At 43.7% G+C, this 576,716-nt stretch overlaps 1 protein-coding gene across 1 annotated transcript; it reads right to left on the bottom strand.

Annotated features, from left to right (window-relative positions):
• Positions 1 to 131,561: 131,561 nt before the first annotated feature.
• On the bottom strand, positions 131,562 to 548,882 carry EPHB1 (EPH receptor B1). The gene is made up of 16 exons (XM_069727937.1): positions 548,363 to 548,882; positions 369,210 to 369,274; positions 314,766 to 315,447; positions 215,664 to 215,819; positions 199,790 to 200,125; positions 189,076 to 189,200; positions 186,028 to 186,190; positions 177,956 to 178,064; positions 176,767 to 176,831; positions 158,029 to 158,151; positions 157,483 to 157,730; positions 148,145 to 148,360; positions 144,567 to 144,716; positions 134,468 to 134,661; positions 133,970 to 134,125; positions 131,562 to 132,742 (listed from the first exon to the last, which is right to left on the bottom strand). Exons 1-16 carry the CDS (start codon positions 548,418 to 548,420, stop codon positions 132,634 to 132,636), a joined length of 2,955 nt encoding a protein of 984 aa, XP_069584038.1. The 5' UTR covers positions 548,421 to 548,882; the 3' UTR covers positions 131,562 to 132,633.
• Between the last annotated feature and the right edge of the window lie 27,834 nt (positions 548,883 to 576,716).

The following is a 576,716-nucleotide window of genomic DNA, read 5'->3' as shown; positions in this document are numbered from 1 at the left end:
TCAGAGAAGGATGCCACATTATACACTTCACAGAAAAGTGTAAAGCAACTGAAAATATGTCTTATATTCTAGGTTCTTCAAAGTAGCCACCTTTTGCTTTGATGACTGCTTTGCACACTCTTGGCATTCTCTTGATGAGCTTCAAGAGGTAGTCACCGGAAATGGTTTTCCAATAATCTTGAAGGAGTTCCCAGAGATGCTTAGCACTTGTTGGCCCTTTTGCCTTCACTCTGCGGTCCAGCTCACCCCAAACCATCTCGATTGGGTTCTGGTCTGGTGACTGTGGAAACCAGGTCATCTGGCGTAGCACCCCATCACTCTCCTTGGTCAAACAGCCCTTACACAGCCTGGAGGTGTGTTTGGGATCATTGTCCTATTGAAAAATAAGTGATGGTCCAACTAAACGCAAACCGGATAGAATAGCATGCCTCTGCAAGATGCTGTGGTAGCCATGCTGGTTCAGTATGCCTTCAATTTTGAATAAATCCCCAACAGTATCACCAGCAAAGCACCCCACACCATCACACCTCCTCCTCGATGCTTCACGGTGGGAACCAGGCATGTAGAGTCCATCTGTTCACCTTTTCTGCGTCACACAAAGACACGGCGGTTGGAACCAAAGATCTCAAATTTGGACTCATCAGACCAAAGCACAGATTTCCACTGGTCTAATGTCAATTCCTTGTGTTCTTTAGCCCAAAGAAGTCTCTTCTGCTTGTTGCCTGTTCTTAGTAGCAGTTTCCTAGCAGCTATTTTACCATGAAGGCCTGCTGCACAAAGTCTCCTTTTAATAGTTATTATAGAGATGTGTCTGCTGCTAGAACTCTGTGTGGCATTGACCTGGTCTCTAATCTGAGCTGCTGTTAGCCTGCGATTTCTGAGGCTGGTGACTCGGATAAACTTATCCTCAGAAGCAGAGGTGACTCTTGGTCTTCCTTTCCTGGGGCGGTCATCATGTGAGCCAGTTTCTTTGTAGCGCTTGATGGTTTTTGCCACTGCACTTGGGGACACTTTCAAAGTTTTCCCAATTTTTCGGACTGACTAACCTTCATTTCTTAAAAAGTGTCCGTGGTTAAGCGGACCTTCCCAGTCACAGCGTTGGTCAGGGCATGGATGATGTTATGAGACACATGCTTGTGTAAGGTGGGGACAGCATACCTAGAGAAATAGTGACGGCTGTGGACTGAGGGATGGCTGCCGAAAAGGTTCCATCTCCACAAGCCTAAACGGCAACATTTCCAAGGCAAGCAATCTGGAAATGTGTTCGTTTAATATTGTAGCATGTGTGTGGGTGGCTGCATATTTACGCTTGCGTTCCATGGACTGGGGTAGTGACAACTGAATGCTGCACTGGAAAAAATATGTGGACATGGTTGATGACGGTTGGTTGCAAGTGTGCAATGACAGGTGCACTGTGGGTGTTATCTGCTCCTCTATCATAGAGAGGGGATTGAAGTGCACTTAGAACAGATGAAAAGGCAGTGGTGTCACCTGTTTTTGGTCTCTGGTGTTCAGCTCAAGTAGTTGGGTGTTTTGCTTGCATGTGCCTAAGCATTCTGGCAGTGGTCAGGCAGGTAGTTGTGCTGCCCATGCTGAGGCTGACATGGCAGAGGTTGCAAATGGCTTTTTTGGGGTTAAAAGTGTCATACTTGGGAACATCTAACCTGTGGCCTGGCAACTTCACCCGTGTTGGTGCTCTGGGGAGCAGTTGCCACCTTTTTTCTCTGGCCACCCCACTGCCTCTTCCTACCTGTTGTGGTGCTGCGTATCCCTTCCCATGTGTGATGCTGTCCTCGCTCTGCATGTCACATTCCCAGGTTGGGTCAGTCAACCACATCATTTTGCATTTCCGCACCCTGGTCCTTCTCCTGACTTGCTGACATAACAACACCACTTGTTGGCAATTGTGTCTCATCATCAGCCAGCTCTTGCGACAGTAATTGCATTTTCCCACCGCCACCTTCTTGTGAGCATGGCTGCTCAAATATTTGGGCATCGCTACATGTGATCTCCTCATGTCCTGCTTGATACAGACGGGCAGGGCAAGAGACCAAAATCTATAAATGGAAATGAGAACAGCTCTTCGGGGTGTCCAAGTGTGGGATCACTTGTCTCCGGGCACTCAGCATGGTGGGAAGAAGCAGGATCAGGGTGAGGATTATGTGGTCCAAAATCACTGCTACTGAGACTGCACTGTGTAGAAGACCGGGTGGTGCTGGCAAAGTGACTGTCATTATCTGCTATCCATCCAACAATCTTTTCACACTGGTCTGGCTTCAAGAGTGATGTTCCATACCCACCTACAAACTGGGTCAGGAATTTAGAGCGACATGATATGTGTGTTTGTTGTGCTCCCGCGACAAGCACAATTTCAGCTTGCCCATGGCCTCAGCCTCTGTACTCACCATCAGCATCACGTCCACTTCCATGTCTCTTACCACGCTCTTTGCCCATTTTAAATTACGTATACTATATCTCAGTTGAGAAAACGATGCAATATTACAATGGCAGGAAAATTTGCCCACTTTAGATGGACATCTTAAACTGAAAAGTGAAAGTGTTGATGATGGTACATGCAGATGGCTTGAACATGGGGAAGGTGCTTGTTGCTGGAGCACAAGCACCACACCCATCCATGACTCATACACTACAGTTCAAAAGTTTTCCATGAAAACTCATACTTTTATTAATCAAATAAGTTGCCAAATTAATTTAAAATCTAGTCCAAACAAGGTTCAAAAAAAGATTTTTATTTGAAATAATAATTTTCTCCTTCAATCTTTGCTTTCTTCAAAGAATGCTCCCTTTGCAGTAATTACAGTATTGCAGACCTTTGGCATTCTAGCAGTTAATTTGCAATCTGAAGAAATTTTACCCCATGCTTCTAGAAGCCCCTCCTACAAGTTGGTTTGGCTTTATGGGCACTTTTTTGTGTACCATACGGTAAGCTGCTCCCACAACAGCTCAATGGGGTTGAGATCTGGTGACTGCGCTGGCCACTCCATTACAGATAGAATACCAGCTGCCTGCTTCTTCCCTCAATAGATCTTGTGTAATTTGGAGGTGTGCTTTGGGTCATTGTCTTGTTGTAGGAAGAAATTGGCTCCAATCAAGTGCTGTCCACAGGGTATGGCATGGCGTTGCAAAATGGAGTGACAGATGGCGTCAGGCACTCTTCCAGCATCTTTTCACTTGTTCTGCATTTCACAAAGGTTCTTCTGTGTGATCCAAACACTTCAAACTTGGATTTGTCTGTCCATAACATTTTTTCCTATCTTCCTCTGTCCAATGTCTGTGTTCTTTTGCCCATATTAATCTTTTCCTTTTATTAGTCAGTCTCAGATACGGCTTTTTCTTTGCCACTCTGCCCTGAAGGCCAGCATCCTGGAGTCGCCTCTTCACTGTAGACGTTGACACTGGTGTTTTGCGTGTACTATTTAATTAAGCTGTCAGTTGAGGACCTGTGAGGCATTGATTTCTGAAATTATAGACTCTAATGTACTTGTCTTGTTGCTTATTTGTGTAGCAGGGCCTCCCACTTCTCTTTCAACTCTGGTTAGAGCCTGTTTGTGCTTTTCCTCTGAAGGGAGTAGTACACACCGTTGTAGGAAATCTTCAGTTTCTTTGCAATTTCTTGCATGGAATAGCCTTCATTTCTAAGAACAAGAATAGACTGTCGAGTTTCACATGAAAGTTCTTTTTTTCTGGTCATTTTGAGAGTTTAATGGAACCAACAAATGTAAGGCTCCAGATCTGCAACTAGCTCAAAGGAATGTCAGGTTTATAGGTTCTCTAATCAGCCAAACTGTTTTCAGCTGTGCTAACATACTTGCACAAGGGTTTTCAAGGGTATTCTAACCATCCATTAGCCTTCTTACACAGTTAGCAAACACAAAGTACTATAAGATCACTGGAGTGATGATTGTTGGAAATTAGCCTCTAGACACCTACATACAGCTAAAATAGTCATTTACCACATTAACAATGTATAGAGTGTATTTCTGAATCATTTAATGTTAGCTTCTTTGGAAAAAACTGTGCCTTTCTTTCAAAAATAAGGCAATTTCTAAGTGACCCTAAACTTTTGAATGGTAGTGTAGGTTCCTGTCACATTTTGCAGGAAGGCAGGGGACACCACTTCTGAAGTCCCACCAGTTAGGACAGGTTGTCAGTTGGATAGCAGACAAAGCTCCAACATGATTGCCAGCACTACCCAGTCTTCCACAGTGTCTAGTCTCACCAGCTAAGAGTCTGGTTCACTGTTGAAACGCAGGAGACAAGAGATCACACACTAGGACAATCTGAGGAGCTCTTTACATTATCATTTCTTGATAGTGGCCTCTCACCCTGCATGTTGCAAGAGGGACAGGAGGGCAAGCTGTTTAGTGATGCACATAACAAATGAAGCCATGGTGACAAAAAGATAATTGGTGGGGAAAGGCACATTTTATCTAAGGAGGTAGATGATAATGAGACAGTTGCCAATAACTCAGGTTGTTCTGAAGTCACAAAGGCAGGAGGACCAGGGTGCGGCAATGGAAGATGAGGTGGTGGATGACTAAGTCATTGACCCAACCTGGGAAACTGACATGGAAAGCAGTGGAAAGCAGTGCTGGAGAGCAGTGCTGAGGTGAGAGATCAGCAGCACCGAAACAGGCATGAAGAGGCAGTGGGGTGACCAGAAGGAGAAGACGGGCAGCTGTTCAGCAGAGCACCAACATTTATGAATTTCTCCATCAAAGAGTTAGGTGTTCCCCAGTCTGGGACTTTTTTAAACAGAGTTCTGAGACAAAAAATGGTCATTTGCAACTTGTGTCATGACAATGGGAAATGGGCACTGACATGGCGTACCTTGACCAGAAGCTCTGGCAAATTTGGGTAGCTTTTCGGAAACTGCTGTACTACCAAGTTGAGCACATGAGCCAAGCATGGTATGTGTGTGAGCTTGCCAAGCTTCACAACCGCCACTAAGTTACGGCCATTATCACACAAGACCATGTCTGGTTGTAGGTTCAATGGTGAGAGCCACAGATCTCAGGTCTGTTCTTTTAGTCCTTTCATTAACTCTGCCACAGTGTGCAGTTTGTCTCCTAGACAAATTAGCTTCAGCAGAGCCTGTTGCCGTTTTGCTGAGGCAATGGCGCAGAGATTCCAGCTTCTTGCTGATGTGATTGACATGCTCTGAGAGATGAGAAGTAGAAGGAGGGGGTACAGGAACTGGTGTATCAAGTGGAAGAAACCTTGATAGTAGGGCCAACAATTCTCGGCGTCGGTATCACATGCACCATGTCGGGTTGGGACTGGACCTATGCCTCCTCAATGTTCACCCAGTGTGTCATCAGAAAAATGTAGTGTCCCTGTCCGCAAGCGCTGGTCCACATGTCGATCGCTAAGTGGACAATCCCAGTAAGTGCGTTCGTATGTGCACGGGTGATGTCCATAGGACATGTGCTGGTACAAGAAGGGGATACCACACCAGGAGAAATGGTGACGGCTGGGGACCAAGTTTCCAAGTTTAAATGGAAACATTTTCACGGCAAGCAGCCTGGAAATGTGCCCGTTTAGAGTTTTGGGTCTGCTGGGTGGGTGGCTGGGAATTTTTTTGTTCCAGGGTTTGGGGTAGGGACTAAATGCTGTGCTAGAACAAGGATTTGGAAGTGCCTGATGATGACTCAGAATGTAGAAGGACAGGTGTAGCGTGGGAGGCATCTGCGCCAATGTCATGGACAGTGGATTGGCAAACACCTACACACGAGGTCAAAATTGCTGGTACCTCTCTTTTAATGACAGAAAAACCCACAATGGTCACAGAAATAACTTGAATCTGACAAAAGTACCGTATTTTCCAGCGTATAAGACGACTGGGCGTATAAGACGACCCCCCAACTTTTCCAGTTAAAATATAAAATCTTCTTAAAAGTTGGGGGTCTTCTTATATGCCATGTGTCGTCTTATAGGGCCGGTGACTAATGTGCCTTTTAGGGGGGAGTGCTCCCAATGACGAAGAGGGGGCGTCTCACAGGAAAGTGTGAGTGGAGTATCCCCCTATTACCTCATTGTAGCAGAGTGGGGTCTCTGTGCTGGGGAGCGGCGGTGGCTGCTCCTCTTTGTGCCGCATGGGTGCTCTGTGCTGTGGGGCAGCAGCATACCTTCATGCAGTGTCGGGGCTCTGTGCTGTGGGGTGGCGTATCTTCGTGCAACGTCAGGACTCCTCTGGTATTTCCTCAAAGCCCGGAGACACCGGCAGCTCCATTGCTGTGATGCGGTGGCCTTCGGGAAAATGGCCGCTGGGGGCGGCGCATGCTCAGATTCAGATCTCGTCTCCCGAGATCTCGGGACGAGATCTGAATCTGAGCATGCGCCGCCCCCAGCCACCATTTTCCTGGAGGCCACCGCATCGCAGCAATGGAGCTGCCGGTGCCTCCGGGCTTTGAGGAATTGCCGGAGGAGCCCCGACTCTGCACGAAGATACGCCACCCCACAGCACAGAGCACCCACGCAGCACAAAGAGGAGCCACCGCTGCTCACCAGCACAGAAACCCCACGCTGCCACAATAATGATAATACTAATCTTTATTTTTATATAGCGCTAACATATTCCACAGTGCTTTACAGTTTTGCACACATTATCATCACTGTCCCCGATGGGGCTCACAATCTAGAATCCCTATCAGTATGTCTTTGGAATGTGGGAGGAAACCGGAGTGCCCGGAGGAAACCCACGCAAACAACATACAAACTCTCTGCAGATGTTGTCCAAGGTGAGATTAGAACCAAGGACCCAGCACTGCAAGGCTGCAGTGCTAACCACTGCGCCACCGTGCTGCCCGATAATAGGGGAATACTCCGCTCACGCTTTCCTGTGAGACGCCCCCTCTCTTCGTCATCGGGACCACTCCCCCCCCACCCACCATATATACATTGGTCTGCACCCAGCGTACAAGACGACACCCGGCGTATAAGACGACCCACGACTTTTAAGATTTTCAGGGGTTAAAAAGTCGTCTTATACGCCGGAATATACGGTAATAACAAATAAAAGATCTATGAAAATAAACAAATGAAAGTCAAATATTTATAGTCCTATTTAAATATTGAAAACATACCTTCTGACACAGAACATAGCAATGGGGTCTATTTAGCGCTAGCATTTATTTTTGTAAGAAGTGGTGGTCTATTTTTATGAATGGCCCAAAATAAATACTGTGACATACCATTGGTCAAAATTATAAGAAAAAAAAGTTTGTCCCCTATTAAGAAAATTAAAAAGGTGACATTATAAAAAATATATCAACACCATTATACCAAAAATACCAAACTGACTGTGCCTGATTATTGGTGCTCGAAATGGCCAGGTCATTAATTACATGAAGGTCCGTCAGTTAACAAGACTTTCTTTCCCTGCATACATTAACTTTGCAGGGAAAGTAACACTTTGTACTTTTCTTCTAGTTTTGCCATTTTTTGAGGCATCAGAATTCTACTTATAATTAATTCTCTTCTCTCCAGTCCCAGAGTGAACTTGCCTCATGATTAATTCATTTTTATGCTCCGGACATCTTAGTTCAGTATTGAAGACCTCTACCCACTGACCTTCTGACAAATTCATTTTCTCTATTCTGCCATTGGCCAGTCACAGTCATTACTGGAGCACATTAAAAGAGCACTATAAAGACGGATAACGCATAATGATTTGCTAGTCTTCATTTAACCATTATATTTAAATAGATGCACCTGACATCTGTCTGATGGCTAAGGTAAAGTCAAAGTAAGATGCTTATTTATGAATTACAGAATTATAGCACCCCTTACTCGTTTTGACTTAATTTGTGGACATATCTTCTGTATGTTACATGTATCTATTTATATGGCTTTATATTATAGTAAATACTACTAAACCTTAGATCATTACATACAATGAAGAATTGAAGAGCCTCACATTCCCTTCATATTCCTATAGCAGTTTAGCTACAAATGCACAGAGGGCCTGGACACTGGCCTAACAAGATCTGACAAGGCAAAAACCATTATCACCCCGTTCACTTCATCACACACTACTGACAAATATTGCAATGACTCTTTCACTGAAATGATTTAATGACTTTAGTTTTACTGTAATGTAAAAATAATGGAAAATGGAAACTGTTACAGGAGGTAGTGTTTGCTGTGGATAACACCCTGTAATCACCTACGGTATAATAGGTAAACAGATGATAGATAGATAGATAGATAGATAGATAGATAGATAGATAGATAGATAGATAGATAGATAGATAGATAGAAGTGATGAGCGAGCATGCTCGGCACTGCTGGTTACTTGATCGAGCATTAAGGTACTTGGGCCAAGTATCGAGGGTGCTCGAAAACAATGCTCGAGTCCCTGTCTTGCATGTTTCGCGGCTGTTAGACAGACAATCAACATGCAAGGATTGCCTGCCATACACAGTAATGTAGTAGCAATGTTGGCTACTGGCATTACTGTGATTGGCCGGCCACATTGAGTCGTCGGGCTTATCTGTGGAAAAAAGTGTCGGCCAGCAGCGCTAACCTGACAGACGTCACCACCGGTCACAGACATTGCTGGCTATCGCGAAGCACTGTGAGATCCAGCAGTGTGTGTTGTTGTGATGCCCTCTCTGAACGGGGCTCCACATGCTGGAATTATGGATGGGGCTCATTGTGACACATCGATGTGGATTACGGTGGATCTATTGGACTACGACAGATCAGCATGGGATTTTTGGGGGGATTCATGTGTGTGTGTTTATTGATTTTTACATACTGAGTTAGTAATGGGAGTGCCTAACTGACACCTCTGTTACTAACCCAGGGCTTGGTGTAAGCGCTAGCTGCTGACATCAATCCCTGATCCTATAACCCCGATTGCCACCACACCAGGCCAATCAGAAAGAGCTGAGACAATAACCATGGACCTTCCCAGCCTCAAAATATCAGCCCATAGGTGTCTGCTTTTCAACAATAGGTGTGTCCCCACAGCTATTTTTTATTTATTTATTTTTTTATTCCTAGAAAGCTTCTGGATTTCTGCCATCTATTTTTTCTATCTCTCTGTACCTATCTATCAGATATCGCTACCTATGCTATCTATCTATCTATCTATCTATCTATCTATCTATCTATCTATCTATCTATCTATCTACAGTATCTAAGCTATTATCTATTTTCTAGATATACCTCTATCTATCTGTTTAATAATCCCTCTCTACTTTTTTTTTCAACTTTTTCAACTTTAAACAGCACTCATTGCTGTACAAAAACACAGGTAAAAAATCAAAAACATGGTGAAAATGCAACGTGTGCACACAGCTGGGAGACTTTAAAGTTACTGGAAGGGATTACTGGAAGTCATCTGAAGGGGTTAAACAATTTTACAGCCAGGATCCTGCTAATGCAGCTGTCCTCCTGACTGTAAAATCTAGGGAATGAATGGACTACAGGTGATCGTAGCATTGTAGACTTGCGGTGCTTCGCCCCCTGCTGGCATAAACTCATATGAACTCTAGCGTGAGAAAATGTTCAGAAAAATTCCCACGCTAGAGTTCATATGAATTTATACCAGAAGGGGGCGCAGCTCCGCAAGTCTAAGATGCTACGTTCCCCTGGTTTCAATTCATTTCCAAGTTTTTACAGCCAAGAGCACAGCTGCATTAGCAGGCTCCTGGCTGTAAATTATTTAAACCCCGTCAGATGGATTTACAGCTTGGGACGTGACTGAGCACTGGAAAGGTATGGGATATTGTTGCTTTTTTCTTTTTTTTCTTTTACAGAAGGAGGGTCTTCAGGTGGATTAAGTGTATAATAAAGATTTTACAACCCCTTATGTGTTTTTATTTCAATAAAATACTTTATTCTTATTGTGTGTGTGTATTATTAACCCTTTAATATTATGGGATTAATAATGGATAGGTGTCTTATTGACATCACTCCATTATTAACCAGGCTTAATGTCATCTTACAATAGCAAGGTGACATCAACCCTTTATTACCCCTTATCCCACCGCTACAGGGAGTGAGAAGAGAGAGGCTAAGTGCCAGAATAGGCGCATCTTACAGATGTGCCTTTTCTGGGGTGGCTGGGGGCAGATGTTTTTAGCCTGGGGGGCCAATAACCATGGTCCCTCTCTAGGCTATTAATATCTGCCCTCAGTCACTGGTGTGGCACCCCTAGGGGTATTTGCCACAAAAATAGTTACTGACAGTAAGTACAAATACTAAAATAGCAAGACTGCACTACCACCTCCGGCCAGAAGGGGGAGCTCCAGAGACTCCCCTTGATCCATTCTGGTCTGAGAGAAGAAATGGCAGTTGGGCCAAGGAGCTGATGGTGAGAGGTCATACAGTTGAATCTCTAACAGCCCTGTGACTGTTACCAGGCCTAAATCACCGGCCTGAGGAGAAGAGGGATAGAGAAAAAGGACATTGTGAGAACCGGGTAGCATTAATCACTACCCAGAACAGGCGCAAAGACGGATACCGGATCCGTGGCTGTATTCATTATATATAATACAGCAACCGGAAAGACGTGAGGTGATATCAGCTTCACTAGGGTCGGATGCAGCAACAGACACAGAGTTCAGCGGTACTCCCAGAGGGGGTAAACCGATAAAAGGACTCGGGTTGCCCGTCGAACCAGGACCCGGAGGGGACAGATTGGGCCGGCAGCCAGTTCACATACAGCAGCAGGGCCACACAGAAATTGCGCACAATAAGAGGCGAAGACCCCGGCAGGGTCAAAGTAACTCAGAGTTCCCATACAGACTCCGGTGACAGGACTGGTTGTAAATCCTTTTATGTCAAAGTAAACTGGTTAAACCTTTCAGTGCCTCAGTCTTTCATTTGGACAATAGCCATCTATCCAGGATCAGGATCGTCACCGCTGGGAGAACCTGCTGCTGATCAAGTAAGTGCCTGTCCCCTCATGATACTCCTTACACTGTGCATTGCCTGAGGCCACAGCACCGGGTCAAGCCACCCGTGACATCCCCCTCAAGAGACAGACTCCATTGGTCCGGTGCTGGGTATCCCGGTCTCCTGGGCGTCACAATTGGCGTCACGAACAGGATCTAGCCAGCCCGTATACCGGGTATTGTGTGCCGTGATTGGAGCCCAAAACTGTGAAAACTGGGATGAAAAATCTTGAAAATTGACTTTATTAAAGAAAAATCCATTCCCCATTGAAAACTATTGAAAGTGACTTTTCCCCATTGGTTATAATGGAGTAAAGATGGCCGCCATCCCCTGAGGTAATCACTTCATAACCGTTAGGCACGAGACTGTTAATTGAGCTACGCCATCACCTGAGCCCCAGTCTAACTGAAAAACTTCAGAATCCGCCATTACAGAGCGCGGTGGGTGGGAGCAGCAGGGGGCGTGTCATTGTGGGCGGCACCAAGCTGAGCGCTCTGACATCAGAGCAAGGGGAAAATCGATCCTGCTGCACAGCGGAACGAATCTACACTATCCCGACGGAAGCGGAGGACCGGAAGGGTCCGGATTAACTAAGGGGGCACAGTATGTCGCAGCACGGAGACGCCGCAGCACTCGGCAACGCTAATGCAGCTGAAAGACAGAGTGTCAATAGAGAGTCTGGCAGCGCAGCGGTGCAAGGAGTGGCGCCCATCATGCCGGTGCTGATGCCATATACCCCGGGTGGCCCATGGCTTCCAATGTATGAAGGTGAGCCTAATACCCTTGACGATTTCAGAGAAAAGATGCTGGCCCATTTTGACATGTTCCCTGTGGGTGAAGTTCAGCGTGTTAGTCTCCTGATGATGCAGTTAAGTGGCCATGCTAAGCGAGAAGTCACAGCATGGGCAGCTGATCTAAAAGGCACTGTTGAACGCATATTTGCTGGATTAAAAGCTACATTTGAAACCACGGCCAGCAGCAAAGCTAAAATACGATTCTTTAGTTGCAAACAAAAAGCTAATGAGGGCGTGAGAGACTTTGCCTTAAACCTGCAGGAAGCCCTTAAATCACTTACACTGGCTGAACCCATTTTTAACACCGGAGCGGATAAACTGCTAAGAGATCAATTTATTGAGGGACTCTACACCCCTTCTCACCGGGGGCATGTGAGCATGCTTGTTTTTAAGAACCCTGAATTGACATTTGCCCAATTAAAGGAGAGCGCTATACGTCTCCAGCTGGCAGAGGCACCTCGGGATCAGGATCCTGCGCAACCCATGGCAGAGGCACCTCAACAACAGGGAGTGCCAGTGACATCAGCTATGTCTGGGGCCATTGCTAAGCCCCTGGGGCCCAGTACTAATGAGGCTCTTCAACAAAAGCTTGACTCTTTAGCTGATGTTGTTGCTTCAATGGCTAAAACCATGCAGGAGATGAGAGGACACAAGATGGAGTTGGCAAACTGTAGAGAGGATGTTCCATGGATGAGACCCCGGAGATACCCGACATGGAGAGGACGACCCCGCGACCGCTACCAACCGGATGGACAGCCCATTTGCCGCCGTTGCCAGCAGCCGGGCCACTTTGCACGAGATTGTGATTTAAACGGGAATCCCCTGGGAATGCGGGCCGCTTCGCAGGAATGAACTTTCAAGGCCCAACACCCTGGCATGACAGGTACATCGGAGGACGACCCATTATCCCTATCGTGCTGGACGGAATTCCCCTCAACGCTTTGCTGGACACAGGTTCCCAGATTTCATCTATACCGTATATCTTTTATAAGAGGTACTGGGCTGATGCAGATATTGATAAAGGGCCCTCTGATGTTGAACTAGATATATGGGCCAGTAATGGTAAGTTGGTACCGAAACTAGGATTCAGGGAGATGACCATAAAGATTGGTAAAGTAGAACTGAAGAAACAGGGTATAATTGTTGTTGATGTTGACCAGCGGAACTGTGAACCAACTGTATTGATAGGAATGAATGTGTTAGAGAACTGCTTTTCCGAAGTCATTTCTGTCTTACAGCAAATTGCTGAAACTGCCCAATCCTGCCAGCAGAGAGTTCTCCGGAGGGAAATAAAAGTATTGATGTTAAGGCAACAGGTAGAAGTTGCAGGTGGAGAAATCGGCAGTGTGAGGGTAAGTGATCCAACGTCTATTGTAATCCCACCAAAAACAGAAATGCTGGTATGGTGTAGAGCAGCCATTGGTACTAAGGGACGAGATTATCAAGCCTTAATAGAACCAGTGTACACCGACAGCAGGCCCACTATACTCACAGCACGAGGGATAGTCGAGGTACACCGGGGACGAGTGCCGGTACGACTTTTGAACTGTGGAGAGGAAGAGGTCACTTTGCCAAGGTATGCTACAATGGCAAAGCTATATACTGTTGACAACAATGCCATCACAACCATTGAGCCCTTAGAACCAACCTGTCAGGTGGAAGGCAATGGCTCAGATGGAGAAATGGAGGATTGGTGCCAACAGCTACACGTGGGCATAAATTCAACACCTACCCATCAAAAACAAGGGGTGTATAGGCTAGTGACGGAATATGAACAAGTCTTCAGAAAACACCCATTGGACTTCGGACGGATAGAAGGGGTAGAACACACAATCCCCACAGGTGACCATCCCCCAATAAAAGAAAGATATAGACCCATACCGCCCGCTCACTATCAATGTGCAAAAGATATGCTGAGGGAAATGAAACAGGCCGGTGTAATAAGAGACAGCTGTAGCCCCTGGGCGGCCCCTCTAGTGATTGTCAAAAAAAAGGATGGAACCATGAGAATGTGCGTAGACTACCGGAAGATTAATAACATCACCCATAAAGACGCCTACCCCTTGCCTAGGATAGAAGAGTCCTTAACTGCTTTGAAATCTGCTAATTATTTTTCCACCTTAGACTTAACAAGCGGGTATCTCACCGGGACATGATTATACAGATCCACCAAGTCAGGCAATTTCTCTGGCCATTGATTCCTTTCTGTCTCAGGTAAAGTCTTTAGTAGGTCTATTACAATATGGTTCATCTTCTCGCATAAGCCGTTTGTTTGTGGATGATAGGCCGTCGTCCGGATCTTTTTGCAACCATACATATTACAGAATTCTCTGAAGATCTCTGATTCAAAGGCTGTACCTTGGTCGGTGAGAACCTGTTCCGGATATCCATGGGGTCTACAAAAGTACGTTTGGAATGCTTTGGCTGCTGTTTTTGCTGTCAGATCTTTTACGGGTACTACTACCAAGAAACGTGAATAATGGTCCACGATGGTCAAGGCATAGACATAGCCGGACCGGCTTGGTGTCAACTTCACGTGGTCCATGGCTACAAGTTCAAGTGGTTGTTTGGTGATTATGGGCTGCAGTGGTGCTCTTTGGTTCTTTTGATCGTTTCTTCTGAGGTTACACGGGCCACAATTTCTGCACCACTGTTCGATTGATTTTCTCATCCCGACCCAATAAAATCTTTCTCTTAGAAGTACTTCTAACTTTTTCCAACCGAAGTGACCAGCACCATTATGGTAAGCTTCGAGGACCATCTTCACATCTTGTTTAGGCACAATAATCTGCCAAACCAATTCATGTGTTTTCGGATTGGTGTATCTTCTACAGAGCTTCCCTTGATACAGGAACATTTTGCCTCTCTCTTTCCAGAGTTGATGCGTCTCTTCTGGGGCATCCTCATAGGGATATGCACTTTGCTCAGTCAACAGTTCCTTCACCAACTTCACAGCCGGATTGCTGTCTTGGGTGTCAGCCCATCTATGGTGTGCTAACGGATTAAAATTCACCTCTTGTTGTTTCTGATAGGTACTTGACTGATGATGTTTTGCCTTGGGACGATGGAAGGCTGGTAGTTCAATTTCTTCAAGCTCCCCCGTTTCCTCTTTTACATCTCTCAAGTGTGGCATCCAGGATAGGGCATCGGCATTTCCATTCTTGCGACCTGCTCGATACTTGATTATGAAGTTGTAATTAGATAACCGGGCTATCCATCGCTGTTCTAACGCACCTAATTTGGCTGTGTCCAGGTGGGTCAACGGATTGTTGTCAGTATAGACAATAAATTCTGCAGCGGCCAGATAGTGTTTGAAACGCTCCGTCACAGCCCAAACTACTGCCAGTAGTTCCAATTTGAAGGAGCTGTAATTTTCTGAATTTCTTTCAGTAGGCCGGAGCTTTCTACTTGCAAAGGCGATGACTTTCTCCCGACCTTCTTGCTTTTGTGACAGCACCGCTCCTAGTCCCACATTACTGGCATCGGTGTAGAGGATGAAAGGTTTATGGTAATCTGGGTATGCCAGAACCTCTTCTCCGGTTAGTGCCTTCTTTAGTTGTTCAAAGGAGTCTTCCCTTTCGTCGTTCCACTGAAAAGGAGGGTTTCGGTTTGAAGGTTTCTTCGTCTGCCCTACCAAGGTGTCTTGCAAGGGTGCTGCCAACTTGGTAAATCCTTTTATAAATCTGCGATAGTAACCCATCAATCCCAGGAATTGTCTCACTTCTTTTGCGCTGGTAGGTCTTGGCCAATCCCTTATGGCGCTTATTTTCTCGGGATCTGGTGCTACTCCCTCCGAACTCACGATGTGTCCCAGGTACTGTACCTTTGGCTTGAGAAGGTGACATTTGGATGGCTTGACTTTCATGCCATACCTGGATAAGGCTTCGAACACTTCTGCCAGGTCTATTAAGTGTTGTTCGTAAGTCTTTGAGTAGACGATCACATCATCTAGGTACAGGAGGACGGTCTCGAAGTTCTTGTGTCCGAGGCAGCATTCCATCAGCCGCTGGAAGGTACCGGATGCGTTGCAGAGTCCGAACGGCATGCGATTAAATTCACATAGACCCATTGGTGTGGTGAATGCCGTCTTTTCCTTATCTCTCTCAGCCACAGGGACTTGCCAACTCCATAGTCGTGGAATTATCTTTAGCAGAGCGGGCAGATACTACATCCGCAGTAGACAGTAGTACACCACATGAAGAGACACCGCTATTACGTAGATCACAGCGTAGTACCCAGGGTCAATTACCGGCCAGGTATGCAGATTACCAACTATAAAGCTCATAATGTGAATTGTATATATGTTATGCCGTATATAGTTAAACAGAAAATGTAGTATAGTCATTGCTATCAGTCTGCAACGTTTAAGCCCAGTGCCTACAGAGACTTGTCTGTATGAACTTATTGCATATTCTTGAACTTTTTATCAGCCCGGAGGCACTAAATCAAAGCTCCGGAAAGACTGCTTTTTGAACTTTGCTTTTTGCTCTTTTTGAACTTTCTTTAGACTTTATATTGATAACTCCGTTGGAAAAATGGAACTAAATTCCTGGACACTAAGTACAGTGCCGTTCCTAATACCTTCAAGGATAGAACTGTATTAATGGACGCTATTTGAAGTGACTTTTTACAGAACTCTATTTTTGTTTCCTTGAGTGGTTTTTGTAACTTTTCATTTTTAAGACTCTGTACATATTAATTGTTATTTCAAAATATTATTGTCCCACAGTCCCGGAGTACTGTTCTTAACTAAGGGGGAATGTGGCACCCCTAGGGGTATTTGCCACAAAAATAGTTACTGACAGTAAGTACAAATACTAAAATAGCAAGACTGCACTACCACCTCCAGCCAGAAGGGGGAGCTCCAGAGACTCCCCTTGATCCATTCTGGTCTGAGAGAAGAAATGGCAGTTGGGCCAAGGAGCTGATGGTGAGAGGTCATACAGTTGAATCTCTAACAGCCCTGTGACTGTTACCAGGCCTAAATCACCGGCCTGAGGAGAAGAGGGATAGAGAAAAAGGACATTGTGAGAACCGGGTAGCATTAATCACTACCCAGAACAGGCGCAAAGACGGATACCGGATCCGTGGCTGTATTCATTATATATAATACAGCAACCGGAAAAACGTGAGGTGATATCAGCTTCACTAGGGTCGGATGCAGCAACAGACACAGAGTTCAGCGGTACTCCCAGAGGGGGTAAACCGATAAAAGGACTCGGGTTGCCCGTCGAACCAGGACCCGGAGGGGAGAGATTGGGCCGGCAGCCAGTTCACATACAGCAGCAGGGCCACACAGAAATTGCGCACAATAAGAGGCGAAGACCCCGGCAGGGTCAAAGTAACTCAGAGTTCCCATACAGACTCCGGTGACAGGACTGGTTGTAAATCCTTTTATGTCAAAGTAAACTGGTTAAACGTTTCAGTGCCTCAGTCTTTCATTTGGACAATAGCCATCTATCCAGGATCAGGATCGTCACCGCTGGGAGAACCTGCTGCTGATCAAGTAAGTGCCTGTCCCCTCATGATACCCCTTACACTGTGCATTGCCTGAGGCCACAGCACCGGGTCAAGCCACCCGTGACATCCCCCTCAAGAGACAGACTCCATTGGTCCGGTGCTGGGTATCCCGGTCTCCTGGGCGTCACACTGGCTTTCCCACTATGACGGAGAAAATTGCGCGGGAGCGCACACCAGTTTTTTCCGTGAATTAACCCTTTATTTTAACAGCTAGAGCCCCCAAATTTTGCACACAGACTCTGCTAACATTATTAGTGAGGAATATGTAAAAAAAGGGATATGAAATAGTTTACTGTATGTAAACCATGTCTCATATCCTGTTGGGTAATTGAATAACCAGCTTTTCTGCTATCTAGTGTGGTATTAAGTATAAATATATATATATTTATATATATGTCTCAATGACATATATATATATATATATATTTATATATATATATATATATATGTATATATATATATATATATATATATATATATATACAGTGGGGCAAAAAAGTATTTAGTCAGTCAGCAATAGTGCAAGTTCCACCACTTAAAAAGATGAGAGGCGTCTATAATTTACATCATAGGTAGACCTCAACTATGGGAGACAAACTGAGAAAAAAAAATCCAGAAAATCACATTGTCTTTTTTTTTTACATTTTATTTGCATATTATGGCGGAAAATAAGTATTTGGTCAGAAACAAAATTTCATCTCAATACTTTGTAATATATCCTTTGTTGGCAATGACAAAGGTCAAACGTTTTCTGTAAGTCTTCACAAGGTTGCCACACACTGTTGTTGGTATGTTGGCCCATTCCTCCATGCAGATCTCCTCTAGAGCAGTGATGTTTTTGGCTTTTCGCTTGGCAACACGGACTTTCAACTACCTCCAAAGGTTATCTATAGGGTTGAGATCTGGAGACTGGCTAGGCCACTCCAGGACCTTGAAATGCTTCTTAAGAAGCCACTCCTTCGTTGCCCTGGCGGTGTGCTTTGGATCATTGTCATGTTGAAAGACCCAGCCACATTTCATCTTCAATGCCCTTGCTGATGGAAGGAGGTTTGCACTCAAAATCTCACGATACATGGCCCCATTCATTCTTTCATGTACCCGGATCAGTCGTCCTGGCCCCTTTGCAGAGAAACAGCCCCAAAGCATGATGTTTCCACCACCATGCTTTACAGTAGGTATGGTGTTTGATGGATGCAACTCAGTATTCTTTTTCCTCCAAACACGACAAGTTGTGTTTCTACCAAACAGTTCCAGTTTGGTTTCATCAGACCATAGGACATTCTCCCAAAACTCCTCTGGATCATCCAAATGCTCTCTAGCAAACTTCAGACGGGCCCGGACATGTACTGGCTTAAGCAGTGGGACACATCTGGCACTGCAGGATCTGAGTCCATGGTGGCGTAGGGTGTTACTTATGGTAGGCCTTGTTACATTGGTCCCAGCTCTCTGCAGTTCATTCACTAGGTCCCCCCGCGTGGTTCTGGGATTTTTGCTCACCGTTCTTGTGATCATTCTGACCCCACGGGGTGGGATGTTGCGTGGAGCCCCAGATCGAGGGAGATTATCAGTGGTCTTGTATGTCTTCCATTTTCTAATTATTGCTCCCACTGTTGATTTCTTCACTCCAAGCTGGTTGGCTATTGCAGATTCAGTCTTCCCAGCCTGGTGCAGGGCTACAATTTTGTTTCTGGTGTCCTTTGACAGCTCTTTGGTCTTCACCATAGTGGAGTTTGGAGTCAGACTGTTTGAGGGTGTGCACAGGTGTCTTTTTATACTGATAACAAGTTTAAACAGTTGCCATTACTACAGGTAATGAGTGGAGGAAAGAGGAGACTCTTAAAGAAGAAGTTACAGGTCTGTGAGAGCCAGAAATCTTGATTGTTTGTTTCTGACCAAATACTTATTTTCCACCATAATATGCAAAAAAAAATGATAAAAAAACAGACAATGTGATTTTCTGGATTTTTTTTCTCAGTTTGTCTCCCATAGTTGAGGTCTACCTATGATGTAAATTACAGACGCCTCTCATCTTTTTAAGTGGTGGAACTTGCACTATTGCTGACTGACTAAATACTTTTTTGCCCCACTGTATATATATATATATTATTTAATATTATTATAGTGCCATTTATTCCATGGCGCTTCACATGTGAGGAGGGGTATACATAATAAAAACAGGTACAATAATCTTGAACAATACACGTCACAACTGGTACAGGAGGAGAGAGGACCCTGCACGCGAGGGCTCACAATCTACAAGGGATGGGTGAGGATACAGTAGGTGAGGATAGAGCTAGTCGTGCAGTGGTTTGGTCGATCGGTGGTTACTGCAGGTTGTAGACTTGCCAGAAGAGGTAGGTCTTCAGGTTCTTTTTGAAGGTTTCGATGGTAGGTGAGAGTCTGATATGCTGTGGTATAGAGTTCCAGAGTAGGGCTGATGCGTGAGAGAAATCTTGTATGCGATTGTGGGAAGAGGAGATAAGAGGGGAGTAGAGAAGGAGATCTTGTGAGGATCGGAGGTTGCATGCAGGAAAGTACCGGGAGATGAGGTCACAGATGTATGGAGGAGACAGGTTGTGAATGGCTTTGTATGTCATGATTAGGCTTTTGTACTGGAGTCTCTGGGTAATGGGGAGCCAGTGAAGGGATTGACAGAGGGGAGAGGCCGGTAATATACTGTATATATATATATATATATATATGTGTACATTACAGACCAAAACTTTGGACACACCTTCTCATTTAAAGATTTTTCTATATTTTCATGACTATGAAAATTGTACATTCACACTGAAGGCAGCAAAACTATGAATTAACACATGTGGAATTATATAATTAACAAAAAAAGTGTGAAACGACTGAAATTATGTCTTATATTTTAGGTTCTTCAAAGTAGCCATCTTTTGCTTTGATGACTGCTTTGCACACTCTTGGCATTCTCTTGATGAGCTTCAAGAGGTAGTCACCAGGAATGGTCTTCCAACAATCTTGAAGGAGTTCTCAGAGATGCTTAGCACTTGTTTGTCCTTTTCCCTTCACTCTGTGGTCAGGGTTCAGGTCTGGTGACTGTGGAGGCCAGGTCATCTGGCGTAGCACCACATCACTCTCCTTCTTAGTCAAATAGCCCTTACACAGCCTGGAGGTGTGTTTGGGGTCATTGTCCTGTTGAAAAATAAATGATGGTCCAACTAAACACAAACCGGATGGAATAGCATGCCGCTGCAAGATGCTGTGGTGGCCATGCTGGTTCAGTATGCCTTCAATTTTTTATAAATCCCCAACAGTGTCACCAGTAAAGCACCCCCACACCATTACACCTCCTCCTCCATGCTTCACGGTGGGAACCAGGCATGTAGAGTCCATCCGTTCACTTTTTCTGCTTCGCACAAAGACAGGGTGGTTGGAACCAAAGATCTTAAATTCGGACTCATCAGACCAAAGCACAGATTTCCACTGGTCTAATGTCCATTCCTTTTGTTCTTTAGCCCAAACAAGTCTCTTCTGCTTGTTGCCTGTCCTTAGCAGTGGTTTCCTAGCAGCTATTTTACCATGAAGGCCTGCTGCACAAAGTCTCCTCTTAACATTTGTTGCAGATATGGGTCTGCTGCTAGAACTCTGTGTGGCATTGACCAGGTCTCTAATCTGAGCTGCTGTTAACCTGCGATTTCTGAGGCTGGTGACTCGGATAAACGTATCCTCAGAAGCAGAGGTGACTCTTGGTCTTCCTTTCCTGGGGCGGTCCTCATGTGATCCAGTTTCTTTGCAGAGCTTGATGATTTGTGCCACTGCATTTGGGGACACATTCAAAGTTTTCCCAATTTTTCAGACTGACTGACCATAATTTTTCTTAAAGTAATGATGGCCACTCGTTTTTCTTTACTTAGCTGCTTTTTTCTTGCCATAGAATTTGTTTTTACAGTCTATTCAGTAGGACTATCAGCTGTGTATCCACCAGACTTCTGCTCAACACAACTGATGGTCTCAACCCCATTGATAAGGCAAGAAATCCCACTTATTAAACCTGACAGGGCACACCTGTGAATTGAAAACCATTCCCTGTGACTACCTCTTGAAGCTCATCAAGAGAATGCCAAGAGTGTGCAAAACAGTCATCAAAGCAAAAGGTGGCTACTTTGAAGAACCTAGAATATAAGACATAATTTCAGTTGTTTCACGCTTTTTTTTGCTAAGTATATAATTTCACATGTGTTAATTCATAGTTTTGATACCTTCAGTGTGAATGTACAATTTTCATAATCATGAAAATACAGAAAAATCTTTAAATGAAAAGGCGTGTCCAAACTTTTGGTCTGTACTGTATGTATATATATATATATATATATATATATACCTATACTATGTGTAGATATTTATTTGATCTATTCCATTCTAACCTGTCAGTGTGGTTTTACTGTACACTGCACTGAATTGCCGGCTTTTCTTTTGAACCCCAGGGCGTATTTCTCGCAAGTCACACTGATGGTCCGTGTGTAATCCGTATTTTTCTCGCCCCCATAGACTTACATAGGCGGATTTTTTGCGCAATACGCTGACAAACGCAGCATACTGCTATTTTGTCAGCCTGTAAAATACAGCTGAGAAATATACGGCAGATATGAGCTGCCCCATTGAGAATCATTGGTCCGTGTGCAATGCGTAGTTTTTGCGCCTCTCATACGTCCGTAAAACTCTCTAGTGTGACGCCGGCCTTACTGGGCTAGTAATAGTGGTGTCTGACAGACACTTCTCCATTACTAACCCCATGGGTTGATGCCAGCTGTGGTTTTTGCCCAATCTCAGCTGTAATCAACCCCACATCCCATTACCCTTATTGCCACCACACCAGGGAAATCAGGAAGAGCTGAGACAGGGATCCAGAATTGGCGAATCTAATGTGATGTGTCAGTTCTGTGGCGGCTGGGGGCTGGTATTTTCAGGCTGGGAAGGTTCAATAACCATGGACCTTACCAGCCTGATCACTCGGGAACACAATTTTTTAAGAGTTAGGTCAGACAACTGTTCTTAATTAATTTTTGGATGCTGAATCCAGAAATGATCTCAGTTTTTCTCTATCACATCAAGTTTTTGAACTATAGGATTTTTGTCTTCTCAAAACTATGTAAACTACTGTACCTAAAAAGTGTTGTTGTTTTTTTAAATAGTACAAATATGAAGAAAAAATGAAATATATAAGAAATAGGCATGACAAAGTTGTGACTACTCTTACAAGTTGCCACGTAGCTCTATATGAGTCGAATTGTAATCAGATAACAAGTCTTATTACAGATATCAGTGCAATTGTGCTTCTCTGGCAGGTAAGTTGTGTAGGAAAAACTTGACGTGCTAGAAAAAAACTGACTACATTTTTGGAATCAGCATGCCAATTTTAGTATAAATCAGCTCAAAAACCTAACTCAACAGAAAATGTTTTTCAAATTGTTCCCCTGTGATCAGTCCACAGACGTCTGCTCTGTCTTTGCTGGATATTAAAAATAGGCTTTTCTCCACATCATTTCTTTAAATTATTTATTTATTGCTAGAAACGACAGGGACATATGGTGAAATATGGCATTTTTTTCTCTTCTCTTTTTTTATTTTGACTTTATATACACGTAATTATAAAGGAAGGATTATTTCTTAACCTTTTTCCGGTAAAAATCATTTTATTTTCGGTTTTGTATGTTTTATTGTTAGTCCTTACAAGTGGCGTAATACTCTGACAACATTGTTCCCAGCAGTGACCTGGGAGCCAGAGATGTGTCCAGGGGTCTTACCCAGGCTGTTCCCATTTAATTTTCAGCGGTGATTCCATCCACTTCAATGACTTTGCGGTTCCCTGAAATCTCCTGGTAGCGTCTGCCAGAAAAATGTTCGAATTTACCATTGACTTGGCACTGTCACTTTCTCAAAATAAATTGAGTAAAATACCTTGCAAAATCCCTGAACTCCCCTGATTCTGACTCTCTTTGCTGTATTGCCCTGCCTAACTTCATTGCAGAGAAATTCTCACTTCTTTCTTCTGGAGCCCACAATGGGAAATCTCTGCTTGCAAGTTCAACAGGGTGTTTTTTCAGAGTCTACTTTGGGGCGTGCACTTTCACGCCTACTTCCCAGACACTACCAATCAAAGCTAGGCAGCATCTGAGACTTATAGACTGTGCTGCGATTGGTGGTGTCTGAAATCGAGAGGTAAAAGCGTACATGCCTAGAGAAGACTATGAGGAAACGCCCTCTTGGAGTGCAAGCAGAGATTTCACAGAGTGCACTTCAAAAGAAACAAATGTGAATATCTCTGAAATGCAGTAAAGCAGTGCGAAATGGAAAAGAGCAATAGAATCAGGAGAGCTCAGGGATTTTTACAACGTATTTAGCACAATTTTTTTTGAGTGACAGGTCCTCTTTAAGCTCATAAATACAACAGTATTCAACTTCAACAATTTCGCTCCCATTAGCAACTACAAGCAGGAGATTTGGAGCTTTGTTCCAGAAAAATAAAGACTTGTGTTAAAGGTGAAAGTTCATTTTAATTTTCTTTTATGCATTGTTTGATTATTCAGTTAAGTATTATGGCGGCACTTAAATAAAGCATTGTAGGATGAGCTACTGCCGGTGTTTTGTGGCAATTTATTTTTTGCTTTGCATGAGAGAAAACCTGCAATTATGACATTTTAACAGGCTGAATAGATGTAAAATGCGGTAAGACTTTCATAAACTCTGCTTTATTTACAGCATTTTCCACATTAATAGATCTTTGGTTGATGCACAGCCACCTGCTCCATTAGACGAGTGTGTTGTAAGTCGATCGGAAAGTGTTTTGACCTTCTGTGGCCTTGAGCATTTTCATAAGTATGTCAGTGATATTTGTTTGTGGTTAGACCATAGCGTAAGTGCTGGCCTGGCTATTATGTTTCGATAAGATGTGTAAATGGAACTGTTGATCACCTTCACTCCTAACAGAAGGTAAATAATTGGAGCGAGGAACATACATTAATACTGTACATATATAGTCTATCACTTAAGGCAAAAGATGTGGCCGTTCATCTCTGCACTTTTTCTCGTTCTTACAAGAGGATTGCATGAGGATTGCACGCTTTTTCAAACTCAATGTGGACAAATCTGAACTCTTCATCTTTCCTCCAGCTCATAGATCTTCCATACCTGACCTATCTATTGAAATTAACGACATTACGCTTTCCCCGTACTGGAAGTCCGCTGCCTCGGAGTAACCCTTGACATTTCCCAGTCCTTCAAACCGCACATCCAAGCTCTTTCCACCTCCTGTCGCCTCCTGCTCAAAAATATCTCCAGAATCCGTCCTTTCCTCAACCGTCAATTTACTAAAATGCTTGTGCATGCCCTCATCATCTCCCGCTTTGACTACTGCAACATCCTTTTCTGTGGCCTCCCTGCTAACACCCTTGCACCTCTCCAGTCCATCCTTAACTCTGCTGCCCAACTAATTCATCTCTTTCCTCACTACTCCTCTGCTACCCCCCTCTGCAAATCTCTTCACTGGCTCCCATTCCCTCAGCGTATCCAGTTCAAATTACTAATACTAACCTGCAAAGCCATCCATAACCTGTCTCCTCCATATATTTCTGAACTAATCTCCTCATATCTTCCCTCACGTAATCTCCGGTCCTCCCAAGACCTCCTTCTCTCCTCCACACTTATTCACTCCTCATCCAACCGCCTCCAAGACTTCTCCCGAATATCCCCCATCCTCTGGAGTTCTTTGCCCCAACACGTCCGACTATCAACCACATTCGGATCCTTCAGACGGAACCTGAAAACCCATCTCTTCAGGAAAGCCTACAGCCTGCACTGACCCTGCTGCCTCCTCACTAACACCGGTGCTCCTGCAACCCCTCAATCTACTATCTCCTTCCCCACCATCCTGTAGAGTGTAAGCCTGCAAGGGCAGGGTCCTCGCCCCTCTGTATCAGTCTGTCATTGTTAGTTTGCTTACTGTAAGTGATATCTGTAATTTGTATGTAACCCCTTCTCACGTACAGCACCATGGAATCAGTGGTGCTATATAAATAAATAATAATAATAAGACAAATAATAATGAGAATAGAAATTCATGACATAGCACCACTTCTGTCAACAGGCTCTGTCTGGTATTGCAGTTCACTTCTAGTGTCTGCATTACATGAATTGCAGTATTAATAAATCATGCTAGTCACAAAAGCTGCACTGGCCACCTTCGTCCATATTTCTTACTAAATAATATTAGACATATTTTATTTTCTGTTTTTCTCTAGTTGTGATTTTTTTTATCTTATCAAAAGGACAATAGGAGCAGCAGTGCAGAGATATGAAAGATTATAAGTGCCAGATTAACAGATACCATTAATTTTATTAAACTGTAGTAATACAAAGATCCCTGCTCATGTGGAAAAATCACACTTGGAAAAATCACAAAAATAAATGGGTTTTACATCCTGCTGTACCTGCAAGTTGTTTTTTTTTTTCACCAAAAATGCTGAAAAAACTGATGGCAACATTTTTGCAGCTACTTTTTTGCACTTACGCAGTTTTCCAATTCAGTCTAGATGAAACATAGACAACATACTGTGTACTCCAGTTTTCCATCCTAGTTTCATCCGTTTTCAGCCAGTAAAGTGTTTAGAGTCAATTGATTAAAAAAAAGTTCATACAGTCTGCTTGCCCCAGTGAAAAAACAAAAACACAAGAGAAAAAACGCACATGCATCTAGGATGACACCTGAGAAATAAAATCAGTTCGCTTCTCTCTAATTGTAGAATGAAGGTGCAGTATCAATACTCACAGCTAATGCAAAACAAATCCTGAAAAAACAATGGTAAAATTGCTGATTTTTTCCAAATCTCTCCCAAATTAATAATTTAGAACATTTTATGCACCTCTTTAAAAAATTAATAGCTTGACAAAGAACAATCCATCATACGACTATGTCAGCTGAAAAATAAAAACATTTTCATTTGAAATGTAGAAACTAAGCATCTGTAGCGTCAAAATCCCAAAATATTTGTATTATTCATTTGATTTTTCTTATTGAATTAGGGTTTATTTTTTCGAACTTTTTTTTGTTAGTGTCATTCTACTGTAGATACAATATGGCCGCCAACTCATCATTTGAGGGCTTCATAAGTGACTTTCCTTTTTCCACAGTCAAAAATGGCCGTTTTTCCTGTCTTAAGCTATTTTTTTTTCAGATTTTTTTGCCCCAAAAGTTGTGCCATCAGTCTGCCATACTCAGAAATACACCAGGCGAAGACTGGCGGAAAATTCAGCCAAATTGTGTGACTTTTGTTAAAAGTCGCAATTGACGAATCAGCCAAAAACATCTGGATTTGATAAACTCTAATTGGAAAGTGTAAAACAAAAGTGTTGGCACCCTTGAAATTGTTCTAGGAAAATGCAGTATTTCTCCCAGAAAATTATTTCAATTGCACGTTTTTTTATAGACATGTTTATTTCTTTTGTGTGTATTGCAACAACACAAAAACATGAGAAAAAAATGCAATTTGTACATAATTTTACGCAAAAATGTTGGCACACTCAACTTAATATTTGGCTTCACACCCTTTGGAATAAATAATTGTAATCAATCGCTTCCTATAACCATCAACAAGCCTTCTACACCTCTCAGCTGGGATTATGGACAGCTCTTGTTTTGCAAACTGCTCCAGGTCTCTCATATTTGAAGAGTTTTATGTGCTAGCTATATATCTATTTTTGCCTATGAGCATTAGATCAATCTATGATTTTGGAGGTGCTGTAGGGGATTGACCTTGTTCTAGAGCAGCGTTCCCCAAGTCCGGTCCTCAAGAGCCACCAACAGGTCATGTTTTCAGGATTTCCTTAGTATTGTGCAGGTGATGGAATTATTGCCTGTGCAGGTGATGAAATTTTCACCTGTGCAATACTTCCTCAGTCGTGGACAATTTTTTAATAAACTTCAAGGTTGACCTGTGATTTTCTGCAAGTTTTAAATTTTGGACCCCTGTGTACTTGAGTTTGATATCCCTGCACTGTATATAACAAGAAAGCATGCTACAGTATACACTAGGGGATTGTGCTATACATAATAAGACTACATTCTAGTGATGAGCGAGTGTCCTCGTTACTCGAGTTTTCTGAGCATGCTCGGGTGTTCTCCAAGTATCTTGGGCGTGCTCGTAGATTATGTTTGAGTCACCGCAGCTGCATGATTTGCGGCAGCTAGACAGCCTGAATACATGTGGGGATTCCCTAACAAACAGGCAATTCCTGCATGTGTTCAGGTTGTCTAGCTGCCGCAAATCATGCAGCTGTGGGGACACAAACATAATCTACGAGCACGCCCAAGATACTTGGAGAACACCCTCGGAAAACTCTAGCAATGAGAACACTCGCTCATCACTACTACATTCTTTTATATGTTTGAAGTGTTGGTTTGCTGCCTGATGTTTTTCTTGGATACCACACAGACCAACTGGCTTTGTCCTATTCTGATCCTCAAAATCGGGCCAGAACAGGACATTCTCTGAGTCTCATGGGTCTCATTCTCGGATCTGCAATTTTCACGGAATAGTGAATGGGTCTATGAAAGTCTATGTGCCATCTGATAAAAAATGTAGCAGCACACGGACATTTCACATGAATGTGAGAATGTAGCCAAAGGAATGGGTTTTTAACAAATAGAATTATTCCAAGTCACACAGTGCAGATACAGAATAAATATCTATGTCCAGTGACCGCTGACGCCTCATCTGATTAGAGTTGTTTCTTCTCCATCTGGTCAGACCTTCATGGCGACATCTCCCAGCCACATGTATTATTACACTGATCACTGCAACTCTAAAAATACCAAGGTCACATACATTTCCCCCCTGAATAAAAAGTCCTCCACACTGCTCCCCTAAATATGAATTAATATTTTTACTAGTTATGTACAATTCAAAATATAAATTGATAAGTCAGCAATGTGTTAAGTGTAATATAATATAAATTAATTAGACTCTGTGACTCCACATTTTTTTAAGAATTTGTGCACACATTGCATTTTTGATGTTTTTCTTTTTCTGCATGGATTTGTTCACGAAAATATATAATGTTTTACAGGTCCAGCAAAGTGAATCAGATTCCTTAACTCTCATGCGCATGTTGATTATTTTTTATTGCAGATTTAAATCGGTAGCATGTTAATTCTTGCAGCGTTTTTACAGCTTATTTCACCTATACTAATGGGTGGGGGAAAAGAAGCAACAAAAACACATCAAAAGCACGTATTTTACGCATTGTTTTTTCTGCCAACACATCAGGACTTGCAGCATAATTCAATAATCTCTGATATCCTCAGAGTTATTTGAGGGACGGGAGAAGACGTTATCAGAGTCTTATAATGAATTGGAGGGTGAGGGAGGATGCCATCAGGTACTTAGCATCCCCCTCCACCTCCTAATTCATTATAAGTCTCTAATAGCGAATTCTTCCACCCCCCAATTCATTATAAATTCATACATAACTCTCCCCATTCCTGATGGGGCCCTGTAGGTTTGGATTTCCTTTTCCCTTAATAATAAAGACCTTCATTTATAAACTGCATTTTGTGTTTACTTGTGTTATCTTCGTCTAATTAGATTTATTTGGTGATGTGAAACATTTAAGTGTGACAAACATGCAAAAGAATAGGAAATCAGGAAGGGGCAAACACTTTTTCACACAACTGAACACTTCGAAGATGTATAGTCTCAGCCTTAATGAATAGTACAAAATAAATAAAATACATTTTGTAATATATCTTATCAGAGTAATATGCAACTTTCTCAACTGAAGAGCCTTTTATGAGAGAAGATCAGGGTGAGAGAACCATCAGATGGTGACATTAACCTTTGCTACAGCTGTCTAGTAAGTAATTATCTCACCCCACAGCTGGATTCACAGTTACACTTCTCAGTGCTGTTATATATAATACTCCATGCTGCGGCTTCTTATGAATGTGTGCAACATAGAGACAGACCTTATGTTAGATATTCTCAACTCAGAGACAAATGAAAATTGGCAGAAAGGAAAACTGGTTAAAAAAATGTGGAATACAGGTAATATAAAATACCAATAAAAAGTGTTATTCATCATGGACACACATGACTTTGGAATTAGCCTATCCTCATGTAAACCTAAGAACACCAATTACCCCACCCCTTATCTAATTAAATGAATACATCGCCAAAATGCTGCAGTGCACCGACTCAACGTTACCGAGCTGAATACTCCCCATACCAAATGACTTCTGTAAGGACATTGATCCACATGGGAGTCACCCATTCCTGTACTGGTGGGCCACCGTCCTTCCGTGCAATCAACCTCTTTCCAAGACCCCCTCCCTTTTTGCCAACTGCTGTGACAAAATTAACAAACCCCCTAGCAAACCTAAAAAGAACCAAGATTTTTGGTAGGTGGGTGGTATGGTATGGCTGCAAAGGCCACCAATGGAGAATGGACATCTTCTTAGTGACCTTTCTGCATATACACCCTGATGAGACCGTCATACCCACCAATTAGGTAAACCTTAAAACTCCTCTATCCCTAATCTCCTCCCTCAAAATTTGTGTATTTTCACTTTTAAAGGGAACCCGTCAAGCCATGGGGTTAATATAGGGTTAATCTGCAAGTTAATAGCTCTCATTAGTGCACAGATACCTATCAGTCAGTGCCAGGGTGCAGTTACAGCCACCACTTACTATATATGTGTTTTTTTTACTGAAGCCTCCCCAGTAACGCCTCTGTGACTGAAAGCTCAAGGCTGCCGGAAGGAAAACAATTCATTTCCACCCAGTTGCCAGGCTTTCAGTGCGGCAGCCTGTCAAATTTAGAACGGTATTCACCCCATACCTGCATATCTGATAATAGTGTTTTTTTTAGCATGACAGGTTCCATTTAAATAATATTTGAAGGGTCACAATCTCTGCCTATCGTAACTTTTTTTTCACCAAGCCACTTAATTATTACTTTTGCCTTGTGACATGGTCTCCATCATGCTGGAGAAGGCATTAAACATCACCAAATTGCTCCTCGATGGTTGGAAGAAGCTGCTCTTTGTGGATGTTTAGATCCTATTCTTTATTCATGGCAGTGCTTTTAGGCAAAATTGTGAGTGATACCAGTCCATGGATGAAAGGCAACCCCACACATGAATGGTCTCTAGATCCGTGACGAATTCTGAGTGTAAACACCATTGGTTAACCATAATGAACAGAACCTACCGGAATACTGATCATCCACATGCCAAAGCAAAAATCACGAAGGTCTTGCCTTGGATTTCTGCATGGGATTCTCTAACAAAACAGCATCGGATTTTTTTTTGCCACAATTAAACAAATATGTGACCAACAAGTTTTTAAAATGAAGCTTCACTATGAGCCGTCATTGAAGCAATGATGGCAGGAACCACAGATAATAAAGAACGGATTAATTTATCACATATGTTCCTTTCTAGAACCTGTGAGCTTCAATGTCACAACACACCAATCTTATTAATGACAGTGTTAGAAGTCATTAGTCATAATAGACGTGTCAGTGTCCTCTCCTAATTACAGCCTTACAGGAGGCGATCCACACAGTGTAGCACAGGCTATACATAACTATGTTAGATTACAAGGAAAAATCTATGAAGACATATATATATATATATATATATATATATATATATACATGTGTGTTTGTGATTTTAGGAATGTTCTACGTGTAATAAGTGGTGAAATATCCATGCTTAATAAAGCATGTTTCTGTCTTCCTTTGCACCAGAAATTTCTGCCGCACAGCCTGTGAGATCAACACAGTCCCATATGCTTCATTCTTCAGAAAGCTGGGAGAATGTAATTAGGTGCAGGACGTGCCTATGAATGTAAGCAGCTGTTTTCGTTTCATGTACCGTAGCACATATCTACATAATTGGAGTATGTTCTTCTAATTATTGCTAAGCCACAGCTGGAGGGAAGGCCGTGCACACTGATAGGAAAGATGTAATAGCAGAATTGTACAATTACATCTAACATTGACCATTGGTCATACCCCTTAATCAATTGCCACGGCTGCTGATATGGACCACAAAGAAGAAGGTCCTAGCTGCAGTTCTAGACATTGATTGAAAACTAGACTCGTTTCGTTTGACTCATAGACGGGGCAGAGTATATCTGATCTGGAGTCTAGTTTTTTTGTTGTGGTAGTTTTTCTTCTATAAAGCTATGTGCACACAACATTTTTGAACTTCGACAAATCCAACAAGTTTTTCAACTAGAAGATGTTTCTGGAAACTGGTGTTTTTTTTTCTCCTAAAGTGACCATAGTGTTGTTTCTTCGCTCATTTCCTGAACATTTTTCAGATGGTTATGGCAGCCGTTGATTTTTCAAGGTTGTTCCTATTGTTTTCGAGACCCATTTTTTAAAGTTTTTTTTTTCCAGTTGTTTTATACACTCAACTGAACAAATAAGATTAAGTTGTTTTTTAAACAGAAGATCCAGCTTTTTTTGAGCTTTCCCAATGACTTGTATCATAATGCACAGAGGGAAAATGCCTGAAGAATGGTCAGCTTACTTGTATTAACTAGTTGGAATTTTTAGAAACCTGAAGCACTTAAAAGTAGAGATGGGCTAACCCGAACAGTAAAGTTCGGCATCCGTACTCACCACATACTGTCCAGGCACGGACACCGAACATGGACTTCACCAGGAAGTCTGTGTTACTGTTCAGGTTCGGCTGCCTGAACAACGGGAGTTAATCATGCTGTCATGTGCATGACACAGCGGCAAACACTGCCTCTGATCGGCGGTTAAATCATCCCCGCCAGTCAGAGAGCCGCAGTTCCCACACTGTCAATTGACAGCATGAGGCCACAGCTGTGATCGAAAGTATAAAGTTTTCCTCCGGTCACTGGTGTCAGCACATGGGACTACAGCTCTCATCATGCAAATAACAGCGAGAGCAGGAGCAGCTGATGGGAGTATTTATTAGTGTAATGGAGGCCAGGGTGGTAGTCATGACGAGGGGATTCTGTACTTCCATTGCACCCTGGCATCCTGCTGCATTAATAAACTGTTCTTTCTCTATTGTGCTGTGTTTGCAATGGATTTCATCCACCTGTGGGTCATCATTCTCCTCAGACTGCAAAGTTGTCTCAGCAACACGCAATTACTCTCAAAGTCCTGATCCATTTTCAACAGAACTTTACTTAATTTCTTCAGCTTCATTGCAGACACCATCCAACAGTCCTCACAAGTCACAGATGTTCCATCTTCTAAGCTGTCCCTGGTCTTCCTTAACAACACATCATCTGGTACCGCGATCTCCATTCCCGCAGTTTTCTGGATTGCCGGTCTAGCTGCTCCCCGGTGCTCCCCGTCCACTTTCCCCTTCCTTGGGCAAAATTACAGGATTACGCTTCTAATCCTTGTCAGACCGTAGGTCCCGGACGTCACGGGAGTTTCCAAAGGCCTAACTGCTGACCACTTCAACTGCCCAGATCACACCTGTCACGAAGTCGGACGTGTCACCTTTCGAATCTTTAGAACAATGCTCCTCACAGACTCGTTCCTCTCACAACCTGACAGCTTTGCTCAACTCTACTAACTGAAGTTACCTCGAGGAGACACTCTTCCCACCTCTACACTGGCCCCGCCCCCTGTCACAACTATGGCTGAAACCAGTTCTTATCTCAATCTAATCTCCTACTCTACAGTGCCCCCAGTGTTCTAACCCACAACTACACTGCCATAACCCTCACCAATGCTGACCTACCACTGCCATTGACTGACCCTATTTTTGTCCTTAACACACAAATATCAGAAGTGTGTCAGCCATTATTATATTATACAGTGTCAGCTATCATATATTAGACAGAGCACACAGTAAACACAAAACATACCCGGTTTCATTAGGTAGGCATGTACAGAAATGCAGGGCCCAAACCAGCCACCTGCACACCTCCTTATATTAGCCAGCTCCTGCGCTGTAAATAAATAATTAAAAACAAACTGGTGTGGGTTCCCTTGTATTTTTGATACACAGCCAGACAAATCTCACAGCTGGGGGCTGCAACCCTCAGCTGTCAGCTTCAACAATGCTGGTTATCAAGAATAGAGGGGTCCTCATGCCATATTGTTTCATTATTTAAATAAATAATTTTTAAAAACAGCATGGGGTCCCCCATTTTTTACAATCAGCCTAGCTAAAGTAGACTGCTGGGGGCTGGTACTCTCAGGCTGGTAGGGGCCATGGATATTGGCCTCCCAACCTAAAAATAGCAGCCCGCAGCTCCCCAGAAAAGGCACATTTATTCAGTTCTTGCCCGACTCTTCCCACTTGCCCCGTAGTGGTGGCAAGTGGGGTTCATATTTGTGGGGATGATGTCACCTTTGTATTGTCAGGTGACATCAAGCCCACAGCTTAGTAATGGAGAGGTATCTATAAGACACCTATCCATTACTAATCCTATAGTTATAAGCTAAAGACACAGCAAAAATAAAGTGCTTTATCTAATATATAAAGCTGAATGTGTGTGTGTGTGTGTGTGTATGTGTGTGTGTATGTCTGGGATTGGCATTTGCACCGTCGCAGCTACAGCCACAAAATTTTGCACAGTCACACGTCTGGAACCCGAGAGTGTCATAGGCTATGTTGTGAGGCAAAATTTTAACCCCGCGCGTTCCAATTCACCAAACAATTTTGCCCCTATCTACATAATGGGGAAAAAAGTGAAAGGAAAAGTGTTGGAGGCGTCGCAGCTACAGCCACAAAATTTTGCACAGTCACACGTCTGGACCCTGAGAGCATCATAGGCTACGTTGTGAGGTGAAATTTTAACCCCGCGCTTTCCAATTCACCAAACAATTTTGCCCCTATCTACATAATGGGGAAAAAGTGAAATGAAAAGTGTTGGAGGCGTCGCAGCTACAGCCACAAAATTTTGCACAGTCACACGTCTGGACCCTGAGAGCGTCATAGGCTATGTTGTGAGGTGAAATTTTAACTCCGCGCTTTTCAATTCACCAAACTATTTTTCCCCTATCTACATAATGGGGAAAAGTGAAAGGAAAAGTGTTGGAGGCAAATTGACAGCTGCCAGATGTGAACAAGGGGGACTTAAAGAGTGAGAGCGATGGCACCAAAGAGTATATACCGTACAGTTGTTAAGGTGGGACCCCGACATGGGATACTCATCACACACGGGGATATGAACACACACACAAAATGCGCCACACACTACCACGTGCTTGAACACATATACCACCCTCAGCACACATTTCACCACACATACACCAACCTCGCCACATAAAAGTCGAAACACAAAAGTCGCCGCTCAAAACTCACCACGCGCAAAACTCGCCACATGCAAAAAATAGGCTCACGCTAAACTCGCCACAAGTGCAAAGCTCACCTCATGGAAAACTCGCCACAAGCAAAACTTGCACATGCGAAAAAATTGCCACATGCACAAAATTTGCAACACATGCAAAAGTTGCCTCACACAAAACTTGCACATACTCAAAAGGCACCAGACATAAAACTCGCCACGTGCAAAACTCGCCATGCGCAAAACTTGCTGCACACAACTTGCTACACTAACCTGTCACATGCAACTCGACACACAAAAAGTTGCTACACGCATGTTGCCACACAAAACTCATCTCACAAAAGTCGCTACATGCATGTCGCCACACACAACTCAACACACACAACTTGACAAACGAAACTCGCCCTAAAACACACACAAGTCTGGTATTAGCCTTCAAAAATAAAAATCTGATTAATAAGCAGACAAACTACAAGAGCAACAAATGTACCATATAGGAAATACGGCAGCTGTCAGTCACATGACCTGTCTATTATGTGTATGTGTGAGCTAATATATACTGCCAGGGGGAGGGCTTCCTATTGGCTGGGGATTTATCAGGCTGCCAATTTATCTTACAAATACTGAGGTAGAAATACTGAGCAAATAACGTGTTAACGAGGTCTAATACAGGAGATCACACAGGTATATACTATATACAGGGGAGATGACACACAGATATATACTATATACAGGAGAGATGACACACAGGTATATACTATATAAAGGAAGAGATGACATACAGGTACATACTATATACAGGAGGAGATGACATATAGGTATATACTATATACAGGAGGAGATGACACACAGGTATATACTATATACAGGAGCAGATTACCTACAGGTATATACTATATACAGGAGGAGATGACATACAGGTATATGCTATATATAGAAGATGACATACAGGTATATACTATATACAGGAGGAGATGACACACAGATATATACTATATACAGGGGAGATGACACACAGGTATATACTATATACAGGAGGAGATGACATACAGGTATATACTATATATAGAAGGAGATGACATACAGGTATATATTATATATAGGAGGAGATAACATACAGGTATATACTATATATAGGAGGAGATGACATACAGGTATATACTATATATAGGAGGAGATGACATACAGGTATATACTATATACAGGGGAGATGACACACAGCAGGTATTTACTATATACAGGGGAGATGACATACAGGTATATACTATATACAGGAGATGACATACACATACAGGTGTATACTATATATAAGGGAGATGACAAACATGTATATACTGAGGTGAAAATGAGAGGTGTGAGGTGAAAATGAAAATGTGTGAGTGCAAAATGAGAGGAGTGAGGGAAAACAGTGTAGTGATCGGAAAATGACAGATGTGAGGTCGAAATGACAAGTGTTAGGCGGGAATGAGAGGAGTGAGGGAGAAAATGAGAGGTGTGAAGGAGAAAATGAGAGATGTGAGTGGGAAAATTAAAGATGTGATTGGGAAAATGAGAGGCGTGATGGGAAAATAAGAGAAGTGACGTGCTATAATTAACCACAGATATTTACTATGCCCAGGCAACGCCGGGCTCTTCAGCTAGTTAGAAATAAAACAAAACACAATTTTAATTTGTAATTTAATAATAACAGTTATACTCAACAGTCGCCTAATTCCACTGAATCCCTCGTTCTCCTGTAATAAAACTAAAATAAAAAACAACCATATCCCTCACCTTTCAGTCTTTCTGTCCCACTCTGTAATCCATGTCTGGGGAAAAACAGTTTTCAACCTGGTCGGTGCCAAGATGCGACCATCCAGGCTAAGAACCACTGGTGAATTAGCTGCTGCGATAGCAGCGTCAGTGATTTTCGCTGACGTCCCAGAGGCTGTATTCCCATCCAGGCTGAACTGCAGTGAACTCGGTAAGATCCCCGTTAGCACTGTGAGAAAAACTCTCAGCGGAAGGGTGAGGTTCTATAATGTGCACTATCTTGTGATATTTTGCTGGGACTGTTCTACATGTTATCTGCCTGTTTTGTGGTTCAATAAAGCATTGCCACACTCTTGTACCCTCACTCTGTGTTGTCTGAGTAGTGTTATGCCCACGTTAAAGGGAAAGCTGGCATTCGGCAGGATGATCCCTGGTCCATTCAGTTATGGCTAGTGGAGTGGGGTCGCCTGCCAGCCCTTCGAATCTCCACATGAAGTACTTTTTATATTGTAATGTGATATAATGTATTATGGTAATGAAGTGCATAAAGCTTTAGAGCATAATGTGAATATAGCAAAGAGAAAAACTTGAGACAGAATAGGATACAGAACAGGTTAGCATGTAGATAGGAATTGGTTAAGGTTGGGATTAACCCAGTGGTGATAAGAAGGGGGGCACATCATGGTTAGAGGGAGTTCAGTGTCAGCCAATGAAGTGTGGAGAGAGTTCAGGTGCTGTGGGTTCCTAGGGACAACATGGGCAAATGTTCAGGGCAGTGAGAGGCCAAATGGAGATCCCTAATTTATATTCCAACAGCATCTGGAGCCTAGTGCTCGGGCCAGGTATCATAGAGTGGGCCTGGTCTTCCTACATCAAGGTGTTGGTGGACATGGAGTTACATGAGATTCTGGTAACTGGTCTCTGGTGCACAGCGGTAATAGACAACAAATCCCTGGGGCTGATGGAATCAGTGGGCTTGGGACTCGGAGTAGTCCTGAATGAACGTGTGGCAGAATAGAAGAAGAGTAGAGCTAAGGAGGAGAGAAGTGTGAATTGCTGTGCCCTATCCCACCTGTACCCACCTAATGAACTTGGACTGTTTAGAAACAGTTTGACTGTTGCAAAGAACCTGGTGCCCCTTGTATTGTGGGCATCGGCTCCTAAGCATGGAAGCCTGGAGACAGCTGAGGGCTGCGGCCTGGAAGTGAGGGTGATGCACCCCCCACTCTACAGCACTCTAGGACTGGGACACCCATTGTCTGCCGAGTGCCGTAGAGCAACCAGACAGCAGCTCCGCCGCGACTACCGCTCAACAGCACTTTACACCTAGATTATACTGCATAGAAGCAACAACTAAAAAGAAAACCTACAGAAGAAACAAGTAAACTGAAAGCAATAAAGACATAGTGTCTGTCGTACTTTCCTAATTTCTGATTCTCTTCCAAATGCATCTGGTTGCAGCATTTTTGCCCCCCAAACAAGTCACTGTGTAAAGGCACCATTAGACTTTAATCAACATTTTTGTGCATTTTTTTCTGGCTTGCAGAAAACATAATTCTTTACAAGTATTTTAATAATCTTTTTTTTTTCTCAAAAAAATACGTATGGGAATACATATGAGAACCAACACAAGTAAGAGCATAAAATTAAACACACCAGTAGCGCTTCAGTAACTCTGAATCCTGCAGCGGATACAAATACAGTGCCACCCCTCTGTATTAGTAGCTATAAACAAATATATATAAACAATCCGCGCTGGGTTCTGTAGTTTTATGACCCCTAAGTCCCTCCAAAGCGCTAAGCGCTGTTGTATAGCTCTCGGTTCTCTGCCTCTGCAGGACCTTGCGTGACGTCACGGTCATGTGATTGCTCATGTGACTTGCTATGGATAGCGCCGTGGACCCACGACAGCTTAGTCGCTGTTAGTAGTGGGCGAGCACAGGGCTGGTTGCCGCCGGCCGGGGCACTGCCTGGAGCCCGCTCACGGGAAAGCGAAAGAAGAAATAAACTCCACTGAAGCCGCACTCTTCCACATTTGGACTTGTATAAAGATTGACTAAAGGGAACTGAGGACCTTACCGTTTATACTGCACCAGGTAAAAATCTAAAGTTCTTCTAACGGACAGTTAACATCGCTCAGAACCTCTTTTGTTATTTGTACAATGTTGTGCTCCATGGCGGAGCTATTTTAAACAAACACAAATTTATTTTTAAATAGTTTGTAAAGCCATATAAAAGGTGCAAACACTCATAGCTTTTTTTTTCTTTTTTGGAGGGACTTAGGGGTCATAAAACTACAGAACCCAGCACGGATTGTTTATTATACAAGTAAGAGCATGATGCATTCAGAAAAAAAACTCTAACAAGCTGCAATAAATACCGTGTTATACTTTCCTATTGGTTTACAGAAAAGAAAAATTTGTTGCAAAAAAATGAAGACAAATAAAGGGTTGAAAAAATGATTTTTGATCTTTTAGGAATGTATTCAACTTGTTCAACTTTATATCTTTTCTTGTTTCCCAAAGTGGACTTGAAGCAGCAATCATATGAATACTTCTATATTGCTTTCAAAGCACCATTGCCTGTCAATATTAGGCCCCATTCACACATTCTGTATGGGGTCAGTACTGTATTTTACATCAGTATTTGCAAACCAGAACCTGGAGTGGAACAATCAGAGGAAAAGTATACAGCTGTGTGAAAATGTGTCTGCCCCTTCCTGATTTTCTATTATTTAACACACTTAAATGTTTCATATAACCAAACCAATCTAAGTATTAGACAAAGATAACAAAAGTGAACACAATATGCAGTTTTTAAATGAAGGTCATTATTATTAAGGGAAAAAGAAATCCAAACCTGCAGGGTCTTGTGTGAAAAAGTGATTGCCCCTAAACCTAATAACTGGCTGGACCACCCTTAGCAGCAACAACTACAATCAAGCATTTGCAATAACTGGCCTTCAGTCTTTTACAACATTCTGGAGGAATTTTGGCCCACTCATCTTTGCAGAATTGCTGTAATTCAGCCATATTGGAGGGTTTCCGAGCATGAACCGACTTTTTAAGTTCATGCCACAGTATCTTAATCGGATTAAGGTCATCATGACTTTCACTAGGCCACTCCAAAGACTTAATTTTGTTTTTCTTAAGCCATTCAGAGGTGGACTTGCTGTTTTGGTGTGTTTTGGATCATTGTCCTGTTGCATAACCCAAGGGCACTTCAACATGAGGTCACAGAGAGATGGATGGACATTCTCCTTCAGTAGGTTTTGATAGACAGCAGAATTCATGGTTCCATTTACCACAGCAGTCTTTCAGGTCCTGAAGCAGCAAAACATCTCCAGAACATCACAGTACCACCACAAAATGTTACTGTTGGTATGATGTTTCTTTTCTGAAAGCATGTGTTACTTCTAAGCCAGATGTCATAGGACATACACCTTCCAAAAAGTTGAATTTTTGTATCGTCAGTCCATAGATTATACTCCAAAAATTCTTGAGGATCACCAAGATGTTTTCTGACAAAACTGAGATGAGTCTTTATGTTCTTATTGCTCAGCAGTGGTTTTCATCTTGGAAGTCTGCCATGCAGGCCATTTTGCTCAGTCTTTTTCATGTGGTGGATTCAAGAATACTGACCTTAACTGAGGCAAGTGAGTCCTGCAGTTCTTCGGATGCTGTTGTGGGGTCTTTTGTGCCCTCTTGGATGAATTGTCGCTGTGCTCTTGGAGTAATTTTGGTCGGCCGGCCACTCCTGAGAAGGTTCCCCACTGTTCCATGTTTTTGTTATTTGTGGATAATTTCTCTCACTGTTGTTCGTTTGAGTCCCAAAACTTGAGAAATGGCTTTTCCAGACTGAGAGATCTCAATTACTTAGTTTATCATTTGTTCCAGAATATCTTTTGATAACGTCATAATTTGTGGCTTTTGAGGATCTTTTGATCTGCTTCATTTTGTAAGGCAGGTCCTATTTAAGTGATATCTTGATTGAAAATAGGTGTGGCAGGAATCAAATGTGGCTAGGTAATTTGATATGATAAACCACAGTTAATTTATGTTTTAAGAGGGCAATGACTTTTTCCCACAGTGCACTGTAGATTTGAATTTCTTTTTCCTTTAATAATAAAGGCCTTCATTTGAAATCTGCATTTTGTGTTTACTTGTGCTATCCTTTTCTAATATTTAAATTTGTTTAATGATCTGAAACATTTAAGCATGACAAACATGCAAAATAATAGGAAATCAGGAAGGGGCAAACACTTTTTCACGCAACTGTAATAGAAACACGTCACCACTTCTGCATTTTTCACCTACTCCTGGTTTTGGCTTACAAATACTGACATAAAATACTAATCAAATACTGAACGTGTGAATGGGGCGTTACACTGACATCAACCTTCTGGCTCATTCACATGTCAGTTTTTCATGTATCAGTGCTGTTTTCCTCACGGATAGCACCTGTACCTATAACACACTATGGGGCTGTTACATGTCCGATTTTTTTTCTCAGAACCGAGTGGGCCGTGCAAAATCACAGAGACATATCTGATATTGATCCAAGTGTCAGATCAAAATTAGACAATACAACTCTAAGGGGCCAGGAAAAAATCTGACAGCCTTCAGATGCCATCCGTGTGCGGTCTGTTTTTCACTGCCTGATAGAAGAAGGTGGAGAAACTTCTATTTTTTCATCAGTGTAAAAAATGTATTAAACTTTGACTAAACTCTGATAAAGCTCTAATCTTTCTGCTGTCAGGTTCACTTTAAGATATTTTTTAGAGGTTTTTTAAAGCGTTTTGTGCAGCTTTTTAATTGGACAGGGCCTAGTTTGGTGCAGTTTCACATCTGGAGACATTTCAGAGAAGTGACATGCCCTTTCCATTTTCCCACCAGTTTTTTCAAAACCTTAAAGGGACTCTGTCACCTGAATTTGGCGGGACTGGTTTTGGGTCATATGGGCGGAGTTTTCGGGTGTTTGATTCACCCTTTCCTTACCTGCTGGCTGCATGCTGGCTGCAATATTGGATTGAAGTTCATTCTCTGTCCTCCGTAGTACACGCCTGCGCAAGGCAAGATTGCTTTGCGCAGGCGTGTACTATGGAGGACAGAGAATGAACTTCAATCCAATATTGCAGCCAGCATGCAGCCAGCAGGTAAGGAAAGGGTGAATCAAACACCCGAAAACTCCGCCCATATGACCCAAAACCAGTCCCGCCAAATTCAGGTGACAGGTTCCCTTTAAGTGAAAGAAAATTGGCTACTAGGACAACCAGTTAAAGTGTTTGGCCCTGATAAAATAATAAAGCTAAGGCCAGAGTCACACTACCGTATAATACGAATGAGTGCCATGCGATAAAAAAATTGCATAGCACTCGGACCAATGTTAATCTATATGGCAGCTGTCATCATTCGTTGTTTTCTCGGCCGTATTATACATGTGAGACAAATGGCAGCATGCTGCGATTTGCACCGTATATCGGCCGAGAATCTCCAATGAAAGTCTAAGGGTGCGAGAAAAACTTGCATACCACATGGGCCATCAATGTGACTTGTGAGAATTACGCACTGGAGTCCTTTAGAAAAGCCGACAATTCAGTGCGGTGTACAGTAAAATCACACTGACAGCTTACAATAGAATAGATAAAATAAATGTCTACACATAGTATAGGTACAGTATATATTTATATATGTCATTGGCATATATATATATATATATATATATATATATATACATACAGTCATGGCCAAAAGTATTGACACCCCTGCAATTCTGTCAGATAATACTCAGTTTCTTCCTGAAAATGATTGCAATCACAAATTCTTTGGTATTATTATCTTCATTTAATTTGTCTTAAATGAAAAAACACAAAACAGAATGAAGCAAAAAGCAAAACATTGATCATTTCACACAAAACTCCAAAAATGGGCCAGACAAAAGTATTGGCACCCTCGGCCTAATACTTGGTTGCACAACCTTTAGCCAAAATAACTGCGACCAAACGCTTCTGGTAACCATCAATGAGTTTCTTACAATGCTCTGCTGGAATTTTAGACCATTCTTCTTTGGCAAACTGCTCCAGGTCCCTGATATTTGAAGGGTGTCTTCTCCAAACTGCCATTTTCAGATCTCTCCACAGGTGTTCTATGGGATTCAGGTCTGGACTCATTGCTGGCCACCTTAGAAGTCTCCAATGCTTTCTCTCAAACCATTTTCTAGTGCTTTTTGAAGTGTTTTTTGGGTCATTGTCCTGCTGGAAGACCCATTACCTCTGAGGGAGACCCAGCTTTCTCACACTGGGCCCTACATTATGCTGCAAAATTTGTTGGTAGTCTTCAGACTTCATAATGCCATGCACACGGTCAAGCAGTCCAGTGCCAGAGGCAGCAAAGCAACCCCAAAACATCAGGGAACCTCCGCCATGTTTGACTGTAGGGACCGTGTTCTTTTCTTTGAATGCCTCTTTTTTTCTCCTGTAAACTCTATGTTGATGCCTTTGCCCAAAAAGCTCTACTTTTGTCTCATCTGACCAGAGAACATTCTTCTAAAACGTTTTAGGCTTTTCAGGTAAGTTGTGGCAAACTCCAGCCTGGCTTTTTTATGTCTCGGGGTAAGAAGTGGGGTCTTCCTGGGACTCCTACCAAACAGTCGCTTTTCATTCAGATGCCGACGGATAGTACGGGTTGACACTGCTGTACCCTCGGACTGCAGGGCAGCTGGAACAGGTTTGGATGTTAGTCGAGGTTCTTTATACAACATCCACACAATCTTGCATTGAAATCTCTTGTCAATTTTTTCTTTTCCGTCCACATCTTAGGGAGGTTAGCCACAGTGCCATGGGCTTTAAACTTCTTGATGACACTGCGCACGGTAGACACAGGAACATTCAGGTCTTTGGAGATGGACTTGTAGCCTTGAGATTGCTGATGCTTCCTCACAATTTGGTTTCTCAAGTCCTCAGACAGTTCTTTGGTCTTCTTTCTTTTCTCCATGCTCAATGTGGTACACACAAGGACACAGGACAGAGGTTGAGTCAACTTTAATCCATGTCAACTGGCTGCAAGTGTGATTTAGTTATTGCCAACACCTGTTAGGTGCCACCGGTAAGTTACAGGTGCTGTTAATTACACAAATTAGAGAAGCATCACATCATTTTTCGAACTGGGCCAATACTTTTGTCCACCCCTTTTTTATGTTTGGTGTGGAATTATATCCAATTTGGCTTTAGGACAATTCTTTTTGTGTTTTTTCATTTAAGACAAATTAAATGAAGATAATAATACCAAAGAATTTGTGTTTGCAATCATTTTAAGGAAGAAAATGAGTATTATCTGACAGAATTGCATGGGTGTCAATACTTTTGGCCATGACTGTATATATCTCTATATTTCATAGAGAGTTAGATAGCAAAATAGCCGATAATTCAATTGTCGGGTTCTGTAAAATCATTGCAGGACCCGACAGGATATGAGACATGGTTTACATACAGTAAACCATTGCAGAACAGTTAGATTTTTATATGTCCCTCAATAATAATGTTAGTAGTGTGTGTGTGTGTGTGTGTGTGTGTGTGTGTGTGTGTGTGTGTGTGTGTGTGTGTGTGTGTGTGTGTGTGTGTGTGTGTGTAAAATTTGGGAGTTGTAGGTGTTAAATTAAAGAATTCACTGAAAAAATTGGCGTTGGCTCCCGCGCAATTTTCTTAGCCAGAGAGGGAAAGCCAGTGACTGAGGGCAGATATTAATAGCCTAGAGAGGTATCATGGTTATTGCCCCCCCCCTGGCTAAAAATATCTGCCACTAGCCACCCCAGAAAAGGCACATCTGTATGATGCATCTATACTGGCACTTAGCCTCTGTCTTCCCACTGCCCTGTGGCATTGGCATATGGGGTAATAAGGGGTTAATGTAACCTGGCTATTGTAAGGTGACACTAAGCCTGGTTAATAATGGAGAGGTATCAATAAGACACCTATCCATTATTAATCTAATAGTCTTAAAGGGTTAAAAGTAAACTCACACATTAAGAATAAAGTCTTTTAATGAAATCATGAAACACACAGGTTTAACATCTTTATTGTATGCTCAATCCAAGCAAAGCCCTGGTTCATCTGTAGAACATTCCAAAATAGAAAAGCAACAATATCCCATACCTGTCTGCCGTACAGTCATATCCCACGCAGTAATCCATATCTGGAGGCATTTACATTTTACAACCAGGAGAGGTGCTAATGCGGCCGCTCCCGGCTGTAAACGATTGGGGAATGAATGAAATGCAGGGAACGGAGCTTTTTGGACTAGCGGTGCCACCACCGAAGTTGCGCCCCCGGCAGGATAAGCTCAAATGAACTCTTCAGCCTGGGAAAATGCTAGCTGATGGCACACGGATGCTTAGATGAGAGAAAATTGCATCCGCGCACTGAACACGGATGACATATGGATCACTGTTCAGGGAACATTTCTGTGATTCTCATCCGTGTAAAAATGACCGATTTTTTTTTTCTACGTTGTGTGTGACACCAGCCTTATACTCACCTTCCGTTCCGGCGCCATTTTCACAGTGGTGGCACTGGCTTTCCAGTGGCTTTGGCGCTGTTCTTGTGACAAGTGATGCTGGTGCCCAATCTGGCAATATTACAATGCCACTAGTCCAAACTGTTAATCTATCAGGAGTGCTGCTGCCCCCAGCAAGCAAGAAACCGAGAGACAGAGGAACATTGTGTTCACGATGGTTGATGATGAGAACAACCTTTTAGTGCAGGTTAGCAATCCATCATAATGCACCTTGACATATCAGTTATCATATTCTTATATATATTTTTATATACCACGCAAAACAGCCGCAAATTAAGCAACTGTGTGGCCGTGCATTTAGGAATTGTGCCATTAATTAAAGTACAAACTCAAAAAAGGGGCTCTTTGTTGTCTCCTTGCGTTGATACGATAACTGAGTTCTAAGCTTTCACTTTCTCCACTGTTAGCTGTACATGTTTATTGCTTTTATGATAATTATTGTTGTGCTTTTGACTTGTATTATATTACATCTTTGTTCACCAAGTGTCCTTGGATAAGGCATGTAACGTGACGGCGTTCTATAGAAAGATGTTATTTTCAAGACGCATTGTACACATGAAGTCTATGCAATGTATTAATTAGTGGAGCTTTCTCTTTGTCTTTACATGGCTTGCTCTTTTGAGATCTTCTACTTTCTATGAACAGTGTCATTTTCACCCTGTATCTGCAGCGCTAAGGAGAGACATACTTATTTTCATGCATTGGTCTCGGCACACAATGGCACTTACCGTTTCCCATCTCAGCACACAATGGCACTTGTCATTTCCCATCTCGGCACACAATGACACTTACAATTTCCCCATTTTCCATCTCGGCACACAATGACACTTACCATTTCCCCATTTCCCATCTCGGCGCACAATGACACCATTTCCCCATTTTCCATCTCAGCACACAATGGCACTTACCATTTCCCATCTCGGCACACAATGGCACTTACCATTTCCCATCTCAGCACACAGTGGCACTTGTCATTTCCCATCTCGGCACACAATGACACTTACCATTTCCCCATTTCCCATCTCGGCACACAATGACACCATTTCCCAATTTTCTATCTCAGCACACAATGGCACTTACCATTTCCCATCTCGGCACACAATGACACTTACTATTTCCCCATTTTCCATCTCGGCGCACAATGGCACTTACCATTTCCCCATTTCCCATCTCTGCACACAATGGCACTTGTCATTTCCCATCTCGGCACACAATGACACTTACGATTTCCCCATTTTCCATCTCGGCGCACAATGACACTTACCATTTCCCCATTTCCCATCTCGGCACACAATGACACCATTTCCCCATTTTCCATCTCAGCACACAATGGCACTTACCATTTCCCATCTCGGCACATAATGGCACTTACCATTTCCCATCTTGGCACACAATGACATTTACCATTTCCCCATTTCCCATCTCTGCACACAATGGCACTTACCATTTCCCATCTCGGCATACAATGGCACTTGCCATTCCCATCTCGGCACACGATGACACTTACCATTTCCCCATTTCCCATCTCAGCACACAATTACACTTACCATTTCCCCATTTTCCATCTCGGCGCACAATGGCACTTACCATTTCCCCGTTTCCCATCTCTGCACACAATGGCACTTGTCATTTCCCATCTTGGCACACAATGACACTTACGATTTCCCCATTTTCCATCTCGGCGCACAATGACACTTACCATTTCCCCATTTCCCATCTCGGCACACAATGACACCATTTCCCCATTTTCCATCGCAGCACACAATGGCACTTACCATTTCCCCGTTTCCCATCTCTGCACACAATGGCACTTGTCATTTCCCATCTCGGCACACAATGACACTTACGATTTCCCCATTTTCCATCTCGGCGCACAATGACACTTACCATTTCCCCATTTCTCATCTCGGCACACAATGACACTATTTCCCCATTTTCCATCTCAGCACACAATGGCACTCACCATTTCCCATCTCGGCTTACAATGGCGCTTGCCATTCCCATCTCGGCACACAATGACACTTACCATTTCCCCATTTCCCATCTCGGCACACAATGACACTTACCATTTCCCCATTTCCCATCTCAACACACAATGGTACTTACCATTTCCCCATTTCTCATCTCGGCACACAATGGCACTTACCATTTCCCATCTCGGCACACAATGGCACTTACCATTTCCCATCTCAGCACACAGTGGCACTTGTCATTTTCCATCTCAGCACACAATGACACTTACCATTTCCCCATTTCCCATCATGGCACACAATGGTACTTACCATTTCCCATCTCGGCACACAATGGCACTTACCATTTCCCATCTTGGCACACAATGACATTTACCATTTTCCCATTTCCCATCTCTGCACACAATGGCACTTACCATTTCCCATCTCGGCATACAATGGCACTTGCCATTCCCATCTCGGCACACGATGACACTTACCATTTCCCCATTTCCCATCTCGGCACACGATGACACTTACCATTTCCCCATTTCTTATCTCGGCACACAATGGCACTTACCACTTCCCATCTCAGCACACAGTGGCACTTGTCATTTCCCATCTCGGCACACAATGACACTTACCATTTCCCCATTTCCCATCTCGGCACACAATGACACCATTTCCCAATTTTCTATCTCAGCACACAATGGCACTTACCATTTCCCATCTCGGCACACAATGGCACTTACCATTTCCCATCATGGCACACAATGACACTTACTATTTCCCCATTTTCCATCTCGGCGCACAATGGCACTTACCATTTCCCCATTTCCCATCTCTGCACACAATGGCACTTGTCATTTCCCATCTCGGCACACAATGACACTTACGATTTCCCCATTTTTCATCTCGGCGCACAATGACACTTACCATTTCCCCATTTCCCATCTCGGCACACAATCACACCATTTCCCTATTTTCCATCTCAGCACACAATGGCACTTACCATTTCCCATCTCGGCACATAATGGCACTTACCATTTCCCATCTCTGCACACAATTACACTTACCATTTCCCCATTTTCCATATCGGCGCACAATGGCATTTACCATTTCCCCATTTCCCATCTTTGCACACAATGGCACTTGTCATTTCCCATCTTGGCACACAATGACACTTACCATTTCCCCATTTTCCATCTCGGCGCACAATGGCAATTACCATTTCCCATTTCTGAAACATTTAAGCATGACAAACATGCAAAATAATAGGAAATCAGGAAGGGGCAAACACTTTTTCACGCAACTGTAATAGAAACACGTCACCACTTCTGCATTTTTCACCTACTCCTGGTTTTGGCTTACAAATACTGACATAAAATACTACTTAAATACTGAACGTGTGAATGGGGCGTTACACTGACATCAACCTTCGGGCTCATTCACATGTCAGTTTTTCATGTATCAGTGCTGTTTTCCTCACGGATAGCACCTGTACCTATAACACACTATGGGGCTGTTACATGTCAGATTTTTTTTCCTCAGAACCGAGTGGGCCGTGCAAAATCACAGAGACATATCTGATATTGATCCAAGTGTCAGATCAAAATTAGGCAATACAACTCTAAGGGGCCAGGAAAAAATCTGACAGCCTTCAGATGCCATCCGTCTGCTGTCTGTTTTTCACTGCCTGATAGAAGAAGGTGGAGAAACTTCTATTTTTTCATCAGTGTAAAAAACTTATTAAACTTTGACTAAACTCTAAAAGCTCTAATCTTTCTGCTGTCAGGTTCACTTTAAGATATTTTTAAAGAGATTTTTTAAAGCGTTTTGTGCAGCTTTTTAATTGGACAGGGCCTAGTTTGGTGCAGTTTCCCATCTGGAGACATTTCAGAGAAGTGACATGCCCTTTCCATTTTCCCACCAGTTTTTTCAAAACCTCAAGTGAAAAAAAATTGGCTACTAGGACAACCAGTTAAAGTGTTTGGCCCTGATAAAATAATAAAGCTAAGGCCAGAGTCACACTACCGTATAATACGAATGAGTGCCATGCGATAAAAAAAATTGCATAGCACTCGGACCAATGTTAATCTATATGGCAGCTGTCATCATTCGTTGTTTTCTCGGCCGTATTATACATGCGAGAGAAATCGCAGCATGCTGCAATTTGCACCGTATATCGGCCGAGAATCTCCAATGAAAGTCTAAGGGTGCGAGAAAAACTTGCATACCACATGGGCCATCAGTGTGACTTGTGAGAATTACGCACTGGAGTCCTTTAGAAAAGCCGACAATTCAGTGCGGTGTACAGTAAAATCACACTGACAGCTTACAATAGAATAGATAAAATAAATGTCTACACATAGTATAGGTACAGTATATATTTATATATGTCATTGGCATATATATATATATATATATATCTTTATATTTCATAGAGCGTTAGATAGCAAAATAGCCGATAATTCAATTGTCGGGTTCTGTAAAATCATTGCAGGACCCGACAGGATATGAGACATGGTTTACATGCAGTAAACCATTGCAGAACGGTTAGATTTTTATATGTCCCTCACTAATATTGTTAGTAGAGTGTGTGTGTAAATTTTGGGGGCTGTAGGTGTTAGATTAAAGAATTCACTGAAAAAATTGGCGTTGGCTCCCGCGCAATTTTCTTAGCCAGAGAGGGAAAGCCAGTGACTGAGGGCAGATATTAATAGCCTAGAGAGGTATCATGGTTATTGCCCCCCCCCTGGCTAAAAACATCTGCCACTAGCCACCCCAGAAAAGGCACATCTGTATGATGCATCTATACTGGCACTTAGCCTCTGTCTTCCCACTGCCCTGTGGCATTGGCATATGGGGTAATAAGGGGTTAATGTAACCTGGCTATTGTAAGGTGACACTAAGCCTGGTTAATAATGGAGAGGTATCAATAAGACACCTATCCATTATTAATCTAATAGTCTTAAAGGGTTAAAAGTAAACTCACACATTAAGAATAAAGTCTTTTAATGAAATCATGAAACACACAGGTTTAACATCTTTATTGTATGCTCAATCCAAGCAAAGCCCTGGTTCATCTGTAGAACATTCCAAAATAGAAAAGCAACAATATCCCATACCTGTCTGCCGTACAGTCATATCCCACGCAGTAATCCATATCTGGAGGCATTTACATTTTACAACCAGGAGAGGTGCTAATGCGGCCGCTCCCGGCTGTAAACGATTGGGGAATGAATGAAATGCAGGGAACGGAGCTTTTTGGACTAGCGGTGCCACCACCGAAGTTGCGCCCCCGGCAGGATAAGCTCAAATGAACTCTTCAGCCTGGGAAAATGCTAGCTGATGGCACACGGATGCTTAGATGAGAGAAAATTGCATCCGCGCACTGAACACGGATGACATATGGATCACTGTTCAGGGAACATTTCTGTGATTCTCATCCGTGTAAAAAGGACCGATTTTTTTTTCTACGTTGTGTGTGACACCAGCCTCTTACTCACCTTCCGTTCCGGCACCATTTTCACAGTGGTGGCACTGGCTTTCCAGTGGCTTTGGCGCTGTTCTTGTGACAAGTGATGTTGGTGCCCAATCTGGCAATATTACAATGCCACTAGTCCAAACTGTTAATCTATCAGGAGTGCAGCTGCCCCCAGCAAGCAAGAAACCGAGAGACAGAGGAACATTGTGTTCATGATGGTTGATGATGAGAACAACCTTTTAGTGCAGGTTAGCAATCCATCATAATGCACCTTGACATATCAGTTATCATATTCTTATATATATTTTTATATACCACGCAAAACAGCCGCAAATTAAGCAACTGTGTGGCCGTGTATTTAGGAATCATGCCATTAATTAAAGTACAAACTCAAAAAAGAGGCTCTTTGTTGTCTCCTTGCGTTGATACGATAACTGAGTTCTAAGCTTTCACTTTCTCCACTGATAGCTGTACATGTGTATTGCTTTTATGATAATTATTGTTGTGCTTTTGACTTGTATTATATTACATCTTTGTTCACCAAGTGTCCTTGGATATGGCATGTAACGTGACGGCGTTCTATAGAAAGATGTTATTTTCAAGACGCATTGTACACATGAAGTCTATGCAATGTATGAATTAGTGGAGCTTTTTCTTTGTCTTTACATGGCTTGCTCTTTTGAGATCTACTTTCTATGAACAGTGTCATTTCACCCCTGCGCTAAGGAGAGACATACTTGTTTTCATGCATTGGTCTCGGCACACAATGGCACTTACCATTTCCCATCTCAGCACACAATGGCACTTGTCATTTCCCCATTTCCCATCTCGGCACACAATGACACCATTTCCCCATTTTCCATCTCAGCACACAATGGCACTTACCATTTCCCATCTCGGCACACAATGGCACTTACCATTTCCCATCTCGGCACACAATGGCACTTAGCATTTCACATCTCAGCACACAGTGTCACTTGTTATTTCCCATCCTGGCACACAATGGCACTTACCATTTCCCCAGTTCCCATCATGGCAAACAATGGCACTTACCATTTCCCATCTCGGCACACAATGGCACTTACCATTTCTCATCTCGGCATACAATGGCACTTACCATTTCTCATTTCGGCATACAATGGCACTTGCCGTTCCCATCTCGGCACACAATGACACTTACCATTTCCCCATTTCCCATCTCTGCACACAATGGCACTTACCATTTCTCATCTCGGCATACAATGGCACTTACCATTTCTCATTTCGGCATACAATGGCACTTGCCGTTCCCATCTCGGCACACAATGACACTTACCATTTCCCCATTTCCCATCTCGGCACACAATGGTACTTACCATTTCCCCATTTCTCATCTCGGCACACAATGGCACTTACCATTTCCCATCTCGGCACACAATGGCACTTACCATTTCCCATCTCGGCACACAATGACACTTACCATTTCCCCATTTTCCATCTCGGCGCACAATGGCACTTACCATTTCCCCATTTCCCATCTCGACGCACAATGGTACTTACCATTTCCCCATTTCTCATCTCGGCACACAATTTCCCATCTCGGCACACAATGGTACTTACCATTTCCCCATTTCCCATCTCGACACACAATGGTACTTACCCTTTCCCCATTTCTCATATCGGCACACAATGGCACTTGCCATTTCCCATCTCGGCACACAATGGCACTTACCATTTCCCCATTTTCCATCTCAGCACACAATGGCACTTGCCATTTCCCATCTCGACACACAATGGTACTTACCATTTCCCCATCTCTCATCTCGGCACACAATGGCACTTGCCATTTCCCATCTCGGCACACAATGGCACTTACCATTTCCCCATTTCCCATCTCGACACACAATGGTACTTACCATTTCCCCATTTCTCATCTCGGCACACACTGGCACTTGCCATTTCCCATCTCGGCACACAATGGTACTTACCATTTCCCCATTTCTCATCTCGGCACACAATGGCACTTGCCATTTCCCATCTCGGCACACAATGGCACATACCATTTCCCCATTTCTCTGTTTATATACTGAACCAACAAAGAAAAGACAATTGATTTAGCAATGTGTGATTTATTTCATTTTTATTGAATGCAATTTAGACTTTTTTCTTCTTTTTTTATACAATATCTTTTTCCCTTCTTTGAAATTACAAACTTTTACAAACTTTAACATTTTGAACATAGGTAACAAATCTCCTCAGTGGGTTTATTGTACAATGCAGGAACTTACAGAAATATACAGCTATATGGTGTCACGGAAGCCAAGTTGAAGTAACAGGGCAGAGAGCGGGCGTTGAACACCAATCCATTTCTTGGGGATAGACACTTATTTCTGCACTTCTGCACCATTAGGTGACATCAGCCGGTCAAGTGATCACTGGGCTGGGCTCTGGAAGGAAAAAAATATTATAATTATTAACTCAGATTTTGACTACACCATGATGAATTTGTAATTTAACTAGTAAGATATCTGGAAATAGCTCTCGTGTCATCATAACCATTACTTTACAGCATCTTGTATGTACCACACCAATTAAAAAATAAGGTTGGGACGCTGTGTACAATGTAAAGAAAGTAAGAATGCAATAATTTGGAAATCTCTTCTAGCTATATTTTATTCAGTTCAGAACATAGAACTCATCAGATGATGTAAGTTAGATAATTTTTCCACTTCATTTGAAAATATTAACTTAGAGCTAGTGGGTCCCCTTATAGGGCTTTTTTATAAATACGTTTTTTTAAGTTCTCAGGCTAGCTCAATTATAGGCTGCAGTGGTCTGTAGTCATGATGAGGTCCACGCTGCAGTAGAGGCCTCACTTTTACATTTTTAACCACGGCAAGCCTGGAAACGTTAAAAAAAAAAGGCACAACCCTTTAAGGTAAATTATATATATACAAAACGGTACCGCGCTTGGGTTGCTACAATACCTCCCCTGATAACAGGGGCGTAATAGCCTCCTATAAGACTGGTGGACACAGCCCCGGGAATCGCGCTGTGGATAGGGCGCTGCACTAATATGCGCCAGACATGCATATTAGTGCAGCGCCCTATCCACAGCGCGATTCTCGGGGCTGCGGTTGCAGCACGACACACGTGTCCACCAGTCTTATAGGAGGCTATTACGCCCCTGTTATCAGGGGAGGTATTGTAGCAACCCAAGCGCGGTACCGTTTTGTATATATATAGTTTTGACCTTTACAGAAAGCGGCACAGGTTCTGTTTGGCTACCAGCAGCTGGGTTGTTATAGAGGTTATCCCCACTGTTTGTAGTGGGTTCAGGTGTTGAGCGCCGTTGACAGTTTGTTTTTTACCTTTAAGGTAAATTACCCAATGCATATTGATATATTGTAGCTTGGATAAATCCCAATCACTGGTCCATAAAGTTTCATATACATTTTTTGGTAGAGATTTTTGCTTATTTTCTTATTTTTAGATTTTTTTTCCTTCTTTGTTTTCAGCAGTTTTGCTGTATTTTTAATTACAGGTGCATCTCAGAAAATTAGAATATCATCAAAAAGTTAATTTATTTCAGTTCTTCAATGCAAAAAGTGAAACTCATATATTATATAGTCATTACAAACAGAGTGATGTATTTCGATTGTTTATTTATGTTAATGTTGATGATTTTTGTATTGAAGAACTGAAATAAATTAACTTTTTGATGATTTTCTAATTTTCTGAGATGCACCTGTATGTACCAGATTTACTACTGTACCTAAAAGGCGTCCAAATTCTGTAGAATTGAGTACTACAGATTGTAATGGTTATGGACATTTTGCCCCTCACTAGACAATTTTACAAAGTGTTCTACAAACACCTTGGGTGTCAGGTCCGAGCATTTCTACATGAACAGTTTCCTGGAAAGTGGATTGGTCATCGTGGGCCAGTTGAATGGCCATCAAGGTCTCCCGGTCTGACCCCCTTAGACTTTTATCTTTGGGGTTATCTGAAGGCAATTGCCTATGAACCTGAAGACCTACCCCTTTCGGCAAGCCTACAACCTGCAGTAACCACCAATCAACCAAACCACTGCACGACCAGCTCTATCCTCACCTACTGTATCCTCACCCATCCATTGTAGATTGTGAGCCCTCATGGGCAGGGCCCTCTCTCCAACTGTACCAGTTGTGACTTGTATTGTTCAAGATTATTGTACCTGTTTTTATTATGTATACCCCTCCTCACATGTAAAGCGCCATGGAATAAATGGCGCTATAATAATAAATAATAATAATAATGCCAGGGGTCTCAAACTGCATTCCTCGAGGGCCGCAAACCATGCGTGTTTTCAAGATTTCCTTAGCATTGCACAAGGTGCTGTAATAATTATGTGTGTAGGTGATTAAATTATCACCTGTGCTGTACAAGGAAATCCTGAAAACATGACCTGTTTGCAGCCCTTGAGGAATGCAGTTTGAGACCTCTGGTCTATGCTATGAAGATACGAGATGTGCAGCATCTGAAACAACGGATACTGGAAGCCTGTGTTAGCATTTCTTCTACGGTGTTGCTATCAGTGTGTCAACAGTGGGAGAAGAGGGTTGCATTGACAAACCAGCACAATGGGCAGCACTTTGAACACATTTTATAAGTGGTCATAAACTTGTAAATAACTCACAAAAGAATAAAGTTATGTTAAAACCAAGCACACTATTGTTTTTATTGTGAAATTCTCAATAAGTTTCATCTGTCACATGACCCTCTTCCCATTGAATAAAATTAAGTTGGATCCAAAATGACCGACTTCAAAAAGGCCCACTTGGTCACCACCTGTTAGGGGTCAAGTTCCCACCTCTGCACAGGGGGAATCTCGAGCCATCTCCACTGTGGTCTCCCATTCTTCTCTATCCACAGTGGAGCCTGCTCAGCAGAGACGTCGGTCCCAGCATCTGGCTCAGCTTGATACTGTGCGGATGGTTTCTGCTGCTTTCCCAGGCTCAGCCATTATAGCCAGTACTGGTCAGCGGCGAGCAGACGTCTCTGGTAGAGTTGAGCGACCTTGACCTTTTTAGAGTCGAGCCGGGTTTCGCGAAACCCGACTATCTCAAAAGTCGGGTCGAGTGAAATCGGCCGATTATGACGTAAAGTCGGGATCGACCGAAACACGAAACCCAATGCAAGTCAATGGGGCAGCATAGTCGGCAGTGAGTGGGGACCAGGAAAACACCTAGAGTGCCCATTTTAATGTCAAAACCATCCATTCTTCTTAATGAAGCTTGTCAAGCGTAATTTACCTTATAATAATTGGAAGGCATTTGAAATTGGGGGTCATTTGGCTAAAGTTGTGTGGGGTAGGGCTGGTTCAAGTAATTAGTGGGCCCAGGAAATCTGGACCACGTCACGGCAGTGGAGCAGGGAGAGGTAAGTATTTCAACTTTGCAAGTGCTGTGATCCTGAGCAAGCAGGGGGGGCCCACTTGTTGGCATTGGCACTGGCACAGGGCCCCTCAAAGTACAGCGGTGTGTTTGCACGGCGGGGGCGCCTCCCACCGGCAGCAACACTTTTGCGTACTATGAGAGGCCCTGTGCCAGTGACGTCGCCAACTAGTATTCCTCCCCCCACCTGATGAAGGAACCTGCACTTTCATCTGCACCTTCCTCTTTGTCCCCGTGTAAGGTGGTATGGTATGCGGGAAGAGCAACCTGACTTTCAGCAGGGTCACAATGTTGTTGTGTAGCATGCACGGGGAATGTTGCATTATGGGTCAATGTACCAGCAGACTCATCTATCACTGGCTGGGCAATGGGCACGATGAAGTGGAAACACAGATATAGGCCCAAAGAATAAAGTGGGCTAAATGCAGTTCAAAATTGGTAACACAGGAATAACCAGGGGGCATTGCAGTGGAGGACAACTGGAATGAGAGGCTAACACAGAGAGTAGGGCCAAATCAGTAAGTAGTCGAAATGCAGTTCAAAATTGGCAACCGTAGTAAACAGGCGGCACAGCTTTGTTCAGTGGAGGAGAACAGCAAGGAGTGGCAGACACCGATAGTAGGCCCCAACCCAACTAGTAGGCCAAATGCAGTCTAACATTAACAACTACTTAACGAGAGCCTGAAAATGGAATTTCAGGACAGGAAACCAGGAGAACAGCAAGGAGTGGCAGACACCGATAGTAGGCCCCAAACCAATAGTACGCCAAATGCAGTTGTTCCATTTAACCACAATTTAATGAGAGCCTGAAGATAGAAGCTCAGGAAAGGCAACCTGGGGAACACCTTGGAGTGTAACACCCCATCTCTCTCCACCCCATACCCATTTTGTAGGCCTAATGCAGTGTACTTTTCTACAACTACTAAACGAGAGTCGGAAGACCGAAGCAATGGCAAGGAAACCTGGGGAACACCTTGGAGTGTAACACACCATCTCTCTCCACCCCATACCCAATTTGTAGGCCTAATGCAGTGTAGTTTCCAAGAACTACTAAACGAGAGCCGGAAGATCGAAGCTCAGGAAAGGCAACCTGGGGAACACCTTGGAGTGTAACACACCATCTCTCTCCACCCCATACCCATTTTGTAGGCCTAATGCAGTGTACTTTTCTACAACTACTAAACGAGAGTCGGAAGACCGAAGCAATGGCAAGGAAACCTGGGGAACACCTTGGAGTGTAACACACCATCTCTCTCCACCCCATACCCAATTTGTAGGCCTAATGCAGTGTAGTTTCCAAGAACTACTAAACGAGAGCCGGAAGATCGAAGCTCAGGAAAGGCAACCTGGGGAACACCTTGGAGTGTAACACACCATCTCTCTCCACCCCATACCCATTTTGTAGGCCTAATGCAGTGTACTTTTCTACAACTACTAAACGAGAGTTGGAAGACCGAAGCAATGGCAAGGAAACCTGGGGAACACCTTGGAGTGTAACACACCATCTCTCTCCACCCCATACCCAATTTGAAGGCCTAATGCAGTGTAGTTTCCAAGAACTACTAAACGAGAGCCGGAAGATCGAAGCTCAGGAAAGGCAACCTGGGGAACACCTTGGAGTGGAACACACCATCTCTCTACACCCCATACCCAATTTGAAGGCCTAATGCAGCGTAGTTTCCAACAACTACTAAACGAGAGCCGGAAGATCGAAGCTCAGGAAAGGCAACCTGGGGAACACCTTGGAGTGTAACACAACGTCTCTCTACACCACGGAAGGGCTGATTCTTAGGAAGGAAGGCTGTTGGAAATAAGCATTGCGCGTCCGAGGGTGATTATATTCTTATTAGGTATATACTCACCCTCGGACGCGCCCTGCTTCTTTATTTGGAATGAATGTTTATTTGCAATGTGGTGTTGACTTTCTCTATTATTTTGGTAATTAATGATTTTATTATTTTCATTGTTTTGCATCTTCTCGGCAATAATATAAAGAAGACAAGACAGGACAACACTCGGTGGATGCCATATGTGTGTTTTCAATTTAAAAAACCTTTCAGTTAACTACTTGCAGGAGAAAGTAATTGTAGCTGGTGGCCATTTTTAGTACTGTACCAGATTTTAGTTGTGTGTTTGTTTTTAATGTTAAAATGTCTGCATTTGATATCTCTCCAGTATTTTCTTTTTTGTAAGCAAAATACTTATTTTTATATTTTCTGATGTTGGTTCCAGGGGTACACGGGCAGCAGTGCCCTGGTCAGTGTAGTAGTAGTTGAAAGAATGGACCGCAGACAGGCATCGAAGGCCTAAAATAAAAAAATTGGGCTGGCTGTAGGCAATTTTAAATTGGTTCCAGGGGTACACGGGCAGCAGTGGTGTGGTCAGTGGAGGCCTAGTGGAAGGAGTGACCGCAGACAGGCATCGAAGGCCTAAAATAATAACACATGGCTGTAGGCAATTTTAAATTGGTTCCAGGGGTACACGGGCAGCAGTGGTGTGGTCAGTGGAGGCCTAGTGGAAGGAGTGACCGCAGACAGGCATCGAAGGCCTAAAATAATAACACATGGCTGTAGGCAATTTTAAATTGGTTCCAGGGGTACACGGGCAGCAGTGCCCTGGTCAGTGTAGTAGTAGTTGAAAGAATGGACCCGCAGACAGGCATCGAAGGCCTAAAATAATAACACATGGCTGTAGGCAATTTTAAATTGGTTCCAGGGGTACACGGACAGCAGTGGTGTGGTCAGTGGAGGCCTAGTGGAAGGAGTGACCGCAGACAGGCATCGAAGGCCTAAAATAATAACACATGGCTGTAGGCAATTTTAAATTGGTTCCAGGGGTACACGGGCAGCAGTGGTGGGGTCAGTGGAGGCCTAGTGGAAGGAGTGACCGCAGACAGGCATCGAAGGCCTAAAATAATAACACATGGCTGTAGGCAATTTTAAATTGGTTCCAGGGGTACACGGGCAGCAGTGACCTGGTCAGTGTAGTAGTAGTTGAAAGAATGGACCGCAGACAGGCATCGAAGGCCTAAAATAAAAAAATTGGGCTGGCTGTAGGCAATTTTAAATTGGTTCCAGGGGTACACGGGCAGCAGTGGTGTGGTCAGTGGAGGCCTAGTGGAAGGAGTGACCGCAGACAGGCATCGAAGGCCTAAAATAATAACACATGGCTGTAGGCAATTTTAAATTGGTTCCAGGGGTACACGGGCAGCAGTGCCCTGGTCAGTGTAGTAGTAGTTGAAAGAATGGACCGCAGACAGGCATCGAAGGCCTAAAATAATAACACATGGCTGTAGGCAATTTTAAATTGGTTCCAGGGGTACACGGACAGCAGTGGTGTGGTCAGTGGAGGCCTAGTGGAAGGAGTGACCGCAGACAGGCATCGAAGGCCTAAAATAATAACACATGGCTGTAGGCAATTTTAAATTGGTTCCAGGGGTACACGGGCAGCAGTGGTGTGGTCAGTGGAGGCCTAGTGGAAGGAGTGACCGCAGACAGGCATCGAAGGCCTAAAATAATAACACATGGCTGTAGGCAATTTTAAATTGGTTCCAGGGGTACACGGGCAGCAGTGGTGTGGTCAGTGGAGGCCTAGTGGAAGGAGTGACCGCAGACAGGCATCGAAGGCCTAAAATAATAACACATGGCTGTAGGCAATTTTAAATTGGTTCCAGGGGTACACGGGCAGCAGTGGTGTGGTCAGTGGAGGCCTAGTGGAAGGAGTGACCGCAGACAGGCATCGAAGGCCTAAAATAATAACACATGGCTGTAGGCAATTTTAAATTGGTTCCAGGGGTACACGGGCAGCAGTGGTGTGGTCAGTGGAGGCCTAGTGGAAGGAGTGACCGCAGACAGGCATCGAAGGCCTAAAATAATAACACATGGCTGTAGGCAATTTTAAATTGGTTCCAGGGGTACACGGGCAGCAGTGACCTGGTCAGTGTAGTAGTAGTTGAAAGAATGGACCGCAGACAGGCATCGAAGGCCTAAAATAAAAAAATTGGGCTGGCTGTAGGCAATTTTAAATTGGTTCCAGGGGTACACGGGCAGCAGTGGTGTGGTCAGTGGAGGCCTAGTGGAAGGAGTGACCGCAGACAGGCATCGAAGGCCTAAAATAATAACACATGGCTGTAGGCAATTTTAAATTGGTTCCAGGGGTACACGGACAGCAGTGGTGTGGTCAGTGGAGGCCTAGTGGAAGGAGTGACCGCAGACAGGCATCGAAGGCCTAAAATAATAACACATGGCTGTAGGCAATTTTAAATTGGTTCCAGGGGTACACGGGCAGCAGTGGTGTGGTCAGTGGAGGCCTAGTGGAAGGAGTGACCGCAGACAGGCATCGAAGGCCTAAAATAATAACACATGGCTGTAGGCAATTTTAAATTGGTTCCAGGGGTACACGGGCAGCAGTGGTGTGGTCAGTGGAGGCCTAGTGGAAGGAGTGACCGCAGACAGGCATCGAAGGCCTAAAATAATAACACATGGCTGTAGGCAATTTTAAATTGGTTCCAGGGGTACACGGGCAGCAGTGGTGTGGTCAGTGGAGGCCTAGTGGAAGGAGTGACCGCAGACAGGCATCGAAGGCCTAAAATAATAACACATGGCTGTAGGCAATTTTAAATTGGTTCCAGGGGTACACGGGCAGCAGTGGTGTGGTCAGTGGAGGCCTAGTGGAAGGAGTGACCGCAGACAGGCATCGAAGGCCTAAAATAATAACACATGGCTGTAGGCAATTTTAAATTGGTTCCAGGGGTACACGGGCAGCAGTGACCTGGTCAGTGTAGTAGTAGTTGAAAGAATGGACCGCAGACAGGCATCGAAGGCCTAAAATAAAAAAATTGGGCTGGCTGTAGGCAATTTTAAATTGGTTCCAGGGGTACACGGGCAGCAGTGGTGTGGTCAGTGGAGGCCTAGTGGAAGGAGTGACCGCAGACAGGCATCGAAGGCCTAAAATAATAACACATGGCTGTAGGCAATTTAAAATTGGTTCCAGGGGTACACGGGCAGCAGTGGTGTGGTCAGTGGAGGCCTAGTGGAAGGAGTGACCACAGACAGGCATCGAAGGCCTAAAATAATAAAATTGGGCTGGCTGTAGGCAATTTTAAATTGGTTCCAGGGGTACACGGGCAGCAGTGGTGTGGTCAGTGGAGGCCTAGTGGAAGGAGTGACCGCAGACAGGCATCGAAGGCCTAAAATAATAACACATGGCTGTAGGCAATTTTAAATTGGTTCCAGGGGTACACGGGCAGCAGTGCCCTGGTCAGTGTAGTAGTAGTTGAAAGAATGGACCGCAGACAGGCATCGAAGGCCTAAAATAAAAAAATTGGGCTGGCTGTAGGCAATTTTAAATTGGTTCCAGGGGTACACTGGCAGCAGTGGTGTGGTCAGTGGAGGCCTAGTGGAAGGAGTGACCGCAGACAGGCATCGAAGGCCTAAAATAATAACACATGGCTGTAGGCAATTTTAAATTGGTTCCAGGGGTACACGGGCAGCAGTGGTGTGGTCAGTGGAGGCCTAGTGGAAGGAGTGACCACAGACAGGCATCGAAGGCCTAAAATAATAAAATTGGGCTGGCTGTAGGCAATTTTAAATTGGTTCCAGGGGTACACGGGCAGCAGTGGTGTGGTCAGTGGAGGCCTAGTGGAAGGAGTGACCGCAGACAGGCATCGAAGGCGTAAAATAATAACACATGGCTGTAGGCAATTTTAAATTGGTTCCAGGGGTACACGGGCAGCAGTGCCCTGGTCAGTGTAGTAGTAGTTGAAAGAATGGACCGCAGACAGGCATCGAAGGCCTAAAATAAAAAAATTGGGCTGGCTGTAGGCAATTTTAAATTGGTTCCAGGGGTACACTGGCAGCAGTGGTGTGGTCAGTGGAGGCCTAGTGGAAGGAGTGACCGCAGACAGGCATCGAAGGCCTAAAATAATAACACATGGCTGTAGGCAATTTTAAATTGGTTCCAGGGGTACACGGGCAGCAGTGCCCTGGTCAGTGTAGTAGTAGTTGAAAGAATGGACCGCAGACAGGCATCGAAGGCCTAAAATAAAAAAATTGGGCTGGCTGTAGGCAATTTTAAATTGGTTCCAGGGGTACACTGGCAGCAGTGGTGTGGTCAGTAGAGGCCTAGTGGAAGGAGTGACCGCAGACAGGCATCGAAGGCCTAAAATAATAACACATGGCTGTAGGCAATTTTAAATTGGTTCCAGGGGTACACGGGCAGCAGTGGTGTGGTCAGTGGAGGCCTATTGGAAGGAGTGACCACAGACAGGCATCGAAGGCCTAACATAACAAAAATGTCAATACAATGGTATTGTCAGTGGCAGGCATTGAAGGATGTCAGCGCATAGACTAAACATTGGTGGAGCTGTGAGATAATTTTGCAAGTGGTAGAGCACTGTTTGAGCTGGGGTGGGGGGAAACTGTCTTGTGGCCGGCGGTACAGGCCCAGGGCCCCTCATATTACAACAGTGTGTCTGACGTTGGGTGCGCACCACCACCGCCAGAGACACTTTATTGTACTAGGAGGGACCCAGTGGCAGTGCCGTCGACCAAAAGCGGGCTCACCCACCTCTTCAGACAAACTGCACTCTCACGGGTGCTGTCGCCAAGTGTCGATACCACGGCCCCGTGTGGGGAGTTTGGCCATTTAGTGAGGTGTAAACATGTCGTATGCTGGACAATCAGGTGCTGAAAATTACGAGATTGGAAAAGGCATTCAGAATAGTCCACAGGCAAGACCTTTTCATAGGAAAGCTAGGTGTCAGCCGGGCAAGGTGGGGCAAAAGATTTCGAAATCCAGTTGTGGTTCATTTTAATGAAGGTTAGATCATCTACATTTTGGGTAGCCAGACGAGTCCTTTTTTCTGTTAGTATTGAACCTGCAGCACTGAATACTCTTTCTGATAGGACACTAGCTGCCGGGCAAGCAAGCTCCTGCAATGCATATTCTGCCAATTCTGGCCAGGTGTCTAATTTTGATGCCCAGTAATCAAATGGGAATGACGGTTGAGGGAGAACATCGATAAGGGATGAAAAATAGTTTGTAACCATACTGGACAAATGTTGTCTCCTGTCACTTTGAATTGATGCTGCAGTACCTGTCCTGTCTGCGGTCATAGCAAAATCACTCCACAACCTGGTCAGAAAACCCCTCTGGCCAACGCCACTTCTGATTTCTGCCCCTCTAACTCCTCTGGTCTGCTGGCCCCTGCAGCTCGTGTGAGAACGATCACGGGCGCTGTGTGCAGGGAATGCCAGAAGCAAACGGTCAACAAGAGTTGATTGTTTGGTTGCTAATATTAGTTCCAAGTTCTCATGTGGCATTATATTTTGCAATTTGCCTTTATAGCGAGGATCAAGGAGGCAGGCCAACCAGTAATCGTCATCATTCATCATTTTAGTTATGCGTGTGTCCCTTTTGAGGATACGTAAGGCATAATCCGCCATGTGGGCCAAAGTTCCAGTTCTCAAATCTGCGGTTGTGCTTGGTTGAGGGGCAGTTTCAGGCAAATCCACGTCACTTGTGTCCCTCAAAAAACCAGAACCCGGCCTTGCCGCGCCACCAATTTCCAGTGGCCCCGGAAAAGCTTCCTCATTAAAAATATAATCATCCCCATCATCCTCCTCGTCCTCCTCCTCCTCTTCGCCCGCTACCTCGTCCTGTACACTGCCCTGGCCAGACAATGGCTGACTGTCATAAAGGCTTTCCTCTTCCTCAGCTGCAGACGCCTGATCCTTTATGTGCGTCAAACTTTGCATCAGCAGACGCATTAGGGGGATGCTCATGCTTATTATGGCGTTGTCTGCACTAACCAGCCGTGTGCATTCCTCAAAACACTGAAGGACTTGACACATGTCTTGAATCTTCGACCACTGCACACCTGACAACTCCATGTCTGCCATCCTACTGCCTGCCCGTGTATGTGTATCCTCCCACAAAAACATAACAGCCCGCCTCTGTTCACACAGTCTCTGAAGCATGTGCAGTGTTGAGTTCCACCTTGTTGCAATGTCTATGATTAGGCGATGCTGGGGAAGGTTCAAAGAACGCTGATAGGTCTGCATACGGCTGGAGTGTACGGGCGAACGGCGGATATGTGAGCAAAGTCCACGCACTTTGAGGAGCAGGTCGGATAACCCCGGATAACTTTTCAGGAAGCACTGCACCACCAGGTTTAAGGTGTGAGCCAGGCAAGGAATGTGTTTCAGTTGGGAAAGGGAGATGGCAGCTATGAAATTCCTTCCGTTATCACTCACTACCTTGCCTGCCTCAAGATCTACAGTGCCCAGCCACGACTGCGTTTCTTTGTGCAAGAACTTGGACAGAACTTCCGCGGTGTGTCTGTTGTCGCCCAAACACTTCATAGCCAATACAGCCTGCTGACGTTTGCCAGTAGCTGCCCCATAATGGGAGACCTGGTGTGCAACAGTGGCAGCTGCGGATGGAGTGGTTGTGCGACTGCGGTCTGTGGACGAGCTCTCGCTTCTGCAGGAGGACGAAGAGGAGGAGGAGGGGGTGCGAACGGCTACAGCCAATTGTTTCCTAGACCGTGGGCTAGGCAGAACTGTCCCAAACTTGCTGTCCCCTGTGGACCCTGCATCCACCACATTTACCCAGTGTGCCGTGATGGACACGTAACATCCCTGGCCATGCCTACTGGTCCATGCATCTGTTGTCAGGTGCACCTTTGTGCTCACAGATTGCCTGAGTGCATGGACGATGCGCTCTTTAACATGCTGGTGGAGGGCTGGGATGGCTTTTCTGGAAAAAAAGTGTCGACTGGGTAGCTCGTAGCGTGGTACAGCGTAGTCCATCAGGGCTTTGAAAGCTTCGCTTTCAACTAACCGGTAGGGCATCATCTCTAACGAGATTAGTCTAGCTATGTGTGCGTTCAAACCCTGTGTACGCGGATGCAAGGCTAAGTACTTCCTTTTTCTAACCATAGTCTCATGTAGGGTGAGCTGGACTGGAGAGCTGGAGATCGTGGAACTAGCGGGGGTGCCGGTGGACATGGCAGACTGAGAGACGGTGGGAGATGGTATTGTTGCCACCGGTGCCCTAGATGCAGTGTTTCCTACTACGAAACTGGTGATTCCCTGACCCTGACGGCTTTGGCCTGGCAAAGAAACCTGCACAGATACTGCAGGTGGTGCGGAAAATGGTGGCCCTACACTGCCGGAAGGGATGTTGCGTTGCTGACTAGCTTCATTGGCCGAGGGTGCTACAACCTTAAGGGACGTTTGGTAGTTAGTCCAGGCTTGCAAATGCATGGTGGTTAAATGTTAAATGCATGCAACTTGTATTGAGACTTTTCAGATTCTGTCCTCTGCTTAAGGTAGTTGAACATTTTTGACAGATGACTTTGCGCTGATCAATTGGATGTTGTTTAAAAAAATGCCAGACTGCACTCTTTCTAGCATCGGATACCTTTTCAGGCATTGCAGACTGAGCTTTAACCGGATGGCCACGCTGTCCTCCAACAGGTTTTAGCTTTGCCACGCGTTTTGGGCAAGATACGGGCCCGGCAGATGGAACCTGTTGCGATGTTGATGCCTGCTGCGGCCCCTCCTCCTCCGCTTCAGAACTGCTGCCGCCTGCACCCTGTTCCCCCAATGGCTGCCAAGGGTCAAGAACTGGGTCATCTATTACCTCTTCTTGTAGCTCGTGTGCAACTTCGTCTGTGTCACCGTGTCGGTCGGTGGTATAGCGTTCGTGATGGGGCAACATAGTCTCATCAGGGTCTGATTCTTGATCAGCACCCTGCGAGGGCAATGTTGTGGTCTGAGTCAAAGGACCAGGATAGTAGTCTGGCTGTGGCTGTGCATCAGTGCACTCCATGTCAGATTCAACTTGTAATGGGCATGGACTGTTAACTGCTTCACTTTCTAAGCCAGGGACGGTATGTGTAAAGAGCTCCATGGAGTAACCCGTTGTGTCGCCTGCTGCATTCTTCTCTGTTGTTGTTTTTGCTGAAGAGGACAAGGAAGCGACTTGTCCCTGACCGTGAACATCCACTAACGACGCGCTGCTTTGACATTTACCAGTTTCACGAGAGGAGGCAAAAGAGCTAGAGGCTGAGTCAGCAAGATAAGCCAAAACTTGCTCTTGCTGCTCCGGCTTTAAAAGCGGTTTTCCTACTCCCAGAAAAGGGAGCGTTCGAGGCCTTGTGTAGCCAGACGACGAACCTGGCTCCACAGCTCCAGACTTAGGTGCAATATTTTTTTTCCCACGACCAGCTGATGCTCCACCACTACCACTACCCTCATTACCAGCTGACAATGAACGCCCCCAGCCACGACCTCTTCCACCAGACTTCCTCATTGTTTTAAAAACGTTACCAAACGAACGGTATTTGTTGCTGTCACACAACTTACACGGTGAGCTATAACTTCAGTATGATTTAGCTACCCCTTTACAGGTGGGTGAGACCACAACGAAAATCAGCCACAATGTTACACACTCTGTTGTTGTTGGCAACAAATGAGATGGCACACACGCAGGACTGTCACTGAAGCGCAAATGTAAATATTTATCTCCCACTGATTTGTGTTTGTTTTTTTTAACCCCTTTACCCCCAAGGGTGGTTTGCACGTTAATGACCAGGCCAATTTTTACAATTCTGACCACTGTCCCTTTATGAGGTTATAACTCCGAAACGCTTCAACGGATCCTGGTGATTCTGACATTGTTTTCTCGTGACATATTGTACTTCATGATAGTGGTAAAATTTCTTTGATAGTACCTGCGTTTATTTGTGAAAAAAACGGAAATTTGGCGAAAATTTTGAAAATTTCGCAATTTTCAAACTTTGAATTTTTATGCAATTAAATCACAGAGATATGTCACACAAAATACTTAATAAGTAACATTTCCCACATGTCTCCTTTACATCAGCATAATTTTGGAACCAATTTTTTTTTTTGTTAGGGAGTTATAAGGGTTAAAAGTTGACCAGCAATTTCTCATTTTTACAACACCATTTTTTTTTAGGGACCACGTCTCATTTGAAGTCATTTTGAGGGGTCTATATGATAGAAAATGCCCAAGTGTGACACCATTCTAAAAACTGCACCCCTCAAGGTGCTCAAAACCACATTCAAGAAGTTTATTAACCCTTCAGGTGTTTAATAGGAATTTTTGGAATGTTTAAATAAAAATGAACATTTAACTTTTTTACACAAAAAATTTACTTCAGCTCCAATTTGTTTTATTTTACCAAGGGTAACAGGAGAAATTGGACCCAAAAAGTTGTTGTCCAATTTGTCCTGAGTACGCTGATACCCCATATGTGGCAGTAAACCACTGTTTGGGCGCATGGGAGAGCTCGGAAGGGAAGGAGCGCTATTTGACTTTTCAATGCAAAATTGACAGGAATTGAGATGGGACGCCATGTTGCGTTTGGAGAGCCACTGATGTGCCTAAACATTGAAACCCCCCACAAGTGACACCATTTTGGAAAGTAGACCCCCTAAGGAACTTATCTGGATGTGTGGTGAGCACTTTGACCCACCAAGTGCTTCACAGAAGTTTATAATGCAGAACCGTAAAAATAAAAAATCATATTTTTTCACAAAAATTATATTTTTGCCCCCAATTTTTTATTTTTCCAAGGGTAAGAGAAGAAATTGGACCTCAAAAGTTGTTGTCCAATTTGTCCCGAGTACGCTGATACCCCATATGTGGCAGTAAACCACTGTTTGGGCGCATGGGAGAGCTCGGAAGGGAAGGAGCGCCGTTTGACTTTTCAATGCAAAATTGACAGGAATTGAGATGGGACGCCATGTTGCGTTTGGAGAGCCACTGATGTGCCTAAACATTGAAACCCCCCACAAGTGACACCATTTTGGAAAGTAGACCCCCTAAGGAACTTATCTGGATGTGTGGTGAGCACTTTGACCCACCAAGGGCTTCACAGAAGTTTATAATGCAGAGCCATAAAAATAAAACAAAATTTTTTTCCCACAAAAATAATTTTTTAGCCCCCAGTTTTGTATTTTCCCTAGGGTAACAGGAGAAATTGGACCCCAAAAGTTGTTGTCCAATTTGTCCTGAGTACGCTGATACCCCATATGTGGGGGGGAACCACCGTTTGGGCGCATGGGAGGGTTCGGAAGGGAAGGAGCGCCATTTGGAATGCAGACTTAGATGGAATGGTCTGCAGGCGTCACATTGCGTTTGCAGAGCCCCTAATGTACCTAAACAGTAGAAACCCCCCACAAGTGACACCATTTTGGAAAGTAGACCCCCTAAGGAACTCATCTTGATGTGTTATGAGAGCTTTGAACCCCCAAGTATTTCACTACAGTTTATAACGCAGAGCCATGCAAATAAAAAATATTTTTTTTTCCACAAAAATTATATTTTAGCCCCCAGTTTTGTATTTTTCCAAGGTTAGCAGGAGAAATTGGACCCTAAATGTTGTTGTCCAATTTGTCCTGAGTACGCTGATACCCGATATGTTGGGGGGAACCACCGTTTGGGCGCATGGGAGGGCTCGGAAGGGAAGGAGCATCATTTGGAATGCAGACTTAGATGGATTGGTCTGCAGGCGTCACATTGCGTTTGCAGAGCCCCTAATGTACCTAAACAGTAGAAACCCCCCACAAGTGACCCCATATTGGAAACTAGACCCCTCAATGAACTTATCTAGATGTGTTGTGAGAACTTTGAACCCCCAAGTGTTTCACTACAGTTTATAACGCAGAGCCGTGAAAATAAAAAATCTTTTTGTTTTCCCACAAAAATTATTTTTTAGCCCCCAGTTTTGTATTTTCCCAAGGGTAACAGGAGAAATTGGTCCACAAAAGTTGTTGTCCAATTTGTCCTGAGTACGCTGATACCCCATATGTTGGGGTAAACCCCTGTTTGGGCACACAGGAGAGCTCGGAAGGGAAGGAGCACTGTTTTACTTTTTCAACGCAGAATTGGCTGGAATTGAGATCGGACGCCATGTCGTGTTTGGAGAGCCCCTGATGTGCCGAAACAGTGGAAACCCCCCAATTATAACTGAAACCCTAATCTAAACACACCCCTAACCCTAATTCCAGCGGTAACCCTAACCACACCTCTAACCCTGACACACCCCTAACCCTAATCCCAACCCTATTCCCAACTGTAAATGTAATCTAAACCCTAACCCTAACTTTAGCCCCAACCCTAACTGTAGCCCCAACCCTAACCCTAACCCTAGCCCTAACCCTAGCCCTAACCCTAGCCCTAACCCTAACCCTAGCCCTAACCCTAGCACTAACCCTAACCCTAGCCCTAACCCTAGCCCTAACCCTAGCCCTAACCCTAACCCTAGCCCTAACCCTAGCCCTAACCCTAGCCCTAACCCTAACCCTAACCCTAGCCCTAACCCTAGCCCTAACCCTAGCCCTAACCCTAGCCCTAACCCTAACCCTAGCCCTAGCCCTAACCCTAGCCCTAACCCTAGCCCTAACCCTAGCCCTAACCCTAGCCCTAACCCTAACCCTAACCCTAATCCTAGCCCTAACCCTAGCCCTAATGGGAAAATGGAAATAAATACATTTTTTTTTATTTATCCCTAACTAAGGGGGTGATGAAGGGGGGTTTGATTTACTTTTATAGCGAGTTTTTTAGCGGATTTTTATGATTGGCAGCCGTCACACACTGAAAGACCCTTTTTATTGCAAAAAATATTTTTTGCAATACCACATTTTGAGAGCTATAATTTTTCCATATTTTGGTCCACAGAGTCATGTGAGGTCTTGTTTTTTGCGGGACGAGTTGACGTTTTTATTGAAAACATTTTTGGGCACGTGACATTTTTTTATCGCTTTTTATTCCGATTTTTGTGAGGAAGAATGACCAAAAGCCAGCTATTCATGAATTTCTATTGGGGGAGGCGTTTATACCGTTCCGCGTTTGGTAAAATTGATAAATCAGTTTTATTCTTCGGGTCAGTACGATTACAGCGATACCTCATTTATATCATTTTTTTATGGTTTGGTGCTTTTATACGATAAAAACTATTTTACAGAAAAAATAATTATTTTTGCATCGCTTTATTCTCAGGACTATAACTTTTTTATTTTTTTGCTGATGATGCTGTATGGTGGCTCTTTTTTTGCGGGACAATATGACGCTTTCAGCGGTACCATGGTTATTTATATCTGTCCTTTTGATCGCGTGTTATTCCACTTTTTGTTCGGCGGTATGATAATAAAGCGTTGTTTTTTGCCTCGTTTTTTTTTTTTTTTTCTTACGGTGTTTACTGAAGGGGTTAACTAGTGGGACAGTTTTATAGGTCGGGTCGTTACGGACGCGGCGATACTAAATATGTGTACTTTTATTGGGTTTTTTTTTTATTTAGATGAAGAAATGTATTTATGGGAATAATATTTTTTTTTTTTTTTCATTATTTTGGAATATTTTTTTTTTTTTTTTTTACACATTTGGAAAATTTTTTTTTTACTTTTTTACTTTGTCCCAGGGGGGGACATCACAGATCAGTGATCTGACAGTTTGCACAGCACTCTGTCAGATCACTGATCTGACATGCAGCGCTGCAGCTTTCACAGTGCCTGCTCTAAGCAGGATCTGTGAAGCCACCTCCCTCCCTGCAGGACCCGGATCCGCGGCCATCTTGGATCCGGGGCTCGAGCAGGGAGGGAGGTGAGGAGACCCTCGCAGCAACGCGATCACATCGCGTTGCTGCGGGGGGCTCAGGGAAGCCCGCAGGGAGCCCCCTCCCTGCGCGGTGCTTCCCTGCACCGCCGGCACATCGCGATCATCTTTGATCGCGGTGTGCCAGGGGTTAATGTGCCGGGGGCGGTCCGTGACCGCTCCTGGCACATAGTGCCGGATGTCAGCTGCGATAAGCAGCTGACACCCGGCCGCGATCGGCCGCGCTCCCCCCGTGAGCGCGGCCGATCGGCTATGACGTACTATCCCGTCCAGGGTCAGATAAGCCCAGGGCACCTCGACGGGATAGTACGTCTAAGGTCACAGAGGGGTTAAAAGGGAGACTTCAGAAAAAAAAAAAATTAAAAAAAAATTATTTTTTACAGAAGAATTTATAAAACAAATAAAATTAAATGATTGTTTCAGGGAGAATTTAGGAAAAAAAAAAAAAAAAAGGCTTTGTAGGGCCCACTGAGTGAGAGAGGACGCACACAGGAGTCAGGAGTGGCACACAAGCCCAGAGGCCAATATTAATCTCCCACCGATTGATTTAGTTATTTTTTTTGGTAGATTTTGGAACCCAAATCAAGCAAAAAAATTAATAGGCTTTCTATGGCCCACAATTGGGGAAAGAGAGATGGCACACCCAGGAGTCAAGACTGGCACACAAGCAGAAGGGGCAATATGAATCTCCCACAGATTTTTTTTTTTTTTTTTTTTTTCAGGGAGACTTGAGAGAAAAAAAAATACAAAAAAAATGTTTTTTTTCAGGAATAATTTAGAAACCAAAGAAAATAAAAAGATTGTTTCAGGGAGAATTTAGAAAACAAATAAAACAAAAAATAGGCTTTCTAGGGCCCACTGAGTGACAGATGACGCACACAGGAGTCAGGAGTGGCACACAAGCCCAGAGGCCAATATTAATCTCCCACTGATTGATTTAGTTATTTTTTTTGGTAGATTTTGGAACCCAAATCAAGCAAAAAAATTTATAGGCTTTCTATGGCCCACAATTGGGGAGAGAGAGAGAGATGGCACACCCAGGAGTCAAGACTGGCACACAAGCAGAAGGGGCAATATGAATCTCCCACAGATTTTTTTTTTTTTTTTTTTTTTCAGGGAGACTTGAGAGAAAAAAAAATACAAAAAAAATGATTTTTTTCAGGAATAATTTAGAAACCAAAGAAAATAAAATGATTGTTTCAGGGAGAATTTAGAAAACAAATAAAACAAAAAATAGGCTTTCTAGGGCCCACTGAGTGACAGATGACGCACACAGGAGTCAGGAGTGGCACACAAGCCCAGAGGCCAATATTAATCTCCCACTGATTGATTTAGTGATTTTTTTTGGTAGATTTTTGAACCCAAATCAAGCAAAAAAATGTATAGGCTTTCTATGGCCCACAATTGGGGAGAGAGAGAGAGATGGCACACCCAGGAGTCAAGACTGGCACACAAGCAGAAAGGGCAATATGAATCTCCCACAGATTTTTTTTTTTTTTTTTCAGGGAGACTTGAGAGAAAAAAAAATACAAAAAAAATGATTTTTTTCAGGAATAATTTAGAAACCAAAGAAAATAAAATGATTGTTTCAAGGAGAATTTAGAAACAAAAAATAGGCTTTCTAGGGCCCACTGAGTGACAGATGACGCACACAGGAGTCAGGAGTGGCACACAAGCCCAGAGGCCAATATTAATCTCCCACTGATTGATTTAGTGATTTTTTTTGGTAGATTTTGGAACCCAAATCAAGCAAAAAAATGTATAGGCTTTATATGGCCCACAATTGGGGAGAGAGAGAGAGATGGCACACCCAGGAGTCAAGACTGGCACACAAGCAGAAGGGGCAATATGAATCTCCCACAGATTTTTTTTTTTTTTTTTTCAGGGAGACTTGAGAGAAAAAAAAATACAAAAAAAATGATTTTTTTCAGGAATAATTTAGAAACCAAAGAAAATAAAATGATTGTTTCAGGGAGAATTTAGAAAACAAATAAAACAAAAAATAGGCTTTCTAGGGCCCACTGAGTGACAGATGACGCACACTGGAGTCAGGAGTGGCACACAAGCCCAGAGGCCAATATTAATCTCCCACTGATTGATTTAGTGATTTTTTTTGGTAGATTTTGGAACCCAAATCAAGCAAAAAAATTAATAGGCTTTCTATGGCCCACAATTGGGGAGAGAGAGAGAGATGGCACACCCAGGAGTCAAGACTGGCACACAAGCAGAAGGGGCAATATGAATCTCCCACAGATTTTTTTTTTTTTTTTTCAGGGAGACTTGAGAGAAAAAAAAATACAAAAAAAATGATTTTTTTCAGGAATAATTTAGAAACCAAAGAAAATAAAATGATTGTTTCAGGGAGAATTTAGAAAACAAATAAAACAAAAAATAGGCTTTCTAGGGCCCACTGAGTGACAGATGACGCACACAGGAGTCAGGAGTGGCACACAAGCCCAGAGGCCAATATTAATCTCCCACTGATTGAATTAGTGATTTTTTTTGGTAGATTTTGGAACCCAAATCAAGCAAAAAAATTAATAGGCTTTCTATGGCCCACTATTTGTGAGAGAGATGGCACGCTCAGGACTGGCACACAAGCCCAGAGGCCAATATTAATCTCCCATTTTTTTTTTTTTCCAGGGAAAATTTATAAACCCAATAAAAAAAATAATAATAAATAGGCTTTCTATGGCCCACTATCTGAGAGAGAGAGATGGCACGCTTAGGACTGGCACACAAGCCCAAAGCCCAATATTAATCTCCCACTGATTGATTTAATGATTTTTTCAGGTAGAATTTAGAACCCAAATCAAGCAAAAAAATTAATAGGCTTTCTATGGCCCACTGAGTGAGAGATGGCACACACAGGAGTAAGGAGTGGCACACAAGCCCTGAGGCCAATATTTTTCTCCCACTGATTGATTGATTGATTTTTTCAGGTAGAATTAGGAACCCAAATCAACCCAAAAAATAAATAGGCTTTCTAGAACTAGAAGCTTGGGCTGATAAATGGCAAATGAGCTTTAATGGGGATAAATGTAAGGTCATGCACTTGGGTAGAAGTAATAAGATGTATAATTATGTGCTTAATTCTAAAACTCTGGGCAAAACCGTCAATGAAAAAGACCTGGGTGTATGGGTGGATGACAAACTTAAATTCAGTGGCCAGTGTCAGGCAGCTGCTACAAGGGCAAATAAAATAATGGGATGCATTAAAAGAGGCATAGATGCTCATGAGGAGAATATAATTTTACCTCTATACAAGTCACTAGTTCGACCACACTTAGAATACTGTGCACAGTTCTGGTCTCCGGTGTATAAGAAAGACATAGCTGAACTGGAGCGGGTGCAGAGAAGAGCGACCAAGGTTATTAGAGGACTGGGGGGTCTGCAATACCAAGATAGGTTATTACACTTGGGGCTATTTAGTTTGGAAAAACGAAGACTAAGGGGTGATCTCATTTTAATGTATAAATATATGAGGGGACAGTACAAAGACTTTTCTGATGATCTTTTTAATCATAGACCTGAAACAGGGACAAGGGGGCATCCTCTGCGGTTGGAGGAAAAAAGGTTTAAGCATAATAACAGACACGGATTCTTTACTGTAAGAGCAGTGAGACTATGGAACTCTCTGCCGTGTGATGTTGTAATGAGTGATTCATTACTTAAATTTAAGAGGGGACTGGATACCTTTCTGGAAAAGTATAATGTTACAGGGTATATACACTAGATTCCTTGATAGGGTGTTGATCCAGGGAACTAGTCTGATTGCCGTATGTGGAGTCGGGAAGGAATTTTTTTCCCCAATGTGGAGCTTACTCTTTGCACATGGGTTTTTTTTGCCTTCCTCTGGATCAACATGTTAGGGCATGTTAGGTTAGGCTATGGGTTGAACTAGATGGACATATAGTCTTCCTTCAACCTTAATAACTATGTAACTATGTAACTATGGCCCACTATTTGTGAGAGAGATGGCACGCTCAGGACTGGCACACAAGCCCAGAGGCCAATATTAATCTCCCACTTTTTTTTTTTTCCAGGGAAAATTTATAAACCCAATAAAAAAATAATAATAAATAGGCTTTCTATGGCCCACTATCTGAGAGAGAGAGATGGCACGCTTAGGACTGGCACACAAGCCCAAAGGCCAATATTAATCTCCCACTGATTGATTGATTGATTTTTTCAGGTAGAATTATGAACCCAAATCAACCAAAAAAATAAATAGGCTTTCTATGGCCCACTATTTGTGAGAGAGATGGCACGCTCAGGACTGGCACACAAGCCCAGAGGCCAATATTAATCTCCCACTTTTTTTTTTTTCCAGGGAAAATTTATAAACCCAATAAAATAATAAAAAAATAGGCTTTCTATGGCCCACTATCTGAGAGAGAGAGAGATGGCACGCTTAGGACTGGCACACAAGCCCAAAGGCCAATATTAATCTCCCACTGATTGATTTATTGATTTTTTCAGGTAGAATTTAGAACCCAAATCAAGCAAAAAAATTAATAGGCTTTCTATGGCCCACTGAGTGAGAGATGGCACACACAGGTGTAAGGAGTGGCACACAAGCCCTGAGGCCAATATTTTTCTCCCACTGATTGATGTTGTGATTTTTTCTGGTAGATTTTGGAACCCAAATCAAGCAAAAAAATAAATAGGCTTACTATGGCCCACTGAGTGAGAGATGACACAGACAGAGATGGCACTCTAGCAGAAATGTCAATCTTAATCTCCCACAAAAAAAAAAAAGGAACTGTCCTTCAATTACTATCTCCCTGCAGTAATCTCAGCCAGGTATGGCAGGCAGCAATAAGGAGTGGACTGATGCACAAATTAAATAAAAAGTGTGGACAAACAAACAAGATAGCTGTGCAGAAAGGAAGGAACAAGAGGATTTGTGCTTTGAAAAAAGCAGTTGGTTTGCACAGCGGCGTACACACAGCAATGCAGCTATCAGGGAGCCTTCTAGGGCAGCCCAATGAGCTACAGCGCTGAGGAAAAAAAAAAAAAAGGAGCTTCCACTGTCCCTGCACACCGAAGGTGGTGTTGGGCAGTGGAAATCGCTACAGCACAAGCGGTTTTGTGGTTAATGGACCCTGCCTAACGCTATCCCTGCTTCTGACGAAGCGGCAGCAACCTCTCCCTAAGCTCAGATCAGCAGCAGTAAGATGGCGGTCGGCGGGAACGCCCCTTTATAGCCCCTGTGACGCCGCAGACAGCAAGCCAATCACTGCAATGCCCTTCTCTAAGATGGTGGGGACCAGGACCTATGTCATCACGCTGCCCACACTCTGCGTTTACCTTCATTGGCTGAGAAATGGCGCTTTTCACGTCATTGAAACGCGACTTTGGCGCGAAAGTCGCGTACCGCATGGCCGACCACGCACAGGGGTCGGATCGGGTTTCATGAAACTCGACTTCGCCCAAAAGTCGGCGACTTTTGAAAATGTTCGACCCGTTTCGCTCAACCCTGGTCTCTGGCACTAAGTCCTGCTTTTTCCCTTCTGAGCATGCCCAAGGTAAAACCTCTCATTGGAGGTCAGGGGACACATGCTCAGGTACTGCTGCAGCTCCCATTGGTCGTTCAGGAAGGTCCTGAAGATGCTGCAGCTATAAAAGGTTTGCATGGCCGCACGGACATGCGCTAGTATCACTTCATGTTATGAGCTTGCTATTTGTGGTCGCACCTGTATGTGGATAGGGTTTGGCTGAAATAAGCCCCTAGAATACTGGCGGAGGAGTTTGTATGTATGCTTCTTTGTGTGCGTGACCAATGACTGCCATCAGCTCAGCAGTTAGCTGAGTTCCTCTGTGATGCTAACAGGGCACAGCATGTTCTTTTCAGTGCGACTCGGTGAAGTAACTGAGTTCACTTATACCGCCATATAGTGCCGTCATCTTCTAGCAGCAGGTTCTCTCCTGCACAGTGGACCCCGGGCTGCGAACGCACCAATTATAACATCTATATTAACTCGGTGCATTCCGCCAGTCCTTACACCACCCATCTTGAAAAGTTTTCCCCCATATTCTAATGTGCCACAAACAGGAAGTTGATATCACCAACCATTCCCATTTTATTTAGGTGTATCCATATAAATGGCCCACCCTGTAGATTGTATCGGGTTTGTTTTCTATGTGTAAAAAGAAATCACGGGTAGAACACATATGTGAAACACACATGTCTGAATGAGGCTTTAAGATGTATTTAGACCCAATGAGAATCAGTAATCTAACATTCATAAGAAGGCCCGCTCCCGACTACCGGCTCATATAATCTCGCTGATGAAGATGTGGCAAACGAGTAAAGCGGTTATTAGTCGGTGACTGGAATGTTTATGCAGTAATAAAAATCATCATTATCGTCAGCACAATGTCCTGTGTAAAAAGAGGAATGTGCTGCCGATAACATGATCCTAAATGGGGACTTGTAGGTAATCAAGAAGCACAAAGGGACTTGTGGATAATAAATCGGCACTTGTCAACGGAGAGGAAACTGGCCCACCTAAATGCACTAGAACTACCGGAGGGGTCATTTTGACCCTTTTGCTATTTCTTTTTCCTATAATTTCTAAAATTTTAACAAATGAGTTCTGAGTTTTTGTGACTTTTATTTATTCATTGTAGTGTATATTTTAGGACACAAAAATGAATTGAAACTTTTTCAGGGGCCCGGATTTTACAATTCATACCTATAAGTACTGAAGGGGTCAATTTGACCCCATACATAAAAGTAGTAGTAGGCAAGTCTCCTAATAACAAATACATATGAGACTACTCTGATGAAGAATGGTGACTCTTACAATTTACCAAGGTAAGCCAAATAAGAATGTAATTTTGCTCAGTAGACTTCACCCAGATGTAGCAGTTGGAAACGACAAGAAAATAAAACGGAAACGGTACAATTTTACAATAAAACAAAGGTTGGAGTGGACACAGTAGACCAGATGGCTCGAAAGTACACTACAAAATCTGGAAGCCGCCAATGGCCTGTTCAGGTGTTTTGTAATGTACGGTACTTGATTTAGCAGCTATAAACGCAACTATACTCTATAAAACAGCAACTGGGAGTAAAATTAGCAAACAGGAGATCATCTACCCTGATCATCTACCCTGTATGCACACATGGATTTTTCCTCTCTGAACCCTGTTCACACAGGTTATATACAGATGATCAGGTTTTTAAATACATCAGATAGGGATTGCATACATTAGTTAGGACTGCTCTGATATGGGTATACCGTGAAGATTGGTAGAGCAGCTTAGTATACATTTTTTGCAAAAAACGTATCAACCAAATACCCTGTTTTTTACATCTTTTACTAGCACTTGCGGATTACTGCGATTTTTTTCAAACTGAGTGTTTTTGGTTTTACTATTCTCTTTTGTGTCTTCAGATGGCTCGAAAGTACACCACAAAATCTGGAAGCCGCCAATGGCCTGTTCAGGTGTTTTGTAATGTACGGTACTTGATTTAGCAGCTATAAACGGAACTATACTCTATAAAACAGCAACTGGGAGTAAAATTAGCAAACAGGAGATCATTCTTCAGCTTCATGCTATGACCATGTAAAGGAAAATGCGTGCTGTACTTGATCTTAACACTGTTCCTACTAAGTTAAAAATAAAAGTTCTTTAATTTGTTGTCAACAAAAAAGTTATTTTTACTCCAGAGTCAGTACTTTTGAATGGGGGTCAAAATGACCCCTAGTGGTAGTTATAGTTATAGGTATTATGAAAGCTGCGGTAGTTCTAGTGTTTTAATGTACCTGCATTTTTGTTTCTGGTTTCATAGAATCATAGGATGTTAGAGTTGGATGGTACTTCCAGGGTCATCGTGTCCAACCCCCTGCTCACTGCAGAATTCACTAAACCATCTCAGATGTCTGTCCAGCCTCTGTTTGAAGACTTCCATTGAAGGAGAACTCACCACCTCTCATGGCAGCCAGTTCCACTCGTTGATCACCCTCCCTGTCAAAAAGTTTTTTGTAATATCTAATCTGTATCTTCTCCCTTTCAGTTTCATCCTCTTGCTTCTAGTCTTTTTTTGTGCAAATGAGGATAAGGATGATCCCTCTGCACTGTGACAACCCTTCAGATATTTCAGATATTTGTAGACAAATTGTGCTTTAACACTATGATTTATTTATTTCTTATATTCCTCTTGGATAGGAGAATGAGGGTCATAGTCCACTCAGCCAATGTAGATAGCAAGAAACTGGGGAATAATGATGGTAAAATCATTGGTTTATTCTCCACACGTTTCCTCAGGAAAACCACAGTAGTAGAAGAACTTTGAAAAGCGTAGAGAATAAACCCCTTGATCATACCATCATTGTTCCCCAGTTTCTTCATATCCACATCGGCAGTGCGGACTAATCATTGATAGCTGAGACCGAATTCCCGTTCTGAGGGTCCTACATCAGCTGATTCATACTGATTCCTTTGTTATGGGTTAACACAACCCCAATAGGTGAACAGTTCCTAAAATCATCTAATATCTTATTTCTCCCTTGGATAAATCTCTATTGTGCTTAGTATCCCTCTTTCTTTAATATTCCCCTTGGAAATATGATCTGTACTGTCAAAATCACAACAAAAAAGGGAAAAAAATTTACACTACCTAAAAATGCTGCAAATTAGAAAAAAAAAGCAAAAAAGAAACTGAACTGAAAAAAGAGACATGACACGTAACTCGGGGTAGGTATTGTAATTAATATTTCCCTTGTGACGCCCACCAAACATCTTAACCTTTTGATTTTTGGGAATGCAAAGAATGTGTCTAAAAGACCAAATATTAAATCAGTTTCTCCAGTGCTGTGTCTATGCCTCTGGTCTTTGCGTTATGTGTCCTACAGACTGTATCACGTGACCACTGCAGCCAATCACTGCTCTCAGCAGTCTCATGCCGCACATACAAAAATCTTTGTTCAGGACAGTGATTGGCTGCAGTGGTCTCAATGTTTTTTACTGGAACATAATCGTCGCAGAAAAGTGAGTAAAGACCAGAGGAGGCCTATCTTTTGATATGTCCCGTCAGTGCATGTGAAGTTCTAGGATGGTGCAATGTCTGACATATTTATATTTCTTTACCCACCAGCTAACCTTTCGCCCCATGAATCCCAGGTGTGCCTCACTCTGCTGAGATATATTTAATACTGCGACAGAAACAGAACGCGTTGTATACCCAGGTTGTTATTATGTTAATTGCTGTGAAATGAGTTTATATTTATATGTCTATGCAATCATATGCAGGCACACGGCGAGCAGAGAGAAGAGGCTGCGGGGTGGGCGGGGGTGTTCTCCTAGATTTAGACCGAGAGTGTGAGAAATCCTGAAATATTCTCTAGATTAGCAGACAAGTGGTAGACAGATGTGTTACCATTATTCTGAGCAATCCAGGGATCCTGAGACATAAAGGATGTGACACTGCACTGTGTCATAAAGCAGGAGAAACAGATAAGAAGGGACGAGCATCAAGAAATGAGCCACCTCCTAATGGTAAAGTAGGAAGATAGTTGTGATGGAGATTTCAGTTATCGTGTACTGGAGCAATTACATCTGAAAGCTGCGTGAGGTAAAACATGCATATGATTGACAGGTTGTTGAAAAGTAACCGTCATTTCATTTTTATCTTTTCATACACGAGGAGCTAAGAAACTTTGTAATACATCTTATCACAGAAATTTGCTTCATTCTCCTCCTGAACAGATCTTTCATTCTGCAAATACTCAAATTACGGGTAAATCATTTTCCCATCACTGAGATAGGGGACAACAGTTGGTGCTCATAAAGTTCTATGGAGAACTGGTCATTTCAGAAGAATGTGCAATACAATTTCTATATCTGTCTCTGTCTTCCGTCTGCCTTCCATAGAATTTTAAAAGCACCAATGTCATCTCTAGAGATGAGCGGATCGAGCAGCGGAGGATCGAGTTCAAGTTGCATTCCCTGAAATTCTTGGTTTCACGCAAATTAGAACACTCTGCGATTAGATTTGCCGTTCACCAAAAAAAAACTTATCCAACACTATTTTCCAAACTGCTGAAGCATCAGAGTACAGATAAAGGTAATTTTGCATAGCTGCTACAGGTTCCCCATAATGCCCTGCAGCTATGACATCTAGCGGATTATCAGACCTTGCACAGTGGTGGTCAGTACCTGGGTCTACTAAGATCTTCGGTACCTAGTGGAGAATAGCAGAATTATTTTCCATCTCCAGAGTCACTTGGTAAGGGGGCAGGCAGACGGCCATATTTCTCGTGAGAGGATCATAAGGCAGTGCACACACTGGCACGAAACCTGTCCTGGCCTGAGCTGGAGAGAGAGTGATGTATTTTTATGCACCTGTCACAGGTCAGGAGAGCTGAGGGTCACTTGGAGGATTCCTCGCATGAGAAATATGGCGGTCTGTCTGTCCCCTAAGTCTCTCTCCTTTGTAGAGTGTAGGCTCTTATGGTCAGCGGATTCTTCCTCTCCTGTAGAGTGTAAGCTCTTATAGTGAGAAAGGTCCTCTCTCTCCTCTTATGGTCAGCGTGATCTTCTCTCTCCTGTAGAGTGTAACCTCTTTTGGTCAGTGGGATCTTCTCTCTCCTGTAGAGTGTAAGCTCTTATGGTCAGTGGGATCTTCTCTCTCGCCTGTAGAGTGTAAGCTCTTATGGTCAGCATGGTCCTCCCTTTCCTGTAGAATGTAAGCTCTTATGGTCACTTGGATCTTCTCTCTCCTGCAGAGTGTAAGCTCTTATGGTCAGCGGGGTCCTCCCTCACCTGTAGATTGTAAGCTATTATGGTCAGCGGGGTCCTCTCTCTCTCCTGCAGAGTGTAAGCTTTTATGGTCAGTGGGATCTTCTCTCTCCTGTAGATTGTAAGCTATTATGATCAGCGGGGTCCTCCCTCTCCTGAAGAGTGTAAGCTCTTATGGTCAGCGGGATCTTCTCCTGTAGAGTGTAAGCTCCAATGGTCAACGGGATCTTCTCACTCCTGTAGAGTATAAGCTCTTAAGGTCAGGGGGGTCCTCCCTCTCCTGTAGATTGTAAGATCTTATGGTCAGCGGGTCCTCCCTCTCCTGTAGAGTGTAAGCTCTTATGGTCAGCGGGTCCTCCCTCTCCTGTAGAGTGTAAGCTCTTATGGTCCGTGGGTCCTCCCTCTCCTGTAGAGTGTAAGCTCTTATGGTCAACAGTGTCCTCTCTCTCATGTAGAGTGTAAGCTCTAATGGTAAGCGGTGTCCTCCCTCTCCTGTAGAGTGTAAGCTTTTATGTTCAGTGGGATCTTCTCTCTCCGGCAGAGTGTAAGATCTTATGGTCAGCGGGATATTTTCTCTACTGGAGACTAGAGTGTAACCTCTTATGGTCAGCAGGATCTTCTCTCTCCTGTAGAGTGTAACCTCTTATGGTCAGCAGGATCTTCTCTCTCCTGTAGAGTGTAAGCTGTCACAGTGAGCAAGGTTCTCTCTCCAACCCACAGGAATTTTGCGACCAATTACAAGCTTTCTAATATTGGTGCAAATTAATTAATCAATTTTTTGGGGAAAATTTGACAATGTTAGCAAATTCAAATTTCAAAATATCCACTCATCTCTAATCATTTCCTATCTCAGTAATTGGGAAATCTGTTTTCATTGAAAACTGATTTACCCATGACGATCAGTCCTGAAGGAGAAAGAAGCAGATTTCTTTGAAGATATACAGTATTACACAGTTGCTTATTTTTATGTGTACTATTAATTTATGAAATACAAATTAAAATCACAGTTACTCATTAATGCTCAACTTTGTTGTAGGATGTTTTGCTGTGGGAAAGGGAAATAGAGCAGCTTCACCCCTTGTAAACAGGAATGTCCTGCACTAATGAAAGTATATATGTGATGTAGGGCAGAGTTGTCCATGCTGTGGAGTGATGAGGCAGTGATACAAGCAAGTTCAAAAACAAAACATATTTAATGTCCAAAAACTCACAGAGTGCACAGCACGCTGTATCCTCCGGATTGCAGCCAGGAAAACAGTAGACTGTCCGGGACCAGTTGCCATGAGCGTCCACACTGCGTCCTCCACTGACCCTGTGTTGCCTCACACAGGGAGTGTTCTGCAGACAACTGCTCTGTCTGCTTCCAAGACCAAAACAGACACACCCCTTCCCTATACTACATGGCTTTTAATCAGTCTCTGTTTCCACATTGTAATCAGAGCTACACCTGTGACTGCAATACCCCCTCCTGGCCTCACTACGCCTCCGTGAGTATTCTGGAGAGCACAAACAGCGCCCCTTAGCTGTAACAAGGGTAACTGCCACACAGTGAGTATCCATTAAAATTTGAGTGTCCTCAGTGGTTGATACCTTTTAATGGCTAACTGAAAAGATGGGAACAAATTGCAAGCTTTCGAGACTACTCAGGTATTTAGATCTCTGCATCATGCCTGATGAAGAGACCTGAGTAGTAGTGTTGAGCGATACCGTCTGATACTTGAAAGTATCGGTATCGGATAGTATCGGCCGATACCCGAAAAATATCGGATATCGCCGATACCGATATCCGATACCAATGCAAGTCAATGGGACATCAAGTATCGGAAGGTATTCTCATGGTTCCCAGGGTCTGAAGGAGAGGAAACTCTCCTTCAGGCCCTGGGATCCATAGGGATGTGTAAAATAAAGAATTAAAATAAAAAATATTGATATATTTACCTCTCCGGCGGCCCCTGAACTCAGCGCGGGTAACCGGCAGGCTTCTTTGTTCAAAATCAGCACTTTTAGTACCTGAGAATCACGTCCCGGCTTCTGATTGGTCGCGGGCCGCCCATGTGACCGCCACGCGACCAATCACAAGCCGTGACGTAATTCGCAGGTCCTTAACGCGCTCATTTTTTAAAAATGAGCGCGGTAATGACTTTCAAAGACGTAGCGGCTTGTGATTGGTCGCGGCCATGCGACCAATCACAAGCCGCGACGTCACCGCAAGCTATTAACGCGCTCATTTTTAAAAATGAGCGCGTTAATGACATTCAAAGACGTAGCGGCTTGTGATTGGTCGCGTGGCCGCGACCAATCACAAGCCGCTACGTCTTTGAAAGCCATTAACGCGCTCATTTTTAAAAATGAGCGCGTTAATAGCTTGCGGTGACGTCGCGGCTTGTGATTGGTCGCGGCCACGCGACCAATCACAAGCCGCTACGTCTTTGAAAGTCATTAACGCGCTCATTTTTAAAAATGAGCGCGTTAATAGCTTGCGGTGACATCGCGGCTTGTGATTGGTCGCGTGGCGGTCACATGGGCGGCCCGCGACCAATCAGAAGCCGGGACGTGATTCTCAGGTCCTAAAAGCGCTGATTTTGAACAACGAAGCCTGCCGGTTACCCGCGCTGAGTCCAGGGGCCGCCGGAGAGGTAAATATATCAATATTTTTTATTTTAATTCTTTATTTTACACATCTCTATGTATCCGATACCCGATACCACAAAAGTATCGGATCTCGGTATCGGAATTCCGATACCGCAAGTATCGGCCGATACCCGATACTTGCGGTATCGGAATGCTCAACACTACTGAGTAGTCTAGAAAGTTTTCTATCTAGAAGATAACACAATACAAAGACATCTATTTTTGCTGGATCCACTTACTAGTCCTTTTTTGCGGAAAAAATGCCAGTATAAGAGAATTCTTACTCAGAACCTGGACAAAGAACTGCTATTATGGTATATAGCTAAAACTGTTAAAATCAAGGAATCCTTAAAATGATTCTCAGACAGAAGTTTTGTTTAAAACATTAATTGTATTGAAATGTTCCATATTAAAATGATTCCCTCAGTAATAGTGATGGAATGGTAGAAAATTGAGAACAAAGAATAGTTTTAGATACATATAGACCTTTCCAGCTCAGCTGCATCTATACATTTTGATCTGTTCAAAATACTCATGTGATCCTACGTCTTACTAGTAATCAGTCTATTACATTCTGTCCTGTATAGAGAGGGAAATCTATGACTTTGCATAAACTACAGCATGACGTCATCACCTTAAAATACTTCTGGCCTCTTTTCAGATTCCTCCTCACCTCACTGCACTCTCCTTGTTTGCCGTATATGCTAAAAAGAGCTGACAATATAATTTTCATCTAATATATAAAAGCAGTAATACAGTAGGTGAGTCACTACATTTAATAGCTGCAGTTATAAACCTCATGACTTTCACTGAGTGTGTTGTTTGTATTTTCTCGATTATATCCTATAAGATGCAGTTTCAGCTTGCTCCCCCTGCCTCCTGCTTGCCAGTGAGTAATATTATCACAATATAGTCACAGGTAAGAGGCACAGGATGCAAGATGGGACTTTCACCAAGAGTGCTATGCAAGTTCTCCATCATATCCTATAAGGTGCAGTTTCAGCTTGTTTCTCCTGTTTGCAGGGAGTAACTTATCACAAGAGGCACAGGATACAGGATGGGACTTTCACTAAGTGTGCTGTGTGCAATTTTGCCATCATATCCTATAAGGTGCAGTTTGAGCTTGCTCCGCCTGCCTCTTGCTTGATAGGGAGTAACTTATCACAAGTAAGGGGCACAGGATACTGAATGGAGCTACATTACATAATGTACACTGAGACTGAAATGTGAAGGGGGCTGCAGTTCTGTGCCATTGATTTATCACAACTGCCTTTAGATAGGATTCAGAGTATGGCGGGTGCAGTGAGATCAGGCACTGTTCGCTCAAATCATAAATACATCTATAATGTTTTTCTTTTTTACAGAGTCTGTGTACTGCTGCCTATTTGTGGGGTCTATCTCATCTGACACCTACCAATCAGTCAGAACACCACTCTGAAGTGTGCAGTTTCTATATCAGCTGTGCGTAACGGGGGCAATGGGGCAATAGTATCTCTATAGGTTCGTCCATTACTTTTTAAGAGTAGTGGAGAAACCCATAGACTGACTACTGAGCCTGTATACCTCTATGTGCATGTAGCTGAACACTTCAGAGTGGTGTTTTTTGACTGGTCGGTGAGAGTCTCAGGACACGTTAGTCCCAAATTAATTAGCAGAACTATATAGCCTTTAGAATATATTTAAAAAAATGTTCAAATATCAGATACACTTTAATGATAACTTATGCTGTAATATATTGTCAGAAAATATATCTAAAGTGCTTCTTTAAGGTCAGTTTATACGTGTCCCCCACAATGGAAATGCAATCTTTTTGTGAGCACCGTATCATCCACTGCAGAAATTTACTTGCCAATGACAAGATATGATGTTAAAAGATGTTCATAGTTGGCGCACTGAATCTTTTTCACTGTCAGGTGTACGATGAGATAGCCAGGCTGCCAGTTCCTCAGCCTCTCTTGAATATGTGAACGTAAGAACCTTTAGATTTGTAGTAAAGGCAGAATACACCTGTTTCTCTAATGATGGCATGCCCAGTTATGGAGGTTACTCATGACTGCCATGTAATAAAAGTCAAGTTAGGCCTGTTACAGAAGATTACTTTTCTCTCTTGACAACTGAATGTTCAATTTTGCAACCTTAACGTTTCTTGCAGCTGATATTTTCCCATTATTACACCACAGTCAAACAAGCTTACTAATTGCCATGAAGGGATGAGCAAGTATCTGAGCTTGTATGGGATGAACTGCTGCTCCTCGATATTCTTCTACTGTGAAGCAGATGGTGGAGGGAAAGCCCAATTAACTGCCAGTTCAGAAGGAACTATAAGAATGAGAAGACACTGCAGAGATAGGGTTACAGAGAAGACACTAAGAAATAAATGAGGAAGAGGTAACGGATCTCCAACAAGTGACAAGCCGTGTGTGGTCAAATCAGACGGAAGGAACGACATTCCTCATGTCAAACATCCATAAAGACCGGAGCACCAATGGGGCTGATCACAGATGTAAAGAGCAACCTAACCTAGGTCAATGAATGTCAGACAGTGAAGAGTATAATATAATAAATAGGTTGCTATCAACATCAAGTCTTCAGAAGACAAGCACCTGACTCTACTTATACCAGACCACCTTGGCTCTAAATGGCACCTGGCTACTGACCAACTTTGTCATTCATCTCAATGTACAATAACAAATTGTATTGTGGTATCGTGTTAGCCAGAAAAATCGATGTGAATACTTTTCTGCCCAAAGATGACAAAAGTATTCTAGGAGTGATACCTTTATTGGCTAACCAGAAAATAATATGTTTGCAAGCTTTCAGAGCACATTGGTTCCTTCTTCAGGCAAGATTACAAATAGATTAATAAGAAAATAGCACAACATTTAAGGAATACTACAGTAGGACATTTGTTCAGGGGGTGGGAGGTGTGATGAGTCCATAGATAAGCCAAGGTAATCAAATTAGGCATTTTCTTACAAATGGAGAGGTAATGGAAATGATGTTCTTAGTTATCTGGAGTATGTCAGGTGGAGGTGTGAATTGTATCCATGTAGTGACTCATAAATCCAGGTGTTAAATTGAGTCCAAGTGTCAAAGAATTGAACATCTTCATTAGTTTGAATTCCCAAATTTTTCTTTCTCTGTCATCCTTAAAATGACCTTTTAGTATTAAGACTTTTAAGTCTGTCATACTGTGTCCAGGTCCAGAGAAATGTTTTCCCACAGGTGTGTCCACTTCATTCCGGATTGTGTGTCTGTGTAGGTTCATCCTAGTTTGTAGTCTTTGCATGGTTTCCCCTATATAGATACTTCCAGGGCACCTCGTACATTGTATCATGTACACCACGTTGGAGGATGTACATGAAAAGGAGCCCATGACCTTATAGTCCTGATTTATGTTTGGTACACAGACTATATTTGTTGGTAATATGTGAGAACAAGTTTTGCATTATTTATTGTTACAGGGGAATGTGCCTGTCACTGATGGTGATGAGAGGACACTTCTGACAAGTAGATTCCTTAAGTTAGGGGGCTGTTTATAGGAGAGAAGTGGTAATTCTGGGAATATGTCTTTCAATTTGTGGTCTCTGTGGAATATGGGTTGGAGATCAGCACCAATTTTCCTTGGGATGCTCATGTGGGGGTTGTATGTGACCACAAGAGGCACCCTGTTGTTATCCTCTCTTTGTAATCCAGGAGGCTGTTTCTTGGGATCCTTGTAGCCCTGTGGATCTGTTCATCTATTACCAGTGGATGGTATCCTTGTTGTAGGAATGTATTCCTCAGTGATCACAGCTGTAGTTCCCTGTCTTTGCTGTCTGAACAGATCCAAATATACCTCAGATACCTTACCTTGATTGTAGATGATGGATTTTTTGTATGTCTTGGATGAAAGCTGTTCTGTCTAAGATATGCCCGACATCCTGTGGGCTTATGGTAAATTGATGTTTGTATGGCGTTATCCTTGATGTATATGGTCGTGTCCAGAAAATGTATTTGGGTCTTTGAAAAGTTGAGGGTGAGCTTGATGGTTGGGTGGTTCTTGTTGTTATTGTGGAAGGTGAGTAGATCATCTTTTGAGCCTGTCCAGATTATTAGCAGATCATAAATATAGCGGAAGTATGCAAGAGGTTTATGTCATTCATCTCAAAAATTTCAGTATCGTGGTGGGTTGACATGGAGAAAAGGCGCGTAGGCAAAGTCACAGAAGAGGTTGGCCACAAACATTAGAAAACTTGGCTTCTCAATAAGCAGAGCTTCTCTCTACTTACTGGACCCAACAGTTGTTACCAGGTTTAGAGACGTAGGCACATACCAGGCAGGGGATGAGCCGTTTAGCTACGGACTTCCCCAACTCACAAGCCACTGCTTATAGAGCTTAGCTTTCAATGTATAAATCCTAAATTAAAGGCTGTGTTAATCCCAAGCCCCTTTCCATCCATAAAGCCCCTGAAACTCCACAGCAACACATTTTTTTAATTCAAATTTACATGGCCCCATCTTTGTTATTTAAAGGAATACTGTGAAATCTCAATCATTACATCTGGAAAAGTTATATAATATTTCAACATATTTTGGGTATTTGCACATGGAGTTTTTCTGAGGTGGTCAAAAGCGACAAGTATTCTTGTGAAAACCATGTCAGAAAACTCAAAGTTGTTGAGGAGTTGTGAGAGTTTGTGGAGGATTTGGGGAGTTTCCCTCAGTTTTTGCTCCAAAATCTACTGAAAAAAATCTGTTTGCATATATTCTTTGGGAGTGTATGCACAGGGTAGGGTCTTTTAAACTCTGACGAAAAATTGCTACCAGAAAAGGACTACATTTAAAAAAAAAATCACAGAAACCACCATCTGAGTGCATTTAAATACTAATCAACCATCCCCTGCAAGAATTGGTAGGTTTGTGAGTGTTTGCTTGCATCTGTGTTTTACACCTGTGCTGCCTTTATCATGGAGTCTCCTGCATCCTGCATTCGTAATCTGACCTGGTGTTGGTAAGGTTGTTCTTTTGAATTTTTGTACTTTTCTGGTAGCCAGTTTTAATTTTAGTGTTAGGATTCGCAAGGTGGAGGACCCTTGATGTGGATCACAAGCTTGCATATTTTGGCCAAAATATTGACCAATACCTCATTTAATGTATTTATTATTCATCTTTTTATTGCACTTTTTCCATTTTTTGCAGGATGCAGCCAGGTCTTTCAGTTTTGGTTAGGTGAATTGGGGCATCTGTCTTGTGGGGTGCACTTATACAGTGCTGGGCAGCCTGCCTGATCTAATAGTCTCGGCATTATCAATAGGCTGTAAGCCAGACACTATGCATGACACGTATCTGTGTGACTGTCATCCTATGCAAGCTTCATCTGAGTGCATTTTAATATCACATAGCCGCCCCCTCAATGAATGGGTAGGTTTGTTAGTGGCTGTTTGCATCAGTGTTTTGCACCAGTGCTGCACCCGTCTTTATCATGGGGTCTGCTCAGGGCCGGACTGGCCATCGGGCATTTCTGGCAAATGCCAGAAGGACCGGTCCTTGTAATGGGCCGCTAGACAAATCGCCCCCTCCGCATTGTCAGTGGGAGATGCAGAGTTCACTTCAACAGCCAGCACGTCAGGCGGCATTTGCTTGCCTTGCGCACTTGATCATGCCGCACTAGAAAGGAGGAAGTGGGTGGTCTGATGCCCTGAGACCTTATCATTAGCGCTGCAGTGAGGTAACATAGAACAGGATGGGGGCCGCGCTGTGCTGTGCTGCGGCCATGCCTCCCACTGCAGCTTGTGATCAGACCGCCCACTTCTTCCTGTCTAGTGCGGGGATAGGGCATGAAAGTATTTATACTGAAGATGTCCCTGATGGCATTGACAGAACATAGGGAGACTGCAGCAGTAAGTTTCTGTGTATTTTGGGATGGAGGACGGGTAGCTGCCTGCCCACGGTGCCACTGGTTGGGTGGGGGTGCAAACATTTTTCTATACACTGATTTTTTTTTTTCTGCTCCGGGTTCAGCCATTCAAAAAAGGGGCGTGCCATGCTGGAGAAGAACACTGGCCAATGAGCATCAGATTGATAGAAGAGCTGATTGGCCAGTGCTCCTGTCCCCCTGCATTGGGCGCCTCTGAGGGAGAGAGCCTGCAATCAAGCTGCAAGGTCAGGAATATCTACCTGTGTGTGCTCCCAGGGACAGATAGAGAAGCAGCTCAATTCCCCATGGTCACATCTCCTGCTCTGGTCCACAGCCCGACAGAGAAGGAGAGAGTGGGGGAGGTGCTGGGAAAGTGCTTGCTGTGAGCAGAAGGAGCTGCACATGTATAGTGGCCTCTCCTGCAGCACAGAGTGTGTGGGTGGGTGGTATCTGTAGTGTGTGTGTGTGTGTGTGTGTGTGTGGTATCTGTAGTGTGTCTGGTATCTGTAGTGTGTGTGTGTGGTATCTGTAGTGTGTGTGTGGTATCTGTAGTGTGTGTGTTGTATCTGTAGTGTGTGTGTGTGTGTGTGTGTGGTATCTGTAGTGTGTGTGTGGTATCTGTAGTGTGTGTGTGTAGTATCTGTAGTGTGTGTGGTATCTGTAGTGTGGGTGGGTGGTATCTGTAGTGTGTGGTATCTGTAGTGTGTGTGTGTGGTATCTGTAGTGTGGGTGGTATCTGTAGTGTGAGTGGGTGGTATCTGTAGTGTGTGTGTGGTATCTGTAGTGTGGGTGGTATCTGTAGTGTGTGTGTGGTATCTGTAGTGTGTGTGTGTGGTATCTGTAGTGTGCGTGTGGTATCTGTAGTGTGTGTGTGGTATCTGTAGTGTGGGTGGGTGGTATCTGTAGTGTGCGTGTGGTATCTGTAGTGTGTGTGGTATCTGTAGTGTGGGTGGGTGGTATCTGTAGTGTGTGTGTGGTATCTGTAGTGTGTGTGTGTGGTATCTGTAGTGTGTGTGGTATCTGTAGTGTGTGTGTGGTATCTGTAGTGTGGGTGGTATCTGTAGTGTGTGTGTGGTATCTGTAGTGTGTGTGGTATCTGTAGTGTGTGTGGTATCTGTAGTGTGTGTGTGGTATCTGTAGTGTGTGTGGTATCTGTAGTGTGTGTGTGTGTGTATGTGTGGTATCTGTATCTGTGGTTTCTGTGACTTTTTTTTTCTTTTAAACTCTGAATCCAAGCAGGAAAGTGGCATTTTTTTTCTAAACTGCCTTTTGCCTCATTTTTTACAGTTGTTTCCTGAGTGTTTCTTCAACAGTTTTGGCTGCCGACATTTTTTTAGGGTTTTCCCATGGTTTTTGTTATTTTTTAGGCTATGTGCACATGACACCTTTTAAACTTACAGTGGCTTGTGAAAGTATTCACCACTTTCCCCCTCCCTGACTACTTACCTATTTTATTATATTACAACCTGTGTTTAATTATTTTTGTAATCCGATTTGCGTGTGATGCATCAGCACTAAATATTCTAAGTTGGTGAAGGGAAGTGAGAAAAATATAGGTGTAAATTAAATTTAAGGGATCAAATAGCAAAAAACTCATATACATTTGTATTCACACCTTTTGTTATGAAGTCTCTAAAAATTTCTGGTGCAACCAATTACCTTCATAAGTCACATGTTTAGTGACAGGAAGTCCACCTGTGTGCAATCTAAGTGTCACATGGTCTGTCAGTATACACACACCTATTCTGAAAGGCCACAGAGGCAGAAACACCATTAACCCCTTTCTGCCATTAGACGTACTATTGCGTCCATGTGGGGTGGGCTTTACTTCCCAAGGACGCAATAGTACGTCATATGCGATCGGCAGCGCTCACGGGGGGAGCGCCGCCGATCGCGGCCGGGTGTCAGCTGTTTATCGCAGCTGACATCCGGCACTATGTGCCAGGAGCGGTCACGGACCGCCCCCGGCACATTAACCCCCGGCACACCGCGATCAAAGATGATCGCGATGTGCCGGCGGTACAGGGAAGCACCGCGCAGGGAGGGGGCTCCCTGCGGGCTTCCCTGAGCCCCCCGCAGCAACGCGATGTGATCGCGTTGCTGCGAGGGTCTCACCTCCCTCCCTGCTCCCTCCAGCCCTGGATCCAAGATGGCCGCGGATCCGGGTCCTGCAGGGAGGGAGGTGGCTTCACAGAGCCTGCTCAGAGCAGGCACTGTGAAGCAGCCTGCACTCCTATCAGATCAGTGATCTGACAGAGTGCTGTGCAAACTGTCAGATCACTGATCTGTGATGTCCCCCCCTGGGACAAAGTAAAAAAGTAAAAAAAAAAAATTTCAAATGTGTAAAAAAAGATAAAAAAAAATATTCCAAAATAATGAAAAAAAAAATAAAAATATTATTCCCATAAATACATTTCATTATCTAAATAAAAAAAAACAAACAATAAAAGTACACATATTTAGTATCGCCGCGTCCGTAACGGCCCGACCTATAAAACTGGCCCACTAGTTAACCCCTTCAGTAAACACCGTAAGAAAAAAAAAAAAAAAACGAGGCAAAAAACAACGCTTTACTATCATACCGCCGAACAAAAAGTGGAATAACACGCGATCAAAAAGACAGATATAACTAACCATGGTACCGCTGAAAACGTCATCTTGTCCCGCAAAAAACGAGCTGCCATACAGCATCATCAGCAAAAAAATAAAAAAGTTATAGTCCTGAGAATAAAGCGATGCAAAAATAATTATTTTTTCTATAAAATAGTTTTTATAGTATAAAAGCGCCAAAACATAAAAAAATGATATAAATGAGGTGTCGCTGTAATCGTACTGACCCGAAGAATAAAACTGCTTCATCAATTTTACCAAACGCAGAACGGTATAAACGCCTCCCCCAAAAGAAATTCATGAATAGCTGGTTTTTGGTCATTCTGCCTCACAAAAATCGGAATAAAAAGCGATCAAAAAATGTCACGTGCCCGAAAATGTTACCAATAAAAACATCAACTCGTCCCGCAAAAACCAAGACCTCACATGACTCTGTGGACCAGAATATAGAAAAATTATAGCTCTCAAAATGTGGTAACGCAAAAAATATTTTTTGCAATAAAAAGCGTCTTTCAGTGTGTGACGGCTGCCAATCATAAAAATCCGCTAAAAAACCCGCTATAAAAGTAAATCAAACCCCCCTTCATCACCCCCTTAGTTAGGGAAAAATTAAAAAAATGTATTTATTTCCATTTTCCCATTAGGGCTAGGGTTAGAGTTAGGGCTAGGGTTAGGGCTAGGGTTAGGGCTAGGGTTAGGGCTAGGGTTAGGGTTAGGGCTAGGGTTAGGGCTAGGGTTAGGGCTAGGGTTAGGGCTAGGGTTAGGGTTAGGGCTAGGGTTAGGGTTAGGGCTAGGGTTAGGGTTAGGGTTAGGGCTAGGGTTAGGGCTAGGGTTAGGGCTAGGGTTAGGGCTAGGGCTAGGGTTAGGGTTAGGGTTAGGGCTAGGGTTAAGATTAGGGTTAGGGCTAGGGTTAGGGCTAGGGCTACAGTTTGGGTTGGGGCTAAAGTTACAGTTAGGGTTTAGATTACATTTACGGTTGGGTATAGGGTTGGGATTAGGGTTAGGGGTGTGTCAGGGTTAGAGGTGTGGTTAGGGTTACTGTTGGGATTAGGGTTAGGGATGTGTTTGGATTAGGGTTTCAGTTATAATTGGGGGGTTTCCACTGTTTAGGCACATCAGGGGCTCTCCAAACGCGACATGGCATCCGATCTCAATTCCAGCCAATTCTGCGTTGAAAAAGTAAAACAGTGCTTCTTCCCTTCCGAGCTCTCCCGTGTGCCCAAACAGGGGTTTACCCCAACATATGGGGTATCAGCGTACTCAGGACAAATAGGACAACAACTTTTGGGGTCCAATTTCTCCTGTTACCCTTGGGAAAATACAAAACTCGGGGCTAAAACATATTTTTTGTGGGAAAAAAAAAGATTTTTTATTTTCACGGCTCTGCGTTATAAACTGTAGTAAAACACTTGGGGGTTCAAAGTTCTCACAACACATCTAGATTAGTTCCCTGGGGGGTCTAGTTTCCAATATGGGGTCACTTCTGGGGGGTTTCTACTGTTTAGGTACATTAGGGGTTCTACAAACGCAATGTGACGTCTGCAGACCATTCCATCTAAGTCTGCATTCCAAATGGCGCTCCTTCCCTTCCGAGCTCTGCCATGCGCTCAAACGGTGGTTTCCCCCAACATACGGGGTATCAGCGTACTCAGGACAAATTGGACAACAACTTTTGGGGTCGAATTTCTCCTCTTACCCTCGGGAAAATACAAAACTGGGGGCTAAAAAATAATTTTGGGGGGAAAGATTTTTTTTTTTAATTTTCACGGCTCTGCGTTACAAACTGTAGTGAAACACTTGGGGGTTCAAAGCTAACACAACACATCTAGATGAGTTCCTTAGGGGGTCTAGTTTCCAAAATGGTGTCACTTGTGGGAGGTTTCTACTGTTTAGGTACATTAGGGGCTCTGCAAATGCAATGTGACACCTGCAGACCATTCCATCTAAGTCCTCATTCCAAATGGAGCTCCTTCCCTTCCGAGCCCTCCCATGCGCCCAAACAGTGGTTCCCCCCCACATATGGGGTATCAGCGCACTCAGGACAAATTGGACAACAAATGGTGGGGTAGAATTTCTCCTGTTACCCTCGGGAAAATACAAAACTGGGGGCTAAAAAATAATTTTTGTGGGAAAAAATTTTTGTTTTATTTTTACGGCTCTCCATTATAAACTTCTGTGAAGCCCTTGGTGGGTCAAAGCGCTCAGCACACATCTAGATCAGTTCCTAAGGGGGTCTACTTTCCAAAATGGTGTCACTTGTGGGGGGTTTCTACTGTTTAGGTACATTAGGGGCTCTGCAAACGCAATGTGACACCTGCAGACCATTCCATCTAAGTCTGCATTCAAATGGCACTCCTTCCCTTCTGAGCCCTCCCATGTGCCCAAACAGTGGTTCCCCCCACATATGGTGTATCATCGCACTCAGGACAAATTGGGCAACAAATTTTGGGGTCCAATTTCTCCTGTTACCCTCAGGAAAATACAAAACTGGGGGCTAAAAAAATAATTTTTGTGGGAAAAAAATTTTGTTTTATTTTTACGGCTCTGCATTATAAACTTCTGTGAAGCAGTTGGTGGGTCAAAGTGCTCACCACACCTCTAGATAAGTTCCTTAGGGGGTCTACTTTCCAAAATGGTGTCATTTGTGGGGGGTTTCAATGTTTAGGCACATCAGTGGCTCTTCAAACGCAACATGGCGTCCCATCTCAATTCCTGTCAATTTTGCTTTGAAAAGTCAAACGGCGCTCCTTCCCTTCCGAGCTCTCCCATCCACCCAAACAGTGGTTTACCCCCACATATGGGGTATCAGCATACTCAGGACAAATTGTACAACAACTTTTGGGGTCCAATTTCTTCTCTTACCCTTGGGAAAATAAAAAATTGGGGGCAAAAAGATAATTTTTGTGAAAAAATATGATTTTTTATTTTTACGGTTCTACATTATAAACTTCTGTGAAGCACTTGGTGGGTCAAAGTGCTCACCACACCTCTAGATAAGTTCCTTAGGGGGTCTACTTTCCAAAATGGTGTCACTTGTGGGGGGTTTCAATGTTTAGGCACATCAGTGGCTCTTCAAACGCAACATGAGGTCCCATCTCAATTCCTGTCAATTTTGCATTGAAAAGTCAAACGGCGCTCCTTCCCTTCCGAGCTCTCCCATCCGCCCAAACAGTGGTTTACCCCCACATATGGGCTATCAGCGTACTCAGGACAAATTGTACAACAACTTTTGGGGTCCAATTTCTTCTCTTACCCTTGGGAAAATAAAACAAATTGGAGCTGAATTAAATTTTTTGTGAAAAAAAGTTAAATGTTCATTTTTATTTAAACATTCAAAAAATTCCTGTGAAGCACCAGAAGGGTTAATAAACTTCTTGAATATGGTTTTGAGCACCTTGAGGGGTGTAGTTTTTAGAATGGTGTCACACTTGGGTATTTTCTATCATATAGACCCCTCAAAATGACTTCAAATGAGATGTGGTCCCTAAAATAAAATGGTGTTGTAGAAATGAGAAATTGCTGGTCAACTTTTAACCCTTATAACTCCCTAACAAAAAAAAATTTTGTTTCCAAAATTGTGCTGATGTAAAGTAGACATGTGGGAAATGTTATTTATTAAGTATTTTGTGTGACATATCTCTGTGATTTAATTGCATAAAAATTCAAAGTTGGAAAATTGCGAAATTTTCATAATTTTCGCCAAATTTCCGTTTTTTTCACAAATAAACGCAGGTACTATCAAATAATTTTTACCATTGTCATGAAGTACAATATGTCACGAGAAAACAATGTCAGAATCACCAGGATCCATTGAAGCGTTCCAGAGTTATAACCTCATAAAGGGACAGTGGTCAGAATTGTAAAAATTGGCCCGGTCATTAACGTGCAAACCACCCTTGGGGGTAAAGGGGTTAAGCAAGAGGCACCACGAACCAAACAACACCATGAAGACAAGGAGATCTCCAAACATATCAGGGAAAATTGTTGAGAAGTACAAGTCAGGGTTGGATTATAAAAAAGAATATTTCAATCTCTGACAATCACCAGATCACCATCAAATAAATTGTCATCCAATGGAAAGAACATGGTACCACAACAAACCTAAGAGAGGGCCACCCACCAAAACTCTCAGTCCAGACAAGGAGGGAATTAATCAGAGAGGCAGCACTGACACCAAAAGTAACCTAACCCTGAAGGAGCTGCACAGTTCCCAAGCAGATATTGAAGTATCTTTCCATACGACCAAATAAACCGTACATGCCACAGAGGTGACCTTTATGGAACAGTGGGCAGAAAAAAGCCTTTACTTACCCACAAAAATTGTAAGGTTCATTTTGTGTTTTTCCCAAATGTATGGAGGAAGGTGCTGTGATCAGATGAGATCAAAATTGAGCTTTTTGGCCACCGAGGTCAGCGCTATGTCTAGCACCAAATCAACACAGCTCATCACCCCAACAACACCATTCCCAAAGTGAAACAAGATGGTGGCAGCATCATGCTGTTGGGATGTTTTTCATCAGCAAAGACAAGAAAAATTGTCCGAGTCGAAAGGAAGATGAATTGTGCAAAATACAGAAATATTCTCAAGCAAAACCTGTTTCAGTCTGTCAGTGATTGAGACTTGGATGAAAGTTCACCTTCCAACAAGACAATAACCTAAAGCATACTGCTAAAACAACACTCAAGTGATTTAAGCGAAAATGTGCAGATGTTTTCTAGTGGCCTAGTCAAAGCTCAGACGTTAATCCAATTGAGAACCTGTGGTCAGACTTGAAGATTACTTTTCACCAAAGGAAACAATCTAACTTAAAGGAGCTGGAGCAGTTTTTCCTGCAAAAATCCCAACTGAACTGTAATTACTGCAAAAGGAGGCTCTGCAAAGTACTGAGATTAAAGGGAACCTGTCGCCCCCAAAATCGAAGGTGAGCTAAGCCCACCAGCATCAGGGGCTTATCTACAGCATTATGTAATGCTGTAGATAAGCCCCCGATGTATCCTGAAAGATGAAAAAAAAATTGAGCTTTTTGGCCACCGAGGTCAGCGCTATGTCTGGCACCAAATCAACACAGCTCATCACCCCAACAACACCATTCCCAAAGTGAAACATGATGGTGGCAGCATCATGCTGTTGGGATGTTTTTCATCAGCAGAGACAAGGAAAATTGTCCGAGTCGAAAGGAAGATGAATTGTGCAAAATACAGAAATATTCTCGAGCAAAACCTGTTTCAGTCTGTCAGTGATTGAGTCTTGGACGAAAGTTCACCTTCCAACAAGACAATAACCTACAGCATACTGCTAAAAACACTCAAGTGATTTAAGCGAAAATGTGCAGATGTTTTCTAGTGGCCTAGTCAAAGCTCAAACGTTAATCCAATTGAGAACCTGTGGTCAGACTTGAAGATTACTTTTCACCAAAGGAAACAATCTAAAGGTACCGTCACACTAAGCGACGCTGCAGCGATACCGACAACGATCCGGATCGCTGCAGCGTCTGTTGTGAATTCTGTGGCAGAGCTCCCTCCTGTAGTCACAAGTGGTACTTCGGCTGATTCTCTCTATGAGCTTCCGTTGGTGGAGGAAAGTGGTACTGCGGCTTCTGAGTTTCCTTCCTCAGGTGATGTGGTGAAGTCGTTAGGTGCTGCTCTATTTAACTCCACCTAGTGCTTTGATCCTGGCCTCCAGTCAATGTTCTAGTATTGGACTTGCTTCCTCCTGGATCGTTCCTGTGGCCTGCTTCTCTGCATAGCTAAGTTGCTCTTGTGTTATTTTTGTTTGCTGTTTTTTCTGTCCAGCTTGTTTATTTGGTTTTTCTTGCTTGCTGGAAGCTCTGGGATGCAGAGGGTGTACCTCCGTGCCGTTAGTCGGTATGGAGGGTCTTTTTGCCCCCTTTGCGTGGTTGTTTGTAGGGTTTTGTGTTGAAAGCAAAGTAACCTTTCCTATCCTCGCTCTGTTCAGAAAGTCAGGCCTCACTTTGCTAAATCTATTTCATCTCTACGTTTGTCTTTTCATCTTAACTCACAGTCATTATATGTGGGGGGCTGCCTTTTCCTTTGGGGTATTTCTCTGAGGCAAGGTAGGCTTATTTTCTATCTTCAGGCTAGCTAGTTTCTCAGGCTGTGCCGAGTTGCATAGTGAGCGTTAGGCGCAATCCACGGCTGCCTCTAGTGTGGTTGGAGAGGATTAGGGATTGCGGTCAGCAGAGTTCCCACGTCTCAGAGCTCGTTCTATGTTTTTGGGTTATTGTCAGGTCACTCTATGTGCTCTGACTTCTATGTCCATTGTGGTACTGAATTACCTAATCATAACAGTACTGGAGGCCCAAAGTACTAATGATTCTCAATAGAGGGAAAAAAGAAGTTCTGAGACCATTTTTTTTTCTCTGCACTGTGTTTTGCCTTTTTTTTCCCCTAGACATTTGGGTGGTTCAGGACACAGGTGTAGCGATGGACATTAAAGGTCTGTCTTCATGTGTGGATCAGCTCACGGCAAGAGTACAAAATATTCAAGACTTTGTGGTTCAGAATTCTATGTTAGAACCAAGAATTCCTATTCCTGATTTGTTTTTTGGAGATAGAACTAAATTTCTGAGTTTCAAAAATAATTGTAAACTATTTCTGGCTTTGAAACCTCGCTCCTCTGGTGACCCAGTTCAACAAGTCAGGATCATTATTTCTTTTTTACGTGGCGACCCTCAGGACTGGGCATTTTCTCTTGCGCCAGGAGATCCTGCATTATGTAATATTGATGCGTTTTTCCTGGCGCTCAGATTGCTGTACGATGAACTAATTCAGTGGATCAGGCAGAAAAAAATTTACTGACTCTGTGTCAGGGTCAGGATGAGATAGAGGTATATTGTCAGAAATTTAGAAAGTGGTCCGTGCTCACTCAATGGAATGAAGGTGCGCCCGCAGCTATTTTCAGAAAGGGTCTCTCTGAAGCCCTTAAGGATGTCATGGTGGGATTTCCTATGCCTGCTGGTCTGAATGAGTCTATGTCTTTGGCCATTCAGATCGGCCGATGCTTGCGTGAGCGTAAATCTGTGCACCATTTGGCGGTATTATCTGAGCATAAACCTGAGCCTATGCAGTGTGATAGGACTTTGACCAGAGTTAAACGGCAAGAACACAGACGTCAGAATGGGCTGTGTTTCTACTGTGGTGATTCCACTCATGCTATCTCTGATTGTCCTAAGTGCACTAAGCGGTTCGCTAGGTCTGCCACCATTGGTACGGTACAGTCAAAATTTCTTTTGTCCGTTACCTTGATCTGCTCTTTGTCATCTTATTCTGTAATGGCATTTGTGGATTCAGGCGCTGCCCTGAATTTGATGGACTTGGAGTATGCTAGGCGTTGTGGGTTTTTCTTGGAGCCCTTGCAGTGTCCTATTCCATTGAGAGGAATTGATGCTACGCCTTTGGCCAAGAATAAGCCTCAGTATTGGACCCAGCTGACCATGTGCATGGCTCCTGCACATCAGGAGGTTATTCGCTTTCTGGTGTTGCATAATCTGCATGATGTGGTCGTGTTGGGGTTGCCATGGCTACAAGTCCACAATCCAGTATTAGATTGGAAATCCATGTCTGTGTCCAGCTGGGGTTGTCAGGGGGTACATGGTGATGTCCAATTTCTGTCTATTTCGTCATCCACCCCTTCTGAGGTCCCAGAATTCTTGTCTGATTACCGGGATGTATTTGATGAGCCCAAGTCCGATACCCTACCTCCGCATAGGGATTGTGATTGTGCTATCGATTTGATTCCTGGTAGTAAATTCCCAAAAGGTCGACTGTTTAATTTATCTGTGCCTGAGCACGCCGCTATGCGGAGTTACGTGAAGGAGTCCTTGGAGAAGGGGCATATTCGCTCGTCATCGTCGCCATTGGGAGCGGGGTTCTTTTTTGTGGCCAAGAAGGATGGTTCGCTGAGACCTTGTATAGATTACCGCCTTCTAAATAAGATCACGGTTAAATTTCAGTACCCCTTGCCGCTGTTATCTGATTTGTTTGCTCGGATTAAGGGGGCTAGTTGGTTCACCAAGATAGATCTTCGTGGTGCATATAATCTTGTGCGTATTAAGCGAGGCGATGAATGGAAAACTGCATTTAATACGCCTGAGGGCCATTTTGAGTACCTAGTAATGCCATTCGGACTTGCCAATGCTCCATCAGTGTTTCAGTCCTTTATGCATGACATCTTCCGAGAGTACCTGGATAAATTCCTGATTGTATACTTGGATGATATTTTGGTCTTCTCGGATGATTGGGAGTCTCATGTGAAGCAGGCCAGAACGGTGTTTCAGGTCCTGCGTGCTAATTCTTTGTTTGTGAAGGGATCAAAGTGTCTCTTTGGTGTTCAGAAGGTTTCATTTTTGGGGTTCATTTTTTCCCCTTCTACTATCGAGATGGACCCTGTTAAGGTCCAGGCCATCCATGATTGGACTCAGCCGACATCTCTGAAAAGTCTGCAAAAGTTCCTGGGCTTTGCTAATTTTTATCGTCGATTCATCTGCAATTTTTCTAGTATTGCTAAACCATTGACCGATTTGACCAAGAAGGGTGCTGATGTGGTCAATTGGTCTTCTGCTGCTGTGGAAGCTTTTCAAGAGTTGAAGCGTCGTTTTTCTTCTGCCCCTGTGTTGTGTCAGCCAGATGTTTCGCTTCCATTCCAGGTCGAGGTTGATGCTTCTGAGATTGGAGCGGGGGCTGTTTTGTCGCAGAGAAGTTCTGATTGCTCGGTGATGAAACCATGCGCCTTCTTTTCCAGGAAGTTTTCGCCTGCTGAGCGAAATTATGATGTTGGCAATCGAGAGTTGCTGGCCATGAAGTGGGCATTCGAGGAGTGGCGTCATTGGCTTGAGGGAGCTAAGCATCGCGTGGTGGTCTTGACTGATCATAAGAACTTGATTTATCTCGAGTCTGCCAAGCGGTTGAATCCTAGACAGGCTCGTTGGTCGCTGTTTTTCGCCCATTTTGACTTTGTGATTTCGTACCTTCCGGGCTCTAAAAATGTGAAGGCGGATGCCCTGTCTAGGAGTTTTGTACCCGACACTCCGGGTTTGTCTGAGCCGGCGGGTATTCTCAAAGAAGGAGTAATTGTGTCTGCCATCTCCCCTGATTTGCGGCGGGTGCGGCAAAAATTTCAGGCTAATAAACCTGATCGTTGCCCAGCGGAGAAACTGTTTGTCCCTGATAGGTGGACCAATAAAGTTATCTCTGAGGTTCATTGTTCGGTGTTGGCTGGTCATCCTGGAATCTTTGGTACCAGAGAGTTAGTGGCTAGATCCTTTTGGTGGCCATCTCTGTCGCGGGATGTGCATTCTTTTGTGCAGTCCTGTGGGATTTGTGCTCGGGCTAAGCCCTGCTGTTCTCGTGCCAGTGGGTTGCTTTTGCCCTTGCCGGTCCCGAAGAGGCCTTGGACTCATATCTCTATGGATTTTATTTCAGATCTTCCCGTCTCTCAAAAAATGTCAGTCATTTTTGGGTAGTTTGTGATCGCTTCTCTAAGATGGTCCATTTGGTACCCTTGTCTAAATTGCCTTCCTCCTCTGATTTGGTGCCATTGTTCTTCCAGTATGTGGTTCGTTTACATGGCATTCCAGAGAATATCGTTTCTGACAGAGGTTCCCAGTTTGTTTCGAGGTTTTGGCGAGCCTTTTGTGCAAGGATGGGCATTGACTTGTCTTTTTCCTCGGCTTTCCATCCTCAGACTAATGGCCAGACCGAACGAACCAATCAGACCTTGGAAACATATCTGAGATGCTTTGTTTCTGCTGATCAGGATGACTGGGTGTCCTTTTTGCCTTTGGCTGAGTTCGCCCTTAATAATCGGGCCAGCTCGGCTACCTTGGTTTCGCCGTTTTTCTGCAACTCTGGGTTCCATCCTCGTTTCTCTTCAGGGCAGGTTGAGTCTTCGGACTGTCCTGGTGTGGATACTGTGGTGGACAGGTTGCAGCAGATCTGGACTCAGGTAGTGGACAATTTGACCTTGTCCCAGGAGAAGGCTCAACGTTTCGCTAATCGCAGACGCCGTGTGGGTCCCCGACTTCGTGTTGGGGATTTGGTTTGGTTGTCTTCTCGTCATATTCCTATGAAGGTTTCCTCTCCTAAGTTTAAACCTCGTTTCATTGGTCCGTATAGGATTTCTGAGGTTCTTAATCCTGTGTCTTTTCGTTTGACCCTTCCAGATTCTTTTTCCATCCATAACGTATTCCATAGGTCATTGTTGCGGAGATACGTGGCACCTATGGTTCCATCTGTTGATCCTCCTGCCCCGGTTTTGGTGGAGGGGGAGTTGGAGTATATTGTGGAGAAGATTTTGGATTCTCGTGTTTCAAGACGGAAACTCCAGTATCTGGTTAAGTGGAAGGGTTATGCTTAGGAAGATAATTCCTGGGTCTTTGCCTCTGATGTCCATGCTCCCGATCTTGTTCGTGCCTTTCATATGGCTCATCCTGGTCGTCCTGGGGGCTCTGGTGAGGGTTCGGTGACCCCTCCTCAAGGGGGGGGGTACTGTTGTGAATTCTGTGGCAGAGCTCCCTCCTGTGGTCACAAGTGGTACTTCGGCTGATTCTCTCTACGAGCTTCCGTTGGTGGAGGAAAGTGGTACTGCGGCTTCTGAGTTTCCTTCCTCAGGTGATGTGGTGAAGTCGTTAGGTGCTGCTCTATTTAACTCCACCTAGTGCTTTGATCCTGGCCTCCAGTCAATGTTCTAGTATTGGACTTGCTTCCTCCTGGATCGTTCCTGTGGCCTGCTGCTCTGCATAGCTAAGTTGCTCTTGTGTTATTTTTGTTTGCTGTTTTTTCTGTCCAGCTTGTTTATTTGGTTTTTCTTGCTTGCTGGAAGCTCTGGGACGCAGAGGGTGTACCTCCGTGCCGTTAGTCGGTACGGAGGATCTTTTTGCCCCCTTTGCGTGGTTGTTTGTAGGGTTTTGTGTTGACCGCAAAGTTACCTTTCCTATCCTCGCTCTGTTCAGAAAGGCGGGCCTCACTTTGCTAAATCTATTCCATCTCTACGTTTGTCTTTTCATCTTAACTCACAGTCATTATATGTGGGGGGCTGCCTTTTCCTTTGGGGTATTTCTCTGAGGCAAGGTAGGCTTATTTTCTATCTTCAGGCTAGCTAGTTTCTCAGGCTGTGCCGAGTTGCATAGGGAGCGTTAGGCGCAATCCACGGCTGCCTCTAGTGTGGTTGGAGAGGATTAGTGTTATGAAAGGCAATTCAGTACTACAATGGACATAGCGGTCCGAGCACATACAGTGATCTGACAATAACCCAAAATCATAGAACGAGCTCTGAGACGTGGGAACTCTGCAGACCGCAATCCCTAATCCTCTCCAAACAACACTAGAGGCAGCCGTGGATTGCGCCTAACTCTGCCTATGCAACTCGGCACAGCCTGAGAAACTAACTAGCCTGAAGATAGAAAATAAGCCTACCTTGCCTCAGAGAAATACCCCAAAGGAAAAGGCAGCCCCCCACATATAATGACTGTGAGTTAAGATGAAAAGACAACAGTAGAGATGAAATAGATTCAGCAAAGTGAGGCCCGACTTTCTTAACAGATCGAGGATAGAAAAGGTAACTTTGCGGTCTACACAAAACCTAAAGAAAACCACGCAAAGGGGGCAAAAAGACCCTCCGTACCGAACTAACGGCACGGAGGTACACCCTTTGCGTCCCAGAGCTTCCAGCAACAAATTAGACAAGCTGGACAGAAAAGATAGCAAACAAATAGCAAAGAAGAACTTAGCTATGCAGAGCAGCAGGCCACAGGAAAGATCCAGGGAAAAGCAAGTCCAACACTGGAACATTGACAGGAAGCCAGGATCAAAGCATTAGGTGGAGTTAAGTAGAGAATCACCTAACGACCTCTCCAGATCACCTGAGGGAGGAAACTCAGAAGCCGCAGTACCACTTCCCTCCACCAACAGAAGCTCACAGAGAGAATCAGCCGAAGTACCACTTGTGACCACAGGAGGGAGCTCTGCCACAGAATTCACAACAGTACCCCCCCCTTGAGGAGGGGTCACCGAACCCTCACCAGAGCCCCCAGGCCGACCAGGATGAGCCACATGAAAGGCACGAACAAGATCGGGAGCATGGACATCAGAGGCAAAAACCCAGGAATTATCTTCCTGAGCATAACCCTTCCATTTAACCAGATACTGGAGTTTCCGTCTAGAAACACGAGAATCCAAAATCTTCTCCACAATATACTCCAATTCCCCCTCCACCAAAACCGGGGCAGGAGGATCAACAGATGGAACCATAGGTGCCACGTATCTCCGCAACAATGACCTATGGAATACGTTATGTATGGAAAAAGAATCTGGAAGGGTCAGACGAAAAGACACAGGATTAAGAACCTCAGAAATCCTATACGGACCAATGAAACGAGGTTTAAACTTAGGAGAGGAAACCTTCATAGGAATATGACGAGAAGAGAACCAAACCAGATCCCCAACACGAAGTCGGGGACCCACACGGCGTCTGCGATTAGCGAAACGTTGAGCCTTCTCCTGGGACAAGGTCAAATTGTCCACTACCTGAGTCCAGATCTGCTGCAACCTATCCACCACAGAATCCACACCAGGACAGTCCGAAGACTCAACCTGTCCTGAAGAGAAACGAGGATGGAACCCAGAATTGCAAAAAAATGGAGAAACCAAGGTAGCCGAGCTGGCCCGATTATTAAGGGCGAACTCAGCCAACGGCAAAAAGGACACCCAATCATCCTGGTCTGCAGAAACAAAACATCTCAGATATGTTTCCAAGGTCTGATTGGTTCGTTCGGTCTGGCCATTAGTCTGAGGATGGAAAGCCGAGGAAAAGGATAGGTCAATGCCCATCCTACCACAAAAGGCTCGCCAAAACCTTGAAACAAACTGGGAACCTCTGTCAGAAACAATATTCTCAGGAATGCCATGCAACCGAACCACATGCTGAAAGAACAAAGGTACCAAATCAGAGGAGGAAGGCAATTTAGCCAAGGGCACCAGATGGACCATTTTAGAAAAGCGATCACAGACCACCCAAATGACTGACATCTTTTGAGAAACGGGAAGGTCAGAAATGAAATCCATCGAAATATGTGTCCAAGGCCTCTTTGGGACCGGCAAGGGCAAAAGCAACCCACCGGCACGAGAACAGCAGGGCTTAGCCTGAGCACAAATCCCACAGGACTGCACAAAAACACGCACATCCCGCGACAGAGACGGCCACCAAAAGGATCTAGCCACCAACTCTCTGGTACCAAAGATTCCAGGATGACCAGCCAACACCGAACAATGAACCTCAGAGATAACTTTATTGGTCCACCTATCAGGGACAAACAGTCTCTCCGCTGGACAACGATCAGGTTTATTGGCCTGAAATTTTTGCAGCACCCGCCGCAAATCAGGGGAGATGGCAGACACAATTACTCCTTCCTTGAGGATACCCGCCGACTCAGACAAACCCGGAGAGTCGGGCACAAAACTCCTAGACAGAGCATCCGCCTTCACATTTTTAGAGCCCGGAAGGTACGAAATCACAAAGTCAAAACGGGCAAAAAACAGCGACCAACGAGCCTGTCTAGGATTCAACCACTTAGCAGACTCAAGATACGTCAAGTTCTTATGATCAGTCAATACCACCACGCGATGCTTAGCTCCTTCAAGCCAATGACGCCACTCCTCGAATGCCCACTTCATGGCCAGCAACTCTCGATTGCCCACATCATAATTTTGCTCAGCAGGCGAAAACTTCCTGGAAAAAAAAGCGCATGGTTTCATCACTGAGCAATCAGAACCTCTCTGCGACAAAACAGCCCCTGCTCCAATCTCAGAAGCATCAACCTCGACCTGGAACGGAAGAGAAACATCTGGTTGACACAACACAGGGGCAGAAGAAAAACGACGCTTCAAGTCTTGAAAAGCTTCCACAGCAGCAGAAGACCAATTGACCAAATCAGCACCCTTCTTGGTCAAATCGGTCAATGGTTTGGCAGTACTAGAAAAATTGCAGATGAAGCGATGATAAAAATTAGCAAAGCCCAGGAACTTTTGCAGACTTTTCAGAGATGTCGGCTGAGTCCAATCATGGATGGCTTGGACCTTAACAGGATCCATCTCGATAGTAGAAGGGGAAAAGATGAACCCCAAAAATGAAACCTTCTGAACCCCAAAGAGACACTTTGATCCCTTCACAAACAAAGAATTAGCACGCAGGACCTGAAAAACTGTTCTGACCTGCTTCACATGAGACTCCCAATCATCCGAGAAGATCAAAATGTCATCCAAGTACACAATCAGGAATTTATATAGGTACTCTCGGAAGATGTCATGCATAAAGGACTGAAACACTGATGGAGCATTGGCAAGTCCGAATGGCATCACTAGATACTCAAAATAACCCTCGGGCGTATTAAATGCAGTTTTCCATTCATCTCCTCGCCTGATTCGCACCAGATTATACGCACCACGAAGATCTATCTTGGTGAACCAACTAGCCCCCTTAATCCGAGCAAACAAATCAGATAACAATGGCAAAGGGTACTGAAATTTAACCGTGATCTTATTTAGAAGGCGGTAATCTATACAAGGTCTCAGCGAACCATCCTTCTTGGCTACAAAAAAGAACCCTGCTTCTAATGGTGACGATGACGGGCGAATATGCCCCTTCTCCAGGAATTCCTTCACATAACTGCGCATAGCGGCGTGCTCAGGCACGGATAAATTAAACAGTCGACCTTTTGGGAATTTACTACCAGGAATCAAATCGATAGCACAATCACAATCCCTATGCGGAGGTAGGGCATCGGACATCCCGGTAATCAGACAAGAACTCTGGAACCTCAGAAGGGGTGGATGACGAAATTGACAGAAATGGAACATCACCATGTACCCCCTGACAACCCCAGCTGGACACCGACATGGATTTCCAATCTAATACTGGATTATGGGCTTGTAGCCATGGCAACCCCAACACGACCACATCATGCAGATTATGCAACACCAGAAAGCGAATAACCTCCTGATGTGCAGGAGCCATGCACATGGTCAGCTGGGTCCAGTATTGAGGTTTATTCTTGGCCAAAGGCGTGGCATCAATTCCTCTCAATGGAATAGGACACTGCAAGGCCTCTAAGAGAAACCCACAACGCTTAGCATACTCCAAGTCCATCAAATTCAGGGCAGCGCCTGAATCCACAAATGCCATGACAGAATACGATGACAAAGAGCAGATCAAGGTAACGGACAGAAGAAATTTTGACTGTACCGTACCAATGGTGGCAGACCTAGCGAACCGCTTAGTGCGCTTAGGACAATCAGAGATAGCATGAGTGGAATCACCACAGTAGAAACACAGCCCATTCAGACGTCTGTGTTCTTGCCGTTTAACTCTGGTCAAAGTCCTATCGCACTGCATAGGCTCAGGTTTAAGCACGGGTAATACCGCCAAATGGTGCACAGATTTACGCTCACGCAAGCGTCGACCGATCTGAATAGCCAAAGACATAGACTCATTCAAACCAGCAGGCATAGGAAATCCCACCATGACATCCTTAAGGGCTTCAGAGAGACCCTTTCTGAACATAGCTGCCAGCGCAGATTCATTCCATTGAGTGAGCACGGACCACTTTCTAAATTTCTGACAATATACCTCTATCTCATCCTGACCCTGACAAAGAGCCAGCAAATTTTTCTCTGCCTGATCCACTGAATTAGGTTCATCGTACAGCAATCCGAGCGCCAGGAAAAACGCATCGATATTACTCAATGCAGGATCTCCTGGCGCAAGAGAAAATGCCCAGTCCTGAGGGTCGCCGCGCAAAAAAAGAAATAACAATCAAAACCTGTTGAACTAGATCACCAGAGGAGCGAGGTTTCAAGGCCAGAAATAATTTACAATTATCTTTGAAACTCAGAAACTTAGTTCTACCTCCAAAAAACAAATCAGGAATAGGAATTCTTGGTTCCAACATAGCTTTCTGATCAATAGTGTCTTGAATCTTTTGTACTCTTGCCGAGAGCTGATCCACAAATGAAGACAGACTTCTAATGTCCATCGCTACACCTGTGTACTGAACCACCCAAATGTCTAGGGGAAAAAAAAGGCAAAACACAGTGCAAAGAAAAAAAAATGGTCTCAGAACTTCTTTTTTCCCTCTATTGAGAATCATTAGTACTTTTGGCTTCCTGTACTGTTATGAAAGGCAATTCAGTACTACAATGGACATAGCGGTCCGAGCACATACAGTGATCTGACAATAACCCAAAATCATAGAACGAGCTCTGACTTCTATGTCCATTGTGGTACTGAATTACCTAATCATAACAAGCGTCGCTGTTTGGTCGCTGGAGAGCTGTCACACAGACAGCTCTCCAACGACCAACTATGCCGGTAACCAGGGTAAACATCGGGTTACTAAGCCCAGGGCCGCGCTTAGCAACCCGATGTTTACCCTGGTTACCAGCGTAAAAGTAAAAACAAAACAAACACTACATACTTACCTTCCTCTGTCTGTCCCCGGCGCTCTGCTTCTCTGCACTGACTGTGTGCACAGCGGCCGGAAAGCACAGCGGTGACGTCACCGCTCTGCTTCCGGCCGCTGTGCTTACACAGGGCAGAGAAGCACAGCGCCGGGGACAGTCAGCGGAAGGTAAGTATGTAGTGTTTGTTTTGTTTTTACTTTTACGCTGGTAACCAGGGTAAACATCGGGTTACTAAGCGCGGCCCTGGGCTTAGTAACCCGATGTTTACCCTGGTTACCAGCGAAGACATCGCTGAATCGGCGTCACACACGCCGATTCAGCGATGTCAGCAGGAAGTCCAGCGACGAAATAAAGTGCTGGACTTTCTGCAGAGACCAACGACATCACAGCAGGATTCTGATCGCTGCTGTGTGTCAAACTGAACGATATCGCTAGCCAGGACGCTGCAACGTCACGGATCACTAGTGACATCGTTTAGTGTGATGGTACCTTAACTTTAAGGAGCTGGAGCAGTTTTTCCTGCAAAAATCCCAGTGGCAAGATGTGAACTGTAATTGCTCTGCAAAGTACTGGGTTTAAAGGGAACCTGTCGCCCCCAAAATCGAAGGTGAGCTAAGCCCACCAGCATCAGGGGCATATCTACAGCATTATTATTATTATTATTATTATTATTATTATTTATTGTTATAGCGCCATTTATTCCATGGCGCTTTACATGTGAGGAGGGGTAAACATAATAAAAACAAGTACAATAATCTTAAACAATACAAGTCATAACTGGTACAGGAGGAATGAGGACCCTGCCCGCGAAGGCTCACAATCTACAAGGGATGGGTGAGAATACAGTAGGTGAGGGTAGAGCTGGTCATGCAGCGGTTTGGTCGATCGGTGGTAACTGCAGGTTGTAGGCTTGTCTGAAGAGGTGGGTCTTCAGGTTCTTTTTGAAGGTTTCGATGGTAGGCGAGAGTCTGATGTGTTGTGGTAGAGGGTTCCAGAGTAGGGGTGATACGCGAGAGAAATCTTGTATACGATTGTGGGAAGAGGAGATAAGGGGGCAGTAGAGTAGGAGATCTTGTGAGGATCGGAGGTTGCGGGTAGGTAAGTACCGGGAGACGAGGTCGCAGATGTATGGAGGAGACAGGTTGTGGATGGCTTTGTACGTCATGGTTAGGGTTTTGTAGTGGAGTCTCTGGGCAATGGGGAGCCAGTGGAGGGATTGACAGAGGGGAGAGGCCGGGGAATAGTGGGGGGACAGGTGGATTAGTCGGGCAGCAGAGTTTAGAATAGATTGGAGGGGTGCGAGAGTGTTAGAGGGGAGGCCACAGAGCAGGAGGTTGCAGTAGTCAAGGCGAGAGATGATGAGGGCATGGACTAGGGTTTTTGCAGATTTATGGTTGAGGAATGAACGGATTCGTGAAATATTTTTGATTTGAAGTCGGCAGGAAGTGGAAAGGGCTTGAATATGGGGTTTGAAGGAGAGATCAGCGTCAAGGATTACCCCGAGGCAGCGAGCTTGTGGGACTGGGGAGAGTGGGCAGCCATTTACTGTAATGGATAGGTTCGTTGGGGGGGTCGCGTGACATGGGGGAAAGATGATGAATTCTGTTTTGTTCATGTTAAGTTTCAGAAATCTAGCAGAGAAGGATGAAATAGTGGACAGACATTGAGGGATTCTGGTTAGAAGGGAGGAGATATCTGGTCCAGAGATGTAGATCTGTGTGTCGTCAGCATAGAGGTGATACTGAAAGCCATGAGATTCTATGAGCTGTCCCAGGCCAAAGGTGTAAATGGAGAAGAGCAAGGGCCCAAGGACTGCACCTTGTGGGTCTCCGACAGATAGGTGAGGAGGTGGTGTGCGAGTGGGAGACGCTGAATGTCCGGTCTGTTAGGTATGATGATGATGTATCCTGAAAGATGAGAAAAAGAGGTTAGATTATACTCACCCGGGGGGGGGGGTCCCGGTATGATGAGGGTCGTGGTCCGGGGCCTCCCATCTTCTTACGATGACCTCCTGTTCTTGTATTCACGCTGTGGCTCTGGCGCAGGGGTAGTTTGTCTGCCCTGTTGAGGGCAGAGCAAAGTACTGCAGTGCGCGGGTGCCGGACCTCTCTGACCTTTCCCGGCACCTGCACACTGCAGTACTTTGCTCTGTCCTCAACAGGGCAGACAAAGTACGTCTGCGCAGAAGCCGCAGCGTGGCTACAAGAAGAGGACATCATCGTAAGAAGATGGGAGGCCCCGGACCGGACCGCGATTCCTATCGGACCGGACCACAGCGGGACCGCCCCTGGGTGAGTATAATCTAACCTCTTTTTCTCATCTTTCAGGATACATCAGGGCTTATCTACCGCATTCCAGAATGCAATAGATAAGCCCCTGATGCTGGTGGGCTTAGCTCACCTTCGATTTTGGGGGTGACAGGTTCCCTTTAAGGGGTAAATAGCTATGCATTTATTCACTTATTTTGTCCTATTTGTTGTTTGCTTCACAATAAAAAGATAACCAAATGTTCACAGTTGTAGGCATGTTCTTTTCATGAACTGATGGAAACCCTAAAAAAAACAATGAAATTCCAGGTTGTGAGGTTGGAAAACATGAAAAATGCCAAAGGGGATGAATACGTTCACAGCCACTGTCGGCAAACCAGTTGATACGTCTCAGAAAACTGCTGTTTTTTTGCCAGAAGTGTTTTCTTTTTGGTCATTTCCCCAGCGTATTTCCAACAGTTTTATTTTATCACAGGGTATTTTGGAGTTTTTTCCCATGGTTTTTGTGAAATCTTTTTTATTGTCTTTTTTTCCAGTTGTTGTACTTTTTAATTACATGGAATAATGAAGAAACTTTTTTATTTAATTTTTTTTATGCAAAAATGATGACAAAAAGCACCAAATGACATCGGGTAGCTTCTGTCTTCTTATGAGCCTGCTCATTGATTTTTATTGTAACTTATAGAGCATCTTCCAAGCAGACAGTGCCAGAAGAATACACAGGTCACTTCTTTTAACCACTTGGTGATTTTAGAAACCATAAATGTGTATGCATTCCTTCATTCTTTAGGAATTTTGTGGCAGTACGCAGAGTGGAGTCGGCATGAAAAAGTTATCGTGTGCATAGATCCAAACAAAGACTGCAATTGTATGCACCAATTGAATTGATTTTGGGGTATAATGCACCAATAAAACCTCTTAATAACAAATCTTGGGTTGCTCTATCGACAGAAATAGGCACCTTCATCTGGATTTGCGCTATTCATTCAAAAGTATACCATATTTCTTAATAAACACGTTGGTGACCTCATCCCCTCTATGTTTATTTTGCTTATTTGCAACAAAAGTCGTTAAGTCTAATTATGGCCATTAAATGGGAACCTTCATTATTTACTACCATGGGATGTAAAAATGGTCTTTTCATGGACACGCAAATGCATGGCTCTCTTTGGTATGGAATCCATTTTTATACATCAGCAGTTGGGATGATCGGATCTGTGGAAATTCGAGTTCCGGTACCCGATTGAACTTCAGGTTGAAGTACCCAAACTTCAACCTGAACCCCAATAAAATGAACAGGGACCCGAACTTTGGAACCGGAAAATCTTTCTTTCCCTCCCTCTCTCTTCATCCTCCCGAAATGTTCTCTCATTTCTAATCAGCAGTCACTAAATTTACAAGACCAAAAATACAGTAGTTTCCTATATTAAAGAACTGCAATGCATGTGTAAAAATCGAACGCTATGCTGCATGCAATTTTCTTTTTTTACGCACCCATACACTTGAAAAGGCAAGTCTTGTTCAAAATACAGTAGACACTAGGGTGAGTGCAATTTTTTTTTAACGTGTTCGGTCCAAATAAAAAAACGGTCATTTGGATGACAGCTTCATTGAATAACATGGGTATGAGGGCTATCTTTTTTTTTTCAGATAGATCACTCAAACCAAAAAATATGGTTGTTAGATCATAGCCTTACAGCGACCAGAGATTTCTATTGCAACAAGCTGAAATTAAATGACTGGTGTAAAGAACCTTGAAAAAAATGTTTCTGTCACATCTTCAGTACTAAGACATTTTTACTGATGTGTTGAATATACACGGGGGCTCAGTGGTTAGCACTGCAGCCTTGCAGCGCTGGGGTCCTGGGTTCTAATCCCACCCAGGACAACATCTGCAAAGAGTTTGTATGTTCTCTCCGTGTTTGCGTGGGTTTCCTCCGGGCACTCCGGTTTCCTCCCACATTCCAAAGACATACTGATAGGGATTCTAGATTATGAGCCCCATCTGGGACAGTGATGATAATGTGTGCAAAACTGTAAAGCGCTGCGGAATATGTTAGCGCTATATAAAGATTATTATTATAATATAAGTATTGGAATGAAAGGAGAATGCATTACTGGAATCTGGGAAATCAGGAGGGGGCTGGTCTGGACTTGCAGTCATTTTCCGAATATTACACATAACACAAGGGTAACTACAGTGATGTCGTCCATTCACCAGGGCTTTGGAATGGGTTGCTTAGTAATTCTATGAACTGTTATTAGAAGAAATTATTTTCCACTACAAACACAATCAGTGAATAGGAAAATAAATGTTTATGTAATTTAGCATACATTAGGAGCCAGCCTCATCATCCGCAGTAAAGTGCTGGGTGATTACTTCTACTGGAATGCTCATCCTATGTCTTTACAACCTCAATGAAAAACCACTGATAAGCCGTGATTACGCCGCCAGATGAATTTGGCTTACTAATTCTACTGCTGGGGTAAAATTATTCTTCAATGGAAGGTCACCACCAAATTGTTCTGAATTTCTGGGAAAAGTAACTCTGCTTAGTAATGACGCTCGCTTTATTTCCATCTATAATACACACTCAACAAAGCATTTGCTAAGGCTAAAAATGTACAATATTGTTACAGAAACACAGGAACTTTTTTTCCAAGAGTGACGACAAATATACATATACATAAATAATATATAATACATAATGTACAATATAATTCATTTATTTTACATCTACGGAATTCTAAATAAAATATAGAAAAATCTCAGTGTGCACATAGCAGCGTTGTCCTAGTCAATCGATATCCATGGGGACTGCAGCACACTTCTATTCAAGCGAATGAGGCTGGCCATAGTTCCCTCCACAATCAGGTGGCCAAGAGTACCGCTGTGCATAGAAAAACAGTGAGGGGCCACTTAAAGAGGTTGTCCATTACTTTTTCATTGATGACCTATTCTAAGGTGAGGTCATCAATGTTTGATCAGCCGGCTTCCGACACCCGGCACCCCTGACGATCAGATGTTATCTGTGGTGGTTGCAGCGGCCGCTGGCCAAAAGTACTTGCTGCAGAGCTAGCTTCTCCATCTACTTGTAGAGGCTGAGACTTGATACTCTTATTCAAATCAATAGGAGGTAGATTGGATGTGCAGTACCTTGTGGCAGCCACTATTAGAAGACAGTTAGCTCCGTAATTGAGTATTTACGGCCGCCGCCGGTCGCGAACACCGGTAACAGCTGATCGTGGGGGTGCTGAGTGTCGGACCCCGGCCGATCAGACATTGATGACCTAGAACAAGTTCAAAGAAGAGCTACCAGGATGGTGAGCGGACTGCAAGCTATGTGCTACGAGGGACAGTTAAAGGATCTGGGAATGTTTAGTTTTCAAAAAAAGCTAAGAGTAGACCTAATAGCTGTCTACAAATATCTGAAGGGATGTCATAGCGTAGAGGGATCATCATTATTCTCATTTTCACATGGAAACACGAGAAATAATGGAATCAAACTGAAAGGCAGAAGATATATATTAGATATAAAAAAAAATTTTTGACAGTGAGGGTGATCAATGAGTGGAAAAGGCTGCCATGAGAGGTGGTGAGTTCTCCTTCAATGGAAGTCTTCAAACAAAGGCTGGACACACATCTTTCTGAGATGGTTTAGTGAATCTTGCATTGAGCAGGGGGTTGGACACGATAACCCTGGAGGTCCCATCCAACTCTACCATTCTATGATTCTATGTTTCCTCCCATCACAATGACCTTTGCACATGTTCATTAGACACTTTCACACTTAAGATAGGGTCAGAGTCGGCTAATGTTCATGTACATTCATGAAACAACAGGAAGTTGCAGTGTAAGGAACCCTCAGTGGCCGGTGTGAAAATTTCAAGATTTTTAAATTGTAATTTTAATGAATACTGTGAAATAGAAAAAAAATCATTGTTGAATTTATTTAAAAAAAACTTTAACACAGAAAGCAAAGTTAAATAAAACATAATTTTCAGACAGCACATTTCTTTTCTGAGGTTAAATGTCTAAATCCTGCCATGACTCTGACGATTCATGTCCTGGAGTTGCCTTCCTCTGTTAAATTGTCTATTACTTCCTTAGTTACGTCTGTTTTTGCCTTATATGTTTTCCAAAAATGACAAACACTGGGCCACATTTACGAAACTCATTATATCAGCAGATGCGGGTGGAAAATGAATTGCCAAGAGTAAGGATGGATACGTTAGAGAGTGGGAACAGCACTGTTCTCCACTGTGGGAAGCCAAGTGTGCTCATAGTAAAACATGGAGGAAGAACAGGCCACATGTCATCCATCCATCATGACAGGAGCATAAATGAAGCCATTGTCTCCAGTGGCATGAAACTTAGGCCACTTGTAGGTTGGTTCTACAGGCTGACTTTGGTCTGGACACCTTAAGGTTTGCTGAGTGCCCCAGCAACACTGCACAGCAAGACAAGTGACTGTGAATGGGATCACATTGCGCCCCAGAGAATACTATGGCTACAACAAGTAAGTCGCAAACATTTTAATGAGGTTGGTCTTCCTGGGACTTGCTTGTTGCAGTACTCTTGGGGTTTCAGTATGACTCTATTCACTATCTTTTCGCTGTGGTATAGCAGCGGCACTGAGCAAACCTTGGTTGTGCGACAGGATTTCCTGCCACGTTTGCTGTGTAACCTCAGCCTTATTAGGTAAGCTGTGTGAAAATCGAAACAAACATCTGTTCATAGTCAATTTTATTTACCACATAAATTCCCGCCCAGAGTCCCGCCCCAGAGCACTAGAATCTCATTAATTCAAAATACTGAAAAATTAAAATAAAGATTAAACAACAACCACAAGACGTATTTCATCAACCTAATACTGTAGGTTAAGGTGCACATCTTGCTGACAGGTTCCCTTTAAGGACTCCTAATTCATTCCTCTATCATTGTAACCCTCATTTCTAGGACCCACTTACCTGTACTGTTAGTTTTAAAAACATTAGTCAGTCCTGCAGGTGCTCTTAAGAGGCACAACCTCATGTTCCTTGGGCCTAGTGCAAAATATACAGTAGGATGTCCATTCAAAATGTATCTACTAGGTTGAGAGAGGGGTTCACACCCTTAAACACGTTCATATGTTTTTAATAAAAGCGGTATTTATAATGCCTATTGCAAAGTTAGATTACATTTTTTTATTTGATTTTTTTTTTAATATTTACTACCTTCTTGCTGATTTTCCAAGTGAGCTGAAGATCTAAGAAAGTCCTGAGAGGTTAAACCCTCCGATGTCTCCAAGTGCTTTGCCAGTGAACACCCGAATCAGGTAAGTACCTCAGCTGCTTTATATATATATATATATATATATATAAACTTTATACACTTGCTTTGGCAAAACTGATGTGTATTTGGTCCTGCCAATAAAGCTTCTTTGAATCTTGAATCTATATATATATATACTGTATATATATGTATGTATCTGTATATGTATGTATGTGTATATGTCTGTATATGTATATATATATTTATTGAGCTTACGCACTAACCTAGGGTACTTTCTAGTTTCTCATTGTTTTAGTTGATCCATATCTAAAATGATTTTGTAGAATATATTGGTGCTGGATTTAAAAAAATAATACAAATGAATCAGGAAAAACACATTCCCCAGCTCCTCTAGTATTTTGACCGTGTAACTGTTTGGCTGGGTGCAGAGGATCGTGTGTTCTCTCATCCCAGAGAATCAGACCGATTATCCAAAAGACACGCTGATCAAACTCTCATCAGAGCGTGATTATAGATAGTGTGATCCGATTCTCCTGGATGAGGAGAAAATGGAGAAAACAATTCCTCCATCTTCTCCATTTTGTCAGTCGGTGGAAATCGGATGTCATCTGTGTGCACTCCAATTGTTTCTATGGACTCATTGACTTGCATGGCCGAGCGCTCTTCAAATATTGGATCAAATTTGGGCATGCAGAGATTCTTTTCTTGGACAGGCTCAGGCGGAGGAAAAAATGTGACATGTGCAAAGCTTCTTAGAATAACATTGGTCCCAGTGAGATCGGATGTTTTGTCAGATCGGACTCGGACTGAAAATATGGTCATCGGCATGAGCCCTTAATGTAATTCTGGTAATGCTGGAAGGAGGAACTGTAATGACCATGAAATTATAGGATTACATAAAAAAATTAATTTAACTAGTTACCTGAATAAATGAGACAGTAATGAACAAGTAATGCTCCATCTGTAAATGCCATCCATGATGGCCTCCCGGAATAGCTCTTCTAGTTAATAGGGTCAGCACACTTTGTATAAATGAATTGTTGGACTGGATGAATAAAATAGATTAATATCTATGAGGGATAAAGATCTATAACAACACCAAGAAGCCAAGAGACTATTTGGATAAAAAAGCACAATGGTACTGTGATAAATCATGTTTTGCACGGTTAAAGGTGGTTTGACCTTCAATACGGCAAAGCCTATAACGCAACTGTCTGTTTCCCAAGAGGTATTTTTAGCAAGTTTTAATAACTATTCACCTTAAAAAAAAAAAGACATGTGAAGTCCTTATATATCTAATTTGCCAGGCAATAAAAGATTAATCTCCTCCTAAATTAGTTTCCCTTTTATTATGAATTAAGTGCAGCTCTCTTCAAAAGCTCATCATTTCCCGAGCTAAGGATTTATCTCCACAAGATTATCTTTCCAGGAGTGAGAGAAAGATTTATGCCGCGTTCCATATTTCCAAGGCAATTACTTTTGAAAAACACTTCCACGTAGATAATAATATGTATACATGTCTTGTGGAATTTAATCAGTTTACTGGTTACTGTCTGGAAGATGAGAGATCTGAATCTCCGGCTAAAAGGTAATCTATGCATCAAGCTGAAGAGAAAAAAACAAAAAACGTACATTCAATTTTGGATTTTAGAGCGAGGAGAATGAAGAATTCAATGTTTAGGGATTGCATACAAAAGCCACATTCATAGAACCTCAATGTATTGACAGATAATGAAGCCGAACAGAAATTATCGTTGACATCAAAAGATTTGAATGGAAAAGTTAGATTTTTGCTTCCCGGCACTGATGTTAAACAAATGTGATTAACACAGGAGGAGGAGATAAAACTCCGGCTCCCTTCCATCTTTATGTCATTTTCCCAGTTAAATCCAAAGGTTAGTAGCCTCCAGGCGGTAGATGGGCAACCATAATTCCGTTAAAGCTGCCATGAATTCTCTGAACAGGATTAACAAACACACAGTTTAACTCCACTCCCGCCAAAGGGGAGGATTAGGAGGGTAAAAATAATTGGAAATAAGCAAAGTACAGAAATATGGGAATCTGCACAGATGCTGAGCACATAGGGTTTAGCTTCTAATGCAGAATAAAGCATGCTTTATGTATCATGTTGCTGCAACAGCATTTTTATAAATTGCTGACTATCATAACTTTTCAGTACCATTCACCAAATTTTTCATGTTAAACTAGATAGGCGATCGAATAGTAGCTGCAGAGCAGAATAGAACGCTTTGTTTGTTTTTTAAATTTTACCTCTCTGATACCGATCGATGTATTTGGAACTTAATTAGTTACCTTTTGTTAGGCACCAATTGGCGGTTATCAGATATTTTTCAATAGGGGTGTGCACTTCTTCTCCCTGTATGCTGCTGACCAATCATAAGAAGGAAGCAATATAGCAGAAAAAAAAAACATCACGGTCTCACAATAGCTTAGGTTTCTCAGTATGTGACATGTAATGATATAGTGCGGATCTCCTAGTCTAACCTTCTCCATAATTAGAAAATGCTGGGAGAGGAGAGCACAGATGGCTCACACTTTTCAGATAAGGTACCTGTGGGAAGAGGAGTAGCACATAGGAGACAACAGACACACGTGTGGTTTCTGATATAGCTCCTAACAGGAAGTGTGGGAAAAGGGGCAGCATAGTAAAGCTAACAGTGCTAACAGAAGAAGAGAGCTGATAGAAGGGTTTTGTATTGTGACACAGCTAAACTCTGCTGCTCTTTCTAATTATGCAGGAGGTTAGACAAGAAGATCAGAGCTTATACATGAGGAAAAAGAGGGAAGAAGTACACCCCCCAGTGGAAATTTTGAAAACACCCACTTGAACTTAACAATAGCTAAGCAAAAGCACCAAAATATACAGGCAAAAAAAAAAAACACGTTTATTCCACTTTGCAGCCAATATTACATTATCTGTCCAGCGCACCATGAAAAATTTTATGAAAGGTCCGCTTTAATAGGAATGAATCCACATAAACAGTAACCTAAAACAACACTCATCAATCCCCAATTTCCATTTTAGCTATTTTATTGAATTAGTATTCAAGAAGCCATTTGAGCCACTCTGTGACCAGACACCTGAATTATCCAGTTATTGCCTTTTAATGGCTAACTGAAAAGAGAGTAACAAATTGCAAGCTTTCAAGACTACATACGTCTCTTCATCATGAAGAGACGTATGTAGTCTCGAAAGCTTGCAATTTGTTACCCTCTTTTCAGTTAGCCATTAAAAGGTATCAACCACTGAGGACTCTCAATTCTAAATATTTTTGTATCTACTGGCTAACACGATACCAAGATATATATATCTTTACTGTACCAGTTATTGCCCTCATTCTCGCATCAGGAAGTCCCAGTATGATCTGAAGCACCAATTGGTATCTGGTCCATGTAACTAAACCATTGTTCCTATTTCTGTAGGTAAAGTAACCCTGTTATCAAGACGTTCGAGGAAGATGAAAGTGAGAATATTTAAGTGGAGCATGAGCATCTTAGCTCTATTCAGGACCAGGTTCAATAGAGCCCATTTTCTAGTTTTTTTTTTTAAATGGACTGATTAGCATTAGAAAAACATGGTCACTTTCTTCCTGTAAAAATGCCTTCATTGAAGATGAGCTACAATGCCACACACTTCCTACCTGTGTCTGATCAAGTGTGTGGCATTGTAGCTCATCTTCGATGAAGGCATTTTTACAGGAAGAAAGTGACCATGTTTTTCTAATGCTAATCAGTCCATTTAAAAAAAAAACTAGAAAATGGGCAATGATGAAGTGATCATCCCTTGCAGAGTCTACCAGGATAACTAGTGTATGTGGTGGATGTTAGCTACTAGTTATCCTGGTAGACTCTGCAAGGGATGATCACTTCTTATTTATGATGAAGTTAATGCATGTGGCCAAACAAGACATCTGTAATGAACACTCAACAAAAGTGGTCTCCGTGCAGACAGCTCTTCAGACCTTTCACAAGATCAATTCATCATTGTGGAGACTGTTCAAGTAGATGTGTATGTGATGAATGACACCATATGCTTATTATTGCTACACCCCTGACCCACATTTTCCTTTTGCCTCGGACCCAGAGATTGCATCTAGTCCATTTTCATTATGTAGATACACACAAAGAGACCACAATGAATATATTCTGGAGAATGAGGACAGCAGAGTAAACAAACCGAAGAGGACACATCTGTGCCACTGCTAATAAACATTTCTATACGATCTTATCCTGATGGCTGAAGCCTAGTATGGCTCTAAGCAACACTGATACCCAACTACTTAGGTTGTCGCCAGCAAAGACGGGAGTGTGGTTCTTGTGATGTGATTCATGATCTTTTTTGATCCTGTATACTTTATGGTTATGTGCAGTGGCATGACTAGAGTCTGATGGGCCTCAGTGCAAAATGTATATATGTCCTCCATCCTGGTATATATGTCCCTCATTCTGGTATGTATATATGCCTTCTATCCTGGTATACTGTAGCTTACAAAAGTATTCACCCCCTTGGCATTTTTTGGGGTTTTGCTACTCCCCAACCTTAAATTTCCCTGTTTTTTTGAGTGTTTGTATCATTTCAGGTAAAGAACATGCCTACAACTGTGAACATTTGGTTTTCTTTTATTGTGAAGCAAGCAACAAAGAGGACAAAATAACTGTAAACTTCATTGTGCATAATTATTCACCCCTCTAAAGTCAGTACTTTGTAGAGCCTCCTTTTGCGGCAATTGCAGCTGCAAGTCGGTTTGGATAAGCCTCTATGGCTATGAGGCTTCCACATCTTGCCATGGGGACTCTTGTCCATTCCTCCAGGCAAAACTGCTCCAGCTCCTTCAAGTTAGATGGTTTCCTCTGGTGAACAGCAATCTTCAAGTCTGACCCACAGATATAGCAAATTGTAAACCAAGTGTAATAGCACTGCTCGTTAGCTGTCCTTCAGAGGGGCCTACCGGAGGATTCTCCTATCCCACTGTGGGCCAGTCCAAGTCTGAACATAGGGTACAGATCTCAAGGGAGTGTGTGAGGAGCAGGGAACAGAAAAAAGGGGGCTAAAAAAAGGGGATTCTTCTAAAAAGTATTACATTATGTCGCTCTACTATTCAATTTATAACTGCACTGCTGATGTTTAGTGTAAAATCTTTGTCACAATGTTCCAAAAGCTCTGATGCTGCCGAGACTGGGAGAGAAGATCTGTAAAAAAAAAAAAAAAAAAAGACTTCCACGCCTTCTACAGAAGTAGATGATGGATCGCAGTAAAAAAAAAGGAGCACTCACTCAGGCACAGATCAGAACATATGCTGCTTCATTAAAAGAGGTGCAGACTTATGGGCTGGGGGTGCAGTGCTCCTCAGTGTAGAGGAATATCTAAAGCTGAGCTCAGTATAAACTGTCGATTAGAGAAAATAGCTAAAAAAATCCATCATATAAGTCACACAGTGGTCAGAAGTAGTGTCATCAGTCACGGACACATGACACCCCATTCTAAAAAATCATCCTGACTGATAGGTACGTTTTAAATAGGATCCACCATGATTCTCAGCTGAACTGCGTACCTGAGACCAAGCAGAAGTGTATCATTCCCGTGTTAAGATGCTGATTAGGCATCAGTAACTTTAGATGGCAAACATTACAATAGCAAAACACAATGATTCCTCAACTTCATTATCCAAACTAGAGTTTCCTTCATTACCTTTCATGGCTTGCTACAAAGCAGGTCCTAATGACACCGGTGCTGCGCTGAACCCAGCATAAATGATGGCTACACAGTGACCTAAACAGCAAGGTTTTATAATAAGCCGGGCTACATCCCTCGCTAAGAACAGGCTGCAAGTTGTGTAATGTCTTCCTGTGACTCGGTACAAATAATGATCTCGGCTGCCTGTTATTTAAGAGCCGGACTCCCGCTGCGTTCACTGCCTTTTTACAGTGTTTCCGTCAGCTGCATTTAAAAATTAAAATCTCCTCTGCACTTGCCCAAGATTTCTTCAATAAACCATCTCAGCTGTACTTAAGAAAAAGACAAATTATCAACATATATCAGCGGAAAAGTAAGCTCTTTCTGTTCTAAGGATATTGGCAAAGGAGATGGGGAGGAAATTGGAAGAGTCAGGGCCGTATATTAAGCCTTGTTCCAGAGTGTCGGCAGAATGGGGCATCCATGACATGTCTTGTCTGGGCACAATCAACAGCTTTTTTTACATGTACTTCTTAGGCTAAGGCACACTTCATCTTTGGTCATTCTTCCCAGTCATACTTAAGATTTCATCACAAATTTCCTGCATGTACAGTGCCTTGAAAAAGTATACATTCCCCGTCAACGTTTTCACAATTTTTCGTGTTAACCCACAAACTCAAATGTAATTTATTGGGATTTTATGTGATGCCAACACAAAGCAGCAAGTATTTGTTAAGTGTAAAGAAAATGATACACGATTTTCTAATTATTTGGAAAATATAAATCTAGGTGCATTTGTATTCAACCCCCTGAGTCCATAGTTTGCAGGACCACATTTTGATGCAATTACTGCTGTATTTTGGGGTCTGTCTCTATCGGCGTTGCATATCTAGAGGATGAACTTTTTGCCCGTTCCTTTTTCTAAACTCTCTCTATCTCAGTGAGATTGGATGGAGGCCTCTGTGAACAGCAATTTTCAAGTCTTGCCGCAGATTTTCAGTGGGAATTAAGCCTGGACTGTGACCGGGCCGTTCACACACATGAATGTGCTTTGATCTAAACCATCCATTGTAGCTCTGACAATATGTTTAGGGTTGTCATCCTGCTGAGAGGTGTACCTACGCCCAACTCTCAACTCTTTTTGAAGCCTCTAAAACAAGGCACCTAACTTGTCTATGTCCTTTAATTCATGCATATGTAGCAATATTGGCATAATTCATGAATGGACAGAAGCCAACTATAGTCACCTGGCATTACATCTAAATTCCTCCTAGAAGCAGTTGAGTGGCATTCGGAGAAGGTCCTAGAGGTCGTACTTAAACATGTTGCCATGTATCATCTATTTGGCACATTCACATGACTTTTTTCAGTCTGAATGCCATCTGTGTAAAAAGATCAACCTCACGATTACAGCACTAGGACCATTGATATTTAATTGGGCTGTTGAGATGATGGACCGAAAGTTCACGTGGAAAAAAAATTGCAGCATGCACTAGTCTCTTATGTAATTTGGATGAGATTCACCTGTGCACACTGCGTTCTGTTACAGGGAAGCGAAGTAAGCATGATGCGACTTTCAAGGCTGCACTAAGTTTCCTTGGACGATCACTTTGTCCTCAACGTTGTTTATTTGTTGGTGTCTTCAATGATGAGAAATACTATACATATCCATAATGCAATAGTGTCAGGGAGGCATCTAGTTGGCATCAGACCTGAGTTTCTTACTTATCCACTAAATGGCTGAGCTCACGCGATACAGTGCCGGTTGACCATAAATGGCTCGTGTTCATTCAAACATTATGCCATTATCACTACTCAATTCTACTCAATTACATGTAAAGCGCGATGGAATAAATGGCGCTATAAAAATGAATAATAATAATTACAAGAATTTTGTAAGAAAAATAAGCTAAACACCCCAATTAGATGTATTGCCCTCTCTTTTAACTAATGCTTTCAAGTAAAATGCTATTTCCTCGCAATGCAATCCTTCTTATTAGCGTTTATGAATAATGAAGAAATCAGCAATAAATAGCAATTTTTGATTGCCCTGAAAACAACACTTTACAGACATCTTTGTGTACTTTGGTGACTAGAAACACAATAATGAATAGAAATTGCACAAACTGAACCTTACCCTAATTCAATTAATAAAGTAAAGAGCTTTCTATAAGGACTTCTACCCACGTCTTGTGATGTCACAGAGTTGGACTACAGATGACAGAACATTTTGGAATTCGAATTTACTAGCTTTCACAATTTTATTTTTTAAAACTGGGATTTGCCGTGTGCTACAAAGCCTCCAATTACACTGAAAATATATCTGTGAGGTCTTTGAGGAGTGTATTCAACTCATTTCAAGATCATTAACACAAATGCTGCTTTAGTTATGTCCAAATGACCTCTATACAGTACAGACCAAAAGTTTGGACACACCTTCTCATTTACAGATTTTTCTGGATTTTCATGACTATGAAAATTGTACATTCACACTGAAGGCATCAAAACTATGAATTAAAACATGTGGAATTATATACTTAACAAAAAAGTGTGAAACAACTGAAATTATGTCTTATATTCTAGGTTCTTCAAAGTAGCCACCTTTTGCTTTGCTGACTGCTTTGCACACTCTTGGCATTCTCTTGATGAGCTTCAAGAGGTAGTCACCTGGAATGGTCTTCCAACAATCTTGAAGGAGTTCCCAGAGATGCTTAGCACTTGTTGGCCCTTTCGCCTTCACTCTGCAGTCCAGCTCACCCCAAACCATCTCGATTTGGCATGCTCGGAGATTTAGTTTGTCCTCGCAGCTGCATGATTTGCGACTGCTAGATAGCCTGAATATATGTGGGGGTTGCGTGTTTGTTAGGGAATTCCCACATGTATTCAGGCTGTCTAGCAGCCACAAATCATGCAGCTGCAGCGATGAAAACTAAATCTCCAAGCAAGCCAAAATATTCGGATAATATTCGAATACAGGTTCACCACAAAATGGCTGCTGCATTCCCTACTTCTGCTTTTAAACAGGCTATCACAGTGCAAAGAATCATAGTGAAGTCTGTTCACCCGCTCTAGAGGTCATATGAGTCTTCTCTGGCTGTTGTGATCTTCAACAAAATATCAAATGGCAGAAACCTTTTAGGTGATTTTCGTGAAGCGAATAACAAATTATTTGAATCTGCCTGGTTCCGAGAATTCCTAAAAGTTTGACACTAATTTGATTTGCATTGAATCCATTTGCTCATCTCTACTGGTGACATCATAACTCTGACATAAATATATATAGTCGCATTTAGTGCATTCCACTACAAGCTCTGACATTGCTGATGGTAACGCAACGCTCCCACCAACAATTAATCCCTTATTAATATGTATGTTGTGCAGTGTTGCTATGTTTAAATGCTCAACCATTTCTAACGTTTCCAGTTTCCAGCAATGTTCCAATCCTTTTCTGTACCATGTGACTGCAGTTCTGCCTAGGTGGCTCACACAGTATCTTATGTATGGACAATAGTCGCCTTCTCAATGTATGTCTATGTGAGTCTCATAGGCTTCCATAGGAAAAGGAACTACCGTCCATACAGAAGTGGGAGACAAATAGTCTGAATATCGGAATCATGGGTCAAAATCCCCTAAACAAGTTTATGGGTCCATGAAAATCATTGACCATACACATTGTCATCTGTGTGCTGTCCGTGATTAACATTGTGATGGGTGAAAGAAGTTTTGCAGTTTTTTTTCTTTCATATGTGAAACACTGATATTAAAAACTGACCCACTGATAAAACGTGAATTAAAAACACTGATGAACAAAGGTCCATATGGTAATGTGACATCTGAAAGAATTCGGGTTCAGGTAAGTGAATGCAAATTGTCAGTCTTTCATCCAGAAAAAAAACATCCATCCATTATTCATGTCAGTTTTTCACTTCTGTCTGACAACCGTACAGCATCAGTTTTATACATCAGCAACATTAAACATAACAATAGGCAATTTTCTTCTGTTAATAATTGTAATGGATCTGTGAAAAATGCATTACATGGGGAGGGTAACCTAGGTCAGTTTTTTGCACCCTTATGGACTCTGATCTGAATAATGGAACAAAATAGTGCAAGCTGTGATTCTTTACATGTTGGCTATCGGTCTGCTTCTTGACACGGTCATGAGAATGACCACACTGACTTAAGTTGGTCTGTGTGACCAATCGCTCCCAGTGCTGGAACCAGAGAATCCTCAAGTGTGGATACAATATTCACATAGAGTGACTGCAGACTTGTACCAAAGCTTGGACAACCCCGTGAGGCAAGTAGTGATGTCTTACAAGGTAGGACAAGCGGAAATATTCTAAAGCATCATGCTTCCAAAATCATGCCCACTTGACCCTGGCCACACAATTTTATAGCTACATTAGAATTAATATATTATTAGGGATGAGCAGACCCGAGTACGTTCGGGTTCGGCTGAACTTGAGAAAAAGTATAGTTCAGGTACCCAAACTTGACCCCGAACCCAAACCCCATATAAATCAATGGAGACCCCAACTTTCGTGATGTAACATGTCAGTAAAATGGTCATAGTAAGGGCTTGGGGGTTGAAAAAATGAAGCAAAATGGTGATAAGAGCAGGACAATTGCCCTGCAAGGAATTGTGGATAAGAAAATTAATTAAAATAATAGAAAGAAAAAATAATCTTGAACCAGGAGGCGGAGGTCCAAGTGGAGCAGTGTCTTGCATGTGTATTTTACAAGTGGAGCAGTGTCTTGCATGTGTATTTTACTGTACTTCTTAATAAATAAAAAAAAACACGTGGGGTTCACCCTATATTTAAACCAGCCAAGGGAAAGCAGAAAGTTGTGAGCAGGTCATAATACTCTGGGAAGGGACCAATATCCATGGACCCTCAAAACCTATTGATATCAGCCCCATCTGTCTGCTTTGCTGTTTATTAAAACTGGAGGACCCTAAAAAAATGATGTGGGGTCTCCTCTATTTTTAATAACCAGGTAAGGCAAAGCAGACAGTTGGGGGCTCATATTAATAGGCTGGAAATGGCCATCAATTTTGGCCCCTACTCAGTCCTACAAGACCAGTCCTCAGCTGCCCCAGAAATGGCACATCCATTAGACTGACTGTGCTGCAGCCTTTCAACGAACTTTATTAGTCTGCCAAACCCGATCAGGAAACTGTAAGGACAATAAGAAGTCCGCGTCCGATACCGAACACTGCACGGACCTCAAAGTCTACAGTTCTGTTTCACTCTTCCCTACTTATTATCTTCGAAATTGTGCAGCTATTTGGCCACGACATGTGGGCATGATTTCAGCCACAGCAAGAAAACACAGCCTGAAATATTAATTTGGTTCTCCTTAATTCGCAGTGCTTCCTTAGGCCTGTCCCACAAGTCCAGATAATTCCGGACCCGGAGTTATACGTGTCTGTGTGTCCGTGTGCTCACGTGGCACATCAGTGTGGCACACGTGCGGCAGCCGTGTGCCGTCCGTGTGCCGACTTGGTACCACACGCACCGTGCAGGAGACAGCGCTAGAGTTAAGCGCTGTCCCCTGCTTTGGGTGCTGAATCCAGAATTCATTCCTTCTTCCCAGCAGCGTTCGCTGGAGCGAAGGAATGAAAAATCATTTTTTTTAAAAAATTTTTGTTGTTAAAATAAAGTTCCCGGTAATCTCCAACCTGTGCGCCCGCCTACTGGCATTAAAATACTTACCCAGCTCAATCGATGCTTCCTCTTAGCGTCGCAGCTCTTCCTGTATGAGCGGTCACGTGGTGCCGCTTATTACAGTGATGAATATGCGGCTCCACCCCTATGGGAGGTGGAGCCGCATATTCATCACTGTAATAAGCGGCACCACGTGACCGCTCATACAGGAAGAGCTGCGACGCTGAGAGGAAGCATCGAGGGAGCTGGGTAAGTGTTTTAATGGCAGCGGGCGGGCGCACAGGGGGATGGAGGAGATTACCGGGAACTTTATTTTAACAACAAAAATGTAAAAAAATGATTTTTCATTCCTTCGCTCCAGCGAACGCTGCTGGGAAGAAGGAATGAATGGCGCCACAAGCTGGGGGGGCAGCGCTTACTGTAGCGCTGTCTCTTGCATGGCACACGGACTGCACACGGACAGCATCCTTGTGCGGTAAGTGTTTTACACGGACCCATTGACTTTAATGGGTCCGTGTGATCCGTGCGTTCCCACAAACACTGACATGTCTCTGTGTTTTTCAAACAGACACACGGTCCATGAAAACACGCTGACATGTGCAGAGACACATTGATTTTAATGTGTCTACGTGAGTCAGTACCTCCGGCACGTGAGTAAACTGTCATCTCACGTACCGGAGCCACTGACGTGTGAAACCGGCCTTATACACAGTGTAATTCTTGTCCTTTTTCTTGCAATAGTCACAAAATCATACAAAACATGATTAAGTGTAAAAGAATTAAGAATAAAAAGATTGGAAAGTACTGTAAAAATGAAAAAAAAAAGAAACATTTTTTGGCATTCAATGAAATAGCAGAGAATCCATTGTTCTATGCTCTAAACTATAGTATAAATATACGAGCCAAGCTAATTTAAAATGTTCATATGCACAAAAAGGCGACATGAAAAAAAGATCGTTTTCAGAATGTTCTTTGTGACCCGCATTTGGAAATCTCCAACTCGCCGTTTACCTGCCCCGCACGCTTTACCTCCGCTGTTTGTTTGCCGAGACTGGGAATTTGAAGTATGAGCTGTCAAAAGTCTCAGAGCAAATCCAGAACACGACAATAAAAAAAAAGAAATAATAAAATAAATAAAACAGAACACTAAGCTGGGATTTTACTGTTGCTATAGAAATGCCGTGATGAAAGTGACAATTGAAAAGCATCTTGTACTTGATAGTGACAATGAAAGAGTCAGAATTATCGGCATAAAAAGCGAGGACGAATAATAAAGATGAGATGGAGAAATGCAACGTTGGAGAAGAGAGAGGGGCCCGATTAGTAAGTAGTGAAAGATAGCAAGTGTCACCTTATTTATATTCTGATAATGCAGCATGGCCGTGCTCAGTGCTTCGCGCTAGACTCCTAATTGGAGCCCGTCTACTTTATAATCACAATATGGAATATACAATGGGAAATATCTACAGCCATTACGAGATGGGTTAAAACCTTCTCATCTCATAATAAGGAGTCGGAAAATGCAGTAGAAATGAAGGGAATTTCGGGGTTATTTCATTATTCCTTAATAGGTAGAACTATCTGGCGGCGATTTACCATCCAAACACGGCACACATACAAACACGGCTGACGACGGCCCTTGGAGAGCTCACATTCTGAAGTGAATGATGGCATTTTCAAAACCAAGAAGACGAATTATACAAGAAGGAATACAAAGCTGGAGAATGGAATTGTAGCAAGGTGATTAGCTTTCTCGTCGGGCGCTTGGAGGTAGCTTATACGATCTTGGTGATTTTTTTTTTTTTTGCCTGCAATGCTGAATGGCTGCACTAATTGGCTGTAAAGTGCTTAGGAGAGTTTACATTGCAAGAAGGACCAAGAAAATGGGACACACTGTAATCCTGGAACCCTCAGGTGGTCAAAGCTCAGAGCTTGTCGGAAGGATGATGTAGAAATGGTGTCACTGGACGGCAGATTCGCTTTTGAGGTTTAATTTGTAAAGTGCTTTTAATACGTTAAAGGGTTTATCCGCATTATCTTCATTTTAACAAAGAGTTGGGGACATCATTTTGTGGCACATTCTTATATATGGGTACTCCTGGTTCTCTTTCTTTACCTGTTAGTACTGCTTTACTTACAGAGTCCAAGCTCTTCTGTTCTCAAAATGGCCGCAGATGGACGAGCATGTGACCAGACCTGTCCATCAGCCTCCTCCAACTCAAATTCACAGCACGTGGAACAAGCTCCTCCACCAACAAACCATTTTCAGAACAAGAGAGCTGTGGAGTCTATGAGGAAGTCTTTACTAATAATTACAAGAGGAGAACCTGTCATACTAAAATATTAGGAAGTGCCACAAAATCATGTACCCAACATAATTTCTAAATAAGATAAAGAGGACAACCCCTTTAAGCTCTGGTTTATAGAGTTTTTGATCTGATGGGAAGCATACCGATATGGTGTGGAATAATTACAATAATCAACAAATACGGTTTGGTATAATATTCTGTAATTTGTGACTCGAAGAGCCAATACTGATATACATTGAGTTTCTGTCAGTTTTCTAACATGGCAGAGACTATGGTATAGTGATGATACTGTACAAGGTTTTGGTGAGGCCTCTGTATGACCAGTTTATGTAATTACATGTATTACTAAGGGCAGATACCTCATGAGAGCTCAATGGTCAATTATTGGCTGCCACAGTGAGCATGCTATGAAAAGTGCAAGACAACGGTGACCCATCATTGACCACAGCATCTGCTTACAGTGGCCAATCATTGACGTCAGTGCATGACTATGATGGCCCATCATTTACCATAGTGCATAACTATGGTGGCCCATCATTGACCACAGTGCATGATTACAGGGGCCCATCATGGACCAGACTGCATAACTGCAGTAGCCAATCACTAAATTCAGTCCATGACTACGATGGCTCATCATTTACCATACTGCATGACTATGATTGACCACACTGCATGATTACAGTGGTCGAACCCATGAACAATCCCTTGAAGTCCTGGGAATCAAAATGTATTTTTAAAGGGCTCAGAATGGTTTAACTAAATAAATCAAAGAATACTCAAGCTCAATAATCCCGCCCAGCCCCTGTTCTGATACTTACCAGGTCGCCCCTGGTTTTTATTTCCTTTTCCTGTACAGAAGGGAATGCTAACAACGCCAATCAATGACAGTAATAGCCAAATACTGGTAGCAGCCAATCACTGGCTGTAACATAAGTGACCCCACCTCAGCCTCAGTGATTGGCAGAGAGGGTGTTTCTATCTATTTCCAAGACAAGGAAGCTAAGGCCAACAGGGACCTAATCGGTATCATTTATTTATTTTATATTAATGTAGTCCAAGTCCTCTGAAAAGTAATGTGCATTCCCTTTTCAACCCATTTAAGTATATTTCTAAATTGCATCGTGATAAGTATTTGAAACCGAATTCAGTAAAACAGAAGCTATTGGAAATTTTTGGTATCAGTAATGGAAAACAGATGTAAATAGGGTGCATTCTCCCAAAGTTTGGAGAAAAACAAAACTACATTTTGGGGGCAGCTTTGTTCACTACTTACTCATCCATTAACAAAACAAGTAGTGTCTACAGGAATAGCCGATCCATAATGTATCAATAAGCAGAGGTATTTTTGGCATTGCTTCAGGAGACTGATCATTTTTAAAGACTGAAGTCCAAATTACAGCAAATTCAGTGTAGAGGGCTTCATTGTCACTCAGATGTTAGATGAGGAAGAGTAGGGCTCCTCGAGAATATTTCCTTCATCCTAGCTCCACACGGGAAGTTTTCAAGGGTAAGCAAAGGTCAATAAGTAAAGTGCTTGGTAAAATGTACTAGACACGGCCAACATACCGTAAGTATAATTGCTACTCAGACTAGATGTTGAGTTGATAAATCAATTTTAATACTGTACAACAGAACATACAACAAAGCCCAGTACTGACCTCTCAAACTAGAAGATGTCGTTGCCATGTTCAGCATTAAATATTTCCACACAGACAATAAGTTTGTCCTGGGGTAAAAAAAAAAAATCACATGAGCCCAGTGACATTTGTATCATGTTATTCCAAAATCCATGGTGCACCAAGCGCTGCAGATGTCCTCATTGTCCCATCTGTGAGATGGTTCTTTGCTGTTCTAAGCTTCCAAGACAAAGTCTGTTATTATCCCGATTCATTTCCATAAAGAAAAGAACTCAACAAAGTCCTTCAGGTTTTTAGGTCTCGTTCCCTTTTGCTTTCTATATACAAACACTGAATCCGCAGCTCTATGTCTGTATTTTTGTTTATTCGTATTTCTTTGACATATAGGACACAAAGGTAGACGCATTGTCAGGTTTTTCTTCCTGAATCTTATTTTTTTTTTTTTAGTTTTTCTTTTTTTTTTATTTATTTGCCAAAAAAAATGCAAGCAAAAGAAGAAAAAAAAAAATGTTAGTTCTTCCATACGACTTCATCTTCAATATGAAGACAATCAAAACAATAAAGAGAGAAGATGGAAGTGTGCCGACGGCCTCCCTCCCTGATGCAGCAGCAGTGTCAATGTGAGGAGATGTGGGGGCATCCATTCATGGGTGAAGCAGGCTCAATGTGGCATCTTCAGTCTCTCCGTAATTTGTAATATGGTATAATAAAGCACCTTTATTTCCAAATGGCCAGTACCTTTGATGTTCACAGTTAAGACTTTCCTAAACAAGGTCCCAAGAATATTACATACCGGTCTTCTAAAACCAGTGACCGATACGTTACCTGCTTTTAAATATCATCAACGCTTCCTTTTATGAGACAATTAGAGCATTGGTCTTACATTACTGATGGACAGTCCACCATTGACGATGACGTGTTACCTTCTGAATTGCAAAATTCGTCTTTCCCCATGACCCAAATGCTTCCTATCTCAAACCAATTCTCTTTCCCTCCCCACCCTCAAAGACTCCCTCACCCATCCCAGAGTCTCATGCTACTGAGGTGGGAGACTGGCTCATTTGGACCCTCATGGATTGAGTACAGTTCAGGATTTTTTTCTGGTGTCCAGCTAGTGTTATTCCTATCCTCAGGAGGTCCCTGAAAAAAAAAAAGAGAAACATTTCTAGAAAACCTGTACAAACGATTCATGTGATATTCTAACAACTGTTGACTTCTCATGAGTGCGTAGATAACCCTATAATACAAGCATACATTCAATGTTAAGGCAATGTATTGTATGATCAATTCCAAATTGCTTATTTGTTCTCTATAGTCTTCTTTAAAGCAAATTGTCTTCCATTACTAAATAGATCTCTTAGACCTGATAATGATATTGTATTTGCTTTGGAATACATTTGAGAATGGCTGTACAATCCTCCTGATTGACAGTACCTCAGTGCCCCTCCTCCCTGCTGAGATCTCACATTGTTCAGTACAATCTGCAGATATCAGTCAGGCTGGGTGGGTAAAAACTGAATACAATGGACTCATGAGCTATTTCATTCTATATCTGGACTGATAAAATGCTCATTTTAAGATCAAGATTATAGAGCCAGTCTAACATGGAATATCAAAGTTAATATACCAGCCTCCTCTGGTCTGAGTGATCTATTAACAATGTGAAACCTAGTAAGAGATCCCCTTTAAAGGGAACCTGTCACCTGAATTTGGCGGGACTGGTTTTGGGTCATATGGGCGGAGTTTTCGGGTGTTTGATTCACCCTTTCCTTACCCGCTGGCTGCATGCTGGCTGCAATATTGGATTGAAGTTCATTCTCTGTCCTCCATAGTACACGCCTGCGCAAAGCAATCTTGCCTTGTGCAGGCGTGTACTACAGAGGACAGAGAATGAACTTCAATCCAATATTGCAGCCAGCATGCAGCCAGCAGGTAAGGAAAGGGTGAATCAAACACCCGAAAACTCCGCCCATATGACCCAAAACCAGTCCCGCCAAATTCAGGTGACAGAGTCCCTTTAACTGAGTAATCAGATGCAGATGCACATTCTGGTCAGTTTCTTTACAATATATTACATATATATATATATATTTTGTTTTTTTGTTCTGTATTTTTAATACATAATTGATATGTTGGAACATGCAATGAGCATTATAATGTGTGTATAAAAAATGTAATGTGAACTGAGACCATTTAAATGTATCGGCACTATTATAAAAATCCTCAAAAATGGAATGAATACAGATCCATTATACAGAAGTATAGACGAGCTATCATTACATTTTAATAAATACTTCTAAAACATCACCTCACATCATTGGCATCTGCCTTGTCCACCAACCTCGTCCTCACCCTACACATACTTACTCTGGGGTCATCTGGGCAACAAGCTGCAGGGAGGTAAAACCAGAACTCAGGAAGTTGTCTCTGTATTGTCCCATCTTGATAGCACTTAGCCAGTCGTCTACTGAGGTAAAGGCTGTAAAGTCGGGGATGGAGCGGTCGAGCAGCGGCTGGGAAGGCCTACAAAAAACAGAGGAAGGCATGAACAGAACATGAAGCTGCCTAAATGACAATTAAAAGCTGTATGAATAAATAATAGCAATATTTTTCAACCATATGTATTGTGTAAAACAGATGAATATAAAGCTAAACTCATGCGGAGAGAAACCATGGTCATGTAAGCTGGAACTCTGAAGCCTAGGTTGGCATGGGTTTTATATAAGCCTTAGCAATCTATCCCATGACAATCGCAATTGCATAAAATGTGACACTTCATCTCCCATTAAGAACAAAATGCTTCTCATCATCAAATCCCATTGTATCTGCAGCTATAGAATATATCATTCCTGCAGCCAGACTCACACAGCAGGGATGGTGGCCACTGTCTTGAGGCTGGCGGGGTTCCGGATCATCTTGTCCAGAGTATTGACAATCTCCCCAAAGCGTGGCCGGCTGTTTCGATCCTTCTGCCAGCAGTCCAGCATGAGCTGGTGCAAGGCAGCTGGACAGTCCATGGGGGGAGGCAAGCGGTAATCCTGCTCGATGGCATTGATGACCTGTGTAGAGAGGGAGAAGTGGTGAGGAGGCAACTTTTACACTGTAGATGAGTTAACGTCAATGATTGAAAACCAAACAACCATAAAACTGTAAAATGACTGAAGAACCAAACCAACAACAATATAACAAGACATCTTAAAATACAGATCTTGCTAATTTCACCCAGTTCTAACAAAGCCAGAATAATGTTCATTATGTTGAGGAACTCCAATTTGTTACATAATTCAGAGCGGAATTTATCATTTATTCTTTTGGGGATATGTTATTTTCAAATTCAACTCTATTGTGTTTGGAGTCATCCAGTATTGTCAAGCTACACTGTATAGTACGGCACTCAGTCCTTGACGAGGACCTTTCCAAATGTCGTAGATTAACTTGTCAAATCCATGAGGACATCTCCAGACAAGTTCATCTCACACTCACATTGAACATATAGGATTAAATATAACTGGGGAAGTGAAAAAGAGCTGACACTTCAACCTCTATTGAACTAGGATCTCCTGTCGTGAAAAGGTAATTTGGAAGTGCATTTGAACAGCAAGGTTGATTGCTGTTGAGGGGAACTAGGAAAAAAAAAAAATCTCTATAAATCTTCAGCAGAGCGTGTGAGCGAGCTGAGTGTGACCAGAGCGTAAGTGTGGACGGCGGTAAGTGTGACTTGTGATTCAGTGAAGAGGTATTTGGAAAGCCTTTAACAAATACCTGTGTGAATTGGTGTGAGTTGCTGAATTGGGGGTAGCTATATTCATAAGGGTTAACTTAGGGTGGGGGCTCATAGTTAAGGGTTTATAAGGGGCAGCTGTTTGGGGCTCAAGTCCTTTTTGGAAGTGCATTTGAACAGCAAGGTTGATTGCTGTTGAGGGGAACTAGGAAAAAAAAAAAAAATCTCTATAAATCTTCAGCAGAGCGAGTGTGAGCGAGCTGAGTGTGACCAGAGCGTAAGTGTGGACGGCGGTAAGTGTGACTTGTGATTCAGTGAAGAGGTATTTGGAAAGCCTTTAACAAATACCTGTGTGAATTGGTGTGAGTTGCTGAATTGGGGGTAGCTATATTCATAAGGGTTAACTTAGGGTGGGGGCTCATAGTTAAGGGTTTATAAGGGGCAGCTGTTTGGGGCTCAAGTCCTTTTTGGAAGTGCATTTGAACAGCAAGGTTGATTGCTGTTGAGGGGAACTAGGAAAAAAAAAAAAAAATCTCTATAAATCTTCAGCAGAGCGTGTGAGCGAGCTGAGTGTGACCAGAGCGTAAGTGTGGACGGCGGTAAGTGTGACTTGTGATTCAGTGAAGAGGTATTTGGAAAGCCTTTAACAAATACCTGTGTGAATTGGTGTGAGTTGCTGAATTGGGGGTAGCTATATTCATAAGGGTTAACTTAGGGTGGGGGCTCATAGTTAAGGGTTTATAAGGGGCAGCTGTTTGGGGCTCAAGTCCTTTTTGGAAGTGCATTTGAACAGCAAGGTTGATTGCTGTTGAGGGGAACTAGGAAAAAAAAAAAAAAATCTCTATAAATCTTCAGCAGAGCGTGTGAGCGAGCTGAGTGTGACCAGAGCGTAAGTGTGGACGGCGGTAAGTGTGACTTGTGATTCAGTGAAGAGGTATTTGGAAAGCCTTTAACAAATACCTGTGTGAATTGGTGTGAGTTGCTGAATTGGGGGTAGCTATATTCATAAGGGTTAACTTAGGGTGGGGGCTCATAGTTAAGGGTTTATAAGGGGCAGCTGTTTGGGGCTCAAGTCCTTTTTGGAAGTGCATTTGAACAGCAAGGTTGATTGCTGTTGAGGGGAACTAGGAAAAAAAAAAAAAAATCTCTATAAATCTTCAGCAGAGCGTGTGAGCGAGCTGAGTGTGACCAGAGCGTAAGTGTGGACGGCGGTAAGTGTGACTTGTGATTCAGTGACTTTGGAGTCAGGGAGTTTTCAGGGGAGGAATTACTGAATTGCTGTCTGATTTTTATTAATACTTTGTATTTATTTTTTTTATTGAACTGTTCTGTCTGGTGCAATCCCCATTAGGAAATGTGCTCCACGATTGTTAATGCCATTCAGTGCACATCTTGCCACATGTATGCAGTCCTTGAGCAGCCGATCGAGGGTGCATACTGCTGTGCGAGATGTGAGCACGTTGTGCATTTGGAAACCCAGATTCTGACTCTAAATGTGCAGCTGGCAACACTGAGATCCATAGACAACATGGAGAGGAGTCTTCTGCTCACGGAGCAGATGCTCAATGGGACAGATGAGGGGGGGGATGGTGGGATGGAGCTGCAGGACAATGAAGTAGCAAGCTGGGTGACAGTTAGGAAGCGGGGTAGAGGGAAGAGTGCCAGGGAGGCTAGTCCTGATCTGGAACACCCCAATAAGTTTGCTAAGTTGGCAGATGAGGGGGGTGCCAGTACAGGGGTAGCACTGCTGCAGCCAGGCATGTCCTCTGAAAGCCGGAGGAGTGACTGCTCCAGTAAGGAGGGAAATAGGAGAGCAGGGCAGGCCAGACAGGTGCTGGTAGTGGGCGACTCAATTATTAGGGGAACAGATAGGGCAATCTGTCACAAAGACAGGGATCGTCGAACGGTGTGCTGCCTACCTGGCGCTCGAGTCCGACACATCGCTGATCTGGTGGACAGATTATTGGGAGGGGCTGGTGAGGACCCAGCGGTCATGGTGCACATTGGCACTAATGACAAAGTTAGAGGTAGGTGGAAGGTCCTTAAAGCTGATTTCAGGGAATTAGGCTGCAAGCTGAAAGCAAGGACCTCCAACGTGGTATTTTCCGAAATACTGCCGGTACCACGTGCCACGCCAGAGAGGCAACGGGAGATTAGGGAGGTTAATAAGTGGCTCAAGAATTGGTGTAGGAAAGAGGGGTTTGGGTTCCTGCAGAACTGGGCCGACTTCTCAGTTGGCTACAGGCTCTACGCTAGGGACGGGCTGCACCTCAATGGGGAGGGTGCAGCTGTGCTGGGGGAGAGAATGGCTAGAAGGTTGGAGGAGTGTTTAAACTAGGAATTGGGGGGGGAGGGTATTCATTTTATAGGAGGGGAAGATAGTGCAGACAGAGTCCTGGGCACAAATAAGGAAGTTGGGGGTGGCGGTGGCATGGGGGGTGGGGTCAGAACAGTTAATAATTTAAGAAATAGAAGTACAGAGAGGAACATAAAGTGCATGTATACTAATGCCAGAAGCCTCGCCAACAAAATGGACGAATTAGAACTAATGTTGTTGGAGCATAATTATCACATGGTGGGGATATCTGAAACGTGGCTGGATGAGAGCCATGACTGGGCTGTTAACTTGCAGGGCTATAGCCTGTTCAGAAATGACCGTACAGATAAGCGAGGGGGAGGGGTGTGTCTATATGTAAAATCATCCTTAAAACCCATCCTGCGCGATAATATAGGTGAATTTAATGAAAATGTAGAATCCCTGTGGGTGGAGATAAGGGGAGGGGGAAAAAATAATAAATTACTGATAGGGGTTTGTTATAAATCTCCAAAAATAATGGAAGCAATGGAGAATATCCTCGTAAAGCAAATAGATGAAGCTGCGACTCAAGGAGAAGTCATTATTATGTGGGACTTCAACTACCCTGAAATAGATTGGGGAACAGAAACCTGCAGTTCCAGCAAAGGTAATCGGTTTTTGACAATTATGAGAGACAATTACCTTTCACAACTGGTTCAGGACCCAACAAGAAGGGGGGCACTGCTAGACCTAATATTAACCAACAGGCCAGACCGCATATCAAATATAAGGGTTGGGGGTTACTTGGGAAATAGCGATCACAAAATAATAAGTTTTCATGTATCCTTTAAAAAGATGTGTAGTAGAGGGGTTACAAGGACACTAAACTTCAGGAGGGCAAATTTCCAACGGATGAGAGAGGATCTTGGTGCAATTAACTGGGACGATATCCTGAGACACAAAAATACACAGAGAAAATGGGAGACGTTTATTAGCATCCTGGATAGGACCTGTGCACAGTATATACCGTATGGGAATAAACATATTAGAAATAGGAGGAAACCAATATGGCTAAATAGAGCTGTAAGGGGCGCAATAAGGGACAAAAAGAAAGCATTTAGAGAATTAAAGGAAGTAGGTAGTGAGGAGGCATTAAATAAATACAGAAAATTAAATAAATTCTGTAAAAAGCAAATCAAGGCAGCAAAGATTGAGACAGAGAGACTCATTGCCAGAGAGAGTAAAAATAATCCTAAAATATTCTTTAACTACATAAATAGTAAGAAACTAAAAAATGATAGTGTTGGCCCCCTTAAAAATAGTCTGGGTGAGATGGTGGATGAGGATGAGGAAAAAGCCAATATGCTAAATGACTTTTTTTCATCAGTATTTACACAAGAAAATCCCATGGCAGACAAAATGTCTAGTGATAAAAATTCCCAATTAAATGTCACCTGCTTAACCCAGCAGGAAGTGCGGCGGCGTCTAAAAATCACTAAAATTGACAAATCTCCGGGCCCGGATGGGATACACCCTCGAGTACTGCAGGAATTAAGTACAGTCATTGATAGACCATTATTTTTAATCTTTAAAGACTCCATAATAACAGGGTCTGTGCCACAGGACTGGCGTATAGCAAATGTGGTGCCAATATTCAAAAAGGGAACAAAAACTGAACTCGGAAACTATAGGCCAGTAAGCTTAACCTCTACTGTGGGTAAAATCCTGGAGGGCATTCTAAGGGACGCTATACTGGAGTATCTGAAGAGGAATAACCTCATGACCCAGTATCAGCAGGGACCGTTCATGTCAGACTAATTTGATCAGTTTCTATGAAGAGGTAAGTTCCGGATTGGACCAAGGGAACCCAGTGGATGTAGTGTATATGGACTTTTCAAAAGCTTTTGATACGGTGCCACACAAAAGGTTGATACATAAAATGAGAATAATGGGGATAGGGGAAAATATGTGCAAGTGGGTTGAGAGCTGGCTCAGGGATAGGAAACAAAGGGTGGTTATTAATGGAGCACACTCGGACTGGGTAGCGGTTAGCAGTGGGGTACCACAGGGGTCAGTATTGGGCCCTCTTCTTTTTAACATATTTATTAATGACCTTGTAGGGGGCATTCAGAGTAGAATTTCAATATTTGCAGATGACACTAAACTCTGCAGGGTAATCAATACAGAGGAGGACAATTTTATATTACAGGATGATTTATGTAAACTAGAAGCTTGGGCTGATAAATGGCAAATGAGCTTTAATGGGGATAAATGTAAGGTCATGCACTTGGGTAGAAGTAATAAGATGTATAATTATGTGCTTAATTCTAAAACTCTGGGCAAAACCGTCAATGAAAAAGACCTGGGTGTATGGGTGGATGACAAACTTAAATTCAGTGGCCAGTGTCAGGCAGCTGCTACAAAGGCAAATAAAATAATGGGATGCATTAAAAGAGGCATAGATGCTCATGAGGAGAATATAATTTTACCTCTATACAAGTCACTAGTTCGACCACACTTAGAATACTGTGCACAGTTCTGGTCTCCGGTGTATAAGAAAGACATAGCTGAACTGGAGCGGGTGCAGAGAAGAGCGACCAAGGTTATTAGAAGACTGGGGGGTCTGCAATACCAAGATAGGTTATTACACTTGGGGCTATTTAGTTTGGAAAAACGAAGACTAAGGGGTGATCTCATTTTAATGTATAAATATATGAGGGGACAGTACAAAGACCTTTCTGATGATCTTTTTAATCATAGACCTGAAACAGGGACAAGGGGGCATCCTCTGCGGTTGGAGGAAAAAAGGTTTAAGCATAATAACAGACACGGATTCTTTACTGTAAGAGCAGTGAGACTATGGAACTCTCTGCCGTGTGATGTTGTAATGAGTGATTCATTACTTAAATTTAAGAGGGGACTTGATACCTTTCTGGAAAAGTATAATGTTACAGGGTATATACACTAGATTCCTTGATAGGGCGTTGATCCAGGGAACTAGTCTGATTGCCGTATGTGGAGTCGGGAAGGAATTTTTTTCCCCAATGTGGAGCTTACTCTTTGCACATGGGTTTTTTTTGCCTTCCTCTGGATCAACATGTTAGGGCATGTTAGGTTAGGCTATGGGTTGAACTAGATGGACATATAGTCTTCATTCAACCTTAATAACTATGTAACTATGTAACTATGTAACAGAGAACCAGCTGAGAGACAGCCACCAAGTCTAGGATTAGCATACTAAGAAGTGGAGAAGAACAATTACCAAGGCAAGGGCTTCCTTTGTTTACAGAAATTATCTCAGACACTCTGGAGCCAATGGTCAGTGATGAATATTGAGATTTGCATTGATTCGATATTTATGGGACATATATTTTCGGCATCGTGGTGAAATGACTAACATAATGCATTCGCTCACATCACCATAAGGCCAGCCTAACACTTCCAACTTAATATCAGTCAGAAGGATGATGCTATCCATGCCATGCTTCATCTCTATAGAAAAGTAAAATCATGATAGGAAACATGACAACATGTCCTGCCTGAGACCTCTAGGGGTGAAGATATCTTGAAAGTTAGGGATATCATAATTTTTTAAAGACCTAGCATATCCCACAACCATCCCCCCATATGAGCTCACCAAGGGGAGGTATGTGGGTGTAACCTTGATCTAATAAAAATCAGAGTTTGGGCTTTTGTCATGTGTCAGTTTTCACAGACTCAGTGCTCTGTGGTTCTGTCTGTTGCTTTAAAGAGTTGTTCTAAGGAGTGTTTTCCTCCGCTAAGCACTGAGTCATTTCCATGACACAAGTTTAGTAATTTTTTCTTTGTTATCCCTTTTAGCACACGTGTTTGTACCGTATTGTTTTGTTCCCATTTTGTAACATTTTTGTGTATTTTTTTATAAACAATGCCATTGCTATCTCAACAGGTATCCATTTGTCCTGTATAAACGATTGGTGGTGGTAGCTAGTTCCTTTCGTTATTATGGAGTTGGCAGTGATCGTTTAGGAGCACATATATATACACGCGTGGGAATGAGATATGTATATACTATATCTATGCTCACTGTGAGTTCCCCAATAACTGGTCTAGATGGGAAAACAACTATGATGTCGTCCATCACTCGTCCATCTATTGTGTAATTGTCCTGACAATTGGAAGCGGTGGAGTTGCATCCCCTGACACCATACCCCAACTGTACTAATTCCACCATTGAATATTGCTATAGTTCAATACATCCACGTAGGCTTGCACTAATTACTACCCGGCAATCCCCTCTTGTGTAACTACAGTGACTCCGGGAGTGAGGGCAGTGACACAGCCAAGGCTACAGAAGGTTAATCACAGCCGCATACTGTTCAGAGCATTGTTCTCCTCTCTCCTTCATTATATCCGCCGCTCACTACATTACAGTAAGAGAGAGGCATCTCCACCAGCCTGACATATGTTCAAAGCTTCTTCAAGTCCAATTACTTCCCAGTGCACTGGCTGCACTTTCCAATTTTCTTGCTTTATGCGGATTCTTTTCTTCTTTTCCAGCCTGATCCATCTGACACAGCAGTAGCTTCCATGCTCACCCACCGGTCAACCCTCCCTCTTTTCTCTTTCAGACTTTGATTTTTTTTTGTAATATGTGATCACAGCACTAGGCAAAAACAACTCCTCTGCTCCACCTCAACCATGTGATTTCAACTCTACGTAAACCACCAGCAGACACCTGTGAGTCACCCCTGGTGGGCCGCAGCGAGGAAAGTCGAAGTGGATGTGATCAGTAGATGTATGTATTTGGGAGCTAGTCTGGTTTATGTAATCATGAGAGTAGAGCAGGTCTGTACAGGTGAATATGAGCATCAGACTGGAGCTTGAGAGGAACCCTAATGTATATGATCAAATATGTATGTACGAAGACTGGAAGATGCTGTAGAGATGGAAACAGGTCTGGTGTCCCATCACACTCATTTATACATGAGGTACATGGCTCGATGTGAGACTTTATATCAAAAGATGCAGGCGTGTGCCAGAGGGCCTCTGCTTGTAGGTAATAAGAAGATATTGTAAATAAGTGCAAAATTCTTACATAAAAACATACAGTTGTAGCACATAAAATTATCAGTTTTCTCATATCTCAGAATTAGGGTGCATGTGGTTTTGTGCTGAAATAAGTGGCATCTTAAATGGTCTTTGTTCTTTCAGATGCCTTGATCTGATCTAAAACCCTGATCTAAAAATGTGGTAAAACTTCTTTATTTAAAGTGTACATTATGTTTACATTCAAAAAGCAAGTCACTAGGTGTCTTCCTTCTGTCTGACTTCTCGTCTACCGCCTTTTGTCAAGTGTTATCTGTCTGTAGCAGGAGAGATGCCGAGAAGGCATGGGGATGGGTCATTGTCTCCATAGGAAGAGAAGGGGGTCTTTTTCTTCCTACAGAAAGTGGGGTGAGTCTTTGTCTCTGTACAGGAATTGGGGTTGGGTTTCTGTTTCTATAGGAAATGAGGTGGTCTTGTTCTTTCTACATGAAGTGGGTGCAGAACGTTGTCTCTGTAGAGCAAGTGGGGCAGGTCTTTGTCACTGCCCAGGAAGTGGGGCGGGCCTTTGTCTCTGTACAGGAAGTGGGGGCCTTTATCTCTGTACAGGAAGAGGGGGTGGGCCTTTATCTCTGTACAGGAAGTGGGGCAGGCCTTTGTCTCTGTACAGGAAGTGGGGGCGGACCTTTGTCTCCGTGCAAGAACTTTGGGCAGGTCTTTGTCTCTGTACTGGAAGTGAGGGCAGGCCTTTGTCTCTGTACAGGAAGTGGGGTCGGGCCTTTGTCTCTGTACAAGAAGTTTGGGCAGGTTTTTGCCTCTGTACAGGAAGTTTGGGCAGGTTTTTGTCTCTGTACAGGAAGTGGGGGCGGGCCTTAGTCTCTGTACAGGAAGTTTGGGCAGGTTTTTGCCTCTGTACAGGAAGTTTGGGCAGGTTTTTGTCTCTGTACAGGAAGTGGGGGAGGGCTTTTGTCTCTGTACAGGAAGTTTGGGCAGGTCTTTATCTTTCTAAATGAAGTGGGGGTGGGTCTTTATCTCTCTGTTTCTGTTCTCTCTCTGTCAAACTTCAAAAAGGAATATTACAAAGGTGGCAATTCATTCCAGGACAGGTAAGCAACTTGACAATGGCAGAAATGTATGCTGATAAGTTAGGAAATGAAGATGCAGGATCTATAGTGGTAGCATAATGCTATTGAAATAGAACTGACCTCTAAGGAAAAGAATTACAAGACATAGCCTGAAGTTCAGGACAGTTCCTAGACTGATATGTGCACCACAAACAGTTATAACTTTTGTGTGGGTGACAGTGTTAAAACCATGATTTTTACAGGTTTTGTGTGAAAAAACAAATACACCTTAAATTCTCGGATGTAGTATTTAATCTAACAAAGGGGTCAAAAAAGGTAAGTTTTCTCCTTGTGAAGAATGACATGCCTGATATGCCAGGGTGAGGAGACTTATAGGCTATGTAATACTCCTTTTGGGAAATTAAAAATTCACACTGCCAGAATGGAAGAGGACTTGAACGCTAGTGCCCCTTCATGGAAGTAGCAATCCTAAAAGTCATTATCAACCCTTTAATTAAGTCTTGCCACATGACTTAGGGATAAAACCAAAACCAGAATCTCAATATGCACACACATGCCCCAGGGTCTTGCCTCTCATAAGCGCAAAGCTAACAAACATACAATGCATTAATACCATAATGTAGAAAAATCTTCATGCAGAAAACTAACTTCAGCCATAAAAACTGCATGAACCACTGTACATTTTGAGTTACAGTTTTGTGAATCGAGATATCTTGCTGAATTAAGAGTTAATAATGGCAAGTGCCATGACGACTGGTCATTGTATATATCCCAGTGCTGCTCATATGTTTGTTATGGGCACAGAGATTCATGTATCCCATGTGAGTAATAACTTACATCCTGGTTGGACATGTCCCAGTATGGCCTTTCTCCAAATGACATCACCTCCCACATGACAATGCCATAACTCCAAACATCACTGGCGGATGTGAACTTGCGGTAGGCGATGGCTTCTGGTGCTGTCCATCTCACAGGGATCTTTCCACCCTGGAACAAAACATAAAACATGAAGTCATTCTCTATGTAGACACTGGGGTTGTGATGAACTATTGGTTAAAACCATCCCACATATTGGACTGATACACTGTGAGTTGCAGACTAATGTTTGGAGGTGATTTTCTGCTATTTCGATAAAATTAGTGCTTTATCAGCAGGAGATTATCACTAGAGGACAAACTGCCTACTGGTCCAAACACGCCCCCAACTGATTAGCTGCATTCTGTCAATATACACATAAAACTGCCAATCAGTGGTATGGGTAGGGAAATGCAGAGGTCAGCATTCTTCAGAGGTCTGCTAAATCTGTAGCAGAAAAAACTGTGATTCTGTCATATCTGCGGCACTCAGTAAATTAAGAGACACATGGCTGGAATCAGGGTTTCAGCCCCTATATCATGCAGCTGGCAGATTACATAGCAAAACGTGCTGATACATGTCTTTTAATGAAAATTGACTGGTTGGACCAGTTGTCTCCAAACTGCTAAGCTCTCACAACAAACTAAGACTTGTAGTTTCCCAACAACTGGAGATCTGCAGCTTGAAGATCACTGACCTAAACCTACCAACACCCAACCCTACTGTCCAACTTCTTCAAATGACTTAGACTATGTGCACACTTTGCAGATTCCACTGCGGATTTTTCCGCAGTGGAATTCCAAAATCCGCAGTGAAAACCCGTCGCGGTTTTTACTGCGGATTTATCGCGGTTTTTACTGCGGTTTCTTCTGCGGATTTTCATCTGCAGTTTCCTATTGGAGCAGGTGAAAATCCGCAGAAAAGAAGTGACATGCTGCGGAATGTGATCTGCAGCGTTTCCGCGCGTTTTTTTCCGCAGCATGTGCACTGCGTCTTTTGTTTCCCATAGGTTTACATTGTACTGTAAACTCATGGGAAACTGCTGCGGATCCGCAGCGGTCAAATCCGCTGCGGATCCGCAGCAAAATCCGCAAAGTGTGAATATAGCCTTAGTCATTATGTCATTCTTGCATCGTAAGCAAGGAAGCTCAGTATGGGACATATTAAGAAAAATGGGTTTCCAATAGACTAGACCATTGTAGAACATGGGACTGTAGAAGACCTTGGACTAAAAGTAAATTTAAAATACAAAAATGAAAAAAAAAGTAGAATTACATAGTAACATTGAAATAACACATGACCATCAGGTCCAGTTTAATCCAGAGGAAGGTAAAATCCGGATAGTGTCCCACCTTAAGACAAACATGCCTTCAAAAAGTGGAAATCTGAACAAAATTCCATCTTTAGAAATCCAGTGCCCATATTATTATATTCTATAAGAATGGCAACCGGGCCTACATGTGCACTTTTATACATGGGACTTTGTGCACAACTAACCAAAGGGGAATGCTTAGAACATTAACTTTTTAAGTAAAAACATTGTGAATTGTGTTCAAAACCATCTAAAAGTGTGTTTTATGGGTTAGTAATTTCTAATATGACGAAGAATAGTAATAAGTTCCAATAAAGGCCCACAAGGAAGGACACAACAGACCACAATGACGAATTGTACATTAGGTGCCACAAGAGGAGAGGCAGTAGCTCTCGGAAAGCGCTAAGGAACTTTATTAATATTGCTGCTTATTTCAAGGGCAGAGAAAGGCTTGACTTGAGGAAATGCATTTAATCTAGTGTGATAAAGACATCTCATTCAGGACCCCGCCGTATCTACCGAGCAATGAATTCTCCTCGGCATCTGACTAACACAAACTGAAAACTGCTTTATTCAATCATCACTTCCGAGAAATAAGCTATGCATTATGGATAGGGTTTAGATGGGATTACAGGGTGCCAAAAAAAGTCAAAGAAGGGGAGAACGAAAAGAGGAACAGGGGAATATATAATGGTGACCAGATGTGAGCTGAGCTCAGAGACAAATCAGTTTTAGCTAACCACCAGGCCGCCTCCGTGATGTTTGTCGTGTTATCCATTGTCGGATGAAGTTTGGATAGCTGGGTTCTTTCATATTCGAAAGATTTATTTCTAAAGGTGGCGGCTCTTTGGTTTTATTATTATTTATCCAAATAAAATGTCTCATAGTTTACTTCCAATTACTGGAAACGCAGATAAATCATCAATGCCGAGATCCAACAAAACTGATTTATGATTGTATAGATCACTTCTTTATTTTCTCGCCAAGACTCCAGCTAGAATATACTCACACGTAAAACCGAAACAACGAAAATGCAGAATAAAAAAAATAAACTCAAGGTCAGACACTTTTAGCACAAAGGAAGCAGAGGTTCTGGGCCCGGGGGTCTGAGGAAGCCCCTCTGCCATGTGGAAACATACCAGTTTTATAAATGGTACATGGTAGATTGCGCGGCTGTTACAGATTGTCCATTAGGGACCTGGAGCTCCAAGTTACTCCTCTGCTTCAGTAATTCCAGGCTCTGATATAAAAATAGGGCCCTAAATGGGCGTTTACGCTGCAAGATATTAGCGAACGAGTTGTTACAAACGCTCATTTCACAATTATCTCGCCCCGTTAACAGGATGCCGATCATCCGATGCACAAGCTCGTTCATCGAGTGATGTGATCTTTTGGCAAGCGTAAAAGATCGACATTCCCGGCGGAGCATTGTCCGATGTAATCAGGCTCACACTGCTGAGAATTATGGCAGCCTATATGTATTGAGAGATGTAGTGTAGGTCGCTAAGTGCGCATCGCATGTTTTGGTCTGTGCCCGTGTAAACAGCCAATCAGACAACTGCCGATCGGTAAAAGTTTACCAATAAGAAATGTGTCAGTCATCCACGTAAATGGACCTTGAGGTCCAGGAGAAGACAATCCTTTTGAAAATTTAATGCTTATGTAAAATGGCTCTTGAAATGTGTTCACATGTAGCTTTTTTTTTGCCAAGACTGCGTGAAAACTACAGTACTTTTGTTGTAATTATGGAAACCCCCCCCCCTCAGACTAGTCTGATAGTCCCTAAATAGAACCTGCTAGTAAAAAAAATATATTATTTACCAGCAGCCGTAGTGGTAATCTGCAGGTAGATACGATTTTGACAAAACAAATACGTACACGGTTTTAAACATGTTTGGCAGTCTAATTGGAAGTGCGGCTACATGGAGAAAATAAAGTCACATTCTCCCTGCAGCCACTCACTTGTGGTCATCTGGGCGGAATGGGGCAGTAACTGTTTTGTTAGAATATATCATGATAATAAGTTAATCATAAGTTGAGACTTCCAGGGATTGGCTGTAATCAGTGAGGAAACCCAGCAGCAGGTGTTCACATCTATCACACCACTCCCACAGGTGGAACTAGGTATTACACATTACCTGTTCAAATGAAAAGCTTAATCTGATTTCCATGCCGACTTGCAGCTTTTAATAATGTGCTCTGTAAAAATAACTTATTTATTGGGAAATTTTGTGGTAACGTATCTCACCAAGGAACTGGTATATGTTGGATCCGACGTGTCATCTTGAAGGTAGCGAGAAAGCCCAAAGTCTGACACTTTGCAGACCAGGTTGCTGTTCACAAGGATATTCCTAGCTGCCAGGTCCCGATGTACATAATTCATTTCAGAGAGGTACTTCATGCCAGCTGCAATTCCTCGGAGCATGCCCACCAACTGGATGACTGTAAACTGCCCATCATTTTGCTGAAGGAAATACAAATGAAGAAAAAATATCTCCAATTAGAGGTCACCACTTCGTAGTTACTGTAAGACACACTTGCCAACTCTCCTGGAATGACTGTGAGGCTTCCTGAAAAAAAATGGAAATCTCCTGGAGAGTTGTCAAATCATTAGAGCACCATAGTCAGCTCTACATAAGGTTTCTTGTTCCAACTGAATCTGTATCTCCAGAACATCAGCTTTAAAGCAAGTATGCCTGCATTCCCATAAAAAAAATGCAAATATGAATAAAAACTACTAACATAGCAGGCAAAACAATTTTACATCCAGTTTACCCCTCTAACAAAATGGTCCTAACTCCGATTTATGAGCGGTCAGGCAACACTTGGCCAAGGTGTGAGCTACCTTTTACATCAACTCTTGCTCTGAATCGCAGACTGGGGTCTGAGCAGGAAAGACCAGTTGGCGTCAGATCTTCCTTATTTCTTTAAGAATGGAGGACATCGGATAGATTGCTTCATACCTAGGTAGAAACTATACATTCAGATATCTAGAAAAACTGTGTGCCAACCCCGGTATGTACTGGAATGGTGGCCAGGCCATATTAAAGGGAATCTGTGAGTAGAATCAACCCTCCTAAGCTGAATATATGGGCATGCAGATCATAGCAAGCTGAATAAAATGAAACCCTGATCTCTGCGATCTGTTGTCTTATTCTAGTGAAAGCCACGTTTTTTTTCTTATGGGTAAATGAGCTGTAAAGATTTATGGGCCGGACACTGATCAGCATGATAATCTGCCACCAGAGATTATTATAAATAAAAGGGAGAGTTACCAGTGTGAGTCATGTAATGACTGACAGTCTGTTCTCCCGATCTACATGTCTCACATTGATAACGCCCCTTTTCTTTTACAATAACCAATGAAGACAGACTCTTAGTGAGATCTATTTAGATCTTAACAGCTAATTTACATATTAGAAAGAACATGGATTTCTCTGAAATAAAACATCAGATCTCAGATATCAAGGTATCATTTTATTCAGCTTCCTTTGACCTACATGCCCATATAGATGGCTTAGGAGGGTTGATCCCACTGAAAGGTTCCCTGTAATTATCCTTCAGATGTCCTCAAAAACACGTCTCTTTTAATTTTTGGTAGCATAGCTCTTTAAAATAAAAACTACTACCATTTGCAAATAGAAAAAGAAAGCTTTTTTTTTTCCCCAAGAATTGTAAATTGAAAATCATCCTGACTACCGGAGTATTCTGTGTTTACACAGACTTCTTCTCTATGCCGCTCAGCTCTCAGAAATCTTTTTCAGATACTGCTCTTTCTTTCTACCCGGCAAACACCAAGGACTTCATATTCAATGCGGCTCATAAATATAAAAAAACACACGCACACACACAGGATCGGCTTTATTAAAGCTGTATGTGAAATATAATAAGCTGGCTTTATTCCTTTCAATGCATATGCTTCTGTCAAACATGCAAGGGTGCCAGCCAGTCACAATACATCTGTAATGCTGCCGCAACCAAGCTGACAGCTCCCTTCATTAGAGGATAAAAAACATATTAGGTGTTATAGCAAGGGTTGTACCCGCTAACTATCAAAATAGCAATTTCAGCGTAAGGAACATATGTTTGGGGAACATTATCATTGAAAATAGGTATAATTAGACTCATGATAAGCATGTCTGGGTGGCACACCGATACTGATGCCAAACATGTTCCTCTGCTCAGGTCACATCTCCGTCTTTGCTTGTCCTGGTAGGAAAGGATACAAAGCAAATTTGGCAGGAAAAGTGGGCGAATTACCAAATTTAAAGTCCTATCCCCTGGATATGTGTGATAGAAGCAGGTCCAATGTAGGGCGCGCTACAACCACTGCGGAGGAGCCCTGCATTAGCACTATACCATGCAGCGCCGGGAATGTGGCGCTCGCTATATCTATTCATCTATGTGTGAAGAGACAAAATAGTAAGGGTCCATTCCATTTGTACGCCTACTATTATTAGCACTATACCATGCAGCGCCGGGAATGTGGCGCTCGCTATATCTATTCATCTATGTGTGAAGAGACAAAATAGTAAGGGTCCATTCCATTTGTACGCCTACTATTATTAGCACTATACCATGCAGCGCCGGGAATGTGGCGCTCGCTATATCTATTCATCTATGTGTGAAGAGACAAAATAGTAAGGGTCCATTTCAGATGTGCCATAAGTCGGCTGCATTTTAAGGCTTGAATTTTGCACAACTGGACCAGGTTCCTGCTAATCTTTTTTAGCAGGGGTCTACTGAACCGAACGTAGACTGTAAATTTGGCTTAAAGGAGTTGTCCACTACTAGGACAACCCCTTCTTAAACATAATAAAGCCTATACGCACCTCTTGTGCCGGCTCCGTTCCCGCGGTATCGGCTCTTGCTCTCCCCAGGGCTGTCGTTCGGTGTTGTGACACGTGATGCCGGTTCTCAGCACTAACTGAGTGTCTCCGCCTTAGGACAAATTGAACAGGAAGAGGAAGCAAGCGCTACAGCTCATCCAGCACTTCCTCTCCATGTTCAGTTTGTCCGGAGACGGAGACAGTGACACTAGCGCTGATTGGGTGCCAGACATCACGTGTCATTCCGCCACATCACAGCCCCAGGACCGCGAGTGCGGACACCATTGAGACCAAGCCGGCACGGGAGGTGAGTATAGGCTTTATTACTTTATCAGGGCCAAATATGCAGTGGACAACCCCTTTAATAGAATGTGACGGTTAAGTCTTCTGAAGTCTGAATTCCTTAAATGTTTCAGAAAGGTGAGTTAAAGGGAATGTGATCTACATGTTTCATACTGGTAACACCACCATTCACATTAAATATGCTCCGGAGGCAGATACTCAGAGAGATCTATGTCCGGCCCATAGATCTTATCAGCTCATTTGCATATAAGAAAAACATGGATTTCTCTGGAATAAGACATCGGATCGCAGCTATCAAGGTATCATTTTATTCAGCTTTCTATGACCCACATGGTCATATATATGGAATAAATTGGTTGATCCTATCAACAGATTCCCTTTAACAGGGCTGTCCTCTACTTGAACAACCCCTTCTCATTTACTATATTCCACCACGTTGACAGCCTGTATTGGGTCTGCTTTGGTAGCGTGACATTGTAACAAAGTGAAAGTGAAGAGGCCCGTTATGCGGCCGCTAATTGTTATGTCACCTGAGCCTTACAGTCGTTGTTGGTTGCAGGGCTCAAAGAATATAATAATGTCACAGGAGCCCCAGAAAACCCACTAGAATTATTTTGCAAGGGGGAATATGGTAATTGTAAAAGGGTTGTCTAAGTAGTGGACAAGCCCTTTAAGCAAAAAGATTTTGAAGGCCTTGGTCCAGCATTCAAGCCAATATTTTGTGATGGCCGGACCATGACAGACTCTTTTAACCTGCCACCTTTTCTGGGTAGTAAGCCCGGAGTGATATCATAAAAGGGTTAAGACAGGAATGCCGTAGATTGGAGGAGGTTAGTAGGGCCCTGGTTCAGCAGCCACAAATATCCAACGTGGCCGATGGGCCAAGATCGTGCGAATCTATGTTATCGACTCTATCTACATTTATGACAAGTCCAGGTAAGGGTCTGCATACATAGCAAAGTCATATTATACCATTACGCTAGTGTGCCATTATGCCATATTGCGCCATTACGCCATTGTTCCATATTGTGCAATTACGCTATTGTGCCATATTGTACTATTACTCTATTGTGCCATATTGTGCCATTACACCATTGTGCCATATTGTACCATATGCCATTTTGCCATATTGTGCCATTACGCCATTGTTCCATATTGTGCAATTACGCTATTGTGCCATATTGTACTATTACTCTATTGTGCCATATTGTGCCATTACGCCATTGTGCCATACTGTACCATATGCCATTTTGCCATATTGTGCCATTACGCTATTGTGCCATATTGTACCATTACGCTATTGTGCCATATTGTGCCATTACGCTATTGTGCCATATTGTACCATTGCACTATTTTACCAGATTGTGCCATTACGCCATTGTTCCATATTGTACCATTATGCTATTGTGCCATATTGTACCATTGTACTATTTTACCATATTGTGCCATTACGCTATTGTGCCATATTGTACCATTACGCCATTATGCTATATTGTGCCATTACGCTATTGTGCCATATTGTACCATTACGCCATTATGCTATATTGTGCCATTACGCTATTGTGCCATATTGTACCATTATGCCATTGTGCCATATTGTACCATTGCGCCATTATGCCATATTGTGCCATTAAGCCATTGTGCCATATTGTGCCATTACGCCATTGTGCCATATTGTACCATTGCGCCATACTGTACCATATGCCATTATGCCATATTGTGCCATTACGCTATTGTGCCATATTGTACCATTACGCTTTTGTGCCATATTGTGCCATTACGCTATTGTGCCATATTGTGCCATTACGCCATTGTGCCACATTGTACCATTGCGCCATTATGCCATATTGTGCCATTACGCCATTGTGCCATTATTATATCTACGCCTAGCTGTGAGTTGCTGCTCTTATCGTGTATCTACAGTATAACTACGGTATATTAGAGCTTTGTTATACATGGACAGTATATTAGGTATGTATTATAATGAGCTCTATAGAGCACACACTCCAGCTCCCGGCTAATATTTCTCACTAATCGCTACTGACACGGGCATAATCGTATCACATGTACCTGACATATAGAGGTAAATGAAGAAAAATCTCTATATGTAGAAAATATGATGACACAAACAGAAAATGCCAACACATGATGATGATAGCCTGATGCTATATGTTTGTGTGAGGAGGTTTGGAGCGTAATATACAAGGTTCATTCTCAGACACAGGAGGCCCCAGTGGATTGGATCCTATAACCTACTTTCAGGAGTTACCAAGGTTCCAATTAATGTCCCTATTTTTATCCGGAGGCTGAAACAAGATTTTTTTTAGGTCATCTGCAGCGAGCATTTGGCTGGTGCTTCATCTTTACAATCACGCTGCATCGTCTCCTGACAACTTCATCAATACAGCACAAGCATGGCCAGTGCACATCTATGTCTGCGGTACGTCGCGTACATCCATCAGTCTGGTGTGAAGCGTACAACAGAGGGAAACGTCTGACTGAATACACCTGGCCTTCGTTGTGCTCGGTATACCTTCCACATCAGGATAAAGACAATGTATTGCCTATTCATTTTTTATAGAAACTAAAACATATCTGTTAATTATTTGCTTTTAATTTTTTTTTAATTATTCTATGATATGATGTATTTGAGGTGGCTATAGTGTTCAGCCATCTGAACCAGAAAACAACCCTTTGACTTCTATGGTGTAGTGTTGTGGGAATGCTCAGTGGTAGTGGTCCCTTTGCAGGGTGGGCTGTGCTCATCACAGAGTGTTTTCAGTGCTGGCTGAATCCCATGATACTTTCAATCTTTATAACAGAGATATTAAAATGATTGTCTCATCTTCTTAAAGGGAATCTGTCACCAGGTTTTAGCCATCTAATCTGAGAGCAGCGTAATGTAGGGACAGAGACCCTGATTCCAGCAATGTGTCACTTGCTGAGCTGCTTAGTATAGTTTTTATAAAATCACTGTTTTCTCAGCAGGAGTTAATCACTAGAGGACTAGTAAACCTGCTGCCATGTAGTCCTTTATATTCATGAGATCTGTATAACCCCGCTCCAACATTGAATGGCAGCTTTCCGCTATACACAGTGAACGCAGAAAGCTGCCAGTCAGTGGTTGGGACGGCGTTATACAGAGCTCAGCAGTCAGAGAACAGTCATTTGATCAAAACGGAAGCAAGAAGCAGTAAGTGACGCATCACTGGAATCAGGATCTCTACCTCTACGTCATGCTGCTCACAGGTGAGGTAAAAAAAAACCTGGAAACAGAATATCTGTAAAAATAAACTACATTGCAGTTTACATCTCATTATAAATCCTCTATGATCTCACAAATGGAGAAATTTAACTCTATAGTTTACTGCATGTTGCTTCGGTTACTGGCCTGTAAGGGGTGAGTTGGGGGGCTAAGTTTTGCCCTGCATCCCTTCACGTTCCTTCCTAATAAAGTGGGTATGTTTTATGTGCAAAATGGTGTGTTATGTGGTACTGTTTTATTGTGTATTAATATGCTAAACTATGTTATGATGTTTATGTACTGTGTAAGTTACAGTATGTGTCTTTATGGACTAGAGATAGAGATAGGGAGATAGTGCTAGAGTAAGTTTTAGCAATAGTAATGGGTAATATATGAGTTAGTACAGTGGGGGGCACTGTAGATTAGAAGATAAGATAAAGTTAGGATAAGAACTAGTTTCAGCCAGAGTAGTGACAGCTGAGACACTGAACGGGGCCAGAGTAGTGGAAGTTAGAGACTCTCTGTTTTCAGTCAGAGAGTGGGATGAGGTAAAGTGAGGTTGCTGAGTTAAATAGTGCAAGAGAAGTCCAGTGGTCCAGAGTCTCGGAGGCCGGAAGTTATTTGGACATGAAGGTGTCACAATAACATAAATATGCCATATTCTCAGTATACTTCTAGAAGGTTCCATGGCTTTACAGACACACGCTGTGGGCTTTTTGACCCCCCCCCAGCTCCTTCCCACTACACACTCTGTGCAACGTGATACTAGTGTACTAGCAGCCCCCCACTGAGTAGTTTATGGCACTAAGCTGGAGGCAGTTGTGGAAACGTGCTCTTTTGTTCATTTAAAAATTAAAACTTTAGTAGTAGGGCATAACTTGGCCCCAATTAGTGATAGAGATATAAAAGTTACATATTCCGAATGTCCACCGATAGATCTATAACCCAGTGAAATCTCTAGGATCTAACCCCAACAAAATCCAAGGAATGGATTCCTCCATAAGCAGGTCATGTTTCCACGTCATGTTTATACTTAAATTAACCCCCATGTCATGCTGAGCATAATGATAATTTTGTCTTTCTTCTACGAGGTTCAGCCTAAGAGATATAGGTAGTAGAGTAATTCATAACTGTTCAGAAAGGGGAGTTTTCCAACCACCCAGTGAGGTCAGCACAGTGGGAGTGCCTTGGTTTGGGGCCCAGGTATAAAACTCAGAGGTGGGACGAGAGGGGAGGTCTTTAGTCTTTTGCCCAGGAAGTCAGCTAACAGAAGCTCTGCAATCTGCACTGATGCATTCGGATATGTCGCTCTTCCCCTGCCACATGGCCAGCCATGACATGATATAACTGTGCTTTTTCAACTTTAATCTCTTTTTATTTTGTACTCGTTCTGTACGTACTATAATTGTCTCATCTTGTAATATCATTTTTTTATACCTTTTGTAAACACTGCCTAATCTTTTTGGAGTAAAAGCTATAATATTTACTAGCTTCGTTTTCCTTGCTCTAAAACGTACCTCCAATGTCCTATTGTTGAAGTAAATTATGCTACTGATTGGGTTTCTCCTGACCCACTATTAATCATAGGAATGGGAGCTGGTGGCAGCAGAGAGTACTGAGCTTGTTAGGTATAGCTGGCAGTGACGGAAAGGGGTTTATAGGAGTATTGCCTGGCTGTGGCACGGAATAGGTATATCGCCCTCACTGCAACATGACCAATAGCCAGTACACGACCGGGCAGCTTATCTGGCGACTGATTACCCTAGGTACAGTTCCCTGACTGACCTGAGGGTAAGGGAGTGCCAGAGAGCTGCAAGTTCCAAGCCGGGACTGGGAAGTGGAAATAAAAAATGATAATACTGAGATGACTACTGAAACGTGATCTTTATGATGAAGGAAATGTCTGTCTTTTATCCACAGTATGTCTGAGGGCCAGTGTAAAATATCAAGCTTTTAAATGTAGGTAGTGACATGTAAATAATAAAAAAACACCCCAAAAAATGAAACACTGTACAATATATTTCCTTGAACAACTAATGGGAACCACACTAATGCTCACCTATGCATTAGGTTAACAGGGCATTAATATATATTTGTATATAGCATCTAATAGGACTGTTATGGACAATTAGAGATAAATCATTATCAACTTAATACCACCAAAGACCAAAACACAAAACGATCAATTATCTCATATGATGGAAGCACAAACTTTACTTCAATCATATGAGATAATTGATAATTTTGTGTTTTGGTAGCATATTTCCTTGCACACATCAGCCATATAAATGCCAATTTATTACGGTTTACTGAAATGTTGTGTGCTTTGTGCCATTAGACAACTATGATTTGAATGATGTTTTAGGTATCTGCTATATAATTGTCTAAGGGTCACTTCCGTCTTTCTGTCTGTCTTTCTGTCTGTCGTGGATATTCATTGGTCGTGGTCAGCCAGTGGGCGTAGACAAAAGGGCAGGGGAGGCCAGTAAGTATGCAGAGCGAGTACCCGCCCACTCCACACAGGCATGGCCAGAAGCGCTGCAAAGGGGACGGAGTCGCCATGAGGAGGGCGGAGCCGGCGGGGACCATGGGAGCTGTTGGGCCTACCGCGGCCAAAAGCCGGGGACTAAATTAGCAGCCACGGGTCGCAGCCAGCCAGTGAGCGGAGACAAAAGTGCAGGGCAGGGCAGGAAGTATGCAAAGCGAGTCCTCGCCCACTCCGTACAGGCCCGGCCAGAAGCGCTGCAAAGGGGAGAAGTCGCGGTGAGGAAGGCAGAGCCGGCCGGGACCATAGGCGCTGTTGGGCCTACTGCGGCCAAAAGCCAGGGACTAAATTAGTGGCCGTGGTCAGTGATGACGGTCACGGTCATTGATGATGGCCGCGACAGCAGGAAACAGCGCAGCACATGCGGCGGTGACAGCTGCGGCCGGAAGGTGAGTATATACTACATGGCTGTGCAATATACTCCATGGGCTGTGCTACATACTACGTGGGCTCTGCACTATACTCCATGGCCTGTGCTATATACTACATCGCTGGGCAATATACTACGCTACGTCGCTGGGCAATATACTACATGGCTGTGCAATATACTACGTGGCTGGGCAATATACTACGTGGACATGCATACTCTAGAATACCCGATACGTTAGAATCGGGCCACCATCTAGTATCATATACATTAGATAACTGGGCTATGACAATATTACCCGAAGGAAAGAGTCCAGGGCTCCATTTTCCATGAATTCTGTAATGATCATAACTGGTCGACTCTTGGTGACTACACCTTCCAGCCGGATGATATTAGGATGGTCGAACTGACCCATGATACTGGCTTCACTCAGAAAGTCCCGTCTTTGCTTTTCGGAGTATCCAGCTTTGAGAGTTTTTATGGCAACATAGATTTCCCTTTTCCCAGGAAGTTTTAGACGGCCTTTGTACACCTCTCCAAATTCTCCTGAAAGTGAAAGAAAATTGGAAATGTGAGTTAGTTCTGCATTATGCAATCGATTAATGGTGACATTTACTAAAATTACAAGTTATTGTCACAGTCCCCTATGGGGAATAGGGGATGCCGAAGCCAAAATCTTCTAATTGGCGCTACACTACTTCCTTCAAAGGGAAATTCTAGATAGAAATCTCATAATGGTCATTGTAACTCATGGCTTTTCTAAAATATGATATATACTCAAAGATGTGGACATGTAAAGAACTAAAACATTTTAATAAATAAGGTATTAAATATAATATCCAACCTGCCCCGATGACTTCCTCAATCTTCACAAAAGAGACATCGATTTCCTTAGCAAATTCTCTCACAGCCTCATTGGGATCTTCATATGTGAAGGGGTCAATGTAAATTTTCATCCCTGGGGAACCTGTAAGCGAAAGAGCAGGAGAAGATCAAAGGGGTGAACAGACACAATAACAAACTACAAGTTATTTACATGCCGCTAAATTGATTCTCTCAAATGTAATTAAGCTCAGAAGGCGCATCCATGTCCAATATGGTCAGCACAGATCATCTTATGCCTGGATTGTGACAGGAAACAAATATGGATGTTACGCGTGACCCTCTTGATGGTGGAACGCATTGACCGCGTCTTTACAATGACAGCATAGGGAACATCTTGGTTCTTTTTTTACAAGGTTTAATAGCAATAATAACTAAGAACTAGTTTTTAAGAATGTCTGAATGTCTGACAGATGAGTCAACAGAGTCCGAAGGTCCAAAACAATCAGATTGCCACTATAGGCCTGCAAGAGACTGGTGTGACCCCTTAAGTCACATTTGGTGAAAGTTGGCAGAATAGGCAGATGGTCCCATTATCATCGGGAAAGAGAAGAAATGGAAAGCATTTCAATGACAAATGTTTTGTTTTCAGTGAAGATAAGTCACCTCTGGCAGTAGATTTCTTTTCTCTCCCCATTGGAAAAAAACAAAAAGAGTTCAACAAAGCCGAATGCTCATGTTTATGTGGGAGTCAGTTGTGTCAGCTAAATGAATGTTATCTCATGTGAATGGTTGGCTTTATACTGAAGAGGGATCAATAAAATAATCTTTTGGTAGCTATACACATTAGGTATGCACATTAGAATAAAATTTATCAAAATAGCCCACTTCAACCAAAACAACTTCCATCCAATAGCAGCTAAATTATGGAAGATTTCCCTTACAGCATATTCTCAGAGCATTCCTAGAAAGGTAATTCATCCATCTACTGGGATCATTAAGCATGTATCAACAGTTCGAACTAATATAATGTCATAATGTGTATGGCTGCTAGATCCACTAGAAGCAAGATACATCAATAATGTATAATAATGAGACCAGGCATATGGAATGCCACCATCAATCCCTGGCTTCCTTCAATCAGTGTGACTGGGCAGGTAGAATGCCACCATCAAGCCTTGGAGTCCTTCCATAAATGTGAGGCCGGGCAGCAAGAATGCCACCATCAAGTCTTGACTTCTTTTAATCAGTGTGTGAGACTAGGCAGGTGGAATACCACCATCAAGCCTTGGATTACTTCCTTAATTGTGAGGCTGGGCAGCAAGAATGCCACCATCAAGCCTTGGTTTCCTTTAATTAGTGTGAGACTGGGCAGGTAGAATGCCACCATCAAGTCTTGGCTTCCTTTAATCAGTGTGAGACTGGGCAGGTAGAATGCCACCATCAAGTCTTGGCTTCCTTTAATTAGTGTAAGACTGGGCAGGTAGAATGCCACCATCAAGTCTTGGCTTCCTTTAATCAGTGTGAGACTGGGCAGGTAGAATGTCACCATGAAGTCTTGGACTCCTTTAATCAGTGTGAGACTGGGCAGGTAGAATGTCACCATGAAGTCTTGGACTCCTTTAATCAGTGTGAGACTGGGCAGGTAGAATGCCACCATCAAGTCTTGGCTTCCTTTAATTAGTGTGAGACCGGGCAGGTAGATTGCCACCATCAAGTCTTGGCTTCCTTTAATCAGTGTGAGACTGGGCAGGTAGAATGCCACCATCAAGTCTTGGCTTCCTTTAATTAGTGTGAGACTGGGCAGGTAGAATGCCACCATCAAGTCTTGGCTTCCTTTAATCAGTGTGAGACTGGGCAGGTAGAATGTCACCATGAAGTCTTGGACTCCTTTAATCAGTGTGAGACTGGGCAGGTAGAATGCCACCATCAAGTCTTGGCTTCCTTTAATCAGTGTGAGACTGGGCAGGTAGAATGCCACCATCAAGCCTTGGCTTCCTTTAATCAGTGTGAGACTGGGCAGGTAGAATGCCACCATCAAGCCTTGGATTCCTTCCATAAGTGTGAGACCAGGCAGCAAGTATGCCACCATCAAGCCTTGGTTTCCTTCCATAAGTGTGAGACCAGGCAGCAAGAATGCCACCATCAAGCCTTGGCTTCCTTTAATCAGTGTGACAGCGGGCAGGTAGAATGCCACAATTAAAGGGAACCTGTCACCCTCAAAATCGAGGGTGAGCTAAGCCCACTAGTATCAGGGGCTTATCTACAGCATTCTGTAATGCTGTAGATAAGCCACCGATGTATCCTAAAAGATAAGAAAAAGAGGTTAGATTATACTCACCCAGGGGCGGTCCCGGTCAGGTCCGTTGGGTGTCGCGGTCTGGTCCAGGGCCTCCCATCTTCATAGGATGACGTCCTGTTCTGGACTTCACGCTGTGGCTCCGGCGCAGGCGTACTTTGTCTGCCCTGTTGGGGGCAGAGCAAAGTACTGCAGTGCGCAGGCGCCGGGCCTCTCTGACCTTTCCCGGCTCCAGCGCACTGCAGTACTTTGCTCTTCCCTCAACAGGGCAGACAAAGTACGCCTGCGCTGAAGACCAGAAGAGGACGTCATCCTATGAAGATGGGAGGCCCCGGACCGGACCGTGACACCCATCGGACCAGACCGGGACCGCCCCTGGGTGAGTATAATCTAACCTCTGTTTCTCATCTTTTAGGATACATCGGGGGCTTATCTACAGCATTACAAAATGCTGTAGATAAGCCCCTGATGCCGGTGGGCTTAGCTCACCCTTGATTTTGGGGGTCACAGGTTCCCTTTAAGCTTTGGCTTTCATTAACAAGTGTGAGACCAAGCAAGTTGACTGCTTCTGATAAATATATATATAAATATATATATATATATATATATATATTTCATGTATAACTATAGTATATGTATCCTAGGAATTTTAACATAAGTTTTCATGGTTTGTACTTTGTTGTTGAAATCCAGCTTTTTTTTCTACCGAATAGGCCAGTCATCTCAAGCGTCCTCTGTCTTGTATCTGTCCACCTCTACATCTATCATTTCCTGGGCTATGACAATCTTTCACAGCAGACCAGGATTAAATCTTCTTGTCCAGCATGTGAGGAAATGAAGACTTGATACCTTATCTCTTCCCTTCCTCCCCCTCCCTTCTCTACAGGTTTATCTTACCTTGTACATCAGTATCTCTATAGAGCCATCACTGCTCACCTTACTCGCCTCTCAACACCCGCTCAGCCCTCACCAGTTCTCTGTCCTGTGTCACTTTACAGGAATCTAGCTTCCGTTTTCTCAATCCTTCATCCCCACCCAGCCTCCTCTTTCTTTGGCGTTATCTTCATTTTATAATGAAATCATCATTCCATTATGCTCGCACTTTATCACTGTGTCCTGGGGTGAAGGAAGTTCTGTTTCCCCCTGTGCTGGGCTCTCGGTACACCGCCATCAATAATATGCTCTTTGTAAAAAAAAAAAATTAAATTTGGAGTTCTCTATTTGGCTTCCAGGAAGTCATTGGCATTTCAGTATCTACTCGATCATTTGTTTTTTCGCAGCCTAAGATGACAGCAACGCATAGCAAAGAGAGGTTAATCTTTCTGATCTTTGCGGGTTAATTAATTTTCACCCTGACTGCAGCCAAGAAGCTTTCTGGGGAAAGGACAGACATCCTTTTTAGTGGTTTTCTGCAGCGTGCAGGCCTCAGAAAACAGATTATTTAATAGGAGATGCATTTATTTGCCTAAATGGCACTTTGGCTCAAGCTGGCAAATGACATTTCACTTTCTACACTGAAAAAAACTATTTTTATGCATGTAATTCAATAAAGATAAAGCGAAAACACAACCTCAGCATTGTGGGAAGTTGTGTACGACATAACCGCAGAATGACTGTGGGTCAGTGGACATAGATAATCCCTATTATTCTGAACATGTTACCATTGCTCAAGATAAATATTTAAAGAATGGATGGATGGATGGATGGATGAATGGAGTGATGTATGTAGGGATGGATGGAGCGATGAATGGATGGATGGAGTGATGGAGAGATGAATGGAGCGATAGAGTGATAGATGGAGTGATGAATGGATGAATGGAGTGATGTATGTAGGGATGGATGGAGCGATGGAGGGATGGATGGAGCGATGGAGGGATGGATGGAGCGATGAATGGATGGATGGAGTGATGAATGGATGGATGGAGCGATGGAGAGATGAATGGAGCGATGGAGGGATGGATGGAGCGATGGAGAGATGAATGGAGCGATAGAGTGATAGATGGAGCGATGCATGGATGGATGGAGCGATGGAGAGATGAATGGAGCGATATAGTGATAGATGGAGTGATGAATACATGGATGGAGTGATGGAGAGATGAATGGAGCGATAGAGTGATAGATGGAGTGATGAATGGATGGATGGAGCGATGGAGAGATGAATGGAGCGATAGAGTGATAGATGGAGTGATGAATGGATGATGGAGTGATGGAGAGATGAATGGAGCGATAGAGTGATAGATGGAGCGATGCATGGATGGATGGAGCGATGGAGAGATGAATAGAGCGATATAGTGATAGATGGAGTGATGAATACATGGATGGAGCGATGGAGAGATGAATGGAGCGATAGAGTGATAGATGGAGTGATGAATGGATGATGGAGTGATGGAGAGATGAATGGAGCGATAGAGTGATAGATGGAGTGATGAATGGATGATGGAGTGATGGAGAGATGAATGGAGCGATAGAGTGATAGATGGAGTGATGAATGGATGATGGAGTGATGGAGAGATGAATGGAGCGATAGAGTGATAGATGGAGTGATGAATGGATGGATGGAGCGATGGAGAGATGAATGGAAGGAGCGATGGATGGATGAAATGAGCATCTTAGTGTTATTTTGAAGTACTGGGATCTGGGTCCAAATCCCACCAATGACGACATCTGCAAGGAGTTTGTAGGTTCTTGCCATGTTTCTGTGTCTTTCCTCCAGGTTCTCTGGTTTCCTCCAACACTCCAATGGCATACTTTGCCATGTCCGTAATCTTTGACTGCTGGATGGAAGACCTGGGAGCTGGCATCCATGGCTCTTCTTTTGATTATCCGGTCAGCCATGATGTCATCTACAATATTACTGACAGACAGATATATATATATATATATATATATATATACAGGGCCGCCACCAGGGCATTACAGCCATTACTACAGTATGGGGCCCGGTGATGAGGAGCAAAAAGGGGGGCCCGAGCACGCTGGCTGCCCGATCCGCGCTCCGCTCGGGCCCCCTGATACTTTGTTCAGGCTTCCGAACACCAACAACACTGTGGTGTAAAGACACCTACAGTGTTGTAAATGCAGCGAAAATGGGCACTGTAGCTTTAAGCTGCATCCCGGAGCATCATGGTCCAGTTCATGACGTCACACGCTGCCCTGCTCCAATTCCTCATTCCGGAGCAGAGAAGCATGCGGTGTGCCATGTGGCTGCAGTCGTGCGGATGGTGGACGGCAGACAAGAAGAGGCAGCGGGGGACCGGACAAGGCGACGGGGAACAGGCCGAAGTCAACGTGCAGGCTGCAGACTGGATGAGCAGGTGGAGGCGGCGGGCAAGCAGGGCGAGTACCGTGAGGTGTGAGCTGACACTAGGCTCACATTCCAACAGGGCCCGGAGGGGGGAGGGCTGCTGCACATTCCAACAGGGCCTGGAGGGGGGGCTGCTGCACATTCCAACAGGGCCTGGAGGGGGGGGCTGCTGCACATTCCAACAGGGCCTGGAGGGGGGGAGGGCTGCTGCACATTCCAACAGGGCCCGGAGGGGGGGCTGCTGCACATTCCAACAGGGCCTGGAGGGGGGGAGGGCTGCTGCACATTCCAACAGGGCCTGGAGGGGGGGGCTGCTGCACATTCCAACAGGGCCTGGAGGGGGGGGCTGCTGCACATTCCAACAGGGCCTGGAGGGGGGGAGGGCTGCTGCACATTCCAACAGGGCCCGGAGGGGGGGCTGGTGCACATTCCAACAGGGCCTGGAGGGGGGGAGGGCTGCTGCACATTCCAACAGGGCCCGGAGGGGGGGGCTGCTGCACATTCCAACAGGGCCCGGAGGGGGGGGGCTGTTGCACATTCCAACAGGGCCCGGGCGGCTGCTGCACATTTCAACAGGGCCCGGGGGCTGCTGCACATTCCAACAGGGCCCGGGGGCTGCTACACATTCCAACAGGGCCCGGGGGCTGCTGCACATTCCAACAGGGTCCGGAGGCTGCTGCACATTCCAACAGGGCCTGGAGGGGGGGAGGGCTGCTGCACATTCCAACAGGGCCTGGAGGGGGGGAGGGCTGCTGCACATTCCAACAGGGCCTGGAGGGGGGGAGGGCTGCTGCACATTCCAACAGGGCCCGGAGGGGGGCGGCTGCTGCACATTCCAACAGGGCCTGGAGGGGGGGCTGCTGCACATTCCAACAGGGCCTGGAGGGGGAGGGCTGCTGCGCATTCCAACAGGGCCCGGAGGGGGGGAGGGCTGCTGCACATTCCAACAGGGCCTGGAGGGGGGGGCTGCTGCACATTCCAACAGGGCCCGGAGGGGGGGAGGGCTGCTGCACATTCCAATAGGGCCTGGAGGGGGGGCTGCTGCACATTCCAACAGGGCCTGGAGGGGGGGAGGGCTGCTGCACATTCCAACAGGGCCCGGAGGGGGGGGCTGCTGCACATTCCAACAGGGCCCGGAGGGGGGGGCTGTTGCACATTCCAACAGGGCCCGGGGGGCTGCTGCACATTTCAACAGGGCCCGGGGGCTGCTGCACATTCCAACAGGGCCCGGGGGCTGCTACACATTCCAACAGGGCCCGGGGACTGCTGCACATTCCAACAGGGTCCAGAGGCTGCTGCCCATTCCAACAGGGCCCGGGGGCTGCTGCCCATTCCACCAGGGCTCGGGGGCTGCTGCACATTCCAACAGGGTCCGGAGGCTGCTGCCCATTCCAACAGGGCCCGGGGGCTGCTGCACATTCCAACAGGGCCCGGAGGGGGGGGCTGCTGCACATTCCAACAGGGCCTGGAGGGGGGGAGGGCTGCTGCACATTCCAACAGGGCCTGGAGGGGGGGAGGGCTGCTGCACATTCCAACAGGGCCCGGAGGGGGGCGGCTGCTGCACATTCCAACAGGGCCTGGAGGGGGGGCTGCTGCACATTCCAACAGGGCCTGGAGGGGGAGGGCTGCTGCGCATTCCAACAGGGCCCGGAGGGGGGGAGGGCTACTGCACATTCCAACAGGGCCTGGAGGGGGGGGCTGCTGCACATTCCAACAGGGCCCGGAGGGGGGGAGGGCTGCTGCACATTCCAATAGGGCCTGGAGGGGGGGCTGCTGCACATTCCAACAGGGCCTGGAGGGGGGGAGGGCTGCTGCACATTCCAACAGGGCCCGGAGGGGGGGGCTGCTGCACATTCCAACAGGGCCCGGAGGGGGGGGCTGTTGCACATTCCAACAGGGCCCGGGGGGCTGCTGCACATTTCAACAGGGCCCGGGGGCTGCTGCACATTCCAACAGGGCCCGGGGGCTGCTACACATTCCAACAGGGCCCGGGGACTGCTGCACATTCCAACAGGGTCCGGAGGCTGCTGCCCATTCCAACAGGGCCCGGGGGCTGCTGCCCATTCCACCAGGGCTCGGGGGCTGCTGCACATTCCAACAGGGTCCGGAGGCTGCTGCCCATTCCAACAGGGCCCGGGGGCTGCTGCACATTCCAACAGGGCCCGGAGGGGGGGGCTGCTGCACATTCCAACAGGGCCCAGAGGGGGGGTGCTGCACATTCCAACAGGGCCTGGAGGGGGGGGCTGCTGCACATTCCAACAGGGCCCGGGGGGGCTGCTGCACATTTCAACAGGGCCCGGGGCTGCTGCACATTCCAACAGGGCCCGGGGGGCTGCTGCACATTCCAACAGGGCCCGGAGGCTGCTGCACATTCCAACAGGGCCCCGGGGGCTGCTGCACATTCCAACAGAGCCCGGGGGCTGCTACACATTCCAACAGGGTCCGGGGGCTGCTGCACATTCCAACAGGGCCTGGGGGCTGCTGCACATTCCAACAGGGCCCCGGGGGCTGCTGCACATTCCAACAGGGCCCGGGGGCTGCTGCACATTCCAACAGGGCCCGGGGGCAGCTGGACATTCCAACAGGGCCCGGGGGCTGCTGCACATTCCAACAGGGCCCGGGGGCTGCTGCACATTTCAACAGGGCCCAGGGGCTGCTGCACATTCCAATAGGGCCCGGGGGTGGCTGTACATTCGGGCAGGAATGAAAACAACACAGGCAGGAATGAAAACACAGGGGGCAGGAATGAAAACAACACGGGGCAGGATTCAGGAATGAAAACGGGGCAGGAATGAAAACGGGGTAGGAATGAGGAATGAAAATGGGGCAGGAATGAAAATGGGGCAGGAATGAAAATGGGGCAGGAATGAAAACAACACGGGCAGGAATGAAAACACAGGGTGCAGGAATTAAAACAACACGGGGCAGGATTCAGGAATGAAAAAGGGGCAGGAATGAAAGCGGGGTAGGAATGAGGAATGAAAACGGGGCCGGAATGAAAGCGGGACAGGAATGAAAATGGGGCAGGAATGAAAACACAGGGAGCAGGAATGAAAACAACAATGGGGCAGGAATGGAAACTATACAGGGGGGCAGAGTGTGAGACACGGGGCAGAATGTGAGACAGGGGGGCAGAATGTGTGATGGGGCAGAATGTGAGACACAGGTGACAGGTATGGAAACTACACAGGGGGCAGAATGTGTGACAGGTGGCAGAATGTGAGACATGGGGACAGAATGTGTGACAGGTAGCAGGAAGTGAGACACGGGACAGAATTTGTGACACGCGGCAGGATGTGAGACACGGGGCAGGATGCGAGACACGGACACAGGGGGCAGGATGTGAGACACGGGCAGGTTGTGAGACACAGGATGGAGACAGATGGGTTAGGATCATGGTGCAGGATGGACACACATGGTGCAGGATCACGGAGCAGGATGGATACGATGGAGATAGATGGGGTGGCAGGATCATGTGACAGATGGGGCGGCAGGATCATGGGACAGATGGGTCAGGATGGGGAGATCATATGGGGCAGAATGGATTCTTATGAGGGCAGGATGTGAGCCAGGAATGAGATACATGGGCCAGGATGGGGGATATTATGACCATAGGGGCTAATTAAGGGATATTATTACTGCAGTGATGTTTTTATTTTATTTTTTGAGAATACTGTTTTAAACGGGGGGCGGTCCTGTTACTGTGCAGAGCGACACTAGGTCACCTTTTTTTCTTCATCTGGTGTAGTGTAGAAGTCAGGAAAAAATTAAGCAATGTGTTCTGCAAGTGGAGCTCTAGAAAACTATGTTATTTCCTGCAGAAATGAGTCCTGGCTGGAAGATGTGATGGTGGTCTATGCTGGATGAAGATGGGAAGCGAAGGTGAAAGACTTCACCTAGAGATGTCACTGGTGAGTTAGTGTGTTACCTGTACACAGACACTATACACTGGATAATATATACAGATCTCCTGTGTATAATGGCACTTATGGTGATAGCATTGTGTTTTTTTTATTAATGATCAGTATTGCAGTATTCAGTATTGTGTTTTTTTTTTAATGATCAGTATTGCAGTATTCAGTCACTATGTGGTGGTAACATGTTGTCCGGCCATGGTGTGGCAGTATTTGTCCCTTGTATGTGCTATTATTTGGTCACTGTGGTGGTAATATGTGGTCTGGTCATGATGTATTTGTTCCTGGTATGTGGTATTATTGGTCACCATGTGGTGGTAATATGTGATCTGGACATGGTGCCATGGTATTTGTTCCTTGTATGTGCTATTATTCTGTCATTTTGGTGGTAATATGTGATCTGGACATGGTGAGGCGGTATTTTTTCCTTGTATGGGGTATTATAGGTCACTATGTGGTAGTTATATGGTGTCTGACCATGGTGTGGTGGTATTTTTCCTTGTTTGTGATATTATTGGTCATTTTAAAAATTGAAAAATAAATAAAAATAGACCTAAATTGTATTGGATATTTTAACAAATGTTTAGTAAGTTAAAGTAGAGTAGAGTCCGGCCAGAAGAGTCTACCTTGTCTTGGTGGTGGATTAAAAAATCTTTTAGCCAAAACAAAAGCTGCTGGCCATGTATGTGGTGATGGGAAATGTAAATGTGTGATTGGTGAGGATGTGGTGCAGAAGTGGTGTTTTTCCAAGAGAGGGCAATGGGACTGTGGATGGTTCGAAGGGTGGAAGCGGGGCTGGGGTGGAGCCTGGGTGGACTCTGAAGGGGGGCCCCGAAAATTTTGCCAGTATGGGGCCCCAAAATTCCTAGTGGCAGCCCTATGTATTTATATATATATATATATATATATATATATTTATATACATATATACACACAGTATATATAGCTATTTATATAATTGCCTTGTAATGTTTTCATTTCCTGTTCTGTCCAGATGTCACCATATCCCAGAATTCCAAGCGGAGGAAGTTCACCGACCACCGTATTGGGACACCCAAGTGATGGGTGTCTCAATATGGAAACTGCTGCTGATATCAGCCTATTGCGCGGTACCACCAGTGGAACACCGCCGCACCACACACACACGTTATACGCCATACACACCACAATCACACACTCACACACACACACACACACACACTCACGCACTCACACTTTCACACTCACATTCACATTCACACACTCACACACACTCACACAGCCTCTTGCGCGGTACCACTAGCGGAACACCACCGTGAACACGCCGCCGCTGGGATCAGCCGAATGATTCTCTGACTGCCGCCATGTTTGTACAGGAGGAGCGGATGCGCAGTTTTAATGTGACCGCCGCTATCTGTCTGCACAAAGATAGCGGCGGTCTGATTTACTGCACCTGCGCAAATTATGTTCAGGCGCAGTGAATCATTCAGCTGATCCCGGCGGCAGATGCGCAACGTGTCTACAGGCAGAGGAAGCCGGTCACATTAAAGGGATTTTTTCACGAACGAAAGTTCATTGTAAAAATTGACTGTGTCTGACCATGTACTGAGCATATCACATCTCCTGGGAGGGGAGGAAGCAAAAGACAATACTGACATTACAGCAGGGGATCACAGTGGATTTATTTTGTGGGGTAAAATATTTCACTGACTGTTTTTAAAAAATATTTTACCTCACAAAATGTATCTTCTGCCATCTCCAGCTGTAATGTCAGTATTGTCTTTTGCTTCCTTCCCTGCCCAGGAGCTGTGGTATGTTCTGTACACGGTCAGACACAGATAATTTTTAAAATGAACTTTTGTTTGGGGGAAAACCCCTTTAAAAAGCAAATATCAACGCCAATCCAATATGGCTCCTCATAAAAAGTACGCCAATGACAATGAAAAGAAAGCAGCAAAGGCACAACGTCGAAGACAACAAAGGTCAAATGAGACTCTTGAAGAGCAACAGGATCGCTGGGAGAAAAACAATGCATATAAGCGTAGGCGTCAACCACATGAATCCCCTGAGGCAAAAGTCATTAGATTATCACAGGATGCCATTAGGCAACAACAGCGCTGCATGCCTGCCCCCATCGTGACATTACCGCCCCCCCCAATGCGGTAGCATCGGGCCTCCATCTAGTGTATACAGTATATACTGTATATCGGCAGATTAAAATCATTTTTCTCATCATCTGACTTTGGAGTGCTGACCCCATTTTTTGGATCGTATACTAGAGGTTTTGGTAATAACCTTGGGGCCTTTGCACCCATGTTTACATGAAAAGCGCTGCTTTTAGATAAATAGAGTATTTACAACCATATCTATCTCCGTTCCCTAATTGCCCCCTCTGTTGGTCAGCAATACCGTGGCCTCTTCTGTGGTCAGGATATCCATCTCTGCATTTCCCAGCAGGTTTAATATGAGAATGTGGGACACTCTGTGTACTGAGACTGACAGATTGGGGACAGGCGGTGTTATGCAGCCTCCAACCTGCAGCCTGGCTATTATTTACTGTGTCATAAGAAACCTATTAGCAGATAAATGAAGGGACATCTCTACCAAGAAATCAAGATTCATCACATGTGACAAGGGCCTTTGATTGGAAGCCATAGCAAAGGTGAGAGCGAGCAGCTGCAGCTTCTGAGTGATGTGCAACGGGACCCGGCCTGATAAGAAGTGACGAGAAAGGGGAAAATAGAGAGGAGGACGGGAGATGCAGGTTACTGAGAGGACGTCATGGAAGCTAAGAAAGAACAGTCTTGGAAGGAGAATAGAAAGATAACAGCACCACTGTGGAGGTCGGTGCTTTCCACCACTGGATTATTTCTAAAGGCAAATCCAAGACGTATATTATGGTTTTCAGGAGTTCTTTAAAGATATAAAATAAAATAATAAACCAAAAATCTATACACTTAAGTAGTAGTTTGTATTTTTACTTTCTAATGTAACTTAAATCTCTCAAATTCCCAAAAACGAATTAAACAGAATAATTTATACCAAAAATTGACAAATTCCAATATATTAGTAAATCAGAACTTTTATGTGGTAATTCTCCCTTAAAGAGATATTGGGATTTTTGGGGGGCGCAGCCACCAAATGTGACTGTAATAATTGTAGTCACTTATAAATCAGCTTCTCGGCAACTGATGGAAAGACCGACATTATGTCATTGACTGAACTTACTGAAATAAAGTTTGTTGTAATTTTCTAAGAAGACGATTTAAGAGCGAAGATCAATATGAATGAACTTTTGACACTTTTTCAAACATTTCTGATTAATGGCCTCTTTTATCCTTTGGGTCAAAAACTTGTTGCCTGTGCTTGCACCATGCGAGAGCACTGAGTTTGGGATATCGGAGCGACCATGACGCTAATCTGAACTGTCGATCATCGGGAGCGCGCCACCCCCTGGCAAGGAGGAAGCCAGGAGGAAGAGGAATCTTGCCTCCTGAAGATCTAAAAATGAGACAACCCATTTAGCAGCTTCTGTGCAATACTACATTTCCTTTACAGTGAACATGAGCAGCTAACCACATTTCCCTCTGGCAAAAACAGAAGTTTGCAGAGGGTCTTAGGGGCTGAAGACAGTGATTACGATGCAGCGAAGAAGTTTTCCTTCTAAATAAAATATACCATGTCCTCAGGATAGTTGATAAATGTATGATCGCTAGGGATCCTACTGCTAGGTCCTCCGCTCTAAGGCTACGTTCACATTAGCGTTGCGCGCCGCTGCGTTGGCGACGCAACGCACGACGCACGCAAAAACGCGTGCAAACGCACGCAAAAACGCTGCGTTTTGCGACGCGTGCGTCGTTTTTTGACGAAAATCGGACGCAAGAAAAATGCAACTTGTTGCATTTTCTTGCGTCCGACGCTAGCGTCAAAAACGACGCACGTGTCGGAAAACGCAACGCGAAAAACGCATGCGTCCCCCATGTTAAACATAGGGGCGCATGACGCGTGCGTCGCCGCTGCGTTTCCCGACGCAGCGTCGGGAAACACTAATGTGAACGTAGCCTAACCTAAGTGGTCTAAAAGGCCCCTGTGTGAATGGAGAAGTAGAGCACATGTGTGACCAACACTCAGTCCACTTCTATGGGACAGACTGAGATAGACATTTCTTCCACCCCATACATGTGAATGGAGCTTTTATGGAGTTTCATTGTATAGTGTAAAAGTAGCATATTGTGCCCTTTTAACAACAAGTACAAAATTGTAAAAAAAAGTGCATCATTCACAATTAAAATGATATGCACCTACGGTCTCTACCAATGTATATCTTGCCCCAAACACATACTGTATATATAAATATATATACTGTGAAAATGGCAAAGATATCAGCACCATGTAGCAAATATACAACTCAATGTCCTGTTACTTATTGATGCACTATTCCACCAGACAGTGGGAATCTAGGGTGCAACACCACAATGGAATCAATCCAAAAATGTACAAAAAAGAGAAAAGAAAGGTGGCACTCACCATCCCTTGAAAAGTCCTTTATTCAGCAAAAAATCTAACATGGATGCAGGAGAGTTATGAACATGTAATGGACGACGGTCGGGTCCTAGAACCTAGGACCCGTTGAAGCAGAGGTCGATGTGAAAAGGCCGCCGTCCACTATGTGTTCATAACTCTCCCGCATCCATATTTAAATTTTTGGTGAATGCTGCATAAAGGATCTTTCAAGGGATGGTGAGTGCCACTCAAGGGATGGTGACTGCTTCGAAAGCATCACCAAACCGCGCGCCTTACGGCGCGCGAATTTTTGCCTGTAGGACATTATTGCAAGAGAGCTTGGCTGAGTAGATTACACAAGAAGGAAAACACACAGCAAGTCAGCAGGATCTAGGAGCAACATGGCAGATGTGACAACCTACATGGTGAGCTGCAGCATGTGCTACATGTTCACAGATCGACCAGAAGAAGAATCCAATTTCACCTGTCAGAAGTGTAGACTAGTGGCCCTTTTAGAAGAAAAGGTGCGGGGTCTGGAAGAAAGAATAGCAACTTTGAAACTCATCAAAGAGAATGAAGACTTTCTAGACAGAACAGAAGCATCTCTACTGGTCACAGAAGGTGAAAAAAGTGTCAGAGAACCTCCAAAAGCAGATGAGTGGAAGCATGTGACCAAAAGAAGCAAGAAGACCATGGAGAAATCACCAACCACACAACTGAAGAACCGATATCAAATCTTTGTAGAGGATGAAGATGGCACACCTAAGAATGAAGCAATACCAGCAAGCAAAAAAGAAAAGGGCACACAGCAACAAGTGACAGCAAAAAGTACAGCCAAGAAGCAACGAAGAGTGGTGGTGGTGGGAGACTCACTACTGAGAGGCACCGAAGCAGCCATCTGCAGACCGGACATAACTGCAAGAGAAGTATGCTGCCTTCCAGGTGCGATGATCAAGGATGTGACCGATAGGATACCAAAGCTCTTCAGCTCCAAGGACGTCCACCCATTTCTTCTGATACATGTTGGCACCAATGACACGGCAAGGAAGGACCTACCGACAATCTGCAAGGACTTTGAAGAGTTGGGGAAGAAAGTAAAGGAACTGGATGCACAGGTAGTTTTTTCTTCTATCCTTCCAGTAGACGGGCATGGCACCAGGAGATGGAACAGGATCCTTGATGCAAACAACTGGCTAAGACGATGGTGCAGACAACAAGGATTTGGATTCCTGGACCATGGTGTGAATTACTGGTATGATGGACTCCTCGCCAGAGACGGACTACACCTCAACAAACCTGGGAAACACACATTCGCCAGAAGACTCGCTACACTCATCAGGAGGGCGTTAAACTAGAAGAAGAGGGGACGGGAAGAAAAACATTAGACTCGAACAAAGACGACCCAGGAAAACATACTCAGAAGGGAGGTAAGAACATTTCTAAAACAATCCACAGTGAGGAGATTGGAACAAAACAAAATCCTCTAAACTGCATGCTCGCAAACGCCAGAAGCCTGACAAACAAGATGGAAGAACTAGAAGCAGAAATATCTACAGGTAACTTTGACATAGTGGGAATAACCGAGACATGGTTAGATGAAAGCTATGACTGGGCAGTTAACTTACAGGGTTACAGTCTGTTTAGAAAGGATCGTAAAAATCGGAGAGGAGGAGGGGTTTGTCTCTATGTAAAGTCTTGTCTAAAGTCCACTTTAAGGGAGGATATTAGCGAAGGGAATGAGGATGTCGAGTCCATATGGGTTGAAATTCATGGAGGGAAAAATGGTAACAAAATTCTCATTGGGGTCTGTTACAAACCCCCAAATATAACAGAAAGCATGGAAAGTCTACTTCTAAAGCAGATAGATGAAGCTGCAACCCATAATGAGGTCCTGGTTATGGGGGACTTTAACTACCCGGATATTAACTGGGAAACAGAAACCTGTGAAACCCATAAAGGCAACAGGTTTCTGCTAATAACCAAGAAAAATTATCTTTCACAATTGGTGCAGAATCCAACCAGAGGAGCAGCACTTTTAGACCTAATACTATCTAATAGACCTGACAGAATAACAAATCTGCAGGTGGTTGGGCATTTAGGAAATAGCGACCACAATATTGTGCAGTTTCACCTGTCTTTCACTAGGGGGACTTGTCAGGGAGTCACAAAAACATTGAACTTTAGGAAGGCAAAGTTTGAACAGCTTAGAGATGCCCTTAATCTGGTAGACTGGGACAATATCCTCAGAAATGAGAATACAGATAATAAATGGGAAATGTTTAAGAACATCCTAAATAGGCAGTGTAAGCGGTTTATACCTTGTGGGAATAAAAGGACTAGAAATAGGAAAAACCCAATGTGGCTAAACAAAGAAGTAAGACAGGCAATTAACAGTAAAAAGAAAGCATTTGCACTACTAAAGCAGGATGGCACCATTGAAGCTCTAAAAAACTATAGGGAGAAAAATACTTTATCTAAAAAACTAATTAAAGCTGCCAAAAAGGAAACAGAGAAGCACATTGCTAAGGAGAGTAAAACTAATCCCAAACTGTTCTTCAACTATATCAATAGTAAAAGAATAAAAACTGAAAATGTAGGCCCCTTAAAAAATAGTGAGGAAAGAATGGTTGTAGATGACGAGGAAAAAGCTAACATATTAAACACCTTCTTCTCCACGGTATTCACGGTGGAAAATGAAATGCTAGGTGAAATCCCAAGAAACAATGAAAACCCTATATTAAGGGTCACCAATCTAACCCAAGAAGAGGTGCGAAACCGGCTAAATAAGATTAAAATAGATAAATCTCCGGGTCCGGATGGCATACACCCACGAGTACTAAGAGAACTAAGTAATGTAATAGATAAACCATTATTTCTTATTTTTAGTGACTCTATAGCGACAGGGTCTGTTCCGCAGGACTGGCGCATAGCAAATGTGGTGCCAATATTCAAAAAGGGCTCTAAAAGTGAATCTGGAAATTATAGGCCAGTAAGTCTAACCTCTATTGTTGGTAAAATATTTGAAGGGTTTCTGAGGGATGTTATTCTGGATTATCTCAATGAGAATAACTGTTTAACTCCATATCAGCATGGGTTTATGAGAAATCGCTCCTGTCAAACCAATCTAATCAGTTTTTATGAAGAGGTAAGCTATAGACTGGACCACGGTGAGTCATTGGACGTGGTATATCTCGATTTTTCCAAAGCGTTTGATACCGTGCCGCACAAGAGGTTGGTACACAAAATGAGAATGCTTGGTCTGGGGGAAAATGTGTGTAAATGGGTTAGTAACTGGCTTAGTGATAGAAAGCAGAGGGTGGTTATAAATGGTATAGTCTCTAACTGGGTCGCTGTGACCAGTGGGGTACCGCAGGGGTCAGTATTGGGACCTGTTCTCTTCAACATATTCATTAATGATCTGGTAGAAGGTTTACACAGTAAAATATCGATATTTGCAGATGATACAAAACTATGTAAAGCAGTTAATACAAGAGAAGATAGTATTCTGCTACAGATGGATCTGGATAAGTTGGAAACTTGGGCTGAAAGGTGGCAGATGAGGTTTAACAATGATAAATGTAAGGTTATACACATGGGAAGAAGGAATCAATATCACCATTACACACTGAACGGGAAACCACTGGGTAAATCTGACAGGGAGAAGGACTTGGGGATCCTAGTTAATGATAAACTTACCTGGAGCAGCCAGTGCCAGGCAGCAGCTGCCAAGGCAAACAGGATCATGGGGTGCATTAAAAGAGGTCTGGATACACATGATGAGAGCATTATACTGCCTCTGTACAAATCCCTAGTTAGACCGCACATGGAGTACTGTGTCCAGTTTTGGGCACCGGTGCTCAGGAAGGATATAATGGAACTAGAGAGAGTACAAAGGAGGGCAACAAAATTAATAAAGGGGATGGGAGAACTACAATACCCAGATAGATTAGCGAAATTAGGATTATTTAGTCTAGAAAAAAGACGACTGAGGGGCGATCTAATAACCATGTATAAGTATATAAGGGGACAATACAAATATCTCGCTGAGGATCTGTTTATACCAAGGAAGGTGACGGGCACAAGGGGGCATTCTTTGCGTCTGGAGGAGAGAAGGTTTTTCCACCAACATAGAAGAGGATTCTTTACGGTTAGGGCAGTGAGAATCTGGAATTGCTTGCCTGAGGAGGTGGTGATGGCGAACTCAGTCGAGGGGTTCAAGAGAGGCCTGGATGTCTTCCTGGAGCAGAACAATATTGTATCATACAATTATTAGGTTCTGTAGAAGGACGTAGATCTGGGGATTTATTATGATGGAATATAGGCTGAACTGGATGGACAAATGTCTTTTTTCGGCCTTACTAACTATGTTACTATGTTACTATGTTACCTTTCTTTATATATATATATATATATATATATATATATATATATATATATATATATATATATATATATCTATATCTATATCTATCTCTATATATATATATATATATATATATCTATATATCTAACACACATTGGCACAGTCTCTTAATGCAGCCCAGCCACTTTTTACTTAGTTTTGCTGAAATATAGAGTCACTTATTGGGAAGGCAGTGAGTTCACATAGTTATTGATTCCTCCAACAGAATGGATGACCCCATACGTGTTATGTTGTCAGATGCACTTTAAAAATGTTGAGCGTTGCTGTACTTGGAATTAATACTTAACTATAAGCCTGAACTCTTCTGACATATGATGTCCCTGATGGCTATATCTTACCTCTGCCGGTGCTGTAATGCTGTAGTTTATCACTGTACACCGCCTCTTTGCTGTACGTTCTCTTCCTAAAATACAAAAATACACTAGACTTGAAAAATATTAATGCAAATGGTTGTAACGGACTCAGCGGCACAATCAGGCCGATCATATAGCGCATTTCATGTGAAACAGGTATATACAGCACAGGTCAAAAGTTTGGACGCACCTGCTCATGCAGTGTTTTTTCTTGTTCTTACACATTTTAGATTCAAAAGGAAGTCTGCAAAACCATGAAGGAACAAGCTAGAAAATATTTGTGAAAGAAGACTTGTCGCAAGATCAAAATTGGTCATTTTTTGTTCTTACTTTTTTCCTACTGCTCCTCTAAGCAAGGTTTTTTTATGTAATCCGCCATACAATTTTAGAGATATAGACCTTTTTATTTTGTGCTAATTTTTATAGTTTTTACCAAAAGGGCAGCACTCACAGGATTCTCTAAGCCATGCCCCGTTTATAAAAAAAAAATCACAAATTTATCACTAAATAGAAAAAAAATCCATATCAATGAAACTGTTTGGAAGATTAAAAAAAAACAAAAAGGAATACTCAGGGGAGCAGCATGACCCAAACAAGGTTCTTCTTCTTGTTTGTGGTCCTCAGTAGTGGCTTCTTTACAGCAATTTGATAATAAAGGCCTGTTTCTTGCAGCTTCTTATGTTGATTTTAAAATGTGCTTCATTTGAGAGGGCTGATATCTAAGATGTCGTCAATTTGTGGCTTCAACAAACATACAAATGGAATACGTGATCTGTTGCATCAGTGAAGCAGAGAGGACCCATTAAATATTAGGGGGTGATTCTGGCCTCCATTTTTTTTAGGGCAGAAGGAGAAAAATTCAGCATATAGCAGTTGTTTGTTCAAACAAACAGACACCAGACGGATCCCATAATAATTAATGGAAACCCATGATAAACGATGAGACCCGCCTGTTTTTGTTTGAAGAACTGATGCAACAAATCATATACTCCGTAGAGTCCTACATACATATTTACTGTAAGTGCTATAGCAGAACCATTTATCAGGAATGTAATCCTCAAACAGACAGGAAAGATTTTATTGTAGAGTTCTTCACTGCACCGTTATATAAGCTCACAAAGAAACCTCTGCTGTGACCCCATCAAGTGACATAAAGAGAGCGGAGCAAACTCACCTGCTGCAAACAATGGAGATGGCCACCAGAGACACTATGAAGACGACGCCTGCAGCAGCCGAGCCGGCAATCAGGGGAAGCTGCTCTCTGAGCTCTGATTTGTAATCCTCTAAAAAACGGAATATGAAAAATTACACAGGGCGCTGCCAGGCCGCCCTACAACAATCAGCCTTTTGTAATATAACCTATCATTTGAGTCAGATAGAGCATGCAAGCGAACCTACAAATCTAGATCTCGAGTCCAGGTCTTTATTATGTGTATGTTCCTTTCGAGATTCATGTTGAACCATAGAAAATGTCAAGTCTCCATTATGAGCTTCCACTCTTTTCACCCAGCAAAGGTCAGAAAATCTGTCAGAAACCTATCTTCAGTAATTTCTTGTGTACGTACAAATATATTCATATGATTCGCATGGTAAGATGTACATATCCTGCTTCCTTTATGCCCCCTGATGTCATTTAACATAAGAGGACATTGCTTATTTCTAAGTATTAAAGAGTAAAAGAACTCATCAATGGTGTTCTCGATGGAGCCCTAAGGAAGCTGTTACGTAATTCACATTTTGGAGGGTGACGATTAACATCTGGCTGTATGATTGGGTGTGGACATCAAAGGTGTAGCTCTGAGAGTGAAAGGTTGCATCTGCCAAAAGAGGATCTGGAGCTTAAAGTAGTCCAAAATGTCCCTCAGCCCCATATGAGACCAGATGTACAAATAAGGGGTCTAGTTAGGAAGGGCTATGAGGACATCTGTTTAGAATCTGGAGCTTAAAGTGATCCAAAAGGTCCCTCAGCACCATATGAGGAAGCCAACAGTACAATAAGGGGTATAGCTAGGAAGGGCAATGAGGACAGGTCAGCACGATGGCTCACTGTAACCTTGCAGCGCTGGATTCCTGGGATCAAATCTCACAAAATACATGTACAAGGCATTTGTATGTTCTCCATATGTATGTATGAGAGTCTTCTGGGTACTCCAGTTTCCTATCACATCCCAAAGACATACTGATGGGGAATTTAGATTGTGAGCCCCAGGTGTAAAGTAGCAGCATATATATTGTAAGATAGCGCTTACTGAATGTGCTGGGGGACACTCGCTTAGCAACGGGATTCAGTCACACAGGCACGTTTTTCTCACAAAAACAGTCCATGCGGTTTATTATGCAGTCATAAATCAGGTTATGCACAGTATGTTATATACTTCATAGAACACAATAGGCACCAACAGATGACATTAGGTTGCAGTCTCTAAACATGCTGAACCTTATTCCGTCCAGTTACCATGGGTGACCGCACAGTTCATTAACTGACCTCCTGTCAGTACACACAGTTCCTCAACTCTGGGATACCTTCCTGGAGCTCCTGCTCCACACACTGACTCCTTGTCAGTCCTTGTTCCCAGGGAAGTTGCTGAATTGGGATCACCATCCCAGACAATGCCTTGCTCACTAGGCCACCTGACAGTCCAGATCCTCAGACAGGCTGTAGCTCCCCTAATGCAATGCCATCAAAGGCTCTGCATACACTCCTTCACATGTGCTCTTCAGGAAGTACTACTCCCAGGAACTCCAACACAGGTTGGGCTATTCAGGAAGTCCTACTCCCAGGACTTCCAATACAGGCCTCTCAGCGCGCTATTCAGGGATCCGATCCCACTCTCAGGATCTCCCAACACATAAGTCTCTCAGATCCACGGCCTCTCAGTGCGCTATTCAGGGATTCAGTCCACAGACAGGACCTCCCAACACACAAGCCGTCCAGAATCTACACACTCTCCATTACAGAGACCATGTGACAACACCATGTTCACATTATGCAGTTGTAACCACTCCCATAGATGGGTGGTGTGTGGTTAGCCAGACCCGCCCAGCTCTTCCAGCTAACCGTGCAAGACTCCCTTTACAAACTATACAAACATTTGTGGGACTACAGGTCCCAGAACAACAACATTACTTCAGGTTTACAGCGCAGACTCCCTCTGCGACACATACCGGCCATTTACAATTATGCCGGTCACTATTTCACCATTATAATCACAGAAACGCCTCCATGTGCATCCCGAGGAGCACCTACAGCGCTTCTGTTTTTGCTTTATATGTTCTTGGAAGTTTTGAGAACTGGAGATATGGAGTGAAGTAGTGGTCACGATAGCTGCTTACACAGAACAACAGATCATATTCATGACAATGAGATATATATATACGGTATATATATATACATATATATATATATATATATATACACTGCTCAAAAAAATAAAGGGAACAACAAAATCCCCCATCCTAAATATCACTGAAATATTCCAGTTGTAAATCTTTATACATTACATAGCGGAATGTGTTGAGAACAATAAAACCTAAAAATTATGAACCTAAATCACAACTAATATCCCACAGGGGTCTGGAGTTCGAATGATGCTCAAAATCAAAGTGGAAAATGAAGTTACAGGCTGATCCAACTTCAGTGGAAATGTCTCAAGACAAGGAAATGATGCTCAGTAGTGTGTGTGGCCTATACGTACCTGTATGACCTCCCTACAATGCCTGGGCATGCTCCTAATGAGGCGGCGGATGGTCTCCTGAGGGATCTCCTCCCAGACCTGGACTAAAGCATCCGCCAACTCCTGGACACTCTGTGGTGCAATGTGACGTTGGTGGATGGTGCGAGACCTGATGTCCCAGATGTGTTCAATCGGATTCAGGTCGGGGGAACGGGCAGGCCAGTCCATAGCTTCAATGCCTTCATCTTGCAGGAACTGCTGACACACTCCAGGCACATGAGGTCTGGCATTGCCCTGCATTAGGAGGAACCCAGGGCCAATCGCACCAGCATATGGTCTCACAAGGCTTCTGAGGATCTCATCTCGGTACCTAATGGCAGTCAGGCTACCTCTAGTGAGCACATAGAGGGCTGTGCAGCCACCAAAGAAATGCCACCCCACACCATTACTGACCCACTGCCAAACCGGTCATGCTGAAGGATGTTGCAGGCAGCAGATCGTCCTCCACTGCGTCTCCAGACTCTGTCACGTCTGTCACATGTGCTCAGTGTTAACCTGATTTAATTTGTGAAGAGAACAGGGCGCCAGAGGCGAATTTGCCAATCCTGGTGTTCTGCGGCAAATGCAAGCGTCCTGCACGATGTTGGGCTGTGAGCAAAACCCCCATCTGTGGACATCGAGCACGCAGACCATCCTCATGGAGCCGGTTTATAACCATTTGTGCAAACACATGTACATTTGTGTATTAAACCGGAGAACCAGGAGTAAAAAATGGCCAAAAAGTAAGCAAAATTACAAAATATATTGAAAATTCTTATCACTAATTTTCACATAAAAACATGCATAATGTTGCCAAGTAGTACATAGTAGATAGTTATCATTACAAAATACTGTGACTACATCCGTGATACAACCAATGATCCAAGTTCACAAGACGGGACAATAGTGAATGCAATAAATATCAAAAGTATATTTAAATAGGCAGAAAGTGTGCTGCCAACACAAAAATGCTACTAATACTGATATATGGTGATCCAACCCAGTGGTATAATCACACTAATGGTGCTATTAAGGTCGCCATATATCGCTTGTGAAAAAATGCAGCATGTGAAATTAAATAAAAAATTAATTACCCATGTGTGCCAAAAGTCCCGTCTGGATCCTGGTCATGTACCACAACCGTGCAATTGTTACTGCTTCCTCAGCCACATTTGTGGCATGCTGGAGGTCATGTTGCAGGGTTCTGGCAGTGCTCCTCCTGTTCCTCCTTGCACAAAAGCTGAGGTAGCGGTCCTGCTGCTGGGTTGTTGCCCTCCTACGGCCCCCTCCATGTCTCCTGGTGTACTGGCCTGTCTCCTGGTAGTGCCTCCAGCCTCTGGACACTACGCTGACAGACACAGCAAACCTTCTTGCCACAGCTTACATTGATGTGCCATCCTGGATGAGCTGCACTACCTGAGCCACTTGTGTGGGTTGTAGAGTCCATCTCATGCTACCACAAGTGTGAAAGCACAACCAACATCCAAAAGAGACCAAAACATCAGCCAGAAAGCATTGGTACTGAGATGTGGTCTGTGGTCCCCACCTGCAGAACCACTCCTTTATTGAGTGTGTCTTGATAATTGCCAATAATTTCCATCTGTTGTCTATTCCATTTGCACAACAGCATGTGAAATTGATTGTTAAACAGTGTTGCTTCCTAAGTGGACAGTTTAATTTCACAGGTTTGATTTACTTGGAGTTATATTCTGTTGTTTAAGTGTTCCCTTTATTTTTTTGAGCAGTGTATATATACTGTGTACATATACATATATACACACAGACTTGCCCCTTTAAAAGCTAGCCCAGGAGTGAAGGACTAAAAATGTTTCAGGCACGCTTCGTTGGTTCTGAATCCATTTTTTATCAACACAAGATTGAGATTGTTTTATTTTTTCTATTTTTTATTTTTTTGAGCATTTATAGGTGAAAAAAAATCAATTTGCAAGTGGCGGCTCAAGGACAAAGAATGAAAACTGTAGATATAACCATAGAGCAAGAAGGGAAGAACTACGAAGGTTGGATTCACTTAAGGCCTAATTGCACCAAGTAATTACCACTAGGATCAAAACTAGTGGTTATCAATAATGTTCTGTATAAATATGTAAATCAATTCCTTGTAATATATGGGCATTAACTCTTCGGGGAACTTTCTTGACAATATCTTTCCATAGAGTAGGTTCTCTGATGACTGATAACAAGGAAGTTTATTGGAAAAGTGAAGAATGAAAAGCCACCTGCTCAAATCAGTGCGCGCCTATACAATGTGCAGACACTATAAGTACACATTAAATTATTGCTTTCCTGGCCCGATGATTTCAGAGGGAGCGGTTGGCTATTTAGTGTATACAGGGCTGCCTAGAATTAAACTGGCACAGGAGGTGTCTGGCATAAGCCTAATCCCTCCTCCCCATTCAGAAAAATGCGAGCTAGGCTATTCCAATGTGTATTGGAAAGTTAGTGGCCATAGCTGTTGGACAAACAAATGTATGGGCATCTAAACAGTAATTTACATAAAGATTGGCATCAAAACTACAAGCCATAGTAAAGTAGCTCAATGGATGGGTAAAAATTTTAATTTAGGCCAACTAGGATCCCATTACGCAACACATAACATTTTCCAATAACTGCAGTTGCAGTTGGCTTGTAGAAATTAATACACCCAAGCTTTGTCCCAACATTAACAATACCTGGTTCCGTATAAACTAAACTTCCATCTAAGTTTTCTGTTAACATCAATTTAATCTAAGATGAGTATAATTAGGAATAGTTATTACGGGTCACTGGAGATAGACACTTCCCATTGTTTGCTTCTGCATATTATTACACAATAGGCAGTGACATGTTTGACATCCCCTGGACACCTCATTGACTGGTTATGTCTCCCTCCCTTGTAGTCTTCCTGTACATACTGTATCTTATCTTCCTGCCCTTGTTCTCCTCCTTATATTTCCTCCTGTTTAACTTTCCACGGCCTATGATGCCTGACCTTTGGGTTTAATACTTCCCAAATGATTGTCCAACCCATACGACTTGTGACATTCATGAACATTCAACCAGGAAAAGGTGGTTCTGTTTTTGATGACCATATTTCCGTGTTGATAACTCAGATGTTTCATAAAAGCTCAGAGATCAGTAATGGACTTTTAGGAATTAACGCTGAAAGACAGATGGTATCGGAAATGAAAGACAGGACAGGGTGGGAGATTTAACTCTTATCCGTTCTTTTGCTTTCTCTCATTCCATAGAATCCATTGTTTTACTCTTTGTTGTGTAAAAACATTAAGAAAAAATCCCCTTTGCTTTGTCTTGGCCAATGTCCACCTCACCTTTCTAGGGCACACGGTGCATAGAGGATTGGCAGGGAAGGCGTTAAGCTCTTTGGAACAATACATATGCACAGCATCTCTTGGCAAAGCTACCTTCTTTCCTAATGCCCAGACTCTGTAAGGAGTGATGCCCAGCAGTGTTACGCATGCAATAGCCTGGCGCAGTGCCCCATGCCAGCGTGGGTGAAATGTTTCCGTTCCTGGAGGAGAACCCTCATGTCTATCAAGCAGGGACACACGTGTTGAAATTTGATTGTTTAGCAGTCGAGGGAAAATGAGAATGTAACTATAAAACATTGACGGAGCTGAGAAGAATTCTACGCAGGATGGACTAAGAATGAGATATTCTGGACCTGTTCTCTGGAGGGAAGTTCCTAAATGTAAATACACAGAGTGTACATTGCATGAAATGTGTATGAAACACTCAGATTCAATGAGGCATATGTAGTTTGAAATCTAATATATGTTCCATTTTACACTTCATTGCCAACATCAGAATACGTTAACATGCCAATCAATTCTTCATATGGAATCTGATGGTAGCAACCAACCAAATGACCCATACAGATTGCTCATTTCCCTACATGTAGATAGTTATAAAAGAAGACATAATATATATTGTATACATCATTGGATTTCTTCATTGAAATGTTATATATTATCTTCGCCTCGGTACAAATAACTCTTATCTTTTGATTTCCATATTTATATCTGGTAAGAACTGGTTTGGCTTTCAGCACCCAAATTCACTGGAGATTTGTGGCTAAAAGAAATATTCTTAAAAATGCAGTTAATGCAAGTAATATAGTGTGTAGAGAGCCAGGGTGCCCTGCGTGTACAATAATTTAAGTTGTCACTTTCTGATGAAAACTCATAGCCTCATACTGGCAAAACAGACCCTAACCCATTATTTCTTACCCATGCTCCTGATTTTGTCTCATAAACTGTGGCCTGAACTGGTGTGTACTGGTATGGCAGACTCTCTAGTTTAACTTGCTAGTGTCCTTAAAGGAGTTGGCCGCTTTTTGACAAAAACTTAGAACTCCATTGCTAAATTTGTTGTATACAACATGGTCTAATCTGGTGTCTACTGGTATGTCAGGTCGCCTCATTTCTTAGCCCATCATTTCCTCCTAGTCCCCACTTCCCAAAATGTTATTATATAAGCCCTTTGCTGCCCATGGTGTTGGTGTACAAACAGTGTAGACCACCACATTTATGGCTCCCAAGGTGGGACTGCTCTCCGGACTGCTTTCCCAGTTGCGTCCTCAGGTTAAATCTTTTACCATATGTGCAGATATAGATAATTAGCCACCAACATCATGGTCTAGGAGACCCTGATATCAGCCAAAACATAGACCACAGGTAATGAGCAGCAAGCCTCATTTTTCTCAACAAAAATCAGTTGCATGCAGAAAGTCTCCAATCTCCGACTAATGTTAGCCCTTCCCCGTCAATAATATTAAAATTATAGGGGGGGTCTCATGGCCTCACAGGCTCTGAAGGAAAGCTTTAATTTTGTGTCATGTGTATTTATGATAATATTGGGTTAAAGGTAAGCTTTGGCGTTTTTTGCTAGAAGCAGTTGAAACCAGTATTTGAAGGTGTTTTTTCGGCGCTCAAGCACGGTTCCTGATTGGTTAACGCCGGTATTGGCGGGCTTTTTCAGGGCTATAAAAAGCCCTCAGATTTGAATTTCACCTCAGTCGTCGGTGAACTGAAGAAACCAAAGACCCCGCCCACCCTCCCTCTGTTTCAGGGCTACCTTGTCGTGTTAAGTTATTTTGTGAGGTAAATTGCCCTTATGGGTGGATTGGTTATGATAACGGTTTAAACTTCTGGTTATTTTAAGATTGAAATTTTAAGATCAAATTTTATGTTATGGAAATTTTGAGTAACTCTAAAATAAATAACACGGCCATTTTTACCCACATTCTGGTTGTCTTGTGTAAATTTATTGTATGAATGGGCCTTGTGTGGCCATGGCTTATCGATGGGAGAATAACAGGACAACCGGCAGAACAGTTGCAGCCTACGCTCCGATGTGGTCTCTTGATATAATTTTTTTGCTCCAGTTATATGTCCACTATTATAATATCATATCTCCAGTTACATAAGCACATGCGTCTCCTTCCACCATGAGCATCTGGATGGCGTTAGGACAATGTGTTGTTTAGGTGCTGAGCTCTGATATTTGCACTTACCATCAGTCAGGGTTTGGAAGCACATTTTTCCACTGTATTTCCCATAGCCTGCCACAGTTCGTGCTCGGACCTGCACCACATAGACTATTCCTGGCCTTAGTCCTTCTATACTTGCTGTGTTTGTCTGGCTTTTGGATATAGAAGAATTAAATTCGTTGTGATCCTAAAGAGAACAAGAAATATAGGCCATTGAGAAAAATAAATACGGTAGTAATGTCAAGTTACTTTCTTGGCAATGTCACATCCTATTAGTACTGAAACTTGTAATCTGTATGTCTCATCAAAAGTCAGCTCTGCTCCGTCACATTCTGTGCTTGGGGAAATGACCATCAGGAAGACACAAATGTCTGCCACACATGGACTACTAGGACATCTAGAGCAGGGGTCCCCAACTCCAGTCCTCAAGGCCCACCAACAGGTCATGTTTTCAGGATTTCCTTTGCATTGCACAGGTGATGCAATTATTACCTGGGCAAGACTAAGGAAATCCTGAAAACATGACATGTTGGTGGGCCTTGAGGACTGGAGTTGGGGACCTCTGATCTAGAGTACCTAGCGGACTTTCTAATAACTTCTCAATCACCTATTTTTTTCTCTATATGGTCACTGTCATTTTAACTAACATTACATAAATCAATAGTACTGATACATCTAAAAAAAATAGTATATCTTATTAGATACATAGGCCTTTTTCTCCTCTTATGGGCCACTTCTCCCCATCTTCTGAATTTATCATTAATTCTGAAAAATATCTGAAATCCTCTTCACCAAGACAATAGCGGAACAAGATCACAGCTGTGTATTAATTCTATTGAGATGGGAGAGCAGCACAGTGAAAAGTGATAGACACAGATGTTCCACAACAGTACTGTTGCTTGGTAGAAAGCGCTGGATTCACAACTACAATGCTCAGTCCTAGTATAAAATAACCTTCATGCTGCTGCTGGTTCTGATCATGTGCTACACAAAGACAGGAGAGCAGCAATCCTTCGTGTTTGTGCAGTATAGAGGAGCGATCATAAGTGAAAAGTGATAGGCACAGACATACACCAACAGTGCTGCTGCTTGGTAGTAAGTGTTGGATTCACAACTACAATGCTCAGTTCTAGTGTAAAATAACCTTCATGCTGCTGCTGGCTCTGATTATGTGCTACACAGAGACAGGAGAGCAGCAATCCTTCATGGTTGTGCAGTATAGAGGAGCGATCATAAGTGAAAAGTGATAGGCACAGACATACACCAACAGTGCTGCTGCTTGGTAGTAAGTGTTGGATTCACAACTACAATGCTCAGTTCTAGTGTAAAATAACCTTCATGCTGCTGCTGGTTCTGATTATGTGCTACACAGAGACAGGAGAGCAGCAATCCTTCATGTTTGTGCAGTATAGAGGAGCTATCACAAGTGAAAAGTGATAGGCACAGACATACACCAACAGTGCTGCTGCTTGGTAGTAAGTGTTGGATTCACAACTACACTACTCAGTACTACTATAAAATAACCTTCATGCTGCTGCTGGTTCTGATCATGTGCTACACAGACATAGGTGAGCAGCAATCCTTCATGTATTGAGGAGCCATAATAGCAAATAGACTGTGGACTCCTCCCACTAGTTCAGTGCCCACTGCAAAATATAGATAGAGCCTGCGGAGGTAGACATCTAAAAAATGCAGACACAAGTTATATAATAAAACCTAAGCTAAAAACAAAATGAGCAAATACTCTTTAGTAAGTTAATAAATGGTAAAAGTGCATGTAAATACCATAGGGTACTTGGTTAACAGTTATCTTAGGTTCTGTTTGTTAAATGGCTACAGTGTGAACGCACGCCTATGCGGCGTTGTACTTACATCAACACATGTTCTGGTTCAATTTTTGTGTTTTAGACAAATTCTATAATGGCCAAAAATGGTGCTATACCTCATTCACACAAACACATCTTATTCTGAAAAGTCACCTAGAATGACAAGTACTCTCTAAAAGACAGAGCACAAAATGTCCAACACCCTCCTCAGCATTTGATATTTGTTCAGTGGCTTTCTTGACTGCAGTAAATGTACCAAAGTATTTATATAACCAAGCAATGAGAATAGCATAGAATATAGCGCCACTATAGTTCTGTGGTCATAGGTGGTATTGCATCTTAGATTTATTTAGGCAAATAGAGCTGAGCTGTCATACCAGAATCAGTGTTAATATTTAAAAAAAAATCATATTTCCTAAGACATTTAAAATTTACTGTTGATTCCTAAAAAAACACATTTTTTAATGCAGTGAAACTTCTACAAGAAGCTTAGGTTCAGCGCTGGAGCAGCATGATCGCCTTATATTCCAGCTTCTGAAATCCGTCTGCCTCCTATTGGCTCTTACACTTATCTGTTTCACACATTATGGCTGCCAGAACTGTGCACCGCAGACAAAACCAGCAAATAATAAGCTGCAAAAAAAATGCAAAATGTGGTTCTACTTGTAACAGGTGATTCATGTATTAATTGGGATTTCTTCACTTGCAGAGCAGAGACAATAAATCTAATCACTGGTATTGTAATTTCAGCCAAACAGGGAGGAATCAACGTATTGTCTGAAAGAAAGGCTGATAACTGCAGATCAATGGACGGTGTCCAGACACTCATGAGAGGAAATTCACAGTAATGATGTGAGTTCCAGTATATAATTTTATTCTATAAAACAAAACAATCATAGAAGGTCATAAAGGCCCCCAGAGACCCCCATTTACAAAATCCTATAGTTCCCCTAGTTTATATAGGACGGACATAGTAACTGAAAACATAGAAAATTGTAGTGACCTCTAAGCAGGTACGACCACAGTATCCGGAACGTCAGCCAAGAAGAACGTTACTGAATTAGTAAACATTGCGTTCTTTATGGATCATTACGACTTCCATAATCATCAAAGCTGGGAAGAAGGCGTTAATAACGCTCTTCTGCCATCAATTCTAAATCAGCGGTAAGCTATTCAGTGCTGGAAATGACTAGACAATTCTAATGAATGAGCAAATCTGCTCGAAAATATCCCATAAATGTCTCACCTTCTCATAATACCGGATCTCATAATCCAGGATGATGCCATTGGGTTGTTCTGGCTGCGGCCAAGAGAGGGTAATGCTCTTCATGGTTGCTCGGACTTGGTGCATGATGGGTACAGTGGAGGGAGCTGCGGAAATATAAGGGAAGACTTCACTTCAGTTACACTCCTGGTGGAATGTTATTATGGGGGCTTTCGCAACGTAGTTCTTAGAATAGTCCACCAATGAAATGTAAAATCAGGGATATATTACTTCTCATGATGAAATCACACCCAAACTAAACCCTGGCTGCCAGGATCGACATACAAGATGCCAATAATTGAAACCCAAGTTGCAGGAAATTTGCTGGATGGTTGCACAAAGTAAAGGCTTCGTGCAGACAGCCGATTATGGAAATGGTACTCTGATCAGACTCTGGTCAACATAGTGTGAACCGATTCTCTTGGATGAGGAGAAGATGGAGAACTAAATTTCTCCATCTTCTCCATTGTGTCAGTGCGTGGAAATCGGACAATATGTAGATGTTATGAGTGGAGTCATCTTTTCCACTCATCCATTGACTTGGAAGGACAAGTGCGATCCAAATACCCCCTTACTTTCCAATCCTGTCCCATAAAAATTAAAGGGGTCAGGGAAAAACATGCTATCATCTATCAGCAAGTATAGGTTATTTATCAGCAGGGGTCTCTCGGATGAGAGAATCTACATTTGTCTGCACGTGCCTTTAGAATGGAGATTTAGTTCACGTGCTCGACAACTGCTCCATTGATTTCCTATGGGGCTGACAAGCGTTGGGCTCAGCTTTTTCCAGCAGCCCCATTTTGTAATGGAGGGGTAGTAAAAATTCCCCCTTCTGCTGTTTGGTATGGGACGTACCAATAAGTAATTTATCACATATCATGGTGATAACTTATTTTCACTGGAAATCAGAGAAATTCTGGGACCATTGTTTTGGCTTACATGTGGTTTTATGTTGTCCAGAGTCTTACTTTGGTATCATTTTTGGCTCATCCTGGAAATCCATATGCCTCCAATGTTAGATGGAGGTACGAAGGTTTGTTCCTGCATGAATAAAAAAAAAAACACAAGAAAACGGCATACTACGTCAGTGTAGAAAATACAGTAGGTTCCCTGAGGTGGCACCATATCAGCCTATGTGCCCATACAAAGCCTCACGTCACTGTACAAAGCCCGTGTGATGGTCATGACTGATCAGTAAGGAAGCTTTAACTCCTCTTGGAAATCAAATACGTGTCTGACCTTATTTTACACCAACAGCCCGTGCTAAGTTACTGATAATTAGTCTATTCTGAATGTATTTCCCAGCACATGATGGATACCGCACCAAGCACGCTGTTGTTATAAACTCGCTGTCAGGGTTTGGCAGAAACTATCACTTGTCTGGGACACAATCCAGTAGTTGATAGAAAATCTCCACTCAATGATATGAGCGGTAAAAGGAATGTGTAAATGATGATGACTATTCCCCAATGCTTCTATCACTAGCGGTGGTCTTTATCTAATATAGACATGAAATGTACATTCCCGCCTACTGAGACAATATACATACAAGGCAATGACAAATGATGGACAACACATTTTCTGAATGATGAATGACATAGCAATGGAGCTTAATATATATGTAATGGAGCTGAGTTCACCCTCTTGCATAATTTTCATCACAAGAGGCAGTATATGGGGTAAAGTATTGGGACACCAAACCATTTCACCTACAGGAGCTGTTATTACATCCCATCCTACCTCCATAGACAATAGTATGGAGTGGGCCCCTATGCAGTTATAATAACATCTACTCTTCTGGGAAGGCTTTCTTCAAGTTCTTGAAGATGTCTGGTCTGTAGGAATTTTTACCCTTTCATCCTGAAGAGCATTTGTGAAGCCAAACATTGAAGTTGGAGGACATGGTCTGGTTTGTAATCTCCATTCTAGCTGATCCCAGAGGAGTTGGATGGGGTCAGAACTCTGTGTAGACAATTTCTTTCAAATCAGACTTGCCCAATAATGTCTTTATGGACCTTGCTTTGTGCACTGAGCACAGTCACGAGGAACAGAAAAGAGTCTTTCCCACACTGTTCCCACAAAGTTGAAGGCTCCACTTGTCCAAAATGTCTTGGTATTCTGAAGTATTAAGATTTCCCTTTACTGGAACTAAGTTGTCTTAGGCTGATCCCTGAAAATCAACCCAAGAGCACTATACCTCCTCTACCAAACTTTACAAATAGCACAGTGCAGTCACTGAGGTAACGTTCTTCTCCTGGCAGTCGCCAAACACACACTACTCAACTGCTTGGCCATGGAAACCCATGCCACGAATCTCCCAGCGCACAGTTTTTTGCGCTGATGTTAATACCAGAGGAGGTTTAGTCTCGGCAGTTATGAAGTTATCAGAGCGTTGGTGACTTATTCACATTGCTCCTCAGCACTGAGGGACCCCGCTCTGTAATTTTACCTGGTTTCTACTTCATGGCAGAGTAGCTTTTGTTCCTCAATGTTTCTATTTTTAAGTATTAACACTTAGAGAATTTTTAGGAGGTAAGGAATTCAATGAACTGACTTGCAATGGTGATGACCTATTACAGGACCGCACTGGTATCAGGAAACTCTGTAGAAGGAGCCATTCTTTCTCAAATATTAGCAAAACCAAACAGCATGGCGAGGGGCTGGATTTTATACATCTGGGGCAATGAAACTAAGAAACCCGAATTTAATGATAAATGTAGTATGCGCATACCACTACTTTTGTTGATATCCTTGCTGTTTTGGGGCAGAAACTCACACAGGTTTGGACTGTTTCTCATTTACAGGCACTGCAATATGTGGTGGACACTACTGGATCTCCACACTTCAGCAAATGCACCACTAGCGGGTCCAGACCCAGAAGCTAGCATTTTGAAGGATTTCAAGGTTAGTATTTGACATCATGCCATGAACAGACATAAACAGAAGATGGTCACTGTGCAATAACTGTATTTGGGACCTTTGCAGTCCAATTGCTCTTTATAATGTACATTTCCACCTGCTTTGGAAGTGGCGGTGGACCACCTTACCTATTGAATGTCTATGTTGCACCCATGCGATTTCCACCCCTGAATCTTGCAGATCACAGGATGTTCTTCTGAAGGAGTCACCAAGGATCACTTTGGAAACCTATTAGCAAGTGCTTGATTTCCAAACAGCACCTCCGGAGGGGAAGTGAAGCATTACACTGTTTCCATTGAAATCTGTGGGCTGTTCATGTACTGTACAGACATGCTGCGTCCTTAGGACAGAGAGATGTGAGACATTATTTGCTTTGCCGATAGATAAAGGTTTGGAGTGAGAGGTCCTCACTTTCATTTATTAACTCTAGATTCCCCTAATACAGTATTTAAAATTGCAGGTTTCCTAAACCAGACATCTTCTTTAAGACTTCTTTTTTGTAATATATAATCAGCTCTGTTTGTATAATTTTCAGATGACTCAGGTTATAGAAAACAGTATGTGCCGATCATGTGCAGCCTGCAGTGAAAACATAAGTATGAATTATACAAAAAGATGACAGCCGTAATGCCAATTTGTATTATGTAGTAAAGTTCATCTTGTAATTGCTTCTGTAATTAATCCACGTTAAGCTTTGCGCTAAGACAATGCGATGTGATCCTTCTAGATAAACCTATTATTCCAGAAGCCCGGCCTTCAGTATAACACTGCATCTTATGAAGGCCTCGTATAATTCCTAAGTTTGCAATCAGAGGCGCTCGGGTCTCCCCCCGATTCCTCGCTGCTTTGCATAATGCTTCATTTCAGACGTCAGCTCTGTTTACTTCTCAGATACAAGGTCTCTCCCTCAAGTGCACGCAGGAGGCAGAAAGCCGACGCTTCTTCTGTTTACCCAGATCTCCTCTAAGCCGCCTTTTTTGTTTTCTATTCCTATCCTTTTGGAGAAGGATGTTAATTTCCTGAAATTAAGCACTTAACTTGATTGCTGTTTTGTTAATTGCAGGCTTCATAGCTATGGCACTGTTGCGTGGTTAGCATGGGTAATGCAGAAAGAATCTAGAAAGCTACAGAAACAAGATCACCGTTGAGTATTCTTCTCAAAATTACATTGCTTCACATAATTGTTCATGTACGTGGCACAGTAAGCCTTTACCTTAAATATTGGATGTTGAACTACCAAGCCCTGCATTCAATGATAATGTGAGGCTACAGATTGCTTTTGTATGCTCTCATCACCAAACTACGCTTAGTTTTATGGAACATTTTTACCTTTTATGGCCCTTTTTTAGTATTACTACTTTATAGGATGATGGTTATTATGCCTTCCGTTACCGATTACTTAAATTTCCAGCCATAATAGAGCTTCCATAGTGGTTCATGAACCCTCTGATGCACCTACTTATGCCTCTGATTTCTTACAGAGGAATTGTGAAGTTTTGAGAGTTTCGGTCAAATTATGTACAAAACATTCTAAAAAAATTGTGGTATTCTGTATCGGAATAATTAGTACTAAAGAAAAAAACATGCATGCCCTAATATAGATTTTTGCTGAATCGTAAGGCAGGTATATAACATGATGGTTTTTCAAGAGTTTGGGAGGCAACAACTCAACTCATCACATCACCACCTACTGAAATATGGTCTCTGTTTTCAATGGAGTGCCCTGCAGTCTTCTAGTACACATCTTCTAAGTAATGGTCAAATCCTCAACTTAAACATGCAAAGCTGAGCATAAAAAAGGGTCTTTGAAAGTCAACAGTCCATTTAAATCGATTCCCTCTTTGCTCTAGATTCCACAATACAGCTGAGACAACCCTGACATGTGTAACAGGATAGTCTGCATACGTTTCAACTGCACTGTTGAAATCTATAGGGAAATGTTGGCGCTCTATGCATGCACACCCATTTATATTTGCTTGTAATGAAAAAAGATGATCAAAGTATTAAAAACTAAAAATTAGAAGCTCCTATGCAGCCTAGATAACTGTTGGGCCAACAGCTCTGTTATACATCGGTACTGGGTCTTTGATTTGCTCCCTTTACCCTGGTCCGCTGAACTCTGTTGTGCTCCACATCGGGCTTTGCAGGTTGCCTTCGTGTGACCCTTGTTTAGCCATCTTTGTATTGTCCCAAGTTTCATTGCACTGCACCTGTACTTCTCGTCCTGGGTCTCCTGCACGTGCCGAGTTCTTGTTAACTGTGTGCCTTCTTTGCTTGTTGCACAAAAGCCCAGGGCCCTTGAGTCTCCCCCGACTTTGGGATGGAGGATCCATCTTACCAGGTGAGCTGAAACAAGATCTCCCTCTTGACTCTCCCATGCACATTGATGATTGGTTCTAATATGGCTTCTCTATGTTAAGAACAATGTTTATCTACTCTGACACTGATGTCGAGAGTTGGGGGCCCCCCATAAACATTAGATAGCCACCTGTTCTCACCAAAATTAGTTGGTCTGACCAACTATAACCTAAAGTGTGATTCCTAGGATTAGTGATTCATTGTTGTCTTCAGATGTAAAACGATTTAAAAATCTAAGTTTTAAGAGTTCTTAAGAGTTTTTAAGAGTTCTAAGAGTCTTAGTGTACTTTGAATATATATCTGAGATATAGTGATAAGTGAAAAAAAGGAAAATAATCTAATTACTATCCTCTGTGCTCTCCAAATCACATCTCACCACCTGTGCACTTGACCCAACCCCGTCCAACCTCATCCCAAACCTCACCACAGTCTTGATCCAAATCCTAAACCAATTCCTTCAACCTATCACTAATAACTGGTGTCTTCCCCTCATGCTTTAAATATGTCTCAATCACACCAATCTTAAGAACCCTCCCGTGACCAATCTTTTGTGTCTAGCTACTGTATCGCCTCATATCCCTATGCCTTAAAATAATTGGAACAGCATGTCCATCATGAAATATCCTCTTACCTCTTTGGCTGCTCTATCCTTGACAGATTACAATCTGGCTTCTAACTGCATCATTCAATTGAAACTGCCCTAACTAAAGTCACTAATGACCTACTAACCACCAATGTCAAATGACACTACATTGTCTTCCTCCTCCTGAACCTGGCCTCTGCCTTCGAGACAGTGGACCATTCCCTCTTACTACAGATTCCCTCATCTCTTGACATCACAGACTTGGCTCTATCTTGGATCTCTTCATACCTATTGGTCCAGACATTCAGCATCTCCCATACACCACCTCCTCACCTCGCCCCTGCCTCCTAGGCTCAGTTCTAGGACCCCTGCTCTTCTCCATCTACACTTTTAGCCTAGGACAGCTAATAGAGTCCCACGGCTTTCAGTATCATCTCCATACTGATGACACACAGATTTACCTCTCTGGACCCGATATCTCCTCCTTACTAAACAGAATACCACAATGTCTTCATATTTTTTCGTTGCTTAATTTCTAAAACTTAACATGCACAACACAGAATTCATCATCTTTTCCCCATCTCAATCAGCCCCAACTGACGTATCTATCAAAGTCAATGACTGCTCCCTCTTCTCAGCCCCACCAGCTCGCTGCCTCTCCTTCAAACCACATATCCAAGCCCTTTGCACCTCCTGCCGACTCTAACTCAAAAATATTTCCCGCATTTGTACATTCCTTATCCAAGATTCTGCAAAAACACAAGTATATGCGCTCATTATCTCCCGCCTCTAATACTGCAACCTCCTGCTCTGTGGCCTCACTTTTAACACACTTACACACCTCCAATCTACACTAGACTCTGCCACCTGACTAATCCACCTGTCCCCCCGTTCTTACACGGCCTCCCTTCTCTACCAATACCTTCATTAGCTCCACATTGCCCAAAGACTCCAGTTCAAAACCCTAACTATGACATACAAAGCCATCCACAACCTGTCTCCTCCATACATCTGTGACCTCGTCTCCTGGTACTTACCTGCACGCAACCTCTGATCCTCACAAGACCTCCTTGTCTACTTCCCTCTGATCTACCCTTGCACAATTGCATGCAAGATTTCTCCCGTGCATCCCCCATACTCTGGAACTCTCTACCTCAATATATCAGACTCTTGCCTACCGTGGAAACCTTCAAAAGGAACCTGAAGATCTACCTCTGCCGACAACTGGCAGTAATCCTCTATCCACCATATTGCACTGCACAACCAGCTCTACCCTCACTATCCCTTGTAGACAAAGCCCTCGCGGGCAGGGTCCTCTCTCCTCCTGTAACAGTTGGTGACTTGTATTGTTTAAGATTATTATACTTGTTTTTAATATGTATACCTCTTTTCTTTTGTAAAGCACTATGGAATAAACGGCGTTATAATAATAAAAAATAATAATTACGAGAACATTAAGGATTTATCATACAGCAAACACTATCAATAAGTGATGCAATATCTTAATAAGCATACAGTAGTCTCAAAATCTAGTTGATGACATAAGCCACAGTTCAGTATGACAGAGGACCATCATTTCAAAGTTGTGTTCCTTAGAAATCCACTGAGGCATATGATGTCTGTGGCTCCATATAATCATGATGGGATAACGCAGGAGACAAACCCAAACACCATAAAGGTCAATGTAAATTATTCATGACCACAACAGTCTCAGGAAAATCACATGGCATTTTCTTTTACTTCCATTGGGAAAAAACTCCACTTTCTTGGATTACAAGATCGTTCCACCATGACACAATAGTCATGTTAGATACGCCGGCTCTGTAAAGGGAAAATGATTTGCAGCAGTTTGTCTCAAAGACGCCTGACGTGTATGTGAATGAACAGTCTGAGGACATTCACGGGGTTAATTAAGAAGAGCGCTTCTTGTAAGAAGCTGGGACCATGTGTGAATTTTCAGCAGCTGCCCGGCACATAAAAGATAAATGGCTATGCTGAGATCCTCTGAACGGATTTGATAGATGTGTTTGCATTAATGGATATTGAAACTTGTTATGTATGTGACACAAATAAAAATATGAAGAGACGACAAAGTTCTAGATAATATGGATGGATGTGAGATTGAAGAATATGACTTGGGAGATAAGAAATTGATAGGCCGTAGGTGAAGGAGAATGGTGGGGAGTGGGGACGTCTGCTGCAGTACTTAAAGCTTCTATCTCAATCCGTCTGCTGCTATTTCTGGCAAAAATCCAGGAACAAGTCACATATTCACATCAGATGAAATCAAATTGTCAATTATTGTCTTACCTGATGGTGTTTTAATGCAGTTAAACCATTACAGATTATAGACGATATAGCATTAACCACTGCGCTGTACTATATCCTATGGGACTGCGCTGTGTGACAGTACTGCCAATGAGATGGTATAGCTCAAGGTAGTATGGCGGGTATTTGTTCTCATAGATTTTATAGACACTTATGTTTTGCTGCACATAATGCATAATAATCATGGTGTTAAAAGAGTTGTCCAGAACTTTGATATTGCTGGCCTATAATTAGGATAGGCCATCAATACCAGATTTGTGGGAGTACAACATCTGACTTCAATGGGAGCAGAGCTGCAGTACCTAACAATGGCCATGCCAATGGCGTGGAGCCGTGCTTCTGGTCTCAACAAAAGCCAGCAGCTTCAGGTTTCGGACCCCCGCCAGCTAATAATGATTACTATTATCAATATTATTATTTATTTATATAGCACCATTGATTCCCATGGTGCTGTACATGAGAAGGGGTTACATACAAAATACAAGCATCAATTACACTAAACAAACTAACAATGATAGACCGGTACGGAAGAGGACCCTGCCTTTGAGGGCTTACATGGGATGATGGGGAAGGAGACAGTGGGTTGGGGGGTTGCAGTAGCTCCGGTGGTGTTGAGGTGGCAGCATAGTCATTGCAGGTTGTAAGCTTTCTTGAAGATTGAGAAATAGATGGATAATCAGTTCAGAGATGGCGGTGTCATTGAAGAAAATATATTCCATTTTGAAATTCTAGTATATTTCTGCTGCGCACTTTAAGAAGCTGCACCAGAGACCGCCATCAGATATACTGTTGACCTAGTCTTAAGATATGTCTTCAATATCCAAAGTACTGTCCAACTCCTTTAACACCGAAACACAAACTTTTAACTATTTCATTCAAGGATGTTTTCTCGCTCCTCTATAAACCTAGGATTTCCATACAACTCTAAATTTAAACATGTATTATTTAATACAGCATATTCCAGTAAGATAAAAGCAGATGGAAAACTTCAGAATGTTGGATTCAATAGGCTATTCTAGGGCTGTATGCAATCATTGAGGGATTGTGATAAAGCTCTAGTTATAATATGACTTTGATTTGCAAGAAATGTTGCAATTGATCCTGAGAATATACCAAAATTTAGGCCATATTCTGAATTTTTTTTCATTGCTTTGTTGTTGTCCGGGCACAGGTATTTGATTACGTGTCTACAGGATAGGTCATCATTAGCAGATTGGTGAGGGACTGATATCCGGCACTCCCACCGATCAGCTGATTTTTGCTTCGGCGTTCCCAGATGTAAACACTTTGCACAAATCTGCTGAGCGCAGCTCCATTCAAAAGCGTAGCGACCACTGCCGACCACTGCAGCACAGGTCTTATACAAAAGACTAGAAGTTGGCCTTCAGGATTCGGCAGAGGCGGCCATACTGTCATACTCTCAATGCAACTGCGTTTAGGAGCTCCGTCCAAAGTGTTTATATCAGACTGAGCAAAACACGGCTGATCAGTGAGGGTGTGGGGTGTCCGACCATCACGAATCTGCTATTGATGACCTTTCATCTAGATAGGTCAACACATGCTTATGCCCAACAATCCCTTTAAAGGAAATATTTAGTTAAAAAACTACTTAGATGTGTTACTAACTAACTCTACAGAACTAATACGGTATATTTTTATTTTCAAAGGTGCCCCAATGTTCAGCTATTAGCCTAAGGTCCCGGAAGCACCTTTTCAGGTTTATGCTCAACACAGGAGAAAGTATCCTGTGTTGACATGTCAACAGTTGTGAGTGTGAAGGGAGCTGGAAGATTTGCTAATTTTAATAGCTCAGCCAGCCCCCTTCTCTAAGCAGACAACTAGCTTGATATAAAAAGGAGCTGGTCAGCCAGTTCACTACACACAGCGATAACTACATTTAATATTTAATTTAATATTAAAGAGGGATTTATATAAGATGGAGACATTTGGGATGAGAAAAGGAAATTGAAGTTTAATTTAGATAAATATAAGGTTACGCAATTGGGCAGAGAAAATGAAATGTATAATTATGAACTAATTGGGGAAAACTGTCGCTCAAGACTTGGGCATATGGATGGTCAGGGAATTAAACTTTAGTGACCAGTGCCAGGCAGCTGCTGCCAAGGGAAATAAAATAATGGGATACATTAAAAGAGACATAGAAGCTCATGACAAGAACAGTTTTGCCTCTATATAAGTCACTAGTTCGGCCACACTTAGAATGAATCTGCGGGAGCCTGGGACTGAAATAAGTCCAGTGGTCAACATCATCTCTGAGCTTCACAGTTACTTCAAGGCTGATGATCAACTTGTGGACATATCAGCTTTATTACATCAGCAATACAATATGGGCATGGACTCTTTCTTTCACATCAGAGTTTGATCATCAATCAAGGATCTGCCTTGAGCTCTGCTCAAATTTCGGGTAAAGTTAACTAGATGTTTGCTGACTAATTTTCATGAAATACCTGTATCAAGATGTCATTAATTATACCAACATTAACTTACCAGCCTGGTTAGTGGTGATATTGACGGAGACATGCTGGGGAGGAAATGGACTTTTATTGGTGACTCCATTCACAGACTGGATCTCGAAGGTGTAAGGCGTATGCGCCCATAAATTACTAATGAAGACACGAGTGTCCGTCAACCCCATCTGCCGCGGAACAAAATCGACATTGTCATCACATCTTGAGCAGCTCCGCCGGTCAGACCGGCACTTCTTGCAGATGATATTGTAAGTGACATCATCCCTGCCACCGGTTTCACGTGGCGGATGCCATTCCAAGGTGATGGATGTCTCATTGACTATTGAGATGACATTACGGGGTCCAGAAGGAACACCTGAGGACAGAATCATAAGTTAGATGTTCAGAAGGAACATATTTATACAGATTGATGAATGGAATGTAAAATATTATCATCTACAGTAGGAAAAAGTCTATATGGCTGTAGTATTAAAGAGTTTACAACAAGCCTGCCCCCACCCCACCCAAAAAATCTGTGTTTTTACCCTCAACATAATGAATAATGAATACATGGATGGATAGAGAATGGATAGAGAATTTCCAATAAACCTGCCCCAACCCCCCAAAAAAATCAGCGTTTTTACAGTTGACATAATGAATAATGGGTTAAACAGAACTCCAGCACTCAAAATGGCCGTATAGATTCTCTGTAATGTGTTTCCTTATTAACACATAGCAAAGAAGTAAAAAAGTAAAAATAAATGGTGCCAAAAAGAACAATAAGAAAAATTCTCTCATTCCTCTGAGGACATACAATAGTTGTTTTTTAAGCTACTTTTATTGAACTTTTTTTGTCCCCCATAGGAAACGTTAACCTACTGTAGGATCCTAAGATCACTTTTACAGTACATTGCCATACAATATGACATTGCTATTTGTTAGATGAAGAAGGGATGATAATGGGGTGACAGTGGAATCTTCTTTTTGGCCCGCTCAATTCACTTAGATAATGCAGGTGGCAATTGGCTTGTGGCACCCAATGGATTAAAGGGTCGAGATTAAAGTTATCTGTAAGTTTGTAGAAACTATATGAAAGTCATGTCTGCTTGGAAATAGAGTTCAGGATCAGATACGCCTGATCCGATTATTTTAACTTTTCCAACAAGAGAATGTACTTTGTATCTAGAGAGAACTCTGGAAGGAAGATGAACCGACTGGTAAAAAAAAGTATTTAAGTTCCCAAGACTGTGTCTGAGTGACCATATGATTGATATTATCGACAATGAAGAATAAGATGGTGGCTAGATGTATTTTAGTTCTTAACTGCACAGACACGGTTCACAGTTCTTTATTATTTTATATTTCTTGTATTAGACGCTTCCTCTGGGATTCTATTTAAGACATTTACTACCCACTCAATAAAGGAAGACTTTGTGAACTCTTGCTATGTCTACACTTAAGTGCCACAGTGTGATTCCCCCTCCTCTCTTTTTAAGAAGCGCTGTTCTCAGGAACTTTGTAAAGGGCAGTTAATGTAGAATGGGTAGTACCGGTATCCCTGGGGTCCAAGATGTTATATGTGGAAATGTGCCAGCCACAAAGGAAGATTGTCTATGTCATGCTGATAAAATTTAAAACGTTGAAAAGGTTAAAAAGTTGAGCAGGGTGAAGGAAGTAGCAGCACTTGATATTCGTAAGTTTGGGGTACAGTATATACGGTATTAGTCGCTCAATAAATAACTCATTGGTAAGACACATATGGATTTGTATGGTAAATGGAAATTAATACTTGCTGCAGAAACCAAGGTATCATTTTATTCAGATTCCTATGACCTACATGTCCATATGCACGGCCTACGGGGGTTGATCCTACTGAGAGGTTCTCTTTCAGTTGGTCATACACTTTAGATATTGTTCATCTGAAGGTTATCTATCACACATACACAGGAATGCTTGGTTGGTTGAATGCTCCTGTGTGTTATGAGAGTGTCGCTGTGGACTTTTCTAGCAGTAGCTTATCTCTGCACCAGACAAAAGTGTCACTGCTGAAATTCAACAGGCCGAACCCCAACTACCGCCAACACCAAGCCCTCACATCATCTCTCAAGAGGCACCTTACAAATCAGGTGGTCGGCCAACTTTTATCTAATACAGTATGTATGTTCAGTTGTGATGAGCCAACGTGCTTGGATAATGTTTTATCCGAGCACCCTCGGGTGTTATCTGAAGATCTGGGCGTGCTCGTATATTATGTTCGAGTCTCTGCGGCTGCATGGTTTGAGGCTGTCATACAGCCTGAGCACATGTGGGGATTGTGTTATAAACAGGCAATCCCCACATATGTTGATGCTGTCTAACAGCCGCAAATCAAGCAGTCGCAGGGACTCGAGCATAATATACGAGCACGCCCAGATGCCTGGATAATCCCCGAGTGTGTTCGGATAAGACGATATCCCAGCACGATCGCTCCTCAGCTTTAGAGTTTGCTAACATTAACATCATGATTTTTATTTTTAATGGATCCATGATGGACATGACTGCCCTATTATACACTCTATTATACACTCTTGAAGGATCTTATTGACATTTCACAGGGCCATCAGATTTCCAGCCTCCTTCTTTTGTTCATTTTTTTGTGTCATTGATTGAGAGAACGCGACAACATTTTTTTAATGCTGATGTGGACACTATTTTTTTCCACATACACCTTGTTCTCTGGGTTGCTTGGTGTTATAGATAATATGTGAGGAGTGTGAGCAATAGATGGGTTCTTGTATTTTAATTTTATTTATACAAAACCTTTTGTAGGTCAAGGTTCTTACTTTATCTGAAAATCTAACACTTATTAAGTATAATGATCTTGCAAGGAAGAGCACAGCCATGGGCATTGGTAGAAAGCATTCAGGCCGGGAGCTTCTGAATACGGCAATTACTGTTGCCCTTTGTGTCGTGACTTGGCCAATTATAGAGCTTGTGTCACGTGAGACGTCCATGAAGCTGAATACAATACACACTGTGGAAGCAAAGATTTATATGGCAAGACGGAGAGGGGTTAATAGTCGCTGCCATGCCATTCGAGTACTATGTCACTTAATCACGTTATGACAAGCACTTTGTAAGCCACTCCAGAATCCGTTTCCACAGTTACCAGGTACTAGAAAGTCGCTTTCCCACCGTTTGAGAGGCCGGGCACGTTAACATTTCATATTTTGTTTTCCTCTTGAGGCAGGCCGATATCCAGGTCTATTAGAGCAAGCCATTCTAGGACCAGGTCTGTGATGGACCTCCCCACCATCAGTTAGAGGTTAAAGTGGATTTCAGACCATGATTGACTTTGGAAACGATAAGGTCAGTCTAACCTCTCCTGAGCCTTGATGATCCTGATTTCTAATAAAAAAAAGCTTTGGTGAAATCCCTTTAATCATTAAGTTCATTGTTTTCCATTAAAGTGAAAACCTGCGGCTATCTATAGAGATGACATGGGTCTCGGTGCTCGTCGCAGTCGCTCATACGTCATATATGTATATGTTTTACGGTTTGACCATAAATTACAATATTAAAGATTTTTACTGAATTGCGGCTGAATTGATCGGTTTAAATACCACTCATCACTACAGGAGCAGAATTACCACTGAGCTAAGGATCCTGGCAAGTCATGCAGAGAACTTGATATTTCCAAGAGTACATATTTGATTAAGTATTGTATATGACACTATTAATAACTGCGGCTACCAATATGGGGCCACTCCGTACTTTTCACGACTTCTAGGAATAACTCCATTTAACCACTTAACTCCATTACATTTTTACTTGCGTAATTCAGAAGATATCCATGTACATGTAAGAGATGGGGATACATTAGTATAGTTCTGACATGGCCGAAGTAGCCATATTGTTGGTATTTATAGCATTTCTTGAATCAATATGGAGAAATTTCATGTTATTCTTTAACCTTTTACCTCCCCGGGCCATTTTCTGTTTTTGTCCGTTTTAGTTTTCTCCTCCCTTTCTTCCAAGAGCCATAACTATTTTTATATTTCCAACAATATAGCCGTATGGGGGATATATTTTTTTTTTGCAGGACAAGTTGTACTTTTGATTGACACCATTGACTTTACCTTATAGTGTACTGGAAAAAAGGAAAAAAAAACTCTAAGTGCGGTGAAATTGCAAAAAAATCTAAAAGTCCACAATTGTTTTTTGTTTTTTATATACCGTGTCACTATATTATATATTGTATAGTATATATTGTATTGTATATTGTATAACTGATCAGGCAATATGATTCCCTAAGTCGGTGTGAGTATGCACATAACAAACATGTGTAGTTTATTTTTTTTATCTAAGTAGTGAAAAAAATTCCGAAATTTGTATGAAAAAAATGGTTTTGCGTTTGTCACCATTTTCCGAGACCCATAGGGTTACCATTTTTTGGGATCTGGGACTGAGTGATGGCTTATTTTTATTGATACAATTTTGGGGTAGATACAATATTTAGATTATATCTTATTGCATTTAATTTAAATGTTGAAAAGGTTATAAAAAACCACATTTCTAGCATTTCGATTTTTTCTCCTTACGGTGTATACCGACCGGATTAATTTATTTTATATTTTGATACATCGGACATTTCTGAACATAGCAACAAAAAAAGTGTATTTTTTTAATTGTTTTATTTTCAATGGGGCAAAAGGAGGGCGATTTGAACATTTTTTATTTTTTATTTTTTCCATATTTTTAAAAACTTTTTTTCCACTTTTTACTTAGGTAATTTAATAGTCATGCTTAAAGGGAACCTGTCACCTGAATTTGGCGGGACTGGTTTTGGGTCATATGGGCGGAGTTTTCAGGTGTTTGATTCACCATTTCCTTACCCGCTGGCTGCATGCTGGCTGCAATATTGGATTGAAGTTCATTCTCTGTCCTCCGTAGTACACGCCTGCACTATGCAATCTTGCCTTGCACAGGCGTGTACTATGGAGGACAGAGAATGAACTTCAATCCAATATTGCGGCCAGCATGCAGCCAGCGGGTAAGGAAAGGGTGAATCAAACACCTGAAAACTCCGCCCATATGACCCAAAACCAGTCCCGCCAAATTCAGGTGACAGGTTCCCTTTAAGGCAACACCCTGGGATAGACATTTGAGTATTTTTAACTATTTTACTAGGATCAATCCTGGATCAAAGTAGAAGGTTAATGCTCTTTTTTTTATTACATTTACGGTACTCTTACACTTTGAGGAATGTTTGACACATTAGTAAGAACTGCAGCACCCTTATAGCGTAGCTTGTAATACACTGTATACAGTGGGTGTTGGTGCAGTATTACAACATGGTCGCAGAACTGTATTGATCAAATCTAAACCTATAGACAGCATGGAAACAAGTGGCTCTTATCTCCATTATCACACATCCATCAACATCTTGCAGGAGTTATTATCATGCAGAGCAGGCAGCCTGAAGGCCAATACAATTATTTCTGTAGTCTTGTGATGTTAACCCGTATACTGCCTAAATACCGATCACAGCTTGCTCAGCTGACAGCTAGATCTCCTGATTTGCTCATGTTTCCAGTGGGCACAGAGGAGTACGCTGCTTCCACATTCCTCTGGCTGTGGCTAATCTCAAAGGTGAGAAAACGGATTGAATGTTTGAAATCAAACTGTTGGGGGAATCCGAAAGTAGCAGGTCAACCGACCGCATCAAAAACAATGGGATCTGCCAGCTTAAAAGGGTTGTCTGGCAGTAACATATTGCTGACCCATCCGTAAGACAGGACATCGATATCAGATTGTTGGGGGTCCAACATGCGGCATCTCCAGCAATCAGCACTTTTCTTCTCCATTACAGCTCAGATTAAAACAATGTATAGAGTCAGAACAACGAGGCTTTGCACTGTCTAGTGGCTGCAGTCACTTGATTTTCGAATGAAATTAACTCTTCAAGTGAACGGGCCATTGTCAAAGATCACAACCTGGGAGGGTGCGCAGATCCACCAGCTGTTATGTTTGGAGTGATCAGCTTTCTGCTGCCTCCAATCGTCCAAACAATTACGCGATTGACTGACAATTACCGGAGGAGACCGCAGGATGTTTCCACTAATAGGCCAGTTATCGGGATACTAATAGTGAGACTATGGTATACGCCTCCAATTCCAATGCATGGAATATGTGTATATACCCCCGGTACGATCACTGCCAGCTTCATGACAACCCAAGATTCCAACCACCAGTAGATTTTTTTATACAGGCAGAAGGGAAGCCTGATTCTTGTAGCGTATGGCTTCGGGGTGTGGGTTACAGAACAAAAGGAACAGAACTATTAAACTTTATATTTAATCAAAAATGATAGGCAGTGTTCATAAAAAAATATAGAAAAGATTTTACAAACTTCACTCCTGATGATCGCAGAATTTCGAGATTGCCACCATACTTTTTTATAAGGATTTTACCGCTACCCAAAGACAAAACATGACATGGCTGTTGTCAGTTATCTGCCCACTATTGATTTGTGTCCTATAGGCAAGGGTTACAATTACGAAAAAACAAGCATCTTCTTCCCCGATTTGTCCTAAAGCTGAAAATGTATATCCCATCACTATAGAATCTATACAAGCCACAATATTCATAATTTTATTTCAGAGACATAAGTCTGGGGTCAATATATAACATTTCCCCTGGAGGGGACAAAGTATTACCTGGGGACAAAAGAGGCTCTTTCACCTCTCTACCTACGTGTAAACACATGTACCTTTGTTATCCAGCCCTCTGTAAAGACCATTTTCTGTCCAGTTACCTGTCCATTCTATAAATATGTCTTTCACAAAATATATCCTTGTTGGTACTGACAGGATCTGTTTTGGTTCAAAGGGAGCCGCCTGCATTTTAATTAGGATTGTCACTTCTCTTCCTCTCCAATCTATAAATATCAGTCTTGCTCATTTCCCATATGTTAAACTGTGTAATTCAACTACTGAAAAAGCTTTGTAGATTGTAAGCCCTTTTTTCTTCTGCAATGTCGTGTGAGAGAGAAGGAGGTAGGGGGTGAATGCCCTCCCCCCCCCCCCCCCTCCAGGGGCTTCAGAGATTTTAAAATTTTCCATGACAGCCATTAAAAAAAATTGATAGCACTTAAATGTTATTGGAGGGCTGTCCATTTTTTTTTACTGTTTTATGGGAAGTAGAACCTTGTCTTTTTTTTTTTTACTTTTTTTGCATATGAGAAAAACACATAACTCATTAATGGTAAAAATGGAAAAAGGAACCAAAAAAGGATGAAAATTGGGTCCAGCACAGTCACAAAGGACAGTCCTTTTTCTTATATGCAAAAAAGGCAAGTCTGATTAATTATTTTACATGTGATCTAATCTATTTTACTAGGTTACTACCCACCTGATAGCTCAGTGGGGGTCATGTTTTTCATTGCTTTATATGGGTTTCCTCTGAATATTCCTGTTTCCCCACTGCAGTGGAAGGGGATTATCTTTGGGTGATTGTATAATATGGATGACACAGGACTGCGTCCCTTATACAGATGATCTCTATCCCCACGGGGGTACAACAGGAATTTAATATCCCTTCTATAGTGACTTAGCTGTACCAGTCTGCGGAATGCTAGGTCGACCATTGGGATGATGGTGTCACGGCCCTTATTTAGTTGAATACATGCATTGTCATCCACTGATGATGCTGAACTGAAGAAACGAGGAGCGAGTCACGCAGAATGATTGTAGAGTATTGTTTGCACCGGGTTTGCAGCAGACTGAGGAAAAACAAAGGGGTTCCAGCATCTGCTTAATTATGCAGAGTTAAAACATGACTTTTAATGAGAGAAAAAAATAAAATTCTAAGATCAAAAACATGCCAAGCAAAAATGGGGGAGAAGAGGAGGTAGAGACGGGAGGGGAAGGGTGAGGGATAGGAGGATACGGGTCGACGCGTTTCAAGCTGCAAAGCTCTGAGACTTAGTCTTAGTTGCTGTGGACTGCCCTTGTCAGGACAGGAGTCTTGGCGTGACCAGGGCCTTTGTAGATTCTGAAGGGCTTACAAAGGGCAATCTACAATCCAAGATGGACGGACCGGTCTCTGCAGTACTGTTCGATGTACAAGGACCCCCTCCTTTGGATTTGACAGATGGGCGAGATGGTTCCACTTTCTTCATACTATTTCCCATAAAAGTCATTAATGGTGTTGTAGACGGCGGTAATCTTTTACATACCTATTAAGTGGTTCTTTCATGTTTACAGGCCTTCTATGGTAGGCTGACCACTGTGAGTTTATGTTTCTCACTGATATAAGTGACAGTATCTGTCTGTGTATTTATCCATCACTGTGGATTGGACATGTTTGTCTTTTTGCTTGTTGCATACGGATACATTTATCTTTTGTGATTTTCCTTTTTTTTCAAGTAATTCATTAAAAGTTATATTCTATATGGTATTCGCAATGTGCTGATATACGAGGTTACTGCCCACCATGGTAGCATGTTTTCACTTTTCTTTACATGCATTTCTTCTGAATATTGCTGTTTCCACACTCCAAACAAATAATAAAAAGCTAACTGATTCCTAAGAAACTGACCCTAGGGTGTATTTCAGAAAGAGATTCGTATGAATAATGGGAATCTGTGTTCAGCATCGCACAAATATATTTTCACTACAGTATAGACAGCAATAGACAATAAAATGAAGGGAATTTTGTAGGATAAAACATTTTGATGAGAAATAAGAAGGGCATAAACTTTCGATTGCTGTTAGCTGTCTTCAGATTAAACAGCAAAAACCTACTAACAAATTCCCATTAATTCTGGTTAACACTGATTTATATATTTACATGTGAGAGCAGCACAGCATATCAACCCCTAACAATCTCTTACATTGAATACATCTTTTAGATCCTCTGTGTCAGTAGTGGATGTGCATTCACTGCGCCACAGGCTGGGCTCAGTATAGAGGAGCGTGACTAAGGGACCACCTGGTTTTCACTGGAACCTCTGGTGGTGAGGATAGGCTTGGCAGCACATTGTCACTTGGTACCACTCCAGGGCAGTCCCCAGGACTGCAGCAGCTGACTGGAGGGTCTGAGGCATGGGTACGTGGTACAGGAGGGTAAAGTTGAGGCAGGCAGCACAGGTTCAGGATCCTTATCCAAGGTCAGGAGTTGAGAGGTCAGACAGGATGTGTAGGCAAGCAGGGTCAGTAACGGAGGACACAAACACAAAAGCACAAAAACAGATCACTAGCAGGACAAACAGACTAGGAACCAATGTTCGGGCAAAGAGTGGTGGGAGGAGCTGCCAAATATAGAGTCTGCTAAGACAGCATTGGCTAGTGAACCTAATCTGTGCAGGACACAGCAGGGTTAAATTCCTGCAGAGACCAGCCACGCCCCCAAAGGCAAAAAGGAAACCACCCTAAGATGCAGCAGTGCTGCAAAAGGCAAAACTCAGAAAGCCACTTGATGACAACAGTGAGTAAAGTGGCACTGAGGAGGCATACAGGTTACCACCGTACCAGTAACCCCTCCTACATCCCTCTGTTTTTAGGCTGAGCTACCAAGGAAACTTCACAGGAAAGGTAGGGGTGCAGGAAGTTTTGGCAGGCTTGTTCCTTGATTGGATTCTCCTCCGAGTTGAAGCCACAGTCTTAACACGGAGAGGTGTGTCTTACAGGAGAAAATTCAACAACCTAAGCCGGGTTAAAGATGTGCAGTAATCCCGCTTCAGAATCTGACGCGTCACAAGTTTCAGGCAGGGAGGGTAGGTCCAAAGGTATGAGAGGCGGGGACTTTGGCGATACCTTGGCAAGCAATTGTGTACAAGGAAGAAAGAATCGAACTATATGGTCCAATAAGGAAGTGAAAACCAATACGTGGATGTAATACAAAAATATTTATTGAGGACAAACAAGGATGCACAAAATGATGACAGGATGTTAACACCATTGTTTATCTGCCCATGACACAAAAAATGACCACAAAAATAAAATAAAATACTGACATTAGTGAATACTAAGTATGAATATGAGTGTGATAATTATGCAAAAAAGGGGGGTCAATGTACTTCACAAAAATTGAACTAAGTAAATATAAATGTAAGAGACTGCACCTAGTGTGCAATAATATGGTACAAAGACTCCAGATGAAAAGACTCCCCCTGACGAAGGTTTTGTATCCAAAACACGCGTCGTGGCGCGTGTCTGCCTACACTATCATGACCACACAGGTAAATATTGCCCTTGGCTACAATTAGTTTTACCAGATCATTATACAACCACCTTTACCCTGTACCCTTCTGGACTTATCACTTTTACAGTACTGAGGTCTCCTATTCTGCAGCATGGGGATCTTTCCTTGGACTGTTACCCTTATCCTTCTCACAGTCTGGTAATCTATTGTGGCTATTACATTTTCTTAGCACATGCACTTTATTATTTATTTCATTGCACATGTACATTGTCATGTATTATATGTATGACATTATATGTAACTTACAAGCCTCTCATTATCTGTTGTAAATATTTGTGGTGATTTGCCACACTGACATTTATTATATACACCCTAAAATATATAAAGTTTTTTCATCTGGAGTCTTTGTACCATATTATTGCACACTACATGCAGTCTCTTACATTTATATTTACTTAGTTCAATTTTTGTGAAGTACATTGACCACCCCCTTTTTTGTATAATTATCACACTCAGTGATTTATTCATACTTAGTATTCACTAATGTCAGTATTTTATTTTCTTTTTGTGGTCATTTTTTGTTATGGGCAGATAAACACTGTTTGTTGTTAACATCCTGTCATCATATTGTGCTTCCTTCTTTGTATTCCATCCACGTATTAGTTTTCACTTCCATATTGGACCACATAGTTCGGTTCTTTCTTCCTTGTACATATTTATCTTCAGAATGGTCTGCCATTCATTCCAGAATTCAGCTACATATCACTTTATGGTCATCACTTGATGAGTATTTGCAACTCTTCATATTCATGTTTTAGCTTTGTTCAGTGTGTACCTTTCTTGGCAAGCAATTGGTAGCAAATGACGATCCCCATTGAAGCACCTGACCGGTGGACCAGTCAACAACCGATGCATATAGCCGGAACCAAGGAAGGCTTTGAAGAACAGAGTCTACACAGCTAGGTAGCAAATTAAAAGAGATTATTTCAGAGTGCTGGGTTCCAATTTGCAGGGTGAATGGGCTCTGCCAGCAGTTGCCCGGAAGTGGAGGCAACAACCAGGGGATGAACAAGCTGTTGATTAGGAAGCTGAAGCTGATGAACTAGGATGGGATGGATGTGGTTGGCGATTCAACCGGAGTCTAAATGGGTGCCACAGAAAGAGACTTCTTTCCCCAAACAAAAGTGACTTGGGTCAACAGTTTTGGAGAGTTAACTTTCCCATTTAGGGTAATTTCTCCAACTGCCGCACGGTGTTGGAGGTCTCAATTGACACAGACAAATATAATGCCCCTTGCCTCCACATTAGTTGCACATGTTGTCTTGATACCTTCGCTATCACCCATATACAGAGAGTATGGCTCATTCTACCTGCATAGGCTCTCCAACAGGAGGTGTCACTTGTGACAGCAAAGGTACTGAAAGGTTGGAAACGACCTAGGAGGTTTCCCCAAAAAAGAATACTCTTGAGTCTGTTCTTGAGCTTGCTCATGGAAACGGAGATCCATTCTAGAAGTGAAGTGTATACGGGCATCCAGAGAGGATGATAGATCTCTGCCTGCCAACTCATCCTTGATGCGACCAGACAGGCCTTGCAAGATGGTTGCCACCAGGGCTTCTTAATTTCTGAATAACTCTGCCGCCAAGTTGCAGAAGCATAAGGCATACTAAGCCACGGTATCCATGCCCTGTCTTAGAGTCTGCAGGGACGAGGCAGTAGACGAGGTGCAGCAATGTTCCTCGATTACTGCCTTGCACATCTCCAAGAATCTCCCAACATCACGAGTCTCGGGACCTTCATGCTCCCAAATAAGGCTTGGCCAAGCCAGGGCTTGTCCAGACAGCAGTGAGACCATGAAGGCAATCTTGGTCTGGTCCAAAGGGAAATGATGAGCATGGAGAGTGAAGTGGATCTAGCACTGGTTACGCAGCCGCGGCTCTTCATCGTAGCGGGATGGAAGTGGAAGCTGGACATTAGCTGGTCCACCAGACACTGGAACTCTAGGTGGCTGCCCTGGAGACGATGTTGATGCTGAGGAAGAAGACGCACAATAGGGTGGACACAGAAGCAGACATATCCTGCAGCTGAGATGCTATCACATTAATCACCTGCATAAGCTGGTCTTGATGCTCATGCTGAGAGTGGACCTCCTCGTGCAACACTTGTACTGACATCTTGGGATTCCAGGGATCTGACTTGTCAGCGGGGTCAATTGCCGAATGCACTGTAACGGTGGTGGGTGTGGACCCACAAGCCACAAGCCTGGCTTGGCCTGGAGGGGTATCAGTAAGCGACTACCTGGATTTCACAAGAGCCTCTGGTAGTGAGGAAAGGCTTTTCCGCATGTAGTCAACAGATATAACTCCAGGGCAGTTCCCAGGACTGCAGCAGCTGGCCGGAGGGTTAGAGGCACGGGTACGCAGTACAGGAAGGCCCAAACAAAAATGTGGTAAGATGGTCTGAGGTCAAGGCAGGCAGCACAGGTTCAGGATACGTGGTTGAGGTCAGGAGAGGAAAGGTCAGACAGGATGGGTATGCAAGTGGAGTCAGTAACAGAAGGAACACAAACCACAAAAGCACAAACAGATCACTTGGAGGACAAACAAGCTAGGAGACAATGCCCGGGTAAAGGGTGGTGGGACCTAATCTCTGCAGGACACAGTGGGGTTAAACTCCTGCAGAGATCAGCCATGCATCCCTAAGACAAAAGAGAAACCACCCTAACATGCAACAGTGCTGCAAGAGGCAAAGCTCAGTGAACCATATGATGACCACGGTGCATAGGGCGGCACTGAGGAGGCATACAGGTTACCGCCGTGATATCACCTCAATGGGTTGAGGGGAGTAAGCTACTGCCAGCCAGCTCTGCTGGCAACCTTTCTACCTTCAGAACATAGTATAGGGCAAATGTCAGACAAGAATGAAATACACATTTGATGGTCAGCTGGTGCCACTGAAATTACCAGGTTCAACCAACTTTAGCTTAGTGTCTACAGCCACCTATATAGAGCTTAGAGCTCAACATTTTATCTATCACAATGATCTATTAATTGTGTAGTTCCTCACGATATGATCTTGCACCTCGGGGGTGCTTTTCATTTCTTTATTCGTCAATTAAACCATTCCTGCTTTCAAAGTAAAAGCAATGGACTTACACAGAATATATTGTCTGGCCTGAGATGGTGATACTGACTCCTTTATGAGCTTGCAACATCTAGAATGAGATGATGCCTCCTGGCCAGGAAGGATTTAGTCTGTGCTTCATGCGGTATTGGTCAGCAGATTACTTTGTGAATATCGACTAGGATGCTCTTTTGGGGGATAGAAATGGCTGCCCAATTATAAACCTCAGCTTCTGTACAGCTACTTATTCTGCAGTGGTGTTAGCATCCTTAGAGTTAACCTGCATTGAGCTCGCTCAACTCCCAAAGTAATAATAATGTCATTAATATTACATGAAGGCTGTGGTATAACCTTTTGGGACAGAAGAAGAAAAGATGGCTCTGGTGTTTTTTACGATGGCAAATTTGTAAATTCATTTCCCTGCTAATCGTACAAAGCTGTGAAACAAGGTCAGAGGGGGCTTCCAGACAGATAATAAATGTGTTTCATTGTGAGAACAGGAGCCGTACTCCACAAGCTTTTCTTTTTTGCCAAATTGTCAGAAATAAAATTTGTAGCAAAGCTGAAATTTGCCTGTGGGGCTGATATAAACTATTGAAGAAAAATGCACAAAGCGCAGACCTCGTATACTATATTATACTACCCCGCTACCAGCATACGGCACAAGTCATAACTAAACTATACAGAAATCGAATGTTACATCCTTATATGCAGTGAGCAATTAAGAACACGATCAAAGAGCTGCAGAAGCAAAACCAGCAGCAGCTGCACCATTTGGACATAAGGCAGAAACAATCACCCCCAAGAAGGCTTATAAGTAAAAATGAGCATAAGTTCATGATTCATCTGCAATTAAAATGCTCTGGAGAAGATGTGAATTTGAAATATTTCTCATCCTCAATTTAGGAATTAAAGTATATGTCCATCATCTTCAACATCAATTTTTTCCAATCAAGCAAGATTTAAAATAGCAAAAAAATTGGACCTAAAAGCATCCCAGTGAGAAGATTTACTAATGTGTTGGCACATTTTGGCAAATAATGCTAGATCAAGTTTTACACCTATTTATAATATGTTTTAGACAGTTGTTGGGCCTCATTTGACATAAGGGTGTGGCTTAGCTAAAAATAATTACGTCTTACAGGAAAAAGATTAAAATGGAACAAAATGCACCAACGTGGAGTAATGTCATCCGACCAAAAGATGGTGTAAAGATGCATAAAAGTGTCTAAAGATGCACCAAAATGATCACACGCCATGAAACATTTTTACACAATTTACTAAGTTTACACTATCTACATAGTAGACAAGATTAGTAAATATGCCCCAGTAAGTATAAAAGAACATTAGAGTCATAAGGGGACGATTCATCACCAGTGATTTTGCATGAACACTGGGATAAAAGACTTTAAAACCTTGCAAAATGTTTGTACAAAAACTTTGCAACTTTCGGCAATTTCACTCCAAGTTCCAAACGGTTTTGACAAAATGAGCTGAGCTGGAGAGAAGCCGGGGTATTTCATCAATGCCTTGAAAGTTGTGAAATACATTGTCCCAGAAATAGTAGAGAGACTCCCGGGAAGCAAAGAAAGCACAATCGGGTCTCATCTGGTGGTGAGCAATAGTAAAGGCGACAAAACACTAGCTCACTTGGGATAGTTGTGTATTACACAACAATATTAGAGATTAGAAGTTATTGAGATGCTGCAGATCCGCCGGTAAAACCAGAAATGACAAGGGTAAGATAATGTGGTGAAAAACCACAGGAATAATTCAGGAGACTCAATAAATTATATCATTTTCTGTGTCTCCTGGATTAATCCTGTGGGTTGTCATAAGTAAAGCCGAGGAACCTCATTATTTTACCCTTAGCATTACCCCAGAAATGTTATTCCGGTCCTAGAGTAACATTTCAGGCTAGGCACCTACACTAATAAATTGTGCTTAATGTATTTAATGGTGTGCAGCTGGTAATTAATACACCGCATCTTATTCTTGCATGCCCCTTATTAACACTTAATGAATCGGGAAATTCACCTAAGTCTTCTAGACTACAGTGAAAATTGAGCAACAAGGTCTCCTATGTAGAGTAATTGTATTCTCTCATGCACCAGGCCCAGGACTTCTGCATCCTCTGTGCCAAGACTAGAGATGAGCGAACAAGAACTTAAAAGTTCGAGCTTCGTACCAGACAGTTCGTGTTTGGTGGTAAATACCGAACAAGGTATTGTAATGGTCGGAGTAGCGGGGAAGTCCGGAAGGAGAGGGAACATTTTTCCGGCTCAAAAGTTTGGGTCATCATTGTTTTCAATGGGGTTGGGGTTCTGGTACAAGTTAGGGTAAAGTTCTTTGGAAAAAAGATTGGGTAGGGTACATAAATTCGGACTTCCACGAGTCCTAACTAAGACTCTTCCACAGGTGGACAAGAGGTCATGGGATTGAAAAGACACTTACTTGTGAAACGGTATTGTGTATTCACTGATATTTTATTTTTAAAGTAGCCTTCTGCTTTTTTAGCATTTGACCCCCAAAAATTATCAAGATGGAAAAGTGGAATGAAACGAAGGAAAAGGAGGTTTGTGGTTTTGAATATTCATGACACTTACTGGTGCAGGTCGCCTCTGGTAGATCGGTATCAGCCCTATAATATCCATTGCGGCACACGCAGATCGGGGAGGCCTCGGCGGTAGAACGACTGTTGGCAGGACAAGGTGCACATATTCCTAGGCCTTGATTAGCTTTAAACATGCCAGCAGGACAGGCTAGAAAGAAAAAGAAGATAAATCAGGATATTATTTCATGTTATTTGTGGTTTATAGCACAACATACAAAAAATCGGAAGCACAATGGCAGGAGGCGCGGGACATTTTCCAAGTGTCACTGTGTCTAGATGACAGCTTGAAGGTCACTGAAAGTCAGACAGTTGTGGCTGCGCGCAGATAATCAGTCAGTCAGACGGCTGTCTCCATTCAATGTCAGATTCGGAATCGAGGCAGGTGAATCTGACAGACTGAGTCAGGGATATGTTTTCTTGTGTTTCAATTGATTTCCAATCTGCTGTCTGTGTCAACACTTAAATATGTACTGCGACTTAATACTACTTAGTAAATATGTCTTCTAATGCATAAAGCAGCCGTGTGTTGAAATCCTTATCCTGCACACCGGCATCTACCCACCATCCATGTACATTCTATGCAATAACTTACAGAAAATGTAGTTTTTCTTGCCAAATAGCATAGACTTAGTAGTGGTATATACTAGTACTAGTGGTTAGAGATTGTATTCGGAGTCATATTTACAGTGGTGTAGGAAAGTTTAGGGACTACCATACCATTAGTGCAATCTGGGCAGACGCAGAAGGGCCCAAGAAGGCCCACTTCTATTTCCAAAGCAGGAAATTACAAATATGATGATCTGTTGAACTGCACAAAGCCCATATACTGTTCATGCAAAGGGCCCTCTTCAATTTGTGTTCACTCATGGGTGAATTCATGAACATTAACTGATGTGAAAGAGGCCTTTAGTTGCTTAGAGGTTACCTTAGGTTCTTGAAGATCAGTTTTTGACAGATCTCTTTTATCTAAATAAAACAGGTCGCCCACTCACACGTGATTGTCATCCCTTTGATTGAAAACACCAGACTCTAATTTTACTTTCAAATTATCTGCTAATTCTAAGGTCGGGTGCCCACGATCCAGAAGTAGAAGCTCATGTTCGCTGCGCCCAAAGCGCTGCCATCTATTGAATGCAGATGTTCACTGAACTTGGCGGATTCACAGCGTCCAATACATTCTATGGGTGAAATTTATCTTAGCGTCTCCGCAAGAGAAATTGACATGTTTTGGTCTGGAAAGATGCGTCGCATGACAGTTTCAAGTGCATTTGAACAGCAAGGTTGTTTGCTGTTGAGGGGAACTAGGAAAAAAAAAAAAAATCTCTATAAATCTTCAGCAGAGCGAGTGTGAGCGAGCTGAGTGTGTCCTGAGCGTAAGTGTGGACGGTGGTAAGTGTGACTTGTGATTCAGTGAAGAGGTATTTGGAAAGCCTTTAACAAATACCTGTGTGAATTGGTGTGAGTTGCTGAATTGGGGGTAGCTATATTCATAAGGGTTAACTTGGGGTGGGGGCTTATAGTTAAGGGTTTATAAGGGGCAGCTGTTTGGGGCTCAAGTCCTTTTTGGAAGTGCATTTGAACAGCAAGGTTGATTGCTGTTGAGGGGAACTAGGAAAAAAAAAAATCTCTATAAATCTTCAGCAGAGTGAGTGTGAGCGAGCTGAGTGTGACCAGAGCGTAAGTGTGGACGGCGGTAAGTGTGACTTGTGATTCAGTGACTTTGGAGTCAGGGAGTTTTCAGGGGAGGAATTACTGAATTGCTGTCTGATTTTTATTAATACTTTGTATTTATTTTTTTTATTGAACTGTTCTGTCTGGTGCAATCCCCATTAGGAAATGTGCTCCACGATTGTTAATGCCATCCAGTGCACATCTTGCCACATGTATGCAGTCCTTGAGCAGCCGATCGAGGGTGCATACTGCTGTGCGAGATGTGAGCACGTTGTGCATTTGGAAACCCAGATTCTGACTCTAAATGTGCAGCTGGCAACACTGAGATCCATAGACAACATGGAGAGGAGTCTTCTGCTCACGGAGCAGACGCTCAATGGGACAGATGAGGGGGGGGATGGTGGGATGGAGCTGCAGGACAATGAAGTAGCAAGCTGGGTGACAGTTAGGAAGCGGGGTAGAGGGAAGAGTGCCAGGGAGGCTAGTCCTGATCTGGAACACCCCAATAAGTTTGCTAAGTTGGCAGATGAGGGGGGTGCCAGTACAGGGGTAGCACTGCTGCAGCCAGGCATGTCCTCTGAAAGCCGGAGGAGTGACTGCTCCAGTAAGGAGGGAAATAGGAGAGCAGGGCAGGCCAGACAGGTGCTGGTAGTGGGGGACTCAATTATTAGGGGAACAGATAGGGCAATCTGTCACAAAGACAGGGATCGTCGAACGGTGTGCTGCCTACCTGGCGCTCGAGTCCGACACATCGCTGATCGGGTGGACAGATTACTGGGAGGGGCTGGTGAGGACCCAGCGGTCATGGTGCACATTGGCACTAATGACAAAGTTAGAGGTAGGTGGAAGGTCCTTAAAGATGATTTCAGGGAATTAGGCTGCAAGCTGAAAGCAAGGACCTCCAACGTGGTATTTTCCGAAATACTGCCGGTACCACGTGCCACGCCAGAGAGGCAACGGGAGATTAGGGAGGTTAATAAGTGGCTCAAGAATTGGTGTAGGAAAGAGGGGTTTGGGTTCCTGCAGAACTGGGCCGACTTCTCAGTTGGCTACAGGCTCTACGCTAGGGACGGGCTGCACCTCAATGGGGAGGGTGCAGCTGTGCTGGGGGAGAGAATGGCTAGAAGGTTGGAGGAGTGTTTAAACTAGGAATTGGGGGGGAGGGTATTCATTTTATAGGAGGGGAAGATAGTGCAGACAGAGTCCTGGGCACAAATAAGGAAGTTGGGGGTGGCGGTGGCATGGGGGGTGGGGTCAGAACAGTTAATAATTTAAGAAATAGAAGTATAGAGAGGAACATAAAGTGCATGTATACTAATGCCAGAAGCCTCGCCAACAAAATGGACGAATTAGAACTAATGTTGTTGGAGCATAATTATGACATGGTGGGGATACCTGAAACGTGGCTGGATGAGAGCCATGACTGGGCTGTTAACTTGCAGGGCTATAGCCTGTTCAGAAATGACCGTACAGATAAGCGAGGGGGAGGGGTGTGTCTATATGTAAAATCATCCTTAAAACCCATCCTGCGCGATAATATAGGTGAATTTAATGAAAATGTAGAATCCCTGTGGGTGGAGATAAGGGGAGGGGGAAAAAATAATAAATTACTGATAGGGGTTTGTTATAAATCTCCAAAAATAATGGAAGCAATGGAGAATATCCTCGTAAAGCAAATAGATGAAGCTGCGACTCAAGGAGAAGTCATTATTATGGGGGACTTCAACTACCCTGAAATAGATTGGGGAACAGAAACCTGCAGTTCCAGCAAAGGTAATCGGTTTTTGACAATTATGAGAGACAATTACCTTTCACAACTGGTTCAGGACCCAACAAGAAGGGGGGCACTGCTAGACCTAATATTAACCAACAGGCCAGACTGCATATCAAATATAATGGTTGTGGGTTACTTGGGAAATAGCGATCACAAAATAATAAGTTTTCATGTATCCTTTAAAAAGATGTGTAGTAGAGGGGTTACAAGGACACTAAACTTCAGGAGGGCAAATTTCCAACGGATGAGAGAGGATCTTGGTGCAATTAACTGGGACGATATCCTGAGACACAAAAATACACAGAGAAAATGGGAGACGTTTATTAGCATCCTGGATAGGACCTGTGCACAGTATATACCGTATGGGAATAAACATATTAGAAATAGGAGGAAACCAATATGGCTAAATAGAGCTGTAAGGGGCACAATAAGGGACAAAAAGAAAGCATTTAGAGAATTAAAGGAAGTAGGTAGTGAGGAGGCATTAAATAAATACAGAAAATTAAATAAATTCTGTAAAAAGCAAATCAAGGCAGCAAAGATTGAGACAGAGAGACTCATTGCCAGAGAGAGTAAAAATAATCCTAAAATATTCTTTAACTACATAAATAGTAAGAAACTAAAAAATGATAGTGTTGGCCCCCTTAAAAATAGTCTGGGTGAGATGGTGGATGAGGATGAGGAAAAAGCCAATATGCTAAATGACTTTTTTTCATCAGTATTTACACAAGAAAATCCCATGGCAGACAAAATGTCTAGTGATAAAAATTCCCAATTAAATGTCACCTGCTTAACCCAGCAGGAAGTGCGGCGGCGTCTAAAAATCACTAAAATTGACAAATCTCCGGGCCCGGATGGGATACACCCTCGAGTACTGCAGGAATTAAGTACAGTCATTGATAGACCATTATTTTTAATCTTTAAAGACTCCATAATAACAGGGTCTGTGCCACAGGACTGGCGTATAGCAAATGTGGTGCCAATATTCAAAAAGGGAACAAAAACTGAACTCGGAAACTATAGGCCAGTAAGCTTAACCTCTACTGTGGGTAAAATCCTGGAGGGCATTCTAAGGGATGCTATACTGGAGTATCTGAAGAGGAATAACCTCATGACCCAATATCAGCACGGGTTTACTAGGGACCGTTCATGTCAGACTAATTTGATCAGTTTCTATGAAGAGGTAAGTTCCAGATTGGACCAAGGGAACCCAGTGGATGTAGTGTATATGGACTTTTCAAAAGCTTTTGATACGGTGCCACACAAAAGGTTGATACATAAAATGAGAATAATGGGGATAGGGGAAAATATGTGCAAGTGGGTTGAGAGCTGGCTCAGGGATAGGAAACAAAGGGTGGTTATTAATGGAGCACACTCGGACTGGGTAGCGGTTAGCAGTGGGGTACCACAGGGGTCAGTATTGGGCCCTCTTCTTTTTAACATATTTATTAATGACCTTGTAGGGGGCATTCAGAGTAGAATTTCAATATTTGCAGATGACACTAAACTCTGCAGGGTAATCAATACAGAGGAGGACAATTTTATATTACAGGATGATTTATGTAAACTAGAAGCTTGGGCTGATAAATGGCAAATGAGCTTTAATGGGGATAAATGTAAGGTCATGCACTTGGGTAGAAGTAATAAGATGTATAATTATGTGCTTAATTCTAAAACTCTGGGCAAAACCGTCAATGAAAAAGACCTGGGTGTATGGGTGGATGACAAACTCATATTTAGTGGCCAGTGTCAGGCAGCTGCTACAAAGGCAAATAAAATAATGGGATGCATTAAAAGAGGCATAGATGCTCATGAGGAGAATATAATTTTACCTCTATACAAGTCACTAGTTCGACCACACTTAGAATACTGTGCACAGTTCTGGTCTCCGGTGTATAAGAAAGACATAGCTGAACTGGAGCGGGTGCAGAGAAGAGCGACCAAGGTTATTAGAGGACTGGGGGGTCTGCAATACCAAGATAGGTTATTACACTTGGGGCTATTTAGTTTGGAAAAACGAAGACTAAGGGGTGATCTCATTTTAATGTATAAATATATGAGGGGACAGTACAAAGACCTTTCTGATGATCTTTTTAATCATAGACCTGAAACAGGGACAAGGGGGCATCCTCTGCGGTTGGAGGAAAAAAGGTTTAAGCATAATAACAGACACGGATTCTTTACTGTAAGAGCAGTGAGACTATGGAACTCTCTGCCGTGTGATGTTGTAATGAGTGATTCATTACTTAAATTTAAGAGGGGACTGGATACCTTTCTGGAAAAGTATAATGTTACAGGGTATATACACTAGATTCCTTGATAGGGCGTTGATCCAGGGAACTAGTCTGATTGCCGTATGTGGAGTCGGGAAGGAATTTTTTTCCCCAATGTGGAGCTTACTCTTTGCACATGGGGTTTTTTTGCCTTCCTCTGGATCAACATGTTAGGGCATGTTAGGTTAGGCTATGGGTTGAACTAGATGGACATATAGTCTTCCTTCAACCTTAATAACTATGTAACTATGATACGTGGGCGTCTGTGGATGAAAAGTGGACATGGGATTTCTTCCACTATGCTGTAACATCTGGACGTTGCGGACGCAGCAACTCTGGACCGTGTGAACATACCCACAGGGTTCACATACTTTTGCCACTCACAGACATATGATATTAGATAATTTTCCTCAATAAATAAAAAAAACCATAAAGTATATTTTTGACTCATTCATTTGATTTGGTTCTCTTTGTCTACTTTTAGCATTTGTGTGAAAATCTTGTGTAATTTTAGGGCTCACAAACTTTCAAACAGCACTTTATGCTGTATTAATATTAGTGCTGAAAGACCATGATTAACTTTTATTCTGAATAATGTATGTGGTTTACTCATCTAGTGCGTGTGCATGTATATGGCCGCTTAAATAATGTGTCAGGGCATACTGCAAATAGTGAAAATATTAATAAAAAAGCTTTTAAAAAATGAAGATATGGCCTCCTTCAGACATCTAGTTCTCATGTACACGTTCTATTCCTGTATTTCACACATACAAAACATACCCATAGTAGTCTATGGGGCTTTTGACATGTCTGTGTTTTTTTCAAAGCAATTTGTTCCTAGCTTTTAAGGCTGAAGGAAGACTTAAGTCACAGCAAGCCCTGAGAGTAAAACGCTTATTGGAAGGATCTCTGTACTGTCCCCTCATGTATTTGTACATTTTAATAAGATCCAATTACATCGTAATTATCCATAAAAAAAGATCTGTATGTCATCCAAGTGTTGTCCATTTTCATTTTCCTAATGGCTAGGAAAATCTTGCATAATAAAATACGTATTTTCTTGTAAGAAAAAAAAAAATAAAATAAATAAAAAACCAGAGGGCTAAATGTGGCCTAAATTCCTGTTTCATGACGTCATAATCAGACGCCGTTGATAATTTCTTTTGCCAAGTTATGGTCATCATATTCATTTTCTATAATAAGTAATTTGCTTTTAACCCTGGAAGAAATGTAAAAAGGCAAAAAAAAAAAAAAAAGACTAAAAGCAGCCGCCCGTCACTCCTGACACTGCAATCAATTTCTTCTCATCATCGACTAATATCCAGAAATAAGCGGAGAGTGACAGGTTAAAGAGCTTCAATAAAGATTAGCCAGACCATATCTTCAAAAGGAAATTGCTTGAAAAAGTGGTTATTCCACCCGCTTCTATTAATTTCCTTTCTCCTGGTTACCTGAAGGAGACTCATATCCTGACATGGAGGAGATGGGGAATGCGGCCTCCTTCCTTATCCCAATCAGAAGCACAGGAGCACTCGACGCTTAACCCCATCGCGGTACCCTTAGCTCACAGCCCTGCAATCAGCCCAGCTCCCTATGCAAGGACACAAGGTGATCACTCTTACTGGGGCTACATTTGCTGGAAATGCATTAAAGCAGAAATTCGCAGTCATCTATCTTCTCGTACAACCTTCACCAAGATATTACTACACGGAAAAGTAATACAGTGTGGGATGCACTCAGAACAGCCTTATATGCAGACCGTGCCCAGTGTATAAGAGCGAGTAGCATCAGAAGTAGCCAAGCTTCTGTGGTAGTGCCCAGTTATGGGGGACCACAACTATTATTTATAATAATGGTGACTTCTTATATGGCCCTTTGTGTGCCCTCTCTATGGGCATGTTCATATGTTTCGATTTTTGCAGACCGAGTTTGCGGAAAAACAACAAATGGCAGACCGTTGTCTGTTTTCAGTTCAATTTGCATATCAAGCTCGCCCATTTAAAGGGAACATGTGTTGAGTGCAGCATGAAATAGGGGAAGAGTGCCCAATTCCAGCGATGTGTCACTTACTGGACTGCTTAGTGTATTTGTGACACATTCCCTGTTTTCTCTGTTGTAGGTGTAGCAGTTCTGGAACTATTGAGCTCTGTATAACCCCGCCTGCGTTATCCACAAGCTGCCAATCAGTGGTGAGGGCGGAGTTATACAGACTGTCCTGCATGTGAGATCTAGTCCTCTAGTGATAATCTTCTGCTGATAAAACACTGATTGTATTGAAACTACTGCAGTCAGCCTAATAAATGACACATCTCTGGAATCAGGCTCTCAGCCCCAACATTCCTCTGCTCTTGGATTTAACAGCAAAAAGATTCCCTTTAAGTGAATAGGTCCATTAAAAGAACGGACAGCACCTGAATGGCATTTGTGTGTTATTCGAGTTCTGACCGCTTTTACTGCTTAATTGGTAAGAGAAGCTTTGAAACTTGATTTCTTTTTTGCATACAAGAAAAATGGATGCCGTACTGATGGTAAAAATGAACACATGGGCCAAAATTAAGGAAAATGGGCTGTAATACAGACACACAAAAGCCGCATTCAGGTGCCAGGCCACCATTTGGGCACCACATCTTATAATTAATTATAGTCTCATATAGAATTAATGTGAATGTAGTTGACAATATCTTAGATCACTGGACATGTGAAAATTACCAAAAATTACTTTCATTACCAGTCGTGCATATAGGGTACCAGCCCGGTTTAGAAGACAAGTAGGTCCAGCACTTTTTTTTTATCGGAAACTTTTATTTCTTATGGATCAGAAAAGCAATATAACGTTTTGTTGGCAGTCGTATTGTTTCCTAATGTCGCAATGTATTTAGTGATAGGTACATTCACACTATCCATGGAGCCAACATGAGCTGAGGCCTCTCTCTCCAACGTCCCATTGTCTTCTGAATATGGACATCCATGAACATCTACCTTCTGCTCTAACGCTTGGACATCGTCCAACCCGAGTCCCGTACAGACGGCCGAACCAGACTCCCATCCAGAGCCGAGCATAAGGACGGGCAATTACAGTATCGTATTAACGTTAAACATACCAGAAAACACATACGTAAAACACAATTACAGCTCGCATTGCCCTACCGAGCCTCGTTGCGGCAGCGCACACAGCGGAAGACCATATGAGATTGCTTGTGTTAAGGCAGGACGGCTGATAATTTATTAAGGCTGTATAAAATAACGATACGTTCCACATTTTTTGGTTAATCACTGTTCTACTGCTGTCTAAATGTCATCTTCAGTGCTGTTATTTGTGAGGCCGGCGGTAAAAGGTAGCAGTTAGTGACTGTAAAATAATATGATGGGATAAAATAAGCAGAATTGTATTATTAGACACATACTTTATTTTTCATACTTTACAGCAGCTCTGGATCCAGCAAATGATTTACTATGAGTTCAGTCCAAGCTTAAAAATAATACTACTACTAATAATAATACGGTAATAATAATTACAAATCCCGTAATTATAAAGTAGCATATGATATAACAATAGGACACTAAAAGAAATTACGGTAAACACAATTTTTTGCCCTTTTTTGCCCTTTTGTGGGCTCTGTTTTACAGTGCATTCACAATAGCCCTTCCCGATCCGCACGCTACAATTAAGGCTCTGACAGCTTGACGCAAAGGGCAATATATATATATATATATACATATATATATATATATATATATATATATATATATATATATATATACACACACACCGCGGGGAAAGTAAGCATTTGATACACTGACAGGTTTTCCCACCTACAAAGAATGGAGAGGTCTGTAATTTTTATCGTAGATACACTTCAATTGTGAGAGACGGAATCTAAAAATAAAAACTAGAAAATCACATTCTATGATTTCTACATAATTAAATTGCATTTTAATGCAGGAAATAAGTATTTGATCACCTACCAACCAGCAAGAATTCTGCCTCTCACAGACCTGTTAGTTTTTCTGTAAGAAGCCCTCTTTGGCCTGTCCCACACGTCCATATAATTCCGGTACCGGAAAAATCGGTACCGGAATTATCCGTGTCCGTGTGTCAGTGTGCTTACGTAGCACATCAGTGTGGCACACGTGCGGCAGCCGTGTGTCGCCCGTGTGCCGACTGAGGACCACACGGACCGTGCAAGAGACAGCGCTACAGTTAAGCGCTGTCCCCTGCGTGCGGTGCTGAAGCCGGTATTCATCCCTTCGTCCCAGCAGCATTCGCTGGAAAGAAGGAATTAATAATTTTTTTTAATATTTTTTTTTAGTTTTTAAAATAAAATTGCCGGTAATCTGCCTCTCCCACCCCCTGTGCGCCCGCCCGCTTTCATTAAAATACTTACCCAGCTCCCTCGGCGCTTCCATTCTCTCAGCGTCGCATCTCTTCCTGTATGAGCGGTTACGTGGTGCCGCTTATTACAGTAATGAATATGCGGCTCCACCCCTGTGGGAGGTGGAGCCGCATATTCATCACTGTAATGTGCGGCACCACATGACCGCTCATACAGGACAAGCAGCGACGCTGAGAGGATGGAAGCGCCGAGGGAGCTGGGTAAGTATTTTAATACCAGCGGGCGGGCGCACAGGGGGTGGGAGGGGGCAGATTACCGGCAACTTTATTTTAAAAACAAAAACAAAATTTTAAAAAAAGATTATTCATTCCTTCTTTCCAGCGAACACTGCTGGGAAGAAGGGATGAATTTCGGCTTCAGCACCACAAGCGGGGGGGACAGCGCTTACAGTAGCGCTGTCTCCTGCACGGCACACGGACTGCACATGGACCACATCCGTGTGTGGTACATGTTTTACACGGACCCATTGACTTTAATGGGTCCGTGTGATCCGTGCGCTCCCACGAACACTGACATGTCTCTGTTTTCCAAACGGACACACGGTCCGTGAAAACACGCTGACATGTGCAGAGACACATTGATTTTAATGTGTCTACGTGAGTCAGTGTCTCCGGTACGTGAGGTAACTGTCACCTCACATACCGGAGCCACTGACGTTTGAAATCGGCCTTACTCTGCACTCATTACCTGTGTTAATTACATCTGTTTGATCCTGTTACCTGTAAAAAAGACACCTGTCCACACACTCAATCACACTTCAACCTCTGCACCATTGCCAAGACCAAAGAGCTGTCTAAAGACACCAGGGATACAATTGTAGACCTGCACAAGGCTGGGATGGGTTAGACGACAATGGGCAAGCAGCTTGGTGAGAAGGTAACAACTGTTGGCACAATTATTTGAGAACGGAAGAAACACAAAATGACTGTCAATCTTCCTCGGTCTGGGGCTCCATGCAAGATCTCGCCTCGTGGGGTAAGGATGATTCTGAGAAAGTATTTGTAGCATTTTTTTTCCCTGAAGAACCCCAAAACATAAAAATAAAGGCTCCTCCAAAAGATAACTGGAAGATAACTCTGCCTCCAGAGAATATTTCAAATAGAAGGGAGAGTTACCAGTGTGAGGCAAGTAACTAACACAGAACTGAACTTTGTCTTCTTACAAACATTTTTTCTGCTTCACTCAGATCTCTGCTGTATTATAACTGCCTGTGAGATGGAAGGTGAGAGGAACCTGCAGATGTGTCTGGTATAATCACACACAGCTCTGCAGTGAGATCAGGAGAACGGCCATGATAACTGCTCTTTCATGTAAAATAAGCTCTGGAGGCAGAGTTACCGTATCTTCAGCGTCCTCCCCATAGCCTGAAAGAGGTCATTGATATAAAATGATAAAAGATGATTTTTGTAACAGCAAGGCATCTGATATGAGGCATAAAGGTAGGACTTTTTCAGCAGTCTATATCCTGTAAGCTCATAATAATAGTTTAGATAGGTAAAATGTGGTGACAGATTCCCTTTAAGTGAATGACATTAAGCAGTACTACCAGAAACAACCCAGTGGCGCTGTCTCTGTAAGAAAACAGTTATTTTTCTTTTCTAATATTATACAAGCCTTTAAGACAGCTTTAACACGGAACTTCACATTATTAGTGAATTGACTTAGTAGTAAGATCCCTCTAACATTGGCATCACATTTTCGCCTCGGTCACCTTAGTGCGCGGAGAAAAGTCTATATTGTGACATTGGTGTCTCCTTATTCAGTGACATCATCAAAAAGAACAAATGAAAAATTACACTTCTCCAATTATCTATAACTTGAAGTGGATATTACATGTCAAGACAAGTAGACAGAGGACCGTTCTGAACATAAAGGAACCCGAATGATATAATGTCTCAATTTTCTAGAGCGGAGAAGGAAATGTGCAGACCGGAGAGGACTGAGTGAGCAATTCTTATCTGTCATACAAATCTGTTTTCGGAAACTCATTAAAATAATAGTGTGAAAGAAAAAAGGAAAACTTTAAAAGCAAAACTTCAACAACAAAAAAAAAAATGTTTCACATCTAATTTTTTTTTTCTTCGTAAATGTGAAATGTGGCTGAATTCCCTGTGGTGACAGAAAGGTGAAGCTCGGAAAATGCTTGTTTGTAGATTTCACGTGACATTTCTAAGGATAATTGTGTTAAGCACAGAGGAGATAATAGCAAGGAGAACGGCTGGACTGGAAATAGATAAATAACGACTGGCATAAGGGGTCTAATTAGCGGCACGGACAATCAGACGTATTCACACTGAATTGGGCTTCATTATGGATGTGCGGCTGTGGCAGATTGTCCTGCCATCCACATAGACAAACACCAGCACAATTAACTCGTAATAGACATAATGGAGATGACCGGGAAATGACCGAACACCAAAGAAAAGGTGATTAGCGCCGACGGACGGGGAGATGGTGAATAGACTTGGTGAAGGAATTAGGGGGAAAAGTGACACAGAATACTTAGGATGGACGATAATGACTTCAATCATTTACTGGCTAATTTGCTGTGAGTTTGCGGCAGAGCCAAATTTTTGAGCATCTTTTAGGCCTCATTCAGACATGTGTTTATCACACAGGTGTTCTCTTCTTGTTTTTCACAGATAGAACCCGTACCTTTTATGGCCTATGGTGCTGTCCACTTGTCCGTGAGCCCACGAAAAAAATCGTAACGGCATGTTAGTTTTTCTTTAACCGACTCATACAAGTCTATGGGTCTGTGAAAATCAACACACATTTTAAAAGGGTTGTCCACTACTCGGACAACCCCTTCTCAATCAGCATGAGTAAAATAACAACACTTGTACTCATCTCCATTGCCAATGCTGTTCCAGCGGTGTCGACGTTGACTTGACTTTCTCAGTAAGGCCGGGATCACACATGGGAGAAATACGGCCAAGTCTCGCATGTTAATACCCTGCATTGCCGCCGTCACTCAGAAACGGAGCGTCGGCCGCATAGCAATACATGCAGCTGCTCACTCCGCTCCTGAGTGACGGCAGCAATGCCGGGTATTAACATGCGAGACTCGGCCGTATTTCTCGCATGTGTGATCCCGACCTAACGGCTTCACTCTCCTCACCTTCAGAGGAATCAGACATCAAGGGGAAGTCAGAGCCACTTACTGCCTCTTGATGTCCGAAGGTGAAAGTGAATCTAGCACTGATTGGTTGCAGGGATTGTGTGACATAAAAATGTAATGCAAGCCTTGGGAGAGCCAGTGGTGACACTGCTGGAACAGCACCGGCACTGGAGAACAGTATAAGGGTATGTGTACACGCTGCGGATTTTGGTAAATTTGCAGGTAAACCGCACTGCGGATTTCCTGCAGAATTACCGCGATTCCACCTGCGGTTTAACACCTGCGGATTCCTATTGAGGAGCAGGTATAAACCACTGCGGAATCCACACAAAGAATTGACATGCTGCGGTGACATTAACCCTTTATTACCCCATATCCCACCACTACAGGGGAGTGGGAAGAGAGAGGCTAAGTGCCAGAAAAGGCGCATCTTCCAGATGTGCCTTTTCTGGGGTGGCTGGGGGCAGATGTTTTTAGCCAGGGGGGGCCAATAACCGTGGACCCTCTCCAGGCTATTAATATCTGCCCTCAGTCACTGGCTTTCCCACTCTGGCGGAGAAAATTGCGCGGGAGCCCAAGCCAATTTTTTCCGGGATTTAACCCTTTAATTTAATAGCTAGAGACCCCAAATTTGACACAAAGACACTTCTTACATTACTAAAGAGGAATATGTAATAAAAGAACGGATATGAGATGGCTTACTGTATGTAAACCATGTCTCATATCCTGTCGGGTTTGTGAAGGAGATAGCAAAAGCCGGCAACTGAATTACCAGCTTTTCTGCTATCTAGCGCTGAATTAAATATAAATATATATATATATATATATATATAGATATATATATACATATATATATCTATATATATAATTGTCTAAGGGTTTTTCCGTCTGTCTGTCTGTCTGTCTTTCTGTCTGTCTGTCTTTCTGTCTGTCCTGGAAAACCCGGCTCTCTGATTGGTCGAGGCCGCCAGGCCTCGACCAATCAGAGACCGGCACAGCATCGACGTACAAATCCCGCGTCTCTGATTGGTCGAGGCCGCCAAGCCTCGACCAATCAGCAACGGGCACAGTGACGATGATGTCATAAAGGACGTAGAAATCCCGCGTCTGATTGGTCGAGGCCGCCAGGCCTCGACCAATCAGCAACGGGCACAGCGACGATGATGTCATAAAGGACGTAGACATCTCACGTTTCTGATTCAGCGACGGGCACAGTATCGACGTAGATGTCATAATGGTTGCCATGGCGGCGATGATGTCATAAAGGTTGCCTCGACCAATCAGCGACGGGCACAGTGTGCCGCGAATTCTGGAATCATCATTATCCATATACTACGGGGACATGCATATTCTTGAATACCCGATGCGTTAGAATCGGGCCACAATCTAGTATATATATATAATTGCCTAAGGGTTTTTCCGTCTGTCTGTCTGTCTGTCTGTCTTTCTGTCTGTCTGTCTGTCCTGGAAATCCCGCGTCTCTGATTGGTCGAGACCGCCAGGCCTCGACCAATCAGAGACGGGCACAGCATGGCGACGATGATGTCATCAAGGTTGCCTCGACCAATCAGCGACGGGCACAGTCTGCCGCGAATTCGCCTCGACCAATCAGCGACGGGCACAGTATCGACGTAGAAGTCATAATGGTTGCCATGGCGACGATGATGTCATAAAGGTTGCCTCGACCAATCAGCGATGGGCACAGTCTGCCGCGAATTCTGGAATCATCATTGTCCATATACTACGTGGACATGCATATTCTAGAATACCCGATGTGTTAGAATCGGGCCACAATCTAGTATATATATATATATATATATATATATATATATATAGACTGTATATATGTTTTAAGAATATTTGAGCCGATGGATCCATGATATGTCCATTTTGCAAGCCTGCAATCACAGTACGGAAGCCATACGGATGCCATATGGATAAATTTATGCGTAAAAATCGCATCCTCGCATTGAATAGGGAACAGTGTTTTGGGACAATTATTGTGTATTACGGCCATAAAAAATGGACCGTATTTACTTACGCCTAGTGTGACGCCGGCCTTAGACCTGATGAGACCGGTGTACTTTAGAGTTGGTGTGAATCAAGCAGGCCGCGTGCAGTGACACCACATACACACATCAACAATGACATTGCATCAAGCTGGCTAATCAAAAGAAAAGGAGCCGATGCTGGGAGGTAGGAGGCAATCCTCAGGGCTCCCATATAATGGCCACAGAATATTCACCTGGCTGGTGTACTTACTTTCATTCATGTCAGAATGTTAATATTACTCTCCAATTTATTATTAGGCAATGACACATTCAAATGATTATACAGTTACAAACTCTATATGATTTTGTATACATCTTAGACCTGATGAGATGGGTGTCTTTACTTAGAAAATGTATGAAATAATTGCTGCATAGTACTCCATGTCATATGAAAATTGTATTATTAGGTAGTGAACCTTTCAAATTTATAATATAGTCATTCTGTAAGAGCACCAGTCTGATCAGGTCTGAGAAGTGTGTAGTTTGGTTTGTGAAATCTGTAGTTTATTCTTCCTATTTAGTCATTAGGGTTCTGCCTTTGTTTTTAGGAGAAGGTATCTGTAATTTAGTGGATGCCATTATATCTATACAATGCTGGTAATTAAACAGTCTAGCGGTTTTATTGCGACCCCCTAAATCTAGGCTACGACTCAATTAGAAAGCGGATGTATTTCATGCTTGATTTCTAGATCACAGCATTTTCCAGGTCAGTCATGTGGAAATGGACGCTTGGTAGCAGCGTATGCTGTATACTGTCTGTATACTGTCTGTGTGACATCTGTATCTGGTCTCACTTCAATATGGTTGAGGGGGCAAATCTATTTCTTTATCAATTTTGCTTCCTAATTCTTGTAATATTCAATATGAGATGGCAAATTGTAGAAGACTCATTGCAATATAAAGGGCATATGTCACGTGGCTGTCACGAACCATAAGAAGCCTAAGGGCAGGTGCACATGGCCGTATTTTTTAGTCCGAGTGCGATCCAACAAAACTTCAGATCACACCCGGACCACTATTAGCTTATCGGGCCGTGCACATGTCAGAAAAATAATGAATGAGTTTGATCCGATATTCAGATCACACTAAACCAGGCAAGGCAATGACTCCATGGGAAATATCGGACTGCACTTGGATGACCTATGAGTGCAGTCTGATTTCCATAGACTGGCACAATGGAGAAGATGGAGACATTTTTTCTCTCTTTCTTATCCTCACCCCGGAGAATCAGATCACACTGTGATCACACATTCATTAGAGTTTAATCAGAGTGTCAGTGGCATAATAGACCCTATTTTCTGCACGCGCCCTCAGAGTGGATTATCTACAAGGATGTGTATAGGGAAGCAATGGTTGTCTGAAAAAACAAAATCATCAGCTCGCATGTCACTCTCCACAAGGCGAAACCTTACCCCTCAGACCCCAGTCCAGAGCCCCTCACCTAGCCAAATCAGATCCCATACTTTGCACTGACGAGGGCCAACAGCCCGAAACACCGTGTCTGCGAATTGAGATACTGATTTGGCTTTTATCCTAAGTCATATTGCACGACTCGTTAAAGGGTTGATTGTGACTTGTAGGATCGCTACTTCCAACAGGTGGCGCTATAGAGTTCAAGTCCTCTTTCTCTCTGAAGAGGCAATTTCCATATTACTTTTCTCAGCAGACATTTATCTGATACGTATGGGCAGCTTTATAATACGATACAAGGCCAGAAATTATACAGAGATGAACCAACATTTCGGATTTTAAAATCATTTTTCAAGCTGGTGTTATAAAGTATTCTAATTTGCTGAGATAATGACTTTTGGGTTTTCATTGGCTGTAAGCCATAATCATCAACATTAACAGAAATAAACACTTGAAATAAATCACTCTGTTTGTAATGACTCTATATAATATATGAGATTCATTTTTAATATTGAAAAACTGAAATAAATGAACTTTTTGACGATATTCTAATTTTGTGAGAAGCACCTGTATATCAAATAGAAGAGTATAGGATGAGGATGAAAACGTCCATAGTAATGATGTGGAGGCTGCTATGTGTGTAGCCCTGAGTCACAACGCGCGTTTCACCCAGCTTCATCAGCTTCACACCCCTGATGAACCTTAAAGGAACATGCGTTGGGGATAGAGCTACATATCATGATATTTAGTACATCTCGCTTATTAAGCCAGATACTTTTGGTTGTATTGGTTGGTCCAGACATTATATACAGTATGTCTACTGTAACATTTTATCTTCTATAGTCAATATCTTTAGTGAATGCAGTAACGTTGGGACCATTAGCTTAGACAGCCATCCAAATATTCACCAAATAACCAGGCAGTAGATCGCTTTCCGACTGAGAAATGCTGCAATTATACTTCTCCAGAAATAGTACCGAAGCCCCTGACACCGCTTATGTATAGACGGGAGACCTCTTAGGAAGTACACCGCCAGAACAAATCATGTCGATGGTGAAGCATGTCGTCCGCACTGACATCTCCTTCCTTCTAAGTAATTCAAGTGTTGATTTCTTGACAATCTGCAGAGCTCCTGCCCTCGCGACGATAACCTCTCGAGATCTTTCCTTATTGATCCCAACACACGCGGTAGAAGAAAGCCACTCGCATTCACAGGCTCACACCATTGGGGGAGGACAGACCGCATCAAATCCAATAGCTGTCTAGTGTGATGGGCAGAACTATCCGGTATAGTTGTATCATGTGCATCTCACTGGAAAGATGTCCGTAGGCGCCGGATCCAATATAAATGCAGATCACAAAATGCTGCTTCAAGGAAATGTGGATGCCGACATCACTTTACAGTCGCGGAAATAAAAAGAGCAACAAAGCTTATGACATTTTGGATGGATCTTATTACCACTATGTGACATGTAGTCAGCTTTCACATTTGGTGACCATATAAATAATGTCCTCTAAGATGTCCCCGTTTTCGACTTCTCTGGTTTGTTCGCGATGGTTGGGATGGTGTTTGTCCTCAATATTATTCAGCATTTTAAGGTAAAAGATCTTATTAGACATTGTGTAGTCATGCTCAGGGCATGATCAGTATCTGCAGAGGTCATTACTAGTAATGGAGAGAGGACTTGCTTACGTGACTGTATGATATAGCCCATCACATACTGTATATATAAAGCCACCGTCAGTCAACTCGTTAGCTCCGGCAAGAAACGATTGCGGAAAAAGAAATGACATGCAGAAAAAAATAATAGCTTTTTTATTTTATTGTATTTTCATGGTCTACACGTCTACCGTCCCACTATGTGATATTGTATGATGAGGATTTATTAAAGGAAATTTTCATTTTTTGCGAGATATACTTCTTTTTTTTTTTACTGCATCTGCTGAGGACCCTAGACCAGAGGTGTCAAACTGCATTCCTCAAGGGCCTCAAACCATGCGTGTTTTCAAGACTTCCTTAGCATTGCACAAGGTGCTGGAATCATTCTGTGCAGGTGATTAAATTATCACCTGTGCAACACAAGGAAATCCAGAAAACATGACCTGTTTGCATCCCTCGAGGAATGCAGTTTGACACCTCTGCCCTAGACAAACATTGTGTGAGGCTGCCTTTAATGTTTTGGAGGTTTTGCCTTCAAAAAGAGAATTAACAGAATCAAAATTAGAATTGTGGATTACCTTAAAGCAAGCAAAGTACATTAGTCCCACTGCCAAGAGGCCCCACAATTAGCGGTTTTCTCACTAATTTGGGAAGATTGATAGACTACATAAGATACCGGGGCGTTTCTGAGGTAAGGAAAAGGAGACCAGGATCATGCTTTGCAGGGTCGGTCTGGCCCACCCGAGAACCGGAGGATTCTCCGGTGGGTCCAGGCACTGACACCCATTGGCATACAGGGCCAGCAGCTGCCTAGGGACCCCACTGCTCCAGGGGCCCCCAGCCAGTGACATGTCGCTAATAGCAGCACACCATGCAGCTTCTATGGGGGCCCCCGATGCCAGTGGAGCAGCAGCGGGTGACCGGAGGCAGAAGCCGGCTGTTGCAGCTAAAGCCTGTCCTCGCTGCTAAAGAGAAATGAATATTCACTCTTCCCCACGCCAACATGGGTGTGGAGAGCGGTGAATATTAATTTCACTTTAATAGTGGGCAGCGTTAGCAGCAGCAGCCAGCTAACACTGTCTGCTATCAGGGCCCTCACTCTCCTAAGGACCCCCAGCCAACACAGCTGCTATGGAGCCAGCGCCACCCCCAGTCCATGCCGTCACTTGGGGGCACCAGGTCACTTGCCCTTCTTGTGGGCTATCGAGGTGAACATGGTTGGCGCACGGCACTGCACGTTTAAGGCTAGGGACCCAATTTGAGGTTCACCGTGATGTGGCAGTGGGCTTCAAACAGTCTGATCAAAATGCTAAATTAAGAACCTCGTGTTCAGCTTTGTACATTATTGCTTTGCCGCAATGAATCAATGTATAAGTTTTGGTTGTGCAATCCATGTCTTTCTGTACAGCTATGGTATTTTGCTTTGCTCCTGGTCTGGTTCAGCTCAGAAGACAGAACAAGCCTTAGGTGATGGAGGTCCCTAAACAATTGCCTGTTGGGCAACGTTTGTGCCTTGGCCCTATTTATAGAATATAAGTGGCATAACTTAACGCTCGTGGGCAAAATCTCCAACAGGGCTCTGAATTGTTGTACATCTTTAATTGTAAAGATCTTTTCACATGGGCTAGAAAGGCTTTTTGGCCCCCTATTCTCCAGGGCCCCCCTGCAATTGTAATTCCTGCAACTATTATAGTTACGCCCCTGTAAATACCTCCTAGCATATCTAATTTAATAGGAGCGCTTAACACAGAACTTGCTGTAATCATACCTCAAAATAGAACTTAGAAAAAATGAACAAGGTCCACGAGGTGGCCATAAATATGAATTAACTGTTGGCCAAACCTGAAGATTTCGGAGAAGCGGATAAGCAGCTAATGTATATGGGTATGGGGATGTCCCAATTTCACCCAACTGCAAATGTTGAGTAAAAGAAAGCCGGATATGATGGATTTCAACATTCCAGACCTTTTTGTTTTCATGAGACCCAAGATGGCAACTGTCTGACAGTGGCTCCCCCCCGTATGGAGAACACTTACCCTCTACGCCAAACCGAGATTGCACATATATGAGGTTGTAAACAGGAGACAAGTGTTCGGTCAACAATGATCGAAGGTGTATGACCACATGAAGAGATGTGGATCTACCACACGGACAAGATAGGCTTTGGGTAAAGTCTGCCTATATTACTATTAGGTAGAGAGAGTTATGGTGTATGTAGACGTACTATCAACATACACCAAATATTGTAAAACGCTGTAAATGATTGCACATAGTATGCAGTATACTTGACCTACTACTTAATTAGATCTTCTCATTAACCCTGATGTTCTGTTCGGGTCATAGTGACCCGAACAGACTTTTTGCGGCCCTGTAGATTTTTTTCTGTAAGTCTCTAAAACTCATTTGGGGGGACCTACCTATGAGTATTTTTTTTTTTTCGTTTACTTTTTGCTACACGCAAAAAGTTACACTTGTTGTGTTCGGGTCATAGTGACCCGACATCGTTTTTTACAGCTGTAAGGCCATATTTTCAGTGAAATAAAGGAGTTATAACCTCAGTTGGGTCTATTTATTGCATCTACTATTGTATATCAATTGATTTATTTCCTAAATTATTTCAATGGGGTCGTACACGCGCTCTACCGGGGGTATGCATTGAGATCTGCGCACCATAAAAATGGCTTTATATTGATTATTTTTGGTGCGCAGTCTATTCTAAAATGTAGAGTGCATCCGGAGAGATCACTAGGTGTGCACTACACGTGTATATTATGCGCAGAACGGACTGCTCAGAACGCGCTGTCTAAGACTTTTTTTTTTTTTGTAAAGCTAGTCTGTCTTCCTGGCTTATCTGCTTGTTTTCAGAAGGGTTCTTATCTTCTCTGCTCTTATCAGTACACATATGGTAGCCCAGACATGTTACCTTTCAGTTTCTTTGGAGAGCAGCTGTGTACATACCTCTGTTCCAGGATATCTCTGTTCCAGGCAGTATCTTTGTTTTCTACAGGTATGTTGCTTGTTATGCTTTTACTAATCAATTCTATTGATAGATTGTATATTGCAAAGGAATACTTTTATTTCATTTTATTACATGTAATTAGTGTTATTACTGTGTGATACACTGCTCTACACTTAGCATGATAGATTGCTGGATATTGAGCACTGGTATGCTTTGATGTAGTATAGAAGCTCTTATTGTTTTTGAAGCAGTTTTTTTTGTCAGACTTTATTATTGTTTACTTACAAAGGTTTTTTTTTATTACAAAATATGTGTAGTTTTCTATTTTCGTTTTGCTCATTGATCTGTTTTTTTCAGAATAAAAAAAAAAAAAAAAGATTTCTAGTTCATTTTTCTTTTTTTTTTTACTACCAAACATGTTCACAAACAGTCTAGTAAGCAAAAAGTATAAAAAAAAATGGAGTTAGAGTGTCTAAAATCAAGGTTTAATAAGCCGGGTCATAGAGACCCGGAACACTACAAGTGTATAGTAAATGCGAACAAAACAGCAGGGTTAAGTGATCAGAGTTTATTACTGTAGGGGTAGCATCAATTTATCAATTTTTACCCTTAACATGATCAGGCTTCAGAAGAGCTAATGGTTAGCAAAGCATGCTGGGACAGTAAATCCATCACCATCTGCAGAGCCACAGGTCACCTCATCCCCGGTATATGGTGGATTCCTGATTTATCTGGTGCATTGTGTAATAATTCCACTCCAGTCTCCTTTCCAACTGGCAGCACCGTAGAGAAAAAGCTCCATACTCACGGGTTATAGAAATCTCTGCGCTCGCCTGTGTTTGCTCAGTAGGAGCACACATTATTCTATGGTATTATTATTGAATTATGCTAATGCCATCATCAAGCCTGGAAGATTCCCAGCTAATGCACAAGGACGGCACTCGCCTTCAAATTGGGAAAAGCCACTAGCTTGTTGACTGGGAAAACAGCCAATTAAAGGTCTGGAAAACACCCAACTGGGAAGGGATTCAAAGCGTTGATGAAGGAGTCGCACTTTCCAGCAAACTGAAGATGCACCCAACTGTGGCGCTGAAGGAAAAGGGACTTGATGTGATTGAATCATCCGAGCAAGCCCAACTCCTAATCATGGGGAAAATCACTGAGATGCATAAATATTAGCTCGCAATCCCCAGGTGTCATGTCAAGCCACTTAATGACCGGACCACAAACTGTTTGGTAAATGTCCTTGGCTAGCTTATGCCCATCTGTTCTTCGTACTAAACAGTAAGGAAATGGTTAGGAAACTTTGTGAAGGAAATAAGTATTTGATCCCTTGCTGATTTTGTAAGTTTGCCCACTGACAAAGACATGAACAGTCTATAATTTTAAGGGTAAGGTAATTTTAACATTGAGAGATAGAGTATCAAAAATAAAATCCAGAAAATCACATTGTATAAATTATATAAATTTATTTTGCATTTTGCAGTGAGAAATAAGTATTTGATCCCTCTGGCAAACAAGACTTAATACTTGGTGGCAAAACTTTGTTGGCAAGCACAGCAGTCAGACGTTTTTTGTAATTGATCATGAGGTTTACTCACATGTCAGGAGGAATTCTGATCCTCTCCTCTTTGCAGATTATCTCTAAATCATTAAGACTTTGAGGCTGTCGCTTGGCAACTCGGAGCTTCAACTCCCTCCATACGTTTTCTATGGGATTAAGGTCGGGAGACTGGCTAGGCCACACCATGACCTTAATGTGCATCTTTTTGAGCCACTCTTTAAAGGTTGTAGAATTCTTTCTAGGCCTGTTTATGCAGTTAACTCAAGTTTTAACAATATGTTTTCTAATTTATTTAACATGATATCATGTACAACTCATCTGGCCATTGAAATTGTTATAATCGGCTAGAAATCCATCGGATATTGTAATAGCCTGAACATCACCCACCCTTCATGTTTACTGCACCAATCTGAGAGACAGCTGCCAACTTTCTTTAATCTCAAATTGTAATCCAGTGTGTACCTGTTATGTTGCGCTAAGGTTGGCTCAGGCAGGCAGCATGCTACCAGAGTATTCAGGTAGCAAATGCACCCCGCTATCATGTGCTTTCACTACTCCTGACCACAAGACAAATTCAGCTCTGCTATCACTGGACTCTGCTATTTTGCTTAACGTGTACCTCCAGTTACTGAGCTCTGCACATCCTAGGTGCTGTCCACACACTCGGATCTGATATACCAAAGCACCTATTTGCCTAAATGGCTGTATTATTCAAAGGAGTAGTCCGCACACTCAGCTTTGCTATATTAGGGTACCTGTCTGCCAACAAAGCCCTACTGTTCCAAGGTCCTGTTCACACACTTGGCACTGTTGCAAGCAGCTACACTTTTCTACACCATTTCAGGAGTCAACTTGTGATCTGACTTTGCTCTTCCACTTGCTATCCAGTTGTCCTGCTCTACTGTATCTCACTATACCAATGCCTTTGATCCAAGTTGTCCTTCTTATTTACAGGCTGCAGAAAATCTTGCACTTCCATGACACCACTAAAATCCAGTGCAAGCATTCAGTGTTGCTGTTGTATGGACAGAGCAATTAATTCTGGACTGTGCATACATTGGTTCTGATTACCTAGGTAGGAACGCAGATCAAAATTGAGTAGTTTCTCCACACCAGTACTCTGTGCATAGGCTGGTTTTCAATTCTACAGCAATCAATAAACAAGTGGTGGATCTAATGAGAATTGACCAAGACATTTAGACGATCGGGATATGCCTAGCAGGCACTCCTGCCCTCATCTGCATGTAGCGTACTCACAAATGGTGGTGAGGGCGGTTTATACGACATATCATTTGCACACGTCCCTAATTTAAATTATGAATTATTAGTGTTCACTGTATTGTGGAAAAATAACTGCATTGCGGTAGGAAAAATGAAATTAAATGCAGTCAGAGACGGTGACACAGAATTTAGGATTAAATAGGGCTTCTCCTATTCTTTATTGTTGGTGTACAAAATATATGTGAAGTCTTTACATCCAGGCAAACAATTTGAATTAATTCCTGCTTGGATAAGCACCAAGTGCATCAAAAATTCTGACCATAGGGGTGACCCTTCTGGAGAAATGTGCACAAGGAGTTTTTTAACTTTGAGGGATTTTTTAGAAAGTCCACTATAAAGCTGATGAAAAATTGTTTTAAAAGCTCTTGAAAGACTCTTCCGTCTGATTAATTTCTACTTTAAAAACACTGTTCTTTCCATATGTTCAGTCTACTGAGTGTTTTTTTTTCCCGCTTCAGATTTTGAAATAAGTTTGCTGGGAAAAAAGAAAGTAGCCATTGCACACTGAGTTTTCCAAGGCGTTTTTGGAGCAGAATGTGGAAACTTCAAGTTTTTGAGGAGGATTTGCATTGTCTCCAGCTCCAAAAAGACTCCATGTCCACACATCCACTTACCATTACTTCCTTGAAGTGGGTCCTGATTAAATCTGCTAAAATCTAGCAAAAACACTTAATACCTATGTGAATACAGAGTTTTTAAGTAGTTTTTGCAGCAGAACCTGAGCGGAAAGTGAGTGGAAACTCTCCAAATCCTCCTCAAATCCTAAAAAAACTGATCAAAAACTGACATTCTACTCAGTTTCTGCACTGAAATCTCAGCACAAAGACTTTCTGTGAAAATAGTGGATCGCCCCCCAGGGGGATGTCACTGTGGCTTACCCGGTCCGAGGCCTTGGGACGTCCATGTAAAAGGGAAAGGTCTTTAAAGGGATAGAGTTTATGTTCGTGACGCCACCTGTGGTATTCGGTCAGGGTGACCGACGCTGCTTTAAGGGGTCCGCTGGGGTGATGTTATGGCAGCTAGATAGTATACCTTCCCACAGGTGAAGTATAACCCCAGGGCTTCCCGGCGTGTAGATGGTGGTATGGTGGGAGGCGCAGAGAAGAACAGGGACACAAGGTTGCAGTCTCTTTACCTTTACTGAAGACTTCAGCATCCACAGTCCAGGGCACCAGATCACAGGGCAGGCAGAGTCCGGCCGGTTTGGAGGCAAGTCCAGAGTTCCGTTATCCAGGTGGAAATCAGTAGCCTTCCCTTGTGCTGCGGTGGTGTAGTCCCTTACTGCCTATGGCTTCACATAAGGGTCTCACAGATGTGATGTTTCGTTCTCTCTGTCCCCCTATAAAGGATAGGACAAAACCCGTATAACTGGTGACTTGAGCCTTTTTATAGGGTCTCTTAGATAACCCGGCTCTGTAAGTGTCATCGTGCCTCCTGGGTGTAGGTGTGGACAGGTAGCCTGCAATTAGCTGTCCTGCCGGTCTTTGAAATAAGGTGTAGAGGTCCTAACTCCCTCGGTGTTCCTTCTACTGGGATGTTGCGCCTCAGAAGGAGATAGCTTGAGAGGGGCTGGTCCCCTTCTGGTATCCTCTCCTTTGCTTCGACTTCCTTCACGCTCGCTGTAATACAGTTCTGTCTTTCAATGTCTCTTTCTGGGAGCTGCAGCTCTGAGGGCATGCACAGCTCCTTTAACCTTCCATCCTCCTCAGACTCTGGTCTGGAACTCCCTCCAGAACTCCTGTCTGGAGCTCTGTCAGGAACTCACTTCTGTCTGATACTGACTTACTTTCCCTACAGACTACCAGTTATATATATGTGGGGAGTGTCCTAATAAATAGGAGCAGAAGCTCCCCCTGGTGGTCTGGAGTGTGAAATGTGTTGCATGTTTGTGATACCTGGATGCAGTTATCCTTCTTTTCCTCCAAACATAGCATCACTCTCCCCGAGAGGAAAGCAATACCACTGTGACGACCAGGACCCTGGGGCGCCACACTAGCCTTGGAAGAAAGTCATCAAAAACTTTTTAAGAAAAGACAAACACCTACAAAAACTCCTCAAAGAAGTAGTGTTGTGAAACCTTTCTGCACTTGAAAACTCAAGGTTTTTGACTACCTCCAAAAAAAATCTGGATGCACATACTCTAACAGCCACAGAGTCTCTTGAACCTTCAGTCCCAACAGTTTCTCACCTATAATGAATTAGTTCAACATCTCTACTGACAGGTATACACAGAAAACCAGGCTCAGAAGCAGAATTTACTAATGCTCTTAGCAAAAGAATACTTTGCTATATAGTTAATGGAGCTTAGTAGGATTATTTGGGAAATTTAGCAATTCCCAACCATCTGTCCTGTTACTGTCTCTGAGTATGTACAGGAAAAATCCAGTAATTCATCATTTTGGCAAAGTTTCATGTCTATTAAACTTGTAAAACAAAAACTCACACACATTATAAATCTAGAACATTTTTTCCACATGCCTTAAATTCCCCCTTTTGGGAGCATGGCCCAATCGGAGTTTCACAGCGAGGCCCTACAATTATTATTTTTGATTTTTGGAGTTCCATTAATTCCATGGTATTGTACATGTGAAAAGAGTTTACTTACAAAATACAAATATAAATTACAATGGACAAACTAACAATAACCGTCTGGACCAGAGAGGCAGAGGGCCCTGACCTTGTGGGCTTACAGTCTACAGGGAAGGAGATGGTAGGTTGGGGGACAGGCAGCAGCTCAGGTGGTGGTGAGGTGACAGTGGAGGTACTGCAGGCTGTAAGCTTTCTTGAAAAGATGGGTTTTCAAGTTCCATATGAATGTGTTGAATAATCAGACATGTTGTGACATGGAATTCCAGAGAATGCAGGATAATTGGGAGAATTCTGGGAGGTAATAAAGTAAGGGATGTATAAGTGCGGAGGAGAGAAGATATATGGAGGAGACAGATTCTGGACGGCATTGTAGGTCAGTGTAAATAGTTTGAACTTGATTTGTTGTGGAACTGGCAGCCAATGGAGAGATTGGTAGAGGAGAGAAGTGAAGGAGTAAAGAGAAGAAAGGTGAATTAATCGGGCAGCAGAGTTAAGGACGGACAGGAAAGGTGCGACAGTGTTAGACGGGAGGCCACAGAGGAGGAAATTGCAGTAGTCGAGGTGGGAGATGATGGGGGCAAGCATTGACACAGTGTTCTCCAACTCCAGTCCTCAAGAGCCACCAACAGGTCATGTTCTGTACTTATGGTACAGGTGAAAGAGTAATGTCAGTTATTGTGATAGATAGATCGGGTAGAGGAGTTGAGTGGGATGAAGGAGTTATATCCCATTGCCATATACTAAATGGATTTGCGATTTTTTTGTTTGCTTCCCTGCTAAATACTAAACAGGTAACAAGATGTTTGGGGATATTTGGCCTTTAGTTTGAGCTAAGAACTCTGATTAAATGACCACAACTTATAATGTTGGCCAGCTGACCGGGAACTCTTCACATCCTCGGCGCCATCTGAAGACTGAGGCAGCAGGAGATCATACAGAAGACAGAAGTCAAGTTTGACTGTAAGCTGGAAGACAATGTAAGGATTTGGTTACTTGTTTACGTGGGAGTTTAGATGTGCATATTGGATAGAAGGGAATGTATTGTGTGCTTCACGTGTAGGCCCGACATACGTGTAAATGACCTGTACCATGTACTGACACATCATCTTGTTTCAGATCCTCCAGGCTGACATCTGAAAAGGTTGCCGACACCGATGTCTTCCTCGCTAGCTTATTCCGGCTGACCTTTCTTTGTAACAGTGTCACTTGCAGTATATGCAGTTGTGGATCCTCATGAGATTTGTCTCAATGGAGATGGTTTGATGTGAAGTGACATCCAGTCGAAAAAAAGGGGAGCATTAACTCAATTTTTGCCAGGTTTTATTGTGATTGGGAATAATAAACTACTGCATGACATCATTCAACTCATCCTTCACATTGCCTGTCCCTTTATGTATGCGTGATAAACTAAATTGGACATTTCAGATGGTTTTTTTTGCACTTATTGCTGTAGGCATTGCCTCAGCAAGACTATGATAAAGTGCTAAGGTAGAGATAAGGAAGATGAGCAGGAGAGAGTAATAAGGAGAGAGGACAAGGAATGTGTATGGGAGAAGTAGAGAACTTAATGGTCCTCCAGGGAAAAAAAAAGTAGACCACAACATCTCTGGCTGCAGATTGTCATCCTGCCATAAACTGAAAGACGCCCGGCAAACCCAGGAGACTCACATACCTTCAATGTAATAGTAATGAAACCTTTTCTACCTATCCCTATAAAGCACTGCATCCCCCTGTCACAATACGATGTCAGCAGTATACTGATTTCTGACGCACCAGTAAAGCAAGTTGGGATGAGATTTTTTTTAAAAAAAGAGAGAATTAAATGAAGAAAATATAATAAAGTCTTTTCTACACTTTAATAAATAATTGGGAGAGGTGAAGATTAAAGTTATTTGACAAAAATATATTTTCTGAAATTATTACGATCTTGCAAAACAGAAGACAAAGCGTCTAGGATGAGCGCTGGCCCGGATCCTAATCATAACTCTATGGGGAGAATGGAAAACTCCACAGTCATAAATCTCAGCCCACACTCAGGCAGCCTTGTAATCAATTCCTGCGAGCTCGCATCCACTGAATAAGCAGCTCTCATCTGCACTGTACACACCAAGCATAAAGAGAAGAACGGTGGAAGGATCACACCATATTCAGGGTTTTTTGCAACCATTATGAAATGCCAGTCTTAGTAACTTACCCATGTGGTGGTTTTTTTGGCAACCAAATATTGCATAAACATTAATAGTAAAAAAAAAATGCACCACATACAGTGCTTCTTTTTTTATTTTTGCTCTTTTGGCACTTTTTTTTAAGGGTTAATCTTTTGGAGGTTTTTATGTTTGATTTTATTTTCTAAATCAGGGTTTCAGGAGATTGCCAACAATTTTCTCTTAGGATAAGGTCACACTAGCATATTTTCTCTTATCTGAGAGAATTGGGACAAATATGCTAATCAGTAATCACTCTGATCAGACTGTGATTTGATTTTCTCAGATGAAGATAATATGAAAAAAAAAATTCTCCATCTTCTCCATTCTGTCAATCCATGAAAATCGGACTGCACTTGGATGTCCAATTTTCATGGACCCAACGGCTTGCATGTCAAAGTGTGATCCAACAATTGTATCCAACTCGGACACGCTGCAATTTTTTTCTCGGACTGGCTATGTTGGAGTGAAAAAAATCTGACATTTGCACAACCCCATAGAATAACATTGGTCGGAGTGCGATCAGATTTTTTCTCAGATCACACTTGGACCGAAAATACAGTCGTCTGCATGAGCCCTCAGGCTTCTCTATTGGACTTGATGAATGTATGGTTTACATGTAGCAAATGTTATTCGAAATTGCAGAAAAGTTCCCAAATTCCTCATTTCCAAATTTTATAAGGTGTGCGCTCATTCCCTATTCAGCGCTTTAAAAGCTGTGGCAATTTGAAGGAAGGGAACATTGAATCCTAAAGCTCTGGACCTGAAACATAAATCAGGGCCATGGCAGCACCTCCTCTTATTTTTGTTATACTACAGTACGTTTATGAGGCTTTTTTTAGTAGTCGCACATATATCTCAGACCTAACTTGACGCGAGAAGAGCAGAGACTGCAATATGTTATATCCCAATGCTTGACAGATATCATCAAATACAAATTCTACATCTAAACTTCCTCCAGAGATGTATTTTACACCACTATAGCTGACACTTCTGCTCCTGCAGATAATTTCTTGCAGAACGTTGTGTCATTCCCCTGTACATCTGCTACAAATCTACTCGGTCAATAAATAACGAGCCAGGCTACACGGCACTGACAAAAACGGACCACCAAAATCAATCCAGAAACTCCGTAGGATGAAAAACCCCAGAAGTTCTTCATCAGGTACCTATTACCTAGTGGTGTTTGTCCACCGCCACACATAGTCCCCTGTCTGTCACCAGCTCCAGTCATCTCATCTTCTGGTCGAGTCACCCTGCTCATCAAGTGACTCCTGGTACGTAGATGATAACGCGATGTGACATATGTGGTTGATCTGTTGGGGCAGCCGGGGACACAAGTGCCATCTTATCAGCTGGCACTGTACATATGGTATCCCGCATCTTCTCCCTGCAGACCAGCTACTCCCCACTTGACTCCTTATCCCCATGCTGTCATCTCTTCTTTCTGTCACTATGATGCCAATTAACCTGTGTACTGGGACACTGCGGGAGAGAAGACCCTCAGCAAACATGCACTCTCGGCTGATTTATTCCTCCCTCTACTCAGCCTCTTAGCAACGTGACGGCTGTGACAGCGGGAACAACCGAGCGACATATCTTAGAGATGTGTTAATAATTAATAAATATACGCAGTATTAGATGCAACTTACCCCCAAAATACATATTTTCACTGGGCAAAAAAAAATAAATTCTAGTTTTATCATGAATATTTCCATTATATCCAGCATGTATAAACTATACAATAAAATTTATGCAGTTATTTCAGTTTTTTTTTTCATTTTTGGTGTTAAATATGAATTGAGATAACTAATTGGGATGAGATAATGCGCAGATCTCTGTGGAGTCCCATGTAGCCCCCCGATATAGAATATGATAATGAACTGTGCCTTAGGGTCTGTCTACCAGGCCTGATCGGCAGCACTAAATATCTACCGATTGACAGTTGTTTATTTGCCTGTTTACATAGGCAGACCGCCTACTAAGATGAGCACTGAACAATACATTGCTGTTTGCCCACAGGCTACTATTGTTCTCGGCAGCACAATTCTTAAGGTACCGTCACACTAGACGATATTGCTAGCGATCCGTGACGTTGCAGCGTCCTGGCTAGCGATATCGTCCAGTGTGACAGGCAGCAGTGATCAGGCCCCTGCTGTGATATCGCTGGTCAGGGAAGAAAGTCCAGAACTTTGTTTCGTCGCTGGATCTCCCGCTGACATCGCTGAATCGGCGTGTGTGACGCCGATTCAGCGATGTCTTCGCTGGTAACCAGGGTAAACATTGGGTTACTAAGCGCAGGGCCGCGCTTAGTAACCCGATGTTTACCCTGGTTACACTCGTTAAAGTAAAAAAAACAACCACTACATACTTACCTACCGCTGTCTGTCCCTGGCGCTCTGCTTCTCTGCACTCCTCCTGTACTGGCTGTAAGCACAGCGGCCGGAAAGCAGAGCGGTGACGTCACCGCTCTACTTTCCGGCTGCCCAGCGCTCACAGCCAGAGCAGAGAAGCACAGCGCCGGGGACAGACAGCGGTAGGTAAGTATGTAGTGGTTGTTTTTTTTACTTTAACGATGGTAACCAGGGTAAACATCGGGTTACTAAGCGCGGCCCTGCGCTTAGTAACCCGATGTTTACCCTGGTTACCGGCATAGTTGGTCGCCGGAGAGCTGTCTGTGTGACAGCTCTCCAGCGACCAAACAGTGACGCTGCAGCGATCCGGATCGTTGTCGGTATCGCTGCAGCGTCGCTGAGTGTGACGGTACCTTTAGTTACATAGGATGATGTGCTGCCGAGAACTATTATTTTTAAAACTGCTTAACAATCATTTCACCAGATAGTTGAGCGTTTTGCTCATTTAGAGGGTGATCAGCAACCAGTTTTCACTGCAAGATTGTCGTGAACAAGCATACCTTGAAACGTTCGCAATAACCTTTCAGCGTAAGTGAGGATTAAGTGATCTACTAAACATAACTGGCACTTATACTGTATGCTGAAGGAAATAAACCTTAAGATCAGCTGTAAATGGTCTGTGTAGTTTCAGACTTGATCTCAATTGATAGAAAATGTGTTAAGTAGGTAATCGGTAAATCACTATATGTAAATGTAATGTTGCCTTACCCCAGAAAATTCCATCCAAAGTGCCGATCACTAAGCGTTCCCCACTGTCTACCTGGTGGTCCATTGACTGCTGTCAAGTCTAATCTGTCTACACCAACACAGACCCAAATACAGATTACAGGAAGTGGAGAAGAGCTTCATTTCTTTACAGGAAGTAGGATGGATCACTTTATCTTTACAGGAAGTAGGATGGACCTCTTTATCTCTACAGGAAATGGGATGGATCTCTTTATTTCTACAGGAAGTGGGATGGACCTCTTTATCTCTACAGGAAGTGGGATGGATCTCTTTATCTTTACAGGAAGTGGGATGGATCTCTTTATGTCTACAGGAAGTGGGATGGATCTCTTTATCTCTACAGGAAGTGGGATGGATCTCTTTATCTCTACAGGAAGTGGGATGGATCTCTATTTCTACAGGAAGTGGGATGGATCTCTTTATCTCTACAGGAAGTGGGATGGATCTCTATCTCTACAGGAAGTGGGATGGATTTCTTTATCTCTACAGGAAGTGGGATGGATCTCTTTATCTCTACAGGAACTGGGATGGACCTCTATATTTCTACAGGAAGTGGGATGGATCTCTTTATCTCTACAGGAAGTGGGATGGATCTCTACCTCTACAGGAAGTGGGATGGATCTCTTTATCTCTACAGGAAGTGGGATGGATCCCTTTATCGCTACAGGAAGTGGGATGGATCTCTTTATCTCTACAGGAAGTAGGATGGATCTCTATCTCTACAGGAAGTGGGATGGATCTCTTTATCTCTACAGGAAGTGGGATGGATCTCTTTATCTCTACAGGAACTGGGATGGACCTCTATATTTCTACAGGAAGTGGGATGGATCTCTTTATCTCTACAGGAAGTGGGATGGATCTCTACCTCTACAGGAAGTGGGATGGATCTTGTTATCTCTACAGGAAGTGGGATGGATCTCTTTATCTCTACAGGAAGTGGGATGGATCTCTTTATCACTACAGGAAGTGGGATGGATCTCTTTATCTCTACAGGAAGTAGGATGGATCTCTATCTCTACAGGAAGTGGGATGGATTTCTTTAACTCTACAGGAAGTGGGATGGATCTCTATCTCTACAGGAAGTGGGATGAATCTCTTTATTTCTACAGGAAGTGGGATGGATCTCTTTATGTCTTCAGGAAGTGGGGGGTAGTCACTCTCTTTCTGCTCCTGCTCTCCTGTCTGTCAGACTGCATCAAGGCATAACATAGAGGCAGGCTTCAGTTCGGGGTAGACAAGCCATTGGATTATGCCAGTAACAATGCATGCTGGGAAGTAAGGGAACGGAGGTTCCTGCCCCTATATTGCTGACAACATCTTGATCAAGAAAGCACATATAAAAAGACTAGAGGTCAAGTTACAGAGCTTTAGAATTTGTGACATTTCCTGTACATGTCAGACAAGTGTGTGCACCAAAAGTAGTTTTAACTTGTTAGGGGTGGTGGAGGCAACAAGACCATGCTTCTCTGCAAATTTTGTGTGAAAGGACAAGCATGCTTTAAATGGAGCACACCATTCTACCTGGAGTCTACAACACATATTGTCTAGACCAGCGTTTCCCAAACTCCAGTCCTCATGGTCCCCCACAGGTAAAGTTTTCAGGATTTCCATAGTGTTGCACAGGTGAGAGAATTCCTGATGCCTGGATATCACCTGTGCAACACTAAGGAAATCCTGAGAACATGACGTTGTGGGGCCTTGAGGACTCAAGTTTGGGAAAAGCTGGCTTAGACAGAGCCTTGATCCCATTGTTTCTACAGTGCGGCTCATCATTATTTGCACCCATGAAGTGTAAGTGCATAATGTGGAATATCTCTTCCTGGAAAAAATGAATCAAGTGAAACAGTTTTTTTTGTATAGAGCACTCGTGTTAGGTACAAAAGAGAAAATGATAAACAAAATGTAAAACAAAAAACATTGGTATTGGCATTTTACATTTACATTTACTTTACATTAAATTAGTATGGAAACACATTTTGACTTGTCTGTGGTAAATCACAAATGAGTGATTAATTATCGGTGCCCATGTGATATAAATTAGCCAACGAATGATGACTTCAGAGTTTTAAAAAGAAACATGGTAGGTCATGTTCCTTTGTTACAATGATGAAGATAAAGAAGCTGTCGGAGGACATCAGGTCTGCTATTATTAGCAAATACAAGACTTCCAATGGGTATAAGGCCGTTGCCAAAGACATTGGTATCCCAGTTTCAAAAGTGAGCAATGCTATTAAGAAGTTTGCCAAGCATGGAACCATCATGAACCTCTTTAGACATGGGGGCAAAAGTGGAAAATTGACAAGAGATCTCTTTGCAGGTTGGTGCGAATGGTGGAAAAGCATCATGTCACACATCCAACGGCCTGAAGGCCAATCTGAAACAGTCTGGGGTCATGGTTTCCACAAGTACCATAGCCACACACAAAACCAAGCAGAGCTTTATGGGTGAAGACCAAGGAAGAAACCATTGCAGAAGAATGACAATCCTTCTGGGAAAATTTTTCTCTGGACAGATGAAACAAAAATGGAGCTTTTTGGCAATGCAAAGCAACAGTTTGTTTACATACAGCGCAATGAAGCGTATAAGGAAAAGAACACCCTAACAACAGTTAAGCACGATGGAGGATCCATAATGCTGTGGGGTTGCTTTGCTGCATCTGGTACTGAAGGCCTTGACCGTATCATAGGAATCATGAAATTAGAGAATTAGCAAGAAATTTTAGAGTGAAATGTCCTTCCCAGTGTAAGAAAACTTGGTTTGAGTCAAAGATCATGGGTCCTCCAGCAAGACAATGACTAAAGCACACATCCAAAAGTACACAGGAATGGTTGAAAAATAAAAAAATCACTGTTTTAAAATGGCCAGCAATGAGTCCTAACCTCAATCGCATTGAAAATCTTTGGGGTGAGCTGAAATCTGCCATTGGGAAAAGAAAACCTGCAAACATTCAAGAGCTTGAACAAACTGAAAAAGAAAGAGTGGGAGAAAATACCAGCTGAGAAGTTCAAGAAGCTAACAGATGGATGGGTACAAGAAATGTTTGGAGGCTGTCATCAGTGCCAAAGGGTGGGCAACCAAATATTAATTAGGGGTGCCTTTAATTGCTGCACCTGCTGGTTCTTCTGTACAGATTGAAATCTCGGCGGCACTCGGCTTCAGGAAAATGGCTGCCGAGATCTCATTCTGCGCATGCGCGGCCTCCGGCAGCCATTTTCCTGAAGCCTCTGGTGGCCCACGGCTTCAGAAAGATGGCTGCAAGGAAACCGGTGATGCACTCTGCTCACCTGGACACCTTGCTGTGGCACCCCCACATTTCTGCCTCCAGCATCCTGAAGAAGGTACCTGCACTCCGCACCGCCCACCTCCGTAGCATCAGCATCACCACACCCCCTCCGCTGCCGGCATCCTGACGATGGGACCCTGCTTCAGCTCTGCCACATCATGGACACCGGACACCGGGACTGCAGCATTGCCCCACTTCTTCTGCCGCCGGCTTCCTGAGGGAGGGATCCTGCCTTCTGTGACCCAACTATACCACCACCAGCTCTTAGGTTAGATACTTTAAATTTGGACAATAAGACGGACCTCCATCTTATAAAAATCTTTTTTTCTGCTATTTTCCACCCCAAAATTTGGGGTGCGTCTTATGGTCTCATGCGTCTTGTACTCAGAAAAATATGGTTCATTTATTTCTGAAGATATTGTACAGTCTGAAAAAATGAAGGGGTGCCAATAATGGAGACCCGCACTGTATCTATCCATATTTGGGCAGTTGGAAGGGAAAATTCTAAGTCCCCCTGTGCCATCTGGGGGGAGCTGTAGCATAACAATCCCCAGGACAGGCCATTTTGCTGGAATCACGCCCTAACAAATATAGTTAACACCACGAATATGGCTAAAAGGAAATTATGAAAGTATTAGTATTTAAAATTGATTAATTTAGGAAAATACATAGACTAATCTAGGGAAGAGATCCCATTATATACATTAGGATTTGTTGAACCTACAGCTGCACAGTGACAAGTCTTATCCATGTGCACGAGCATAATGGAGGATCGCACGTGACATAATTGATGTCGTACTCATGTGATGACATGGATATGTACCTATTCTTTGATAGACTGAACCTAAGACCTGACTTTATACACTAGTCTATAGATAAAGGTAACGTCTCCATCCACCTGACCGCTCATACCTCCAAACAGCTCGTCAGCTATTTAGCATTTCAATGTGGTGACATAAAGGCTCGATAACCTGAGGGGTCAATAATTAATTAATGTTCAGAGTGATTAATGGGAGCAGCTATAGAGCGCGGTATGCAATATGAAAGGAGGTAGGACCTGAACATCGATGTCCATATAACCTGATGACACGGATGCAAGGTTGTTGGGATTGATGGGAAGTTGATGTAGAAAGGGGGCTGGGAGACCCTAATGGAGTTGCAAGGCGAATCCCAGGAGACTGGTAGTAGGTTTAAAGTGCAAATTGGAGGAATTAAGCCGAGAATATCTGCATCGGAGCATGAATCTGTAATGAGCCCTGGGCCACCTACAGCCGTATGGGCGTACAGGAGTGTCAGGTCAATGTGTAGAGAAGAATGATCCATGGCTGTACTCTTCCTACGGCGAGATAAAGATCACATTAATACAATAGGATGCATGCGAACAGGAGACGTATACATTTATATTCTGTATGCACCGCACATGTAGTGCCGCCATAAATCTAACGTCCGGCCTACAAATCCCGGTAAGATATTCTGGCTTGAATGAATAAAAATGATAATGAAGCCAGAGGGTGCTGGTTCATGGAGGGGGGTAAATTGAGCATGATCTCATAAATCAGTGGGCAATAATTTATTTTTACTCATTCTTCCTCGCATTACAAGCTTCCTGGAGATAGAAAAAGTCATGCTGACATTATAAAATGTGCGGATGGGGGGTGATAATGATTTTGGTATTACTTTGCTTATGGTCATTCATTATGTCACCTTAGTCTCATTATTTCTATGCAAACAATTCCACTAGTATGACAATCCACATATGGTCTAGCTCAGAGGTCCCCAACTCCAGTCCTCAAGGCCCACCAACAGGTCATGTTTTCAGGATTTCCTTTGCATTGCACAGGTGATGCAATTATTACCTGGGCAAGACTAAGGAAATCCTGAAAACATGACATGTTGGTGGGCCTTGAGGACTGGAGTTGGGGACCTCTGGTCTAGCTGATCCAGATCATGAGTAGATCAGGCTTATACATGTTTCCTGATGCACTGTGCACACACTGTTAGGCTTGGTATGTTACATCTACCTACACTTGCAATACAGAATGGATTAATTGTGGAACCAGGTACGGCCATAGTGACCCAGAAGCCATTTTTCAACATGACAACGCCATGCCACATGTTATTTGTGCTACCGTTAACAGCCTACATGACATAAATGTGCTACCATGACCTGCAGTATCTACGGATTTGTCTCCTCTCGAGCACATCTTGGACGTCATTGGTTGGAAATTGAAAAAGGAAGCTGCCAGCAATGGATCTTGATGATTTGCCCAAACACATTCCGTGTGGCTGGACATTCTCCAGACAACCAATAACAACATTATTGATAGCAGTCGGTGTGTAAGTAAGTGCAGAGATTTCTGCTTGTTTTGCTCATATTCAAAATTGAATAAAGTCATTTTGAAAATGCTGTTTCCATATTTTTTATCATTTACATATTATTAACGTGTCTGTTAGGGGTTGAGTTGCCGCTTCTGCACAAGGGGAATCTCAAGCCACCTCCACTGCAGTCTCCCATTCTTGTCCAGCCGCAGTGGAGTCTGCTCAGCAAAGACGTCGGTCCCAGCGTCTTGCTCATTCTCACTCTGTTCTGAGAGTTACTGCTGCCTCTCCAGTCTCTGCCATTAAAGTCAGTGCTGGTCAGCAGCGAGCGGACTTCTCTGGGACTAAGTCCTTGTCTGCACGTACTGAGCATTCCCAGGGTAAGATCTCCCGTTGGAGATCGAGGGTCATGTGCTCAGGCTCTGCAGCACATTCCATTGGTCCTCGTGGCAGGTCTTGGAAGGGCAAAAGTGCTGTAGCCACTTCCTGTGCTGCAACAATATAAACTGCGCATGACCGCACGGCCATGCGCTAGTATTGTCTAACAATTGTTAATGTGTGTATGTTGTGAGTGCAAGTCGTCCTTGGATACCCCTACCCTATTGAATGTCTGTTCGCGGAAGGTGTATGGTTGCTATCTAGCGCCCGACTTATCCTACAGCACTAATCACACATTACAGCGTCCAGTTGCTGTGACCCCCAGTACGGCGCCGTGCACTTCCTCTGTGCTTTCCTTACCCAAGCCTGGGTGGTTAGTGGCGTTCGTCAGTGCGGCACCACATGCACTCTTGTGCCTTAATATAGTTATTCAGTTTCCTTACACACCCAGTTGCGGTGTTGTGCCAGCAAGGGTCTAATCGGACTTCAATCCTAGTTGGGGTTGAGTTCACTGACTACTTGCTCGCGCTTTAGGTGCGGTACCGCGGTCCTGTGACTTAACAGGATTGCTTCTTTCACGCTGGGTGAGGTTAACCCACGCGTGTATACTTTAGTGTACCGCCATATAGTCTGCTAATTGCTAGCAGCAGGTTTTCACCTGCACGGTGGACCCCGGACTGCGAACGCATCTATATCATCTGTCTTGGTGCGTTCCGCCAGTCCTAACAGAATACTAGCGCCAGGGTCTGGCTAGTAAAATGGCGGACGACCAGCATTTACAGAGGTACATCCAGCAGCTGGAGGGAAGGTTGGCGGCTCTTGAGCGTACAACCTCAGCTGTGGATGTCACTGCTGTAGCTGTGCAGGCTGCAAGTGTAGCCGCAGCCAGTTTGTCCGCTGCCACCCCTGCTCCGACTTTATCCCGTCTCCCGCTTCCTGACAAGTTTGCTGGCGACAGTAAACATTGTCACGGATTCGTGAGCCAGTGCTCTATACATCTTGAGCTCCTGGCGTCACGTTTTCCTACGGAGCGGGCGAGAGTGGGATTTATCCTATCTCTCTTGTCGGGCAGGGCGTTGGAGTGGGCAACGCCACTCTGGGAGCGAGATGATCGTGTGGTACAGAGTGCTCCTCTCTTCTTGGACACTCTGAAGCAGGTCTTTTTAGGGCCTCGGGTTACCCACGACACCGCACTCCAATTGTTGTCTATTACACAGGGTACGTCCGTGGTCAGCCAGTTTGCCATCCAGTTCCGGACTCTAGCTTCAGAGTTAGAGTGGCCAGACAAAGTTCTTATTCCGGTGTTCTGGAGGGGACTGGCAGATCATGTGAAGGACGCCTTGGCCACAAGGGAGATACCGGCCACACTGGAGGAACTTATTTCTGTGTCTACCCGCATCGACCTCCGTTTTCACGAGCGGAGGTTGGAGCGGACCCAGTGTAGGCAGAGGTTTCGGCTGGCTCCAACTTTCGCCAGACCTCTGGAATCCCCTGTCTTGGCGTCAGATTCCCATGAGGCCATGGAGGTTTCTCGAGCGGGACCTAAATCTCTAGCCGCTCGAGTACCCGTGGTTTGTAATAACTGTCAACATCATGGACATTACGGCAATAAATGTCTGCGGCGGTCGGGAAACGATCGCGTCTAGTAACCATTGGGGGAGGTTCACTAGACACAGCAGCATTCTCCTCCAAACTGTCCTTTAAAGGGACAATCCTGTTAGGCTCCTCCACTCTAACAGTCGAGCTTTGTGTGGATTCAGGAGCAGAGGGAAACTTCATGTCCTCTGCTTTTGCTACACGTCATGCTATACCACTAGTCATGCTCGCCAAACCAATAACGGTTAGAGTTGTGAATGGGGCGACACTCCCACTGCAAATCACACACCAGACAGTTCCGTTCTCGCTGTCCATATCTCCTTCCCACCAGGAGATTATTTCCCTTCTTGTCCTTCCTGAGGGAATGGATGAGATTTTGCTGGGAATACCCTGGCTCCGTTTCCACTCCCCACATATTGAGTGGTCCTCAGGGAGAATATTGGGTTGGAGTAAGTCTTGTTTGGGCAGGTGTGTGAGTGAGTGTGTACATGTCTCTACTACTGAGGTACCCGCAGATCTTTCATCACTTCCCAGGTATTATTGGTGTTATGCAGACGTGTTCTCTAAAAAGGCTGCTGAGACTCTACCGCCCCATCGCCCTTACGACTGTCCTATCGACCTCTTGCCTGGAGCCGAACCCCCTCGGGGAAGGGTATATCCCCTCTCTCTCCCTGAGATGGAGGCTATGTCTCAATACATTCAGGAGAATTTGGCAAGAGGGTTTATAAGGAAGTCAGTGTCTCCGGCAGGGGCGGGATTCTTCTTCGTGCAAAAGAAGAACGGGGAGTTACGTCCTTGCATCGATTACAGGGGTCTCAATGCTATCACTATTAAGAACAAATACCCGTTGCCCCTGATATCGGAGCTCTTTGACAGATTAAGGGGAGCTAAAATATTCACCAAATTAGATCTGCGGGGTGCCTACAATCTGATTCGCATCCGTGAGGGGGACGAGTGGAAAACGGCTTTCAATACCAGGGATGGGCACTATGAGTACCTGGTGATGCCTTTCGGGCTCTGTAATGCCCCAGCCGTTTTTCAGGACTTTGTCAACGATATCTTCCGGGATATGCTTTCTACCTCGGTCGTAGTCTATCTGGATGATATTCTCATCTTCTCTCCAGATATTGACTCCCACCGGAGAGATGTTGGCAGAGTCTTCGAACTCTTACGGGCGAATTCCTTATATGCAAAGTTGGAGAAGTGTGTGTTTGAGCAGGAGTCCTTGCCTTTCCTGGGCTATATCATCTCGGCCCAGGGATTGGCTATGGATCCTGCCAAACTACAAGCAGTGATGGACTGGCAGGAACCCCATTCTCTTAAAGCGGTGCAGCGCTTTATAGGGTTCATAAATTACTATCGCCAGTTCATTCCCCACTTCTCAACTTTGGTAGCTCCCTTGGTATCCCTCACCAAGAAGGGAGCGAATCCCAAATCGTGGTCCGAAGGGGTCTCCAAGGCCTTCACTTCTATAAAGTCCCATTTTGCTAGCGCCCCCATCTAACATCGTCCCGATGTGGGTAAGCCATTCCTTTTGGAAGTGGATGCCTCATCCGTTGGTGCTGGAGCAGTCCTCTATCAAAAGGATGCTCAGGGTCGGAAGCACCCATGCTTCTTTTTCTCAAAGACCTTCACACCAGCAGAGAGAAATTACTCCATCGGGGATAGGGAGTTGCTGGCAATGAAGTTGGCCTTTTCGGAGTGGAGACATCTCTTGGAGGGTGCTCCGTTCCCATTCCAAGTTTTCACGGATCACAAGAATTTGGTCTATTTACAAACAGCCCAGCGGCTGAATTCTCGTCAGGCCAGATGGTCCTTGTTTTTCTCGCGGTTCCACTTTACCCTACATTATCTTGCCGGGGAGAAGAACATTCGTGCTGACGCTCTCTCTCGCTCCTTCGTGTCAGCTGAGGAGGAGGAGGACGAACCTCGGTTCATTGTCCCTTCGGAGAGTCTGAGAACTGTAACTCCGGTTTCGCTAGAGTCTGTGCCCCCGGGCAAGACTTTTGTTCCCATCAATTTGCGTCCGGAGGTTCTCTCTTGGGCTCATTCGTCCAGAGTGGGTGGACACTTTGGGGCAAAAAGGACATCTGAGTTACTGGCGAGAATGTACTGGTGGCCACATATGGTTCGTGACGTCGGAGACTACGTTCAGGCATGTGTCTCTTGTGCCAAGAAAAAGTCTCCCGACAACGGCCAGCTGGTTTGTTATACCCTCTGCCGGTGGCAGACAGGCCCTGGGAGATGGTCGGGATGGATTTTGTTGTGGGTCTGCCCAAGTCTCGTGGCTGTACCATTATTTGGGTAATCACCGACCATTTTTCTAAAATGGTGCATTTGGTGCCGCTTCCCCGGTTACCTTCTGCACGGGCCTTGGCAGCGTTGTTTGTCAAACACATCTTTCGTCTTCATGGTATGCCAGACAAAATTGTCAGTGACTGAGGTCCCCAGTTTGCGTCTCGGTTCTGGAGAGAGCTTTGTCGTCTTCTCAGTATCGAGTTGAATCTCTCTTCGGCTTATCATCCTGAGACGAATGGGTTGGTAGAGAGAGCCAACCAGACCTTGGTCACATATCTGCGACATTTTGTTTCTGCTAAGCAGGATGACTGGGCATCTTTGCTACCGTGGGCGGAGTTTGCTCTTAACAATGCTGTCGCTGATTCCACTGAACAGATTCCATTCCTCCTTAACTATGGTCAGCATCCGCGGGTACCTGTGCCCATGCCCGTGTCTTCCGCCGATTCCAGGGTGGCAGACTGGGCTGTGGAGGCATGGGACATTTGGGATCGCACTCAGGATGCCATTCAGGCTTCCAAGGAGAGAATGAGGTCCTCCGCCGACGCACATCGGCGCCCCGCTCCAACCTTTGCTCCTGGCGACTTAGTGTGGCTCTCCGCCCGTAACATCGGGCTGAGAGTTGAGTCTACCAAGTTTGCACCTCGCTACTTGGGTCCTTTTTAAGGTCCTCGAACAGGTTAATCCTGTGGTTTACCGTCTGGCCCTTCCTCCACGCCTAGGTATCATCGACACCTTTCATGTGTCCCTCCTTAAGCCCGTCTACATGTCCCGGTTTTCTGAGTCATCTACTGGGACGTCGGGTTCGTCTATGGACGATTATGAGGTGAACGCTATCTTGGGGTACAAGGTGGTTCGTGGCAAAAAATTTTATTTGGTGGACTGGAGGGGTTACGGTCCTGAGGATAGATCCTGGGAGCCTGCTGAGCACATTCGGGCTCCGCAGCTCATTGCTGCCTTCAAATGTAGCGAGGCCCAAGGAGGGAGGGTAATGTTAGGGGTCAAGTTCCCGCTTCTGCACAGGGGGAATCTCGAGCCACCTCCGCTGCGGTCTCCCATTCTTGTCCAGCCGCAGTGGAGTCTGCTCAGCAAAGACGTCGGTCCCAGCGTCTTGCTCATTCTCACTCTGTTCTGAGAGTTACTGCTGCCTCTCCAGTCTCTGCCATTAAAGTCAGTGCTGGTCAGCAGCGAGCGGACTTCTCTGGGACTAAGTCCTTGTCTGCACGTACTGAGCATGCCCAGGGTAAGATCTCCCGTTGGAGATCGAGGGTCATGTGCTCAGGCTCTGCAGCACATTCCATTGGTCCTCTTGGCAGGTCTTGGAAGGGCAAAAGTGCTGTAGCCACTTCCTGTGCTGCAACTATATAAACTGCGCATGACAGCACGGCCATGCGCTAGTATTGTCTTACAATTGTTAATGTGTGTATGTTGTGAGTGCAAGTCGTCCTTGGATACCCCTACCCTATTGAATGTCTGTTCGCGGAAGGTGTATGGTTGCTATCTAGCGCCCGACTTATCCTACAGCACTAATCACACATTACAGCGTCCAGTTGCTGTGACCGCCAGTACGGCGCCGTGCACTTCCTCTGTGTTTTCCTTACCCAAGCCTGGGTGGTTAGTGGCGTTCGTCAGTGCGGCACTGCATGCACTCTTGTGCCTTAATATAGTTATTCAGTTTCCTTACACACCCAGTTGCGGTGTTGTGCCAGCAAGGGTCTAATCGGACTTCAATCCTAGTTGGGGTTGAGTTCGCTGACTACTTGCTCGCGCTTTAGGTGCGGTACCGCGGTCCTGTGACTTAACAGGATTGCTTCTTTCACGCTGGGTGAGGTTAACCAACGCGTGTATACTTTAGTGTACCACCATATAGTCTGCAAATTGCTAGCAGCAGGTTTTCACCTGCACGGTGGACCCCGGACTGCGAACGCATCTATATCATCTGTCTTGGTGCGTTCCGCCAGTCCTAACAGTGTCTATACACACTGATTATCTTCTTGGTGTTGGAAATTTAATGTTGAGAAGTGTGGCTAATTCATTAGCTATCACACTAGTCTATGTCCCAAGTGTGGCTCATAGAAGCAATACGTGGGAAGCCAATAGCCATGCTTAGATCAGTCTTGATAGGTGGTCTCCATGCTGTGGCCAAAAACCGTGCTTAGATCAGTCTAGATAGGTGGTCTCCATGCTGTGGCCAAAAACCGTGCTTAGATCAGTCTTGATAGGTGGTCTCCATGCTGTGGCAAAAAACCGTGCTTAGATCAGTCTTGATAGGTGGTCTCCATGCTGTGGCTCCCCAGCAGTTGTTAGCACCCGACATAGCCAAAGAATGATTGATTCTAGGCCCTTCACATGTGTTAAGCATATCTCAGTTGGCACAGTACATGCCATGTCTCTGGGGGGTACACTGTCCACAATGTCTGGTTTTCATAGGTACAGAACAGTATACAGATGTCTCCTTTCTTAATATGGCAAAGATATCAAGAAGTGTAACACGACATCTGCCTTTTTAAGCCTCAATCAGACATTCGCGAAACATGGTCTGAATAAGGCCCGTGATGCACAGACCGACAGACCCGAATGTGACAGCTTTATAGGCATATACGAGGCTGTCAGCTTCATAGGCATACCCGCGGTCAGTTACTGCATCACCTTCCTTATTCGGACCATGTTTTCCATACATCTGAATTTGGCCTTACTCTGGTACACGGTGGCATTTTATTGCAAATGTACTCTGAAAAGTCATCCAGGGATTATGTCTCTGCTTACTAGGACCCTGGTTGTTTATTACCATCCCGCTCCCTTAGGGTGCCAGCAGACAATTGAATGAAAAATCGTCCAAGTTTCATCCAGAAAACTCAGATGACTTTTTTTCCGATTTTTACCCATTTGCCATTTATGTGTCCATTTTTTTATGTCTTTGTGATATCCTTGTATGATCCGTTTTCATATAACTACATTAAAACATGTGCATGATCACATCCAGTTTCTAGTTCTAAAACAATCTATCTGTAAATATTGGATGCCACTCGGATGGTCAATGCGGGATCCGATTTTTTTTCTCGCACCCATAGACTTGAATGTCTGAGTCTCATCCATGACTCAGAAGAAAGTAGCGCATGCAGCGGTATTTTCCTAACAGACACTCAAACCGAAAAAAGAATCCATTCATCATGGGTCAGTGTGACGTGCGATTACAAATGGACATTCTGTGATAGAGATAACTTATTTTATTAATTAATATGCGGTCCACCCTACCACCCCAAAAAAGAACAAAAATATGGATGGTAACCCAGGTCTTTACCCAACAGTTGTGTCTTCAAGTCATATTCAAGAGCAGAATGTTAAAAAAATGGACTTAGGACACAGTCAGACGGTCGTATAAATTGGGCAGAGATCTGACCGGTGGCTATCCGGACCCGAGCGTGACAGCTGCATAAAAATTCATGCAGTTGTCAGGAAAGCCGCGGGCCAGTCCGTGCATTGCTGTCCAATCTCGTCCGATTTGTACCGCCGCCGTCTGACAGACGTCTGTGTGATGCCTAATAAGGATAAATAAGAGAGTATAAGATCATGTGACCTAATTAGATCCTGGAGGAGGAATACAAGCATTTGAGATCTACGGCACAAATCTAGAGATCATTCCATCTTTTTACGACCCAGCGACGGATAGAGCATGTAATCTCCCGCTGTGTAATAACATCGCCGATATCATTGCAGATGAAAATCAATGTAGATATAACCAAGCCGAGGTGCCGGAGAAGGGTTAACGGCCCCCATCATGACATCTGCCGAATACTGACTGCGTTTCTGCCCATAATTGGTAATTAAAAACCTCCATTAAAAGTTCATTGCACTCGTCTTAAACTGGTACAAAAAAAAAGCTTTATTCTTGGATGTCTGCCTTGTGAAATTATGACAGCAGTTAATGGGAATCTTAATTAAAAAAAATTGTACGCCTTTTCTATTCCCCTTTTTTTTTCCATCTGCATGACTGTGCCAACTGTTTATTGCGTTTGACTGTGGGGCTTCATCGGCTGGAGGGAGGATTTCGTAAGATCAAAGCGGGCCACCCTCCATTCTCTTAGCACATCGGAAGGCTACTTCTGTTCGAGCCATGCCTATCGTATACGTATTGTACGTATTACCACAGACTTCCAGTCTGACTGCTCTGAGACTCAGCAAAATCGTTAGCCCAAGCCTGGAGGTGCGGACTCTGGCACAGCAGATACCTGCGAGCTCACACATAGGGCAGGTTTAGGTACATTAATCCTCCATATTCTTGGGTAAATCAGGATTCAGCTTTGTGATAATGAACAGTTCTTCTAATATCTTATATACCCTCCAAGCCATGATTTTTATATCAACTGTTTATTTTTATATGTGATTTTAAAGGGTATTCTCACTAAATACAGGGTGGGCCATTTAGATGGATACACCTGGGTGGGCCATTTATAAAGTTGCATTAGAAAATGGCCGACTTCAAAATGGCCGCCATGGTCACCACCCATCTTGAAAAGTTACCCCCATATACTAATGTGCCATAAACAGGAAGTTGATATCACCAACCAATCAGGTTTTATTTTGGTGTATCCATATACATGGCCCACCCAGGTGTATCCATATACATGGCTCACCCTGTACATTTATGACCCATATACACACAATATGTGACAAATGTATGATTGCTGTGGGATCAAAAGCTAACCCTAATCTCCACCAATCACGTGAACATGGGTCTAAAAGTCCCAGTTTGAATAGAATGGTAGTGTATACCCTCAACTATCACTCCATTCACTTCTATGGGATTGACAGTACAGCTATTCTATCTCTAGCAGTCCTATGGAAGAGAACAGAGCTGAGGTCGAGCATGCAAACTGCAGTCCCAGCGATCATATGCTTATACACCAATCCTGAGAAATGTATTTAGTGAGAGAACTCCTCAACTTAAGCCGGGCTTAACATAAACTGGTTGAATTTAAGCAGTGCACAGCGCCATTCACCGTGTAGTGGCCACTCATGGGTACTGCAACTCATCCCTATTGAATTATATAGGAGCTGAGCTGCAGTTATCAGTCACTTTACATTGTACAGAGCTATGGACCCTAACTAGACCCAGCCACTGGAAGAGCTGAAAACAGCTGATTGGTTAGGATGCCGCGTGTTGAACCCCCAAGCATCTGATATGACCTATGCCAATAATGTCATCATTCCTATGGACTTCAGGATAGATCATGAATATCCAAAGCCCAGACAACCAACTTTAAAGGGAATCTGTCAACAAGTTTTTGCTTTGTAATCTGAGAGCAGCATGATATAGGGGTTGAGAGCCTGATTCCAGGGATGTGTCACTTACTGGACTGTTTGCTACTGGTTCAATAAAATTAGTATTTTATTAGCAGGAGATCACTATAGGACTAGGTGTATTGTGCCTCCACTGCTCTGTGTAACGCCACTCCCCACCAAAAGTTCTGCCACAGAGAAAAATTGTATCAAAATGAAAGCATGCAGGCCAGTAAGTGATACATCACTGGAATCAGGGTCTCTACGTCATGCCGCTCTCAGATTACATGACACAAATCTACTGACAGATTCCCTTTAAGGACTATTCAAGAAAAAACATTACACAATCGATTCCCAAGAAAAATTATTCATTTAACCCCTCATATTCTTTCCGCAATCCAAAATCCATTTCAAAGCTAGGCTTTGATTTTTCTAGCTGAGCTTTGATATATATGAAAGACTTTACAATAACATTACAGAATCGTCCCCTACAGCAAGGCGACGAGTATAAATTATTAATATAGACAGTGCATAATCAAACTTTATTGCTTATTCCCACACGACGAGCCGACGATGCATTATTCAATTATGGCTGTTTGTACGGTTCTTGGTATCTTGTCCTGTTTTATTCCATCCTTCAAAGCATCTGGATTGTGCTGATTTTTATTACCTAAATATTTCCATTTGGAACAAATAAAAATTTTATTTCTGAAAATATTATTCAACACTAAGCCGTTTACAGCATCGCCTTATCAGGACTCTGGATTGGAGATCTTTGTTTTATACGAAGGCGTTATTGGAATCGGGGGGGTTACAAATGTATATAGCATGGCTGAACTTGTCATTTAGAGGGAAACTGATTTCTGATACTCTAATGATTTATTTTAACAATGGTTCGCGTCATTTTTTACTCTTGACATTTTCTGCCCCCACTTTCAGTCCTGAAGAAGATGGTGGACAGTCTTCTAGAATTCTTCTATAATGTTTTTTTTTAATGCACCATTTTGTAGGTGTTGCATAGTTTGATCACAGAAGAAACTTGTGAGAGCAGATTATATGGGGTAATTCAACTTTTATCCACACAGAACTTGAGGTACATGCATCAGCTTCTTAATACAGCATAACAGGAAGTCTGAAGGACCTTTTACCTGAGAGAAAGTGAAACCAAAGTACAACAAGTATATGCATTACATTCAACTAAGGATATAACAGTAACAACATCGCCATCTACTGTCAGAAAGGTGTAAACTCCTCCTGCACACAAATAAGTCTGTATCTGTTGCATATCTGCCAACAGTAAGAAGCGATAGAGAACTAGCAGGGGACGTGTTATGTGTCTGTAATCGGTGATTACTAGTGTTGAACATTCCGATACCGCAAGTATCGGGTATCGGCCGATACTTGCGGTATCGGAATTCCGATACCGAGATCCGATATTTTTGTGGTATCGGGTATCGGTATCGGAGGTGTAAAATAAAGAATTAAAATAAAAATATTGTTATATTCACCTCTCCGGCGGCCCCTGGAACATCACCGCGAGTCACCGGCATCCGGCAGGCTTCTTTGTTTAAAATGAGCGCCTTTAGGACCTGAGGAATGACGTCGCGGCTTCTGATTGGTCGCGTGGCGGTCACATGGGCGGCACGCGACCAATCAGAAGCCGCGACGTCATTCCGCAGGTCCTAAAGGCGCACATTTTTAAAAATGAGCGCGGTAATAGCTTTCGATGACGTAGCGGCTTGTGATTGGTCGCGTGGCGGTCACATGAGCGGCACGCGACCAATCAGAAGCCGCGACGTCATTCGCAGGTCCTGAAGCCGGCCGGTTAGCCGCGTGATGTCCAGGGGCCGCCGGAGAGGTGAGCATATCAATATTTTTTATTTTAATTCTTTATTTTACACCTCCCTATGGATCCCAGGGCCTGAAGGAGAGTTTCCTCTCCTTCAGACCCTGGGAACCATCAGGATACATTCCGATACTTGATGTCCCATTGACTTGTATTGGTATCGGATATCGGTATCGGCGATATCCGATATTTTTCGGGTATCGGCCGATACTATCCGATACCGATACTTTCAAGTATCGGACGGTATCGCTCATCCCTAGTGATTACTCTCTGAATCTGACACATCCATGAAACTTAGCTGTACTACATGGAAACTATATATATACACCATACCTGGTAAACAGGCCCGGAGATAACTGAGCACTTGGAATTACACTTAGTTTGTCGAGGTCCTCGGTACATACTTATCAACATGTCTATTGGTATTGTAAAATGTTTAAACCTCGACTAAGATGAGAAAAGCCTACTTTAGTAAGGTTTATGCAACCGTTACCCTCTTCTTTATGCCCAGTACTTTGCCATATTTGTCGGGAAAGTTTCCAAAAATTTGGAACAGTGCTAGAAAATTTGTAGAATACAAAAAGAGATTCGGCACTCCAGATGTTCAATGAAGAAAGTCTAGCTTCACTAGAACCCCAATCCAGATTATTATGACGTTTCGGTCTAACAATAAGGCCTTCCTCAGACGGATTGCTGATCAGATATTCTAGTAGACAGTGGGACGCAATGTAGCGCAAAATAGAGGATGGGGTGTCGGCACAAATGATGAGCGCACACCAGTCGGGACGATACCACTCCTCTATTTTGTGCTACATTGCGTCCCACTGTCTACTAGAATATCTCATCAGCAATCCGTCTGAGGAAGGCCTTATTGTTAGACCGAAACGTCATAATAATCTGGATTGGGATTCCAATAAAGATAGACTTTTTCCACTGCAAGTCTGGAGCGCCGGATCTTTTTTTGTGTTCTGTTTATGGACTTTAGAGTCCTATCCGAGCAACTACAGAGTGACGTATATAGTTTGCCTCCAGAAAATCTGAAAATGTGCTATTGATGTTAGAAATGTCAAAACCTCCATTGTAACTTGATGGACCCAAATTGTAAGTCAACCTGGAAATCACACATACAGTGCCTCGCGAAAGTATTCGGCCTCCTGGAACTTTTCAACCTTTTCCCACATATCATGCTTCAGACATAAAGACACCAAATGTAAATTTTTGGTGAAGGATCAACAACAAGTGGAACACAATTGTGAAGTTGAATGAAATTTATTGGTTATTATAAATTTTTGTGGAAATTCAAAGACTGAAAAGTGGGGCGTGCAATATTATTCGGCCCTTTACTTTCAGTGCAGCAAACTCACTCCAGAAGTTCATTGTGGATCTCTGAATAATCCAACGTTGTCCTAAATGCCTAATGATGATAAATATAATCCACCTGTGTGTAATCAAATCTCCGTGTAAATGCACCTGCTCTGTGATAGTCTCAGGGTTCAGTTTGTAGCACAGAGAGCATCATGAAGACCAAGGAACACAACAGGCAGATCCGTGATACTTTTGTGGAGAAGTTTAACCTCTTCACAACATGCGCCGCACTAGTACGGCGCATGTCGTGTCTCCCCCTTTGATGTGGGCTCCGGCGGTGAGCCCTCATCAAAGTCGTGAAATGTCAGCTGTTTTGTACGGCTGCCATGTCCGCGCAAAAGCGGCAAGTGGAATCGACATCCACCTGCAGCTATTAACTAGTTAAATGCCGCTGTCAAATGCCGACAGCGGCATTTAACTACCGCTTCCGGCCATCGGGCTGGAAATGCGTGCATCGACAACCCTCGTCACGTGATAAGGGGTCAGCGATGCGTCAGCATAACAACCAGAGGTCTTCTTGAGACCTCTATGGTTATGGATGCCGGCATGCTGTGAGTGCCAACCTGTGGTCGGCGCTCATAGCAATGCAGGAATTTAGCTACATAGGAGCAATCTGATGATCGCTGCTATGTAGCAGAGCCGATCCAGTTGTGCCAGCTTCTAGTCTCCCATGGAGGCTATTGAAGCATGGCAACAGTAAAAAAAAATGTTTAAAAAAATATGAAAAAAATTAAAAAATATAAAAGTTTAAATCACCCCCCTTTCGCCCCATTCAAAATAAAACAATAAAAAAAGTCAAACATACACATATTTGGTATCGCCGTGCTGAGAATCACCCGATCTATCAATTAAAAGAAAGGATTAACCTGATCGCTTAATGGCGTAGCGAGAAAAAAATTAAAAACGCCAGAATTACGGTTTTTTTGGTCGCCGTGACATTGCATTAAAATGCAATAACAGGCAATCAAAAGAAGGTATCTGCACAAAAGTGGTATCATTAAAAACGCCAGCTCGGCACGTAAAAAATAAGCCCTCACCCGACTCCAGATCATGAAAAATGGAAACGCTACGGGTATCGGAAAATGGCGCAATTTATCTATTTTTCTTTTAGCAAAGTTTGGAATTTTTTTCACCACTTAGATAAAAAAGAACCTAGACATGTTTGGTGTCTATTAACTCGTAATAACATGGAGTATCACAGTTTTAGCATTTAGTGAACATGGTAAAAAACAAACAAAAAACAAGTGTGGGATTGCTCTTTTTTTGCAATTTCACCACACTTGCAATTTTTTTCCCATTTTCTAGTACAAGACATGGTAAATCCAATCTTGTCGTTCAAAAGTACAGCTCATCCTGCAAAAATATGCCATCACATGGCCATATTGACGGAAAAATGAAAAAGTTATGGCTCTGTAGGAGGGGAGCGAAAAACAAAAACGCAAAAATGAAAAAGGGCCGCGTCTTGAAGGGGTTAAAGCCGGATTGGATACAAAATGATTTCCAAAACTTTAAACATCCCAAGGAGCTCAGTGCAAGCGATAATATTGAAGTGGAAGGAGTATCATACCACTACAAATCTACCAAGACCCGGCCGTACCTCTAAACTTTCATCTCAAAGAAGGAGAAACTGATCAGAGATGCAGCCAAGAGGCCCATGATCACTCTGGATGAACTGCAGAGATCTACAGCTGAGGTGGGACAGTCTGTCCATAGGACAACAATCAGTCGTACACTGCACAAATCTGGCCTTTATGGAAGAGTGGCAAGAAGAAAGCCATTTCTCATAGATATCCATAAAAAGTGTCGTTTAAAGTTTGCAACAAGCCACCTGAGAGAAACACCAAACATGTGGAAGAAGGTACTCTGATCAGATGAAACCAAAATCAAACTTTTTGGCAACAATGCCAAACAATATGTTTTGATTAAAGGCAACACAGTTCATCACCCTGAACACACCATCCCCACTGTCAAACATGGTGGTGGCAGCATCATGGTTTGGGCCTGCTTTTCTTCAGCAGGGATAGGGAATGTTAGGGCTACCGGAATGCACCAAGTAATAGGGTGATAGATACAAGGTGCGTTCGCAGCCCGGGGTCCATCGTGCAGAGATACATGCTGCAAGTAATGGCGAATGGACACTGAGCTCACACGTGGGTTAAACTTCACCCCGTGTGAAATGAAAGCGAGGTCTGTTGCCTCACAGAGGCACGCTGTACACAGGGACTAAAACCCTAACTAAAAGTTGTGGAAGGAACATGAAGGAACCAGATGCTAAGCCAAGGCTAATTGCCAACACTGACGCTAGCTGCCTGCCTGAGTGTACAGCCCCAAAGCTACAGCCTCACACCACTTATATACAGTGTGGCACAGTATCCAATGGCAACTGCCAAACACAAATGATACTAGCACATGGCCGTGCGGCCATTCAAACCTTTTATTGCTGTAGCAGTTCAGGACCTTCCTCGTGTACCAATAGGAGCTTCTACAGGACCTGAGCGTGTGACCCCCAACCTCCAATGAGAGGTCTTCCCCTGGGCATGCTCAGGAGGGGAAAAGCAGGACTTAGTCCCAGGAGCGCCTGCTCGCCGCCGAACAGCACTAGTTATAATGGCTGAACCTGGAAGGGGAGCAGTAACCAAACGTGCAGTATCTGTCCTGGCCAGGCGCTGGGACCGACGTCTCTGCTGAGCAGGCTCCACTGTGGCTGGAGAAGAATGGGAGACTGCAGTTGATATGGCTCGAGTTTTCCCCTGTGCACCGGCAGGAACTCGACGCCTAACAGGGAAGATCGTTAAAATTGATGGGAAGATGGATGAAGCCAAATACAGGACCATTCTTGAAGAAAACCTGTTGGAGTCTGCAAAAGACCTGAGACTGGCACGAAGATTTGACAATGATCCCAAACATAAAGCAAAATCTACAATGGAATGGTTCCCAAATAAACGTATCCAGGTGTTAGAATGGCCTAGTCCAAGTCCAGACCTCAATCCAATCGAGAATCTGTGGAAAGAGCTGAAAACTGCTGTTCACAAACAATCTCCATCAAACCTCACTGAGCTCGAGCTGTTTGCCAAGGAAGAATGGGCAATAATTTCAGTCTCTCCGTGTACAAAACTGATAGAGACATACCCCAAGCGACTTTCAGCTATAACCGCAGCAAAAGGTGGTGCAACAAAGTATTAAGTTAAAGGGCACGAATAATATTGCACGCCCCGCTTTTCAGTTTTTGATTTTCCACAAAAATTTAAAATAACCAATAAATTTCGTTCAACTTCACAATTGTGTTCCACTTGTTGATTTTTCACCCAAAATTTACATTTGGTATCTTTATGTTTGAAGCATGACATGTGGGAAAACGTTGAAAACTTCCAGGGAGCCGAATACTTTCGCAAGGCACTGTAGCTGTCCGTTATAAGTGGAAGCCTTGGTGCTAATGTAAGCAGAACTATACATATACTGATATAGGACACTCTACATATCCATTGCGAAGAATACCAAATGCACGTGTCTTAGAGATATTTGCTTCCTTTTTGCATGTAGATTAACAAAATACAAGTTCTGCTCCCAGTTTCACCTCCTCAGCTCATAATGAGCGCCTCCATGCTATGCTCCCCAAATGAACACGACTTATCAATACAGATCAATGAGAACCCAGTGATGCCGAGATGAGTCTCCGACGGTGATGTCAAAGTAGACTAGTAAACTCAAGAAGCCGTTAATGGACTTCCCGCTGCACAATTCAGCACTGATTCCCATACACTATCAATACCTAAGCTACGAGCTGTTCGAAGAGCTTCAGAATAGTGTGCCGGGACATACAAATATGTTTACATCTCTAGATAATAGGGAATAGCACTCTGGGTGATCCAAAAAATTCTAACATTTCTATATTACATATTTGTACCCACTTGTGGGCAATGGCACATACATAATAAAAAGGGAGGTGAAAGCAAGAGCAGAATGGGCGTCGTCCTCCATGACCAATGAGGCTACTGCTGCACAGGTCCTTACCATCCGGTAGCAGAGGAGACGACCAGCCATGCTCTTCTCTACATGCGCCACACAACAGTTTCATCCCCTGACTCTTATACCTTCTGAAGTTATACAGCTTTTTTTTGCATAATAGCAAAATATGCATTTAATAAATGTGGGAATGCTGAGTTAATTACTGTGGAATCTCCAATGGCAAAACATATTAATGGTCATCTTTCTTTTTCTCAAATAACTATGGGTTTTTGCCAAAAGAGGAGAAACACTTACTGAACTTAATTCTTCTTTTTTACTTTTTTTATAGTTTAGACTGTTCACCCATTGGTGCCTATTAAGCAAAGCTTTTATGCCAGAGAACTGGGGTTAAATTGCTCTGAAAAGTTTCAACATTTTTGCTAATTTGTTTGAAGCAGCTCCGCCACAATGGATGGAGCTGGGGAAAGGCTAGGGTGGGATGGGGGCTGTGGTGTGTTGTGGCATGGCAAAAGTGCCAGCGTTTCTTATGCCAGATATGCTACTCCAGTTCTGACTGGAGTAGTATTTCTGGCGAGGTGCACGAAGTCTCGTGCCACCAATAATTCACTGGTCTTAAAGGGAATCTGCCGACCTTTTGAGGTGTTTTGAGTTAATAATATGGGCATACAGGTTCAATTATTCATACCTGTATGCCTCCTGGATGTGGCCTTGTTAAGTAAAAATCATCTTTTGTACCTTCTATCTTCCAGACTATAGGATGTATGCTGCCCGGAAGATAAGACTGCCTGATGAGCCTTCATTATACAAGTTTTCTCCTCCCCTTCTCTTCAGACGTCCCTTTCATGTCATGTGCAGAAATCCCACGCCTACGCATTCTGTTGCTCCTCTGCTCTGTGGGGAATTCACCTACTGTAGACACCTACTGGAGACAGCGCCCACAGAAGGGTGGTAGAGTGCTCACCAGGTTCTGTGTGTGCATTGTCTATCGACAGTGAGCTGCTTATCACAAAAGAGGGTGAAGTAGGACAACTTGACACAAGGCAGCTAGTCAGGGCAAAGATAATGTCCTAGTGATAAAACCTTTATTGTAAGTAAACAACAGCACACAACCTAATACGTGACGTATCGTTAAATTCAGCGTTTTAACCCCTACATCATGCTGTCCTCAAATTACATAGCAAAAACCTGCTGTCAGATTCCCTTTAACTGTCAATCATCAGGAGCGCACCGCCCTACGTACAGCCTGAAGCCTAACAGATCATGCTAAATGACAGGTGCCGCTTTAGTAGTTTGCCCATCAGGTCTGAATATGAACACTTGATGGCACTTTTTATTGAAATAAATACATTTTGCAGGTTTTATAAAGCATTTCTTCCACTGCGTAGATGATTTCATACTAAGCGAATTACAACATTTTGCTCTGTGTGTTCGGCTGCTAAAACAAGGTAGATGTGAACCTTTACACATCCCACAGAGCAGCAAATAGATTTTCTTCCCATCTTTAATAACATTACCCTATTATCTTCTCTACCTCATCAATTCTGGGAGCCGTTCGGCTGATATGGTAAAGTAGGGGAAAGAAAGAGATCTTTATTTAATGAATATAATAAAGGCACATAGCAGTTAGTGGACATAATAATATTAGGAGCTTAATTCAAATCACATATTAACCTTTGCAAGGTTTAATACTTTTAATTGCAATGATTCATGTTAAATCGTTGGCACGGATCCAGGCGTGGGCCAAATAGCCATTCGGTTTCTCTATTGTTAAATTAAAATGGTAAAATCAGGCTGGTCAGGGGCGGACATGTCATTGGTGCAGACTGTGCAGCGGCACAGGGGCCCTAGAGGTAAGGGGGCCAGTACCACCTCCAAAACAAGTGGAGTGGTGCGTGAAGATCATCTATGGGACAACAAAGGGCCCTTTTCTCATTTCTGTCCGCCATTGAGCCTGGTACATTGCAGAAATTACTAGAGGAGATGACGTTCTTTTAGGTTTGAATGTTCAACCCATGAATACTGATTATAAAGGAATAATGGTGATTTTGTGCCTGGGTACATAGAATGAAGCGACTTACAAATGGAGCATACAGTGTAGTCACATCATTTTACAATATAGGTGCATCAGATAAAAATTCTCACACCCAATGTCTTCACATGGAGAGGCACAGGGTCAGTCTCCATGGATTCCAAATTCTTAGTGTTCTCAGAATTTTAAAGAAATAAAAGAAAGTGGAACTGAAAAGTGGCGTCGCTATCACTAAAGTTCCAAGGAAGTACATTTTCTCAATATTTTTGGCTAAGTAACATAGTTATTAAGGTTGAAGGAAGACTTTAAGTCCATCTAGTTCAACCCATAGCCTAACCTAACATGCCCTAAAATGTGCCTCGATTTTCCAAGCGAGCGCCACTTTGATTTTTCAACATGACACCAAGACAGTTCTTTTGGTAGAGCAGAGAGCCATAGCCTCCCAGTCCCACCACTCCATGCCCTGTACACCGCACGCTGCTGTAAGCCCACAGCCTACAAGACGTCAGTGCCGCGGTGCAACGATGTCACAGCATTGTGCCGCCTGTGCCCGCTCTGTGTGCAGGAGAGAAGAGGACTGGTCGCTTCTATTAGGAGAATACAAACGTTATTTTTCGTGGAGGTGGCACAAAGGAGGCATTATTATTTTTTGAGGGGGCTTCAGTGCTATTTAAATGGGCTTTAAGAGGGGCATTAATACTTATTGCTTGTTTTAAGGGGGAACTTTGGAGGCATTATTACTGGGATAGACCCTGGGCACTGTCAACCAATCCTCAGCCCTTCTGTGTGTATTGAAATAAGCTACAGATACACAGACATGGTAGACAGCTATGATACAGCATGCTGCCCGTTGCCATGGTAGAGCTAAATCTCAATTCCGTGAATTAGCCTATATGGTTATGCTGGCTAATTGTTGTTGGGTGCTTTATGTTTTTTTTTTAAAGATTCCAACTGGTTTCAATGAACAAAGGAACAATACTCATCTCAATCGTTCCCTACCACTCTGGTACCAACATAGCCCAGATCCAGGCTGGTCTTTGCTTCCTGATCCCACTTAAACGGATTGTCCACTTTGGAGTATCATCTCCAAGAACAACCCAAGAGGGGCATTCAGTAGAAAGTGTTCAATTTCCCTGCAGCTCCCCCACAGTAGAAATGAAACATTACAGCAGTCTTATTATAAGAGAAGGTGTAGACGACCGTTTTCTCTCCATCCAAGAAAATCATTCACATTATGCTAATCACTCTGATCACAGTGGGGTCCAATTTTCTCAGAGGTAGAGAGGAAAAAAAGTTTTTAAACCTTCTCCATACAGTTGTGAACAGGTCACAGGGTGCAACACGCAGATAAGAGCAAGGCGGAAGTAACCAATTTAACTGTTTATTTCCCTGTGGCGGGAATGGGAAGGTTAGGTTTAACAGGAGAACATTTTATATCGAACAGTGTAAATACAGAATTAAATATACAATGTTGTTTTCAGCCCACTGTGATTCTTATAGCAGGCTCTCTATACTATCTAGCTAATCTCCAATGCTGATAGTGTCCTCAAACATATAATGTATTATCTCAAAGCTAGCCTCTTTCAGGCCCTAGTGGGATTCTCCAGTTTTTCCCATTTGTCTGAAAGTCATTCTGACAAAGTCAAGCAATATTTACTAGGCCTTTCTCACACTGGCTGGTCCCTGTCCCATCTGCTACACTACCCCAGACTGCACCTTGTACTTTACGTCGCACACTCATCCCTGTGATTCACCTCTACAAACGTCCACTTTTGGATCAGGGCCCCCACCAGATCTTTGGTGCTTTACCTGCAATAATCATCTATCAGGCCTGGACAAACGAGGGATGGGCCCCGAGTCTTAACCGGTGCAAACTGAACCTCAGATCTTGCCTGGCGAGGATCTGGACTTCAGGTGTTGACTGGCGTGGTCTGGTTCACTGACTGTGACCAGCATCATATGGACCCTGCTCACCGGCCCACCGTAACACACTGGCTCAGGCCTCTTGGCCTGTTCCGGGATCTTAGCCTTAGCGTCTCCCTGCATATACATCTGCTCGTCTCACTGATTGGCGCCAAAACTCTTCCTGCCTTGCCTCTTATATCAGGAAACTGCATCATCAAGCCCACATGACCCAGTGCTCCATCTAGACTCTTCCTCCTCAAAATTCTTCCTCTTCCTGTTAGTTCTGCAGGTTCAGATTGGACAGAAGGTGGCAGTTTTCGGACACAAATGCCGCATAGCGCTGGGGATTGTAATCCTTTAGGGCACACCCTCTTACACAGTCAGTCTGTAAAGATTGTACTGAACGGGGATGTCACAGATTTTTTTCATGGACCCATAGGCTTGAATGGGCGACTGCCATCCAATTCTTGAAGGCATATCCTGCATGCTGCGATTTGTCGGAGGAAAAAATTCGGACATGTGCACAATCCCATAGACTAACATGGGTACGAGTGCGATCTGTCAAAACTACAATTTATACAGTCCTGTGCACGAACCCTAACACATGTGGAGTCCTCCAGACTGAGAGGTGCTCTGAGGAGACAAAGAAAGAGGATTGACAGCAGTCTATGAACGATAGATGTCATCCAAAAAGTAGTGGGCAAAAATATCTGATCCAACCTTCTACAGTCTTCTGGTGAACATTTTGGACTATTTGTATCCAAACGTCATGTAGATATATTAGCCTGAGACTGTTCATCAATTTGTATCTAATTTATATGAGGATTTTTCATAACAAATTTGACTGCAACCAAATTTGCAACTCAGGGATAAGCTGCAATACCTGACATGGCCTATGGTCAAGAGAGGCAACATTTTTGGAAAATTGCTGATGCTTCAGTCTAAACTCTGATGCGTAGGTTGAAATGTCAGCTAGCAAATCTGTTCAAAACTAATGAAGCCTTCTGTACCTCCGCCAGCCTGCAAAGGTCACAATTTTGGGATCCTCCGAGACAGAATTGATTCTCCCTCTTATCATGACCCTGCGTTGCCAGGAAGGATGATTTTTTTAGGAGAGCACAGTGTCGTATGAAATCCAGTTAACAGTCAGAGATCAAAATTGTTTAGAAATTTTGCAGTTCATCGGAGGAAATTGCAGCGCTTTTAATATGACAGCTTTTCACGTATAAAAAGGCATGAGTTCTGTAACCAAGGGCTGAAGGGCATAACGGCAAGACAGTGAGCAAATAAGAAATTAAAGAAAAGATGAAAGAAAAGACTGCAAATCCATCAAGAAGGGAGGGCTGCCCAACAAAGAGCAATTACTTTGATCTACTGTAGAGGTAGAGGGGAAAAAAAATCAATAAATAATTCAATTTCCCAGTGAATGAAGGCCGACCGCAGCGCTGAATGGATGAAAATGAATAAAGTCAACATCACCTTTGACTCTGACAAGACGATCCTGCACTTAGAGATTTTGGTTCCCCCCTAACGTTTAATCTGTCAACAGATGAATCTGTAGATTTAGCCCCTTAATGCGAGGTGACGCCGCGCTGTCAAATATGCACAAAGTGTGATTTTTCCCGGCGAAATAAATCCGCTCTATGATTTCTCGATCATGCTTATCTTTATTACACAGTGCACAAATTGCTATAACAGAAGACCGTTACTATATGTTTATGTTCACAGAGGTTTTTTTTTTTTACATGGATTTTTCTGGCTGCAAAAATCCACATCTAAAAAAAAATCACTTCCAAAGGACGTGTGGTTTTTGTTATGGTTTTGTAAGAACACGCGTTTTTCGGTGCTGTTTGGTGTGGCTTTTGACATTATTTTTTTCAGTGTAGCTTTTTATGAGTTTTCACTTATAATATGAGACTTATCATGAGATAATTTTTGGCATGTTTCTGCTGAAAAAAAATTATTAATTGTATTTTGTTTCCAGTCTGTAACAAAGCTCCCCATTTACCCACATGTCAATTACAAAAACAGAGGGATTTTTCTAGTTTCTTAAAGGGAATACATGTCCTGCTGTTGTCTTCGGTCAAAAACGACCGACCTTGAACTTCAATATTCTTTAAAATATTCAAGATGCAGCTCTGAAACCCGTGGCCGACCGACCCATCCTCATTTAAGTCAATCAACCACAAGTTTCAGAACCGCATCTTGAACACCCCAAAAAATACCAAAGTTCAAAATCGGTCTCCCCAGACCGAAGACAACAGCAGGGTTATAGAAGCACTCCTAATAAAGTTGTTATCCTCTTCATATATTTCAATCATCATATTATACAGCACTGTTTACTTACAATTGCTCATTTTGCCTTTCCACCCAGCTAATTCTTCTCTTTTCTCTGCTCTGCAAAAGCAGGAAGTCTCTTTTCCCTGCAAAAATCATTCCCCTCTTCAACTTCTGACACAGCTGCTTCCTCCCCCCAACAAGGAACTTTTGCAGTGATGACTCCTGCAGGGAAAATTGACCTCCTGTTTCTATATAAAGCTTAGAAGGATTAAGCTAGTCAGTTATTAATCATGTGATGTCATAGATCTAAAGGAAAAGAGAAAAATTAGCTGGGTAGAAAGACAAAATGAGCAATTGTAGGTTCACAATGCTAAATAATATGATGACTGCAATACTTTAAGAGGATAAAAATTAGGATGGGAGTCTTGTATTTGGGAAGGTGGTGGAACAAGAACCTCTCTCCTGGGTAAATTGGGTGTGGCACAACTCAGTTATAAGTTAGGAAACAAACGCTGAATGGCTGCTGCTCAGACCCATGTGGGTGGAGAGGGAAATAGAGGATATTGATAGAGAATCAGCGGTGGAGTCCCGACACTACCAACAATATCACAGGTATTGATGAAAATAATTTCTTTAAAACAACGCTTTCTGGAGTTGGTTCAATTCCTTCCTGAATGAAGGGGCTCAACCAATTCCAAAATGTATTGTTCTAAATAAATTGTTTTTATCAACACCTGTGAGATCGTCCGGCGGTGTCCGTACACACCGATCTTCTTTCAATATCCTGTATTGTTTAAATCAGGTTTTTACATTAAATGTTTAAAATATTTTTATAATTATTATTTTTATTTTTCCATATTACTATCTACAGTAAAATAAAACTATGGAAATGTAACACTGGCCACTAAGCTTTACACTGCACTCATACTTCCTGTTCTGCACAGATAAGAGGCAACAAAGGATCCACGGTTAACAACAGGCGAGGTCACAGCTCACCTCCTCCTCCTCTCTTCACAATGGTCGTTGCCCAGATTAGGGTATGCTCAGATTATAAGATTTGATAAGGTTTTCTACAAACAAATAGGATGTGAATCAGTCTCATGCTGCTAATGTCCATGCGCCCTTCAGGAAGTATGGGGCTACTATTAGGGCTAGGGTAGTGACCAGTCACAATAGGTCATTTTCGGATGACACATTCCTTTTAAGCCCCAAGATCTGGATCCCTGGAGCTATGTCCCTGACTCCATAGTTACTCGCCTCTCGCGCCTACGTAGATATTAATATGCACAGCAGGTTGCACATGTTCATGGGAGGTTTAATGGTGTCATTTCTAGATGAACGATAATTTGCCTAGCAATTTTCCCATGTCTGTGTCCAGCTTTTAGGTCTTGTTGATATTCATGACTTTTTATATTGGCTTTTTAAAAAAAAAAAAAAAAAACACTTTAGGTAATGAAAACAGCAATTAGCGCGGCCATTGTCTTAGGACTGAGGCCTATTAGGCCATCTTGGCTTGCACCATAGTGCGATGTCACGGATTTCTGAAAGGAGAAGCATAAAACACTTAAAGGCCTTAAACACAGTCACAAAAGGAATAATTGTGTAATGTCGCTCTCTTTTTTCCTTTGTACACCATTTTCTAGACAATGGAGGTTTTCGTTCCTGTTGCCATGGTTATGTTCAGGGTCACCTATGTATATATACATATATATGCAGCTTCTTTACAATTTCCAAGCTATTTAGAAGAGATAGAATAGTATTCCGTAGTACACACGCCGAAGGAGCAGAGATGTCTTCTGTGGCCTAACACAAGGAGCCCCGTTACAGAAGATGTGACTTTACCATAGCAATCCGGAGGTCACCATTCACTGTTCACATTTTTAGGGCTCGATTATACGAGCGTATATCACGGCCGAGTGCTATCTGATGTTTTATCGGGTAGCACTCGGCCCAATGTTATTCTATGGAGCAGAGGACATCTACGATTTTTTTTTTCATGCCAATGCGGCACGAGATAACAATCCCAGAATGCCGCAGGAGCATCCAATAATCAGATCCCGTGAACCCATACAAGTGTACGGGTGTGTGAAACATCGGACTGCACCCATCTGATACGGACAATGGAGAAGATGGAGAGATTAGGTTCTGCATCTTCTCCGCACCGGTGATACGACTGTCTCAGGCTAGAGAACTGGATCGCCCCAAGATGACACTCGGATCAAATGACACAGGTTGATCCGAGTGACATTTCCATGGTCAGCCCGATTCTCTCGCATGAAAGGATACACGCTCGTGTGACCCCGGCTTTACACACATCCTGACATCGAAAAGTGAGGGCGCAACAGAAAGGAGGTTTATATTACACATTAACCTTGTGCTAAGAAGGAGGGGAAAATGGCAGCCGGTAATAATGCAGGATCAGACTACAAATTAGCGGTTTGTAGATAGTAACCATGGAGACACATAGGCGTGCATAAACGCTGCATACATAAAATAATTGTACTCTTTTAAACAAGACCATTTTTAATCAGCTCATTTAGCTCCATTCCTGACCAGACACATTTTTTTATGGTACATGTGGTTTAAAGGCCTACTGTCTAAAAATGTTAGTGTTCAGATATTTACGGTAAGCTAATTTTGTGTCTTTTTTTCGTGATACATGTGGCTTTACCTTTATGTCACTGTCATATTCCCTCATTTTTTTATTTTATTTCATGACCACACAGGACCAATAAAATATATTTAAAGATTTGTTCCCAATACTGCAACAAATATATTTGTACTGTATATCGGACACTTTTTTTTACAGGGGTGGTGGGTGGAGGGGGTCTAGCAACAGCGATTTGGATTGACAGTGGCATTTTTATTTAGCTTTTAAATTTATGTGTTTTTTTCTGTTATTTTTCATTAATTAATTTATTCATTTATTTATTTATTTGTCATTTATTTTACACATTGTGCCCCCTGTAAAGTATTTTTCTGTTCATCTTATTTTCCCTGTAACTGGGCTGTTGCATTAGCCCCAGTTACAAGGGAAATACGGCATGCCATCTGCAACTTCAGTGCTTCCTATTACTGCATACACAGAGTTTAAGTCCTCTTTTTCTCAGAAGAGGCAATTTGCATATTATATTTCCCAGAGGAGCATCGCACGGCGAATAAGCCTCCTTACCTTGACAAGCCAGAGCTGGTATGTCACTCTCCATAAGGTGGAACGATACCCCTTAGACCCCAGTCCAGAGCCCCTCACCTAGCCAAATCAGTTCTCATGCTTCTCACTGACGAGGGCCAACAGTCCGAAACACCGCGTCTGCGAATTGAGATACTGATTTGGCTTTTATCCTAAGTCATATTGCACGACTCGTTTAAAGGGTTGATTGTGACTTGTAAGATCGCTACTTCCAACAGGTGGCGCTATAGAGTATAAGTCCTGTTTTTCTCAGAAGAGGCAATTTGCATGTTTCTATACAGTGATAGAGAAGGCAAAGACAGTAATAAACCATCTCTGCCTTCCCTAAGGAGATTTGGGGACTATGTCTATCTCTGACAGCTGGATCTCGCATCCGCGGCTACATTATAACGTGTTGCTGCGCTAATATTGCAGGGTACGAGCTGGACCGCCCGGACATTTAAAGTTTATCGGTGGTCCAGAAGCGATCAAAGGTGGTGGCGAAAATAGCAGCTAAAAATTCTGGAAAGTAGTGATGAGCAAATTTAGTAAAAAATTAAGTTCTGCAGGTTTTCTTGAATTTGGTCAGCTCACATTGAATTTATTTGATTATACCGGAATGTGCGTTATTGTGCTCTGAAATCTCTAACTCAGCGGTGGAAGTGTCGACATAAATGAGTCAGCAGAGGATAGGTAGGGAACTGCGGTGGCACAGGTGAGCGGTGAGGTGAGGAAACAATTTTTTTTACATTTTTAATTCCTTTTCCGCCCTCCCTACAATCCAACAAAATGTCGGCTGGCTGGTTTTGCACAAAACGAATCGCGAAAATATTGGATTCAGACAAATTCAAGTTTATTTTAAATCTAGTCGTATTTCAAAAGACGTTTTTGATTTGTCTCAAATTGATTCGCTGATCTCTCCTGAAGAGTTTGAACACCCCCAAAAAAGAGGAAACCAACAAAGTTCCCTAAAGGGTTCCTTCAACTTGACAGCTTGATGGTTGTTGATCAGACTGAGGCCTAGTGTTGAAGATACAAATTCAGACGTTGGCGGTATGAGGGATGTAAAACAGGATAGTAATGCAAAAAAGGGGCATTGGTAATGTAAAAAAAAAACTTTGGGCTGTAAGAGTAGCTGACAGACACCTCTGGTGACTCCTGAATGACCATTTCCAAAAGTTGGCAAGTACCTTTATAACTATTGTGATCTCTTTTCTCACTTTAAAGGGAACCTGTCACCCCCAAAATCGATGGTGAGGTAAGCTCACTGTCATCAGGGGCTTATCTACAGCATTCTGTAATGAAGTAGATAAGCCGCCGATGTTACCTGAAAGAGGAGAAAAAAAGGTTAGATTATACTCACCCAGGGGCGGTCCCGCTGCGGTCTGGTCAAATGGGTGTCTCAGGTCCGCTCTGGCGCCTCCCATCTTCATTCCATGACATCCTCTTCTGGTCTTCACGCTGCGGCTCTGGCGCAGGCGTACTTTGTCTGCCCTGTTGAGGGCAGAGGATAGTACTGCAGTGCGCAGGCGCCGGAAAGGTCAGAAAGGCCCGGCGCCTGCGCACTGCAGTACTTTGCTCTACCCTCAAGGACGTCATGGAATCTTGATGTACAGTATACAGGGTGTGCGTGATGGTAATAATGTAGTCTGTGAGATTACTTTACAAATGTGCTATTATCATAATGTGTGCAAATATGATGCCATAATGTCCTGTGCCGAACCCCTGCTGCAATGTGCTTGGCAAATATGGTGCAAGATTAGCTGACAATCTGCTCACCATCTGCACCAGTTTCCGCAGAACACTAATATTACTATTAATTAGAAATTGACAACCTATAATTAATAGAGCTTATTATTTTGGCCATTAGTTATAGACCAAACGCCATCACTGGCATAGCGATGGGGCCCAATGGTTTCAGACACACCCAATTCTGGAACTTGTGGGGTCCAAATGTTCCTCTAGACCAGTTTATCCCAAATTCCAGTCCTTATGGTCCAAACAGATCATGTTTTCAGTATTTTATTTACACAGATTTGATGTGCTCCATTAAGGTACTGGAGCGCAGTACAACTTTTGGGGCATTTCTAAAAGTTGCAGATGATAAATTAAGATAAAAATATCTGGATAACCAAAGCCAAGCTCAAATTGTCATGGAGGGAGGAGGGACAAAAAAGCAGAGAAACCCAAGTAAGGTAAATAACAAAAAATGTGAAAATTTAATAATTAGTAAAGTGCAAATAGAAAGACGCTAATAAAACCATATTTATTCGAACAAAAGGCGCTAAAGCAATGATGAGTCTGCCTATCTGTATACTTTGTTTCTACTTGTTGGATCCAGGATGAAAGATAGGAAATTCTCCAGATGTCAAAAAAACAACAACAACAACAACAAACAAACACCCTTGGGCGCTAAGGCTATGATCACACGCTGCGGATCCGCATGCGTTTACAGTACCATGTAAACCTATGGGAAACGGAATCGGCAGTGCACATGCTGAGGAAAAAAACCACGCGGAAACACAGTGGTTTACATTCCGCAGCGTGTCAATTCTTTGTGCGGATTCCGCGGTGCCTTTTACCTGCGGTTTTCACAAATCCGCTGCGGAAAAATCCGCAGACTTTAAAAAGACGTGTGCACATACCCTAAGAAAAAAGCTGAGAGTGTAATGATGACATTTTCTCATTGAAATTCGTTCAGGGAGCCAGGACAGCGTTTTGAAGTAGTAATTACTATGTACACCAGGAAGATGGGAAATTTGTCACCATCGAGCCCCAAATCTGACTATAAGTCATTTATAGCAATGGACCACAGACTGTCATAAAAGGGCACATGTCTGCTCTTGGATTATCAAGGCAATGGTGAGGAATTCAAAATTTGATGAGGATTACTGTAAAGCTCTGGCTGCTACGGGGAGTGATTATCTACTATATAATTGTCTATGGGTCACTTCCGTCTGTCTGTCTGTCTATCACGGATATTCATTGGTCGCGGCCTCTGTCTGTCATGGAAATCCAAGTCGCTGATTGGTCGTGGCAAAACGCCCACGACCATTGCCACGACCAATGAGCGACGGGCACAGTCCGACGGCAAAATGGCCGCTCCTTCCTCCCTGCAGTCAGTGCCCGCTCCATACTCCCCTCCAGTCAGCCCTTATAAAGTGTTGATGGCAGCGCTAATGGGCCACGGTGTAACGCACTCCGTAAACGCTGCTATTAACCCTGTGTGACCAACTTTTACTATTCATGCTGCCTATGCAGCATCAATAGTAAAACGATCTAATGTTAAAAATAATAAAAAAAATAAAAAATCGTTATATACTCACCGTCCATCGGCCCCTCGGATCCACAACAGGCCTTTCCCGCTCCTCGCGACGCTCCGGTGACTGCTCCATGCATTGCGATCTCGCGAGATGTAGATGTATCGGTCTGGCGAGACCGCTACGTCATCATCTCGCGAGACCGCAATGCACTCTTGAGACCGGAGCGCGCAAGGAGCGTCGGTAAACGCTTCCTGGATCCGGGGGCCAACGGAAGGTGAGTATATAACTATTTTTTATTTTAATTCTTTTTTTAACAGGGATATGATGTCCACATTGCTATATACTACGTGGGCTGTGCAATATACTACTTGGGCTGTGCAATATACACATGATTAAGATCGCATAGATCGAAACGCGTTGTCTATCCTCATGACTGTATCCACCTTTGAGCAAGGATTTTAATCACGCTATATTTATATGCACTAGTAAAGAATTTCAAGATCTTATGGAGCTGGAGTATACACCTTTTTCCTCATCTTCCATTGCTGCACGTCTAGGTCGGGATGGGATCTCCGTGCTCCTTCGGTCTGTCGGTGAGCTGGCTGTGGCTTTTAGCCTTATTTTTCTATATATTTGTGCAATATACTACGTGGGCTGTGCAATGTACTGCACGGGCTGTGCAATATACTACGCGGGCTGTGCAATATACTACACGGGCTGTGCAATATACTACGCGGGCTGTGCAATATACTACGCGGGCTGGGCAATATAATACGCGGGCTGGGCACTATACTACACGGGCTGTGCAATGTACTGCACGGGCTGTGCAATATACTACGCGGGCTGTGCAATATACTACACGGGCTGTGCAATATACTACGCGGGCTGTGCAATATACTACGCAGGCTGTGCAATATACTATGCGGGCTGTGCAATATACTGCATGGGTTGTGCAATATACTGCATGGGCTGTGCAATATACTGCGTGGGCTGTGCAATATACTGTGTGGGCTGTGCAATATACTGCGAGGGCTGTGCAATATACTGCGTGGGCTGTGCAATATACTGCGAGGGCTGTGCAATATACTGTGTGGGCTGTGCTATATACTGCGTGGGCTGTGCTATATACTGCATGGGCTGTGCAATATACTGCATGAGCGGTGCAATAAACTGCGTGGGCTGTGCAATATACTGCATGGGCTGTGCTATATACTGTGTGGGCTGTGCAATGTACTACGTGGGCTGTGCAATGTACTGCGTGGGCTGTGCAATGTACTACTTGGGCTGTGCAATATACTACGTGGGCTGTGCTATACACTACGTGGGCTGTGCTATACACTACGTGGCCTGTGTTACACACTACGTGGCCTGTGTTTTGCACTACGTGGGCTGTGTTAGATTCTGCGTGCGTGGGCTGCTATATACAACGTGAGCTGTGTTATATGCTATGTGGGCTGTTATACACTCTGTGGGCTGTGTAATATACTACGTGGCTGTGCTATATACTACATGGCTCTACTATATACTCCGTGGGCTGTGCTATATATTCCGTGGGCTGTGCTATATACTACGTGGCTGTGTTATATACTACGTGGCTCTGCTATATACTATGTGGCTGTGCAATATACTATGTGGCTGTGTTATTTACTACGTGGGCTGTTATATACTACGTGGCTGTGCTATATACTACGTGGCCGGCCGCAAACAATCAGCGACAGGCGAGTTGAACCACGCTTCGCTAATTGGTCGCGGCCGGCCAAATCCTGTGTATTCAGTGTATTATTCTAATATCTTCATAAATAAACTACATACATATTCTAGAATAACCGATGCGTTAGAATCGGGCTACCATCTAGTACTGTATATTCCCTAATGTAGACACGTAGGTGAGCTTACACTTTAATGGGTGCACACTGTGCAGTGAAACAAGGCTGCTGGATAAAGAAAAATAACTGCGCAAGAAAGACTGACTAGGGGAGAGCAGACACACAAAGTGATTGTAGACTATGGCTGGCTGTGTCGGAGCATAGCCCTTGAGAGTTGCTGATGAGAGCCGTGTTTTGCTGTGCCGATGCACTAACACATGTTCACATAGCATTTCAGTAATTTACGGGGACACCTGCCGAGCACCGGCCCCCTCTGGACCATTTTGTAATCTCACTCTCTTTTATTACAGCCAGTAAGAATATTACGCCATTGCCTTTTTGCGTTTCTAAGTTTTCTACCACCCAAGTCTGACCCCAATCTTCTCTTTAAGGACAATACAATTTAACAAGTAACAATCCGGCACATAAAAATGGCAAATTTTAAGGTGAGAGCAGAGTTTCTGTAACATATCACATTGAAATGTACTATAGGGATAATAGGGGGTTGATTTCTCTTGTTACAGTGAGTCAACGAGAAGTAGTTTCAGTCACAGCCCCCCAGAGATCAGTCACAAAATGTTTCATAGTTCTCAAAACTCAGAGTCTTTTTATTGAAAACTGCAATTTAATAGGAGAAAGCTTTGGTTCATATGTTTATTTTTGTCTATTAAACTGCCCTCAGTGGGGTTTCGGATAAATATACAGTACAGACCAAAAGTTTGGACACACCTTCTCATTTAAAGATTTTTCTGTATTTTCATGGCTATGAAAATTGTACATTCACCCTGAAGGCATCAAAACTATGAATTAACACATGTGAAATTATATACTTAACAAAAAAGTGTTAAGTATATAACACTGAAAATATGTCTTATATTCTAGGTTCTTCAAAGTAGCCACCTTTTGCTTTGATGACTGCTTTGCACACTCTTGGCATTCTCTTCATGAGCTTCACGAGGTAGTCACCGGAAATGGTCTTCCAACAATCTTGAAGGAGTTCCCAGAGATGCTTAGCACTTGTTGGCCCTTTTGCCTTCACTCTGCGGTCCAGCTCACCCAAAACCATCTCGATTGGGTTCAGGTCTGGCGTAGCACCCCATCTCTCTCCTTCTCCGTCAAATAGCCCTTACACAGCCTGGAGATGTGTTTGGGGTCATTGTCCTGTTGAAAAATAAATGATGGTCCAACTAAACGCAAACCAGTTGGAATAGCATGCTGCTGCAAGATGTTGTGGTAGCCATGCTGGTTCAGTATGCCTTCAATTTTGAATAAATCCCCAACAGTGTCACCAGCAAAGCACCCCCACACCATCACACCTCCTCCTCCATACTTCACGGTGGGAACACTCATGTAGAGTCCATCCGTTCACCTTTTCTGCGTCGCACAAAGACACGGTGGTTGGAACCAAAGATCTCATATTTGGACTCATCAGACCAAAGCACAGATTTCCACTGGTCTAATGTCCATTCTTTGTGTTCTTTAGCCCAAACAAGTCTCTTCTGTTTGTTGCCTGTCCTTAGCAGTGGTTTCCTAACAGCTATTTTACCATGAAGGCCTGCTGCACAAAGTCTCCTCTTAACAGTTGTTGTAGAGATGTGTCTGCTGCTAGAATTCTGTGTGGCATTGACCTGGTCTCTAATCTGAGCTGCTGTTAACCTGAGATTTCTGAGGCTGATGACTCGGATAAACTTATCCTCAGAAGCAGAGGTGACTCCTGGTCTTCCATTCCTGGGGCGGTTCTCATCTGAGCCAGTTTCTTTGTAGCGCTTGATGGTTTTTGCAACTGCACTTGGGGACACTTTCAAAGTTTTCCAAATTTTTCGAACTGACTGACCTTCATTTCTTAAAGCAATGATGGCCACTCGTTTTTCTTTACTTAGCTGCTTTTTTCTTGCCATAATACAAATTCTAACAGTCTATTCAGTAGGACTATCAACTTTTAATCCAACAGACTTCTGCACAACACAACTGATGGTCCCAACCCCGTTTATAAGGCAAGAAATCCCACTTATTAAACCTGACAGGGCACACCTGTGAAGTGAAAACCATTCCCGGTGACTACCTCTTGAAGCTCATCAAGAGAATGCCAAAAGTGTGCAAAGCAGTAATCAAAGCAAAAGGTGTCTACTGTGAAGAACCTAGAATATAAGACATATTTTCAGTTGTCTCACACTTTTTTGTTAGGTATATAATTCGACATGTGTTAATTCATAGATTTGATGCCTTCAGTGTGAATTTACAATTTTCATAGTCATGAAAATACAGAAAAATCTTTAAATGAGAAGGTGTGTCCAAACTTTTGGTCTGTACTGTATGTCTCACATAAATAAGAACATGTAGTACTCATACAACTCAAAATGCAATGAATTAAAATTTGATGCCAGGGAACTGTGCCGTAGCTAGGCTTTCCATCACTTAGGGTAAAGGTTCAGTTCATCGGCAAAACCTTTGTGTATAAATACCTTAGGCAAGGCAAAGAGGCCGGCTGACGACCTACCTCTCTAGTTTGCCCCCAAGAGCTCTCATCTCATACGTGCAAAATTGAGCCACACTGAAAAGATAATTTAGCATTACACCAATGGGAAATATTCCCACCACAGAGCCCTAAACGCTGCATACCAGACAATGGAGAACAGTTCTCAAGTCTCCTGGAATGTTGCCTACAAAAAAGGGCAACACCTGGTCTTCTCCAAAAGTCAGCAAATCTCCTGGGTCCATCTGAATGCTCCCAGAATCCAACCATTCGGAAAGGATTGATATGCCCCAATATTTTCAGGACATAGGAAATGGGGCATGGAGTAGGTGGAGAATGTGAGGGGATTAGTTGAGAAAAGGAAGAGAATGGTAGAGGAATGGCCTTGAAAAGGGGTATGGTTACGTCCAAAACTTGGTGATGATGTGCTGCTCATCTATATATCTCTTCGATACAGAAACTTGATGATGATGTTCAGATCATCTATATATCTCCTCGATACGGAAACTTGGTAATGATGTGCTGAGCATCTATACATCTCGATACAGAAACTTGGTGATGATGTGCTGCTCATCTATATATCTCCTCGATACGGAAACTTGGTGATGATATTCTGATCATCTATATATCGCCTTGATACAAAAACTTGGTGATGATGTGCTGAGCATCTATACATCTCCTCGATACAGAAACTTGGTGATGATATTCTGATCATCTATATATCGCCTCGATACGGAAACTTGGTCATGATGTGCTGCTCATCTATATATCACCTCAATACAGAAACTTGGTGATGATGTGCTGCTCATCTATACATCTCCTTGATACCGAAATTTGATGATGATATTCTGATCATCTATATATCTCCTCGATACAGAAACTTGGTGATGATGTGCTGCTCATCTATATATCTCCTCGATACGGAAACTTGGTGATGATATTCTGATCATCTATATATCCCCTCAATACAGAAACTTGGTGATGATATTCTGATCCTCTATATATCGCCTCGGTACAGAAACTTGATGATGATGTGTTTCTCAACTATATATCCCCTCGATACAGAAATTTTAGGCTATGGATCCATATCTATTATCTTGTAAATAGCATTTTCGAAAAAAACAACAGCGCTCCGACCAATGTTAATCAATAAGGTGGTGCAGATAAGCAATTTTTTTCACTAACTGAACTGAAAAAAAAATTACACTATGCACTGGTTTCTTCCTTAAATTGGATGAGCGGCATCCATTCAAGTCTATTGGTGCGTAAAAAAATCGGATGTCATATGGAGCCGCAGTACAGCATCTCATCTTTACCGATAAATTCCGTAACATAGGAAAGTGTGAATGGACTCTTATGAATAGCTGCTGCTGTAAAAAAAACATTGTCCGCTGATGACAAGTGGGAAAAAAAAGAGTATTCTGGATAAAACCCTGAGCGTTTTTTTTTGTTTGTGCGCTCGCGTGAACCTACCCTAGTGGTGAATTATCCTGTTTGCAGCTCATCAAAGAAGCAGATTTCCAAGTTCTCACCCGGGAGTAACATTTCTGAGATTTTTCCACATAAAAGCATTGACCAGATGGGCTGACACGGGTCACTGTACTCATTTTCTTTGCACAGGTTTTTATAAATCTCATACAATATCCTTAAAAGTCACCTTGCAATCTCCAGCGCCAGATGGTAGCCTGGAAAATCATTACTGGCTGTCACATTGTAGTAGACATATAAAGCAGACGTTACTGTCACATATAAAGCGCGGCTCTCGCCAGGAATGAGAACGGCCCGACAAGCTCAGCCCAGTATTCCTGTCTATAGCGGGCGATACTGTGATAGTTACTGCTACTAACGCCAGTACATGGAATTATTTTATTAGCTTGATAGGAGTAAATAGTGACTTATGTTTCCATTATTTACTACATTACACACTACATCCACAGAACTTTCGTTTTTGCCATTTTTGAGCTTTCCGTGTTAACATTTTCAAAATGTTTTATCTTTTTCAAAACACAGCATTCTCTGGGTACAGTGTTTTTTTGTTACTAGAATTTTTCCTATAAACTTCTCTGTAGGACTTAAAAATCACCCGCAAAAAACATAAGTATAAAAATATAAAGAGCATATTAAAAGACTGTAAAAATGCCACAAAAAAAATGATTAACGCCAACGCAAACATGCACGAAGGACATGTAAAAAATGTCAGAAAATGTTTCACTGCTGACAGTTTAATGCTACCTGTCACCAGATTTGACAATACACGCTGTATATTGTGCTACATTGATCTATTATACCTGATGAGGCTATTGTACTTACTTTGAAACCCAACTTTAAATGGCTCCATGATACTTTTTTCAAAAGTTTTCCATAAAATGATCACTTTATGAGTCCGAAAGGATTATACAGCCCATTCTGACATGGAGGTTTCTAAGTCAGTACACCCACCTCATCAGGTCTAAGAGATCTATTTAATAATGTATGCAGTTCAATTTTGAGCTTTTCCCTGTCACCAGATGTGACTAGATCTGAATCCACTGTTGGACAGGAGGGGACTGTATGATATGTGCCAGCATAAAATGACTGTTCAAACCAAGCACTGGCACTCAGTGTACCTTTAACGTGGTCACACAGTTCAGTGCTTCTTCCCGTCTACTTGTATTTCATCTATCTCCATCTTCCTCGAGGTCAGAGCTGTCAATCAAGGAAGAGGAGGGCAGAGAAAGATGCGGGGAAGGGGAAGGGGAAGTGACCCAGCGCCTGTGCTTGGTCTGAACAGTCATTATTTGCTGACAGACTCCCTTTCATTTCTCACCCAGTCGGCAAACAAAGCAGTTACTTCACATTTCTTAACTTTGTGTTCCAAGTCTTCAAAAGTTTAGGAAAGACACATAGACAAACAGGCAGATCAAGGATGGCATGAGCCTGCCTACCCGCATCTGCTGCCTCAGGAAGGGAGCGAAACGGCTGACTTCAAAAGGATTGTACGAGTCTTTCATGTTCCTCGTTAATTGGTCGGTGTAAAGGGAACTCTGATTAGTGCCGCAGTGATTGATGCGCTTTTCTCAACGCGCAGCACTTTCTCTGTATATGGATCACTCGGAGTCCTGACCAACTACTTGCTAAGCTGCAGAATTTAACACTTTGAGATCTGCTGAGTAGGCGAACCTGTCAGACGCCATTTACTAATAATAAGGCAACTGCTGCATTATGGAAAAGGGGAAAAGGAGAGCGCGACTCCGACATGTAAAGCATGACATAAGACTATGATATTTTTATTACCCTGTTGTATCCCCCGCTAGTGATGACCTTCATATCCCCCACCCAATATTTATCGTCAATTTTCAAACCTAATGGTAATGGGATTATTCTTCTATGAACAGTACCACACCTGTCCACAGGTTATGTCTGATAATGCAGCAGTTGCCTTATTATTAGGAAATGGTGTCCGACGGGTTTGCCTACTCAGCAGTTCTCAAAGTGTTAAATTCTGCAGTGAAAACAGTTTTAAAGCCCTTCTGTCAGGACAAAACGACGATTCAAACCAAGCACCTACTTACTGTAATTACATCAGTCTGCTCCCTCCTCCGGTCCCTGCAAAGCCAGATCTGTCAGTCAAAGTCAAAGGGGCGGAGGTAAAAGCAAAACATGCAGGTGGGAAGATCTAGTGAACTGTTGGCAATGCAAAGGGAGCGCCAAACGTCCGTGCTTGGTTTGAACAGTCATTTTTGGCTGCCATACTCCTTTTTACATCATTTTCTTTTTATTCCTGTACAACCTCTTTAAAGAAGCCCTCCTCCTCCCATCAAAGTTTTTATCTTCTTAATATATTGCAATCATTATTATATAGCACTGTGTACTTGCAATTGCTCCTTTTGCCTTTCTACCCAGCTAATTCTTCTCTTTTCTCTGCTTTGTGTAGAAACAGGAAATCTCATATCCCTGCAAAATACAATCCTCTCTTCAACTCCTGAGCCAGCTGCCCCATCCCCCTCCTGTCAGGGACTTTTGCTGTGACTCATGGCTCATACAGGGAAAATAGACCAAGTTTCTACATAGATCTGAGAAGGATTCAGCTAGTCAGCTTTTAATCAAGTGATGTCATAGACCTAATGGAAAAGAGGGGAATTAGCTGGGTAGTAAGTAATGGTAAGTGCACAGTGATGTATAATATGATGGCTGCAATATATTAAGAGAATAAAAACTTTGATGGGAGGAGGAGGGCTTCTTTAAATATGTGGGAAATATACAGAAGACAGGATCCCCATTGAAAAATTAAAGTATTTACGTCTTTCTATTCCCCTGACCAAAACCATCCATTGTTTAACTTGTGTTTGCCCTTAACTAGCAGTCAAGGATTGGTATCAATCAAAAAGTTGTATAAAGTTACAGAGCTTAGAGGTGGAAAGGTGGCAGTGTTTTAGGACCAGTGTAAGGGTTCATGCAGATGACCATTTTGCTATCCTTGGTTCTGACGGGCAGCACTCGTATCCATGTTATTCTATGGGGCTGTGCACAGACCATTTGCACAATTTGCCTCCGAGAATCAGATGGCACTTGCCCATCCATGTCTAATTAATTTGCAAAAAAAAATAAAATCGGACCAAACTCAGATTACATCTGAGTGCAGTCCGATCTTCCCAAACTGGCATAATGAAGAAAGTTATGAACTTTTTATTTTTTTCTATCCACCTCAGAAAAAAATTGGATCCCACTCTGATAACATTCTGGTCAAACTCTGATCAGAGTGTGATTAGCATAATTGGATCAATTTTCTCGGATGGAGCGAAAACTGTCATGTGACCTCAGCCTTGTGTGAAGCTCTTCGGCCACATATCTGTCATTAAAGGGATTGTCCAGTACTTTGGCTTCTCCTGCCAGAGTGCCCCGGGTAACGTAGGAGAAGCTTCTACTCACCTCCTTATTGGGGCTGCTCCAGCGATGACGGCGACATTGTAGTCAGAAGAGTGCTGCAGACAATCAGTGCTTTGACTGATCGGCTGCTGTCTTTACTACTTCACACCGGCGGATATCTGCTCTGATGGACCAGCAGATGATCAGTACCGACTGTCTGCAGCTTTCATGTGAGATGGCAATGTCATGAGAGCACCAGGAGACCCCGCACTGACATCGTTGGTATGATACTGTTGTGAGAGGGGAGTATAAGCTTTTCTTATTTTCTTTTTTCGGGGGACTGTGGCATTTAAGAATGGGTTGTCCAAGCAGCAAATAGCCCCTTTAATGGTTGAAGTGAATCTGTTCAGTGGAGAAGTACAGTACCTCAAGGTGGGATAGACATGAAAGGTCACAATGATTGTTTTTTACAAACGGGAGCAAAAAGAGGCAAACAGCCACGGACTACAGACATGTATGTCCATCTGATGGGAATACCCCTTTATTCAACTGGTCCTGCATTAATGGTGGTATAGGATGAGTTGTCTCCACTGAAAATCAATGCCCACCTGAAATTCTGAAACCCTAAAGCTCACTGATATTTTCTGACCTATTCTATGGATTTAATGAGAGTATCAGTCATAACCTGGGGTTTTAGAGGCTACGATCCAGCAATTCAATGTACGCTGAATCACGGTGCCATCTTCAGCTGTGTCGGTAATATGAAGTGACAACGGCCATGCACAATAAACCACAGACCTGACTTTATTCTCTAATCCAGGAGCCATTGCAGGTTTAGCTACTTTGCCGAGAAATGAATCAATTTTTAATAACCTCCCTACTGACACCATCGTTATGAGAACTCAGCATGCCATACACTCCGCCGCGCCCGGCATCGGACATCACTGAGGCAGTGTGGCAGAACCTTGTGCAATGTTTATTCTTATTAAATTGATCGTGTCAGGTTGTTTTCGGCATTGAGTGCCTGTATGCCTGCTGAGATCTCTTCCTTCTGCCAGTGTCTGAAATCCATCTTATGTCAGGGCAAGAAAGACATTTGTCCTTGTCTCTGCTGACTTGTCGTCGTAACCCAGGGTTGTCAACCATTTATAAATTTGCCTACGACTTACACCCTACTTGCTGCATTTCCTGATTCCCAGCTCCTGCTCCACACAGGTCCACCTTGACATGGAAGAGATGTTACGATTTACGTCATTGCTCTACCAGATTTCTGCCTACCTGCACCCGCAACAGATGTCCTTGATAAAGACCGATCCCAGTCAAAATGTTGGACCATATCTGTTTTTAACTTCTTGCTGGATCAAAATAAATTTACATTGCAGCAAAACCTACAGTCTCATTTTCTTCTGTGGTGCTGAGGTTCCTACCTTAATTAGTCTGGACCACATGGGGGGCATGTATGAGGAAACAGTACTAGGCAATGGGGGGCATGTATGAAGAAACAGTATGGGGGAATGGGGGGCATGTATGAGGAAACAGTACTAGGCAATGGGGGGCATGTATTAGGAAACAGTACAAGGCAATGGGGGGCATGTATGAGGAAACAGTACTAGGCAATGGGGGGAATGTATGAAGAAACAGTATGGGGGAATGGGGGGCATGTATGAGGAAACAGTAATAGGCAATGGGGGGCATGTATTAGGAAACAGTACAAGGCAATGGGGGGCATGTATGAGGAAACAGTACGGGGGAATGGGGGCATGTATGAGGAAACAGTACTGGGGAATGGGGGGCATGTTTGGGCAATGGGAAGCATGTATGAGGAAACAGTATGGGGGATGGGTGCAGACAGTATGGGGAGCGAACAGGGGAATGTATGCAGGCACAGTATGAGTAGCGATGTACAAAAATGTATGTGGACAGAGTACAGGGAGTGACGGTGATGGGATGTGTGCAGACACAGTATGGGGAGTCAGGTGCACAGGCAGTATAGAAAGCGAGGGGGTAAATATATGAGAAGACAGTATGGTGAACAGGAGGGATGTGAGAGGAGACAGTATGAGGAGGGAGGGGAATAGTGTGATAAGACAGTATGGGGGGAGAAAAGAGAGTGGGCACAGAATAGAAACTGAGTAGTGGATTCGTAGCATGGGGGGACAGTGTAAGGGCTCAGCCAGGAGGGGACAATATACCAAGGAGGGGAAGTGTGATGAGAGAGTACAGTATAAATACTGAGCCCTATAGGGGGGACACAGTGTGAGTGGACAGTGTGAAGAGGGGGCCGGTATGGAAAGGAGAGGTCAGTGTAAAGAGCATGTACCATAAGAGGGACAGTGTGGGGGTCATGTTTTGTGCAGACAATATAGTGAGGGGCAATTTTTCATTCAGGAGCATTATAATGACACATGTATCTTTAAGGGCATCATGTGGAGATTTTCTGCAAAAGAGCGGAGAAGATGGAAGTCTACAGAGACGGCTGTGGATGAGAAAACTCATCATGGGGTCTGGACAAGAAGAAGAAAAGAAGAACGGCTCCAGAGGCGACGTCATCTATCAGGTATCTGGATGTAAATGTTATTTGTGATACTAACTAACTCTCATGTTTTATTTATGTTAGGAGCATTAAAGGGGATGTCCAGGTTTGTAATGAGTCTGCAGTCATTCTTTGTGACTGCAGACTTCTGAATTCTCACAGTGCACACTGCACACTGTCAGGATTCTCTCGTGCCAGCGATTTACATACATGCGGTCACGTGCCAACTAGACATGTGTGACCTCACTCTATGAAAATGAACTGAGCGAGGCCGGGCACGTTTAGTCGGAATGTGGTCAGAAGTATACAAATTACATGCTTATGCTGACATGACTGTCCACCGGCAAGGCAGAATCCTAAAAGTGTGCAGTGCATTTGTTGTGAGAATTCAGAAGCTGCAATGTCAGGATTCAGCTCTGCAGGTTCCAGTAGTTGTTACATAGACACTTCACTCATATGCGACTTTCATACTTGTGGTCCTGTGACAACGAGCTTCTCTTCTGCTTCTCTCTGTTTTTCACTGAACATTGAGAGCATTAGGGAGAGGAGCTCGTCGGTACATGACTAAGTGTGTAAATCGCATGTGTGCTGGGGGGGCGCCAAGCTGAATTCTTGCTTCGGGTGCCAGAAACACCTCTGCTGGTATGCTACTGTGCGCGGTGATTATCGGGTCCGGTGGAGGGAGGTCTGTGCACAGGCAGTGAGGCAGGGACTGAGGGTGTGCACAGCGAGAGAATGGAGACCCAGAGACTGCCAGTCCCAGTCTACGCCGTAGCCTGGAGCCTCATTATCATAGGAATATGTCAGTTAATAAATTGTTTTCCTAAAGCTTTATAGTGTAGTTTTAGGTCAGAGAGGGATTGTTAGGATGAGCTAGCAAGGTGCAGGGACAGGTAGTGATGGCTACTTGCGGACATATACGGCACTTGCGGTTTTGCACTTGCGATGAGACAAAAAAACACTGCTAGTAAACATTTTTTTTCCATTGCTGCAAGTACCGCATTTACCGGATCGCGGCAAAACCGCAAGCGCCGCACATGTCCGCAAGTCCCATAGGGAATGAATGAGGCCGAACAGTGTTGCCGTAAGTGATCCATTACGCGTGAGATGCGGAAAAACTGCCGGATCTGCTGCAAAAGGCTACTTTCACATCAGCGATTTATGGCAAAGTCACTGCCGATAGTGTCATACTCACCAATGGGGGAAGCAGCACTAAATGTGCCTAGGGCAGCAGAAACTCTAAATATGGCCCTGGTTATATCGGAAAAAAACTGGTGGCAGGTTCACTTTAATTATTCTTACTTGTAGTGACCCTCTTATTCATTCTCATCTGGACTACAACTCTCCACTGACAGGTTTGATTGGAGTGGAGAAAGTTTGGAACAAGGGAGACAAGAGTCAGGCAGCCAGGGTTGTATTTCTGTCCATCAGCTATACAGATGCCTCCACTTTGGGCCAGTCATTGCACTGGTTGCTCATTCACCACAGAGAAGAAGACAAACTCACCACTCTCATCCACAAAGCTCTCCACAGTTCTGCACCACCCTATATCTCCTCCCTCATCTCTGTCTATCACCCTAGCTGTGCACTCTGCAACTAATAAGACTAACATCCTCTGTAATCCGAACCTTCCATTTCCGTTTCCAATACTTCTCTTGTGCTGTGCCAGTTTTTTGGAATGAACTACAAGTGAAAAGCCGATTAATACCTAACTGCCATATTTTTAAGCGTGCTTTACAAACACATTTATTTAAACAGGCTTATTACATCACTTCACTAATTTAACTCTCCCTTGTTCTCCCTTCTAATTTTTCCTTAAAATTTGGTCTTTCTTATTCATCTGTGTCCACATCCTTCATGCACCCAATAGCACACCGAAACTCCACTTAGGGGCTCATACTCACTTGCGTAAAATACGGCCGAGTCTCGCAAGTTAAAACCCGGCTCTGCCGCCGCACTCCAGAGCGGAGCGTGCAGCCGTATAGCAAAACATGGAGCTGCATGCTCCGCTCCCAAGTGCCGAGCCGGGTGTTACCATGCGAGACTCGGCCATATTTCACGCAAGTGAGTATGAGCCCTTAGCCAGATACTGGCTGATGACTGAATCATGAAGTTTATTTGTAATGCCCTATTTATAATAATGATGGCTGGACCGTACATGATAAGTACGTTCTACTTATTGTGTCCCTGCTATTTCCTTATAGATTGTGATTTTGTGCGCAGGACCCTAACTCCTCCTGTAACAAGCACAGACTTGCAGGGGATCGGGTAACTGTCAATACAGGAGGTGTTGGGGAGCAATGTAATATGTATTTTATCTGAGCAGCCTAAAAACGTTAAGCAATCATTTTTATTCTGAGGAGCACCTTTTTAAATGGTCATCGTGATTTCAACAAACTGAATAAATCAATAGTACAAGGAAATATTAGAAATATTAGAAATTTTGTAATATATCTTATAAAATGAATCTGTTCCACTTATGAGCTACTTCCACCTTTACCTCCTGCCTCCTGATCTTACCATCCACTCTGAAGAAAAAAACAGCTCAAACCCATTTTGGCCAAAACATACGGACTGCCCGCACAGTGAGATGACGGATTACACATCCAATTATATTCTATGGAGAGGGGAGAGGAAGGTAGAGTGAGGAGCACTTAATGAAAGACTAGGCAGACACCAGTAACATCAGTGCTGGACACACAGCCACCCAGCCCAGTACTGCTGTATAATGCCCTCCATGCTGCTGCAGATTAATATGTGTATATGCTATAAGGAAAGATTAGCAGGGATCCATTACTGTCTGAGGAGATGAGCATGAGCTAGTTTATACCCACCAGCTCAGGGACAAATTAAAATTAGAGATAGAGTCTGCATGAGGTGAATTGCTGAATAATGCAGGTCATATCATAGTCCAAAGTAGCACCACTTCCCGTGTACATACATGACAGCTTAAAGAAAATCTCTCAGCACGTTATTGATATTTAATCTGAGAGAAGCATGATGTGCGGCAGAAGATCCTAATTCCAGATATGTGTCACTTATTAGGCTGGGTGCTGTAGTTTCCATACAACAAATTTTTATCAGCAGAAGATTATCACACCAGGACTACATCTCACCTGCAGAACAGTCAGGCTAATCTGTGTAACCCTGCCCCTATCACTAATCAGCAGTTTGCTGATAATGTACTATATACAGAGGAGACTGCCAATCAGTGGTGTGGGTGGGTTATACAGAGCTCAGCATTCTGACCACTGCTACATCTACAGCTGAGAAAACAGGGATTTTTTTGAAAACTACAGCAAACAGCCCAGTAAGTGATACATCACTGGAATCAGGCTTTCTTCCCCTACATTATGCTGCTCTCAGATTATATAGCAAAAACCTGTTGACAGAGTGACCACTTTATTTTTTATGGGTCTAACAACTTACATACATGTTTGCTAAATACCTGCATGTGGTGCCAGCGCCGATCTCTGCTGGCTCAGAGCAATCATGGACCACTCTTGCCGGCAATTCTGCCGCTTCTGGTGATGTCACTGTGACAGAGCAGCTGCTTCTCTTCCTCTCTGACCTGTTGATGGGACATGATTGCCGATGTCATGCTGACTGGCAGCTGGTTCCCCACTTTGGGGATTGGATGTCACATCCTATCAACTGAGAAGCCTGGAAGAGGAAGCGCTGCTCTGCTGATATGAAACAGCAGAATCGTCGGCAGGAGCGGTCTATGATCTCTCTGAGCCGGCATTGGGCAGTACAGGCAGATGTTAGCTCCATGAGAAAAAATAAAATAGTCCAGGGTAACCCCTTTATTTTGGAATGTTATCTAAAGTGACAGGCACGCTTTAAGCTATAGACATAAATTAAATAAACAACAAAATTCACCCTAGTGAATTAATGTCCACCATCAAATATAGAACCAATATCAAAGTGAACATAGAACAATGATAACAAAAATAGTAAAAAAGTATAATTTTATTGAAAAATAAAAATAAAAAATACACAAAGAAAAACAACCAAAAGTACTACACCAAATTACAAAGAATATATTGAATGAGGAGACCAGATCCATATAATATAAAAGATACTAGAAAAATATATGACCCTCCAAAGTGCAAAAATAGATGACACAAAATAGGCCATCTATCTCAATAAAGTGCATATGCATACATAATAAGTGGTCTAACCTAGACCAAACAAGTGCATAAAAACTCTGGAAAAATACTAGTACCAGTGTGAAGATGATCTGTGACCCTCAAGGACTCCGACTCCAACGTACGTTTCGCTTAAGTGGCTTTTCAAGGAGTTTTTATGCAGTTGTTTGGTCTAGGTTAGATCACTTATTATGTATGCATATGCACTTTATTGAGATAGATGGCCTATTTTGTGTCATCTATTTTTGCACTTTGGAGGGTCATATATTTTTCTAGTATCTTTTATATTATATGGATCTGGTCTCCTCATTCAATATATTCTTTGTAATTTGGTGTAGTACTGTTGGTTGTTTTTCTTTGTGTATTTTTTATTTTTATTTTTCAATAAAATTATACTTTTTTACTATTTTTGTTATCATTGTTCTATGTTCACTTTGATACTGGTTCTATATAGACATAAATTACTTATAATCTTTATTTTTCATTTCAGTTTCCCAATTGTATTATAAAAATATTCAGATAAATTGTCCAGGAAATGGTAAAACTCAGGCCGGCAGCCATGCTGTCACAGCACACAGGCGCACATGCTCTGGATGTGGTTCCGCTAACAGGAGCGTTACCGTTCTTTTGCACAAATCTGGGCGCAATCCGTCCATTGCTGTATTTCCTCCAATATTTGCTACGTGAAGTATATTCCTGGTGTAGTCACGTTCCCCTCTTCTCTCATTTCCTGTCTAGATGTCGTAGACTTATTTACATCAATATTCTGGTATTTCCGTATGTATCATTAATAGATATACAAGTATATACACAGGAAGGATGGAAAAATAAGTTCTGCTGAGAACAGTTTGTACATACAGAAATGTGAGAGCAATGTGACAGCGGCTCGCAGGACGGAGGGCGCACACAGAGAGGTGAAGCCGGTGCTGTCAGATCGTCAGCAGGTCTTGTAACACAGCAGTAGGGCACTATAGGAGATGGCCAATTAGAGAAGAACCGCCATTGTGCGGACAGCCAGCGAGCGATCCTGCCCTGTGGGTGCGTGCAATGTACACAGTGGGTGCCAATGTCACAATGAATACTTCCAAACAACTACTGAGAGCCGCTAGTCTCATCACGAGTAGCAGCCACGTTTTCAAGTGTTTGTTTTTCTTCTTTTTTACAGTGAGGAAAAAGCATTGTCAGACACAAAGCAATGTTTATTTTAATCCCTTCCAAACCTGGTCATATTTAGTTTCTGCGCTTCCGTATTTTCCTATCATCGTTTCAGTCTTTTTTTTTTCGATTGACGTGTTTATTAACTGGATGAGTTGTCTTTTAGTGCATTTATTTTACCAAATAATGTAACAAAAAAACAACTGGCAATTCCACTATTGTTCTTTTGGGGTTATTACGACATTCATTGTTCATTGTGCGGTAAAAATGGCCTGGCAACTTGATTATTCAGGTTAGTATGATTACGACTGTACCACCATACCAAACTTGTAAGGCTTTTTTTTATATCTTTGTGGTCAAATATAAATATATATATAGTTATAGGAGTTCAGACAAACACTATCCTTTCTCCAGAAAGAATTGTATATCCGAAACACTGCCACGCCATTGGGCATTAAAGATCACCTTTTTTTAAATTTCTTGTGCTGTTTCCCCTTTATTGCTAATCATATATATATATATATATATATATATATACAGTATATATATATATATATATATATATATATATATATATATATATTTATCTAAATAAAAAAAATGGAGAAATGTAAAAAAAGAGCACTCATCATTTGTTATGGGAAGGTAGGCTCTGCTTAGCGTATCTGCAGTCAGTAAGTCTCTTCCTGGACAGTACCTGATGTCAAAATCATATTTTTGAAGTCATAACAGCATGCGCTGTAGTCTCTTTGGGGCATTTAGTAATGGTTTCTTTGTAATGCTCTCCAACGGTTTGTGATCTGACTGCACTGTTTCCCATTGACCATAATAGGTGTACTGGTGAAACTTCTCCATCCCAAATACCACAGCCAGTAGTTCCATACGGAGGTTTACATGCGCAAAATGCGCAGCCACACCCTGCCTACGGATGACATACGGATCACTGTTCAGGAAACATTTCTGCGTATTTGGTCTGTAAAAATCGGACCGTATTTTTATACGTTGCGTGTGACTCCAGCCTTGGTGTAAGGGATCTGCTTGCAAATGTGAGTGGCTGTTTGTTCTGCATTAATGTAGCTCTAAGGCCTTTATCCGAAGCATCACATTGTACCACCACTTCTCGATCTGGATCGGAATACTTTAGGGTTGCTGCATCTGCAATAGCCTTCTTTACTGATCGGAAAGCAGTTTCCTGGCTTTCTGTCCATTCCCAGCGCACATCTTTGTGGGTTAGTTGCCTCAGTGGCTCACATATGTCTGACAGATGTGTGCAAAATTTGGAGAGATAATTTACCATGCCCAAAAATCGCTGTACTCCACAAACATCACTAGGGGTAGGCAACTCTTGTATTGCTCTCGCCTTTTCAGGATCCACATTTCCACCGTTTGAAGTCAGACGATGTCCAGTGTATGCAACTTCTGTCATTTTTTAGTTTGAATTTGTCCATGTTCATGATTTGATTTTCTCTGCATCCGTACAAAAATAGTATCATCTTCTGATCGTGATCCTTGATTTCAGATTCCATATCTTCACCTTCTCCCACTATTAAGATATCATCTGCCATTGTCTTCACTCCAGGAAACCCTTCTAAAGCCTGCATCAATTTCTGCTGGAACATCTCTGGAGCAGGTTTTAGTCCCATGGGCATTCTCAGCCATTTAAAGCGTTCAAATGGTGAAGAAAATGTTGTCAGTAAACTTGATTCTTCAGCCAGTTCCACATGCCAGAATGCATTTTTTACATCACATACAGAAAATATTTTAGCCTTTGATAGATCTGGTAGAACATCATCTAATGTCAGCATTGGGTCATGATGTCTTTTCAGTGCTTTGTTGAGCGGCTTTGGATCAAAGCACAGTCTTAACTTGCCTGATGGTTTCTGCGCTATGACCAAGCTGCTGATCCAATCTGCTCTTATGGACTGGTGCTCTCATGCCTCTTCTCTGTAAATCCTGCAGTTCTACTTTCAGTGGTTCCATTAAAGCTACGGCCACTCTTCTTGCAGGTAATCTGGTAGGCTGCATGGTGTTGTCAATTTCTAGCCTATACTTACCTTCAAAGCACCACCATCGCCATCAAATAAATCAGCATACTTCGCTTTTATTTTCTGAATATCCAAATTGCTCTCTGCGTTTAGTGTGTTATCTTGTATACATCCTGGGGAACTTCAGCAGACATAACGTTCTGAGACTGTACTTTTATTAAGTCCATTGCCTGAACTGCTTTTACTCCCAATATTGGTACATGGTTACCGCCACGGAACACGGTAAATTCAACTCTATCACTCTTTCTGTTATTATTATTATAGCGCCATTTATTCCATGGCGCTTTACATGTGAGGAGGGGTATACATAATAAAACAAGTACAATAATCTTAAACAATACAAGTCACAACTGGTACAGGAGGAGAGAGGACCCTGCCCGCGAGGGCTCACAATCTACAAGGGATGGGTGAGGATACAGTAGGTGAGGATAGAGCTGGTCATGCAGCGGTTTGGTTGATCGGTGGTTACATGGGTTCCGTATTTTTAGCTTACATGTCCCCATCGGTTCCAGAACACTTTAGTTGTATATCACCAGTACCTTGTCAGTTGGCTAAACAGAAACCTGTTTGTTCAGCAGAGGACATGGAATTACATTGCAGCTTGCTCCACAATCCAGCTGACATCTAATGGGCTTCCCATCAAACAAGAATGTTAAGTACAGCTGCTTGGCATCCTTGACCACTGACTACACTGACTTTTTCTGCTGCAGGCCGCAGTCGTAGCCATGTAATGTCCTCTGCACTGTCCATGTCAGGGGTCGCAGTGTGGAGCTGTCTGTACTGTTTGCCTGTTCCCAGCCTGCAGACAGCTGAGAAATGATTCTTCTTGCCACATGACCTGCAGGTTTCCCCACATGCTGGACACTTGTTTTTTCTCTCTCATGTCTTTTCCCACAATATTTGCAGTGGACAGTGCTTGGTCTTCTTTCCTTTCGTAAATACTGCCTGGACCTACTCATCTTCATTCTCACTGGTGCCTGCCATCATCTTCAGGCTGTGTTTTGTCAGCTCAGTAGCCCTGCAGATTTGCATACATTTCTCTAAAGTCATGCCTTCCTCTCTCAGTAATCTTTCTTTGAGATGGCTGTCTTTTATGCCACACACCATTCCGTCTTTGATTAGACTGTCCCTGATCTCTCCAAAGCCACGTTTCTGCACGTCTCCTCAGCTCTGTCAGAGACCCGTCCACATTTTCACCATCCTCCTGTTGTCTTGTGGAAACATTATATCTTTCCACGGTCTCATTCTTCTTTGGGTCACAGTGTTTATCAAATGCCTTCACAATATCTGCCAGGAGGAGGTTGTCTGTGTCTGGGAGTGAGGTGTGGGCTAATTCTCATCCATTTTCCCCAATTAGGTAATAAAACAGCTTTACTTTCCACTTGTCATCAGTGGGGGCCAGTGTCAGTGTAAACTCTTCCTTCCAACGTCTCCAAGTCTGGGACAGATTACATGACGTGACATCCAGTGTCTGAGGCGGCTTCAGACCAGTCTCCATTTTGCCGTAATGTCAGGGAATCTGTACTTGTAGGTGCTGTGATCCTCTGCACAGTCCCAGCCTCACACAAAGGCCGGGATCACACATGCGAGAAACCCGTCTGTGTCTCGCATGTGAAATCCAAGCTCTGGCGCCGGCACTCCAGAGCGGAGCGTGCGGCCGCATAGGAACACATGGAGCCGCACGCTCCGCTCCACATTGCCGGCGCCAGAGCTTGGATTTCACATGCGAGACACGGACGGGTTTCTCACATGTGTGATCCCGGCCAAACTTGGAGGATTTGCAGGTTCTGTGCCCAGCTGCCACCATGTTCAGTTAGTTGCTTCCCGTCATGGATCACACTGTGTTGGTAATTACAGGCTCTTTATTACATGCTGTGTCATCCTCCATTACATGAGTCTCTACAACAACTGAACCAACAAGTTCCAACAACACAATAAAACACACATAAGTAGTGAGACCCCAAGAGGCCAAATCATTATATAATATATAATTGCCTAGAATACTACTTCCTGCAATTTGTGCCAACTTCCTGTCCGGAGCTAATGTCCGGAGCTAATGTCCGGAGCTAATGTCCGGAGATAAGTGACGTCAACTGTGTCCAGTGTCTGATTGGTTGCCGCCTGCTGCGAGCGACCAATCAGAAACGTGCCGTACTGTGACACACTCCGCCCGCCATTTTGGTGTGATTTTTGAATTTTTACCTCACAGCAAGTTTCTACTGCGTGGAGGCGGGCCCAGTGACGTTGCTCTTCAAGCTCCTGCCGAATTTCGTCAAAAAAATGATAATACCATTTACCAAAACTATATATATTTAGTTGTGAAGTGGTTCAGTGACATTTTCACACCAATTTTGAACCTTTGTTTGGTGTTTTCTCCATATACTGCCTATTATTCACTGACTGTTATACTGAGAGACTGCCGTTTATTAACCTCTTCTTTGCCACATTGGGTATATTGCTCTATTATTTGCCACATAAGGACATTGTCCATTATTGCCCAGCAATTTCTCTGCAATATAAACTGCCTATTTGTTAATATCTGCATTCCTGCAAAGAACTATTGCCTATTGTTAACTGGGTATTTTCCTACTACCTGACATTGTTCTTAAGCAAAGAACCGTTGTTGTGGCATTTGCCACAACACGCAAAGTTGTCGTCTGATGTCTTTCATCCCTCCCCTCATAAGCATGTTCATGGATCCTGTGTAACTGTACCTTAAATAACAAGAATTGTCAAGAGCTGGTGAGTGCAGCCATTTTTTGTTCTTTCTTACTATTATTTATTAATTGTATTATTTTTACATTTGAATAAATAAAGTATATATGGATTCTAGACTCCCGATTCTTTAGAATCGGGCTGCCATCTAGTATAACATATTGCTACAATTAGCTTATCTCAGGATGTCCTAGTATTCGCCTGCATCGTCTGGGGTTTAAAGGGACACTGTCACCTGAATTTGGAGGGAACAATTTTCAGCCATAGGGGCGGGGTTTTCGGGTGTTTGATTCACCCTTTCCTTACCCGCTGGCAATCTTGCCTTGCGCAGGCATGTACTGTACTATGGAGGACAGAGAATGAACTTCAATCCAATATTGCAGCCAGCGGGTAAGGAAAGGGTGAATCAAACACCCGAAAACCCCGCCCCTATGGCTGAAAATTGTTCCCTCCAAATTCAGGTGACAGAGTCCCTTTAAGATTAGAATAGTCCAGACTGACAACAGCCACTATCAATGATCGTCAGCAAAAATCGCACAAAAAAGCAGTATAAAGCTGATGTTGGATGGACTGTTATGCGTCAGCCACATTAAGCAATGTGTAAATGTCCAGGTACTCGCCCCATCATGTACGCTATGACTCTGTTCATGCTTTCATCTTTCACATCATTGAACTACTTAGTAAACATGGGCCAGCCTGCCTTTCATCAGGATCTTGGAAGCTGTTGTATTGACCTTGTCTAAATGCTTTCTCACCATTTTATGCTACTCTTTAATCCTCTGAATGAGTAATTGGCTGTTTTTTCCCAAAAGGCCAGGGTGCATTTAACACGAAAATAAAGAACCACTTTGCATTATGCTGAAGTCACACTGCAGCGGGCAGGATTATAGATGGAAAAGCACTTTTTTCCTCTTGTCCCGACAGGTTAAGAATGAGGTGAGACCTTGGCTTGATTAAGGATTGAGTGCAGAACCCTTCTAAATAATAAGTATTTGTATTTAATCGCCACCGAGCACATAAATAAATCCTGAAAGCCAAAGCGGACAGTGTGTGCCACAGTCTGAGATACCAGGCATGGCGTATTACTGTGTGCTGACGTAGCCGATCTGTGCCATTATCTCCTAGAAGACAATCAAGCTCATATCTATCTACAGTATCTAGCTATAGCAGCTCTCTGTCTATTGTATTTAAATAGTGCATCTATCTATAATATCTACCTATGTACGGTGTATCTATCTATAGTATCTAAATATATGTTATATCTATCTGTAACATCTATTTATATTCAGCATATCTATCTATAGAATCTACCTATATACAGTGTATATGATATCTATTTATAGTATCTACCTGTATATGGTATAACTGTCTATATTATCTACCTATATACAGTGTATACAATATCTATCTACAGTATCTACCTACATACGGTATAACTATCTATAACATCTAACCATATATGTTATATCTATCTTTAGTAACTACCCAAATACAGTGCATACAATTTATATCTATAGTGTCTATCCCTATACAGTGCATACAATTTCTATCTGTAATATCAACCTACATACGGTATATCTATCTACAGAATCTACATAAATACGGTACATCTATCTATAGCATCTACCTATATATGTTATAGCTATCTTTAGTACTTACTCAAATACAGTGCATACGATATCTATCTATAGTGTCTATCCCTATACAGTGCATAGAATTTCTATCTATGATATCAACCTACATACGGTATATTTATCAACAGTATCTACGTAAATACAGTATATCTATCTATATGATGAGATGCAGGGAGAGGGACTACGGAGCTTATCACGCTGAGAATGTGTAGCTGGAAATTTGGCCTGGAGTTCCTCCTGAGGTTGCCGTTTCCACTGGTGATCACAGGAAGGTAGATGAAAAATAGGGAAAGATTCTGGCACAACCATCCAGGGATAAAACGGATTCTTCAGTCAAACGTTTGAATAAAGAATCCGTTTTATCCCTAGATGGTTGTGCCGGAATCTTTCCCTATTTTTCGTATAGCTATCTACAGTATCTGTCATGATCCCAATGGCAGGGGATCACAAAAGGACAAGCACAAAAACAAAACAAGCTCTAGGGTGATGGAACCTGAGCTGACCGCGATCCTGAACCTAAACACACAACTAGCAGTAGCCGGGGAACGTGCCTACGATGATTCCTAGACGTCTCGCGCCAGCCGAAGGATTAACTTCCCCTATAAGAAGAAACACAGACCTCACTTGCCTCCAGAGAAACACCCCACAGAAATAGCAGCCCCCCACATGTAATAACGGTGAAATGAGAGGAAAGCACATACGTAGTTATGAAAATAGATTCAGCAAAAATGAGGCCCGCTAAAGCTAGATAGCAGAGGATACAAAAGTGAACTGCGCGGTCAGCGAAAAACCCTTCAAAAAACCATCCTGAAATTACTTGAACTCATGTGCCAACTCATGGAACATGAGGAGTAATTTCAGCCCACTAGAGCAACCAGCAGCAAGGAATCACATCTCTGCAAGCTGGACTAAGACAAAAATTAAGCAAAACGTGGAACAGGAAAATCAAAACTCAGCTTGTCCTGAAGATAACAGATGCAGGGAGCAGAGGTAAAAACACACGCTGATTACATTGATAGCCGGCGAGGAAATGACAAAAAAGCCAGGTTAAATAGGAAACTCCCATAACCTGATGGAACAGGTGGACACCAGAGACCGCAGAGAACACAAGTCACCCAGTACCATCAGTAACCACCAGAGGGAGCCCAAAAACAGAACTCACAACAGTACCCCCCCCTTGAGGAGGGGTCACCGAACCCTCACGAGAACCACCAGGGCGACCAGGATGAGCCCTATGAAAAGCACGGACCAAATCGGCAGCATGAACATCAGAGGCAATCACCCAAGAATTATCCTCCTGACCATAACCCTTCCACTTGACCAAATACTGGAGTTTCCGTCTGGAAACACGAGAATCCAAGATCTTCTCCACAACATACTCCAATTCACCCTCCACCAGCACCGGAGCAGGAGGCTCAAGCGAAGGAACGACAGGTACCTCATACTTCCGCAACAACGACCGATGGAACACATTATGAATAGCAAACGGTGCCGGGAGATCCAAACGAAATGACACAGGGTTAAGAATTTCCAAGATCCTATAGGGACCGATGAACCGAGGCTTGAACTTAGGAGAAGAGACCTTCATAGGAACAAAACGAGAAGACAACCACACCAAGTCCCCAACAAGAAGTCGAGGACCCACGCGGCGACGGCGATTAGCAAACTGCTGAGCCCTCTCCTGGGACAACTTCAAATTGTCCACCACATGACTCCAAATCCGATGCAACCTATCCACCACCATGTCCACTCCAGGACAATCAGAAGGCTCCACCTGACCAGAGGAAAAACGAGGATGAAACCCCGAATTACAAAAGAAAGGAGAAACCAAGGTAGCAGAACTAGCCCGATTATTAAGGGCAAACTCGGCAAGCGGCAAAAAGGAAACCCAGTCATCTTGATCAGCAGAAACAAAACACCTTAAATAAGTTTCTAAAGTCTGATTAGTTCTGGCCATTCGTCTGGGGATGGAATGCAGACGAAAAGGACAAATCAATGCCCATCTTAGCACAGAACGTCCGCCAAAATCTAGACACAAACTGGGATCCCCTGTCAGAAACGATGTTCTCCGGAATGCCATGCAAACGGACCACGTTTTGAAAAAACAGAGGGACCAACTCAGAGGAGGAAGGTAACTTAGGCAAGGGTACCAGATGAACCATCTTAGAAAAGCGGTCACACACAACCCATATGACGGACATTTTTTGAGAGACAGGGAGATCCGAAATAAAGTCCATGGAAATGTGCGTCCAAGGCCTCTTCGGGATAGGCAAAGGTAACAACAATCCACTGGCCCGAGAACAGCAAGGCTTAGCCCGAGCGCAAACTCCACAAGACTGCACGAAAGAACGCACATCCCTCGACAAGGAAGGCAACCAAAAAGACCTGGCCACCAAGTCTCTAGTACCAAATATTCCAGGATGACCTGCCAACACAGAAGAATGGACCTCGGAGATGACTCTAGTGGTCCAATTATCCGGAACAAACAGTCTTTCCGGCGGACAACGATCAGGTTTATCCGCCTGAAACTCCTGCAAAGCACGTCGCAAGTCTGGGGAGACAGCCGACAAAATCACCCCATCCCTAAGGATACCAGTGGGCTCAGAATTTCCAGGGGAGTCAGGCACAAAACTCCAAGAAAGAGCATCCGCCTTCACATTCTTTGAACCTGGCAGGTATGAAACCACAAAATTGAAACGGGAGAAAAACAGTGACCAACGAGCCTGTCTAGGATTCAGACGCTTGGCAGACTCAAGGTACATCAGATTTTTGTGATCAGTCAAGACCAACACACGATGTCTAGCACCCTCAAGCCAATGACGCCACTCCTCAAATGCCCACTTCATGGCCAAAAGCTCCCGATTACCAACATCATAATTCCGTTCAGCGGGCGAAAATTTTCTAGAAAAGAACGCACATGGCTTCATCACTGAGCCATCGGAGCTTCTCTGTGACAAAACCGCCCCCGCTCCGATCTCGGAAGCATCGACCTCAACCTGAAAAGGAAGCGACGTATCTGGCTGACGCAACACAGGAGCAGAAGAAAACCGGCGCTTAAGTTCCTGAAAGGCCTCCACAGCCGCAGGAGACCAATCAGTAACATCAGCACCCTTTTTAGTCAAATCCGTCAAAGGCTTAACAACACTAGAAAAATTAGTTATGAAGCGACGATAAAAATTAGCAAAGCCCAAGAACTTCTGTAGACTCTTAAGAGATGTAGGCTGCGTCCAGTCACAAATAGCCTGAACCTTGACGGGATCCATCTCAATAGTAGAAGGGGAAAAAATATACCCCAAAAAAGAAATCTTCTGGACTCCAAAGAGACATTTAGAACCCTTTACAAACAAAGAATTGGCCCGCAGGACCTGAAACACCTTCCTGACCTGCTGAACATGAGACTCCCAGTCATCAGAAAAAACCAAAACATCATCCAAATACACGATAATAAATTTATCCAGATATTCACGGAAAATATCGTGCATAAAAGACTGGAAGACAGAAGGAGCATTAGAAAGTCCAAAAGGCATCACCAAATACTCGAAATGGCCCTCAGGCGTATTAAATGCGGTTTTCCACTCATCACCCTGCCTTATCCGCACAAGATTATACGCACCGCGAAGATCAATCTTAGTGAACCATTTAGCCCCCTTAATGCGAGCGAACAAATCAGTCAACAATGGCAAAGGATACTGATATTTGACTGTAATCTTATTCAAAAGACGATAATCTATGCAAGGCCTCAAGGAACCATCTTTTTTGGCCACAAAAAAAAAACCTGCTCCCAAAGGGGACGAAGATGGACGGATATGTCCCTTTTCCAAGGACTCCTTAACATAATTCCGCATAGCAGTATGCTCTGGCACTGACAGATTGAACAAACGACCTTTAGGGAATTTACTGCCAGGAATCAAATCTATAGCACAATCGCAATCCCTGTGAGGAGGAAGCGAACTGAGCTTAGGCTCCTCAAAAACCTCCCGATAATCAGACAAAAATACCGGAACCTCAGAAGGAGTAGATGAAGCGATAGAAATCGGAGATACATCATCATGAACCCCCTGACATCCCCAGCTTAACACAGACATTGTTTTCCAGTCCAGGACTGGGTTATGAGTTTGTAACCATGGCAGACCAAGCACTAAGACATCATGTAAATTATACAGTACCAGGAAGCAAATCACCTCCTGATGAACGGGAGTCATACGCATGGTCACTTGTGTCCACTACTGAGGTTTATTCATAGCCAAAGGTGTAGAGTCAATTCCTTTCAAAGGAATAGGAACTTCCAGAGGTTCCAGACTAAACCCACAGCGATTGGCAAATGACCAATCCATAAGACTCAGGGCAGCGCCTGAATCCACATAGGCATCGACCGAAATGGATGATAATGAACAAATCAGCGTCACAGACAGAATGAACTTAGACTGTAAAGTACCAATGGCAACAGACTTATCAACCTTTTTTGTGCGTTTAGAGCATGCTGATATAACATGAGCTGAATCACCACAATAAAAACACAATCCATTTTTCCGCCTATAATTTTGCCGTTCACTTCTGGACTGAATTCTATCACATTGCATTATCTCAGGTGCCTGTTCAGAAGACACCGCCAAATGGTGCACAGGTTTGCGCTCCCGTAAACGCCGATCAATCTGAATAGCCATAGTCATGGACTCATTCAGACCTGTAGGCGCCGTGAACCCCACCATAACATCTTTAATGGCCCCAGAAAGGCCATCTCTGAATTTTGCAGCCAGAGCGCACTCATTCCACTGAGTAAGCACCGACCATTTCCGAAATTTCTGACAATATATTTCTGCTTCATCTTGCCCCTGAGAGAGAGCCAATAAAGCTTTTTCAGCCTGAATCTCTAGGTTAGGTTCCTCATAGAGCAAACCCAATGCCAGAAAAAACGCATCCACATTGAGCAACGCAGGATCCCCTGGTGCCAATGCAAATGCCCAATTCTGAGGGTCACCCCGCAGGAAAGATATAACAATCTTGACTTGCTGAGCAGGGTCTCCAGAGGAGCGAGATTTCAAGGAAAGAAACAACTTGCAATTGTTCCTAAAATTCAGAAAACTAAATCTATCTCCAGAAAAAAACTCTGGGACAGGAATTCTAGGTTCAGACATAGGCGTATGTACAACAAAATCTTGTATATTTTGAACCTTAGCAGCAAGATTATTCAGGCTGGAAGCCAAACTCTGGACGTCCATGATAAACAGCTGAGGTCAGAACCATTCAAGGATTAAGAGGAGGAAAGAAGCAGTCAAGCTGCAATTAAGGCTAGGCAGCAAACACTGAGGAGGGGGAAAAAAAAAAAAAAAAAAAAAAAAAAACTTCCTCAGACTACTTTTCCTCCTACTTCAGCCAAAACGATGACCAATTTTTTCGGGCCGGCTATACTGTCATGATCCCAATGGCAGGGGATCACAAAAGGACAAGCACAAAAACAAAACAAGCTCTAGGGTGATGGAACCTGAGCTGACCGCGATCCTGAACCTAAACACACAACTAGCAGTAGCCGGGGAACGTGCCTACGATGATTCCTAGACGTCTCGCGCCAGCCGAAGGATTAACTTCCCCTATAAGAAGAAACACAGACCTCACTTGCCTCCAGAGAAACACCCCACAGAAATAGCAGCCCCCCACATGTAATAACGGTGAAATGAGAGGAAAGCACATACGTAGTTATGAAAATAGAATCAGCAAAAATGAGGCCCGCTAAAGCTAGATAGCAGAGGATACAAAAGTGAACTGCGCGGTCAGCGAAAAACCCTTCAAAAAACCATCCTGAAATTACTTGAACTCATGTGCCAACTCATGGAACATAAGGAGTAATTTCAGCCCACTAGAGCAACCAGCAGCAAGGAATCACATCTCTGCAAGCTGGACTAAGACAAAAATTAAGCAAAACGTGGAACAGGAAAATCAAAACTTAGCTTGTCCTGAAGATAACAGACGCAGGGAGCAGAGGTAAAAAGACACGCTGATTACATTGATAGCCGGCGAGGAAATGACAAAAAAGCCAGGTTAAATAGGAAACTCCCATAACCTGATGGAACAGGTGGACACCAGAGACCGCAGAGAACACAAGTCACCCAGTACCATCAGTAACCACTAGAGGGAGCCCAAAAACAGAACTCACAACAGTACCCCCCCCTTGAGGAGGGGTCACCGAACCCTCACGAGAACCACCAGGGCGACCAGGATGAGCCCTATGAAAAGCACGGACCAAATCGGCAGCATGAACATCAGAGGCAATCACCCAAGAATTATCCTCCTGACCATAACCCTTCCACTTGACCAAATACTGGAGTTTCCGTCTGGAGCCCAAAAACAGAACTCACAACAAGTATCTACCTATATGCAGTATGTCTATCTATAGTATTTACCAATATACAGTGTATACCAAAATATCTTTTTATAGTATCTACCCATATACGGTATATCTATTTATCTATCTATCTATCTATCTATCTATCTATCTATCTATCTATCTATCTATCTATCTATCTATCTATCTATCTATCTATCTATCTATCTTTCTATCTATCTGAACTATACATGTAGTGGCTGTTTTGAGGTCTATGACTCCTGGAATGGCTCTTGCACAGCAACACTTTGTTAAGCGGGCACCATCCGACTGTTGGTGTAAAGAAGGGGATCTCCATATGCATACCAAACAACAGTAACGATAGACAAGAACAAGCATATGCATAAAAATAGGGATCACCACAATAGTTCTAAAAGTAACAAAAGTCTTTATTCATGGAACAACATACACAAAGACATTTAAAAACATCTAAAAACATGCATAGGGATAATTGGTCCACCACAATATCAGATAAATGCTGACAAAAATACACACATCACACAGCTAATTCCAATACTATATCACTATTAAACATAAACAGAAACCGATTGTGATAGCCCACACAATACAAATGTGCGCACTGTATAAATCACTGCTCCAAAAAAACGGGCAGTCAGGTTGGTGCATGTGAGCCACTGAATACCGTGGTCCCACATACATACGGTCACCAGGTGGGGGTATAGCAAAATAAGCACCCGTACCCAATGGTTACCACCAATTCACCCCCCTCAATCCTAGGGTGACTCTTACCCAACCTAGGGCATACACCTATAAAGAAGGTCCTAGACTGGCAGGCACATCAGATCAGTAAAGCTGTGTGGGTGCCAAGACCTGGAATGGCTCTTGCACACACAAGCACTGCCATGACGGCCAACACTGCCATTGCGCTCATAGGTGAGGATGGTGGTTGAGCTGGCAGAACATGCGGTAATACGTTCATAAGCGGAGGAGGGCACCGTTTAAATGTGTTCTGTGGGGTGGTGATTGGCTCATACATACAGAGGTGTAACTAGAACAAACAATTTCATTTGAAAAACCAGGAAACAGATAAGATACAATTATGGAAAAGTATTAATCCTGTCTCAGAATTAGACGGCCTAAAATTAGAAGATGAGCCAAAATGACCACAGTGACTCCAAGCTTTGTGACAGATCTAGGGCAGAAAAGGCACTTCTCACTTCTTAATTGGCTGACTTTTTACCAATATTTTGTGCCAATACTGTTTTCGCCTCCTTTCTAGACACTTTGAAATACGGTAAGTAGCAAAAAAGAGCCAGAATTCTGGAAGATTTGGAAGAATAAATCTCCAGTGTTGGACCCGCAAGGAAAATCTACTATTACCTGTAATGTACCGTAAGTGAATGACTGTCGTAATCTCTTATTCTTTCAGATACGTCTTAATTAAATCATTTACCTAGAAAATGAAACTTTGCTAGAAGAAACAAGACTTCAACACAATGTAGAAAACCAATATGTCACCTTAGAGTGCTCACAAAGCTACAGAACCGTACTGGAAGGGTCTATGTAATTGGTGACAGAAGGTGGAGGTTGAATGTGAGACCGGTGATTAGAATAAATTACCAGAATTTAAGTAATTAGTAATGTTCCAAAGCAGCCCTCATGGTAACCCTCACATAGAAGAGGTTATATATCTGCACAGCATTGCTCTTCTTGAGTCCTACAGTCCTCGACCAGATGGTGGTGGCTTACCATCTGTCCTTTATGTCTAATTCTAACATTTAGGGATGAGAGCAGCCAACAATCGTCTTGAGTAACCTTTTGCTGTGTCCACTACTTGAAACATTAGACTGTAAAGTTCTTAGATGCGGGTTTCACCTATGGGGCATGAGTTTCTTTAGAAAATGGAGGTCCCCATTCCTCGAATTTCAATGCAGCAGAGAGGTGGATAGTCCCAAATAGCTTCCATGGGAGTTCGAGAAAGGCCAAGCTCAGCTTTTTGAACATCCCTGGAAGACATCAGAAAGAGGTGTGTATTCATGGCCACCTCACCAGTAGAATTCGGTGCTGGAAGAGGGACAGTAGTCCCTTTTTTGATATAGGTCGGCTGGGATGTGGATCTGTTGTATCTCAGACATTTGTGGCATATGTATAGGATGTCTAAATATCCGAGATAAGAACACCTCTTTAATCAGGTCCCCAAACATTGAATGATATAACATCAACTCTACATACTGTCGACAGGATATCGTTAGACAAGATAGACAAGTTCTTACCTTTACAGACAGTGTGGTTCTCGGGTTCATATCCAGCTTTGCAAGTGCATCTTCCTATAGGAACCATCCATTCGCCATCTCCATTGCAGTACAGTTTAATATGTACATCTACTTCTTCTGCATTTGGGATACAGGTGCCTCTTGATATCACCAATGATGTGCTTTCTGCCCCAGTCATGGTTTCAGGGAAGACTGCAAAATTTTGAACCACACTTGGGCACTTTTTGAAGAAGACACGAACGGAAAGGAGCGACATGCATGCTCCATAGTCCTGGAAGGCTAAATAGAAGCCACTGCGAGTCAATGGACCAAAACTGCGAACCTCTGTGTTCACCTTCATCAGCCTCCCACCAAAGTCCACTTGTGAGAAACTCTCGTCGGCAGCTATGGTGTCCACTTTAAGATAAGGGGCATCGTTCCAAAAGGCAGAGTCTTTATTTGCAACGTGGGAGTCTGTCTCATAATAATATAAGTTAAATGTCTCCTTACAAGATCCTGGCACATTGGGGAGACTACTACAGTCCCGCACAGTGAAACGCATTTCCACATAGACACGTTGGGCGTTCCGCCTTGGAATAAAGGTGGTGCGGAGCCAGTTGTTTTGGTTAGGCCCAAAGACATTACACACTTGATATGTGCGGATAGTGTTGAGGTTTTCATCGTAGCCACTTACTTCTTCCCACTGCAAGAAAAAAAAATTACAATGATATATTCTGGAAAATATCCATATACACTTGTGTAGAAAGGGACTGTAAATCTGTGGCACAGTGTCAGATTACTACTTAAAGAGTGACCTTGTGATCATCCTCGTTTTAGTAGGAGCTGCATAGATTGATAGAGTGTATTTTGGTTACAAAAGGATCAGCATAACTTACGCTTTATTCATTAAAGCCCCACTCTTTCTATGTGTAGGAGTCCAGCGGGCGGTACTATTCATTGACAATGGCGGTGCTATGGTTGACAACCTTCCTTGTATGACTGTGCATGGAGATATCGGCCAATCACCAGTAGGACTGCCTATTAGACTGATAGGCATAGAAAGGAAAGGAACTTCTCTCTCCATGCTGTCCAAAATGGGTCGGCCAAGTGACAGGTTCACAAGTTTTCGAGGAGCCAAACTCAAGAGCTCCATACAGTGACATCTAGATAGAGTGAACCATATTTCCCCTTCCTAACAGAGAGGTCATGTAGGCTGTAATTTTGCTATTGGCCTTCGCAACCAAAGCCAAGGAAGATGCTACCAAGCCAAGAATAAATCTATTGGCCTCATCCTATTGATTATGGGTTAGTCAACACACTTGGTCTGTCATCTAGAGCAACTGTGACAGTCCTCATCCATGTACATCCTATCCTTCACCCTAGCTTCTGTATATAACAACTGGTTTAATACATAGTGGGTAAAAAAAACATCAAACAAACCTTTAAAGGGCTATTTTCATCTTCAAGATCCTCTCTCAATATGTAATAGGTGCAATAATAATATTAGCAAATACCACCAATTAGAAATGTACAGGGTGGGCCATTTATACTGAAAAACCTGGGTAAGCCATGTATATGGATACACCTAAATAAAATGGGAATGGTTGGTGATATCAACTTCCTGTTTGTGGCACATTAGTATAAGGGAGGTGGAAATTTTTTCCAGATGGGTGGTGATCATTTTGAAGTCGGCCATATTGGATCCAACTTTATAAACGGCCCACCCATACACTGTGCATAGACAGAAAGCTGCCAATCAGTGATGTGGGTGGGGTTATACAGAGCTCTCTATTCAGAGAACTTGCATAAATGCAGTAGATAAAACAGTGATTTTATCAAAACTACAGCAAGCATCCCAGTAAGGGACACATCGCTGAAATCAGAGACTGCTTCAATATTATGCTACTCTCAATTAGGATAGCAAAAACCTGGTGACGGATTCTCTTCCATTTCAATTAATCTATTTCTTAATATATACAATAAGGCAATAAAACAATTAACCTCAAAAAACTATTTTGCCATCATCAAGGATCCCAGTGGGTATCTATTAAATATGCTTAACTTTTGCTTATTACTGCTACCTGTGAATTAAAACACCAAGAAAATATTGTACTCTTACTATTGAGTGCAGGCCCTAAGCAGGTTTTCAGGGACTTCCCATCAGATCAGTGAGGTCCATCATCCGATTAAAGGGGTTGTGGAATACCGGAAGTGACACAGCGGCGTACATTGTGCAGTGGCCAATGGTGGTACTGCAGGATCTCCCAAAACAAGTCAATGGAAGTCGCAGCACCATATAGCTCTGTCATCTTAAAGTCCCCAAAAACCTCTTGAACGTGAAAAAAAAACTTAAAGAATAAGCTGTCATGTGTGCATGAATTATGCTAATTACAAGCCATTTTATGTGATTTGCATCCGGTATTTAATAGCAGTTTCTCTCCCCTCTGCATGGGTTTTTACAGTCACTGAAGACAGATTTGTAGACAGTTTCTTAGCAGGTTTCGAGACTGAATGATGAGTACAGAAGACAAACGAAAGACTGATAAATATAGAAAGAGGCATATTTTTCTGCTAAGATATATTACAAAGCTGCTTATCTTCACTTGTCCTATTTATTAATGTTACTATTCAATTATGGGTGCAGGCAGGGGGCCAAGTGGTATATAGCAGGGAGCAAAGCTACTGCTGACCTCACCAACAAACCCCCAGGCGTTATCCCCGCTGCTTCTTCTTCTAACCAGATAATGGGCAGCCTCATTTCTCTTATCTTAAAGTAACAGCACCCTGAACCCGCCAAGCCGTCCCCGGCAGGATGGACTCACACTCCAGCGCCCCGCCATGTACTTCTCATAGTCAATATGACGGATGTTGGCTCGGAAGCGACATGATGGGAGAATTACTTTATGTAACAGGACGTAGATCCAAAGCGTTAAATGTAAACCAGTGGCGCTATGTCAGACAGATGGTTTCCCTGAATACAGGAGCGCGCCGTATTAAAATGGAGGCTGGGGCTTTTAAAGCGTCAAGCGAAACGGCAGCCAGGGAAGCACAAACCCTTACTATTGGCATGTAAAATTACCTTTTGTCTGGTAAGAGCTCTGCATTTTCTCTCTATGGAGAATTCTCCTTCTGCAGCACTCCGCTCCTCGCCAGCATAACTCGTCTTCTGAGAACCAGACATGTTTTTTTTTTTTATCCTTTGCATAAAGCAGATCCCCCACTAAGCATCATCTTGTCTACTCCCGGCTCATTATCTACATTTCTGCTACTCCTGCATCACAAAGGTAAGTGATATTAATCACAAAGATTAATTTGGCTGGATAGCACTTCACGGTACTTTAGAAATTTGCGCTCCGCAAGCTCCGGGGAGGAAGTCACCGCAGCAACTAATTAAAGCCTCATCTTAAAAAGCAATGTTATTGTTCTGATAATGAAATAAACAGGAGATGAAGGAGGATAAGGTGCGTGCGGAGAGGCAGTGGCGGAAGTCTTCATTCCTACCAACATGAGTCCTCACAATCGCGGCAAATGCAACTGTCAATAATAATAACAAGGTACATTAAACAATTACCAAAATGAAGCACTTGGCCTTGTAGACTATCCCCTCATGTATCAGATGCTACTCTAATTATCACCAGCATTTTTTTTAAATATTTTCTTTAATGTATAAATGTTTCATATCATGCCATAAATGAATTTGCCAAAGCCCTACTACCTGCCTCTAAAATGCAGTTCCTAATTTGCCATTTATGGACCCGCTAAAAAAAAAATCGATTAAGTAAAAAGTTCTGACATTTATTTACATAGTGTGGTGCCACCTCGTGCTTAAAGTGCACAGAAATGTGCCAAAAAATGGACACGGACTATACAGGGCCCTTTGCAGTCCAACAGCTCATACACAATGCCACCTGCTTTGGAGGTGGCAGCAATGGTACAAGTACATCCACCCCTGCAATGTGCACAACCTACTGAGCTGCGTGCGGGCGGACGGGCGCGTAAAGTCGCTCTCATCACAGACAGATTTTTCCATAGTGATCCTCTATTCACTATGATAGGGACCTATACATCAAAGTGCGTATGCCAGAAAACTGGTGTAAAACACCAACGCACCCTACTCGCAGCTACCATGTAGATCAGTCATGCCCAACCTTTGGTATGCGGGAAAAGAAAGGCGGGTATCACATATGCGCTGATGAGATAAAAAAAAGTGCTTAAAATCAAATCATTTATTAGAACAGGTTTAAAAGTCACCGCATTTTGAGATCACTCAGGACCTCTTCATCAGGACAAACATGCCGTTCATGTGTTGCCATTTAGCAACTCAGCAAGGTGAGTATATCTCCCCTTTTCTCTGATGTCCCATTGTCATTGGATAAGACCCTATTGAATTTGTCTCTTCCCAGTTTTATTCGTATTGAATGTCCAACCTTTCTTAGGCCGGGGTCACACTAGCGTATTGCATCCGATGCGAGAGCATCAGATGCAATATGCTAATGACACTCGGCTCCTGCTCGCAGCAGAGCAGGAGCCGAGTAACATAGTAACATAGTAACATAGTTAGTAAGGCCGAAAAAAGACATTTGTCCATCCAGTTCAGCCTATATTCCATCATAATAAATCCCCAGATCTACGTCCTTCTACAGAACCTAATAATTGTATGATACAATATTGTTCTGCTCCAGGAAGACATCCAGGCCTCTCTTGAACCCCTCGACTGAGTTCGCCATCACCACCTCCTCAGGCAAGCAATTCCAGATTCTCACTGCCCTAACAGTAAAGAATCCTCTTCTATGTTGGTGGAAAAACCTTCTCTCCTCCAGACGCAAAGAATGCCCCCTTGTGCCCGTCACCTTCCTTGGTATAAACAGATCCTCAGCGAGATATTTGTATTGTCCCCTTATATACTTATACATGGTTATTAGATCGCCCCTCAGTCGTCTTTTTTCTAGACTAAATAATCCTAATTTCGCTAATCTATCTGGGTATTGTAGTTCTCCCATCCCCTTTATTAATTTTGTTGCCCTCCTTTGTACTCTCTCTAGTTCCATTATATCCTTCCTGAGCACCGGTGCCCAAAACTGGACACAGTACTCCATGTGCGGTCTAACTAGGGATTTGTACAGAGGCAGTATAATGCTCTCATCATGTGTATCCAGACCTCTTTTAATGCACCCCATGATCCTGCACCCCATGATAATGCACCCCATGATCCAGTGTCATGCGTCTGTGCTCCGAATCTCTCGCAGAGGGAGTGTCGGAGCACAGCTGTGGAGGAGGCGGAGAAATGAATTTCTCCATCTCCTCCATTGCTGGGGTCCGCTTATAGCACACATCACTCGGATGATATCCGAGTGGTGTGCGCTGTCTCACTCGCACCCATAGGCTTATATGGGTGCGAGTGAGCCGAGAGTTTTCCTCGGTCCGAGACAATCGCAGCATGCATTTTTTATCGCATTACACTCGGCCGTATTACGGTCTAGTGTGACCCCGGCCTTACATTGAGAACCACATTCAGATCTGATGGTCGTGAGCCACATTCAGTGGGACCCCTACCTCCATAGGACACCACAAATCTAACACTAATGGTATGACAGCCAAAGTTTCCCCACAGAAAGTACACCGAACCTTCTGCCCCCATCTTATTGGCTGAATAATTTCCTCGAGAGGTTCCCCCTTTACTCCCTTTTGATATTCTTGCATCATGCACGTTCCCCATACTACTGCATCCAGTTTCAAGCACCACACTAAGGCCGGAGTCACAATGGCGCTTTAAAAGGCCGAGTGCAATGCGATAAAAAAATCGCATTGCACTCGGACCAATGTTAACATATGGGGCCGCTCCCAGCAGCCGACTTTTTGTCGGCCGTTTTCCTCGGTCTGAGACAATCGCAGCATGCTGCGATTGTCTCGGACCGAGGAAAACTCTCAGCTCACTCGCACCCATATAAGCCTATGAGTGCGAGTAAGACAGCGCACACCACTTGGATATCATCCGAGTGATGTGCGCTATAAGTGGACCCCAGCAATGGAGGAGATGAAGAAATTCATTTCTCCGCCTCCTCCGCAGCTGTGCTCCGATCCTCCCTGTGCGAGAGAATCGGAGCACAGACGCATGACACTCGGCTCCTCCTCTGCTGCGAGCAGGAGCCGAGTGTCATTAGCATATCGTATCCGATGATCTCGCATTGGATGCAATACGCCAGTGTGATGCCGGCCTAACTGGTAGTATCATCCAATCTTCAGTTTACTATATTTATCCTCCCTTCCCCACCAGCATATACACATACAGATTTGCTCCTAAGTGCAGGGCTCCTCACAAAAGTCACCATCTGAAGACCTTTTCTTCATAGTTCTTTGCTAAACCTAGTGCTAATGCATCAAGCTGGTTGACGGTGAGAAACACAACATGTCTCCGTGAGCCACAGTTTGGGGACCCCTGGTGTGATCATCCAGCAGAGCTGAGTTATGCATCATTTCAATCCCTTCCAGATATCACCTCACAGTGCTGTCAGCTCTCACCCTCCCCCCATATTGATTGCCACAGGATGAGATCATAGTGTGCTTGTAATGATACATAACTCAGTTCTGCTGTATCTCAGTAGTTGCAGAGATCAGTGAAGAGTGGAGGGCGTGTTCTTTTTTCCCCTGTGTGTTGCTGCCTGCATACTATTGGTCAATGTCATGCAAGGGAGGGTAGAAGTACACACCCCCCAGAGAAAAATCTATGGCAACACCCCCTGTTCATAACATAAATTATAAGCTAAACTTTACAAGATAATATCTTCGCAACAGAGAGGAGAAATTAAAAAATAAAAACTATGTTTTTTTTCAGCTCTGCAGGCACTATTCCACGACATGGCCAATTGGCCAATTTAACATGCTCAAAGTGGCAAAAGGTCCTCTCTAACTGCCGGAGCTGACGAGCATTGATACTCTGTAACGTGTGATAATCCCACTTCTTTCTGATATATATATATATATATATATATATATATATATATATATATATATATATATATATATATATATATATATGTGTGTGTGTGTGTGTGTATCTCAATTCCCGGGCACACCAATCTAATAAAAATAGATTTCTTGGAATCGATGATTCCTGGATTCATCACATCAGCGTTAGGTGAGGCTTGTTTATTACAAGCATTAAAGTACCACTACTGGTACATTATTATGGAGATTATAGTGGTATAAATTACTACATCAATTATTCCTTTGACCTATAGAAATGCGTTCGTCTTGCAGCTTCTGGCCTCTAGATGGTCATAGACGTCCACAGTAATTTAGCGATATTCTTATCATTTACAACAAGGGCTTCATTGTCCATCGATCTTGTTTTAAATGGAAAAGTAATTTAAATTTCTCCTTTATGTAGTGATGAAACCAGGAATATACACATAGAGCCGCTGCTAATATGAAGACTTATGATAAAGGCCCTTTATTGTCTCGGCTATTTATATAGTGTCAGAGCCAACACGGCTTAACAATGAGCTCTCTCATACCTTTAACCAGCCCTTTCTCCAATGGTGTATACAGCCTCTGAATTGTAAGATGCATTACCATGGCTCACACAGCCTTCTTCTATATTTCTCTATGACCCCAATTTTATACAGAGGGGTTATTTTTCTGGCTAATTCATTCTGAAAGAAATCACGCGTGTGCCGTAGGATGCCTTGTTGTAGAGCAATGCTTTGCGGTGTGAGTAAGCCTGTATTACAGTACTCTACAGAAACAAGAACTAAGTCCAATACAACCAGAGGAAGGCCTCATCACAGGGCCCTCTGGATCAGCAGCGCACAATCTATGGGCCATGACGCCATCCTGTGTGGACCCCGGCTGTCTCTGGAACCAACCTATTATTTCTCCAGAGTAGAAGTTATGGTTGTGCATGAATATGACTCTTTCCATTGTAGTTTATGAGTGATGTGAAACATTTGGCTTAGAGGCGGACATATCATTGGTGTTGCCACACAGGGGCCCAAGAGGTTTCCATCTTCTGTCAAAACAGAGCTATTCGACTGCAATGGGCCCATATACTGTTCTTACATAGGGCCCATTTTCTGTCTGTGTCCACCACTGACTTGGCTCATTTTATAACTTTCATCGATTGCAATGGATTTTGCGTCCGTTGACATGGACCATCACCGATAGGTAAACCTTTCCAGATCGGCGGTCATTTCCTAACCAGTTTATGCAGGTATACCACAGTGAATGATGTGGACTGAATGAACTGTAGAAGATGGTTCAGTGCTCATAAACTGCCACAGTTCTCGGCAACGTGAGTCCTGTTTACACAGGACAAAGCACCGCCGGAAAAGATGCTTTTTCAGGTGATCTGAAACCTGTTTACACTGATTGATCATTGTGAAACAAGCCTTTTTAAAAGGGTTCACTGGGAATGGAAAAAAATTAAAGCACTAAAGGAAATATCATCTAATATATAAATCTGAATGTGTGTGTGTGTATGTATGTGTGTGTGTGTATGTGTGTATGTCCGGGACTGGCATCTGCACCGTCGCAGCTACAGCCACAACATTTTGCACAGTCACACGTCTGGACCCCTAGAGCGTCATAGGCTATGTTGTGAGGCGAAATTTTAACCCCGCGCATCCTAAATCGCCAAACAATTTTGCCCCTATCTACATAATGGGGAAAAAGTGAAAGGAAAAGTGTTGGAGGCAAATTGACAGCTGCCAGATGTGAACAAGGGGGACTTAAAGAATGAGAGCGATTGCGCCAAAGAGTATATACCGTACAGTTGCTAAGGTGGGGCCCCGACATGGGATACTCACCACACATGGGGATATGAACACACACACACAAAATGCGCCACACACTACCACGTGCTTGAACACATATACCACCCTCAGCACACATTTCACCACACATACACCAACCTCGCCACATAAAAGTTGAAACACAAAAGTCGACACTCAAAAGTCGCCACGCGCAAAATTCGCCACATGGAAAACTAGGCTCACGCAAAACTCGCCACACGTGCAAAACTCACCTCATGGAAAACTCGCCACACTCAAAACTTGCACACGTGGAAAAATTGGCACATGCACAAAAGTTGCAACACATGCAAAAGTTACCTCATACAAAACTCACACATACTCAAAATGCACCACACATAAAACTCACCACGCGCAAAACTTGCCATGCGCAAAACTTGCTGCACATAACTTGCTACACTAACCTGTCACATGCAACTCGACACACAAAAAGTTGCTACACGCGTGTCCCCACACAAAACTCATCTCACAAAAGTCGTTACATGCATGTCGCCACACGCAGCTCAACACACACAACTTGACACATTAAACTCACCATAAAAAACACACAAGTCTGGTATTATCCTGTGGTGTCTGTTCACATGGGGTGCATTTGGATAGCGCTGGGCAGGCCCGCCTGATCTAATAGAAGGGTGTCACTACTAGGCTTGCCTGGATGCTGTGCATCTCCATTGTGTGAACAGCGCCACATACAAGCCTTTTATGTGCAGCAATGTGCCAAGCAGTTACCCCCTCCATTAGTTTGGTAGGTTGAGAGTGGCTGCCTCATCGGTTAAGCTGCACCTGTGTAGTCTCCATCTTAACCACATGGGTCCACTGCATCCTGATAGTGCCTCGTTTTGCTGTTTTTTCTGGTATTATCCTCCAAAAATAAAAATCTGATTAATAAGCAGACAAACTACAAGAGCAACAAATATACCATATAGGAAATACGGCAGCTGTCAGTTACATGACCTCTCTATTATGTGTATGTGTGAGCTAATATGTACTGCCAGGGGGGAGGGCTTCCTGTTGGCTGGGGATTTATCAGGCTGCCAATTTAGCTTACAAATACTGAGGTATAAATACTGACCAAATAACGTGTGAACGAGGTCTAATACAGGAGGAGATGACACACACATCTATATATATAATTGCCTAAGGGTTTTTCCGTCTGTCTGTCTGTCTGTCTGTCTGTCCTGGAAATCCCTGCTCTCTGATTGGTCGAGGCCGCCAGGCCTCGACCAATCAGCAACGGGCACAGCGACGATGATGTCATAAAGGACGTAGACATCCCGCGTCTCTGATTGGCCTCGACCAATCAGCAACGGGCACAGCGACGATGATGTCATAATGGTTGCCATGGCGACGATGATGTCATAAAGGTTGCCTCGACCAATCAGCGATGGGCACAGTCTGCCGCGAATTCTGGAATCATCATTGTCCATATACTACGGGGACATGCATATTCTAGAATACCCGATGCGTTAGAATCGGGCCACAATCTAGTATACTATATACAGGAAGAGATGACAAACATGTATATACTATATACAGGGGAGGTGACACACAGGTATATACTATATACAGGAGCAGATGACACACAGGTATATACTATATACAGGAGGAGATGACTTACAGGTATATACTATACACAGGAAAAGATGACATACAGGTATATACTATATATAGGAGGAGATGACATACAGGTATATACTATATACAGGAGGAGATGACTTACAGGTATATACTATATACAAGAGGAGATGACATACAGGTATATACTATATAAAAGAGGAGATGACACACAGGTATATACAGGAGGAGATGACATACAGCAGGTACATACTATATACAGGGGAGATGACATACAGATATCTATATATATATAATTGTCTAAGGGTTTTTCCGTCTGTCTGTCTTTCTGTCTGTCTGTCTGTCTGTCCTGGAAATCCCGCGTCTCTGATTGGTCGAGGCCGCCAGGCCTCGACCAATCAGCAACGGGCACAGCGACGATGATGTCATAAAGAACGTAGACATCCTGCGTCTCTGATTGGTCGAGGCCGCCAGGCCTCGACCAATCAGCAACGGGCACAGCGACGATGATGTCATAAAGGACGTAGACATCTCACTTTTCTGATTCAGCGACGGGCACAGTATCGACGTAGATGTCATAATGGTTGCCATGGCGACGATGATGTCATAAAGGTTGCCTCGACCAATCAGCGACGGGCACAGTCTGCCGCGAATTCTGGAATCATCATTGTCCATATACTACGGGGACATGCATATTCTAGAATACCCGATGCGTTAGAATCGGGCCACAATCTAGTCTATATATATAATTGTCTAAGGGTTTTTCTGTCTGTCTGTCTGTCTTTCTGTCTGTCTGTCTGTCCAGGAAATCCCACGTCTCTGATTGGTCGAGGCCGCCAGGCCTCGACCAATCAGCGACGGGCACAGTGACGATGATATCATAAAGGACGTAGACATCCCGCGTCTCTGATTGGTCGAGGCCGCCAGGAGATGACATACAGGTATATACTATATACAGGAAGAGATGACATACAGGTATGTACTATATATATAAGAGGAGATGACACAGGTATATACTATATACAGGAGGAGATGACATACAGGTATATACTATATATATATATAAGAGGAGATGACACAGGTATATATATATATATATATATATATATAGGAGGAGATGACATACAGGTATATACTATATACAGGAGGAGATGACATACAGGTATATACTATATAAAAGAGGAGATGACACACAGGTATATACAGGAGGAGATGACATACAGCAGGTACATACTATATACAGGGGAGATGACATACAGATATATACTATATACAGGAGATGACATACAGGTACATACAATATGCAAGAGGAGATGACATACAGCAGGTATATACTATTTACAGGAGAGATGACATACAGGTATATACTATATACAGGGGAGATGACATACAGGTATATACTATATACAGGGGATGACATACAGGAGTATACTATATATAAGGGAGATGACAAACATGTATATACTGAGGGGAAAATGAGAGGTCTGAGGTGAAAATGAGATGTTGAGGTGAAAATGAAAAGGTGTGAGTGCAAAATGAGAGGAGTGAGGGAAAATAGTGGAGTGATCGGAAAATGACAGTTGTGAGGTCGAAATGACAAGTGTTAGGGGGGAATGAGAGGAGTGTGGGGAAAATAAGTGGCGTGAGGGGGAAAATGAGAGGTGTAAGGGAGAAAATCAAAGATGCTAGCGGGGAAATGAGAGGTGTGATGGGAAAATAAGAGAAGTGAGGTGCTATAACTAACTACAGATATTTACTATGCCCAGGCAACCCCGGGCTCTTCAGCTAGTTATATATAAATTCCTAAATATTTTCAATTAACAAATTGTAATAGAATTGCCTAGGGAAGCCGACTTGTTATACGGGCAGAAATCTGTCTTGGAATGTTGAGCTTCTTACTGCACATGCTCACAAGCACCTCTCCTAACATTCTGGGACAGGTTTCTGCCTATTTGACAAGGTGGCGGCCATCTTAATGATATAGAGATTACTTCCCCAGACAAAATAATTGCTATTTGCCCATTAAAAGTATTTAGGAATTTATTCATATCATTCATAATGACATTTACTTTAGCTTTTTTTTTTCTTTTCCTGGAAAACCCCTTTAAGAAGGCTCGCTCACGATCATCTTTCAGTGTAATTAGCTTAACTCATGCTTATGTGTGGTTAACTCAAATCTTTTTCTTTGCAGGGAAGCAACGGACACGTCCATTTTCCACGAAAGCGGAGGTTTCATAAATAGGTTTGAAAAATGGGAGTAACTACCTCTTTAATGGTTGCAGATACTCTGGGTAGAGCTGTAAAGTTGTAATATAACTCCAGTTCTGGAGAAGATTAATTTAATTAATAAGATTTCCCCATAGTTTGTAAGCTTGCGAGCAGGGCCCTCATTCCTCTTGGTATCTATTTTGAACTGTGATTTCTGTTATGCTGTAATGTCTATTGTCTGTACAAGTCCCCTCTATAATTTGTAAAGCGCTGCGGAATATGTTGGCGCTATATAAATAAAAATTATTATTATTATTAATATGGAATGCAAATATGACTTATTATTTAACATACTTGACAACTTGAAGGATGGCATTGATCAAGGGAAAAATGAGATTGAAAAGATTTCCGTGCGCCATGCACTTTCTTCAAGGCAAAATGAGCAATTGTACGTACACAGAAAAGACATATTTTAATGGGAGTGCTTCTTTAAGCCGTGCTTTCAGGGTAGAATTTAGCGCTTTATAAGAGTATTTATATTGCCTTTGTGTCATTAATACAATCCTGTAAGTTTTGTCTGATCTCCGGCCATGTCCACGCTATCTGAGCGCCACACTGAACGTTCACGCGTTGCACAAGCATTGACCGTAACTGAATGGTGGAGATATCTACTCACTTCATTAGTACTAGAAGATATCATCTGGCCCGACATAGGATGATTATTACACTTAGCTCCTTAATTATCTGCTTTGATATGAAGCAAAAAAGAAAAAAAGGTCACCAGAGCGAAATCTAAAAAAAGAACCGGCAATCTGGTCTCATTAGTAGATATCAGGATGGATGTATTCTGCAGCGCTAAAGGCTATGAGACGCTCACATGCACTATTAGCAGGAACACACTGGCGTGTAAATGTAAAGGGCGTTAGGATAATGACCAGATTTTCCAGAAAATAGTTCGAAGCGCCATCACGCATTGTCCTCTTTGTCATAACTTATTAGCTTTGTGTAACCAGCAATAGGGGTAATTAACTAATTACGGTATATGCTTTTCGGTAAAGCCAGGGCTTGGCTCCAGAAATGATCTAGCTGACATTTTAATGCAGTACATTCATATAAGAAATAATGAAATGAATTCAGACTGTGAATGTCCTTCCTTGAACATTAACTTTTTTTTTTCCCGCTGATTTAATCTATAGATACAGAGCTCCAAATTCTCTGGAAGGAAGATTAGCGCTAAATAATAACATTCCGGTAAACTGCAGTCTCCACTAGAGGGAGCCCAGGAGCTTATTGAATAAATTGACCGTTGTGCAGTAAGCTCACAAGCGCCACCTAGTGGTGGTTACACGCGCACAAAATAATTAATTAAAATATACATATACCGTTTGTGTGTATATGCAACTACTATACCGTATAGATTGTAATTAATTAATCAGCAGAGTATGTTGAATCTAAAACAGCATGGGGAATTCAATTCTTTGAACTGTTTTTTAAGATTAACAAAAAGAATGGCACATGAGCCTCAGTGCTAATTTTAAAGAGGTTGTCCACTACTTTATCATTGATGACTTCAGGATAGATCATCATTGCCTGATCAGTCGGGCACAGACACTTGGACCCCCTATCAATCAGCTGTTCTCTGTGTTGGCGGTCGGTGGACAGAAGTGCTCAATTGCGGAGCTGCTCCATCTTCTGGCCGCGGCCGGGTACTGCACATCCGCCTCCTATTGATTTGAATAGAATAGGCCATGAATGATAAAGTAGTGGACAACCTCTTTACTGACATGATAAGGACTTTATAATGAATCTTCCATATAACATTAATACTTAGCGCATGGTCAACAGATTCAGGCTGTTTCTGGAAATCCTCTGAGTATTGCAATGACGATGGATTTGCAGTTGGTATTTGCCAATGATAATACAACATTAGGGAATTGTTCATAATAAATGGATCCAAGTCAAAGCATGACAATTAACGACCCCATACATAATACACCTATCTTCAAATTCGGCTGAAAGTCTAATGTGTATGCAGGTCTCCAGTTATCCCAATGAGATGATGTCGGGGAGCCAAGGATCCGACATGTCTGACTTTGGACTAACGATCCTTTTGCTCTCTAAAAGATAAGCTGTCACCAGAGCGAGCCCTCCTGTGTATAAAAGAGACAGCTGACATAGTTCAGCTGATCGTTGGGCCAGCAGTTATCGTTCGGCTGACAGCTCTTTAAACTGTAAGGACGGGCTACAGCAGAGGTGTCAAACTGCATTCCTCAAGGGCCGCAAACAGGCCATGTTTTCAGGATTTCCTTGTATTGCACAAGGTGCTGGAATCATTCTGTGTAGGTGATTAAATTATCACCTGTGCAATACAAGGAAATCCTGAAAACATGACCTGTTTGCGGCCCTCGAGGAATGCAGTTTGACACCTCTGGGCTACAGACTCCTTACAATAAAGGAATTTTTAGGGACTCTAATATTAATGACTTATCTCCCGGATACCTTCTAATGTGGGGTCTGACACCTGGCACCCCCACAGATGAGCTGTCAACACTGGCCAGATGTAGACATTGAACAGCGGAACAGAACAGCGCCTCTCACGGTGTAGTGGCCATTGTCCAGAACTGCAGCTCAGCTTTTATACAACTACCGTAACTTGATATCAGCTAGTTGGTGGGGGTACTGGGTGTCGGACCCAAACTGATCTGAAATGGATGTCCTATCCTGATGATGCGACATTCATATTGGAAGCCCCTTTAAACAACCCCTTATATATTGTACATCTCTGGCAACCTGCTTTCCCCAATGGCTACTGTGCAATGTATAAGAGCTTGCTGTGTACTGGCGGACATTTTTATGATGTAGGTGTCATCGGTTCCATTAATGGCATTCGACTCTTTTCTAAATATCCAGGTTTGATTGGGTTACTTGTACCATGGCCAAATGTCTAGCGCCAAATACGAGCTTTTCAAAACAAAAGGAAGACCTTCCTGACTCCTATAAGATTTAGCAAATCTCCAGGGCGCCGCTGAAACCGGCTGGTAAGGACCTATTCCTATAGATTTATTGTGCGTAACAGAGCCCTGGCCTCCAAACATGCATTCAAAGGGAGAGTTATGGGATTTCGGGGGTTCTTGGCTCGAGAAAAGTGACCAGGTCTCAATTGTCTGTTCCAAATCTTCATCATCCATGAAATTAATGTCTGAAAGTAGGATCTAGGCTGTTACTGTAAAGATTATTATTGCTGCAGCGTCTACAGAAGACGGTGAATATCAAGCAGCGGCCCTTGTTCTCGACTGCTCGTATGGACGTCTGGTCTCCACACCTGAAGAAGCTCCCGCTCCATGAGAGCTCCCCCCACGGCAATGTAACCCAGCTCACACATTTCATTCATTATTTTAAATAACATCAAAGCATCAATATCTCATGCCATATGCATAAAAAAGGCAGGAAAGCATCAGTTTGATGTTTTTTTAATGCTTTGAACAAATGCATCAAAGTGAATATCGCCGAGCAGCAAACACATGCTGACATATTGTTGACAACATCACATTATGGAAAAAAAAATTACAATCTGAAGTGTTTTTAATTTTTAGGTGTGCACGTAAGTGTAGATGGCAGATGATATTTTCTGTTGTTACTCTGAGAGATGCAAGGAAACATATGTGCATTCCTCTTACGCCCGACCCTCCCCAGCGCTTTTCAGATATGTCTCTCTAATGCAGTGGCATCAATTGACGACTGTCACATGAAAAATGGATGTGCTCAATCCAAACCTACCAAGACATGTTCAGGCAAATATGACACAGGGCTGTAAACTAACTAGCATGTCAATGCCAAGCTGATGGCAGTGGTGCAGAGCGCCACAATGTGCTTCTAGCATGGGTCAACCGTCATTTACCTGCTTATAGGAAAGTGAACATTATACACAATGAGATCAGTATCATTGAACTTAGTGTACAGGAACAGGGACGTAGCTATAATGAACTAAATGGTTAAAGGGAACCTGTCAACCCCAAAAATCGTATATGAGCTAAGGCCACCGGTATCAGGGGATTATCTACAGCATTCTGTAATGCTGTAGATAAGCCCCCGATGTATCCTGAAAGATGAGAACAAGAGGTTATATTATACTCACCCAGGGGCGGTCCCGCTGCTGATCAGGTCGGATGGGCGTCTCTGGTCCGCTGCGGCGCCTCCCATCTTCATTCCAAGACGTCCTCTTCTGATCTTCAGCCACGGCTCCAGCGCAGGTGTACTTTGTCTGCCCTGTTGAGGGCAGAGCAAAGTACTGCAGTGCACAGGAGCCGGGCCTCTCTGACCTTTCCCGGCGCCTGCGCACTGCAGTACTTTAAGGTCTGCCCTCAACAGGGTAGACAAAGTACACCTGCGCCGGAGCCGCAGCAGAAAGACAAGAAGAGGACGTGATCGTATGAAGATAGGATGCCCTGGCCCGGAATGCGATGCCCATCAGACCGGACCGCAGCGGGACCACCCCTGGGTGAGTATAATATAACCTTTATTTCTCATCTTTCAGGTTACATCGGGGGCTTATCTACAGCATTACAGAATGCTGTAGATAAGCCCCTGATGCAGGTGGCCTTAGCTGATATATGATTTTGGGGGTGACAGATTCCCTTTAAGCAATTTCCCTGACTCTTATCAGGAAGCAGTCCCTTTTTACTGGGGATTTCCCCCTCCCACTATGGGCAAGTTCCAAACATTAACTATATCTGTCCCTACATCTGTAGCTGACAGATCTACCTTTACAAACATTAAGCATTGTATTTGCATACATCAAACATATTACACTTATAATATTTACCAAAATCTATCTTACCCTATAGTTACTACCTTATATCTTACTTGATAATTTATACATTACCCTATCACGGTCTATATCACAATACACACTAAAAACTGCAGGACATAGTTCACACTTCACATGACACAATATATGTTGGGAATTTTTCTGACCATAAGACCCACTTTTTTTCCTCCAAATTTGGGAGGAAAGTGTGGGTGTGTCTTATGGTAGGGATGTAGCATGTGGGGAGGAGGGCAGTAGCAAGTGGGATCGCACTGTTATCCCACTTCAGGAGGCAAAAAAATGTCCCCCACTGCCCTGAATCAGTGCTGGGGAAACCACATTGTCCAGATGATTAAGTGCAGTGAATATTCATTAGCTACTCCCCCCCACCTATCAGCTGAGAGGGGAGTCAGGAGCAGCAAATGAATACTCCATTTGCAGGGACACACATGGTTTCCCCAGCGCTGGATTCCTGCAGCAGCTGGGGAGATCTGTGTGTCCGGGGGAGGAGGCAGCAGTAGCAGGGTGGCAGGGGAGAGGAGATGAGATCGCTGCATACCTGCCTGGGCTGGACTGCTGTGCACAAGGAGGACCTGTGTGATGTCAGAAGTGGGTGGGCTGGAGCATCACATGGCAGCTCAGAGCCCTCCCTCTTCTTGACATCATCACATGTCCTTCAGAATCCCCACTAGAATCTGCTGGCTTCCTCTTATAACCTGTGCTGTCACATCTGTGCTGGGAAGGCAACAAGATGGAAGGCTCTGTGTGTGCGGTCATGGGATTCTCCAGCTTTTTACCTCACCACGGCGTGCCTGGCTGGCTGCCACAATTAAGAGGTTAGTCTTTACAAAACACAATAAAGCACTCTGCCACTCCTTTGGTGAACTATAACTCCCAGCATGTCATAGGATCTGCAGGACATGCTGGGAGTTATAGTTCTTTCATGGGATTTTAAAGCAGCACTCCAGTGTTATTTTGCAGTGCTGGAGTGGTGCTTTCAAGCCCTGTGCCCCATTCTTATACTCACCCTCCAGCATCTTCATATAGTACTTCACAGACACCACACTGGTCCCTCTGCTTCCAACATAATAACATACTATATATAATAACACCACATATAATAGTATGTTATTTATGTTATTAGATATTTTACCACATTTTTTTGCTTCAAATATTTTTTTCGCTATTTTCCACCTCTAAAACCTGGGTGTGCCTTATAGTCCGGTGGGTCTTATAGTCCGAAAAATACGGTATATAAACACATGACATTATTCACATGATACAATTGGTGTCTTCAGGGGTAGGAATGAGGCCACATAGTCCACCATCCTTACATTACAATGTTCCATTCGTTCATTCGGCCAAATGCTGGCCTGGCAGAGGCACAAATGACATTGTTTTGGCCTTCTCTGGATAAATGAAGGCCTGTGGGGGTAATTCCTGCATACACTTACACTTTTTTGGGGCTTAAATATCAAGGGGCGGCACGGTGGCGTAGTGGTTAGCACAGCAGCCTTGCAGCGCTGGAGTCCTGGGTTCAAACCCCACCAAGGACAACATCTGCAAAGAGTTTGTATGTTCTCTCCGTGTTTGCGTGGGTTTCCTCCGGGCACTCCGGTTTCCTCCCACATTCCAAAGACATACTGATAGGGAATTTAGATTGTGAGCCCCATCTGGGACAGTGATGATAATGTGTGCTAAATGTAAAGCGCTGCGGAATATGTTAGCGCTATATAAAAATAAAGATTATTATTATTATTAAGCATGATGTGAACATAGCCCTCCACTAGCAGGAAACATATAATATCAGCCTGTGATACATGTAAGAGGGGTGGTTTCATTAATAACATTATATTAAGGAATTAGGGTTATCCCTGAAGGTCAGATATTCTCTACACCGCACATTTACACAACCTTTATATGTAACAGTATTGATGACAGCCATCATTTTGGCTTCAGAAATGTGTAAATTTACCACAGCAGGTCGACCACTGAAAGTAATATTGCGGGTGACGTATAACTTAGAAGAACTTTGTGTGGAGCTCGCTCAGCCCTGGTCTATGATCTGAGCTAGGTTACACATCTGTATTGTTATCGCCCGAACGCTTCACAGCGGGGTCACTGACACAAGCTGTAAATGGTTTGGGCAATAAAAATGATTTTAAGAGTTGGCAATAGTGGTGAGCGAGCGTGCTCCGATAAGGCGTCACTGAGCACATTCGTGTCCTAATTGAGTATCTTCGACGTGCTCAAATACTATGTTCGAGCCTAAGAAACAGGCAACCCTGGCATGTGTTGTGGCTGTCGAACAGCAGCGAGACATGTAGGAGCGGGGACTCGAACATAGTATTCGAGCACGTGGAAAATACTCTACTAGTACATGAGCGTGCTCGGATAACGCCTTGTCCGAGCACGCTTGCTCATCACTAGTTGGCATCTAGAACGTGTGCACATGTCTAATATAGACTTGCCACTATATAACATCATCCTTCAGCATTGAGGACTGTCATAGGTGTACACCATTACCTTTACCACATGTACGGCTGCTGTAATGCAACACTCTCCTTCCCCATACAAGATAATGTGCAGCCTGTAAACTTCACCGCCATGCTTAGTGTTATTACACACCAGAGACATCTAAAATGCACCATCCTCTTCATATGTTATAATATATACATCCTCTATGATTTTGTTTAGTCACCGGCTTCCCCACCATCTCGCTTCCCCTGCCCCATTGTGAAGCAGATACTCCCTTCCCAGCTCCATCGGTAACTATAGTAACAGCTGCCACTGCTGTTCAGCTGCCATTGCTGGCTACAGCTACATGTGATTAAATGAAGGCCGCAGCCTGTCATCCCTTTTGTCCCGAGTTGATGGTATATTACATATAATAAAGACTGGGATAGAGTGACAGGTGTTGTTCTCATAGGTTTAACTGCTGTACGATGGAAGCATAAACTATCCATGATATGGCTCCAAATACGAGGGATATTATAGAAAAATATGTTGGCAAGAATGCCAGAGCAGAGAACTGCTAAGAAAAGGGGACAATACTTTACATCCCCATAGATAGGAAGAAAAATCAAGCATGCTGGCTAATACGTCCTCTGGGCTGTGCCCTGGGCCCTGTGTTCTTCAATATTTTTATCAATGATTTAGATGAAGGAATTGAGGGTAATCTGGCTACATTTGCTGATGACACAAAGCTAGGAGGGATAGCTAATACTAGAGAAGAGAGAGAGGATTCAAAAAGATCTAAGCAAATTGGAACTGTGGGCAGCAACTAACAGAATGGTTTTTAACAGGGAGAAATGTGAAGTCCTAAATCTGGGCGACAAAAGTGAAAAAAGCATATTTGGAAATGCAGGAATAGGGCTAAGCAACAGCACGTGTGAAAAAGACTTGGGTGTACTAATAGATCATAGACTGAACATGAGTCAACAGCGTGATGCAGCAGCAAAAAAAGGCAAACAGATCTAGGATGTATTTTAGAGAAGCATAGCGTGTAGATCTAGTAATTATCCACCTCTGCTCCTTGGTTAGGTCTCATCTGGAATATTGTGTCCAGTTTTGGGCACCATATTTTAAAAAGGACATCAACAAACTGGAGCAAGTTCAGAGAAGAGCAACCAAAATGGTGACCGGTCTCCAAACCATGTCCAATGAGGAACGGTTACAGGACTTGGGAATGTTTAGCTTATAAAGGCCGGAGTCACACACAACATATAAAATTACGGTCTGTTTTTGATGACCGAGATACACAGAAAATTTCCTGAACAGTGATCTGTTATTTCATGATATTTGTGCTTAGGGGTGGTGACTTATGGTTCTGTATTCCGACCTTTTTTAATGGTTTTATATGTTTGTCATGTTCTTTGAGGTGTAATTAAACATTTTTTGATATTTTCACATATTTTATGGGTGTGCATACCATTATTGGTCGAGTCTTTCTTCTTTTGTGATCTCTGCTCTTTTCATTGCCTATCCTATGGACTAAGGATAAATATAAAAATTTGGTGCAAACCCTTAAAGTTTCTTATACGCAGTTTGTTACCGTTGCAAATGCAGGACATACCAATACATGACTGCAGAGTCAGCTAACAACCATATGATCAGTTCCAGTGTGATCCAACAAAACATTGTATCGCACCTGTCACCAATATTTGTCTATGGGGCTGTGCACATGTCTGATTTTCTCCTCTGACAGAGCCGGTCAGAGGAAAAAGTCGCAGCATGCCTGAGTTTCATCCGATATTTGAATCGCACTCAGCCATGCAAGTCAATGAATGAGTGGAAACCATTAGACTGCACTTGGATGAGATCTGAGTGAAGTCCCGATTTCCAAGAACTAACACAATGGAGAAGATGGAGAATTTTTTTTTATCCATCTTCTCCTCATCACAGAGATTTGGATCACACAGTCATCACACTCTACTCAAGCTTTGATCAGAGTCTGATCAGAGTGTGATTAGCATTATTGATCCAATTTTCTCAGATGACAAAAAATACTCTCGTCTACACCTGTCCTTAGATTGGGTCATCTTCAATCGGACATCAGCAACCCAGTTCTTGCAGGATATCTTTATGACAACACAGCTGATCTGATCTCCTGGTAGATTTACAGACCAGTGCCAGCATTTTTAGGGTGTATAATACATTTTTATTAGGGTATGTGCACACGTTGCGGATTCTCTGCGGATCTGCATTTGATTTACAGTACAATGTAAATCAATGAGAAAAAAAAAATGCTGTGCACACTTTGCGGAAAATCCGCTGCGGAAACACTGCGGTTTAAAAGAAGTAGCATGTCACTTCTTTTTTGTGAATCTGCAGCGTTTTTGTACCCATTCCATTATAGAAAACCGCACAAAAAATGCAACAAATCTGCAGGTGCGTTTTCTGCCAGGAGAGGCAGAATCCGCGCCAGATATTCCTAAGCCTAATCCGCAACGTGTGCACATAGCCTTAGCAATCGCTCACAATACGTAAAGTAATAATTAGTTAATAATTGCTCCAATCAGCAAGGTCATGTTAGTAGACTGTGGGGGAGGAGAGTTTTAGAAGATGATGCGATGTGTTCCTAAATGCGACTCATCCTAATTGCCCTTCTAAGTTCTAAAATATGATTGGCGTCTTGTTCTCCTTATTATAAAGCTTTTCGCTCTCTGGTGCCTTCTGTAGCCGTAGAAACTTGTTTAGTCTCTACAGGGGTCTGTGTGCTACTGTCACCAGCTCCGGCAGACAATGCTTTGGATACATAAGCCTCAGATAATATTCTTTTATGAACCCGGAAATGCTGGTGGGTGTGGACCCACTGCACCACGGACAGGGCTTACCCTGGTGGTGTGTGACTAAGTGTCTTCCATGTCTTCACTAGGGCCATTGATGGTGAAGATAAGCTGTCCTGTCGGTAGCGACCAGGCACCACTACAGGGAAGTCCCCTGGACTGCAGCAGCTGACTGGTGGGTCAGAGACGCGCTTACAACATACAGTAGGGCGAGACAGAAGCGTAGTCAGATGGTCTGAGGTCGAGGAATGCAGCACAGGTTTACAATACAATGCCAGAGAGTCAGGGATGGAGAAGCCAAACTGAGCTGGTAAGCCCTTCTGGGGGCAGAACAAAGTACAGTAATGGGCATGTGCCGGCTGTACTTCTGGGTCATCTGAACTTTTTTGTCCTCTCTCGCTTCATGCGTATTATAGCACTTTGCTCTGCCCTCAGCAGGACAGAGCGAAATATGCCTGTGCAGGAGCAAGAATGGAGACGCTGTGTGGATGACATAGCACATATCATACACATGACATTTAATCCACATGAATAATGGCGGGAGGACGGTGATTGGGAAAAAGGAGGCACCGAGCAAGACCAGAGACACCCATTACACCGGACCACACCATATGAATGGATTATGAAAGGTATTTCTTATGATATAGACAGACTGTTGAGGAATTATATACGTGTTGCTAGATTGCTGTAAAATGTGGTAAAGGTGTGGCCTTAGTTTATATTTGGAAAATCTGGTGACAGGTTCCCTTTAATGTTAATTATCTACATTGGTTCTCTAGTATGATTCATAAAGGGGCATTACAAACAAGGGACCACCTATATCACCTGCTGTCACAGATCCCTACTCCGTGGTGTCACTAATTCGTCACATGCCTGCTCTCGCACGTGACTTGGGGTTTTGCCTGCAAGGGTTAATCTATCTCCCCACTCTCAGTCCAGCATTCAACCTCTGTCCTATGCTGTAATGGGAGCATAAATCACACACTGACCCAGGCCACACACCCGCTCATACGCGCTGCCACCACTCACCGAATACACGGGCGATGAGTCCCAGAAATAATAATACTAATAAAAATGTCTATCACTCATAAGGCTCACACACCTTAGGCTATGGAGTCTTTTAGAACATTCAAGGTTCAACTTGTTAAAGTTTTATACTTTAATAACAAAAGGGTCAGTGCTTACAATAAGAAAAGGTATAAAAATATGATAATAAGACATACAACTTATGCAAAACAGTATCAAAATAAACAGGAGAAAACTTACAGAAATTATCTAACTTGTAGTTGCTTTCTGCTCCCTGAGTGGGGGTGGATGGAGTTGGTGGAACACATCAGCTCCTCAGGCTGCCCTCACATGTGAACACAATTCTCTGTCTGCAGCCTAAATTTATAACTTTGGCCTGAGGTCAGGTTTCTAGACCGACCCCCCAGGTTAATATCATATTTGCGGTCTGTTTGATTGGCCACGGCCACTCTACTAATGAATATATTATTTTCTCTTTTGAGACACTTGTGAAAAGGTTCTCAGGAAAAGATCACCTCAGGCCGCAATAAGCATCTCCCTCCAAGACTTAAGAGGTGCCAAATGTTACCTTCTTCTTGGCTCTAGCTAGACCTCCTGGTTAGATATGGAGACGCAATTTCTACTAGTCCCAAGGAAGTAACTATTAACACCTAGGTGCGACTTGCCTTCAGGACAGATGTTACATTATCACTAGTCACACATACAACCCTAGACATATGTCACTACACACGTAAAGATATATATACACATATTTCACCACACCTGCTATAACCTTATAGAGCAAATATTAAGAGGTTATCCAAAGCAGATAGTCCAATATCCCTTATATTCAATGGTACACCTAAACCAGTCCACAAATTTTGGCCATATGCACCTTACTAGGAAAAAAAATTATCTCCTACACTAAGGGACCCACAACAGAAAATCAAACAAAAACTGTGTGGGAAAATACGGAGAACTTAGGCCTGCCTAGAGATGGTCAGCTTGCACGGTGTGTAGCATAGCTTGGATTGTGAGCACAAATAAGGGGATTGTTCGTTACTGAAAAGCCTCGCGCTGTATTAAAAACACAACGGTTTAAAGTGTCTGAGGGTGTTTTGTTCTTCATTACTTCATAAAAGTGACATTAATAGCCATGGAAAAGAACTGCTGAGTGCATTTACTGCTGGTGTTTCAGGTATGAAAGCTGCTTTCAGGCTGCTAATGTTTCCTAATTACAGATCTCAACTGTAGAGACAGAGGGTGCGAAAGGCGGGAGAGAGAGGGGATGCACAGTGAAAGAGATCTACTGGGAGCATAGAAAAGGGGCATAGATGAAGAGATGTGAGGGCCATCAATTTTAGGTCCCTACTTCTTCTGCTCATTCATACTATGATCCATCAATGGGGAGGCAAAGGTCTCTGTGGGGAATAAGGCACACTTGCAAACTGTCCAGAAATATGCAGAAGCCTCCGGGAAAATATGGAGACCTCCCAGAAGAGTTGGCCAATCACCTAGGTGTACATGGAACGTCCTGAAAGAGATTTCTTGTGCATAATGCCAGGATGCCCCCTCAAAAGACAGATATTCCTCATCCAAAACAATAATCTGGGGGTAGGATGGGGCAGCAGAAAGTATGGAAGGGCACAGTCTGTAAGGGTGACAAAGTTATGAAAAAATTTTCTGCAACGTGTTTTATGTACTACACTTCCCGATTTCCTAATGATCAGTCCAAAAACATGGACAGTGTGACTCTCAGATTAGTTTGTTATTGCTGTGATTGACTTGGGTATGGCGAGTCCATTGTTTCACCCAACCATGAGGAAACATTGCTTGATGAGTCCTAAAGTATCTGCATTGACGGCCTCTGTGATATCGCTGTAACATTGTATTCCTCTAGTAATTATTAGCATTGTGCCAACCATTGCTACAAGGTTGTGGTTCAGTACATTCAAATACCAACATGCGATACAGTATGTACATAAGGTTTCCCTAGTATAGGATAGGTGATATAGATATTGTCAATATACGAAGAATTGCCACATTATAGTTATGGGATGTCCTCAAACCTTAACTTATCAGTAGGTGGTGGAAGATTGGAGTTGAAAAAAAAACTGGTTAAAATTTAATAAGAAAACAAAATACCGAAAAAGTGGCAAAGCGCCAAATATATTATGTGTTTTAGACACTTTATATACCTCAAGATATCAACTGTGCCAAATGTATTACTGCCATTATAGCACAATATATTGCTGTAAAGTAAGATCAGCCTCTACAATGGGTAATTAAATGCAAACATGTCCTTTTTCCAAACCCTAAAATCCATTCCATTACTCAAAGTAGAGATGTCTAGGTACTTTGCCTTTAAAGAATTACAGCACAATTTGTGTGGTCCTAACATCTCTAACATCTATCTATCTCACAGGATTAACTTTCCAGCTCTGCGATCTTCCGCACACAATACTGCTATTAAATGAATATTTGCTTCCGCATTAATGTCCATCATAAAAACCCCAGTAAAGTTTCATGGAGCGTAGGAAAGAATCCGTCGGGAGGCTGACCTGTAGAGATGTGGACTTGTAAAATCTGCACAGTAACTATAGCCAACACCACTGTACGTTCCCTGCCAGGAATACCTTATAAAGTCTGATCGGGTCAACGCTCTTGGACAGCTCCATCCATCAAACGGCCACAGCAGCCTAGGAGCCGAATATAATTCAAAGAAAGGCGTAAAGGTTGCCGTTTCTGAAATCTTAAAGAGTGATTGGACTGATACTGACTATATCCATCAGTACACTCTGTCCTTTTTAGTCTAGAGTATTCCCCCCAAAAAACCCTATCAGATCAGGACATAGGATTCCTCTGTCTAGCGTGGTCATCATTACAACAGTTTGTCATACAGCTTTCAGCAAAACAAGGCAGAGCTTCTTACCTGCCTAGGCCTCTAAACAAATGCACTATCAGGATGCAGTGGACCCATGTGGTTAAGATGGAGACTACACAGGTGCAGCATAACCGATGAGGCAGCCACTCTCAACCTACCAAACTAATGGAGGGGGTGGCTGCTTGGCACAATGCTGCACATAAAAGACTTGCATGTGGCGCTGTTCACACAATGGAGATGCACAGCATCCAGGCAAGCCTAGTAGTGACACCCTTCTATTAGATCAGGCGGGCCTGCCCAGCGCTATCCAAATGCACCCCATGTGAACAGACACCACAGTTTACAAGACAAAAATGGGCCCAACTGCACCCCGAAAAAAATGCAAAAAACACAAAAAAAATATAAGAAAATTTTTGGTGAGGTATTAGTTTATACTTTGGCCAAAATACGCAAGCTCGTAACCCGCGTCAAGGGTCCCCACGCTTACGTGGTTATAACCTCATCGGTTATGCTGCACCTGTGTTGTCTCCATCTTAACCACATGGGTCCACTGCATCCTGATAGTGCATTTGTTTAGAGGCCTAGGCAGGTAAGAAGCTCTGCCTTGTTTTGCTGTTTTTTTCTATTTTTTGGAGGATCTCTGAATCCTCTTCTTGTGCTCATACAGCTTTCACCAGACTTCTAAATGGCAAATCTCTCCAGTTATCCCGAAAAACAAACAGGACCTGCCTTGATTTATTCTCTCTGTCAAGTTCTTAAAGAATAACTAAACTTTGAACACTTTTTAGACACATATTTCCTGTAAAACTATTAGGGTCCAGATACCGAGAACCCCACCGGTCACCGAAAGTTCGCTGAGAAGTGTGCAGCTTGGGAGCCACACACACAGAGCGAAGTACAGATTCAATGGAAAGCCTATGAATTTCTACTGAATCCGTACTCCGCTCTGTGTATTCTTGCCTCCCAAGCTGTACACTTCTCAGTGGTCTTTTGAGCAATTGGTGTGACTCTGATTACCTAGCCCCAACGATTTAATTAAAGTGTCTGAACATTTTTTGTACATAGTTTTCAAAGTTTACTTATTCTTTAATATTTCTATTCTTGCTTTGGTATATTTTCTTTGGTTCATCTTGGAAGAGCTGAATAACCTTTAATGTGGCCTCTGGTAGAAGCAGAAAGAGGAAAATGACCCAGCTTCTGATTGAAGGTAAGTATAAAAATGTCTTGCTTATTTTTCAAAATGCTAAAAACAATTAACTATTTGAAAATAAAGCAACGAAATTTTAGACTTACCTTGAATCAGAAGCTGGGTCAATTTCCTCTCTCTCTGCGATTACCGCTTCCACCAAGATTGAATCAACAGAAGGGTGAGCTGGTATTTTCCTGTGGCCTCTGGGGTTGCACATTGTTGCTGTCTTCCAGCTCTTCTAGAGACTTTACATGGGGCTGTCTAGTTCAGTAAACTTATTTTCAAATGCCCTATTAAAGAAAAGTGATCTAAAAGAAAGCCCCATCCGTCATTTACTATGCCCATCTATTAACCACAGTGACTACAACAATGGACGAGCAGGCAGCTCATTTACGTTTATGGGCACTGGTGAATGCAATATCCCCCTTGTTGTGGTGCTGGGACATTCTCTGATCGATGATCGTTATAGGACCCTTCTACCAAATTTTCAACTGGAACTGGCTATTTCTGCAAGAATTTGGGACTATTGTATTTGTGCCTATACTCATTTATTAGCAAATGCTCTGTTGGCCAAACCATCTTCCTCCCATTTCTTCCATCCACTTCTATGCTCGATTTGGCATGTCTTTTAAATAAGAGAGGGGCAAATGCTGCACTCAGACATCTCTGGAGGTGGCTCATCTCAAAGGATCGGGCATTAAAATTCAACATGCCCAATCCTTTATTTTCCCACCAACATTATCAGCTAGGGCAGCGTTTCCCAATCTCCAATCCTCAGGGCCCCCAACACATCATGTTTTCAGGATTTTCTTACTATTGCACAGGTGATGGAATTATTATCAAGGCATCAGAAATGGCCACATGTTCTCTCACCTGTGTAATACTAAGGAAATGCAGAAACCATGATCTTTTGGGGTCCATGAAGACTGGAGTTTGGGAAACAAAAAGATAGGGGGAGGTTGGGAGACCTGTACACATTAATTAGGTTGCCAACCTCAATGAATTTTGTGAGTTCAACACAATCTACTATGTATGACCAACGCAAGTATCACTGCAAGACTGAGACTACCACTAGTTTTGGAACCTACAGTCATGGCAAAAGTATTGACACCCCTGCAATTCTGTCAGATAATACTCATTTTCTTCTTGAAAATGATTGCAAACAAAAATTCTTTGGTATTATTATCTTCATTTAATTTGTCTTAAATGAAAAAACACAAAAGAGAATGAGGCAAAAAGCAAAACATTGATCATTTCACACAAAACTCCAAAAATGGGCCAGACAAAAGTATTGGCACCCTCGGCCTAATACTTGGTTGCACAACCTTTAGCCAAAATAACTGCGACCAACCACTTCCGGTAACCATCAATGAGTTTCTTACAATGCTCTGCTGGAATTTTAGACCATTCTTCTTTGGCAAACTGCTCCAGGTCCCTGATATTTGAAGGGTGCCTTCTCCAAACTGCCATTTTTAGATCTCTCCACAGGTGTTCTATGGGATTCACGTCTGGACTCATTGCTGGCCACCTTAGAAGTCTCCAGTGCTTTCTCTCAAACCATTTTCTATTGCTTTTTTAAGTGTGTTTTAGGTCATTGTCCTGCTGGAAGACCAATGACCTCTGAGGGAGACCCAGCTTTCTCACACTGGGCCCTACATTATGCTGCAAAATTTGTTGGTAGTCTTCAGACTTCATAATGCCATGCACACGGTCAAGCAGTCCAGTGCCAGAGGCAGCAAAGCAACCCCAAAACATCAGGGAACCTCCGCCATGTTTGACTGTAGGGACCGTGTTCTTTTCTTTGAATGCCTCTTTTTTTTCCTGTAAACTCTATGTTGATGCCTTTGCCCCAAAAGCTCTACTTTTGTCTCATCTGACCAGAGAACATTCTTCCAAAACGTTTTAGGCTTTTTAGGTACGTTTTGGCAAACTCCAGCCTGGCTTTTTTATGTCTCCGGGTAAGAAGTGGGGTTTTACTGGGTCTCCTACCATACAGTCCCTTTTCCTTCAGACGCCGACGGATAGTACGGGTTGACACTGCTGTACCCTCGGACTGCAGGGCAGCTTGAACTTTGTTTGGATGTTAGTTGAGGTTCTTTATCCAACATCCGCACAATCTTGCGTTGAAATCTCTTGTCAATATTTATTTTCCGTCCACATCTAGGGAGGTTAGCCACAGTGCCATGGGCTTTAAACTTCTTGATGACACTGCGCACGGTAGACACAGGAACATTCAGGTCTTTGGAGATGGACTTGTAACCTTGAGATTGCTCATGCTTCCTCACAATTTGGTTTCTCAAGTCCTCAGACAGTTCTTTGGTCTTCTTTCTTTTCTCCATGCTCAATGTGGTACACACAAGGACACAGGATAGAGGTTGAGTCAACTTTAATCCATGTCAACTGGCTGCAAGTGTGATTTAGTTATTGCCAACACCTGTTAGGTGCCACAGGTAAGTTACAGGTGCTGTTAATTACACAAATTAGAGAAGCATCACATGATTTTTCGAACGGTGCCAATACTTTTGTCCACCCCCTTTTTTATGTTTGGTGTGGAATTATATCCAATTTGGCTTTAGGACAATTCTTTTTGTGTTTTTTCATTTAAGACAAATTAAATGAAGATAATAATAACAAAGAATTTGTGTTTGCAATCATTTTCAGGAAGAAAATGAGTATTATCTGACAGAATTGCAGGGGTGTCAATACTTTTGGCCATGACTGTATCTTAGGAAAACTCACAAGAAACATCAGTAGAATTTATTTTGAGAAGTGAAGGTAATCTAACGTTTTGTATCCACTGATTATTTTTTTATTGAAGGGGTAAATGCCCTTTAAAACTTTGAAGTGAGCCTCAACCCTATAACACCTTCTCTTCCCTCTGTGCTTGACAATAATACCGAGAACATTAACAGAATAAAAATTCAACTATTTTCTCCCCTTTTTTCTGCATTTATGTCTATGCCGCCTCATTGCATGTAAATCATTTGCTCAAGGTGGATGAAGGGCATGGGGCGATCAAAGCCTTCTACGGTGAATGAAAGATAGCCACATTAATGCAGAATACTATGAGGCCATATGCAAAAATAATTTCATTTTTTTCAGGATAAAATATTAAAATGTGGTGATAAGGTGAAGACTGTGCACAGCTTATATGTCTGTAGTTAAGTGGGAGTCCACGTAATCTGTTTTGCAATGCTAAACAGTTAGGATTTTACTCCACCTGAGAGCTGGCGGCAGAGAGCGCACATAAAGCAATGTGACAGCAAACTAAAAGTGTAATATTGCAAACATTTCTTACTGGAATATCATGACAATTTAATGGCGGTCCCTTTACATCTAGTTTACAGATTCAATGCACCAAAGCTTTTCAGCTTATCATACCATCAAACCCCTTAGCCACTGCTGCCAATGTTGGACATCTTAAAGGGAATCTGCCAAAAACAGAGGCTGGAACAAGGCTTCACTGCACCTAATACAGGAGGTCATTTCTAATGGAAGAAAACTGATTCCAATTAGTAAAGGGATGGATCTATTGTCTTATACCATCAGGTGAAGCTAACATTGCCCTCTAGTTCTTCTGTGAATTTGTACAGATACCCAAAGACATTCAGAAAAAATAAAAGGTTCCTGTAAAGGGAATCTGGCACGTTTCATGCTTCTCAAACCAAGAACAGCATGAACTAGAGACTGGTCCTCTTTACAAACATGTATGTTTCATGATGCAATGAAAAATATATAAATGAAGCTGATCCCTGCTGGCTTCTCCCCTCCCTTTTTCTTTCCACTACCTTCTCCCCGCCAGCTTCTCCCTGCCGGCTTCTCTCCTTTGGCATCTCCCCACCTGCTTCTCCCCACCTGCTTCTCCCCGCCAGCTTCTCTCCTTTGGCATCTCCCCACCTGCTTCTCCCCACCTGCTTCTCCCCGCCAGCTTCTCCCCGACGGCTTCTCCCCACCAGCTTCTCCCCAACTGCTTCTCCCCACCAGCTTCTCCCCGCTGGTTTCTCTCCACCTTCTTCTCCCCACCTGCTTCATCTCACTGGCTTCTCTTCACTGACTTCTCCCTGTTGGTTTCTCCCTACCTGCTTCTCCCCACTTGCTTCTCCCCACTGGCTTCTCCCCACTGGCTTCTCCCTTCCTGCTTTTCCCAGCTGACTTCTCCCCACCATCTTCTCTCTGCTGGCTTATCCCCGCCTGCTTCTCCCCACTGGCTTCTCCCTGTTGCTTCTTCCCGCTGGTTTCGCCCTGCCTGCTAAGCTACACAGGCAGGTCTCTTGCTATAAAAGTATAAGGAGAGACTTGTCAGGCTAGCTAGGATGGCCAGGAGAAGCTGTCGGCAGGTACCAGATTTTTGGACTAGTCACCTTGTCCCCAGCCAAATGTTTTTTCTTTGTGATGCCGAATGTTTCAGAGTAAAACAGACACGTGTGTAATAAGGAAGATGATGTTGTAACTCCCTGCAACATCTCACAAGCACAATGGCAAATGACGTTCTATCAACATGGCAAATTACTTTAATTACAAAAATATGATGTTATAAGCCTGACTTCCTCCAATTGTCTTCTCTTTAAAGGGAACCTGTCACCCCGAAAATCGTGGGTGAGGTAAGCCCACCGGCATCAGGGGCTTATCTACAGCATTCTGTAATGCTGTAGATAAGCCCCCGATGTTACCTGAAAGAGGAGAAAAAGACGTTAGATTATACTCACCCAGGGGCGGTCCCGGTGCTGGTCCGGTCGGATGGGCGTCTCTGGTCCGCTGCGGCGCCTCCCATCTTCATTCCAAGACGTCCTCTTCTGATCTTCAGCCACGGCTCTGGCGCAGGCGTACTTTGTCTGTCTACTTTGAGGGCAGAACAAAGTACTGCAGTGCGCGGGCGCTGGAAAGATCAGAGAGGCCTGGCGCCTGCGCACTGCAGTACTTTGCTCTGCCCTCAACAGGGCAGACAAAGTACGCCTGCGCCGGAGCCGTGGCTGAAGATCAGAAGAGGACGTCTTGGAATGAAGATGGGAGGCGCCGCAGCGGACCAGAGACGCCCATCCGACCGGACCAGCAGCGGGACCGCCCCTGGGTGAGTATAATATAACGTCTTTTTCTCATCTTTCAGGTAACATCGGGGGCTTATCTACAGCACTACAGAATGCTGTAGATAAGCCCCTGATGCCGGTGGGCTTACCTCACGCACGATTTTCGGGGTGACAGGTTCCTTTTAACTTGCTGCCCACTGTCTGAAATGTATTATGCTTTGCTTATATAGTGCCACCATATTCCACAGCGCTTTACAGACATTATGATCACTCACAATCTAAATTCTCTATCAGTATGTCTTTGGAGTATAGGAAATAAGAAGAAGAAACCCACAAAAATCACCAGAACATACAAACTCCTTGTAGATGTTGTCTTGGTCACTTATCAGCACAGACATACCGCGCTGGATTACAGGAGGTAAAGGCAGATCTTTGTACGCTCCTGCTCTTATCTCTATCAAAATATAAAAATATATACAAGGCTAATGGAGAGGCTAGCTTCTGAAGCAGGCACCCCATTATCTGTGTGGGCCCCTGATGAGGGCACAATTCATAACTGGGAATTAAGGGCAAGTCTTTTTCAGCTAAGAGCATATGAGTTATGCCAGTCTCTGTCCAAATAACACTGATGCGTCCACCAAAACTTAATTTACCACGATTTGTGACATAAAATCACCCCTTTTAGGCTGCCGTCACACTAGCAGTATTTGGTCAGTATTTTCGATCAGTATTTGTAAGCCAAAACCAGGAGTGGAACAAATAAAGGAAAAGTATAATAGAAACATATGCACCACTTTTGCATTTATCACCCACTCCTGGTTTTGGCTTACAAATACTGATGTTAGATACTGACAAAATACTGCTAGTGTGACGGCAGCCTAAATGTGACACTGGTGTAGCTTTATTTGTCATCGGTACCCATGGTTCCCAAACACAAACGACTTTGAAAGTGATAAGAAATGGGTATGACCCAAGGTGTGGTTCTTCTTACAACTACTTCTATATCTGTTAAGGCACAAACTAATTAGATAACATTATCTGCCATAGCTTTTATCACTTCTGATGTGCCGCACGTCTAAGGTGTGAAAAGGGAAAAACACTTGTGTTAACAAAACTTCAATGATACTAACATTCTGGTGAAGGACAAGCTAGAAGAAAAAAAAAAAAAAAAATATATATATATATATATATACATATTCATAGAGTGAATACATTTTCACATCTTCACCCTGTATAGAACATTGAATGAAGCACTTATATACATATAGGAATCAGAATATTGCCACGTACAGGCAGTATATGATGTCTTAAGTTTCAGTGGCTTAGTGGTTAGCACTGTTTCTTTGCAGCATTAGGGTCCTGGGTTCCATCAAGGACAATATCTGTAAGGAGTTTGTATGTTCTCCCCGTGTTTGTGTGGGTGTCCTCCCATCCTCCCACACTCCAAAGACATAATGAGAGGGAATTTAGATTGTGAGCCGCAATAGGAACAGAGAAAATGATGTCGGTACTGTGCTGTGAAATATGATGGCGCTATGTAAGCAAGCATCTATATATATATAATTGTCTAAGGGGTACTTCCCTCTGTCTGTCTGTCCGTAATGGAAATCCCGCGTCGCTGATTAGTCTCGCCAGCTGCCTGTGCTGGCTGCCGCGACCAATCAGCGACGGGCACAGTCAGGCCGAGAATTAGTCCCTCCCTACTTCTGTCCAGTCAGTGCCCGGCGCCCGCTCCATACTCCCGTCCAGTCACCGCTCACACAGGGTTAATGCCAGCGTTAACGGACCGCGTTATGACGCGGGTAACGCACTCCGTTAACGCTGCTATTAACCCTGTGTGTCCCCAACTTTTCACTATTGATGCCTATGCGACATCAATAGTAAAAAGATCTAATGTTAAAAATAATAAAAAACCAAAAAACCTGGTATTCTCACCTTCCGTCATCCGACGGCCTGCCGCCAGCTTCCGTTCCCAGAGATGCATTGCAAAATTACCCAGAAGACTTAGCGGTCTACTCAGCCCACGGACAACAGAGGGATGACAAGTGCTGCTGTTTCTCGGTGCCTACGTTGGAGAAGACGACCCTTCAAGCAAGTCCTCATCATACTGATTAGTGTTCTTTTCTCAAGAAATCTTGCTTACTTCTGTTACACTGTTTGACTCCCATATTTTTGCACTGTTTTATTGCTAGTTATATTCCATTGCTTCTTCCCTGCGAGGAGAACCTGATTCCTGTTATTAAACCCCTCAATTGTTGGTCTGTCTGTTCCGTGATGTCATACTCAGTACCTGCATACTATTACAGCTGGACAGGTGTCCTGGAAGCTGAACTGCTGAACTGGCTGCTGGACTTGTGTCCTGGAAACTGAACTACTCACCTGGCTGCTGGACTAGTGTCCTGGCTGCTGGACTACTGACCTGGCTGCTGGACAAGTGCCCTGCCTGCTGGACTACTGACCTGGCTGCTGGACAAGTGCCCTGCCTGCTGGACTACTGACCTGGCTGCTGGTCTACTGACCTGGCTGCTGGACTAGTGTCCTGGCTGCTGGACTACTGACCTGGCTGCTGGACTAGTGTCCTGGCTGCTGGACTACTGACCTGGCTGCTGGACTAGTGTCCTGGAAACTGAACTACTGACCTGGCTGCTGTGTAAGGAGGTGAAGCATAAGAAGAGTCCGGGGGCGGTTACCTTCTCGGCTCTGTGCTTGGAACCATTGAGCTGTGCTACAGGTTCCCCAGGGGACAGACTTAGAGACTGGGACAGGAAGGAAGCCAGGCAGGGAGCGGGAAAGGCACACGTGCAAGGAACAGAGCAGCGTGAGCAGCGGTCAGAGCAGGGTGCAGCTGCGCTCCGGGAGAGAGAGCTCCCGGTCAGAGGACGAATACAGGGAGATTGCCCAGAAAGACTGCATCTTGTGAGTACATGAAAGCGGACTCTGCTGTGACTGGAGAGGGGCGCTTTGAGACCCGCGTAGAGACATTGGCCCGTGTAGAGACTGCGACCCCCTCGTACCCGCGGTATCAGTACAGAGACTGTGACCCCTGGTACCCACGGTATCAGTGCAGAGCCCCTGATTCCTGGTGAGAGACTTAACAATGCAGAGCCCCTGATTCCTGGTGAGAGACTTAATAATAGACTGACCATCGTTTTCCCGGGATAGGCTGTGCTGTAAAAGCTAAAGACTCAGAGCCTGTGCACATCACATTAACTCCCGAAACCCCAGGCAGCGGGCTCCTAGAGACTACTCAGCCCACGGACAACAGAGGGATGACAAGTGCTGCTGTTTCTCGGTGCCTACGTTGGAGAAGACGACCCTTCAAGCAAGTCGTCATCATACTGATTAGTGTCCTTTTCTCAAGAAATCCTGCTTACTTCTGTTACACTGTTTGACTCCCATATTTTTGCACTGTTTTATTGCTAGTTATATTCCATTGCTTCTTCCCTGCGAGGAGAGCCTGATTCCTGTTATTAAACCCTTCAACTGTTGGTCTGTCTGTTCCGTGGTGTCATACTCAGTACCTGCATACTATTACAGCTGGACTGGTGTCCTGGAAGCTGAACTGCTGAACTGGCTGCTGGACTTGTGTCCTGGAAACTGAACTACTCACCTGGCTGCTGGACTAGTGTCCTGGCTGCTGGACTACTGACCTGGCTGCTGGACAAGTGCCCTGCCTGCTGGACTACTGACCTGGCTGCTGGTCTACTGACCTGGCTGCTGGACTAGTGTCCTGGCTGCTGGACTACTGACCTGGCTGCTGGACTAGTGTCCTGGCTGCTGGACTACTGACCTGGCTGCTGGACTAGTGTCCTGACTACTGGAATACTGACCTGGCTGCTGGGCTAGTGTCCTGGCTGCTGGTCTACTGACCTGGCTGCTGGACTAGTGTCCTGGAAGCTGAACTGCTGACCTGGCTGCTGGACTACTGACCTGGCTACTGGACTACTGACCTGGCTGCTGGACTAATGTCCTGGAAACTGAACTACTGACCTGGCTGCTGGACTAGTGTCCTGGCTGCTGAACTACTGACCTGGCTGCTGGACTACTGACCTGGCTGCTGGACTAGTGTCCTGAAAACTGAACTACTGACCTGGCTGCTGGATTTGTGTCCTGGAAACTGAACTACTGTCCTGGCTGCTGGACTACTGAACTGGCTACTGGACTAGTGTCCTGGAAACTGAACTACTGACCTAGCTGCTGGACTTGTGTCCTGGCTGTTGAACTATTGACCTGGCTGCTGAAGTAGTGTACCTGCTGCTGGACTACTGGCCTGGCTGCTGGACTAGTGTCCTGGAAACTCAACTACTGACCAGGCTGCTGGACTTGTGTCCTGTCTGCTGGACTACTAAACTGGCTGCTGGACTAGTGTCCGGGCTGCTGGTCTACTGACCTGGCTGCTGGGCTACTGACCTGGCTGCTGGACTAGTGTCCTGGCTGCTGGACTACTGAACAGGCTGCTGACCTACTGACCTGGCTGCTGGACTAGTGTCCTGGCTGCTGGTCTACTGACCTTGCTGCTGGACTACTGACCTGGCTGCTGGAATAGTGTTCTGGTTGCTGGACTACTGACCTGGCTGCTGGACTAGTGTCCTGGCTGCTGGACTACTTACCTGGCTGCTGGACTAGTGTCCTGGAAACTGATGCAGCGCCCCAGAGACCTGGTCGTTGCAGTATAGCGCTCTGCCACTAAGGGGAGCAGCGGTACGTCTGATGGCACTAAAGAGTTATCCTGACCAGGCATCACCAGAACACATTACACTTCACACTCCGGCCAGGGAGCAAAAGGCTTTATTTATTGGGCCACTCCTCACACTGGTAAAACTAGGGGCTGGGGAGGAAGTTAGTCAGAAGCTGACTGGGTTGGAACCAGGCAACATCCCGTGGCAGGGGGTGTTGCAGGGAGAAGACACAGGGGGGTCCCTGTCAGGCGTGGGAACCTGGCAGGCGCTTAGCGAACATAACAGAACGTAACGGAACCGCGCCTGCACATCTTGCGGCGGTATCCTAAGAGAGAGACAAGAGGGGAAGAATATTGTGGAACAGTGTAAACGAGATCAGCACAAAGGAGAGCCAGTAAGAGTCGTGCCGAGAGAGTAAGGCAACATCTTACTGAGGCGCGTAGTCGGTGGCCGGATCACCGTAGGAGTAACTGACTTCAGGCCTTACTTCAAATTCCGCTGGTCAGTTGATTATAGGTTGGCTGTCTACCCTTTACACCTACAAAGACATAGGGGGCAACATTGGTAGAGGGGCGTCTCTAGGGTCCCGGAAGACCTCCAAGCCTTCCCGTCAAACGGGTGGCGTCCTAGCCATAACATATCTGGGGGACGTTAGAAACTAGCAACATCTGGAACCAAAGAACGAGAGAGAGAGAGAGAGAGAGCTGTAGAGAACGAACGAACGAGAACAGCAGTTGTGAGGACTATTCCGAGTGATCAGCAGGGTAGGACTACAACATACAGGCACTATTGGTAGGCAACGATTTCCATCTGCGAGGGAAACTGGATGTGCCCATCGGACCGGCCGGTCTCTGAGAGCCCGGTTGAACGTACTCTGGATTGAGGATCCTGAAGCCTTCAGTAAAGAGGTAAAGAGACTGCAACCTTGTGTCCTCGTTATTGACTGCGCCTTACACCATCACCATCCGCCTTACTGGGAAGCCCTGAGGACATACTTCACCTGTGGGAAGGTATACCATCCAGCTGCCATTCCATCACCCCAGTGGACCCCACAGCAGCGTCGGTCACCCTGACCGAACACCACAGGTGGCGTCACGAACCATTGACAGACTGTACAAATCCCTTTACTGGCCGCCCCTTAGCAGGGTCACGGACTGGGTCTAGCCACCGTGACAGCCTCAGAACCGAACCAGAGAGGCCCGGTACCGAGAACCCGTGGCCCTGTGTCTGGGGGCGCTCCACTGAACTACTGACCTGGCTGCTGGACTTGTGTCCTGGGAACTGAACTACTCACCTGGCTGCTGGACTAGTGTCCTGGCTGCTGGACTACTGACCTGGCTGCTGGACAAGTGCCCTGCCTGCTGGACTACTGACCTGGCTGCTGGTCTACTGACCTGGCTGCTGGACTAGTGTCCAGGCTGCTGGACTACTGACCTGGCTGCTGGACTAGTGTCCTGGCTACTGGACTACTGACCTGGCTGCTGGGCTAGTGTCATGGCTGCTGGTCTACTGACCTGGCTACTGGACTACTGACCTGGCTGCTGGACTAGCGTCCTGGAAACTGAACTGCTGACCTGGCTGCTGGACTACTGACCTGGTTGCAGAACTACTGACCTGGCTGCTGGACTAATGTCCTGGAAACTGAACTACTGACTTGGCTGCTGGACTAGTGTCCTGGCTGCTGAACTACTGACCTGGCTACTGGAGTAGTGTACTGGTTGCTGGACTACTGGCCTGGCTGCTGGACTGGTGTCCTGGCTGCTGGACTAGTGTCCTGGCTGCTGGACTACTAAACTGGCTGCTGGACTAGTGTCCTGGCTGCTGGTCTACTGACCAGGCTGCTGAACTACTGACCTGGCTGCTGGACTAGTGTCCTGGCTGCTGGTCTACTGACCTGGCTGCTGGACTACTACTACTGACCTGGCTGCTGGACTAGTGTTCTGGCTGCTGGACTACTGACCTGGCTGCTGGACTAGTGTCCTGGAAACTGAACTACTGACCTGGCTGCTGGACTAGTGTCCTCGCTGCTGGACTACTCACCTGGCTGCTGGACTAGTGTCCTGAAAACTGAACTACTGACCTGGCTGCTGGATTTGTGTCCTGGAAACTGAACTACTGACCTGGCTGCTGGACTAGTGTCCTGGCTGCTGGACTACTGACCTGGCTGCTGGACTAGTGTCCTGGAAACTGAACTGCTGACCTGGCTGCTGGACTACTGACCTGGCTGCTGGACTAGTGTCCTGGCTCCTGGTCTACTGACCTGGCTGCTGGACTACTACTGACCTGGCTGCTGGACTAGTGTTCTGGCTGCTGGACTACTGACCTGGCTGCTGGACTAGTGTCCTGGAAACTGAACTACTGACTTGGCTGCTGGACTAGTGTCCTCGCTGCTGGACTACTCACCTGGCTGCTGGACTAGTGTCCTGAAAACTGACCTGGCTGCTGGATTTGTGTCCTGGAAACTGAACTACTGACTTGGCTGCTGGACTAGTGTCCTGGCTGCTGGACTACTGACCTGGCTGCTGGACTAGTGTCCTGGAAACTGAACTGCTGACCTGGCTGCGGAACTACTGACCTGGCTGCTGGACTAGTGTCCTGGAAACTGAACTACTGACCTGGCTGCTGGACATGTGTCCTGGCTGCTGAACTACTGACCAGGCTGCTGGAGTAGTGTACTGGCTGCTGGACTACTGGCCTGGCTGCTTGACTAGTGTCCTGGCTGCTGGACTACTGACCTGGCTGCTGGACTAGTGTCCTGGCTGCTGGTCTACTGACCTGGCTGCTGGACTACTGACCTGGCTGCTGGACTAGTGTCCTGGCTGCTGGACTACTGACCTGGCTGCTGGACTAGGGTCCTGGCTGCTGGACTACTGACCTGGCTGCTGGACTAGTGTTCTGGCTGCTGGACTACTGACCTGGCTGCTGGACTAGTGTCCTGGAAACTGAACTACTGACCTGGCTGCTGGACTAGTGTCCTGGCTGCTGAACTACTGACCTGGCTGTTGGACTAGTGTCCTGGAAACTGAACTACTAACCTGGCTGCTAGACTAGTGTCCTGGCTGCTGGACTACTGACCTGGCTGCTGGACTTGAGTCCTGGAAACTGAACTACTGACCTGGCTGCTGGGCTAGTGTCCTGGCTTCTGGTCTACTGACCTGGTTGCTGGACTAGTGTCCTGGAAACTGAACTGCTGATCTGGCTGCTTGACCGCGTATGCCGAGTACGGTCTTTCTTACGTATGTAGCCTAACCACCAAACTACTGCCCACCGACCCACCTTTCCTTAAATAAAACATAACCACTTATTCTTTTTGGATATTTTGGCCACAGCGGCCAACTTTATTAACAAAATAACATAACATAAATACAACAGTATAAATTCGAGGGGAGGGTTCTTGGAGCTAAAAAGATCTGGCAAAAACCCCACAAGATAAGCTCGACCACCATATTACCCTCAGCCGTGAAAACCAGCTCGAGGGCACCGTACATCCCGTTCCGGGAAGAGAAAAAACCACCAACAGCTCCCAGGGTAAAAACCCCGTCCAGAGCCCATACCAAAATGCCAGATCCAACCCCAACAAATTTTAAATTAACTGTAATTATGCTCCAATTCCTTCCCCCAACCAATCAGCGTCAACTCCAAGAACCCCCACCCCCCCACTGCCATTGTGACAATACATGAATAAAATGCAAATAATGACCAAACACCCGCATACAAAGTGTAAACCCACAAATGTCCTCCTTTTTTTTTTTTTTTTTTTTTTTTATATATACAGTGGGGCAAAAAAGTATTTAGTCAGTCAGCAATAGTGCAAGTTCCACCACTTAAAAAGATGAGAGGCGTCTGTAATTTACATCATAGGTAGACCTCAACTATGGGAGACAAACTGAGAAAAAAAAATCCAGAAAATCACATTGTCTATTTTTTTATAATTTTTTTTGCATATTATGGTGGAAAATAAGTATTTGGTCAGAAACAATCAAGATTTCTGGCTCTCACAGACCTGTAACTTCTTCTTTAAGAGTCTCCTCTTTCCTCCACTCATTACCTGTAGTAATGGCACCTGTTTAAACTTGTTATCAGTATAAAAAGACACCTGTGCACACCCTCAAACAGTCTGACTCCAAACTCCACTATGGTGAAGACCAAAGAGCTGTCGAAGGACACCAGAAACAAAATTGTAGCCCTGCACCAGGCTGGGAAGACTGAATCTGCAATAGCCAACCAGCTTGGAGTGAAGAAATCAACAGTGGGAGCAATAATTAGGAAATGGAAGACATACAAGACCACTGATAATCTCCCTCGATCTGGGGCTCCACGCAAAATCCCACCCCGTGGGGTCAGAATGATCACAAGAACGGTGAGCAAAAGTCCCAGAACCACGCGGGGGGACCTAGTGAATGAACTGCAGAGAGCTGGGACCAATGTAACAAGGCCTACCATAAGTAACACACTACGCAACCATGGACTCAGATCCTGCAGTGCCAGACGTGTCCCACTGCTTAAGCCAGTACATGTCCGGGCCCGTCTGAAGTTTGCTAGAGAGCATTTGGATGATCCAGAGGAGTTTTGGGAGAATGTCCTATGGTCTGATGAAACCAAACTGGAAGTGTTTGGTAGAAACACAACTTGTCGTGTTTGGAGGAAAAAGAATACTGAGTTGCATCCATCAAACACCATACCTACTGTAAAGCATGGTGGTGGAAACATCATGCTTTGGGGCTGTTTCTCTGCAAAGGGGCCAGGACGACTGATCCGGGTACATGAAAGAATGAATGGGGCCATGTATCGTGAGATTTTGAGTGCAAACCTCCTTCCATCAGCAAGGGCATTGAAGATGAAACGTGGCTGGGTCTTTCAACATGACAATGATCCAAAGCACACCGCCAGGGCAACGAAGGAGTGGCTTCGTAAGAAGCATTTCAAGGTCCTGGAGTGGCCTAGCCAGTCTCGAGATCTCAACACTATAGAAATCCTTTGGAGGGAGTTGAAAGTCCGTGTTGCCAAGCGAAAAGCCAAAAACATCACTGCTCTAGAGGAGATCTGCATGGAGGAATGGGCCAACATACCAACAACAGTGTGTGGCAACCTTGTGAAGACTTACAGAAAACGTTTGACCTCTGTCATTGCCAACAAAGGATATATTACAAAGTATTGAGATGACCTTTTGTTTCTGACCAAATACTTATTTTCCACCATAATATGCAAATAAAATGTTAAAAAAACAGACAATGTGATTTTATGGATTTTTTTTTCTCAGTTTGTCTCCCATAGTTGAGGTCTACCTATGATGTAAATTACAGACGCCTCTCATCTTTTTAAGTGGTGGAACTTGCACTATTGCTGACTGACTAAATACTTTTTTGCCCCACTGTATATATAAATAACTTCCCTCGCCATATCCACATATAAACTCTGCCCCGCAATTCCCCCCCCTCAATAACAAAAACCCCCAAGCACACAACAACAAGGGAGGGTGGGTGGGTCTTCCTTCTCCTGGATTAAGGTAGGGAATGGCGGTTTTCCCGCACTTTCCCTACTACCTCCCCCTTCTAAACCCCTCCCCCCTTTCCATTCTCCTATCCCCAGCCGGAGCATTATTCAAAAAGACCGCCGGCTCAAAGCAGTCATGGGGGGCCTCCTCCCAGCTGCGCTTTGTTCCAGCCCCCATCTTGACCGCGTATGCCGAGTACGGTCTTTCTTACGTATGTAGCCTAACCACCAAACTACTGCCCACCGACCCACCTTTCCTTAAATAAAACATAACCACTTATTCTTTTTGGATATTTTGGCCACAGCGGCCAACTTTATTAACAAAATAACATAACATAAATACAACAGTATAAATTCGAGGGGAGGGTTCTTGGAGCTAAAAAGATCTGGCAAAAACCCCACAAGATAAGCTCGACCACCATATTACCCTCAGCCGTGAAAACCAGCTCGAGGGCACCGTACATCCCGTTCCGGGAAGAGAAAAAACCACCAACAGCTCCCAGGGTAAAAACCCCGTCCAGAGCCCATACCAAAATGCCAGATCCAACCCCAACAAATTTTAAATTAACTGTAATTATGCTCCAAATCCTTCCCCCAACCAATCAGCGTCAACTCCAAGAACCCCCACCCCCCCACCACACACGAACAGCCCTGACCACCTCAGGCTCGTGAGTGCCCCAATGCCACCAACGCCCGCTCAACTCCTTCTTGCAATGCTAAAGTCCACAAATCAATCCCAATCGCGTTCAAGTGAACTCCGTCTTCCAACCAGTAGTTACCAGTCCCTGCCTCCAATTCAAAATGTCTAACACTAATCCCCCCATTCCTGGAAACAAAACCCGCTATTGCCCTATTCAACTTGACCCTAGCCCTATTAATACCCTTCAACGATCTAGCCCCCCTCCACCGTTTTCTGGGCACAATATCTGACCACACTATCAACACCCCAGGAAATGATACCTGCAACCTCAATAAATCGAACCGTATGTCCCTAATCAATTCCCTGACAGGCCGCACACCCAAGTCATTCCCCCCCAAATGCACGATTAAAATGTCAGGTTGTCTATCTAACCGAACCGCCTTAGAAAATTCAGGAAGGGCCCTGCCCCACACCATCCCCCTATATCCCAACCACCGAATGACAACTTGACGCCTACTAAAGCCCAGTTGCCTACCGTCCGGCCTGACCTCGGCCCGCAGCGCCCCCCAATGAACGAACGAATGTCCGAAGATCCAGGCTAAGTAAGGGGACATACCTGCAACAAGATGCATGAAGAAAAAACACTGGGGTCAAATACAAAATCATAATCGCACCATTAAATTAATGACGGACGTAACTTAAGTAACGATTGGAAGTCCACCTGCCAATTGTACGAATGTCTTCCGCGCCCAAACCCAAACTATCAGCTTCTGATGCCGCCCCGATACGAAATGAATGCGACCCAAACATATCCGGAGAAAGACCCAACTCCTGCAAGCCCCTTCTTAACACTGCAATGAACTGAAAGCGTGACAAAAATGACCCCTCTGCGTGACATAACAAAGGGCCAGATCTGCCTGACCATAACTGCCAGTATGCTTCCAGACAACCTCTAGGACACATCAGAGACCCGTTAACCCTCCACAGCACGACACGTCTCCCTCTCCCAATTTGGTCAGTCTTTGAACGCCGAATCCAAAAAACAACACCCCCCGTCCAAACTTCCACATCCTCCGCCAATAAACCCCCGGCTCTAACTTTGGACGCAGACACCAGTTCCCCAACGCGCATGGCCCCAAAAAATGCTAATGAAAAGGCAAGGCGGAACAACGCCAATTCGAAACCCGAACCACAAATAATCTCCAAGACTCCACCCAACCGTTCTAAAAGGCTAAACGAAATGGGGCGGCGACGATCAATAGTGTGATTACCTCTCCTAAAACCCCTAAGTGCCTGTCTGACCAAAAATTGTTTTGTCACGTCCACCAACCCCTGCAACTTAAAAGCAAACGCCAATCCAGCAACAAATTTATTAACCTTCGAAACTGACCAACCTTCTTCGGCCGCCTTCCCGATCAAGAATAATACTGCCAACATCCTGTCTTCTTCAGACACCAACTGGCCCCACACCGACACCCAACTTTGCCATACCCGCCAAGATGCTTCATATGATGCCCATGTTTGGCTCGTCACAGACTCCTGAATCAACCGGCCCGCTCGTCCATAATCACGCTCCAGAGATGCAAAGGGCATTCCTCTCCCGAGATCTCCGCGTCCGGCGCTAATTCCCGAAAACGGTCCCACTGGAAACGAGACAATGCATCCGCTACTGAGTTTTGCACACCCGGCACATGCACCGCCGAAATACAAGCGTTCAGCTCCAAGCACTGAAAAACCAACTCCCTCACCAACTTAATCACCGGGGGAGATGAGGCCGACAAGCTGTTAATCACCGACACAACGCCCATGTTATCGCAATGAAAACGAATCCTTCTGTTAGCAAACATTTCCCCCCAAATGAAAACCGCTACCACAATAGGAAACAATTCCAACAGGACCAGGTTTTTTGTAAGGCCCAAGTCTCTCCACTGGCTTGGCCACCGTCCGGCACACCAACGACCACCACAATAGGCCCCGTAACCAGCCGAACCGGCTGCATCCGTGAATATCTCGCAATCAAAGTTTGTCAAGACCTCCTGCTGAATCAATGACCGCCCATTGTAATTGCCCAGGAAACGTTGCCACACTAGCAAGTCATCTTTGTGCTCTTTGTTCAGGCGAATAAAATGGTGCGGCTCCTTCACGCCTGCCGTCGCCACCGACAACCTGCGACAAAATATCCTGCCCATGGGCATGATCCGACATGCAAAATTCAATCTACCCAAAAGAGACTGCAACTCTTTCAAAGTCAACTTCCGCTTTCTTCTAGCCCTTTCAACCTCCTGCTGCAGAATGGCCAACTTATCCTCCGGCAACCGACACTCCATTTTTTCGGAGTCAATTAAAATTCCTAAAAAACTCAACGCCGTGCTGGGACCTTCTGTTTTATCTGCCGCTAATGGAACTCCAAAAAGCTCTGCGACCCAAAACATAGCCGTTAGCGTATTACGACACACTGCGGAATCAGGCGGCCCAATAAACAAAAATCATCCAAATAATGGATAACCAACTGAACTCCCGCCACGTCCCTAACCACCCACTCCAGAAACGTACTAAATGTCTCAAACAACGAACAAGAAATGGCGCAGCCCATTGGCAAACATCTGTCCAGATAGTAACCACCATTCCAAAAACAACCTAATAACGGAACACTGTCCGGATGCACCGGAAGCAAACGGAAGGCCGATTCAATATCCGTCTTTGCCAACAGCGCCCCCGGGCCATGCCTTCTCACCCACTGCACCGCTGCATCGAATGATGTATACTCCACAGAGCACAGCTCTTGGGCGATGCCATCATTTACCGACCGACCCTTTGGATACGACAAATGTTGAATCAGCCGAAACTTATTCGGCTCTTTCTTAGGCACCACCCCCAAAGGGGAAACCACCATACCCTCCGTCGGCGGGTTCGCAAACGGCCCCGACATCCTTCCCAACTCTACTTCTTTCCTAATTTTAACATCAACCACCTCGGCATGCAACATTGCCGACCGCAAATTCTTAATTGAAAAAGGAACCTCATGACTCGGAGGAGGAATCCTAAAACCATCCGCAAAGCCATTAAAAATAATACCTGCCTTCACCTGATCAGGGTACCTATTTAGAAAGGGGGCCATCTCGTGAAGCCTCACCGGGCTCTCCCCCTTGACCGGCACCCACAACTGGCTTTCCTTTTCCCTTCCTGAAACACTTTGAAGCCCCGTGTGAACTTCCGTTACAGTGGGAACACACATGTTTAAATTTACAGGTGCTACCGTATTTACACTGCCCGTCATTAAACTGCCAGCAGGTTCCAGATTTCTCCTTTGCTCCCTGTGCACCCTGACTACTGCTTCCGTGTCCCGCCTGCTGGCTGCCACCACCCCCGGACCCATGAAAGGACTGCCCATGTCTGGCTGGGGCCATAACCTTCAGCCAAAGGCCTATATCCTTCTGGTCCCACCTAATTTCTGGCCTAACCGCCTTTCTCTGTCTAAACTGTTCATCGTACCGCAGCCACGTTTGACCGCCGTATGTACGATGCGCCTCCCCAATTGAGTCTAGATAGCAAAACAAACCCGAGCAATTCTCGGGCGCCTTCTCCCCCACTACGCTCGCCAATATTGCGAATGCCTGTAACCAATTCACAAATGTCTGCGGAATTAAACGCCACCTCCGCTTTTCCTCCTCCTCCTTTTTGCTATCGTCTTTTTTCCCTTTATCCAAATTAAACTTCTCCAACGGGAGCAAGGAAAAAATTTCCACATACTCGTCTCTCCAAATCTTCTCCTTCACCTCCTTTTTTAAATGCGCTCCCAACGGCCCTTCAAAGCACACATAAACTTCCCCTTTTGCTCTGTCATCTAATTTTACCGAATCGCCTTTTTCCTTCTCTGTCTGAACCGAAACTGATACTCCTGCCGATGCTTCCTCCAATACTCGACTAGGGCTTACCAACCCACTTCCCGACGGGGGTGCCACCCCTCGCCCAGCCAGCCACGCCTCCACCGGCGATGCAGCAACCCCATTTGCCGACCCCCCTTCCAATCTACGCAAAATTTGCGACATACCCTGCAATAAGTCCTGCATGCCTGGCACCTCTGCCACAATCGGCCCACTCCTCTGCCGCTCCTCACACACCGCCACCTGACTTCCCCTAGCTTCCTGCAACCCGGCCCCTGCGGGCGACAAACCAGACGTAGAATCATACTCACAACGCTGCGCGGGTGCTGTGTCCCCGCCAGCCGGACCTCCGGATCCCTGTCGCTCCGATCTCCCTTGTCGATCACCTCTGGACTCCGACACCTCCTCACCGCGTCGATGCCCTGGGCCCGCGCCCCTGGCCTCCTCGTCACCAGGGGGGACCCGAGCGTGCTGGAACTGCTGCGCTGCTAGCCCTCTCTGCCCCAGGCCCGCGCCCCTGGCCTCCTCGTCACCAGGGGGGACCCGAGCGTGCTGTAGCTGCTGTACCGATCCACTCCTCCGTCCGCCGTCAGTATTCCCCGCCACCTCACCGTCCGATGGGCAACGGGTAAACGCTGCTCTATGTTCCGGAGATCTCCTGGGCGACCGCGACCGATCCCCGCGTTCCAACTCGGGCGAGCCCGCCCGGTCGTGTAACGATCTTCGCTCCCTAGCAGGCAGCTCGACACTGCTGCCTGCATCTCTCCCTCCGCTGCGCCGTTCCGTGTAGGCAGGACGTAGCAGATCTCCTGACCGCTGACCGTCCGCCGCCTGTGTACTCCTCGTGGACATCCCAGCAGGCACCCTGGGAGGCGATGGGCTGTGGGTGCCTGCCGCAGGCAAAGGGGCCGGATTCCTGGGTGTTGCTGCCGCTGCTCGTCCTGGCCGTGCTGCTCTTCCTGGACTTGCTGCTCCTCTTGCTGCTCCTCCTGGCTGTGTCCCCCTGCCTGGCTGGGCTGGTCTTCCTGGTGGCGCTGTTCTCCCTCGTCCTGCCGCCGCGCGCCCCCTGGGGGCTGTGGATCTGGTGGTGGCAGGAGAAGCGGGGACAGGGGAAGCGACGGCCGCTCTGCTCCTGGATGCTGGGACAGCTGATGGAGCCGGTGTAGCGGCGGCCGCACGCCCGCCGCTAGCTGTGGACCTGCCAGGAGCGGAGGAAGCTGCGGCCGCGCTCTGCCTGGATCGCGCAGGCCGCACTTCCGGTCCGACGCTCCCGGCGGCAGCGGCGGTGTCCTGGGTCTGCCGCCCGGCGCGCGCAGGCCGGGTGCATGGATTCCTGCCGGAGCGGGAGCGACCAGGGGGGGAAGCGCCGCTGGACTCACCGCCCGCAGGGTCCCTGGAGGGGCTCCGGAGCCTGCGCCTGCCACGCGCCGGGAGATCCGGAGATAGTCTCTCCGGGGGCCTGGTCCTCCTGCCCCGTGAGCTCTGCCCGGATCCTCCTGCGGCACCAATGATGGAGGCCAGCTGTGCCTCAAGCCAGCCCCCTCTTCTGGATCTGGCCATCTCTTGGAGCTGGGCCAGCATGGACTCCGCTGACGCCATCCTGCACTTCTTCCTTCTCCTGGATTAAGGTAGGGAATGGCGGTTTTCCCGCACTTTCCCTACTACCTCCCCCTTCTAAACCCCTCCCCCCTTTCCATTCTCCTATCCCCAGCCGGAGCATTATTCAAAAAGACCGCCGGCTCAAAGCAGTCATGGGGGGCCTCCTCCCAGCTGCGCTTTGTTCCAGCCCCCATCTGGAATACTGACCTGGCTACAGGACTACTGACCTGCCTGCTGGACTAGTGTCCTGGAAACTGAACTGCTGACCTGGCTGGTGGACTACTGACCTGGCTACTGGACTACTGACCTGCCTGCTGGACTAGTGTCCTGGAAACTGAACTACTGACTTGGCTGCTGGACTACTGACCTGGCTGCGGAACTACTGACCTGGCTGCTGGACTAGTGTCCTGGGAATTTATTCGCTCATCTCCACCAGGCAACATTTGCAGAACTGATGTATGGAGCACCCGGAACCTCATTAGTATTGCTGAGGACAAGCTGCTTTTGCACAAATACTATACATTGTGATTAGTCCTGATGAAGAGGTATGATCACCTCGAAACGCGTCGACAGATAAAGCCACATCTGGTCTCCTATTGTATTTTTGATCCTCTTCAGCGCGGGTTTCTTATCCACTTCCATTTCCACGTTTGTATAGTGTTTAGTGGATCTGCAGCAGCAGTCTTTATCCAAAAGCGAGCAAAGGGGTTGTGACTTTCAGAACTCCCCCAGGTGAGCAAATCCCATATTACTCTTTTCTTTTTAATCCAGATAAGACCCTATTGTGCTGTTTGTCCTTCTAGTTCTAATATAAGCAAGGTTTTAAAGTGATATTAATGTTATCATCATAGAACAGTTCAGAACATATGGATTACTGATAATATTATTCTACAACCCCCATTGGGCCTTGCAGCTAGTAACAGCCACAGGTTGGGGACCGCTGTATATGAACAACCAAGTAACAGGCAAGAAAAGCACCTTTCTCCTCAGCCATGCCAGCGAGGTAATAAGGAAGCGGCATATAAGGGTGGAATCGCTATTTATATGTTCTTTAAAGCAGCTCCAATGGCTGAATTTATCAATCTCATCTGATTTAATTTGTTTTCCACAAACTAAAAGATTTAGCATTATCCAATTAAGTCAATCAACATCTATTACCAAGCTGAATACATTACGTTATACACATTTACAGCTAATCAGGTTATGATTGAACAATCCAGGTCAAAGCCCAGGGTTTAAAGTAACATTTAGCCTAAAAATGAATGTTTAAATTAAACAGGATATATAGTCGCCCTCACTGATTGCTAATGAGCAGAATTTTCTGTATCATCCTAAAAGAATCAGGATTGTAAAAAATTCTCCAGAGAACAGAGATCAGTTCCATCTTCAGCTGGTGGCTGACCTGGGCTCTGCTTCCTTAGCCCAAGGGTAGGTCTTAGTGATCTTCTGTCCTACTGCAGACAGGTCTGTGGGGGAGGCTCCTGCTGCAGACAGGTCTGTGGGAGAGGCTCCTGCTGCAGACAGGTCGGTGGGGGGAGGCTCCTGCTGCAGACAGGTCTGTGGGGGGAGGCTCCTGCTGCAGACAGTTGTCTTATAGCTGCACAAAGGACAGTGAGGAGGTGGCCATGGCTGATATTTTGGGACATATAATGACAATTTATTCCCCTCTAAATAGGTCCTTTGTTTGGAATGAGCGTCTGGGAATATTCATATATTTTATTATCTATAGCATACTTTTGGGAATTTTTCTCCCCTGTATATACTCCCCTGACTCTCTTCCTTTCTCCGTGGCAGGTAGTTATTTATCAGCATTATATGCCCCTGAGATTCCTTTTCCACATCCCCATGTCCTCTGGCATCGCCTCTATATGGGCGGCCTCTTATTTAGCCTGAGGGCGCACGCGCACCCTCCTCCATATCTTGTGCAGCCGCACATAGCGCTCGTTTTGAGCGCTTATTTGTTTCTTTCCTTCTGCGCATGCGCAGACCTTCTAGCCTCTACTATGCCACTGCGGCTGCATCCCTGGCTCCCATCCCCATTTCCGGCCTCACCGGTGGCAATTGGAGACACCTGCAGACATCATTATGCTGACATATAAGGTGGACACCTCTGAACAGGTACTCACTTCCCTGACGAAGCCGCCCAGGAGCGGCGATACGCGTGGGATCCACCCACACCCTTTCTTTTTTCCCCCATTCCCTTTGAGCCCTGATCTGGAGCTGGAACCTGCACAACTGTACTCTGCATACCAGCAGGTTTATCTTATTGGGGGCGGCGGCACCTTTTTGGTGTTTTTTTCACCCAGGATATGCTGATTAGCACTTTATATATTTAGCCTACCTATTTCCTTTTGGGACTACTTACTTGCACCAACTACATACTTTATAGGTGCGGCTATTCCAGGGGGCAGCTTTATATCTCTCTGCCCACACTCCAACAGGGGTCTAATTTATTTATACATTCCCCCATATATACTCTTATGGGTTATGACTATTTTGAGCAGATTTGGGGACGCCCTTATCTTGTTCTTTAGGACTAGGGATTTGGTTATGGATATAATATGGTATATTTACCTTGTTATCTTCTAGGGATATGTTTATGGAATTGTTGATTATTATCTATATTTGACTATTTCTTTATCTATTGCAGTTCCATATATATATACATATAGAGGGCATTGTATATCTTCATATGTATAAGGGTGTATGGTCGTTGTTGTTTTTAATTGGTTTTATATTTTGTGTGTTTTTTGGTGTTCATATTAATAAAATTGGTATATTTTCTCATATTTTTGTAGCAGGTGTGCACATATTTATGCATGGGCTTTCCTCTTTTCTTTTTGTCCTAATTTTTTATGTATTTCTCAATTTTATTTGTAATATGGGATTTTTTTGTGCATTTTCTGTATTTAGCATTTTATTAATTATCTGTTAGGGGGTTTAGGGATTATTAATAACAGCCTTGCACAAACTCAACAGAGTTAAACAGAGTCAAACTTTGACACCAACAAAAAACTGTGTGGTCTGTTTATACCTCCATATGCCTCAGACCATGCAGAGACATAACAAGGTTTCTTCCATAGAATACTATAGGAATGTGAGAGAATAAAATATGGATGTTGTACTATTAGTAACATTGCTGCAAACATTACAGCACTGTGCCATATGGATGGATCTATGGTATCATACAAAAAGTCTTTAAAAAAGCCACAGGGACTCTGCCTGCCCTTGTACATGTTCCGTACATACATCTCCACCATATGCATAAGATCAGATGAACCAATAGGACTACTTATGTAAGCTCTCACTTAAAGACGACCTGTCACCAGACCAGTGGCATTTTTTTGCTCTCATTGGTGTAATCCAGTACCAGAAGCATTAACAATTCAATTTTATTAGGTCTATATTAAAAACAAAAAACTGGAATAAAATGCTTTTGCCTATGAGTAACATGTAAAGTACTGTAAGACCTATTTTGGTTAATTTTATTTCTGTTTTCAATGCTGACCTAATAAAATTGGATTTTTAATGGTTCCGAATTCCACCATTCCTTCCTCCAGTCTCCTTGTGGACACCGGTCCCGAAGATCCGTGCACTGGTCAATATCCTGAATCCATGGACATTTCATTGCTGTTAATGAGCTGGGTTTTCTTCTTTCACGTTAACATACAAATTCTTTGGTGAATATGGAAAAAAAAAGGAATTATTCAAGGGAGAAGCAAGAATAAATTGAGACCAAACCTGCCCATTTTTGACTTGAAGACAACAGCTCTTTAACTGATAAACCTTCAAGGGTATGAACTCCTTTTAGAACAATTTTGTTACTTAGCGCACCACCATAGAATTTTTTTTATTCCATTGGCAGAGTGGTATCAGTAATTTATGTTACCTGTCCCTAGAAAAATACTTACCAGCCGCCATCTTCTTCTATCCTTGACACCTTTCCAGTCATCTACTGCAGGTTGTGACCTGTCAGATTGCTCCAGTGTTTGCTGGGCTGACCGGAAGTCATTTCTCAATATAAGTCTATAGGAGCCAGAACGAGGCCAGACGAGGCTCTCATAGACTGACATTGAGAACTTGTGACCTTTAGCTATGATCAATCAGAAGCTGTAGTCACAACATGGCGGATCAGGACTGGAGCGGCACTGGGAAGAGCGGAAGATGGCAACTGGTAACTATTTCACTGGTCGTAGAGAACAAACAGTGATACCACTCCGGCAGTGAAATAAAACAATGGTTGTTGTCATCATGGCAAGACACTGTTTCAAACTGTAGGCTCTCCAAAGCTGCAAGCAGAGGCAGCTTTGTCTTTACAGCACTGGAGGAGCACAGGGACACTGAAGCTGTAAGGACAGCTTTAGAGCAGCGCTTGCAAGCTTTATAGCAAACAATTTGCATTCTTGAACTAATTGCCAAGGAGACGGGCTACTTCTGTCTACAACAGTGGCCGGTAACCTAGGCAGCAAGAAGTAAAGCATAGAATTGGAGAGGATTTTTAATAACACATAAATTGCAAAGTTACCTGTTGTTACAATCACTTTGCAATTTTACCCATTTATGATAATGAGAAAATCTCTTTACAGCAAGTACTTTGGGCTAAATATCATGTTTTCTATTGGCATTAATTGCAAATTTTGCACTCTTTGACGTTTACAGGCTATATGGTATCCTTGCACATTTCAGACTTAAATGAGAACCTTTTTCTCAGCTGATTTATAACCACAAACTTCAATTTTGATGTGGTCGTAAATCAGAACAAAGGTGCTCAGTAAAAAAGAGAGTAAAGCTTTTTTTAACAGAATGAACCCCCTGACAAATCCTTAAATAACTCATTCTGCAACCAACATAATAGAGAGCGCAATACAGAGGCTATAGAAGACAAATTTGTGCAAAGCGTTTTATGAAACTGATTGGAAAAATTATTTTTACTCCAAAATGCACGTAATTAGGTGGAAAAAAAAATAGTTTGGAAGTGTCCATAAAAGCATAATATACAGATCCTGTAGAGCTGATTTCTTCACTTAAAGAAAGTCTGTCGCCCCTAAAATGCATTTTAAGTGGGCATGCGTGTGGTGGTGCGAATTCGCCTCCCTGCCTCCTTTCTTCTGGTGCCGCTCGCTTCACTTCCGGGTGTATTAGTAGAGCATTTTGGGGGTCTCGGACTCCCTTTACCTACATAGGGGTAGACATACATAGCCTGCATACAGTGATTTTGCATTTCGATAAAGCAGTTTATCTTCAGTGCTATAACAACTTGAGAATTTCAGTAAATTTTCTCTGCTACATTGGACAAATTCCGCACGATTCATTCATACCGTATTCATCTCTTTATCCGATGACTTTGCCCACCGACAGCCGCTTATAACTTGGCTATACTCACCCCTGAAGAAGGAGTTGCTGTCCAGCCTAGCTCTGCTGTCGCCGTCCGAGTATCCATAAGGGTCTCTGCAATAAAGAAACATTAAGAGTTTTATTGGCCGATATGACACACAGGCGGCTTGTCCCATTGAATACGCCGCTACGCTTTATCGATTTAGTTCCACACCATATAACCCACAATGAATGCGATTTCCGTGTCATTAAACAATCTACATTTTATTTCACAGTGTGATAAAATTACATTTTTACTGTCAACTTGAAAAAAAAAAGTGTCTCCATTGTTCTTTGGGCAAATTTGAATTCTTATTCTCCGGGTTCCACTTCATGAACGTCGGCCACATCTGCTGATGGCCAAGCAAGGTAGTCATAATACATAGCGATAAATAAGGAGCAACTTTCACTTCTTGCCGACGCTTAACGACTGTGTCAGGAAGGATAATGTGTCACGCAGTGCTCTCAGTTTTCCTGGTGCACACACAATTACGCCTTCTTATGATTCATGTATATGTGTCACCCAAAATGTCAGCCTGAGAAGTGGAACAAAGAGTTCAGCAATTTACAACATAGTGGTGCCTCCTAATTGCCAATCTGTAAACCATCGGACCTGCCCAGAGATTGTAATACATATAGCGGTGTGGTGTACAGGGCATACTGATTTATAGAGTTGGACCATAAACATTTAGCATCAATCCACAGCTGGTAGATATGATAGCTAGGGGGTCCGACTACTGGGACCTATCATGTCTCATGTCAAGCATTTGAATTGAGTGGTGTTCTATGGCATTGACATAGGGGAGCGCTGTACTGTCCCATATATTCAATAAATAGAAAGGTAGCATGAATGCAGCATTTAAATAGGGATGCGCAACCCCAATTCTCTAGATCAATGGGTACAACACTCAGTGATAATTTATGTGGATTTTGTGGATTTAATGTTGTGATACAGAATTAGAATTGTAGCTACATTCTAATAAAAAAACAGCGCCACACCTGCCCAGTGTCTGGTTTGGCATCTCAGCTTCACTGAAGTGAATGAGGTTGAGATGCAATACCTCACATAACCTATGGACAGGTGTGGTGCTGTTTTATAAGAAAGTAGCAAATTCTCTTGTAACCTCTGTAGCAGAGCCAGGTATGCTAAGGTTAAATCCTAGCTCTTCAGGCTATGTATGTGCACCTGGCTGGCTCTGCATATAACCAAGCTAGGTGTTCACCTTAGTCAGACAGCTGTGGGAAGCTGACCAGACTGGATTTGTTTTGGAGCTGTAGAGAGAGATCAGCCATAATCTCTCTGAGAAGAGACTGCACAGGCCATGTGCACGAAACCACATGTATGCTATGGACGATAGCACTTTTGTTTGACCGAACTGGGACTAGCTCAGCCGTGTATGAGTAGCCAGGGTCTATTTTGCTTTCTTAGCGCCCGGACATGGCTAGGGATTTTGTGTTTATGGTTTTGTTTTTTGGTGTTGTACAACTTGTGGAAATATATGTCACATTGTTTTGACAAAAGAATCTAGTGCCTGTGTGAACGCTACCTAATACCTACCTGACAGTGTAAATCTCTATACCTTAGACAACTCTAATTTCTAAAACATCTTCTTTCAAAAGTCTCCTGGATTTGGAGTTCCCAGTATTTCCTTGCTAATTAAAGGTCTTCAGAGCTTCAGACCCTAGATAGATGTCAGCTGAATGCTTATTACACTGAACATTTGGAGGGCAGCTATCTTGGCTCATCCTCCCATACACATGAGTGCTCCTGTGTTCTCTAAGGCTTCTTTCACACTGCTGTCTGCTGGTGGGTGTCGTAATGTGTTGTTGTGACGTATCGATGTGCATCGTGAAATAAGGCTACTTTCACACTTGCGTCGTGTGACGTCCGTCGTAATGCGTTGTTTTGGGGAAAAAACAGAACCTGCAAATGTGTCCGCAGGATGCGTTTTTTGCAGTGAGACGGATCGCGACGTATGGCCATAGGTCATGTTCGTCGTGCACTGGATGTGTCGTGTTTTGGCGGACCGTCAGCATGAAAAAACGTTCAAGGGAATTTTTTTTCGTATGTCGCGTCCGCCATTTCCTACCATGCATGCGCGGCTGGAACTCCGCCCCCTCCTCCCCGGACTTTAGAATGGGCAGCGGATGAGTTGAAAAACTGCATCCGCTGCCCACGTCGCAAAAAATTTTCACAACGTGCGTCGGTACATCGCGCCAACGCTAGGCGACAGACCCGTACCGAGGCAAGTGTGAAAGAAGCCTTAGGGAAAAACGTGTATAACGCATCCAGTGTTTTGACGGATGCGTTGTTGCCTGAGAAAGAGACGAGAGAGAGAGAGAATTTTCCCCAGACTAGAAAAGTCCTTCCAGGCATGCTCAGAAGAAAAAACGCAGTACGTCACAGAATTCCTGCTTTTCACAGGCAACAACGCATCCTGCGTCCTTAGGCTGCCATTATAGCCAACAACGTATGCCGCAGGATGCGTCGTTGCACGTTTTTACGACGCTGACAAAAAACCTTTCATTCAACGTTTTTTCCAGACGACGGACCACTATTTTCCAACGGATTCAGTGCACGACGGTTGAAATGGATGGCCATCCGTCACAATCCGTCGCTAATACAAGTCTATGGGAAAAAACAGGATCCTACAGAAAAATTTGCAGGATCCTGTTTTTTCAAAACTCGACAGATTTCGATGGGAGGAAAAAGACGGAAGTGTGAAAGAGGCCTAAGAGAAAGCAGCTGCCAGTCATCTATGGCAGCAACTTTATGCTTAGAGAACAAAAGGATCAGAAATCGAACATGCCAAATCCTTATCTTCCCTGTCATCATGTGTTAGGAGCCCTCAAATATATTAGATCTGATATTGGTGGGTTCAGCTTAGTCTAATGTGTATGGGGGTCTTTAGTCTTTATACCAGACCCTCTCCCAGAATGTACTGTACCCTGGTGCATTGTATCAAAAGTTGTAAGGGGGCATTGTCAAAAGCTGCTTCCAGGACAAAGCAATTGAGATCTTCACGTAACCACAGATCATAGTGATTTAATAGTAAAATCATTTTTCTATGTCTTTCTTTCTGGTTGCTACACAAGTTTCTGCATAGTAACACATCACTCTCAGACAGCCATTCATTGGCACGGCAGTACGTCTGTGATTTATTATCTCCATTAATACTGAAGTTCATTAATGGTTTACGACTACCAGAACCTGTCTACCAAAAGAGTCTTGTAAATCTAGACATTACATTAATTGAAGATTTCACAATGACCTGGCAACAAAGAAATTAACTGATTAAATGAATGAAAGATTGAAAGTGAAAATGTTTTAAAGAAACTGTCTGATGGCGAAAGAAACAAACATAGAATGCCAAGTCTTAGGAAAGGGCAGGGTCAGCTGTAAATGCGCTCCATAATGTTTTATTATTCAATCACAGATGCCAGGCAGGCTTAGTTACAGGGGGTCACCGGGGTGCGCCGGCGGAGTCACCATGGATGCTCTCCTGATGTAAGGAACAGGCTGAGTTATGGATTTCGATTATGGATGTTGAGGATCAGAGAATTATGGTTCAATGACTCCTATTTCATTACCACTCTGCACATCACTACTCCACTCTTCCTCCATCACTGCAGATGTGCCAGAATGCTCCAATATAGACCTTATAAGATACAAGTTCAATAAATCTCTGCCCTCGCATCTATTCCTACAAAAGCATATTATTTTCTGAATTTGCTCTCTTTATACTCTATTTTTTTATTAGCCTGGAATATTATTGCTTTTGTTATATTTTAATTGTTATGATTGTTATATACTGTAGATTACATATGGCTTATGCTTTTTTTCTTTTAACCTCTGAATTTTATTCTTATAGGTTTGTTCCAGTTGGAAGAAGTTATTATCACCTATCCACGCACTTTTATTCTGGTTAGGATGGAGCGGCAGTGTGCTAGCTCGAGCACTGCTGCATTCATTCTCTATGGGACTGTTAGAGAAAGCCAAGTATAGCGCTCAGCGGACGCACAGAGAATGAATAAAGTCACGGTCACTGCTTTCATTCTCTTAGTGAGGTTCGCAGTGGTTGGACCCCCACTGATTTAAAAATTATCACCAATCCGGCAAATAGGTGATGAAGTAACCTCTTCCAACCGGAACACCTCTTTAAAAGCGTGGACCAGGCTTGGGGTTTAAGTCAATCTATGGGACTGTAGACTTATGAATCCTCACAATGAGCACAGTGTGCGCTGTCAGGATTCTACGGAACCCCATGTCCGGCGTCACTCAAGCTTGGACAACCCCTTCTGTCACTAGGTCAATAGTGGCCATTTTTTTTGCTTTTGTTTTATTCCTGCTGCTCCCCTAAGTATTATTATTTTTTAATCCACCATACAGAATTCTCAGGAGAGTAGCGGAAATGAGTTCGTTTTGCAAGCTACAGTAGTTCTTTTGAGGCGGATTGTCTTGCCATTTGGACTCCCACCCTCAAGCTCCACTTGGACTGTTTCTAATGAACTCTAGTGAACCTCTATTCGAGTGTTGGAAATATATGAATAAAAAGAGTAAATTCGATTATACACATGAAGTTGGGTTTGTTGAATGGCTTACCCTTTATTTTTAAAGAAGATAAGCCAGTGCCAGAGGAGAATGTCAGTGGTACTCATCACTCAACATGTAGAACATATCATTAGAACGGAGAACGTATGTGTTTTGGGTCGGCTGGAATATCTTTTGGTCATACAAGCGTTTGGCCAACAGGTTTTGGAAATATATAGCCATCTCAGGAACAGCTGACGAGATCTGTACTCATACTAAGTGCTGAGACCCTTTCACAAAGGTTCAAAGGTGAGGGACCAAGCTCTGATCACCACAGATGTCATTTTCTAGTAAGTCAGAAAATAATAAACCTGGACAACTCACTGTATTATTAAGGAGAAAATTATTTTTCTGTTGAAAACTCTTAGATCTCAGTTAAAACGTTCAACGAAGATATGTCAGGGAACAAAACTTTGACATTCACAGCGGGATTTTAATTCCCTCGTTTATCTAAATGTTCAGTTTTTACTTACAGAACGTTCTTGTTGCTTTGCCTTCCTTTCTCTCATCCATGATATAAAAGGTTATTAACAGTATTTAAACACAGCAGATTTGTATGATGACTTATTATATGAGCCGTCAAGGCATAATCAAGGTGGGGGTGCACAATAAAGTCCCATTAGCTCCAGAGGAGCTAATAATATATCATATATCATCTTCTTAGTATGGGCACCATAGATCAATGGTTTTTTACATTCCTAAGCCAAGTGCCCCTCTGCACAAAGTACATCAAAATATTCCCAAGGCTGGTATAAAATAATGTGCTGCCATGTAGAAGTGCAGCGTAAGCACAGTGAGCGCTCCCTCCGGGATACACGCGCAACAGGTGGAGAACTCAGACCATAAATTATGACATAATTATAGTGAAAGCTCAATATTTCCATGTCACCCGCTTTCATTTTACTACAATTAAAGGGATTTTCTCAGTTTCCAGCACTGTGTGTTAACGTGTCTTGATATTGGGCCCAGTCCAATAAATCTATTTAGCAAGTTCCCAATGTTCATGCTTCGCTGAGGAATGATACATGTGCCAAATCTGGAAATCCAAAGACAAACTGATACGGTGGGTGACAGCCAACACAAAGGTGTGTAACAACATCTCTAACAAATGTGGCCTAAGCTATGAAAGTGAAGTGTGTTAAAGGCTGCCTAAACTTTAGGGTATTCTATTATGTATTAAACCTTATGCATACATGATGTGGGGTGTCATAGATTACAATATGGACTTTGGAGGTTTCTTCTCATTCTGGACTTTTATAGTATATTCACGGCATACATTGGCTGATAGATGCACATCCTATCCTCTGAGGCCTGCACCTTACTCAAGAATGGGGTCCTCTTTTTCACACCACTGAAAATGGTAAGGGGATCACACATGCAAAACTCTATTCACGTCTGTGGGATTTTCAAAAACCTGTCAAGTGAGATGGGAATTATATAGATGATCTACATAGCTTCCCAGGGGCAGGTGTCTGAAGTATCGGACCCCTGTCCTGCTCTGCCCTTATCCACCTTGAGATTGGCTGATACAAGGTGAGGTTTTAATTCTAGAGACAAGATAGGACCGTCCCGATTGGGTACACCTTGTCGCGGTGATTTGACCTTTACACTTTCGTTAATCAAAATAGTGTTAACTAGCTACCCTATGTTATTTACAGGTACTATTACTATTTACTTATTTGCCTACTATAGGGTAGATGCTCATTTTGTTTCTTTTTCTTGGGTTGTTTCTTGAGTGTGAACACACTCTTACACATTGAACGTATGCCAACTTATGCTCCGGCTCATTTTTTCAGTGTTGAGTTGGAAATGTATTGATTTGTTTGTGACTCTGTGCGCATCCACAAACCTCTGTATTGTGCTCCAATGAAGAACATGGTCTGCATTGCCACACTGGATGGACCATGTATTTGCATCTATAGAATCACAATGTACAGCATAGGATATAGGGTATTATGGGTTACATGTTTCAGATCCATCCTCTATCAGACCACTACCTACTCACTTTCTCATCCCTGTCCTCCTCACCTGTCACCCACGTCCAGCACCATGCGCACCCACGCAGGAACCTTGCACATCTAGACACCCATACACTCTCTGACTCTATCCTACCACTGTCCTCTATATCCTCAGTCCACGACACTGCCACTGCTTTCTACAATGCCACTCTTGCATCAGCTATTGACACAGTCGCCCGTGTCATGCATAGCAGAGTGCGACGAACCAATAGACAACCCTGGCACAATAACATCACTAAAAAGCTTCGCAAGTATCCAGAATTGCAGAACGGCGTTGGAAGAAAATGCATTCGCAAGATGATTTCACTGCACTCAAACAAGCAACACTGGCATTCAAATCAGCTCTCACCTCTGCTAAACAGGCCTACTTCACAACCCTGTTCAACACTTTTAACTCCCTCCTCCGCCCACCACTGCCCCCTCCGAGTTCCCTAATTGTTGCTGAGGACTTTGCAACGCACTTCAAAAATAAGATAGACCAAATAAGGCAAGTCTTTGTTGTCCAACCACCACAACCCCTTTGTATGAGAAACCAATGCCCAAACCCCACAACTTCACTTTCCCAAATCTCTGAAGGGGAGCTTGCTCATCTTCTCTCCAAATCACACCTCACCACTTGTGCACTTGACCCCATCCTACCTCCTCCTTAACCTCACCACCACACTAATCCCATCCCTAACCCATCTCTTCAACCTATCACTAACTTCTGGTACCTTCCCCTCTGCCTTCAAACATGCCACAATCACACCCCTATCCTCAAAAAGCCATCCCTTGACCCAAGTGGTATATCCATCTATCACCCCATATCTTTGCTCCCATTTGCTTCCAAACTCCTTGACCTTGAGCAGCACGTCCATGCTGACCTTTCCTCTCATGTTGCATCTAACTCTCTCTTAGACAACCTACAATCTGGCTTTCGTCCCCACCATTCCACTGAGACTGCCCTGAAAAAAATTACTAACGACATACTTACAGCCAAAGCTAACAGACAATTCTCTATTCTCCTCCTCCTAGACCTGTCCTCTGTCTTCGACACAGTTGACCACTGCCTCCTACTACAGATCCTGTCTTCCTTTGGGGTCAAATACCTTGCCCTATCTTGGATCTCGTCATACCTTGCCAACCGCACATTTAGCGTTTCCTACTCCCATACTACCTCTTCATCTCGCCCCCTCTTTGTTGGAGTCCCCCAAGGCTCTGTCCTAGGACCCTTTCTCTTCTCAATCTATACACTTGGCCTGGGACAACTCATAAGGTCCTATGGCTTCCAGTACCATCTATATGCCGATGACACTCAGATCAACCTCTCTGGCCCAGATGTCACCTCTCTGCTCTCCAGAATCCCAGAGTGTCTATCAGCCATATCCTCCTTCTTCTCCTCTCGCTTCCTCAAGCTCAATGTGGACAAATCTGAACTCATTATCTTTCCTCCATCACGCATATCTTCCCGACCTGATCTATCTATCAAAATAAATGAAATCACACTTTCCCCTGTCCCCAAAATCCGCTGCCTCGGAGTAACCCTTGACTCTGCCCTCTCCTTCAAACCGCACATCCAAGCTCTTGCCACCTCCTGTTGCCTGCAGCTCAAATATATTTCCAGAATCTGTCCTTTCCTCAACCCACACGCTACCAAAATGCTCGTGCATGCCCTAATCATCTCCCGCCTCGACTACTGCAACATACTCCTCTGTGGCCTACCTTCTAACACTCTCACACCCCTCCAGTCCATCCTTAACTCTGCTGCCCAACTAATTAATCTCTCTCCTCGCTACACTCCTGCTTCCCCTCTTTGCAAATCCCTTCACTGGCTCCCAATTTCCCAGCGTATCCAGTTTAAATTACTAACACTGACCTACAAAGCCATCCATAACCTTTCTTCTCTGTATATTTCCACACTAATATCTCAATATCTTCCCTCACGTAATCTCCGGTCATCCAAAGACCTCCTCCTCTCCTCCACGCTTATTCGCTCCTCACCCAATCGCCTCCCAGTCTTCACCCGAATATCACCTATCCTCTGGAATTCAGTGCCACAACACGTCCGGTTATCCACTACTGTTGGATCCTTCAAAAGAAACCTGAAAACCCATCTCTTCAAAGAAGCTTACAGCCTGTAAAGACCACACGGCCACCTCAACACCATTGGAGCTACTGCAACCCTCGACCTACTGTCTCCTTCCCCATAATCCTGTAGAATGTAAGCCCGCAAGGGCAGGGTCCTCGCTCCTCTGTACCAGTCTGTCATTGTTAGTTTTGTTTACTGTAAGTGATATTTGTATTTTGATGTAACCCTTTCTCATGTACAGCACCATGGAATTAATGGTACTATATAAATAAATAATAATAATCAGTACAAGAATTGTAGTGTACCTTAACTTTTAATGTCCCCCAAGTCAAGCTCAAGTGATCGATGTAAGATTATGTGATGGTTGCCATTTATAAGAAGAAGAAAAAAAGATTTAGCCTGGCATCTAATACATAGTATTATCCTTTCCAGTTTTACCCACCCTTGATAAACCGCCTAAGATTAAAGACCCTCAGTTCATTATGTGGGTCACTGATCTGTTTTCAGTGGTCTTCTAGTTGGGTGCAGCATTGCTCGAGGCTCCATCTGATAACATGGACGGTCAGCCATGGGACCAATTAGCTCAACATGCCCTAGTAGAAGACACAAGAAGGTGCTGTCCAGATCAAGTAGCTAATCTCTAAAGTTCCCGTTTAGCCTCCAAACCACGAATGTAATGAGCATGCTATAAAAAATCATTGAATTACAGATTGGAATTAATACAGAGGATAAACTCAGTGACAGGTCCTCATTAAAACCCAGCACAGGAACCGTAATGCACAGAGTAAACGAGGAGTGGACTTTCTACATCAGCAGGAGACAATTAAAGACAAAGGAGCGCAATGTCCTTAGTTAAAAGCTCATTAACACCAATGTGATCATGAGATGGGTCAATTATATTAACATTACATTTTTATACTCTTGGCCACACACTGGTGGTACGAGCATTACGACCACCTCCGGTATCAGTGCCGGGAATCTTGTACGTGTAGGTGTTCTTATGGTGCTATTGTTCGGAACGGTTGACGGCTGCAGAAAACACAAGTCTCCTCCCTTCTCTTTATTCTCTCTCCCTCCGGGCGCCCCTATTTCTCAGCCCTGCTGGAATGGGGGGCTTTCATGCCTCTTCCCATTTTCTCCATCTATCGCTGCAGTTTCCTTTATCTGTGCGGCTGAGCAGAACCATAATACACCAGGGATTAGTGTAAGCAACATTTACCTGTCACACAGCTCTGCTCCTGCATGACAAATGAGAGCTTTTACACCGCTGCCTGTTTATCTTTCACATTTCTTCTGTGTCTGTAGATGTCGGCTCCCTCCACCCCCAGTACTATTATCTAGCCTGCCTTCTACTACTATTAGAGCGCTAGCTCACCAAACCAGTGCGGCTATAATAAAACCTTACGCCATCACATTTCTTATAGAAAGGCACAGTCAGTCGCATTTTTCAACATATATTATTTTTTAAACTGAAGATTTTCGGCATCTTCTTTAATAGAATCTTCTATATTATTCCTCTACAGGAAAGATATACCGTATATATCTTGGTACCGTGTTAGCATAAATATGTGCATAAATCTGTGATTCTCCAGAATTTCTATTAGTCTTTGCCTGATGAAGAGACCTGAGTAGCCTCGAAAGCTTGCAATTTGTTCCCATCTTTTCAGTTAGCCATTAGAAGGTATCAACCACTGAGGACTCTCAATTCTAAATATTTTTATATTATTCCTCCTAGAAATTTATGAATAAATTGACAAGCGGGTAGGGCTGTGAGTTCCTGCACCATCACTGTCCTATCACTGATTACGTGGGGACACGCCCTATAAACGAAGAAAATGCCGGCACCCAGTTGTCAATTTATTCTTAAAGGAACAGCTCAGAAAAAAATAATATCTTGTATTATTTTTACATAAAGAATCCAAGCATTTACTGACAAGTCAAGAGGGTTCTTCAATCTGTCCTCTACCCTCTGATAGCCCAGAATATTTAGCAGTCCTAAAAAGAAAACTTATCAAAATTTCTGGACAATCGATTCTAAAAATTTTCTCCAGCGACCAAACAGCGACGCTGCAGCGATCCGGATCGTTGTCGGTATCGCTGCAGCGTCGCTAAGTGTGACGGTACCTTAACACTAAATCCAGACTCATAGTGTGACCCTTACCAATTGCTTGGTCACTGTATTACCTCCATATATGTCAGTACAAAAATAGGAGAAAGACATGGAGTTTTTTTTAAAAACGTACAAAATTCCTTTAATAACACATATCAAAAAACTAACAAGAAAATAACAAACAAACAATAAAGAAGATGATATGTAGATGCCTAAAACATATCCAGTGAGCCACAATTCCATATGATAGTAAAACACATGATGTGTGGTAATAGGTGCGAGACACCACCCACCTAAGGGTACCGTCACACTATACGATTTACCTACGATCACGACCAGCGATACGACCTGGCCGTGATCGTTGGTAAGTCGTAGTGTGGTTGCTGGAGAGCTGTCACACAGACAGCTCTCCAGCGACCAACGATGCCGAGGTCCCCGGGTAACCAGGGTAAACATCGGGTTACTAAGCGCAGGACCGCGCTTAGTAACCCGATGTTTACCCTGGGTACCAGCGTAAAAAAAAACAAACAGCACATACTTACATTCTGGTGTCTGTCCCTTGCCGTCTGCTTCCCGCACTCACTGACTGCCGGCCGTAAAGTGAAAGCACAGCACAGCGGTGACATCACCCGCTGTGCTGTGCTTTCACTTTACGGCCGGCAGTCAGTGAGTGCGGGAAGCAGACGGCAAGGGACCTGACGGACACCGGAATGTAAGTATGTGCTGTTTGTTTTTTTTTACATTTACGCTGGTAACCAGGGTAAACATCGGGTTACTAAGCGCGGTCCTGCGCTTAGTAACCCGATGTTTACCCTGGTTACCCGGGGACGCTGCTGCGTGTCAGACACAGCGATATCGTAACGATATCGCTGGAACGTCACGAATCGTACCGTCGTAGCGATCGAAATGGCACTGTGTGACGGTACCCTAAGGGTACCGTCACACAGTGGCATTTTGATCGCTACGACGGCACGATCCGTGACGCTCCAGCATCGTAACAATATCGCTCCAGCGTCGTAGACTGCTGTCACACGTTGCAATGTACGACGCTGGAGCGATAATTTCATGACGTGTGTGCGATGTAGAAGCCGTTGGTTACTATGCGCACATCGTATACAATATCGTGCACACCTTTGTTACACCATGCAATCATGCCGCCACAGCGGGACACTAGACGACGAAAGAAAGTTTCAAACGATCTGCTACGACGTACGATTCTCAGCGGGGTCCCTGATCGCAGGAGCGTGTCAGACACAGCGAGATCGCTGGAACGTCACGGATATATCGCTGGAACGTCACAAATCGTGCCGTCGTAGCGATCAAAATGCCACTGTGTGATGGTACCCTAACAGCTCCCAAAGCTAATCAAAGATCACCCCCTCTGATAAAGTGATCAATGCTCCATTGTAATGAGCCTGGTCATTCTTAGGATCTGTCCGTGTAGTTAACCATAATATAAACAAAAGAGGTAGGTAGATAAACAATAAAGGGAGAGGAAGGAAGGTATAGGTATCTCCTCACCAGTGGCAACGCTGACCGAACGTCCCCGACGCGCGTTTCGCCGCTTCTCAGCCCTGCTTGAGTGACATGATAAGCATGTCAGGGTGAGGAAACTTAAAGACGCAATGCTCCTCTGGGAAATATGCAAATTGTCTCTTCAGAGAGGAAAAGGACTAGAACTCTAGTGCCACCTATTGGAAGTAGCAATCCTAACAGTCAATGTCGACCCTTTAACGAGCCTTGTCACATGACTTAGGATAATAGCCAAACCAGAATCTGTTGTTTAATAACTGTGATGGATTCATCTCTAAGAGATTAACATTGCTGGACTAGTCCTGCAACTAAGCACCTCAGTGTCTAGGGACTTTGGACACAGAGAGTCTGGAGTGGGCGGGGTTAGCTTTCTCAGCTCTGCTTCATTCTAAATCTAAAAGCTCTGATTTTGTCAGAATGGCTTCATCCAGTAAACTAAGTGTTACATCATTTGATTCAGGGGGTCTTTGCTTACATTAGGCTGCTCTCAGATGAGGTAGCAAAAACTAGCTGACGGATTCCCTATAAGTAATAATTGCATTGGCGATTTAATTCATTTCCAAGATGTGGCCAGTTGAGATTCTTTGAACACAGGTTTGGGAAGGACTGCGGGAGAGTATGCAAAAAAAAAATATAAACTCATGGAGAACTAAAAAGTTTTTTTCAATCTATAAAAACGTATAATTTCTCTGTAAATCTGCTCTACTCCATTATTAGTGAAATAACTTAATATATTTATATATATATAATTGTCTAAGGGCTACTTTCGTCTGTTTGTCTGTAACAGAAATCCTGCGTCGCTGATTGGTCGCAGTCCGGCCACGAATTCGCCCTTCCATACTCCCCTTCAGTCAGTGCCCCCTCCCTACTCCCCAGTCAGTGCCCCCATAGCGGTCTAGCAGTGCGTTAAATGGACTACGTTACACCGTGGCATAACGCGGTGTAATGCAGTCTGTTAACGCTGCTATTAACCCTGTGTGACCAACTTTTTAAAGATCTAATGTTAAAAATAATAGAAAAAAAAAAAAAATCATTATATTCTCACCTTCCGGCGCCTTTCCCGCTCCTCGCGACGCTCCAGTCCCAAGAATGCATTGCTGCAATGAACGGAGATGACGTAGCTGTCTCACGAGACTGCTAGATCATCACAGGTTATTGCCACAAGGCATTACTGGGAACAGAGCATCGCGAGGAGCATCGCTAAATGCCTAGGCTGGTTCCGGGGGCCGCCGGAAGGTGAGTATATAACTATTTTTTATTTTAATTATTATTCAATTATTAATTATTTTTTAACAGGGATATGGTGCCCACATTGCTATATACTACGTGGGCTGTGTTATATACTACATGGGCTGTGTTATATACTGCATAGGCTGTATTATATACTGTGTGGTCTGTGTTATATACTACGTCTCTCTGCTATATACTATGTCTCTGTGCTATATACTATGTGGGCTGTGCTATACACTATGTGGGCTGTATGATATACTGCGTGGGCTGTGCTATAAACTACGTGGCTGTGTTATATGCTACGTTGCTGTGATATACTACGTGGACTGTGCTATATACTACATGGGCTGTGTTATATACTAAGTGGCTGTGCTATATACTACGTGGATGTGTTATATACTACGTCTCTGTGCTATATACTACGTGGGCTGTGTTATATGCTATGAGGCTGTGCTATATACAATGTGGCTGTGTTATATACTACGTGGCTGTGCTATATACTACGTAGCTGTGCTATATATTATGTGGCTATGCAATATGATACGTGGTTGGGCAATATACTACGTGGCTGTGCTATATACTACGTGGGCTGTTTTATATACTACGTGGGCTGTGTTACATACTGCGTGGGCTGTGCTATACACTACTATACATATCCTAGACTACCCGATGTGTTAGAATCGGGCCACCATCTAGTTATTAGATAACTGGCTAAAGAGTAGTGCTACCTCTTGAGCTAAGCCTTCCAAAGTTTCACTGTCCTTTACTACAAAGAGCAAATCCGTTTACTGAAAAGAACTCTTCCCATAACTGTTACAAATTCTTCCCTTAACTATACATAACCCTTCCTTTTACTGTATTATAGAGAATAATTATTTTCTAGGGAGTTTTCCATTTTCAAAAACCCAGTTCCCAGGTGCAATTTTGTGGTTGACGCACTCTCCCTGGGTCCAGTGCTGCTCACTATGGTTTTTATTGCCTACAATGCTGACATCACAGTGAAAGCTCTTCAGCAAAACAGTGAACTCAGTGGCTGTGAAAGATTTTGCTGTCTACTCAGGCACAGCCACTGAGCTCACAGCGCTATCAACATGATATCAGGGCAGTAGACAATAACACACACACCAAAAGCAATGGTGGAGACTCAGTGCTGGGCCTAGGGAGGGTGTGTAAAGTTCAATTGTTTTTTTTTTATTTGTCAAGTTAAAGTTTCTATATCTATACCTTCAATGAAATTATCCCTAAAAATTGTAACTAGGGAAAGTGACAGCGATTATGTATACTAGGTGATAAATTAATAGATCTATTTAACCTTGACACAATTACCAGTGCCAACAAGTCATGCCAGTCTGGCGACTTGGAACATATTCCTTCCACCATATAGGGTGTGTAATCTTGGAACTGCCATGGATTGCATGAATCTGAATCATAGGGTCATTCTTGATACAGGAAAGATATGTATCTTGGTACTGTGTTAGCCAGTGGATAGCAAAATATTTAGAATTGAGAGTCCTCAGTGGTTGATAACTTTTAATGGCTAATTGAAAAGATGGTAACAAATTGCAATGGTCATTCTTCACAGCTATTACATACACCAGAGACTTCCCTACTGTTGGCTGACATTTTCTTCTTTCTGATAATTAAACTCATTTTGTTAATCATTGCTTTCCTAATGATCATTGCAGGAAGTGGAGCACTCCTCTCGGTGACAGCTGCAGGTGATACTGGGAAATGACAGGCGCATATTATAAGGTTTTCTTCCTAACTCTCCGCAGTGGAAATGTTCCAGAGACACAAATGTACGGAGGAAGAGAGGGCACAGGATGACAACTTTCTTATGTCAATGCTTACAAGGTGGCGAGAAGAGACAAAAGGCAGTTGTAATATCACAGTCAGAACCTTGTAACATTAATGACTCTGTAGTGTCAGCTCATTTCACAGTTCAGAAGCATTAGGCTAGGTTCACATTGCATTAGTGCAGTCCGTTTAGCGCATACGCTAACGGACTGCGTTAACACAACGTCCAAAAAGGGATCGCGTTTAGCGATCGTGCTAGCGCAGATGCCCGATCTTCGCTAGCGAGAACGGACCCAAAGAAAAAGCTGCAGATAGCGTTCGAGGTCTGTCACAAAATAACGGAGCATCGCTAACGCATGCCAAAAATGGCATGCGTTAGGGATGCGTTACATACATTGCGGTCAATGGGTGCGCTAACGGATCCGTTACATTGCGTTAGTGGCGCTATGTAACGGATTCCATTAGCGGATACTCACGCAAAGTGAACCTAGCCTTACTCCTCCCTTGGTCAGTTCAGTTTACCTTTTAACACCATGTCATTTTTAGGTCCAAAGTTTTGTGGTGACCAATTTTTCAATACGTTTTTATAGAGGTTGAAGCTCCACTTTTTAAAAATCTTCAACCACCACTAAAAAGCGAATATGAGCTTACTGCATACCGACCTAATATTTTATTATACTCCCTCTAGTAGTGGCTGCTGGTAACCAGCATTTATCATTTACAGAAGTCCCCCCATGAAGTTTTCTTTTTACTAAATCTATGCATACTGTATGTGTATGTAGTGTGTGTGCGTGTTAATATACTTACTTATTGCGGCCTTCTCTGGTTTCCAGCTTTGATCCTATCCTCTGCTTAGGGACGTCACCACTTTTCAGACACTTCGGGTCACACTGTACTCTGTGGTAGCCGGAAGTGGCTCTATGGAGCGTCAGAATGAGGCTTATATCAAAAAAGCTACTTCTGGCTCACACAAAGAGCGCAATCTGATCCAGAGAGTCTGAGAGCGGTGATGTCACCGAGAAGAGGAGCAGAAGAACGCTGAAAACCAGAGAAGGTGGAAGTGATATTAACACACTGATACCATATACACAGATGTAGTAAAAATACTTTGTGGGATGGTTTCTTTAATAGGAAATGGTGGAGCTTGGTTTCAGAAAAACAATTCACTTGGGCCCTAACAGAGAATAATATATTTATTAACACAGAATTTTCAACTTATTTTGATTAAAAAAAATGGAGTTCAAATGTTTTCAGGAACAATCCTAACAAACTTGCCATGTTTTGCCACTAATTCAGACATGTTCTAGTTTAACAAAAGGTGTGATTTACATGGGGATCGGGACTAGTTTTGCGTATATCTGGGAGAGTCCTCGTGGGCAGGACTTATTGTCCCTATTTTACCAGTGATAACGTTGACAAGTAAGGTGCAAATGAGTTACCAAGTAATACTGTAAAAGGATGCCGAGGACTATGACTAAATTCGCAATAGATCTGCCCCAATCGCTCGATATTGTGACTCAGTGCCACATAAGAGCTACAACTAAACACATTCCTATGGATTACCGATGAATATATCACCATCAAAAGCAATGTGACTCCCAGCTCTGGGAGCCGGGCTCGCTTTGTAAATTGGCCATATTGCATTTCATATATCATTCACATTGCTTAATTAACACAACTGTGTCTCACTATACCTTTACCACCAGTTCTTCCCAGCAAAACACATCATTCAGCTTAATATAAGAGAGAAGAGAGATATCTGCAATTAAACGGCACAAGAATATTTAATTGGGCCCCTGGGACTAAAAAAAAAAAGCGAAAAGCGATACCAAAGTGGTGATTTTCAGGTTTATCTTAATGACACAACAGCAGATTCGAGTTTCCCGTGACAGCCCTTCATGTAGCGGCTGTGCTGAAAGAGCAATGAAATCGACTATTTCACGTATAGATCAAAGAAATATACCCAGAGTAACCGGAGACTTTATAGTTAGCGGAACATGCTGAGAAAAGAGATTATTAGGGAAATTATACCGAGCTATGCAGGTTTATTAGTGTAATTAAAAAAACTGTAACATTTAGTTGCTTTTGGACCACCCACAATGGCAAAGTTTGCTCCCCCATGTTTTATCATTGATAAATTACAGAGCAGTCACTTTATAAGAATTAATTTAAAGGGAACTTGTCATGTCCATCCATAGCGGATCTAAAAGATGGGGGACAGCTTGTTGATTGCTGGGGTTTTGGGGAAAATAAAAACAGAGTTCTGTCTTGAATGGAGGTAATGTGCGCAGGTCCAGCCTACACACCATTCATTGATAATGAAACTACATGAGAAAACCAAGAACAGCCCTTGGGTATTTCCGGCAGTTCTATTGACAATGAACGGATCGTTGCAGGTCTCAGTGGTTGGAACCCAGTGATCAGCCAATTGTCATCTATCCTACAGATAGGGGACAAATTTTAATTTTGCGAAATCCCCTTTAGGCTTGGGTCACACGGCAGTCGATTCTGTCATTCCAGAGAATCTGATCAGAGTTTTAGCAGAGTGCCAGTATAGTGTGATCCAATTCCCGTGGATGAGAGAACTGTAGCACACTGTGAAGACAAGATGAAGAACAACATTTCTCCATCTTCTCCATTACGTGTCAGTGCACGGAAATCGGACTGCACTCGGATGACTCATTGACTTTTATGGAAGAATATCGGATAAACTCGGACACACAATAAGTTTTTCCTCGGTCAGAGAAAATAATCAAACATGTGTGCGGCCTTATAAACTAACATTGGTCCGCATGCGATCCAATGTTTTATTGGGCCAATAATATCGCCATGTGAGCAAGCCCTTAAAGAGAAGGGAAGGATCACAGAAAAATGCTGCAGTCGAATGATCGAGTCTCCAACACACCTGCAATTTCCTAACCAACCACGGGTATCGAGGGTATACTTAGCCTACTAGTCTGGTTCACAAGACCTGCAGTCAGGCAAAATACTGCAGTCATAATTGTAGCAATTAGTGATGAGCGAATATACTCGTTACTCGAGATTTCCCAAGCACGCTCGGGTGTCCTCCAAGTATTTTTTAGTGCTCGGAGATTTAGGCCATGTTCACACAGTGCGTTTTTTACCGCGGAAACGCAGCGGTTTTGCCGCTGCGGTTCCGCGGCTGTTTTCCATGCAGGGTACAGTACACTGTACCCTATGGAAAACAGGACCCACTGTGCACATGGTCCTGAATTGAAAAAAAAAAACCGCACTGATTAGCTGCGGTAAAAAAGAAGTACCATGTCACTTCTTTTTGTAAAACAGCAGCGGTTCTGCACCCATAGACCTCCATTGTGAGGTCAAACCCGCAGTAAAACCCGCAGATCAAAAATAGATCTGTGGTGCAGAACCGCTGCAGCAGGAAGTGCGGGGAAGCGGGCGGAAGTGCGTGGGTGGAGTGTGGCTGCCCCGATCCCACCCCCCATGCTACGATGCTCCTCCCCCGTGCTCCGATGTCACCCCCCCGTGCTCCGATGCCCCCCCCCGTGCTCCGATGCCCCCCCCCGTGCCCTAATCTCCCCCCCTTATACTTACCCGGCCTCCCGGTGTCCGTCCGGCCGTCTTCTCCCTGGGTGCCGCCATCTTGCAAAATGGCGGGCGCATGCGCAGTGCGCCCGCCGAATCTGCCGGCCGGCAGATTCGTTACAAAGTGCATTTTGATCACTGAGATATAACCTATCTCAGTGATCAAAATAAAAAAAATAGTAAATGACCCCCCCCCCCTTTGTCACCCCCATAGGTAGGGACAATAAAAAAAATAAAGAATTTTTTTTTCACTAAGGTTAGAATAGGGGTAGGGTTAGGGGTAGGGGTAGGGTTAGGGTTAGGGGTAGGGTTAGGGTTAGGGGTAGGGTTAGGGTTAGGGTATTTTCAGCCATTTTAACCCTAAAAAAATTCCTAGAAAACACACAGACTCTGGTTAGAAAACTGCATCAAAAAACGCATCAAAAAACGCATCAAAAAAGGACCAAAAAAGGACCAAAAAAAAGGACCTGCGTTTTCTGCCAAGAGCTGCAGTTTTTTAAAAAACAGTCCTGAAAAAAAAAGGATGGAAATCAGGAACGTGTGAACATACCCTTAGTTTTTATTGCCGCAGCTGAATGATTTACATCTGTTAGCCCGCATAAGTACATGTGGGGATTACCTAGCAACCAGGCAACCCCCACATGTACTTATGCTGGCTAACAGATGTAAAACATTCAGCTGTGGCAAAAACTAAATCTCCGAGCACTAAAAAATACTCGGGAAGTCTCGAGTAACGAGTATATTTGCCCATCACTAGTAGCAATGTTTAAAATTAAGCCCAATTCAAATAGAGCCCAATTCATCACTGCATTTCCACCAGTTTTTTGGCACAAGTACCTCTCAATCAATGACTTTGTTATTTGCCACAGATTCATCAAATGATTTAAGCCATTTTTAAGTTGCCTTTTGTGGTTTAGTTGGTTTTCTGAGTTTTACTTCCATGTGGTTGATCCAGATGTTTTAGACTGATTCACAAAATGGGACTTTTTTAAAAAAGTCAAAAAATTTAGTTCCACAAGGACACCAATTCATCCCTTAGGGTGATTTTATATATGACAGCTAAAAAGCTGTATATTTTGCCTCCTTTTGCAAAATGTTCAATGTTTTGGTGCTAAAGAGGGACAAAAACGGTTGAAGACAGAAAAAGAAAACACTTTGGGACGTTGTACAAAATTCTTGAGCCATTTTGAGGAATTTGGCACACAAAAAAAGTCCACAAAAAGAACAAGTCAAAAAAGTAAAGTTACTTAAAAAAACGAAAATAATGTTGGGGCCTCATGTCGTTATAGATAATCTCAATATCATTGAATAGAAACATTCCTGTATACTGCATAGCAAGAGCTTGTAAACCCATATAGAGCGAGTGGTATAGATGAGCAGCGTCTGTATATAAATCAGTGTTCTTAGTCACTGAGGGTTATGTCAGAAACCCGCATGCTATTGCAGCGCCCCAGGGTTCTGGGGCGCTGCAGTAATGCCGTTTTTCCACCAGGGGGAGTGATGTTACGTCTGAAGGCAATAAAGGAGATCTCTTTACCAGGTATCACAAACCACACAACACACTTCACACTCCAGTCCGCCAGAGGGAGCTATGCCCCTATTTATTAGGGCACTCTTCACAAATAGGTAAAACTAGTGGGCTGGACAGTTAGTGAGAGAGAAGCGAGCTGGGCTTCAACCAGTGAGCTGCTTCCTGAGCTCCACTCAGGTAGTGGGTCCCTGACAGGAGTGGGATCCTGTCAGAGGCCTAGACAGGAAGCCACGGTGCTGCGCCTGCTTACGGATGCGGCAGCATCCTAGGAAAGAGACATTTAAGGGAATTGGGTTTTAGAGAGTGAGAAACAAAGTCATAGCAAAAGGAGAGGAAACCAGAAGGAGTTCTGCCCTGTAAAAGGCTGCCTCCTTTCTGAGGCGCAGAAGCCGGTAGCTGGAACACCGAAAGAGTCATCGTCTCCAAGCCTGGCTCCAGAGACCGGCAGGACAGCTAGTTCCATATTAGTTGCCCGACCCATACCCAGGAGGCACAGTGGCAACTTGTGGGGGCCAGGGCGTGCTAGAGTCCCTGTAAATAGCCTCAGGCCATCAGTCATACGGGTTTGTCCTATCCTTACCATCAGGGGGACAGAGAGAGGAAAAGACATAACATCTATAACAGTTGTGAGGACCTTACCGAGACGTACAGCAGGGAGGTACTACACCTAGGCGCTAGAGGAAGGCTACTGATTTCCACCTGGATAAGGGGACTCTGGATTTGCCTTCAGACCGGCCGGACTCTGCCTGCCCTGTGATCTGGTGCTCTGGACTGTGGATGCTGAAGTCTTCAGTAAAGGTAAAGATACTGCAACCATGTGTCCTCGTTCTTCACTGTGCCTCACACCATCCACACACTGGGAAGCCCTGGGGACATACTTCACCTGTGGGAAGGTATAACATCCAGCTGCCATAACATCACCCCAGCGGACCCCTAAGCAGCGTCGGTCACCCTGACCGAATACCACAGGTGGCGTCACAAACACTATCCCTTTAAAGACCTTTCCCCATTTACAACGGACGCCCCTAGGGCCACGGACTGGGTCAGCCACCGTGACATCCCCCTTGAGAACTGAAGGACCCGGCACCGAGTACCCCACTGCCCTAATGGGGGCGCTCCACTATTCTACTTTGGATTTTTACTGGATCATCAATAGATGTTAAGGTCTCCTTTACTGGATTTCTACATGTTTCCTACATGTGGTTTACATGGCTCCCATCCTGCAGCCCATAGTAGTCACATAGCCACCAGAACACGGTCATGCATCTTTGAAAGCCACCACAGACATTGTCTACCATTAAAAACCAATATGAAAATTGCTCGAAAATCACAGGAAAAAAATGCAGTGTGACCAAATCCTAACAGGGCAACACAGTTTCCGAACAATTAACCGTCATAGATTGTGTTTTCAGGACAGTGGATAGGGTCGGCTATTGGGACTGAGGCTGGAAAACTACGACAATCAATGACACCAGCACCCCTTTCATGTATTCCAACAAAACATTTTCTCCGCGCACAATATATGAAGCCGCACCGCTGCGTGGAGGCATTTCACCTTTAGACAACTAGATTTACATGACATCCTGCCACCAGAGACTTTGCTTTGTCCTTCGGCAACAATTGGGATCCGACTGTCGTTTTGTAAGGGAAGTTTAGAAAATGAAAGCAGCATCTGGCACATCGCCACGAGCAACATGATATTTTTTTGTTTCGTCCCTGTATGATGTGTTATTCCGATTGCCTAATATCATGAGCTTTTATGCAATGTGTGGGAATTTTGGACATATACTGTATATCCTCACCCACACGGTGAATGTGCATGAAGCCTACGCGAAATTGCTTACACATCCTTATGTTTTTGTACTACCAAGCTGTGCGCTGCCATATAACACATCTACATAATACTATTTTCTGGAAGACAGACTGATTGGATACTCCTACTATATGGAATATGATTAAACATTTGACATTTTTTCTCTCATGTTCATGGTTATGCCATACCATCGCTACGAACCTAATCGGAGGGGAGAATGACAGAAAAGGGTCCCTGAGCAAAAATAGTTGAAGGGCGCTTTGAGAACCAAAAAAATCACAATAAGACACTGCTTTGTGTCTGTGACAGAAGCTGTGTGCTGCTTTGAAGATGGAAGTGGGCCCCTTTACCTCTTGAAGCCCTGTTCAGCTGCCCCTGAACCTCACGTGTAGATGACGACTACCGCCAAGATGTTTGCCTATTTGTACATAAGGATTTTTTAGGGATTTATGGTAAAGAATTTAAGACTTTTAATGTGAGTGCTTGAGCGTATGTATATTCTATCTAGATACCGATATGTTTAAAATGGGCAAACATAAGGGTGTGTAAAAAGGCGTTCCTCTTCCACCGGATTGTATATTGCCAACAGATGTACTGGGCACCAAACCCCTATTGGTCCAAGCACAAATCAAACAGGGCGCTATAAATACCAAACAAATTCCTTGGATCAGAATTAGCTAGGGTTGATTATAACAACTGACGATCTGCCAACATGGTGCCAATTGGCAGGTTGGCCAGTGTAAGCAAGCCTTCAATTGTAATGGGGGCTTAAATTGCTTGCTCTCCATTTCAGGCAAACCACTGGGCTCTCCATACAATTTGGTGCTTCGAAGCCAAAAAGAAGAAGTGGAGACCACCAAGCTTCCAGCTTCACATACACTACTGCAGAATGGGAGAGAAGTAGAGGAAAAAACTGGATGCTCCTCCTCTAAAAAATCTTTTTTGGATATTGTATTGCTCAGCATCAATAAAAATCAGGATATCATACTACTTGCTGATTGTATTTTATTCTTTGTGAATATATACCTAGACTGATTTTTAGTTTTACCTAATTTTATCCTCCGTTCATATTCTGCTGCTTTCTTGTGACTTGCATGCGGTTGTTCCAGTCTTCAGAGCTCCCACAATGTATACTGATCACAGGAGCTCTCCAAATGGAGAATACAATTAGGCAATTGGAAGAAAAAATACAAGAGAAGTACAGAAAGGTTCACTATATAGGCAGAAGTAATGGGGCACAGTAGAGTTGAGCGACCTTGACCTTTTTAGAGTCGAGCCGGGTTTTGCGAAACCCGACTATGTCCAAAGTCGGGTCGAGTGAAATCGGCCGATTATGACGTAAAGTCGGGATCGACCGAAACACGAAACCCAATGCAAGTCAATGGGGCAGCATAGTCGGCAGTGAGTGGGGGCCAGGAAAACACCTAGAGTGGCCATTTTAATGTCAAAACCATCCATTCTTCTTAATGAAGCTTGTCAAGCGTAATTTACCTTATAATAATTGGAAGGCATTTGAAATTGGGGGTCATTTGGCTAAAGTTGTGGGGGGTAGGGCTGGTTCAAGTAATTAGTGGGCCCAGGAAATCTGGACCACGTCACGGCAGTGGAGCAGGGAGAGGTAAGTATTTCAACTTTGCAAGTGCTGTGAACCTGAGCAAGCAGGGGGGGCCCACTCGTTGGCATTGGCACTGGCACAGGGCCCCTCAAAGTACAGCGGTGTGTTTGCACGGCGGGGGCGCCTCCCACCGGCAGCAACACTTTTGCGTACTATGAGAGGCCCTGTGCCAGTGACGTCGCCAACTAGTATTCCTCCCCCCACCTGATGAAGGAACCTGCACTTTCATCTGCACCTTCCTCTTTGTCCCCGTGTAAGGTGGTATGGTATGCGGGAAGAGCAACCTGACTTTCAGCAGGGTCACAATGTTGTTGTGTAGCGTGCACGGGGAATGTTGCGTTATGGGTCAATGTACCAGCAGACTCATCTATCACTGGCTGGGCAATGGGCACGATGAAGTGGAAACACAGATATAGGCCCAAAGAAGAAAGTGGGCTAAATGCAGTTCAAAATTGGTAACACAGGAATAACCAGGGGGCATTGCAGTGGAGGACAACTGGAATGAGAGGCTGACACAGAGAGTAGGGCCAAATCAGTAAGTAGTCGAAATGCAGTTCAAAATTGGCAACCGTAGTAAACAGGCGGCACAGCTTTGTTCAGTGGAGGAGAACAGCAAGGAGTGGCAGACACCGATAGTAGGCCCCAAACCAACTAGTACGCCAAATGCAGTTGTTCCATTTAACCACAATTTAATGAGAGCCTGAAGATAGAAGCTCAGGAAAGGCAACCTGGGGAACACCTTGGAGTGTAACACACCATCTCTCTCCACCCCATACCCATTTTGTATGGCCTAATGCAGTGTACTTTTCTACAACTACTAAACGAGAGTCGGAAGACCGAAGCAATGGCAAGGAAACCTGGGGAACACCTTAGAGTGTAACACACCCTCTCTCTACACCCCATACCCAATTTGAAGGCCTAATGCAGTGTAGTTTCCAAGAACTACTAAACGAGAGCCGGAAGATCGAAGCTCAGGAAAGGCAACCTGGGGAACACCTTGGAGTGTAACACACCCTCTCGCTACACCCCATACCCAATTTGAAGGCCTAATGCAGCGTAGTTTCCAACAACTACTAAACGAGAGCCGGAAGATCGAAGCTCAGGAAAGGCAACCTGGGGAACACCTTGGAGTGGAACACACCATCTCTCTACACCCCATACCCAATTTGAAGGCCTAATGCAGAGTAGTTTCCAAGAACTACTAAACGAGAGCCGGAAGATCGAAGCTCAGGAAAGGCAACCTGGGGAACACCTTGGAGTGTAACACAACGTCTCTCTACACGACGGAAGGGCTGATTCTTAGGAAGGAAGGCTGTTGGAAATAAGCATTGCGCGTCCGAGGGTGATTATATTCTTATTAGGTATATACTCACCCTCGGACGCGCCCTGCTTCTTTATTTGGAATGAATGTTTATTTGCAATGTGGTGTTGACTTTCTCTATTATTTTGGTAATTAATGATTTTATTATTTTCATTATTTTGCATCTTCTCGGCAATAATATAAAGAAGACGCGACAGGACAACACTCGGTGGATGCCATATGTGTGTTTTCAATTTAAAAAAACTTTCAGTTAACTACTTGCAGGAGAAAGTAATTGTAGCTGGTGGCCATTTTTAGTACTGTACCAGATTAGAGTTGTGTGTTTGTTTTTAATGTTAAAATGTCTGCATTTGATATCTCACCAGTATTTTCTTTTTTATAAGCAAAATACTTATTTTTATATTTTCTGATGTTGGTTCCAGGGGTACACGGCCAGCAGTGCCCTGGTCAGTGTAGTAGTAGTTGAAAGAATGGACCGCAGACAGGCATCGAAGGCCTAAAATAATAACACATGGCTGTAGGCAATTTTAAATTGGTTCCAGGGGTACACGGACAGCAGTGGTGTGGTCAGTGGAGGCCTAGTGGAAGGAGTGACCGCAGACAGGCATCGAAGGCCTAAAATAATAACACATGGCTGTAGGCAATTTTAAATTGGTTCCAGGGGTACACGGACAGCAGTGGTGTGGTCAGTGGAGGCCTAGTGGAAGGAGTGACCGCAGACAGGCATCGAAGGCCTAAAATAATAACACATGGCTGTAGGCAATTTTAAATTGGTTCCAGGGGTACACGGGCAGCAGTGACCTGGTCAGTGTAGTAGTAGTTGAAAGAATGGACCGCAGACAGGCATCGAAGGCCTAAAATAAAAAAATTGGGCTGGCTGTAGGCAATTTTAAATTGGTTCCAGGGGTACACGGGCAGCAGTGACCTGGTCAGTGTAGTAGTAGTTGAAAGAATGGACCGCAGACAGGCATCGAAGGCCTAAAATAAAAAAATTGGGCTGGCTGTAGGCAATTTTAAATTGGTTCCAGGGGTACACGGGCAGCAGTGGTGTGGTCAGTGGAGGCCTAGTGGAAGGAGTGACCGCAGACAGGCATCGAAGGCCTAACATAACAAACTTGGGCTGGCTGTAGGCACTTTTAAATTGGTTCCAGGGGTACACGGGCAGCAGTGGTCTGGTCAGTGGAAGTCTAGTGGAAGGAGTGACCGCAGACAGGCATCGAAGGCCTAAAATAATAACACATGGCTGTAGGCAATTTTAAATTGGTTCCAGGGGTACACGGACAGCAGTGGTGTGGTCAGTGGAGGCCTAGTGGAAGGAGTGACCGCAGACAGGCATCGAAGGCCTAAAATAATAACACATGGCTGTAGGCAATTTTAAATTGGTTCCAGGGGTACACGGACAGCAGTGGTGTGGTCAGTGGAGGCCTAGTGGAAGGAGTGACCGCAGACAGGCATCGAAGGCCTAAAATAATAACACATGGCTGTAGGCAATTTTAAATTGGTTCCAGGGGTACACGGGCAGCAGTGACCTGGTCAGTGTAGTAGTAGTTGAAAGAATGGACCGCAGACAGGCATCGAAGGCCTAAAATAAAAAAATTGGGCTGGCTGTAGGCAATTTTAAATTGGTTCCAGGGGTACACGGGCAGCAGTGACCTGGTCAGTGTAGTAGTAGTTGAAAGAATGGACCGCAGACAGGCATCGAAGGCCTAACATAACAAACTTGGGCTGGCTGTAGGCACTTTTAAATTGGTTCCAGGGGTACACGGGCAGCAGTGGTCTGGTCAGTGGAAGTCTAGTGGAAGGAGTGACCGCAGACAGGCATCGAAGGCCTAAAATAATAACACATGGCTGTAGGCAATTTTAAATTGGTTCCAGGGGTACACGGACAGCAGTGGTGTGGTCAGTGGAGGCCTAGTGGAAGGAGTGACCGCAGACAGGCATCGAAGGCCTAAAATAATAACACATGGCTGTAGGCAATTTTAAATTGGTTCCAGGGGTACACGGGCAGCAGTGACCTGGTCAGTGTAGTAGTAGTTGAAAGAATGGACCGCAGACAGGCATCGAAGGCCTAAAATAAAAAAATTGGGCTGGCTGTAGGCAATTTTAAATTGGTTCCAGGGGTACACGGGCAGCAGTGACCTGGTCAGTGTAGTAGTAGTTGAAAGAATGGACCGCAGACAGGCATCGAAGGCCTAAAATAAAAAAATTGGGCTGGCTGTAGGCAATTTTAAATTGGTTCCAGGGGTACACGGGCAGCAGTGACCTGGTCAGTGTAGTAGTAGTTGAAAGAATGGACCGCAGACAGGCATCGAAGGCCTAAAATAAAAAAATTGGGCTGGCTGTAGGCAATTTTAAATTGGTTCCAGGGGTACACGGGCAGCAGTGACCTGGTCAGTGTAGTAGTAGTTGAAAGAATGGACCGCAGACAGGCATCGAAGGCCTAAAATAAAAAAATTGGGCTGGCTGTAGGCAATTTTAAATTGGTTCCAGGGGTACACGGGCAGCAGTGGTGTGGTCAGTGGAGGCCTAGTGGAAGGAGTGACCGCAGACAGGCATCGAAGGCCTAAAATAATAACACATGGCTGTAGGCACTTTTAAATTGGTTCCAGGGGTACACGGGCAGCAGTGGTCTGGTCAGTGGAAGTCTAGTGGAAGGAGTGACCGCAGACAGGCTTCGAAGGCCTAACATAACAAAATTGGGCTGGCTGTAGGCACTTTAAATTGGTTCCAGGGGTACATGGGCAGCAGTGTATGGTCAGTGGAAGTCTAGTGGAAGGAGTGACGGCAGACAGTCTTCGAAGGCCTAACATAACAAAATTGGGCTGACTGTAGGCACTTTTAAATTGGTTCCAGGGTAACACGGCCAGCAGTGGCCTGGTCAGTGTAGTAGTTGTAGAAAGAAGGGACCGCAGACAGGCTTCGAAGGCCTAACATAACAAAAATGTCAAAACAATGGTATTGTCAGTGCCAGGCATTGAAGGATGTCAGCGGCTAGACTACACATTGGTGAAGCTGTGAGAGATAATTTTGCTAGTGGTAGAGCACTGTTTGAGCTGGGGGGGGGAACTGTCTTGTGGCCGGCGGTACAGGCACAGGGCCCCTCATATTACAACGGTGTGTCTGACGTTGGGTGCGCACCACCACCGCCAGAGACACTTTATTGTACTATGAGGGACCCAGTGGCAGTGCCGTCGACCAAAAGCGGCCACACCCACCTCTTCAGACAAACAGCACTCTCAAGGGTCCAAGCGCAAAGTGGCGATAGCACGGCCCCGTGTGGGGAGTTTGGCCATTTCGTGAGGTGGAAACATGTCGTATGCTGGACAATCAGGTGAAGAAAATTACGAGATTGGAAAAGTCATTCAGAATAGTCCACAGGCAAGACCTTTTCATAGGAAAGCTAGGTGTCAGCCGGGCAGGGTGGGGCAAAAGATTTTGAAATCCAGTTGTGGTTCATTTTAATGAAGGTTAGATCATCTACATTTTGGGTAGCCAGACGAGTCCTTTTTTCTGTTAGTATTGAACCTGCAGCACTGAATACTCTTTCTGATAGGACACTAGCTGCCGGGCAAGCAAGCTCCTGCAATGCATATTCTGCCAATTCTGGCCAGGTGTCTAATTTGGATGCCCAGTAATCAAATGGGAATGACGGTTGAGGGAGAACGTCGATAAGGGATGAAAAATAGTTTGTAACCATACTGGACAAATGTTGTCTCCTGTCACTTTGAATTGATGCTGCAGTACCTGTCCTGTCTGCGGTCATAGAAAAATCACTCCACAACCTGGTCAGAAAACCCCTCTGTCCAACGCCACTTCTGATTTCTGCCCCTCTAACACCTCTGGTCTGCTGGCCCCTGGAGCTCGTGTGAGAACGATCACGGGCGCTGTGTGCAGGGAATGCCAGAAGCAAACGGTCAACAAGAGTTGATTGTTTTGTTGCTAATATTAGTTCCAAGTTCTCATGTGGCATAATATTTTGCAATTTGCCTTTATAGCGAGGATCAAGGAGGCAGGCCAACCAGTAATCGTCATCGTTCATCATTTTTGTAATGCGTGTGTCCCTTTTGAGGATACGCAAGGCATAATCCGCCATGTGGGCCAAAGTTCCCGTTGTCAAATCTGCGGTTGTGCTTGGTTGAGGGGCAGTTGCAGGCAAATCTACGTCACTTGTGTCCCTCAAAAAACCAGAACCCGGCCTTGCCACGCCACCAATTTCCCGTGCCCCCGGGAAAGCTTCCTCATTAAAAATATACTCATCCCCATCATCCTCCTCATCCTCCACCTCCTCTTCGCCCGGTACCTCGTCATGTACACTGCCCTGACCAGACAATCGCTGACTGTCATCAAGGCTTTCCTCTTCCTCTGGTGCAGACGCCTGATCCTTTATGTGCGTCAAACTTTGCATCAGCAGACGCATTAGGGGGATGCTCATGCTTATTATGGCGTTGTCTGCACTAACCAGCCGTGTGCATTCCTCAAAACACTGAAGGACTTGACACATGTCTTGAATCTTCGACCACTGCACACCTGACAACTCCATGTCTGCCATCCTACTGCCTGCCCGTGTATGTGTATCCTCCCACAAAAACATAACAGCCCGCCTCTGTTCGCACAGTCTCTGAAGCATGTGCAGTGTTGAGTTCCACCTTGTTGCAACGTCTATGATTAGGCGATGCTGGGGAAGGTTCAAAGAACGCTGATAGGTCTGCATACGGCTGGAGTGTACAGGCGAACGGCGGATATGTGCGCAAAGTCCACGCACTTTGAGGAGCAGGTCGGATAACCCCGGATAACTTTTCAGGAAGCACTGCACCACCAGGTTTAAGGTGTGAGCCAGGCAAGGAATGTGTTTCAGTTGGGAAAGGGAGATGGCAGCCATGAAATTCCTTCCGTTATCACTCACTACCTTGCCTGCCTCAAGATCTACAGTGCCCAGCCACGACTGCGTTTCTTGCTGCAAGAACTCGGACAGAACTTCCGCGGTGTGTCTATTGTCGCCCAAACACTTCATAGCCAATACAGCCTGCTGACGTATGCCAGTAGCTGCCCCATAATGGGAGACCTGGTGTGCAACAGTGGCAGGTGCGGATGGAGTGTTTGTGCGACTGCGGTCTGTGGACGAGCTCTTGCTTCTGCAGGAGGACGAGGAGGAGGAGGAGGAGGGGGTGCGAACGGCTACAGACAACTGTTTACTAGACCGTGGGCTAGGCAGAACTGTCCCAAACTTGCTGTCCCCTGTGGACCCTGAATCCACCACATTTACCCAGTGTGCCGTGATGGACACGTAACGTCCCTGGCCATGCCTACTGGTCCATGCATCTGTTGTCAGGTGCACCTTTGTGCTCACAGATTGCCTGAGTGCATGGACGATGCGCTCTTTAACATGCTGGTGGAGGGCTGGGATGGCTTTTCTGGAAAAAAAGTGTCGACTGGGTAGCTCGTAGCGTGGTACAGCGTAGTCCATCAGGTCTTTGAAAGCTTCGCTTTCAACTAACCGGTAGGGCATCATCTCTAACGAGATTAGTCTAGCTATGTGGGCGTTCAAACCCTGTGTACGCGGATGCGAGGCTAAGTATTTCCTTTTTCTAACCATAGTCTCATGTAGGGTGAGCTGGACTGGAGAGCTGGAGATCGTGGAACTAGCGGGGGTGCCGGTGGACATGGCAGACTGAGAGACGGTGGGAGATGGTATTGTTGCCGCCGGTGCCCTAGATGCAGTGTTTCCTACTACGAAACTGGTGATTCCCTGACCCTGACTGCTTTGGCCTGGCAAAGATACCTGCACAGATACAGCAGGTGGTGCGCTAAATGGTGGTCCTACACTGCCGGAAGGGATGTTGCGTTGATGACTAGCTTCATTGGCCGAGGGTGCAACAACCTTAAGGGACGTTTGGTAGTTAGTCCAAGCTTTCAAATGCATGGTGGTTAAATGTCTATGCATGCAACTAGTATTGAGACTTTTCAGATTCTGACCTCTGCTTAAGGAAGTAGAACATTTTTGACAGATGACTTTGCGCTGATCAATTGGATGTTGTTTAAAAAAATGCCAGACTGCACTCTTTCTAGCATCGGATACCTTTTCAGGCATTGCAGACTGAGCTTTAACCGGATGGCCACGCTGTCCTCCACCAGGTTTTGGCTTTGCCACGCGTTTTGGGCAAGATACGGGCCCGGCAGATGGAACCTGTGGCGATGTTGATGCCTGCTGCGGCCCCTCCTCCTCCTCTGCTTCAGAACTGCTGCCGCCTGCACCCTGTTCCCCCAATGGCTGCCAATCGGGGTCAAGAACTGGGTCATCTAATAACTCTTCTTGTACCTCCTGCGCAACTTCGTCTGTGTCACCGTGTCGTTCGGTGGTATAGCGTTCGTGATGGGGCAACATAGTCTCATCAGGGTCTGATTCTTGATCAGCACCCTGCGAGGGCAATGTTGTGGTCTGAGTCAAAGGACCAGCATAGTAGTCTGGCTGTGGCTGTGCGTCAGTGCACTCCATGTCAGATTCAATTTGTAATGGGCATGGACTGTTAACTGCTTCACTTTCTAAGCCAGGGACGGTATGTGTAAAGAGCTCCATGGAGTAACCCGTTGTGTCGCCTGCTGCATTCTTCTCTGTTGTTGTTTTTGCTGAAGAGGACAAGGAAGTGACTTGTCCCTGACCGTGAACATCCACTAACGACGCGCTGCTTTTACTTTTACCAGTTTCACGAGATGAGGCAAAAGAGCTAGAGGCTGAGTCAGCAAGATAAGCCAAAACTTGCTCTTGCTGCTCCGGCTTTAAAAGCGGTTTTCCTAATCCCAGAAAAGGGAGCGTTCGAGGCCTTGTGTAGCCGGACGACGAACCTGGCTCCACAGCTCCAGACTTAGGTGCAATATTTTTTCCCCCACGACCACCTGATGCTCCACCACTACCACTACCCTCATTACCAGCTGACAATGAACGCCCCCGGCCACGACCTCTTCCACTAGACTTCCTCATTGTTTTAAAAACGTAACCAAACTAACGTTATTTGTTGCAGTCACACAACTTACACGGTGAGCTATAACTTCTGTATGATTTAGCTACCCCTTTACAGGTTGGTGAGACCACAGCGAAAATCAGGCCCAATGTTACACACTCTTTTTTTGGTGGCTGCAAATTAGAGAGATGCCCCACACGCAGGACTGTCACTGAAGCACAAATGTTAATATTAATGTCACACTATTATTTTTTTTTTATTTTTATTTTTTTCAGGAACACTTTAGAAACCCCCCAAAAAAAAAAAAATAGATTTTTGCAGGGAGAATTTAGAAAACAAATGTAACAAACTATATGCTTTCTATGGGCCACTGAGTGAGAGATGACGCACACAGGAATCAGGAGTGGCACACAAGCCCAGAGGCCAATATTTTTCTACCAATGATTGATGGAGTTATTTTCTCTGGTAGATTTTGGAACCCAAATCAAGGAAAAAAAATGTAGGCTTTCTATGGACCACAATTGGAGAGAGAGAGAGAGAGAGATGGCACACCCAGGAGTCAAGACTGGCACACAAGCAGAAAGGCCAATATTAATCTCCCACTGTTTTTTTTGGTTGTTTTTTTTTTTTTTTTTTTCAGGGAGACTTTAGAAAAAAAAATAATAAAAAAAATATGATTTTATCAGGAAGAATTTAGAAACCAAATAAAATAAAATGATTTTTTCAGGGAGAATTTAGAAAACAAATAAAACCAAAAATAGGCGTTCTATGGCCCACTGACTGAGAGATGACGCACCCAGGAGTCAAGACTGGCACACAAGCAGAAAGGCCAATATTAATCTCCCACTGTTTTTTTTGGTTGTTTTTTTTTTTTTTTTTTTCAGGGAGACTTTAGAAAAAAAAATAATAAAAAAAATATGATTTTATCAGGAAGAATTTAGAAACCAAATAAAATAAAATGATTTTTTCAGGGAGAATTTAGAAAACAAATAAAACCAAAAATAGGCGTTCTATGGCCCACTGACTGAGAGATGACGCACCCAGGAGTCAAGACTGGCACACAAGCAGAAAGGCCAATATTAATCTCCCACTGTTTTTTTTGGTTGTTTTTTTTTTTTTTTTTTCAGGGAGACTTTAGAAAAAAAAATAATAAAAAAAATATGATTTTATCAGGAAGAATTTAGAAACCAAATAAAATAAAATGATTTTTTCAGGGAGAATTTATAAAACAAATAAAACCAAAAATAGGCGTTCTATGGCCCACTGACTGAGAGATGACGCACCCAGGAGTCAAGACTGGCACACAAGCAGAAAGGCCAATATTAATCTCCCACTGTTTTTTTTTTTTTTTTTCAGGGAGACTTTAGAAAAAAAAATAATAAAAAAAATATGATTTTATCAGGAAGAATTTAGAAACCAAATAAAATAAAATAATTTTTTCAGGGAGAATTTAGAAAACAAATAAAACCAAAAATAGGCGTTCTATGGCCCACTGACTGAGAGATGACGCACACAGGAGTCAGGAGTGGCACACAAACCCAGAGGCCAATATTTTTCTACCAATGATTGATGTAGTTATTTTCTCTGGTAGATTTTAGAACCCAAATCAAGGAAAAAAAATATAGGCTTTCTATGGACCACAATTGGAGAGAGAGAGAGAGAGAGAGAGAGAGAGAGAGAGAGAGAGAGAGATGGCACACCCAGGAGTCAAGACTGGCACACAAGCAGAAAGGCCAATATTAATCTCCCACTGTTTTTTTGGTTGTTTTTTTTTTTTTTTTTTTTCAGGGAGACTTTAGAAATAAAAATAATAAAAAAAATATGATTTTATCAGGAAGAATTTAGAAACCAAATAAAATAAAATGATTTTTTCAGGGAGAATTTAGAAAACAAATAAAACCAAAAATATGCGTTCTATGGCCCACTGACTGAGAGAGAGAGAGAGATGGAACGCTTAGTACTGGCACACAAGCCCAAAGGGCAATATTAATCTCCCTTTTTTTTTCCAGGGAGAATTTCTGAAACCCAAAAAAAAAATAAAATAGGCTTTCTATGGCCCACTATTTGTGAGAGAGATGGGACGCTCAGGACTGGCACAGATGGCACGCTCAGGACTGGCACAGAAGCCCAGAGGCCAATATTAATCTCCCTTTTTTTCTGGGAGAATTTATAAAACCAAAAAAATATTTAAATAGGCTTTCTATGGCCCACTATTTGTGAGAGAGATGGCACGCTCAGGACTGGCACAGATGGCACGCTCACAACTGGCACAGAAGCCCAGAGGCCAATATTAATCTCCCTTTTTTTCTGGGAGAATTTATAAAACCAAAAAAATATTTAAATAGGCTTTCTATGGCCCACTATTTGTGAGAGAGATGGCACGCTCAGGACTGGCACAGATGGCACGCTCACAACTGGCACACAAGCCCAGAGGCCAATATTAATCTCCCTTTTTTCAGGGAAAATTTATAAAACCAAAAAAAAAATTAAATAGGCTTTCTATGGCCCACTATTTGTGAGAGAGATGGCACGCTCAGGACTGGCACAGATGGCACGCTCACAACTGGCACACAAGCCCAGAGGCCAATATTAATCTCCCTTTTTTCAGGGAAAATTTATAAAACCAAAAAAAAAATTAAATAGGCTTTCTATGGCCCACTATTTGTGAGAGAGATGGGACGCTCAGGACTGGCACAGATGGCACGCTCAGGACTGGCACAGAAGCCCAGAGGCCAATATTAATCTCCCTTTTTTTCAGGGAGAATTTATAAAACCCAAAAAAAAATAAAATAGGCTTTCTATGGCCCACTATTTGTGAGAGAGATGGCACACTCAGGACTGGCACACAAGCCCAAAGGCCAATATTAATCTCCCACTGTATTTTTATCAGGGAGAATTTATACACCCCACAAAAAAAAATACAGAAAAATGAAAAGGCTTTCTATGGCCCACTATGTGAGAGAGATGGCACACACAGGGATGGCACTCTAGCAGAAATGCCAAATTGCCAATCTTAATCTCCCACCAAAAAAAAAAAAAAAAAAAAAACAGGGAATGTCCTACAATTACTATCTCCCTGCCTGCAGTAATCTCAGCCAGGTATGGCAGGCAGCTACTATCTCCCTGCCTGCAGTAATCTCAGCCAGGTATGGCAGGCAGCAATAAGGAGTGGACTGATGCACAAATGAAATAAAAAGTGTGGACAAACAAAAAAGATAGCTGTGCAGAAAGGAAGGAACAAGAGGATTTGTGCTTTGAAAAAAGCAGTTGGTTTGCACAGCGGCGTACACACAGCAATGCAGCTATCAGGGAGCCTTCTAGGGCAGCCCAATGAGCTACAGCGCTGAGGGGAAAAAAAAAAAAAAAAAAAATTCCACTGTCCCTGCACACCGAGGGTGGTGTTGGACAGTGCAAATCGCTGCAGCACAAGCGGTTTTGTGGTTAATGGACCCTGCCTAACGCTATCCCTGCTTCTGACAAAGCGGCAGCAACCTCTCCCTAAGCTCAGATCAGCAGCAGTAAGATGGCGGTCGGCGGGAACGCCTCTTTATAGCCCCTGTGACGTCGCAGACAGCAAGCCAATCACTGCAATGCCCTTCTCTAAGATGGTGGGGACCAGGACCTATGTCATCACGCTGCCCACACTCTGCGTTTACCTTCATTGGCTGAGAAATGGCGCTTTTCGCGTCATTGAAACGCGACTTTGGCGCGAAAGTCGCGTACCGCATGGCCGACCCCGCACAGGGGTCGGATCGGGTTTCATGAAACCCCGACTTAGCCAAAAGTCGGCGACTTTTGAAAATGTTCGACCCGTTTCGCTCAACCCTAGGGCACAGCTCTTAATCATTGAATTCAGGTGTAGATTCAGTCCCAGTGCCCTAGATGTATAACATCCGATGCCCCGCCATGCTGTTTGCTTGTACAAACATTTGTGAAAGAATAACTTGTTCTAAAGAAATCACTGATACTGGTGTGGTCTTGTAATAGGACATCACCAGTGTAACACTTTGTGACATTTCTTCCCTCCTAAATATCCCATGATCAACAAAGTGGTGATCAGGTAAAGTTACAGAGAGGAGCTTCCCAGGGCTGCAGAATGCTTAAAAGTCACCAACGCTCTGCTGACTCTATCACCGAACAGTCCAAACCCCCTCTCGGATTAACATCAGCACAAAAACTGAGCTTCATGGCATGGGTTTCTATGGCCGACCAACTCCATATTAATTCTGATGAATGTAGGATGTGACGTCACATAATCTCCTGTAGTTCTGATGTGTAAGTGCCCCATTATGTGCATTGTGATGAATATATTGTGACACCCTTAAGCTATCGAAAAATGTGTTAAACATGAAATTATATGTATCTCTATACATATATGTATACAGTATGTATATACACAGTATATATACATTCAAACACTACATTCTGAAGAATGGAATAAACATTTTCTACTTTTGTTGATGGACAGCCAGTAATATACAAACTACGGCCTCTCGGGTATTACGATCACCTTGTCATTATTTACAAAGCCAGCTCGGGGTGGATTATTCTCTATATGCCCCGTGCATCATACTGACGAGAACGGCGGCTTTACAAGTATAATTGCACCGGTATTTGTTTTATGATATTGACACTCGCACCCCCCTAAGAAACCGGGCAGAAGAAAATCAATTTTTCACATGTAATTGTTTTTTAGCTGTACACTTTATAAGCTTGGGTAAAAAGGCTGCAAAAAACCTCAGGAGAAATGGCCTCTGTTCCGATTGAAGTGAAGAGCCAACACCTCCTGATCTGGTGATGTTTGCAGCCACGGTTTGCGCCAGGTTTCTTCTTGCATTGCCAGGATACTGCACGCAGGCCGGGGAATTAAACACATGCAGGCGGTGCTGACCGCATAGACACAGATGCTGCCAGTCATTAAGGCATCAATCACTCAAGAGAAGCGGTCAAGGGCTCGTGTAAAATTACATTGCTCGCCTCGTTAATGAGGGACTGACGATGAAATGCAGAGGAGACTCATCAATCAGGCCGCCTAGGAGAAATTGCTCACTGATTGGAATGAGATTCCCGTGCGGCGCCCAAAGTCGCTGCCCGATTCTTATTAATAAGGTTGGGCAATTTATTACTAATTAATGCCTTAAGTGTAGAAGGGACTGATTAGATACTCCCGTCGCGGAGCAACTATCCCACAGAGCTTACAATCTGACATAATGAAAATGAGGTATGTTTCTCCAGGATGCTTGGAAGAAAAAAATGGTATATTCTACGCAGGCCACAAGAAAGAGGCAACAGCTTTAATAACAACTATTTAAAGTACCGCAATATTAAGATTTGCTCCAGTGTGAGTCATCATCAGCCAAAGTTTAGTCAGAATACAGTCAGAAGAAATACACCTCAGTATTAGGGCTCATTCACACGTCAGTTTTTCACATATGGGTGCTATTCATTCTTTTGACAGATAGCACTTGTACCTGTCATAGTCTATGGGGCTGTTCCCATGGTCCGTGAAAATAATGCAGGCATCATTCAGATGCCATCCGTCTCCTGTCCGTTTGGAGATGGAAAAGCTTTCACTGATGAAACTCCGTCCATTCTTCTTGTTCATAAAAAAACCCCATCTGAATGAGGCCTTAGGCTTCAATCCAGCAATGAGTATTTCATATGTTTTTGATGTTGCAGATTTTCTGCAGCAATTCTGCACCTATTAGGTAGACTAGGTCACTTTTTCATTTAGTTTCTGAGCGTGTTTTTGGTTTACATGTGCTTTTATTGCTTTTTTGGAATCTGCGTTTTTTGTCTCTTGTTGGTGTCACGTTTTAAATAAAGCTGTCTTGTCTTTGATACTTCCTGGTATTTGGCTTTGACAAAACTTTAGTCATGTGCGGATTACAATTATCTTTATTGCTTTTCCGCAGCAATCATGCAGTAAAATGCACATGGGTTCTTTACTTGCAGATTTTCCATATCTAATGCAAAACTATAGGGGAAAATCCCCACTGAAAACTCAGCGTACCTGTAACATGGCACGAGGTGGTAGCCGTGGGCGAGGGCCTTGTGTTCTATGCTAGAAGAAAATGGGAGTCCTGGCTGAGTGTGTGGGCTTTAATGTAGGGATGTTATACCTGTAGGGATGCTATGCCTGGCAGACCACATGCTGGCAGTGACTTCGGCTGGTCAGGACCAGATGTTATAAAGTTCAATGAGGGAGACCACCACTCAAAAACAAAGTGTCCTTAACTGAACAAGGACATAGGGAAGAGTATGTACAGGGGAGAGCGGGTACAACACTTCATGGACGATTCTCTTATAACATAAAACATCTTCATCCATATTCCGTTCCTTCCGGAGCTCGCTCTGCTCTCTGCCCATTAGCCCCTCTCTCTAGCTTCACCATCACCCAGAACAACACTTCGGGAGCTTCCCTCATCTCCAACAACAACACCTCTAACAACCAGGTGAGAGTCCTATTTTTCAGCCTATGGTTCTGCGTCCTTTTCCCCTTTGTGGAGCTGCTTGTGCCATTGTGTCACTTGTGCCATTCTTAGCTTCTTTGCTTGTTGACGCCTTGGAGATCCCTCATGCGGCACTCTCTCTTTGTCCCACTTTCCATGTTAGTGCTGCTTCGTCATTTGTCTGTCAGATAACTCTGTACCATCCCACTAGGCTTGCTGCCCCAGGCCACGTCTCCGGAGAACCACTAACTTATTCTAACATTTTTCTTTGCCTCCACTCTGGATCATGCTATCCGTTGCCTCAGTCTCCACTCACTTTATGGACACCCAATTTATGCGGCTCTGCTGACTACTCATACCAAAGGTCTGCTATAGCTGTTGTCTAGGCCATAACTCTCTTATTGACAAGAATCTCCCCCTGTCTCTTCACTATATCCCCTCCCATTCTGGGCTAGTCCCAACCGTTAACCCTAACTGTCCCAAGTAACTATCTGTGGCTGAGAAGAACACAACTTATCACTAATAACACACATTACTAAACACAATGGACATCAAAAATACATTGCAACTTCACATGTGTCTTCAAGGAGGAACATGGGCAGAACTTCCATCTTCTTACATACCCACAAGAGAATCTTAACAAGTTGTGGACTTCATTCGCACACCATAGGTCAGTTTACGTAGCATAAAAATAAAAAAGCAAGGTGGGCAATGAGATTTCTATAAACCCCATCCACTTAGCTGGAACTGTAAGACACTGTTTTTTTTGCACAGTGAAAATAAGCAGCACATGGGAACATGGCACCCAATAGAACATGGCACCTTTAATTTTTTCATCAGACATGTACAGAATCCAACACAAAAAACACTGTATGTCTTTGCATGAACTTAGAGGCATAAAGAAATACTATAGACGGCTTTCTGCACAGTATTGCATTTCTGTAAGATTACTGTAGATGGTTGTACGCAAAACAGTAATATTGCCGTGTACGTTTTCCAGCACAACTAATTAACAGCATTTTAATGATTAGGTGGTTGTCCACTACTTCTATACTGATGACCTGTCTTTGGTCCAGTTATAGAAATAATAAATGATATCAAAACATAGGATGTGGTGTCCTAAACTAAGCGCTGCCAACAGTCCCAAATTTAACAGGACTGGCAGCGAGTCTCCTGATCTGAAATTCTTAGCCTTGTTTTGGTGATGAGGATGCTAAGTTTGAGCCAGGAGACCCACGGCCAGTCCATGCATTGTGACTAGTGATGAGTGAGTGTGCTCGTTACTCGGGTTTTCCGAGCATGCTCAGGTGTTCTCCGAGTATTTTGGGTGTGCTCGAAGATTATGTTTGTGTCACCGCAGCTGCATGATTTGCGGCTGCTAGACAACCTGAACACGTCTTTTTTCGGCCTTGCTAACTATGTTACTATGTTACTATGGATCTTTAGAAGGACGTAGATTTGGGGATTTATTCTGATGGAATAGAGGCTGAACTGGATGGAAAAATATATTTTTTCGGCCTTACTAACTATGTTACTATGTTACATGCAGGGATTGCCTGTTTGTTAAGGAATCCCCACATGTATTCAGGCTGTCTAGCAGCCGCAAATCATGCAGCTGTGGGGACTCAAACATAATCTACGAGCACGCCCAAGAAACTCAGAGAACACCCGAGCATGCTCGGAAATCTCAAATAAAGAGCACATTCGCTCATCACTAATTGTGATCCAAGTGAAGACTATGGCACACAGATGTGTGAAGACGGTCTAAAGCTAAGTTTACACATACATATTAAAAAAAAGACCATTTTCATACATTTTGTCATCTGTGAGATTTTTACATCCATGTGGCATCCCTTTGTATACATCAACATTTTAAAATGTACATGACCAAACACAATGTCCTAGGTCAATAATGACAACGTATCAATAAGAATAGGAAGCTACACCGTTCAACTGTATGGGATCCGATGTTTCTTTTTTGCAACATCCATAGACTTGAATGAGCGAGTTTTGCCCGATATACGGAAAAGAAACGAGTGCGCGCTGCATTTATTTTTTACCTGCAGATTCAGTCTGTGAAAAAAAAAAATCGCTCATCTGCACGGCCACATTGAATAACATTGCTATAAATTCTACTGTTGCGCTGCTCAGTTTTTATTACGGACAGGACCGAAAATACGGCCATGTAAACTTGGCCTTGGGGTGCAGCGACATAGGACTGGCTGTTGGCTTTTGCTTTTTCTAGCAGATGCCAAGATCGGGCCGCAAAAGCTGCAATTCCACAGCAGTTTATTAATATGCAGAATGGCAATAAATGGCCACAAGTATATGTAAATAGGCCAAAGTCATTTTAGGAGTGCGTACAATCAGGCGTTACATTTCCAGCCGTGCTCATATGATTATTGTCAGGATACCGCTGCAGAGAGCGGGTTATACAAAGGTCCAGATGTGTGTATGTCCTTGCATGCAAAATGCCCCATTAAAAGGAGGACTGTTCGTTTTCCTCCATCTGTATTTATGCAGCCCGGAATGATGGAATATACAGGCCCCTAATTTAATGTAATGTAGATTGTATTAGAATAAATGCCGACGCGGTCCGTCCAGAATGCACAGGAGACGAGGAACAGCGAGATGAGCTGACACAGATGCCTGGCTTTTTGGCAGACTTTCCTTCATGAATGTCTTCTTTTAATTCCAAGAGCCTTTGTTACAACCATCTGTTCCCTTCCCCTAATTAGGACTAGGACAGAAAGCGGCGCTTACAATTCCGCCAGTGTGAAGTGCTGGGAGGCAGTAATGTGGTGCCTGGCCCTGGAGCCACCATTCCTTGTGTAAACAGTAATCTGGTAATAGATTACTGATAACTGATAGGTAATTACCAGGAAGTGCACTGCTTAGACAAAAAGCCCTTCTCAGCACTGCCAAGGGCGCACATTACACCCAGCCAAAAACATTTGTTCTTTGGACTTAATCAACACACGGTAGCGCAACCTGCGAAATCTGAAGAACTGCAATTCCTTCCTAATCTATTATGCAGGCTACAGATAGGCTTCAAGACCTATGCAGAATGATTTAAAGGTGGAGAACAACCGTTTATCCCAATTCTTGCGGGCTGGGCCTCCTCTGCGTAGCCCCGGTTGTTTACAGTGCTAAGAAGCTCAATGTGAATTATCTTTATTTTTATATAGCGCTAACATATTCCGCAGCGCTTTACAGTTTGCACACATTATTATTGCTATCCCCATTGGGGCTCACAATCTAAATTCCCTATCAGTATGTTTTTGGAATGTGGGAGGAAACCGGAGAACCCGGAGGAAACCCACGCAAACACGGGGAGAACATACAAACTCCCTGCAGGAGTTGTCTTTGGTGAGATTTGAACCCAGGACCCCAGCGCTGCAAGGCTGCAGTGCTAACCACTGAGCCACCGTGCTGCCGAGCTATAGTGTTATTAATCGAGTCACCGATGCCTCTGTTCAGAGGTCATTGCATGGGCCGTCGGTAATTTATTTGTGTTTGTTCCGGTGTACATGCTTTTTTATAGTTCAGATGACTGAATCATCTAAATGTAGCAGAAGATCACATGGCCTATAAGTCTCTTTACTCTGGTATGTCAGACATGTCAGTCTTTATAAGGAGAAACATTACACCTCAGACTCCAGTCGGAGGCCTCTCATATAGACAAAAACAATCTCATGCTTTGCACTGAGGAGGAGTAATATCCATGAAACACCACGTCTGCAAACAGAGATTCTGGTTTGCCTTTATCCTAAGTCAAATGACAAGGATTGTTAAATGGTTGATATTGGCTAGTAGGATTGCTACGTCCAATAGGTGGCACTAGAGTTCTAGGCCTCCTCCTCTTTGAAGAGGCAATTTGCATATTTAATTTCCCAGAAGAGCAATGCATGACTTATTAGCCTCCTTACCCTGGCATGTCAGGAATGTCATTCTCCACATTGCAGTAAGGGAGGTGACACAATATACAGATTTGTTCACAGTTACCTCATGTAAAGTTCCATTAGTTCTCCAACTTCGCAAAAAACAAATTCAACACATTTTTTGTGACGTTCTAACAAAACCCTCGTCAGCCTGCAATTTATATGTCACAACCACTGGGTGGTCCAATAGAGACACATAGTGGCCTCTGATTCATCAAAACCGGCCAGAACAATGATTGATGAGGGAGTGTAGTGGAGTTAGAGATGCAGCACTCTCAATGAGTCCAGTGCATCTGATAAGCACCACGCGCCTCCAGTGGGGGACTGGGGGAGAAGATTTCTGCTATGAATGCTACATCACGATGCTATCATGCCCCCATACTGCCCCAGCCGACCAAAATTGGATTGAAAACAAAGAAAATATACAATTTTCTCTTCCAAAACATTGCGTTGCTCAAAAATTTTACAACTTTTCAAAGCGATTTACTTCAGAATTCTAACAGAATCGCTTTGATGAATCTGGGTCATGGTGTAAATGTCAGAGCTGGTCATCTGGTGCTTCCCATCTTGGGATAAGCCGAGAGTGGAGGTAAGGAAGGAAAATCAGTAACACAATACACAGAAGAAATGACCAGAACACGCCTGGTGTCCTTTTGAATGTTTTGTGTTTTTGCCTCAAAAAACGCTCGTATTTTATTCATTACTGAATAACTTCTGAAATTCACCCCCAAAAATGTACCGAAAAAATAAAATGTTTCAAGAAAACTTGAAGTAAAAACATTATCAAAATGTCAGGAGAACGCATGGCGTTTCCTGATGCAATGTCTGCCTAAAAATATTTGTAATTTTCTGCCAACCTGAAAAATACGCTGTGTGAACATAACCCAACATTTGTGTCAAATTACAAGGCCTAAGCCTGATTTCTAGGTACAGGCTGTATTTAGTTTGAGGTCTCCAGATGTTTCTATGTGTATTTCTAGGAGACTTCATCTCCCAGGTGGAGCTGTAGGTGAAGAGGACATGTCAGAAGGCAAACACTGGTTCTCTAGGTGGAAACATGGGAATACAGCTTATAGCTGCAAGTGACCCATCGGTCAGTGGCTATAGGTCTGCAGATGGCTACAGGCAAAGGAACTATATATATCTTGGTATATATTGGCCATGTTTGTTTCTAGGGGCTGTAGACAGATGCTCGATGTTAGACTAAACCATAGGTAACAGTATATGTTCTTCTTAGAGCATGTACCTACAGTATATGTTGGTAAAGTGTGCACATCTCTTTCTAGATTATGCATCAAGACAAAATATGTGTTTCCATTCATGTGTTGCAAGGTAAAGCATGTATCTCCAAGCCTGAATATGGTGCAAGGCAGTGTCGGACTGGGATGCCATGGGCCCACCAGTAACCAACTTAGGGCTCTATTTTTCTGCTTCATGAAAATGTGACATTATCCTCAATCACAAATTTATATAATAATGAACTGGATAGATTGTTAAATGAATAAGATGCTGCCTTTCTCTGTACATAGTGATTCAAGTATTTTGTGCCACTCTCCTGATCTCCTGTGGGCCAGTCCAAGCCTGGTGCAAGGTAATGCATGTTTCTCTTGAAAGAGTTCTTAGCTCAAGGCATGTGTTTCACTAAGGTTGCCATAAACAACTCCCTCTATAAAAAAGATAAAGCAAGCAATCCCAATCCTCAGTTATGGTTTTGGGTTGTGTAGACAAGAGCGTAAGTCTCCTAGTAGGAATGTGTCTGTTAGCTGAAGCTGCACATGTCCTAATCCTGTAGAATGTAAGCCCGCAAGGGCAGGGTCCTCGCCCCTCTGTATCAGTCCGTCATTGTTAGTTTGTTTACTGTATGTGATATTTGTAACTTGTATGTAACCCCTTCTCATGTACAGCACCATGGAATCAATGGTGCTTTATAAATAAATAATAATAATGTCAATAGGTTAGGTGGGTCTCACCAGGTACAACATGTGTCGGGCGTTTCCAATAACAGCGTGTTTTAATCCCCTCATGTGTTTCCAAGCAGAAAATGTGTCTCAATTCTGCATGTGTTTCTAGGTAGAGCATGTGTTTTCAGGACATGCATGTATTTCTTGGTAGCGCTTGTGTCTCAGGTCAGGGTCTGCATGTGTTTCTAAGTAGAGCATGTGTTTTCAGGATCTGCTTATGTGTATAGGTAGAGCATGTGTTTCAGGGTCTTCATCTGTTCATCCAAATGGAGCATGTGTCTCAGGTGTATGTGTTTCTAGTCAGAGCATGTGTCTCAGGTGTATGTGTTTCTAGTCAGAGCATGTGTCTCAGGTGCATGTGTTTTTAGGCAGGGCATGTGTCTCAGGGTATGTGTCTCAGGGTCTGCCTGTGTTTCTAGACAGAGCATGTGTCTCAGGTGCATGTGTTTTTAGGCAGGGCATGTGTCTCAGGGTATGTGTCTCAGGGTCTGCCTGTGTTTCTAGACAGAGCATGTGTCTCAGGTGTATGTGTTTTTAGGCAGAGCATGTGTCTCAGGTGCATGTGTTTCTAGTCAGAGCATGTGTCTCAGGTGTATGTGTTTCTAGACAGAGCATGTGTCTCAGGTGTATGTGTTTCTAGTCAGAGCATGTGTCTCAGGTGTATGTGTTTCTAGTCAGAGCATGTGTCTCAGGTGTATGTGTTTCTAGTCAGAGCATGTGTCTCAGGTGTATGTGTTTCTAGTCAGAGCATGTGTCTCAGGTGTATGTGTTTCTAGTCAGAGCATGTGTCTCAGGTGCATGTTTTTCTAGGCAGACCATGTGTCTCAGGTGTATGTGTTTCTAGGCAGAGCATGTGTCTCAGGTGTATGTGTTTTTAGGCAGAGCATGTATCTCAGGTGCATGTTTTTCTAGGCAGACCATGTGTCTCAGGTGCATGTTTTTCTAGGCAGAGCATGTGTCTCAGGTGTATGTGTTTCTAGTCAGAGCATGTGTCTCAGGTGCATGTTTTTCTAGGCAGACCATGTGTCTCAGGTGTATGTGTTTCTAGGCAGAGCATGTGTCTCAGGTGTATGTGTTTCTAGTCAGAGCATGTGTCTCAGGTGCATGTTTTTCTAGGCAGACCATGTGTCTCAGGTGTATGTGTTTCTAGTCAGAGCATGTGTCTCAGGTGTATGTGTTTCTAGGCAGAGCATGTGTCTCAGGTGTATGTGTTTCTAGTCAGACCATGTGTCTCAGGTGCATGTTTTTCTAGGCAGACCATGTGTCTCAGGTGTATGTGTTTCTAGGCAGAGCATGTGTCTCAGGTGTATGTGTTTTTAGGCAGAGCATGTATCTCAGGTGCATGTTTTTCTAGTCAGAACATGTGTCTCAGGTGTATGTGTTTCTAGACAGAGCACGTGTCTCAGGTGTATGTGTTTCTAGTCAGAGCATGTGTCTCAGGTGTATGTGTTTCTAGGCAGAGCATGTGTCTCAGGTGTATGTGTTTCTAGTCAGAGCATGTGTCTCAGGTGCATGTTTTTCTAGGCAGACCATGTGTCTCAGGTGTATGTGTTTCTAGGCAGAGCATGTGTCTCAGGTGCATGTTTTTCTAGGCAGACCATGTGTCTCAGGTGTATGTGTTTCTAGGCAGAGCATGTGTCTCAGGTGTATGTGTTTTTAGGCAGAGCATGTATCTCAGGTGCATGTTTTTCTAGTCAGAACATGTGTCTCAGGTGTATGTGTTTCTAGACAGAGCATGTGTCTCAGGTGTATGTGTTTCTAGACAGAGCATGTGTCTCAGGTGTATGTGTTTCTAGTCAGAGCATGTGTCTCAGGTGCATGTTTTTCTAGGCAGACCATGTGTCTCAGGTGTATGTGTTTCTAGGCAGAGCATGTGTCTCAGGTGTATGTGTTTCTAGTCAGAGCATGTGTCTCAGGTGCATGTTTTTCTAGGCAGACCATGTGTCTCAGGTGTATGTGTTTCTAGGCAGAGCATGTGTCTCAGGTGTATGTGTTTCTAGGCAGAGCATGTGTCTCAGGTGTATGTGTTTCTAGACAGAGCATGTGTCTCAGGTGTATGTGTTTCTAGGCAGAGCATGTGTCTCAGGTGTATGTGTTTCTAGTCAGAGCATGTGTCTCAGGTGTATGTGTTTTTAGGCAGAGCATGTGTCTCAGGTGTATGTGTTTCTAGTCAGAACATGTGTCTCAGGTGTATGTGTTTCTAGACAGAGCATGTGTCTCAGGTGTATGTGTTTCTAGTCAGAGCATGTGTCTCAGGTGTATGTGTTTCTAGGCAGAGCATGTGTCTCAGGTGTATGTGTTTCTAGTCAGAGCATGTGTCTCAGGTGTATGTGTTTCTAGGCAGAGCATGTGTCTCAGGTGTATGTGTTTCTAGGCAGAGCATGTGTCTCAGGTGTATGTGTTTCTAGACAGAGCATGTGTCTCAGGTGTATGTGTTTCTAGGCAGAGCATGTGTCTCAGGTGTATGTGTTTTTAGGCAGGGCATGTGTCTCAGGTGCATGTTTTTCTAGGCAGACCATGTGTCTCAGGTGTATGTGTTTCTAGGCAGAGCATGTGTCTCAGGTGCATGTTTTTCTAGGCAGACCATGTGTCTCAGGTGTATGTGTTTCTAGACAGAGCATGTGTCTCAGGTGTATGTGTTTCTAGGCAGAGCATGTGTCTCAGGTGTATGTGTTTTTAGGCAGGGCATGTGTCTCAGGTGTATGTGTTTCTAGGCAGAGCATGTGTCTCAGGTGTATGTGTTTTTAGGCAGAGCATGTGTCTCAGGTGTATGTGTTTCTAGGCAGAGCATGTGTCTCAGGTGTATGTGTTTCTAGACAGAGCATGTGTCTCAGGTGCATGTTTTTCTAGGCAGACCATGTGTCTCAGGTGCATGTTTTTCTAGGCAGACCATGTGTCTCAGGTGTATGTGTTTCTAGGCAGAGCATGTGTCTCAGGTGTATGTGTTTTTAGGCAGGGCATGTGTCTCAGGTGTATGTGTTTTTAGGCAGGGCATGTGTCTCAGGGTCTGCCTGTGTTTCTAGGCAGAGCATGTGTCTCAGGTGCATGTGTTTCTAGGCAGAGCATGTGTCTCAGGTGCATGTGTTTTTAGGCAGAGCATGTGTCTCAGGGTCTGCCTGTGTTTCTAGGCAGAGCATGTGTCTCAGTGTCTGCATGTGTTTCTAGGCAGAGCATGTGTCTCAGGTGTATGTGTTTTTAGGCAGGGCACGTATATCAGTGTCTGCCTGTGTTTCTAGGTAGAGTTTGTCTCAGGGTCTGCATGTGTTTCCAGGGTCTGCATGTGTCTCTAGATGGAGCATGTGTCTCGGGGCCTTCATGTTCTTGCTCCTGGCAGAGCTAAGTCTTTCTGCTGTTCTTCCTCCCTCCTCCCTTATTTGAGCATCAACAAACAAGCTTCACAGCACTTGATTCAAGGCCATTTCTGTGGTAACTTTTGTATTGCAGCTGCTTTTCGCTCACTTCACATGTACAGGCTGCACACAATCAATCTCACACTCACGACTGTCACCTCCTGGTCATCTCGACACCCAAGCATTGCCATCTTTACAACACAGTGTTTTATTTTCTCCTTCTGAAGGTCTTTATCTGCTAGAACTAGAGCTGTCGCTGCCTCCTCCTATACTCAGCACGTGGAAAAGAAACTCAGTTACAATCTTAACAAAAAACGATTATCCCAAGGAATTTGCTAAATTCTAATATCAATGGTATAGTATGCCATCAGATACTAATACTGCAGATATGTATTATATGCCTTTTTGGTGCCCGGAAGAAACTAAACTATTATCTAAAAATGCCTTTGTGTATCATATTGCCATTTTCTAGGCACAAAATCTAGCCTTCCTTTGTAAGACTGGACTGGACATGCAGCCTAGGCTCAGTTCTAAGGTAATGATTGTGGAGCCCCAACACTATTGCATATAAAATAGTGTTTTAGTGAGGTGGAGGGTCTTTTTAGTGACGGTCGCAGATGCCACATGCAAAAGCTAAAAAAAAAAGCCATAAAATATCAGGGACAGAACAAACTGCACTTTGCCAAAAATATACCATCCCTATAAAGTCCAGACATTATGCAGCATTATGTGAATGAGATACTTTTGATTTTTGGTCATTACATGGTCTTATCAAACCAGTACTTGAGTGGAGCAGATAAGCCAGTGTAGGAGTCTAGCCTAATTCCTGCTAGGCCGAGACTAGGCAGTGAGATGTAATACATGTTTTTTTCATATTGCCACAACTGAAGGGGCTGCTAAACCTAAATTCTACCTGGGATGAATAGAGAGGCAGTCATCATTACCCATAGATGATCTCATTCATATATGTACTTATTTCATGGGGTCTTTATATAGACATGGATTTCTATACCTTGACCAAAAGTGTGTCACAATACTATTGGTGCGTCATTCTCTCTCTCAGGCAGTATGAATTGCGGAACAGGCCATAATGGGAATCTATGATACTATGCCATTAAGCTGCAAGTCTCTTATCGGTCAGTCACTTTGCACACCAGTTTAGCTGACCGCCATATTCCCTTGAATCACGGCCCTAGTCCCTTTTGTACCGGAAGTTATAGCCCACAAGAACGTCTCTCTTCTGGAGTCTAGTCATCTTCCTCTGACCTAGCTCTGCGCGCTCGGCTCGAGTCTCTCATCTCTGGTCTCTCATCTCCGGTTCTGATCACTCTGCTCTCTGGCTCTGGTTACTCAGTTCTACACTCAGATATGGTTACTCGGTTCTGATCAATCGGTTCTTCACTCGGGTCTAGTAACTCGAAATGGCAGCTGTAAGCCAACTCTGCTGCCAAAGGTACAGGTGCCAACGCCTCCCCTTCTCTGACCTCTTGGGCCATTTATAATTACTAACTACCAAACAGCTGTCACCTGACCTGGGTTCTCCTCCAATCCCTTTACCTCAGGAACCATGGACTTCGTCCTACAGTTCTTGCAGGTACAGTTCTTGCTAATTTCTCTTGTCCTACAACATTTGACCAGCAGATGGTTGTGTCTGCTTGCAGACACTCTATAAGGCCTCAAACTGTGGAATTCTCTCATTTGTTCATCTCATTACACCACTTTACAGCTATATCTACCCATTTGTCCATGCACAGGAGCACTTGCTTTGCCGAGCGCTCTTATGTTATCTATGAGAGAGCTGCTGCCAGTAATCTCTGGCACCACAAAACAAAAGGATCGGACATTGAAAATCCAAAAGGCCAGGATCTGTCAGAGAGAGAGAGTCAGGAAGACCAAATCCCCCAAACTTTTGACTAATATGTATTAGGGCCTTTAGGGTATATTTACAGATTTTCAAGAGGAATCTACCCTAGGACAAGATTATTATTATTATTATTTATTTATATAGCACCATTGATTCCATGGTGCTGTACATGAGAAGGGGTTACATACAAGTTACAAATATCACATACAGTAAACAAACTAACAATGATGGACTGATACAGAGGGGCGAGGACCCTGCCCTTGCGGGCTTACATTCTACAGGATTATGGGGAAGGAGACAGTAGGTTGAGGGTTGCAGGAGCTCCGGTGTTGGTGAGGCGGTAGCTCCGGTGTTGGTGAGGCGGTAGCTCCGGTGTTGGTGAGGCGGTAGCTCCGGTGTTGGTGAGGCGGTAGCTTCGATAGTGATGAAGATGAAGAACTTCAAAGAAATGAACTAGAACACCTGATGATATAAGTGTAATGTGTAGGTACACGTTCATACTGTGACCATAAACTAGCATAACATGGAATAAAAAAAAAATTAATAAATCCCCTACTATAAGTAAATAGTAATAGCACATGGAAATAACATAGGGTATTTAGTTGACATTGATTTGATCAAAAAAACATATAAAGTATCCCACAGCGACAATGTGTACCCAGACAGGATGGTCCTATCTCTAATGTAAAATCTCTCTATGTGACAGCCGGTCTCAATCATTGTAGGCAAAGCAGCACGCAGGTCTAACACCCACCCATGGAAAGCTATATAAACTAAATGCACAGCATAAAAAAGGTGCAGCCACGCCCCTGAATGTACAAAGTGCAAAAAAACTAAAACAAAACCAAAGAAAGGAGCTGGAGCACATATTGATATAAGTGTAATGTATAGGTATATATTCACACTGTGGCCATTAATAAATGGAAGTAAAGGTTTTACTTTAGAGATAGAACCATCCTGAGTGGGTGCACCGTGTCGCGGTGGGATGGCTTCTAAGCTTTTCTTGAATAAAATAGTGTTAACTAAGTATCCTATGTCATTTACATATACTATTACTATTTACTTACTACAAGGTACCTTCTATTTTTTTTTTCTAATTCTAGATTAAAACAATATAATAAAAAAACAAAATTAGGCTTTTTTAAGCTCTTTTTTATTACATTTATTTTTTTAGCCTGGAAAATGTATGTGAATATACCCTACACCATAACTGTTTGCATAGCAGCAGTCTACGCTGCAGGCATACATCACGGCGTCTTTTGGATGACGGCATACCCGCGTCATTTTTTTAAGTAGACGCATCTGGAAGACGCTGACAGTGTTTCCCCTTAAGCTCCATTTCCTATGTATTTTCGGACACCCTTTGCAGCCATCGACGTACCTTTTTTACATTCTGTATATAAAATGGTGGTGGAAGCCGCCAGAAGAATAAACCGGTCACTTTTTTCAGCTGCTTCACGGATTTCAAATCCTGATGCAGTTAAAAGAAGTGACAAAAGGCATCACATGCGCACAGCAAGTCGTTTTGACATTGCTGTGCCTATGTTTATTCTTTTTGATATTTTTTTAGCACTGTTCCAGGCGGATTTCATCTAAAAAAAGACGTTGTGCGCACATACCTTTATAGTCATGATGGTTTTTAGGTTATATTCTGTATGTACTCTTATTGTTGCTAAATTTATCTGTAAAAAAAGATTGTCGGTCCGTGATTTTTTGATGAGTTGTCCAGAAACAAATATGGTAAGTAGTCAGGATGAGGACCCTGAAAAATAGCAATAGTCTCACCCAGGTTAAATAGCAACTTTGGATGCTAATTGATCATTGACCGGTAGACCAGTCACTTGAGAGTTGAGCGGCTCCTACTGGAATGATCTTTCCCTGATTATCACACAATCCGCATTTCACACCTCCCTTTTTTTACTAGTCACTAATCTAGGATCAGGTTGTGCTTGGTTGACTTCTTATATTTCATCTTCCCACTGGATTTTCTCAAGAGCATCTTTTGCCTTGGAATGTGCTTTAATCATTCTCTCTAAAGAATTTTTCCACAAATGAAACTTTCTCTCCAGGGATGAATATGGAGGTCACTAGGTCATTCATTAACATTTATGAGACAGGTGATGACTCAGATGAACAAATAGACCTAAAAGTCACGTTCTTCATTATCCCAACACGTATCCTGTCCAAGACTAGAAGGAAGGAGACATAATGCATGTAATTATTAACTGGAGGAAACCAGTATGTAGTATATAAGTAGCTGGAGAAGTTCTAGGTTAAATAGATGCTATACTTAATGTCTACCTTTTCTACAAGATGTGTAAAATAAACCAAAGCCTCCTTGATGTTCTTTTATTGGATTATTACAGCTAATAATATTAAGTCATATGGAGTGCACTCAAAAAGTGGGGAAAAATTAAAGATACAACTTGTAACACCTTTACCCACCTCTAGAGGGAGTATAGGAGTTTACTGCATACTGACAACACAATATGTTGTGACCTCCCTCTAGTGGTGGCAATATTGGTAAAGAACTTTGGCCTCAATTCATCAAGATTGGGGTTTTGTACGTCAGTCTTGATAAACTATGCATTGTATGATGTGCCAAATTCATTAAGAGGCTTCTGCATTTCAAATAATTTGTTTTATGCAATGATTAAAGACATCGCTCTGAAATCATTTGAAACTCTCAACTCTTGTATGACTTTTTCCAAAATAAAAAATAGATGTATTGTATCAAGGCATGAGTCCTATTCCTAGATCTTACCGTATCTTATCTTCTCTTTCAAAGAATTTGGTGCATCTTTCAACTGCTGTGCACCATGGCAAGAAATGATACTGGAGTCCACTTGTGTTGTAATTAACGCCCATATTATGATTAATATGCTGCACTGATGGTCAGAATACGGAATAAAAGAGATCCAGAGAATCCAGGATATAATAAACTAGATGGTAGCCCAATTCTAAGGCATCGGGTATTCGAGAATATGTATGTAGTTTATTTATGAAGATTTTAGAATAATACATTGAATACACAGGATTCGGCCGGCCGCGACCAATTAGCGAAGCGTGGTTCAAATCCCGCGCCAATTTGCGGCAAGACTGCGCCTGTCGCTGATTGTTCGCGGCCGGCCACGTAGAATATAGCACAGCCACGTAGTATATAACAGCCCACGTAGTAAATGGCACAGCCACATAGTATATTGCACAGCCACGTAGTATATTGCACAGCCATGTAGTATATAGCACAGCCCACGGAGTATATAGCACAGCCCATGGAGTATATAGCACAGCCACGTAGTATATAACACAGCCCACAGAGTATATAACACAGCCATGTAGTATATAGCACAGCCCACGGAGTGTATTACAGCCCACATAGCATATAACACAGCCTCGTAGTTTATAAGAGCCCACGTAGCATATAACACAGCTCACGTAGTATACAACAGCCCACGCATGCAGTATATAACACAGCCCACGTTAGTGTATAACACAGGCCATGTAGTGTATAACACAGGCCACGTAGTGTATAACACAGCCCACATAGTATATAGCACAGCCACGTAGCATATTGCACAGCCACGTAGCACATTGCACAGCCACGTGCACAGCCACGTAGTACACTGCACAGCCCACGTAGTATATTGCACAGGACACATAGTACATTGCACAGCCCACGTAGTATATTGCACAGCCACGTAGTATATTGCTCAGCCCACTTAGTATATTGCACAGCCCACGTAGTATATTGCACAGCCCATGTAGTATATTGAACAGCCCATGTAGTACATTGCACAGCCCACGTAGTACATTGCACAGCCCATGTAATATATTGCACAGCCCACGTAGTATATTGCACAGCCCACATAGTATATTGCACAGCCCACGCAGTATATAGCACAGCCCACGCAGTACATTGCACAGCCCACGTAGTACATTGCACAGCCCTTGTAGTATATTGCACAGCCCACGTAGTATATTGCACAGCCCACGCAGTATATAGCACAGCCCAAGTAGTATATTGCACAGCCACGTAGTATATTGCACAGCCATGTAGTATATAGCACAGCCCACGGAGTATACAGCACAGCCCACGGAGTATATAGCACAGCCATATAGTATATAACACAGCCCACAGAGTATATAGCACAGCCATGAAGTGTATAACAGCCCACATAGCATATAACACAGCCACGTAGTTTATAAGAGCCCACGTAGCATATAACACAGCTCACGTAGTATATAACAGCCCACGCATGCAGCATATAACACAGTCACGTTAGTGTACAACACAGGCCACGTAGTGTATAACACAGCCCACATAGTATATAGCACAGCCACGTAGCATATTGCACAGCCACGTAGTACATTGCACAGCCACGTGCACAGCCACGTAGTACACTGCACAGCCCACGTAGTATATTGCACAGGACACATAGTACATTGCACAGCCCACGTAGTATATTGCACAGCCACGTAGTATATTGCACAGCCCACGTAGTATATTGCACAGCCCACGTAGTATATTGCACAGCCCATGTAGTATATTGAACAGCTATGTAGTACATTGTGATAGATATAGCGTGCACTCTGTCAGAGAATTGGGGTGCAGGTGCAACGGACCGAATGGTCCCGTAAATAGCCAAATATAAATTTCACCGCACTCTCAAAGGGAATATAATGCCAAATTTTTAACAAATGTATTAAATGTGTTCAGGGAGCATAACAGAATATTTCAAAAAAGCGATAACAGACGTTTCGGCTCCACCAGAGCCTTCATCATACTCGCTTGTTTGGAGAGTTTAGTGCGTATAGGGAGAATAGGGATAGGGATCCCAGTGATGCTATATTTACGTAATGCCCAGGCGTATCTGCGCAATGTAGGGACAACTTTGGATCTTAATGGAGGAAGGAGGTAGCGGCGCTCCTGTGCCTAGCTGCAGTGTTAGCTCTGACACTAACACTGCAGCTAGGCACGGGAGCGCCGCTACCTCCTTCCTCCATTAAGATCCAAAGTTGTCCCTACATTGCGCAGATACGCCTGGGCATTACGTAAATATAGCATCACTGGGATCCCTATCCCTATTCTCCCTATACGCACTAAACTCTCCAAACAAGCGAGTATGATGAAGGCTCTGGTGGAGCCGAAACGTCTCTTATCGCTTTTTTGAAATATTCTGTTATGCTCCCTGAACACATTTAATACATTTGTTAAAAATTTGGCATTATATTCCCTTTGAGAGTGCGGTGAAATTTATATTTGGCCATGTAGTACATTGCACAGCCCACGTAGTACATTGCACAGCCCATGTAGTATATTGCACAGCCCACGTAGTATATTGCACAGCCCACATAGTATATTGCACAGCCCACGCAGTATATAGCACAGCCCACGCAGTACATTGCACAGCCCACATAGTACATTGCACAGCCCTTGTAGTATATTGCACAGCCCACATAGTATATTGTACAGCCCACGCATTATATAGCACAGCCCAAGTAGTATATTGCACAGCCCACGTAGTATATTGCACAGCCCATGTAGTATATAGCAATGTGGGCATCATATCCCTGTTAAAAAAAAAGAATTAAAATAAAAAATAGTTATATACTCACCTTCCGTTGGCCCCCGGATCCAGGCAAAGCGTTTACCGATGCTCCTCGCGCGCTCCGGTCTCAAGAGTGCATTGCGGTCTCGCGAGATGATAACGTAGCGATCTCGCGAGACCGCTACGTTATCTTCTCGCGAGATCGCAATGCATGGAGCGGTCACCGGAGCGTCGCGAGGAGCGGGAAAGGCCTGTTCTGGATCCGAGGGGCCGACGGACGGTGAGTATATAACTATTTTTTTTTTATTATTATTATTTTTAACATTAGATCTTTTTACTATTGATGCTGTATAGGCAGCATCAATAGCAAAAATTTGGTCACACAGGGTTAATAGCAGCGTTAACGGAGTGCGTTACACTGCGGCATAACGCGGTCCGTTAATGCTACCATTAACCCTGTGTGAGCACTGACTGCGGGGAGTAAGGAGCGACCATTTTGCCGCCGCACTGTGCCCGTCGCTGATTTGTCGTGGCTGTCTTTCCGCGACCAATCAGCGACTTGGGATTTCCGTTACAGACAGACAGACGGAAGTGACCCTTAGACAATTATATAGTAGATTGATAGCAGTTTTATTCCAACGCGTTTCAAAGCATCAATAACTATTTCATCAAGAGAAACTACAGAAAGTCCAGAAATATATTGAGAATAAAACAATTATACTCTGGATTCTTTGGAAATTTTTATTTCATACTGACGAGCAGTGCAGCACACCTGCATCTCCTTCAACTGATGGTCGTTGTATAGATATTTTAATAAATTTAATCAGCAAAGAAGTTTGGATTTTTATTGGCCAAAAAACAATTGTGTTAGATAATGCAGGTTCCCTGGATGGGGTGGATTCTCCAAGCCCAAGGTCCGCTTGGGCACACTGGCCATGGGCGTCGGTGCAGCAGCTACGTGGGGCACTCGGAAAATGGACAGCTGAGGGACTGGAACTGCAGGTAGACAAGAGGAATGTTGGAAACACCAAGGCAGGAGAGACTTCCATCAAACCACAGGCAATCATTCGGGATGCTGGAAATGACAGGCAGGTGAAAGACGTCCAGGAGATCACAAGCAAGCAGGCTGGATGCTAAAAGAAAACGCTGGCAGGCAGGGGACGTCCAGGAGACTACAGGAAGGAGGGATGCAGAAAACCGCAGGACAGAGAAAGACGTCCTGGAGACTGCAGACAGCAGCTGAGCAGGTCAGGGTGTATAGAGCCAGCCAGAGTGTAGCAATACTTTAGTCTTGATACCAAGACACATGTGTGTGTTTGGTAAGCCTTATACATGCCGAGGCTGGTGCTCACATGGAATCAGGCTGGGCCATTTGCAAAGCCCGACGTGGAGTTCACAGGGTTTAATGGACTGGGGTGAGAGAAGCAAGCACAGATCCAGGGCAGGCATGTAACAAAGTGATGTTCAAGTGTGGACATTCCCTTTAAATGCCTTACAATGAGAAAGTATCTAGCTGTGTGGCTTATATGCTCAGTTACAACTGACACCTTTTTACTCCACAAACTCCTATGGTTGTAGCTGAATGCTCCAAAATAGCCTGGATAGGAGTTGTCACGTTTCTGGCCCAGAATGGGTCACTAAGATGCTGCAATTAAACACTCTCTGAGATGATATTAGGGTATAAATGGTAATTTTGTAGCCAGGAATATTCCCTCCTTGTCATTCGCTAATATTGTTGGTCCTCTCCTCTAATGTTTTTTTTCCATTTCATTCTTTCCCAATATACGTCCATAGAGGGAAGTCCCATTGACAGTCTCTATTCACCTGTCTCCTCGAGTCAATTCACCAGGTAAACTATGCCAATGAAAAGTGCTGAGTGAAACAGTATGTAATATAAAAGAATTATACTAATGATCTAGACACACTTGACAGTAATGGGAGGTATCAAAGTAAAGAATCAATTTACATCAATCATAGGCTATTGCTTGTGGAGTGAAATCTGTTGAAGCCAGCATTTACATGCATAATGGACACAAAAAAGGTATTATTTTTCTTAAAAGGGTTGTAGGAAACTTTGTAAATCTCCCTAAAATCAGATAAAAGGTGCACTTTACAAAAACCTGCTCATAAATAACCCTCTAAGGACCTATTGTCTGGTTTGTCTGTAGGATGATTATAACAGGCCCCTCATGCAAACATCGTAAAGTTTTGGTTATCAGAGGCGACGCAGCTATGAAAAGGTTGTCCATCCCCCAGAAGAGGAAATATACCTGATCATACAGAGGAAACATACCTAATTCTGACCCGAATGTTAAACTGTACATCATTCACAGCAAGATACAATGCAAGTATCTCACTTACAGTATATAAGGGATCTTACCATGAATTTCTGCAGTCACTCTATATGGGTTGCAGATTGCTGAATCCTGACTGTGTGCAATGTGCGCACTGTCATGATTCCCTTCTATTTCCATCTTGAGTGGTCGTCATGTAACCAGAAGTATGTCATTTGCACACTGGGAGTCATGTACTTGTAAGGGGGTGTATTATGTTCTTACATTTCTTGCTCGTCCCGGTACCGTATGTTATAGTATATATTTATGTATAATGTATTGTTTTACCTTTCACTACTGCTATTGCGTATGTTTCATAATGCACATATTTATTACTGCTGCTTTGTATAAGAAGATGTTCATTGTTTGTCATAGGGAAAGTGAAATACCCAAGTTTAGCCACAAGATGGGGTACATTATAGTTTCAGATATAGCACTGTAAATAGTTAATGTAGGAGGGGTCACTGTGGTTAAGACAGAAGGACTTCCTGATTATACTCAGTCGAACGAGGGTGCCCAAACCGCCTGCACAGGCTTAAGTGCCCAGAATGATAGCAGTGACTACACAACGTTGATTACAGGAGAAGCCCAGCCATCCGCAGCACCAGGCTAAACAGTAGTAGGCTAGAACAGCAGCAAGAGAAGCTTGAGACAGCAGTAGTGACAGTACGGAGACACAGGTGGCTCCATAATGTGGCAACGTATCGCATGGGCTAATGCCCTCAGATCCAGGGTGAAACGGCTGAGGGAACACTCAGATGCAGTGAGTTGGGACCAGGAGGGACCTGAGTCACCGAAAGAGACAGTACAGATGGGCGACCTGCTCACCGTGTGGCAACTGACTTCGGAGGCTGATACTCTCATGTCTTGTGCGAAACAGACTAGGGAATGTCTAACCGTAGCAGAGCTAAACAGGGAGGACGCTGATGAACCATGTGAGATGGTCCGACCCAGGTACGTGCTGTGTGACAGAGAGAGAAGTGTAGGGAAAGAAAAAGAAATGTGCAATGTGAAACCTGTTGTAAATGCTGAGAAGAATATGGATGTGCTGCGTAAAGAAAACAGTAAAGTTGTTCATTTGAAAGTTGAAATGGACTGTGTCTCTATTTATGCAGTACCGTCTATAGAGAGTCTACAGCAGAACCGAGTGGGCCCTGACGGCGCAGAAAATGAAGCCACAGGTATGCAGAGTAATGGACACTATTTTTATGTGATGAGAGAGGCCAGGGCACTAAAGTACCAGTGTCCTCGGCCATGACTACAGCCCTGGCCCTCCCTCACATACTCATCCACTTCTCTCAATAGAAAAGTTTCTAGTCATCTAGTGACCACAAGCATGAAAATTTCAGAAATGCAGTTATGTGATGACTGCTCAAGCTAAAAATGCAGATGCAGATTCTTTACTGTTAGGCTATGTGCACACTTTCAGGATTTTTAGCTTTTTTTTTCACGCTTTTTCAGCCGTTTTCCGAGGAAAAACGCTAAAAAAACGCTTACATAAGCATCCCATCATATTTAATGCATTCCGCATTTTTTGTGCACATGCTGCGTTTTTTTCCGTTTCATCCCGGAAAAATATGCAGCATGCTCATTCTTTGAGCGGAATCGCGGCGATTCCACACACATAGGAATGCACTGATCCGCTTACTTTACGCTTGGGGCTATGCCCACCATGCGCAAAGTAAGCGGATCATGTGTGGATGCTACCCAGGGTGGAGGAGAGGAGACTCTCCTCCAGGGATTGGTCACCATATCCTGTGTAAAAAAAAAAAGAATTAAAATAAAAATAGTTATATACTCACCTTCTGGCGGCCCCCGGATTCAGCCCAGGCCTTAGCGATGCTCCCGCCAGCTCCCATTCCCAGGGATGCATTGCGTGAATCACCTGGATGACGTAGCGGTCTCGCGTGATGCTACATCATCTGGGGTCATTGTTGTGAGTCATCACTGGGAACGGGAGTTGCCGGGAGCATCACGAGGAGAGGGAAGGCTGCAGGGGCCGCCAGAAGGTGAGAACATCACGATTTTTTATTTTTTTTAACATTATATCTTTTTACTATTGATGCAGTCATAGGCAGCATCAATAGTAAAGAGTTGGTCACACTTGTCAAACACTATGCTTAACAAGTGAGACCAACCTGTCAATCAGTTTAACAAGCGATGCTACAGAATGCTTGGAAAACGCTAGCATTCTGCAAGCTAATTACACTTGTAAAGCGCTAGTGTTTAGTGGGAAAACGCATGCCAATTCCACATGCGTTTTACCCGCGGCAGGGAGATGCGGAATTTCCGCGGAAATTTCCACGGCAATTCCGGACATGTGCACATAGCCTAAGAGCAGTGGCACTATGGAGCTCTCTGCCACGTGATGTTCTAATGGTTGATTCACTACAAAAGTACAAGGAGGCCTAGATGCCTTCCATATAAAATATAATATTACAGGTTATGGGTACTAGATTCTGTGATGGGGCGTTCATCCATGGAACCACTCTGATTGCCATATGTAGAGTCGGGAAGAACTTTTCCCCCTAATATGGGACAATTATCATCTATCTCATGGGGTTTTACCCTTCCGATCAATATGTTAAGGTACAGGTTTAACTCAATTGACTTGTGTCTTCTTTCAACTTTAAAGCTATAACTCTATGAAACACACTGTCAGGATTCGGCAATGTGCAGTCACAGAAATTTATTTTCATCCTAGAAAACCACTTTATTGCATTATTTGTGAATCTATTTTTAAAAATGACGTATTAAAATTAGAAAAAAAAAATATGGGCGTCAATGGTAGCGTCCATTGCGTATCCGCATGTGCGTAGTGGCATGAGATTACTACTGCTTTATGGGCCGGTAGGGAGGCTACTTGGTGACTTTGGCCACAACATACAACACACAAAGAAAGTACAATGGCGATTCCACATCTCACCATAGTGAAAGTGATTGTGGTCACATTGCGACCTGCTAGTTGCCACGTCCGTCACATGCAAGTCCTCCTGTAGGCTTGGATTTCCTTGGATTTGGGTACCATGGCTGCAGCGACTTGAAGGTCACATGATGTACTATTGAGACTCAGGGATCTTTGGTCGCCCAAAGCTTGCTGCAACCAAAGTCACCATGTAGCCCCAAGCTTAGGTATCCTGATTGTAGGCACCTTCCATGCTACGGAATGATCTCCTGGCCGCAGCAGTGTCCCCATCTATTCACAGCTACGCAACTGTACAGGAACAGACAACATAAAGAACAACCACAGAACAAACAATGTTTTCTGGATAATTATCCGTGTTTACTTCTAACATGAAAGCGCCGCGGGGAGATCTGATGTTCGGCAGATTGCCACCAGCCTCTCAACATAAACAAAGATTTACATTCTATAACAAAGCTTTTCCAGTCACAGAAACAATAGTAAAATGTTTTCGATGTGACTTTTCAACACCACAACGGACGCGCTTTCCATCCTGGGACATGTCCTTCCATTAATGAAGTAAATAAATCCTAAAAGAGAGTACGGCTTTTCTTAGAAGGGTCCAATGATGCCGGGACCTGCCGGCGATCAGCTGTGATATGCGGGAGGAACTAGCAGCAAGTGGTCACTTTCCCTGCAGCGCCACCACTGGGGGAAGTGAAGTACTACATACTGCCCATTCTAATCGATGTAGTGTTCATGTAAAATTGGGTCATCCGGCATCGGAGATACGTTTTTATATCTGCTCTCTGGCTAATAGTTGATGACGATCCTCTATCCTTAAATGAGATTTATCTTTTAGGATATTGGAAAATAGTTTTTCTAAACCAGACAATCCTTACAGAGGACAAGCAACATGTTCGCGATTATGGCCGCCATTAGGGTTTACTACAGGCAATTTCCATGCAGTGGCTACTACGGAGGAATTGTATCCCGTCGTGGTCACACAGATAGGTGATCTGCCTCAGCCGGTGGTCAGCAAAGTGGGCCTTTCTGTCCACATCAAGTGGGTTGGCACAAGATCAGAGTGTAGAGACCAGCGCCCAAGGGTAAAGGTTGGGACAGATGTGGATGATTAGTGAGCATGAGTAGTACTTTTATTTTTTTTATACATTTTAAAATAATATTTATCCCATGAACAACCCATTTAACCCATTACTTGCCAAATTAGCAATTTTTTTTTTTTTTTTTTAATGACAAATTTTTAATGATTTGGGTCCTAATGAATCAGAAACATAATTTGCCAAATTTTTTCAAGTACGGATTTTTCAGAAAAGGGCGTCCCGATGTTCAATTAAAAATGACAATGACATGATTTCCTATTTTGTAAACATTCATTTTACAAACACAACACCAAAAATTGGACCTAATTATAAAACTTATAAAATCATAGTTGCTAGAAGCTAAAGATTAGGCGTCCCCCCAAAAAAGGCATTGGTAGATAATGGTTTAAGTAATATCCATCAGTTTGTTAAGAGTAAATGCTATTCAGCCATATCTTAGAGGCAGTCTGTCAGCACAAAATGACTGTTCAAACAAAGCCCGGACACTCTGGGCATACTAGTCGTGGCCAAGCTGTTCAATTTCACGCCCATATCTACCTACTTGTGGCCTAGTCGTGGCCAGGCTGTTCAATTTCACGCCCATATCTACCTACTTGTGGCCTAGTCGTGGTCAAGCTGTTTAATTTCACGTCCATATCTACCTACTTTTCATCTATCTCTGCCTGTCTCAGGGATAAATAGGAAAATAATTAGGTCAGACGGTGCTCCAAAAAGTTCAGCCAGGCCAAAGGGTGCACTGAGCGCCTGTGCTTGGTTTGAACGTTTATTACCGTATGTGCTGACAGGCTTCTTTTAACTATATTTTCTTGAAGCAAAGTCGTGTCATCTGTCTCCTACACGCATTATCACTCAATAGTCCTAAGTACTCAATGTCGAGTGATGACATAGGAACATTTGGCCTCAGCTTTAGGCAGATTTGTGGTGTAAGAATCTAGGAAAGCAGAATCTGACATAAGTGTCCTACAAGGTCTGTTGGATGCGACCATTTTGTTTTTTATTTTGCCCATCTTGGTCCCACGACATGATCTGCTGTCCGGCTAACTTCCTTTCTACCCATCACCTTGTTAATCTCCCCTTTGGTCCTGTCTCACTAATCCCTTATTCTCATCTATCTTTCCTTTCCCAACGCAGCCACCGCATGACCCAACGTGAGCAAGAGGTGTTAGGACCAGCTCATGCGAGGAAAACCAATCCATTTATCACAATCCCATCAGAAAAGACACCGAAAATAATGCAGACACATGCCAAGGAAATGGCTACCAAGAGGAGGGCCGGAGGCGCAGGGAGACACACAGCAAAAATGTTACTACACAAAAGGAGAATTAGGAGGATCGAAATAAAGGAATGAAAGGGAGCTTATACAAGAGAGAAATGAGGGGGAAGCGCACTAATTTGGGGGATGGGAAATCCACAAACATTTTTAATCCTTTCTTCGGGGCAGAACAAAGAATAGCAAAGAAAAAGAGCATTGGAGCAGTAAATGACTGTTATAGCCGGCCCTGGTTAGGGAGCTGGGAGACAGATTGGGTGACATAAGGCCAGGATTTTAATGGTTAAAGCTTTTGGTTAGTACCAGTGACACTGTAATAAATAAGGGGCATACATTTACTATAATTAGGCGGTATTTATACAGCACAAACATGTTACATGGGGCTGCACAGGAAAACATGGGCTCAGTGTCTGGCACACTGCAGATCGCCTTCTGATTTCCAGCGGTAAAATAGTAAAAAAAAATCTGAAAAATAATAGTAGTTCATGATGTGAGGTTTAATCATTTATGCATCAACTACGGTAATTGAGTAAAATTGAAGATTTTGTAATTAAAGTTATATTGCTAACTTTATCATCATGTCATGTGTTAAAAAATTGTTCTGTGAAATTCAGTCTTGTCAAAATTTTGGAAACCGTTCTTGTGTTCAGTGAAATATTGATTGCAATCTTACTTTGCAAAGGGGGTGTACTCATTTATGCTGAGTAATGGAGGTAGATAGGTAGATTATTCTCAGTCTGAGAATACAGATTTTTCATTATTCCTTTTGCGTCTTTTCTTTAATATTTGCATCAAATTCCCAGGTTCATTCTGGCTTTTATGCCTTTTTGCGCTAGTTTTCAGTCCTCGCCATTTATGTAGTTTGCTTGACAGGGCTTTCATTATCCAGATGTGAAATTGTACTCCTGTACTTTAGTAGAGTATAAATCTGCCTTCCCCACCCCCCATTATTTTATAACTTATTGAAAGAATCACGATGCATTTTGCTCAAAAAAGGATCAAATAAAGTAAAAATAAAAACAGCATCTTTGCATCTAAACCATGCTCATCAAACATAGTGTGTTATTTTTGATGAATTGGGTACAAAAACTGGCAGTGCAAAAAGAAAGACAAGACCAAAAAAGACAAAATATAAAAAATACAAATGATGAATCTGTATTTCTCGTTTGTGGAAAATACTCACATCTGACTTAGCTCTTATCGGCACTTTACGCCTGCTGTTGCTGGTCTAGGTATTGTATTACTCCTTTCATTATAAAATGCCAATGGTTTTGACATGGGCATGTTTGGTCCTACATAGTGATAGGCGAGCGTGCTTGGCATTGCTCCATCAAGCATTGGGATATCACTGAGTATCGCGTGATAGAGAGGAAACTCCGGAAAAATGCTCGAGTTTGCCATTCTTTTTCGATTCTAGCATCCAGCACTCACGCATTTCACTGCTCGATCAACACTAGTGCTAAACCCTTGCCACATAATGACATAGGGATTGTAAAGGTCCTCTTTTAAAATGGTTAATATTACATAACCTATAAGTCACATCTAAAGGTAAAAAATCATGGAATATGTAACCACAAAGGTGGAGTTTGGCTTTCCATTCACCAGGACAGAGAAACATTTTGATCCCCCAATGCCGCAAAATATTAGATACAAATCCCTGTTGGGCTCCACCAATCCACCCAAGTACGGTAACTGGGATGTAAAGGCTCTTTAAAAAAAAAAAAAAAAATTTCAAATGTCGTTATCTAAATCTTTTAATGAGAACACACTCGGCTTCACCCCGGGAATCGGCCAACTGAGTGATATATTTTTTGTATTCCGCACTGGGTGCTAATGCGCCTGCATGAACGGCATATTCTCATTTAATCTACTGCTAATGCTTTATTGTTTATTTTTATTACATTTACATTTTTACTGTTATTTTATGGCTATGTATTTCCTTTTTTATTTCCACATTAAATTTTAAATTATGCTTAATATATTCCGTTCTTCGAAATGAGAAAAAAAAAGAACGATTTTATTCCTTTACAGTAGACTTTCACATCTAGATTTCATTTGGTACGTAATGTTGGACTATGGGTGGCAGAGGTAACTCTGCGTCAGAACAAGGATCCCCTCTGAGGGTACCAATTGTAGGATTGGCGGGCGCACGTTCACTTACTAGCTCAGCTGTGACAGGACGTCAATGTTTCGTCACTTTGGGCTGTCTAGCATGGACTGGACAATGGAGGACGAGAAGTGAGACCTTCGTCCTCCTGGAACACAGCTAATGTGATGATGCAGATTACAAATCAATAAAACCAACAGGAAACATCAATTGGGAACTATTATTACACTTTGATTGCCTCATTTTGATTATGTTGTAATAAAAATACCTAAAAGTAATTTACAGTTTTATTGAGAAACTCAATAATGGAACTTCTGAGGTCAATTATTGATTTTGTTGGCAATAGGAAAAGATCTGATGAACTTCCTAATAAACGCTGATCGTACAGAAGTATTATGTTATGTCACAAGATTGAAAAATGTCATGTGGTTGTTGGTGTTTTTATTTAATGCTCCGGAAGGATAACTTTGGAGGGACCTTTTTGCCTAATGACCCATGAATAAAAGAGGACCAGAGCTCTAACAATCCTTATAGTTTAAGAGGAGATAAGATGGAAGTCTCAATGGCCCTTCAATTGAGTGTTTATCATGGCCTTAGTGGTTAATAAGGGTCCGTCTACATGGACCGACCTGGAGCACTAAAGGTCCGCCAAACAGTCACTTGTTTGCCTGCTTACCCAGGACATCCACACTTCAGATGTCCACTGAACGATCACTAATAGATCATTCAGTGCATATTCTGTCAATGTTGGAGGATGATCATTTGGGCACACCAAGAGATCATTGCACTCGATAAACAAGCATTTTTCTCATTCCTCGAGTGATCGGCAGCCTGTTTAGACAGCACGATTATCGTAAAACAAACACTATATAAGAGTGTAGATGCCCCTTAAGGGGCCAATGACATTTAATGCCCAAGCGCTCCTCATCACATTGAACCCACCACCGATACAATAAAAACATTGGGACATATCATTTGCTCTTGCCAGAAAATATGTTGAAAATGTACATTTTTATATGAAAAATCTCAAAGACAAAATTGAGAGACTGATTTAGTTGTAAAAGAAAATTCAGCTAGGCAGTTAAACTGCATCTCCCATAATATCCAGCAGAGGCAGAGCATCGTAATATGAATGGGTGATTGTCTGAGGCCAATATATTGACTTTGGATAGATCATCAATATCTGATCAGTGGGGGATCCAACATCCAGCACCCTTAACACTTGTGCCATGGATGAGGGCAGTTCCCAGTGTACAGAGCTGGAAGACCAAAGCTCCACACACTGTTTGGTGGCCACTTTTGATGGGATACTCATGGGTGAACCTACGTAGGATACCCCTGAATGGCCATATCATAGTGCACAGAGGTATGGGCATCATTCAGGCGCCATAGATCCGCTAAGTAGCTAGTGTGTAAGACCCCTACAGATGTAATAGTGATACCCTGATCATATTGAGTCATCAGTATCTTAGTCTCGGACAACCCATTCAATGACAGTTGTAAGTGGGGGGGTTGAAGAATGCCATAATACACCCCAAAATGTCAGCAAGCAAGAACGGCACAAATACTCTCATTTTACTGTATTTTAATATAACTCATTATTTTTATATGCCTTAATATTATGTCGTTCTGCAAAAATATGTACCGTATATTATACAGTATGTTGCCTTAATACTAAAAGAAAATTCTCAGTTTCTTCGGATTTTCGCGTTCTCAAGCCTCTGAGAACATGTCAGGCTGCTCTGACCACATGCACGGCTCAATGAGAATGGATCATTGATACTACCTTACTAGCATCAGTTAATATCCACCATGCCAGGAACACAGCCTGCAGCAAAATGCTAATAAACCTATTTCATGTAATACAACAATATTTCAATAAGCATAAAAAATCATAGCACACTGGGGGTAAACATGTAAAAAAGAATACCAGATGAGTAAAAGGAGCTGGCAGGACCAGAAGATGAACGAGGAAGGTGAAGAAGTGGACGAGCGGGCGAATCAGCGCAGCGGCAGAAAGGAAAGGCACTGAGAAGAAATGAGAGCAGTAAGGGGTGAATATGTCTGACAAGCGTGAAATGAAGCGGCCAATAAACTCAGAGCTGCTCCATGACACTACAAATCTGTTTTTAACTCTCTACAAATTTCTATATCATAAATTATTAGTGTACATGAAAATAAGCAATTTTGTAATATATCTTATCAGAGAAATCTGCTTCTTTCTCCTCCTGGACTGATCATTCACTCTCAATTCATATGTAAAACGTATATTCAGTGAAGACAGATCTTCCCACTACTGAGATAGGAGATGGCAGTTGGTGCTTGTAATATTCTATGGAGGTGGGAGGAGCTAGAGGCCGACACTGACATTCTACTAAAACATCAGGTACAGTTCTCCATAGAGCTTTAGAAGCACCAATAGTCATCTACTATCTCAGTAATGGGAAATCTGTATTCACTGAAGACAAATTTGATTTGAGAATGTTGAGAATTAATGATTAGTTCAAGAGGCAAAAGGAACAGATTTTATTGCGATGTCACAGTCTCTGCCCCCTGATGGCGCTTTGTTTCAGTAACCAAGAATGCACTGGGATCCTCAAACTCAGCATCATCAAAAAGGAAGTAGGGAAAAAAAACAGTTACCATATTTTCCGGAGCATAACACACACTTTTTGGGGGGGAAATAGGGGGGGAAACTTAAGGTAGGAATATACTTACAAATCTTGTAGCCGCGGTCCCGTGGCAGCGGTCCCAATGCAGCCTCCCTTCCCAGGCTGGCGCGGCTGAGGTGTGGCGGTGCTCTGTGGTGATGGTGGGGCTCCGCCGGCATTTCGTCAAAGCCCAGAGGCCCCCGCACATCCATTGCAGTGATGCAGTGTGATGGCATCCGGCAAAATGGCCGTCAGGGGCGGGGCATGCTAAGATTTAGATCTCGGCAATGAGGTCTAGTCCTGAGACCTTGGGAAACGAGATCTCTTTGCCGAGATCTCTTTGCCGAGATCTGAATCTGAGCATGCGCTGCCCCAGCGGCCATTTTCCCGAAGCCACCGCAATGCAGCAACGGAGCTGTGGGGGCTTCCAGGCTTTGACAAAATGCCAGTGGAGCCCCGCCACCACCACAGAGCCCCGCCACCACCACACCAAAGAGCGCTGCTGCCCTACAGAGCACTGCCGCCCCACAGAACCCAGCCACACCACAGAGCCCAGGCACCCCACAAAGCCCAGCCACCACACAGAGCCCAGGCACCCCACAGAGCCCAGCCACCCCACAAAGCACCACCCCTCAGAGCACCGCCACAACACAGAGCAGCGCCACCGCACCAGCCTGGGATGGAATTTCCTGGAGGCCACCGCACCAGCCTGGACCGCCGAACAACCCCTATGACCACGCCTCCACCTGTGCCGATCCCTTCTCTGGTAAGTTGAATTCGGACTGTAAGACGGACACCATTTGACACATTATTTTTTTTCCCCTATTTTCCTTCTGAAAATTTGGGGTGCATCTTATAGTCCGGTGTGTCTTATAGTCCGAAAAATATGGTAGATTGTGTAGGGAATTTTTCATTAAAGTATATTAGAAATAGTTCAGATTATGGCATTTAATAGAAAGGGATTTAGAATTAAAATTACTTTTCCTTCGGACCACCCAATTAACCCCTTACTGACATATGACATACTGGTACATCATATGTCGGCTCCCTGACTTTGATGCGAGCTCACATGCCGCATCTTTCCCTCACATGATGGCAGATTTAATCAGTCACAGGCGCCGCTCGCTATGGATGGAGGGGTGACTGCCCCAATGACTGGACAACCGGGGGTAATAAAGCTCATTTCCTCCCGGCAGCGGGGGTTTAAGTGCCGGCGTCGGGCAGGTTCACAACACTATTAACTGGCAGATTAACCCCATATCTGGAGGATAATATTGTTTTGTTCATATAAAAGGTTTGATTTAAATGGTAAAAAATGTATATTTGATATCTGCATACAAGTACTGACAAGAAGAATCATATTATAAGGACAGTTTACCATAGAGTGAAGATGGTGAAATAAAAAACAAACAAAAAGTAATTGCTAAATTGCAAATTTTTACCAATTTCACTGCACTTGGAATTTTTTTTTCCAGCTTTTCAGTGCATCACATGACAAAATGAACGGTGTCATTCGAAAGTACAACTCATCCAGCAAAAAAACCACCCAGGTATGGTTATATTTACAGAAAAACAAAAGTTATGGCTCTTGGAAGAAGGGAAAGAAAAAAATGAAAAAGAAAAAACACTAAATATCCATGGCATGAAGGGGTTAATCTTTTTGGTGATGTCAGGATCCCTTTAAGAAAGAGAAAGGAAGGCTTCAGAAAGGCTAAGTACTTTTTTTTTTCTGCAGTCCAAACAAAGCATTTGGTATAGGTGAAACCGCCCCCAACTGTTTGCTGCCTGTGTTTTATACACCATCTAGAGTACCTGCCTCTTTATCTCCTTGTCTTTTGCACATCTATCTATCTATCTATCTATCTATCTATCTATCTATCTATCTATCTATCTACTGTATCTATCTATCTATATCTGTCTATCTATATCTGTCTATCTATATCTATCTATCTATCTATATCTATCTATATCTATCTATCTATCTATCTATCTATCTATCTACTCTATCTATCTATCTATCTATAGCTATCTATATCTATCTATCTATCTATCTACTGTATCTATCTATCTATCTATCTATCTATCTATCTATCTATCTATCTATCTATCTATCTATATCTGTCTATCTATATCTGTCTATCTATCTATCTATCTATCTATCTATCTATCTATCTATCTATCTATCTATCTATATCTATCTATCCATCTATCTATATCTGTCTGTCTATCTATCTACTGTATCTATCTATCTATCTATCTATCTATCTATCTATCTATCTATCTATCTATATCTGTCTATCTATCTATATCTATCTATATCTATCTATCTATCTATCTATATCTATCTATATGTATCTATCTATCTACTCTATCTATCTATCTATCTATCTATAGCTATCTATATCTATCTATCTATCTACTGTATCTATCTATCTATCTATCTATCTATCTATCTATATCTGTCTATCTATATCTGTCTATCTATCTATCTATCTATATCTATCTATCTATCTATATCTGTCTGTCTATCTATCTACTGTATCTATCTATCTATATCTGTCTATCTATCTATATCTGTCTGTCTATCTATCTATCTATCTATCTATATCTGTCTATCTATCTATCTATCTATCTATCTATCTATCTATATCTGCCTATCTATCTATATCTGTCTATCTATCTATCTATCTATCTATCTATCTATATCTATCTATATCTATCTATCTATCTACTCTATCTATCTATCTATAGCTATCTATATCTATCTATCTATCTACTGTATCTATCTATCTATCTATCTATCTATATCTGTCTATCTATATCTGTCTATCTATCTATCTATATCTATCTATCTATCTATCTATATCTGTCTGTCTATCTATCTACTGTATCTATCTATCTATATCTGTCTATCTATCTATATCTGTCTGTCTATCTATCTATCTATCTATCTATCTATCTATCTATCTATATCTGTCTATCTATCTATCTATCTATCTATATCTGTCTATCTATCTATATCTGTCTATCTATCTATCTATCTATCTATATCTATCTATCTATCTATCTATATCTGTCTATCTATCTATCTATCTATCTATCTATCTATCTATCTATATCTGTCTATCTATCTATATCTGTCTATCTATCTATCTATTTCTATCTGTCTATCTATCCTCTATCTATCTGTCTATCTCTATCTGTTGATCTATCTATCTATCTATCCAATATCTACATATCTATCTATCTATCTATTATCTATTTATCATCTATCTATCATCTGTCTATTATCTATCTCTATCCATCTATCTAGAATCTATATATTTATCTCTATCTGTTATCTATCATCTATCTATTATCTACTGTATATATTATCTATCATCTATCTATCGATCTATCTATCTATTATCTATCTATCTATTATCTATCTATCGATCTATCTATCTATTATCTATCTATTATCTATCTATTATCTATCTATCTATCTATTATCTATCTATTATCTATCTATCTATCTAATCTATCTATCTATTATCTATCTATCTATTATCTTTCTATCTATTATCTATTTATCTATCTATCTATTATCTATCTATCTATTATCTATCTAATCTATCTATCTATCATCTATCTATCTATTATCTATCTATTATCTATCTATCTATCTATCTAGGTATATATCTATTTTATAAACCTACATCCACCACCCTTATCTTTAACCATTTCCGAGCGCTCCCAATCTGCCCACAGCTTTCAGAGGAGACAGGAGCGGAGACGAGAGAGTACAGCAGATGGCAGTGCTTGACAGGCAGCAGCGCCTATTGTCTGGCTATTGTATTGAGAAAGCTGTATTGAGTTCTTGTAGGTTTTTTTTTCTTCTCCGTTTTGAAAGACAGGAAAATATGTTATTTGCCTTCAAATATGTAAATGGAATTCTGAAGGTTGGGGAGAGCTACAGCGAAAAGAAGAAAAGTGAATAAAAGGGATTTGCTTGGATAATAAACAAAAAGATGGAAAAAAAACAACAACAAAAAAGCCAGTTTCTAATTGCTGTATTCCTGATACCTTCTATTATCGGCACGGTGGGCGGCCTCCCTATGAACTCCAGGCAATGGTCCTATACTGATTTCAGCTAAGACAGAACCTTATTTAATACGGAGAGCAGCAAGTAAATGAGGCGAAGTTTGCGATTTCCTGACGCTCGGAGGAACGCCACATTTGTATTTGTGTGCTGGAAATATTAGGCATTCGGTCTAACAGCCGTCCTATAATGGCGCGGAATATTCCGCGAGGATGTCAGGAACACTTTCTTGTTCATCTCAGCAAGTTATAGGTCAAACCATTAAAACTTTTCAGGCTGTAAACAGCTCCCGCCATGCTGTTTGTGTCACTCATTAGCGGTGACACTTGGCAGCTGAGTCCTCATTAGCAATCTGTGAGATGGGGACTTGTGTGGACAGCAAAGGATTTCTGGAGCAGCCTTCCATCCCTATCCATTAACCTCTGTGGAGGTGACAAGCAGAGGCGCTGACGTTACACACACACACCTATCCTCTTGAGTGGAGCACAAAGGTCCTCAACTTGAATGGCTCCTGGAGAGGGATGGTCATCAAACGACCGGTACCGCATGTTACTCCATTACTACGCCATGAATAACAATCAGGGGCGGATGCAAATTCTGACCTGGTAATGCTGAGAGTCGGTAACCTTCGAGGAAGCTGGGATTAATGACTTTATTTTAATTAAATCGGTTGTTCCGGTAGCATGACCCCTTCTCTAAATGAAGACCCCCTTGAAAACCTAAAAACTCTGCTGCCAGATAAATTTAGGATAAGGCTGTGGAGCCTCCATCACAGATTGTGTCACAATCAGTCCTACACGCAGCATTATTTGAAGGGGAAAACGACAGACATCTCGTCAGAACCCGATGGATTTCGTTAGGCGATATGGGTGTCATGTCAGCATCACGGCTTTAGAGGGTCACTGTCATTTCAACACACTGCAGAGATCAATGGTAGAAGCGAATAGAAGAATCTTTTGAATACATTTTATCAGAGAAATAGGCTTCTTTCTCCCATAAAGAGCCACTTTTCCCCTCTCGCACACAATTCACCAAATTCATCACTCTAAAAAACAGCTCAAGCTCACCTTGACTAAAGCCAGACTGACTGTCTGCTCACTTACAGGGTAGAGACGGGATAAAGATGATGGAACAGAGAGAGGCAATGACCACTGACATAGGCAAGAAACGGATGCTGATGGTTTTAGGAAGAGATTAATTTCACCAGAGCTGGATTCACAGCTACACTGCTCCGTACTATTGTATAATTTCTTACAAGTTACTGGTGCTTCCGTCTTTCTGCTACATAAAAAAAGATCAGTAATCTCTTTCTATCTGTGTTGGTACCCAACGGCTCAAAGACAGATGAAATTTAGAGCTAGTGCTTGCAGAGGGGAAAATTGGTGATAAATGCAGGACACGAGTCATAGAAATAGTGTTAAGGTACCGTCACACTTAGCGACGCTGCAGCGATACCGACAACGATCCGGATCGCTGCAGCGTCGCTGTTTGGTCGCTGGAGAGCTGTCACACAGACCGCTCTCCAGCGACCAACGATCCCGAGGTCCCCGGTAACCAGGGTAAACATCGGGTAACTAAGCGCAGGGCCGCGCTTAGTAACCCGATGTTTACCCTGGTTACCAGCGTAAAAAAACAAACAGTACATACTTACATTCAGCTGTCTGTCCCTTGCCGTCTGCTTCCTGCACTGACTGCTGGCCGTAAAGTGAAAGCACAGCACAGCCACAGCGGTGAGTCACCGCTGTGTGACTCACCGCTGTGCTGTGCTTTCACTTTCACTTTACGGCCAGCAGTCAGTGCAGGAAGCAGACGGCAAGGGACAGACAGCTGAATGTAAGTATGTAGTGTTTGTTTTTTTACGATGGTAACCAGGGTAAACATCGGGTTACTAAGCGCGGCCCTGCGCTTAGTTACCCGATGTTTACCCTGGTTACCAGTGAAGACATCGCTGAATCGGTGTCACACACGCCGATTCAGCGATGTCTGCGGGGAGTCCAGCGACGAAATAAAGTTCTGGACTTTCTTCCCCGACCAGCGACAGCACAGCAGGGGCCTGATCGCTGCTGCCTGTCACACTGGACGATATCGCTAGCGAGGACGCTGCAACGTCACGGATCGCTAGCGATATCGTCTAGTGTGACGGTACCTTTACTCCTTATTTGCACACAGATCAGCATATTCTGATAAGTTAAATGGGGAAATAACAAATGGGCTCTAACTCCATTTTTTTGCTTCTACGATGGAACAGAAAAAGAGAATTCAAAACTCACATGTTAACTTAGCAATTCATGGTGCCTGCTTAACTAATAATGAGACCATGTGGACAGGGGTTGTTCTAATGGCACTACATATTTTATATATAAACATGGGAAAATGTACCAGTTGTAGTAGGCAGCGTCAGGTCCCACGACTTGGGAATCATACAGTATTGTATTGATGTATTGCTGCTGTTATACTGTTATACAATCAGGTGTGTCTTTTGAAGTTTGTCCTGTCACTCTCCCTGTAGTCAAGCTTCGATGTAAGTAATCCCCTCTATTCTTCCCCAGTTTAGTGTGTGTCGGTCATCACTCAATGTTCATCTCTGTAATTCCTTGGTTCAGAACTGTCTTTTCACCTGCTGAATCTGATGAAACTATTGCTGTTATAATTGTGCATAATACAAGAATTCACCCTGAGAATAAACCTCTTCTGGAACCTATATACATGCCTCTGCAGTCGAGTCGACAGCATCTGACAAAGTTTTGGCGTGAGTACTAGTACATAGAGACATCCATAAAAATGATCCAAACTCAGAATAGGCAGTCTGGGGATTTCATCCCTCGTTTAATTAAGTTATCAAAAAATTCCCAGTTGTTCTTATTGGCCAAACAAGTCTCTTACTTTGAAAAATTGGAGCCAGGTTTATTTTTCTTTCAAACAAGACTGATTGGGCTCCGTCCCCAGTGGCTCTTCCCAACACAACTAGAGGTAATTGACAGGTCTCTAACTTATGAGTTCATAGGGAGAGACTTGCCATTCATCTGCAGTAGTGCTGGGAGAAGTCAGCCGGTGCCAGCGGTGGACTAGTTTGGCCTTTGCTTATGGTACTCAATTTTAAACTATTAAAAGTTGGAGCGTTTCAGAGAAAGGAGACCAAGCTGCAATTGTGCAGCCAGTCTCTGATTCATTCTCTCTGCAAATTGGGCAGCATTAATCAGGTGACAGGTTCCCTTTAAAGGGTCAATATTTACTTGCAGGAATGCCACTTCCAACGGGTGGCACTAGAGACCGTATTCTCTTCTCCTGTGAAGAATCCACTTGCATATTTTATTTCCCAGGCAGTACTGCATGGCCTATACACTGTGTGCAGAATTATTAGGCAAGTTGTTTTTTGATCACATGATACTTTTTATACATGTTGTCCTACTCCAAGCTGTTCAGGCTTGAGAGCAAACTACCAATGAAGTAAATCAGGTGATGTGCATCTCTGTAATGAGGAGGGGTGTTGTGTAATGACATCAAAATCCTATATAAGGTGTGCTTAATTATTAGGCAACTTCCTTTCCTTTGGCAAAATGGGTCAGAAGAGAGATTTGACGGGCTCAGCAGTTTGAGATTTGACGGGCTCAGGGATGCAGCAGTCTTGAAATTGCCAAACTTTTGAAGCGTGATCACTGAACAATCAAGTATTTCATGGCAAATAGCCAACAGGGTCGCAAGAAGCGTGTTGGGCAAAAAAGGCGCAAAATAACTGCCCATGAATTGAGGAAAATCAAGCGTGAAGCTGCCACGATGCCATTTGCCAGCAGTTTTGCCATATTTCAGAGCTGCAACGTTACTGGAGTATCAAAAAGCACAAGGTGTGCGATACTCAGGGACATGGCCAAGGTAAGGAAGGTTGAAAAACGACCACCTTTGAACAAGAAACATAAGATAAAACGTCAAGACTGGGCCAAAAAATATCTTAAGACTGACTTTTCAAAGGTTTTATGGACTGATGAAGTGAGAGTGACTCTTGATGGGCCAGATGGATGGGCCAGAGGTTGGATCAGTAAAGGGCAGAGAGCTCCATTCCGACTCAGACGCCAGCAAGGTGGAGGTGAGGTACTGGTATGGGCTGGTATCTGTTGTGAATTCTGTGGCAGAGCTCCCTCCTGTGGTCAGAAGTGGTACTTCGGCTGATTCTCTCTGTGAGCTTCTGTTGGTGGAGGGAAGTGGTACTGCGGCTTCTGAGTTTCCTCCCTCAGGTGATCTGGTGAGGTCGTTAGGTGCTTCTCTACTTAACTCCACCTAGTGCTTTGATCCTGGCTTCCTGTCAATGTTCCAGTGTTGGACTTGCTTTTCCCTGGATCATTCCTGTGGCCTGCTGCTCTGCATAGCTAAGTTCTTCTTTGCTATTTGTTTGCTATTTTTTTCTGTCCAGCTTGTCTAATTTGTTGCTGGAAGCTCTGGGACGCAAAGGGTGTACCTCCGTGCCGTTAGTTTGGTACGGAGGGTCTTTTTGCCCCCTTTGCGTGGTTTTCTTTAGGGTTTTGTGTAGACCGCAAAGTTATCTTTCCTATCCTCGCTCTGTTAAGAAAGTCGGGCCTCACTTTGCTGAATCTATTTCATCTCTACGTTTGTCTTTTCATCTTAACTCACAGTCATTATATGTGGGGGGCTGCCTTTTCCTTTGGGGTATTTCTCTGAGGCAAGGTAGGCTTATTTTCAATCTTCAGGCTAGTTAGTTTCTCAGGCTGTGCCGAGTTGCATAGGCAGAGTTAGGCGCAATCCACGGCTGCCTCTAGTGTTGTTTGGAGAGGATTAGGGATTGCGGTCAACAGAGTTCCCACGTCTCAGAGCTCGTTCTATGATTTTGGGTTATTGTCAGATCACTGTATGTGCTCTGACCGCTATGTCCATTGCCTTTCAAAACAGTACAGGAAGCCAAAAGTACTAATGATTCTCAATAGAGGGAAAAAAGAAGTTCTGAGACCATTTTTTTTTTCTTTGCACTGTGTTTTGCCTTTTTTTTCCCCTAGACATCTGGGTGGTTCAGTACACAGGTGTAGCAATGGACATTAGAAGTCTGTCTTCATTTGTGGATCAGCTCTCGGCAAGAGTACAAAAGATTCAAGACACTATTGATCAGAAATCTATGTTAGAACCAAGAATTCCTATTCCTGATTTGTTTTTTGGAGATAGGACTAAGTTTCTGAGTTTCAAAAATAATTGTAAATTATTTCTGGCCTTGAAACCTCGCTCCTCTGGTGATCCAGTTCAACAGGTTTTGATTGTTATTTCTTTTTTGCGCGGCGACCCTCAGGACTGGGCATTTTCTCTTGCGCCAGGAGATCCTGCATTAAGTAATATCGATGCGTTTTTCCTGGCGCTCGGATTGCTGTACGATGAGCCTAATTCAGTGGATTAGGCAGAGAAAAATTTGCTGGCTCTTTGTCAGGGTCAGGATGAGATAGAGGTATATTGTCAGAAATTTAGAAAGTGGTCTGTGCTCACTCAATGGAATGAATCTGCGCTGGCAGCTATGTTCAGAAAGGGTCTCTCTGAAGCCCTTAAGGATGTCATGGTGGGATTTCCTATGCCTGCTGGTTTGAATGAGTCTATGTCTTTGGCCATTCAGATCGGTCGACGCTTGCGTGAGCGTAAATCTGTGCACCATTTGGCGGTATTACCTGAGATTAATCCTGAGCCTATGCAGTGCGATAGGACTTTGACCAGAGTTGAACGGCAAGAACACAGACGTCTGAATGGGCTGTGTTTCTACTGTGGTGATTCCACTCATGCCATCTCTGATTGTCCTAAGCGCTCTAAGCGGTTCGCTAGGTCTGCCACCATTGGTACGGTACAGTCAAAATTTCTTCTGTCCGTTACCTTGATCTGTTCTTTGTCATCGTATTCTGTCATGGCATTTGTGGATTCAGGCGCTGCCCTGAATTTGATGGACTTGGAGTATGCTAAGCGTTGTGGGTTTCTCTTGGAGCCCTTGCAGTGTCCTATTCCATTGAGAGGAATTGATGCCACGCCTTTGGCCAAGAATAAGCCTCAATACTGGACCCAGCTGACCATGTGCATGGCTCCTGCACATCAGGAGGATATTCGCTTTCTGGTGTTGCATAATCTGCATGATGTGGTCGTGTTGGGGTTGCCATGGCTACAAGTCCATAATCCAGTATTAGATTGGAAATCCATGTCGGTGTCCAGCTGGGGTTGTCAGGGGGTACATGGTGATGTTCCATTTCTGTCAATTTCGTCATCCACCCCTTCTGAGGTTCCAGAGTTCTTGTCTGATTACCGGGATGTATTTGATGAGCCCAAGTCCGATACCCTACCTCCGCATAGGGATTGTGATTGTGCTATCAATTTGATTCCTGGTAGTAAATTCCCAAAAGGTCGACTGTTTAATTTATCCGTGCCTGAGCACGCCGCTATGCGCAGTTATGTGAAGGAATCCCTGGAGAAGGGGCATATTCGCCCGTCATCGTCGCCATTAGGAGCAGGCTTCTTTTTTGTAGCCAAGAAGGATGGTTCGCTGAGACCTTGTATAGATTACCGCCTTCTAAATAAGATCACGGTTAAATTTCAGTACCCCTTGCCATTGTTATCTGATTTGTTTGCTCGGATTAAGGGGGCTAGTTGGTTCACCAAGATAGATCTTCGTGGTGCGTATAATCTTGTACGTATTAAGCGAGGTGATGAATGGAAAACTGCATTTAATACGCCCGAGGATCATTTTGAGTATCTAGTGATGCCATTCGGACTTGCCAATGCTCCATCAGTGTTTCAGTCCTTTATGCATGACATCTTCCGAGAGTACCTGGATAAATTCCTGATTGTGTACTTGGATGACATTTTGATCTTCTCGGATGATTGGGAGTCTCATGTGAAGCAGGTCAGAACGGTTTTTCAGGTCCTGCGTGCTAATTCTTTGTTTGTGAAGGGATCAAAGTGTCTCTTTGGTGTGCAGAAGGTTTCATTTTTGGGGTTCATCTTTTCCCCTTCTACTATCGAGATGGATCCTGTTAAGGTCCAAGCCATCCATGATTGGACTCAGCCGACATCTCTGAAAAGTCTGCAAAAGTTCCTGGGCTTTGCTAATTTTTATCGTCGCTTCATCTGCAATTTTTCTAGTATTGCCAAACCATTGACCGATTTGACCAAGAAGGATGCTGATTTGGTCAATTGGTCTTCTGCTGCTGTGGAAGCTTTTCAAGAGTTGAAGCGTCGTTTTTCTTCTGCCCCTGTGTTGTGTCAACCAGATGTTTCTCTTCCGTTCCAGGTCGAGGTTGATGCTTCTGAGATTGGAGCAGGGGCTGTTTTGTCGCAGAGAGGTTCTGATTGCTCAGTGATGAAACCATGCGCTTTTTTTTCCAGGAAGTTTTCGCCTGCTGAGCGAAATTATGATGTGGGCAACCGAGAGTTGCTGGCCATGAAGTGGGCATTCGAGGAGTGGCGTCATTGGCTTGAAGGAGCTAAGCATCGCGTGGTGGTATTGACTGATCATAAGAACTTGACTTATCTTGAGTCTGCTAAGCGGTTGAATCCTAGACAGGCTCGTTGGTCGCTGTTTTTTGCCCGTTTTGACTTTGTGATTTCGTACCTTCCGGGCTCTAAAAATGTGAAGGCGGATGCTCTGTCTAGGAGTTTTGTGCCCGAATCTCCGGGTTTGTCTGAGCCGGCGGGTATCCTCAAGGAAGGAGTAATTGTGTCTGCCATCTCCCCTGATTTGCGGCGGGTGCTGCAAAAATTTCAGGCTAATAAACCTGATCGTTGTCCAGCGGAGAGACTGTTTGTCCCTGATAGGTGGACCAATAAAGTTATCTCTGAGGTTCATTGTTCGGTGTTGGCTGGTCATCCTGGAATCTTTGGTACCAGAGAGTTAGTGGCTAGATCCTTTTGGTGGCCGTCTCTGTCGCGGGATGTGCGTGCTTTTGTGCAGTCCTGTGGGATTTGTGCTCGGGCTAAGCCCTGCTGTTCTCGTGCCAGTGGGTTGCTTTTGCCCTTGCCGGTCCCAAAGAGGCCTTGGACACATATCTCTATGGATTTTATTTCTGATCTTCCCGTTTCTCAAAAGATGTCAGTCATTTGGGTGGTCTGTGATCGCTTTTCTAAGATGGTCCATCTGGTACCCTTGTCTAAATTGCCTTCCTCCTCTGATTTGGTGCCATTGTTCTTCCAGCATGTGGTTCGTTTACATGGCATTCCAGAGAATATCGTTTCTGACATAGGTTCCCAGTTTGTTTCAAGGTTTTGGCGAGCCTTTTGTGGTAGGATGGGCATTGACTTGTCTTTTTCCTCGGCTTTCCATCCTCAGACTAATGGCCAGACCGAACGAACCATTCAGACCTTGGAAACATATCTGAGATGCTTTGTTTTGCCTTTGGCTGAGTTGCCCTTAATAATCGGGCCAGCTCGGCTACCTTGGTTTCGCCATTTTTCTGCAATTCAGGGTTCCATCTCCGTTTCTCTTCAGGACAGGTTGAGTCTTCGGACTGTCCTGGTGTGGATACTGTGGTGGACAGGTTGCAGCAGATTTGGACTCATGTAGTGGACAATTTGACCTTGTCCCAGGAGAAGGCTCAACGTTTCGCTAATCGCAGACGCCGTGTGGGTCCCCGACTTCGTGTTGGGGATCTGGTTTGGTTATCTTCTCGTCATGTTCCTATGAAGGTTTCCTCTCCTAAGTTTAAACCTCGTTTCATTGGTCCGTATAGGATTTCTGAGGTTCTTAATCCTGTGTCTTTTCGTCTGACCCTTCAAGATTCTTTTTCCATACATAACGTATTCCATAGGTCATTGTTGCGGAGATACGTGGCACCTATGGTTCCATCTGTTGATCCTCCTGCCCCGGTTTTGGTGGAGGGGGAATTGGAGTATATTGTGGAGAAGATTTTGGATTCTCGTGTTTCTAGACGGAAACTCCAGTATCTGGTTAAATGGAAGGGTTATGCTCAGGAAGATAATTCCTGGGTTTTTGCCTCTGATGTCCATGCTCCCGATCTTGTTCGTGCCTTTGATGTGGCTCATCCTGGTCAGCCTGGGGGCTCTGGTGAGGGTTCGGTGACCCCTCCTCAAGGGGGGGTACAGTTGTGAATTCTGTGGCAGAGCTCCCTCCTGTGGTCACAAGTGGTAGTTCGGCTGATTCTCTCTGTGAGCTTCTGTTGGTGGAGGGAAGTGGTACTGCGGCTTCTGAGTTTCCTCCCTCAGGTGATCTGGTGAGGTCGTTAGGTGCTTCTCTACTTAACTCCACCTAGTGCTTTGATCCTGGCTTCCTGTCAATGTTCCAGTGTTGGACTTGCTTTTCCCTGGATCATTCCTGTGGCCTGCTGCTCTGCATAGCTAAGTTCTTCTTTGCTATTTGTTTGCTATTTTTTCTGTCCAGCTTGTCTAATTTGTTGCTGGAAGCTCTGGGACGCAAAGGGTGTACCTTCGTGCCGTTAGTTCGGTACGGAGGGTCTTTTTGCCCCTTTGCGTGGTTTTCTTTAGGGTTTTGTGTAGACCGCAAAGTTATCTTTCCTATCCTCACTCTGTTAAGAAAGTCGGGCCTCACTTTGCTGAATCTATTTCATCTCTACGTTTGTCTTTTCATCTTAACTCACAGTCATTATATGTGGGGGGCTGCCTTTTCCTTTGGGGTATTTCTCTGAGGCAAGGTAGGCTTATTTTCAATCTTCAGGCTAGTTAGTTTCTCAGGCTGTGCCGAGTTGCATAGGCAGAGTTAGGCGCAATCCACGGCTGCCTCTAGTGTTGTTTGGAGAGGATTAGGGATTGCGGTCAACAGAGTTCCCACGTCTCAGAGCTCGTTCTATGATTTTGGGTTATTGTCAGATCACTGTATGTGCTCTGACCGCTATGTCCATTGTGGTACTGAATTGCCTTTCATAACAGGTATCATCAAAGATGAACTTGTGGGACCTTTTCAGGTTGGGGATGGAGTGCAGCTCAACTCCCAGACCTACTGCCAGTTTCTGGAAGACAACTTCTTCAAGCAGTGGTACAGGAAGAAGTCGGTATCATTCAAGAAAAACATGATTTTCATGCAGGACAATGCTCCATCACATGCCTCCAACTACTCCACAGCATGGCTGGCCAGTAAAGGTCTCAAAGAAGAAAAAATAATGACATGGCCCCCTTGTTCACCTGATCTGAACCCCATAGAGAACCTGTGGTCCCTCATAAAATGTGAGATCTACAGGGAGGAAAAACAGTACACCTCTGGGAACAGTGTCTGGGAGGCTGTGGTGGCTGCTGCACGCATGGAAGGCTGCTGAGTGTCATTATAAAGAAAGGGGGCTATATTGGTCACTAATTTTGGGGGGTTTTGTTTTTGCATGTCAGATATGTTTATTTCTAAATTTTGTGCAGTTATTATGGTTTACCTGGTGAAAATAAACAAGTGAGATGGGGATACATTTGGTTTTATTAAGTTGCCTAATAATTCTGCATAGTAATAGTTACCTGCACAAACAGATATCCTCCTAAGATAGCCAAATCTAAAAAAAAAAACACTCCAACTTCCAAAAATATTAAGCTTTGATATGTATGAGTCTTTTGGGTTGATTGAGAAAATAGTTGTTGATCAATAATAAAAATAATCCTCTAAAATACAACTTGCCTAATAATTCTGCACGCAGTGTAAGTCTCCCTACAATGCTTTGGCAGTTTCCTCAAAGAGAAAGTAATCCCTTAGACAATATAAGATGTTGATGCATTTCAGACTTACAATTCCTTTTTATTCATTGCACTGAATAAGTATTAATTTTATATTCAAAAAGCATAAGTAACTTGTTAAATAAACTGTATAAAGCTTTAAAGGGAACCTGCGATCTTGGAAAAAGCTATTTATCTGCAGATATAGGGCCCCAGTGTTGCCAGGTCACCGTCCTGGGAAAAAAAGTCCTCCTGGTTGCTGCTGACTTTCAGTCATGGGGCTTGGAGAGGCTACAGTCAGCGCTCATTATACTTGTGGGGGCTGTAAACACCCCAACATTTTCATAGAGAGCAGGCTCTGCAGCAGTCACAGTGCTGGGGCCATGCTTACAGACGCCGCTAATAATATTAGCGGTGCTATGACCAGTGACTGTAGCCACTCCGTGCTCTCCTCCATCACTGAAAGCCAGCGGCTCCAGGGAGAAAATAAGTTCATTTTCTCCAGGTAGCTGCACTTACAGTAAAGTCGGATGGTAAATAGCATTTTCCATAGTGACAAAGTTCCCTTTTACACCAAGTAAGTGAATTAATTTCTCCTCTATTTATTGATTTCCCTTATGTAGCACCATTAATTCCACAGCACGTTACAGACATGATAAAAGTACATCTACATGGAAATGACTATCACTAAGTGGATGTAATAGTAATTATGGCAATGCCTCCATCCATTCCTTTATTAATCATGTCATGGTCTGCACAAGCGTTCTGCTTTTGTTTGCAAATAACAGACGTATTGGTAGTTCATAGACCCCCAACCAATCTAATCCACCCCCTAAATCACCAAGCCGCAGTATATACCCCACTGTGCCGTAGTATGCAAGTATATTACCGTACTTATTGACAGAAGAGCCCATCTCCCCGTACATGATGACAAAGATAATTTAAAAAAAAGTTTGCCACTCGGAAATTAATAACGTGTTTTGCTGCAGCCTTGAAAACAGAGGCAAGGATCGATAAATCTTGTATAAGCGGCAAGCAGGTGCTGATCTAGCACACCATGATATTACAAGTCATCTGTAATAAGAGTGTCATGATGGGAGGAAAATAATGAAGGAGAAATTGAAGCTTCGGAGATTTAAAATTATTTTCTTATTAATGATGCTGGTCAAGTTGTATATAATTCTGGAGAAAAAAAAAAAAGTAATCAGCTTTCAGGTACCCGGGGACTGATGCATTAATTTCCTGCTCTGCATGTTAAGTGGTTCCACCACCAGCTGCGAGTCTCGCTATACCATTCACTCTCACCTCCATTTATCTCCATCCTGCTCTTTCTGCCTCCCCGCCGCAATGTTTAGTCTGGATGTGACATAGACGTGGATTAAGAAGCAGCAGAGTAATCATCGTCCTATTATTTTCCTCAGAATATGTATATTCCTCATTTCTGTTTTTTTTCCAAGCTGTTCTCTATATCTAGAAGTTATCCAAAGCTTTAGACATGTCCCCTATTTCCAAGGTCATATTTCTCCATGGCCATTCCCTGCTCTGCCTCTTTCAGTAGCCATGGCGCAAGAAAACTTCCAGAATCTCTGGATCCCTGGAACTTTTAGAAGGTTTGGCATCACTTGAATGATTTGTCGGCTTCTCCAGGAGCTTGGGAGGTCTTCCCCGTTTTCAAAATGTCTCCCTAATTTCCTGAAAACGTTGGCAAGTAGATTGGCCATTAATGTTTGACCAGTGGTAGATAGGCCATTAATGTTAGACCAGTGGTAGATAGGTCATTAATGTTTCACCAGTGGGGGTCTTACAGGTTTTCGGTTGATCGGCAAAATGAAGGGGATAACACAGCCCTGGCTTTATTGGTTAGAAACACTCCCATGAATTTTATTAACATAGCTACCATATTTTATGATTTGGATATCTACCCCTATTCTTTTCTTCCCATGAGGTACACAGGCACAGCAGCTTGTGAAAATGACCCACTAAACCCCAATTTCAGGTAAGTACATGGACTCCAGGCTGGATGGCACTTGAGAAGTGAGGACGTGACACAATCAGGAATCTTGGGATGGATGAAGTAGACGTCAGCAGGGAAAGAAGCAAGTCTTCAATTTTAATCCTAATATACAGGTGTGTGGCCTGATGGGCCTCAAATAGGCCATGAGCCATGTCAAACAACCTGCAAAATCCGATGTGGACCACAACAGAGGGCAGCAAATTGAGGTGAAGGAAGCAGAACCCGAGGTACCTGGAATATGTGTGTAATACACAGGACCAAAAAGCACAGTGCCTATGTAAATAATAACGGGGACAAGGCATGCCGATTAGGAGCAATGAACACTGTGGTGTAGACATTGGTCTGCGACCCTGGAGGTTAGACACTCATCAATTTTATTGTCTTAGAGACCCCTTCAATATTACAGGTGCTCACAGCCTTTTTTTTAATTTGAGGGCAACATTACCAGATTGGACCAACCTGATGGGCTGCAATAAAACAATATAAACATCTCAATACACGTATCTATGAAGTACTGATTCCAGTATTAGGACTCCAACCTATCTGGAGGATAGGGATCCTCTTCTCTCCTGTTCACAACCCAGAAAGGAAGAAACCATGGATTCAGCTTTCTGTATTGTACTATATGTGAGGCGCTAACACAGCTGAGTGTTTCCCTCCTCGCACAATCTACAATGATTATGGCATCACTCATGTACGACCACTTCTTTTCTTTGTCCACTCCTTACCTAGATGATGACAGTGGCAGTTCTTGCCTAACAGTGCACCATTAGTAGTTACCTATCCATAAGGCGCTACCTGGACCTCCCTAATATAGATAAAACATATAAGCAACCGCCAGACATTGTCTGACATGTCTGTGACCACACAGATCAGGACAACACAAAAATGCATTGAGAGACCGGTGTGGACCCCAGGCCGTAGCTTGTGGACCCCGGGCTGTAGTGCGTGGACCCCGGGCCTAAGTGTGTGGACCCCAGGCCTAAGCGTGTGGACCCTGGGCTGTAGCGTGTGGACCCTGGGCTGTAGCGTGTGGACCCCGGGCCGTAGCATGTGGACCCTGGGCTGTAGCATGTGGACCCTGGGCCGTAGCATGTGGACCCCGGGCCGTAGCGTGTGGACCCCGGGCCGTAGCTTGTGGACCCCAGGCCATAGCATGTGGACCCTGGGTTGTAGCGTGTGGACCTGGGCCGTAGTGTGTGGACGCTGGGCTGTAGCGTGTGGACCCTGGGCTGTAGCGTGTGGACCCCGGGCCGCAGCATGTGGACCCTGGGCTGTAGCATGTGGACCCCGGGCCGTAGCATGTGGACCCCGGGCCGTAGCGTGTGGACCCCGGGCCGTAGCTTGTGGACCCCAGGCCATAGCATGTGGACCCTGGGTTGTAGCGTGTGGACCTGGGCCGTAGCGTGTGGACCCGGGCCGTAGCTTGTGGACCCCAGACCGTAGCATGTGAACCCCGGGCCGTAGAGTGTGGACCCCGGGCCTTAGCGTGTGGACCCTGGGCCGTAGCGTGTGGACCCTGGGCCGTAGTTTGTAGACCCCAGGCCATAGCATGTGGACCCTGGGTTGTAGCGTGTGGACCTGGGCCGTAGCTTGTGGACCCCAGGCCGTAGCATGTGAACCCCGGGCCGTAGCGTGTGGACCCCGGGCCATAGCGTGTGTGCCCTGGGCCGCAGCGTGTGGACCTGGGCCGTAGCATGTGGACCCCGGGCTGTAGTGTGTGGACCCCGGGCCGTAGCGTGTGGACCCCGGGCCGTAGCGTGTGGACCCTGGGCCGTAGCTTGTGGACCCCAGACCGTAGCATGTGGACCCCGGGCTGTAGTGTGTGGACCCCGGGCCGTAGCGTGTGGACCCCGGGCCGTAGCTTGTGGACCCCAGGCCGTAGAATGTGAACCCCGGGCCGTAGCGTGTGGACCCCGGGCCATAGCGTGTGTGCCCCGGGCCTTAGCGTGTGGACCTGGGCCGTAGCTTGTGGACCCCAGGCCATAGCATGTGAACCCCGGGCCGTAGCGTGTGGACCCCGGGCCGTAGCGTGTGGACCCCGGGCCGTAGCTTGTGGACCCCAGGCCGTAGCATGTGGACCCCGGGCTGTAGCATGTGGACCCCAGGCCATAGCATGTGGACCCTGGGTTGTAGCGTGTGGACCTGGGCCGTAGCGTGTGGACCCGGTCTGTAGCTTGTGGACCCCAGACCGTAGCATGTGAACCCCGGGCCGTAGAGTGTGGACCCCGGGCCTTAGCGTGTGGACCCTGGGCCTTAGCGTGTGGACCCTGGGCCGTAGCGTGTGGACCCTGGGCCGTAGTTTGTGGACCCCAGGCCATAGCATGTGGACCCTGGGTTGTAGCGTGTGGACCTGGGCCGTAGCTTGTGGACCCCAGGCCGTAGCATGTGAACCCCGGGCCGTAGCGTGTGGACCCCGGGCCATAGCGTGTGTGCCCCGGGCCGTAGCGTGTGGACCTGGGCCGTAGCATGTGGACCCCGGGCTGTAGTGTGTGGACCCCGGGCCGTAGCGTGTGGACCCTGGGCCGTAGCGTGTGGACCCTGGGCCGTAGCTTGTGGACCCCAGACCGTAGCATGTGGACCCCGGGCTGTAGCGTGTGGACCCCGGGCCGTAGCGTGTGGACCCCTGGCCGTAGCTTGTGGACCCCAGGCCGTAGCATGTGAACCCCGGGCCGTATCGTGTGGACCCCGGGCCATAGCGTGTGTGCCCCGGGCCTTAGCGTGTGGACCTGGGCCGTAGCTTGTGGACCCCAGGCCATAGCATGTGAACCCCGGGCCGTAGCGTGTGGACCCCGGGCCGTAGCGTGTGGACCCCGGGCCGTAGCTTGTGGACCCCAGGCCGTAGCATGTGGACCCCGGGCTGTAGCGTGTGGACCCCGGGCCCTAGCGTGTGGACCCCAGGCCGTAGCGTGTGGACCCCGGGCAGTAGCGTGTGGACCCCGGGCCATAGTGTGTGGACCACGGGCCGTAGCGTGTGGACCCCAGGCTGTAGCGTGTGGACCCCTGTGATACAAGATACGATGATTTCACATGAATGGAATCTAAGTAGATATATTGAAAGTCTCTGGTGATTTAGGGTTTTTCCAGCCTTTTTAAAATCCCAGTGCTATTATCAAATATTATAATTGCAATCTAATAAAGCAAGAAGTCCTATGGTCGACTTAAAAGGAGTCTGTCAGAGCAAGAGGATCGTTCAAACCAAACACCGGTGGCTCAGTGAGCAGCTCAGATAAATCTAACATTCACTTGCTTTTCTTCTGTCTCCACCCTTCCTTTCATTGATGGACAGCTTTGGTTTCATTTGAGCCAGAGGAGGACAGAGGAAAATGAAAACAAGTAGGTGGGAAGGTGCACTGAGTGCCTGTGCTTGGTTTGAACAGTGATTCTGAGCTCATAGATTCCATTAGGCTAGGTGCAGACGATCGTGCATCCTGTCATCCGAGAGAATCGGGCCGATTATGCCAATCACACTCTAATCAAAGTCTGGTCAGAGTGTCAGCGTACTCTGATTCAATTCTCACTGATGAGCAAAAGACAAAGAATGTTTGCATCTTCTACATTCTATCAGTCCAGGAAAATAGGACTGCACTCAGATGTCTTCCAAGTGCAGTTCGATGTATTCCACACACTCATTGACTTGAATGGCCGAGTGCAATCTGATAACCTGAAGATGTAGATATTATGCAGTAATTTCCCTTTAAGCTTTTCTTTTATAGTAGATATTTGTCATTGGATACCAACAATTTCCTTAAACCTTCTTTCAAATGTGATGTTAATGTAAAGTGGCCATCTACACCATATTCTGCTGCCAAAGGAAATACACTTCATCTTTTCCTGTCAAATCCAATTGTTTCTTCCAAAATAAGCCGCTCTCTATTCTTTCCTTGGGATTGTCAAGCCTATTAGTGAGGGCAGAACCCCTCCATATTGATATGTTGTGGCCTTCTGCCTGGGATACCGGATGGAATGAACCAGACAAGAGGTTGTTGGTGATTTTAGGTTCACGTTTGACTTTATGGATCGGTATAACAAAGTTTGTGTAGAAGAATAACGTGGGTGTAAACCTGCAGCCAGAGATGCCAGACACAAGACATAGACACACCAAGGTAAGAGACATTCATAGTGGTGACACGCAGCAAACTGGGCGACCGGCGGAGTCCTTCCTCGCTTCCTCTTCCCTAAAAAAACCACAAACATCCACTTTCCTGTTTACCGCAATATGTAATGATGCAAAAAACACCTACACCCAACTTCAGGGTCCAGCTCACAGGATACGGGAAAAACATCTACAAACTTGGAATTTATTTCTATATTTAAAGGGAATCTGTTAGGTCGGATATCACGATAAACCTGCAGATATGGGGTTAATCTGTATGATAAAGGGAAGCTGTCAGCAGGTGTTTGCTATATAATCTGAGGGCAGCATGACCTAGGGGCTGAGACACTCATTTCGGGGATGTGTCACTTATTAGGCTGTGTGCTGTTGTTTCAATACAATAAGTGTTTTATCAGCAGGAGATAAAGTGTCAGACTAGCTGTGCACATGCCTCCTGGTCAAACAGCGCCCCCTCCTGTGATAAGCAGCTCACCGACAATATGCTATGCACATTGAAAGCTGTGGTGTGGGCGGGATCATCTTTCTGAGCTCTGCTACATCTAGAACAGAGAACACTCTGATTGTTCAGTAAACTAAGTGATACATAGCAGGAATCAGGTTCTCTTCCTCTTCATTATGCTGCTGTCAGATGAGGGAGCAAAAACCTGGTAGCAGATTCCCTTTAATAACGTTAGGAAGGTGCAGCTACCTGGAGAAAATGAAATGTATTCTTCTCTGGAGCCGCCGGCTTTCAATCATACAGGCACGACTACAGTCACCGCTCACTATACTGTGAGCACGCCCCGGGACTTTGACTGACAGCTTATTCAGCAGTGTAAAGGTGGACAGCCAGCTGTCAGTCAAAGTGCTGGGGCGTGCTCACAGTATAGTGAGCGGTGACAGAAGCCGGGCCCCTTTCTAACACTATGACCCTGTAGACTAACCCTATCTCTGCAGGTTAATAGCATTATCCCACCCGACAGGTTACCTTTAATCATAACATAAAATGCTATAAAAAATACATTCATGTAAATCTACTGGAGATGAAAAAGATGAGAAAATAAAGTTATTTTTGTCAATAGTAGCATCAAGCTTGTCCATGGGGGGCACCTGCTATTACATAACTGACCTCAAGTGGGAAAAACTGCAATACCAGATGTAGCCCATGGACGAGAGTGGCGCTGTTTCCAGAAAAAAAAAATGTGCTGGGGTTATATAATCCCCTACAGCCCCTTTTAACTCATAGCTAAGTTTCGGGATCTACAGTCAGAAGGAAATAGAATAATGGACTCTGTGGCTACATCAATTTATCATAAAGCAAAAACTAAAAGCTGAGCAAACAACGAGGCAGAAATTTATCATGAGCCAAATCCATTTATCAAACTATGCAGAACTATATCACCGTGTGAAGGAGTTGGGAATACAACGCGTCATGTGGTTAATGGTCCAACTCCGTTAAAGGGGTTGTCTAGGTTAGAAAATTAATTTGTCCTATTTTTCGAATATCCCATTAAGGCATTCGGAGTAGGACCTCCTTCAAATTGCTAGAGCAGAGGGGGTCTACACAGATCATCTCTCTTTCTAGAGAACCCGGTTTGTCCATTTATTATACAGACTGTCCATTCATATTAACTGGAATTATGTAATGCTTCCTATCTCCTGCGGGGGCGCTGTAGGGAACTTGAACACTTGTTACTAGGTTTTCCAGCAGATCACAGGAAGTTCTAGTAATGGGAAAACTTGCAATCAGTTGACCTTTGGTAAAGCCCAGTAAAAAAAAAGGGTTTGTAAAAAAAATTTTTGCATCTAATTTTTTTTTGTTAGCCTTTTCAGGTGAAAAAAAATAAAATAAATGAATCACGTGGCAAAATTCGTGTTTAATAACTTCCAAGATCCATCAACCCCAGCAACGCAGCCGCTACTACCGCCATTCCTCCAGGACACTGACGTTCAGGAGAGGATTCACGTCCTTCTCGGCAGGGTGGGCCGCACAAGCTGGACTTTATAGGAGTTGTGTCTACTCTTGACACAACCAGGAATGGCGAGTGTACAGTATACCTATCCCAAGCCATTGCTCTACTTTCCCGACGTTATTACCCTACGAATACGTCCTAGATCTCTCCAAATTCTTAAAAATCTTACAAAAAAAGCTCTTCTTTCATCCTTATTGCTTTCCCTACCCTTTTTTTTTTTTAGAGCAAAAGGAACACATGCTCTGCCTAAAATGTTGCAAAAAAAAAGAAAAAAACAGGTATAAAGTCAAATCTTTCCAAGGGGTGACTGAAGAACATTTGGGCAAAAATTTAGCAATTTTGTAAAAAAGTCACAATTCATGAATCAGCTAAAAACATCTAGAAACTCCAAAATCCCCCGTAAGGTATACTTTAAAAAAAGGTACGAATAAAAAAAAAATAAGGTGTAAATGAAAAAGAGGCGAAAAACAGCAAAAAACTAGATTAAAAATAAAAAAGAAACAAATGCAATAATGAATTAGTCCCTTGTCGGCGATGGCAAACTTTGAGCCGGCTCTACAAGCCTTGGTATAACTGTATATTAGAAACCTCATGAAGGCGAGAGGACAAGTCCAGTTTGGCCGGATGAACCTTGTTGAAACTGCTGACCATGTGTGATCCGTCAGAGGGCCGCAGCGTAAAAGGATTGAATGTCCATTGTTTTTAACAGACGCTGGCGGCCATATATCTTACAAAAGTAAATATGCCATAACGCGGCTTACAACCCCCTTTAAACTTTGTTTTTCGCTTCCCTTTAATAGAGCAAATTGTTTACTCTCAACACAGATCAATCACATCAATCTGTAGATCAGACGATCAATCAGTGTCCAAAAAAAGGCAGAAAAATAAAAAAATAAAAGACAAAGAGCCTACACTTCCCTTAGTACCGATCCCTTAAAGTGTTCCTCTCCTTTCAATAACCCCTCAAGAAATCATTGGTGATGAAAGCTGAATCCTATGAATTCTTCTGGGTTCCTTCAAAGAAAAGGATACAAATTCCAGGCTAATATGAAAGGGCGTAAAATAAACAGGATCCTCCATCTGACCTCGCCTCCCTCATCACCTGTACATCACATAATGAGCGGCCCGTGACAGATCACACAAAGCCCCTGAGCGCGCAGGAAGCCCCAAGACGCACACGGAGGTGGACACAAGGTCAAACTCTTCAAGGATTTTCTCATGATCCCTCGCTCTTTTTTTCACTATGTGGTACCCGGTTTGATAAAAGACGGATTTAGCCCATAAGAGAGGAAATAATAAAAGTTTAATCTACTATCAGGAAAGGTCATGGGATTTTTCGACACAATTGCGCCGACATCATTAGACCGGTATTTCATCTGCGCAGAAAATGACTGAATACATGCAGAAATAGCATATACGATATTGGATGTTTTAGGTTTAGAGATATTTTTGCGCTATGGAACTTTTTATTACATCTCAAACCTAGAGGGTATATATAAGTTGTAAAGCGCTGCGGAATATGTTGGCGCTATATAAATACAAATTATTATTATATTATTATAGAGGACAGTGATTATAGCGATTTTCATTATTTAATGGGGCAAGGACGAAGCTACGATAAAAAAGTGACTTAGTAACAATGACCGTTCTTACTTTTTTGGGGTATCCAGCAAAAGGAACAAGAGGAACGAAAAATATTTGAAAAGGTATAATTGTATTTTATTGAAATATATTACGCACAAGGATTAGCATGCGCACCCCCTGAAGAAGAGAGGGTGAAACGCACATTATGGAATGGGGACGCACATCCATTACTCTGCTTTACATGTAAGTGTTAATATACTGATCACTACCATGACTTTATGGAGTTCCATTTTTCTTTTGGTGCAATGTATAGCTATATCCACTTACATCCTAAGGACCGTTCACCTTAGTATATTGTGTGCTCTACTCTATTTTTACTGGTTATCCAACCATACTAATTATTTATATTTAGTGGATATTTATACACATATACTTTTGCATAAAATGCATCTTATTACTGCTTTATATCGTCCACTGTGTGTTTTATGATTTTTTTTACTTTCTCTTCACTTATTGTTGGCATATACAGTGGGGAAAATAAGTATTTGAGACACTGCGAATTTTGATGGTAAGTTTTCCACCTACAAAGAATAGAGAGGCATGTAATTTGTATTGTAGGTACACTTCAACTGTGAAACAGAATCTTAAAATAAAAGACAGAAAATCACATTGTATGATTTTTCACATACGGTAATTAAATTGCATTTTATTGCATGAAATAAGTATTTGATTGCCTACCAACCAGCAAGAATTCTGCCTCTCACAGACCTGTTTTTCTTCAAGAAGCCCTCCTACTCTCCACTCATTACTTGCACCTGTTTGAACTCGTTACCTGTATAAAAGACACCTGTCTACTCAATCGAACTCCAACCTCTCCACCATGGCCAAGACCAAAGAGCTGTCTAAGGACACCAGGGACCAAATTGTAGACCTGCACCAGGCAGGAAAATGGAAGAAACACAAGATAACTGTCAATCATCCTTGGTCTAAGGCTCCATGCATGATGATTCTGAGAAAGGTCAGTAATCAACCCAGAACTACAGGAGGACCTCATCAATGACCTGAAGAGAACTGACACCACAGTCTCAAACATTACAGTCAGTAACACACTACGTCATCATGGATTAAAATCCTGCAGTGCACGCAAGTTCCCCCTGCTCACACCAGCACATGTCCAGGCCCATTTGAAGCTTGCCAATGACCATCTGGATGATTCAGTGGAGGCATGGGAGGTCATGTGGTCAGATGAGACCAAATTAGAACTTTTTCGTATAAACTTCACTGTGTTTGGAGGAAGAAGAAGAATGAGTACAACCCCAAGAACACAATCCCAGCCATGAAGCATGGTGGGGGAAACATCATACTTTGGGGTGCTTTTCTGCAAAGGGGACAGGACGACTGCACTGTATTGAAGGAGGGAAGGATGGGTTCATATATTGCGAGATTTTAGCCAAAAACCTCCTTCCCTCAGTAAGAGCATTGAAGATGGGTCATGGCTGGGTCTTCCAGCATGACAATGACCTGGAACACACAACTAGTACAACTAAGGAGCGGCTCCGTAAGAAGCATTTCAAAGTCCTGGGGTGGCCTAGCCAGTTTCTAGACCTGAACCCAATAGAAAATCTTTGGAAGGATCTGAGACTCAATGCTACCCAGCGACAGCCCCGAAACCTGAAAGATCTAGAGAAGATCTGTATGGATCAGTGGGCCAAAATCCCTGCTGCAGTGTCTGCAATTGGTCAAGAACTACAGGAAAGGTTTCTGTACCAAATATTAACTTATGGTTTTCTATTGTATCAAATACTTATTTCATGCAATAAAATGCAAAGTAATTATATAAAAATCATACAATGGATTTTTCGGTATTTATTTTTAGATTCTGTCTCTCACAGTTGAAGTGTACCTACGATACAAATTACAGCCCTCTCAATTCTTTGCAGTTGAGAAAATTGCGAAACTGGCAAATGTACATATTGTTATCAGTATATGCAGCCTTGTCTCATGATAGACTTCTTTACATTTGAGGTTTGCCTGTTTCGATCTCTTTTTCATAGCGACCTTGTGTTATATGCTAATGTTTGCATTTTCATATATTTCAATAAAATATATTTATACCTTTTCAGATATTTTTTGTGCCTCCTGTTCTGTTTGCTAGCCTGTATGTTATATTTTCTTGGTTATCCTTGGCTACATATGTTTTAATGCCTTTGTCACGGTTTTTAAGTGTTTTTTTGGGGGAGGTGTTATTATAATTACTATATTTACCGTGATATTGAAATTAATTCTTCTAAATAATATTACTACTTATGTCACATAAATAATAATAACAACACATTACAGAATTTCATAACGTATGCAATTTTTTATCAGTACTGGAATCTATTCATCATAGGGCATAATAAATGGGTAAAACGTGGTAACATAAGAATATTTTTAACACGGAAAAATGGTAATAAAGGTGAGCAGGTGATAAATGCAACAGCAATAAAGTTGGTTAAACTTGTAAATCAATGGTCCCGGGTTCAAATCCCACCAAGGACAACATCTGCAAGAAGTTTGTATGTTTGAGTGGGTTTCCTCCGGGTTCTACGGTTTCCTCCAACATTCCAAAGACATACTGATAGGGAATTTATCACCAATGTATGATTGGTGAGGATCTGACCCCATGAGTCCGGCACAGATCAGCAATGATGATGGCTCTGCCGCCATAAACAATGAAAGTACCACTGCCCATTTGTTCTGGTGATCAGTGGGAGTCCCATAGGTCCCCCCATACACATCGGACTACAGTTGGCTGAAGCAGCTGCTATCGGTCAGAAATCTAAAGACCGGTTTCAAACAATCCTACAATATTGGCTCATCCTTAGGGATGATTCACACAACCGCGTGTCCACATGTACACATGTCTGATTTTATCCTCAGACCAAGAGGTCCACCAAAAGTATCGAAGACATGTCAGGTTTTGATCCGAGGGTCAGATCAAATTAGGAAATGCAAGTGGATGGGTCGGTCACAAAAATCACACCGCGCTCGGATGGCATCCAATTTTCACAGACTGTTAGAATAGAGAAGGTTGAGGAATTCTTTTTAAAAAAATTCTCCATGTAAGAGAAAAACAGATGACCCCCGAACCGCACTCTGATCAAAGTATAATCAGAATAATAGATCAGTTTCTCACGTGAAAAAATCAGAGGTGTGAATGAGCCCTGAGGATCAGTCTAACATCTCAGAAAAGCCTTTTTATCTTTTCCACATTTTACGTCATCTCTTACAATAACGAGGCCCAAAGGTCTGACAGAAAACAACCTACATTTAACCCCTTAGTGACAGAGCCAATTTGGTACTTAATGACCGAGCCAATTTTTGCAATTCTGACCACTGTCACTTTATGAGGTTATAACTCTGGAACGCTTCAACGGATCCCGCTGATTCTGAGACTGTTTTTTCGTCACATATTGTACTTCATGTTAGTGGTAACATTTCCTCGATATTACTTGCGATTATTTATGAAAAAAACGGAAATATGGCGAAAATTTTTAAAATTTTGCAATTTTCAAACTTTGTATTTTTATGCCCTTAAATCAGAGAGATATGTCACAAAAAATAGTTAATAAATAACATTTCCCACATGTCTACTTTACATCAGCACAATTTTGGAAACAAAATTTTTTTTTGTTAGGGAGTTATAAGGGTTAAAAGTTGACCAGCAATTTCTCATTTTTACAACACCATTTTTTTTTAGGGACCACATCACATTTGAAGTCATTTTGAGGGGTCTATATGATAGAAAATAATGAAGTGTGACACCATTCTAAAAACTACACCCCTCAAGGTTCTCAAAACCACATTCAAGAAGTTTATTAACCCTTTACGTGCTTCACAGGAACTGAAACAATGTGGAAGGAAAAAATGAACATTTAACTTTTTTTTGCAAACATCTTAATTCAGAACCATTTTTTTATTTTCACATGTGTAAAAACAGAAATGTAACCATAAATTTTGTTATGCAATTTCTCCTGAATACGCCAATACCCCATATGTGGGGGTAAACCACTTTTTGGGCGCACCGCAGAACTTAGAAGTGAAGGAGCGCCGTTTGACTTTTTCAATGCAGAATTGGCTGGAATTGAGATCGGACGCCATGTCACATTTAGAGAGCCCCTGATGTGCCTAAACAGTGGAAACCCCCCACAAGTGACACCATTTTGGAAACTAGACCCCTTAAGGAACTTATCTAGATGTGTGGTGAGCACTCTGAACCCCCAAGTGCTTCACAGAAGTTTATAACGTAGAGCCGTGAAAATAAAAAATCGCTTTTGTTTACACAAAAATGATCTTTTCGCCCACAAATTCTTATTTTCACAAGGGTAACAGGAGAAATTAGACCACAAAAGTTGTTGTGCGATTTCTCCTGAATACGTCGATACCCCATATGTGAGGGTAAACCACTGTTTGGGCGCACCGCAGAGCTTGGAAGAGAAGGAGTGCCGTTTTACTTTTTCAATGTAGAATTGGCTGGAATTGAGATTGGACGCCATGTCGCGTTTGGAGAGCCTCTGATGTGCCTAAACAGTGGAAACCCCCCACAAGTGACCCCATTTTGGAAACTAGACCCCTTAAGGAACATATCTAGATGTGTGGTGAGCATTTTGAACCCCCAAGTGCTTCACAGAAGTTTATAATGTAGAGCCGTGAAAAAAAAAAAATCGCATTTTTTCTACAAAAATGATCTTTTTGCCCACAAATTTTTATTTTCACAAGGGTAACAGGAGAAATTAGACCACAAAAGTTGTTGTGCAATTTCTCCTGAGTACGCTGATACCCAATATGTGGGGGTAAACTAATGTTAGGGCGCACCGCAGAGCTTGGAAGAGAAGGAGTGCCGTTTTACTTTTTCAATGTAGAATTGGCTGGAATTGAGATTGGACGCCATGTCGAGTTTGGAGAGCCCCTGATGTGCCTAAACAGTGGAAACCCCCCACAAGTGACCCCATTTTGGAAACTAGACCCCTTAAGGAACTTATCTAGATGTGTGGCGAGCACTTTGAACCCCCATGTGCTTCACAGAAGTTTATAACGTAGAGCCGTGAAAAAAAAAAATTGCATTTTTTCTACAAAAATGATCTTTTTGCCCACAAATTTTTATTTTCACAAGGGTAACAGGAGAAATTAGACCACTAAAGTTGTTGTGCAATTTCTCCTGAGTACGTTGATACCCAATATGTGGGGGTAAACCACTGTTTGGGCGCACCGCAGAGCTTGGAAGAGAAAGAGTGCCGTTTTACTTTTTCAATGTAGAATTGGCTGGAATTGAGATCGGACGCCATGTCGCGTTTGGAGAGCCCCTGATGTGCCTAAACAGTAGAAATCCCCCACAAGTGACCTCATTTTGGAAACTAGACCCCCCATGGAACTTATCTAGATGTGTGGTGGGAACCTTGAATGCCCAAGTGCTTCACAGAAGTTTATAGTGCAGAGTCGTGAAAATAAAAAAAAAATTTTTTTCCACAAAAAAGATTTTTTAGCCCCCAAGTTTTTATTTTCACAAGGGTAACAAGAGAAATTGGACCCCAAAAGTTGTTGTCCAATTTGTCCTGAGTATGCTGGTACCCCATATGTGGGGGTAAACCACTGTTTGGGCGCACGGCAGAGCTCAGAAGGAAGGAGCGCCGTTTTGGAATGCAGACTTTGATAGAATGGTCTGCGGGTATTATGTTGCGTTTTCAGAGCCCCTGATGTACCTAACCAGTAGAAACCCTCCACAAGTGACCCCATTTTGGAAACTAGACCCCCCAAGGAACTTATCTAGATGTGTGGTGGGAACCTTGAATGCCCAAGTGCTTCACAGAAGCTTAGAATGCAGAGTCGTGAAAATAAAAAATATTTTTTTTTCCACAAAAAAGATATTGTAGCCCCCAAGTTTTTATTTTCACAAGGGTAACAGGAGAAATTGGACTGCAATAGTTGTTGTCCAATTTATCCCGAGTACGCTGATGCGCCATATGTGGGGGTAAACCACTGTTTGGGCGCACGGCAGAGCTCGGAAGGGAAGGAGCGCCTTTTTGGTATGCAGACTTTGATAGAATGGTCTGTGGTCATTATGTTGCGATTGCAGAGCCCCTGATGTACCTAAACTGTAGTAACCCCCCACAAGTGACCCCATTTTGGAAACTAGACCCCCCAAGGAACTTATATAGATGTGTGGTGAGAACTTTGAATGCCCAAGTGCTTCACAGAAGTTTATAATGCAGAGTCATAAAAAAAAATATATATATATTTTTCCACAAAAAAGATTTTGTAGCCCCCAAGTTTTTATTTTCACAAGGGTAACAAGAGAAATTGGACCCCAGAAGTTGTTGTCCAATTTATCCCGAGTACGCTGATGCCCCATATGTGGGGGTAACCCACTGTTTGGGCGCACGGCAGAGCTCAGAAGGGAGGGAGCACCATTTGACTTTTTGAGCGCAAAATTGGCTGTCGTGTTTGGAGACCCCCTGATGTACCTAAATAGTGGAAACCCCCCAATTCTAGCTCCAACCCTAACCCCAACACACCCCTAACCCTAATCACAACCCGATCCATAATCCTAATCACAACCCTAACCATAATCACAACCCTTACCCCAAAACAATCCTAATGTCAACCCTAACCATAACCCTAATCAAAACCCTAAATCCAACACACCCCTAATCCTAATCTCAACCCTAATCCCAAACCTAACCCTAATCCCAAGCGTTACCCTAATGCCAACCCTAACCCTAATACCAACCCTAATCCAAACCCTAAACCTAATCCCAACTCTAACCCTAACTTTAGCCCCAACCCTAGCCCTAACTTTAGCCCCAACCCTAACCCTAGCCCTAAGGCTACTTTCACACTTGCGTCGTTTGGCATTCCGTCGCAATCCGTCGTTTTGGACAAGAAACGGATCCTGCAAATGTGCCCGCAGGATGCGTTTTTTGCCCATAGACTTGTATTGCCGACGGATCGTGACGGATGGCCACACGTCGCGTCCGTCGTGCACTGGATCAGTTGTGTTTTGGCGGACCGTCGGCACAAAAAACGTTCAATGAAACGTTTTTTTGTACGTCGCATCCGCCATTTCTGACCGCGCATGCGTGGCCGTAACTCCGCCCCCTCCTCCCCAGGACATAGATTGGGCAGCGGATGCGTTGAAAAACTACAGCTGCTGCCCACGTTGTGCACAATTTTCACAACGTGCATCGGTATGTCGGGCCGACGCATTGCGACGGCCCCGTACTGACGTAAGTGTGAAAGAAGCCTAACCCTAAATTTAGCCCCAACCCTAACCCTCAATTTAGCCCCAACCCTAACCCTAAATTTAGCCCCAACCCTAGCCCTAACCCTAGCCCTAACCCTAGCCCTAACCCTAGCCCTAGCCCTACCCCTAACCCTAACCCTAGCCCTAACCCTAGCCCTAACCCTACCCCCAACCCTACCCCTACCCCTAACCCTACCCCTAACCCTACCCCTAACCCTACCCCTACCCCTAACCCTACCCCTAACCCTACCCCTAACCCTACCCCTAACCCTAGCCCTACCCCTAACCCTAACCCTACTTTTAGCCCCAACTGCTGTTCTCCTGCCGGCTGGCAGATGGAGACAGATGGCGGGCGCACTGCGCATGCGCCCATTTTCTTCTGCCAGCGGCCAGGAGGAGCAGCAAGAGGATCCAGGGACACAGGTGAGTATAATAGGGTCCCCGAATCCCCCTATTTCTCTGTCCTCTGATGTGCAATCACATCAGAGGACAGAGAATTACACTTTACTTTTTTTTTTTTTTTTTTTTGCGGTCGCCGGTAAACAGTTAATTACCGGCAATCGCAAAACAGGGGTCGGTAAAACCGACCCCGATCATGCTCTTTGGGGTCTCGGCTACCCCCGGCAGCCGAGACCCCAAAGATTCTCGCGGGGCCGGCCGGCGGGCGCACTGCGCATGCGCCCGCCATTTTGAAGATGGCGGCGCCCTCCGGGAGACACGAGGAGCACCGGGGGAGCTAGGTAAGTATTGGGTGGCCACCTGGGACCCCTTTTCTCTGTCCTCCGATGTGCGATCACATCGGAGGACAGAGAAATTAAATAGAGATCGCGGTTTTTTTTTTTTTTTTTTTTGCGATCGCCGGTAAACGGTTAATTACCGGCGATCGCAAATGGGGGGTGGGTACAAAACCCCCCGAATCATGTTCTCTGGGGTCTCGGCTACCCCCGGCAGCCGAGACTCCAAAGAAAATCCGACTCTGGGGGGCGCTATACACTTTTTCCACAGCGCCGTTAATTAAAGGCGCTGTGGTTTAAGTACCCTTAGCGGCCGCCGTTAAAAGGCGTATCGGCGGCCGCTAAGGGGTTAAAGCCGATTAAGACCCAATCACTGACTGCTAGGGACAGTTTTTACAGAGCTGATTCATAAAGACGTATTAAACATTATAAATGAAAATCATTTGTCCTGTGTGAGCAATGATAAAGGCATCGTACAAGATTCTGATCATTTTCTTTCAGTGACCCAAAAAACCCAAGTCCGACATGGGCGTCAGTTCTAAAATTCTGATGCCACATATCGGATTCCTTATTATGGTCCTTATTATGGAGCAAGTATATAAAATATGACATTGACATTTAAACGTAGAATTGTGATTTCACCCCTATCTGATGATCGGAGTGTTGTCGCAATATCTAGTCTTAGATGCTGTATAATATTAGAAAAACACGGATGAGCCATTCAATATATTAATATTGTGTATGATATTTACTATCAGACCCCAGAGAGACGATCTAGATGGGCATGGGTTTATAAAACTTTAGACAATAAATTACCTACCCATAGTAAACGTTGTCTGCCATAATGGACAATAATATGTCCATATTATTGAGCAAATCAAAGTATAATAAATTCATTTCATAGAACGTATTGATCTGTGTCAGTGTTAGATCTACATCTCATGAAATATTAATATCACTAAAATCGTGACTTATTTATTAACACCACAACAGTCCACAGAGTATGAGAATAAAGAAAGTGCAGAATGATGGCTATGCCCGAAGATATAGTGACGGGAATCTTCACCCCTGTTGAATTTCATGGGTCAAATGATCCATCAAATCAGATTGTTTTTCATCACTAAAATAATAAAAAATCTGGTATCGTACTGAAGAGAATAATCAAATTTCCAGGTCAATGTCTTAGGTCAATATACGCCATAAAACAATTTCAGTATTGTGTTTTTTGACTGTGTTTTTTTTTTCCAGTTTTCCAATACACTATGTGGTAAAATGAAAAGTGCCATCCAAAAGAATAATGCAGTCAGTGTGAAAAGCAAGATAATGGTTTGGCCACCAGCCATCTAATGTGTATGGTGGCTTTACTGTGGATTGATATCTTCCGAATATTAATATGACTTGGCTGATGACACCCCTGACATAAAAGTGCTCAGCACTGTCCTTTATTATTGGTAAATTACAATATATTACAACCCAGAGGATGTAATATTTGATCACCCTAGGCCCGAGCTGTAATTCTGACTCATTAAGGGTACCTTCACAAGTTCAAATTTTATGAGGTGGATATAGCTGGGTATCTGCACCAAATCCGAAACAAAAAACATATACATATATATGCAAGAGTTTTGGTGCCAATTTCACTGTAGATTTCCAGTGAATGATTCTATTACAAAAAAACTTTTGGAAGGGAGGTTGATCAATGATTGGAACTGGCTGCCATGACAGGTGATGAGATCTCCTTCAATGGAAGTCTTCAAACAGAGGCTGGACAGACATCTGTTTGAGATGGTTTAGTGAATCTTGCATTGGACACGATGAAACGCCATGCTACACTCATCAGGAGAGCTTTAAACTAGAGCAATATGGGATGGGAAATATATGGTCCCCAAAAATATGCAGGTAATGAATTTTTTTGAGAGGTCAGCTATTAGAAGAGGAAATAGACAATAAAAACAACAAATTGTTAACTAAAATGGAGGAGCAAGAGAAACAGACTACAAACTAAAATGTGCACATGCACAGAGCATGGGAAACAAACAAGGAGAATTGGAGCTGCTAACACTGGAAGAGAGATATAATTTCATCGGCATCACTGAAACTTGGTGGGATGATACACATGATTGGAATAAAAACCTTGAAGGCTACAACTTATTTATTGTAAACAGGATTAAAGGGAACCTGTCACCCCGAAAATCGCGGGTGAGGTAAGCCCACCGGCATCAGGGGCTTATCTACAGCTTTCTGTAATGCTGTAGATAAGCCCCCGATGTTACCTGAAAGAGGAGAAAAAGACGTTAGATTATACTCACCCAGGGGCGGTCCCGCTGCTGGTCTGGTCAGATGGGTGTCTCTGGTCCGCTGCGGCGCCTCCCATCTTCATTCCAAGACGTCCTCTTCTGATCTTCAGCCACGGCTCCGGCGCAGGCGTACTTTGTCTGTCCTGTTGAGGGCAGAGCAAAGTACTGCAGTGTGCAGGAGCTGGGCCTCTGTGACCTTTCCGGCGCCTGCGCACTGCAGTACTTTGCTCTGCCCTCAACAGGGCAGACAAAGTACGCCTGCGCCAGAGCCGTGGCTGAAAATCAGAAGAGGACGTCTTGGAATGAAGATGGGAGGCGCCGCAGCGCAGCTGCTTTAACAATAGGGGAGGAGGTGTTGCATTGTATGTTAGGAAAACTTACAGTATATATTTCAGCAGAGATCCAAGCTTCAGAGACTGGTAGTTCTTTAGAAACTGTTTGGGTAAGAATACGAGAGAAGGACAGAAAGGACACTATTGTAGGTGTTTACTATAGGCCACCTGGACAGATAAGGATGAACTCTTTTTACATCAGATGTCTCTGTTCTCAAAAAAGTACAACATAACGATCATGGAAGATTTTAACTAAACAGATATTTGTTCAGAATCTCTCAAAGGCAAAAGTAATGGGTCCAGAAAATTCTTATGTTCTTTTGCTGACAACTTTATCTTTCAAACGGTAGAATAGAGAATAAGAGGATCTGCAATCTTGGACCTAACTCCTACAAACAGGGAGGAAATGGTTGAGGAAGTAAAGGTGGCTGGGAATTTAGTACTGTAGACAGTGATCATGTTATCCTGAAATTATGGACTACAAAAGGAAGAAGATCAGCAAGGACTCATACTTTAAGGTTGGACTTCATAAAGGCAGATTTTAATGGGCTCAGAAAGAGGGTACGAAAGGTCCAATGGATGGATATTCTAAAGGACAGAAATGCCCAAGAAGGATGGGAGATTTTGCTAAATGAAATTTTCACTGCACAATTGTTAACAATCCCAAAAAGAAGGAAGAATTGGAAGAATTTAAAGAGACCAGGATGGATGAACACAGAACATAATTACTTGTTAAAAAGGAAAAAAGAAATGTATATTAAATGGAGAAAGGGGGCATATCTAAATAAGATGCTATAGGATTTTTACAATATTAAAAGGGTGAGGTGATCAAAAAATTATATTGAGAAGGCCAAACTTTTAAATTCCTATTTTGCGTCTGTGTTCTCTAACAGGAAATTACAGGCCAGTGAGCCTTACTTCTATACCAGGAAAGATCTTTGAACAAATTATTGAACAACGTGTATGTAAGTACTTGATTAAAATACAGTAATTATTAATTAACAAAGAGCTAGCATGGGTTTGTAGCAAACAAGTCATGCCAGACTAATCTAATTTTCTTCTATAATGGAATCATTGACTGGGTGCATTAGGGAAATGCGGTAAATATAGCATGTATTTACTTCAGCAGAGCATCTGATAAAGTATATCATACTATACTTATTGAAGAAATGACCAATGTGGGATTGACAAAACTCAAGTTAGGTTGATTCATAACTGGCTCAGTGATCGTACTCAAAGAGTTGTAATAAATGACTACACATCCAATTGGAAGAGTGTTTCAAGTGGGGTACCTCAAGGCTCTGTCCTGGTCCCAGTGTTGCTCAACATTTTTATAAATGATCTAGATAAGGGAACTGAAGGTAAACTGATCAAATTTGCAGACAATGCAAAGCTAGGAGGATAGCTAAGGGTACCGTCACACAGTGGCATTTTGATCGCTACGACGGCACGATTCGTGACGTTCCAGCGATATAGTTACGATCTCGCAGTGTCTGACACGCTCCTGTGATCAGGGACCCCGCTGAGAATCGTATGTCGTAGCAGATCGTTTGAAACTTTCTTTCGTCGTCTAATGTCCCGCTGTGGCGGCATGATCGCATGGTGTAACAAAGGTGTGCACGATATTGTATACGATGTGCGCATAGCAACCAACGGCTTCTACATCGCACATACGTCATGAAATTATCTCTCCAGCGTCGTACATTGCAAAGTGTGACAGCAGTCTACGACGCTGGAGCGATATTGTTACGATGCTGGAGCGTCACGGATCGTGCCGTCGTAGCGATCAAAATGCCACTGTGTGACGGTACCCTAACACTAGAGAAGACCGAGCAAGGATTCAAAAGGATCTAGATAAGCTTGAGCAATGGGAAGCGACTAACAGAATGGTATTTAACAGGGAGAAAAGTGAGAGTCTACATTTGGGCAAGAAAAACTAAAAAATTACATCTACAGAATGGGTGGAATAGAGCTAAGCAACAGCACATGTGAAAAAGACTTGGGTACACTAATAGATCACAGGCTGCACATGAGTCAACAGTGTGATGCAGCAGCAAAAAAGGCAAACACAGTTCTAGGATGTATTAAAAGAATCAATGAGTCTAGATCGCGTGAAGTAATTATCCCCCTCTACCTCTTGGTCAAGCCACATCTGGAATACTGTGTCCAGTTCTGGGCACATTTTAAAACAGACATTGAAAAACGAGAGCCAGTTCAGAGAAGAGCTAAAAGGGTGGTAAGTGGACTGCAAAGTATATCCTACAAGGAACAGGTAAAGGATCTGGGAATTTTTAGCTTGCAGAAAGGAGGCTAAAAAGAAACTTAATAGCTGTCTACAAATATTTGAAGGAATGTCACAGTGTAGAGAGGAAATCCTTATTCTCATTTGCAAAATGGAAACACGAGAAGCAATAGAAGGAAAAAGAAAGGGAGAACATCTAGATTAGATATTAGAAAAAACTTTTTGACAGTGAAGGTGATCAATGAGTGGAACAGGCTGGGATGAGAGGTGGTGAGTACTCTTTCAATGGACGTCTTCAAACAGGCTGGACAGACATTTGTCTGAGATGGTTTGACTCCTGTATTGAGCAGGGGGTTGAACACGATCACCCTTGAGGTCTCTTCCAACTCTAACACTCTATGATTCTATGACCTTGGAGGTCTCCTCCATCTCGTACATTCTATGAATCTATATCCAACATATTGCATCCAGGTGAAAATCTTAAACATAAATCTAAATGCTTCAGATTTAAAATCCATACTCCAGGTCAGTTTCAATTGCGCATTTTCTCCACAACGTGCGGAGGAGATTTTGTAAAATCTCATTCTCATTGCTGTTACTGTAACATGCCCCAGATTTTCTGCCTGTGAAATCTTCAGCCTAGCCACCCTGTGTGAAACTAAAGAAATTCTCTTTCATGGCTGTCGCGTCTCCTACTAGTGGAATTTGAATAAAAATGTAGAAAACAATCTGTTTATGAAATATATGAAATAATAATTATTTCATATTTTTTCTTTTGCTTAAACCCTTATTATATGCTTTGATTATTATTAGTGATGAGCCAATATACTCGGTACTCGAGATTTCCCGAGCACGCTCGGGTGTCCTCCGAATATTTTTTAGTGCTCGGAGATTTACTTCTCATCGCCTCAGCTGAATGATTTACAGCTATTAGCCAGGCTAAGTACATGTGGGGGTTGCCTGGTTGCTAGAGAATTCCCACATGTAATCAAGCTATCTAGCAGCTGTAAATCATCAAGCTGCGGTGAAGAAAACTAAATCTCAGAGCACTAATAAATACTTGGAGGACACCCGAGTGTGCTCGGGAAATCTCGAGTACCGAGTAAATTCTCTCATCACTAATTATTATATAAATAAAATTATTATTATTATTATTATTAATAACCTCTTATGAAAACTGTTTTGGAATCTCCTCCAAACTAAAGCGGTCCCTTCAGGCCACCAAGACGCTAATGAACGTAATAAGAAAGGTGCTATTTAGACAAATGATATCTGGCATTGGTGCTCAATAACACTGTCCCTGAGACTTGATGTTTCGCTATTCTTGTCACAAGTCATGTAGCTGGTTTTGCTCCCCAGGCAGAGGAAGCTGCAATCTCCAACCTCAGCCTCCCCTCCCCATTCGTTCTGCTGGTATCTCTAAATTTAAAGACAAATTCCTGCTTCACTTCTCAAACAACCTCAGGCACCTCCGATGCAGGTCAGCCAGGGACAGGAAAAGTCAAATCTTTTACAGAAAAGTAGGTTGTGTGTGTGAGATTTTTTTAATATTAGGTAATATCTCAGCTCGAGAAAGTAAGCATAGATATAGAGTAGTTGATGTACAGTACCACCCTGTGGCACATATCTACTAGACATGTTTCGAAACCCAAGTCCCAAGAGATAGAACTTGGTGACAGTATTACTATACTCTGCTTTATGGGGTGTATATTGTACAACGATGTTAGATTAATTGAAGATTTTGCCAGTAGCCACCCTGAAGAGACATTGGCCAAGTAAGAAAGTGGAAATTTGTAAAAAAAAAAAATTAAAATGAGGCAAACGTGACACTTTTTGATGGATTTAGACTATGCGGAGTTCAAATTTATTCTTCCAGTTGGAAGAAAACTATCCCACTAATGCTAGTTAATGGAGGTAGCCTCCTTATAAGTGAATATCAGACCCTTTAACAAGCCTTGCAATGTGGCAATGTAACTCAAACCTCAAACTATAGAACTGTCTTGGGGTTCTTACCCCTCATAAGTGTAGGGCAGGGCTTGACTGGCTAAATTAGATGCTCTTAATGCAGTTTTATTAAGGTGACCAGTTTCATAGTTTTATTGAACTTTCACAGTTTTTTTAAAGGTAGACATAATCCATCAATCTCAATCTAACATGCTGATCCAGAGGAAGGAAACACCTCATGAGACAGATACTTATTTCCCTATAATAGAGGAAAACTTGTTTCCCGACTCCACATATGGCAAGCAGTCTAGTTCCTTGGATCAACGCCCCATCACAGAATCCAGTGCTCATAACCTGTAATATTACATTGTAAAAGAAAGGCATCCAAGCCCTCCTTGTGCGTTTTTAGTGAATCAACCATTACAAGATTGTGTGGCAGAGAGTTGCACAGTCTCACTGCTTTTACTGTAAAGAATCACCAGTTGTATACAGAGTCTTACTAGCACTGAGTTATCGCCACTGGTCCCCCAACACTTTAGTCCCATAATTTGCACACATCAATGGAGAACAAGGATACTACATACAGAGGTTTTCCAGTTGTTTAATTTTTACGGTATGCCAATTAGACTGGGAACCCAGCGATCCCAAGAGTAAAGTCCCCGTTCTTGGTGGAGGGAGCAACAACTATATGTACACAGTCACTGTTCATTGAAACTAAGTGTGTATTGTTTCTTACTGACCTGTAAAAAAAGTGAATTAGTGCCCTTTAAATGGACTTGTGGCCAAGAACCAAAAGTTTTTCAGACATGATGCGATCAGGTAGTGATACGACATAGCTAAGCATATACAAGAAAAACTACGGTACTTTCTACAAAATTAACAAGTCCTATTTTCCTAAAAAATCATTGGGAATAGCTCTATTCTGCCTTGTCTTGCAAGCCTGCATTTCGAGGTTCTTTCTTTTTGTTGGTTTAGCCTTCTCATACTGCTATATGGTGCCTAAGTAAAATAAATAAAGTATTACACAAGCTGGGGCAAGCCTGAATTAATACCATACATAGCCATTTGTGAGAGGTCATGGTGGCTGAAAAGAAGGGATAAACACTTTGGAATCTTGGGAATGTCCCTCCGTCACAAATTAAAGAAAGGATTAAGAGATGGGGGATATCACTGTGTGACTGGCATCTCTGTCTGAATCAAGAGGGCCACCTGTTCCAGATTAACACGCTTGAGCTTAGCCGGTCTGATATTATCTCTCCATTTTAAATTAGTCAAAAAAGGGTTAAAGAGATCAAAAAGGAAAATGTGTGGGATCCCAGGGGTCTTCAGATCTAGATTAATAGGATCAAGGCATTGATTCAGAAAGCAGGAACCCTTTTCCGGATGAATGGGGATTCATGAGGATTTTCCAAGTTGTTGTACAATGTAGTATGTTTAGAAGGAGATATGAGTTAAAGGCAAACCTAGGTAAAAGCCATGGCTTCCCCTTGTGTTGGAGACCCCCTAATGAATAAGTCCAGCTAATAGGCCGTTGCTAACCAAAACACGTAATGGCCAGGGGGTGATACGTGGGGTCTCACTAGAAGATCAGTATAAACAGTAAGATAGTTGTATTTCCCAGGACTGAATCTATGATATTTACAACATTCTGGGAGGAGGACAGAGGGGAATTTTATGTCTTCAAAATTGACCCACTATAAGTTGTATTGACTAGCTTCTTACCAAACAACATATAGCGAGGCAAAACGTGAAGCCATTGCATTTCTGTACATCATTGTGCCCTCTAAAGAGAAGAGCGCTGACTATTCTAGTGAGACTGCTCTCTCCAGAGTGAGTACATCATTGTATGGTCACCATCATGTACCTCTATCCAATACCAATATTACAAGGATATACCCTCTAGTTTTCCAGGCCGTAAAATTGGATGTTCAGTGCTTAAGCCTCATGCACTTGGCCATTTTATAGCTCTCTTGAATCTTTGAGGAGTATGGAGACATAAAAGGTCAGCCATAGACTAATGTGGAGCTTTACCATACAAATATATATTTCCAAAAAATCTAATTGTCCCCCTAGTGCTTACTGACTCGCCATCTTTCATATGAAAAACATATACACACTGTGACCAATGAATACACGAAGTCCAATACTGCAATATTGCTGTAATCGGAAAAAAAACACAAGGTACTTAGCATTTTTCTTACAGTTACACAGTGCACTAATCACCATGTAAAAACGGTATTAACTAAAAATAATAGTCCTATTTTATAGCAAATTCCATGTTAATGATGGATCCTGCCTATGCTTGTACATATCTCATGGATGCAACTCATAGAGTGACTGTTACTTGGCACGCACCTGAAACAACACAACTATCAGAGTGTTTGATTAAACTGGGACAAAGAATTTTCCCTAAAAAATCCCGTTATCGGAGTTGTCTTTTGTGTGTTTCTATTTAATTTGACCTTTTCTTATTTATTTAGATTTCCACCATAGGTAACAAATGCCAGTGCACAGCCCCATAAACCAGCTATTACAGTGTCACCCTTGATTATACATAGTGATACTTTCATGTTCCTTTTATTACATTGTCTGTGTGCCAGTCTTTACTGACGTTCTTACATTTTATTCACAAGCCAGAAATCTCAGGATATACAGCGATACTTAAGGCTACTTTCACACTAGCGTCGGTACGGGGCCATCGCCATGCGTCGGCCCGATGTACCGACGCAAACTGCGAAAAAAAAGAACAACTGGGGCAGCGGATGCATTATTACAACGCATCCGCTTCCCCATTGTAAGGTCCGGGGAGGAGGGGGCGGAGTTCCGGCCTTGCATGCGCGGTCGGAAATGGACTCGATGCACAAAAATTTTTACATGTAACTTTTTTTGTGCCGACTGTCCACCAAAACACGACACATCCATCGCACGACGGATGCAACGTGTGGCAATACGTCGCAATGCGTCGCTAATGCAAGTCTATGGAGAAAAAATGCATCCTGCGGGCACATTTGCAGGATGCGTTTTTTCTCCAAAACAACGCATTGCGATGTACAGCAAACAACGGTAGTTTGAAAGTAGCCTTGCTCACCCAAAACTGTGCTGTAATAAAAATAACTTTTTTATACCTTTTTCTTTTTTACAATGTTTTACTTTTAATTCCCATATGGTAGTAAGATGGCGATCAGATAAACCTTAAAGGGAAGCTGTCAACAAGTTTTTGTTACCTTATCTGAGAGCAGCATAATGTAGGAGAAGAGACCCTGATTCCAACAATGTATCAGTTTTTAGATATAGCATGAAGCAGAGCTCAAAAAGCTAACACTGTGCACATCACAGCTTTCTATGTATATTGTCTATTGACAGTGAGCTGCTAATTAGAGGGGGTGTGGTCAGGCCGCTTGACACGAAGCAGCTAGTCTGTGCAATGATAATGTTCTGGTGATATAAAACATTCACTGTACAAAAACAGCAGCACACAGCCTAATAAGTTAGATATCACTGAAATCAGTGTTTCTGCCCCTACATCATGCTGCCAACATATTATAAAGCAAAATTCTGCTCACAGATTCCCTTTAAGGAAAATTTTTAAAGAACTTGAAGCAAAAAATGTAATGTAATTGCAAAGATATATGTTTTTTAAATTCTTAACTTTATTCTAACTTTTATCTCACTGAATTCCTCCAGAGAAGCCATGTGCAGTGGGGGCGTGTCAATGCAAATGGCTGCTTTTTCCAAGAATACAGACACACCCTTAAGCCAGGGTCACACTAGACCGTAATACGGACGAGTGCAATGCGATAAAAAATTGCATAGCACTCGTCTCAATGTTAATCTATGGGGCAGCTCCCATCATCCGATATTTTCTCGGCCGTATTCAGGATCCGAGTGAAATCGCAGCATGCTGCGATTGTCAGCGTTTCTCGGCCGAGAATCGCCAATGAAAGTCTATGGGGGTGAGAAAAAATAGCACAGAACACAGACCATCAGTGTGACTTGCGAGAAATTCTCAGGCATTGGGCAGGTATGAGGAAAGGCTCAGCCATTATTTGCTCATTTTGCAAGTGTTTGAGAAAATCTCACCATACGGACGCCATACGGATGTCACACGGATGTCACACGGATCATTGGATGCGAGAAAATCGCATCCTCGCACTGCACACGGATCACTGTTTTGGTAACATTTGTGCGATTCTCGTCCATCAAAAACGGACCGTTTTTTTATACGTTGTGTGTGTCCCCGGCCTTAGTGCACTTCTAGCCTCATTTGCATGCAGCTTCACTGCTACATTTCACAGGACTAGCCCATGAAATGCTGACCATCCCCCATACACAGCCATACCACCACTTCCATAGATGAAAACATGGTTCCCTTTAGGTTGGGCCTACGGCTACTTTCACACTAGCGTCGGAATCTCCCCGTTGCAATGCGTCGGGGAGAGATTCCGACGCTAGCGTTTAACGTACTGCACAATGGAGGCAGCGGATGCATTTCTCTGGCGCATCCGCTGCCCCATTGTAAGGTGAGGGGAGGTGGGGGCGGAGTTCCGGCCGTGCATGCGCGGTCGGAAAAAGCGGTCCGGCAGGAGCAAAAAACGTTACATGTAGCGTTTTTTGCTCCCGACGGTCCGCAAAAGCATGACGCATCTGTCGCTCGACGGATGCGACGTGTGGCAATCCGTCGCAAATGCGTCGTCAATGCAAGTCTATGGGGAAAAAACGCATCCTGCAAGCACTTTTGCAGGATGCGTTTTTTCTGCAAAACGACGCATTGTGACGGATGGCAGAAAACGCTAGTGTGAAAGTAGCCTACCCGGTGATTTTGGCATCGGCACCGTTTTTGGCTCCTCTATAAATCACTTTGTGCCACTGCTTCACTCCAGTTTACTGCAGGTGTACGGGGTCACTTTGCAAACCATAAAAAGTACCGTAAGTCACATATTGTCTGAATCCTTTAGATTTCTTGTGATTTGCTAGTCTCGGTCGCAGCGCCTTACCGGTCCCTAGTCACCTGCATTATGCCGTGTTGTGTTGTGGCATAGAGGAATGTTTGGCTGCACAACCTATAAAATAGGCTTAAATGGGTATTCCCATCTCCAATATCCTATGCCAATATGTAGTAGATGTAATAATAATATTAGCAAATGCCTCCAATAAGAAATGCAGTATAGTTTTTCTAGGTATCCATAGTTACGACCACTAGCAACTAGCTAACTTACATTATATCAGTGGTCGTAACCATGGAGACCTAAGGTCCTGCAATGTCTGTACATGAGGAAAGAGACATTGCCAATCAGAAAAACTATAGTACATTTGTAATTGGAGATATTTGCTAATATTATTAATATTATTACACCTCTTACATATCTGGATAGGATCGTGGAGATGGGAATACTTTAATAATAAAACAGATTCTGTAGTAAAGAACACAGCATTACGTCATGTATTCCTACTAGTTGGGGGACCTCCAGCCAAAATCACATTTACCGTACACTTAAAGCAGGGTAAAAGTCGGCTAAAATGTTACAGCTGCTGTACGGACAGAGAAGGGGGCTGGCTCAGCCACTAAAATACACAGCAATGCTCTGGGCATGTGCTGACACAGGAAAGGCAGTGCAGGGTCACAGCACCAGAAATCTTCCGCAGACCCCCGGAATATGTGGACTATCGGTGGATCCGGGAATTGGATCTAATCAAACTACATACATTAGTATATTGCATACTTTATTATTTATAACTTCTTTTGCTATGTTTTTTTCTTGAAAAATCCATTTAAAAATTTTTTAGACAATGCAGTTTAGTTAGGAGGGCCTGAGAGCATAAGCGGGGCGAAGGGTGTCTTATTGCTGGCACTGCTGGAACACAGCAGCGGTGCAGAAATAAGCATTAGGGCTCAATCACACGACCATATTTTTGGTCCGAGCGCTGTCCGGGAAAAATAACGAACAGCGCTTTGTTATTCAATGGGACAGTGCAGATGAGCGATTTTTTTTTCACTGACCGAATCTGCGTGCGACAAAAATCACACCATGCACTAGTTTCTTCCGTAAATCGGATAAGACCACCCATTCTAGTCTGTGGGTGTGCAAGCAAAAATAATCGGATGCCGTACAGACCCACATTATAGAATCCGATCTTTAAGGATAAATTGCCGTTCTCTACCATATGAAACTGTAAATTGTCCTGTAAATGATTAATAGCTGCTGTAAAAATCGGACTGCACATGGTGACAAGTGAGAAAAAAATTGTCCTACTTATCTGGATGAAACTCCAAATGATTTTTTCTATGCACGTGTGAACCTAGTCTTACACAGGTCAATGCTCTTTCTGTGTTTGGATGGACATGTTGAGTCCTCCAGAGGGGCAGATCATATTTGTAGCCATAGTCTACAGTACGGGTCTACCATGGGGACTCCCTCTGTTATGACCTCTGAAATTAAAGGGCTTATCACAGACTAATTCATTTTTTTTACTATGTGGCCAAGAACTAACAGGCAGGCATATGCTAACCTCCTGCCTGCTGTGTCCAGTGCCAAACTCTGCCGGTACATTTGTCACTGTACTTTAGGCTCGAGAAAGGCCATTTGGCCGAAACGTTGCTCTATTTTTGTCTCCTCACTGCTGTGATGTTTTAAATATTTTGGAATAAAGACTTGATTTTTACAAGGATCACTATGGTGCCTTGGATATCTTTGGATTTGCTGCTGTTTTTGGACAGGTGGGAGACCCTACAGAGTAGCACATACTCATCAATAGCGCAAGGAAATTCAGTACTGGACTATGTCGGCACAGAGCCAGTCATGGATCGCTCCTGAGGGCGGCTTCTGCTGGTGTCATATCAACAGAGCAGCAGCTTCTCTTCCACTTTGCTCTGTTGATGGGGCGTGACTGCTGACATCATGCTGACTGAAAGGCGGCTCCCTGCTGCCTAACTGCAGGGAGCCAGTGGTCAATCAACATGGCATCAGCAGTAACACCCGTTGAGAGAGCAACCTGGAAGAAAAAGAGCTGCTCTGTTGATATGGAGCATCTGAATAGCTGGCAGGAGTGCTCGATGACAGCTCTGAGCCAGTGCCGGGTTAGGTCAGGTCAATCAACCACTTTAAAGGGATTTTTTCAATAAATTTGTCATTTATCAATGGGATAGACGGTAAATGTGTGATCACTGGGGAAACGCATATGATACTTTATCTTTCCCACAGAAATGAATGGAGCATCACCACTCCATTCTCACAGAGGTCTGTGGGATGCCTGGTGATACGAACAGTTCCAATAATTGGGCTGTAAATATATGTATATTTATCATCTATACTGCATACACAGAATAAATATATTTAGTGGGAAAGCCGCTATATTTTTAAAATGTGATCCTACATGTTAACGCCTCAACCTCCTTCCAAATGAGAGAGCAACAAAGCGATATCACTGCACAAGCATTACATGGATCAATGACAGCAAACTGTATCAAATGATAAATAATGGGAGTCACCGGGCCAGTGCTGCACATAAACCCTAAAAACAACAAATATCGCTAGCAGTTTAGGGGTTGCAAGTTCATTTTCTTCAATAACGGCTTTATGGGATTTGTTTTGCGCATAGAATTCTGTGCTTCGTAAAGTTTTACGGGTGTCACGCTCTGTAAAAGTTGCCTTGTAACTGTTACCGTATAAACTGTGGTGCAGTGACTTGTAAAATAGCAGCTAAGCTATACATGTGTATGTAACAAGCCCAGGCCGCGCTGACAGACACTCCGCAGGCCCGCAGCGGCCCACCTCTGGGAATAGCGCATGGCTCCGAGCTCAGGAAGTTCTGCTCCAGATGCCGTGTTAAAAGGGAGTTTCCGAGTAGATTGAGTTATTGTATGCCTCCAGGTCATGCACAAGCCGACCCTGTGCTGCTTATGTCAATTATATCCCTTTGATATCCTACACAGCGTGCAGCCCGGGTCAAGTTGTGTTTTTCAATTATTGTAGCCCGTGTAAAGATCTATCCAGGGCTCACAGAACGTACCAAAGCCAGAGCCACAGCCGCAGGGGAAGGGAAAGTGACACATCCTGAGTCTGCTTTGCTAACCTTTAGGCCTCGTTCACATAGAGTTAACTCTTGGCATCAGCGACGCACTTGGCATAAAAATAGCAGCAAACAACTTGTCTGAAATTATCTTTTTTTTTTTTACTGTTCAGATATATATTTTTCTTTTTAGAATTTTTAGGAAAGTTTAATGAGCATTTTCTTACAGATTCTGCTGGTTGAGCGTGCAGCGCCATGCATTGCTATATGGCTGCACGCTCCGCTCTGGAGTGACGGCGGCAGAGCCAGGTTTTAACATGCGAGACTCGGCCGTATTTCACGCAAGTGAGTATGAGCCCTTACAGACAATCAGAAGCAACAAATTGTTAGAGAATTTTTAAAGGAACACTATGTAGAAAGTTGCTTAACTTTGCATTTATAAAGCAAGTAATAATAATAATAACACAGGGGAACAATTTGAAAAAAAATTTCTGTTGAGTTAGGTTTTTGAGCTGATTTATACTAAAATTGGCATGCTGATTCCAAAAATGTAGTGTTTTTTTCTAGCACGTCAAGTTTTTCCTACACAACTTACCTGCCAGAGAAGCACAATTGCACTGATATCTGTAATAAGACTTGTTATCTGATTACAATTCGACTCATATAGAGCTACGTGGCAACTTGTAAGAGTAGTCACAACTTTGTCATGCCTATTTCTTATATATTTCATTTTTTGTTCATATTTGTACTATTTAAAAAAACAACAACACTTTTTAGGTACAGTAGTTTACATAGTTTTGAGAAGACAAAAATCCTATAGTTCAAAAACTTGACGTGATAGAGAAAAACTGAGATCATTTCTGGATTCAGCATCCAAAAATTAATTAAGAACAGTTGTCTGAATTAAAATAGACATAACATTGAAGCGCGCCTACCTGGCCAGATGGGAAAAGGACTTGGGTTGCACCTTTACTGACTCACAAATCAAACACATTTATAGGAACTCACACGGTCACTCAAAATGTGTAAGAATCCAAGAAAATTCTTTTAAACTAGTCACTAGATGGTATATCACGCCCAAGCTGATCCAAAGATCAAGGAGATGTGGCATTGAAGAAGGCAACTACTTACACATATGGTGGTCCTGCCCGTCTTTAGCCCCCCTCTGGAAAGAGGTTAACTCTATGATATATAAACTACTAAATAAGCGCACTACATGTAGACCCGAAAATATTTTCCTGCACGTTCCAATTTGGACAAATGACAGAGCAGCTGATAAATTAGCTCAATTCATCATAGCAGCTGGGAAATCCTTGATACCATCGCACTGGAACACCAAGACAATACCCACAGCCGCCCAACTACATCTTAAAATAGAACAACTATATCATATCGAGGAATTGGCCGCCAGAGTCAATCATAACTTAGTAAACTTTAACCATGTTTGGAAACCTTGGACCCTCTATAGGACACAACAAGCTTTCCTTTCGAAGATAGCAGAAACAACACCTTAAGCCATTACACTAACATCCCAGGTACCAACCCCCTCCCCCCCCATCCCTACTCTTCTAACCCTAACTTGCATTCCCTTTCTTCTTTTAACCCTTCTTATCTTCGAATGTACAAGTTGATTTCTACTCTTACAAGATTTTTCGGTCAAATTTAAACCAAGAATAGAGTATACTTGATTTGACAAAACGACACTATATATATGTTTGAATGTATATATATATATATACCTGACAAATAGCACTTAAAGAATTTGTAACAAACGATATTCTTGTATTATACTCTATATTCTAAAGTTGTTTTATGTTTTCGTTAACTCACTGAAATTGATTGTATAAACTTGTTTTCAATAAAAAGAACATTAAAAGAAAGAAGAACAGTTGTCTGACCTAACTCTTAAAAAATTGTGTTCCCCAGCGTGTAATCTTTATTTATATAGCGTCAACAGACAGCTCTGGCAAAAATTAAGAGACCACTGCAAAATGTTCCGTTTGTCTGATTTGTCTCTTTATATCTTTATAGATATATTTGTGAGTAAAATGTAAATTGTTTTTTTAGTCTACAAATTTCCGACAACATGTCTCCGAAGTTCTAAGCAATAGATTGTTTTGGGTTTTTTGACAAAGAAAAATGGTCAAAATTTTAAAAAAACCCAGTGCTTTCAGACCTCAAATAAAGCAAAGAAAACAAGTTCATAATAAGTTAGAAACAACAATATTAATGTTTTAACTCAGGAAGAGTTCAGAAATAGTGAGCGAATATACTCGTTACTTGAGATTTCTCAAGCACGCTCGTGGGTCCCCCGAGTATTTTTTAGTGCTCAGAGATCTAGTTTTTCTTGCCGCAGCTGAATGATTTACATCTGTTAGCCAGCATAAGTACATGTGGGGGTTACATGGTTACTAGGGAATCCCCACATGTACTTATGCTGGCTAACAGATGTAAATCATTCAGCTGCGGAGCTGAAAACTAAATCTCCGAGCACTAAAAAATACTCAGAGGACCCCCGAGCGAGCTCAAGAAATCCCGAGTAACGAGTATATTCGCTCATCACTATTCAATCAATATTTTGTGGAATAACCATGATTTTAATCACAGCTTTCGTGCGTCTTGGCATGCTTTCCACCAGTCTTTCACACTGCTTCTGGCACAAAAATGTAAGCAGTTCTTCTTTGTTTGATGGCTTGCGACTATCCATCATCCTCTTGTTACATTCCAGAGGTTTTTAATGGGGTTCAGGTCTGGAGATTGGGCTGCCCATGGCAGGGTTTTGATGTGGTGGTCTCTTAATTTTTGCCAGAGCTGTATTTTGCGGCTCTTTACAATTCAAGCAAGTGGACAACAATAATAAACATCTGAGCAAAAGTGTATATATTAAGGATGAATTGAAATACATGAACTTGTTTAGAATTTCCCCAAAAATATGTGAATCCTAGCAAGTATGAAAATTTTAAAATTATATTTTTGCGCAAAATGGTGGCCAGCTATCTGCTATTGTCCTGGATTCACATGGGCCATGATCATGGGAACAATGCACATTCTGATGCTGTTTAGTAAGTCCGTGCATTGGGGACAAGCCAGCACCTGAAGCAACCGAGAAAAGTGAAGAGGAGACTCATGCTAAGAGCAGAGCAGGGCCTAGCAAGCCAATAGCGGACCAGCTCAGCAACTCAACCAGCTGTGGCGCCAAGATAGGATAGGTAAATATTATTTTGGTTGCTTTTTTTTAAAAAAAACATTCTCGACCCATCCCTTTATTAAGCTTTGGGTCAGGAGACCTCAAGGTATAATAAATGCTTTTTCTTTATCAGAAATTGAGGGTCATTCTTTTTTGCGTTGAATACATTTGATGCACGGCGAATTTGTCTGCTGAATTTCAATTTTGTCAGATTCACTCATCTGTGGTACATATCTTCTTTCTTGAGGAGCACACGGTTTCTCTGTCTACCGGCTCCTTGCTTGCTGAAGCTGGAGGACGGTGTGCTCCTGAAGATTGACAGCTCGGACCAGTGTCATGGTCTCCCTGCTGGTCTGAACTGGGCTCCCTCCGAGGCTGCCTTCAGTAGCGGAGAAGCACAGGGGCTATGAAGCTGGCTAGATCCACAGAAGCGCTTACAAGCTGTAGAGCAAATAGCTTGCAAACGCGCGTCCTCACGAATGAGATGGCCGGTAACCCGGGCAAAGAGCAGTAAACTATAGAATTAAGAATCTCTCTGTTCTTGAGAAAAGTGAGGATTTTTAATTAGAAGTAAATCGCAATGTTGCTTGTTTTTACAAAACTTTGCAATCGTAACCATTAATGAACGCGACATTAATGGTTAATTAACACGACATTCTGATTCCTATGAAATATAATTTTGTTTTCCACTTCAAAAATTGTTTTTTTCTTAATTATAAAGTTCATCAGAATCCTAAAAAAAAAAAATATAAAAATATATTCCATTTTCCACCACAGGTCTTACATGCAGGGGCAAAGGTAAAAGTCCGTAGAGATGAGACCTATTATATACCGTACATATCACGCGTCAGCAGAAGATGCCGTATCCCTTTAAGTATTGTAGGTACCTAACACCGAGTCCTTGAGATTTCTGAGTAGAAGTAAAATTTAATTTTTCACAGGTAAATGCTACATATCAGTCAATTATAGCCTGAGACAATATAATTGAATTTCTCTTAGGCAGGAGACAGCAAAGGAAGAGTGAATTCACAATGGTTTCTTGCTTTATACAGCTTTTTTTCATGTTTTGCTGAGCAAAAGCAATTATCTTTGTATCAACAGGACACAACTGGGTACGATAATGAAGCAGCTCAAGCCCCAGGGCGAAAAACTTTGCTAGTGATTTAGCAGAGTGGAAACCTGCGGTAAGCAAAGGAGATCGTGGTGACCTGTCTGCTACTGTGATAGCCCATTATAGGAGAGAATCAACTTTGCGTTCCTACCTGCCAAAAACTAGACAAAGGCTAAAGACAGATGTAGATGAGCGCTTACCCTCCGTATACATCACCGCTCCCGACTTTATCCCTGCCTCCCACAATACATCACATCTTTACTACCGCTATTTACATATGGAATCTCCATACAGCCGTAAAAAAGGCAATAAAACATTTTTAAGAAGAAAAATGAAGACCGAAGGAAAGCATGTATAATTCGACTATCTACACAGGAGCAGAGATTTAGAATTGTGTATTTACAAGAGAATTAAAGGGAGCATGAATATTGCCAAGTCAAAAAGGACTGCCCTTCTTATGATCGATGGGAGAAGAGAAAACTAGGAAAAATACTGTTTTATTGTAAGGTCGAGAAATTAAAATTCAGTTTTTGATACATTAAAGTGAAAGGATTGGCTTTTTTTTATTGGTCGGAATCTTTTGCACAAACACAATCTAATGTGTGCCTTCGGCCATCACTAGAGGGAGCTATAGAGCAAGCAGCTCTGTATCAGAGATATGGAGTGTCGGCCACTGTCATGTCCCCAAACAGTGACCTGCATATATAATGTTAATCTGCACGTCAATAGAATTACAATGCCACCAGGAGAAAATTAACTTATATCCTTCTGGGAACAGCCAGCTTTCAGTCGTAGAGAAGTGCAAGGAGCGGCTACAGTCACTGCTTACTTTACTGTGAGCAGCGGCTGTAAGCAAGCCCAGAAAGACAGCTCACCCAGCAGTGCATCTGTGAAAAGCGAGCTGTCAATCAAAGAGACGGTGCATGCTTATGGCAGTTGCTCACAGTATGTTGAGGAGATCTGTAACATTTGGTCGCCATGCTCGCCTCTATGACTGAAAGCCAGTGGCTCCTGGTAGTAAAGCAGCTGGGCAGCATTATAATGCTATTTATCTGAGTGTCATGATTCAGGTGTCAGGTGTCCTGGGACCAAGGACTCCTTTCCTGTCCCTATCGCTGGGGTGTCCTTGCTCACCCTGCTCCCTGGATCACTTCTGATGGTGAAGACGCCGGGGCCATGTACCTTGCCTTAGTTCCTGAATCCGTCCTCAGTCTGTACCCTTCCCCCACCCAGGGAAGAGGGGAGTAGTAGTGTACCGCAATAGTCCAACCAGACTAACAAGTTGCTACAAACCGGAATAAAGGAAAATACCAATCATACAAATATACTCACATAAATAACAGAGGTATACACCAGAGAATGGAGGATGGGATAAAACCAAAGTTTGTGCACAAGGGGAATTAGCACGCACCCAACAGTCTCAGATAAATCCACCAAACGCCTGCTCAAACAACTACAATAAACCACCATCTCCTAACCATGCAGCATGAAGCTATCTCTGGCAATGAGTGCTAGCCAGGAATCTAATTATATAGGAGATGGGAGTGGCTAACAGTGAACAGCTGAGCCTTAATGCAGGACAGCTTCCAGGAGCTCTCAACTGAGCAGATTAACCTCTACACTGCTAAAAGAAACCTGATACATTTAATATGAAGGTGAAGTGCTTCTAAACAGTGCAGGCGTAGGAGAAATCAGACGCTGAGGTCTTTTAGCTCCTCTCTGTTGCAGTAAGCCCGTGAAACTGAGCATGCTCTATTCTGAGCAAAGGTTATTGTTAGGTGTAACATCACCTTTTGTGAATGTGTTATCTATTGTAGAAAGAGGTGTTACCTTTCATTGTAATCTTGTCTGTGATGATAATGAGACTGTTGAAAAGTCATTTATAAAGAACGTGAAGTATGAGTTCAGCATAAACAGCATAAAGCATAGTGCATTTGAAAAAACTACAAGAGTTCTGCTTATTTTTTATATAGACAGTGATAATTAGATGGGAAATTGAAAAAATAAACATGAAAAAAAAAATATGCTAACATAAAAACCCGATATAAACAACAGGTCATTTTCTGAAGACAGATTCTCTTTCAGCTTTGATTCCCAAAACAAAAAATCTCAAGCCTAGTATTCGTTCTGGATGTTAAAGGGATAAATTGCAGAAAATTGTCCTGTCGATCTCCAGTTCTATAACTAGGGCTGAGATTCTTTGGATAGGATTTTCAACTGATGATTACATCCTACAACCCAAAAAAAATTGCGCATAGAAGGTCGTCTTTACCACAAATATCTGTTTTAGGATAGTGTTTACAACAGTTTACTGTAGAGAATTGGATCTGAAATCTTACTTCAGCTTCTAGATACTGGATGGCTTCCTGCAGATCTTTATCGTCTTGAAGATGTTTCCAAGGAGCCTGATATTGATGGCCTAATTTTTAAATAAGCAATCAATATCAGATTATTGGGAGGTCCAACACCTGACACTACCACCAATCAGCCGCTAATAGGTCGCACAGCAGCTGGATATACACAGTGTTCAGAGCTGGAACAGCAAGGCAAGTGTTCAAGTATGGGAGCTGAGCTGCAGTACCTGAGAACGACCACTACACAGCGCACTGGGCTATGCTGTTCCAGCCCATACACTATGTGCATCCGGCCGCTGTGGGGGCTACAAATAGACGATTGGTGTGATGATAGGTTTTGGTCACCCACTGATCTTCCAGAACTATTCTAAGGATATTTCATTAATATCAAAGTCCCTGGAAAATCCCCTCAACACCAAAGAACCGCTGCATAATGTTTGGTGAAAAGAATCATTTTTAGTTCAAGAAAACCTCTTTTTTTTTCCAGATAAAGGGATATTCCCATCTCCAAGATCCTATCCCAATATCTAGTAAGTATAATAATAATAATAATAATAATAGCAGCAAATACTTCCAATTTGAAATGTATTACAGTTCTTTCTGATTCACTATGTCACTTACCCCATGTGGAGGGTATTGCAGTAGCTTTGGTATCCATGGTTATGACCACTCATATAGTGACAGTTAGTTGTTAGTGATCGTAACCATGGATACCTAAGCTACTGCAATGCCCCACACATGGGGTAAGTGATGTAGCAAATCAGAAGAACTATACTACCTTTCTAATTTCTATTTGCTAATATTATTACACTTACTATATACTGAGGTAGGATCTTGTAGATAGGAACACCCCTTTAAGGCTTCAGCTTGTTTGACCCATCTGTATATATTATCCACCTCACTTGACTTAACCAAATCATGGTATGAGGCTTGTCTTCTTTAGTACCACTTATTTAGTTTCTGCAAGTCACTATCAGGTTCAAAGCTGAACAATGACTACATGGACTTAGTTGGTCTTCGAGGGCTCACAATACTTCTCCTGTGTAGTGGAGTCAGCTGAGAGCCGGGAGCTGTGAGTGACGGTATCGGAGAGGTTCTCCTGGGAACATTCACAGCATATGAAAAAACAAGTTCTAAAGCAATGTATTGTGCTTTACGTGGGATCTGTGACCTGTAACATCTCCAATACGTTTCTTTATCACTCTTCTACCATTTCGTAGTGTAAAAGGGTTTGTTCGGGGATACCAAGTTATCACCTATTTACGAGACAACTTGTCACTGGACAGGAGACCTGAGAACCGACTCTTCCCTGAGGGCCTCCATGGTTCTTCTTTTGATTAGCCAGTGTGCCGTGATGTCACCTTTGCGGCATGACAAACATGTCACATAACGCCAGGCCAACCAATCAAAAGAAGAGCCATGGATGCCATCAGGTTCTCAAGCCCCCGAACCCACCACCATCCAGCGACCACAGATTACTGACGTAGCCGCTGGACCACGTTCTGCTAATCAATTCACATCAAGTCTATTAAATGTTATTTATTCTACTCACTTTTAAAGTGCCATTATTTCCACAGCGCTTTATAGACATTATCATTGCTGTCCCCATTTGGGCTCAAAATCTAGATTCCCTATCAGTATGTCTTTGGAGGGTGGGAGGAAACCGGAGAACCTGGAGGAAACCCACGCAAACACGGGGAGAACATACAAACTCCTTGCTGATGTTGTCCTTGGTGGGATTTGAACCCGGGACCCCAGTGCTGCAAGACTGAAGTGCTAACCACTGAGCCACCAAGCTGCCATTTCTCCCATGACATCCCATTTTCATTCTGAAGCTGACCAAGTGATCACAGCAGATCTGACTGAATAAAAATGTGGAGTTATTCCCATCTACTACAGGAGAAATGTAGTAATATATGGTGCCCACGAAGATTAGGGTGATCTCTCCACATCTCTGCAGCACACATGCTCCCCTTCACAGGTCATTACGCCTCTATCGTTAAGTGTTTATTGCTTCGTTGAGCCTTCTGCTTTCCCGTTACGGCCCACTTCTCCTTTCCTTGCATTACAGGTGTACATTGTACGTTCTTGTATGCTTTACATGTCTTTAAAAATCTTTAAAGCGATATTCTTATCTCATAAAGTGACTGCATATTGCTAGAACTTGTGCTGAGGCTTTCATGCTATGGAAGCAGGTGGAACACTACATTAGCGACATAGCGCTAAATTGGGGCTTCAGCCTTTTCCTTCTCATGATTGATGGAGGGACCTGAACCGATCAACTATTTGCAGGTCCCACGGCAGCCAGTTGTACAGGGTACAGGACCGGAACAGCGCAACGCAGTAGAATGTATAGTGGCTGTTCTTGGGTGATCACACTGGAGAGCTGAAGGCCAGATACTACACAGTCTATGGAGTTGGGCTGTCCTGGCACTGTGTACTGTGTACATCTGGCGGCAGCGGGACCTGCTAGTAGCTGAATGGCAGGGATGCCAGGTGTCAGATCCCCAACTATCTAATATTGATGACCAGGGGTGGACATATCATTGGTTCAACCTGTACAGTTGCTCAGGGACCCAAACGGTAAAGGGGCCAATACCCACCTTGAAAACAAGTGGAATTGTGCATTAGGATGAGCTATTGGTCTGCAAAGGGTCTATATCCAGTTCTTGCCCCGGGGCCCTTTTCGGTCTGTGTGCACCAGTGTTGATGACCTATCCTTAGGATAGGTCTTCAGTTTCCCATTTTTAGAAACGCTTTCAATTATCCACCTCCAGAACTCTTACTTCCCAGGAGTTTGCAATATAAACATCTCAAGGCTTTATCTGCTCTGCGCTTCATCTGCATCATGGCGACCTTGAACCTATGCATAAAGTGGTACATTAAATACCCTCCATCCAGAGATAATGAGAGTTTCAATCCTACAGGAGAAAGGCCGGATCATGGCACCACCTCATCCAGGCCTAAAGCTGGTCATGACCCAGAGGAAGAAGGAAAATACGGTATATCTTTCTATTGGCTCCAACTATATCTCTGTTGGCTCATGTCCTACAAGAAATCAAGAATAATGATGTTTTTCTTGCCTGAAGTCTGTAGCTTGCAGGAAACCTAGTTGCTTGTAGTGGTAAGTTGCTTATTTCTGTACATCAATCAAAAGCAGACAACCGCCAAATAACACGGCCACAGACAATAAACTTCCACTGCAACCTTTGCTGTTTAACTTTAGCAACTCCTAAGTATTTTATGATCCTAATAAAACAAGTGATGATGTTTAATGAAGAAGTGACAGTAATAAATACAGGCAGATGAATATGGTACAGACTGCGCAAACACTCACACATACAATAGGTGCACTGTCAGCGACCTCAGATTCCCATGTAGACTTTGTTCCATGTGGCGGACTACACATAAATATACTCCTGTAAATCAAGTGAAAGGCAAAGGGAAAATTGTAATGTACACTATCTCAAATTGATGGTTTTCTCCTAATGCCTGCACTAATGGGTTGTACTATAGATACTAACAGATTACAATTGTCTTTACCATATTTTCTTATCAACGGATGAGTGTGCAAGCGAAACACGGGTCAACAGAAGAGCGAGACTTACTGATCTACTGAAGGGTCTGTACCAGAAAGAATATGGTCATGCCTCCTTTTCACCACTGGCCATAAGCTATGGGAAAACTTTTAACATGAGCTCAGTAAAACATGATATGGTTGTAAAACTAAAGATCGGAGCAACCACATAAAACGTCAATGTAGTACTGTATATGACCACATTTGTTAAAACCACCTACCTAGCTGCATCCTACTAGCAATTAGATCAGGACCATAGCAGTGAGATTCTTCCCACAGTTTAAAAGGGTTATTCTCAAGTTATCGCTTGAGCAGCACAGAGCTATGGAGTCTCCCCACTTCCTGATCTCTGGCAGGGTGGGTTCTCCTCTGAGTGGCACAGCTGCAGTATTAGTAGAATTGTAAAGCTCAACACATGTTCTGCTGTAACACATTCAGCTATCAGTGGTTTGTTCTGAGTCTACACAGCTATCACTCTATTTACACACAGAGATAACAGGGCATTTGAACAAGCACCAGCTCTGGACAGTGTGAGCCCTGATTAGGAAACCTGCTCTGGGAGGAGCTGATGTTGCAGGCTGGTGAATTTGAAACATTTACAATGGCAACGGAAATCAATGAGCAAGAGAGAGGCTGACTGGTATGTTACAACTTAACTCGTCTTCTATAATGTAATTACTGTGTACTCTAAGCCAGAATCTGGACAGGCACTAGTGGCCGAGCTCATGGAAATTAGCTGTACATCATGAAAGATAAAAGCTCTCATTGCAGGAAAAGGACACCAGATAGAATACCTAAAGTCAATCGCAAACTTATTTATGTTTATGCTGTCTAACTAATTAAATTAATTTAATAACTTGAGAATACCCCTTAAAGAAACCTTTGTAAGTCTAAAATATAAAGGAAGTTGTGTGTAGAGTAAGATGCAACAAATTTGCTTCATGTTGGTTGTCTGTTCCTTGCAAAATTAAATACAGCTCAGGAAGAAATTAGGAGACCACGGCAAATTGTTCAGTTTGTCTGATTTTTCTCTTTATAGGTATATTTTAGAGCAAAATGTCAATTGTTCTTTTAGTCTATAAACTTCTGACAACATGTCTCCGAATTTCCAAGCAATAAATTTTGTATTTTTTTCTGACAAAGCAAAATGGTCTAAATTTAAAAAAAAACGTGCTTTCAGACCTCAAATAACGCAAAGAAAACAAGTTCATAATCATTTAGAAACAACAATACTAATGTTTTAACTCAGGAAGGGTTCAGAAATCAATATTTTGTGGAATAACCATGATTTTTAATCACAGCTTTCATGCGTCTTGGCATGCTTTTCACCAGTCTTTCACACTGCTTTTTGGCTCAAAAATACATTCCAGAGGTTTTCAGTGGGGCTGAGGTCTGGAGATTGGGCTGCCCATGACAGGGTTTTGATGTGGTGGTCTCTTAATTTTTTTCCAGAGCTGTATATTTGAAATGCTGTGGATGTGCTAATTTACCACTATTTATGGAATTATAATAAACCTGTCAGCTCAAGTTTGTCCTTGTTCCCTTTTGCTAAACCCCATTACCGTACTTTTGAAAAGTGGTAAGCGGCATAAAAATGTGCACATTTTTGTATAAAAAATGGCATGAACCAAATTTTGCTAATGTTGTATACCATAAAGTAGTATACAACTCTTGATAAATTTCCTACAATGATGATATATGAAAATTCCATCTATAAGGGGAGTGAATGAATTGAGACCTTCAAATCAAAGAGGTCCTAATCCTTATTCTGAATGTTCCTGGCACTGGTCAGTGAGTCCTATAACTCATTTTTGTAAGCGCTGATGATTCTATTGGCACCCGATAATGTGTCATCCAAGTTCATGGACCAACAATGATGTTATATTAATCTGTGGCCGCTGGAATGGAGACCTGAGAACTATTTCTTACCTAAAAGCACCTGTCACACTTCTTTTGACTAGTAATTTTCAGATATTACAACGATGACATTGCGCCAGGCTGGCTGATCAAAAGAAGAGCCGAGGATGCCGTCAGGTAAGAGGCGGTTCCTAGGGCTTACATCCAGGGCCACAGATTACTGATGTGGCCCAGGGACCTGTTTCTGGAAACCAAGTAGCTCCAACTCTAGGGCACAGAAAACTTACATATTTTACAATAAGATCAACTCTTCGAGATGATACAAGTCTGGAGAACACAGACTTAGGTCAGAGATATAAATCAATGAACACTGTCTCGGTTGCAGGAGGTCGTATTTGACTACTAAAGAAAATAACCTTTGAGAATCTGGAAATGATATCTAGCTTTTAATGGATGCAGATGTGACTTTTCCCCAAAGCAATACAGGATAAAACTTGATAATTGTGGCCAGCAGCACAATATTTTCTACTATATATACTGTGGGATATTCTAATATGTCATTCCTGTGAAGACTCCTACACAATTTCTTTCTATTCATCTGCTCTTTTCTAATTTATACCGTGTGAAATCCTAGTATTACTCCACTGAGCTTCCCGAACTATAAATGTTACCACTTAGGCTCCCATTCTGCCGGTGACACACTCATCTTTTAATGGATAAGCCATGTGCACATGTTCTGGTGATAATTCCGGGTGCACTACTCCCCGATAGACACTAATCTCTCCGGCACTATACTGTCTTGTAAGGGCAATGCTCATGGCCTGATAGGGGTTGGGAGTTCTCCCCGAGCAATGAAAGCCACCTGTTTGTTAACAGGGGAAAGTAAGCAAGGATTAGCCCAGTAGGGAAAAAACAAGGAGACATTAGAGCTATGTAATCCACCCAAATGCAACTTAATCTCCTTCTGATCTTTTGTACCTGTCTTCGGAGGGAATCTGTGTTCATTAAGAGGGATTACAGTCTTCCTCTCGTTATGACTGATGCAAGACAGCAATGAGCTTCCCAATAGGGAAGGGACAAGTCACGTCGGCAACCTTGCAATACTGATGGAAAAGGAGCAAAGGAGCAAAGTCTTGTAATATATAACATTAATGTATATTTAATAATTCATACTGTCATTTTATACTATACTATGACATGTATTATATATATTAATTAGTGTTGAGCGATACCGTCCGATACTTGAAAGTATCGGTATCGGATAGTATCGGCCGATACCCGAAAAATATCGGATATCGCCGATACCGATATCCGATACCAATACAAGTCAATGGGACATCAAGTATCGGAAGGTATTCTCATGGTTCCCAGGGTCTGAAGGAGAGGAAACTCTCCTTCAGGCCCTGGGATCCATAGGGAGGTGTAAAATAAAGAATAAAAATAAAAAATATTGATATATTTACCTCTCCGGCGGCCCCTGAACTCAGCGCGGGTAACCGGCAGGCTTCGTTGTTCAAAATCAGCGCTTTTAGGACCTGAGAAACACGTCCCGGCTTCTGATTGGTCGCGGGCCGCCCATGTGACCGCCACGCGACCAATCACAAGCCGCGACGTCACCGCAAGCTATTAACGCGCTCATTTTTAAAAATGAGCGCGTTAATGGCTTTGAAAGACATAGCGGCTTCTGAAAATTTGACTACAGGATCAGACATACACAGTTTATCTGTAGACTGTAACCATGGATACTCATAGATCTGCACATGACCTGCATGCCGAAAATCCTATTGATTATTTTTTACTAAGACAATTTGCAAAGTTGCTTAATTTTTTTTAGTTTAGACGCATCTAGAACACAAATTAAAGGTTGCAAATGTGTAAGAAACCTTTTTAACAAATTATGTATACTCCCTAGCAGATTTACAATACTTCCTTAAATACAAAACACATCTGGAGAGATCGGCCAGGTGTCATTACAGACGGACCCTCTGGAAGCCTAAGTTACATTTTATTGTTCCTTCTCTACGTGATTTCCATACTTACTTCCTAACCTCTTTATGAACCACATGTATTGTGTTTTTGTAGCTGGGATTACCCTATCCCAATGGAGAATGGCCTCATCTTCCTGTTCCGACATTTTCTATGAGCTTAGACAGATGTCCTTAGTTCCTGACCATAGATTTATTCACTCACGGGCTATTGATATGCGTCCATTCACTAGAAAGTAGTCAGAGTAATAACAGAATATATGATTCTCATTCAACATGTCGATCACTTCTTTACTTTAAAGGGAACCTGTCACCCCAAAAATCACGGGTGAGGTAAGCCCACCGGTATCAGGGGCTTATCTACAGCATTCTGTAATGCTGTAGATAAGCCCCCGATGTTACCTGAAAGAGGAGAAAAAGACGTTAGATTATACTCACCCAGGGGCGGTCCCGCTGCTGGTCCGGTCGGATGGGCGTCTCTGGTCCGCTGCGGCGCCTCCTATCTTCATTCCAAGACGTCCTCTTCTGATCTTCAGCCACGGCTCCGGCGCAGGCGTACTTTGTCTGCCCTGTTGAGGGCAGAGCAAAGTACTGCAGTGCGCAGGTGCTGGGCCTCTCTGACCTTTCCGGCGCCTGCGCACTGCAGTACTTTGTTCTGCCCTCAACAGGGCAGACAAAGTACACCTGCGTCGGAGCCGTGGCTGAAGATCAGAAGAGGATGTCTTGGAATGAAGATAGGAGGCGCCGCAGCGGACCAGAGACGCCCATCCGACCGGACCAGCAGCGGGACCGCCCCTGGGTGAGTATATAATCTAACGTCTTTTTCTCCTCTTTCAGGTAACATCGGGGGCTTATCTACAGCATTAGAGAATGCTGTAGATAAGCCCCTGATGCCGGTGGGCTTACCTCACCCGCGATTTTCGGGGTGACAGGTTCCCTTTAATACTAAAAACCTTAAATCTTTCCAAAGACCGAACATGAAAACATCACAAAGACCTCCATATGTGGCAAAGCTCAAAGGATGGACACTGACTCATGGAATAGTTATGTCCAATGGTGGCACTAAATACCCAACTTTCTTCCTCTTGGTGAAGACCCAATATGCATGCCTCCTCCATTAACACATTGCCTGGCTTATAAGTGTTTCTACCCCAACTTGGCCATCACCACAGGGAAAAAATAAACCCCTTACACTTACATCAAAGTAATCTCACCCAGACAACTGGGTTTGGGCTCTCGCTTAGATTTGACAAGAGGAGGTAGATTATCACTGACCTTCACTGTGGTCTTCTACTCTTTGGTCTCTGAAACATTCTAAACAAACATGTCCAGTAGGCATTCAGATGTAATCAATTTCTGTATAGAATAGGACATAAGTAGGGTTGAGCGAAACGGGTCGTTCATTTTCAAAAGTCGCCGACTTTTGGCAAAGTCGGGTTTCATGAAACCCGATCCGACCCCTGTGCGGGGTCGGCCATGCGGTACGCGACTTTCGCGCCAAAGTCGCGTTTCAATGACGCGAAAAGCGCCATTTCTCAGCCAATGAAGGTAAACGCAGAGTGTGGGCAGCGTGATGACATAGGTCCTGGTCCCCACCATCTTAGAGAAGGGCATTGCAGTGATTGGCTTGCTGTCTGCGGCGTCACAGGGGCTATAAAGGGGCGTTCCCGCCGACCGCCATGTTACTGCTGCTGATCTGAGCTTAGGGAGAGGTTGCTGCCGCTTCGTCAGAAGCAGGGATAGCGTTAGGCAGGGTCCATTAACCACCAAACCGCTTGTGCTGTAGCGATTTCCACTGCCCAACATCACCTTCGGTGTGCAGGGACAGTGGAAGCTCCTTTTTTTTTTTTTTCCTCAGCGCTGTAGCTCATTGGGCTGCCCTAGAAGGCTCCCTGATAGCTGCATTGCTGTGTGTACGCCGCTGTGCAAACCAACTGCTTTTTTCAAAGCACAAATCCTCTTGTTCCTTCCTTTCTGCACAGCTATCTTTTTTGTTTGTACACACTTTTTATTTAATTTGTGCATCAGTCCACTCCTTATTGCTGCCTGCCATACCTGGCTGAGATTACTGCAGGGAGATAGTAATTGAAGGACACTCCCTGTTTTTTTTTTTTTTTTTTGTGGGAGATTAAGATTGACATTTCTGCTAGAGTGCCATCCCTGTCTGTGTCATCTCTCACTCAGTGGGCCATAGAAAGCCTATTTATTTTTTTGCTTGATTTGGGTTATAAAATCTACCTGAAAAAATCACTACATCAATCAGTGGGAGAAAAATATTGGCCTCAGGGCTTGTGTGCCACTCTTGACTCCTGTGTGCATCATCACTCACTCAGTGGGCCATAGAAAGCCTATTTATTTTTTTGCTTGATTTTGGTTCTAAAATCTACCTGAAAAAATCACTACATCAATCAGTGGGAGAAAAATATTGGCCTCAGGGCTTGTGTGCCACTCCTGACTCCTGTGTGCATCATCACTCACTCAGTGGGCCATAGAAAGCCCATTTTTTTTTTTTTTGCTTTATTTGGGTTCTAAATTCTACCTGAAAAAATCAATAAATCAATCAGTGGGAGATTAATATTGGCCTTTGGGCTTGTGTGCCAGTCCTAAGCGTGCCATCTCTCTCTCTCAGATAGTGGGCCATAGAAAGCCTATTTATTTATTTTTTTTTTTTTAATGGGTTTATAAATTTTCCCTGGAAAAAAAAAAAAAAAGTGGGAGATTAATATTGGCCTCTGGGCTTGTGTGCCAGTCCTGAGCGTGCCATCTCTCTCACAAATAGTGGGCCATAGAAAGCCTATTTATTTATTTTTTTTTGGTTTTATAAATTCTCCCTTAAAAAAAAAGGGAGATTAATATTGGCCTTTGGGCTTGTGTGCCAGTCCTAAGCGTGCCATCTCTCTCTCTCAGATAGTAGGCCATAGAAAGCCTATTTATTTATTTTTTTTTTTAATGGGTTTATAAATTTTCCCTGGGAAAAAAAAAAAAAAGTGGGAGATTAATATTGGCCTCTGGGCTTGTGTGCCAGTCCTGAGCGTGCCATCTCTCTCACAAATAGTGGGCCATAGAAAGCCTATTTATTTATTTTTTTTTTGGTTTTATAAATTCTCCCTTAAAAAAAAGGGAGATTAATATTGGCCTTTGGGCTTGTGTGCCAGTCCTAAGCGTGCCATCTCTCTCTGTCTCTCAGATAGTGGGCCATAGAAAGCCTATTTATTATTTTTTTTATTGGGTTTATAAATTTTCCCTGGAACAAAAAAAAAAAAGTGGGAGATAAATATTGGCCTCTGGGCTTGTGTGCCACTCCTGACTCCTGTGTGCGTCATCTCTCACTCAGTGGGCCATAGAAAGCCTTTTTTTGTTTTATTTGTTTTCTAAATTCTCCCTGAAAAAATCATTTTAATTTCTTTGGTTTCTAAATTCTTCCTGAAAAAATCATTTTATTCTATTTTTTTTTTTCCTAAAGTCTCCCTGAAAAAAAAAAAAACAAAAACAAATCAGTGGGAGATTAATATTGCCCTTTCTGCTTGTGTGCCAGTCTTGACTCCTGGGTGTGCCATCTCTCTCTCTCTCTCTCCAATTGTGGGCCATAGAAAGCCTATTATTTTTTTAGCTTGATTTGGGTTCCAAAATCTACCTGAAAAAATCACTACATCAATCAGTGGGAGATAAATATTGGCCTCTGGGCTTGTGTGCCACTCCTGACTCCTGTGTGCGTCATCTCTCACTCAGTGGGCCATAGAAAGCCTTTTTTTGTTTTATTTGTTTTCTAAATTCTCCCTGAAAAAAATCATTTCATTTTATTTGGTTTCTAAATTCTTCCTGAAAAAATCATTTTATTCTATTATTTTTTTTTCCTAAAGTCTCCCTTAAAAAAAAAAAAATCAAATCAGTGGGAGATTAATATTTACATTTGTGCTTCAGTGACAGTCCTGCGTGTGTGGCATCTCTCTCATTTGTTGCCACCAACAACAGAGTGTGTAACATTGTGCCTGATTTTCGTTGTGGTCTCACTCACCTGTAAAGGGGTAGCTAAATCATACTGAAGTTATAGCTCACCGTGTAATTTGTGTGACAGCAACAAATACCGTTAGTTTGTTTACGTTTTTAAAACAATGAGGAAGTATGGTGGAAGAGGTCGTGGCCGGGGGCGTTCATTGTCAGCTGGTAATGAGGGTAGTGGTAGTGGTGGAGCATCAGCTGGTCGTGGGAAAAAAAATATTGCACCTAAGTCTGGAGCTGTGGAGCCAGGTTCGTCGTCTGGCTACACAAGGCCTCGAACGCTCCCTTTTCTGGGAGTAGGAAAACCGCTTTTAAAGCCGGAGCAGCAAGAGCAAGTTTTGGCTTATCTTGCTGACTCAGCCTCTAGCTCTTTTGCCTCCTCTCGTGAAACTGGTAAATGTCAAAGCAGCGCGTCGTTAGTGGATGTTCACGGTCAGGGACAAGTCGCTTCCTTGTCCTCTTCAGCAAAAACAACAACAGAGAAGAATGCAGCAGGCGACACAATGGGTTACTCCATGGAGCTCTTTACACATACCGTCCCTGGCTTAGAAAGTGAAGCAGTTAACAGTCCATGCCCATTACAAGTTGAATCTGACATGGAGTGCACTGATGCCACAGCCACAGACAGACTACTATGCTGGTCCTTTGACTCAGACCACAACATTGCCCTCGCAGGGTGCTGATCAAGAATCAGACCCTGATGAGACTATGTTGCCCCATCACGAACGCTATACCACCGACCGACACGGTGACACAGACGAAGTTGCACACGAGCTACAAGAAGAGGTAATAGATGACCCAGTTCTTGACCCCGATTGGCAGCCATTGGGGGAACAGGGTGCAGGCGGCAGCAGTTCTGAAGCGGAGGAGGAGGGGCCGCAGCAGGCATCAACATCGCAACAGGTTCCATCTGCCGGGCCCGTATCTTGCCCAAAACGCGTGGCAAAGCCAAAACCTGTTGGAGGACAGCGTGGCCATCCGGTTAAAGCTCAGTCTGCAATGCCTGAAAAGGTATCCGATGCTAGAAAGAGTGCAGTCTGGCATTTTTTTAAACAACATCCAATTGATCAGCGCAAAGTCATCTGTCAAAAATGTTCAACTACCTTAAGCAGAGGACAGAATCTGAAAAGTCTCAATACAAGTTGCATGCATAGACATTTAACCACCATGCATTTGCAAGCCTGGACTAACTACCAAACGTCCCTTAAGGTTGTAGCACCCTCGGCCAATGAAGCTAGTCAGCAACGCAACATCCCTTCCGGCAGTGTAGGGCCACCATTTTCCGCACCACCTGCAGTATCTGTGCAGGTTTCTTTGCCAGGCCAAAGCAGTCAGGGTCAGGGAATCACCAGTTTCGTAGTAGGAAACACTGCATCTAGGGCACCGGTGGCAACAATACCATCTCCCACCGTCTCTCAGTCTGCCATGTCCACCGGCACCCCCGCTAGTTCCACGATCTCCAGCTCTCCAGTCCAGCTCACCCTACATGAGACTATGGTTAGAAAAAGGAAGTACTTAGCCTCGCATTCGCGTACACAGGGTTTGAACGCACACATAGCTAGACTAATCTCGTTAGAGATGATGCCCTACCGGTTAGTTGAAAGCGAAGCTTTCAAAGCCCTGATGGACTACGCTGTACCACGCTACGAGCTACCCAGTCGACACTTTTTTTCCAGAAAAGCCATCCCAGCCCTCCACCAGCATGTTAAAGAGCGCATCGTCCATGCACTCAGGCAATCTGTGAGCACAAAGGTGCACCTGACAACAGATGCATGGACCAGTAGGCATGGCCAGGGACGTTACGTGTCCATCACGGCACACTGGGTAAATGTGGTGGATGCAGGGTCCACAGGGGACAGCAAGTTTGGGACAGTTCTGCCTAGCCCACGGTCTAGGAAACAATTGGCTGTAGCCGTTCGCACCCCCTCCTCCTCCTCTTCGTCCTCCTGCAGAAGCGAGAGCTCGTCCACAGACCGCAGTCGCACAACCACTCCATCCGCAGCTGCCACTGTTGCACACCAGGTCTCCCATTATGGGGCAGCTACTGGCAAACGTCAGCAGGCTGTATTGGCTATGAAGTGTTTGGGCGACAACAGACACACCGCGGAAGTTCTGTCCGAGTTCTTGCAGAAAGAAACGCAGTCGTGGCTGGGCACTGTAGATCTTGAGGCAGGCAAGGTAGTGAGTGATAACGGAAGGAATTTCATGGCTGCCATCTCCCTTTCCCAACTGAAACACATTCCTTGCCTGGCTCACACCTTAAACCTGGTGGTGCAGTGCTTCCTGAAAAGTTATCCGGGGTTATCCGACCTGCTCCTCAAAGTGCGTGGACTTTGCTCACATATCCGCCGTTCGCCCGTACACTCCAGCCGTATGCAGACCTATCAGCGTTCTTTGAACCTTCCCCAGCATCGCCTAATCATAGACGTTGCAACAAGGTGGAACTCAACACTGCACATGCTTCAGAGACTGTGTGAACAGAGGCGGGCTGTTATGTTTTTGTGGGAGGATACACATACACGGGCAGGCAGTAGGATGGCAGACATGGAGTTGTCAGGTGTGCAGTGGTCGAAGATTCAAGACATGTGCCAAGTCCTTCAGTGTTTTGAGGAATGCACACGGCTGGTTAGTGCAGACAACGCCATAATAAGCATGAGCATCCCCCTAATGCGTCTGCTGATGCAAAGTTTGACGCACACAAAGGATCAGGCGTCTGCAGCTGAGGAAGAGGAAAGCCTTGATGACAGTCAGCCATTGTCTGGCCAGGGCAGTGTACAGGACGAGGTAGCGGGCGAAGAGGAGGAGGAGGACGAGGAGGATGATGGGGATGATTATATTTTTAATGAGGAAGCTTTTCCGGGGCCACTGGAAATTGGTGGCGCGGCAAGGCCGGGTTCTGGTTTTTTGAGGGACACAAGTGACGTGGATTTGCCTGAAACTGCCCCTCAACCAAGCACAACCGCAGATTTGAGAACTGGAACTTTGGCCCACATGGCGGATTATGCCTTACGTATCCTCAAAAGGGACACACGCATAACTAAAATGATGAATGATGACGATTACTGGTTGGCCTGCCTCCTTGATCCTCGCTATAAAGGCAAATTGCAAAATATAATGCCACATGAGAACTTGGAACTAATATTAGCAACCAAACAATCAACTCTTGTTGACCGTTTGCTTCTGGCATTCCCTGCACACAGCGCCCGTGATCGTTCTCACACGAGCTGCAGGGGCCAGCAGACCAGAGGAGTTAAGAGGGGCAGAAATCAGAAGTGGCGTTGGCCAGAGGGGTTTTCTGACCAGGTTGTGGAGTGATTTTGCTATGACCGCAGACAGGACAGGTACTGCAGCATCAATTCAAAGTGACAGGAGACAACATTTGTCCAGTATGGTTACTAACTATTTTTCATCCCTTATCGATGTTCTCCCTCAACCGTCATTCCCATTTGATTACTTAGCATCAAAATTAGACACCTGGCCAGAATTGGCAGAATATGCATTGCAGGAGCTTGCTTGCCCGGCAGCTAGTGTCCTATCAGAAAGAGTATTCAGTGCTGCAGGTTCAATACTAACAGAAAAAAGGACTCGTCTGGCTACCCAAAATGTAGATGATCTAACCCAGGGCCGTATTTAGAGTTTCTGCTGCCCTAGGCACTTTTAGTGCTGCCTCCCCCTTTGGTGAGTATGACACTATCGGCAGTGACTTTGGCAAAAATCGCTGATGTGAAAGTCGCCTTTTGCAGCAGATCCGACAGTTTTTCCGCATCTGCCGCGTAATGGATCACTTAGGGCAACACTGCGTTCGGCCTCATTCATTCCCTATGGGACTTACAGACATGTGCGGCACTTGCGGTTTTGCCGCCATCCGGCAAATGCGGTACTTGCAGCAATGAGAAAAAACACTACTAGCAGTGTTTTATGTATCATCGTAAGTGCAAAACCGCAATTGCCGCACATGTTCGCAAGTAGCCATCACTACCTGTCCCTGCAGCATCCTAGCTCATCCCTAACAATCCCTCCCTGACCTATAACTACACTATAAAGCTTCAGAAAAGCAATTTATTAACTGACATATTCCTATGATAATGAGGCTCTAGGCTACGGCGTAGACTGGGACGGGCAGTCTCCGGGTCTCCATCCTCTCTGTGCACACCCTCAGTCCCTGCCTCACTGCCTGTGCACAGACCACCCTCCACCGCACCCGGTAATCACCGCTCGCAGTAGCATACCAGCAGAGGTGTATCTAGGGTTTCTGGCACCCGGGGAAAGAATTCATTTTGGTGCCCCCCCTCCGCCAAGGACATATGTGATTTGCACACTCAGTCATGTGCCCACGAGCTCCTCTCCCTAATGCTCTCAATGTTCAGTGAAAAACTAAGAGAAGCAGAAGAGAAGCTCGATGTCGCAGGACCATAAGAGTATGTGTCCACGTTCAGGATTGCATCAGGATTTGGTCAGGATTTTTCATCAGTATTTGTAGCCAAAACCAGGAGTGGAACAATTAGAGGAAAACTATAATAGAACCATATGCTCCACTTCTGTATTTATCACCCACTCCTGGTTTTGGCTACAAATACTGATGTAAAATACTGACCAAATCCTGATGCAATCCTGAACGTGGACACATACCCTAAGTCTGAAAAATCGCATATGAGTGACGTGTCCATGTGACGACTACTGGAACTTGCAGAGCTGAATCCTGACATCGCAGCTTCTGAATTCTCACAACGCATGCACTGCACACTACTAGGATTCTCCCTTGCCGGTGGACGGTCATGTCAGCACAAGTATGTGATTTGTAGACTTCTGACCACATTCTGACTAGATGTGCCCGGCCTCGCTCAGTTCATTTTCATTGACGGAGGTCACGCATGTCTAGTCAGCACGTGATCGCATTAATGTAAATCCCCAGCATGAGAGAATCCTGACAGCGTGCAGTGTGCACTGTGAGAATTCAGAAGTCTGCAGTCACAAAGAATGACTGCAGACTCATCACAAGCCTGGACATCCCCTTTAAAAGGGACTCTGTCACCTGAATTTGGAGGGAACAATTTTCAGCCATAGGGGTGGGGCTTTCGGGTGTTTGATTCACCCTTTCCTTACCCGCTGGCTGCATGCTGGCTGCAATATTGGATTGAAGCTCCTTCTCTGTCCTCCATAGTACACGCCTGCGCAAGGCAAGATTGCAGATTGTGCAGGTACAGTATGTACTACGGAGGACAGAGAATGAACTTCAATCCAATATTGCAGCCAGCATGCAGCCAGCGGGTAAGGAAAGGGTGAATCAAACACCCGAAAACCCCACCCCTATGGCTGAAAATTGTTCCCTCCAAATTCAGGTGACAGTGTCCCTTTAAATCTCCTAACATATATAAAAACATGAGAGTTAGCATCACAAATAACATTTACATCCAGGTACCTGATAGATGACGTCGCCTCTGGAGCCGTTCTCCTTTTCTTCATCTTGTCCAGATCCCATGATGAGTTTTCTCATCCACAGCCGTCTCTGCAGACTTCCATCTTCACCGCTCTTTTGCAGAAAGTCTCCACATGACGCCCTTAAAGATACAAGTGTCATTATAATGCTCCCAAATAAAAAATTGCCCCTCACTATATTGTCTGCACAAAGTATGACCCCCACACTGTCCCTCTTATGGTACATACTCTTCACACTGTCCTCTCCTTTCTATACCAGTCCCCTCTTCACACTGTCCTCTCACACTGTGTCCCCCTTATAGGGCCCAGTATTTATACTCCATATTTATACTCCATCCTCCCACACTGCGTTCATGCCTCCCCCATCCTCCCACCCTGCGTTCATGGCTCCCCCATCCTTCTCCCCTGCAAGCATGGCTCCCCCATCCTTCTCCCCTGCAAGCATGGCTCCCCCATCCTCCCACTCTGCGTTCATGGCTCCCCATCCTTCTCCCCTGCGTTCATGGCTCCCCCATCCTTCTCCCCTGCGTTCATGGCTCCCCCATCCTCCCACTCTGCGTTCATGGCTCCCCCATCCTCCCACTCTGCGTTCATGGCTCCCCCATCCTCCCACTCTGCGTTCATGGCTCCCCATCCTTCTCCCCTGCGTTCATGGCTCCCCCATCCTTCTCCCCTGCGTTCATGGCTCCCCCATCCTCCCACCCTGCGTTCATGGCTCCCCCATCCTTCTGCCCTGCGTTCATGGCTCCCCCATCCTTCTCCCCTGCGTTCACGGCTCCCCCATCCTTCTCCCCTGCGTTCACGGCTCCCCATCCTTCTCCCCTGAGTTCACGGCTCCCCCATCCTTCTCCCCTGCGTTCACGGCTCCCCCATCCTTCTCCCCTGTATGCACGGCTCCCCCATCCTTCTCCCCTGAGTTCACGGCTCCCCCATCCTTCTCCCCTGTGTGCACGGCTCCCCATCCTTCTCCCCTGTGTGCACGGCTCCCCATCCTTCTCCCCTGTATGCACGGCTCCCCATCCTTCTCCCCTGTATGCACGACTCCCCATCCTTCTCCCCTGTATGCACGGCTCTCCATCCTTCTCCCCTGTATGCACGACTCCCCATCCTTCTCCCCTGTATGCACGGCTCAGTCCCCATCCTTCTCCCCTGTATGCACGGCTCCCCATCCTTCTCCCCTGTATGCACGACTCCCCATCCTTCTCCCCTGTATGCACGGCTCCCCATCCTTCTCCCCTGTATGCACGGCTCAGTCCCCATCCTTCTCCCCTGTATGCACGACTCCCCATCCTTCTCCCCTGTATGCACGGCTCCCCATCCTTCTCCCCTGTATGCATGGCTCCCCATCCTTCTCCCCTGTGTGCACGGCACCCCATCCTTCTCCCCTGTATGCACGGCTCAGTCCCCATCCTTCTCCCCTGTATGCACGGCTCCCCATCCTTCTCCCCTGTATGCACGGCTCCCCATCCTTCTCCCCTGTATGCACGACTCCCCATCCTTCTCCCCTGTATGCACGGCTCCCCATCCTTCTCCCCTGTATGCACGGCTCAGTCCCCATCCTTCTCCCCTGTATGCACGACTCCCCATCCTTCTCCCCTGTATGCACGGCTCCCCATCCTTCTCCCCTGTATGCATGGCTCCCCATCCTTCTCCCCTGTGTGCACGGCTCCCCATCCTCCTCCCCTGTGTGCACGGCACCCCACTTTTTTTCCCTGTCATACTTACCTCTCACCGACGCGCAGCACAGAACTTCCTGGCATCTCAGCGTCTTCCTTCCTGTCTTCAGCGGTCACATGGTAGCGCTAATTAAGGGTGATGAATATGCGCATATTCATCACCCTTAATGATCGGTACCATGTGACCGCTGAAGACAGGACGGCGCTGAGACGCAGTTGCAGCCACCGCTGGAGAAAGGTGAGTATTACGTCTTCAGGGAGGGAGGGAGGGGGGGCGGGAAGGAGGGAGGAGGGGGGGGGCGGGAAGGGGGGAGGGAGGAAGGGGGGCGGAAACTTGACCCCGGAGTTTTATAAAAAAAAAAAAAAAAAAAGAAAAAACCTAGCTCAAGGGCGCCCCCCCGCATCCCGCCGCCCTAGGCACGTGCCCTCAAGTGCCTAGTGGCAAATACGGCCCTGATCTAACCTTCATTAAAATGAACCACAACTGGATTTCGAAATCTTTTGCCCCACCTTGCCCGGCTAACACCTAGCTTTCCTATGAAAAGGTCTTGCCTGTGGACTATTCTGAATGCCTTTTCGAATCTCGTAATTTTCTGCACCTGATTGTCCAGCATACGACATGTTTACACCTCACTAAATGGCCAAACTCCCCACACGGGGCCGTGGTATCGACACTTGGCGACAGCACCCGTGAGAGTGCAGTTTGTCTGAAGAGGTGGGTGAGCCCGCTTTTGGTCGACGGCACTGCCACTGGGCCCCTCCTAGTACAATAAAGTGTCTCTGGCGGTGGTGGTGCGCACCCAACGTCAGACACACCGTTGTAATATGAGGGGCCCTGGGCCTGTACCGCCGGCCACAAGACAGTTTCCCCCCACCCCAGCTCAAACAGTGCTCTACCACTTGCAAAATTATCTCACAGCTCCACCAATGTTTAGTCTATGCGCTGACATCCTTCAATGCCTGCCACTGACAATACCATTGTATTGACATTTTTGTTATGTTAGGCCTTCGATGCCTGTCTGTGGTCACTCCTTCCACTAGGCCTCCACTGACCACACCACTGCTGCCCGTGTACCCCTGGAACCAATTTAAAATTGCCTACAGCCATGTGTTATTATTTTAGGCCTTCGATGCCTGTCTGCGGTCACTCCTTCCACTAGGCCTCCACTGACCACACCACTGCTGCCCGTGTACCCCTGTAACCAATTTAAAATTGCCTACAGCCATGTGTTATTATTTTAGGCCTTCGATGCCTGTCTGCGGTGACTCCTTCCACTAGGCCTCCACTGACCACACCACTGCTGCCCGTGTACCCCTGGAACCAATTTAAAATTGCCTACAGCCATGTGTTATTATTTTAGGCCTTCGATGCCTGTCTGCGGTCACTCCTTCCACTAGGCCTCCACTGACCACACCACTGCTGCCCGTGTACCCCTGGAACCAATTTAAAATTGCCTACAGCCATGTGTTATTATTTTAGGCCTTCGATGCCTGTCTGCGGTCACTCCTTCCACTAGGCCTCCACTGACCACACCACTGCTGCCCGTGTACCCCTGTAACCAATTTAAAATTGCCTACAGCCATGTGTTATCATTTTAGGCCTTCGATGCCTGTCTGCGGTGACTCCTTCCACTAGGCCTCCACTGACCACACCACTGCTGCCCGTGTACCCCTGGAACCAATTTAAAATTGCCTACAGCCATGTGTTATTATTTTAGGCCTTCGATGCCTGTCTGCGGTCACTCCTTCCACTAGGCCTCCACTGACCACACCACTGCTGCCCGTGTACCCCTGGAACCAATTTAAAATTGCCTACAGCCATGTGTTATTATTTTAGGCCTTCGATGCCTGTCTGCGGTGACTCCTTCCACTAGGCCTCCACTGACCACACCACTGCTGCCCGTGTACCCCTGGAACCAATTTAAAATTGCCTACAGCCATGTGTTATTATTTTAGGCCTTCGATGCCTGTCTGCGGTCACTCCTTCCACTAGGCCTCCACTGACCACACCACTGCTGCCCGTGTACCCCTGGAACCAACATCAGAAAATATAAAAATAAGTATTTTGCTTATAAAAAAGAAAATACTGGAGAGATATCAAATGCAGACATTTTAACATTAAAAACAAACACATACAACAAAAATCTGGTACAGTACTAAAAATGGCCACCAGCTACAATAACTTTCTCCTGCAAGTAGTTAACTGAAAGGTTTTTTCAATTTTAAACACAGATATGGCATCCACCGAGTGTTGTCCTGTCGCGTCTTCTTTATATTATTGCCAAGAAGATACAAAACAATGAAAATAATAAAATCATTATTTACCAAAAAAATAGAGTAAGTCAAAACCACATTGCAAATAAACATTCATTACAAATAAAGAAGCAGGGCGCGTCCGAGGGTGAGTATATACCTAATAAGAATATAATCACCCTCGGACGCGCCCTGCTTCTTTCCGACAGCCTTCCTTCCTAAGAATCAGCCCTTCCGTGGTGTAGAGAGAGGGTTTGTTGCACTCCAAGGTGTTCCCCAGGTTGCCTTTCCTGAGCTTCGATCTTCCGGCTCTCGTTTAGTAGTTGTTGGAAACTACGCTGCATTAGGCCTACAAATTGGGTATGGGGTGTAGAGAGATGGTGTGTTACACTCCAAGGTGTTCCCCAGGTTTCCTCTCCATTGCTTCGATCTTCCGGCTCTCGTTTAGTAGTTGTTGGAAACTACGCTGCATTGGGCCTACAAATTGGGTATGGGGTGTAGAGAGATGGTGTGTTCCACTCCAAGGTGTTCTCCAGGTTGCCTTTCCTGAGCTTCGATCTTCCGGCTCTCGTTTAGTAGTTGTTGGAAACTACGCTGCATTAGGCCTACAAATTGGGTATGGGGTGTAGAGAGATGGTGTGTTCCACTGTAGAGAGATGGTGTGTTCCACTCCAAGGTGTTCCCCAGGTTTCCTCGCCAATGCTTCGATCATCATGCTCTCGTTTAGTAGTTGTTGGAAACTACGCTGCATTAGGCCTACAAATTGGGTATGGGGTGTAGAGAGATGGTGTGTTACACTCCAAGGTGTTCCCCAGGTTTTCTCTCCATTGCTTCGATCTTCCGGCTCTCGTTTAGTAGTTGTTGGAAACTACGCTGCATTAGGCCTACAAATTGGGTATGGGGTGTAGAGAGATGGTGTGTTACACTCCAAGGTGTTCTCCAGGTTGCCTTTCCTGAGCTTCGATCTTCCGGCTCTCGTTTAGTAGTTGTTGGAAACTACGCTGCATTAGGCCTACAAATTGGGTATGGGGTGTAGAGAGATGGTGTGTTCCACTGTAGAGAGATGGTGTGTTCCTCTCCAAGGTGTTCCCCAGGTTTCCTCGCCAATGCTTCGATCATCATGCTCTCGTTTAGTAGTTGTTGGAAACTACGCTGCATTAGGCCTACAAATTGGGTATGGGGTGTAGAGAGATGGTGTGTTACACTCCAAGGTGTTCCCCAGGTTTCCTCTCCATTGCTTCGATCTTCCGGCTCTCGTTTAGTAGTTGTTGGAAACTACGCTGCATTGGGCCTACAAATTGGGTATGGGGTGTAGAGAGATGGTGTGTTCCACTCCAAGGTGTTCTCCAGGTTGCCTTTCCTGAGCTTCGATCTTCCGGCTCTTGTTTAGTAGTTGTTGGAAACTACGCTGCATTAGGCCTACAAATTGGGTATGGGGTGTAGAGAGATGGTGTGTTCCACTGTAGAGAGATGGTGTGTTCCACTCCAAGGTGTTCCCCAGGTTTCCTCGCCAATGCTTCGATCATCATGCTCTCGTTTAGTAGTTGTTGGAAACTACGCTGCATTAGGCCTACAAATTGGGTATGGGGTGTAGAGAGATGGTGTGTTACACTCCAAGGTGTTCCCCAGGTTTCCTCTCCATTGCTTCGATCTTCCGGCTCTCGTTTAGTAGTTGTTGGAAACTACGCTGCATTAGGCCTACAAATTGGGTATGGGGTGTAGAGAGATGGTGTGTTACACTCCAAGGTGTTCTCCAGGTTGCCTTTCCTGAGCTTCGATCTTCCGGCTCTCGTTTAGTAGTTGTTGGAAACTACGCTGCATAAGGCCTACAAATTGGGTATGGGGTGTAGAGAGATGGTGTGTTCCACTGTAGAGAGATGGTGTGTTCCACTCCAAGGTGTTCCCCAGGTTTCCTCGCCAATGCTTCGATCATCATGCTCTCGTTTAGTAGTTGTTGGAAACTACGCTGCATTAGGCCTACAAATTGGGTATGGGGTGTAGAGAGATGGTGTGTTACACTCCAAGGTGTTCCCCAGGTTTCCTCTCCATTGCTTCGATCTTCCGGCTCTCGTTTAGTAGTTGTTGGAAACTACGCTGCATTGGGCCTACAAATTGGGTATGGGGTGTAGAGAGATGGTGTGTTCCACTCCAAGGTGTTCTCCAGGTTGCCTTTCCTGAGCTTCGATCTTCCGGCTCTCGTTTAGTAGTTGTTGGAACCTACGCTGCATTAGGCCTACAAATTGGGTATGGGGTGTAGAGAGATGGTGTGTTCCACTGTAGAGAGATGGTGTGTTCCACTCCAATGTGTTCCCCAGGTTTCCTCGCCAATGCTTCGATCATCATGCTCTCGTTTAGTAGTTGTTGGAAACTACGCTGCATTAGGCCTACAAATTGGGTATGGGGTGTAGAGAGATGGTGTGTTACACTCCAAGGTGTTCCCCAGGTTTCCTCTCCATTGCTTCGATCTTCCGGCTCTCGTTTAGTAGTTGTTGGAAACTACGCTGCATTAGGCCTACAAATTGGGTATGGGGTGTAGAGAGATGGTGTGTTCCACTGTAGAGAGATGGTGTGTTCCACTCCAAGGTGTTCCCCAGGTTTCCTCGCCAATGCTTCGATCATCATGCTCTCGTTTAGTAGTTGTTGGAAACTACGCTGCATTAGACCTACAAATTGGGTATGGGGTGTAGAGAGATGGTGTGTTCCACTCCAAGGTGTTCTCCAGGTTGCCTTTCCTGAACTTCTATCTTCAGGCTCTCATTAAATTGTGGTTAAACGGAACAACTGCATTTGGCGTACTAGTTGGTTTGGGGCCTACTATCGGTGTCTGCCGCTCCTTGCTGTTCTCCTGGTTTCCTGTCCTGAAATTCCGTTTTCAGGCGCTCGTTAAGTAGTTGTTAATGTTAGACTGCATTTGGCCTACTAGTTGGGTTGGGGCCTACTATCGGTGTCTGCCACTCCTTGCTGTTCTCCTCCACTGAACAAAGCTGTGCCGCCTGTTTACTACGGTTGCCAATTTTGAACTGCATTTCGACTACTTACTGATTTGGGCCTACTCTCTGTGTCAGCCTCTCATTCCAGTTGTCCTCCACTGCAATGCCCCCTGGTTATTCCTGTGTTACCAATTTTGAACTGCATTTAGCCAACTTTATTCTTTGGGCCTATATCTGTGTTTCCTCCTCATCCTGCCCATTGCCCAGCCAGTGATAGATGAGTCTGCTGGTACATTGACCCATAATGCAACATTCCCCGTGCACGCTACACAACAACATTGTGACCCTGCTGAAAGTCAGGTTGCTCTTCCCGCATACCATACCACCTTACACGGGGACAAAGAGGAAGGTGCAGATGAAAGTGCAGGTTCCTTCATCAGGTGGGGGGAGGAATACTAGTTGGCGACGTCACTGGCACAGGGCCTCTCATAGTACGCAAAAGTGTTGCTGCCGGTGGGAGGCGCCCCCGCCGTGCAAACACACCGCTGTACTTTGAGGGGCCCTGTGCCAGTGCCAATGCCAACGAGTGGGCCCCCCCTGCTTGCTCAGGTTCACAGCACTTGCAAAGTTGAAATACTTACCTCTCCCTGCTCCACTGCCGTGACGTGGTCCAGATTTCCTGGGCCCACTAATTACTTGAACCAGCCCTACCCACCACAACTTTAGCCAAATGACCCCCAATTTCAAATGCCTTCCAATTATTATAAGGTAAATTACGCTTGACAAGCTTCATTAAGAAGAATGGATGGTTTTGACATTAAAATGGGCACTCTAGGTGTTTTCCTGGCCCCCACTCACTGCCGACTATGCTGCCCCATTGACTTGCATTGGGTTTCGTGTTTCGGTCGATCCCGACTTTACGTCATAATCGGCCGATTTCACTCGACCCGACTTTTGAGATAGTCGGGTTTCGCGAAACCCGGCTCGACTCTAAAAAGGTCAAGGTCGCTCAACTCTAGACATGAGTATACAGTACATAATGTAGATCTAAAACTTAACTTTTACTAGATCAATTAAAATGGCAAATATCCCAATTGTAACAAAGACACACAAAACATCTACAAAAACATGATACAAAAAGCTCGTATCCCTGTACAGAAAAGATGCTGACAATGGTCAAACACTTTAAGGGGCAATAGTGTCAATCATCAACACAGTAGATTATTATTCACAGCATGCAAAATATCAGGCTCGAAGGCCCATAGAATAGTGCAATACAGTGTTCCTATAAGAAACGGCAAAATAAAGGAACAGTCTCCCTCAGTTTCGTGGTTTGAGCCGTGCTAACAATGGTTTTGCCACATCAGATAGGAACCCGATTTTTCCCCTGTCAGTCTCTGTTATGCAGACTGACCCTGGCACCACAAGACTCCTGCCCTTACAAGGGCAGTCCACAGCTAACCTTCAAAAGCTAGTCAGCCATGGACTAACCCTGTGTGCCTTCCGACGCGTTTCCTCAATAAATGATTCATCAGGGGAATGGAACAAAAATATCGAATCTGGAACACAGGGCTCAACACCCGTCACCGAGGCCGGGTTCACATTAGTGTTTCTGTGCGCAGCGTATGATCCACATAGATCCGCATGCCTCATGTCTGCATATCTTTAACATGGTGCACATGTAAGCAGGTTGCGGGATGCAGTGATGGACAGGAGGCAGAGCAAGGGTTAACAGGTTTTCATAAACAATGTTTTTACTCCATGCAGGGAGATAGGGAAAACGTGAGGTAAAATATAGGCAGAATAGGGAAAACTTGAGCTAAAATGTACATAGGAAAGTCCTAGAATAAGAATGACGGCTCTGGTAACAACAGTTCCTGTGAGGAAGTTGTATCAGAAGCTCTGCAGACTATAACTCCTGCTGAGGACTCAATGGCGCTGACAACGGCTGGCACAGTGTGTTTACTAATAGGGTTCAGCAAACAACAATACCCCGTCTGCTGATGACAGTGGTCGGTCTCCGGTACCTTCTACTGCCCCTAGTCCATATACTGTAGTAGCTACTTAACGATGAGGGCCACAGTCTTGTACGAGCCCAGTGCGCCTCTGCTAACATACGCTGGTGAAGTCAAGTCATAAGTCTCTGGGCCGACATTCACTAGTACAGTCGGGATGTAATAATGGGCACACTCCAGGTCTCTTTCAGGCATGCGCTCAGTACTCATGATCCTGTAATGTCTGGCACCTGGCTTTATAACAGTCACTGGGCACTCACTGCCCGTCTCTCTCTCTCTCTCTCTAGTCCTCGCTGTTGACGGTCACTGGTCTGTGTGGCTCTGATGCTACACTCTGCGGGCACGGCTGTGCTCTGCATGGCTCTGCTCTGCAGGCAACGGGGGCTCCTTCTATACGGCCCTTTTCCACGCCGATACTCTCTGATGAGGGAAGCAGAGGGCGCTGCTCACCTTTCTGCACGCTGCTCCCTACTCTGCCCTCCTCGCTGCTCTGAGCCGGCGCCTGACTGACGTGTGCTTCTCACACTTTTTCTTTTTATGTCGCCGTCGCTGTGCGCCATTTTCTGGCTCCGCCCACCCTCCTGGGTTCAAGGGTTGGTCCGGCTCCCTCAGGCTTCCCCCTGGCAACCGAGAAAGGTTCGACTCTGTTAAGCGTTCCCATGGAAAAAGGGGATTCAGCCCCTTCAGTTCCAGACACAGTACACAGGTACCCGCTGCTTGTCGACCCTCTTACATATGCAGGGACATGCATTTGCAGTTTGCATGCGGATGCGTACGCATGCATCGTTTCGCGTTGTGTGGCGGTGTCCGCAACGTGTTGCTTTTTTGAGGCGTCAAATATTGTGCAATCATGCACATGCGGATGATTGCGGATGAGTGAGTCAAAAAATGCTGTCTATGGGGATGCATTGGTATGCAAGGACATGTGTACGCATGCGTTCGATATGCATGCGCACTTTAGACTGCGATTTGTCATGTGTTTGCGCATGCAGATGATACGTTGTGCACAGAAATGCTAATGTGTACCTAGCCTAAGGATGTAATACAGACAGTGGAGACCAAAGCAGTTTTGGGTTATGTTCACATAGTGTATGTAGATGCCGGCAAAGCCTCTGAGTTTTCTCAGGTGAAGCAGCTTCAGGAAGATACTTGCGGTGGAAGATGTCACAAGTGTCTGTGAAGTACAGACACCGGGTGGATTCCCCAGAAGCCACCAGAAGAATGAGCATGTCACTACTTCCGTTAAAGGTTTTCTGAACCCTTATGTGCTTAAATAAAGTGAAATAAGATATGTGCATTATGTTCTTTTTTGGCAGTCTTGAGGTGGTTTTTCAGGCATATTCAGGCATTTTTGCTAATTGTTTTGCCCCGCTGCATTTAAAAAAAAAAAGAGTTTGATTGGACAGTGCCTATTTTAGAACGTTTTCCATCATCAGACACTTTAACCCTGCTGTTCTGTTTAGATTTCACATACACTTGTACTGTTCCCGGTCATTTTTGACCGTCCTTATAAAATAATCATTTTTAGCTAATCTAAGTGGTTTTTTTAAACAGTTTTTGCACTATTATATTGCTTGTGAAGATGGTTGTTCAAATACCAGAAAAAAAAAATAAATACAAAGCTTGTTTTATATTTTTTTTATATCCAAAAGGGAACATGGTATTTTTTCGATTTTTGTAAAAATTGATTATTTTTGCAGATAAAAAAAAAATCTTGATCTAAATGTTAACTATAAGTAATAATATCAAACATTATGTAGATATACTTTTTTCAAAGGCAAAAAAAAAAAAAAAAGCTTTTTTCTCTATAAAATGGCAAAAAACGTTGTTTTTTATACACTTATACTGTTCCCGGTCATTTTTGACCGGACCTAACATCCTCGTCTGTATCGGAGTCGTTTATAAACTCCTCCAATTCAGCTTGGGTGAAGTGTCTTCTTCTCATGCTGTAAGGCATCACTGTTGAATGAAAAAATAAAATATATCCATAAACAATGAATGAAAAAAAAAATCAAAACAATTTCGCAACAATACACACAATAACGTCCCGTCACACATTGAGATATGCCCTGTGATTATGGTGCTGGAGCGTCGCAAACAAAAATGAGGCATGCACTCATTCTATCACAGCAGTGAGAATATGTACTCATAAGCAGACATTGAGTCTACACAACCCTAATGCTAACCCCCTATCATCCATTCTATCGCAACTTGAAAATGTTGGTATGTGTAAATCTTTTCTGACCAAAAGTAGTCAGATACATTGATAAATAGTAGTAGATGCAATATATAGTTCAAAATGAGGTGATAGCACCTTTATTTTTGTCAAAAATTGTCTGGAGAGCTGAATAAAGGCCTATCGGTCATTTGTGACCGAACAGTACAAGTGTAAAAAAAATTGTACCAAATAAAGTAAACAAAAATTAAAAAAAAAAAAATTCCCACAGAGAGTACCCCCCTAATGACGAAAAGTCAGGGAGCCTCAAGTCTCAGAATCACACGCTGAATTTTTATAACATTATAGAATTTCAAAAACGGTCATTTTTGACCTAACAGAACAGCAGGGTTAAAGAAAAGGCATGGACTCTCTTTTCTCACTCCAAGGATTTTTCAAAACCTAAAGCGGAAGAAAAACACTCCAAAGGCTAATCATATGGACAACAAAGTGGTTTTAGAATTAAAATATATAGGAAGAGTCATTAAAGCATTTTTTTGAGAGATTTTTCAGACCAGACCTGCTCCAAACGTCTATAAAAAATTCTGCACATACCTTCCATCATATATACTAATTTATTGGGACGTACTTATATCAGAGATGGCTTTGTAACGTCTACACTGAGTTTCAGTGAATTTTTCTGGGTTACATATACTGTATGCACACGTATGAAGTAATCAATACCCGCGAGTCCTGCGAGGACTCTTTGTGTAGAACATTTCAGATCAGAGGAAGACAAATGTCAATGCACTACGGGCTGAAAAGTGAGAACGCCATTGATGAAAGGAGAAGCGTAGTACATGTGACAGTACTAATTAGTGCGCCGTGCCCAGCGCCTACCGGGGGGGCATACATTATTATAGGCCTACACAAAGGAAAGCGGCCAGACAATGGCTTGTGGCAGGAGAGGGGTCCGGGTGCCCGCTCGCTCGGCGCAGGATGAGCGTCTGCTGACTGGGTCGTCTTGGTGGAAGGTGAGAGATGTTAAGAAAACAAAACAACCTTTCAACACACCCAGAACCAAATCCATTTTACTGCCACGTTCCAGAGGCGGACAATTAGCAGAGTTCAAAGGGTCCATGTCTGTCAGATTATTCTTCCCGGGAAACGCACCCCAGCTGCATCCAGACAACGCCAGGAAGAAGTGGGGGAAAAGACAAACAAGCAGCGCTTCCTGCGCTAGAGTACAGACCATGGCCTACTCCTGCACTCCTACACCAGCGGAGCTCAATTTGTCAGTTTTTATAGTTTGATGACTCACTCAGATGACTCACTAGCTTTACCTGCAGTCCTATGTAAAAAAAAAACACATAACATAACATCCCATGAACTCCCAATGAGCTTTGCCAAATGACGAAGTTGGCTTCGCTACCTCCGCACAGCTGGATCCTTTTTTTACGAGTAAAATATAAGAGGAGCGACTTATTACATTACCATGGCGATTTCCACAGATAGAAAATGATTGCAAAGGCTTATGGGTAATCATAAGCATATCACTATAAGGAATGCATTGACCGCATCTCCACGGCAATGCCAAACCACAGGAATACCACAACAACGTCGTGTAATACTATACCAATTCACCAGTAACCCTCCCCCTCCTGGGTATATATACCACAAATATGCATCAATAACGTTCACTGCATACATCTATGAATAATAAGTGAAAGCTTAACGTGTCCCACAAAAAATGCAGAAAGAGATTGCTGAAAGCAGTAATCATGCCGGCAGTTCAGCACAAAATGCCTGCAATGGAGAAAATATGTATCCTGAGGCACTAAGTCATTGCTGGGCATAAGGAGTTTTTCTGGTTTTGGGAAAATCCCTGTCTTCCAGGCAGTTTTCTTTAAAAAATAATAATAATCATAGAATTTTACTCTCCCTCCCCAGGTCCATCATAAATTCTCCACCATTGCTCCATGTGCCTGTTACTGTTTGCAGCGCTGATGTCATGCTCAAAGCGCTGCAGCCAATCAGTGAGCTCTGGGGCTTTACCCAGGTTGATGGCACGTACTGCTGCTTGATGTCATGACTGCAGATGATAACAGACACTGAGAGCAGCAGCGGAGACGCAATGCTGTACCCCAAAAAGTGGAATAAAGTGAGATTTGTTTGCTTAGAGGAGTGGTCTACTACTTGGACAACTCCTCCTCATTCTCCGTGTTTGGCCCCGTTAAATTAAAGATGCTTATACTCACCTCCTGTGCCGGCGCTATTCCAGTGGTGAATAGCCCCTCACCTCCTCTTGATTACTTATACGTCTGAAGGTGAGGACAGTGACACCAGCGCTGAATGGGCGTCATTCACCACGTGTCATACCAACCACGCATAAATCCCGGGAATACAAATGCTGACACACGCTGGAATGGCGCCAGCTTGTTCATTTTAAAGGGAACCAAACATGGGGAGTGAGAAGGGGTTGCTCAAAAAGTGGACAACTCATTTAAAATAATTTGCCTCTAAGAAAGCAGGGTTATCTGAAACAAGAAACCTCTATTATGATATACCCAGGGGTGTAACTACAGCTGTAGCAGCCATAGCGAAGTCTGTGACAGCATGGGACCATGGATGCAGACAAAATCACACAATGACAGGACAGGAGATCCAATCTTCGCTGTCTGAGCAGAGAGATGGTGAGATGCTGACTGCAGGAAAAAAAAACTGAAACGCCAGCCAAGCAAGAAAACAAGTGTTCTTCCGAACAAGTGGCCTTAAGCCCGTGCAGGCAGCTCATAGCCGGTGGTGTGGGCTGACCAGGACTATATGTTTCACAGTTTAATGAGGGAGACCACCATTGAAAAATAAAGACTTTCCTGGAATGTAACTTGGTAAGGGTTATGTACAAGGGAGAGCGGTACAAAGTCTTACGAACGTTTCTTTTACGGTATGAAGCATCTTCCTTCACGCATTATCTTTCCTCTGTAGTCTACACCAGGGCTAGTGAGGCACACTATTGCATCCCTACTTTGCCACAACCAAGCTTTAACGCCAGCATCCTGATCAGCAAGTCTCCTAACCTGCTCAGTGGTTCCATATCTTATTTCTTCCACTACTGGCGCCCTGGAACCCTCGCACTTGAACCTTTAGTAGTGCATTGTACTCAGTCCTACTCAGGTCCATTACCTTAGGCGGTACAAGCTCTCAGGTTTGTGACTTGGCGTCCTCTCCAAGGACCCATCTCTAGAAGGCCACTATATCTCGTCAGTCACTTCTCTTCAGGAGCTCACTATCCCTAGCCTTAGGTCTCCTCTTCCTACGGATCATCCCAACGGCAGCACTGCTCACTTTGCACTCCAAACTAACAACACAATAGAAACACGTCACCACTTCTGCATTTTTCAATCACTCCTTATTTTGGCATACAAATACCGAGGTAAAAAACTCACCAAATACTGAACGTGTGCATGTAGCCTAACCATACCGGCACTTTTTCTGCACAGAGGTCCATGAAGAGTAGAGACACTTTTTTTTTCTCATTTTCAACTTTTTGAAAAAACGTCTTAATAATTGTGTCTAAATCCTGGCCAAGCAGTACTGATGGCCATGAAGCAAATGACTCGTCATATGATCTGATGTGGCATATTTATTACCATTTGTGGCAGCTTTTAAAGTAAAATCAGACAAAAAGGAGCAAACACAATGATAATTATCAGCCTTTATATTACTATGAAAGTCCAATATTCACGCAAAGCATTAGCCGCTATCCACAAATCTCCAAGCTGTTATTAGAGAAATTCTTTATATTTCCTTCACGGCACAAGCCGGAGGAATCGTCCGACACCTAAAAACCATTAAGACAAACATGCTTTGTTTGAACAGTTCACAGGAAATCTTTAAAACTCTCTGACCTGGATGTCTACATTGTGCAGGGCTGAAATGCTTACTTGACATTTCTTTTTTTCTAAATCACTAAGAAATCTTAGCCAAATATTTCTTAAGCCCACCGAGGCATCGCACTATTTAAACATAACCTGTCACCAATCCTTGCCTTTGCTTTCTAAGGCCTCTGATGTCCCCAATCTTGGACTCTAACCGGTACAGAAAATAGTAATTTTAAAGATTGATGCTGCTTCAGCGAAAAATTGGCTGCTGCTAGATTTCTCCGTATACTTTCTTAGATTCACACAGGAATAATTGCCTCTTGCAAGACGAGGCACTGACTGCACCAGAAAACTGCAGTGACCGCGTTACTTAAAGGGGAATTTAATCTAAATTTATCTTTAGACCTGTCACATAAATTTCCGGGAAAATTACTTTAGAGAGGGGCACGGAACTAAGAATTTCCAAATGTTGGGATTGTGATGTCTGTAGAGTCCCTACTCCCATAGCTGGAAACTTCAAATGCAATGTTGACTATGGAGATCTAAATTTAATCAAAGTCATTTGTGAGCATTGTGCTGAAAATGTGGGGTTTTTTTTTTGGAAATTGTCGGGGTAGAAGGTTACATTATTCTTTGTAAAATTTTCTATATGATATTTATATAAATATATATTATCAGATTTTTTTTTACATTTTGTTGAAATTCCTTTATTTAGAGATTTATGACTTTAGGAATAAGAGCTTTTGTTAAACAGTCCAATTCATCATTTGGGATTTTGTTTTCAGTCGTTTGTCTTTTTTTTTTGTCTTGTTGAATTCACTGTAATTTTTTTTGCATCAAATTAATCAAAATAAATTTGGCACAAAACCAAAATTGCTCTTTTGTGACTTTTTAGTTCCAAACATTCCTTTAAAATATCTCAGATATGTCTTCAACTGTGCCGAAATGAAAAACAAAATCCACCAGAAAACCTTACTCCAGGTAGGGGCAGTAGCAAGAAAACTCCAAAAAAGGAACATTTGAACAAGATACATTTAATTGATCTGCTATAAATCATTGCATTTTTGTAATGTTTTGGCATCTATTGTAGAAAAAGCGCAAGTGCTCGGTACTCGAGTTTCTCTAGGGTGCTCAAGTATCGTGGGTGCTTGAGTGACATGTTCGAGTCCCCGCGGCCGCTTGTTTTGCAGCCGGTGACAGCCATAAACAAGCGGGGATTGCTCATGTTTGTCAGGCAATCCCCGTACTCGATACACCAGCAGAGAAAATGAAGGAGTAGAATCAAAAAATATAAAAAATATATTTTATTTCAATAAATTAAACAACATATCGCAAAGCTATAGTTAATAGAATTACATAATTGGGGCACAAGACACAACAAAGCTAAAAAAAACAGGTATCAACCCCAGGGAAAAGAAGCGACCAGCGACTATGTTGTATAATGGACGTAACAAGAATATAATGCATGGTTATATCAGATCCTCAATCATAGCGCATACACTGAGGCAGCAGTAAATCACCATAAATAACTACCTGCAGGGGAAATAACCTGCTGGAACGCACTTTGACGCGCGTTTCACCACCTTTGCAGTTTTGTCAGAAGGTAATCACCACACTCGAACATGACACTCGAGCACCCGCGATACTCAGTGCATACCCGAGCACCCTAGGCAAAATCGAGTAACGACCATTTGTACTCATCACTATCTATAATATGATGGCAACATTGATACAAAGCTTTTTTTTACTTACTCATCTTTGATCATTTTTTTTGCAAAAAAAGAAAAGAACCTGAAATTGACTTGTGAAAACAAGGGGCAAGTATGCTCTCTACGTCTCACGTTGCCCCATTGCTGGTCTAATACGGGAAAAGAGAGGAACATTTTAGAGCACAAAGAAAATAAAACTTTCAATGCCATGGCTATTTGCTTTCCTTTTATTTCAGGCAACATTCATCTTTATTTTCTGGTAATCTTCAAACCCCATCCTAGCCACAGGGGCCCATAAAACAAGCATGACATCTCTGACAGCAAATGTTTAATGAGCATAAACTTGACTCTAGTCCAAATCTGCTAAGAAGCCTTTAAATGATTTCCTCTTTGCCCTTCCTCCTCCTCATCATTATTAAATATATAACGCTCCTGCGAGATGGAATTAACCCCTGTAATGCCATAGTGAATCATCCCCAGCGTCTTCCCTTCGTTCTCTGCAGCCATTAACATTAGTAAAGTATGTAGCCCATGATGAGGTGGTCTCTTGAGGACCATCAGACGACTTCAGGTACATTTGTCTTTTATTAATGATACTCATGGACTCACTCAAAAAAACATTCAGCAGAGTTATCTGAGGCCAAGATATCGGGAAATGTAATTAAAAACTGCTGTGTTCTCCTTTTTGAGCTAATGATAATGTTATTATTAGATGATGATAAAGGGTTTAAAAAAATGGGCTCATCATGGTGCCTGGATCTATTCATCCTGCTTTCACTCTACGGACATGTGACCGCTGCAGCCAATGATTGACCTCAGCAATAATGGGTTGGGCACCACTGTAGTCACTGATTGGCTGCAGCTCTAGAGATGAGCGAACCAGAACTGTAAAGTTCGGGGTTCGTACCGAACACTATGTCTGCTGCTGAACTCTGAATACCGACTTCTCATGTGCCGCACAAGTTGGAAGAAGAAACCAAGAAGTCAGGAGATGAGCAGGAGGTAGGGAAATGTGCAATGCTATCAGCAGAATCAGTAGTAACTTTGACCATCATGCTGGGCCCATTAACAAAAAATAGTTGTGGACAACCCCTTTAAGTCAAACATTTATTCACAAGTCATTGAAATCATTGTTCACGTCTGACTATTCTGTGCCATTAAACACAGTGAGATCATTCAAATCAAGTCGAATCCAAAAGGACGTCACAAATAATGGTAAATGTGTAACACTATGAATGAACAATATGCAATAAAGCAAAATTACCAGTAGATATAAAATCACTGACGTCGCTATCAAGTAGTTATGCAGTGATGAGGCCCTCGCCTCACGTCACATTCATGGCACAAGTCTATGTTAGAAAAAAGTCAAACAAGAAATAGCGCCACACTTGCCTATTGGCTGTGTCTGGTACTGCAGCACATGCCAATTCAACTGAATGGCGATGAGCTACAATACCGGACACAGTACATGGACAAATTATGTGCTTTTCTGAAAAAATAAAGTCTTTCTTTTTTTAGTCTGAAAAATCTATTGTGTGTACTGCTCCGCTCATTACAACATCAGGGGGAGAGCTTTGCAGGTCATGTTATGTCTATTGATACCTGCTGAGAAGAGTCTAATGAATGGGACTGGTGCACGGTGCCTGACAACCATTGTGCGTGTGCCCCGGCAGGAGACTTAGACATCTGCCCTACCCTCTTCTTCCAATGCTGAATGCGCATTGAGATGAACCCTTTCAGAGATGCGACCAGCAGTAGGGTTGTGAGGTTTAATTCAATATTGGGTGAAAACGAATTTAATAGCAATGCACTGGGCTAAAAAATGAGGTTTTAAAGAGATATTACTTATCACTAACTATACGAGAGATATTTTGACGGAAAGTTTGGCTTCCTTCCCTCTCCACAGCCTCGACAACCACCAATGCTTTGATCTTGAAACTTTACTTTGATTCTCCAACACTAAAATGTAAAGGAAATGATGACCCTACATCTGGATTCTTAGGAGTTTTACTCCCATTGTAAGGTACAGTGGGTAAAGTGAGTCAGAATATGTAATATTTCCATATATTTCCATTTTAAAGGATGAGAACATGATTTGTCTCTCCGTGGTTTGATACTTGATAGGAGACAGGTGTATATCAGTGGGATCGGTATAAGGACTGTTCAGGTGGGGAATAAAACAACAACTTTGTTTTGCAAATATGAGGAATATGTGAGCTAAAAACCTACACACGAGTTCTGTATTGCTTTCACCTGGCGTAACCCCATAATTATGATGTGGTCCTCATCAGACAATATTACAAAATACATTGAACATGAAGTACGTTTAACCCGTTCTGCGGCTGACTCACTCTTTATTAGGCCACGTTCACATGTTCAGTATTTGGTCAGTATTTTACTTCAGTATTTGTAAGCCAAGACCAGGAGTGGTGATGTGTTTCTATTATACTTTTCCTCTGATTGTTCCTCTCCTGGTTTTGGCTTACAAATACTGAGGTAAAATACTGACCAAATACTGAACGTGTGAACATGGCCTTAAAGGAACTTTAAGGGCTTGTTCACAAGATGTTTTTATTTTGCGTTTTTGCCATGAAGCATTTACAGTATGAACAAAGTGAATGGGATTTCTGACACTATCTCTTTTTCCTCGCTGATTTATACCAACAAAGCGATTTTCAAATCTGCATCATGACAATTCTTTCAGCGTTTTTGCAAAAAATGCATCATAAATGCACATAGAAATGGATCAAAAACATGTAAAGAAATTGCTTATTTTACATAGCATTTTTCCTGAAAACACTCTTTTTTGCTGCAGAAAAATCTGCTGCAAATATTGAATGAGTACACATACCCTGAGACAAAAAATAAATGATTAGGAGAAACAAGAAATATAGTCATCCTCACTGCTTGTAAGTCAGCAGGATTTTCTGCATGCTCCTAAGACAAATGGTCTTGTAGAAATCCTGCTGAGAAAGCAGGTTAATCTGCTGGTCAGTTCCACTTACAACAGGTTAGAGGTCAATGGCACGGAGCATCAGTGATGGAGCGGGGCAGAGCATTAGTGAAGGAGCGGGGCAGAGCATCAATGATGGAGTAGGGCGGAGCATCAGTGAAGGAGCGGGGTGAAGCATCAGTGAAGGAGCGGGGTGAAGCATGAGTGAAGAGCAGGATGGAGCATCAGTGAAGGAGCAAGGCGTAGCATCAGTGAAGGACTGTGACGGAGCATCAATGAAGGAGCGGGGCAGAGTATTAGTGAAGGAGCGGGGCGGAGCATCAGTGAAGGAGCGAGGCGGAGCATCAGTGATGGAGCGGGGCGGAGCATCAGTGAATGAGCAGGGTGAAGCATCAGTGAAGGAGCGAGGTAGAGTATCAGTGAAGGAGCAAGGTGGAGCATCAGTGAAGGAGTGGGGTGAAGCATCAGTGAAGGAGCAAGGTGAAGCATCAGTGAAGGAGCGGGGTGAAGCATCAGTGAAGGAGTGAGGTGGAGCATCAGTGAAGGAGCAGGGTGAAGCATCAGTGAAGGAGCAAGGTGGAGCATCAGTGAAGGAGTGGGGTGAAGCATCAGTGAAGGAGCAAGGTGGAGCATCAGTGAAGGAGTGGGGTGAAGCATCAGTGAAGGAGCAAGGTGGAGCATCAGTGAAGGAGTGGGGTGAAGCATCAGTGAAGGAGCGAGGTTGAGCATCAGTGAAGGAGCGGGGTGAAGCATCAGTGAAGGAGCGGGGTGAAGCATCAGTGAAGGAGCAGGGTGAAGCATCAGTGAAGGAGCGGGGTGAAGCATCAGTGAAGGAGCAAGGTGGAGCATCAGTGAAGGAGCGGGGTGAAGCATCAGTGAAGGAGCGGGGTGAAGCATCAGTGAAGGAGCAAGGTGGAGCATCAGTGAAGGAGCGGGGTGAAGCATCAGTGAAGGAGCGGGGTGAAGCATCAGTGAAGGAGCGGGGTGAAGCATCAGTGAAGGAGCGAGGTGGAGCATCAGTGAAGGAGCAGTGTGAAGCATCAGTGAAGGAGTGGGGTGAAGCATCAGTGAAGGAGTGGGGTGAAGCATCAGTGAAGGAGCAGGGTGAAGCATCAGTTAAGGAGCAAGGTGGAGCATCAGTGAAGGTGTGGGGTGAAGCATCAGTGAAGGAGCGAGGTGGAGCAACAGTTAAGGAGCGGGGTGAAGCATCAGTGAAGGAGCAAGGTGGAGCATCAGTGAAGGAGCGGGGTGAAGCATCAGTGAAGGAGCGGGGTGAAGCATCAGTGAAGGAGCGAGGTAGAACATCAGTGAAGGAGCGGGGTGGAGCATCAGTGAAGGAGTGGGGTGAAGCATCAGTGAAGGAGCAAGGTGGAGCATCAGTGAAGGAGTGGGGTGAAGCATCAGTGAAGGAGCAAGGTGGAGCATCAGTGAAGGAGCGGGGTGAATCATCAGTGAAGGAGCGGGGCTGGTCAATCTTTTGTCCTACGGGGACGGACAGGGCACAGCAGGGTGGCCTTCATAAAGGCACATGACAGAGAGGAGGAGAATGGGGAAGATTTCTGTATAGAGCTCTAATTTTAATAGGAAACTTAAGAGGGGGAGAAGGGGAATTTTTTTCAGTTTTATATGCATTTTTTGTGATTTGTCTTTATTTAAAAGCAGCAAGAGGTATATGTTTCTCCATGTGAGAGGGGTGTATGAGTAGGGTTCCAATCCTGAACGTAAGGCTGGGGCCAAAGGGGAATATGAAAAAAATCCATCCAGACAAGAGGGACGATTTTTTTTCATTTGTTATCCATATACAATTTGTATTGTAACTTAGCAGCAATTACCATAATCATTTACAGGGATGTTTACAGTTTCCATCTTACAGAATTGCAATGTATCCATAAAACCGGATGCTATGCTGATGGTCTGTACGGCATCTGATTTTTTTCTCGAACTGTACCGATTTCGGAGCGAAATCCACAACTTTTCTGATGAAGACCTGGTTGTAAGACCTAAACATTAAAAACGATATCGCGTTGCACAATTTTGGATTGCAAAAATAAACCCTTTTGTCTTGTAAACTCGCTTATCGTCGAGTGCTGAGTTTTTCATACTATAGGCAGATGTTATACAGGAGGAACAGTAGATATTATATGGCTCCATAAACCAGCGTTATGGAAGTTTTCGTGATGCCACCTGTACTCAGAGCTGTGTGCACAATCCTTGTGCTGCCTAATGAAAAAGAATTATGCCATGCTCCAATGAATGCCTTATGGATGCCAATTTACCTCCACGGAAGTCATTCCAGACATGCATCATTTTTCTCTCCTGAACTATTGGTAGACATGAGTGCTCCAGAAGCAGAAAATCCTTCATAAGTCCTGCAGTGCACATGTCTAACACAGACACATAGCAGGACCACAGGGAACTTCGCGTGTCGTTTGTGCATCAGAACAAGTAGCGAAACAAACGAAGGCTAAGAGCACCATGTGTCTGTGCACTTAACGTACACCCTGGGAAAATCTAACGTTTCCATAGGTCCTCTATTCACCAGAAGGAGGCCAAAAAAGGGTTTTCGCATCTTGTTGGTCTACTGTCTACCATTTATTGCAGATGCATTGTGCACTTAGTCTTATTCATTATTTACGGTAATTCTTATCCCTCCTTTACGCCCGGCAAAGAAGCAACGTCCTGTTCCCAATGTTCAGCAGTTTCAGAGAACATATACTAATTCGTCGTCGTATGGGACCCACCTACATGAAACTGCAACAAAAGACTGTTTTAACCCAGCCCACGGAAAATGCTCTTGGCTCGGATTAATCTCATAAACAAATCCTATACTTCCATTTGATATTTTTGCTTATGGAGCCGGTTGGAAATAATAACAATGTCAATGCAATTTAGAAACAAAAAAAGAAATAAAGCGATTATTTTGTGACCTGGTACATAGTTCCGCTTTGTGGGAGAGGTTGTAGGGTTCCTAAGTACATTTAATTTTGTAAATAGGCATCTTTATATCAGCCTTAAAAAGATGTATGCTTCTCACACCCCCACCGCTCTACGCAAGGTTGCCATCAGAGTTTTAACATATGCTTCAGGAGCAGCCTGTGCATTTACTGAAAGAAACCCCAAGGAGTAGGAGAATGAAGGATAGGGAGGGGGGTTGAGGGGAGTAGAGAAAGGTCTAGGATTGAGAAGAAATATTCAGAAGGGATCTAAAAGTTGTAGAGCGATAGAAGGAGGTTGAGCAAAAAAGACACTTAGCACAGTCACTCAGAAAATGTGTAATCTTCTAATACTGCCCCCCACAACAATACCGGAGGGATTGGACGAAAGTCTAATCTACTATGCAATTGTCTAAGGGTCACTTCCATCTGTCCTTCTGTCTTTCTTTCTTTCTGTCTGGCTCGGATCTTCATTGGTTGCAGCCTCTGTCTTTCATGGAAATGCAAGTCCCTCATTGGTCTCGCCAGCTGCCTGTCATGGCTGCCGCGACCAATAAACGATGGCCACCGTCCGATTAGTCCCTCCCTACTCCCCGCAGTCAGCACCCGCTCCATACTCCCCGCAGTCACCGTTCACACAGGGTTAAAGCCAGCGGTAACGGACCGCGTTATGCCACGGATAACTCACTCCGTTACCGCCGCTATTAACCTTGTGTGACCAAGTTTCTACTATTGATGCTGCCTATGCAGCATCAATAGTAAAACCATCTAATGTTAAAAATAATAAAAAAAACAAAAAACCTGCTATTCTCACCTTCCGTAGTCTGACAATGCGCTTGCGTCTGCCGCCAGCATCCGGTCCCAGAGATGCATTGCGAAATGACCCAGATCACTTAGCGGTCTCGCGAGACCACTACGTCTTCTGGGTAATTTCGCAAGATGGTGGCAGCCGCGTGCGCATCGCCAGAGGTTTGAAGGATCTACGCTGGATCCCGCCGGCGGGTGAGTATATAACTATTTTTTATTTTAAATATTTTTTTTAACAGGGATATGGTGCCCACACTGCTAAATACTACGTGGGCTGTGTTAGATACCATGTGGCTGCTATATTCTACCTGGCCAGTGTTAGATACTATGTGGGCTGTGTTCTATACTGCGTGGGCTGCTTCGTTATATATTACATGGCTGCTATATACTACATCAGCAGTGTTGTATACTGCGTGCTATACACTACGTGGCCACTCTTAGATACTATGTGGGCTGTGCTATATATTACATGGCCAGTGTTACATACTACGTGGGCTGTGTTATATACTGCATGGCTGCTATATACTGCGTGGCTGCTATATACTGTGTGGGCTGTGTTATATACTATGTGGGCTGTGTTATTTACTGCGTGGCCTATATTAACGCATCGGGTATTCTGGAATATGTATGTATGTATATAGCAGCCACATGGTCTATACCACAGGCCACATAGTACTCCTATATACTACGTGGCCTGTGCTATATACTATGTGGCTGCTATATACATAAATACATATTCTAGAATACCCGATGCGTTAGAATCGGGCCACCATCTAGTGAAGTATAAGGCCTTCCTGACAGATGATGTCCAGGATGAGAAGTTTCTGGCATATGGACGATCTTTTTGCTTTCCAAAGTAGTCTGGCAGTAGATTTCTTGTAGAAAACACAAAAATGCTGGGCCAAGCCAAGCGGTCCTGTGTATGGGAGACTTGAGAGAGATAGCTCTTGGCTGAACTTCTATAGTGAACTTAAGAGTCCCCATACACATTAAGCTAAAGTCGGCTGAATGTGCAGACGGTCCAATGTGTATTGGGCTGACAGCCGACTGATAGTCGATAGATGTTGAGCGCGTATATCCAATTTAAGACTGCTGGTCGCAGTGTTCTCCCTGAGATAAGCCTACAAAGCTGACGTGTCAGCCTGTGACGTTCGTATAGAAGGCACAGGATCGCTCAGCCAAGTGAGGCAGCCTGTGTATAGAAGTATTGGCTGAGATGGCTGTCAGCCAAACGATTGGCCTAAGCTTCACTCAGTCAACAGCCATCTACTGGTCTTTTAATTTTTTAATTTATTTTGAAGATCGAAGGTCTAGAAAAAAGAAAAATAGACCATGTCCTAATTGGTCTGATTTGCAAAACTGTAGTAAAGTTAACACGAATAATTACTACTCCAAGAACTTTGGTACAATTGTTCGGAAGCTGAATAATCATGCAGCCAATACTATACAGATTGCGTAGGAGGGCGACAATAATGATGTACTGTACTATGTTTGTATACTGGGTTGAAGAATCCTTCATTGATGCATGAACCCTTTATACCAAAAGATAATAAACTGAGGCTGAGCTGCTGAGCTAGAAAATCACACAAAGAATATGCTCCAAACTGAGCAATAGTCAGAACTCAAAGCATTCCTAGATGAGAAAGAGTGGCTGTGTTCCCAAATTACAGCTGCCTGCTGTCATAACATGTGAACACCGCCTAAAGAGCTAAACCGAGAGGTGGTCATAAGATGGCGTTAATGGTAATAACAAATGTTATTTTACTGCAATACAAGATGCAAACTCTCCATAGGAGCAGCACTGTTTCTGAAAAGAGCTGAAGATTTGTAGCTGTAGGGCTCGTGCCGCATTATCGGTCCGAATGCAATCAGACAAAACATCAAATCGCACCCAGATAAATGTTAGTCTATGGGGTCGTGCACAAGTCCGATGAAAAAAATCACTGTATGCCCATGTTTGATCCCATATTCGGATCGCACTCGGCCTTGCAAGTCAATGAGTGTGTGGAGAACATCGGACTGCACTCGGACGGCATCTGCGTGTGGTTCGATTTCCGCTCACTGAGACGATGGAGAAGATGTAGACATTCTGTTCTCCAGCTTCTCCTCACAGTGTTCATCCGAGAGAATCTGATTAGACTATGCTTACATTCGGATCAATCAGATCAGGGTGTCATTTTGTATAATTGGCCCATTTCTCTCAGAATAAAGACTCTATAGAAATCTAAAACTCCCCTTAACCTCATACTCCCAGCTCCATTCACTTTCCCATTCACTTCAGCTTGATGAAGGCTCAATATCGTGTTTGGAGTCAAGACATTGCTGTAACACTATGGGTAAAAAGACCAATGCACTTTTTTTTCTCGAATATGTAGTGCTGCTTTTTTTTTTCTTGCAATAGATCGATGGATAGACTTGAGAAAGGCTCACACCTTGAGCTGAAACATTGCAGGAGCCCATATGGGCTAATAAACTACTAGATTTTTTCGAAGAAGGATTGCTGTCTTCATCATTTTTGTACAAGATAGATAGATAGAAAGATAGATACATAGATAGATCATAGATAGATCGATAGATAGATAGATAGATAGATAATAGATAGATCGATAGATAGATAGATAGATAGACTTGAGAAATACTCCCACCTCGAGCTGAAACGTCGCAGGAGCTCATATGGGCTAATAAACCACCACATTTTTTCTAAGAAGGAGTGCTGTCTTCATCATTTTTGTACCATAGATAGATGATAGATGATAGATAGATAGCTAGATAGATAGATAGATGGAGACTATCCAGCCACCAGTTTCCCAGTGAAAGTGCTGAATCCATCTAGAAATAATGTAAAGAATAATTGTCGAGTTGCTTGGACACGAAAAACCCTTCACTTTCTTAGCATGATAATTTTGTACTCAGCAGATGGTAATGGAAGTAATATAAAGTCCAGATGTCCAAATCAATAAAGATCCACGTTAGTCGCACGGCCAGTGCACATGGCAACGGGGACAAACTCATTCTTATCTAATTTCACAGAAAAATCTGTCTCAGCACTTCAGTAAGACACTTGGACTTGATAAGTTGATCCATTCATTTTTACATTTACTGCCCTAGTTATTTCAATACTTCCACCATTCTTTTCTATGATAGATTTATATAGGACAGAATGTGCTGCATTTATATATCCAAAACCTGAAAATTCAGGTGTGTCACCCTGCAACCCCCACGTGTCACATCCGCAGGGGACCATTTAGCTTTTATGTGGGGATTTATTTGACACGTCCTTGACACTGGAGGCCTTGTAGAAAATAATGGCTTTCCAGGGTTCAGAAACTCAAATGGATTTTGACCCTGCAGAGATGCCGATTTGTTACAGAAAGAAAATTACTTTTGACCCACCATAAGGTGAGAAGGCCTTGTCAAACAGCTCCCCGTATTTCAGCTTCTTGGACAGGGCAGGTTTTATAGTAAATGAAGCCCTGGGTTAAAAAAAAAATAAAGTATTTCCTCACACTTTTCAGGTTTAGACAGAATTTTTCATAATTTAAAATTTTGCGTATGTATTTAACAAAATGGCAGCTGGCATCTGGTGCTTGTCGTTAGCTTATAACCATTGTCATATATGGTTTATTTGATTTTAAACCACTGTGTGCTGGACTTCACACCATCATTCATATTACTGTTAACCCCTTCATGACCCAGCCTATTTTGACCTTAAAGACCTTGCCGTTTTTTGCAATTCTGACCAGTGTCCCTTTATGAGGTAATAACTCAGGAACGCTTCAACGGATCCTAGCGGTTCTGAGATTGTTTTTTCGTGACATATTGGGCTTCATGTTAGTGGTAAATTTAGGTCAATAAATTCTGCATTTATTTGTGATAAACACGGAAATTTGGCGAAAATTTTGAAAATTTCGCAATTTTCACATTTTGAATTTTTATTCTGTTAAACCAGAGAGATATGTGACACAAAATAGTTAATAAATAACATTTCCCACACGTTTACTTTACATCAGCACAATTTTGGAAACAAAATTTTTTTTTGTTAGGAAGTTATAAGGGTTAAAATTTGACCAGCGATTTGTCATTTTTACAACGAAATTTACAAAACCATTTTTTTTAGGGACCACCTCACATTTGAAGTCAGTTTGAGGGGTCTATATGGCTGAAAATACCCAAAAGTGACACCATTCTAAAAACTGCACCCCTCAAGGTACTCAAAACCACATTCAAGAAGTTTATTAACCCTTCAGGTGCTTCACAGCAGCAGAAGCAACATGGAAGGAAAAAATGAACATTTAACTTTTTAGTCACAAAAATTATCTTTTAGCAACAATTTTTTTATTTTCCCAATGGTAAAAGGAGAAACTGAACCACGAAAGTTGTTGTCCAATTTGTCCTGAGTACGCTGATACCTCATATGTGGGGGTAAACCACTGTTTGGGCGCACGGCAGGGCTTGGAAGGGAAGGAGCGCCATTTGACTTTTTGAATCAAAAATTGGCTCCACTCTTTAGCGGACACCATGTCACGTTTGGAGAGCCCCCGTGTGCCTAAAAATTGGAGCTTCCCCACAAATGACCCCATTTTGGAAACTAGACGCCCCAAGGAACTTATCTAGATGCATAGTGAGCACTTTGAACCCCCAGGTGCTTCACAAATTGATCCGTAAAAATGAAAAAGTACTTTTTTTTCACAAAAAAATTCTTTTAGCCTCAATTTTTTCATTTTCACATGGGCAACAGGATAAAATGGATCCTAAAATGTGTTGGGCAATTTCTCCTGAGTACACCAATACCTCACATGTGGGGGTAAACCACTGTTTGGGCACATGGTAAGGCTCGGAAGGGAAGGAGCGCCATTTGACTTTTTGAATGAAAAATTATTTCCATCGTTAGCGGACACCATGTCGCGTTTGGATAGCTCCTGTGTGCCTAAACATTGGCGCTCCCCCACAAGTGACCCCATTTTGGAAACTAGACCCCCCAAGGAACTTATTTAGATGCCTAGTGAGCACTTTAAACCCTCAGGTGCTTCACAAATTGATCTGTAAAAATGAAAAAGTACTTTTTTTTCACAAAAAAATTATTTTCGCCTCAATTTTTTCATTTTCACATGGGCAGTAGGATAAAATGGATCATAAAATTTGTTGGGCAATTTCTCCCGAGTACGCCGATACCTCATATGTGGGGGTAAACCACTGTTTGGGCACACGGCAGGGCTCGGAAGGGAAGGCGCGCCATTTGACTTTTTGAATGGAAAATTAGCTCCAATTGTTAGCGGACACCATGTCGCGTTTGGAGAGCCCCCTGTGTGCCTAAACATTGGAGCTCCCCCACAAGTGACCCCATTTTGGAAACTAGACCCCCCAAGGAACTTATCTAGATGCATATTGAGCACTTTAAACCCCCAGGTGCTTCACAGAAGTTTATAACGCAGAGCCATGAAAATAAAAAATAATTTTTCTTTCCTCAAAAATGATTTTTTAGCCTGGAATTTCCTATTTTGCCAAGGATAATGGGAGAAATTGGACCCCAAATATTGTTGTCCAGTTTGTCCTGAGTACGCTGATACCCCATATGTGGCTGTAAACCACTGTTTGGGCGCACGGCAGGGCTCGGAAGGGATGGCACGCCATTTGGCTTTTTAAATGGAAAATTAGCTCCAATCATTAGCGGACACCATGTCACGTTTGGAGAGCCCCTGTGTGCTTAAACATTGGAGATCCCCCAGAAATGACACCATTTTGGAAACTAGACCCCCAAAGGAACTAATCTAGATGTGTGGTGAGGACTTTGAACCCCCAAGTGCTTCACAGAAGTTTATAACGCAGAGCCATGAAAATAAAAAAAAAAATTATTTTCTCAAAAATGATCTTTTAGCCTGCAATTTTTTATTTTCCCAAGGGTAACAGGAGAAATTTGACCCCAAAAGTTGTTGTCCAGTTTCTCCTGAGTACGCTGATACCCCATATGTGGGGGTAAATCACTGTTTGGGCACATGCCGGGGCTCGGAAGTGAAGTAGTGACGTTTTGAAATGCAGACTTTGATGGAATGCTCTGTGGGCGTCACGTTGCGTTTGCAGAGCCCCTGATGTGGCTTAACAGTAGAAACCCCCCACAAGTGACCCCATTTTGGAAACTAGACCCCAAAGGAACTTATCTAGATGTGTGGTGAGCACTTTGAACCCCCAAGTGCTTCATAGAAGTTTATAATGCAGAGCCGTGAAAATAATAAATACGTTTTCTTTCCTCAAAAATAATTATTTAGCCCAGAATTTTTTAATTTTCCCAAGGGTAACAGGAGAAATTTGACCCCAAAAGTTGTTGTCCAGTTTCTCCTGAGTACGGTGATACCCCATATGTGGGGGTAAACTACTGTTTGGGCACATGCCGGGGCTTGGAATTGAAGTAGTGACGTTTTGAAATGCAGACTTTGATGGAATGCTCTGCGGGCGTCACGTTGCGTTTGCAGAGCCCCTGATGTGCCTAAACAGTAGAAACCCCCCACAAGTGACCCCATTTTGGAAACTAGACCCTGAAAGGAACTTATCTAGATGTGTGGTGAGCACTTTGAACCCCCAAGTGCTTCATAGAAGTTTATAATGCAGAGCCGTGAAAATAATAAATACGTTTTCTTTCCTCAAAAATAATTATTTAGCCCAGAATTTTTTATTTTCCCAAGGGTTACAGGAGAAATTGGACCCCAAAAGTTGTTGTCCAGTTTCTCCTGAGTACGCTGATACCCCATATGTGGGGGTAAACCACTGTTTGGGCACACGTCGGGGCTCAGAAGGGAAGTAGTGACTTTTGAAATGCAGACTTTGATGGAATGGTCTGCGGGTGTCACGTTGCGTTTGCAGAGCCCCTGGTGTGCCTAAACAGTAGAGACCCCCCACAAGTGACCCCATTTTAGAAACTAGACCCCCCAAGGAACTTATCTAGATATGTGGTGAGCACTTTGAACCCCCAAGTGCTTCACAGACGTTTACAACGCAGAGCCGTGAAAATAAAAAATCATTTTTCTTTCCTCAAAAATTATGTTTTAGCAAGCATTTTTTTAGATTCACAAGGGTAACAGGAGAAATTGGACCCCAGTAATTGTTGCGCAGTTTGTCCTGAGTATGCTGGTACCCCATATGTGGGGGTAAACCACTGTTTGGGCACACGTCAGGGCTCGGAAGTGAGGGAGCACCATTTGACTTTTTGAATACGAGATTGGCTGGAATCAATGGTGGCGCCATGTTGCGTTTGGAGACCCCTGATGTGCCTAAACAGTGGTAACCCCTCAATTCTAACTCCAACACTAACCCCAACACACCCCTAACCCTAATCCCAACTGTAGCCATAATCCTAATCACAACCCTAACCCCAACACACCCCTAACCCCAACACACCCCTAACCCTAACCACAACCCTAATTCCAACCCTAACCCTAAGGCTATGTGCCCACGTTGCGGATTCGTGTGAGATATTTCCGCACCATTTTTGAAAAATCTGCGGGTAAAAGGCACTGTGTTTTATCTGCGGATTTTCCGCGGATTTCCAGTGTTTTTTGTGCGGATTTCACCTGCGGATTCCTATTGAGGAACAGGTGTAAAACGCTGCGGAATCCGCACAAAGAATTGACATGCTGCGGAAAATACAACGCAGCGTTCCCGCGCGGTATTTTCCGCACCATGGGCACAGCGGATTTGGTTTTTCATATGTTTACATGGTACTGTAAACCTGATGGAACACTGCTGCGAATCCGCAGCCAAATCCGCACCGTGTGCACATAGCCTAATTCTAAAGGTATGTGCACACGCTGCGGAAAACGCTGCGGATCCGCAGCAGTTTCCCATGAGTTTACAGTTCAATGTAAACCTATGGGAAACAAAAATCGCTGTACACATGCTGCGGAAAAACTGCACGGAAACGCAGCGGTTTACATTCCGCAGCATGTCACTTCTTTGTGCGGATTCCGCAGCGGTTTTACAACTGCTCCAATAGAAAATCGCAATTGTAAAACCGCAGTGAAATGCGCAGAAAAAAACGCGGTAAATCCGCCATAAATCCGCAGCGGTTTAGCACTGCGGATTTATCAAATCCGCAGCGGAAAAATCCGCAGAGGACCAGAATACGTGTGCACATTCCTAACCCTAACCCTAGCCCTAACCCTACCCCTAACCCTAACCCTACCCCTAACCCTACCCCTAACCCTAACCCTACCCCTAACCCTACCCCTAACCCTAACCCTAACCCTACCCCTAGCCCTACCCCTACCCCTAACCCTAACCCTACCCCTAACCCTACCCCTAACCCTAACCCTAACCCTACCCCTAGCCCTACCCCTAACCCTACCCCTACCCCTAACCCTACCCCTAACCCTACCCCTAGCCCTAACCCTAGCCCTAACCCTACCCCTAACCCTACCCCTAACCCTAACCCTATTCTAACATTAGTGGAAAAAAAAAAATTTCTTTATTTTTTTATTGTCCCTACCTATGGGGGTGACAAAGGGGGGGGTCATTTATTATTTTTTTTATTTTGATCACTGAGATAGATTATATCTCAGTGATCAAAATGCACTTTGGAACGAATCTGCCGGCCGGCAGATTCGGCGGGCGCACTGCGCATGCGCCCGCCATTTTGGAAGATGGCGGCGCCCGGGAGAAGATGGACGGGACCACGGCTGGATCGGTAAGTATGATAGGGTGGGGGGGGACCACGGGGGGGGGGGATCGGAGCACGGGGGGGGGAATCGGAGCGCGGGAGGGGTGGAACGGAGCGCGGGGGGCGTGGAACGGAGCACGGGGGGGCTGGAAGGGAGCACGGGGGGTGGAACGGAGCATGGGGGGGGGTGGATCGGAGTGCAGGGGGGGTGATTGGAGCACGGGGGGGTGATTGGAGCACGGGGGGAGCGGACACGAGCACGGGGGGGAGCGGAGCACTGGACGGAGGGGAGCCGGAGCAGTGTACCGGCCAGATCGGGGGGGTGGGGGGGCGATCGGAGGGGTGGGGTGGGGGCACACTAGTATTTCCAGCCATGGCCGATGATATTTCAGCATCGGCCATGGCTGGATTGTAATATTTCACCCGTTATAATGGGTGAAATATTACAAATCGCTCTGATTGGCAGTTTCACTTTCAACAGCCAATCAGAGCGATCGTAGCCACGAGGGGGTGAAGCCACCCCCCCTGGGCTAAACTACCACTCCCCCTGTCCCTGCAGATCGGGTGAAATGGGAGTTAACCCTTTCACCCGATCTGCAGGGACGCGATCTTTCCATGACGCCGCATAGGCGTCATGGGTCGGATTGGCACCGACTTTCATGACGCCTACGTGGCGTCAAAGGTCGGGAAGGGGTTAAAGGGAGCTTGGTGGCACAAAATGACTGATCAAACCAAGTGCATGCATATTGGTGCATACTAGTCGAGGCTAAACAACTCAGTGCACCGTCCCACCTGCTTGTTTTCCTTGTATCTCTGATTTCTTCTTTGATTGACAATAATAATTTTACTAGAGTCAGACTAAAGAAGAGACTGTGCCAACAATCTCCCTTTATAAAATAAAGAAGTCTAAAGGATAAGTAGACTATACGGACCGTAAATCCCCATTATTCAATATGGCCTGGCAGGAGACCTATTATATGGTTGTCCAAGCTAAATGGTTATATAACAATATCTTAGCTTACCTAAGAAGAAAAAGGAAATTCTCCATATAATCACTTAAAGAAAATGTATATACTTGATGTCAACCAACTATAATTTAAATTCTTTTCAACTACAGAAAACCAGGATACCGACAACAGTGCCGCGATCATACACAGTGTGGGTGGAAGGGTTAACGTTCACTTCTCTTTCCATACGGTAAAGGAAGAACACATTTATTCTATGTGATGTAACCTAGCAATATGAAGAATTTTATATATATATATATATATATATATATATATATCCACTTGTGTGTAATCAAGTCTCCATATAAATGCACCTGCTCTGTGATAGTCTCAGGGTTCTGTTTGAAGCACAAAGAGCATCATGAAGACCAAGGAACACAACAGGCAGGTCCGTGATACTGTTGTGGAGAAGTTTAAAGCCGGATTTGGATACAAAATGATTTCCAAAACTTTAAACATGCCAAGGAGCATTGTGCAAGCGATCATATTGAAATGGAAGGAGCATCATACCACTGCAAATCTACCAAGACCCGGCGTCCCTCTAAAGTTTCATCTCAAACAAGGAGAAGACTGATCAGAGATGCAGCCAAGAGGCCCATTATCACTCTAGATGAACTGCCGAGATCTACAGCTGAGGTGGGACAGTCTGTCTGTAGGACAACAATCAGTCGTACACTGCACAAATCTAGCCTTTATGGAAGAGTGGCAAGAAGAAAGCCATTTCTCAAAGATATCCATAAAAAGTGTTGTTTAAAGTTTGCAACAAGCCACCTGGGAGACACACCAAACATGTGGAAGAAGGTGCTCTGGTCAGATGAAACCAAAATCGAACTTTTTGGCAACAATGCCAAATGATATGTTTGGCGCAAAGGCAACACAGCTCACCGCCCTGAACACACCATCCCCACTGTCAAACATGGTGGTGGCAACATCATGGTTTGGGCCTGTTTTTCTTCAGCAGGGATAGGGAAGATGGTTAAATTGATGGGAAGATGGGTGGAGCCAAATACAGGACCATTCTTGAAGAAAACCTGTTGGAGTCTGCAAAAGACCTGAGACTGGGATGGAGATTTGTCTTCCAACAAGACAATGATCCCAAACATAAAGCAAAATCTACAATGGAATGGTTCACAAATAAATGTATCCAGGTGTTAGAATGGCCAAGTCAAAGTCCAGACCTCTATCCAATCGGCCGAATAATATTGCACGCCCCACTTTTCAGTTTTGGAATTTCCACAAAAATGTTAAATAACCAATAAATTTTGTTCAACTTCACAATTGTGTTCCACTTGTTGTTGATTCTTCACCAAAAATTTACATTTGGTATCTTTATGTTTGAAGCATGATATGTGGGAAAAGGCTGAAAAGTTCCAGGGAGCCGAATACTTTTGCAAAGCACTGTATACACTGTATACATATATATATATATATATATATATATATATATATATATATATATATAGGAGGTTAGATTCCCTGTTTGCCACCAAAACAGCATGGGCTGTTTAAAACTTGGTAAGGTATCTGACACCACAAATTTAATGCAGGACCGCCTTGTTCTTCCATTGCTCCGTGATACATATATGATGCCCACATCCCCATTGCACGAGCTTTTGGCAGCGGACAAGGGTTCGGCATGGGCACTCTGATCACTCTGCAGCTACATTGTGCTCGGAGTGAGCTATCGAAAAAGTGAAAAACTGGCTTAAAGTGAACCTGTCACCTGAATTTGGACATTATTACTATTAAAGGGACTCTGTCACCTGAATTTGGCGAGACTGGTTTTGGGTCATATGGGCGGAGTTTTCGGGTGTTTAATTCACCCTTTCCTTACCCGCTGGCTGCATGCTGGCTGCAATATTGGATTGAAGTTCATTCTCTGTCCTCCATAGTACATGCCTGCACAAGGCAACATTGCTTTGCGCAGGCGTGTACTATGGAGGACAGAGAATGAACTTCAATCCAATATTGCGGCCAGCATGCAGCCAGCGGGTAAGGAAAGGGTGAATCAAACACCCGAAAACTCCGCCCATATGACCCAAAACCAGTCCCGCCAAATTCAGGTGACAGAGCCCCTTTAATAGTAATAATGTCCCACACCTATAATCTTTGAGTGAGCTGGGATCTTCTATCAATGAGAAAATATGAATTTTTTTAGCAATTTGTGTTAGAGCAGCTCTTCCGTGGGATCTGACTAATCAGGCAATGAGCTTTGGGTGCCCATGACCCTGTTGTCATTTTGGAGATGCTCTGACCCACTCATCTAGACAATGCAATTTGGCATTATCAAATTGACTGTTCCCTTGTTAACAGTGAGATATTCAGTGGAATATATATATATATATATATATATATACATATAACTTCACATTACATATAATACAAAATGAAATGTTCTCCTCCAATTGATTTTCCAAAATACACACTTATTGCGAGCCTCAGCTCTGGCAAATCGATTCTACCATCTACCACAGATGGCACTGGGGTAGGATAGCATATGTCAGAGGGACAACCATGACTCTACGATGAGATCAATCTGACATCGAGCATCATACAGATATCTATTTCCCAACTTTGTGCTAAATTTTACCTTAACAGGGACATTTCTAGCTTTGTACACATCCCGTTATGTCCTTTACTTAAAAATTAGCATAAATCAGCAGCTAAATGTGTGAAACGTATGATTTCAGTCACTAATTTGACCCAGAACTCAGTCATTTTAAGGAAAAAAATGAATTTGGTCAGAAAGAGAAACCATCCCCAGACATTCAGTTACCGCTCCAGACTCTGGCTATGCAGCCGGTATGATAAATGACATGCACCAAGCAAGGATCAGCTTCTGCTAGTAAATCGGTGATGTCATTGTGGACACCATGTGATTGGTTCCTGTGAACATGACATCATCGTGCAAGTAAAAAAGGGGCAGTAGTGGGAATGAAAGGTTTCTGGTCAATATACTGGAAAGTTTTTTTTATTGTTATATATATTTTTCATCAATACAAACTCTTTAAACCTATGGAGTAAAAATAATGTAATAGCCCCAAAGTGTGAACTTACAAATCTGCCAAATCTAAACTCACCATCATCTGCATTAACGATTTAACAAACATAGACAAGAAGTTGCCCAATTTTCCTGTACTTTGTGAAACAAAAATGTATGCTGGAAAGGCTAATGATATCTCTGTGTAACATAGGAGTCCTAATTTTAATGCTTCAGGCCTGGCTGCAAGCTGCCTGCCCCTGCCCAACCCTTCCACTCAGCTGGCATTGAACGGTTTGGAATACGCTGGGAGCCCAGAGAGTATTTCAGCAGCTAGATAGATAGCTCCATCATTTATCACATCCACTCTCCGCTCCCTCTCACTCTGTGTCTCTGAGCCTCCCCGCTCTGTGCAATCTGTCCGTGCATTCTGCTGGGAGATTCAGCTCTTCCGTTGTGCGCGCCTCGCTCCTGTGTGCGGAGACATTTCTGTGCCTGCGCAGCTGTTCGGATTTGGATGGGGGCACAGAAAGCGGAGAAGACGCAGGCAGAGACGACATTGCTGGATCTTACTATCAAATAGACATGGTCAATATCTGATCAGCTGCCTTTGGGGCTTTCAGGACAATTCTGATAATACATAACCTTGGTAAAATTTACTGTCCAGGCTGAGAGTAACCGTCTGATTAATTTGGCGTATGGTACATATTGTTCGTGTATTAGTACGAAGTGAAGCATTAATACTGTCAGACCAAATGTTGACCAACACATAGACGATGCGTCATACTACCTGCACAGTGGCCAATACTGTCAGACCAAATGTTGACCAACACATAGACGATGCGTCATACTACCTGCACAGTGGCCAATACTGTCAGACCAAATGTTGACCAACACATAGACAATGTGGCGTACTACCTGCACAATGGCCAATACTGTCAGACCAAATGTTGACCAACACAGACAATGTGGCGTACTACCTGCACAATGGCCAATACTGGCAGACCAAATGTTGACCAACACAGACAATGTGGCGTACTACCTGCACAATGGCCAATACTGTCAGACCAAATGTTGACCAACACAGACAATGTGGCGTACTACCTGCACAATGGCCAATACTGGCAGACCAAATGTTGACCAACACAGACAATGCGGTGTACTACCTTCACAGTGGCCAATACTGTCAGACCAAATGTTGACCAACACAGACAATGTGGCGTACTACCTTCACAGTGGCCAATACTGTCGGACCAAATGTTGACTAACACATAGACGATATGATGTGATACCTGCACAGTGGCCAATACTCTCAGACCAAATGTTGGCCAACACATAGACGATGCAAAGTACTCTCTGTATAGTGGCCAATACTGTCAGACCAAATGTTGACCAACTCATAGATGATGTGGTGTGCTACCTGCACAGTGGCCAATACTCTCAGACCAAATGTTGGCCAATACATAAACGATGCAGTGTACTATCTATATAGTGGCCAATACTGTCAGGCTAAATGTTGACCAACACATAGATGATATGGCGTGCTACCTACACAGTGGCCAATACTGTCAGGCCAAATGATGACCAACTTATAGACGATGTGGTGTGCTAATTGCACAGTGGCCAATACTCTCAGACGAAATGTTGGCCAACACATAGACGATGCAGTGTGCAAACTGTAAAGCGCTGCGGAATATGTTAGCGCTATATAAAAAGAAAAAATAAATAAATAATAAATACTATCTATATAGTGGCCAATACTGTCAGGCTAAATGTTGGCCAACACATAGATGATATGTTGTGCTACCTACACAGTGGCCAATACTGTCAGGCCAAATGTTGACCAACACATAGACATTTTGGCATACTATCTGTATAGTGACCAATGCGGTCAGACCAAATTTTGACGAAAGCAGACAATGAGGCTTACTACTTGCATAATGGCCAATACTGTCAGACCAAATGTTGACCAACACATATATGTTTCGGCATACTATCTGTATAGTGGCCAATACTGTCAGACCAAATATTTACGAACGCAGACAATGCAGCGTACTAACTGCACAGTGGCCAATACTGTCATACCAAATGTTGACCAACACAGACAATGAGGCTTACTACCTGCACAGTGGCCAATACTGTCAGACCAAATGTTGACCAACACAGACAATGAGGCTTACTACCTGCACAGTGGCCAATACTGTCAGACCAAATGTTGACCAACACAGACAATGAGGCTTACTACCTGCACAGTGGCTAATACTGTCAGACCAAATGTTGACCAACACATAGATGTTTCGGCATACTATCTGTTTAGTGGCCAATACTGTCAGACCAAATGTTGACGAATGCAGACAATGCAGCGTACTAACTGCACAGTGGCCAATACTGTCAGACCAAATGTTGACCAACTCATAGACAATGCAGCATACTGCATGAACAGTGGCCACGAAGGGCCTGATCGGTCAGCCATAGGTGCAGCTTATGTGTCTGACTAGGCCACCTTGGCTACAAAATAGTAAAATATTGGAAAATGTTCCAGAAAATGGAGAGGAATGGATCGGGACTTTTGGTACATAGGGCAAGGTGTTTCCTTGCACCACTGCAAGTCCTGTAAGGGTACATACATCATCCAAAAATGTACGGAAATTCTTTGTACCACACCACAGTCCAAATTATTCCCTGCTCACAGACCCCACCTATCCATCTTCTGCTATGTCCCAATAATGTGTAAAGGTCTCTTACACTTTACGACCCATTTAGCAGGAGACAATAGCCAAATTAGAATTTCACCTCGATTCTTCCCATTAGTGACTCAATTAGAAAGACATGTTTGCCATTCAACAAATAATCTGAGAATCAATTCTGTCGCTTGTCTTGTATGGGCTGAAAATTCAGGTTACTGTAACGCTGGTGGCATCCTGAATGTCCTGTAGCAATTTTTATTTATAAGGGTTTTCGCTATCAATTAGATGTGCCCCTTGTCTGTAGTCATAGAGTTGTTTTCTAATACAATGATGATTGCCATGTCGTTGCATTACCTCAGTTGTCAGATAAGGTCCATCCCCATAGATTTTACCTCTAAATGTTTATGGGTCGGGCATAATTAATAACCTGCCAGCACACTCCAGCTGTTAAGTAAAGCACGGTTCAGTGCTGTATTACCCAGGGGCATGCATGGAGCCGGCTCTGTTTTTCATAATATAAGTAAAATCCCTGGAAGGCATGTCATATATGCCGTATATAAAAATCTATATATATGAAAACTAGAACCGAACGGGAAAGAATTCACAGCTTGAATTAAATCCCAGAATGGTGCAGATCTGTTCACATTCATTATTCTTGCATGTTTATTGTGTCTCGAGAAGCAATGACTAGCTCCAGGCTCTGCTTACGGTACTACCACACGGCGCAGGGCTATAGCTGCTCCTCTCCTATAAAATATACATTTGTAGAAAAAGGGAGGCAGAGAGGAAAACTCCAGGACCTCGTCCAAATAGCAGGTGCCAGCGACTTGCAAAAGATGGGCAAAGACATCTGAAGATATCAGAGAGTGGGTCAAACGAGGTGAATATCAAAACAGCCGGAAAAAAAAAAATAGATGTATGAAAATGTCTGAAAAGAGGAGGGATGGTAACACGTACTGTAGAAAGTGTGAAGGACCATACATGAGCAAGTGGTAGACTGCTAGACGGGAGTGATGGACAGAATAGAAATGTATAAATTCAGCTTCGGAATAGGAGGGTGGAGGAAGGATTGGGATAGTACGGTGAAAGGGTTACTGATTTTAAAGGCGAAAAAGAGAAAATATCTTAGACACGTAGAAGCAGCCGTCAGACTCTGGGGTAGCAGCCGGTACACCCTGGTCAGACTAGACACTGACCAAGTACCCGTCAGGACCCTCCTCCACCTCCTGGTGCCTCCTGCCATCCCACCATCACCCAAAATCAGCACCGCAATGCAGCTCCGTTCTTCTGGCCAGGCAATGTGTACCTGTGCTTGGGTGGGAGGACGGGCGAGGGTGGGGGGTACCAGCTTTGTACCGAGAGAGGCGCCTTGGATGGAAAGTGAGAATCCATAACCATCTGTAGGACACACAACAAAATCTATCAGTCAATACGCTCTGAAACGGCCAGAAAGAACACATTGATTTAGCAGTAACAGAAGGGGCCATCCATCTTCCTGCACGCAGACATAAATGGCACAATTTGCACCTCATTTTTTTGTTTTCTTTGCACCCTCCCCACCCCCCATCTAATAAATAAATGAATTGGCTTTGAAACGCGGCGTCAGCAGCCGGATAATGGAAGAAGTGTAGCCGACCACCTCGGAGAGTTGCCCCCCATCTCCTGATTATATCCTGTTATATGCAGCCGTGAAATAGAACATTTCGTTTTATTAAAGGGAAGCAGCCGGTTGTGTGCAGCCTCCATCTGTTCCACCGGAGCATCGATCAGGAAACTAATAATAATCCTGTAATTAGCGCACACGCGCTGATTAGTAATCTGCATTGTCTCCTCCACAACAAAACTTAAGGACCTTGTTGCTTCCATATAACAGGTGCTTCCCATCGAGACGCACGTAAACAGCCCGGGACCAGACAACATTAACTTAGTATGTGTGCCAACACTTGGCACGGCGCTGAGCTGCCCTGGGCTGAAGAGCTGGCACTCCACACCTGCGTCCTTTACCGGCAAAATACTGGGACTCCATGATACAAGGAAAAGCACAAAAACAGATCTCACCCCCCAAAAAATTTTTTACAAAATTTAAAAAAATTGATACTGCTGTAATTTTTTTAGTCCCCCCATTTAATTTTTTTTTTTAATCATCTCCTCTTACCTTCCACAGCTTGAACTTGCCAAACCAGAGATAAGAGCAGCATCCAGTTTAGTTCCATGGTGGGATGTGAAGAAGATGTTACTTTACGCCACAAAGAATCAACATCAATGTTTACAACTATGGAAACATAGTCGAAGGATAGGACGCAGCAGCCCCCCAAATCTTCCGGGCGCCCCCTCAGCAGCAATCTTACATCCGTCTTTGGCAGAGAATTGTCCAGCGCTCGGGCTGAGGAGCATCCTTTAGGTCCCAGGTTGGAGATGCATTCTGCTGCACTGTATGGAGCGCTGGGTGTGCATGCATGACAGCCAGGGTGCCATCACGGTGCATGGGTGTGAGTGCATGTGTGTGTGCAGGTTGGGGTGGGGTGTGGGGGGCTGTGATCAGGCTAGCCCAGGTTCACATTGCAGGCAGTAGTAAAGTGTTCACTGAAGGAGCACAGGCACAGAGACTGCAAGGAGGGGGGAAGGATCACCCCCCACTCACACAACTCCCCTCTTCCAAATCCCCCTCCTTTTTCATCCTGTCTTGAATTCTACACACCCCTCACACCTCCCAGCCAATCAAACAGCACAAGGAACACGCACCCCCCTTCCCCAATCAATAGGGGCCCCTCCTTTCCCTGCTATTGTTGAAAGAAAATTACTTACATTGACCTGTAGAAAGGAATACCCTGTCTTCTAATGACCGCATGGTGCCATCTAGCGGCCGAGAGAGCTTACTGCAGCTGAAAGTTTAGGCAAAGTGCTGAGTTACCAGGGAAAATATGTCATGTATGTCTGGAATTTTTGTGAAGGGAAAGCAGTTTTGGATGTCAGCACTAAAACACCCACCTGTATTTAGGATAGGGCTGCTAGTGACTGAGAGTCGTCATTGCATCCCAGCCTGGGCAAAAAGGTCCGTCATGAAGTTATGTCTGTAGAGCAACATGTCAAGTTTTCTGTCAGAATCCCCCCAAAACTGTATTCTGACTGTATTCCAATGGAAAACTGACATAGTCCCGAAGGAGTTAACTATTTGGATGAGACAGAGTCAGTTTGCCATGTCCATGTCTGATAAAGACGAATTCTGCCAGGATGGAAGCCATACATTGTCTACAGTGACTCCGACCACTTCATTCAAGTGAATGACTCCATCAGGGTAATGCCGGAATCAAGTTTTTGGTGGATGAGTGGGCAGAAGAAGGCAGCAGGCAGTGGGTCATAATGGGAGATAGTGTCTCCTGCCTAGAACAGAGCGACAAGGACCACACAGGGGTCAATGACAGCAATACAGCAGCTGGATAGCAGTAAAATATACTGCTGTTACTTGACTAGTTTAGTGAGAGACGGCCAAGTAAACGCTCAAGTGAAATTATGGTTAGCACTGTGGGGGTATGACTTGTAGACACGCTGTGATGGGAGTAGTAGGACTACTTGTATTGGTGGTTGACAGCTTTCCACCTTTATCAGAGGGTTAAAATTTGGTGTAAAATTAAAAAATGACATCACTGGACAAGGTCTTCAAATCGAAGAACATTTCACTGGTGATGAAGACACGGCTCTTACAGTCATGGCCAAAAGTATTAACACCCCTGCAATTCTGTCAGATAATACTCATTTTCTTCCTGAAAATGATTGCAAATTCTTTGGTATTATTATCTTCATTTAATTTGTCGTGAATTAAAAAACACAAAGAATTCTCCTAAAGCCAAATTGGATATAATTCCACACCAAACATAAAAAAGGGGGTGGACAAAAGTATTGGCACTGTTCAAAAAATCATGTGATGCTTCTCTAATTTGTGTAAATAACAGCACCTGTAACTTACCTGTGGCACCTAACAGGTGTTGGCAATAACTAAATCACACTTGCAGCCAGTTGACATGGATTAAAGTTGACTCAACCTCTGTCCTGTGTCCTTGTGTGTACCACATTGAGCATGGAGAAAAGAAAGAAGACCAAAAAACTGTCTGAGGACTTGAGAAACCAAATTGTGAGGAAGCATGAGCAATCTCAAGGCTACAAGTCCATCTCCAAAGACCTGAATGTTCCTGTGTCTACCGTGCGCAGTGTCATCAAGAAGTTTAAAGCCCCTGGCACTGTGGCTGACCTCCCTAAATGTGGACGGAAAAGAAAAATTGACAAGAGATTTCAACGCAAGATTGTGCGGATGTTGGATAAAGAACCTCGACTAACATCCAAACAAGTTCAAGCTGCCCTGTAGTCCGAGGGTACAACAGTGTCAACCCGTACTATCCGTCGGCATCTGAATGAAAAGGGACTGTATGGTAGGAGACCCAGGAAGACCCCACTTCTTACCCCGAGACATAAAAAAGCCAGGCTGGAGTTTGCCAAAACTTACCTGAAAAGCCTAAAACGTTTTGGAAGAATGTTCTCTGGTCAGATGAGACAAAAGTAGAGCTTTTTGGGCAAAGGCATCAACATAGAGTTTACAGGAGAAAAAAAGAGGCATTCAAAGAAAAGAACACGGTCCCTACAGTCAAACATGGCAGAGGTTCCCTGATGTTTTGGGGTTGCTTTGCTGCCTCTGGCACAGGACTGCTTGACCGTGTGCATGGCATTATGAAGTCTGAAGACTACCAACAAATTTTGCAGCATAATGTAGGGCCCAGTGTGAGAAAGCTGGGTCTCCCTCAGAGGTCATGTGTCTTCCTGCAGGACAATGACCCAAAACAAACTTCATAAAGCACTAGAAAATGGTTTGAGAGAAAGCACTGAAGACTTCTAAGGTGGCCAGCAATGAGTCCAGACCTGAATCCCATAGAACACCTGTGGAGAGATCTAAAAATGGCAGTTTGGAGAAGGCACCCTTCAAATATCAGGGACCTGGAGCAGTTTGCCAAAGAAGAATGGTCTAAAATTCCATCAGAGCATTGTAAGAAACTCATTGATGGTTACCGGAAGCGGTTGGTCGCAGTTATTTTGGCTAAAGGTTGTGCTACCAAGTATTAGGCTGAGGGTGCCAATACTTTTGTCTGGCCCATTTTTGGAGTTTTGTGTGAAATGATCAATGTTTTGCTTTTTGCTTCATTCTCTTTTGTGTTTTTTCATTTAAGACAAATTAAATGAAGATAATTATACCAAAGAATTTGTGATTGCAATCATTTTCAGGAAGAAAATGAGTATTATCTGAAAGAATTGCAGGGGTGTCAATACTTTTGGCCATGACTGTACATAGTCTGGTCTTTTCTGTGATAATGTATGGATGCAAAACTTGGACGATAAAGAAACAAGACAGAAGAAGAATAGACGCCTTCAAAATGTAGTTCTGGAGAAGGATATAATCAATACTATGGTGGCAAGAAGAACAAACAAATCCATTTTGGAACAAATCAAGGCAGACATGTCACTTAAAGCAAGAATCACCAAGCTATGACTTGTCTACTTTGGACATCATACGAAGAGAGCAATCAATTGAGAAGGACATCATGGTTGGAAGAAATGAAGGGACAAGGTCAAGACCAGCAACCCGATGGCTTGATACTATAAATATAATGGCAGAGAAGACCCTGGTGGACCTATCTAGGCGTGTACAAGATCGATCTTCCTACAGAGTGTTTATCCATCAAGTCGCCATAGCTGAGCAAGTTCAGCCCTTTCTGCCATCTGTTTATCCAAAAGTGGAAAATCAATTTCAGCCGAATATTGCACCGAGACATGAGGGTCAAATAGTCATGGAATAGATCCAGGAACAAGGCAACGAGTTTTCCTTACTTCACTGGCTTTCACAGTCCCTCAGTCCTATGCAGCATCTTTGGGATGAGGTAGAACAGGCTGTTCAGAGCATGTCAGTGCCTCCATCTCATTTATGACAACAGCGAGAAGCCGTCCTGTCCTCATTGTCCTACATTCCTGTAGAACCATTGCTGCAGTTCTGAAGGCCAAAGGAGGTCCAACGCACTACTATGTGCTCTTCAGTGTATGGGATATGCAAGAAAATACCTTCAGACTACTTGTGGGGGAAGGTGCTCTAAGAAGAATCACCTGAGAAAGTCTACTGCCAGATTCCAACTTACAAAAGATGGATGTCTGAGCTGTTCACAAGTGACATAGAGTTGTGATTTGTGATCTTATGTTTTCTGTTCTTCCCTTGCTGAAAAATATCCAGAGACTGTTCATCTTGTTAATGGTGACCAGTAGAGTTGAGCGACCTTGACCTTTTTAGAGTCGAGCCGGGTTTTGCGAAACCCGACTATGTCCAAAGTCGGGTCGAGTGAAATCGGCCGATTATGACGTAAAGTCGGGATCGACCGAAACACGAAACCCAATGCAAGTCAATGGGGCAGCATAGTCGGCAGTGAGTGGGGGCCAGGAAAACACCTAGAGTGGCCATTTTAATGTCAAAACCATCCATTCTTCTTAATGAAGCTTGTCAAGCGTAATTTACCTTATAATAATTGGAAGGCATTTGAAATTGGGGGTCATTTGGCTAAAGTTGTGGGGGGTAGGGCTGGTTCAAGTAATTAGTGGGCCCAGGAAATCTGGACCACGTCACGGCAGTGGAGCAGGGAGAGGTAAGTATTTCAACTTTGCAAGTGCTGTGAACCTGAGCAAGCAGGGGGGGCCCACTCGTTGGCATTGGCACTGGCACAGGGCCCCTCAAAGTACAGCGGTGTGTTTGCACGGCGGGGGCGCCTCCCACCGGCAGCAACACTTTTGCGTACTATGAGAGGCCCTGTGCCAGTGACGTCGCCAACTAGTATTCCTCCCCCCACCTGATGAAGGAACCTGCACTTTCATCTGCACCTTCCTCTTTGTCCCCGTGTAAGGTGGTATGGTATGCGGGAAGAGCAACCTGACTTTCAGCAGGGTCACAATGTTGTTGTGTAGCGTGCACGGGGAATGTTGCGTTATGGGTCAATGTACCAGCAGACTCATCTATCACTGGCTGGGCAATGGGCACGATGAAGTGGAAACACAGATATAGGCCCAAAGAAGAAAGTGGGCTAAATGCAGTTCAAAATTGGTAACACAGGAATAACCAGGGGGCATTGCAGTGGAGGACAACTGGAATGAGAGGCTGACACAGAGAGTAGGGCCAAATCAGTAAGTAGTCGAAATGCAGTTCAAAATTGGCAACCGTAGTAAACAGGCGGCACAGCTTTGTTCAGTGGAGGAGAACAGCAAGGAGTGGCAGACACCGATAGTAGGCCCCAAACCAACTAGTACGCCAAATGCAGTTGTTCCATTTAACCACAATTTAATGAGAGCCTGAAGATAGAAGCTCAGGAAAGGCAACCTGGGGAACACCTTGGAGTGTAACACACCATCTCTCTCCACCCCATACCCATTTTGTATGGCCTAATGCAGTGTACTTTTCTACAACTACTAAACGAGAGTCGGAAGACCGAAGCAATGGCAAGGAAACCTGGGGAACACCTTAGAGTGTAACACACCCTCTCTCTACACCCCATACCCAATTTGAAGGCCTAATGCAGTGTAGTTTCCAAGAACTACTAAACGAGAGCCGGAAGATCGAAGCTCAGGAAAGGCAACCTGGGGAACACCTTGGAGTGTAACACACCCTCTCGCTACACCCCATACCCAATTTGAAGGCCTAATGCAGCGTAGTTTCCAACAACTACTAAACGAGAGCCGGAAGATCGAAGCTCAGGAAAGGCAACCTGGGGAACACCTTGGAGTGTAACAAACCCTCTCTCTACACCCCATACCCAATTTGTAGGCCTAATGCAGCGTAGTTTCCGACAACTACTAAACGAGAGCATGAAGATCGAAGCTCAGGAAAGGCAACCTGGGGAACACCTTGGAGTGTAACACACCCTCTCTCTACACCCCATACCCAATTTGTAGGCCTAATGCAGCGTAGTTTCCGACAACTACTAAACGAGAGCCGGAATATCGAAGCTCAGGAAAGGCAACCTGGGGAACACCTTGGAGTGTAACACACCCTCTCTCTACGCCCCATACCCAATTTGTAGGCCTAATGCAGCGTAGTTTCCGACAACTACTAAACGAGAGCCGGAATATCGAAGCTCAGGAAAGGCAACCTGGGGAACACCTTGGAGTGTAACACACCCTCTCTCTACACCCCATACCCAATTTGAAGGCCTAATGCAGTGTAGTTTCCAAGAACTACTAAACGAGAGCCGGAAGATCGAAGCTCAGGAAAGGCAACCTGGGGAACACCTTGGAGTGTAACACACCCTCTCGCTACACCCCATACCCAATTTGAAGGCCTAATGCAGCGTAGTTTCCAAGAACTACTAAACGAGAGCCGGAAGATCGAAGCTCAGGAAAGGCAACCTGGGGAACACCTTGGAGTGGAACACACCATCTCTCTACACCCCATACCCAATTTGAAGGCCTAATGCAGAGTAGTTTCCAAGAACTACTAAACGAGAGCCGGAAGATCGAAGCTCAGGAAAGGCAACCTGGGGAACACCTTGGAGTGTAACACAACGTCTCTCTACACGACGGAAGGGCTGATTCTTAGGAAGGAAGGCTGTTGGAAATAAGCATTGCGCGTCCGAGGGTGATTATATTCTTATTAGGTATATACTCACCCTCGGACGCGCCCTGCTTCTTTATTTGGAATGAATGTTTATTTGCAATGTGGTGTTGACTTTCTCTATTATTTTGGTAATTAATGATTTTATTATTTTCATTATTTTGCATCTTCTCGGCAATAATATAAAGAAGACGCGACAGGACAACACTCGGTGGATGCCATATGTGTGTTTTCAATTTAAAAAAACTTTCAGTTAACTACTTGCAGGAGAAAGTAATTGTAGCTGGTGGCCATTTTTAGTACTGTACCAGATTAGAGTTGTGTGTTTGTTTTTAATGTTAAAATGTCTGCATTTGATATCTCACCAGTATTTTCTTTTTTATAAGCAAAATACTTATTTTTATATTTTCTGATGTTGGTTCCAGGGGTACACGGCCAGCAGTGCCCTGGTCAGTGTAGTAGTAGTTGAAAGAATGGACCGCAGACAGGCATCGAAGGCCTAAAATAATAACACATGGCTGTAGGCAATTTTAAATTGGTTCCAGGGGTACACGGACAGCAGTGGTGTGGTCAGTGGAGGCCTAGTGGAAGGAGTGACCGCAGACAGGCATCGAAGGCCTAAAATAATAACACATGGCTGTAGGCAATTTTAAATTGGTTCCAGGGGTACACGGGCAGCAGTGACCTGGTCAGTGTAGTAGTAGTTGAAAGAATGGACCGCAGACAGGCATCGAAGGCCTAAAATAAAAAAATTGGGCTGGCTGTAGGCAATTTTAAATTGGTTCCAGGGGTACACGGGCAGCAGTGGTGTGGTCAGTGGAGGCCTAGTGGAAGGAGTGACCGCAGACAGGCATCGAAGGCCTAAAATAATAACACATGGCTGTAGGCAATTTTAAATTGGTTCCAGGGGTACACGGGCAGCAGTGACCTGGTCAGTGTAGTAGTAGTTGAAAAAATGGACCGCAGACAGGCATCGAATGCCTAAAATAATAACACATGGCTGTAGGCAATTTTAAATTGGTTACAGGGGTACACGGACAGCAGTGACCTGGTCAGTGTAGTAGTAGTTGAAAGAATGGACCGCAGACAGGCATCGAAGGCCTAAAATAAAAAAATTGGGCTGGCTGTAGGCAATTTTAAATTGGTTCCAGGGGTACACGGACAGCAGTGGTGTGGTCAGTGGAGGCCTAGTGGAAGGAGTGACCGCAGACAGGCATCGAAGGCCTAAAATAATAACACATGGCTGTAGGCAATTTTAAATTGGTTCCAGGGGTACACGGGCAGCAGTGACCTGGTCAGTGTAGTAGTAGTTGAAAAAATGGACCGCAGACAGGCATCGAATGCCTAAAATAATAACACATGGCTGTAGGCAATTTTAAATTGGTTCCAGGGGTACACGGGCAGCAGTGACCTGGTCAGTGTAGTAGTAGTTGAAAGAATGGACCGCAGACAGGCATCGAAGGCCTAAAATAAAAAAATTGGGCTGGCTGTAGGCAATTTTAAATTGGTTCCAGGGGTACACGGACAGCAGTGGTGTGGTCAGTGGAGGCCTAGTGGAAGGAGTGACCGCAGACAGGCATCGAAGGCCTAAAATAATAACACATGGCTGTAGGCAATTTTAAATTGGTTCCAGGGGTACACGGGCAGCAGTGACCTGGTCAGTGTAGTAGTAGTTGAAAAAATGGACCGCAGACAGGCATCGAATGCCTAAAATAATAACACATGGCTGTAGGCAATTTTAAATTGGTTCCAGGGGTACACGGACAGCAGTGGTGTGGTCAGTGGAGGCCTAGTGGAAGGAGTGACCGCAGACAGGCATCGAAGGCCTAAAATAATAACACATGGCTGTAGGCAATTTTAAATTGGTTCCAGGGGTACACGGACAGCAGTGACCTGGTCAGTGTAGTAGTAGTTGAAAGAATGGACCGCAGACAGGCATCGAAGGCCTAAAATAAAAAAATTGGGCTGCCTGTAGGCAATTTTAAATTGGTTCCAGGGGTACACGGGCAGCAGTGACCTGGTCAGTGTAGTAGTAGTTGAAAGAATGGACCGCAGACAGGCTTCGAAGGCCTAACATAACAAACTTGGGCTGGCTGTAGGCACTTTTAAATTGGTTCCAGGGGTACACGGGCAGCAGTGGTCTGGTCAGTGGAAGTCTAGTGGAAGGAGTGACCGCAGACAGGCTTCCAAGGCCTAACATAACAAACTTGGGCTGGCTGTAGGCACTTTTAAATTGGTTCCAGGGGTACACGGGCAGCAGTGGTCTGGTCAGTGGAAGTCTAGTGGAAGGAGTGACCGCAGACAGGCTTCCAAGGCCTAACATAACAAACTTGGGCTGGCTGTAGGCACTTTTAAATTGGTTCCAGGGGTACACGGGCAGCAGTGGTCTGGTCAGTGGAAGTCTAGTGGAAGGAGTGACCGCAGACAGGCTTCCAAGGCCTAACATAACAAACTTGGGCTGGCTGTAGGCACTTTTAAATTGGTTCCAGGGGTACACGGGCAGCAGTGGTCTGGTCAGTGGAAGTCTAGTGGAAGGAGTGACCGCAGACAGGCTTCCAAGGCCTAACATAACAAACTTGGGCTGGCTGTAGGCACTTTTAAATTGGTTCCAGGGGTACACGGGCAGCAGTGGTCTGGTCAGTGGAAGTCTAGTGGAAGGAGTGACCGCAGACAGGCTTCCAAGGCCTAACATAACAAACTTGGGCTGGCTGTAGGCACTTTTAAATTGGTTCCAGGGGTACACGGGCAGCAGTGGTCTGGTCAGTGGAAGTCTAGTGGAAGGAGTGACCGCAGACAGGCTTCGAAGGCCTAACATAACAAAATTGGGCTGGCTGTAGGCACTTTAAATTGGTTCCAGGGGTACATGGGCAGCAGTGTATGGTCAGTGGAAGTCTAGTGGAAGGAGTGACGGCAGACAGTCTTCGAAGGCCTAACATAACAAAATTGGGCTGACTGTAGGCACTTTTAAATTGGTTCCAGGGTAACACGGCCAGCAGTGGCCTGGTCAGTGTAGTAGTTGTAGAAAGAAGGGACCGCAGACAGGCTTCGAAGGCCTAACATAACAAAAATGTCAAAACAATGGTATTGTCAGTGCCAGGCATTGAAGGATGTCAGCGGCTAGACTACACATTGGTGAAGCTGTGAGAGATAATTTTGCTAGTGGTAGAGCACTGTTTGAGCTGGGGGGGGGAACTGTCTTGTGGCCGGCGGTACAGGCACAGGGCCCCTCATATTACAACGGTGTGTCTGACGTTGGGTGCGCACCACCACCGCCAGAGACACTTTATTGTACTATGAGGGACCCAGTGGCAGTGCCGTCGACCAAAAGCGGCCACACCCACCTCTTCAGACAAACAGCACTCTCAAGGGTCCAAGCGCAAAGTGGCGATAGCACGGCCCCGTGTGGGGAGTTTGGCCATTTCGTGAGGTGGAAACATGTCGTATGCTGGACAATCAGGTGAAGAAAATTACGAGATTGGAAAAGTCATTCAGAATAGTCCACAGGCAAGACCTTTTCATAGGAAAGCTAGGTGTCAGCCGGGCAGGGTGGGGCAAAAGATTTTGAAATCCAGTTGTGGTTCATTTTAATGAAGGTTAGATCATCTACATTTTGGGTAGCCAGACGAGTCCTTTTTTCTGTTAGTATTGAACCTGCAGCACTGAATACTCTTTCTGATAGGACACTAGCTGCCGGGCAAGCAAGCTCCTGCAATGCATATTCTGCCAATTCTGGCCAGGTGTCTAATTTGGATGCCCAGTAATCAAATGGGAATGACGGTTGAGGGAGAACGTCGATAAGGGATGAAAAATAGTTTGTAACCATACTGGACAAATGTTGTCTCCTGTCACTTTGAATTGATGCTGCAGTACCTGTCCTGTCTGCGGTCATAGAAAAATCACTCCACAACCTGGTCAGAAAACCCCTCTGTCCAACGCCACTTCTGATTTCTGCCCCTCTAACACCTCTGGTCTGCTGGCCCCTGGAGCTCGTGTGAGAACGATCACGGGCGCTGTGTGCAGGGAATGCCAGAAGCAAACGGTCAACAAGAGTTGATTGTTTTGTTGCTAATATTAGTTCCAAGTTCTCATGTGGCATAATATTTTGCAATTTGCCTTTATAGCGAGGATCAAGGAGGCAGGCCAACCAGTAATCGTCATCGTTCATCATTTTTGTAATGCGTGTGTCCCTTTTGAGGATACGCAAGGCATAATCCGCCATGTGGGCCAAAGTTCCCGTTGTCAAATCTGCGGTTGTGCTTGGTTGAGGGGCAGTTGCAGGCAAATCTACGTCACTTGTGTCCCTCAAAAAACCAGAACCCGGCCTTGCCACGCCACCAATTTCCCGTGCCCCCGGGAAAGCTTCCTCATTAAAAATATACTCATCCCCATCATCCTCCTCATCCTCCACCTCCTCTTCGCCCGGTACCTCGTCATGTACACTGCCCTGACCAGACAATCGCTGACTGTCATCAAGGCTTTCCTCTTCCTCTGGTGCAGACGCCTGATCCTTTATGTGCGTCAAACTTTGCATCAGCAGACGCATTAGGGGGATGCTCATGCTTATTATGGCGTTGTCTGCACTAACCAGCCGTGTGCATTCCTCAAAACACTGAAGGACTTGACACATGTCTTGAATCTTCGACCACTGCACACCTGACAACTCCATGTCTGCCATCCTACTGCCTGCCCGTGTATGTGTATCCTCCCACAAAAACATAACAGCCCGCCTCTGTTCGCACAGTCTCTGAAGCATGTGCAGTGTTGAGTTCCACCTTGTTGCAACGTCTATGATTAGGCGATGCTGGGGAAGGTTCAAAGAACGCTGATAGGTCTGCATACGGCTGGAGTGTACAGGCGAACGGCGGATATGTGCGCAAAGTCCACGCACTTTGAGGAGCAGGTCGGATAACCCCGGATAACTTTTCAGGAAGCACTGCACCACCAGGTTTAAGGTGTGAGCCAGGCAAGGAATGTGTTTAAGTTGGGAAAGGGAGATGGCAGCCATGAAATTCCTTCCGTTATCACTCACTACCTTGCCTGCCTCAAGATCTACAGTGCCCAGCCACGACTGCGTTTCTTGCTGCAAGAACTCGGACAGAACTTCCGCGGTGTGTCTATTGTCGCCCAAACACTTCATAGCCAATACAGCCTGCTGACGTATGCCAGTAGCTGCCCCATAATGGGAGACCTGGTGTGCAACAGTGGCAGGTGCGGATGGAGTGTTTGTGCGACTGCGGTCTGTGGACGAGCTCTTGCTTCTGCAGGAGGACGAGGAGGAGGAGGAGGAGGGGGTGCGAACGGCTACAGACAACTGTTTACTAGACCGTGGGCTAGGCAGAACTGTCCCAAACTTGCTGTCCCCTGTGGACCCTGAATCCACCACATTTACCCAGTGTGCCGTGATGGACACGTAACGTCCCTGGCCATGCCTACTGGTCCATGCATCTGTTGTCAGGTGCACCTTTGTGCTCACAGATTGCCTGAGTGCATGGACGATGCGCTCTTTAACATGCTGGTGGAGGGCTGGGATGGCTTTTCTGGAAAAAAAGTGTCGACTGGGTAGCTCGTAGCGTGGTACAGCGTAGTCCATCAGGTCTTTGAAAGCTTCGCTTTCAACTAACCGGTAGGGCATCATCTCTAACGAGATTAGTCTAGCTATGTGGGCGTTCAAACCCTGTGTACGCGGATGCGAGGCTAAGTATTTCCTTTTTCTAACCATAGTCTCATGTAGGGTGAGCTGGACTGGAGAGCTGGAGATCGTGGAACTAGCGGGGGTGCCGGTGGACATGGCAGACTGAGAGACGGTGGGAGATGGTATTGTTGCCGCCGGTGCCCTAGATGCAGTGTTTCCTACTACGAAACTGGTGATTCCCTGACCCTGACTGCTTTGGCCTGGCAAAGATACCTGCACAGATACAGCAGGTGGTGCGCTAAATGGTGGTCCTACACTGCCGGAAGGGATGTTGCGTTGATGACTAGCTTCATTGGCCGAGGGTGCAACAACCTTAAGGGACGTTTGGTAGTTAGTCCAAGCTTTCAAATGCATGGTGGTTAAATGTCTATGCATGCAACTAGTATTGAGACTTTTCAGATTCTGACCTCTGCTTAAGGAAGTAGAACATTTTTGACAGATGACTTTGCGCTGATCAATTGGATGTTGTTTAAAAAAATGCCAGACTGCACTCTTTCTAGCATCGGATACCTTTTCAGGCATTGCAGACTGAGCTTTAACCGGATGGCCACGCTGTCCTCCACCAGGTTTTGGCTTTGCCACGCGTTTTGGGCAAGATACGGGCCCGGCAGATGGAACCTGTGGCGATGTTGATGCCTGCTGCGGCCCCTCCTCCTCCTCTGCTTCAGAACTGCTGCCGCCTGCACCCTGTTCCCCCAATGGCTGCCAATCGGGGTCAAGAACTGGGTCATCTAATAACTCTTCTTGTACCTCCTGCGCAACTTCGTCTGTGTCACCGTGTCGTTCGGTGGTATAGCGTTCGTGATGGGGCAACATAGTCTCATCAGGGTCTGATTCTTGATCAGCACCCTGCGAGGGCAATGTTGTGGTCTGAGTCAAAGGACCAGCATAGTAGTCTGGCTGTGGCTGTGCGTCAGTGCACTCCATGTCAGATTCAATTTGTAATGGGCATGGACTGTTAACTGCTTCACTTTCTAAGCCAGGGACGGTATGTGTAAAGAGCTCCATGGAGTAACCCGTTGTGTCGCCTGCTGCATTCTTCTCTGTTGTTGTTTTTGCTGAAGAGGACAAGGAAGTGACTTGTCCCTGACCGTGAACATCCACTAACGACGCGCTGCTTTTACTTTTACCAGTTTCACGAGATGAGGCAAAAGAGCTAGAGGCTGAGTCAGCAAGATAAGCCAAAACTTGCTCTTGCTGCTCCGGCTTTAAAAGCGGTTTTCCTAATCCCAGAAAAGGGAGCGTTCGAGGCCTTGTGTAGCCGGACGACGAACCTGGCTCCACAGCTCCAGACTTAGGTGCAATATTTTTTCCCCCACGACCACCTGATGCTCCACCACTACCACTACCCTCATTACCAGCTGACAATGAACGCCCCCGGCCACGACCTCTTCCACTAGACTTCCTCATTGTTTTAAAAACGTAACCAAACTAACGTTATTTGTTGCAGTCACACAACTTACACGGTGAGCTATAACTTCAGTATGATTTAGCTACCCCTTTACAGGTTGGTGAGACCACAGCGAAAATCAGGCCCAATGTTACACACTCTTTTTTTGGTGGCTGCAAATTAGAGAGATGCCCCACACGCAGGACTGTCACTGAAGCACAAATGTTAATATTAATGTCACACTATTATTTTTTTTTTATTTTTTTTTTTTTCAGGAACACTTTAGAAACCCCCCAAAAAAAAAAAAATAGATTTTTGCAGGGAGAATTTAGAAAACAAATGTAACAAACTATATGCTTTCTATGGGCCACTGAGTGAGAGATGACGCACACAGGAATCAGGAGTGGCACACAAGCCCAGAGGCCAATATTTTTCTACCAATGATTGATGGAGTTATTTTCTCTGGTAGATTTTGGAACCCAAATCAAGGAAAAAAAATGTAGGCTTTCTATGGACCACAATTGGAGAGAGAGAGAGAGAGAGATGGCACACCCAGGAGTCAAGACTGGCACACAAGCAGAAAGGCCAATATTAATCTCCCACTGTTTTTTTTTTTTTTTTTTTTTTTTTTTTTTTTTTCAGGGAGACTTTAGAAAAAAAAATAATAAAAAAAATATGATTTTATCAGGAAGAATTTAGAAACCAAATAAAATAAAATGATTTTTTCAGGGAGAATTTATAAAACAAATAAAAACAAAAATAGGCGTTCTATGGCCCACTGACTGAGAGATGACGCACACAGGAGTCAGGAGTGGCACACAAACCCAGAGGCCAATATTTTTCTACCAATGATTGATGTAGTTATTTTCTCTGGTAGATTTTAGAACCCAAATCAAGGAAAAAAAATATAGGCTTTCTATGGACCACAATTGGAGAGAGAGAGAGAGAGAGAGAGAGAGAGAGAGAGAGAGATGGCACACCCAGGAGTCAAGACTGGCACACAAGCAGAAAGGCCAATATTAATCTCCCACTGTTTTTTTTGGTTGTTTTTTTTTTTTTTTTTTTCAGGGAGACTTTAGAAAAAAAAATAATAAAAAAAATATGATTTTATCAGGAAGAATTTAGAAACCAAATAAAATAAAATGATTTTTTCAGGGAGAATTTATAAAACAAATAAAACCAAAAATAGGCGTTCTATGGCCCACTGACTGAGAGATGACGCACCCAGGAGTCAAGACTGGCACACAAGCAGAAAGGCCAATATTAATCTCCCACTGTTTTTTTTGGTTGTTTTTTTTTTTTTTTTTTCAGGGAGACTTTAGAAAAAAAAATAATAAAAAAAATATGATTTTATCAGGAAGAATTTAGAAACCAAATAAAATAAAATGATTTTTTCAGGGAGAATTTATAAAACAAATAAAACCAAAAATAGGCGTTCTATGGCCCACTGACTGAGAGATGACGCACCCAGGAGTCAAGACTGGCACACAAGCAGAAAGGCCAATATTAATCTCCCACTGTTTTTTTTTTTTTTTTTTCAGGGAGACTTTAGAAAAAAAAATAATAAAAAAAATATGATTTTATCAGGAAGAATTTAGAAACCAAATAAAATAAAATGATTTTTTCAGGGAGAATTTAGAAAACAAATAAAACCAAAAATAGGCGTTCTATGGCCCACTGACTGAGAGATGACGCACACAGGAGTCAGGAGTGGCACACAAACCCAGAGGCCAATATTTTTCTACCAATGATTGATGTAGTTATTTTCTCTGGTAGATTTTAGAACCCAAATCAAGGAAAAAAAATATAGGCTTTCTATGGACCACAATTGGAGAGAGAGAGAGAGAGAGAGAGAGAGAGAGAGAGATGGCACACCCAGGAGTCAAGACTGGCACACAAGCAGAAAGGCCAATATTAATCTCCCACTGTTTTTTTGGTTGTTTTTTTTTTTTTTTTTTCAGGGAGACTTTAGAAATAAAAATAATAAAAAAAATATGATTTTATCAGGAAGAATTTAGAAACCAAATAAAATAAAATGATTTTTTCAGGGAGAATTTAGAAAACAAATAAAACCAAAAATATGCGTTCTATGGCCCACTGACTGAGAGAGAGAGAGAGATGGAACGCTTAGTACTGGCACACAAGCCCAAAGGGCAATATTAATCTCCCTTTTTTTTTCCAGGGAGAATTTCTGAAACCCAAAAAAAAAATAAAATAGGCTTTCTATGGCCCACTATTTGTGAGAGAGATGGGACGCTCAGGACTGGCACAGATGGCACGCTCAGGACTGGCACAGAAGCCCAGAGGCCAATATTAATCTCCCTTTTTTTCTGGGAGAATTTATAAAACCAAAAAAATATTTAAATAGGCTTTCTATGGCCCACTATTTGTGAGAGAGATGGCACGCTCAGGACTGGCACAGATGGCACGCTCACAACTGGCACACAAGCCCAGAGGCCAATATTAATCTCCCTTTTTTCAGGGAGAATTTCTAAAACCCAAAAAAAAAATAAAATAGGCTTTCTATGGCCCACTATTTGTGAGAGAGATGGGACGCTCAGGACTGGCACAGATGGCACGCTCAGGACTGGCACAGAAGCCCAGAGGCCAATATTAATCTCCCTTTTTTTCTGGGAGAATTTATAAAACCAAAAAAATATTTAAATAGGCTTTCTATGGCCCACTATTTGTGAGAGAGATGGCACGCTCAGGACTGGCACAGATGGCACGCTCACAACTGGCACACAAGCCCAGAGGCCAATATTAATCTCCCTTTTTTCAGGGAAAATTGATAAAACAAAAAAAAAAATTAAATAGGCTTTCTATGGCCCACTATTTGTGAGAGAGATGGCACGCTCAGGGCTGGCTGGCACAGATGGCACGCTCAGGACTGGCACACAAGCCCAGAGGCCAATATTAATCTCCCTTTTTTTCTGGGAGAATTTATAAAACCAAAAAAATATTTAAATAGGCTTTCTATGGCCCACTATTTGTGAGAGAGATGGCACGCTCAGGACTGGCACAGATGGCACGCTCACAACTGGCACACAAGCCCAGAGGCCAATATTAATCTCCCTTTTTTCAGGGAAAATTGATAAAACAAAAAAAAAAATTAAATAGGCTTTCTATGGCCCACTATTTGTGAGAGAGATGGCACGCTCAGGGCTGGCTGGCACAGATGGCACGCTCAGGACTGGCACACAAGCCCAGAGGCCAATATTAATCTCCCTTTTTTTCTGGGAGAATTTATAAAACCAAAAAAATATTTAAATAGGCTTTCTATGGCCCACTATTTGTGAGAGAGATGGCACGCTCAGGACTGGCACAGATGGCACGCTCACAACTGGCACACAAGCCCAGAGGCCAATATTAATCTCCCTTTTTTCAGGGAAAATTGATAAAACAAAAAAAAAAATTAAATAGGCTTTCTATGGCCCACTATTTGTGAGAGAGATGGCACGCTCAGGGCTGGCTGGCACAGATGGCACGCTCAGGACTGGCACACAAGCCCAGAGGCCAATATTAATCTCCCTTTTTTTCTGGGAGAATTTATAAAACCAAAAAAATATTTAAATAGGCTTTCTATGGCCCACTATTTGTGAGAGAGATGGCACGCTCAGGACTGGCACAGATGGCACGCTCACAACTGGCACACAAGCCCAGAGGCCAATATTAATCTCCCTTTTTTCAGGGAAAATTGATAAAACAAAAAAAAAAATTAAATAGGCTTTCTATGGCCCACTATTTGTGAGAGAGATGGCACGCTCAGGGCTGGCTGGCACAGATGGCACGCTCAGGACTGGCACACAAGCCCAGAGGCCAATATTAATCTCCCTTTTTTTCTGGGAGAATTTATAAAACCAAAAAAATATTTAAATAGGCTTTCTATGGCCCACTATTTGTGAGAGAGATGGCACGCTCAGGACTGGCACAGATGGCACGCTCACAACTGGCACACAAGCCCAGAGGCCAATATTAATCTCCCTTTTTTCAGGGAAAATTTATAAAACAAAAAAAAAAATTAAATAGGCTTTCTATGGCCCACTATTTGTGAGAGAGATGGCACGCTCAGGGCTGGCACAGATGGCACGCTCAGGACTGGCACACAAGCCCAGAGGCCAATATTAATCTCCCTTTTTTTCAGGGAGAATTTATAAAACCAAAAAAAAAAATAAATAGGCTTTCTATGGCCCACTATTTGTGAGAGAGATGGCACACTCAGGACTGGCACACAAGCCCAAAGGCCAATATTAATCTCCCACTGTATTTTTATCAGGGAGAATTTATACACCCCACAAAAAAAAATACAGAAAAATGAAAAGGCTTTCTATGGCCCACTATGTGAGAGAGATGGCACACACAGGGATGGCACTCTAGCAGAAATGCCAAATTGCCAATCTTAATCTCCCACCAAAAAAAAAAAAAACAGGGAATGTCCTACAATTACTATCTCCCTGCCTGCAGTAATCTCAGCCAGGTATGGCAGGCAGCTACTATCTCCCTGCCTGCAGTAATCTCAGCCAGGTATGGCAGGCAGCAATAAGGAGTGGACTGATGCACAAATGAAATAAAAAGTGTGGACAAACAAAAAAGATAGCTGTGCAGAAAGGAAGGAACAAGAGGATTTGTGCTTTGAAAAAAGCAGTTGGTTTGCACAGCGGCGTACACACAGCAATGCAGCTATCAGGGAGCCTTCTAGGGCAGCCCAATGAGCTACAGCGCTGAGGGGAAAAAAAAAAAAAAAAAAACTTCCACTGTCCCTGCACACCGAGGGTGGTGTTGGACAGTGCAAATCGCTGCAGCACAAGCGGTTTTGTGGTTAATGGACCCTGCCTAACGCTATCCCTGCTTCTGACAAAGCGGCAGCAACCTCTCCCTAAGCTCAGATCAGCAGCAGTAAGATGGCGGTCGGCGGGAACGCCTCTTTATAGCCCCTGTGACGTCGCAGACAGCAAGCCAATCACTGCAATGCCCTTCTCTAAGATGGTGGGGACCAGGACCTATGTCATCACGCTGCCCACACTCTGCGTTTACCTTCATTGGCTGAGAAATGGCGCTTTTCGCGTCATTGAAACGCGACTTTGGCGCGAAAGTCGCGTACCGCATGGCCGACCCCGCACAGGGGTCGGATCGGGTTTCATGAAACCCCGACTTAGCCAAAAGTCGGCGACTTTTGAAAATGTTCGACCCGTTTCGCTCAACCCTAGTGACCAGTAAGCATTATGCCTCAGTTCTGATGTGTACTCATGGAAGCTTTGTTCCTCATTACTGTGGTGTAACCGCCTTGTATCACTAATGTGTAACCACCAAGTCATCTGCATAGTGTATAGCCACCATACTTGTACCCTCTGAAAAAGACTGTAACGTTTCTAGCAATTCTATTGTGTTTCTTGTGTCCAAGTCCAGAGTCAAAGACCATGCATATAAAAATTGACCTGCTAACACAATGACACCTACCTGCAGGCTTTAAAGTTAGAAAGGATCATATGAGGTTAATACCCTCTCAGCTTTACATTAACTTCATAGGGGGCTATATTGCTAGCTGCCAGAGGGGGAAGGAGACTGATTCTGATACTGTGTATAGTAGACTAGATTAGAAGAGGCATAAAGGGAAGTCTATGTGACTTCAGACTTGTGAATCCTCACATTGCACACACTGCACACACTGCACATTGTGCAGATTCTCTGGTCCCAGGAGCAGCAGGCACGTGACCAGAAGTATGTGATTTGCGCATTACATTCTGAACACACTGTGTCCGACCTCAGTCAATACACTTGTATTTAGCAGGGCTGCTCCTATCTAGTTAGCATGGGACTGCATGTATGTAAATCAGATACTTGTGGTCACATGCCTGCCACTCTTGGCACAGGAGAATCCTCACAGCGCGCAGTGCGTGCAATGTGAGGATTCACAAGTCTGCAGTCACATAGAATGAGTGCAGACTTTTAGCATTAGACCACAGCTCGTTATAAAGTAGACGAGCTGTGTCGTCACTCCCTCCATTTCACCCCAGCAACCATCCATTTTGGTAGAGTTTGGTGAAAGTAGTATGAAAATGACAACATTTTGAGACTTTTTGTAGACGTTTTTATGGCAAAATTGCTTTGATAAATCAAGGCTATTAGTGGTGTTGACATGCCGGCTCCAGTGTTGACCTGTGTGCAAAAAAGTTGGAAACAATAAAAATGTGTGAATCGATTAGCGGAGGCTCGAGTTTGAGTCGAATTTTCTGAATTTAATGGTTTTACGCAAACACAAGATTTGAGATTAGATTCTTGACTCGCGTAAAAAAAAAGAAGAAAACTTGCCTGGCACCATTTCTAATGCTGCCAACACATCAGAGAGCAGGCTAACGTCAGGTTACTTGGTCTCGCGGATACTTTGTACATTGGTGGTCAGTGCCTGGGTCACCAGAGATCAGCATGGTTCTCAGTGGAGCACAGTCGGGCACGAGACCTGACTATACGCAGTGGTCACAAGACCGTGCCACTTTTTTGAAGTCATGGAGCAGTTTGGATTTTACAAATCTAGGGCTCGCTGACACCATCGTATAAATTGGACAAATGCTATCAGATTTTTTACGGACAAAACAGAAAACACATGGATGTCGAGTGAGAAAAAAAATTGCCTAATTTTTTTGGGATGAAAATCAGATCCGGTTTTATACTCTTGTGTGACCCCGGCCTTAAATACACCATAACCAGCTTCACGCTTCCTTGTGTCATATTTTGTTCCAAGAAACACTTATCCTTTCTATTTCTGACCATCTTCTATGAAGAACATCATTTTTTGTCTATATTGTCTATAGCTTAAAATAAACCTTCTCGCTTCCAAAATTCATGCTGGGCACATTTATTTTTTTCCAGCCAAGCATCAAAGCCCCTGAACTGTGATTCAGCAATAACTTGTGATAAAGATATAGAAAACGGAGGAAATCTTCTCAAACGCCGAAAATTGATGATCTCAATGCCGAAAGTGTCTCCTATTGGACTTCTGGGGCCGATACATAACAGAATCGCTATTAAGGTAGACGTCAGGCGACATGCCTTGGAGGGTGAAAATGGGGTAAGGAAGATGACAACCTGGAAGGGGGTGACCAATGGGTAAGGAAGTTTCAGTAATCCAGTCAGAGATTAGGAGTGTGCTGTCCATTTAGATGAAATTCTGGAGTTTTAGCAGCAGGTTGGGAAGACAAAGGTTGTAGTCCCATGTGTTTAGATGGCCAGAAGAATTATTTGGAATCGCCTTCTCACTTTCCTATACATAACAGTTGGAACTTCTTTTTCTTTAATTCTTTTGCTTAAATATCTTTATGGAAGTTCTGTTTTTTTTTTTCTAAAGACGAGCTGTACTTTTTTTTTAAGTGCGATTTTGCCACACAAAGAACTAAGTGTTTCATTTATATTAACTTTTATTATGTGTTAATGCAAAGTAAAAACAATTCCACAATATTTATTTCCTCCGAAGCAAAATGTGTTCAGCGTGGTGTACAGATTGTTACAATTACAAGGAAACCAAATGTTAACATTTTGTGAAGTTTATTTAATAAAAAATGAGTTACAAAAATGTGTCTGTTGTAATTGTTTTTCACTTTGTAATTTTTCTTTTTTGGAATGTTGCAGAAATAAAGTGTTAAATTTACTTTTTTCACCGTGTTTACTACCAGGCATATTGAGACCCATCTGTATACACCAGCACATTATGTCTGGAGTTTTTTTTTTTTTTTGGCAAAGAAAATCTTCTCTTGCTCATTGTTAGCGTTTCTGCCTCTCATACGGCAGCCCCTGGATTTGGAAACTCGAAAGGACCTAGGGAAGCGGTTTAATAAAAGTGAAGTACTCGGAGGCATCCCATGAGCACTGTGACATGGTTCCAGCTGCGCTCCTTTCATCTATGTGGAATATTTATATGTCTACTTAAAGGAAATCTGTCAGCACGATTTTCCTATTTAATCTGTGTGCATCATAATATGGAGCACATGAGCCTGATTCCAGGGATGTGTCATTTATTAGGCTGTGTGCTGTAGTTTCCATACAATCAGTATTCTATCAGCAGACTAGGTCTCACGTGCAGGCCAGTCAGGCTAATCTGTGTAACCCCGCCCCTACCACTGATTGGCAACTTTCTAACAATGCACAGTGTACACTGGATGAGAAGGCTGCCAATCAGTGATGTGGGCGGGGTTATACACAGCTCAGCATTTATAGCACTGTTACAGCTACAATGGAGAAAACAGGGATTCTATTCAAATTGCACTAAGGATTCCGGTAAGGGTACAACTTGCTTATGGCGCTGCAAGCAGGGTCACTTGAAGGGGGGTGAAGGGCTGATTTGCTGTGGGCCGGAACTGAGTTAACTGTGCCCTGAAACCCCTCTTCTAAACAGGAGTCAGTCAGCAGTGTGTGCTGCCGTGGAGTTTGTTTTTTACTCTCCGTTCCTTCAGAAGTCTTTCTACCTCCCCACGGGTCCGGCTGTAGCTTCAGACAAGACCGGAGACCTTGGTTTCCGAGGTAACAGGTTCAGCTTTACTATGCAGTTTGGTTATGACATAGTCCCATTTTAGTGATATTTCCTTTGTTTCCTGGTCACCGCTCTGCTTTCCGGCTGACCGACGCTCACAGCCAGTACAGGAGGAGTGCAGAGAAGCACAGCGCCGGGGACAGACAGCATTAGGTAAGTATGTAGTGTTTGTTTTTTTTTACGTTTACGCTGGTAACCAGGGTAAACATCGGGTTACTAAGCGCGGCCCTGCGCTTAGTAACCCGATGTTTACCCTGGTTACCTGGGGACTTCAGGATCGTTGGTCGCTGGAGAGCTGTCTGTGTGACAGCTCTCCAGCGACCAAACAGCGACGCTGCAGCGATCCGGATCGTTGTCGGTATCGCTGCAGCGTCGCTTAATGTGAAGGGGCCTTAAGACCTCACAGCTCACAGTGCATGTCAGGTCAAATGAGAATCATGAGGTCAAAGGAACTGGCCAAGGAGCTCAGAGACAGAATTGTGTTAAGGCACAGATCTGGCCAAGGTGACAAAATAATTTTGACAGTACTCAAGATTCCTAAGAACACAGTGGCCTCCACAATCCTTAAATGGAAGAAGTTTGGGGCCACTAGAAGTTTTCCTACACCTGGCCGTCCAGCCAAACTGAGCAATCGTGGGAAAAGAGCCTTGGTGAGAGCGGTAAAGAAGAACCACAAGATAACTGTGGCTGAGCTCCAGAGATGGGAGAAAGTTCCACAAAGTCAACTATCACTGCAGACCTCTTACAGTCGGGCCTTTATGGCAGAGTGGCCCGACAGAAGCCTCTCCTCAGAGCAAGACATATGAAAGCCCGCATAGAGTTAGCTAAAAAACACATGAAGGACTCCCAGACTATGAGAAATAAGATTATCTGGTCTGATGAGATGAAGATAGACCTTTTTGGTGATAATTCTAAACGGTATGTGTGGAGAAAACCAGGCACTGCTCATCACCTGCCCAATATAATCCCAACAGTGAAACATGGTGGTGGCAGCATCATGCTTGGGGTGTTTTTCAGCTGCAAGGACAGGATGACTGGATGTCATTGAAGGAAACATGAATGCGGCCAAGTCCAGAGATATCCTGGATGAAAGCCTTTTCCAGAGTGCTCTGGACCTCAGAAGGTTCACCTTCCAACAAGACAATGACCCTAAGCACACAGCTAAAATAACAAAGGAGTGGCTTCAGCACAACTCTGTGACCATTCTTGACTGGCCCAGCCAGAGCCCTGACCTAAACCCAATTGAGCATCTCTGGAGAGACCTGAAAATGGCCGTCCACCAACGTTCACCATCCAACCTGACGGAACTGGAGAGGATCTGCAAGGAAGAATGGCAGAGGATCCCCAAATCCAGGTGTGAAAAACTTGTTGCATCATTCCCAAGAAGACTCATGGCTGTACTAGCTCAAAATGGTGCTTCTACTCAATACTGAGCAAAGGGTCTGAATACTTAGGATCATGTGATATTTCAGTTTTTCTTTTTTAATAAAGTTGCAAAAATTTCGGCTTTTCTGCTTTTTTCAGTTAAGACGAGGTGCAGAGTGTACATTAATGAGAAAAAAATGAACTTTTTTGAATTTATCAAATGGCTGCAATGAAACAAAGAGCTAAAAATTTAAAGGGGTCTGAATACTTTCTGTACCCACTGTATATCAATATCAGTACATAAAACTACAAACATCATAACACAACCCCTCTGTTGCCACAACGTCTTCATCAGCCGAGCCTCTCTTCTACACATGCTCCATTCACATAAGGAATTTTTACACCCCATTAATTGGTGACCGGGTCTCAGCAGCTGGACCCCAGCAATCAAGTATTCATCACCCATCCTGTAAATACAGTAGATGACAATTGTTTTTTATGAAACAACACCATCTATGGTTGGCTTGCTTAAAGCAAAAGAGCAAGAGCAAGCGATGGCAAGATGTAATGGCTAGATGAATCCGTGCATCTCCAAAACAGCAAGTGTTGTAGTGTGTTTCTGGCATGCAGGGGGTAGTACATATCAAACGTGGTCCACAAAATTACAACTAGTTAAGCAGGGAAAGGCTATTGATGCTGGGAAGGGAGTTCAGTTTGTCTTGTCTGATCCAACAGACGTGCTACTGCAACGCAAATTACTGAGAAAGTTACTGCTGGCCATGATAAGGAAGTCAGAACATGCAGAGCATCGCAGCTGCTGCATATGAAGCTGTGTAACGCAAGCTGGGCAGAGCATCTGTGGCACCCCAGGGGTTCAGGTACTACAGTGGTATTGCCTTCCTCTCGGGGAGGGTGATGCCATGCCTGGAATCGAGGAGAATATGTACACATATTGTCATGGTGTTGGAACCTACCTGAGCACCACGAGTTCAAAGGCAGTGCACATGTTTTTTAATTAAGTTGGAATCGAGGAGAGTCTCTTTGGCAGGTAAGCTGTACTTTCAAAATTTTCTGACTCTGGGCCAGAAGGGGGAGCTCTGAACCCGGTTTCAGGGGAGCTCCCCTAGATAATAGACATTCTGGTCTGGAGGAGGAGTTAGTCTGGTGCAGACAAGGAACAGTGAAGTAGCGCAGGAGAAGTCAGAAGCTAGAGGAAAGCTGCGAGTGGGCTCCCTCTAAGCTTGAGCACAGAAATGGGGCATCGGGAGCCCGAGGCTGTGACAAACTACAAGTCCCACGGCAGAACCGGAGGGCAGGAATCTAGAAGGGACTTGCCCACATTACACCTGAGGTACAGCAACGACCAGAGCCAGGAGTCACCGTGAATAGAGACCCCAAGGAAACGGCTCAACTTGCCTACTGTGCAGGTACTGTCCCAAGACAAGAGAGAAAGAGTACCTTGCCAGAAAGCCGCAGACAGCGAGGGACTAATATTAAGTGCATAGTGGAAGGCTCCTAATCTGGCCTGGTAAATAGGATTCTACCCGTTTTCAGGCTGCCTGGACTCCACTGTCACCTGTTGCTGGTACCCTGGACTGTGGCTGACTACAACCAGTAAACCAGGTAAAGAAACTGCAATTCTGTGTCCTCTGTTTATTCTGCCACCACACCATCCCTGCCAAACACACCGGGAGCCCTGGGGACCTCGCTTCACCTGTGGGAAGCGACACCATCTTTGCTGTAGCACCATCGCCCCCCAGAGGACCCCTTTTAGCAGCATCGGTCACCTCTGACCAAGAACCACAGGTTTCGTCACAAACTTTAATTACTTTACCAATCCCTTTAAAGAATTTCTCTTTTTCCTTTTGCGTCACCGTGACCTCCCCTTTAACCACAACCGGTCCCGGTACCGAGTACCCCTAGGCCCTGGCAGGGCGTCCCATATCCATGCTGCTGGCCCTAACACAAAGGGCTGACAATGGGAACATAAGCATCCTAGCTGGACCATGGAGCACTGGATGATTGTAGCCAGGTGTACTGGATCATATGGATGACTGTGTGTGTTTCTCTTACCTACAGAGGAGATGGCATCAGCATGTATCCTGTGAAGGATGCTAGCGGACAGCTCCAGACAATATATTTCTGGGAAACCTTGTGTCCAGCCTTTACAGTAAATATGATTTTGGCACGTACCACAAATCCCAATCTAATAATTCTCGCATACCAAATACGCCCGTATGGGCTGTGGTGTCCCAGTAGCCTCATTAGGCAGGACGATGCAAAAAGTTCAAAGTTGACTCAGACTATAAGATGACCCCTGGCGGCAATCGTGTGAGCGGGTCACCTTCTGCACATGGGGGCCAGTTACAGGAAATTGTGTACTTGTGGGGGTGTATGTGTGACAATGCTTCAAAATCTGAGATATCTACAGTCCACTTTAATACACTGGTGCAGAACAGTCCCTTTTAACCCTCTCAGTCAAGAAGCCAGACAGGCTGTTGGAAATGGTGTTCTTTTTATGCACGGTCAGACTGGTGAACATGGAGTAACAGATTATGCATGCGTCATCATTTTCCACAGAGTACACCGGCTCCATTTCCAGAGTTACAGTTAGCATTTTGTTTCTGGCAACTTGTACAGCACAGGAATGAGGAAACATCTGAAATGTCTGCATTTTCCTTAGGGGTATGGTCATGCGAGTCCATTCTTATATCAGTCCCAGGGGCCAGTTTTAGAAACATGCTCCCTGTTTCACCACCCACAGCAGGGCGCTACATTGTCCCATGGTCACCTTCTCGCTGGACAGTACCTTCAGTAACCACAGCAGTGCGCTACCTTGTCCCAAGATCCCCTTCTCACTGGACAGTACCTTCAGTAACCACAGCAGGGTGCTACCTTGTCCCAAGGTCCCCTTCTCACTGGACAGAACCTTCAGTACCCACAGCAGTGCGCTACCTTTTCCCATGGTCCCCTTCTAACTGGACAGTACCTTCATTACCCACAGCAGGGCGCTACATTGTCCCAAGGTCCCCTTCTTGCTGGACAGCACCTTCAGTACCCACAACAGGGTGTTACCTTGTCCCAAGATCCCCTTCTCACTGTACAGTACCTTCAGTACCCACAGCAGGGTGTTATGTAGCCCCAAGGTCCCCTTCTCGCTGGACTGTACCTTCAATAACCACAGCAGGGTGCTACCTTTCCCAAGGCCCCCTTATCGCTGAACAATACCTTCAGTACCCACAGCAGGGCGCTACCTTGTCCCAAGGTCCCCTTCTCACTGGAAAGTACCTTCAGTACCCACATCAGGGGGCGACATTGTCCCAAGGTCCCCTTCTCACTGGACAGTATCTTCATTACCCACAGCAGGTCGCTACATTGTCCCAAGGTCCCCTTCTTGCTGGACAGCACCTTCAGTACCCACAGCAAGGTGTTACCTTGTTCCTAGGTCCCCTTCTCTCTGGACAGTACCTTCAGTACCCAGAGCAGGGTGCTACCTTGTCCCAACGTCCCCATCTCACTGGACAGTACCTTCAGTACCCACAGCAGGGAGCTACCTTGTCCCAAGGTCTGCTTCTCGCTGAACAGTACCTGCAGTACCCACAGCAAGGTGGTACCTTGTCCCAAGGTCCCCTTCTCACTGGACAGTACCTTCAGTACCCACAGCAGTGCGCTACCTTTTCCCAAGGTCCCCTTCTCACTGGACAGTACCTTCATTACCGACAGCAGGTCGCCACATTGCCCCAAGGTCCCCTTCTTGCTGGACAGCACCTTCAGTACCCACAGCAGGGTGTTACCTTGTCCCAAGGTCCCCTTCTCACTGGACAGTATCTTCAGTACCCACAGCAGGGTGCTACCTTGTCCCAATGTCCCCGTTTCACTGGACAGTACCGTCAGTACCCACAGCAGGGAGCTACCATGTCCCAAGGTCCCCTTCTCGCTGAACAGCACCTTCAGTACCCACAGCAGGGCGCTACCTTGTCCCAATGTCCGTGTCTCACTGGGCAGTGCCTTCAGTGCCACAGCAGGGCGCTACATTGTCCCAAGGTCCCCTTCTCACTGGAAAGTACCTTCAGTACCCACAGCAGGGCGCTACCTTGTCCCAAGGTCCCCTTCTCACTGTACAGTACCTTCAGTACCCACAGCAGGGCGCTATATTGTCCCAAGGTCCCCTTCTCACTGGACAGTACCGTCAGTACCCACAGCAGTGTGCTACCTTTTCCCAAGGTCCCCTTCTCACTGGACAGTACCTTCATTACCCACAGCAGGTCGCTACATTGTCCCAAGGTCCCCTTCTTGCTGGACAGCACCTTCAGTACCCACAGCAAGGTGTTACCTTGTCCCTAGGTCCCCTTCTCGCTGGACAGTACCTTCAGTACTCACAGCAGGGCGCTACCTTGTCCCAATGTCCCCGTATCACTGGACAGTACCTTCAGTACCCACAGCAGGGAACTACCTTGTCCCAAGGTCTGCTTCTCGCTGAACAGTACCTTCAGTACCCACAGCAGGGTGTTACCTTGTTCCTAGGTCCCCTTCTCGCTGGACAGTACCTTCAGTACCCAGAGCAGGGTGCTACCTTGTCCCAACGTCCCCGTCTCACTGGACAGTACCTTCAGTACCCACAGCAGGGAGCTACCTTGTCCCAAGGTCTGCTTCTCGCTGAACAGTACCTGCAGTACCCACAGCAAGGTGTTACCTTGTCCCAATGTCCCCGTATCACTGGACAGTACCTTCAGTACCCACAGCAGGGAACTACCTTGTCCCAAGGTCCCCTTCTCACTGGACAGTACCTTCAGTACCCACAGCAGTGTGCTACCTTTTCCCAAGGTCCCCTTCTCACTGGTCAGTACCTTCATTACCCACAGCAGGTCGCTACATTGCCCCAACGTCCCCTTCTTGCTGGACAGCACCTTCAGTA

This window comes from Ranitomeya imitator, chromosome 5 (assembly GCF_032444005.1).
Source record: "Ranitomeya imitator isolate aRanImi1 chromosome 5, aRanImi1.pri, whole genome shotgun sequence".
NCBI lineage: Eukaryota > Metazoa > Chordata > Amphibia > Anura > Dendrobatidae > Ranitomeya > Ranitomeya imitator.
This window is presented reverse-complemented; position numbering and strand designations above follow the sequence as displayed.

Coding starts and splice junctions, on each gene's coding strand:
- EPHB1 (XM_069727937.1), bottom strand. CDS start 548,420: ATGGAACTAAACTGGATGCTGCTCTTATCTCTGGTTTGGCAAGTTCAA. Junction 189,201..199,789: donor TATCACCACTAACCAGGCTG/GTAAGTTAATGT, acceptor ATATTTCCGCAG/CTCCCTCCACTGTACCCATC. Junction 157,731..158,028: donor TGAGGAAGTCATCGGGGCAG/GTTGGATATTAT, acceptor TTTCACTTTCAG/GAGAATTTGGAGAGGTGTAC.